Genomic DNA, 576716 nt, shown 5'->3' with positions numbered 1-576716 from the left:
CATTCATCCATACTGGGGTGGTCCACCTTTTGTCTTCATTTTCTTCTTTCACCATGTTCCAGTTACTGAAAACTCTAAAGGCCACTTCAACTAGTTGGGAGGTGGGGGTGTTAGGTCCCACTGCAATATTTTGAACTTTGCAGCAAATATCTGGAACACTCTAAGATATGAACTAGGTGTTTATTCCTACTGCACTTCTTGGATCCTCAGAGTCCAGGGTGGGGTGTTGCCTAAGTCATTCTCTAATCTTCTCCAAAAAGGTGGAGGGGTTTTTATCCTTTCCTTTTATAAAACAGTTCAAGTTGAAAGATGGTGTTATAATTTAATGAACCACTCTCTGGCCATTTCTCCTAGTTGCCTAGTTGATATTGTGGCCAAACAGTATTACAAAAGAAAATAAGTTGTTTTTTGTCATTGGGGTATATCTACAGAGTTTCTGATGACTCAGAATGCACGCTAATTGGCTGTCTGAGGGAACAAATATCTGTTTCCCCATATCCTCAGATCTTGGTTGAGGATTTGTGTTCAGCTACCAAGAGATCTATAATGAGGGCTGATGGAGACACAGATTCAGCCATTCTTAGCCCACTGAAAATTTTCTTCTCTAGAGAGTTAGTAATAATTTCTTCTAATCAATAGTTTAAAAGTATATATGCAGGTTGTTCAGGTATACCAAACTGGCAGCCCTCTAGAAATGATTCAAGTTACCAGGACCCCCTAGCAAGGGCCAGTACCAGGAGAGACACAGATTGTCTCACTGAAGGCTTTCAAAATCAGGCATCCTTCTCCCCCCTTGAGATGGGGACAGAGCCCTGAATCCCATTTGTGGGATAAATGTCACTCACCTCTCCAAAGGGACTCCTTAAATCAAGATGTCCAGAGTGGCCATTGAGCCTGTTCAGTGAGTTGAGGTGCAAAGACTAACAAGTCAGGTGCCAAGAGGGATTCTCCTATGCCCTTCCCCACAGGTCCCCCAGCAACATAGATAAATTCACCTGGGTGAGCTGCCACAGCCCACTGCATAGCCTATTGGGAGCTGGAGGAATCCAAAGGGGTTAGGCGAAATATCCCATCTGGGCCAAAATTTGTTACTGGAAAACTGGGTTCACCCCTTGGTGGGTGTCAAGCCAAAAGACACAACCAAGACAAAGAGCAGGAGAAGGAAGGATTTATTACTTGCAGCAAGTAAGGAAAACACCAGGGATCTCTCCCAAAGCAATGTCTCCCCAAACAGCAAAATTGGGGAAGTTTTAAGCTAAGGGTACATGCATATACATTCATATTCATGGCTTAAGCAGAGGGGAATCCAGAATAGAATTGGAGCTTAGGTCAACAGAGTCCAAGCTTTAGTTGACTGAAGGCAGGAGGGTCAAAAAAGGTCAATATGCCCCAGATTATGGAATGTTTTTTTCTCACTCATCTTCACCTTGTAAACCAAAACAGCCTATCTGCCAAGGCCTCTGTTTTTCTCCCTGGATCTCCCTTCCCATTGGTTTCCCCAATTGTTTTCATCATGAAAGTCTAGGAACTGGGCATGAAAGAGACAGGTACTCCTCGAAGGTCAGGTGTCTTAATCTACTTGAGCCACTATTGAAAAACAAAAAAAAAAAAGGCTGGGTGGCTTATCAAACACAGAAATTTATTTTTCACAGTTCTGGAGGCTGGAAGTCCAAGTTCAGAGTGCCAGCATGATCAGGTTCTGATGAAGGCCCTCTTCTGGGTTGCAGACTGACTTCTTGTGTCCTCACATGGTGAAAGAGGCCAGCGAGCTCTCTCATGCCTCTTTTATGAGAGCATTAAACTCATTCATGAGGGTGGTGGTTGACCTAATCACCTCTCAACATCCCCCCCACCAATACCATCGCATTGAGCATTAGTATTTCAACATATGCATTTTGGGATGAGGGCATAGACAATCAGGGAATGTAGGCAAAACACTAAGACTAAGATAGCGTTCCTCTCTTCAGAAAAGGGGAAAGGATGGGAGTATTTACTTTGTCATATTCGTAAAGAGACATATTGAAAGCCAGTCACAGAGCTTTACCTTGTCCTATTCGTAAAGAGACATATTGAAAGCCAGTCACAGAGCAAGACTTGCAATCAGAGGTTCAGGCAACCTTCCTGGGCATCTGGAGTCACAGTCTGGGGCAGAGCTGCTACTTTCTGATTGGATGATGGCAGCCGAAGGACTAGGTTCCAGGTGCTTCCTAGTATGGTCAGCCTCCAGTCCAGGAACTCTGTGTCCCTCAACAAGCAGGGCAGGTGTTCTCCCAAGAGATTCCTCTGCAGCTGGTATCTGCTCCTTCACAAATCCTTTATTCTAGGCAGAGGCTACGCAAATAATTTTCTGCAGTTCTGCAGAAAGAAGAACTTGTATATTTTTGAGCTAAACAAAAATGTCACATCCTACTAATGTGAAAAACTTTCCATTTTCTTCCACTCCAAAACGCTAATCTCTAAGTCGAATCTAGTACCTTTTTTCTGCAAACATACTCAGGATTTCTCCTAAAAAAGATTCAAATGGACACCTCACCAAAAAAAAAAAAAAAAAAAAAAAAAAAAATGTGGCAGGTGTTTATGTAAATAATCTTAAGCTGCTTCATAGTTTTTATTTTTATCTTTTGAGAATTGCTTTCACTTCTGGGGGAGAGTCACCAAAAATGAGGTTGATTTAAATTTGTGATCATATTGTTTAAACAAGCCACTTTCAGTTAATACTCCTGCATATTATATTCCTTCAACATTTCTATGGAAGACACCACTGTAGGTCAAGGTATTTTATTCTGATTTGATCTAATTTTTCTCTCACTCATTTTTTTCCCCTTGGGTAAATGCCATTCACATTGATGTTTCTAAACCTAGGTGGCCATTCACAAATTTTCCCCATACTGACCACATCCCCTCTTTGTCCAAGCTGTTGTACTGTATGAAAGGCTGTGTGTCGTCATGCCCATCATCTCTTTCAAAATCCATATCCAGACTTCCTTCTCTCCTGCTTCCCATTACCTAATTAGCCTCACCACAATTTGCTAGCTCCTTGCAGTCTTCTGCATGTTCCTAAGTCATTGCTAGGATGTGACCTGACATCTGCTGGTTCATTGTTTTCTTAATCCTTCCTATGTTATTTCATATCATTATTTTTTACCTATTTTTATTAGTTATTTCCTTTGTGACCTTTCCCTCTCCCACCAATTCACTGAGCCCAGGGGCTGGACAGAGCAGTTCAGTAAACCTTCAATCCATGCTCATTTTTCTGACTTTTAGAAAAAAAAAATTTAAAGAAATATACTACTTTGAAACTTAGGAAAATAAATAAATAAATAAAAACTTAGCGAGAGGCAGTCTGGCCCACTGAAAGCATCTGAGTCTTTAATGTTAGACAAAGCTAGGTACAAATCCTAGTTTTGCTTTTGGCAAGTTTCTAAACCTCTTAGCCTCCTTATCTGTGAAGTGAGTAAGATAATATTTATCTCCTGGAGTTCTTGGGGAAATTAATGAAATAACCTCGGAAAGCACCCTTCTAGAGCTCACCAACTTGGCAGGTGTTAAAGGAAAGGAAACTAGAATTATGGGGGAAAGAATTCCCAGCTTTCCAAAGCTCTCACTGCATGAAAAGTAAACACTCCTAACAGGCTGGCCTAATGTCCACTTGAGAGTCTGAAGTTTAGGGTGTGGGGGATGGTGTGGACAGGCTACCTGGAGGGGGCCACATCTACATTCTAGGGGTCATAAGGGAAAGGATCAAGAAATCAGCCATAGGGCTTCCCTGGTGGCACAGTGGTTAAGAATCTACCTGCCAATGCAAGGGACACGGGTTCGAGCACTGGCCCGGGAAGATCCCACATGCCGCAGACCAACTAAGCCCGTGCGCCACAACTGCTGAGCCTACGTGCCACAACTACTGAAGCCTGCGCGCCTAGAGCCTGCGCTTTGCAACGAGAAGCCACGACAATGAGAAGCCCATGCACCACAACGAATAGCAGCCCCCGCTCACCGCAACTAGAGGAAGCCTGCGCACAGTAACGAAGACCCAACAGAACAAAAAATTAATTAATTAATTATTTTAAAAAAGAAATCAGCCATTTGGGACTTCCCTGGCCATCTAGCGGTTAGGACTCCATGCTTACACTGCAGGGGGCACAGGTTCGATCCCTGGTCAGGGAACTAGGATCCCACATGCCACGTGATGTGACACCACCATAAAAAATTAAAAAAAAACAAAAATAAAAACAAACATTATCATTTACGACTTTGAAGATGATTAAAAGTTGTACATAGCTTAGTTCATCCCAAGAACCCTAACCCCCCACCCCCCCAAAAATATCAGCGATTCATTCACTATCCTTTGAACCTCTCTTACAGCAAGCCCTCTGGGTTTAGGTTTTTCCCACAGGACCCTGATTCAAATCTACTTTAAGTAAAGTAGATTTGGATTAAATAAATAAATAAAAGTATAACACAAGCATCCCTGCGGAGGACTCCCTCCTTTGAGTTTCTCATAGAATCTGAGTTAGACAATGCATGTCATATGACAGACAAGGAAAGGTTTTTAAAAAATCTTCCCCAGAACCTCGCACAACAGCCCAGGTGTAGCTGTCCTTGAAAATGACGAAGGAATAAATGAACGGAGGGATGGAGAAATGATGAGGAAGGAATAAATGACACAGAGCCAGGACTAGAACGCAGACAGAGGTCCTTGTTTGCTGCTATTTTCATTACAATTTCTTTCAAGATTCGTGTCTCACCTCCTCCTTTACAATTTTTCTTCCTCTGTCCTCTGGCTCTTCTATTTTCTCGCTCCAACTCCACCCCTTCTACAAGTGAGCCGCCCTTCTAGCTCTCCGCCCCTCCCCGCGCTCCGCCCCTCCGCCGCGAGGCCCCTCCCCTCCGCCCGGGCGCTGCGGGATGAATGGCAGAGTTGCCGCTGCTCCGCTCTGGGCGCTGATTGGCCGCCCGGCGCGGTGACGCGCCGACGGCCGCGGGAGCACGCAGGCGGGCGGGGCGGACGGGGGCGGAGCCGGGCTCCGCTGCGGGGCGGGGCGCGGGCGACAGTGGGTGGAGGAGCCGGGAGGCTGGAGGCGGGAGGCACCGGGGCCGTTTAAGCGGCTTCCCTCCCGCCCCCAGCCGCCAGGTCTGGCTCCGGCCCTGTCCCGACCCCCGGCCTGGCCCACTCCGACCCTGCCTGGCCGAGTGGTCCGCCGGGCACGCGGCGGCCTCCGGAGCAGCCCAAGCCCATGAGGGCCGCGCGCCCGGCCGCCGGCGCTGACGATACCGAGCTCCTGGCCCACGAGGAGGAGCAGAGGATCAATGCGGTTCCAGAACCGATTCCAGCGGTGAGAGGGATGGCGCCCCCGCCCCGCCGCCCGTGCCGGGACCGGGTCCTGGATCCCGCCTCCTCCCGCGTGGGTCCCGGCTCCTCACTTGGGTCCATCCCCTGTGGATCCCGCGCCTCGGCCGGGGACCGGCTCCCGGGGGATTCCCCTCCCTGCTGTCCCTGGGTGATCCCCTTCCTCCAAAGACCAGATCTCGTGCCTGTCCCGGGTCCCCCTCGCGATCTGCGAACCTCGGATTCCCAGACCTCGGACCACGAGCCTGCCCTTCTCCCGCGGTATCCCATTGCTCACCCGGCTTCACCCCATCCAGGCGGGGCTCTTGCTTCATCTGAGGACCCGAACCCCAGCCGCAGGCGCTGCCCCCGAGTCTTCCGACCCCAGCTTTGCCCTCCATCCCTTACCGGGAGCTTGGAGGGCTCCCGGTGCGGGCGGAACCGGGGCCCATTCGTTGCTGCGCCCTGCAGCGAGAGTTGTGGTAAAGCGGGGGTGCTGGCCGTTTTAGGTGCTTTGTCTTTGAACGGCCGTGGCAACGGGGAAACTGAGGCAGGCTCTGCTGGTTTAGTCTTGCCTGGCCAAGTCCGGGCCCTGAGGGTACTCAGGCTTAGAGTCCCTGGGCGTGCTATTTGGGGGCGCCGCGAAGGGGCAAGTTAGCGTCCGGGTGGTGAGACCTGCTGTTGAGGAGCCGGTGTTAGGAAACGAGGAGGAGGAACCGAGGAGGCACCACCGGAAGGCTGGCCGGCTGCCCTTTCGCTGGAGAGCCGATGGTAACGCCGGCCTGGGGAGGTACCGTGGCCTTAATCCCGACCCCGGGTGTCTGCCATCTAGCAATGGATGGAGGCTGGCCATAGTTCCGAGAGGAAGCTCTGGGCTTTTTTTTCTAATCGCCTTCGTTTAAGCGGGTGAAAGTTCACCTCTCCTGTGTTGTGGTAACTCTCCATCCCTTTGTCTGAATCAGGCAGCCGTCCCCATTCCCAGACCTTCACCCTGAGCAGGCTAGCTTAGTGTGCAGTGACAGGGGGAATTTGAAAAAAGACAAAGAATGCATGAAGTCTTCCAAGGAGGTTATTGTTGAGTTTTTAGGCACTGCTTTTTATTTCAAGATTTTAAAGTGCACTTTTTTTTTTCTTTCCAACTTCCTAATCCCTTGACGCCCCCTCTCCCATTCTGATCTTATTCCTCCTCCAGTCCCACAGGGTAAGGAGTGAAATATTCACAGGGAGGGTTGTGGTGGATTGTGCCATCAGAAGGGTGATCAGTTTGAAGACTTGGATTAACTTCCGAATATTGCTCATCACTCAGGGTGTTGAATGCCTGGCAGTATTCCCCTAGTGGGATATCATATCAGTACTTCTAAAGGCAAAACGAAACCATGGTGTTCTGGCTTGAGAACATGAAGTCAGCCATGAGGACTGGAGGGGCTTTAAGGGAGGATGTAACACAGGTTCAGTAATGGTTGGCAAAGCTCTGTGCATGTGGTTTGTTTGATTTGGTCTTACTTCTCTGCACATCTCTGCTCTTCCTGTTTTCAGAGAACAGTGGCAATATTCTGTGAAATTACTGGTTTTTGTTAGATTAAGAGTTGTATTTCTTTTCTATCCTTTCAGTTCTTCTCTAGAAAGAAGAAAAAGAAAAGGAACCCGTTTTATTGGTTGTCGCACAAACATTAAAAGTGTTAAGAGAAATGAAAAACAAACAAACCTTATTTAGGACACTACCATTTCAGCTGATGGAACTTTTTTTTATAATAAATTTATTTGTTTATTTATTTTTGGCTGCGTAGGGTCTTCGTTGATGCGCGTGGGCTTTCTCTAGTTGCAGCGAGCGGGGGCTACTCTTCATTGTGGTGCACGGGCTTCTCGTTGTGGTGGCTTCTCTTGTTGGAGAGCATGGGCTCTAGGCATGCGGGCTTCAGTAGTTGTGGCACGTGAGCTCAGTAGTTGTGGCTCACGGGCTCTAGAGCACAGGCTCAGTAGTTGTGGCACATGGGCTTTGTTGCTCTGTGGCATGTGGGATCTTCCTGGACCAGGGCTACAGCCCGTGTCCCCTGCATTGGCAAGTGGATTCTTAACCACTGTGCCACCAGGGAAGCCCTGAACTTTTCTTTTTGCTGGACGCTAATCTATCCAGTCCTTATTATCACAGTTGTAAGGTGATTTTGCACTCTACTTCATTCATTTAAAAATGAAAAACTACAGGCGTTTTCTTTTAGTGCAGCATAGACATTGTAATTTTCTCAGCGGCTGCACAATATCAATGGATATTTAACAGTTATTTTCTTGATGACATCTAGAACTACCCCGATTTTCTTTGAACAATGAATGATCCCATAATTTCTTGTTTTTCTGTATTATAGGCTAAAATGGAAAGATATTTCTAAGAGTCAATTTGAACTTAGAAATAAAGCCTGCCAATAAAAAGTAATATAACAAAAAAAATCATGGTTTTTGTGGTTCATACATTGACATGTTGAGAGTACTGTTCTGCATCTCTTAAAAACTGTGTTTATTATACATCTTTTGAGCATTCAGAAGAGATACAAGTAGGTAAATGACAGAGGAACTAGAAAGAGGAATACACTATCTTTGAACCCATGTGTTCCTTCTGGTAGATTTACCAGGACTCCATTGACGAGCATTTGACTGCAATAAAAACATTTCATTAGGCCATAGTTTGTGGCTATGTCTAAATTATAAGAAAACCTGAACACCTTGCTGGTTTGTTCATAATGGAAACTTGGCGGTCACTGTGGCTTTGGATCAACTTCCAGAGTTCTGACGTATCTGTGGAGGAGGGCTGTAGGGATGCCTAGCCCAGTGTAATAAGTGGAGGGCTTTATGCAGGCATGGCTTCTCAAAAAGCTTAGGATGTGAAAAACCCCAGTGGGACACCTTTTATCTTTTGTGCTTTAACCCTTCCACACTTGATTCCACCACCCCTCCACACAGAGTCATTCTCTCCCTTTCACAGCATCTCTGACTGATTAGAATACCTGCTGGCATTTATTAAGTACCTACTGGTGCCAGGCAGTAGCTGGGTATTTGTAGATTACTCATCTCATCCTCAACTGTAACCCTAGGAGGCAAATTTTATACCCATTTAATAGAAGAACAAATAGGGTTAGAGAATAAAAGTGAGCTTGCCATCATCACACAGCAAGGAAGGGGCACACTGAAGGGTTCAATATCATGTCCCTCTCCACCACCCATGCAGCCATTCACCTCTGTCTCCCCGCCCACATCACAACATCTGTGTGACAGCGCAGAGGCCTAGGACCCAGAGCTTCTAATGTATCTTATTGGTATCTTACTGGTGCATGCTCATTTCTCCAGCCTGGCAACCAAAAATCCAAGGAAAAGGATGCTCCTTTCCTTAACCCCAGCCTCATGACCACTGGTTAGCTTCAAATTGAATATGTGGCAAAGCATATAATTCTAAAGCATTAGAAGTCTTCCAGGACTGCCTATTGCCTTTTTTTGTTTGTTTGTTTGTTTTTTGGCGTGTTCTCAGAGCATTGAATCATAGGCATGGGGTAGTCTCCTTATATGTGCCATTTCCCTTATTTAAGTTAAATGTATCCCACCACTATCACTACCTCTGGCAGCAGACACTTTTCCTAAACATCATGCTTATTCATATAGGGAAGCTAATTAGTAAGGTTGTGCACAGGGGTCAGCTTATGTTGCCCCATCAAGTGATGTTGAAGGAGCCCTTGGAATGTCCATGGTATTGGCCTTTGAGAATTTTATTTTCACGAGATTGAGGATTCTCTTTGCCCTAAGACTGCCTGTTTTTCTTTGTTGCATACAGAATCCCCAGTGAAACTAATTGACGAGTGGATCTTTCTCGGGTAGGATAAAATACTTCAGCAGCAGGCAGAATGTCTGTCTTTCTATTCATTCATTCAGCACTTATTTATTAAGCTCCAGCAATAAGCTGGGCCTTGTGTTTGGAACTGGAAATGAAATGGTAGACAAGATGGCCTTCATGGAATTCACATTACAGTGGGAGAAAATGAAATAAAAAATAAACAAGTTCAAAAAGTCCAATTCTTACTAATTATGATAAGGGCTCTGGTGGAGTGAGGAGGGCTGAAGTGATACTTTAGGTAGGATGGTCAGGGAAACCTCTCTAAGGAGGTTACATTTGAGATGAGTTTGACCGGTGAGAGGAGAGCTGGGCATTCTGGAGAAGAATGTTCTAGTTAGAAGTAAACAGCAAACACAGACACCCTGAGGCAGATAAGACCTGGGTGGTTTGAGGAGCAGAAAGGATGCGGTTGGTTGGAGGCAGAGAGTGAGAGGAAGGTAGCACCAGGCTGGAGAAGTGGGTGAGGGCTTGTGGCCTGCGGAGGATGCAGTGTTATCCCAAGCACTTTGGGAAGCCAGACAGATTTTAAGCTCTGCTTAGTGTTTGATGTGATCTGGTGCTGATAGACTTGTGGCTGCTGAGTAAAGAAGAGAGCCCATGTGTGGGCAGGCAGGGAGACCAGAGACTTTGTATGTTTACAGACCAGAGGTGTCGGTGTCTTGATTTAAGGTAGGGTCTTTGGAACTGTAGAGAGCGGAACTGATTTGGAATATATTTTGAAGGTAACATTGATGGCGCTTGCATGTGGAGTATGGGGAACACAGAGGAATCAAGGACAACTTCTGAGATTTGCTCTTAGGCCTCTGAGATCTGCTGGTGGGTTGCAGATTTACCTTCCGAAGGCCACTGCTTTGGGCTAAATTAAAAGTGTGCTAAGGAGTGTCCCCAGGTCCCTCTCTCCATAGTTTTGAAATTCTATCACCGGGAGAGCATGAGGACACTGGGCCAGGGGAAGTGGAGAGAGTGTTGAAAGAGAAAGTGAGGGGATGAATGAACAAAAGCTCGTCAACTAAAAACTTTAATCGCCTTCCCTCAAACCCTCTGAAGCTGGCTGGATGCTGTCTTCTAGCACTGGATAACCATTAGGGTGGCTTTGCTTTAAGTAGAGGTGTCTTCCATAAGTGGGTGCTATTTCCCATAACTCTTGATAACCTTCCTCATTCTTTTTGGGGGGAAGAGAATAGGCTCAGTGTGTGGGAGTTTATTTGCATTTTACATCTGCTTTTCCATTTAGGTCTTGGGCGACTAATTTCTTCATAGTGATTTCTGCAGGAGGCCTTGTTGGAGGCTTGATTGTACCCTGGCAGATCAGAGAGAAATGGAAAAATGCATTGTAAATTTCCCAGCAGAACCATGTGCTGTCCCATGGGGCCCCAGGCAGTGATCTGTGCCTGGAATACTTGCTCTTCCCTTTCTGTATTGCAGGAATCTTGGCCCTGCCCTTAAGGAGAAACTACCTTAAGTCACATGGGTGGGATATTTTTCTCTGCAACTTCTGAGTTTATTTTTAACCTGAGTGATTCCAGGTGGGCAGGAACTAAGCTGTCACAAACATGGCCACCGAGTTTCTCTGCTTTTAGGAGAAAATTTGAAAGTCTGTCCCTGTCACTGTGTAATAGCCTGACTATTTTTAGATTGGGCTGCCAGAGATATAAATTGCTATTTTAGTTTGCAGCCTGTGGTGGGTAGTCAAACCCTACCTACTGTACCCTGCACAGAGTGCTCACAGTTTAATCTACCTTCAACCATCCCGGAGCCTTGCTCTTTACCCTTTACAATTCCTAATAGGATATGCTACTTATAGCCCTGTCGTTATGTCTCAGGCTAATGATTTGGTAGATCCTTGAATGCTAGGGACACTTTTAAATCATCCTTCCCAAGAGTGTAATTATTTTCCTTTTTACTAATAACTGCCGTATAGCAACACTCTCGTTCCTTAGGAAATTTAGTAAAATTATTTAAAGGATTGTCAGGGGAGAAAAGATTTATTTATCTATGTGTGAGAATAGCTTGGAATAATTCTGAAGCTGTTAACTGCACATTTCTCTTAAACAGTTTCCAAGCCATCTGGTGAATTCCATTCCATATGTGTATATTTTGCATGCTAGTTAGATAGCTACCCATTGGTGGTCCAAGTAAGGTATCTTAAAGGTCCCAAATCCATTTCCTAGTGGATCTGCCACTTGAACTCTCTATGTTGGGTTAGCAGGGACTGCCACTTTATTTGCTCTAGGGATAACCGGCCCTTCTTAATTCAGGGAGAAAGTGTTGGCTAGTCTTTTCTTAAAGTGAGCACTGTTTGGAATCGCTTGACCATGTGTTTTAGTCAGTTTTTGGCAACCTGGCTGTGCCATTTGGTTTAGCCTGGTACCATTTTTTCATCATGTTAATTAATAAGGTGTGACTACTGACTAGTGACGGAATCTCCTCCCCCTACCCCCTTAACCTAGCTCAAGCAAAAAGCTACTTTATTGTGCAAAGCCTGTTGACATCTTGCATGCCCCAAGCACAGGAATGCTGCTTGAATGCTGAGACCTGAATGCCATCATGGCTGTCTTACCTCCATTATTTCTCTGCATCTGCTTCTTTCAGGCAGCTGCCTTTTTATCTTCCTGAGTTTACATCTCCCTCCTTCTAAAGAACACACAGACTAAACCAGAATCCCTCATGAAACATGGCATGGGTATGAATTGGGGCTGGGGGGATCCTCACCCACACACTGAAATAGAAGAAGGCTGTTTATCTCTTCACGTCCGATGGTATTTGTGCTTTTCACTGCTTTGCTGGTTGCCACAAAATTAGCCCAGAGGGGATATGGAATATGGGTGTATGTCTATATGTGTAACAGATTTTGATATTTAGATACATACACATGTGTTTATGAATTTTATAGCCAGTGTATCTGGTGCTAGTCACATATTTAGATTTTGAAGGAAACTTTTAATTCAGGAAGAATGCAGGTGAAAACGTACCTCTTGTTTCAGGTGCCAGGAGGCAGCCAGGTATCATTTATTTAAGCTGTCTGGTGCCAGAACAAGTAATGCAATAGACGGAAACTAGTTCAACAGGCCTGCCAATCATGGGATGGAGGCTTTAAAGATCTACATATATAAGCTTTATACATTTTGAGAGAAGAAATAGAAACCTTTCAAATACACTGAATTTGCATTAAATGGTGGTTTCTGGTATTTGTTAACTTTAGAAAAATGACCTTGTTTTTTTTTTTTTCTGTTAAGATTTAAGATTTGGTTGTACCATTTTTTTATTTTTAATTTTTTTTACTGTGGGGGTACCAGTTGTGGATATGGTTTTTGTTTGTTTTTGGTAGGTAGAAAGTTTTTCTTCTAAATGAACTGAAAGAATACTTAATCCAGTAAACTAGGGCATTCACTTTAGGATTATGGCTGTTGGCTCAGTTTACACCTGTTTAGTGGCTTTGGTTTTGATCCCGTAACTAGGTATTTCCAGCAGTCACCTCTTCAGTTAGAATAGACCAAACAACCACTGACAAGCTTCACCATTGTTCTTTACACGCTCTGAGCTTTTCTCACGTGATGTCTTTGTCTCTACAGGTTCATGAACCACCGGGCCCCAGCCAATGGCCGCTACAAACCAACTTGTTATGAACATGCTGCTAACTGTTACACACATGCAGTGAGTATGAGTTTTCTGCCTTTTCCATCCTTCCCAAAGGGCTTTGGTGGGAGGAAGGGGCAATCATCTCTGTTAACCTCAGCCCCGTTAGTCGGGTGTACCCACCTCTGTGACCTTACCTGCCAAAGTGTCAGTGCTAGGTCATGTCACCAGAAACTGTGAGCATGTCAGACACTTTGAGTGCTCCGACTACAGTCAGCTCTGTCTATCCTGGACTTGCTTTCTCAGACAAGATTGTCTTTGAAAGAATAATAATAGTAAGTACCTTAGTTATAAAAAAAAAAGACAAAGAAAACTATGAAGACTGTCGCCCCTGGAATGAAATGAATCACCTTTTCAAGACAGTCAGAGTGTTTATTGGCAAGAAGAATTCACCATTTGTTGAAAAAGGTGGTTTTTTTCCCTGAGTGATCCCCTAAAACAGGTAGCCACATCCTCTCCATCTCCACTGTGGTCCTTGCTTCTCAGAGCAGATGTTAGTCCATATTGTAGAAGAAAAGTTCGATTTAATCCCTAAATTCTTAATTTTTTTGATAGTAGAAGAAAAAGCTGATTTAATCCCTAAATTCCTAATTTTTTTCTTCCTTATAAAAACAAAACATATTCGTTATAAGAAACATAGAAAATACTGAAGAATATATGAGAAAAACAGAACTACCTAGAAATAAATTGCTAACACTTGGATGCATTTCTTCTTTTTGTCTGTGGTGTTTGTAAATATGTGTGTATTTTCATAGTTTTCCTATTAAGTTCATTTTATTGGCATTTTCTTGTGTCATATAAATTTCCTTTTATCTATGATTTCATTATTCCCTTTGAAAGTTGTATTTAGTGAGACTTTTGAGGGGAAAGTGGTGGCTGGTATATAGTCTGAAGACAAGAAATAGAGAAGGAGACCAATTTATTCCTTTAGTGAAGTGTTAGAACAGGCTAATTAATTATTTTAGACAGTGTTAGTACAATGTGTAGGTTATATACATATGTTATTAGAATAAAACTTGCTTGAATTCAAGTTGTGCCTTTTCATTTCTTGAACCCTTCTTCAAAGAATAGTCAGTATTTCTATAAAGAGGTCATGATACCAAATAAACCTGAAATAAGCTAGTTTTTGGTGGATTTCTTTGTAATCTAATAGAACAATGCTGTTTAGTCATTACTTAGCAGAAATCAAACTTTATAAAGTATCAGTTTTATGTATTGTAATAGTGGAATTCAAATACTACTTGGTAATACTGAAACGTTATTCTCATCACTGTCCTTTTTCTTTAGGTGCTCAAAAGATTTTTATTTAAATAATTAATATGCTGAAATCTTACTAAATGTTTTTTCTTTAGAAGAAAGTTTGTACCTGACATGCCTGCCCTGGATTCCATAAAAGGGCTTCAATAATGAAATTTGGAGTAACCTCACTAGTGGACAGTCTCCCTGGACCCATGGTTTGGATTCTCAGGGCAGGAAGGATTTAGTGGAATTCTCTAGCCTTGAGCTGACCCCTGTCTTTGCATTAGTGAACGCTTTGTGAAGTGAGCTTCACAACACCAGAGGGTCAAAATGTTTAGAGTCCAAACTTGGTTTTAAGGAAAAAACAGCCTAATTTGATTGTCAACTATACTTGCCTGGATATCCATCTTTTATTCTTTCTTTTTAATTGAAGTATAAATATAATATTTACAATATTATGTCAGTTTTAGGTGTACAGCAAAGTGATTCAGTTTTTTATATATATATTTACACACACACACACACACACACACACATATTTTTCAGCTTGTTTTCCATTATAGGTTATTACAAAATATTGAATATAGTTCCCTGTGCTATACAGTGAGTGCTTGCTGCTTATCTATTTTATATATAGTAGTGTGTATTTGTTAATCCCATACTGCTCATTTATCCCCCACTCCCTTTCCCCTTTGGGAACCATAAGTTTCTATATCTGTGTCTGTTTCTGTTTTGTATATAGATTCATTTATATTATTTTTTAGATTTCACGTATAAGTGATATCATGTATTTGTCTTTCTCTGACTTACTTCACTTAGTATGATAATCTCTAGGTCTATCCACGTTGCTGCAAATTGTCAATATTTCATGCTTTTTTAGGCTGAGTAATAGTCCATTGTGTGTGTGTGTGTGTGTGTGTGTGTGTGTGTATAATATATATATCCATTCATCTGTTGATGGGCATTTGGTTTGTTTCCATCTTTTATTCTTAACTAAATGTCTGATGAATTTAACAGAGAATAAAGTTACTTCTGAAGTTAATTGTCCACAGGCCCCTAAGAAAATGTAGGGGTGTGTGTATTTAAATCTAGGTCAGCATTAGGATATAAAGAATATAAAAGTTTGAATAACAGTTTATATGTCCTGTTCCTTCACTTATTGTTCCAATGTACATCCACCATTTTATGGATATGCCTTTACCAACTGCAAAACACTGATAAAAGTTATAAAAATAGTGCTCTGATAGTTTTTATAATACTGACCAATAAAAGCAACCAATGAGGGACTTCCCTGGTGGTCCATTGGTTAAGACTCCACACTCCCAATGCAGGGAGCCCAGGTTCAATCCCTGGTCGGGGAACTAAGATCCCATATACCACAACTAAAGTCTTCGCGCTGCAGTGAAGACCCAGCGCAGCCAAAATAAATAATAAATTTAAAATAAAAATAAATAAATAAAGCAACCAATGAAATGCTTATTACTTAGCATAATGTTGAGCATTTAAATATAATGGTTTGGCTGTTGAGATGCACAGCTCACCTTTAAGAAGAATATTTGCTTGAGATAGACCTGAATAATCCCTTAGTTTCTCTCTTCTGGATTGTCACAAGGAACACTTGTAGAAACCAAAGTTAAGGAAAAACCGACAAAACATCCACATTAATTTTTCAGAACAGAAAATGTCATCTTATTAAACTTACTAAACTGTATCCCTGATTTTTGGATTTCAGAGAGCAGTAAAATTTCTAAAACTGACAAAACAAGAAACTTCCATCTAATGTCATCATTTCATTAAAGAGAAGATACTTTAACATGAAAAAAGTAGAAAGGACATAATCTCAAAATTAAATTGTTTTATGAAAAACTTTGTTGTCCTTAATTTTCTTTCTGTTCTGGGCCATTGGATACTTCAGCATTTGAAATTCAGTGCTGATCTCATCTGGGAGATTTAATATTCTGTTTCAAGAGGGAAATAGAAGGTGTTCGAGATAAAAAAAGATAAGATTGCTAAAGTTTGCGTTCTTTGCCAGGTATGTTTATTCCACTATCTAATAAAGTAATTTATTTCTTCTGATGATTTCTGTTATTATTAAATGTTTACTAGTCACACTGATATGACTAGACATTGAAATTTGTGTCAATATGTAGTGTAAAATGTGGTGCAGAAAGCAAAGTTCTCTAAGATTCTAGTCTCTTAAAATTATTTGAATAAGTAGGAGTGTATTACTCTTGCCTACATGAAAGGTGCTATTAAAAATGAAATAACCCTTTCACTCTGCAGTAGCTCGGAAATTGGTGGAATGTAGACATCCAAACTAGAAATCAGGACATATGATTTGAACAAATGATTTATTTGAGTGTGGTATGTACATAATAGTTACTGACTTGATTCATTTAGTTACCCTTTGCTGAAATATTGGGATTTCAGTAGCACATGGTGGAAACAGGAAAGAATATTTAAAGATCAAGACCTCCCAGGGAAATCTGGGTACATGCTTGCCATTTGAATATTTTAAGTGCCTACCTTAAATCACATTAGAGAATAGGATGAAACATGTTCTTAACTAACGAAATTAGGATAGAGGACATTTGTTTTGCAACAATTGAGTAATGTTTCATTCTTACTGCTTGACTGTGTACCCATTGGTGGACACAAGTCCTGGGCCCTAAACAGCAGTACTTGTTTTCAGTGCCATAAACGGACAACTTCATCTGGCTCTCGTTATGATTATCCAGGAAAGGCAAATGTTTGTTTTAAAATGATCTTCCTAAAATTGCCCCTGGTAAACCTATGTATATTTAATAAAGTTCTCAATTCAGTGTTTTGCTGAATATTTACTTTTCTTTCCCTTTCTCTCAGTTCCTCATTGTTCCAGCCATTGTGGGCAGTGCCCTCCTCCACCGGCTGTCTGATGACTGCTGGGAAAAGATAACAGCATGGATTTATGGAATGGGCCTCTGTGCCCTCTTCATTGTTTCCACAGTATTTCACATCGTATCATGGAAAAAGAGCCACTTAAGGTACAGTGGATGGTACGCTGTTTCAACAGGTCACTCACAATAGTTGGCTCGGGTTAGCCTCTCACGCTGGCATGCTTTGGTCAGGTGAGGCAAAGAGTGCACATTTTCCTGCCTGGTAGAGTCTAATGCTGTCCCAACACTCAGGAAATTCCCTATGGATTGGACAGAATTTGAGCACCCCTATCTGTGTCTTAAGAAAGCAGGTCTTTACTCGGAAACCGAACAAAACCACATTGCTTCCCCAGGACTTACAATGTACAGTCCTGACACCTGTTTTCCAGTGTGTCAGCACACTAAGGATGAGCATGGCCCATCCTAAGCTGCAGGGTGATGACCAGTACTCTGGACTTGCAGTCACCAGTTGGGCCTTGAGTCCAAGCCCTGCCACTTAGTCTTGTGTAGCCTCAGTTTCTTCATCACTAAAATGAGAATGGTAATGCCCGACTGGCGGGCTGTTGTGATAGGTGAATGAGATGATGCATGTGAGAATGATTGGAAAATTACAAATCAGTACAGCTGTACTACAGGTATATCACAGCTCGGGTTTACTGTTTTGCAAAGTTCAGCTTTCAGAATTAGGTCCCGTGCATCTACTCAAACAAAATTCACATATGTTGCTACAGTTAGCTGTCAAGCACTTTCCAAACAGTATTGTGATCCCTAGTCTCCCAGTGAGGACTTAAAAGCATTCATCCTTTGAGTGAAGGGTTAATTTGGGTGATACAAAGGTAGCAGCGCACCATCTACTTGCTTATGAAACGGATTCTGCACAACCCAAAAGGACAAAGTTTCTTCTCAAAAAGGAGGACTCAGAACAGACTTAGAGTGATTTAATGTAATATTAGAAGATAACTTTTGGGGGCTGCCCTGGTGGTGCAGTGGTTAAGAATCCTGCCTGCCAATGCAGGGGACACAGGTTCGAGCCCTGGTCCAGGAAGATCCCACATGCCGCAGAGCAACTAAGCCCGTGCACCACAACTACTGAGCCTGTGCTCTAGAGCCCGTGAGCCACAACTACTGAAGCCCACGCGCCTAGAGCCCGTGCTGCGCAACAAGAGAAGCCACCGCAATGAGAAGCCCACGCACCACAACGAAGAGTAGCCCCCGCTCACTGCAACTAGAGAAAAGCCTGTGCGCAGCAATGAAGACCCAACACAGACAAAAAATAAATAAATAAAATTAAAAAACAAGGTAACTTTTGGTTTTATAGATAGAATGTTCAAAAAAATCTCGTTATTCAAACAATCTAATATTAAAAAGATATGCTTTATTTAAGAGCAGGATTTGGGATTCATATGATGATTACTGGTTTCCTCATATGTAAAATCAGACTTTTAGAGCTAGAAGGATCCTTAGGGAACCTCTGATCCAAACCCCATAATTTTCTCCTGGGGAAACTGAGACTCAGTGATTCCAGCAGAATCTGATCATCATCCCAGGATATCTGACTCCCAGTCCCGAGGTTTATTTCCACTGCACCCTTTACAATATTGGTTCTAGTTGGCAGTTTGCTACCTTTGCCTATAAGCTGACAGTTCCCAGGGTTTAACATAAAACCACAGCATTGAATCACGAGGGAGCTCTGGTACACACTCAAAAGCAAGCCTCAGAAGTACTTGTCCTGGCTCTTCAGGGTGCACTGTTGCAGAGCCCAGAGGCAGGAGCACTTCATTATCTTCTTGGCACGATCCAGTGCTTGTGGTTCCCTTGGCTGACTTGGCTTTGCTGTCTAGATATCTGAATCAGAGAGTTGTAGGTGCCTGCTTCGTTATTCAGGGCCTCCCTGCCAGGGCCTGAGACGATGTAATAGAAATCAGTCTCTCTTGAACCTTGAAATAGCACTGCTAGAATCATAAGCCACATGTGGATTTTTGCTCTGCATTAATTCTTTAAAATATCCTAAGTATAGCCTTAATTTAAGTAAAAGAGGGAAGGGAACAAGCATTTATTGAGTACCTACTGTGTGCTAGGTGCTGTGCTAAATGCATGGCTACATCGTCTCATTTAATGTTCACACGCACTCTGTGATACAGAGGATATTACTACTGCTTCACCCTTGGGGAGAGTGAGCGTCAGAGATGGGTGGTGGGTCTTGAATGAAACTGCACGTTTGACTTTACCTGCTGCAACAGTGCATAACAGTCTAGAAAGCAGAATTAGAAAGACCCCAGACCTGGCTTGGAATCACAGTCATCCAAGGAGTTATTCTTCTCTTCCCTGCATCTTCTACCACATCTTCTAGCCCTTTTAAATCAGGATCTTCTGGACTGGAGTTTGCGCCTGTATTTTATAAGCTCCCCAGGTGATTCTGCAAGGCAGTCAAGTTTGAGAAACATTAATCTAGTGTTTGCTTTTTTACACCTAAATTATTTTCACTTCTTCACTAACATGTGACTAGCACTAACAGTGACTAAAACATCCTCAGCCTGCTTTGGTCGACACAGAGTGTGTGATGAGGCAAAATCTAATGCTTGTGCGCCACCAAACCACAGCTACTACCCCTTGGACTGAAAATGGATTCAAGACAATGCAATGCATTTGTACTTTTAAATTACCTCAGGAACTTCCCTAGCAGTCCAGTGGTTAACACTCTGCGCTTCCACTGCAGGGGGCGCAGGTTTGATCCCTGGTCAGGGAGCTAAGATCCCGCACGCTGTACGGTGTGGCCAAAAATTTATAAATAAATAAATAACCTCAATAAAGGGTGGATTCTGTCTAATCCGTTTTGTGAATAGACCTCAATGAGCCAAATCTTTGTACATTTCCTGACTCTTCAGTTTTAGAAGGAAAAACTTGGTTAGAAGCCCAGGTCGCGGGGCTTCCCCATTGGCACAGTGGATAAGAATCCGCCTGCCAATGCAGGGGACATGGGTTCGATCCCTGGTCCGGGAAGATCCCACATGCCACGGAGCAACTAAGCCCGTGTGCCACAACTACTGAGCCTGGGCTCTAGAGCCCGTGAGCCACAGCTACTAAGGCTTGTGCACCTAGAGCCCGTGCTCCACAACGAAAAGCCACTGCAGTGAGAAACCTGTGCACCGCAACGAAGAGTAGCCCCCGCTCACTGCAACTAGAGAAAGTCTGCATGCAGCAACAAAAGCCCAATGCAGCCAAAAATAAATAAGTTTGTTAAAACAAAAAAAGGAGCAGCAGCCCAGGTGGCTACCCTCTTGACAGCAAATGAGCGATTTTTTTTTTTTTCTGGTTTGTGTTATTGCTGTTCCTAAATTAGTTTCTAAATTTGCTTTATTGCAGCTTACTGTCTACACTAAGATTTGGAGTAAAAGCTGCTTCTAAGACATTCTAAAAAGAATGTGGCTTTGGGGAGTATTTACTGAGCCTTCATGATTTTGTGCCCTGCACTATGATAGGGGTTGAGAGGTGGTCTACCCTCAAGGAATTTCATTTTCCTATTAGATAGGATCTAAAAAAAATAGAAAATATCAGAAAAGACAGATTTTGAGTTCCTGATTATTGTGGGGTTCTTACATGGAGAGGAGCTATGGTATATGCAATCTTAAAAATAATACAGAGCTTTTACTTGTGGCTCCATATTAAAAATAGCTGTGCAACTTTGAAGGCCAAGTTACAAATGCCATGAGAACCAAGAACAAGAGTGGCAGTTGTGACATAGTGGAGTGATAACCCCTACTTTCAGTTGTAAAATTTTCTGAAAACTCTAACTTGTTCCCCCCCCCCCACAGGACAGTGGAGCATTGCTTTCACATGTGTGATAGGATGGTTATCTATTTCTTCATTGCTGCATCTTACGCCCCATGGTAAGATACAGTCTTTATATTTTTGAAGATAGTGTTTTTATGAGAGAATTCTCGGTCCTCCTTCCCTTCCTTCTTCCTATCCCTGCTCCCCGGTTCCCCCATCCCAACACACATACATGCTTTTTTTTCTTTCCCATTTTGATTTACTTGGGTCAGATTGCAGATTTTAAGGGGAGAATGTTACTGCCATTCAGAATACATATGTGGCACTGGATTGTTTGAGAGAAGTGCTGCTAAGTTGTATGTAGGCAGCACGCTCACCTTTGAAATATATTACCTTTGCCTTCCACATTCTTTCTATATGCTTCTGCTGCTGCTCAGAATACCTGGACACCTAATTGTTTAAGTAGAAATACTGTAAATACGTACAAAGAAAACAAGGTCACTTTTGAAATTTATACTGTTGGTCTTCACAGCACAGTAGCTACTATGTATGGAGTGCATTTCTCATTTCTTTAGCTATATGAATAAGAGAAGTAGCCTAATTAGTTAGCTATTTAAAATACCTACTATTCAGTTCAGTGTCCTTGTTCTTCCTGCCTTTTTGGTATAGATCAGATAGAGTCTTTTGCTGCTCTGTAACCCATAATTAAAGAAACATTGATTTTCCTCTATCAAGATATGGTCCAGTTTTAACCACTCAGAAATTCATATTATGCCATCGACTATATATCATTAGAAACAGCAGGCCTCTAGATTCTGACTAATGCAGCATCCATCATTCAAAAGAAACCTAATTATCTGTTGGAGTAAAAAAAGTAAGTGCTGTCTCTCCCCAGTAACTGTTACTAAATTATAGGTCTGAATCATACTGGAATGAGAATACTTAAAGGCTTTTGTGAAGTATACCTCAATTTAAAATAAGTAAATAAAAATTTTAAATGTAGACTGAGGAATCAAATATTACAGTAGGCAGTTTGTTCGCATGTAGTCTTCGATATGCAGGTGGAACCTTTTCCGTTTGGAAATATTATTCTTGTAGTAATAGCCATTCAGAACATTTTATTTTCATATCTATTCTTAATCTGAATTTAGTACAGATGAATTTGCAGCATTTTAAATTCAGGCCTCACAAGAGTCCATGGTTAAATTCTAGCCCACAGAGTATCTTCCATAACATGTATTAGGCTAGACCTTCTCATGTTCTCTCTTGGTGGAGAAATTGATAATGGAGACACTTGGTCTGTGTATTAGGTATCCACTGTGTGTATGTGACCTGGTTCAGGGTTTTGTTGCATTCTCAGTAAGCTTTGTAAACAATCTGCTCCCAAATACGTAGTCAGGAACAATAAGGCAAGTAGCCTTTACAGCAGTCTGCCTAATAAGGAAAGTCGGGCATCACAGATGTGCTGGGACTTACTTCTACGTGTCTCCTTTTAGCTGGTTCTATTTTTAAACCACATGGGAACTAATTCTTAGTCTTAAAGCTTGAATGACAATTTTATCCTTGAGTTATTAATTTTATCCCAGTTGCCCAAATACTTCCAACCGCATGTTGACTGCTTTTTCTTTCTGGTCTTGTCCTGGTACCTTCTCTCCCAGTTTTCAAGAGCAGAGGAAAACACAGGTTGTATGAATTCCCTTCATTTATCACTTCTGTTCTTTTTTGTCTTGTTTACATTTTTAGGTTAAATCTCCGTGAACTTGGACCCCTGGCATCTCATATGCGTTGGTTTATCTGGCTCATGGCAGCTGGAGGAACCATTTATGTATTTCTCTACCATGAAAAGTAAGAGAAAATAATTTACATTTGATAGCTTTAAAATTAACTTCCTAAATTTTATCTACATTACAGTATAATTTATATTTGCAGTTCAAAATAGTAGAAATACATAAATAGAATACATATTGTTTTAACAAATCTTTAGAACCATTTGATATTCATCATTGGTCTACAGATTACTGCAGACAGAAATGAATGGTGCCTGTGTGATATGTGATATAGTTGAAGGACAAGGTGCACTTGTCCCTCATCTAAAACGACAGTTTTGGAGTCAGTCAGACCTCATTTCACATCCTCAGGCAGGCTAGTCTTAGCAAACTAGCCTTATCCTCTATGACTTACAGTTACCACATGAGAAAAATAACTGCTTTTCTAAGTTTCTTTGATGGTTGAAGATAATAGCTATTAAGCCCCCACAGAGCACCTAGTTAGAAACCCAGAGGATGTTCCAACCTAGGACTCCCTGAGAAAGGGGACATTTGGAAGGGCATCTAAACCCTTAGTATCCTCACCATGGGACACACCTTTTTTAACCCGTTATTCATATCTCCTAGTCTTAAGTGTGAAGCAATATAAAAAGAAAACGTATTGAAATTTAGCAGCTTAGTTCTAGAGGAGACCTTCAAGGTCACCTATTTGTGCTTCATGTTTAAAAAATGAGAATGTTGGGCTTCCCTGGTGGCGCAGTGGTTGAGAGTCCGCCTGCCAATGCAGGGGACACGGGTTCGTGCCCCGGTCCGGGAAGATCCCACATGCCGCGGAGCGGCTGGCCCCATGAGCCATGGCCGCTGAGCCTGCGCTACGCAACGGGACAGTCCACAATAGTGAGAGGCCCACGTACCACAAAAAAAAAAAAAAAAAAAAATGAGAATGTTTAGTACATGCATCAAATAGTGACTCATCTGGAATTAGGACCCATGTGTCCTAGTTCCTGTTCCATGGCTCTTTTCATTATTTCACATGCCTGAACTTGAGAAACTCACAACCATGAAATAATTGTCATTGGATACAGTTTATTAAATTATTTATCTATTGTTTTTGGCAGAATGGCCCTCAGAATTAAACATAACTTGTGTTTGTCACAAAGTAATAAATTGTTTTCTCTTTTCAGAAGAAAGTGGTAGTTTTAACTAACTTCTCTCTGACTTTGAAATTCACTTAAACGCATTTTTGACCATAATTAGCAATTCTGAGTGGTATTATGCGTTATATATATATCCAAAGGAACAGTTTGCTTCTCAGGCTCAAACCCCTAATTTATATCCTTGGATAAATTAGGAAGTAAAGTAAGACAACTATCTTTTCTCCTATTCAAGGCTTTCTAATATAAACCAAACCCACATTCATCCCCAGTTCCCTGATATGATTACTTCATGGTGGACTTTGAGTATAAAACACTAAGAATGAGATGCGAGTCACACTTGGCCATTTGGTTTGGCAGGTGTTACAGAGAACCTAAATGGTGCCACTATACTGTTCTAGGCCCTGCAGACCCAAACATAAACAGAACTTGGTCCCTGCCTTCGAGGAACTTAGAGTCTAGTTTGATTAGGCATAAATATAAGTTGAATTTCAGTACAGTATGTTTTTTAGCATTTTCAGACTTCTGCACCTAAGGTGATGAGCCTTACAAACTGGAGTTTGTACAGATACAAAATTAAGAGACAATCAAAAACACATGCCCTCAAAAAATAAAAAAATACCAAAAAGAAAGTTAAAAAAAAAAAAACAATAACAACAAAAAACACATGCCCTTAGTTCCTTAGGGCTCCCATCTCTTTGCCACTGATAAACTGCTCCAAGCTATTCCCTGTGCAGCTTCATAATTTCAGTGTCTTATAACCATGGATTGGAATGGTGATGAAGGCAAACACTCTGGGATTAGAAACGGAAAATGCATGTGAATTGGATTCAATGACAGCTTTTGGCAGAGAACGTTTTGCATGTAGTATGTGGAATTTGATGCCTTATCAGTCCTGAAAGAAATGCTATTTCATTGTTACTCAACTACAGTATTTCAGTTAGAGCCCTAATGGTCTCCTACAGGGAAAATACATTTCATTTGAATAGTCAAGAGTTTACATTTGTTTTTCAAAAGAAAAAGGGAAAAACTGGTAAGGAAATAGTCTGAGTGTTGTAGGAATAGATATATTAAATTAACTTAAATTAAATTAACACATTTCTATTCTGCAGGTATAAGGTGGTTGAGCTCTTTTTCTATCTCACAATGGGGTTTTCTCCAGCCTTGGTGGTGACATCAATGGTAAGAAGTTACTTCATAATTTAAGTTATTTCACCGTATTTTCTTTTAAATCACTGTGACTCTTAATATGTCTATAGATACGATCTGAAGCTTTTCTTTCTGAAGTTATGACATGTCCAATAACTAGAGATTCAAAAGAAAAAATATATAAATTACAAAGTGCCACAACTTGTACTACCTACTGTCTGTAGTTTGGAAAAGCTATACATCTAAGTGTGACTCCTTCCATATGATAATCTGCTGCATTTGTTCTTTGGGATAACCCTTCTGTTCACCCCACCTCCACTCCCACCCTTTTCCCAAAGAATTGTGAGATTATTTGAAGGTGGAAATTTCTACTTGGATTACTTAGTGTCTTAACCCTAAATCCATGGTGAGGGTAAATTTTGAGGTTTCTTACAATGAAGAAAATATAAATTAGTGACTTCTTTTTTTTAGAGCAGAAATTTTTTTTTCTTAATTAATTTATTTCTGGCTGCATTGGTCTTCGTTGCTGCAAGCGGGCTTTCTCTAGTTGCGGCGAGCGGGGGCTACTCTTCATTGCAGTGTGTGGGCTCCTCATTGTGGTGGCTTCTCTTGTTGCAGAGCACTGGCTCTAGGCGTGCGGGCTTCAGTAGTTGTGGCACGCAGGCTCAGTAGTTGTGGCGCACAGGCTTAGTTGCTCCACAGCATGTGGGATCTTCCCAGACCATGGCTCGAACCCATGTCCCCTGCATTGGCAGGCGTATTCTTAACCACTGTGCCATCAGGGAAGTCCCATGACTTCTTAAAACTTAAGAATTGGAAGGACCTCAAAAGGTCATTTGGCTCAACATTTTATTGGATATTTGTCAAATTTCTTCACTCTTACTTTTCCTTTCACTTGGTTTTAAGTCCTATTATTTCTTTCTCAGGAAAGTGCTTTTTTTTTAAACTTTGCTTGAAATTTTCTTTTGGGGACTTTGATGGGTGAAAGTGTAGCATTCATTACCTGTAGTAGGCATTTGCACTTATGTGTTTTGTACTCCCATTGAGACTGATTACTGTTGAGACATCAGTTTATCCGTCAATTTAAAACAATAACATAACAACCTCACGATCCCATCTACTGGTCACTTGTGCCTTTAGCTTATGTTTTCCCAGTCCTACACTCTGCATTTTGGGGCACCAGCCACTGTGTGTTTAGTTTGAACTCTCTTCTCAGGCTACAAGGGTCAGAATTGTACCTATAATTTCCTCCTGAGCTCATAGGCAAGTTATAAGAATGTAATTTTGCCATGTATAGTTCTTGCCCTGGTCACAAAAACACCTGTAAAAGGTTTAGGATTTATAGGTTTGCTTATGTTTTTTTAGAGGGTATGTCTTATGAGAATGTATCAAGATATGTTCTTTGAGATATGAGATTTATAATAGCTTTGATAATTACCTCGTAGCAAAAATACATACACTTTAGCTGGTAAAGGCAACAGGGAATAGTGAGGGGAGGGAGGTGAAAGTCAGAAATGAGATCTTCCTTGAAGGCCATATAGGTAGAGGGCGATTGAAGACACCCAGAGCAAGGTCTGTGTTGATGGGTCACTAATCAATAGAGTGTAAATTCAAGTAAATTCCCTCTGGGTATCCATAAGAGCAAGTTTATCCAGTATTTTTACTAGCCTATATCTTTCATTGACATTTTCAAGAACAATAGCAAGTGACTAATGTTTATGTTAATCAAACAGGAAAATCCCCACACTTGCCCAGATAGAACTTAGAATCAAGCAGAAAAATACAATTCATATAAAATAAGAAATTACCGTAAAGTTTTACCGTGTCTTTGATTGGGGAAAGTACAGCCTGCTATGGGAGCACATGATAGATTTACCAGAGGAAATGCTATTTAAGCTGATTCAGAAAGACAAATAGGAGCCAAGAGATGGAAGGAGTGATGCAGGTGGTACAGGAAAAGGATACAGCATGAAGGAAGCCCCAGAGATGCGGAGAGCACGAGCATCTGAATATGCATGTATGCATGAGGGGGTGTAATTATGCAGGTAGCACAAGTCTCGTGATAAAACTGGTGAGCTAGACAGAGACCAGATCAAAAAGAACCACACAGGCCATCTGAAGGAACAAAGGAACGGTACAAGTGATGAAGACTCAAACCTTTGGTGTTCTGGTCAGAATAATGGGTATCGGAATTACCCTTCTACCATAAAGAACTTATAAAAGTGGGAAAAGTATGTGAAACAACTATTTTTTGGCGTTGGACACAGACATATAGGACTATGATCCTTGCGGGGAGAGAAACCAAAAGATGAACTTCATACGCACTGCAGTTTTCTCCCTGGAATGCTTTCCAAACTGCGAAAGAAAATGGAGTCCAAGAGCAGCAGTCTGGGTGGAGGAAACAAATCAGCATTTCACCTCCCGAGCCAGCTGCAGTTTTGGGGCAGGGTACTGGAGAGGAGGGAACTTCACAGAGAAGAGTCTCCAGAAATCTACAAGGGGTTTCCTTGAGTCCTTGCCTGAATACTAAGCTGCATTTGTGCCCTGGCTGAGGATAGCTGTTGGAAGGCTGTGAGATCAATGGAGATTCCAGAAGGAGCCTAGTACTGGGAGATACGAGAGTTCCAGCCAGCCAGAGCGGGGATACCATGCTGAACAACTTAGCTATTCCATTGACCCTAGCAAGACCACACCTCAGGATAAGAGCAACTCTGGCCCTGGAGTGAGGGCAGCTCTGGCACTGCCATAACAAAGCCCAGAAACCTCGAAAGGATAAAATTGATCCTTTGGTAAATAAACTGCCTATTGGAACAAACTCCACATTCCTTCGAGGAAGGCAACAAAATCTATACTCTTTAACAACTCAGCATCCATTATCCAAACAGATACTACTAGAAAAGCAAGAAGGGCCAAATGGAAATTCTAGATCTGAAAACTATACGTTAAGAAAAAATTTTATTTGGAGGGGTTTAACAACAGATGGGAGACTGCAGAAGAAAAGATCAATGAACTTGAAAATAAATAGCCAGGCCTCAGACTGGGAGAAAATATTTGCTTTCTCTATAAGTATCTGACAAAGGGTGTATATCAAATATTGTAGCACTCTAAGTCAATAATAAAAAGCCAATCCTATAAAAATGGGTAAAACACTTGAACAGACACTTTACAAAGAGAAAGAGATACAAGTATCCAGTAAGCCCTTGAAAAACTGCTCAGTGTAACTAGTCATCAGAGAAATCAGGGAAATGAAAATTAAAACCTCAACATGCCACCACTACACACCCTATAGAATAGTTAAAGTTAAATTAAAAAGACTGATGCCACCAAAATCCAACAAGGATGTGAAATAACTAGAACCCTAATTCATTGTTGGAGAGAGTATAAAATGGTATAACCACTTTGGAAATTTGTTTAGCAGTTTATTATAAAATTAAGCATAAATTTATGACAACAAAAGTGAAAACATGTATCTACAAAAGGACTTGTAAAACAATATAAATGTTAATTTTATTCATGATAGCCCCAAAATGGAAAGGATAAACAAATTATGTTAAATAATTCAATGGAATGCTAAGTAATAGAAAGGAATGAATAACTGATATACAGTAGCACATGCATGAATCTCAAAAACATTATATTGAGCAAAAAGGAAGCCAGACACAAAAATGTACATACAGTTTAATTCCATTTATGTGAGGTTCTAGAAGAGAGGCTTAGTCTGTGGTAATAGCAATAAGAACAGTGGTTGCCTTAGTGGAAGGGCAAACCTTATTGTTCACTTAATATCTATGCATTACACTATGTAAATTAATCATCAATTTTTAAAACTCCCCCTCCCCCCAAAAAAGGAATATAAGTTCAGGAAATAAAACACTTTAGTTCTTGGTTCAAATCCTGATTCTGACACTTAAAAGTTACGTGACCTTGGTAGATTATTTAATCTCTATGTATTCTAGCTTTCTCGTCTGTAAAGTTTGGATAAAAATAGTACCTAAGTTAGGGTTGTGAAGATTAAATGAGTGCTTCAAACAAGTCCTGGTACATAAAAACATAGTAATGACATTGATAATGAAGAAAACATACCTGGTTTTGTTTGTTTTAGGATTAACTATGTTCTGGTTCTTTGAAAGTTGATAAGCAGATGTGGTATCTTGAGGAACTACCTATTAACAGAATGTATGTCAAAACCAACCTGTGTGCTTGGTTTGGTCTCTTGTTTATTGTTTTAGTGGAAGAAGAAGGAGTGGTGTCTTTCGGGGCAGCAACCAGCTGTGTTACTTTGTTCAGGCTACTTCTTTCTCTGGCCTTAGCCTCTTCATCTCTAAATTAAGGAGGTTGTGTTGGATGAGTGAGTCTTCACTAGGGAGTCAGATGCCCCTGTGAGAATCCCATGAAAACCTCAATCCTCTCTAGGAAAATGCCTCTAATAACACATACACAGAGAATTTTGTATAATTAATGGATACTAATTGCTTTATAACCTCTAGGAACTAATAAATGTAGCTGGTGTTTTGTTTTGCTATGTTTTACTTTTTAAATAAAACAAAATCTGACTGATGTGCCATCTTACCAAGGTTAAGAAGTCCAGTATCAGTCAGTTTGGATTGGCTCCTTCCTCATCTTTTGATCTTACGAAAACCACGGTGCTTATGTGAACTTTGAAAATAGGGCTAATCCTCACCCCTGGCCCTGGATCCTCACGCTTGGTTCTTAGCTCGTGTCTGTTGCTGCCACTGCTCTGGCCGAGGCCAATGGGGCCATTCAAGTAGGTGGATGCACTGGAGCTTCCCCATGTTCCTTGTTGGACTTGGCCACCAGGACCTGCTCCAAGGCTAACAGGGTTACAGCCATCAGTGCCCAGGCCTCTGGGACACCCACACACCTGTCGCCTTCCCAGGCCTTGCCACGATTTGGCTTAGGTTTCCACTCACCTTGCAGAACTGAGACCTTTCTATTCCTGGTCCCCAGAAATCCTGACTTGTTTCTCTGTCAGCTTCTTAAGCTCTGCCTCTGTTCTCTTCCCCTCTCATTCATACAGCCCAGTCTAATCTTGTAGATGGGTCGAGGTCTTTGAAACCAAGAGTAGCCTATAAATATTCCTTTTTGTGCTAAAGCACACCTGACTGTTAATTTCCTCCTAAGCTAAGAAACTCCCAGGCACAAAGACAAAAAGGCCTGGCAACATCTAGAATGTTAGGAAATATATTGTGCTATATGGTCTCAGATCTCAGAGGTCACTCCTTGCTATGATTTTCTCGTGTCAGCCATAAGGAAGCCATAAGCTCACAGAAGCAGGTGAAGAGTCTGGGAAAAGCGATTAGTGTAGAACAGTGTTTGAGGAGGACAAAGGGAGTGAAAACCAGGCTGAGATGTGGATTATAAATGGAGTGGCATGGGTGTAGGGAAGAAAGCTCCTAAAGAGGAAGATGAAAGCCAAGGATTGTGCTTTATTAAAATGAGCTGTTGTTCATTTTAGATGCGATTGCAGTCTGCTTAAACATGGTATAAACGAGCAGAAGGTGCTTCTTTTTCCCATGGGACCTGTAACCTGACTGCTTGGTCAAATCAAGACGGCCGATTCAGAGGGTAACCCAGGTCAATTTAAGTGTAATTCGTGTTTACAGATGAGGATTCTATCTGTTCAGAGCTACTTCATTGTCTAGAAAATCAGGAGACTTAGGGGAAATTGCAGTGATCTCTTTAGCTTGTCATATCAGAATAACATCCAAACCCTTTAATTTTTTTCCTCTGTTGACAGAGTAACACCGATGGACTTCAGGAACTTGCCTGTGGGGGCTTAATTTATTGCCTGGGCGTTGTGTTCTTCAAGAGCGATGGCATCATTCCATTTGCCCATGCCATCTGGCACCTGTTCGTGGCCACGGCAGCTGCAGTGCATTACTATGCCATTTGGAAATATCTTTACCGAAGTCCTACAGACTTTATGCGACATTTATGACCAATCTTTACTAGGTCTCCAAACCAGTATTATTTCAATTATGGCACTTAGGAGCGGGGTAAGAGCTGAAAACTGCACAGAGGGAAAAAAAAAAAAAGAAGAAGAAGACAGCTGTACTGACTTTATAACTTTTGAATATAATTACTGTGAAAGTATAAAAGCTGTGTTCTGGAATTTTCCCCCTCACAGCAGATAAATAAGGTAGTGAATTAATTATTCATTCCATTCCGCTATCACTAAGTACTCTGGATAGACTTGGCCAACTGATGTTTACAAACCAGAATTTTGTATTTTAATTTTACAGATTTTACTACATAATTTTTCTAAATTACTAGGTCAGGCTGTAAAAGTCAGTGCAATAACAAAACTTCCTTTTTAAGAGAAAATGGTTTCTATCACTTTCCCATTAGCTGTGTGAAGAATCGTGGACAGAATTTACACTACTTTTTACCATGTTTCATCTTGGCATAACATGGTTATTTTTTAAATAGAAACTTCAGTTTTTTGTAAATTTTTAAAAAATACTTCATTGAAGCGCATTTCTGCAGTTCCTCATTCATGTGAATTTTTGCAGCAAGCTGTCAACATTCCACAAATGAACAAACATTATACCTCTTCTGATAGTTTTATTAAGCATGGAGAAATTGCCAATTTTTAAAAACTACAAGTTTTCCAAAACTCTTCTGCCAGCCTCTGACTCTGAATTCCATGTTGCTTTGGGCTGTATACTTGACCTAGTTTGGTTTCCCAGCAATGGAAAAGTATTTTGATATCATTAACTTTTTCAAAAGGTTCAACTTTTTCTCTATGCCTTTGCCATGTCTTCTTCAGGGTCTTTTTCAACAGCGGATGAGTATCTAGTCTGTACTAAGGGAGTATTGTTGGGTTGGCCATCCACTGAAAACTCCTGAAGAGCGTTATGGATTACAGCGAATAGTGGCCATGCCTGTTTGGTGCCCAATGGTTAAGTCATTGTCACTTAGCTTTGTATTATCAGTTTGATAGTCATTTTAAATTATGGAACTAGATGCATAAATTCACATTTCTACCTTTTCTTTGCATCTTCTGATACACTTTCCTCTTTTTCATGGAAAAGTATTTAAAGCACTGATTGACAGATAAACTCATGTGTCTGTCGTCCATGGGTTATATCCTGGCTCAGTGGAGTGGTATTTAATATATTGTTTTTGGTTTTCCTTCAGTGTCTTATATTAACATATTAGTTGCTTTGTTGGTTAATCTCCTGTTGGTGTTTTAATAAATGAGATAACCTTGCCTTTAGATCAGGTGCTGTTACTGCCTGTTTTCTAGTGATGGGTTTGATCATTGAATTGTTGGTTTGACAATACATTGAATTCAATTCATTGAAATTTTGTACTGACGTAGCTTTTAAATGAGGGTTTATATTGTGTGTGTATGTTTAGAACTCTTTGACTTTGTTAAATTATGTGGAAATGAAGAACAGAAGAATGGCCTCTTGCTGGTGAATTCTTAAATAGGCAAGGTATCCAGTGATAACACCGACCAGACCACCCCTTCTGCATGATTCTGAGCATCTGGATGCCTCTCGTTTTATTGTGTATATTTTATTTTAAATGTATTAACTTTTGTGGATCCATTTAAAGTCTGCTCAAAAGTACCACTGTCAAAACCACTAAAATGTATGTTAAAAAATTGTGCTGTAGACTAAAATAAAATTGTTACTTGGATTTGTTCCACTGTCTCTAAATTAGATGACTGTGAAAATGATAATGCATTTTTGAAAGCCTGAGCTCATCTAACATATGTAATACGTATAGTAGCCTTTTTTTTTGAAAAGTCAGGATGGGAAGAAAAACAAATGTACCCTGACATCTAGAATTTTCTAGTCCACTTTTTAATAATTGAATTGCCAGAACCAGTGCAAACGTTAAAATCAAACCACATTTTCAGTTTAAAATATACTAGTCTGGGCCTAAAGATTATAAATTTTATAAATGATGTATTTTCATCCCAGAGAAGACTTTTGGTTTAGTTTATATAATATGCCGTAGGACTGAGGTTACACGCTTTTTTGTTACCAAGCAGACACACATATTGCAAACGTAACAACTCTGTGTTTGTTAGATTTCATTCTCCCTCTTCTACAGTGTGGGAAACAGAGTCAGAGCTGCTCTGACTGCTTCATGCTTAGGTAGCTGAGACAGGAACCCAGGTCTCTCCAGCTCTGAAGCCTCCTATTCACTTTACACCACAGCAAAAACAAGTGAATCGAAAAATTTGAACTGAAAATTCGTCAAAGTCAGCAAAAACAAATGAATCAAAAAAATTGAACTGAAAATTCATCAGGCATGCGCATGGAAAAGAAAACAAATAGTCACGCAGTCTAGAGCCTAAAAAAACCCTCGGGGAAACCTCCATCGAGCATAATTTTGAAGATTGAGTGTCTTGAAGCGCTATTATTCCCAAGAATTCTGTCCTCTAGTCCACCAGGGTAACCTCATCTCTCTCTAGAGCATCTGCCCTCACTTCTGTGCTATCATCTTCCTTATCAGTATCTCCAGCCTAAAACTTTTCTGAAGGCCAGACCTCTCTAATCAACTTCCCAGATGCCCCCCTTCCCCACCTCCGGAACATTTTACTCACCCTGTCCCAAACTGAGTGCATTATCTTTCTTTATTCCCCCACCAAACCCATTTATCTGAAGCGTCCTATCCTGGTTAATGGCATGGCCATCGCCATCTATATCCTTGATTTCTCTCACCCCCCACATCCAACCAGTCAGCCAGAACTGTCACCTCCACTTTAGGCCCAGCTCCCTGATCTGGTTTCTCACCCCCTTCCCACTGCAGGGCCCTAAAAAGCCCTAGTTAGCTGTCTTCAGACTACTGTAGCCACCTCATTTGTACCCCTGCCCTGGTCACACCTATCAGACAGGCTCATCTTCCACACTTACCAGCATTATCTTCCTGAAAGAATCTGAGCATGTCTCTCCCCTGCTTCAAAACTGCCATTGACTATGAGTCTATATGACTCAAGCCAGTCTCTTTCTCGTGGCCTCTTCACATGCTAACTTGTCCTGAACCTCTTCCCTGCTGAACCCCACAGACCAGTCCCACGACAACACCTTGCCCTCATGGTGTTTTTGTAACCGTGCTTTCGTACCTGCTGTTCCTCGGCCTGGAATGCCTTTACCCCAGCCCTTTCCCTGCCCTGAAACATTTGCTGGGTCCAAACCTCCACCGATGCCAGCCAGGCCCAGGCCTCTTTGACGCTGCAGCACTGACGCTCCTTCGTGGCCCCTGTCATGTTGCACTGGGATGCATTTGCTTGTCTGCTCCCTCTGTGGCTGGGGATTGCCCTCTCTCATGGCAGGAGCTGAGTCTCGTCCACCTCTGTCCCCAGCAGAGCTCTGGGCTCACAGTAGGAGTGGAAAGAGGGCTTGGGAATGAAAGAAGAGAGGGAGAGGTGGGCTGGAGGATGGTGTCACGGAAGAGAGAGACTGAAAATAAAGTGTTTTTAGGGTGGACTTGATTTTCATCCTGTTGATCTGGTCCATGCAAGTCAAGGTGGCTCTCACTGACTGGCTGAAGCCTGACTTTCAGTTCCTTGGCCTCACTGGCTTCCCTGACCAAGGGCCAGCTAGAACATTTGTAGCAACCACAGCAGAGTTGATGAGAAATTGGCGTGGAAACATTAGACAGTGTGTCCTAAATAAGGAAAAATCCAAGCTTGTTTACTGAAGAGTCCAGAGGACCAACTATCCATCATTTAAAAGTCTGAAAAACGATTTTGCCTACCCTGCATCCCTCTGGTCCTCTTCTCTGAACATAATAATAAACTGAAATAGCACTCAGTTCTGCAACCCTTGAACCTCGGTGCAGACTGCACTGAGAAAGCAACAACTTTAGCATAATTCTACATATTATTTTGTATATTTTTAATCTCAGAAAACTAAAAATTACATAGAGTTCACTCATCCTAATGCATGTTCATGTATTTCCTGCCATTCTTCTTTCCCCCCTATTTATGGGATTTGGTTTTTGTTTTATACAGTTGTAAGTATGCCGCATTTGCAATTATTACACTGCTTTTTCCCACTTATTACATTATAAACACTTTAAAAATTATTATTTAGTTTTCTAAATTTTTTTTATTTTTGGCTGCATTGGGTCTTCATTGCTGCACACAAGGCTTTCTCTAGTTGCGGCGAGCGGGGGCTACTGTTCGTTGCGGTGCACAGGCTTCTCATTGGGGTAGCTTCTTTTGTTGCGGAGCATGGGCTCTAGGCTCACGGGCTTCAGTAGTTGTGGCATGCAGGCTCAGAGTTGTGGAGCACAGGGTTAGTTGCTCCACAGCCTGTGGGGTCTTCCTGGATCAGGGATTGAACCCGTGTCCCCTGCATTGGCAGGTGGATTCTTAACCACTGCACCACCAGGGAAGTCCCTATTATATAGTTTTCATAGCCAGAATTTTTAATGGCTCCATCGTCTTTCCAGACCAGACATGCAGCCAGTTTTGCTTAGTCATTCACCTAATTTGGGGTTTTTAGATTCAGATGTTTCATTATTGTAAACAGTGCTGCATGAACAACTTTGCATAAAGCTTTGTCCATGTTTGTGACTGGGTCTTTAAGGTAATAATAAGAAACAATTTTTAAGTTAATAATAAGAAACAATTGAGTGCTTCCTATGTTTGGGGGACTGGTACTGTGCTAGTTACATGGATTATCTCACTCTTTACAGAAAACCTTAAGGGTAGATAATTTTATTATCTCCATTTTACAGATTAGGAGACAAGCACAGATGAATGAATTTCCTTGTCCAGGGTAAGTGTTAGCGCCTGATAAAACCCAGAAAGCCTGGAGTCTTAGTGTTTTCATTCTCAGGCGTGTAATCCCTGGGTCAAAGTTTTATTAATGGGTTTACCCAAAGGAAGACCTTTTAAACATAAAACTCATTCCAAACCTCCAGATTTTTACTTGGCATCTTCAGGTTATGTCTGCTCCTCTCATGTGCCAATTAAATGGAGAGTGGAAGAAGAAAATATCCAAATGAAACTGACCTCGAGGAAGCCGATTCACCTCCCTCCTTGGGAAGCAAAATAAAGTGGCCCAAGAGGACACAAGGAATGTCTTTAGTTTAACAAGGTTAGAATTACTGCATTCATGTCTTTCTGCTGCTTTTGCTGGTTGGAACAGACAGTGCCAACCTGTTCGTACATTCTGTGCATCTTCCTACATCCCAGTGATGGGTGATTTTTTTCAAGAAACAGTACCACTGTGCAGTGTAGCCATTTGCAAAGAGAGTTTATTCCCTTCAGGGGCCTGTTCAACACAACAGCACATTCTCATTCTCCTACACAGTTCACTGTCCCTCAGACTAAGTCAAAACACTGGCTAGGCTTCAGGCGGGCTTGGGAAACATGCTTTCAGCCTTACCTTATCTCCTGGGAGAGGTCACAGGTCCCCTTGCTGTTCTGTGCCAGGCCAAACTTAGTACACCCAAACGAATGTGTCAGCCACCGAAAGGGTCAGGAAACTTTATCCATCAAAAAGATTTGGTTCTCTTAAAATCACGAGTGTTTTCTGATCTCATCTGTGAGCTGTGTGTTGAGTCGGCGTGGAATCAGCCAGCCTGGGACAGATTGGCCGGTGAACTTAGGCAAGTCCCTCGTGACCTTGGAGCCTCCATTCCTACCTGCAGAAGGGGTCCAGCACGTCCCTCGTGGTGCAGCCCTAGGATGAAATGATACCCCCAAAGTGTCTAGTTCATGTCTTCTGTCATGTGACTGGCACTAGACAAATGTTAGCTTCCTTCCCATATGGCTGAGCTTTTAAAATGATTGTAGCCCCCCTGCAGAGGTTTACATGCAGAAGCAACCTGAAGGAACAGTTAGTGGCACTCTTAAAAAGTCTTGCGCAGTTTTTAGCTCTTAAAAATATATGGAAGTGTGGCCAAAGCTAAACGGAGGCATGTGGTCACCCCTGGCTTTCTAATGATTGTGTGCCCTCTGTAACAAATGTTCTTTCAATATTCAATATTTCTTGAAACAGACGCTGAGCGCTATGTGGACAAAGGATGGGCAAGGAAGGCTGGGTAGTTCTACTTCTGTGCACAGAGAGGATGCTTCCTCCACTTAGTCAACACAAAGGCCTCTAGTTAACTGGGCCCACACTCTTGGACAGCAATTTGGTCACTGTCTGTTGTTACCTGAGCGTGCCACTTGGTAGGCTCACCTACCAGGTGCACCTTTGTTGGCTTGTTAAAGAATTACTTCTAACTACAGTGGTACAATATCTCCTCCATCTTGTTTCTTTCCCAGTGAAGTTGCACATTCATTCATCAAATGTTTAATGGGTGTCAAGGCTATGCTAGGGACTGATCCACCACTGGGGATGCTATAAAAAGACAAAACCCCTGCCTGTCACTCAGGCCAGATGATCCCCTGGCTCCACTCCCTCATCTGGTTCCGAGGCCTTGGTGAGGTTTTGCTGACCTGTTTCTGGCACTTTCCAGATGAATGTAGCCAGTGAACACGACAGTGTGAACAGGCAAGTAGAAAGTGATGCTGGTTTAACTAGCTTTTCAACAGGGGTGCCTTGCTTGGTTCAATAGGTTTGCATCTGCTGGGCCGGGTTCGAATTCCCTGTCTGAAAATCAGTTCTTGCTTTGGAAGAGCACTGAAAGCAGCTTATGCTTTAGAGGAACCCTGTGTGAACTCTGCCCTCAGATGTGTGATCCCTGAGAGGGAGCGAGCCACCCTGCACCCCAGAAGCTCGTAAGTTCAAGTGTGTCAGGGTGCCTTTGAAGCAGGCTTTCCCCAGCCTCCCAGGCAATGGGTGAGGAATGAGAAACACCCGACCAGGGAGATGTTTCTCTTGGTGTTGACAGTGCCTGGGCTGCCTGTAGCCCCCCATTGTTCACGCCAGTCCTGGGGTGTATCGGACATGTGTCAGTGGCTGGGGAGACAGTACCAAATAAGGTAAGTCTGTGCCCTCCAGGCTCCCACATTCTCCTAGGGAGGTCAAGGGAACAAACTAGCAATTATAATGCAACCTAATCACAGTGTTTATATTGGCTGCTATTACTGGAGGAGTGATTAACTCTACCCAGGGGAGTCCCAAGTCCTCCCTATAGAGGCAATTTCAGCTGAGACTTGAAGGGTGTGTGAAGAATTACTAGGGAGACGAGAAGTGAAGGGGCAGTGGGTAGAGACAGGGTGGGGGAAGACAACATTCCAGGCATAGGAACAGCAAGTGCAGGGGCTCCTGGCAGCTGAAAGCAGGGCAAGTTTCAGGAACAGCATGGGGTGCACTTGGGAAACGCCACACAGGGTGTCTGGAGGGAAGATAATGATAACATAGTAGTAACAGCTTATATGGATTGAGTGCCAACTAAGGGCCTGTTATACATGATCTCTCTGGAGAGGGGAGAGAGAGAGAGAGAGGGAGACTGACTCATCTGTTCTTTTGGAGAGCGAGGAAGATGATCCCATACGCATGTGGATTTTTCTGCTGCAAACTCTGAATCCTAGACGAGTTTCTTTTTTCCAATATTTCTGGGCTCCCTTTTCCTTTTTTCAACCTCTCCTAAGCACATAACACCATAGAATTCTTATGGGAGGCGAATATTCCGTGGTTCATCTGAGCTAACTCCTGGGTTACTGTATAAAATTTGAAATAACGCATGGTTTAGTACATTATGAGTTGGTTGGATGGGTCTTCCAACACTGGGGACCGTTATCCTTTGCTGTTGACATAGATAATCAAGATTTGAGCCATTATGGAGACCATCATCCAGGCATCCAATTCATTCAGCAAAGAATGAGCCCCTCCTACGTGCCAGATGCTGTTCCAGGTGCTGGGGATACAACAGTGAACAAAACAGACACGAGTTCCTGCCTCATGGGACTGACATTCTCCTGGGGGGGAAACAGACTATAAATAAAATGTATAAGTAAAACACTAGCGTGTTAGATGGTGTTAAGTGCTATGGAGCAAAATCAATAGGAAAGAGGCAGGGGGAGTGCAAGGGCAGGGGTGGACTTGCGCTCACAGACGGGCCCGAGAAGGCTTCTCTGGGAAGGGGAGATTGAGTAAAGACCTGCGGGGGCCATGATTCCTGCTGGGAAAGGCATTCCTGGGAAGGCCTGAGGATGGAGTGTGCCAGGCACCGAAGGAGGCCTGTGAGGAGCATTTTGAGCAAGGGAAGAGCAGCTCTGGAGATGAGGTCAGAGAGGCTGATAAAGACCATCTCCTTTGACCAAACTTGAGTCAGCCTCCTGAGTCCTCTTTCTGAATAGTCCCTGACCTTGGGCTCTGTCCTTGGCTCATTTAGTCCAGTTTTAGCAAGAATCCTGCTGGGTCAGTTCAGTAGAAAATCCCCCACCCTTGATAGCTAATGAAATTCCTCATCCCCCAACCATTGGTATCTTAGTAATTTTCCATCCTCTGGCCACCCCCTCTCCCCCGCCAGCCCTGGTGTTTGGGCTATAACTCCACACTTGTCGTATTGAGTTGAGTTCCTTACTCCAAAACCCCACTGCAGTAGCCCCTGAATGATGTCTGACTTCCCATCTTTAACAAGTGTCATGGATAATTTTTTCTTTAATAGGGGAACGGAATGACGGATACATAGGGCCTTGGAAGCCACTGTAAGGTCCCCGGGTGCATGTGTGGGGTTGTTATTAGTGATGGGATTCCTTGTGGGATCATCCACATCTCAGGGTTAGAGAGATCCCAACGCTGGGCTCTGCATAATGAATTGAGTTCTGGCTCCTAAATATCAGAAAGGACATGGGCAAATCCCTGAGTTTTGGTTTATCTTTAAATGGAGATTTTAGTAATAAGACCAACCTCAGAGGATAGTGAAACACGTAACATTATTCATTTTAAAACAAGCACCAATCTTAGGGATAAAAAGTGGTCGTGTGTATTCCCTCCCAAGCAGCCTTGAACTATCTAATTGTTTGGGAGGGAGATTTGCAGCTAAGTCATGGAGGGAGCTGACCTTCCTCCCCTACAAATACCCCCACCTCCACCCTTCCCTGGCTTATCTTTGCTCCTGAAAAAGAAAGCTGCTTTGTGCAGGGTCTCCACCGCTCTTCTGCCCATTGATTTAACTTGTCCACGTGGAGGCCTCAGTGGTAGAAATCTACTCTGTATCTGGCCCAAGCCTATCTTTATTCTTTATCAGCTTTAGGAACTTGAGCCAGTGAGAGATGAAAGGCTGGCTCTTCAGAGATCTGTTTTGGGGGCTCTGACCTGGGCAGAGGAAAGATGGATAAGTGACTTGACTCAGCCTTGATGTCCTCAGTTTGAAAGGGAAGATTATGCTGTCACCTCACTGGGCTATGGTGAGATTATTTGCATGAAATGTCCAACACAGGACCTGACGATCACTAGGTGCCGAATTCCATTTCCAACTGCTCTTCCTCATCAGAGGTGCTCTGGAGAATGTGAAACAGCTCTTGGCTAGGATCTTGGCTAGGAACTAGGGTGAGGCAGATGGCTCTGCTCCCCAGCTCCTCTCATCCCATGTGAGTGAAGGGTGGCCCTCCTCCTAGCTAAGGCTCTTCCTCAAGCCCATCAGCTACGGGGCCCATGCTCTACCAACCATGCCCCTCGTTTTTCACCTTCATCAGACTTGCCCTCCCTAGGAACCTGACAACGCTGTCCACTCTCCCTTCTGAAATCTGCCCCGTCCTCCCTGGCATGCTGTCTCGTGGTTCCCCCCCCTGCATTTTTGTACTCTCTTTCTCAGTCTTCTTTCCTGGATTGTCCTGCTCTACTTGACCTAAAATGTTGGCTTCCTGGGGTCCTCCTTGGCCCTCTTGCTTCCTCTCTTCCCCTACTCAGCCTCGGTGATCTCACTGATGCCCACGGTGAGGGTCTCTAGCCTCAAACACTCTTGTGTTCCAAATCCTCAAACCTATTTGCATACTGGCTATTTCCACATAGATGTCCCATACTCACCTCAGTCTTTTCAAAGCTAAATAAATCATCTTTCTCCCAAAGCTGATTCTCCTCCTGTGTGTCCTATGTGCCAGCAGTCTGATCATCTAGAGTCACCTAAGCCAGTGACACTGAAAGCTCAGCTTCTCTGTACACCAGTGCTGAATCAAATCTCGGAGACAGAGTTTTGGATGAAGTAGGAAAGGATAGCTTTATTACTTTGCCAAGCAAAGGGGGGACACAGCAGGCTCCTGCCTCAAAAACCTATGTGTCCCAACTTGGAGAGGATAGTGAGAAGGTTTATAGTAATGGTTCAAAGAGGGTGTGATCAACTCGTGGACATTCTTCTGATGGGTTGGTGGTGAGTTAAGTAGCAGTCCTCATCATCAACCTTCAGGTTCCAGCTGGCCTGGGGTCTACATGTTTGTGGGCAGCATACCATCGTTAATCGTTAACTTCTCCCACCTGTAAAGGCTTTCCGTATCTGCCAAACAGCTCAAAGATATTGTTGTGTGTATCTGTTGATGGGGAACCAGTACCTTGCCCCAAGGCTGCACTATTGCTTCTCTTGACTGTTTGTGTCTCCCTGGTCTCACATCCCCTCCCTTCCCTAATGAACAACTGCTTGAATCTGCCCATAGGAACACAGGGAAGGTCATGGAGGCTGAATGAAGGTAATCAAAGAAATGGGGACACAGGAAGGCTTTGTGCCCAGGAGCCCCACAGGGCCCTGCTCGGTGTCACCAGGAATCTGGGAGCCACTCTAGACTTTCCCTCCCTCACATCTGTCCCCCAAATTCTGTCAGTTCCCGAGTCTCATACCCTCCGCTCAGATCTCTCTCTCCAACCCTCCCCTCCCCCACCAGCACTGGCTGAGTGGAGGCCCTTATCCACTTTCAGCTGGTTCATGGTGAATGCTCCCAACAGGTCTCTCTGCCACCCACCCCACTCCTTCAATCTCACACGTCTCTATTCTAATCTCCACATTTCTGCCAGAGCATTCTTTCTAAAATGAGAATCTGACTCAATTCCCCAAAGGAGTTCCCCATGTCCTTCAGGATAAGCCTAGTTAGTGCTGGGTCTGGCACCTAGTTACCTACTTACTCATCTCTCCTGCCATTCCACAGGTACCCTCCAGCCACTCAGAATACTTGCTGCTCCTCAACTATGCCACTGCTATATCATGCCTTCATGGCTTTGCACATGCTGTGCCCTCTTCTTAGAATGCCCTCCCTCCCCCCACCTTCACCTTCATCCATCCACATGATAAATTCCTACTTAGGCTTCAAGTTCAAGTGTTACCTCCTCCTGAAAGTCTTTTCTGATTCCACTGGGCTTAGAAAGTGCTCCTCCTTCACAGTCACCAAAGGCATTCCCCTATGATAGTTATTCATCCCACCATATGGTGCTCACCTGTCTCCCACAACAGACCTCAAGGTAAAGGAAGGTTTCTAATCTTTGTACACCTGATCCTTAAGAAGTTCTCAACTCATAGGAGCTACTTGGAACATACATTGAATAAGCAAATGAATGAATGATTAAATGAAGACTTGATGGTCAGTGGCACTGAAGGGAGCATTTGTTGAAAGAACATCCATAACACTGAGAAGACAAGAAGCTGGGAGACCAGGCTGTCAGATGAGCCATCAGCACGTGTACTGATGTCTTTGAAAGTGAAAGCAAAGAGAGACAAGTCTTGAGCCAGGCTTAATCCCAGATGACCTTCCTCCCCCCACCCAGTATCTATCTGGATCACCTCTCTCTTCTGTTTTGCAAAGCTAAGCCTGAGCAAACAAATTTAAGGAGGTTAAAAAAAAAAAAAAAAAAAAAAGGGTGGGGCTTCCCTGGTGGCGCAGTGGTTGAGAGTCTGCCTGCCAAGGCAGGGGACGCGGGTTCGTGCCCTAGTCCGGGAGGATCCCACGTGCCGCAAAGCGGCTGGGCCTGCGCGTCCGGGGCCTGTGCTCCGCAACGGGAGAGGCCACAACAGTGAGAGGCCCGCGTACCGCAAAAATAAAAAAAAATAGTAGTATTGCAATGTTGAATTAAAATGATCCCATTCCTCGAGAAGATCTGCCCTTTGAGATTTTGATCTGCCCCTTAGCATGGATAATCAAGGACAGACCACATCTCTTTCTCAGGACACTGCTTCCTGAAGCATCAGTGCAAATTCATAACACCTTATGGGGTGAAAGCTGTGTCCAACCAACCAAATCAACTAGGAGGCATCCAGCTTCCAAAGCTCTGAGGTTCCATTCCAGGCAGGTCAATCACTAAGGTCCTTTCAGATTTAATTCCAGGGCAGCAGAGGCTGCCAGTGCCCTGGACTCTAGTAACCCACAAACCCGGGTGAGTTCAAGGAAAGTTCTAATAATAACGTCTCCCAGCTTAAGACATTCTACTTTGGAAATTTTCCAAGAGCCTTCATGGCTATCACCCCGCTTTCTTTTTCAGTTTTCTTGGGAGGCCATTTGGTGGCAAATAACGTAACTCCTATGCTACAGTTGAAGAAAGTGAACCTCTTAGGAGGGAAATAATAACCCAAGATCACACGGTGAAACGGACATCAAGCCAGGACCTGCACCTGGGCAAAAATACCTTCTGAAAGTCTGCTTCACCAAGTCTTCTATGAAGCATCAGCTGCTCTTTATTTAAGTCTGGGGGAAAATTAAATTTGGGAAAAAAGAATAGAAGCATAATTAAAGGATCTGGCAAGAGAATATAAAACCCGGAGGGAGCAACTCATTCCTCTGTGCCTTTTTTTTTAGCTGCTTGAGCACACATATGATTTTTTCTTATTTCTTACTCCCAAATGTTTTTTTTTTTTTTTTTTTTAATAAGTGAAATCTTAAATCACTGAAGCCCAAACCCTTCAGCACCTGACTTTCTTAGGGCCTGACCTTCCCTTGATTCTCTCTGCTGAGGGCTGCCCAAGCCACTCAGCCCTATCCTTTCAATGTTTTAAATTTTTCATTATGGAAAATTACATATGTATACAAAAGTACACAGCAACTCAACTCTAAACAGAAAGACAAATAGTGCAAAATAAAAAACCTAGGCCTAAGTATGTATTTTCATCTCAGGAAATCATTAGCCCATTTTTCTTCAACTACACTGAGGCAGCATGAACTCAAGGTCTGAAGGAAAATGTCTGCACCCAGCTTTTCCTCTTCTGAACTGCATGGCTTTTGGAAAGTCACTCTGAGGCTTGGTTTCTTCACTTGCAAAATAGGAGTAATAAAGCCAACCCCACAGAATGGCTATGACAATGAAATGAGATAATGTCCGGGAATATGTTTTGCAAGTTACGAAATGCTCTTAAACTGCAAAGAGCTATTATGTATCTTTCACAGGGCCCTTGGAACATCGCCAAGGTGTATGCAAAAGTGTAGTTAATGTGCTCAGGAACGTAGACAGAGGTTTGTGGGACAGGAGCTCTGTCTGTCATGCCCGCCCTCTGTTTGGACTTGGTCCTGAACTGGTCATCTTGTGATATTTTGCTTTTCACCCATTTGACCAGCAGCCTTGCTGCCCACTACTACTTTTCCTTCTCACTTCAAGGATAATTTGTCCATCAGTCTTGTCTTCCCAACTTTACCTAGGTTTCTCTTGTCCGCAATTCTGTTTTTCCACCCAGACTAGACCAACTCAGATTGCCTTTGTTTAGAAAGACCTCTTCTGGGACTTCCCTGGTGGTCCAGTATTTAAGACTCCGTGCTTCCACTACAGGGGGCATGGGTTTGATCCCTGGTCAGGGAACTAAGATCCCACATGCTGTGTGGCACAGCCAAAAAAAAAAAAGAAAAAATTAGAAAGATCTCTTCCAAGTGGCACCTGTGATCCTCATATTCCAGTAATATTCTGATTGGCAGTACCTCCTTCCAGTAGTCACGACCCAGGCAGCAAGCATCGTGGGCTTAGAAAGGATGGCAGGGAAAGAAGATCCCTTTTGCACACTCAGCCTCTCTCCTGTGTGTTGAGGACGGACCCCAATCTGCTTAGAAGGTGGTTTAGGGACCAATGGTGAACAAGATGAAATCCATGACCTCATGAAGCTCATATTCCAGAAAGGGAGCTGACTATAAATGAGTAAACATACAAATAAATAATAAGCAAAGTAAAAAATAAATAATAGTTCAAATTGTGTAAGAGAGAATGCAGAGAGACTGGAGCAAGAGACTGGAGGTAGGGGCAGCTAATTAATATAGGATGGCCAAGGTCATGAGTTGTGGCTTTAGTTTTGTAAGTGCCCTCCCCACCCTGCCTCATCATGAACAAGGAAGCTAAGAGCTCCACTAGCTGCTGGCAGCCATCCCATACCCTACAATGTGCTAGTTATAGGATAACACCATCACTATAGATAACAGAAAAAGGAAACATTGTATCCTTGGTGCTGTGGTTAAACCAATGTATCATTGAACCCTGAAGCCCACCTAACTCTGGACATCCTAGTTAGGTGAGCCAACAGCTTGTCCAGGACATTTTGATTTGGGTTTTCAATGCCCAACAGCCAAAGTCATCATGACTAATGAATGCCTCTTGTGGGTTATAATCCCCATACAAGCAGCTTATCCATCCAGCCATGTGAAGCTCGTCAAAGCCATGAAGGTTCTGACAAACCTGAGTTTCTCCACTTCTTACTTTTCCAGGGATGCCATTACCCAGGTAAGGCACTGCTTCACGTGCCTGACATAGTAATGATACTTGACAAATGTCTGTGGAGATGAACGGAGTGAATAAGCCGGAGTGCTGCTTAAAAAGGGATGACACACAGGAAGCCCTAGTCTCCCAAAGCCAAAGACGTTCCAAAATAAAACGTCGCAGCCCTTTCTAGGTCACAGAAAGCTTTCATATACCTTCTACCCTTTCACCTTGTACTACCCCAGGGGCCATCATTATCGTCAGTTTATGGATAAAGAAGTAAGGAATGAGAAAGATCAAGTCAAGGAGCATGGCAATCAGGTGATACTCAAAGGTACTCTGACTCCCAGTTTCCCACTCTTTTCTGGATTCTGAAAATAAGCTGGTTCATGAAGTATATATTCAGGCTCCAGGAACAACCAAAGAGATGTTCATAGCCTTATTGACCTTGGAGAGCAAAGATTCTGGAGATGATGGTGTGGAAAATGTGTTTATCCAGAATCAGCCAGGCATGGAAGGGACCACATGTTTGTGATAGGAACACAAGAGCGCTTTTCTGTGTTACTTCAACCAAAGCTGACTGAATCCCTCTTGACTCATGGGAAAGTAGGATAAAGGCTTATACAGCAGCTGCCTCCCACCACCACCCTAACAATGCCAGCAATAAGTTTACAGCACTTTTTTTCATTGTGCAATTCATCTTTTTTTTTTTGGCCATACCGTGCAACATGTGGATCGAACCCATGCCCCCCGTGGTGGAAGCATGGGGTCTTAACCACTGGACTGCCAGGGAAGTCCCAATTAATCTTTTTAAAAAATTCATTTCTACAAATGACCCAATTTCGTTCCTTTTTTTTTCTTTCTTTTTTTTCTGTAGAGACGTGGATGGATCTAGAGACTGTCATACAGAGTGAAGTAAGTCAGAAAGAGAAAAACAAATATCGTATATTAACGCATATATGTGGAACCTAGAAAAATGGTACAGATGAACCGGTTTGCAGGGCAACAATAGAGACACAGATGTAGAGAGCAAATGTATGGACACCAAGGGGGGAAAGTGGTGAGGGTGGTGGTGGTGTGATGAATTGGGAGATTGAGATTAAAGTCATTTATTTTTAACAACAACAAAAAATTCATTTCGTTTCCCATAAACTTTTAATTTTTTTAACTTTTTTAATTTTTTTATTTTTTGCGGTATGCGGGCCTCTCACTGTTGTGGCCTCTCCCGTTGCGGAGCACAGGCTCCGGACGTGCAGGCTCAGTGGCCATGGCTCACGGGCCTAGCCGCTCCGCGGCATGTGGGATCTTCCCGGACCGGGGCACGAGCCCGTGTCCCCTGCATTGGCAGGCGGACTCTCAACCACTGCGCCACCAGGGAAGCCCAGGGGTTATGGGTTTTGAGAGGGAGATCGACGGAGGTGAAGTGCTGTTCTCATCACATCATACCAGGGGTGCCTACTATCCACACGACCTACAACTGCTTATGCTGGCCTGGGTCACCTGGCTGAGGCAGTGCCTGTCAGCTTTCTCCACTGTCAAGTTACCCTTTTTCCTATCTTTCCACACTGTGCTCTTGGGAAGGAAGTCACCACGCACAGCCACACTAAGGAGCAGGGAGTCTGCTCCCTGTCCTTGAGGACAGAATATCTACATCAATTATCTGGAATTCTGCAGGGAAAGTTAGCTATTCTTCCCATTTATTTATTCAATCCTTTATTTCTATCACTATAGAGTCATGGATATAATCCAATACTACTTTATTTTAATTGTTCGGATTGTTCTGGCTTTGGCCGTTCGGAACTCTTTCCATTGGCCGAATATACATTCTGATGTCTTTTTACCTAAGAACAATGAAGCAAAGGGGGGACAGATGTTCCCCCCACCCCATCCCCACTCCATCTCTACCACAAGTTTCTGTGTTGTTTTGGTCAAATCTCAACTTGTCTCTCTTTTTTCTTCACCTGTACAGTGCAGTTAACACACTCCTCTCCCCTTTACCTCTACTATGGCTGTGAAGCAAAAGTGAGACAGTACGTAGGAAAGGACTCTAGAAAATTAAAAACAAATCATGCAAATACATTTTAAATCTCCTTTCCCCTCCTAACTCACTCTGTAAATCTTCACAGTTCAAGAACTCGATAAATATTTTCTGAGTGAATGAATGAGTGAGCAAATGAAAGAATGCACACACACTTCCTGAGCTGTGACAACAGGTGAGCAAATGGAAAAGACACAACACAGCCCAGGTGTGCCAGGCAAACTTACCTCCACCTCGTCTCATTTCAGAGCAAACTTATCAGTTGGACCTATGATGTGCAGACCCTGGGCTTGGGGAGAGCAGGGATGCACGAGACACAAAACATACCGTGAAGGAGTTTACAGTCTAGCAGGAATCCAGGCACACAAACAACTGTCCACAGAGGATGTGATATATCTCATGGATGCCAGAAACACATCCCTACTTTGTTATTTTCTGTAATTTGACTTCATCTCTATAAAAGTCTCCATCCCCCGCCTCACTCACTTCTGACTGAATTCCTAGTCAAGCCAATTCCAGGCTGTCCCAGTCAATCCCGTGTTTTCTACTTTTCCTTCCTAGCACTTCCTAGGACTGTGTCTGAGTTCTAAGCATCATATGCTGAGTGGGCATTAGAGGTTGGGGGGGCATCAGACGCCTGGGTGGCACTTGTCACTATTGTGCTGGCCTCCACCTGATCCCCAGGTGTGGTTTCCTGACCATCTGCTTCATTGTGACACAGACACCATCAGGGTCTACCAGGTGGCTGTCTCTCTCAATCCTTCTTGGACACACAGGGCAATTTAGAATTCTCCCATGCTCCTGTGAGCCTAGGAAACTGTGTGTGGCTGCTTTGGACTCTCTCTACTCTCAGCCTCTGGCATAATAATCTCTACCTACTGCTCTCACGCCACAGGGGTATAAGGAACACCTGCATGCTGGGTCCCAGGCCCAGGGCAGGTCTCTCCTACTCCTGGATACTCACACTCACCTGGGGACATTCATCTCACCCCCCTTGAAGCTGACTCTGGGGAGGGGGGGTGGTCCCTTCTCAGGTACACTCACCATCTGCTTTCTTGTTTTCCTTCCAACCTTCTAACGTTCTTCCCCTTGGGAGATGGAGATGGGCAGGGGGAACCCAGCTCAGCAAGTATCCTGAGCTAAATCACTACAGCTTACACCTGGATTACGACGGTGATCTTAACACCCAATAATTTGACAATGTTGTTCTTGCTTTTAGTCCCACCTTGAACTCCAGAGACCTTTTATGTAGCGGCCTGTGTACAGAAAGATCTCAAGACGGTAAAAGAAGGTTTGGAGGGGGAAAGGCCATATGTAGCAGCTGGGTAACACCCAACACCAATGAGAGTGCAAAGTGGCATCTTCTCCCTCTAGGAACATAATGTGACGAAGAGACAGGACGAGGCAGCCCATGTCTTCATCCACGCTTCATACACACACTTCACTCCTCACCTGCCTCCCCAGGCTGTGTAGACTCCTGCATAAAGGAGGTGTTTCCTCTCTTCTTGTCTGTGTTGGCGACCTTCTGAGGTTAAATGACAATAGAACCATAGGTGTGCTTTACTCAGCATAGTCTACCAAGCATTTTACGACCTTTAGTTCATTAGGTTATCACATCCCCATTTTACGGAAAGGGACACCAAGGTTCAGAGAGGTTAAGGGATTTGGTCTGGGCAAACCAGAGAAAGATAACAATCATCAGGGCTTACAGTCTTCTGTTTCTAAATCCTTTGTGAAGGGTGCACTCATAGGAGTGCCCCATCACCTTGCAGTAAGAACAAATGACAAAGTGAAAAGCCCAGTGCTTGCTTTGACAGCACATATACTAAAATTGGAACAATACAGAGAAGATTAGCATGGCCCCTGCGCAAGGATGACACCCGAATTCGTGAAGCGTTCCATATTTTTAAGACCTAAATGTAAGGCCAGACACTATAAAACTCTTAGAGGAAAACATAGGCAGAACACTCTATGACATAAATCACAGCAAGATCCTTTTTGACCCACCTCCTAGAGAAGTGGAAATAAAAATAAACAAATGGGACCTAATGAAACTTAAAAGGTTTTGCACAGCAAAGGAAACCATAAACAAGACAAAGAGACAAGCCCCAGAATGGGAGAAAATATTGGCAAACGAGGAAACTGACAAAGGATTAATCTCCAAAATATACAAGCAGCTCATGCAGCTCAATATCAAAAAAACAAACAACCCAATCCAAAAATGGGCAGAAGACCTAAATAGACATTTCTCCAAAGAAGACATACAGGTTGCCAACAAACACACGGAAGGATGCTCAACATCACTAATCATTAGAGAAATGCAAATCAAAACTACAATGAGGTGTCACCTCACACCAGTCAGAATAGCCATCGTCAAAAAATGTATAAACAATAAATGCTAGAGAGGGTGTGGAGAAAAGGGAACCCTCTTACACTGTTGGTGGGAATGTAAATTGATACAGCCACTACAGAGAACAGCATGGAGGTTCCTTAAAAAACTAAAAGTAGAACTACCATACGACCCAGCAATCCCACTACTGGGCATATACCCTGAGAAATACATAATTCAAAAAGAGTCATGTACCAAAATGTTCACTGCAGCTCCATTAACAATAGCCAGGACATGGAAGCAACCTAAGTGTCCATCAACAGATGAATGGATAGAAAAGATGTGACACATATGTACAATGGAATATTACTCAGCCATAAAAAGAAACGAAATTGAGTTATTTGTAGTGAGGTGGATGGACCTAGAGTCTGTCATACAGAGTGAAGTAAGTCAGAAAGAGAAAAACAAATACCGTATGCTAACGCATGTATATGGAATCTAAAAAGAAACGTTCTGAAGAACCTAGGGGCAGGACAGGATAAAGGCCAGGTGTAGGGAATGGACTTGAGGACACGGGTTGGGGGAAGGGTAAGCTGGGACGAAGTGAGAGAGTGGCATTGACATATATACACTACCAAATGTAAAATAGACAGCTAGTGGGAAGCAACTGTATAGCACAGGGAGATCAGCTTGGTGCTTTGTGACCACCTAGAGGCATGGGAGGGAGACGCAAGAGGGAGGAGATATGGGGATATATGTATACGTATAGCTGATTCACTTTGTTATACAGCAGAAAATAACACAACATTGTAAAGCAATTATACTCCAGTAAAGATGTTAAAAAAAAAAATAGTGAAAAGCCTATCTCTTTCCTTCAGCTTTGGGGAAATTGCCATGATGTGACAATTACAAGAGCACTACTTCTTCAGTGACAGTGAACTGCTGCCCTTCAGGTCCATGGAGGGGAGTATGTGATAACAAAAGGGTGCAAATTTGGGTATTAATCATGTGTTCATTCAACAACATTTATTAATGTCTATTAGTGATGGTGTTCTAGGTGCTAGGGATAAAAAAGATGAATAACAAGATTTTAGGAGTTCACTCCCTAGTAACAAGGGACACATACACATGTATATATATAACTGAATCACTTTGCTGTACACCTGAAACTAACACAATATTGTTACTCAACTCTACTCCAATATAAAATAATTTTTTTAAAAATCTCAAAAAAAGAGACACGTGAACAAATAAATAAAATTCAATAAAATTCAAATAAATTTTATATTCAAATAAAATTCAATGATTGGTCATTCCTGGGGAGGAGAGGTAGGAGGCTTAATAGAGGAGGTGCCTCTTGGGCTGACTCTAAAAAATGAGTGGGTTTTGCCACGTGAAGAAGGAGATGAGGGACAGGGCAGTGGAGGGAGAGGAGGTTTCGTGGGGGAAGGTCCTGAGGCAGGAAATGACAAGAAATATCTCAGGAAATGTGCTTCCCTGTAATGAATCACTCTGTGCAGCAGGGATGCGACGGGGATGAGACTGGAGACCAGGGGAAGAAGCCACGTCCTGGAGGGAGGGCTGAGGGTTAGGATTTTGTCCTTTAAGCCATGCTGACCGACACGGTAGCACAACCACACGTGACTATAGAGCATTTGAAATGTGGTAGCATGACTGAGAAGTTAATTTTTAATTTTAATTCATTTAAATTTTAAAGGTGTTAATTCAATTATTGAAAAATGCTTAAGTATGTTTGGAGCAACTTGGATAAGTACAACTACTCTTTCAACTCACCTGTACATTTTATAAAATCTAAATATAAATTGAGTATTTTCAATGAAAATTTAACATCTGAATTGAGATACACCTGTAAGCATAAAAATATATACCAGATTTCAATGATTTGGCATGAAAAAAAGAATGTAAAGTACCTCATTAATGACCCTCATATTGTTTAGATGATGAAATATTTTTGATATATTTGATTTAATAATATATTATTTAAATTAATTTCTTTTGGAGACTTCCCTGGCCATCCAGTGCAGTGGTTAAGACTCCATGCTTTCACTGCAGGGAGCACGGGTTCGATCCCTTGTCGGGGAACTAAGATCCCTCATGCCACATGGCCAAAAAAATAAAAGAAGAAAGGAGAGAAAGGAATTTCTTTTTTTTTAATTAAAAAATTTTCTAGTAGCCACATAAAACGATTACATATGAGCCTGCATTATATTTCCTTGGGGACGGTGCCACTTAGGCACTGGGGGAACATTGAAGAATTTTATGTAGGGTAGAGACATGATCAGATTTGCGTTTGGAGGGAACATTCTGGCAGGAAAGGAGAGGAAGCGTGGAGAGATCTAAGGCTGGAGAAAGGTACACGGTTAGGAAATGATTGCAATAGTTCAGCTGTGAGAAGAGGAGGGCCTGACTTAGGAGCTTTAGGAATGGAGAAATTAGAGAGATAATAAGGAAGGCCAATTTAGAGCGTCATCAGAATCACCTGGAGGGCTGGTTGCACCACAGATTGCTGCGTCCCAGCCCCAAAGATGCTGGTTCTGAATGAGGATGGAGTCCAAGCATATTCATTTATTTATTATTATTATTTTTTTGTTTTTGCGGTACGCGGGCCTCTCACTGCCGTGGCCCCTCCCGCGGTGGAGCACAGGCTCCGGACGTGCAGGCTCAGCAGCCATGGCTCATGGGCCCAGCCGCCCCGCGGCTTGCGGGATCTTCCCGGACCAGGGCACGAACCCGTGTCCCCTGCATCGGCAGGCGGACTCTCAACCACTGCGCCACCAGGGAAGCCCCTAGGGAAGCCCCTAAGGAAGCCTCTAAGCATCTTTATTTCTAACTACTTTCCAGATGCTGTTGCCGCTGGTGATCTGGAGACCTTACTCCGAGAATCTCCCCTCTACAGGACTTGGCCACCAATAGGATAACAGCAAGAGAGAGAGAGGGAGTGGGAGAATTCTGTGAACTGCAGGTTTCTGCCACAGCTGTCTGCGTAGATGGAAACTAGAAGAGGTGATGCTTGTTTGGGACAAAATGTTATGGGTTCAGTTTGGGATATATTGAGTTTGAGGTCCCTTAGGAGCACCCAGGAGGAGACACCTACCTCATGAGTAACTGGATATAAGTGGGTTGGAACTCAGGAAAGAGACTGAACTGTAATTAAAGATTTAGAAGTCCTCAGAATAGAGTTGGCAGTTAAAGCCCTAAGCATGAGTGAGGTTGCACAGAGAGACAATGGCAGAGGAGAAGGGAAAACCCAAGGGCAGATTCCCATAGTTGGAGCTATGTTTTGATCAAAAATCAGCAGTGTTCAAGAAATATAAGATAGGCATGAATTTCCACTTGCCATTTTCAACTATATGCCTCTTGTGTTTGATCACAGTGACCGAAGCTTAGGAAACAGTTTCAAAGAACTTTAAAATTCTTCAGAAGATTCTAATCAAAGGTTAGCTATGCTTCATCAATGACATGACAGGCATCAAATAAAACCTTTTATTTATGAATTTCATCATGAATAAAATAGTCTTGGCCAAGACTCTCCTAAGCTTCCGTTTCTTCATCCATTAAGCTGGGCTGCCGATTACCTTTCTCACAGAGTTTCTGGGAAAATGGGGATAATGTATGTCAAGCACAGCACCTAACTGACACGCGGGAGCATCTCACTACGGGCGGTAATTACCATTATTGCTGAGAGAACACCTTCTAGACCAGGCTGCATCACCAAGCCTATTTGGTAGGGGCCAAGGAAAGACTCACTTCAAATGGAATTCCAGCCAATGCCAAGAGAGTGATTTAGGATCAACAATAGCAATAGTAGTTTCAGTATTACAATTATTGCAATTTTAGAATTCAGAGGGAAAAACATTTCTTTAGAGCAATGTGTATTCTCCATTGTTTCATTGTGTTTTTATAATTGAAGTGGAGGAAAGCAGCCCTCCTATGTGCTAGGCAAGCTGGATATATTATTCCATTTAATTTATCAATGTAATATCTTTAAATAAGGCCCCAGTGAATGGCTCTAAGTGTTTCTTAGCAAGAGGAAGAGGAACTGGGTCTCTGTGGTCCCAACAAATGCCATTGCTGATCAACAGCTGGGCCATTGCAGAGGGCTTGCTGTCCTGTATTCAGAGCAGCGGATGGCTGGACACAGTTCTGACTCAGCTGTTGGGCAGACCAGACCTGTGTAGACAAGCATTGACTTCCTCTGGGGCATTTAGTTCAGATGGGTGGTCTGTCTCCACGTCTTCTCTTCCCATTCAGACTCCCCCTTCACTGTTGTGCCCATTCTGGTCTGCTTTCTCCCCTCACCACTCCAGAATGGCTCCTGTCTGAGTCCACAGTGATTCCTCTGTCCTCATGCTGCTCTGACTGCTCCCGAGGGGGCAGCATGACCCCCAGAGTTGGCTGTGATCAACGGGGAGTTCTTCTGTGTTTCTCTTTCCCTGGTTTTTGCTATTAGGCTTGTGCTCCACCATTTTGCTTGTATCATGCAGATATCAGCCTCCTTCATTGCTCTCCACAAAGATCAGGGGTATTTTCAACAACACTCTTAGGCATGGAGTTCTCCACTCTTTATTCCAAAGAAACTCAGAGCTGTGGAAGTTTTCCTCCTTATGGCCTGCCTTTCCCACTAGGCAGCACCCCTCTACCACTGCACTGGAGCTGGGCCAGAGACCCTTCTCCCAGAGTGATGTGCTTGCTTTACAAGTGGGTTCTGGGGGAGGGGGATGTGGAAACCCCTTGTCATCTCAGCACAGAATCTCTGCCCTGCAAGTGAGCTGGGGTGTGGGCAACCAGGGCCCTAGTACCCTGACTTGCCAAGCCTGGAGCAGAGCTTCCGCCCCACAGGTGGGGGGCCTGGTCCTCTTGGAGTGCCTATCTGCAGTACGACTTCTGCAAAATGAGGCTGGGGGCCAAGAAGCACCAGCATCCTGCCTCTTCTGGGGTCAAACCACAACCCCAGACTGGGATCTCAGGAGAGATGGAGCCCTTGGCTGTACCTGCCCTGGGCAGAACCTCCATAACATGGAGCTAGTGGGGAGGGCAATGGAGCAGAGTGGGGCTCAAACACCACAGAGTTTCACAGTTTTGATTGAGACAGTATAGATTTTCTTGAATGAATGTTTCTCTTTTGCTGTATGCCCTTAGGACACTTTCCAGAGACTTTCAATGATGACTATTTTAAATAATATTCTCAGTTCGATTGTTGTTTTGCTGGGGATAAGGTCTGCCAAGATTTCTACTCCTTTATTCCAGAAATGCTGCCTCTTCATTCATCTTTATATGCCCACCAAAATGTCTCTCGGCATGTTAGCATAGTCACCAGCAGCACAAGCCCCAGACTAACCAGCTTAGGTTCAAGTCTCTATTCTGCCACTTGTTAGCTATGTTGCTAAGAACGAGTTGGCAGCTACCTCAGAGGAGTGTGGTGAGGATGCATGAGCTACGCCTAGTGTGATATTTGGCTCAGAGTTCGCCACCCACTAAAGGATGGCTCTCACCCTCTTGTTGAACTCTGCATGGTGGCAGATTGCCACAAGGGGGCACCAAGAGCCAGGTTAATGATGAACCACCTCAGGGATTCAGTTAGGTCATCCCAATAGTTCCATCTGTAAGCCAACCAGAAGTAGGTATTTTTCCAGACAACAGAAGATGGAAGTGGAAGGCACTTCCTAAACATCACCACACCATTTTCCACAGAAAACAGAAATTTGGGACCTTCCTAAACATCACCAGTTCGCTTCCCCATGGAAATTGAGCTGTGCACAAGGAATTATGCTGTGAAGAGGAAGGTCCTGCGTGCAAGGTCGTGTTCTAGGAGTTGGGAGGATGCAAAACTTCCCTTAAGGAACAAATACGATAAGTTGGTATTTACTTATTGAGTGCCTGCCATGCACTAAGTGTTCTAAACAGTGTCAGGCATCACCCCATTCCTTTCATTCTTTTTATAAAATTTTGTTTATTTATTTGTTTGTTTGTTTATTTTTGGCTGTGTTGGGTCTTCACTGCTGTGAGCGGGCTTTCTCTAGTTGGGGCAACCGGGGGATACTCTTCGTTGCAGTGCGAGGGCTTCTCATTGCAGTGGCTTCTCTTGTTGTGGAGCGTGGGCTTCAGTACTTGTGGCACAGGGGCTCAGTAGTTGTGGCACACAGACTTAGCTGCTCTGTGGCATGTGGGATCTTCCTGGACCAGGGATTGAACCCGTGTCCCCTGCATTGGCAGGAGGATTCTAATCCACTGTGCCACCAGGGAAGTCCCCATTCCTTTCATTCTGATTGAAGAGGACCCAGGGGCTCAGCTGGGGATTTGATTTGTTCAGAGCATGATAAAAAGTCAACAAATATTCTGGATCAGGGGGGAGGTACCTTAATGAAGAAGCACTTAGAATCATTTATTTAGAGTGGGTGCAGGAAAAAAAAGTGGCAAAATCAGGGATGCCCTGGCAATGTTGCAGTAGACCAACGTGATGCCAAATATTGTAACAGCAAAAACTCTTAATAAAGCTGAATTTTAAGAGAAACCCCAGTAGTTAAGAGAAATAAAAATGAAGCTGTTGTTCTGACTGAAACAGGAGTATGGAACCTGGGTCTTCACCTACTAGGCCTCTTTCTTACCTTCTTACAGCTCGCAAATGGAGAATTGGCTATAGTTTTTAAAAATCAAATCAAATGTTGGGAGAACCTTGGGTGTACCTCTGGGTAGCACAATTTGAAAACACCTGCAATTGTCCAAAGAGTACAGTGAGTGGATGGAGATACGGGATAAAGGATGCCTATGAGGATGAAGAGGATGGAGCGGAAAGATGACCAGCACTTATACCTGCTGCCGGCAGCCTTGCTCAGCCCACGCTGCAGCCTGTGCACATCACTCCCTTCCTCCTTGCCCCACTCTCCTGCTCCCCTGCATTCTGCCCATTGTCTTACACAAGCACAGGCTCAGGGTCTGAGCCCCCATTGGCATTAATCTTGGTCTGGTCCTTGGTTGTAATTCACATTTGCCTCTCCTCCCCAGAGGCAACCCGGCCTGCCCCAGCCCTATACGTTGGAGCCCTAGCATGGACCCAGAAGACCACTACTTTTGCCAGGATTTTCTAGCTCCGGTGAAAATTAGGGAAGAAAAATGAAGGATACCTAGCAAGTGATCATATATGGAGGCAGATCTACTACAGGAAGGGAAAAAAAGAAACGTTAAAGGTAAAATTTGTTAAATGGTGGTTATGTACCAGGCACATTGCTAAGTTCATACATGTATTTTTATATATTTATATTTATATAAATATAAGGGAGGCAGATAGGAATAGGACAAGTTTACATGCACAAAGGACACTGTTTTTGATGAGATTCAGGCATTTTTTCGTAATAAATACTGCTCAGATTGTTGCAAGACTTTGGTTAATTTCCAGAGCTCTGAAAATGCTGATTCTGACCATTTTGACCAAATGGTCAGTGTTCTCATTGCTTTGTGGAACAGCAGAGTTTCAAAGTCTCTACTCTGCCGTTGTGCAAACTGGAAGCCTGGCTGCAGGACTTTCTAAGCAGCAGCGTCACGTTCTCACTCATACTTGGCTTGTAGTCATCAAAAGCTGCAGTCTTTTGTCAGGAGCTGCTGGCTGCTCCTGCCTGTATTTAATTGTTTTTAAGGAGGCTTAAGACTTTTCATCTTCACTAATTCAATTTCGTTTTTCTTTATTGTTGTTTTTCCAAGATGTCAAATAATTGTGAATCCTGCATCAGTAAGTGTGCTTTTTAGTTTCATTTAAGTCACGGACAACATCCCTGGCTGAGTCAGAGCGCAGACCAGTCTTTTGCTGCTTCACCAGGTACCCCTCCAGGGGAACTTTTAGTCCATTAAAATCTTTTGGAATCCTTACCTGTTTCCAAACTGTGCCTCTAGCATTCCAAAATCTACTAGTAAGACAACTTTTTCTCAAAAGGAAAGTTGGTTAATTTTCCATGATTTATTCATAGCAAAATTTTCTAACTCTCATGTTTCACTATTTCTTTGCTGTTCACACATCATTTCTTTCTGAAGAACGTTACACTTAGTGAAATATCAAGGAGCCATCACTGCTCCTTTTTGAAAATTGAGGCAGCGTTGGTCTGCCCTCAAGTTCCTAGCCCCTTTTTCATCTCTTCACATATTACCCAAAGGACAACAACAACTGTGTGAGAATTCATCTGCATCCTCAGCAGTCTTGTTCGCGATGAAGAGAGGGCCTGGAGGAGCATGGTCGGGGGAAAGCTGGCTTAGCTACAGAGACTGGTTCCAGTGTAGGCAGCCTGGGCAGCTAATCCGTAGTTCCAGGTGTGGTGTCACGGGAAGTCAACAAGATCAGAGTTCCAAACTGCACTCAGAGGACTGTGGTGGGGTTCAGAGCTGGCTTTTTTTTTTTTTCTTTCTGTAATCATGAGAGCACCTAGTCAATGATTAGTGGACAGAGGGAGGAGAAATCTGCATTCCCCACTCCCTACGAGGGGGGCTGCTGAGAGTAGCATGGCATAATAAGGCCCAGCTAAGCTGACTGCAGTTTGGGGTGGAGCTTCTGACATAGCCCGCAGGGCAGGGGTTCTGTGCTGTGAGTCGGGCAACTGTGGGCACAGCCCTATTGATTCCTCTGCTGACGTGGCTCCTGCCTGTCTCACGAATGGCTCAAGGTGGAGGGTGGAGCACCTGTGATTCCAGCTGAGAGGGACTGGAGAAGGCAGGAGCCCCTAAGGAACACTGCTGTTGAGAGTTTACCTGGTTTAGTGGGAATGGAGGTTGAGAGAGGCTACTCACACTATGGTCAAACATCTTGGCAAGTTACTTAATATCTCTGAGTTTTAAATTTCTCGTTTATAAAATAAAAATAATCATATCTCTCTTGCAGGAATGGTATGAAAGAAAAATACGTGCATTAAGCACTCAGAACACAAGAGGCCCAATAAGTTGTACTTCGGGGAATTCCATTTTGTATGTGGGTTTCTTTCTGGGAGCAATTTCCCACCTCTACTGCAAGATGGCGCCTGTGAGCAGCGCTGCCCTTTCCAAAGGCTTTCATTTCCACCCCTTGGTGCGAGGTAGTTCTCTTCCTCTGTCAGTGCTCAGGCTGGTATTTAAAATCCAGTATTGCACACAGACTTTGTGTTTTTGATCCATCTGCTCCATGAAGAACTGTGAAACTCAGAAATACCTACTTCCAGCCAGACACCCATTTCTCCACTAGGATTTGTCAGTTGTTAAGCCTTTGTGATATAACCAGGCAGTTGGGCATTCCAAAGAAGTCAAACACTTAATTAGGATGCTGGCTTTTTATATGTTTACCTCTATTATAAGTTAAAGGACTTGGAAAGAGTGCAGAGTTTCAAAGTTCAGGCATGTGGATTTGAATCTCAGAGCGCTGAGCAACCTCGGACAAACAGTTGATCTCTCTGAGCCTCAATTCCTTCATCTCAGAAATGTTTGTAATCATTGTGGTTATTTCATAGGATTGTTGTAAGGATACATGAGATAATATACTTAGGATAATAAGCATAAAACCTGGTACCTAGTAAGCACGCCTGTGAGTATAAGCAATTATGACTGTCAAGGGCATGAGCTTTGAAGTCTGTCAGGTGTCGATTTGATGCCCTGCTCTTTGGCTTAAGATCTTGCATGATCTTGAATAAGTTATGTAAACTCTCTGAGCTCTACTTGCCTTGCAAGTCGAAAGATTATCATGAAAATTACAGAAATGTGTATACAGTACCTTTCACTTTTTATTTGTATCATGACCCATTTTAGATAGGATTTGAATTTACCCACTCAAAAACAGAAATTAGCCCAATGACTTTTTTTTAGAATAGGTCTTAAAATCAAGGATAGAAAAAACAAGAGACAAGGTTAGGATCTTAGCTCCCATCGTAAGCGTCTGTATAATTGCTAGTGATGGGGCACAAATTTGGCTTTGAGCTTCTTAGCATCCAAGGCAGTAAGAAAGGAAATATGGTTAGTTATGATTCAGAGTGCTGAGATAAATGCAGAGGAGTTCTGAAGAAGCCCAGCTATTCCTAGATCTGAGACTTAGGAGACTGTATGTAGCACATGGTGGATACACAATAGACACATAAATGTTAGCCGTCCTCATCTTCAGCACAGAGGGAAGAGTGGGTCTAAGAATAAAAGCAGCATGGAAGGGATAACATTTGAGCTGAATAAGACTGAACAGAATTTGCCAGAGGCCTGGAGGGCCGGAGAAGGGAGGGAGCCTGCCCACAAGGGGAGAGAGCAACAGCCTTGGGATCATCCCCACCCATCAAGGGCAGGGGCCGGGGATGCAACTGCCATCAGGCTGAAAGGCACAGGGACTTGTAGTCTGAAGAGGCTGGAAGCAGCCTTGTCCACACAGCTGCTTTGGTTTAGAGTCTCCCTCCTGGACATCTGGTGTTTAATGACAATCCTCAGAGGGAAGCTGGTTGTCTTTTTTTGAGTGTTTTGTTTTGTTCTGTTTTCCTGAGAACCCAGCCTTATGGCTCTTGAAGGAAGAAAATGATCAGGGTGGTTACAGAGAATATTACTATTTTTTCCTCCAGGTCTTCTCAGCCATTGCAACCAGTGCTGGGGGATTCTGTGACATAACACTGAGAAGGCATTTTTAGGCCGTGAAGACCCAGAGAACTGTTAAGGAATCGTATACTAATTCCTCCTCTTCTTTCATTTGTTCCAACACATTCCCTCTCTCTCTCTCTCTCTCTCTCTCTCTCTCTCTCTCTCTACGTGGGAGGGGGTGAGATAAACCTAGCAGACGTGTTTCCTCCTGCTTCAGCCACACAGACAGGACAGGCCTAGGTTCCTGCATTGCCCTGTGACTTTGTCCTAAATAAACCTCTATGTAAAGGTGGAGCTTTGCTGCTTCCAGGTGTTTGTGCCCAGGAGGTGGAAAATGAGCTCATTAGTGGTTACAATTAGGTTTGGATTCCTGAACGCACACCTGGTATTGTTGCCTCACTCTCAGAGACAATTGAGTAGTCATTCACTTTCAGGACTTGAATACCCGATGGGCTCTTCCTAGCCTGCCCAGGATAGGTGTAGGTGATCATGCAGTCCCAGGCAGTAGCTTACTATCTCTGCAATCATCTGTGTTCTAAGAACTCTCCTGGGGGGCCAGTTCTTGGGATGGTTCTGACTGTTATCTTTGTACCCTCCGTGTGACATCATCTATGGAAGAGTCCACATGCTCCGCCCAGGCACAGGAGGGGAGAGTCAAGACAACTGGGCTTCCGGGTATGACCGTCATAGAAAGTTTGGTGGCTTTGGATAAGTCACTTCTGTTTTATGCTCCTCCATTTTTCCCATCTGTTAAAAATTGCATATTAGAAGAATTTTTATATGTGGAATTTTGCAGAAAGTATCCATGGATATCATTGTTTTCTCAAAAGGGTCTGTGACCAACAATGGCTTAGAATCCCAGGACTTATTGATTTACAAATTCTTATCATCCAACTTGGAGCAATTCCTTGGCTCCGTGCTTCTAGAAATGTCATACATCTAACTGTTCAGCAGTCTTTGCTAACTGCCTACCGATTCCTTTGATATGGTCCAAGGATGCAAAAGTCAATAAGACACTTTCAGAGAGACTGCTCTTCCATGGGAGAGGTGGACTCACAAACAAAGAGGCCATGGGCTCCCACCGACTGTCCCCCAGCACCCTCCACGCGGGTCTCTCTCCTTGTGCTGCCAGCAAGCTTGCTGTTCTTATGTGGGAATGGGCTGTAACCCCTACTGTGTATTCCTCAGATCTGCACCTTCTGGATGAGAAACCCCATACTTTGCAGGAGCCCTGGGATCCCACCAGTCCCTCTTTTCCTGACCTTCCTGGGGCCTCCTGGATCCTTTCAGGCCCAGCACTGCAGGTGAGTGAACTGTGGAGACACTGATGAATGCATATCACACCAGCATGCTAATTTTGCTCAGGTGTGGACCTTAGCAGTTTTCAGGGACCTCCTGGCTCTCCAAGAAACACTGTTAAATGGGAAATCTACTTAAAAGGAAAGAAAAGCAGGAGTATTTCTCTCAGCACACAGTGGGCCGGAAGGGCAGGTGCTGCAGCAGGCCAGGCTCTGTTCCCAGTTGCCTTACTGCCTGAACCCAAGCTTTTCCTTTGAGTCACTGTCCCATAGTCCTGCTACCATCACGTCTGCCCTCAACCATTCTACTTAACTTCCACATACGTCTCATTGTAATTCATCCTCCATATGGCAGCCAGAGGGATCTTTTAAAAATGTAAATCAGAACACGCTACTCCCCTACTAAAACTTTCCAAATATTTTCACTGCATGTAAAATAAAATCCAAACTCCTCACCAAGTCCTGTAACACCTCCCATGATCTGGCATCTGCCTACCTGTCTGGCTCTATCCTGGACCCCCTCCTTCTCACTCACCAAGCTCACTGACCTTCTGTTTCCACATTGCGGTAACGTCCTTTCTGCCTCAGGGCCTCCGTGCTTGCTGTTGACTGAACTGCTCTTCACCAGTTGCATGGCTTCTCCCTCTTATGATTCAGATCTCAGCTTCGCAGGTACTTTTTTGTTAGAGTTCTTCCTTGAGGATTTCGTATAAATTTCCCCACCCTACTCTATCACAGCCCTTTCACTCTGCTTTCTTTTACTCTCATATTTGTTGTAATCTGGAATTATCTACTTTATTTGTTTATTGTCTGCCCCCCACCCCCCGACCCGCTAATGAGCCTGGTCTGTCCCTTTCACTGTCGTATCCTCAGCATCTAGAATAGAGTATGGACCATAATAGATAATCAAATATTTGTTGAATGATTGAATGAGTAATGATGGGAAAGTCATTTAATATATTGGAGCCCCCATTCCTTAGCTACATATCTGATCTTTTATTATCCTCAGAAAACTCCCTGAGGTGGATATTACCATCACAGCCACTTTACAGTAGAGGAAATGGAAAATCAGATGAGTTTAACAACTTGCCTAAAATAATAATTGTGGCCTGGAAGTTTATCCCTTTTGAGATACCAATAGACCTTTTAGGGAGAGAAATTCTCTCTATTCTTCCAAATTTTAAATCCCACCATCACGTTATCCATCCATTGGAGAATGGAATAATGCATTGCCTGTCTGGTCTACTCAAAAGCAAGGTCTGTGACCAGGACTCAACCCCAAGGAGTGATGGACTCTATTCCCACACATGTTTCTTCTGCATATGATTCATTCTGAGCACATCTACTACATTCAGTCATTTATTTATTAATACATCGATTCATCACATAAATACTCTTAGCCAGCACTATGATAGGCACCTGGCAGCTCCAGGGAGGAAAGGAACCCTTGATTCATGCTAAGGGTTTGTTCCTGGTCTCCCCTAGAAATGGATGGTCCCTTATAGGTTCTGTTGGTCAAATTCTAATTCTTTTGACTAAATAAGACAATGCATATAAAATGCTTATTAGCTGTTATTCTGGCATGGAGTAGGCACTCAAGGGATATTAGTGATGATGAAGATGATGATAATGATGATGATATTGGAACCTGGACTTCTTTTCTCAGCCAGGATGATTACAAGGGGAGAAAAGATTAAAAATGCCCTTGGCATTTTTTCCCTTCCAGAGGCATCCCATTAAAAACTCCAGCTCACATGACTTCTATTGCCTTTTCCTAAACCCACAGCAAGCAACTGCAAATAATAAGCATAATTTAAATGCTGTCTTTCCTAATTAAAATCCATCCAGAAGGGGGATGCCAGAGTTATTTTAGTCCATAAGGCAGAGGAAGTTCCATTATATTAATCCAGGCTTTTCAACAGAGCCGAAGGGGAGATGTGTTCGGGGGTGTGTGTGTGTGTGTGTGTGCGCGCGCACGCGCGTGGCTCATAGTGTGAGTTTGGAGTGCTATCAAGAATGTATAGTTGGCCCTGGACAGGTTGTAGGATATGAATTTTCAAAGGGAGCTGTTGAGGGAGCCACTGGGGATTGCTTCCTGAGCGCCTCAGGCTGGTGAGTAACTCTGGGGGCTGCCTTGGCCCTATTAGGTGGCTCTGAAGGAACCCACTGGAATGGCTTTTCCGTGAGGAGATGCTGTCCCAGCTTCCTCCATGGAGGCTCCAAATGCTTGGCGGCTCTCCTTGGAAACGATGGTTGCCAGAGCAGCTGTGTCAGCCCAGCTTCCCCAGAAAAGAAGGGAAAGCAAGCAGAGCTCCCTCTGCTAACCCAGGGGGCTCTTTCCAGGGGACAACTCCCAAGAGCAAACCATACAGGAAACCAAATCCAGATAGAGAGGAGATGACAGTGGAAAAACAAGGAGGAAAAGAAAAGAAAGGAAAACTCAGAAGGGCAAGCAGGTCTAAAAGGTTTAAGAGACATTCTCTCTGAGGACGGGTTTTGCTTTGCAAGGGCAGGAGTTGGTCTCTGTGTAGAACAGTAAGCTGAAGGGTGAAGACAGTTTGGGACATGCTTTTTATGTTCAGAGAATTCTTCTTTCCCACCACTGGGCCCTGAGCCCTCACTGTAATATTTTTGAAATACATCTAAATGTATTTTCTCTTATTGACGAATCTGTTTCTTTCCCAGAATCCCTTCAGCCATATGGCCACTGGGAGGGAGAGGAAAGCTACGGAGTAGCAAAGAAGGAAGACAGGTTATTAAGGGAATTCCACACCCAGCAGTAAAGGGGAGAAAATGCATTTGCATGTCTGAGAAGAGAGCATAGAAGAGAGAGAAGTCAGGGCAAGAAGTATGAGGTGTGGGTGTTTCTGCTCCTCCACTCCAGGTCAAGCTCAGGTTGTTGTGGGTAGGAGGGGAGGAAAGATATTTATCAGGGGTTAGAAACACCCAGAGAGGGAAATAGGATGACTTACCCATCCCCGACCCCAGGAAATGCAAATGTCTTAGCCCAGGGTAGCAGACACCAGGGCTGAGGAAGGTTTCCAGGAGATCCAACTTGCAGAGACTGGCAGACTCCAGCTTGGTTGCGGGGTACACGTCTGAGAGTTCCTAGACCCACAGGGAGATGCAGAGGCTGAAATAAAGGAAGAACCAGAATAGATCTGGGTGGTAGATAAGATGGCTGCAGGGAGTGGCAACTCATCCCTGGAGGCCAAGTCGGGGACCCCACACAAAGCTCCGAAGGACCAGGCGGGATTTCCTTCCCAGGTATATACCCAGGAACCAGACCAGAATGGCCCACGGGTCAGCACATACCCAATAGCAGCACATGGAACTGTGACTACCCCCTGCTACTGTAGGACTTTTAAGTTCCATCTCCACCCAGACACCTCCACCTCCACCCTGGAGAAAGAGAGGAAGGTAGAGAGATATCTTGAGAGAAACTGCCCTGGACATTTGTACTTTGAATTGATTGAATTATTAACCCAAAGAGTTCAAGTTGAATGAAAGAGCCTGTTTTAAATTGGAAAAGAGGAAATTACTTTTAATTGGCCAATTAAATTTTCTGGGAACTCAAATAAATTGATGAAATCAATTATAGATACTTTTTAGTGCTGCAATTTTCTTTTTTTTTTTGCACAACTGAATTGCAGTGTAAAAATTTTTACCTCTCTATAATGATGTGCTTACACATTCACAAACAAATTTAGAGCCTATGAATCATCTTCACATACATTATTATCATTTTTGAACTTGACATCAAATCAAAGTAGATGTTTTATTCCAACTTTATAGCTGCAGAAAACAGGCTCAATGATGGTCAGAGCCTTGTTCAAGTTCAACAGTTCAGGAGAGGGCCTCTTCCATGTCCATTTCAATACCAGCTGCTGAATCTCCGCCTAATTGTCTCCGTTTCTGGAGACAATTTTGGTTGTCACACTGAGGGGAGGGATGCTATTGGCACCCAGTGGGTAGTGGCCAGGGATGCTGGTGAACAACCTGTGGTGCAAAGAACGGCCCCAGCAAAGAATGATCGGGCCCCAAATGTCTAGTGCCAAGGTGAAGAAACCCTCTGATACATACATTATAGGGGATTGATTCCAAGGGGGAAATTGTCTCTCTCCTTTCACACTTGTGAAAATGAACTAGGACCCAGAGCCAAGGTGATTACTATTTAATAAGGAAGACACAACTGATAAAACTTAACTTACCAGAGACATAGCCTCATTGGAGCTTTGTTTCTGAAATGCTGTGGGGGATGGATAAGTCAAAGGTTTTATTGGATCAAGAGGAAATTGTGTGCACCCTTGGCAAGCTGGCACCCAGGGTGTATTTGGAACAGATCATTTTTAACTTCCTTTCCTCTGTACAACACGATTATATTCAGTAACAATCAAATTAAAACAAATAATAACAGCCAGAAGACAATTTTTTTAATTGAATATCATATACATAATTGTCAGTAATAAAAAGATAAATATAGTAAAAAAGGAAAAGGGTACTATATTAATACTTTTAAATTATATGAATGTATTTTATTTTATTTTTTATAAATTTATTTATTTATCTTTGGCTGCTTTGAGTCTTCTTTGCTGCGCACGGGCTTTCTCTAGTTGCAGCAAGCAGGGCTACTCTTTGTTGCTGTGCATGGGCTTCTCATTGTGGTGGCTTCTCTTGTTGCGGAGCACGGGCTTTAGGTGCGCGGGCTCAGTAGTTGTGGCACACGGGCTTAGTGGCTTCGCAGCATGTGGGATCTTCCCAGATCAGGGCTCGAACCCTTGTTCCCTGCATTGGTAGGCGGATTCTTAACCACTGCACCAACAGGGAAGCCCTGAATGTATTTTCTTTCAAAGGAGAAAAAGTATACCTATATATTGGTCTTCTGCAATAATGAATAATATTATAACTTCTATGTTCATGCCTTGACTTCTATCAATTTGTCAATGATTTTGTTAAAATTAGTCTCCTCTGTCAAAATTAGTCTTCTTTGCATATTCATGTTCAGTAGACAATGCAGCCAGCTCTGTCAAGCTATCTTCACTCATTGTAGATCAACAAATTTTTTTATTAGTCAGTCTTAATTTTGAAATTTTCTTTCACACAAAGCAACAGTTTTACAGGTAGGAATTTTAATACCTACCTAAGGGTGAGTTTGGCTGAGATACATAAAATATCCCATTTCTCAATAAATTCCAGAAATTGCAATACTCCCCGTGTCTTTGTTTCCCTTCAGGATGTATTCTAGCAGCTTTCCAAAGTCTCCACAGTTGAGAATTTCTACTAAAATACCTTCAGCAGAAAATCCATCTAATATCATTGCATTTGGTTAAAATCTTCGAAAATGTTTCTTCTGCAAAAACAGAAAATGACTGAATAACAGAGAACATTGATATTATCATTTAAAAAAATCACTTCAAACAATGAACCCCTTACTGCCTACACCCAGGGCTGACCTATCCTACCCCCCAGCTCGCCCAGCCCTCGGTAGACACTTCCTGGAGGAAGTAAGTTCCATTTTTACTTTGTTAGGGGAGGATCTGTGTGGTCAGGCAGCCTTCATGGAACCAGTGTTCCACCATGAGGTCCTTCTTTTTTCACTTTTATTTCACTCTTGGCTTAAAAGATATGCAAATACAGAAACACATTAAAGAATAAAAAGGAAGCGTTGTGTTAGTTAGGGTTACGTTCGGTTTTCCATTCATAATATACAGTCTCTGCCCACAAAGATGTTGATGTCTTTGTGGAGGGGCTACTTTATAGACAAATGTATCATTGTAGGATGTTAGCCGTCACAAGAGCAGGACAGGTGGAGAGCTTGGGTTGGAAATGGAGTGAGGTCCAGAGGAGGGAGAAACTGCATCCAACCAGGAGACTAGAGGAGATTTCACAGGAAAAGTGACATTTCAGTTTGTCCTGAAGAACGAGTAGGATTTGCATACTTAAAGACTATGCTAACGCCTAGAAGCCAGGGCCTCTATTTCTCCATCCTCTCTACCCCTTGGGTCTACACGGAGAATAACACAAGAGGAGACAGGTGCTCTATTGAACAGAGCCCGGCCTGGGAGGTAGGGGATGACTGTAGTTGCACTTAGCTGTGTGTGATACTCAGCAAGTCCTTTTCCTTCTCTAGGCTACAACACGAAAGGGTTTACCCGCTGAAATATCTCAAAGGCATCCTCTGACTCAAACATTATTGCACGATCCTAAAAGGGCCTTGGGGTGGATTTCTGAGAATGGGCACTGGGCTTCCTGTTCACATAGTCACTTTAGCAAATGGGTATTGCTTCAGGGAGTCAGCTGTGGTGTTTACAAGGTCACAGAGAGGGGGCCGTGAAGTCTGGGCTTTTCCTGTTCCATCTGTGGTCTTCCCCACCTCTCATTCACATCCACCCGCTCACATCCCCCCTCCACCACCACAGAAAGGGAGAGAAGAAGGGAGAGAGGGAGGGAGTGTGGGAAGGGAGAGAAGGAAGGAGGGTTGGGGAGGAGAGAGACTGCAGGAGACAGAGGGAGGGGAGAATAACCATCTCAGCGCACAAATAGCTCAAATCCAAGCTTCCCACCGAGAACTGTGAGACCAAGGAAGTCTCATCTCCTTTCCGCTCTCCCACCTCCGTCTCCTTTCAAAAATTTTTCCTCTATTTCTGAGATTCATCTTCATTCAAAAGAAAGAAAGGGCCTTTGGTCTTTCTTTTCACGAGGCTTTTGTGGGTGTCCACATCCCTCTGTAGTTCTGGGGAGGCAGCAGGGGGAGGGGGCACCTGAAAGAAGGGGTTCTCAAGGTTCCAGGGCAGGAGGGGCATCCCTGGGCTGTCACGGAAGCCTTGTCAAAGGGCTCATGTTCTGGCCTTCAAAGCTATGAACAAAAAAGTTAGGAAGAGGAGAATAAGGGTATAGGTGGGAAGATTCATTTTTAGGAAAGGCAGTCCTGTCGCGGATGAAATCACCCGAGCCCCGGCTTCTCGCTCACAAAGCCTAATCTGATCTCAGAGGTTGTGGGCGACGAAGCACCAGGTGCAAGTTGGGGAGTCAGCACCCTGTCAGAGGCATTTATTTTTTTAATATATTCAAAATTCATTAATTATAGCTGTGGAAGTCGGGGTATGTTTTCAGAGCATTGAGGAGGCATATGATGGGCTGGGGTCAGTACAGTCCCTTAGGGAATGTAGGGATGTCAAAGCCACTCTGCAGCTCAGGTTGCCTCCTCCTCTTTGAACTTGGGCCAGCCCTCAATTTCCTTGTTTATTCTACCTGGAGCACCTCACAGGGTTGCTGAAAGGGCCCTAATGAGAAACAGATGAGGGACCGCGCCGAGGTGCAATGGTGTTCAGACATGTCGGGAGCCTCAGCACAGGGAAGGGAATCATTTCCTTCCCTGAGTGGGTCTTCCTCATGTGAGAGGTTCAGGAAGAGACCTGCCCTTCTCTCTCCTTCCTTTCACCCCCTTCTCAAGTCACAGGAGGCCGCCAGGGGAAAGGACAGAATTGGAGAAGAAACCTGGCTTGTAGCTGGACCGTGTGTCATGCTGGAAGCCACCTACTCCCCAGGAAAACTGCACAATTTTCCTGTGGGTCCACACTGAAGGGCATAAATCTCTGAATCCTTACATCCTAGGACTCATTTTCAGGGGTGGCTTCAGAATTTCTAGGCAGAAGTGGCTTAGGGGCTGCAATCTGTTTGGGGAGTGGGGTGCAGTCATGTTAGTAAAGCAAGCATTACGGTTTTACATGCTAATTTGGGGAAGCTTTCAGAAATTAGTGCTGATCATGGGGTAGAATATTCCATGATGCTCCGCTACCAGTTTTCCTTGGAGTGAAAAATTAAAGACGTGATGATGGTTCTGATGCCGAAAACTTGGCCTCTGTGCACCAGAGCTGAATGGAACCTCTGAGACAGAGTTTTAGGTGAAGTAGAGAAGAATACCTTTATTGCTTTGCCAGGCAAAGGGGGACACAGAAGACACGTGCACCTCAAAAACTGTGTATCGCAACCAGGCAGGATTTGGTGAGGGGTTTTATAGCGGTGGTTCAAGGGCAGGGTTGCTGATAAGGATTATGGTGTGTGCAGGCCCCCCCCCACCACACTCCTTTAATCTGGTCTCAGGTGGTCTCTTAATCTTGATGAGTTTCTCTGGTTCCTTTAATCTGGATTTAAGAATGCTAACATCTTCCATTTGTTGGGGGTTTTAAGTTCTGTAAAGAGCTCAAAGATATTGTTATGTGTATGCCTTGAGGCAGAACCAGGACCTTAACCTCCCTTCCCTGATTAGCAACTGTTGGTATCTGCCCTTTGGAACTCAGGGAAGGTCTTGGAGGCTAGAGTCTACTCTCTACAAATAAGAAATGGGGGACACAGAAAGACTTCCATGGCCAGGAGCCCCACAGGGTCCTTCTCGGTTTCATTTCTTAGGAGGCAAGGTTGATGTTTCAGCATTAGCATTAGACCAGGAGTTTGCAAATCTACGATGGAATCCAGTCTCCACTAGCAAATGTTTGATTTCTAATCTTAAAATAAGGGTAATAGTTGAGAGATTCTCCAAGAGTCCTTTTTTAATCCATTCACTTTCCTATAATGTGTTAGAATAGGAATCTTACAAGTAAATCTAGCTTAAGGGACAAAAGTGCTAAAAGGTCTCATTGTGTTCTGTCCTGTCCTGTCCTGTGTTACTCATTTGAATTTCAAAGGCCAGAATGAGGACTCCAACTCTGGGCCCCTCCTACCTGGAGCTTCTTATTTACCTCCTGCAAGGTCAAGGAGAGGAGAAGTTGGGTAGCCTGAGAGAAGGAACTAATACTTGTTGAATGTCTAATATTTCAAGTTGCCAGGTGCTTTATATGTGTTGCTTAATGCAAACAAGGTGGCATTAAATGACTCTGAGGCTCAGAAAAATTAAGTAGTGTTACTAGCTAAAAAGAGCTTCTCCATAGTGAATGCTCAATGAATATTTGTTCATTAAATAAATGGATGTCAGAGGCAGGGTTTGAACCCAAGTGTAAACTCCAAAGCATTAGAGTATTAATTCACAAGCTGCAACTGGAATCACCTGGGGAATTTTTTAAACTACCGATGTCTGGGTTCCACCTACCCCAGCAGATTCTGATAACAACTGGTTTGAATATGACCTGGGAATCAGGATATTTTTAAAGTTCCCCAAGTGATTCAAATGAGGGGCAAGGTTTAAGAGCCACTGTCTTAGATCAAACTCTCAGCTGGTTAGAGGGAGTGGCTTCTCTGGAGTTAGGTGTCCCTCCTAGTTCAGGCAGCCATAGATGGAGCTGGGGCTCACAAGGTAGAAACACACCAGCCCCACTTGGGACTGTATAGGGCAGGTGGGCAAGGATCAGCACATCCGGAGCAGTAGAGGGCTTGGGAGTCCAAAAAGCTTGGTGCGAATCCTGGCATTACTTTTCCTATTTGTAAGCTCTGCTCCAGAAATTCTGATTCCAGAACTCTTTGAGCCTTGGTTTCTTTAAGTCAAAGGTGAAGGGTCTCAAATTAGGGTGTTTGATTTGCCACCAAATGAATACACATTCACAGAGATAGAATGGAAACTTTTTTGGTAACTTTGGGCACTCCTTCACCTTTTGAAATATACCTTAACATCCGTAAGATAGAAATAGCCTGAAGCCTCCCCTACTTTCTGAGGCTTGCCAGAGAAAAGTTGCCAATCTTGGATCCATATTCCTCTCAGGGTGTTTTGAGAGTCAGTGCAGTGCTCTTCAACCAAGGGTATACAAGGGAGACTCAAGTAGGAGAATTTTCTAGGGAAAACAGGCTGGTCTTCCACACCAGAGGCTGCGTGTCTCAGGGTGGTGCAGGCAAGGATGTCTTCACAAGCTCCCCAGATGATCCTTCTGTTCATCCCTGGCTGTGACCCATTGATCAACTGAGGTCATATAAATGAAACCTTAGAGCTATCCTTGACTCTTCTACCAAATCCTGTGGACTCAACCTCCCAATCTATCCATCCATCTCATCTCTAGAGCCTTATTCAGAGACTAATGTAAGATCCTCCCTCACCCTCCAACTCCTCCTAATTCCTTGCAATCCATCTTCCACGTAGCTGCCAGTATAATCTTTCTAATGAGGAATCTGCTAATGTCATTCTCCTGATCAGGATAAAGTCCAAAGGCCTCGGAGTGATGTGCAAGGACATTCATGGTTTGGCCACACCTCGTTTTCCACCATGCTGCTTCTAAGACCCTATGATCCAACAATGCTGTCACCCCAATGAGGGTTCTGGTTTCTCTCACCTCTGTGCTTCTACCTGGAATATCCCTGCCCATCTTTCCCCCACAAACTCTTGCTTTTCCTCACTCAGCTCAACCATCACCCTCCCTTGTAGAGCCCCCCAAGACCCACCCTGTTCGCCATCAGAGAGTGAGGGAGGCTTGGGGCCACTCCTATTTTATGGCTTTTAAGGTATATTCCAAAAGGTGAAGAAGTGCCCAGAGAAAGTTACCAAAAAAATTGCCATTCTATCTCTGTGAATTTATATTCATTTGATGACAACTCAAACATCCTAATTAAACAACCTAAACCCTTCAAAAATGTAAGACTTGGCCATATGACCTCCCTGCTCCCTACCCCCCCCCCCCATCCATCCCACTCCAGCACACTGCTTTGAGCTAGCATAACCTTCAAATTGGAGGAGCCATGCAAGTAGTGGGATATGTGTGCACAGGCGAATTTTAAGGGAATTTCTAGATCCTCAACTTCTATATGTACTTTTTCTTAAACTGATCTGCCCAAGGAAGTGCTGTTGATGAGGACTCCTTTCCTTTCCTCCTCTTTCAAAATCATACTCCTCTCTCTTTACCAAAAATAGGGATACTTCCCGCACAGTCTAAGTCTTACTTGGGGTGGGGGGGCTCTGGTTCCAGGTGTAAAAATGCCTGGGGCACCAAGGGATGAAGAGGAAGTTGGCTGTCTTCAAAGTCTTTTGTTGTCAAGGCACCACAATCACTCACATCCATCTCCCCAAGATTTGCAATTCCACTGAAGTTTTGCTTTTAAAGGTCAGTAGTAAATTTATCAAAAAATTTAACATATGTATGGATGGATCTAGAGATTATCATACTAAGTGAAGTAAGTCAGAAAGAGAAAGACAAATACCATATGATATCACTTATATGTGGAATCTAAAATATGACACAAATGAATTTATAAGACTCACAGACATAGAGAACAGACTTGTGGTTGCCATGGGGGAGAGGGGGTGGGGGAGGGATGGATTGGTAATTTGGGATTAGCAGATGCAAGCTATTATATATAGAATGGATAACCAACTAGGTCCTACTATATAACACAGGAAACTATATTCAATATCCTATGATAAACCATAATGAAAAAGAATATGAAAAAGAATGTATATATATGTATAACTGAATCACTTTGCTGTACAGCAGAAATTAACACAACATTGTAAATCAACTATACTTCAAAAAAATAAATTAAAAAAATTTAACATATATATGTGGTTTTGATCAATTGCATAGTAGTAGTCAAGGTAACTGTAAATCACACCTAAAGAAACATTTTTAAAACTTTTTCAGCCTTATGTTCAGAGAGAAAAAAATAATAATCTCAGTCTATAGATATGGTTTCACGGCTGAAAAATATGGAGGGTCAATACAAGACTTTTAAGCCCCAAAATATATTACATTAGAAACAAATTCAATGAGGGACAATACCATGAAAATAACGATTTTGGGGGAAAAAGAAGTGATGTACAAATTCCAACTGCATTTCTTTTTTACTCTTTTTTAAAAAATTTTTACATTTTATTTTATTTTTGGCTGCATTGGGTCTTTGTTGCTGTGCGCAGGTTTTCTCTAGTTGCGGTGAGCAGGGGCTACTCTTCGTTGTAGTGCACGGGTCTCTCATTGTGGTGACTTCTCTTGTTGTAGAGCAGGGGCTCTAGGCGCACAGGCTTCAGTAGTTGTGGCTCGCATACTGAATATGTTGTGGCTCGCGGGCTCTAGAGTGCAGGCTCAGTAGTTGTGGCGCACGGGCTTAGTTGCTCGCGGCATGTGGGATCTTCCGGGACCAGGGCTTGAACCCGTGTCCCTTGCATTGGCAGGCGGATTCTTAACCACTGTGCCACCAGGGAAGACCTGCATTTTTCAAATGGATGTTGGCAGGTATCTGATCACTTGGGGTTTTGTACCTCACTGGGTACATTAAGAAGAGCCATGTCGTGCTTTATTAAAATGCTGATATTTAGAGCAGCTAGTGCTCTGTTTGTACCTATTTATACTTGTGGCGAAAATTTTTAGATGTTAGCTTTATAATGTGCAATGTGGGTTCATGGTTAACAAAGAATTTTAGGGAGTTATGTGAGTTAAAATATGGGAAGAAGCCACCGCAATGAGAAGCCTGCTCCCTGCAACTAGAGAAAGCCCGCCCACAGCAACGAAGATCGAACGCAGCCAAAAATAAATAAATAAATAAATAAAATTTATTCTTTAAAAAATGGGAAGATCAGTGCTCTAGGAAACATTAGACCTCATTTCTAGGTATGTAACTGAATATCTGGTGTGAGGGATGGAGGAGGGACCAAGTGGCCAGGGAGAGGGTCTAGGCTAGGGGAGAGATAGATATAGAGGCTGGTCCCCTGAGGGCATCTGGACAGCTCTGGACACTGTTCAAATGCAGGACAAACTGAGGCAAGAGGCAGGCAGTGATATTCTGAAGGTCCAGCCCAACAGGTTGGGCCAAACCAGGGTGGGAGGTCTGTCCTGGAGGTAGGTAAACCACAAGGTCCTGTATGCGAGAGGTGACAAGTCTGGGTTTTAACAAGGAACCATCCTCCACTCCCCAGCCTGGGGAAGAGGCTGGCAAAGATGTGAGGACTTCAAATAAGGACACTGGAATGCAGAAGAAGGTTCTCAAATCAGGGTAGGCTGACCACTGCAACAGCCAACCCCAGGTTCTCAAAGGCTTAGTACAGGAAGGTTTTTTTCTCCCTCATGTAACAGTTCAGTGACTCAAGAGACCTAGGTCCCTTCCTCCTTAAGTCTCCTTCTTCTCAGAGCACCTGCTGGAGCCAGAAGAAGGAGAAGAGGAAGAAGGGTAGATGGAGATGTTTGTGGGCCAGTCGTGAAGTGACACCCAGGATCACTCCTGCTCATGCTCTATTGGTCAGAATTCAGTTGTCTGGCCACACGAAATGAAAGGAAGGCTGGAAAAGGTGGTCTAGGTGAATGTCTAGAAGGGAAAGCAATGGGTTTAGTAAGCTGCTGACATAGTTCTCAGCCTTGTCATAGACCATGGGGGTCTGGGCCTGGCTCTACATGTTATTAGCAGGAGCTAAAAAAAGATGACAGATGATAGAGAGAGAGAGAGAGAGATACATAGATAGATAGATAGATAGATAGATAGATGATAGATACATAGATAGATGATAGATAGATAGAGGTATAGATATAGATGTATAGCATGGAGACTGGGGCAGGCCTGAAGGCAGAAGCTAACAAAAGACCCTTGGGAACCACCCACGACTTCTCATCTCTGTGTGAGCGGGAGCCTTCCCTCACACTGCAAGGGTCAGACTTTCAGTACCATTCAGTACATTTGTTAAAGTAAAGGTCTCCAAGATCCCAACAATATCAGAGGCAACAGAGTTGGCTTGAAATTGGTGATGCTTCATGAATTTTATGTTTATAAAATCAATCTCAGAAACACAACTTCGCTCATAAAGTGACCACACTCTCTCCGCTGTTTACTCATCCATAAAACAGGGATGTCACCAAAATGTAGAAGAGGCTGTTGAATCAAGTATTTGCAGAATAAAAGTGCACCCACTAGGGCTTCCCTGGTGGCACAGTGGTTGAGAGTCAGCCTGCCGATGCAGGGACACGAGTTCGTGCCCCAGTCCGGGAGGATCCCACATGCCGTGGAGCGGCTGGGCCCGTGAGCCATGGCCACTGAGCCTGCGCGTCCGGAGCCTGTGCTCCGCAATGGGAGAGGCCGCAGCAGTGAGAGGCCACAGCAGTGAGAGGCCCGTGTACCACAAAAAAAAAAAAAAAAAAAAGCACCCACTAAAATACACAATATATAGTCTGACTCTATCGTAACACATCACCAGTGAAATCAAATCAAGCAACATTTATTAATAATTGCTATGATTATTACAAAAAGCAAATACTTGTTGAATTCCTGTTATACTCTGCACATTGATCCAAGTGTTTTCAATGCATGTTCTCACTTAATCCTAATAACAACCATATAAGGAGAGTTGTAGTTTGTCCATTTTGCAGGTAAAACTCAGGGCAATTTGCTGAATTTTCTATGGTCACACAGTAAATAATAGAGACGGGATTCAAGCCCAGGTTTGCCTGCTCCGGGCTCACCCTCCTAATTACAGTGGTTGCCTTTTGCCTTTGTTGAGCCCGTAGTTTAAGCCATGGAGTACAGTAGCACAGAACACAAACTCTGGAATCAGGCTTCCTGCCTGGGCTTAAATTCTGCTTACTTCATTTCCATGAGCCTGTTTCTTTAAAACAGGAAAAATATTAGTAGCAATTTCATAGCATGAGAAGGAAGTGAGATGTGGCAGGTACACGGTTTAGTACCTGTCAGCTTTTAGTTTAGTACAGGGTTCAGTAACTGTCAGCTTTTCCTATCGTGCCAGGCTTTGCAGGATGAGGAGAAGTCAGAGAGGGGCCTTTGGATGCAAGTCTTCACTGACTCAAAGCCCAGAGAGGCAGAGAACGCTCACCACCTTCTTTACCTGGGCCTTTCTCCTCCAATAGGGTCATTTACATTTATTACCAAGAAGCCATCTCCCGACCACAAAGGCAAGACTGCCACAGTTCCCATCCAGATCCTTGCTAAAGATGCCCAAAGAGACTTCTAAGCCAGTGATTTTCAAAGAGGGAATGGAATTCCTGTGCTTTGAAGAGAAGGGCTTTGCATTTGAAGGTTTGTTACGTTTAAATGGGAATGGAAAAGCCATCCCAAGGGCAGCATGTGATGGGCCCTGGGGACTGAAGTCTCATGAGTGACTGGGCATCTACACAGCTGGGCTTCACATCAGTTCCTGCCACCCTAAAGTCACAAGTCTCTCCAGGCATGGAGAAGCAGTAATTTCCTCTAAGAGGTTTGAAGATGCAAAAATATAAAATCAGTTACTCAAAGAGAATCTTGCTAAGGTCATTGTACCTATTCCTCTGAGAAAGGAGAAAGTTGTTTAATGGTGAAATAGAGCTGACCCCTGACTTGTAGCTGCTTAAATTGGAAGGTGCCACCTGGATGGACGTCCCCCAACCTGTGGTCAAAGCTCTGATCTACTAGGGATGTCAGAGTATGAACCACACCCATGCCGGGGCATCACCTGTTCTCTCGCCACCAGCCACCTACCCCTTCTTCTGCACAGAACTGTTTTCTGACTTCTTTGGAGGAACAAATGGTCTGAAATATTGAACTGGAAAAAGTGCAGCAGGTACACATTCTATCCTCAGGTCCCTGTGGCAGTTATTTATTGAGGGCCGATGAGGTACCAGAGACTATGCATTTATGTCATTAGTTCTCCCCAAAACCCTCAGGGGTGGAGAGCTGACCTTCTCACAGATGGGAGATTTAGGTTTAAAAGTGCTTAGTAGCTGTTCAAGGTCACACACTCGCTAAGTGACAGATCTGAACCACTGAACTAACTCCTCACCAGAGCTCCCTTCTCTCCTGCCACAGATGCTGAGCTCCTTGGCCTGGACCGTGGCACATGAGCGCCAGTGTTTTGAGCTCCCCAGGTGATTCTAATGGGCTGCCTGGGCTGGGAACCACCATTCTACGTCAGCCTTCCTGTTAATCAGGGGGTTTTATTCCATCTTGCATCACAGATTCCTTTGGAGGGTGGGGAAGCTATGGATCTCCTCTACAGAAAAATACATGTTTATACACAAAAAGTTGCATACAGTTTCAGGTAATTATGGAAGTTTTGAAGCTTCTACATGGATCCCCCAAGGTCATGAACTCAAATTAAGGTCAAGTCTGTAAATCCTTGGCTCTAATTACTTGGCCACACATGGGAGTTAGCTGTGAACCTTTAAGAAATTCAGATTTCCAGGCCCCATCCCAGATGTACTGATTCAGCATCACTGGATCTGCAGTCTTGTAATATGGTCCCAGGTGATTCTTATACGTCCAACAAGAAAACAGTCTTTGGACTGGTTTTTGGGAACCACCACTCTAAATGACACCCATTTGATGGATCAGAACTCTTTTCTGTCACTTCTACCAGCTACTTAAGCTCCCGAACCTTCTATCTTTCTTCTGTAAATGGAGATAACAATTGTCCCTACCTCATAGGGTTGACATGGGATTAAATAAAATATTCCATGCAAGTGTTTAGCATAGTGCCTGGCATGTAAGTACTCAATAAATGTTGATTTTTCACTAACTATATAGTATTATTACTTTATCATCTATGTAATTAACTCTGTCAATGGCTTCTTTATGATAGAATTAGGAACAGAATCTCATTTCCAGCAGACTGTCAACAAAAATAAAGGAAAGACAGGAAACAATCCAAAGTTTATTAAACATTAACAGACAGATAAAGGTTTGGACTTATCAGCAATAAACACCACCAATACCATGGTGTACAATTACACTGACCTCAAGTGAACTTGTACCTGTTTAACAGATGCAGTCTTTGTGGTGTTGCCAAAAGGATAACAGTGATTATTGTTATGTTCGGTAAGGTGCTCCAAAATGAAAGATTTTATGCCTTAACTATTCACACACACACACACACACACACACACACACACACACACACACACACATTCCTCTACATACACTTGGCCCTTTGCAAAATGTACTGACTTTAGTTGCCAAATCCAATGCATCAAGATTGAAGACATGGCTTTGCTCATTTAAAAATGACACTGTTGACCGTAGAGAAAACCTAGAGGAGATCTTGGCCTTCCCAGTGGGGGCCTAGAAGCCCTCAGCAGGAAGCTGGCGGACTGAAAGCAGGTGTCTACCACCTTCTGGGATTGGTCTGATTAAGGCTGATCAAGTTTGAGTTTTCCTAAAAGGAACATTAGGGGAAAAGTAGATAAACTCCTTGCGTTTTACAGAATGACCTTTGTTTTACTTTGGGGTGGGGGTGGGAGGTGGGAAGGACTCTACTTAAAATTCTTCTTGACTCTTCTGAAAACAGACTCAAGACCTTTCAAATGTACATTCAGAATTATTGTGAATTCCCTCACAAAACTGGTGAGTTGGAAGGAACCTCTGGGCTTTCTCATACAGCTTCCCCCCCACCCAATGCCAGAATTCTGCACGCTCCTCAAACGAATGGTCCTTCTGCTTCAAAGGATGGTTTCACAGTGGTCTGTTGTATTTGAAGATGAAAGGCCTGTCACTATCCTGCTCACTGTGGGTTTTGAATGGTCAAAAGTGGCCACTGTCTCAAGGGGAGGAAGTGATCACTGACCTCCCTCCCATTCCCTACCTATGTCCTCAAGGCGGCACAAGCAGAAGGACAGGCTGACCAATTTTTGCCTTTCTTCGCAAGTCTAGTCAAAAGAAATGATGATGTGACCTTGTCAGAAGTTCTAGGCCGCTCATTCCAAATCATGTCTAAATGATGTTGGCATAATATGATTTGGATTCATTTTTAATGGCCAAGTAATTAATCTCTGAAAGATGCTTATGATGAAAAGGTGAAAAATTACAACAGGACTCTTTTAATAGCTTCAGTCTGCAGAACTCATTTGACCCTGGATGATCCAAGTCATTCCAAATTGGGCCGGGCTTCCCATACCATTTAGCAGAACTGCTTTATTTACTAGTTGACTGCCCTGGACAGAAGGCAGTGAGTCCAGGGGTTGAGTGCTCATGTGTGTGGTGACAATAACCTACATATAAGGCACCTATACAGACTCCAAAGTTTTTAAAGTTTTAAGACGAGGTAGGTTTCTGAAACCTCCCTTGGCACGCCAAAGAATGTTTTATTATGATCTTATTTCTTCTGCAGGAAACATTTATGATGCTCATTTGATACAAACAACCTAATTTCAGAAAGACCAGTACTCAAATACAGTTTTTCAGCTACCATTTTAAACGTCAATGAATTTAGATGGTCTTCAGGACAATCCTTCAACACTTCTCCACTTAAAGATGTCATTTGTTTCTGTTTTAGTGACGATTTAACAATTCTGCTGCAATTAGTCTCTTTACCTATAAAAAGGCCAACTCCATGTCCACTTGTTTCTCTGAATAACACTTATTCAGTTCTGCTTAAGTTTGCCAAAGGTCTTGTTTATTTTATTGGTTATTTACCTGAACAATGTATTTCAATTCCAATACTCTCCCATCTCCCACCATAATCTGTAGCTTGGGACAAAACGGATACCTAGCAGGAATATTTTACTATTCAGATTTTCCAAGACTATGACACTATGAGAGAAGCATTGCTGATGGATTGACAAGGAGACCACCAGGTCACTAAAGAATTACATACTCTGGACACAGGAAACTAGAAAATCCCACTGATTAAAGGGTATTTTAATCTTGCGGAAAATGTTTCTTTGCAACAACAGCAGAATCTCTCGACACAAGTTAGTGAAACAAGAGAACAATCGTCTTTAAAGTCAAAACATCTATCAAATTATAAACCATACACATAGCACCAATATTAACCTTATACTGCGTACGATGCACGTGCTCACAGAGGAGAACAGAATTGTTTGGGATGCTTGCAGTGATGCTCCATTCCAGGAACTCATAATTTTGAAGTGAACATTTTTGTGGCAGATGCTTTGCCTAAAAAACACTGTATCATCCAATAAATATTTGACTAACATCCATTTTGTGCTTTTGGGTGATGTTAACTGACTTCTTTCTGAGACCTAATAGGAAATAAGAAAGCTCCTTTGATGTTTTAGAGCAGAATTTGTCACAGCAAGCTTCGATACTGTTGTAAAATTTTAATTTAAAGCAGAAAACATGCTGATGTGTCAGTGATAGGCTTAAAATATTAAAGACTTCAAAAACACCCAAGCACTTCTTCTCTGTACAACATTGATGAATATATATCTTTGCTATATAATTTTAAAACATGGAATAGTTTTCCTTTTCTCTTTGCTATATATAATATATGTCTTCCAAAATACATCATCAGTATTTATATCTGAAAAATACTGTACAAAAAGAACTTCCTATAATTACTCTGTATAAACATTAAACAATTTAATAATCTCTCCTTTTGGTCTACAGTAAACATTTAAATTGATTGGATTAACCACAGTTTGTGACAACACCATCCCCTTCTGAGATACACCAGTGTCTTTTACATTCATTTTTCAGAAGTCCATTTTATAAGAGCACATACGTTCAAAAGCAAACAGAGAATAAGAAACATAAGCTCCAAAATCATTAATTTATGAAGCATTCAAAAATGACACCACTAGGAAAAAGGGTTTTACAAAACATCAACTTATTAACTTAACTGACTGATCTTTAAAAACGACAAGGTATAATTCACAAAAACATATATATTACAAAAAACGGGGAAAACTGAATCTTAATTGAATTGTATTGAATATCAAGAGGGATGTGGAAAAAGTTAACTAGAAAACTGGGGGCTAAGGGTATGGGAAAGAGAAGAAAACAAAAGCAAACACATCAATGTCAAAAACTGTTCCAAGATGCATTTTTTTGGCTGTATACTGATAAGTTAACCCCTCGTTCTTAGACCTGGCATTTCCCTCTGCTTCTCTGTCCTGGGGATGTTCTGGTCATGCTCAAATGCATTACTGTAATTTTTGTTTTTTAAAAGACAGTGAAATTCTTAGGTAGGGAAAATATCCTACGTCCACTAGTAATACTCAGGCAGCATGCTCTAGCGTACAATAGGATTATTGCTTTAGGTACAGACAGTGCAAAAACACACTCTGTGTTCTATAATAGTACTCTTACTTGCCGGGGTTGGTAGAGTTAAAAGGAAACTTAGTAGACAGCAGTAAGTAAATATGGGATCTAATAAATCTAAACAGCACTTTAAATTTGAAGACGATTATCACCAAAACTGAAGATAGGAGGGAAGCAACCTGTAACTGAATGGAGCTGCAGTGTAGTGCTAAATTATTCTGTGCACCTTATTAGCATGGTAACTTACAGATTAAACAGAAACAAGAGCCTGTGGTCTTGAAAACCAAGATCTACTATTTCACCAGGGCCCTTCTTAGTGAGCCCAACCAAAGTGTCCTGGAAGAGTAGGTAAGTGCCAACATGAAGCCACGCGGAAAGGACAGGAGTGGAGGAGGAAGGGGGTCAGGAAACCCACGAGAGGTCTCCGCAGTCCAGTAAAAACATGGCACCTTTCATTTTGGAACTAAAAGACGATGGAGGGCTATCAAAATGGCAAGTGCAAAGGGACGCGCGCACGCGCGCGCGCACACACACACACACCCGTTGACCACACATGAGCACAAGCACATACACACACCCACGCCAAAATGTGACTCCGTCCTGTTGATGCATCTGGTAAAGTGCTGATGTCAGGAAGGTCGGTAGGTGCGGTGCAATCAACCAGGAGACCCCTGTCCGGGGCCTGAGGCCGCCCGCGGACGCCGGCCTACAGGGGCCCGTGCCGGGCCTCGTACTTGGCCAGGATGTTCTTGCACTTGCCCAGCTCCTTGCGCAGGTCGGCCACCTCCTGGCGCAGCGCCGAGTTCTCCTTCTCCAGGAAGGACGCGCGGATGGCGATCTGGTTCTCCTTGAGGCGCCGCGCATCACGCGAGCGCTTGGCCGCCATGTTGTTCTTCCGGCGCCGCGCCCAGTACTTGTCGTCCTGCTCGGGGCGGGGGAAACACACACCGACGCGGTTAGACCTCGGCCCGCGTCCCGCATCCCCACCGGGCTTCCCGTCCCCGGCTCCGGCTCCGGCTCTGCGAGCCGAGGGCACCCGCCCTTCGCCGGGCCGCCTCTCCCGCCCAACAGAGCGCACGTCCCCAAGCAAAGCCTAGCTTCCCGCACTCCCTGAAGGACAAGCCTAACTCCTTCCCTCTCTTTGCTGGAAATGTTAAACCCTTTTCTTCCCTGGGAGCGTGCTTTCCTGAATAAATTGACACAGCATTGTTGAAAGGCGACCTGGCAGTATCTGCACCGTGCCTCTGGGCTTGCACCCTAGCGCAGTCCTCACGCACGTGCGCACACACGGGCACACAATTTTTACTGCAGCATTGTTTGTAATAGAAAATAATGGGCAAACCCCCCTAATTATCAGGAGCTTTAATAACTACATCATGATAGATTCACACAACTGTTAAAAATAATGATCCAGCTGAACCAGAAAGATGCTAGCAACATATCACTATCTGGGTAGAAACAGTGGCAATTTGCAGATCAACAGGTTCCTCATCCCACTTTGGTTTAAAAATTATAATAGTATATATTCATAGAAAGAGGCCCAGAAGATTTATACGCAGCTATTAAAAGTGGTGGCTTTGGAAAGGGGATTGAAGGAGGGAGCCAAGGAGAGAGGTAGGATCTTTCACCTTTTATTTTATATCCTTCTGAACTACTAGACTATTCTATAATAGGCATGTATACTTTGGCAATTAAAAACAAATAAAAAAAGTTCCACCTGCCACTGATCAATATACTCATTTTGGTGGCTAACATTTAAATAATTTACTCGAATTTCCTGTTTAACTGTTTTCTAGGCTGTCTTAGCCTAAGTGATGTTTAACTGTGGTCAACATGAAAGCAATCCCTCCTCCCCCCCCCCCCCCGCCCCCATCACTGCCAAAAAAGGGAAAACCTTCCTAGGAGGACTAAGAAATGTAAGTCTTCTTCCATTTATGGTGCCACCTGGTGGGTTTTGCAACCCCCTTTTTTCAACAACTTGCAACAGTAAATTCCTCAATCCTAGCAAAGCTAATACCTGCAGTTATGTGCCACCCAGAATAAGTGAGTGAGCCAGTTCTTCCCCTCCCCCAGGATTCCAAGAGGCATTTGGCACTGGAGGAGGTCACATGGTTTGAGGCCAAGGCTGCGAGCAAAGTCCAAAGTCAGTGGTCTGTGCCATCCCTGCCATTTATCCTGAGCCAACACTTGCCCAGCACAAAGACAGGAAGTGTGAGACAGAAAGCATATGCAAGCACCTTCTATCTGCCCTTCACAGGCTAGTACTGTTCTCTTATTTATAAACCACTCCCAGCTTGCTATACATTTCATAATGTGTAACAAAGTGAAAAAGGTGATCTTCATAATAGCTAGTACCAGAATTCTTCTTAGAGAGGAGGCTGTCCTTTGGAAAATACCTGGATAATTAAGCTTCGGGCAGGATTTGTTGCTTTCCTTCAGAAAGGGTGCAGAGGAGGGAGGAAGGGGTGAGAGACTAGGGCGCTGGCCCAGAGAAGCTGGGAGGAGCTAAGAGAGCACAAGACTCCACAGGGGTGAGACAGCCTAAGGCACATTAACAGCAGTGAAAGCTCCAGCTCTGATGGAACTTGTCTGCATTACTTTGGAAGCCCCAATTCCACCCCCTTGGTCAATCAGTGAATCTACCATACTCATTAGTGTTCCCAGGAGTGTAGTTTCCAAGATGATTGGAAAGAGGGGTTGGCTTAGGATGTATCAGAACCTGCACACAGGGGCCGGGGAGAGAAGGGTTACATGAGAACAAGGAGAAGCTGTGTGCAGCGCGCAGGAGGATGGGGAAGCGGTACCACCGTAGGCCATGGACTTGGTGGTTTGTGACCAGGTCTTAAGGACCAGGGGAGTCACCAGCTGACCTCAGTGTAGCAACCAGTTTCTGAGCTCTTCTCACTTCTAAGGTGCTTTCATTTCCCAGCCTCACCTGTCCACATGTGCAGATGAGCTGGGCAAGGTGTGGAATGGGGACCATCTCAGGTGGGAGGGGAGCTGGGAATAGGACTGGAGCAGAGGCTGCAGAAGGCAGGCATGATAGGAGGACTGTCCCAGACAAGAAAAACCAGCTTTCCCACCTTTGTCAGCACAGAAATGGGGGGCGGGGAGAGCGGGATATTGAGTGGGGCTGATACATCACCTGTACCCTTTCCCTCTATCTCCCAGGGGCAGATGCCATCTGGCTACGGAGATACCCCTACCTGGCAAAGAACTCCTCAGTCCAGTCCCATCTTCTTGAGGGTCTGGTGTTTGATGACACCTCTGCCCAGCAGGCCCCCCCTGACATGTCAACACTCCCTTTTTCTCACTTGGGGGCAGGAACAATGTCAGTAGTGGCTCACCTTGGAATCCCCAGGCCCTGACATCGGACCTGGCAGACACTAGCATTTGAAAAATATTTATCAAGTGAATGAATGGGTGCTTGAAAGACACCAAGGCGATTAAACTGACTCTCAGCTAGGAATCAGTATGCCACCCCTTCATCCTCCTGGGGCTGCCCCCTAACCCAAATGAATGGCTCCAGAGAGAGAGTGCAGGCAGTGGCAGGGAGAGCCACTTCACTCACTCGGTCTGCTCATCCAGGGCTGGAGGTCACCTGCCCCACCCAGCTCAGTCCTCCTGCCACACGAGAAACATCTTACAGCTCTGCTTCTTGCTTCACCATTGCTCATGCTCTGGGGCCTGAGACTTTACTCACAACTGAAGGAATCCAAGGACACCTGGCAGGACAGTGTTCCTGCCTGCTCCCCTCACTGGCACGTGAGAAGGCCAGGCCCAGCCACGGTGGCAGTGACATGCATAATTCCAGCACAGACGTTTTTCACGTGGCCTCTTTGTTGCTGAGGTTACCAGGGTAATTAAGTAAGCTTGCTCTTTGCTTTAAATGTGTAAATTTGGAGACCATGTGCAGGTCTGGCTGGAAGTTGTATCTACTACTCAGCAGCATCCCTTCAAACTTGCCTCCATTCAAGAGGAAATCCCTACTGAATGGGCTCCCCTGTTTAGTTTAAGAGGCAAGTTCCAAAATGCACACAGAATTGTATGGCTAAGAACACAAGATGAGGAAAAGCATGAGCTGAAAGAAGATGCCTAATCACCCAGGACCTAATCCCATGGGGCCCCTTTCTTACCCCATCTTAGTCTAACCATCGATTCCCTGACTAGCTTCAATTTTCTGGTGTTTTTACTATGCACTTTCCTCTTTTGATTCTCAGGGTGACAGCTATTGGTTTGTCACCCAAAGGCTCCCGATGTAGCTCCTGTCAGGGCCAACGTGCTTCAGTGACCTTTCTGGAAGCTAGCCGACCTGGGGACGAAGCTGGGCCTTACACTAACTAGCAGTGCTCACCTCTACCTTTCTGTGTCTCCATTTCCTCAGTGGTAAAATGATCACTTTGGTCCAGTGAATCTCTGAGGTCCTTTTTAAAACCCGACATTTTATTTTTTAATAAATTTATTTATTTATTTATTTTTGGCTACATTATGTCTTTGTTGCTGCGTGCGGGCTCTCTCTAGTTGCAGCGAGCGGGGGCTACTACTCTTCGTTGTGGTGAGAGGGCTTCTCCTTGTGGTGGCTTCTCTTGTTGTGGAGCATGGGCTCTAGACATGTGGGCTTCAGTAGTTGTGGCACACGGGCTCAGTAGTTGTGGCTCGCGGGCTCCAGAGTGCAGGCTCAGTAGTTGTGGTGCACAGGCACAGTTGCTCCGCGGCATGTAGGATCTTCCCGGACCAGGGCTCGAACCCATGTCCTCTGCATTGGCTGGTGGATTCTTAACCACTGCACCACCAGGGAAGTCCCAAAACCCGGACATTTTATGATTCTGCATCACTGAAGGTAATCTGAGGTATTGGATGACAGCAGTGACTTAAATCTGCCGGGTACATTTTCCTCCAGTGCTCTTTGTATATGTGAAAAGCAGAAGTAAATGGTCTAAATCAGTTCCAGGACAATGTCCCAAACTCCCATTTTCCCAACAGGAGTGTCTCTTCATGTGAACCATATTTAGGTTTGAGAAATGGTGGTCAGCAGTTAGAAAATTATGTCTGCTTCCAATGCCTTGAATGTATACAATCATATCTCTATTGTCCATATGATTGGAAAGCAACATAAACACAAAAAATTCTAAGCAATGGGTAATCAAAAATGGTTCTATTTTGGTATTGGTAGGCGTGGCGTAAGTTTAGAAAGAATTCTCTTCCTAAGGTATCGTTAAATGTGTCAGATTAATTTTAAGTTGTATCTGATTTCCTAAGGTAAGGCTATTTTCCTTTATAAATAATGTGTGCCTTCAACACAGTAGAGAAAAACCAAGCCCAAATTAACCTTTTGTTGAGATACTCAAGTGATCTTTACTTGAGACACAGAGTGAATATTACTTATAAATAGTGTCAGGAAACCCACCAGCTTCCTTAAAAATCCCACCCTAGCTTCCAAGGCTGGCAATGTGGAGAGAGGTCCTGTCTCTGGCTGTTACTCCCTGAGGCCTACAGAGAAATGGAAGCAGTTAATTAGTGTGAAATTCCCAAAGGAAAGGGAACCCTTGGAGACTATGAGGTCCAGATGCCCTTCCCCAATAATTTTTTTTTTCTCTTTTCAACCTTGAAAGATCCTGGTTTGATTTTATTAGGCTTTCATAGGTTTCCTTGCAGATAGTAGTGGGTTTGCTTCCTTCATGGGCTGCAAAGCACTCCATTTTATTGCTTTTCCTTATATCTATGCATTATCAAGATATGGAAGGCATAGTTCAGACGACACCCAGAGAGGAAGCAACTTGCCTCGTCACGTGCCAAGAAATGGGATCAGAAATCACAAGTCTTTGTTCACTAGCTTGTGTGATTTTCCTGGGGTCACCCTTTTAATCTGCCTCTTGATCCCACTCTCCACTTGCCCACAGCCTAATTACCAGTTCCAATTTACCTTCAGATCATCTGGGATGAAGACTTTGCGAGCTTTCTTAATCATGGGCTGTGGCTTCAGTTCTTCCTCAGAGAACTTGCGTTTGCGAGGGTCAAACATTTCCTGCCCGGGGATGCTGGAGAGGGCAAGGTCGGCCGGGTCTGGCTCATAGCCCACCGGGACCTGGATGGTGTCAGGGTCAATGGGGCTCGGAGTATTGCGGTTGGCTGGCAACAGCTGGCCTGGAACAACACAGGAGTTTTAATTCATGCACACTCTATGGAGGCCCAGGAGACAGCTACTTGATGATGCTCAAGTATGAGAATGAGGGCAAGAGTCTTAAACTTACTTAAATGTGACTCTAACATCGTTCCTGAGGCACAGCAGGCTGAATGGCTTTACTCATGTCAGATCAGGGAAAACAAGGACCCACATACACATATTCACAAACTAAATTAAAAAATACATGCATTCATTCCGTCCTACAACATATTCATGAAGCACCAACTATGTGTCAGGTACTCTTTTTTACCTTTAAGGTGTTTTCCAGGTGAGTCAGGGAATCAGACCAAAACTAGCCAGTGAGAGATAGTGAAGGGATGAAAGGAAACCACACGTGCTTCCAGAGTGTGGGGGGAAAGGACATAACCCGAAGCAGGTTAGGAACACTCCTAGAGAAGATGCTTGGTATAGCGGTGTCTTGAGACACACAGTAATTAGCAAAAACGGTAATCCAGGGACAGATACAAGACAGAGGGTTGCATTTTTGAGGAACCACAAGTAGTCTTGGGTAGCTGTATCAGAACACAAGATGGAAAGGAGAGAGGCATAAATGCAAGAGACGTGGTCAAGGAAGGTGGGCAGTAGGGATGTTATAAAAGGCCTTGAATGTCACTGAGGGGTTCTGAGCACTGAAGTGAGAAGCAGAGCTGAAGTGTGGAAAGAAGTGTGAGGAGTGAACTGAAGGGGGCAGGACTGGAGACAGGAGATGAGCTACCAGGCTGTGGTGCTAACCCATGTGTGCATTCAAGGAATATTGAGCAAAACGGAAAAGATGCAACGGAGATGATCTAACTTCCACTTGACGGTTCTGCAAACAAAACCACTGAAACGCACAAAGGTCCTCGAAAGAGGGTGGACTGCATTTCGGAATAACAGACTGCAGCGTTTATGTGGGGAGCTCTGAACCTCAACTTCTAGTTCCATTTGAATTTTACAATCACCCCTTTCACGCCCAGAGAATAAATGAGAGGATACAGCTCAGCTCGGCTTAGCACACGTCCTCTTCTCCCTCACTGCTGAAGGCTGGACGCCATGCGGAGTATCCTGTAGGTGCCATTAGAAACTACCCCGGGTTGAAGGGCAAAGCCATCGACTTGCTTTCTGGCTAACCTGTGAAACCAGGCTCGTCTGTTTTCCGGAAAGGCCTGGTGGGGAGCTTGCAGAATGAACGTTCTGGGGACCTTTTGGTCCCCACTCTGCTTTGAGCTCTCTTTGTATCCTGCTTGCCAAAGAGGAAGAGATGGGTCCCAAGGCATTGGCAGAGGATGGAGATTTCTCATTAGCCACGCTCAGTTCAGCTCCAGCTTCTAGAGGCTGCTGAGTTCTGCACTGGATGGGGTCAAGCTAAATCTGATCTTGTGCCTCTCGACATCGCCTTAGAAAATGGACCATATCTGAGTCAAACGGGTATTTTACTTTCCCTTTAGAAACTCTCTTTGAACTTAATAATAAAGCTACCCAATGCCCTCTCAGTTCAACCACCACGCCCCAGGTGTCACCCCCGCATCACATACACACACCCACAGGTAGATACATCCTCTGCTCCCCTCTGGAAGCATGTCTTAATTAATATTTCCCAAATCTAATTGCTCAGAGTTACTTCAAGTTCTTCCCTAGTACTTCAGTATTCTGTTCATTATGTTGTATTTAAATCCCCTTTATTGATTTATACATGCTAAGGTTTACACACACACACACCCTCCTCTACCAGACCACATGGTCTTTCATGTTTTCTCTATCTTATCCCCACCCCACTCCTCACGGTGGTGCCTACTTCAGAGTTCTGCTTCTACAAAGAATACTCCTCATTTAATGGGGGCCCTCTGAGATGCTGGGCGCTGACATTCATTCATGAACATTCTAACAATAACACTTCACATTTAGGCAGAAGCTTTATCTGCATTCTTTCTCTCGAGCCCTTTCTCCCAATGGAAGTAGGTCAGCCCTACCTGCAGCACAGAGAAAACCTAACTGGACCACAGACGAGTCAATGGCTTTCAATAGCTTCCCCAGCATCACAGAGCAACCAGCAAAGGACATGAGAAACACAGCCGGGTCTCTTTTCTCCCAAGATACCCTTGCATCAACTTGTTTGTCTATATTTTCTACTGTATTAACTCTGCTGGACTCATTTTTCCCCCTTTATTCCTAAATGTCCACGGTATCACTGAGTAACAGGGAGGAAGATCTTTATTATTTTGTCCTACCTTTTGTGGATTTGCAATTTTTTAATATAAGAATTTTCAAGTTAAGAATGCATCATTACATTAATTTTTTTTTTTTTTCCCGGTACGCGGGCCTCTCACTGTTGTGACCTCTCCCGTTGCGGAGCACAGGATCCGGACGCACAGGCTCAGAGGCCATGGCTCACGGGCCCAGCCACTCTGCGGCATGTGGGATCTTCTCGGACCAGGGCACGAACCCGTGTCCCCTGCATCAGCAGGCGGACTCTCAACCACTGCGCCACCAGGGAAGCCCTACATTATTTTTTTTAAATTACCAAAGATGTTCATTGCAAAATTTCAACAAATGCAGAAATGTGTCTCCCTTGCCCCCAATCTACCTTGCTGCTCTTCCCAGAGGAGACCACCCTTAACTGCTTGGTGTGAACCTCTCAATCCTTGGTTTTTACATATAAATGATTTAACCCAAATAGGATTATTCTACCCACAGATCTTAAATTACTTTTTCAATATACCAGTATACCATATGCAATTTCCCATGTTAGTACAAACAGAACTACTCTGTTCTTTTTAAAGGGTGAGTAGTATTCCATAGCTTGGATATGTAACAATTTACTTAATCATTCCCCAATGGAAGGATTTTTAGGTATGTGAGTATTTTTATAGAAGGGATGTCTAGGAGTGAGACTGTTCATGCAAAAGACATGTATATTTTATATTTCTAAAAGCATTGCTGAATCTTATCTATTTATAGTTGTACCAACATTTCTAAGAGTGCAGTTTTGTACAATTAAATATTAATTTTTAAAATGTTGCCAATCTGATATATACAAATATCACTATTGTTGAATTTACATTTCCTTGTTACTAGTGAGACTGAGCATCTCACATGTCCATTGGATCCATTTCTTCTCCTGTATACCACCCTCTTCATATCTTTTGCTTCTTTTTAAATGGATTTTGTTGCTTATTCATTTGTAAGAATTCTTTATAGAAAGAACTCTTTATAGACGATGGATATAATCCTTTCATCTGTTTTATTTGTAGAAAATATTTTCTCCCAGACTGTTTGTTTTCTAACTTTGCTTATAGAGGTTTGCACTACTGACAAGATCTTACACTGTAATATGGTAATAATGTCTTAAAATTTTCTCCTTTATGGCTTCTAATTTCATACCTTCTCTATCCCCAAATTATATGCATGCACGTATACATGTATGTATACATATACATGTGTGTACATACGTGTGTGTACATATATTACTCTATACTTTTCTCTAATACAACTATAATTAATTTATATTTTTAGGATTTTGAATCACCTAAGATTTATTTTTGTATAAAGTACATGCAAGGGGCATTACACAGTATTCTCCAAGTGTCTTAATATAATGGTAAGTAAGGTTTGATATTTGATAGGGCAAGTTCTTCCCTCTTTATTGTTCTTTTCGTAAAATTTTATTCAGTATTCTTACACTCTTCTAGATGAATTTCAGGATATATTAAGTTATATTTAAAATTATTAACGGAATTTTTGAATGAAGATTGCATGAAAGTCATAGGTTAATTTAGGGACAACTGATACCTTTTAAATATTCAATATAACCTTAGTATACTCCCCATTTTTATTTTTTGTTCTTTTTCTTACATCTTTAAGTTTCACAGTTTCCTTCACTTTAAACTTTCACATTTTTTGCTAAATTTATCCCTTCAATGTTTTCTCATAATTGTTGCTAATGTAAATTTCCCTTGTTAGACTTACTAATTGGTTACTGCTGACATATAAGAAGCTACTGGTTTTAAAATGCTGGGTTTATATCCAGCCACTTTACTCCCTTATTAGTTCTAATAGTTCTAACTTCTCTGAGTTTTCTAGGTAAATAATCTTTTCTGCCTCTAGAGATAGTTGTTGCCTCAATGTTTATAATTCCTACCTAAAAAAAAACACCTCCCTGCACTGGCTGGGCTCTGCAAGGCAATAGGTAAAAGGGATGAGACTGGAGGTCCCTGCTTGTCCCAGACTTTAATGAAAAATCTTTTAATGCTTCATATCCTTAAGGTCTATTATAGAATCCTAGCAGATAACAGTTTGACAAGCTAAGGCATTTCCAACGCTTCCAGCCCTACTGCACTGAGAGTTGTTTTTTTAAAATCAGAAATCACATATTAAATTTCCTCAAATGACTTTTTTGATATCTGTTGAGATGATCATGTGGTTTTTTCCTGTATTTGTTAAGTCTGAACTTGGTATTTCTCCAAGGCTTTCTTTGAAATATCAGGGGTGGACAGGATCAACCCCACGGTGTAGACTCTGCAGTTTGCTGGAACATTGTTTTCTTCTTTTTAAAACCATCTTAATGAAAGTCACTTCCAGGAGAGCCAAGGAGGATTTCTGGTGCAAAGGGTGGAACAAAGGGCTTAAATCTAGAAGATTAGAAGTTACCTTCAAACGCAAAATTGGCCTCCACTTTTGTCATGGAGTAGGCATGCCTAAACCTCCAAATAGCATAACTGAAGATAGGATGTTTTTTATTCTTACCTACTTAACAAGAATTTAGCATCTCACGTTCAATTAGCTGATTAGCTAGAAGTCATCAATGAATGGGTACGGCCACAATCTGTGTTCTGTGTCCCAATCTGAAGTTGATGGTTTATTTCTTTAGTTTATGGCTGCATCAAAGTAATAAACTGTAGCTACATTTACGACTTAACCCTCAAGACCAATTACAGCATCTCCAACCTTTCTGATGTGCTCCCCATTCAGGAAGTTAAACACAGCCGTACTGTCAGGACAGACACCATATCCTAGTGTTACCACTGACGAGCATCAGCCAGCTGATGAACATTATCCTCTATAAAGAATGCTGAGAAGAGAGAAAACGATTTGGTGTTGGCCCATGGGTTCTCTATTAGAACTGATGGGTGAAATTCCTTGTGATTCAGTTTGGTTCATGATCTTCCTCTCCTTCCCATAACCAGTCTGTGGTCTGTTTGCTTCTCATGACCTCTCTGACCCTAGAGAGTCATAATTTGAGCTTGAAATAGCACTTCTGACCCCCTTTGTACCAACTGCTTTCAGAAGAGAACCATCCTCGGGGCTCCCTTCACTGCAAAACACCCTGCTTCCGAGAATCCTTACATTACAGGGTGCCAATTAACTTAGAAGACTGCAGTAACACTCAAGGTATGTAAAGTGTTACCATACTAGGTACAGAGATTAAATAAAGGCCTCAAAAGTACACCCTAAGGATGCAGGCTTTCTGAACTCTGAGGATGATTTAGCTAGTCTCTATTCCGATGGCAGGAACCTGTTAACTTGGCCAACAAGCACTCTGCAAAGCCAACAATGTCCTAATGGCCAGAGGTCTCATCCCTCCCTCTACCCATGTCCTGTTCCACGTGACTCTGCAGTTCCAGGCTGAGTCTATTTCCCCACCCCTTGAATCTGGGCTGGCCTTGTGGCAGAAGTGACAGAGTGTCAGTTCTGAGGCTGGGCCTAAAGAGGTTTTGCATGTCCTGCTGGTTCTCTGCAGCACTTTCGTCACCACCATATATACATGCTTAGTCTAGCCTCCTGGGGGGTGTGAAGGGCATGTGCGGCAGGCCAGTCTAGGTCAGCCCAGATCACTTGTTCCTGAGATGTGCGAGTCCAGCCAAGATCAGCAGAGCTACCTGACCAACCCACAGCAATTTCAGACGAGAACAATAAACCCTCATGTGTGTATGCTACCAAGTATTTGTGAGTGTTTGGTAAACACTGTCATGGCAATAGATGACTGATCTACAAGCTGAGCTAGTATATTTGGGGACGTGCTTATACAATAACATTAATATCACAGTTTTTAAAATGTACTGGGTAGTGGTTAAGCTGTGAAGTGAGTCAGACTTAGGTTTGATTTCTCATTCCACCACCTATACAGTATAAACTTGGGTGTTTGTGAATAAAGGGCCAGAAAGAAATATTCCGCATTTCCTAGTAAGGTCTGTTGTGAGGACAGGAACTACTGGTGAATTTTCTTCCTTTTTTTAAACCTACCTCTCTTAGTTCCAGTTTTTTCATCTGCAAATGGAGATTACAATGCCTGCCTCATAGGGCTACGTGAGAAATGAATGAGACAAGGTATTTATAGAGTGCTTAACATAATGCACAGTGCCTGGAAAGCAATCAGTAGTCTCCAGATAAACACAAATATAAAGTATAGACACTGTGGGGAATTCCCTGGTGGTCCAGTGGTGAGGGCTCAGCGCTTTCACTGCCATGGCCCGGGTTCGATCCCTGGTTGGGGAGCTAAGATTCTGCAAGCCGCAAGCCAAAATATATATAGAGATAGACAGATACTATGATCCCAGATACTTTAAAAAAAATCAAGAAAAAAGACTGCCTCCTCATCCAAGCTGGCATGGTCTCTCCCTTGAGCATCTCTCCACATCCTCCTAACTGCTCCCCTCCTTCCACTGGAGTCCCCACAATGCACTCTCCACACAGCCACTAGGAAACACTCTAAAAACAGAAACCTATGCAGGTCACCCCCTACCTCAAACCCTCCAAAGGCTTTGCACTGCCACACATGATAACACTCAAGGCCCCTCCTTACCGCACATGCCCAGCCATGCCGGCCTTCCTTCTGCTCCTCAACTGCCCTAAGCAGGGCCCCCCCTCCCCCAAGGCCTGTGTCCTTAGTATTCCCTCCACCTAAACACTTGCCCCCTGCTCTCTGCCTGCCTGGTCCTTCTGCATGCTTTAGACACCAGTTCAAATGCCACATCTTCAAACCCTCTGACTTTCCTCTGTCCCAACTCACCACCTATCAAACCACCCAGTTTCATTTCCTTTGCAAAATTTATCTCCCCCCCCCAAATTATCTTTTGTATTTGTTTGACCTTTGTCAGTGACCTCCTTCCATTTGCATGCAAGCTCCAGGGAACGGGGACCTTGTCTTCTTTGCTGCTGCATCCCTGGCTTCTAGAAGGAGCCTGCATGGAGAAGATGCTTAGTACTAACTACTGAGTAACTGGAGATAAACACCCCTGGTTCCTAACAAGGACTGTTGTGGGGAACACGGACTATTTTTTCTTTTTATTTGTTATATTTTTCAAATTGTCTATAATGAGCAACGTTTACTTTCAAAGACAGAAATAAAAATTATCCTCTAAAAATGGACTTTGCTTCACTTTGCACATATATAACCTTCAAGAGGCTGTGTTAAATACCGTCAAGAAAAGACCATTCAAACCCCCAGAAAGGAAGAAGAGGAGGAGAAAGAAAAGGCTTAACCAAAGGTTATATTAGAAAGAGTCCTTCTCAACTCCAGAGGCTGGGAATCTGTCATAACCCTGAGACTTTTCAAGTGTCCTGAGCCTTACGCAGCTGATACACTGACTTCAAGGCAAAAACAAATCCCTCCCCCAACCGCCTCTCTCTCTCCTCTCCTCTCCTCTCCTCTTCTCCCTCTCTCTCCCTCTCTCTCCCTCTCTCTCTCTCTCTCTCTCTCTCTCTCTCTCTCTCTCACACACACACACACACACACACACTTCATTTGTGCCATATCCAGACAAGGTGCCCAGTAAGTGCTGTCTGTGATTGTGGAACAAATACACTGAAAGGTCCTCTATAAAGATTACTTTGATCAAAGCAGCTCTTTTCCAACAACTCTCTCCACCCAGTAACAGGCTGTCAACAGAACTATGGGTAAAGCACAGCACCAAGAAGCCAGCCCAATCCATTACTTGTAAACATTAGGAAGGGTCTGTCTGTTACCATTTACTGAGAGGGCGAAAGAAATGCAGTCCCGTGGGCTGGCAGACAGGCCTCCCCTGCCCGCTGAGTAACCAGTTAGTCACAGTGATGAGTGGCCGGGAGGAGTACCCCCTCGCCAAGGCCCTGCCAGTGTATCACCTCACTTAATCCTCAAGATAGTTGTGTGGGGCTTCCCTCGTAGTGCAGTGGTTAAGAATCCGCCTGCCAATGCAGGGGACACGGGTTCGAGCCCTGGTCCGGGAAGATCCTACATGCTGCGGAGCAACTAAGCCCGTGAGCCACAACTACTGAGCCTGCCCTCTAGAGCCCACGAGCCGCAACTACTGAACACGAGTGCCACAACTACTGAAGCCCACATGCCTAGAGCCCGTGCTCCACAACAACAGAAGCCACTGCAATGAGAAGCCCGCGCACCGCAACAAAGAGTAGCCCCCCTCTCCCCAACTAGAGAAAAGCCTGCGTGCAGCAATGAAGACCCAATGCAGCCAAACTAAAATAAATAATAAAATAAAGAAACTTAAAAAAAAAAGATAGCTGTGTGAAGGTGGAATCATTAGTAACCCCATTTTCCAGACAGTTTAAGACAAGCTCAGAAAGCTAAATGATTTGCTCAAGGTTGCCCAACTAGTACATGAAACAGAATCTCACCTCCCAACTCTTCTGATTCTAAAGCCCAAGTTCTTAAGCATGTAAATGCTTCAGAGGACAGCAAGGGACTGTGTGCTTCTCAACTGAGAGTTTCGCATCAGGACCTGGGTCTCCTGGCCTCAAGTACAACGTTCCACTGACCCATCAGCCCGCGCCACATTTTATGGATGACGAAGTGGAGGGTCAGAGGTGAAATCCGCCCCCAACAGCCATACACAAAGTCATGCAGCCAGAAAGCTGGTGGGAGGTTGGTGGGGCTCAGTCTCTCATGGCCCACCGGGCTCCTGGGCAGCAGATGGTCCCCCAAGGAGGCAGGAATGCCTCCGGCTATGGACAAGAGTCCCAGGAACTTTCGGGCAGCCAGCCACCCCATTTCCTTTCCCTCCCTTCCCTCCTCCACTACTTTGGTCCTCCTGAATGGCGAGCTCCTGCCAAGAGCACTCCTTCAATGACAAAACAACTAATGAGCCTCAGGGCTAGGGCTCCTGTCAACACTACATCTCACTCAGGCATCTTTAAAGAGATTCTGGATAGCCAGGGACCACACCTCATTTATTCTGTTATGGGATATGGCTGCAGAGGCCAATACCCTTGAATTATCAGTATGCCAATTAATACTGGGTCTGGGTTTGGGCAGAGACAGCTGGAACACCGTTCCAGGCTCCTGCTCTGGCCTTCATCCCTCACTTTGACCCGTCCTGGGAGATGGCTCAGTTCATCAGAAAGCACAGACAGACCTGGACTCACGGTGCCTTTGCCCCTAAATAGCTCTGTGGCCTGGGGCCAGCCACTCCCCCATGCAGAGTACTGCTCCCTCCTCTGTCCGCTGTCCCTCCCTGAGCTCCCCGTCCCTCCCTGAGCCCCCCGGCACACACCTCCCTCCGGCTGCAGCCCAGGAAAAGCGTGCTAGATGTCGCCAAGTGTGACCCGTGTCCAGGACCAGCACACTGCTCTGGGATGGTGCACCAGTACCCAAAATGGCCCTGCCTTGACTTGGCAGCTCCTGATCTGGCAGAGGCTGGGACTGGATTAGCAAGGCCTCTCATTCCAAGGCTGCGGACCAGCGCGCGTCTTGCCAGTGGAGTCAGCAAGAAACCTGCCTCCTTGAGGTGAACTTGAGAGGCGAGAGCAGAGCGGCTCAGAGCCACGCCTGCTGGCAGTCAGTGACATGGAGCAGATCAGTTCCATTCAGGGGTCAGGGCACGTGTGGGCCCCCTGGCCACCACGCCACTGTCCCCAAGACAGAGCAGCAGAGTCCCCTTCACCTGCTCTCCCGGGGTCTAAGAGCCTCTCCCCACTGCTGTCACAGCACCTCCGTGTACAGACAAGTAACAGCGTGGCCAGAAATGTACTCATAGTGCCAGAGACCAAAGCCTGCGTGAACTGGATTTCAGATCTTGCGACACTGACCCCCACCCCTGCCCCGCCACAGGTGCGTGGGGAGTGTCATAAACTGGAAACAAGGTGCATCGTCCTTCCCCCACACACATTCATGTCCCTGCGCCACTCCACCCCAAGTCATGGAACATGCATGGCTGGAGAAAAGCAGGCCTCCTGGCTTCCTCTGCACTTGTAGGAAACGCAGGTGGGTGAAGACCCGGGAAGTGCAAGGTTGAGTCCCACCAACTGCCTGCTTGCCCAGTCTTCAAATGCTCTGTGCAGCAGCCATCCCTTCTTTTTTATTTTTTAATTTATTTATTTTTGGCTGTGCTGGGTCTTTGTTGCTACGAATAGGCTTCCTCTAGTTGTGGCGACTGGGGGCTACTCTTCGTTACGGTGTGTGGGCTTCTCATTGCGGTGGCTTCTCTTGTTGCGCAGCACGGACTCTAGGTGCGTGGGCTTCAGTAGTTGTGGCACACGGGCTCAGTAGTTGTGGCTCGCAGGCTCTAGAGCGCAGACTCAGTAGTTGTGGTGCACGGGCTCAGTTGCTCCACAGCATGTGGGATCTTCCAGGACCAGGGCTCGAACCCGTGTCCCCTGCATTGGCAGGAGAATTCTTAACCACTGAGCCACCAGGGAAGTCCCCGCAGCCATCTCTTCTGAGAGAGCAGAGGCCCAATCCTCCCAAGGCTGTAATAGTGACAGTGGCTATAATCCAGAATGGCCACTTCAAGCCCTTCTGCAACTCCTCATGCTAGAGGATAAGCAACAAGAGACATCTGGAAAGGATAAAGTGGGGACTAGAGTCCTAACCTCAGCCCCTCCTCAGAGCCCCCATGTGTGCTCTCCAGGCAGGAGCAGAGGAGGGGCTCCTGCCTGCATTTACATGCTGCATCTAGACCTGGTTCAAGTGCACGCTGAGTATCTATAACCTCATCCCACCCTCCTGACAACCCTGAGAAGCATGTAGGGCCCATGGGCACATTTTACCTATGGAGAAATTGAGCCACTAAGCAATTTACTGAGGTCCCCCTAGGCTGGGGCTACCTTCTTATCAAGCAGAGAAACAAGCTCGCTATACCTGGAGGCTCTTTCCATCTTTAATGACAACAGGCACCGCTGGAATCAGCACCACCTAGGTCCCTGGAGTCTCTTTAATTGTCTGAGATGGTGAAAATGTGCAGGCCTAGTCATTTGAAACCCGCAGTTTTCAAATTGCTGTCACGCTGAGTTATTAAACTGACTATTCTCCTTTGGGCCATGTGAGTTTTTTGTTTGGATTTAGAGGGGAGAGTGAAGCAGAGCGTGAGGTAAGTGCAGGGCTTGCTGACATCCACTGTGAACCCAGGAACCGACTGCAAACAAGTGGCCCACACTCTCCTGAGCAACACCCTTCCTCCTCTCTCAACCCCCCAACCAGTCCAAACAAACATAGGAAGAAAACCAGGATTGTTTTAAAGCCTGAGTTTCCGGATGAACGTGAATAGGATTCAGGTGTGTCTGTGGTTCTGCGGCTGCTCAAGGAGATCCACAAGAATTCCTTCCTGTGCGAGTCTCCAAGTTGAGCACCCAAAAGTAAACAAGCTTTTCTAAAGCCTCCTGCCTTGGCGCCTGGCCAGCGCTCTCTGAAATTCCCTCACCCCAGAGTTCACAGAGAACCCTGCACTGGTCTGGGCGCGGCTGGTCATGGCTCACTGTCGTCTCAAAGCCAAACTCATCCTCCAAGCTCCCAGGGACCATCAGCCTGAGAACTGTCGTCGTCTTTCCATCAGGCTCTGAACTTTAACCACACCCCTCTCATGCAGAAGGATTGAAATCCAGAGACCACGCCAGTTATGGGAACTGTGGGGGAGAATCCCTGGGCTTCGGTTTGACCACCCGTTATATAATGGGACAAGAGTTTGGGATGACAGCAAAGGCTCATTCTAGCTCTTGCAATAAATTATCCTTAAGTTCAGTGAAGGTTTTCTGCTGTGGTTCAGATCCCTGTCACAGGCCAGGGTGGGCCATTCCTCTGAGGACCTGGACAAATTCAGTGCCTTCCTAACTGGCCTGTCTGCCACCTGCAATCCTGTCCTGCAACACAACCACCAGGTTCCTCTTCCTGGAACATCTCTACCATGATCAACGGCAGCTGTGGCCTCCCACTGCCTTCCAGTCCAAGCTCTCCATCTGGAGGTCAAGGACATCCTCACTCCCACCTCTGCTCTCTGCTCCAGGCACACTGGTCTGGCTTCTCATCCTCTCCGCCTCTACCTGTCGCACCATCCCTCAAGGCCTAAGTCAAGTCCTCCTCCCGCTGACTGTCCCAGTGTTGGTGACAACTTCCAACTTCCCTCACATTTAAGATCTATATCCTCTTGCACTTAAGCATATGCTGGCCTGGAAGTTTTATCAGGTTAAGTGACTCTATAGCTTTTAAGCAATTATCTATTCTCAAACTAGACTGGAAATCTTTTCAGGCAAAGTCCTTACCAATGCCTCACATAGAAGATGATTAACAAAGGCCTGTTGATTAAAACACTGATTTGTTTAACAAACATATATTGAGACATACTACGGACTAAGCTCTGGAAATATATAAATAAAACCCACGTCTGGGAGCACACAGTCTGGAAGTGGAAATAGGTAAGCAAACAGGTGTTCACAGAACAGGTGCTAAGTGCTATGGGAGGGCTTTGCCCGGGGAACCAAAGGGTGGAATCCAAAAGTGGATCACTAATCCAGATCCTTGGAGGGAGTGCAGGGGCATCAGGAAATGCTTCTCAGAGGGAGTTGGCATCTTGGTGGATTCTTGAAATTGGCCAGAAAGTAAAGAGATAAGGGGTAATCAAGGCAGAGGAACAGAATCTGTGAAGGCATGAAGATGTGACAGAACTCATGGGCCAGGCAGGGAACTGAAAGCAGTTGTTAGTTGGAGCTCAGAGGGCAAGAAGAGGGGTTGGAAGAGTTGAGACCAGACAGAGAGGGGCCCTTGAGGAAATAACGCTGTGGCAACCAAGAGGAGAAGGCATCGGAGGGGAGACAGGAAATGGTGAGAGGCTCGCCCACATCAATGGCAGAGGACCAGGTAGATTCAAGGGTTATTAATGAGGTGGGATCAATGTAAGTCTCAGTCAAGTCAATATAAGGGAGAGAGAAGGAGAGAGCAAGTTAACTTTCAGGTTTCTAGCCTGGACAGCCAGAAAGGAGGTGGTAAACTTCACTGAGATGCGGAATACAGTGTCCTGAGCACATTCAGAAGAAAAGGCAGCATCTGATTGTGGACCCATCAAGTCCAAGGCACCTCTGGGCTGCAGAGAAAGATGCTGAAGGACGTGAATCTCAGCTTTAAACACGAGTCCAGGCTGCAGGAGAGCAATCCTAACTGGAGATACAGATTTCATAGCCTTGAGATTCCCCCAGGAGAGAATACAGAGCAAGAAGAAAACCAAAGACAAGGCCTTGGGGGGCCATGGACATTTCAGGGACGGGTAGATGAAGAGGACTCTGTGGACAGTACTTTAGAGGAGCCAGAAAAGCAGGAGGTAAACTAATCCTTGGACAGGTTGGTGCAGCGGGACTGACTGAGGAAAGGTTCTCCTAGCTATGTTATCAACCCCTCACAGGCAGTCCCTGCGCCTCCAAACCAGGGAGCTGTATCATCTCCACCGAACAAAGGAGAAGCAATCGACCAGCTTGGGTAACTTGCTCAAGGTCAAACAGCTAGTGAGTTGGAAGAGCCTACGTTCAAACCAGGGCCAGCTCCAAAGCCCTAACCCTCCTCTCTACACTTCCACTGCCACCCGCACGTGCCCACCCACAAAAGTAATGCCACAGGCTGGTGGCCAACAATTCCCTTCAAGCAGCCCACACCTAGACCCCACCTGTGGCAGGAATCCTGGGGCTCTGACATGGTCCTCAGGACGTTCCTGTCTGCTCTGCCTTCTCTGGGGGAGATCTCTGTGAGCGGTGTTGAGCGACCCAGCCTATTACGTTGTTGGCCTATGACATCTGTTTTTACTCTTGGTCTACAGAGTGTATGCTGCGGGCTGGAGGGCAGGGGCTATGGAGAGAGAGGGAGGGTGATAGATTAAAATGCCTGTAGACACCCCCTCCAGCCAACAACAGAGAGGTCTGTAATGCAGGCTGTGTATATGACACGGAATAGGGATGTTCTCTTCCTAATTCTGAAAGGTTACTAAATAACTATCGCTAGGCAACAGAAGCTGCGGTGGGGGTGAGGGGTGGCGTTACGCTAAGTCAGGGATCTGGATTCTTGGGGGGAAAATCGACTTAATTCCACAGAGTCAGCTGGTAACTAAACACAATGGATTTTGTGCCCCCCATCGTCTCATCCGGGGTGAGGTGAGCACTGCCAGCCTCTGCGGCAGCTGCCAGGCACTCTGCTTCATGTAGGTGTTCATCGGTCTTGTTATCGCCTGACCGGCATATACATTTGTGATGAGGTATCACGGGAGGAATTCTATTTTAAAGAAGTGACAGCTCAGTCTCAGTCATCTGGGCAGAGGAAAAGGGAAGACTAAAGAGCAACACATACAGTTCCCAGTGATCTATAATCCGAAGCAACATTCAATGAGCATGCGTCACGCATCTGATTTTACATCCAGATGCAAGCCAAGACTTGGGAAAAGGCGTACACTCGGGTTTTCTCAAATAACTTCAAGTCCCACACAAGGGAAAAATTGCCCAACAGCCCCTGATTCTGACAAGGAATAAAGATGGAGGGGCTTACTGAGTGCAGTTCTTACCACCGCCACGCTGGTGCGGGACAAAGGGAGCCGCAGGTAAATTCTCATCCATATTTATAAGCCCGCAGTAAGTCAGCCCATAGTCGTGCGGTTCCCTTACATATGCTAGAATAATATTCTAAACCAGACAATTTCTTAGAAATGTGTTGTTTTGGAAAAATTGGAATTTTCCAGCTTGTACTAAGATTAGCCAAGCTAAACCCATCTGGCTCCTGCCTAATGTAGAGAAATCTGTATGGGGCAGAAATCTGCCTTTCTATTCCACAGGCACAGGTGAGGTCTGTGTGCCTCTTGGGTAAACAGAAATGAGACACTAAGTCATTATCAAACACTTGTGCGGGTTCCTTAGTGCTGTGGCACACCTTCTTCTTTAGCTTCAGGCTGGGGCCCGTCAGGACCACGCGTGAGACAGACATGAGACGGGAAGGCTCAGCACAGTCTGCAACCTTTCTGTGGACCCAGAGTGTCCAAGCACCTCTGAGATCCTTTGTCATTCCAGTGCGCACCAGCCCCCCGCCCCCTTCCCCCCACCATCCCAATCGGCTCAGATTTCCTAATATAAACTTAACGGAAGGCAGTTCTCACCTAAACATGGAAGTGAGATAAAGAGACCAACTGAAAAGAAATGTGGGCAAACGACAAACGGGAGGGCGCAGGGGTGTTTCCTCAAAAAGGCAAAGACAGACTTGCTGTTAGATTGAAGGCAATGGTCTTCGGGTTGGTGGGAGGAGTGAAGGCGTGACACGGCTTCCTAATGCCACAGAGCAAGGGACACCGTCCTTGGTAGCAGCTCAGTGGACAGAGACACAGAAGAGGATGGCAAGACACGGCCTCAAGGGGAGGAATGAAACAGGCTGTGAAGGAGGAATCATCCCCCAAGATGGAGAATGCTTACAACAGGATCTCTGGAAAAGAGATGTCATTTTTCTCTCTCTCCAGCTACTGTGGCTAACTAAGCAGCAGAAAGGAGACACTTTGGTTACTTCCCAAAGCTGGCCAGCTGCCTACCAGCCCAGGGGCTCTTCATACTGAAATCAGAGAACAAGGTACTGACTTTAATATCCACAAACTCTACCTCTTCTAATAGAATCTGAAGCCACACGGAAAGGAATTAAACAATTATTTCTTAAAAGTCTTTAAAGGAGAAATGACTTATGAACAAATAATTACAAAGAATAGTGAGAAAAGTATCAAACTGTACCTAGGTGTTACTTCTCTGGCTCTTGTAGCTTTAATCCTACTCTAATAAATACAGATTCATTTAATTTTATGTCCGTCTAAATAAAGATCTCTAGTTTAAGAAGAACTTCAGAGGAAATGGGTAGCTCTATTCCCCAGCTGGCCACAGTAAGGGAAATCTTGCTGTTTGGGTCTGAAAGGGCATAACCAAGGCATCAGCATTTAGGAGAATGGCTCCTAACTTTACCCCCTCTATCTAAGGCCATAGTTCCCAACCCTGGTTATGGACCAGGTTCACCTGTGGATCTAAAAAAATAAAGATGCTCAGCACCCCTCCCACCTCAATCAGAAGCTCTGAAAATGGGGCCTGGGGCTCTGTATTTTTGTTTTGTTTTACTTATTTATGAAAGGAGAAATAGCCTTTACTTTTAATGAAAGGAGAAATAGCCTTCGCACACACTTTTGGTGGGAGTATGAACTAGTACAATTCTTTTGGAGCCTACAGTTTTTTTTTGTTTGTTTGTTTGTTTTGTGCTACGCGGGCCTCTCACTGTTGTGGCCTCTCCTGCTGCGGAGCACAGGCTCCGGACGCGCAGGCTCAGTGGCCATGGCTCACGGGCCCAGCCGCTCCGCGGCATGTGGGATCTTCCCAGACCGGGTTACGAGCCTGCGTCCCCTGCATCAGCAGGCGGACTCTCAACCACTGCGCCACCAGCGAAGCCCCTGGAGCCTACATACTTTGACCCAACTGTTCCACATCTAGGGATTTAAACTTTAGGTATGCTGAATGTACGGAGAATGGCAACCAAGGATGGAAACAAGCTAAAGGTACTTGTTAAATAAATGATGGCATATCCAGGCAATGGGATTCCATGCAGCTGATAGATCTATATATACTAGTATGAAAAGATATCCAAAAGATATTAAGTAAAAAAGGCAAGTTGCACATTATGTATAGTACATATGCACTATGTATAGTATATAGTCTATGTATAGTGTGTGCATATACATATATTTCCATACTTCTGTGCACACACAATCAATCTCTATATAAATATATGTACAAATACATTTATACACACACTCACATATGCTTATAAACACAACGGAAATGTCTGGATGAGTATCCAAGGAACTGTTGACTGTTAAATCTAGGAATGGGATATAGGAACTCAAGCTGTACACCTGCACAGTTCTGACTTTATTTTACAACAGTCATATATTACTTTGTAATTAAATATTTCTAAATAACTTTTTCCAAAATCTCCACTGGTGATTTTCGAGTGAGGCCAAGGTTGAGAACCAATAGTCTGGAGTAAACAGCCCCTGTGGAGGTAAGCAGCTGGTACACTGAAGCTTGGAAAACCCACCACCTATACAGTCCGAGGATCCACACCATGTGATATCTCTGATTTGCCAGAAGGTGGTGCCACAGAGGCAATCACCCAGCTCTTCAGCCAAAACTTCAAAACCAATTTTTCATTAACTCAAGTCCTTTTGCTACTCTAGGGACGCTTTTACTTATGCCTACAGCATTCTTTGCTGCTGCTGCTTCCATAAAGGGAGATTTATACACATTTATGCCATATGCATTTTTTCATAGAAATCCATGGGTCATTCAATATATTCAAATACAATGCTTGGGAGGTATTTGCCTGAAAGGAGTTGGCACTGCTTGCTCAGAACTCCCCTTCCTCCCCCACACTGTTCCCCTGTTGTCTTTGTTCTGGTTTACGCATCTCCTATATTATTCCAGAGTCAATTCCACAAAGGCAGGTGGCAGTCAGCCATGTGGGGCATTTGTCCTCAATCTGTCCACACCTTTGGCCCAGAACAGGCAGTGTGGGGCACAGGGCAGCCTAAGGCAAGTACCATGAGTTCTCCTGCTCTCCCACTAACTGATTTTCTGGAAGTGGGTGTGTTGCCACAGCAACTGTCAAATCACATCTGTTATGCCGCCTATAACCTCCCAACTTCTTTAAACATGCCATGTTTGAGACACGTGGCTCAGCTGCCCTGGCAGTGCAGAGCCCGGGTCCCTCACCATGCAGCAAGGTTTCCCTTCTCTGGGTAGGAGGGAGTTAGTTAGCCCCTCTGTGGATTAACCACCCTATACGTTCTTTTTATTCTCCTTTTTCCCCCTCATTTTTTTATTCCAGTCCCATGTCCCTTAACACTATGACCTGAATTAATTCTTGAGAATATTTAATGGAAATTAACTTAATATCAGACAAGAAAAATTCAATGAGTCACTTAAATGTATCCTTCTTATTGAACAATTTGTGCTTATTCTTCAATACACAATTCAAAGATCATCTCTGATCTTACCTCCGCACCCCATTCAGAGCTGACCTCTCTTGCCTTCACTTTGTACATACCCTTAACACTTTATTCGCAATTATTTAACTATCTCTTTGCAATTCATAAACTGCTCAAGTTCAAGGGATGGACCCTTCCTTATCTCTGAATTCCCAACACCTAGCTCAGTGCCTGGTAAACAGTTGGCCCTCAGTAAATGTCAGGTAAGGAAAAGGATAAACGCACTCAAAACAAATGTCCATTTGCTGTGGTTCTACATTAATTTTTGTCATGTTATTCAATAACAGGGATAATGATGTGATGAACAGGTATCAGACTTGAAAGTAAGATCCAAATAACACGCACATCCTTTTTAAGAAGGAGAAAACAGAAAGTTCATTCCTGGGACTTTTCTACCATCCTCTTTTTCATTCTTGTTTTTCAGATGCAAGAAGTGCATGGAGAGGGAGGCCTCTCCACAGAGTGAAGAAGCAATGAAGCCCCTAAGAAGGAAGCTGTCACGTTCCTGGAGTCCTCACCAGGCAGCCTGACATCTGGTCCACACTCAAGGAAAAGAGGCCACATCCTCACATGGAGATCTATTTTTGCATCCGAACTGCTGACGCTTCCCTTGTACGACTTGCCTCACACACAGGAAGGGGAAGGGAACTAATATTTACCAAGTGCCGGCTGCATGCTCTGTGCTGCTTCACATACACAGCTCTCGAGAACACACGTCCCCCATGTTTTGAATCTGCAAGGAGCTCTCAGCAAGCACATCTCTGAGAAGCACGTGAAGGCGAACACTCCTTCCCCCCCCGGCTGACGGCAAAGTGCAGAGCTGCCGCCCAGCACATCCACACAGCCATGCATGCTTCTGTATGTGGGTTTCTCAGGGCGGCTGAAGTGGGGGATCTCTGCATGGAAGACTGCGATTCTCCAGACTGATGGGTCTCACGATTGTACCAGGGCAGATCCGCAAAGAATGGGCACCAGGAGGATGATTCCTGCTCTCTGCCTCACGTGGACTGTGCCGTGGGCTTGGCACCAAGGCATGACATGTTCCCAATACCCCTCTAGACTGTCCCTGACTCTTTCTGGATGTCTGTGTTTATCATTTCACAGAGTTTCACTTTTAAGAAATTGGAAGGCACTGTGGATTTGAGAGTCACACCAAAGCACAGAATCCATTTTTAAATTAAACTCTTCATGATTTAAAAGTAAAGCCTGTGCTCTGAAAGCTGGCCTCTCCAGGCCCTGGCTGCGGAGACCTCAGGGCCGCCACAGACAATGCGTTTGACTGGCCTGGTTTTGTTGCTCCTTTCGTCTGCATCCCCCCCACACCCAGGTTCCCAGTACACCTAAGACACTGTGTTGTGCCATCCACACGGGGGTTCTGAGGTCCCAGGAGTTCTCCACCTTCCATGACGCAAAGTGCCTCCTATGGAGAAGCAGGAGAGGTAGCGGCTCGGCGCATGGATGCTGGTGCCAGGCCGTGGGGCTGCACGTACCAGCCCTGCTGTCTACTAACTGGGCTCCCGTCAGCATTTACTCGGTTCTCTGGGTCTTGGTTTTCTCATCTGTGAAAGGACCATAATAATAGTACCTACCTAGTACTAAAAATAGCAGTGCCCAGGGTTTGTTTTGAGTTTTAATGAGATAATACATGTACTTAGCCTAGTGCCCAGACTACAGTAAACACTAGAGAAGGGTTAGCTATTATCACGCTGTTTCTTTTCACCCGTTTGATGGAAGCTCTGTGTTCAGAGGAAAACTGGTGCACGCTGTAGATTGCCTGATTCACAGGATTTCACCAACCAGGAGAGAAGGCACAATGGCGACCACTCCAGCTGCCACCTCTAACGGGCATCCCTATGACACTGCAGTCCTTGGAGTGAGCCAGTGTCACAGCTCACTGCCTGTCTCCAGGCTGCACCACGCCCTTCTTTGAATGTTGGTTGTGCTTATTTGTCTGTTTTTCTTCAGCACAGAGGGAAGAAGATGGCTCTGGTGCAGTCTCTCCTGGGGTTAAGGGATACTCCTTTTATATTCCAAAGGGAAACACCCAGAAACTCTGTGCCAAACAGCCGCCTGCCTATCCTCTGACAAAGTCTAACCAAAAGGAATGCAGCGTTCTGATGCACCAGCCTGGCCTTCTTTTCTAACTAGACTAAAACCAGGCTTATTTATTAATACAACAGACCCAAAGTGCCAGGAGGGATTCACATCTGAGAAAGCAGATTTGGAGTTATTTCTGCTCTGCCTTATGAGTTCACACACAGCTTTTTTTAAAAAGTTCCCCAAGACCCCAACTTGATCTATAATGTTTAAATTCATAGATGACTATATAAATTTATATATGAACATATATGGTAAATATGCCAAGTTGTTAATTCTGGATAATGGAGGAAGGGTCCTTGCTATGTATTTTTAAAAATATTTTAAATCCTTCTCAAAATAATTTTTCAAATGCCTCAGTTATTTGAATAATTTTCTGCACTGTTCCTTCCAGAGACCTTTGCAACCTCACCCTGGTAGGAGGGAGGTTATTTTCCCCAACGTTCTACTAAACTGAGACACAGCAAACTGAACACACACACGTGGGAAGGGTCGAGCATCTCCGGGTGTTGCTAGAAGCTTCACACTGTATTCCCTGGTGTGGGCACAGAGCATGCTGGGGGCTTAGAATGAATTCTGCTCAGGGACTGCTGAGGACATCACAAGTCCAGCCATCAACCTATTCTAACTCTTCACCTGCTGCTGTGGAGGCAGTGAGCCAGAAGGGCAGCCTCCTGCCACCCCTCAGTGGCGGGCTGCAGCTGCTCCTGGAGTGGACCTCAGAAGCCCCTCTCCTCTCCAGCAGGGCTGTGTCTGTTTTAGTGACCCCAACCACTGGCAGGTAAGGGCAGAAGCACCACTCCATAAACCAATCAAATCCTATGCTCAAGGAAGTTACATCCTCACACGCCAGCCAGAGAGGACTCCTCCGTACCTATTAGCCAAAGAAATATAAGTTGGTGTTTTTTAAAAAAAATCGACATCCCTCTCCGTTCCTCCTTTCCCCCAGCCCAACATGGGACTTCTTACTTGCTCAGTTAAAATTCCAATTAAGAGGAGACTTCCCTGGCGGTCCAGTGGTTAACACTCCACACTTCCACTTCCACTGCAGGGGGTCTGGGTTGGATCCATGGTCGGGGAACTAAGATCCCACATGCCCCGTGGAGTGGCCAAAAAATAATAATAATAAAATAAAATATTATGAATTCCATGTTTAAAAAAATTCCAATTAAGAACCTGTTAGATGGGCTTCCCTGGTGGCGCAGTGGTTAAGAATCCGCCTGCCAAGGCAGGGAACACAGGTTCGAGCCCTGGTCTGGGAAGATCCCACATACCATAGAGCAACTAAGCCCATGCGCCACAACTACTGAGCCTGCGCTCTAGAGCCCGTGAGCCACAACTACTGAGCCCGTGTGCCACAACTACTGAAGCCTGTGCTCCTAGAGCCCGTGCTCTGCAAGAAGAGAAGCCACCGCGACGAGAAGCCCGCGCACCACAACTAAGAGTGGCCCCCGCTCTCCGCAACTAGAGAAAGCCCGCATGCAGCAACGAAGACTCAATGCAGCCAAAAATAAATAAATAAAATAAATAAATTTATTAAAAATAAAACTGTTAGATGAGTTTCAAGAACTCTTACAGGTGATCTGGGAATACTGTAGAATCTGGAGCTGCTGACTTCCAGTTGTGTCTATCATTGAAGATGGAAAGTCAGGGTTGGGTATCCACCTTTACTTGTGATCTCTCATCTGAAAACACTTCATCCTTGGCTATTTAACAACCAATCCGAAAATAGCAAAAAGTTCACATGGAAGAGCAGCTCACCAAAGCCTTGTGGTGAGCCCTGGCCCTGTCGCTGTCCACATGGTCTGTCTGCATGTCCCTTCCTCCAAGACCACCCTGACTCAGTTCTGCCCCAAAGGAGCTCAACACACTCACGTGACCTTTTGCAAAGACTCGCCATGTTGAACTGAATTCTGCCAGCATCACTGAAGATATTAAAGTGAGCACAAGTGCTCTTGTAAAACCATTTATAATGAAAGTAATGTCTTTGTTATTTCAATCACTGAACAAATGTTTACTGAGTAAACACTTACACCAACTACAGTGTAAAGCATGGGCTTAGGTGCCCAAGAGAAAACCCTTTCCTGTGCCTCTGAGACACTCGCAGGCCGAGTGCAGAGTCCACAGAAGTGCTTTGGGGAAAACTGGGTTCAACACACCTCTACCCGTTTTATGCAAAACTCTCACAGGATTCAAGTACCCACACTGGCACGAGAGTAGGCCAAACTCAGGCCCAACCACTTAACCTACTGATTGTCAAAGCAGTCCCGATACGGTCGATTCTGAGTGATACGTGTCGTGCCACCGTAACACACTAAGCAAAGCACTGCACGTTGCTTCAGTTAATTATAACACGAAATTACATTCCCTGAACACCTCCCCAAGCGAGGGCAGAGGGCTAAAGCCTCCAGGTGCTGTCTTGCTGGGTGGCAGATGGCAACTAGCCAGAGCTTACACATTCACCACGGCCCATGCAGAAAGCAGATGACCCACACAACAGACCTGCCGCTGACTGCAGATCAGACCATCCCAGTCATCCGCCAGATCTTCTGTCCATCAAAAAGGAAAATGTGACTAAAAAATACCTGTCTCGCTTATAAGGGGAAGGGAAACAAAGCTTCAAATCAACTTCTGAACTTCAACCATTTCTCAATGCTTTCAGGAGAACTCTTTGAAACTGCAGGGTGACTTTCATCTCTCCAATAAACTTTATCTGACCTCTCCTGAAATGAGTAATGTGATTGCAACCGTTTTACTCTGTGAAGTAGCACTCTTTCCACCCTGCACTGAGCTGAGGCATCTACCCACCATATGAGAACTTGGCATTATTTTTAAAACTACTTACTTGCAGGTGGAATGGGTTTCTGCCACCTCCCTTCTGCAGAGTAAGCATAAGCTTCACCAGGTGACTGGTAGGAGACTGCATCCGGGTCCCAGGAGACTGCATCCGGGTCCCCAAGGTTCTGGGCATCCTTCTCAGTGAGAGGGGGCTTCCCACGGGTGGCCTGTCCTACGAAGCAGCAGGTGGCATATGCATCTTGTGGGAAAAAGTTTCTTTAAATCTTGATTAGTTGTTGCTTGGCTGGATGGGACCGACAGCAAAAGCAACATCCCAAAGTAGTCAACACTAGAATCAGAATAAGCTTTGGCACTTGGGAAATCCTCACGGAATTTATGGGTTGGTGTGATGGGGAAGGAAGAGTTTACTTTCAACTTTTTTGTTTCAAGAGGGATCTATTTCATTGAGAAAAGTCAGTATTATTCCAGTAAATCTTTGTTTTCTAACCATTCCAATCTTTCCTAAAAAGGGTTTAAAATTCCAGGATCAAATTTCTTTTCAAACCCAAGTCAGGCTTCAGGCATCCACGTGTAAGAGCTGAGTATGAGGGGGACACCAAAAGAAGTGAATTATACCACCTCTTTCCCCCAACTCCTCTTTTTGAAATTGGATATTTGTGCTACCGAAGGCAAAATGATCAGCTTGCTCCCTGAGAAAAGTGAGACGGAGATGGGAGTAGAAGTGGAGAAGGGAGAGTATTACAAAATGTTAAGTACCGGGGTGGGGGGTGGTAAAATAAGACATAAAAATAGACCAGTAAGGGAAAACTGAATGGAAGAGGCTCGTTTGTTTACTTTAACAGTGTTTTCCATTCCAGGAGGCTTGCTGAAGTTCTCTCTTTCAATGGTTGGCCTTGGACCAGCATTTGAAAAGTCTTAGATCTTTGGAAAGGAAGATCTGGACAACAAAGTTGTTTTATCTGGGAGGGTAACTAGTTTACTCAAGAGTTCCAGGACTTTGGTTTTGATGTTATTACCTTGGCCTGAGTTTCTCTGTCCCAGGCAGTCCTGGCTATGTTTACTGATTTAGGAAACAGGGGAACCTGGGAGGGAGGGGGCTTCTCTCACGTGCTGCTGCCACGCTTCGCTGGATCACCTAACTACCTGGGCACCTTGCAGACAACAAGGATGGGGAAAGGTCAAACATTTTTTATTTATTTTTATTTTTTTATTTTATTATTATTTTTTTTGCGGTACGCGGGTCTCTCACTGTTGTGGCCTCTCCCGTTGCGAAGCACAGGCTCCGGACGCGCAGGCTCAGTGGCCATGGCTCACGGGCCCAGCCGCTCCGCGGCATGTGGGATCTTCCCGGACCGGGGCACAAACCCGTGTCCCCTGCATCGGCAGGCGGACTCTCAACCACTGTGCCACCAGGGAAGCCCTGGTCAAACATTTTTTAAAGGTCCTATCTCTCGACACGCAGAAGAGGGAAATAACACTTCTCTGACTTACCCCCCAAATAGACACCGCCGTGGATGTCCTGCCAACGAGTGATGTGAAAGTGTGTTCCAATGTGAAATGTAAGCTTGGCCCGGTGCCCAGCTCTCGGCTGTATTCTGCACAGAGAGCTGAGGGCTGGCGAAGCGAAGGAGCACATTTCTCTCCATGTGACTGTGAGAGCCAGGCAGCCCGAGCAGATTTCTTTGTGTTAATAAAATGTGATCTCTAGACTGTACACACAAGCAGCCCTGGGAAAACGTGAGCCAAAGAGAAGGACCTGAGGAAACCCATGGCCCAGGCTGAGAAGGGAACGCAGCTGTCGGCAAACTGGGGTGTACTGAGGCAAGGCCTCCAGGCCTGGCAGGTGCAGGATGATCACGGAGTCAGAGGTGAAAGGATGTGCCAGGTGCTCGGGTGAACACTGCCTAAGACATAAAGATAATCCACAGAAGCCCATCAAACACCATCCTGTGCAAAGGCTTGTTCTTCCTTCACAGGCCATAGGCCAAAGTCCGTCATGGACACTTTCTCAAGATTTGGAGTTTACCTGGGATTCAAGGTTCCTCCCCACGAAACTGAGATCACTCCAAGTATGGCAGGAGTTTGGCTCCCGGGTTAAACTGTGTATACTCTGGGCTGGTGTAAGGTGTGGCAAACACCTTGCTTTTGTGGGCAACTCCCACCTCGTTGCCACTGTGGCCTTGGCCTCCTATGACCACAGGAGGGACCCATTGCTCAGGGTCTCAAGCCTGTCAACTACATCTTTGGGGTGGCGATGGAAGGGTGGTTCACGGGCTGAGGAAGAAAAGGGGGATTAGTGCCCCTGCTCACTGCGCCCCTTTCAACATATTAGATCACTGCATCTCTGGGAATTTCAAATGCACTGTGCCCTCCAGCCAACTTGAGCTTCCCAACTTGGAAGGTACTGGGGACAGGGGCAGAGCACCAGGACTCCAGGAGCCTCTGAACCTCCCAGGGACTGTACCAGAGACTGCAGGATTTTATGAGCCAGTGGGCTCCTCTCGTTGAAGGGGGTGGAAGGTCCTAGAAGACACTGCTCCTTGTCTCCCCTCCCTTGCAGCAGCCCAGCCCTCAGGCTCCTGGACCACGGGGTATGCAATCAGCCATAACCAGCTAATTACGGAGCAGTTGAGATGATGAGCACCTCCCAGGCCCAGGTGAGCCTTCACCTTGGTTAATCTGCAAACCGGTTAATTGGCTCAGGATAATTGAAAGTTAATCATATGCACAGCTCAAGTGCAGTCACTGGAAACAGCAGGAAACCTCAGTAGCAGAGGAAGTCAGGTCCACTCTCAGTGAACTCTTTTGTACCTTCTCCATAGACAATGTTTAAACTCGAGCCCACTTCACCCCACTGCCCCCATACACTCCTGCACCAATCCCTTGTCATACAGTGACCCTGGTGCCTGGAAGCACATACTAAGTGTTCAATAAATTGCAACTATTATCAATCCACTAGTGTAGTTGATGGATTTAAAGTTAGGAGATTAGGGGGTCTCCAAGACATTTGGCTGGCTAGGGGAAGCACACTGGGGGAGCTGTGAAGAGCACTACACTCCCCCAGAGCATGCTTTACAAAAAGAAAAATCTGAAGCGTTCAAACATCTCTAGGAAAGCAGATCAACAGCACAAAAACATAAAGCACATTCCAAGGCTGAAGAGAAAAAAACTTCAGAACTACTAACATGGGTAACTGAAGGTCACCTCCAATCCTAAGTAGACTGGTAAATTCTCCAATGCTTTTTAAGGAAGGTAACAGAACTTCTGTATTCAGTGTCAAGAATCACAGTGTGTAGGGACTTCCCTGGTGGCTCAGTGAGTAAGAATCTACCTGCCAATGCAGGGGACACAGGTTCAAGCCCTGGTCCAGGAAGATCCCACATGCCGCGGAGCAACTAAGCCCGTGTGCCACAACTACTGAGCCTGTGCTTTAGAGCCCATGAGCCACAACTACTGAGCCCGTGTGCCACAACTACTGAAGCCCATGTACCTAGAGCCCGTGCTCTGCAACAAGAGAAACCACCGCAATGAGAAGCCCACACACTGCAATGAAGAGTAGCCCCCACTCGCCGCAACTAGAGAAAGCCTGTGTGCAGCAACGAAGATCCAACACAGCCAAAAATAAAAAACAAATAAATAAATTTATATATATAAAAAAAAAGAATCACAGTGTGTGGAGTCCCGAGGGCCCAGCCTCCTCGTCCTTCCAAGGGCCAGTTTTCCAGGGACTCTGCAGCCGTGACCGCTGGCCACAGCCTGCCAGGCTCTATGGCTTGCCGCTGCCTCTGCTGAGCAGTAAGCACCCCAGTCTGTGCTCCACTGGAATATCCACGGGAATCTGACGGGGACTGTTGGAGTTATAGCTTCCTTCCACCTGGCCACTCCTGTCCTGTGACCATGGTACAGAATCAACAGACTTCCCTTCTTCCATTCTGTGAAGCTAACCAGAGTTAACACTTCCGCTGACAAAAAACAATACTTGCCAGGGTCTTGGATAAACACTTTTCCAGGACACCGGAAACAGCACTGGCCCGAGTCCTTGATCTTCTGCCCACTGGAGGGACAAGTACTAAAGGATCCTTCATAACCTGCTCTGTCAGGAGAGCAAATACCTGGCACAAATATGGTCCTACCTAAGCCCAGGGCAGACATCCCTAATCAATCACAGAACTCTTTCCATTGAGCCCAGACCAAGTTTCAGTCTTTCGAGATGACATTCCAGGTACCTACTAATCCATCCAAACCGGCCGAGGTGAAACCTGCTGCATGGGAAGCTCCTTCAAACCAGGATCTGGCCACCCAGAGGAGCAAGCCAAAGTGCAGCGGGCAACTGCCCTTCTAGAAAAGTTGCCATCAAAGCTAGCTGTGGGTCTTGGGGTTTTCCTTTTTTAAAAATTATTTTCTCTGGCTAATAAAAAACCCTGCTTAAAAAAATCTAACCCTTGGAGCAATGACTCTAGCCAGATAACTTGCTTTCAGGCTTCCTCTGGAATGCTGAACACCAGAGAGAAGCCAGCGGTTCCCATTCAGAATGAAGACCATTCTTTAGGAAGTAACGAGCTTTAATGCTGTTGCCTTTTTTCCCCAAAGGTGTCAAATGCCTTTTGCTTTACAGTTTTAGCTTTTGAACTCTGTCATCCTTTATGAGTGGCAGAACGTCAGACTCTTAACCCACTGACCAGCTTGGAAGCAGCACCATCACCCCAAGAAGCTTTACATGTTTTGCACCAAAATTTGAATATTTGTCTTTCGATTCATAGTAGTCTTAGAATACAGGGTCACAGAACTAAAAATAACACCCGTGTTTGATAGATAAGAAAACTGAGGCCTTGAGAGATTCAATGACCTGTCCAGAGACACACCACCAATCCTTGCAAACCAGGTCCGGCACCTAGATTGGCTGATTCCAAATCCTGTGTTCTTTGTAAATGGTCTACCTTGAAATTATTGCTATGTGTTTTCCCCTCTTACCACTTAAAACCCAATGTAAATAAAAATGCTAACACGATTTATACTTTGATTTGAATTTAGATTGGTCAATTTTCTAATTGACTATCTTATTTTATATTTATTTGTAAGTTAGAAAAACATAGATTATTCCCATCTTACAAATGAAGAAGTGAAGCCCAGAGAGGTTGACAACTTGCTTAAGGTATTTAACAGCATAGCTGAAACAATAAATTGGATCTGTTAGTGTACCTAAAGGAGCATCATGGGGCTTGAAAAGACTCAGCCCAGCAAGTCGGAAATCTAAAAGTGAGACTCCAAAGATATGAACTACAAGTACATTCTTGTAGAAAGTGATGTTTAAATACCAGATTATCACTCTGAGTTGAAACTTACTGAGTGACAACTCTCCCAGGTCTGCTCACTGATTAGCCCATTTAATGGCATTTAACCCTCACAGCATTCCTACAAAATAGGTCGCTATGATCCAGACGAGGAAACAGGGCTCAGAATTTAAGTGACTTGCCCTGGGTGTCGTGGCTTCTCAGGCGACCTCTGACTCCAAATCTGATTTAGAATAGTTTAGTGCCTAAAGGCTCCAACAAGAGTGTGCTGATGCTATTAAGACTGTGCTTCTCTGAATGTCTTTATCAAAGCTTGTTATTTCTGCCTTACAATGATTTCATCCTGATCACCATGGTTTTTGGCCCCTGAGATGGGCCCACATTTATTTTTAAGCAGCTTGTAATCAGGATGGAAGGGCTGACGAAGAAAAGAGAAGACATGCTTTGGCAGTGGATCCTCAACAGCCAATCCTCTTGCGAGCAGACTAAATTCCAGGAACCAATTTCATTTCTTTTCTTTTTTTAAAATAATTAATTAATTAATTAATTTTGGTTGTGTTGGGTCTTTGTTGCTGCATGTGGGCTTTCTCTTGTTGCAGCGAGCAGGGGCTACTCTTCGTTGCTGTGCGTGGGCTTCTCACTGCGGTGGCTTCTCTAGTTGCAGAGCACGGGCTCTAGGTGCGTGGGCTTCAGTAGTTGCAACGTGAGGGCTCAGTAGTTGTGGCTCGCAGGCTCTAGATCGCAGGCTCAGCATTTGTGGTGCATGCACCTAGTTGCTCCACGGCATGTGGGATCTCCCCAGACCAGGGCTCGAACCCGTGTCCCCTGCAGTGGCAGGCGGGTTCTTAACCACTGTGCCACCAGGGAAGTCCCCCAGTTTCATTTCTAATATGACTGACTTGATTTCCTACAACCTCTTACACTGAGTGCTGAGCAGCATCCCAGCTTTAACACATAATGGGTATGGCTATGATTTCATATGCAATTAGCTCATTTAAACTTAGGAGCATTGTGCCTACTCTTTTATAAAAGCTCAGATATCTGATTGGATGTAAAAATATGCTGAGGGAGCTTTAGTTCCCTCTTGTGAGGGAATTCAAACGCACCTCACAAGAGGGAACGGTCTTGACTAGTTGCAGGACTGTTGTACCTTTAAAAGGTTTATCCTGCCACACCCATATGTACACACTGTACTATATTAAGACCCATGCCAAGAACTCCACATCTCTGATCTGGCTGCAAAGCAAAGTTATATCAGGTTAATCCCAATTCTTAAATTAACTGACTTACAGCTTTCCCTTTTGTGTAAAAAACTATTTTCACACTTTTCTTCCGAATAATTTACCTCTGTTTTCTCAGTTTCCTCATGCTTCCATTGTACCTTGACAGAAGCGTCTATTTTTCCTCTCTGGAGACACCCTCTGCCAGGTTTTCATCTTGTAGGGAGGGCTAAGAAAATGTTTGAGAGATTTACACCAGGGGGAGCAGAAGCCTAGGGGGTTCATTACCATGGAAACCCTCGGTCCTGCCTCCCCCACTCAGCAGCCCATCACTCACAGCTAGGGGCACTGCCAGTCCTCCACTCCACAACCCAAAGGTGTCACCAAAAAAGGAAAAAGAAGAAACCCCAGTCACAAATCCTATAGCACTCTGGAAAAGCTTGAGAGCACTAACAGAAACGAATTAAGTCACATTTCCCCCTTCACCCCCTCAAGGTCTTCCAGGAACAGAGTCAGAGGACGGTAAGGGGTGTGAAGATGAAAGACACAGCCCTTGCCCACGGAGCTATTCAAGGAAACAGGCACTTACACTGTTACGGGATCACAAACGGGTTTTTTGGGGAGTGGGGTATATCTTCTCACAGATGTCAGTACCTAGAATGCTCCAGCTCTGCCTCTCCATCACCCTTTCTTCCCTACAATGACTCAAGGGGCGGAGAGCATTGCTACAGCAATCATCGCTGGCCACCACTACTACAGCACAAGATTCCTTCCCACTTAAGTAGGAAAAGAGAAAAATAGTAATCGTAGAATAAACATGGGGCTTCCCTGGTGCGCAGTGGTTAAGAATCCGCCTGCCCATGCAGGGGACATGGGTTCGAGCCCGGGTCCAGGAAGATGCCACATGCCGCGGAGCAACTAAGCCCATGCGCCACAACTACTGAGCCCATGCTCTAGAGCCCGCAAGCCACAACTACTGAGCCCACGCGCCACAACTGCTGAGGCCTGTGCACCTAGAGCCCATGCTCCACAACAAGAGAAGCCACCGCAATGAGAAGCCCGCGCACTGCAAGGGAGAGTAGCCCCTGCTCACCGCAACTAGAGAAAGCCTGCACAAAGCAACGAAGACCCAACGCAGCCAAAAATAAATAAATAAATAGAAAAATATTTTTTAAAAAAGAAATAGAATCTCTCAAATTAAAAAAAAACGAATACAAATGAAAGTGGTGAAAGCTTTCATTCAGATCGGCCGCTGTTCTAAGTGCTTCCCCTAGAGCATCTCGTTTACTGGTCCAGGAATCGGCTGGAGCAGGTACTGCCACCCCCACTTACAGAGGAGAAAACAAAGGCAGAAGAGTTAGAGAGCAGGTCAATCTGGCTCTGAGAGCCAAGATCTAAGCCAAGTCTGGAATTTTAACCACATTATGCTGCCCGTCGGTGAGAGGAAGCGAAGAATGAGAGCAGGCTGCTCTAGGAGATGATTATTTCATTAGTAAAATTCGAGAGAAAACCACCATCTTTGCAGATTGGTCTATGACATCTTCTCTGGCGGTACATAATTGAACAAAAACATTCTTTCGTTTCCATATATTTCCTTATATGAAAATCTAAGTTTAAAAATATGAAAATTTAGTGGGTGGAGACAAGTGGGAGGGAAGGGCAGAGAGAGATAAACTGCAACAATTTGGTGGGAACACTAATCCGAATTACTGAAACATCTAAATGACATAAATTCTTTTGCTCCTTGCTAATATACGCTGTGATTAAGAACATCAATGTATATACACGCAGCTAATGTCTTTAAAGCCTATTTTGTACTCAAGTGCCTCCTAAAATTATATTTGCATAATTAATGTGTTTGGCAATATCTTTATAAAGAAGACAAAGATACCAATTTCAATTTAATCATCAGTGTAAAATCAAATGATCACAAAATCTGAATCAATGCAATGTTACTGTCAGGTAAGCTTGAGGGTAAAGAGAAATAAGTAGACTATAAGTAAACTCAAATTGCTTCTTTATACCTAATTTTTGCAATACTGAAACTTCCTGTCTTTTACCTTTAAACATCTAAGGAATCCAATAACTAAATATCACTAAATGCCCTGTTATATTTGGGCCAATTTCATTTACAATGCTAAAAAATATTTTTGACATGAATATAAATATTATTTTAAAAATCATTCATGTGTTACTGGCCATTTGAAGTAAACATACTTTAGATTCTATGAGGAAAAAAAAGGCATCCAACTCCCCTGGTAAAGTGTATTAATAAAAAGAAATCAACTGTAATGAAATGAATTCTGTGAAATTCCTATGAAGTCAGTTCTACAAATTTTCCTTTTCTAGCCTCAGAAACTCCATCAAGGCTTTATTTCTATCTTTACATTTTATATTATTTACTCTTTCCTCTATAAATCTTTCAGTGGCATTTGGTCTCTAAAAGCAGTATTATTCCAACTGGATATGAGATCCCCATCCTATTTTTAAAGTTTTCTCTAGTAAAAGCCTCCATAATCTCCTTCAGTGATACTAAGCCCACAGCACAATGAATCCATTCTAAGGTGAACTAAGTCTTCTGATCAATCCTTTGGGCAGATGGAGTTTGACTCTTTGTCACTCTCCTTAGAAGAACTCTTCCTACCTTGGGGTACTGAGATCTCTGTTCTGAGCAATCTGATTACTGCCTATCTAGATGATCTTGTTCATCTGGTTTACAGCGCTGATTCCCATTGGTCAGGGCCTGGTGGCATCCTTCCCCAAACAAACCTTCATTTTACCCATTCAATTCAATTCAAGAGGCATTTATTGTGCATGAATGGACAGCCTCACTTAACTCTTTCCATTAAGTGCAAAAACACTTACAGAGCAGCAGTGAGGCTTTCCTTCTCTGCTCCACTATCCATGCTTGGGTTCTACTGCAAGGACATCAAAGCAGACTGTTACCCAGAGTTAATTACAAAAGAAAGCACTGCTCTTTCCCACTCAAGGAGTTTCTGCCAAAGCACTTATTTCTGCTGAACCATTTATGCAATCTCACTTTCTAAGAGAACACTTTGTCACAGATGATTTAATGTTGTAGCTCCCTGGAGCACCCTTCTGCAGCATGCACTCATTGTTTTTAGGAATCTAGGGTCTCCCAGGCAAGATGTGAGAGGGAAAGGGGTTTAATTAGCCACAAGCCATCTCTCATTACAAGACCCTAAATTCCAAAGCATTCTTCCAAAAATCATTAATGAAAAAAATAAAAAATCCTGGATTAAACTTCTAAAAACAAAACTTTTAGGAGATCTGTGTGACAGTAGAACTGTATAATTTTTCAGGACAGAAAATGAGACTGGATTCCCATTATGAGCTGGATGGTTAGGGACTTGAGACAGTAACAATACTTGCTAAAGTCAGAAAAGAAGGAAAACAAACATTTCAGGAATTTTCACGTTAAGTCATGGAGTGTATATCCACCAGAAGCCAATTTGACAGAAAAGAGTACTGAATAGTTTTTCCCCAACAGATGCCTGATTCTGCCAACACTCCTGTAATTGTCTATTGTACATAGCTGGAGGTGAAATTGCACACATTGACTGTTTTGTTTTTTTTCTTTTACTTAAGGGAACTGGTTTGGGTTAGGGCAACTCCTCCTTATTTCTGTCATCTTGGCTTGATCTCAGAGAACACTTCGGGGGTACCTGAGTGAGTTACTTCGTGCAGGTGCCATTCAGCAGCTCCCATTGCTCTCCCAGAGCCTGTCTGCTCCCACAAAGTCCCTTTCCTCCAGCAGCACCCCCCAACCCCAGCCACCAGATCTCTGCATGTTGTGCAGCTAATTCCGGCTTCAGGGAAGAAGGGAGCCACAAATACAAGGTCAGGACTCAAGAATACAAAACTGGGGCTTCCCAGGTGGCGCAGTGGTTGAGAGTCCACCTGACGATTCAGGGGACACGGGTTCGTGCCCTGGTCCAGGAAGATCCCACATGCCACGGAGCGGCTGGGCCCGTGAGCCATGGCCGCTGAGCCTGCACGTCTGGAGCCTGTGCTCCACAACGGGAGAGGCCACAGCAGTGAGAGGCCTGCGTACCAGAAAAAAAAAAAAAAAGAATACAAAACTGTAATAAGGACTCCTTTGTCTCTCAGGAGTAAAATTACTAAGCTGGCCAAACACTTGCCTAAGTGTTTTCAGCCTGATATTACTGCTGCAGGTAATCCTTATAATCAAGTACTATTTGTATCACTGAAACCTTCCTTCTTTCTCTCTCTCACATACACATATACACACACTCAAAGAAAAACAAAAACCTACACTCATAGAAATAGGTGTAACATACTTGTTTGCAAACCCAGTAAGCTTTATAACAGAGGCATTGTAAAGTCATGAATATTAATGGCTTGGGCTTATTAAAATCTATTTTTCTACTCCTATGAGATCAGGCCTGCTTTTGGACTTTTAAATTCTGAATCATTCAAATCCCTCAAACTATTTTCTTGCCAAAGAGTGTTTCCCCTAATTGCCAAAATTATGGGCTTCATAAGTGAAACTTAAACCCTGTGTTTTTGAATTACTTTCTCTAGATCATTAGAACATTGTGTTTTGAAAAACTGTTTTATGTTCAAGGGAGAGTATTTATTTTCAAAATAACAAAAATAAGGAAGTCCCGGTTCGCCAGAGGAAACTATTGTGAAGTATCTAAAAATGTTTCAAATCCAACCTTGAACCCAAGAGGAAACGTCCACATGCCACTTCCCTGCTCAAAAACCTTCAATGGCTCCCCACTGCCTCCTGGATCAAGTTCAAGCTCGGTAGCCTGGCATGCATGAAGCTGCCAGCCTGGCTGGCACCTGCCTCTCCAGACTCACACTCCTGCCTCCTTCATATGAATTTTCTGCACCAGCCAAACTGGATCCACACCTTGTTCCCTAAACACCCGTGGGCATCCCTGCCTCCACGTTCTGCCGTTCACCATCCTGGCTCCTCCACCACTCACTTGGAGGCCCAACGGAAGGTCCAACTCCTGCAAGAAGCTTCGCCCCAGGCCCTCTTGCCCCAGGCACTGACTGCTTCCTGTGAGGCCTGGCAGCCCTCACCGTCTGCACTGCTCCCTTATTAATTTTCAAATGTTTTGCTCACTTTATTGCTTACTCTTTCACCCTCCTCTTTTCAGTAGACATTGGAGGCTTCTATGTACACATCACTTGGCACTGAGGACATGCGAGCTTGTCCTGTCACTCATCTTTTTACCTACAAGTTCTATCTTCCCTACTAAGCTGCCATCTCCTGGAGACCAGCAGCCAAATCACACCCTTGTCTGTCTTCCCCAGGGGGCAGCACAAAGCCAAAGCTGATGCTATTGCTGGGGACCGTCCACACGGCTCCCCACCCCGCCAGCTTCCTCTGCAGCTTTCTCATCTTCATACCATTGACTGCAGGAAAGTAACGGTATGGATCTCGGGTAAGGGTTGGCCAACTAGGGTAGGTACCATGCTGGCCCTTCATGCACATTAGAAAGCTCACATCAACCCAACCAAAATGCTACTTTGCAGATGAGAAAATAAATGTGTGGAAAGAGAAAGATTTATCCATTAAAGGACCACTGGGGGGAAGGAGGAATTATTATTCTGGAATGCTTATGTAAAGTCTTACTTGTAAGTAGGAAGATGAACTAGACTCCCCTCCTCTCCCAGCACCCTAACACGCCTTTATGGTTCCTTTACCACTGAGGTCACTGTATTTCCTTCAAGTATAATTACTGCCTACTAGTAAAAATTCACAATAGTAACAACAATTGATTGACTGATTTACTAGCCATATATGTCCTGGAGAAATCCTCTACTCAAGAACTTCTTTGAACTGCATTTTGCTTGCTTGATTTTTTTAATCTCATGAACAAGGAGGACTGAATAAAGTTAGCTACCCAAGGCTACTTAAAACTCAAGAGGCGAAGAGAGGGGCGAGAAAGGCTCGGCAGAGAAGCAGAGGAGGAATTCCAACTCCAGAGGCCTTAACTGGCTAGGAAGGGAAAAGTATGGAGACTGCCTAGGAGTCCAGTGGGAGGTCCTCCTATGAGAAATGAGATCAGATGGTAATGAGAAAGCCACTCGGAGCAGCTGTTATTGGGCGTTGCTGTGTGCCCGTCCCTGTGCCTAGTAATCCCCATATAAACTTCAGCAATGCTAGGAGGCAGGTCCAGGGATTACTCCGAAGTTCCAGGTGGGAAATCCGAAGCTCAGACCATTTGAAGGACCTGCCTGAGATCGTGAGCAGGCATGGCAGGGGTGGGATTTTGCCGGGAGGGATCTGTGTCTTTCCAAACACAGGTCATTCTGATGGACATTTGAATGGTGAGCCAGCAGGCATCTAGGTCTGCAGCACATTTCAGTTTATTCCAAACAATGGTTTAGTGGTTTCAGATTAAGACATTTGCTGTGGGGACACCAAATATTATAATAAAGGAAGACATCAGATGGGACCAATACTCTCAATCATTCCCTTACAGAATCAGATACAGGGCCTGTACCTGCCTGTCCCTCTCTCATGTATTATTTTCCAATGTTTTTCTCAATCTCATTACTTCCCCTACTACCTTCCCTCTCTCCTCCATTTCCACTGCTGAGACATAAAAAATGATTCCTGGGTGAAAGTGATTAGTGCCGGTTGGAGGGGAGGTTTATGAGAAACCTAATAAGTCACCGCTGTCTCTCACCCTCTGGCTCTCTACACCAGGACGTTATCACAGCGCCTTTCTTCGCACCCACACCCTCACCCCCTTCCTTCTCCTCTACCGAGTTCTGTCTTGATGTTGCTATTTTTCTAGTCTGGTAGACACAGCGCTGAACTGCAAAGACTCTGACAAGCCCCCTGGCAGGCGCTGGCCTACAGGAATCCCGCCTCCTGTAGCAGCGCAGAGAACACAGCGCCTCCGGGCAGACAGGCAGGAGAGAGGGCTGCATTTGGGGTCTGGCTAGAATGTGGGGCAGAGCAGGTTTCCCTGGCATGGGAACGGCCCTCCAGAGCTCAGCTTTCTCATGCCAGGGTCAGGATTACAGTTCCTCACTGGCACTCGCTGTAGTTCGCCTGGGAAGGGAAGCGAGAGTGGGGGCAGGAGGGTGGCAGGCAGCCAGCACGCCACCCAGAGCTGGGCGAGCTCCACAGGGCACAGCCACGTGCCTGGAGCACACGGTCATGCAGGCAGGCAGCCAGGGTGCCCGGGGCTCGCACGAGACCTGGGGGCTGGGTAGCCAGTGAGCGGCTGTTTCCACACTGGAGGAACAGGAGTTGCTAACCCAGAAGCGCAGCTGCTGGGGTAACGTCAGGGAAGTGGCTCGTCTCAACCCAGAGCAGAGGAGAAAAGTCAGGCAGGCTCTAAGGAATAGGGCCTGGGCATGCTGGGGAAAAAACAACAACAACAACAAAAAAACGCACGTCCTATTTTTGCAGAGGGAAGGGCACTGGATGAAACAAATCCCTAAATGGAGAACGGGTTTGGGAATAAGCCATTCCTTTCCCTACTTGCAAGCCACGACATCATTCTAGCTCCAGGCTCTGAGTATGCATGTGCCACACACCCTGTTAAAACCCCACAAAAGGGGGATTATTTACAGTCTCCATTCTACTGATGAGAAAACCAAGGCTTAAAGAGGTCAAGGAATCGACCTCTGGTTACAAATCCAGGATGTGAACCCAAGTCCCTGGGTCCAGAGCTGATACTCTTAAGCACCCAGTCACCCTTGCTGTCCATACCTGTCTGGGAATACCTCTTGCCAGAAGGCTAGGATCCACTGTCCTGGGAATGTTTCACATGACAAAGCCAAGAGAACAGGGCAGGCCTGTCCTCTACAAGGTGTGGTGGAGAAGACAAACCCTTACAAGAAACAAAAAAGTCTGCCTGCTTCCAGAACAAAGCCGTCTCTCTCCCCTCGTGATCTCCTTGAACCTGATGAATGAAAAGCACTTTCAAGATATACCTGGGGCGCGGTGCACCTCAACTCAATCAGGGCGCTGCCAATCTGCAGATTTATCAACATGCTGGAAGGGAAAATATACGAACTGCATGCCCTGAAGGGAAGGGAGAAACTGAAGCTTCATCTCATGATGCTGGAAAAACCAAAAGAAGCCTGTTGCCTAAGCAGGACTCTCATAATCCCAGAACCACCAGCACAGAACTCCCCTCCACCATGGTTCAGAACCCAGAGCCAGCATCTTCCTTCCATGTGAAAAGCTCATTACAAGGCAAGGTCAGCAATTCCAGGACACGGATTCCATCCTGCGAGGGTACCATGGGGTCTCCCCTACCTCCTCACTCTCCTTGGGCCACCCATTCATGCCCTCCTCTTCCCACTCACCACCACATGTAAGGGTTTTCACTTCACTCCGTAACCAGCCTTCATCACAACCTAGGCTCTGTGCTCAGAACTGGAAAGAGAGGCTTCGGAATTCTCAGCTGAATACGGGTCTAAAGTGGTAGGACACCCTCAAGCTATTCAAAGAAAAACCACCAGAGGAAACAATTTCAAATCTGGCTTTACAAGCATGTGATTTAAAAATAACTCTGCCTTTGTCTGCTATAGATGACTTCCCTAAAGGGACTGCTGTCCTTAAAGCAATTGCTCAATTCTCAGGGCAAACTGATTCTTATTTTTCCAGTACGCAGCACATACCTCCAGGAAAGCACTCCCAGGTACCACCTCTGATAGCATCTGACATGCAAACATCGAAGTGGTCAGGATGATTTCCTGCCTGGGAAAGTCCAGGCTGGCCCAGGAAAGTCCAGGAAGCTGCATCTCGGGTGACTGAGAAGCCCGTGCAGGTGGCTATAGCACCCAGGAACCACCACTCTTCCTTCATTAAGATGTCACCCCAGAAAGCTTAGCAATAACCCCATAGCCACAGGAGGTTTCAATGGATCCCTGGGTTATTTCTTCAAGGAAAATTGTATTCAGATATTTAATTCATTCTTTGATCAGATAGCTAGACAGAGGAATAAGGATGAGTATATAAAACAGGAAAGGGGTTGGAGGGTAGTCAGGGTAAATAATAAGAGAATTCACAAGAACGCTCACCTTGTCATTCCAAGACACACTTGGGGTAAACCTAGAAATGCATAATTTGTCACCTCACAGCTTCATTTCCTTTCAACCACACAGGCAGCACTAATGGCACAATGTTACTGAGTGTAACTCAAAAGATGCATGCCGAGCAGAGAGCAGAAAACAAATGTTTAATAAAATTGTTTTGCAATTATCTCCTGATTAGTCTGATGTCTCAGTTTTATCAACTAAAAGTGTATAAGTATACTCTTATTAACATTATATTTCTTCTTGGCAACTTAAGGTCTCCTGACCTTCTCAAAAGTTTTGCCATAAAGCATTACAGGAGGTAAAAAGCATCCACGTGTGTGACAGGACCCTGAATTAAGCCCAGATTTTGTCATTCAAATCGAAAGTCAAGATCAGTAGTTCTCAACGGGGGTGATTTTGCCCTCAGGGGACATTTGGTAGTAACTGGAGACATTTTTACTTGTCACAGGTTGTGGGAGGGGGTAGTTTTACTGCCTTCTGGAGGACAGAGGCCAGGGATGCCCTTAAACATCCTACAATGCACAGGACAGTCCTCACAACAAAGACTTACCTGAAATGTCAAACAGTGCCAAAGCTGAGAAATCTTGCTCTAGACTGAAATTCTACAATTCCCAGAATGTTCACAGCTACATCTGTGCTCTTCCCTTCTGAGGACTTATTTTCCTCAAGATTAACTTGGTATTTCTATTCTGGTCACCACTGTGATTACAGAGAATAATCAAGAACTTCCTCCTTTTTCAGGTTTGCTTGTGATATACCATCCAACACTCCCTAGAATTTTACTTTGCATTATCACCTTTATAATGATCAGCACTGTACGAAAAAGCAGTGTTATTTTACCTGCATTTGGTATTTTAAGAAGAGCTCTAACTTCTTTTCCTTTTTTGTCAGGACTATCACTGAGTTTAAATGAATTGAAGAGTATTATTTTGAAGTGTGTTTCCATTATGAAAAAGGACGCTTAAATGAAGAGCTTATTTCTAGATGCCAGTGCCCCGTCTGATCCTAGTGCCTTTAACTCCATAACCTAACAAAATGATAGCCACTGAAACTCAGCAGTCCTTTGTTATGGATTGCAAACCTGATTCGGGCATCAGAAGTTTCTGAAAGTCATTAATACTGATTCTGTGAGCCCTGACAAGTGACTTTTAAGGAAGCTTCAAACTCCAAAACCCCAATTCTTGATTTTTCAGTAGAAACCTAAGGGTGGGGTCCCAATATCTGCATGCCTCTTGGGAAAAAATACAGCGTTTCTAACATGGCACATATCCTGTACGTGAGAGAAAACTGAGAAATACGTGTCAACTGAGTATATGTGTTAGGCTTAGAATACCCCAAGCCAAAAACTATTGGTCAAAATCTCCTGACATTTCTCTCCAGAAAAAAGGGTTATATACTGTACCTAATTACTTTATGAAGGTATTTCAGAAGGCAGAAATTGGAATAAATGATGAAAGTTGACACAGAATAATGATCGTAACTGCTCTCATTAAAAAATAACTAGTGCTTGTCATTTGACCCTTTATACATACTGTCTCTAATTTTCACAATAGTCCAATCAAATAGAAATTATACCCTCCTACACAAAGGGAAACTGAGGCCCGGAAAGACTGTATCACTTTGTAAGGTCACACGGCTACGAAGTGGTCAGTCTCATTCTGCAGGGAAGATGACTGAGGCATAACTGCACCTTCTCCCTGAGGCTCTGTCCCCTTCCTCCTGGTTGTTTTCTCACTCTGAATGGTTATTTATTTTGTTGTCTGTTCCTGGGAAAACAGCCTGTGTGTCCTAAGTAACAGGGGCTCAGGGTCACATAAAGGAGTGTTTCCCTAAGCTTCCGTGGCCTTCTGAGGTGGTCAGAGGCTAAGACTTAAAGCCATGCCAGCCAGTAGCCTTGAAGTTATAATTCAAAGTGGGTTTTGGAGAAGGGGCAGCACAGAGAGATTTGATGGGAAAGCTTCAACACTAACATTTCAAGGCGGGGGCGTTCTCTTCCTCCTCTGCACCGTTTCGTTTCATTTTAATCTCGCTCTGTGTGTCACAGAAATTCTACACGAGTTGAGGACATAGACTTCAGGAATGATCTCTAGCACAAGTCTCCCATTGTCCTGCTTTCTGTCCTCCCCGCAGCTAAGGCCCTTGGCTCAGCGACCTTCCTGACAATTTATCTGGCTGCATCTTTGTTCCTGGTTACCTGCGCTCGCTCGTGAAGTGGCCTTTCTTCCTGTTCATTTTGTACGACAGGGTACTAAAGGCACGAAGACAGAGCTCCCTCAACTTGTGTTTATATCTGAGCATTTGGCGGTGGGTTTTGAAGTACTGGTCATTTCAGGTAACGTTTTTGTGTAATATTTCAACACCATTTAAAGCCAGCCTTGGGGCCTTGTGGGTTTTGATAAAAGTGGATTACGTGTGGTGAACAGATGAAAATGAAAAAAAAAATATAAGAACAATTTGGTTTATAGGAATGGGGAAAAGAGAGAGACGGGATCTGATGCTGAAGAAGGCTAAGCCACGCTTAATGTGAGAGCTGCTTTTAGATTTAGTTTCTCAATCGACGACAACACAAGATGAAATGGATGGAAAAGCTATCTGCCCCACACCCCTGACTCACATTTTTTTCCTTTGGGCCAGAGAACAATGCATATAGGTAAACCACAGCCTTATAGACAGTCTGTCTACCCAAACCATTCAGCAAGGTCCTATTATCTGTGTATTTGGGGAATGAGGAAAAGAGACAGAAGATGAGATGGATGCCTAAATTACCCAAATCATTAACTGTAGGTTGGTATTTCTTAAACTGCAGTCCTTGGATCAGCTGCATAGAATCCCCCAGGGAGCCGGTTAAAAATGCATATCCCTGGGCCTCATCCAGACCTGAAAAATCAGACTTTCTGGGGGTAGGTTCCATAGAATCTGCCTTTAGCTGACTCTCCAGCTGATATGCTCATTGAAGTGGGACAACCACTACAATGAAATACAAGACTCCACTTTTCAAGTGTGCTAAAGCACCCCTGATCGTTAAGACGTTTATATCACCCGCACCCTCTCCCTCCTTCTCCCTCCTCCCCACCTGAAGGGAGAACCTTCTGAGAGTTTACCTGGTCTGATGGGGCTCTGCATACAGTTGGGGGATGGGATGCCAGGGTGAATGGGTGCAGAGGTCCGACTGCTGAGGTCCATGACGGAGGGGGCAGCTGAGGAAGCCGGCTGTAGCCCGGGAGGGTGAGGGCTGTGGTCATGCTGAGACGGGCTGGGGGGAATGCCATTTTCCGACAAAAACTCCTCCAGGTCCATGTATTCCAACTGGAAAGTATCTCCATCATAGGGAAGAGTTTTGTCCCATAAGGTGGGTCCCAAGAATGCTGACTGGGGGACCGTCGGGCTATTACTCTCATCATCCAGCTTCTTTTCCTTGTCTTTATCTTTACTAAATGCTGCAAAAAGGGGGGGGGGGGGAATTGGAGTTTAAAAAAGAAAATGAAAAAGTCTTGCTTTTTTAATCACTCCTCCTGGCTTCTGCTACAAGACTACTTCCCACAAATGCCGGGGTTCTTCTCTAGCTGCTGGTTCTTGTGGACCTAGAGTTAAAAGTTCAGGCAGGACATGGATCTCTGCCTGTTTTTCAACATCTTCCTATTTACTTTGGAAAGAAAGCACTAGTCCTCGGGACAGGGCTAGAGACTGATCTGGGATATAAACAAGACAGCACAGGATTCAGTGCATTATTGAGGAGACGATAATTTAAATCTACAGTGGTAAAATAACACCTGCAATTACATACAAGTGCTGTGATTTTTAAGAACACAGCCAATAACCAGGCATGATTTATCCTCCAGGAAACTGATTACAGTAACAATATGAGGTCATTCATATTTAGAAAGCCAGTGCATTCATAATTCTAATTTTGGTAAAGCAGGGACTCTCCACCCTTCTTTGTTACCATGTACTGAGCACCTACTAACATACCTGGTTCTTTCCATATATTTTTCCCTCAAAAAAATCTCATAATAAACTTGCAAATAGCGACGATCCCCATTCACAATGAAGCAATGGAGGCTCTGAGACTTGATAGGAGCTTGACCAATGCCTCACATTGCAGAGAGGAAAGCTGAGAACTGCCTAGCCCACAATGTGCTTTGCTTCTAAAGCCACTGAGGTACGTCATATTTTACAAAAGGAGTTTTTTGTTTTGGTTTGGTTTTAAATACAAAGTGTTTTCTTCCTCCTCTTCCCCAAACACTGAAGTATGATCCAACTCAAAAATTATACATGTATGCAACCTGTCAAAAACACAAGTATCAGAAAAGGTGGTTCCTCTGGATACCTGTGATGGAGGTGTGCAGCTGCTTTCTACCTGGAAGTATCACTCACCCCATTAGGTCTTTAACCAGCGCTCTGGATTTGAACAAGTCTAGTACTCAGGTGCGGGTGGCATCTGGGATTAAGCAATTTGGCTTCTGAGCTTCTTCCTCACAGAAACACAGTCTCCATCGCCATTCATTCTAATCCTCTACGGTCTCATCTCTCAAGAATCTGACTTTAAAACACCCACAGATGCAAAAGACTGCAGGCAACACCTTCCTCCCAAGTGCTCCTCCTTAAAGGGGAGTTAAGAGGGAAGCTATGTTCTGCAGACGGCGAACCAAACCCCTCAACTCTTGTAATGCAACAGGTTGCCCTAGGAAAGAAGATGCGAGTAATCCCGGGCTACTTGTAGCCAAATGATCTTTCAAGACTTTACACTCTGAGCCGCACGGTTCACCGCACGGTTCATATCTGCTACCATGATATCGAAGGCATGAAACCCAAACGACAAATCCCTGGCGGCACCAGCTGGGTTCGGCGCCTCCTCGCACGACCCCTCCTGGCCCGCTCCAACCAAGGTTGCCTGGGGAAGGTTTGGGACTTACCAAGAAAAGGCTCAAGCCAGAGGAGGCTCCTGCGCGGTTACACGTGAGCCTGCTCCGCTCTCCCCTCCCACCAGGAAAAGTGCGCTGGGAAGGTGGCAGCGCTGGGGGCGTGCGCGGCATCCCGCCCAGAGACCACTCCCCCAGCCAACCCCAACCAACACCCCCCTTTCTGAAGCACCCAGCCAGGGAGAACAGGCGTCTCCGCTCTCACCTCGGGTGTTCCAAACACTAACAACTAACAGCAACGATAAGCACGATCCCAATACCCAGGCTCCGCAGTGAGACCCCCGACTCGAGCCCCCACCCGCGTGGAAGCCGGCCCTGTGGTTTCTCTTCCCAGCCCGCGCTACTCTGCCTGCGTGCAGGCGGTTTCACTCTGCGTGCGGGTGAACCTCAATCTAGGGAACACTGACCTGTCAAGTTCTATCTCCCACCTGCGCCGCCCGAGCGGGACCCGGGAAGGCCCGGCCGGGTCCCCAACGCTATTTTAAACGTTGCTCAGCGAGGGGGTCCCCTCCCCTTTTTGAGGAGGAGGGATGGGGCGATAGGTGAGCTCCTCGATTTCATCAAAGCAAGGCCGGGGTGCCGGGGGCAGGGACGGAGGGGTATGGATGCTCCAGCGGGGGTGCCCGGCCCAGGAGGGGGCCCCGGAAGCGTTGTTCCTTCCCAGAGCGGGGCAGCCAGGAGGGCAGCGCTCACCGTCTTCGTGATGAAGGGGGAGCTTCAGCGGGTTCTCCAGCAAGGACCTGAGCACGCCGTAGGGAGGCGGGATAAAGGTGGGATTCAGTGGGAGCTGTCGGGACATTTTCTCCATCGCGATGCACTCAATTTTTTTTTTCTTAAAAAAAAAAAAAAAAACAACCCCAACCTCCCCCAAAAATGTTGCTGAGCTTTTTCCTCCGTCCTTTGCCAAAAGTTCTCGCTTTCAAGGCGGTGCAGACAGGGAAGAAAAAAAAATTACTTATGTCTTTATAAATACATCTGCGTAAAAATATAAAAACAAAAAACTTTCGGGTTCCCAATGCAGTCCCCAGAGAGCGCGCCAAGTGCCCGCGGGCTCCTCCACGACGTGCAGGATGCTCTCACTTGCTTCAAACCCCTCGTCTTGTTAAATGTTCAAAATTGCGAAAAAGAAAGAAAAAATATGCAGACAGCTGCAGAGGGCGGAAGGCACCGCACCGCCCGGCCGCGTCGCACTAGCTCAGAGGCCGCGGGCCGTCCCACCCCACCCCCCTCCCCGAGCCGGCGGCCGCTGCTCCCCCGCGCTCCGCTGCCCCGCAGCGCCGGGCTCAGCGCATCCAGCCGCCCATGTGCCGCGGCCTGACAAGAGTGACGTCAGGGCCCGCACCGCGCGCCGATAGGCGTGCGGGGGCGGGGCCCCACGCGGGCCCGCCCGTCCGCCGCCGCGTGTTTAGCGTCGTCGCGCGCTCCAATTTTCTGGGACCGTGCGGCTCTAGCGGGCTGCCAAGAGACCGGCGTCGGGGCGTCAGGTCCCCTGGGCCACAGACCTGGGCTGAGAATCTAACTTTTTCAGAGTAAGAAGAGGAATGAGAAATTTATCTCAGTAGTTTTTAACCTGGGAATAATCTAGGGAGTTAAAAAAAAAAAAAAATCCAGATGCCCAGGCCGCATCCTAGATCAGTTAAATCGGACTTCTGGCCTGACATCCAGGCAACATTAGTTTTTAAAGCTCCCGGAGTGGTTTTAAGGAGCTGCCAAGTTCGACAATGATTGGTTTAGATCGAATTGAAAATACCCTTCTAAATATTTCTCCTGGTGCCAGCCAAGCTTAGCACCCTCTCTCTTGCCCCGTACTTGCTAGAAGTTCTAATGAGTTACAAAAAGCAGAGAGGGGGACGACAGAGACTCGTTGTGAACTGTTTCCCACGCTTTGAAGGGGGTATTCATAGGGATAAACTTTGGCCTGAAGTTGAGTGAGGACAGGAGAGAGACACACAGGGAATGGTATTTCAGAAATATTTGCTCTAGGAGAGAACATATGACTGTGCCTGGGTTACGAGATCTGCACGGTAATTAAAATAATTTTGTAAAGTTTCCCTTAAAGTGGTATAGGCTTTCAGGGCGATCGCAGCGGCCGCAGCTTTGCCAGTTTGGTCTCAGGGCTCTGGTGGTCGCTGAGCACTGCCAGCAACTGGGTGTGGGTTGGGTGGGAGCGCTGGCATCCAGGCTTGGAGAGCTCGCAGCAGGCATCGGGGTCTTCCACCCCGCCTTCGTCTCCTCGCTAAGATTAGGGTACCGTCATCTGGGGAAGGAACTGAAAGAAGGAATGGGCACAAATTAAAGAAAACATTCTTTCAATGAGGCAGAAAGGCCTCTGTAAAGACTGCCTCTGAGGTGGGATATGCTGGAGTCTCAGCGGCTCTTCCCTGGAGCCCCCGATGGCATCTGGAAGCCAGGAGACCAAGTGCAGGGTGCCCCTGGCAGGGTGACTACTGGCAAGTGCCCTTCCCTCTTTGAGTTGGAGTTTCCTCATAAAAGGCATATGATCAAGTGACCTCTACATTTCTCCTCACTAGAAAATTATGACGAAAGATTCTAAGTGAGACGGTGCTGTAATGTTTCAGATTTCAACCAAATTCCCAAAACAGCAGGCTTAGCTAATGCCACATCCATTTATTGAGCACCAACTGTATGCCAGGGACTATGCTGGAACTGGGGAGAAAAAGATGAATAAGACATATCTAACCCTCAAGGAAGTTTAGTTTCAGGCCTGGCATATATGTGCATTATAAGATTGTCTTAAATGAGCAAAAATGGATAGATGGAAGTGACATCTCCAAACAAATCACTCAAAAACCTACTGGCTTAAAAGAACAACCATTTTATTTTCTCTCATCATCCTGCAATCTGGCCTAGGCTCAGCTGGGACTCTGACATGGCCAGCCTTCTCTTCCTCTCCATGGAGGGTCAAGGTTTCTCTACTTTCATGTGGCTTCCTTACATGATCTCTTTGTGTGGTCTCTCCAGCAGTGTAGTCTGACTTCTGACGTGGCAGCTCAGGGCTGCCAAGAGCCATCCATCCAAGATAAGCCCCAGTGTGCAGTGCTCATCAGGACTTTTCTTGCTAATGTTCCACTGGTCAAAGCAAGACATGTGGCCAAGCCTTGAGTTGGTGTGTGAAGGTACCATACAAGGGCATGGAAGTTGGGTGGCATACTTCATTGGGAGGCCCCCAAAGTAAGAGTCTACCACAGTCATTAAGTTATTTTATCTTAAATAAAGGCAAATAAGATCAGAGAATTTATCCAACATCATTGGACAGAGCTAGTATTTGGACCAAGATCTTCTGACCGTAAGTCCAGCGTGTCATTGGATGAGTATGTGTCCACTCAGTCATTCATTCGGTACTGTAAAGCTCTGAGTGCTGTGCAAAGATAAATCAGACCAGAGGGATCAGGTCGGATGGGAGCTTAGAGACTGGCTGGCGATATGCCATATGTAACCAATGTGAAAAGTGATGTTCTATGAGAAACACAGGAAGAGTACAGAAGAGGTCTGGAGGATAAAGAGAAGGGAAGGGAACCAGCAAGCTTCCTCAAAACAGGACATTAAGACTGTATAGTATTTGTACATGCAGAAATCAGGGATGGGATAGGAAAAAGGGAATTCCAGAAGGGAATGACATGGGTAAAGATATGGAGAAAGGAAACTGACAATTTGTGAATGTGTTTTCATTTCTCTTGGATAAACAAATAGGAGTGGAGATGGCTTCATTGGGTAGATACATGTTTTACTTTCCGAGAAACCGCCAAACACCTTCCTGAAGTAGGTGACTTATTCTACGTTTCCAGCAGCAGTTGAGGATTCTGGTTGCTCTGGATTCTCACCAATATTTGGTGGTGTCAATTTTAAAGTATTTTAGCCATTGACGTGGGTGGATGTCTCATTGCGCTTTTAATTTGAATTTTCATGATAACAAGTGATGTTAAGCACTTTTTCATGTGCTTATTAGTCATTTGTACATCTTTCCGTGCAAAGTGTCTGTTCAAGTGCCTTGTCCATTTTAAAATCGTTTTTTTTTATTATTGAATTTTAGGAGTTCTTTATATACTTCGGTCCTTTGACAAATATATGTGTTGTGTTTCCTTCCAATCTGTTGCTTGCCTATTAATTTTCTTAACATTGCCTTTCCATGAGCAAAAACTCATGGACTCATGGAAATTTAATTTGATGAAATTTATTAAAAATTTTTTCATGGTTATTACTTTCTGTGAACTAAGAATCCTGAGTTTTGGAGATATTTTCCTCTAAAGCTTTTATAGTTTAAGCTTTTCCTTTTAGGTCAATGACCCACCTCAAATTAATTTTTGTGGATAGCACTGAGGTAGGGGTTGAGGTTCTATTTTTTTCTCATGGGAATTTCTGATTGTTCTAGCAGCAACTGTTGGAAAGACTTTTATTTCCCCCTTGAATGGCTTTGGTGCATTTACTGAAAATTATTTGACTGTATATTTGTGGGTGACCAAAACCTTTGACCCCAAGGGAAAGTGGGTGCTTTATTTCCAAGGACAGAATAATGCTATTTCTAAGTTTCCCGGGCTCTGATTCATATCAAGCAACAGAACAAAGTTCATCCAAGTTCATAGCTAAAATGAATGGCTCACTTTCGATGGCTCCTTTGGTTTGTTACAAGACCTTCTACAAAGTTGTCTACATTAAGGTAAATAAGAGCCTAGAGGCAGAGGCAATGGCCAATTTGCTTTTTATGTATATGCAAATAATACAAGTCTATGCAAATAATCAAGTCTATTGAATGTTTTTGGTTACAACTATGAGCATTTTTAGCACTCCTGTCCTAACCTGCATGTGCTTGGGGGGGAAAAAATCAAAACTAAACCTCTGTTGCATAAATCCAAACAAATAAATACTATAAGGAGAACATTTGACAAGTCAGTGGAAAACTCTTCAGTTGCCTCTTCAAGCGAGGAAGGATAACAGAGGCTTCCGGGGTATGGAACTGTCCTAAAAATAGAAATGACCATAGAAGAAAGGTTTCTCAGAATCCACTTCTTAAAAGATGCAGCACAGCCCTACTCTGCCCCGAAGCTCTGGAAATCAGCCTTCTGCCCAGCCAATGTTTTCTACCTGTCTTATTTCAGGAATTTGAATAGTGAGGTTGGGTAAGGAAGTCTTTCTCGCAGCCCAGTGGGGGCAGATGTAATGCAGCCACCTTGGCACTGGCCCTGCAGGTCTGCAGAAAGGTCTTTGCAGGGTAAATAGTGTCTGTGTTTCAGATTCCCAATGGGTGTGAAACCTTGTTGAGCACACAATGCCTGCCACTGTACCCTACCAGGGGCTGGGAGCCTGGGGTGGAGAGAGATAAGCACTGGGGTTATAAAAGTCTTTCTATGCCAGCGAGCCAAACTTCTCGCTGAAGATGTTCATCTTGTTGCCAGAAAGGGCACTTTATCCAGGGAATTAAATCAGAAGTAAAAGGCAGCACATGGGAGTTGAGCTGGATACACCTAACCCAGCTTTCTTTCCTTCCTGAAACCTCTATCCCAGCTAAAACACTGAAAATGGAAAATTGTATTGAATTAGCTTAACTACTGGAGACCCTCAAATCCGTTTTCTTGGTGCAGGAACATGCAAACCAAAAACAATCAAACACGTGTTTGGAAGGCTAAGCTCTCCTCCAAAGGATGACTCGTGCAAAGGACCATGGCTGGGCTTCCTATCCCAGCTCTGGGTCGTGGGGTGCTTAGTGAATGTGAGTGAGGAAGACTGGGACAAACAGATAGGTAGTAAGCCAAGTATGTGTGTGTTTATTGAAAGCCAGAGGCTTTATGGATGTGTGATAGGAAGGAAGGTGAAGAAAAACTGTGTTGAAGAGAAGGAAAGAAAAAGATATATGTGAAAAAGGGAGAGAAAAAAATGCAGTGTGTTACAGTAGAATAAACAGAGTTTGGGGTGAGACATACTTCGGTATCTACTACTGCTCCTACTGAAATAATAATTGCAACAACAGCGTAGGGTAGGGAGCATTGTTTTCCCTGTTTTACAGATGAGGACAGTGTGACTCAGAAAAGTCAGTGACTTGCCATGGTCCTATGGCTAGCTGAGACATGGAGAAGCTGTAGCTGAAAACGGTTCTGCTTGACTGCAAATCTTACGCTCTTAAACTCCATACAGTAAATGAATGGCAATCATCCATCAAATAAACTTGCTGGGCTTCCAGCTGGTTCAAATTCTGTCTCTGTTGTGTGACCTTGAATAACCTCTCAGATCTCCACTTTCTTTGTGTAAAATATAAACTAAAGCTCACAGAGTCGCTTGGAGGACTAAATGAGATAGTGCACATGGAGGTGCTTGGTAAATTGTGAAGGACTAAACAAATGTCAGAACTTGTTTAGTGGGGCTTTTTGCATTTTCTGTTTTTCTGCTCCTTTGCAGGGATGCTCCCACTTGTGTGTTTGCATTTCTGTTTATTTGGTCCATGATATTAAATGCTCCTTTTCATCCAAACACACATGTCCTTTTCTCTTCTCACCCTCTTCTCCCTTTCCCCAGGGCAGCCACCTTCTATTGCTCCCAGACTCCAAAATACATATGAGTTTGAAGTTCAATGAAACAATCAAGTAAAGCAGATTCCAAATAGCTCTTCAGCCAGAGTAGAGGAGGGATGCCCATTTCCTGTCTTACTAAAAGCTGAGGAATAGAAATTTGTGGCTTAATTAACACATGAAAATATTTCAAATCTAGTAAATATAACCGAAGTTAGAGACAGCTGAACTACAGAGGCAAGGACTTGCCATGACCTAGAATCTAGTCTTCAGTTTTCTCAGGATCCAGGGTCCATCAGGCTCAGCAAAATCGATTAGCGTTAATCACTCTCTAAAATATAATTTCCAAGCTGCGCATTAGGCTCTTTTAGGTGCATGGAAGATGTAAGGCCAGATGCCCTGAGGTGATGAGAATTTATTGTTAGGCTAAACATGCAGAGAGGAAGACCACAAACTTGTGCTGAGGACACACGCTGTCATGGATCAAGCACTTCCCTGACCACCACATCCCGCAGACCTGGAGAGAACAGGAACAGTTGGCTCTCCGCATGCAGGGATGCAGGACAAACTTCCCTCTGTTCGTTGTGTCTTCACGCCAAGACAAAGGTTGATCCGTAGACAGCGTGACCATTCTATATCGAGTTTTGCCATCTCATAAGTGATTGGCCAACCTGATGCCTATAAGTGTGTGTCTTTGTTGGGACATTGGTAATCGATTCAATTACTAGAGGCCAAGGCAGCTGGTTTAACTCAAACACGTGGCACAAACCATGTGCCACCAGATTAACTTGGCACGGCTTTCCTTTGGAAAGGAGCTCCGGGCAAACCAGGTATGTTGAACTTCAAGCAATCCTTAAAAATTCATGTCAGCTGGACAGTGTGTTCCCTGCCCCATATGAACACTCTCCGTGGGAGCACCCTTGCTGGGCGTGGAGCCAGAGTGAGGCAAGTGAGTTGCATGGCCTTAATGCCACCAGGCAGAGCCAGCCGGCTGCACACAGTCTGGCTGGGACTTCTCTCCCATTGAGTAGCTGTGAGGATGTGGACATTTACATCACAGAGGCTGAGAGCCAGAGTGGGAGAAGCAGGAGAAAGGGCCTTTCTTGGCTAGAGGTTGTGCTAGGTCTTCTCACACACTGACAGACATGTTCTAAGCTCAATGCATACAGATTCAATGCAATCCCTATAACCGTTCCTACTGGTTATAACTCACAGGCTTCACATCTACTGGTCTTTGCACAGCTGGAAGCAGGCTTCCTGACTCTTTGGGTGCCACTTTTACTAGACTCCAAGCACACTATTCCCCATCTGTTAGTGCTTTTTTTTTTTAACGTCAGGCAGGGAACATGAAGATTGAGGAGCTTACAGCGGGCCTGTCTTCCTGATTCTGCAGGTCCTCTTCTCCTCAGTGCACAAAACACTGATGCAGGACCCTTCGGGGCCAAGTGCCATGCTGGATGCTGAGGATTAAAGCAAAGAAGAGAAGTATGGGGTTCCCTGCAGTCAGGTGGGGAGACAGCCAGTTAACTAGATACCTACGTCAGTATGATCTGAACAGTTGAGAGAGAAAAAGGGGGTGTGAAGAGGGAAGTGACTGCCTCTGTCTGAATGGCTTAGGAAGTCTTCAGAGAGGGGCCTCAGGAAGGTTTTGTAGATAGCATAGGAGTAGATTAGGAAGGTGGGGAACAGGAGAGGTCTGCCCAGTACAAAGTACACAGGTGTGGAATAGCACAGCTGGAACTACGGGCTGTTCAGTTTCTGGAATGCCAAGTTCACAAGAATAAGAATGATACAGATGATCTTAACCATGACAATGACTATTTGCAGAACACAGACCAGGCCAGGCTCTGTACTAAATACTTTGTATCATCACAGACCATCTTCAAGACAACCTTATGAGACGGGCACTAATTTTTTTTTCTTCTTTTTTTTGCAATACGCGGGCCTCTCACTGTTGTGGCCTCTCCCGTTGCGGAGCACAGGCTCCGGACGCGCAGGCTCAGCGGCCATGGCTCACGGGCCCAGCCGCTCCACGGCATGTGGGATCTTCCCGGACCGGGGCACGAACCCATGACCCCTGCATCGGCAGGTGGACTCCCAACCACTGCGCCACCAGGGAAGCCCTAATATATTTTGATTGATGAAAATTCTTGGGGTGTCATAAGCCAAAGTCACACTGGCTGAGGCAAGTGTGGGGAGCTTGGGAAGCCTCCTCTTTGCCTTCTCATTGTCTCTTGCTTCCCTCTTTCTGCAAACTGGCCTCTTCTGTGCACTACATGACTTCCAGTTGTTTAGGAGTTTCATTAAACTCTTTGGCTTTCTTCCACCAGAGAGGGACTAACTCTCCTTCTTGGTTTTTTTATTTTTATTTGTTTTATTTAACATCTTTATTGGAGTATAATTGCTTTACAATGTAGTGTTAGTTTCTGCCGTATAATAAAGTGAATCAGCTATATGTATACATATATCCCCATATACCCTCCGTCTTGCATCTCCCTCCCACCCTCCCTATCCCACCCCTCTAGGTGGTCACAAAGCACCGAGCTGATATTCCTGTGCTACGCAGCTGCTTCCCACTAGCTATCTATTTTACATTTGGTAGTGTATATATGTCAATGTCACTCTCTCACTTCATCCCAGCTTACCCTTCCCCCTCCCCGTGTCCTCAAGTCCATTCTCTATGTCTGTGTCTTTATTCCTGTCCTGTCCATATTAACAAATTGAACGATAAAAACCATATGATAATCTCAATAGATGCAGAAAAAGCTTTCAACAATATTCAACACCCATTTATTATAAAAACTCTGCAGAAAGTAGGCATAGAGGGAACTTACCGCAACATAATGAAGGCCATATATCACCAACCCACTGCCACCATCATTCATTCTCAAGGGTGAAAAAATGAAACCATTTCCTCTGAAATCAGGAACAAGACAAGGTTGCCCACTGTCACCACTATTATTCAACATAGTTTTGGAAGTTTTAGCCACAGTAATCCGGGAAGAAAAAGAAATAAAAGGAATCCAAATTGGAAAAGAAGTAGAACTGTCATTGTTTGCAGATGACATGATACTAGACATAGAGAATCCTAAAGATGCCACCAGAAAACTACTAGAGCTAATCAATGAATTTGGTAAAGTAGCAGGATACAAAATTAATGCACAGAAATCTCTTGCATTCCTATACACTAATGATGAAAAATCTGAAAGAGAAGTTAAGGAACCACTCCCATTTACCATTGCAACAAAAAGAATAAAATACCTAGGAGTAAACCTACCTAAGGAGACCAAAGACCTGTATGCAAAAAACTATAAGACACTGGTGAAAGAAATTAAAGACGATACCAACAGATGGAGAGATATACCATGTTCTTGGATTGGAAGAAGCAACATTGAGAAAATGACTCTACTACCCAAAGCAATCTACAGATTCAATGCAATCCCTATCAAACTACCACTGGCATTTTTCACAGAACTAGAACAAAAAATCTCACAATTTGTATGGAAACAGAAAAGACCCTGAATGGCCAAAGCAATCTTGAGAAAGAAAAAAACAGAGCTGGAGGAATCAGCCTCCCTGACTTCAGATATTTCTTGGTTTTAGTAAAAAAAAAAAAAAAAAAAAAAAAAAAATCCCAGAGAAGGGCTCAGATGGGCCCAGCTTAAGTTGGCTGCCCATTCTGGGATTAATCAGCAATGGTTGTAGATGGTAAGAATGTGACCACCCAACTGGGACCAAATGGTTGGAGTGGAAGGAAGACCAGTTAGAGGAGAGGGTCCTTGGCAGACAAAATCACATATGCCCCTTGCATTCTTTATTTTAGGACTGGGGATATTGAAGCTTGAGAGGCTGACTAACATGAGGTCACACAGCTAATAAGTAGAAGAAACTGGAATCCAATCTAAGTCTTTCTCTGTGGTTCTCAAAGAGGGAGGATTTTGCACACTCCCCTTGGCACAGCTGGCAACATCTGGAGATACCTCAGCTCCTCACAACTCTGGTTGAGGGTGGGGCTGCTTCTGGCCAGGGATGCTACTAAAGTTGTACCCTGCACAGGACAGCCCCACAGGGAATGATCTGGCTCAAGAATGGCAGTAGTGCTAAGGCTGAGAAGCCCTGGTCCATCTGAGTACTGATTACCACTCCCCTACACAGCCCCACACTCTCGAAGGACATTGCTTGGCCTTTGCTGGCCCCCAGGCCTCCTCCCCATGCATTTACAGACAATATGTTGGGTTATCTCAACCTCCTTGTTTTCGGTTTTGAGTCTTACCAGTTTCCCTGTCAGAGAGCTGCCTCCTTGTTTTCAAGTGCTGGGTTCAACTCGTGCACATAAATGCTAACTAGATGCCAAATAATGGACAAAATTAAATTCAAACCCTTTGGAGCTACATTATTTTATCAAAATTAAAGTTGATAGTCTAAAAAAATGCTTTCAATATATGAGGATTACGTATTATTTCTGCCTAGACCTGTTTTTCCATGAGGAGAGATGGATTTGCAATGAGGTAACTATATTCTTCTATCTCTCCCCTCAAGGATAATAGCGCAGTCTGTGGCTTCAGAGTTGGTGAATTTGCCTGTGTTTTTTTATTCTTTCAGGTGATGGTCAGTCAGGTGCAGCCACAGAGGAGACAAGGAGAGGCTCAGGAAAGCAAGTTTATTATACCCACAGGTCCTAGAAATGGGAGGCACGGCACTCCGTGCGGGGCCACGGGAGAAAACACCAGCGCTGGTCAAGAGGCAGAAGGGGCAGGAGTGAGGGGAGAACCTGGGCCACAGCCTTTACTGGAGTTTCTGTGGGAAAGGCAAGTCAGGGAAGGGTACACAGTCTACAATTGGTTAGTTTAATAATTTCAGCGGGCTCCAGGCTATAGAGGTGGTCCCTAGCTGCATAGCACCCAGCCCTGGGATAATTAAGGCAAAGGAATTTTGTCCTTGGGGGTGTGCAGGCCAGTTAGAGGAGGTATGGCTCTGGGTTGGTTGGTTTGTAAATCAAAGGCATGCTCCCAGCTGAGTCCTCTGCTATCTCTAACAATTGTCCAGCACCAAGAGGGGAAGTCTCCCCGCAGCCAGAAAGGTTTTTAAGATGTCAAACCATCATAATATGAAGAAAATAGAAAATGGAAACAATACGGCCTGGTTAGCACAATTTTCTAATTCAACCAAGTGAGCTTAGCTGAGAATCTAATGCTCTTTGCAATATAACTCTAAATTATGCTCCACTTTCCTCCTACTCTCAAATAAACTAACTCCTCCCCTTTTTGTATTTCCTTCTCCCCCCCCCCCCGCCGCCACCACTGGCACCAATTTACCAAGTCACCAAGTTAGAACCTACAGAATTGACCCTTCTTTCTTCCTCATGCCTCCTAATTTGACTTTTTGAGAACTAAATGCAATATTTAAAATCAAAGGCAGATTCTATCTGTTTCTTAGAAATACCCGCTCCCCTCTGTCCTCAGTGCTGTTGGCTTGGTTAAGACTTGCTTCAGCTCTCCTTAGAGGGGCGCCTCCTTACCTACTGCTGTCCCTGTACTTTCTCTCTTCACTCCCACCCCAAAACAGTCTTCCACCAAAGTTATCTTCCAAAAGCCTGATTGGATTTTATTTTGTTTTGTTTTACTTACGAGCCTTCAGTGTCTCCACACTACCTGCAGAGTGAAACCCAGCCTTCTTACCATGCAGCAGACACCCTGTCCCAGTTGAGCACCGGCCTCCAGATTCTTTCTAGCTCCTGCCGTCTGCTGCTCTCCACCTGTACTCCAGTCCCACCAGCAGGGGGCAGCATGCAGTGTTTAGGTGGAAGCCTCTGGAACAAGACCTTAGGGCTCAAATCCTGGCTCCACCATCTGTCAGTTGGATGATTTGGGGCAAGTCACTTAGCTTCTTGGTGCTTCGGTTTCCCCAGTCATAAGATGAGAATAGCACTTGTACCAACCTCACAGGTGAGGATTACATGCATTAATACACGTAAGAATTTAGACTGGAGCCTGGCCCAAAGTATGAGCTCAATAAATATGAGTAGTCATGCTCTCACAGCACATGCTCCCTTCCTTTCCCCATTTGATGAATGCCTGTCTTGACCTTCGGGCTCAGCTCAGCTGCCACTCCTTGCTGAAACCTTCCTGACACCCTGAGAAACACTTCCTCCTCCTTTGTACTCCTGAAACTCTTTCTTACATGTCCATCTCTCCCTATTCTCCTCAAAGGTGTGGTCCTTTCCTCTTGGTATTCATCACCATACCTAACTCCGTACCACCAAATAGAAGACAATACCTGTTTGAAGGCATAAAAATATGGATAGCATGGGGGCAACACCAAAATTTAGAGTCATTTGCCCAGGTCATCCAAAGGTACCGATCAGTTTACCTAGCCATTGTTTTCTCTAACTCTCACATTTCAGCAGTTCCTACTTGCCTACATTCAAAGGCGTGGAAAATATCGTTTACAGAGTTCGGTAGCTTGGTCCTTCCGCCTTCACCTGTCAGCTTTTATCCAAGTCAAGTGTTAGTCGTGTTTGTTATCAATGCTTCCCAGATTCTCCATTACCTCTCCAGCTTGGTTTCTGTTTACCTGCCAGTACCAACCCATGACCGTTCAGCTCTCCTCCCTCATTAGTTTCTGCACACACGATTGAGAGGTTTCCCACAATGAGACCGGCCACCAGATCTCCAGGCTTGTAGTTCCAGTTGCTGCACAGTCAGGGCTTAAGTAATTATCTCTCCAATAACTAGTAATCTGGGTATCTCATACTTCTGCCTAATAATCCTAGGTTCTGTGCTAAGACAATAGCAGGCAGCCTATGGGATTTCCTTTTTCATTAAAAAAAAAAAATCTTGAAATATTGGGCCACTTCAGTCCTGAAAGACAGAAGCCACACTCCATTGTTCTTTATCAGCAGCCATCAAGCTTTATATACCAACTTTTGGAGGGATTCGTAAGAATGCAGATTCCTGGGCCTGCTATTAACGGTTCTCGTTCAGTAGTCTGGGGTAGGGTCTAAGTATTTGCCTTTTCATCAAGGCATATAGTTTCCTAGGGCTGCCCTAACAAATTACCAAAAACTTGGTGTCTGAAAACAAAAGGAATTTTTCTCTCACAGTTCTGGAGGCCAGAACTGAAGGTGTCGGTAGATGAGGGTCCCCTCAAAGGCACATAAGGAAGAATCCTTCCTTGCCTCTTCCAGCTTCTGTGGGCTCTGGGCATTCCTTGGCTTGTGGCTGCATCACTTCAGTCTCTGCCTTCACCTTCACATGGCCTTTGCCTCTGAGGTGTGTCTCAAATATCCCTCTTCTTTCTCTTATACGGATACCAGTAATTGGATTTAGAACTCATCCTAAATATAGGAGGCTTTCATCTGGAGATCCTTAATTTAATTTCATCTGCTAAGATGCTATTTCCAAATAAGGTCACATTCACTGATACTGGGGGTTAAGACTTGGACATATCTTCTTTATGGGACTAAGTTCGACCCACTACAGAAAGTTATTCTGATTTATAGAGTTCTGGGATTATACTGTAAAAATGCTGCCCTAGGTCCTGGATCAGTTTTAGAGCTTATCTTTGTACTAGTTTATATGATATCTAGACAGTTCTACACTAGAATACTAGTAAGTTGAAAAATAAGAAATAAAAGAGAATGCTCTCCCCCTGGGCAGAGCACATCTTCCTTGCCACATTGCTGTTGTGGAAGAAAAGGAGAGGAGGAAGTGCAGAAGGGCTGGCTTCCTTCCTCTGCTCCATACTGCTCTCTCCCCTCCCCTCCCCTCCTTTTCCCTCTTCTCTCCCCCTCTCCCTCTCTCTCTCCCCTCTTGAATGCCTTTCCTTTCCAGCCAATATAAGACTTTGGCTCTAAAAGCAAAGTTTGAGGCTCAGACGCTGCCTCTTCACCAAATGCATGGAACCTACTGCTGGAAACATAGATATTAAATGCATGAATGAATGAACAAACACACAAAAGAATGGAAGTATTTCCTCTTCTTTCAACTCATGCAGGGCTTTGTATATTGAACCTTGAAAAATAATCAGCCCTTCCTCCCTGTAATCCTTATCCTGGTTTTCTCTTCCCTATGTCTTATCAGTATGGTTTTACCATTGAGATAAGATTCCTCCTTTTTCTCTTTTTGTGTGTTAGTCACCTTCCCCTGTTTCAAACTAAAGAAGTCTTTGAAACCAAGGATTCACAATAATACCTGCTTTTTCAGCAAAAGTATGGGCGTCTTAATTTCATGGCTGCAAACTGCCTTGCCTACAAGAGCCCCGTCTCTTTTACCATATGTTTATTTCCTGTACACCTAATCCTCCAACTATCGGTTACAAATCCTATAGCTGCCCCCTCTTTAAACAAGACACATTTTACCTTTCATACAGTCCTCAATCCTTTCTCTTACCCCAAAACTCCAGGTCTTAGAATGTTTCCAGAAGCTGTGACCCTCCTTGACACTGGGATCAGGGCCAACAACCAACCACACTGTGTTCCAAGCAAAGCTCTGCCTCACCTTTCTAACTCCCTTCTCAGATTTTATCCTGAAAGCAAAATCTGGCCAAAAGCACCTCTTCACGGGTGTCCACCTCTCCCATCCTTGTACCCCTGCTATTCATTCTCCTCTCAGTGCATCCACTCCACGTAACAACATGGATGAGTCCCACAAATACAGTATGGATGGAGCCAAAGAGATAAAGATTCAAAAGAGTATATGCACCGTGTATAAGGTTTCTATGGGTCTAGAAGCCCGTATAGTTGCCGTTACTCTTGGAGGGATGGGTGGGGGACAGATGAATGTTTAGCAGTTGGCTCTCGGAAAAAGAAAGCCAAGATTTCTAGTACTGACTGTTTGCCCTGTGTAAATACTTCTATCTCGGCCAATTTCAAGCTACTAATGCAATGTCATTTAATGCAGAGTTGGGAAAAGCTATATTGTAGCACAACATTATGTGGAATTTCCACTGGACAGATGTAAATAACCTCAAGAGCATAAATACTAATAAAATGTATTAGAATGCTTAGGAAGTGGAGAATTTTGAATATTTATTACCTTTTTCTGGGTACTAAATGACCTGTCCAGCGCCTCACTCACATGCAAATTTGAAAGCCCCAGCAGCTAATGTCTTCTAAGACATAGGACTGAAATGATGTCCAATGTCCAAATACCCTCTTGATTTCCACCATTCTTTTTTTTTTAATAGATTTTATTTATTTACTTTTGGCTGTGTTGGGTCTTCGTTGCTGCGTGCCGGCTTTCTCTACTTGTGGTGAGCGGGGCTACTCTTCGTTGTGGTACATGGGCTTCTCACTGCAGTGGCTTCTCTTGTTGTGGAGCCCAGGCTCTAGGTGTGCAGGCTTCGGTAGTTGTGGCACGTGGGCTCAGTAGTTGTGCCTCGCAGGCTCTAGAGTGCAGGCTCAGTAGCTATGGTGCACGGGCTTAGTTGCTACGTGGCATGTGGGATCTTCCCAGGCCAGTGCTCGAACCCATGTCCCTTGCATTGGCAGGCGGATTCTTAACCACTGCGCCACCAGGGAAGCCCGATCTCTACCATTCTTGAACCCTCCTAGTCTATCTATATTTATTCAGCTTATGAACAAATATTTAGCAAGCTATGTTCCAATCAGTTTTTCTTTTTGACAGTTCTGTTGAAGTATAATTGACATAAAGCAAACTACACATGATTAAGGATACAATCTAAGTTTTGATAGCTGTATATACACCCACAAAACCATCACCACAATCAAGATAATGAACATATCCACCAACCTCAACATTTCCTGATGCCCCTGTGCGACCCCTTCCTCCTTCCCTCCCTGCCCTCTCCCATCGCCAGGATACACTGGTCTGTTTTCTGTCACTATTCATTATTTTTCATTTCCTAGAATTTCTTACCTTTCTTTTTAATATAATTTATTTAATTAGAAGTTTGTATAAATTGTTTTCATAGTTGCTGTGTTTAACAACCAGTTCATAAATTCCTGAAAACTTAGTCCTCATAACTCACAAGCCACTAGGAGCCAGCTTCAGCATGAGACGGGGGTGGATAAGTGAATGGAATGGGACATGAGGGGAGATTCTGGGCTTGGGGTGATGCTCTGTTTCTTGATCTGGGTGCTGGTTAGAGATCTTCACATGGTTAAAATTTATTGAGCCGAACACTTACAATAAGTGGACTTTACTGAACTTATGAACGTCAATAAATTTACCCCCTGAAAAGCATGAGGATTAAAAAAGGCAGAGGCATTGGATCACTTCTTCCCTGTTTAAAATCTTTCTCTGGCTTTCTCCTGCATTTCAGCTAAAATCTAAGCTCCTTAGTACAGCTCTCAAGCCCTGCCTTGCAGATTCTGGCCCCTGATTCGATTTCCAGTTTTACTTCTTCAAGCCTCCGGTCCTCAAACCTGGTATGTTCTTTCCAGCTTTCGGGCCTTTACACACGCTGTTCTCTCTGCCTGGAGCTCTTCCTGCCACTTTCTCTAGAACTCCGAGTCCTTCCAGCCTGGACTGGTCAGTCAAAACCTAACCTTCCCAGGTCTGCCCCCTGCCCCCAGAGCTGCTGTCTCTAAAGTCGAGTTACTCTTTTTCTCTTTTTTTCAAAGCCTTATTTTTTTCTTTCTAAATACTTTTTTTTTTTTTAAGATGTTGGGGTAGGAGTTTATTAATTAATTTATTTATTTTTGCTGTGTTGGGTCTTCGTTTCTGTGTGAGGGCTTTCTGTAGTTGTGGCAAGCGGGGGACACTCTTCATCACGGTGCGGGGGTCTCTCACTATCACGGCCTCTCCCGTTGCGGAGCACAGGTTCCAGATGTGCAGGCTCAGTAGTTGTGGCTCACGGGCCTAGTTGCTCCGTGGCATGTGGGATCCTCCCAGACCAGGGCTCGAACCCATGTCCGTGGCATTAGCAGGCAGATTCTCAACCACTGCACCACCAGGGAAGCCCCTAAATACTTTTAAAACTGGGTAATTGTTTGTTTCTGGCTTGTGCCCCCTACTAAAGTATAAGCTTTATGCAGCCAGGAATCATGCATGTCTTGTTGATCAGTGTGACCAGGGCACAAGGTCAGGCTCCTGGAAGGTGCTCAATATATATTTTGTGAATGAAGCCCTTGATCCTTGGCTGTCTCGGGCCTGTGAGGAAGCTCCGGCCCAGGGCGTGTGTGTGGCTGCAAGGAAGAGAGCAGAGACACTGGCCCAACATGCAGATTGGGAAGCACTTTGTGTCATTCCTAACCAGCTGCAGGTTCCACAGCCTTCTTCCCACAAGAGCCTGAGATAGTCTAGCTCAACCCCAGCACCCACGGCCTTCAGATGAGGACACTGAGCCCCGAGTGCCTGGTCCTGAGAACCCCTTTTCCTGGGCCCCACCCAGAACTCACATCCCTTCATCACAGTGTCAGAAGCCTGTGGGTGGGGGCAGGGTGGGTGGATAGAAGGAGCATGAGTTTTTAACAAACGCAAGAAAATCCGACTTCATAATTTCCTTGTTCAGCACTTGTGGACAAATAGCCCAGTCTCCTAAGCCTCAGTTTTCTCATCAATAAAACGGAGATCGTAACGACAATTTTATCCAGCTCTTGCGAGTAATGAAGGAAACAACGTGTGTAAAGCACCTGTCTCATTCTTGGTATTTAGTAGAAACCCTGTTGGCTGCCTTTTCCTCTCTGTAGTGGCAGCAGCTGGTGGAGGCTGAGCAAGGTGAGACCTCTCTTCACTATTCCACGGATTTTCTAGTCAGGGCTCTCACTGTTGCCCAATTTAATTAATGCCCTGGTAGTGGGCTGACATTCACAGGCCTTAACAGGGTAAGAAAAGAGCTTGTACCATCACACGGGGCTAACACATCAAGCTTCTGCCACTGAATGTCTAATGAATTCATTCCTGCAGGCGTTCTGAGAAGTGTGAGAAAACTAAGGCTTAGATTGGATGAAGAGCTATCTGTGACAGTTATAAGGCATGAAATCAACAATGCTTCACTTTCCCAAAGAACTGGAAACTTTTTAATGTCAAAAATATAGCAAGATTTCTCCTGGCAAACATATGTAGTGATGCTATCCTCTTAAGAACAACCTTTTGTAGTTATCGGTATTTAGTTTCCCATTAAAACGTAGTCACATTGACCTTGGGGTTTCCAGGCATTAAAATGATGTGCTGAGTGAAGTGGGGGGAGGGGCAGGGCACTCATATTTTTAGTGCATACTTTGTTCCAAACACTGTGCTAGGTGTTGATCTCCCTATGCATACCGGTCTTCTCATTAAGGACTTCAGATTTAAGTGTGAAAGGAAATATATCAGTTAGGTAGGATCTAAGATGATGTAACAAAGAGACCCCAACAGTATAGAGGTTCCAACAGGTTAGAAGTTGGAAGTTGATTTGATTTCTCTCACAGAACTGTCCATAAGTAGGAAGCCTAGGATCAGGAGGTGGCCAGGCAATCCTTAAGACAATGCTTCTACTTCTGAACCCAAGGTGGCTGCTCCCTCTGCTCTTGTTGTGTTTGCATCCCAGACAGCAAAGTCAGGGAAAGGCAAGGTGATCTTTTCTTTACTTTCTTTATTTTATTTATTTATTTTTTTGCAGTACGCGGGCCTCTCACTGTTGTGGCCTCTCCCGTTGCGGAGCACAGGCTCTGGCCGCGCAGGCTCAGCAGCCATGGCTCACGGGCCCAGCCGCTCCACGGCACGTGGGACCTTCCCGGACCGGGTCACGAACCCGCGTCCCCTGCATCGGCAGGCGGACTCCCAACCACTGCACCACCAGGGAAGCCCTGATCTTTTCTTTTAAGGGCATGATCCAGAAGTACCACACATCATTTCTGCTCACAGCCCTAAATAGCAATGATTTAAGTAACACAGAAGTTTATTTCTCCCTCTGAAGGTAAGAGAAGGTATCAGTCTGAAGGTAAGCAGTCCAAGGACCTCCATGGTGTCAAGAACCACCTTTCTGGGCTTCCCTGGTGGCGCAGTGGTTGAGAGTCTGCCTGCCGATGCAGGGGACACGCGTTCATGCCCCAGTCCGGGAAGATCCCACATGCCGCGGAGCGGCTGGGCCCGTGAGTCATGGCCGCTGAGCCTGCGCGTCCGGAGCCTGTGCTCCACAACGGGAGAGGCCACAGCAGTGAGAGGCCCGCGTACCACACACACACACAAAAAAGAACCACCTTTCTTCTTGTTATCCTATTCATCCCTCATAATTTGCCATCTTCTACATGGTAGAAGGTAGCTCATCACCATATGTTCCCCATGGGGACCAGAGGAAAGGAGAAGGAAAGGACAACTCTTTTCGTTTTAAGGGCACAATCTAGAAATTGTTCACATCGATTCTGTTCGCATCCTATGGCCAGAATTTGGTCACATAACCAAAACTGGTTGCAAGGGAAGTTGGGAAATGTGCCTAGCTAAAATTAGGTAATTCTATTAGCAGAGGAAGAAGACATAAATGTTTTCTGGTTGAAAATAATGCTCTCGGGCTTCCCTGGTGGTGTAGTGGTTAAGAATCCTCCTGCCAATGCAGGGGACACAGGTTTGAGCCCTGGTCTGGGAAGATCCCACATGCCACGGAGCACCCAAGCCGGTGCACCACAACTACTGAGCCTGTGCTCTGAAGCCTGTGAGCCACAACTACTGAAACCCGTGCACCACAACTACTGAAGCCTGAGTGCCTAGAGCCTGTGCTCTGCAACAAGAGAAGCCACCACAATGAGAAGCCTGTGCACCGCAACAAAGAGTTAGCCCCCGCTCGCCACAACTAGAGAAAGCCCACGTGCAGCAACGAAGACCCAACGCAGCCATAAAATTAATTAATTGTTTTAAAAAGAAAGAAAATAACCCTTTCTGTCATAGAAAGTCATTGTAGGGATTTGTGCAAGGCAGTGACACAATGTGACTGATTCTTCAGAAGTTGTTATGGATACTAGAGGAAAGTAGATTCAGGAGGGAAGAGTGGAAACAGAGACCAGTGGAGAAATAAAGATAGCTTGGTCTAGGGTAGTAGCAGCTGAGGTGGTGAGAAGTGACCTGATTTGAGATATATTTTGAAATCTACTTTCAAAAACCCTCAGCTGGGCTTTCTGAAGGGTTGGATGTGAAGTGAGACAAAGAAAGAGGAATTGAGGGTCTTTGGATGAATGGCTTCTTCAGGTCATTCAGGGTTCAGCTCAAACACTAAAGTTACCCTCGATCCACTGCTTCCTGGCAGTCACACTGTTAACATCATCCTGGTTTTTCTTCCTAAAACGTATCTCTATCTGAAAGGATCTTGTTTAGTTTTCTGTTTAATTATTTACTACCTCCTCCCAATAAAAGGTATGTTCCATGGGGTGGAAACTTGGTCCATCCCATTCATTCCTCTACTGTTGTCATCTAGAACAATGCCTGCCACATAGAAATATTGAGTGGTAACCAACATTTAATATTTGTTGAATGGATGAATGAGTTAAGACAGATAGTTGGTGTATCTGAAGATAACAGAATAAAAAGAAAAGTTAAACAATATAACAAGAAAATGGAATGATGAAAGCCAATGAGCTACACAATGAAGGGTCTATGGTGTTTTTTAAAATGATTAAATATTGACCAATGCTATCACATAATCTTTGTGAAGTTGTTATTCTAAAGTTTACAATCTATAAGTGCCCCAGCAGAAGTCAGGTTACTCTAAAAGAAGTAGTAATCAGGCTGATCTTAAACCTCCCTTCAGCCCAATAGACAAATAACAGATTAAAAAAATCACATAAAGAAAAAGCAACCCCCAGAGACCTAAGCGGGCAAGGGAGTGACTCAAGAATTCTAAAACAATCAAATTGTCATTCTCCACCCAAAAACTGTTAGAACTAATAAATGAATTCAGCAAGGTTACAGGATACAAGGTTAATATACAGAAATCTGTTGCATTTTTCTACCCACTAATAATGAAATATCAGAAAGAGAAAGTAAAAAAAAAAATCCCATTTAAAATTGCATCAAAAAAATTTTAAATACCTAGGAACAAATTTAACCAAGGAGACCTATATGCTGAGAACTTCAGAACATTGATGAAGGAAATTAAAGATGATTCAAAGAAATGGAAAGGTATCCCAGGTTCTTGGATTGGAATAATTAAAATTATTAAAGTGGCTATACTATCCAAAGCAATCTACAGATTTAATGCAATTCCTATCAAAATTCCCAGGACATTTTTCACAGAACTAGAACAAATAATCCTAAAATTTATATGGAACCACAAAAGACCCAGAATTGCCAAAGCAATCCTGAGAAAAAAAGAACAAAGCTGGAGGTATAACCCTCCCAGACTTCAGACTGTACCACAAAGCTACAGTAATCAAAACAGTGTTGTACTAGTACAAAACAGACACAAAGATCAATGGAACAGAATAGAGAGCCTAGAAATAAACCTACCCACCAATGGTCAATCAATCTACAATGAAGGAGGCAAAACTATACAATACAAAAAAACCAGTCTCTTCAACAAGTGGTGCTGGGAAAGCTAGACAGCCACATGTAAAAGCATGAAATTAGAACATTCCCTCACACCATATACAAAAATAAACTCAAAATGGCTTAAAGACTTAAATGTAAGACATGAAACCATAAAAATCCTGGAAGAGAACATAGGTGAAACAATTTTGTACATAAATCATGGCAATATTTTCTTGGATCCATCTCCCAAGGCAAAGGAAACAAAAACAAAAACAAACAAATGGGACTTACTTAAACTTAAAAGCTTTTGCGCAGCAAAGGAAACCATCAACAAAACTGAAAGACAACCTGCAGAATGGGAGAAAATATTTGGAAATGATGACGAGCGGTTAATATCCAAAATATACAAATAGCTCACACAACTCAATAGTAAAAAAACAAACAATCCAATCAAAAAATAAGCAGAAGACTTGAACGGATATTTGCCCAAAGAAGACATACAGATGGCTAACAGGAACATAAAAATGTGATCAACATCACTAATTATAAGAGAAATGCAAATCAAAACTACAAAGAGGTATCACCTTACCAGTCAGAATGGCCATCATCAAAAAGTCTACAAATAATGTTGGAGAGGATATGGAGTAAAGGGAACCCTCGTACACTCTTGGTGGAAATGTAAATTTGTGCAACCACTATGGAAAACAGTATGGAGGCTAAAAAACTAAAGATAGAACTACCATATGAACCAGCAATTCCACTCCTGTGTATATACTGGAAAAAAACGAAAACACTAATTCAAAAAGATACAGGCACCCCAGTATTCATAGCAGCACTATTTACAATAGCCAAGATATGGAAGAAACCCATGCCCATCAACAAACAATTGGATTAAGAAGATGTGCAATGTGTATTTATATATATATGAATATTGCTCAGCCATAAAGGAGAATGAAATACTGCCATTTGCAGCAACATGGATGGACCTAGAGAATATTATGCTTAGCAAAATAAGTCAGACAGAGAAAGACAAATACTATATATCACTTATTATGGAATCTAAAAAATAAAACAAATGAATGTATAGAAACAGACTCACAGACATAGAATACAATCTTGTGATTACCAAAGAAGAAAGGGAATGGGGAGGGATAAATTAGGAATCTGGGATTAACAAACACAAACTACTATACATAAAATAGATGAGCAACAAGGATTTACTGCATAGCACAAGGAACTATACCTATTATCTTGTATAACCTATAATGGAGTATAATCTGCAAAAATACTGAATCACTGTGCTGTACACCGGAAGCTAATACAATATAGTAAATCAACTATATTTCAATTTTTAAAAACTGTCATTCAAATATGAAGAACTCTGGGAATATATCACTCATATATCCCTTTTGGAATGAAAAGATACCACCAGGGCCCCTGGGCATGATTAAGAATAAGGTATTTATGAAAGGGGTGATGTTGAGACACATAAGGATTATTGGTGAACATTGAAATATACTAAGCATAAAGTGAATTTTTTTTTCTTTTTTTTTTTTGCGGTATGCGGGCCTCTCACCGATGTGGCCTCTCCCGCCGCGGAGCACACGCTCCGGAAGCGCAGGCCCAGCGGCCATGGCCCACGGGACCAGCCATTCCGCGGCACATGGGATCCTCCCGGACCGGGGCACGAACCCGCGTCCCCTGCACTGGCAGGCAGACTCTCAACCACTGCACCACCAGGGAAGCCCTAAAGTGAATTTTTTTAATATTTATTTATTTATTTTGGCTGCGCAGGGTCTTAGTTGTGGCATGCAGGATCTTTTTAGCTGCAGCAGGTGGAATCTTTAGTTGCGGCATGCAAACTCTTAGTTGTGGCATGCATGTGGGAATCTAGTTCCCTGACCAGGGATGGAACCTGGGCCCCCTGCATTGGGAGCACAGGGTCTTAGCCACTGGACCACCAGGGAAGTTGCTAAAGTGAATTTTTAAATAATTATGGTTATAAAACATAATGTAAAAGTTACAATTCTCAAAAGAAAAGCTATGCAATATAATAACAGAATATTGATTTAACAGATACCAACCTAATAGTGGTTTAAATAATATAGAAGTTTATTTCTCCCTCTTACAGAAGTCTGAGTGCAAACAGTCCAAGGCTGATCTAGGGCTCCATGGCATTAGGAACCCAGGTTTTCTCTCTCTTGTTGCTCTCTATTCCCTACAGGGGGGCCCTCTTTGGCTTGGTTGAATACGGCTTCCCACCATGTCCACTGGTCCCTATTCTAGCAGCAGGAAAGGTTAAAAGAGGGAGGAGGGGCAGAGGTTGCACTGACATCTTCTACTCACATCCAATTAGTTGGCTATCTACCGGCAAGGGGCAAAGGAGGCTGGGAAATCTTGTCTCTAGCTGTGTGGTGCATGTCTACCTAAAACTTCTATTATTATGGAAGAAGTAGAGAAAAGATATGTATGGGAAAGGGAGATGCCATCAATCTTTGCCATACTACTACAGAGGTTCTTGTGAGGATGAAATGAAATGTCAGGACACATGCTTAATACCTATATCAACAGAGTAAGTATCCAGAAATTATTTGGTATTATTTTTAAATGAAAATAATCTTACGTCTTCTTATAAAAATGTTGGTTATAAAGTATTCGAACAATACGAAAGAACACAGAAAAAGTAAATGTCACTCCTTACTCCACCTTTAGAGTTAACCACTGATAATACTATGTCCATATCTGATAATTTGTCAAGTGTTTGAGCCCAGTATGTATTTTTATAAATGTTTCAACACTTAAAAAAAAAAAGAATATGTATAAGGAGGGTGGGAGGGAGACGAAAGAGGGAGGAGATATGGGGATATATGTATATGTATAGCTGATTCACTTTGTTATAAAGCAGAAACTAACACACCATAGTAAAGCAATTATACTCCAATAAAGATGTTTTAAAAAAAAGATAAACACAACAACAACAAAAGAACATGTATTTTCTATTTACAGGGTAAAACACTGATGTTTGTCTATGTTATTTCAACCATATTAGTTATGTTTTACATTTTTGTATTATGTTATTTGGTGCAAAAAGATTTATGATAGTTATACTTTGGGGTAGTTATACTTCCCCTTGGTTTTGAACGTCTGATGTTAACATCATTACCCTTCCTTATTTTCTACTTCCACTTGCCTGGACACTCAGGCTGTTATAAGAATTTGACTCAAGCAAATTCAGAACTTTAACAGGTTAATTTTTTTAAAGGGCTCAATTTTCTTCTTCCCTTTCCTCTTAACAACTAAGGTACAGTTTACAGCCACCTGCTTTGTACTTAGTAATCTTGGGTTCTATAAGAATCTGAGATCATGTAAATACTACATATCCTAGTTGAATCCACTTCCCCCATATTGAAAAAGATTGTGCCTAAACTCCAGGGAGTTTGAGTTTTCATTAGATTTCAAGTGGAGCTATCAATTCACAGCTAATGTGCAGTTCAAAGGAAGTTTAAGGGCTTCTTTTCACTCCCTTGAGAATGTCACATATACCATAGTATATGTAGACATTTTGTGCTTCATCTATAGAGAAGCAGCCCCTTCAGAGTTGGCATCCCTGCTTACCAAGAGGCAAGTCAGGGCTTTCCAAATTTATTCTCATTCCTTTTGAATTCCTCTCATTAAGGGGGAACTATGAAGAAAAAGTAAAGCCTTGCTTATTTGCACCTATTTTTTTCTTTCTAAGAAAATAATAATGATGATGCCAGGAACCGGTTGAGGGTACCTATTATGTGCCAAGCACTTTACATACATCATCTTTACTCTGATGCTCATAGCCACCCTGCCACATGAGTGTGATCTGCCATTGCGCAGATTCAGGAGCGCTGAAGCTCAGAAGGTGAAGACACAAATAGTTACACATGTAAACTAGTTGTAGCAAGAAGGAGCTGGAGTTTGAACCAGTTTTGTTTGACTCCAAAATGTCTGCTTATTCCACTGCTCCAGGAGCTGGACTTCTGGGGGAAGCAGAAAACTCTTTGTTTTTCGATGTGTTGAGTAATGTTTCCTCTTTTTCTCTACTTGGATGCTCTTTACTGGAGTCCAATGAGAGCAAAATCCATATGCAGCCAGAGAGATGCAAGTCTGAAGGAGTGGAAAGCTAGAACCTGTTTAATTTACAGTTCAGCAAGCAAATATAATTTCCTTACATAAACCCTCCAGGAGAGTTGATGGAATCAAGCCTCTTGTTATTTTAGTGCTGTAATTCCAGAATGTAACTCAGTGATTTAACAAAAACATTGATACCAAATATTGCTCTGCAACTATTGCAAATGCCATACAAAGTTTTGTTGTTGTTTAGAGTACATCAGCTCTGTAGCAAAACATTACCCCTAGTTTCAGAAATGCTAACTGCATTTACAATGGCAAAATAGGCAGAATTTTATGAGTTACTTAGATTATTTTTCTCACAACCAACTAAAATTCCTAATATGTAACTTTGGGAAAAAAGAATTGTCCCTCGATTGCAGATATATTTCCATTAACATGAGCTGTATTTGTAATACAAGGTGTTTTAGCATCATTGGCCAAAAGGAACTGGGAATGGCTTATGGGAAGAAGGAAAGTGTTTGGATCAAACCCGCAGTTCGGAACTGGTTATGTGTGGCATTATACCTGTAGATCTTTCCACAAATTCAGGCCCTTCTCCAGAATCACTGATTCAAAATATTGAGAAATGGAGTCACAGGCATGTGTACTGAAAAACTGTCACAGGTGATTGTGATGTTCATCCCTGGTTAAGAACCTCTGGGCTGGAGCATGCCTTCCTGGGATGGTACACTGAGAAGCAATAACAAAATATTCTCCTTAGAATGCTGGCTTCCACTATGAACAATTCTTCTTCCCTCCCCTTTCCTCGCTCTAGGGAAAAAAAAAGTAAAAGAATTGTACAATGAGATAAACATGGGCAGATGTTCAAAGATGGGATATCTGAATCATCTCATTCTTAAGAAATGTGCCTTCGTTATCTGTTGTGAGTACCTGATGCAGGTGATGTTAATAGCCACTTGCTGGACTTCCTCGGTGGCGCAGTGGATGAGACTCTGTGCTCCCATTGCAGGGGACGTGGGTTCAATCCTTGATCAGGGAACTAGATCCCACATGCATGCCGCAGCTAAGAGTTCACATGCTGCAACCAAGGAGGCTGCCTGCTGCAACTGAGACCAAGTGCAGCCAATAGATATTTTTTAAAAATAGCCACTTGAATGCTGGGAAAGAGTTTTTGAGAACACTAAGTGCAGTTTTTACTAATAAAGCCCAACAAAGAAACCAAAATACATTCTTTTCATCTAATCCTATGATAAATAGACAGAAACAACGGAAATCATGGAGTCCAACTGCTTCACTTAACATTCAGAGAAACTGAGCCCAAAGGTGGGGAAGTGTCTTCTATGTCCCACAGCTTTTCCCTATAGTACAAAGTATGCAAGTCAATGACCAACCTAGGAATACAAACTGAGCTCTCCATTCTTTTTTGGAATGTTGCCTTACTGAAATTAGAACACAGAAACAGCTTTTCAAGCAGGTCCAGAAATCAGATTCTACTCTTCAATAAAGCACCAGCAGTTTAGCCAAGAAGTGTTAAGGGAGGAAAAAAAAATCTGCCTGAAGCATATTCTTTAGCAAAGTCACCCATCTTCACAAAGAGTAAAATAATCAAGGCTTCCTTTACCTTTGCTTTCCTGTCCTCAATGTGAATTGTTCTTTGAGGACAGATATTTAAGAGTAGATCTAGCCTGAGCTTCATTGCATGCAGTTTTTCTGGATCTATACCCTCAGGCATGCTCTTCCAACATCCGTCTCTCTCCCTTCCTGAGCCCCTACACACACACACACACACACACACACACACACACACAAGCAGTCCTGAACAAAAGCCTTGGAGAAGAGAACTAGAATAAGAACTAAGATCTGATATTAAATAACCCATATTATATCATCAATGTCTTGTTGGATGTTATGAGCTGAATTGTGCCCCCCACCACTAAATTCATACATATTAAGCCCTAGTCCCCAGTATCTCAGAATGTGTCTGTATTTGGAAATAGGATCTTTAAAGAGGTAATTTAGTTAAAACAGAGTCATTAGGATGGGTCCTAATCCAATATGAATGGCATCCTTATAAGAAGAAGAAATTGGGAGACACACACACACTAAGGGAAGAACATATGAAAACACAGAGAGGGGATGGTCATCTACAAGCCAAGGTGAGAGATCTCAGAAGAAGTCAACCCTGCCAACACCTTGATCTGAGACTCCTAACCTCCAGAACTGTGAGAAAACAAATTTGTGTTGTTTAAGCCACCAGTCTTACCATCCAGTGGTATTTTGTTATGGCAGCCCTAGAAAATGAATATTTTGGGTCATTGTATTCATCTGCCATGGAGGTAAGATTTAATCCCATTCTTTAACAAGTTCATGCTCAGAATGGAATGCCAGTGTCATCATTTTAACCCTTTGGTTAAAATAAGGACCTAGGCATGGTTTCAGATAAGATGCTTCTGCTGGCAAATAACAAATAACCCAACTCCAGTGACTGAAGTAACAAATGGGATGTGTTTGGCTCAAACAACTGAACTGTCAAGAGGTGGTTGGTGCCGGCTACAACTGAAGTTTGATCGGGGTGTGGCCTCCTCTGCCCCCCTTGTTTATCAGGTGTGTGGTGGGTTGGCTCCCCTCAAGGTGGATGGATGGCATCAGTGGTTACACATGCTTCTTTATCCCCATCCTAGGAGAAAGAATGTCATCCTGTAACCACTGAAACAAGTTCAGGCTTTCTCTCATTGAATAGTCATTGTTACACTAATAATAACAACAGTATCAACAACAAATGTTCATTGCGCACTTAACATGTGGCAGTCACCATTCTAAGTGCTTTTGCTGAATTAACTCTTCTAATCCTCATAAAAAGAGCAATGGGACTACACTGATTTGTTAATTCAGTCAAGGCCAGCCCCTGAAGCTGAGGGGAGGTAAGCCCTGCCCCCCAAAGTATAAGGTCATTACGCAATGTGCAGAATGGATATTAGGGAGACAACCACAGTACGAACTACAGCCACGTCTCTGCAAAATCATAACTGCACCATGCTTCTGTTTTCCTTAACCATCTAGCTTAATACAGGCAAAAAGTAAGAAATGTTCTGCTTTCATAGTCCGTATTACCTAAATTACTTTTCTCCTAAATGTCCTTTTCAGTGTCACAGTATTGTTTTCTCCTTGCAGGTACAGATGCCAACAGAGACCAAGCGGAAGCATGTTGGTTTCTGGAACTTCGTTCCCAAACACATGACCAGCCTTCCTCCTGTAAGTTATAGTGGCCTTTTGGGTCAAACTCAGGGCCTCTTTGATTCTGCTGCTGTTCTGACACTTGCAGAGAGGCGTGGAAACTTCTTGTCTTGTTCTGGCTTGTGTGGAGCTACATTCCCTTCCTCTTGATTCACAGCAAGAAAGGAGTAATCAGAGTAATCAGGTATTTGTGCTGCTTTAGTTAGTATCACTCCTCTCCTCCCCTCCTCTCCCCCTCGTACATGCTACCTGGTTTCCTGTAAGGATGAAATGCATTGATCTGATATTTTCCATTTTTCAAACTTGAATTCATTCAGAATTTTATCACGAAAACTAGAAATGCATGTATTATGATTTATGGCATTCTAGTAAATCAAGTGTTAATCTCATCAGGCTACGTTGACTTGAAATAATTAACAGGCAACTTACTGCCTGAATGCTAAATACTTACATGCCACCTTGGTACAAATTTACTACAACTTTTTTGGAAAATAATTTGACAATGCTTTACAAAAGATACAAAATGTTTGTGTCTTCTACGTAGCCATCCTGTTCCTGGAGTTTAAAGTGGAGGGGGGAAAGTATCGTGCATAATGATGTTCATTAAAGACTGGTTTAGAATAACATAAATGGAAACTATATACATTCCAACTACATGCATGGCTAAAACAATTATAGTAAAGAACTCCGTGAGGGAAACATTATGTAACTATTAGTAGCTCCCTTTGTTTGGAACACTTTTCCACCCCCTCTGCCTTACTTTTCTGCCAGCTAACTCCCACTTAGCCTTCAAGGCTCAGGGTACCCAACCCTGCGCTCGGGTGCCCCTCCTCCTCTGGGCTTATGTAACACCTGGGCACACCTCTAACGAAGGATTTACAGCCCACCACGGTGTAGACCATTGACTTTGCTTGTCAGTCTCTTCCACTGGATTGCAACCCACTTAGGCAGAGCCTGTCTTTGTGCAACAAGTTTAAAATCAGAAAGGATGGCACGAAATAAAATGATTCCTAATGCATAAAATTCAGACTTCAGTTGATTCAGGGCTGCCTTCACACACACCCAGCCCCATCGGCACCACCATCACCTCTGAAGTCTCTTGTAGGTGAGAAATGTGCCTACAATCCTTGTAGGCGGGTATATTTGGGCGGCGGTGGGCAGAAGATTAGAAATGGGGCCTGTAGAACATTCCTGCAAATGTTCAGGAACCATTCACATTCTTTTCTATTTCCTTTGACAAAGTTTGTTTCCTTGAATGTCTGTGTTCCCTTATAACATGGGGACCGCAAAGGATCGGTGGGATTCGTCTAACACCGAAACAAGACGCACTTCCCTTCCTTCCAGGCTGCAATGCTTCAAAAAGCCGCGTGCGGGTGTCGGGGACGCGAGGCCGCTTTCCTTTGCCGTGTGTTTCCACCCCGTTCTGGGAGGCTCAGTGCGGCGCTCCACTTGCCCGCCCGACTTCGGAGCGGAGAGCCCCAAAGGGAGGAGAACCGGCGAATCCTCGCGGGCGCCGGGCGCTCGCGGACCCCGCCCGCCCCGCCGCGCCCGGCCGTCACGTTGGGTGCGGAGCGCCTGCTGGCTCTGCCCGGGCGACAGGCGCCGGGGTAGCTGAGGGGAGCGAGTCACGTGACAGGAGGAGTCTGACCTACTTTTCCTGCGGCAGGCGCAGGCGCACTCCTCCTCTGCGTGCCGCTAGGAGCCTCACGTGGAATCGCACGTGCCGCTCCTCCGCCGGGGGCTGCGGGCAGGTCGCGTGCAGGGTGGGGCGGCGGGCGAGTGGGCCGGGCGGGGCGTGGCTCCGCTTTGCGCTGCCGGAGCCAGGGCTCGCTCTGCGGGTCTCCTAGTCCTCAGCCCAGTATCTAACCGTCTGCTTTACAGAAGTGCTCAGGCTCCCCACGCGGCTGCCCGCGAATTCATCGAATTTAACATTCATGAATTCGAAAATGAAAAAGTTACTGTACATAAGCCCTTTGAATCAGCAATTCCACGACTCGGAATTTATCCTACAGATGGGTTCCCACTTCTGTGAAATGTCTCCCTAGAAGGATAATCATGACATCACTGTTTTACATCCCATTATCGTTTCCGCAAACGATGGGAAACGTTCTAAGTGTCCAAAGGTAAACATGGTCAAATTCATGGAAGGAGAAATTACGTTTGGGCTATGTTTCGAATTCTCTGAAGTGGTTAAAAAGAAATGGACAACCCTACAGACACTGATGTGGAGAGGCCTCCAAAATACATCATGTGATCTAAAAAAAGTAAAATGGAGCACGGCAGTGTATATGGGATGCTACGGGTGCGTACAGAATAGCTCTAGAAATATGCACAAGAAATGCAAAGGAAGGTTTATCGGCTACTGAGGGCTAGGGGAGGAGAGAGACTACACTTACAGACTTCGGTAACTTCATGTACCCTGTATGATTAGTTTGTCTTTAAAAATAAAAATAAAATTTAAAAACAAAGAGTTATTTAGCACTGTGTGCTGGGCATCGGGTTTTATATAAATCATTTCCTTCTAGAAAGTTCGTCATGTGCAGTACTTTTTATTCTGTTCAGCTTGTATTTTAATGTTTCAAGCTTTCTGATAAATTCTGTTGAGAAAAAATTTTAACTCCCAAGATAGCCACCCAACAAGACTTCTGCATCTTTAAGATCCTCTCCATATTCTATCTCCTAAGAGAAGACATCTTAACAGAGGGACTCTCAGCAACAAACATTTGCATGATAAAGCCTACTCAGCAACAAACATTTGCATGATAAAGCCTACACAGCAGTTACGCACCCATGATTAACTTTTACTCTCCAGACTACTCTGTGAGTTTGTAATGCAGCTATTATTGTCATTATATGTATACCAGTTATAATATATTTGGTTGCAAGGAACAGGAAATCCAACTCTAAGTGGATTGAGTTGAACTTGAACAGGTACCTCATTTAACTGAAGTCCAGGATAGGACGGACTTCAGGGATAGTCTGATTCAGCAGCTAAACAATGTCACCAAGAGCCGGTTTCTTTCCGTCTGCCATGCCTTCTATGATGTCAGCTTCCTCTAAAGGTTTGGGAAGGTCTTACTTAATGAAAATACTTCTCTTCCAGAGTCAGCGAGCAAATGTCTTCCCCATACTCTTTGGCCTGAGTTGGGGAAAGTGCCCACAACTGAATCAACAATGGTAGCAGGAGATCGGATTATTCATTCATTTGGGTTAATCCATTATCCCACTTGCTTTGGGGGGAGCTACAGATAACAAGCAAACATACTGGATGTAGATCTTGAGGAGGCAAACACAGTGCCCCTCACATCACTCTTATTACTACTATTGCCTATTACTGTCCCCTTTTCCAGGTGTGGATTGGGTGACAGATCTTGGTTTGCCCCAAATTATGCAGCCAGTGTATTTGCAGTTTTTCCTGCAATGTACATCTACCCATTGAGGGTGTGAGTAAGAGCGTCAGTACATCAGGGAAAATCTGTCTTCACTACTACAAAAACAAGTTATGGTGAGAGATTAAGTGGTGTCATTTTGGCAGAATCATATAAAGGAAGTATACAAACACCACATTTATGTACTATTTCTTCATCCACACATCCAATAGGTATTAGACTCCTACTATATGTGGAAGCACAAGGGCTCTTAGAGAAAAATGGAAGACATTTATGACCCCTAAACTCAAAGGAAATATAGTCAACTTAGGCAAACAAGATAGACACTAGGAAAACTTTAAAATAATGATATGAGACAGCATGCAATTAAGTGCCTAAGTGGATGATAATGCAGTGTGGCAGGTATTCACAGCAGAGAGAGACCACATAGGTAGATATTAGTTTAAAGAGAGAAATAGAAGAGGGTCTTGAAGGATGGCTCAGATGGGGTCAGATAAACAGGGGAGAAAGGAAGGGCTATATAGATGGCCGTACACCATATGAGCAAAGGAGTGGAGGTACAAATGAATCTAGCATTCTCAAGATTAGCGACCAGACTTACTGGCATGGGGAAGGGTTGTGTTGGAGAGGAGTGAGAGATGACGGAGTGTAAGAAACCAGGTTCCCCAGGTTTATATCCCTTGCAGATAAAGATGCACAGTAATTATTTAAATTGCACTGGCTCCTGCTCTTACCTGCTCATCCTTTCCAAATCTCATCCAGTTATATCAAAGAGTACTCAAGGGTCTTTCACATGTGCTCAGAGGTCAGTCAGCCAATTATAGTCACCCCACAGCAACTGCCATGCACTTCCTGTCCTGCTCTGTTCCCCTTTATATCATCCTTTCCTAGGAAGGAGGATGAAAGATGTCTCACCACCACTTGACTGTGTATATGGGAAGGACAGGAAGGAGTCAGGAATGGTTCCAAATGTATCCACTGTGTTTGTGGTGTGCTATGTCATCACATAGAGAACGTTACATTACACGGAGAACATGTCCATATAATTGGCATGTTCACACCGAAAGGGGAAGCTTCTCCTCCAGCCAACTGAATGTTCAAATATTCAACAACTATCAATTCAATATCAAGGCACACCCTCAAGGGCGGGGCCAGGGCTAAACTGAGGCAAATGAAGCTGCTAGGGAGGACCTCACTTGGGATCTTGCAACTTTACGGGAATGGTGTGCCCCTGTCTTTGTCTTGTAATCGGGACAGGCCCAAACTAGAAACCTCAAAGTGTCCATCTGAGACATTAAGACTCACAGCATATCAAGGAAGTCAAGAGTCGGCTGTGGTAGATGTTGATTTTGACTCACATCCATGTATTTATTTGTCTGTTTTTTTTCCTCTTTCTATTTCTTTCTTTTGAAAATCTTTCTCATCCATCCTTTTTTCTTACATCCCAAATCATATGCTACACTTTGGATTATTAACTTGGTGTGTGAATTTATGTGGATATATAAGCTGTCTGTCCACCTGATAATTAAACATACATGCATTAATGGTCTGCAACGGTAGACCAGGGATGCATTAGTTGTTAGGACTATGATGAAAATAAACAAAACTCAATGAAATGCTTGCTTTCCAGGAAATTCCACCTTAAAAGGAGGAGACAAGTGTGTAAACAAATAAGGGCAATAAGCAAGTGTAAAATTTTGCCAGGGTCATTGGGATACGAGAGAGCGAACAGCTCCCTCTACCACAGTTGGCAGCGGGTGGGAGGTAGAGGAGGTCAAGAAGGGCTTTCCATAGGGTGTGACACCTGAGCTGCATCTTCTCTGAAGACACCACCCCCACCCCCCGCCCCCGCATAAGCAATGTGGGTAGGGAAAGGAAGTGTATTTAAATCTCAGCTATTGAAAGCCTCACAGCCCTCTTGGGGACAGACCTGAAAACAGAAAATTGCAGAGGTCCTGAGAAGTGGTCAACAGAGGCTTCTGCCCAGTGCTATGAAGAGCCAGGAGAGAGAACCAGATGCCTGATATGTGGGAACTGGGAGACACATTTGGTGTGTGACAAAGCTACCCATCCTCCCAGTATAGAGAACTAAACGATTCCCCGACGGGGTTGAGCATATTTGGATGAGGAGCCAAGTTTTGAAAGGGCGGGAAACTCCCTTTTACTTTCCCTTTTGATGTTCAACACTGTTTGAAAAATTCTGATGATGTAGATGGTACTGACTGAAGGCAGAGTAGAAAAGGGCACCAAAATGTCACGGTGATGGAGGGGTGACTTGGTTGGAGACAGGGCATTTGTCAAACCAAGGACGAAGCATGTGTTCGAGGCTGGACCAAAGTATCACCAAGTGAACATTAGCAAGGAATGACCATAACACCGGGAGCTGATAGTTGAGCAAAATACTGGAAGGGGGAGCCTTATTTTCCCTTCCCCCATATTTTCCCAGAAACCACCCAGCACCCCCCCACCCCCACCCCAGGGAAATGCTGTGGCAGAAACAGCCACTGGTAAAGAACGTTTTTGAATTTTTGATAAGCCATGTCCCCCTTCTCTGGTGATATACTTGCAATGCAATAACTTGTGTTGGGATAATCGAGATACTGGTGTGTCAGTCAGGATAGGCTAGGGTGGGTCACAGTAACAAGCAAATCCAAATCCCAGTGGCTAAAAGAGTGAAGAATTATTTCTCGCTCATCCTATGCATCCATTGCAGGCTGGCAGGAATTCTACTCCATCTCGTCATTGTTCTCAGCTGAGGACAGAGACAGAGGGAGCAGCCCTCCTCTGAAACGTTACTGGTCTTCTGGCAGGTTCTGCATCAGCAATTAAAAGCTCCAGCCCAGAGGTGACATGCGTTGCTTCCACTCACAACCAGCAACCAGAGCTAGTCATGTGACCCCCGCCCAACCACAAGCCATTGAGTGAGTCCAGTTCTACCTGGTGCCAGGAAGACCCGGGAGCTGGAATACTTAGGAGCAGTTTCAACAACCACTGTGCCCGTGACATCCTTTCCCTCTAGCTGGCTCACCAAATTCAGACTCCAATGGCAGACTGAAATACTGGGAATGATATTGATGGTGGGAATAATAACAAAGAATATTTATTGAGTGCTTGCTATTCTATTAGAATTGAGCTGGACACTAATGTAAACACTTTCCCTATAATAACTTATTTAATTCTCCCAACAACCTGGAATCACAGAAAAAGTAATTATAGGGCAGGAAGGAATTGTCTTTCAGCAGCAAGTGTAACCTTAGAGCCATATAGATTTTATTGTTAACAGAAAAATGAACTTATTTTATAAACCCGGTTTATGAAGTGGGATGTATAGATTTCACATATACATCCATTTTTGCTTTGTAAAAGATTGATTCAGTGTGTAACAGAACAAGGGAAGTATACACTCAAAGGCCTGAATAGATCGTTTCTTGTACTCCATTGTCCGCAGTAATACTAGTTACTTTATCAGTTCATGCACAGCATTTTATTACAGGCTTTCCTCATCCCAAGGAACCACAGGCTTCTCAAGGGAAACGGTGATGAGAATGCCTTCCTCCACATTGGCTCAGGAATCATCCCTGGAGGGGCAGAGCCAAGAGTGCTTGCTATGACATATTGTTGGCAGAATTCTATCCAAGGGACACCTGGAAAAGGGGAGTGTGTGTGTGTGTGTGTGTGTGTGTGTGTGTGTGAGAGAGAGAGACAGAGACAGAGAGACAGAGAGACAGAGACAGAGAATCAGGCAGGCCTGTGTATCCCTGGGTGTGTTTTTCTTTTTATGTCTGCACACTTTCCCTGCTACAGTTTGAATGTTTGTTTCCCCCCAAAATTCATATGTTGAAATCCTATCTCCAAAGATGATTGTATTAGGAGGTGGGCCTTTGGGAGGTGCATAGGTTATGAGGGTGGAGCTCTCATGAATGGGATTAGCTGTCCATAAGAGAGCCTCCAGAGAGCACCCTAGCCCCAGCCATCATGTGAGGACACAGCAAGAAGACATGGGCTATGAACAAGAAGGGGACTCTCAGCAAAGGCAACCATGCTGTCACCTTGATCTTGGACTTCCAGCCTCCAGAACTCTTGAACTGACTAAGACCCTGCCCAACCATTTATAAGTAGTTTATTGAGAGTCTTTCCTTCATAGCTATTTTCAGAGCCCCCAAAGGGCACTAGCTATCAAATATTTCTGAGAAATTGCTGCTCATTTGGGAAAATGTTTTATGAATTGCACACACAAATAATGACGTAATGGCTTGAGAGCTTATTATGTGCCCAGCACCGTGCTAACTACTCTACATGCATTACGTTGTTCATCCTCAAAAGAACCCTAGGAGGTGAGTAATGTTATCCACTCACGTTGGCAAATGATGAGTTGAGGCAGAGAGAAGTTACACGGCTGGTCACTAGAACTCCAGGGCCCACACTTAGGACCTCAGCACTATTCTGCCCTCGGGAGCCTTCCTTTTGCCCGCCTGAGGTTTGGCACTGTGTTCTAACCCTGACCCACAGTTGAAACTGATCATCCTCTACCCACTTAAACTTCCTGCTGCTGGCTCTCTGGCTGCTTTCTCAACACCTCCAGGTTGATTCACCTGACTTTTCACCCTTGGCTCATTCTGTCCTCTGTGCCTGGTTGGGATGCAGAGGTGAATAGCCTACTATCCATGCCTTCAAGTGTCTTACAGCGTAGTGACAAGACTGATTCATGACCAACTAGCTTAGATGCAAAGCAGGGTAGAATCTAATGCTTTGCCAGAGGAGGTGTGGAAAGCAACTCATATTCATTGACTCCTTGAATGTGATGGAGAAATGGCAGCTTTGATCCAGCCACATGCTAAGTGGTGAGAATGCAGAGGTTGATAAAATACAGCCACATACCCTGCGAGGCCTGGGACATTGGTACGTGGCCCGTGTGCACACAGTGACCACTTTCCTGGGTAGATCTCAGGTTCTCCTCAGTAACGAGCTTTGCTCCCCTCAACTCCCCTCCATGTCCGGCTGTTGCTGCTGTCCAAGCTATGAATCAGAAACGCAGATTAAGAGGGGTCCTCAGTGACCATCTGTGCAATGGATTCAGACTGTCCTGTGGGGCCATCGGAGGTTCCCAGGGGCTCTCACGGGGGCAGCTGGAGGTGAGGAAACCAGGGAAAGAGAAATCAAGCAAAAGGGATTAAACCACATTCCTTTCTATTTCAATCAGGACAGCTCTGTCTTTACTGCAGGTCAAGGTGGCATTAGGTGAGCCTGTGGAACGTGGGCATGTGCTGGGAAAGAGCCCAGAGGTCTCTTCCTGATTCTGAGAAAGAGAACTCAGTCAGGGGTTCCTGGGAGCCAGAGAGTTGGAAGGTGGCAGTGTGTTTGGAAACAGGCATCGTTGACAATGTGTCCCAGAAGAAACAGAAGTAGGCAGCTTTACCCAGGGCACCAGGAACTCAGGAAGCTTTTAGGATAATGACCCCATTCTTCATTGATTTGCTGAGTGCGTCTGGGGGAAATAAAGGTGAATCGGTCATTTTCTGTGCCATAAAGAAGCCTACAGTCCAGGGAGGGAGTCAAGGTATCTACAGTGATAAGTATAACACGAGGGTGAAAGAGAGAGGGCCCCGCACGCTGAGGCAATGGGTGCCAAGCGAGCTAGGCACCGGTGAAGGGGACGTGGTTGATGCTTCTTGGGGCAGGGTTGCTTCGAGCTGGCACTTGAAGCAAGCTAAGCCCTCAGGAGCTGGGAAAAGGGCTCCATCCAGAGGCCCCAGCAGGAGGCCTGCACCGAGGCAGTCCTCACTGGCTCTGAACAGGGAGTGGGAGTGCTTTAGTCTTGGGGGCACACTCTGGAAGGTTGTTTTCTTCCCAGAACCTGAGGGGGTGCCTCAGGGGGCCCTGTGCCTGGGAAGACTAAGTGGGCCACGGCCGACACGGGTAGCTTTGGGGGACTTGGTTTTGCTCCTCATGAGAGGAAGCTGGGATCAGATAGAAACAGTAGAAGTGTCCCAAATGACATCACTGCTCACTATTCTTTGCCTCCTTCCTGGAGGGAGAAGCGGAGATGATCTGCAGGGCCCAACAGTGAGTCTGGAAGGGCAGTGTGTGGATGGCATTCACTAAGAACTCTGTCCTCCCTCCTACTTTGGCAAACAGCTTGGAAACCAGCCTGAAATCACCAGGAATTACCAGCTCCTGAGCCAGTTTGAAAACAGCGTTTATTATTCTTTGGCACCTCCCCAAGCAAGCCACCTGACATAACTCGCAGAGGAGAGAGGGAAGGGAGGGCACCTTCCTCTCGCCTGGAGAGAAGGTGGAAAAGGGCCAAAAACGGGGGTGGGGAGACATTAGAGCAGCCCTTGAATCCAGCAGCTGTGGCTGGATTCTGATGCATTTCATTTCTTAGAAATTAAGTCATTATCAAAGAAAACTTGGAGATAATGAAATGCCTTCCAACATATCTGGTTGCCCTTGACAAGACATACAAACAAGATAATTGCATGTCCCACTATGGATGTGTGACCAGGTGGACAAGGGTCACCATTCAGAGAGCCTCAAGCTAGAGATCCAGCTAAGTGGACATCCTTTTGAACCAATTTTGATCATTTATGTTTTCCTACAAAAAAAACCATTGAAATTAGCATGGAATGATGTGTGATTTTTTTTAAAGTTTAGAAATAAAAAAACCCTCTCTATACTTTTTAAAAAGTTCTAACATGCATTCTTCAATGAACCTGCCATAGAAAAATATTTATTTTCATGGTCAAAACATCTTAATACGTTATAAAGTACAAAAAGGTAGCAATAAAGTATGGATGAATTTTTATAAACATATATATGTATAGAATGAAAGAAAAAATTAAGATATATATACATATCTATATATATGTATGTATCTATCTATATATCTACTTTTGTGCTTATCTGTCTTCTCCATAGGTATGTGTCTTCATGGGTGCCAAGACTGGTCAATGCTTGGAACGTTCTGTCCTTAAGGTATCTATTCTCAGAGAAGGTGCTGGTATGGGTCCCAGAGACCAGACTCAAAGGAGCTGGAGAGGTCAAAGCAGGGGAAATGGGATCATAGCAGCAGAGGGGAGCCTATGGTCAGAGCCAAAGTGCAATTGTTCAGCCAGAGCCAGGGAATGGAGTAAGGGGTCAGGAGCTGAGGTAACAGACCAGGTCAAGAAATGAATTAGCTGTGGCCTTGGGCAATAAGGCTCTAGACTTGGGCTCTGTAAGGTGTCAGGGACTGAGTTTTCCAGGATATTGGCTATGCAGCTTGGGAGTGGCTTGGATGATTTAAAAGAACTCAGCTGGGTCAGATGTGTGATTGATTTGTTGAACCCAGGTGCATGACTTGATCTTTATCTCTGTTAAATTCAGTCTTGCTGTATTACATTCATTGTTACAGCTCAATAAGAGATTTATGGGACCTGATTCTGTCACCCATGTGTTAGTTCTTATTCCTAGGTATATCTGTGATCCACAGATTTGATCAGAATGCATTCCAGGTACTTGTACAAAATCCAATGAAATCCATCACCAAAGACCCCCTCCTGCATCCTTCAGGGATGGTCATTCAACATTCAACCATATGCCAATTCACCTGTCTTTTCCCTTCTTGTCTGTGAGAATAACCTGAGAGATCCCACAAAATCCTTTATTGTAGAACATTCCCCCAGATCCATCAGCTTAATGACCCTCACCAAAAAAGACATGAGATGAATTTGACAAGGCATATTTTAGTGAGCAGATTGTATCTCATCTCGGCATTTTATCCTCTAGGCTAAGTAATCCCAAGGGCTCTAATCTTTTCCTGACACCAGAACAGGGAATAACGAATTGTAATATAATTGAGGGACAGTAAGCTAGATTCACCTCCCCAGAAGTAATGTACACATTTCCATTCCCAAATGTTTTGTGGTTGTGTAGAGTCACTTTACCTAAAGATCCCAGCTGTCTGGATACCCAAACAAGTATCCACAAAGTAACCTGATCTTGGTACCAGATCTTGTCAAGGCCCCAATAATTAGCTTTTTTGGTCTAGAAATTCTTTCATCAGTTCCCCATAAATGAAGATATTCAGGGAAACCAACCTATGACAAACATCCATTCGTTCAACAAATTTATGTATTTATTTGAAAAAAAATGTGCTTCTTTGTATCTACTTTGTGAGTGGCACTGTTCTGAATGTTGGGATATAGCAGCAACAGGATAGTCTCCATCCTCATAAGCTTACATCAGGGGGAAGAGGCAGATAATAAATAAGTAAGAAAATAAATAAAAGATGACATTTCAGATAGCTGTAAATGCCATGAAAAAATAAGGCAGGATGGAGGATAAAGAGTGACTGGAGTGGGACTGGTAGATAATTGATTTATATATGCATTGGTAATATAGATTTCCTTTTCCGTGGTCAATGCTTGTCCTCATTCCCGGGCTTTAGTTTTCAGTTATAGAGGGCAGGAAAGCTAATCGGAATACATGTTAGTTTGGAAATCAAGGAATTTGTACAAAGGAAGAAGGATGGTAGAATGCGGTAGGTTATAGCTTGTTGTGTTGCACTGATACCTCTGGTAGACCCAGTGGGGCAATAAGAAATGAAATATGGAAGTAAGAATATTATATAACTATGGTTCAGCAAAAGATATAAACCTAAACTCAAATGACATCTTAGAGAAATGATCTGAGACCCCCTCTCTCCTCTTCACCTACTAACCCAAGCTAAAGTGTATGAAGGCTATTAGTCTATAGTTCTGGGCTCTTCTGACTTGACAACACCCTTGCTCTGTGTGGGTTGTTGAGCCCACCCCATCTATCACTTGGAAAGCAAGTATTGGAGACCTGCTCAGTCATGTTGGCATATATTCATCATCTCATTTATACCTTGTGTAGTGTTTTTTGGCTGATACGACAAAGAAAAAATGAAGAAACTTCAGCTGAGTCTGACATCAATTTTGTCATCTTCAAACTTGCACCAGCCTCAAAGGCATCTGGTTTAGCTCAGAATAAAAATAATAGCTATACATTTTAAGCACTTTCTATATAGCAGGTACCATCCTACAGGTTTTACATGGACTCATCTCTTTTTATGCAACAAAACAATTAGTAGTATATTAGTTAAGATGGCTAACTGCTGGAGCAAATAAGTCCCCAAAGGAATAATCGTTTACCCTACAGAATTTAATTTTTTCTCCTACAAATAGTCTAACGTGGTTCCAGATTGGTAAAGGGGCTCTGCTTCACACAGTCATTCAGGTCCCCAAAGTGTTGGAGGCTCTGCCACATCCAGCCAGTGGGAAAGTAAAGAGGATAGAAGATTGAATATAGGAAGTTTTTAATGGGTTGGGCCTGGAGGGGTTTCATGCCACTTTGGCTCCTATTCCATTGGGTAGAAATCAGTCACATGACCACTCCTAAAAGTTCAGGAGAGGTTGGGAAATGTAGTCTCACTGTGTGCCCAGGAAGAAGGGGCAACAAGGAACTATTAATATTATCTTGGTTTTACATATGAAGAAACCAAGTCTCACAGAACTTAAGTATCTTGTTCAAGACAGCAATTAAGTAAGTAAGTAAGTAAGCTATGGTCTTAGTGTTTGAACTACGTTAGTCTGACTCCAGAGACATCCTAAACAATGCGCTCTGTGGCCTCTTGAAATATATGAAGGTTGTGACGAATCTTCCAGACTTACAATCTCTCTCCCCTGGGTACTGTGCACACAAGGCCGAATTTTGCCTCTCTGATCCCCATTTTTCTACGCTTTTCTGGCTCACCAACTCTCTTCTCTTGCCATAGTCTTCCTTCAGATAGGTTAATATCAATTAAGCTGGGATCAACTTGCCTTTTCCCTTTGTCCAGGAAAATTTTCCATATCAAATTTCTGCATTGATTTTGTTGACAAAATGTCAGAATTCTCAGGTGCATTTCATTGTTTCTTCTACTTAGATGATTCTGCCTTTGGTCAATAGTCACTGTAGAGAATCAGGATACTTTCTAGGCATCTAGGTGTAACCTATACATTCAAGGCTGTCAAGCCAGCTCTCTCTTTTGTGGTCATTGCCAGGATGTCTTATTTGCAGCTGCTACTCCTCTGAGATCCCTGGAAAACATGTTTCTGTCTGTCTGTCTTCAGTCAATTTTACTGACCTCATGAGCACACTCTCAGCGTGGGAGAAAGCAAGTGAATGACAGCTCAGAGGATAACACTTTCACAAAGGTTTATAATTGTTCACACCCTGTCCTGTCCACATTGCAATGTCTTTCTCAGTTCCTTCCCAGTTCTTCACACATGCTCTGCCAACCATAAAACCTACAGCCCATAATACATAAAAGGACTATTTTCAAGATAAAGAGGAGGAATGAGCCTGACTTTTGACCCCAGTTCAGAGGTGTTTGTCATCAGGTCCTCAACTGGTGGCAGGGTGGTCTGTGATACGGACTGATTGACCATTGACTGAAAACCAGCTCCTTCCTCAACTTCCTCCCCTTCTGACCTCCTTGAGACCAAACATTTCAGCCTCTGCATCCCAGAGAATGATGCTCAGAACCACAGATGTCTTTTCCAGCATGAATAGAGTCTGCAACTATGGACAAAGGAAAATTATAGCTCTGACTATAGAACTATTTTTTGACCAGAAAACCCTTTAAGAAGAAAGGGAATGCTGGTTGTCCCTGCAATGCAGGATTTTAGGAAGGATAAAAGCACTACCCTGAAGAGAAAAAGGTAAAGAAATTAATTGGATACCTTTTCTCTTTAAGCTGGAGAGTCACTATAGTTCATCCCAATTCCGTCTAAATATTCCCAATTTCAAAGCTCCCTAGATAGTAAATAAATTGTATATGATGGAAAGTACAAACCTGATCTTGTTACTCTTTTCTAAAATTCCTAATGGGTTCCTTACCATTCAGCTATGAGGAAAAGTGTGCAAAGTATAAAAAATGCATCCTCTATTTATTATTTCAACCAAGAACTTCAACTGTCCATTGTCTATAAAGTTTTTTTATAATATGAATATTCAACTCCTAAGGTTGGATACTCCTTCATATCTTCTCATATATAATCAGTATAGCTCTGGCCCACTAGGGCTGAAGAAATTCCACTTTCATAATGTCCCTCTATACCTCTTGGGAAAAATGGCAAGAAATGGATTGGAGAGTTGTTTTCTGTGACATGGTGATTAAAATATTTGAGAAAGGGACTTCCCTGGTGGTCCAGTGGTTAAGACTCTGAGCTCCCAATGCAGGGGGCCTGTGTTTGATCCCTGGTCAGGGAACTAGATCCCATATGCATGCCGCAACTGAAGGATCCCACGTGCGAAAATGAAGATCCTGCATGCCGCAACTAAGACCTGGTGCAGCCAAATAAATAAATATATTTTTTAAACTTTTGAGAAAGGTAAGTAGAAAAAGGCATTTGGGAGAAGTACCTGCGTGAACAGAAAGTTTGTTGCAATGTGGAGAAGTGAGAAGGTTCTGAGATGCTGGGTAACCAATGCCTTTTTTTTTTTTTTTTAATTTTTAAAGTTTTGGCTGCGTTGGGTCTTTGTTGCGGTGCGTGGGCTTCTCATTGCAGTGGCTTCTCTTGTTGTGGATCACGGGCTCTAGGCACGTGAGCTTCAGTAGTTGCAGCACGTGGGCTCAGTTGTTGTGGCTCGTGGGCTCTAGAACGCAGGCTCAGTAGTTGTGGCGTACAGGCTTAGTTGCTCTGTGGCATGTGGGATCTTCCTGGACCAGGGCTTGAACCCATGTCCCCTGCATTGGCAGGCAGATTCTTAACCACTGCACCACCAGAGAAGTCCCAGAACAAATGCTTTTGAATGCCAGCCTGGAGAGTGCCCCCCAGATGTTCCTTGGCACTTGAGGAGGTTTTCTGAAGTTACTCGAAAAGGAAGAAAAGTGCAATGTTAGATTCTGTGCTCCACAAAGTCAGTGACCATCATTGTCTTGTTGTCCACTGTGCCGCCAGTCCCAACCCCAGTGCCTGGCATGTGGCAGCTGCTGATTAAATATTTGTTGAACACATGTCGAATGAATGAATGAAAATGGTGAGAGCCAAGCTACCCTTTGGGGTTGCTTGTAAAAAAGTTACATTATTGCTGAAGAGAGAACCTTTTCCCATTTCACTGGCAGTGGGAAGGTCAAGCTAGGCAGTGACAGCCCAATGTTAAGAATGCAACAGAGGTGGCAAAGAAGATCTGATGGTCAAGGCCACTACAGGGAAAATTGAGCTCACCTGACAACACGACAGAATGTCAAGCTAACAGCAAGAAGCAAATGAATGAATCCTTCCTCTCCCAGTACCTGCCATGGGAAAGCAGGAGACCAGAGAATTCAAGGGCCGATGATTCTACTGGAAATGTGATTTCAAGCCACTGTGGATTATTGCTTGTACCCTTAGCAGTGACTCAGCCTCTTTCCTCTTATCTTCTCCTTGCTTTCCACTCTGCTGCCTCCACACTAGCATGACTTGGGAGAAATGAGGGTAATTTGATATTTTAAAGTCTTCCTCCTTGAAAATGAAGTATAATTCTGCCTTGTGGGCCAAGGACCCCAAATAAATCTAATTTTTTTCCACCTGTTAGCCCTTCTAACAGAGAATATGTGATAGGAAAGAATTCCATTTTCCTTTTATCTTGGAAAGATCCAGAGATTATTTCTCCCTACTTATATTATATTGTGGTTGTTGGAGAATTTGGTTCAAGTTATACCTTCCAGTCTCACCATACCTTCTCGAGGCTCAGAAGAGAATTTAATTAAGACATTGCAAACTGATTAGTAAATAGAGGTGGGACGTCACACTCCCCAGTTCACTTTTCTGAGAATTCCAAAGTCATTTCAGGTTGGAGGCATATTAATCTGGTTTCATTTGTTACAAAGTTAAAATGTATTCACTGTCCAACGTATAGCACCTAGGTGGATAGACTTTGTCATTCATTTCGCGTTGTCAAATTCATAAAATTAAAAATGCAAGTAAACAAGTAATTTTCTGAATGCTTAAAGCAGATTCTGATCTCAATAATAATCCCCTATGGGTATGATTGCCTTTATTTCTACCCTTTGTTTCCAGGGATACTTCTGATGTAGGAGAGCACAGATCTGCTAGAACCTCTCCCAGCTGACCTCCAAAAAGTGCACTTTTTGGTAAGTAATGGGCATATATATATGCCTGCTGCCGAGTTTCTTTCCCCACCCTTAGGCCCAGGAAACTGTAGAACTATATGTTTCCTCCTTGTTGGCTAGGGGTAGAGAAGAAGTGGGTGTACGTGTGGTGACTTTTGTTAGATAACTGAAGATTTGAAACACATGTATTACAGATTAAAATGTAGAAATGTTAAGTAACGTTTGTCTTCTTCCTTCACACCATGACCCTCTCTCCGTTGACTTAGCGGCATTAACAGCTCAGAGAGTACTCACTGAAAGGAGCCACAAAGAACTTAGAGAGAATAGGGGCAAATTCTTTCTTTCCTTCCTTTTTTAAATTCCAAACAGATTCTTGAAACTCAGAGCAGAGGCATTAGTCTTGAAATCTAAGGTCTTTTATTTTTGAGGCAAGAGAAGAAGTTGTTGGTGGGTTTTTTTTGGTTTTTTGTTTCTAGGCTGAAACGCTGATGGAAGGCAGGTATAGCGTTAACTCCTTCTATAGCTTTCTATAGAAAAAGGTGACAGTCTACATAAGGAGGAGTTTCTGAGAAGGATGAGGAAGCTTAGCTGCCAGTCGGTACCCGAGATGAGCCTGGCCCTTTACGCCTGCCCTGAATAAGCCTGGAAAAGCTAGATGACAGCAGGACACAGCCCAGGGGTGGGGGTGGGGGTGGGCGCAATAACCAAAGTAGAGAAGATCTGTATCCTGCTTCCCAGATAAGTGTGAGGGGGTGACAGTGCTTTAGCGAAGTCTTTTACATCTGCTTTTGAAAGTGGCTGTACCACGTAAACGGGAATAGGGCAGGTCTAGGCAAAGAGAGCTTGAGATAGCACCAACCCCCCAACTCAGTGGCTCTTATGACACTGGAGAAGCATGAAATAATGGCCAAAAGTTCCACGTGCCCCTTAGAGCTACACAGAGTGGCTGACAGAGGATGTCTCACCCAGAGGACCAGGATGGCTCACCCTGGTCATCAGAATGAAGACAATGACCTCCGTGACCCTGTCAGCTGGAGGCAAGTCAGGATGGAGCATATGCTGGAAGACACAGAAGGGACCCAAGTAATGACAGAGTTTACACAGGGTGCTTTGTATCCCAGCAAACTCTATCAGATACAGGAGGAAATCTGTCGACCAGACACCCGTTCCACTGAAGCTCCTCTCAAAGTTCGATGCTACTTTAGGATTAGGATAAGTCTTAGCTTAAGGTGCCTGGAGAAAATCACTTAATTAATTGACAGTTTACCTGGATTGAATAGATTATGTTTTTTACATCAGATAAAATGAAGGCCCTGGATGAGTTGTATTGGATGAGTTAGAGAAAAAGTTTACAAAATTATGTTCTTTGTGTCCATGAGTTTTATGGCCTGAAAATTAATATCCACTATTTACATTAGGGCTCTTGGTGGCAAAGGGCCTGCTCAGAAACGGTTTGATTTTATTTAATTAAATCTCCTGTACAAGTTTCTTAAATAGAGGGAATTTGCATATGACACAGATGGTTTAGTTGTCCTTGGTCTGTAGGCAGAGCAATGGACTAGATGGCCTGGACTGTTCGTCCCTAGGGTTTACTGGTTTGATTTTTGAGCACCTAAAAACATATCTGCTGCTATATAAACTCCCTAAGATAAATAATTGAATGTCACTTTCCTAATTTGCTTGACACCCTTCATTACTTTTTATGCTTATTATTAAAATAATATTAAAATTTGAACAAATGTAACTGTCATGTTGAACATCAGAATTTGAAGGCTACAACAGAAAATGACTTGCTTCTGTTCTTACCACTGTTCCTGCATACTGATTTTGGAGGGCTAATTCTTTCCTAATCTCTTGGATAAAATCCAGGGCAGAAACCATGATGTTCTGGCCTCTCTGAGATAATTAATAAGGCTTCGGTCACTATAATCCTTAAAACATTCTCATTCCAATTCCAAGTCCAAACTCCCATTGAAGTTAAAGCTTTTCCCATTTCCCAGCTTTGGGTGTGTGTTTCCATTCCTCCACCACTCTACTTGCTGATACCAGTTCTCACCCTTCTAAAGTCAAAATGGGTGGGGGGAAGGGGTGGGAAAAAAGGAGGAGAGGAAAAAGGGCAGAAAATGTCTTATTTGGTTCATATTGTGCATTGTCACTCTCTGGGCTCAGATACTTCAAGGGGACTTTCATTGGAGCACTTTGTGGCTTCTTTGAAAAGCCCCTACCACTGAGGATCTCATGTCTACTACCATGTACTGACATGGAGGATGTACACTCACACAGTCATCCCAACTCTTCCCTTGGCTGCCCACTTCCAGCATCTTGCTGATCAAGTCTTCTTTTTTTAAAAAAAAAAAAAACATCGACCTCATGATTCTTTTTTTTTTTAATTTATTTATTTTTGGCTGCATTGGGTCTTCATTGCTGCACGTGGGCTTTCTCTAGTTGGGTTGAGCAGGGGCTACTCTTCATTGCAGTGTGCAGGCCTTGCATTGTGGTGGCTTCTCTTTCTGCGGAGCACAGACTCTAGGCACGTGGGCTTCAGTAGTTATAGCACGTGGGCTCAGTAGTTGTGGCTTGCAGGCTCTAGAGCGCAGGATCAGTAGTTGTGGTACATGGGCTTAGTTGCTCTGCAGCATGTGGGATCTTCCCGGACCAGGGATCGAACCCGCGTCCCCTGCATTGGCAGGTGGATTCTTAACCACTGCGCCACCAAGGAAGTCCCTGATCAAGTCCTCTTGTGCCGCCAGATAGCTCCACTGATTCTATCTGTGCTCCAGGAGAAACAGATTTCTTAGATCTGCTGTTGGTGGATGCAGTTTTATTCTACCATAGCTCTCTACTTTCTGCCTGAAGCTGCTTCAGACTCTCATCCTTTAGATTCCTGAGGCCTGACTCAGACGCCACACCATCATGCCGCCAGCTCCAGGGCACTCTTGACCAGTTCTCTGAGTGGTCCCAATGCATCCGCTTTCACTTGACTTGTGTAGAGAGAAAAGCATCCTACACCTTTTACCCATGGGACCATGTGTGTTGTGTGTAAGAGGGAGGGGAGTGGAATGGGATGCATCTTTCAGACTATTCTCTTTTTAAAAGTCTCCATTTCCAAACTCTCCTCACCTCTCCAATTTAACCCTTGTGATGTTTGAGAAGGTAAAAAGACAAGGATCGTAAAACCAATTTTCATTGTCTCCTCTGCTAGTCCTTGAAGGTGAAGGTGATCTTACTTTGGAATACAGATGCAGTTGACACCTATCGTTTTGAGGTTTCAGCCATTTTAACAAATAACAATTAAAAGATGTAGTGAAAATGTCTTTTTTTTTAACAGTACACGAAATACCTAGGAATAAGCATAAGTAAAACTGTATGGTATCAATCTTAAAAATTTACTGAGAAATACAAAAAGTATTTGAACAAGAAACACTCCAAATTCCTAGATAAAGGACTAAAGATCATAAATATAATATGACAATAATAACCAAGTATTGAACATAAAGTGTGTATCAGCCACTATGCTAGGAACTTAAAATTGCTATGCTGGGTCTTCGTTGCTGCACAACGGCTTTTCTCTAGTTGTGGTGAGCGGGGGCGTCTCTTGTTGCGGAGCACGGGCTCTAGGCACGTGGCTTCAGTAGTTGTGACACGCGGGCTTAGTTGCTCCGCAGCATGTGGGATCTTCCCCTGCATTGACAGTCAGATTCTTAACCACTGCACCACTAGGAAAGTCCCTGGATTATATATATTTTTTAATTTAAAAACAGGAAGAAATTATTGGCAGGCAGTAAACTAATTAAGGATAGATGAGGACTTACAAGCATAAAAGCAACAGGAGAGATCTTTAAAATAAAGATTGTTATATCTGGCTACCTAAAAATGTAAGTAGTTTGTCACCAGCACAAAAAACAAAATTAAAAGGTAAATGACAAATTGGAAAATCCATTTGCAAACAAACAAAAAGAAGGGCTAATAGCCTTAAATTTAAAATTTAAAAAATTTGAATTATACAAACACTAACACTGGTATAAAAATGTGCAAAGTACACACACGAATTGACATAATTGGATGATGCTCAAGGCTGGTGAGGGTGGGGGGAGTGCTTGGCCCGTATCCCCTCTCATGGCAGTCACACAGTAACAAATTTCATGGGGAGACATTTTGTAAGAAATATCCCCAAAGCTTTAAAATGAGCACTTCTTTGAATATAAAAATTCCATTTCTAAGAATCTAAAGCAATATCAGATTCCAAATTTATATTTAAACATGGTTACTTCTCATACATTACTGACAAGGATGATCAACTGGAAATGGTCCCTACAGACAATGACAGAGGCCTCTTCAATTAATAATAATTTATGCCTTATCTATAGTTAAAAATTGTTTTCAAATAACATTCAGTCAGAAGTAATGATAATAATATAGGATTAAGTGGGAAAGAGCAGGATACAATTTATGTATGATGTGTGATATCAATTTTACCACATACATGAATGTCCATGGATTTGCATGTGTATCTTTTCATAGAAAAATGCTAGAAGAAAACACACAAGGTCTATGCATATTTTAACTGGGGAAAAAACTACCTATCAAGAATTAATCTTTTTCTTCTTTATCTAATTTTGTGATTTTGTAATCTGATGAAAACATTATAAATTAGCACATCAAGCAAAACCATAATCTTATTTTTGGCATTTGTTATTTCTCCTTTGAACCCTGTCAAAGGAAGTAATACAGGCCTTTCAGATGGCAACTTGCCAACATCACAGATCAGGATTTTAATGAATTCTCTCCTTCTGAGGTCTAATTTAAGCCCAATTTAAAGAAAAAAAACCCCAAACATATTACTCCAAAAAGGGGAGTGAGTGCTTCTTTGTTGTGTAGGCTTTGAATTTGAATCTCTTTATAAAATGAAAAATAGACCCAAAAATGAGCTTAATAAGCTAGACTTCTCCCCTACTCAGTCTTTTCTCATTAAGTTTTAATAATGTAAAATGCCATTAGAAAATTTAGATTTATATAAGACGTCAGTGATTCAGCTTTCTTCTCCCTGACGTTTAGAACAAGTGGATATTCTAGAGGCAGGGGTTTGTGAGATAATCTGTGGTTCATCAGTGACCTCAATCCTTTTCATCTCACTTTTTTCTTCTCATGAAACACACATGCACACACAGGTAAACATTTTTGCGTGCACACACACACACACACTCACACGCTTACCCGGACTTGTTTTGTGGACCTACCCACCGCCAGGGGTGTTAGACCTTCCATAGTCAGCCTGCCTCTTGAGAAAGCACTGAATCCCACAGAATGAAAATTCAATGACCCTACTGACCCTGCGATGGGCATCCTCTCAGAAAATGGGCATAAACTGTGGGATGGAGAGCCATATTCTCAGCAAGCCGAAGCTGTCATTTCAGTGCATGACATGTCCTACAAGGCAACACTAATGTGATGTGCTTTGTCGTCTTAGTCCATTTGGGCTGCTATAACAAAAGTACCGTAAACTAGGTGGCTTAAAAACAACAGACATTTATTCCTCACAGTTCTGGAGACTGGGAAGTCCAAGATCATGGCAAGGGCATATTCAGTGTCTGGTGGGGACCTGCTTCCTCACAGACAGATGGCTGTCTTTTCGCCATTACCTCACATGGTCAAAGGGGCAAGAGAGATCTGTGGAGCCTCTACTATAAGGGCACAATCCCATTCGTGAGCGCTCTACCCTTATGATGACCTAGTCACTTCCCAAAGACCCCACCTCCTAATACCATCACATTGGGGGTTAGTATTTCAGCATATGAATTTGGGGTTGGGGACACAAATATTCAGTCTATAGCATTGTCCAAAGCATCAGCAGCAGATGTGAGAGAGCACAGATTAGTGTGACACAGGTCCCAGACTTCTCACTCTTTATAAGAACAAATGTTTCAACAAAACAATTGACCCTGGTAAGGAAGATGCACAGCTGCCATAATTGTTTCTTTGAATTTTCAGCTCACACTGTGAGGTGTTTTATCCCAAATGAGCAGGTGAGGAAAGTGAGGTTCAGAGAAGCTTAAACCAACCCAGGTATTGGGCTGGCCAAAAATTTTGTTCGGGTCTTTCCGTATAATCTTACGGAAAAACACGAACGAACTTTTTGGCCAACACAATAGTTTGTTCATGTCTTTTATTCCCCAGCTCGAGTACTTTCTCCTCTGAGCTGAGCAGTCAGGACTGGATGAGCCTCAGCTGGGTCTGGACATGAAATGGCATCTCTGTCACCTCCCTGCAGCTTCCAGCTCAACACTTGACCCAAACCTCTACAGCTCTCTTCTTTACCCAAACTGTTGGAAAGAACTTCATTTCCAGGGCATTTCTTCTTTGATGTACCGTTGTGTCTGTCAAGAGATGAAAATAAACAGAATTATTTTCCTTCAAAAACTTCAGCCTTCTCTTCCTTCCTGATAGCTCTCCATCATTCCCCTTTTATGACTTGAAATCACTAATTAAAACAACTAAAACTCCTTTATACAGATATACTACTTCTCCGAGGTCTATTTTATTTTCAAGCTTCATGTCATTAATTGTGAAAAAGCTTTATGCACTCTACAGAAATTTGCAGGACAATAAAATGCCATGGATACATTTTCTCCCTTCTCTCCTATTCCCTCCCTGCCCTCCTTCTCCTCCCCCCTTCCCTCTTTCCTTCCTTCCTTCTACCAATAGGGTGACCATATCGCCTTGTTTTCCCAGAACGGTCCTGATTTTCATGTGCTGCACCTGTGTAGCTGTGAGTAGCACTCACTTGCACTATCAGAAGTGTCCTGGTTTGGATGATAAATTATACGACCTCTCAATCCATTCAGCTAGCATTTACCGAACACCTAATATACATCTATTACAGCTAGGACACTGTGCTGGGTGCTACAGATGAAAAGAGGCAGTTCACGGCCTGCACTCAATCAACCACTACTGAGTGGCCTACTGCCTGTCACCCTGCTAAGTGCTAGATTAGAATATACCAGGAGAACTGTTGAGGATTTCTGGAGGTAGACTACATTGGTTTCTAAGCCCAGCAAAACTTAGAACGTTGGCCAAGTTGGCCTCAAAGAATCCTCATCTATCAAAAAGCCATAATCATTGTGCTGTGAAGAGGATTAAAACAGATAATGTTAACAAAGCATCTAGCACTGAGCCTGGTACTTTGAGACTTAAAAATGATAGCTATTATCAATATTTTATTATTATTATTATCATTACTATTTTATTGTTTTCTTAATTACAAAGGAATTGCATGCTTATTGTAAGCAAATTCAATGATTGAGAAATATAGAGTGAAAAATGAAAGTCACCACTCTCACTGCCCCCCATTCCACTGCAGAGGCCACCAATGTTCACAGTTTGTGGGTATCCTACTCCTTGATCTCCATTAGCAAAGCAGATATATGTATATCTGTGTGCATGAGATTGTGTGTGTGGGGGGGTATAAATGTGACAGGGTGCTAAATGGGGTATTTCCTATTGTTTTGGATTTGCAGCTCATGCACCAAAGCTGAAGATAATAGGTGATAAGTGACCCATATTCTAAAGAGAGGCATGATAGACACTTACACAGGATTTACTAAAACAAAGCAAAATGAGACTAGTGACATCATCGCTAACAGTCTATGTAAAGGCACCTAGAAAGTAATTTGGAATACAAGTATTTGAAAGGAATTTGTAGATCTTTGGCTTTTCTCCTCTCTCTCAGACCCAGTAAGGGAGTTCCCTATGTAAATGGCTCATGCCCATGAGAAAGGAAACGGAGGTTCTGTTTGCTGGATGAAGGCCTACTGAGCTGCACACTTGGTAAGGGCAGTGACGTGGAGGGAGGCTGGCTATGTGTCCCTCCAGGAGAGAGCTAGACTGTATGCCTGCCAGGGCAGAGGTCACTGACAGGACACAAGGATTATCACAGCAGCGGTCAAGTAAGACATCTGGCTCTTTTCATTTAAAACCTCCTTTTCTGTCACTTGACCCTGTTGAAACCATCAGCAAGGATGGGAGGAAAGGAAGACAGAGTAAGAGGATAGACATTTCCCCCCATCTCACTGCTGGTCTCCAAACTACAGTTAAGCCTTTGCTAGAAAGAGGGAGAGGTTTTAAATTGGATACAAAATTGAAGTTTTGATTTAGACTGGCTATATTTTTTAGTACCTTCAAGTGATCAGAAAAGAGGCTATGGGGGGCTGCCTGTTACAGTATCATACAAACTGGCATACATGAAAACAAATGCACGGCCATTTTCTGTTGATTACTGAATTCAACTCATTTAGTAAGCTACGTACACACACACAGATACACATAACATATATATAATAGTCACAGAAGTAGAATTTTTAAAACAAATCATACTAAAAAATTTTTATAACTTGCTTTTCTCACTAGCCAATATATAATATGATAGTAAGTATAGAACAGCTTGTACGTAAAAAAAAAATTATTATTATTATTTTTGGCTGCATTTGGTCTTCGTTGCTGTGCACGGGCTTTTCTCTGGTTGTGGTGAGTTGGGGTTACTCTTCGTCGTGGTGAGCGGGTTTCTCATTGCAGTGGCTTCTCTTGTTGTGGAGCATGGTCTCTAGGCACGCGGGCTTCAGTAGTTGTGGCTCATGGGCTCAGTAGTTGTGGCTTGTGGGCTCTAGAGCACAGGCTCAGTAGCTGTGGCACACGGGCTTAGTTGCTCCATGGCATGTGGGATCTTCCTGGACCAGGGCTTGAACCCATGTCCCCTGCATTGGCAGGAGGATTCTTAACCACTGTGCCACCAGGGAAGTCCAACAGCTTGTAGTTTTTAATAGATTTATAGTATGCTATTTAACAGATGTGCAAAATTTAATTAACCGTTCCTTTACGTAGTGGACATTTAGATGGTTTCCAATTTTACACTGTTAGAAATGGTACTTCAGTATATTTCCTTTTACCCAAGTGCCAATATTTCTGTAGGAGAGAGCCCTAGAAGTGAAATGATAAGCATATTTTAAAGTTTGATAAATATTGCCAAATTGTCCTCCATAAAAATTTTATCAATTTATCTTCCCACCAAAAGTATATATGAGCTCCTATCTCCTCACACCCTTGCCAAGAATACATATAAATATTCGTTCATTTGAAAGCTGAAAAAGACTTTATCTTGTTATTTTGTTTTTCATAATTTTTTTTTAAGTGTAGTGAAGCTGGGCATCTTCAAATAGGTTTTTGAAAAAATTAGTAACATAGATTGTCTCTTCACCTTGCACACTTTTGTATTGAATCGTTTTAATCTTTTTATTGATTTGTGTTAGAACTGTTTCTCTGCCTCTCTCTGTCTCTATCTATAAATATCTGCCATTTATACTTTTCCCAGCTTGTTGCTTCCCTGTTTATTGTTACCTGTTTAACAGGTAACAATGTTTATGATATCTTTTGTTTAAATTTTATTTAATGTAGACAATCTGTTATTTGTTTTCTACTTTGTGTGTTAAACTAGGAAGGATTTCTCTACCTCAATTTTATGACTATTTGAAACTGTTTGAAACTTAGATCTTTAATTCATCTGGCATTGATTTTCTATGAGGTGAAATTCCTCCTTTATGTGTAATATATAATACATATAGTATAACCAACATTTCTAGATTGTTTTCTGTTATTTGGATCTGATACTATTCTTCTCTCATCATCATACGGTTTTATTACTAAACCTTTATAGTATAAAGACTAATTTCCCTTAATTCAGAAAAATTTCCATGGCTATTCTCTTGCATTTACTCCTCCAGATAAAGTTTAAGGTTTACCCAGTCAAACTTTAACCTCACATAAAATCCTATGGTAGGATTTTGATTCTGGCAGTGGTAGATAACAAGTCCTCCTGTTAAGAACTACAGAAAGGCTGGACAATGTGTGTGTGTATAGATATACATAAATATATAGATATAGATTTTTTTTTTCTGGCTGCACTACACGGCATGTGGGATCTTAGTTCCCCAACTAGGGATCGAACCTGAGACCCCTGCATTAGAAGCATGGAGTCTTAACCACTAGACCACCAGGGAAGTCCCAGGACAATGTATATTTTTTAAAAAACATTTGAAAGTATTGGTGAATTATCAAGATGACAAGAAATATAAACATAGATGTAGAAGTAGATATAAAAACTTTGGGAGGTTTTATATATAAAGTATGTGTGCATGTGTATAATCTTTTCGAAGGAATTGGAGAGCTACCAAAGGAGCAAGTACTGGAGGGAGCAGGAACTCAGAGAAGATGAAGTCCATAGAATTGAGCCCAGTTGGTGTCAGTTGGTGGCTGAGAGGCAGAGAAGCTATGAGAATTTTCTTTTGATTCATATGAAGGGGGCAATGCCAAAAATTGAGTACAGAGTCCACCAAGGAGGACAGAACTTGGTAAACAAATATCCAAGACTTCCATCTGGAATCCTTGAAGGGCTATACTTTGGGATTAGATGAAGCCAGAAATAGACTAACCCTAGCTCTCACAAAGACTAAAGCTCAGCTATAAGAGATTAAGGTGATTAAAATGATCTACTTCTAACAGTTGTCACAAGCAAATCAAACCTTTTCTGAGGAAGATAGCATCTGTTATAGTCTTGAATTATCTCTGTAATTTTTCACACACGATATTTAGAATTTGACAAAAAATAACCAGTCAGAGAAAGAGGTAAGAATTAACAAAAATTTAGATTAAAAAAAAAACAGAAAGTAGAAATAAATCCACAGATGATCTAGATGCTGGAGTTATCAAGTGTGGACTGACTTTAAGTATGATTAACATGTTCAAGAAACTGGGTAACAAAATGGAGAATTTCAGCAGAGGTCAAGAGACTATGAAAAAGAATATAAAAACTGTGGAGGGTTTCCCTGGTGATGCAGTGGTTGAGAGTCTGCCTGCCGGTGCAGGGGACACGGGTTCGTGCCCCGGTCCGGGAAGATCCCACATGCTGCGGAGTGGCTGGGCCCGTGAGCCATGGCCATTGAGCCTGTGCATCCAGAGCCTGTGCTCCGCAACGGGAGAGACCACAACAGTGAGAGGCCTGCGTACTGCAAAAAAACCAAAAACCAAAAAAAAAAACCTGTGGAAATGAAAAATACAGTTACTGAAATTAAGAACTAAATGGTTTAACATCACATTAGCCACATCTAAAGAGAGAATTAGTGAACTGGAATATAGGTCAGAAGAGAATATCCGGAATAATACAAGGAAAGAATAGCATTAAAAAGAGGAGGATAGAGGGACATGGTGAAAATGTCTATCATACGCATATATAGCTGTAACCCTAGAAATAAAGGGAAGAGAAAATGGGTCAGAAGCATATTTGAAGACATATTGACTGAGATTTTCCAAAAATGACCAAAAAATAAATTACATTTTCAAGAAGTGCTATAAACTCCAATCATAATAAGTAACAAGTAAAACTACAATATGCAGAACATAGTAAAACTGATAAAAACCATAGACACACAGAAAATACTAAAACCATGTGTTTGATAAAAAACTCTTTTCTTATATTGTGGTAAAATATATCTGCCTATAATTTTCACTGGTTCTAGTTTTACCCATGAGAATTTCAGAAATTTTGGAATTTCTGAAATTTAAAATTTCCCTTTATTTCCTTGTGGAGGATAATTCTCAACAGCTTTTACAGTTTGGGAAACAGTTTTCAAGCTCACCTAATATCCACTACCATCCATACTTTTTGCAAACACTGAGCATCTATTATTACCTGTTACTTTCCCAAATGATGTGAATGCAATGATAACCATGACATGCTCACTCTGTATGACAATCTCATCATGTAGAGAATGGGAAAGACAGTAGATAGTAATAGCAATGCTGTGTGATAATTTCACTTATAGGTGTAAGTACAAGATGCTTAGAGAGTATAGAGCAGGGGCATCTAACTCAACATGGGGAAGGAGGACAGAACTCCTGAAGGAACTGATACCTGAAATGAGATAGGAGTTAGCTATATTTTTTCTTTTTGAATGGAAAAGCAAAAGAGGTGTTCTAGATGTAGAGAATCATACATGTAAATGCATAGAGAAGGGAAAGAGCATGCCATCTGTTCTTTCTGACTTATTCTCAACTACAACAGAGGAGCTCCTTCCTGTAGCTAGGAAATATAAGTTCCAGCAGCTCCAGAACTGCATTGTTCCAGCTTAGCAAACTCATTGGAAAGAAGCTTTTGCCTATAGTCCATTTATCATTTTCCAGAAATGGAAGTGAATTGCCCTTGCTTGGCTCTTGTGTCCACTCCGTAAACCATTTGGTTTAATAGAGGAATGTAGTACCAGGATTGGACAGTCCTGAAGCATGTACCCAGCCTTTGGAAGATAAGAGGGTAAGATTAGAGAAGGATCAATAATTTCCATCTCCAATGGAATCACATGGAGGAAGAGAGGTTAGAATCCCAAGGCATAAGATGTTGGTCAGAAATAAGCAATGGCTATTACACTTTCTCAGCCTAAACAGCAAGGGCTATCTGCAGTCCCATTCTTGAGAGTTCTTCTGTGTTGCCATGGAAAGAGCATTAAATGTGGAGTCTGAACTCCTGGACTGTTTCATCACTTACTACGTTTGTCACCCTGAACAAGTCTTTCTTTCTTTCTTTCTTTTTTTTTTTTGTGGTATGCGGGCCTCTCACTGTTGTGGCCTCTCCCGTTGCGGAGCACAGGCTCTGGACGCGTAGGCTCAGCGGCCATGGCTCACGGGCCCAGCCGCTCCGTGGCTTGTGGGATCTTCCCAGACCGGGGCATGAACCCGTGTCCCCTGCATCGGCAGGCGGACTCTCAACCACTGCGCCACCAGGGAAGCCCAACAAGTCTTTCTTTAAACTTCAACTTCTGTGTTTATAAAAATATGTGCAATATCAAACTGGCTAGACTCTTGAAAAATTCATAACAGGTCATCCATATATAAGCACCTGACACAAGTTCTGATACTCAGTACCTACTTAGATTTCCTTTGTTTTTCCCTTGGACTCTCAGACATCTAAGAGATCAGGCCTGGAGGTGAGAATTGTATATATAGAGATCAGGTATTCCCAAGATTGAAGGACGTCAAAAACGGACTGTGGAAAGGGCTGAGTTGGTGGGAGAGGACCAGAGAGTTGAGTCATGGTGAAGAGGATTTGGGTCTGAAGCACTGGGTGTCTTAACTTATGAGTAAACTCTGTCACCATTTGTGTGTATGTGTGTGTGTGTGTGTGTGTGTGTGTGCGTGTGTGTCTATATCTATGTGCCTTGATTACATTGATCAAGTCAAATGTAAATTATTGATATAAATACAAATGATGCTGAAGAATAAAGAACAAAAGAAAAAAAGAAACATCTTGATTTAACAATGTAAACGTAATTCCACCCTTCATGTGAATTGTTTACCATTTATGCTAACTACTCTGTAGCATAATAACTCTGAACAGTATGAGATACGCTTCAGATTAAATTCGTTGCAAGTTGCATTTGGTGACAACAGTCAACTGTGTTTATGCATGCTCAGCCTTGCAGCTGGCTCTCTGCTCAAAATTTTGAAACAGAAAGAAGACTGCTGAGGAAGCAAATACAGATAGAGCAGATATCCTCGTGCTACTTATCTTGGTCTTCCCTGTCTTTGCTGTGAACATTTCCTTCACTATGACCTTAGCAGTTGCATCTTGATTAGACTCTTTCTTCCCCAGAATATGTTTAGGTTTCCTAGGCATACTGAGAAGGGAATTGGAAGTTGATGGCAATGAGAAATGCTATAGTTACAAAGCATCTTCATATTGAAAAAGAAATTGGATCTTTAAATTTACTTTCATTAATAGCACAAGACACTGGCATTCTGGAACATAGCCCCCCTCCCCTCTCCTCTCCTAACCCCTCCTATCCTCTCATTTTCCCCTTTCCTCTTCCCTCCCCTTCCCTCTTTTACCTTCCTTACTCTTTCTTGATTTTGATCTTTATTGTTTGAATAAGACATAATAATAATAAAAATAATTTCTAAATGAACATTTATTATTTAAATAAAAACAGTACAGTCATTATGTGAAAAAAATAAAGCTTAGCTGACTTTTAAAATTGCTCTTGTAATTACTGCTTTAATTTAACAGTGTGACTGTGGAGGGGAAGCTTATTTCTGCAGTCACAGCTTACACGCTGCCATGGAAGCATCTGGGTTAACAGTGAAGCTTGTCATAAAAATCAACTTTGGTGTGGGTAAATAACAATGAATGGAACAATTTTGACTATGGGGGTACTTTACTTAAGCAAAGCCTGTGTACAACTGTCTCCAGAGAAAAAATATGAATGAGTCTTCTCCTGCGACTATCCTTAATACGGATAGCAGTGGATTCCCCACTGGGTTAGAGAGAGAGTGTGGTCTCTGTTTACTCGGTCTCTTCCACTGTCCATTTTTTTATGGTTTGGTTTTGTTTTTAACATATGCACTGTGTTTATTAATTGTTTAAAATGTATGCTGAAACTGCTCCTAGAAAATGAATTTTCTCCAGCAACTTAATTTAGCTGTACATTCAATCAGATTTGAAATCAAACTATATTTCTCCTTCAGGGTAGATTCTTCCGAAAATCATCTCCAGACTTTGGCAAGAGTAACTTGACTGCAAGACAGAGAGACCAATGAGGCAGGGAAGGAAGACCAGTAAAATTAAGTACCTATTGACCTGGGTTTGAGTCCTACTTCTGTCTTTAATTAATTTGTAATCTTGGGCAACTAAGGAGGTACAGAAACTCTGTACTTAGTGTTTCTTTTTTTTCTATAACGTAGGGAAGATAACGGCAAAAGTACAAGGAAGCTTTGTGAGTTATAAACTGCTCTACAAATGGCAGTTATTATTATGGGTTTTAAGTTGCTTTGAAAATTTTCACTTCCTTGTTACAGAGAAAGATCCTTATTTAGGAAGACCTTCTTAGTTTCATTAGCTGTGACAGAGAAAAGAAAGATATCTGTTCCATTGTAAAACATGGTTTGATCACATTGTTAATTAAAATGTTAACATTCATGTATTCATTCATTTCTTATAATAGCTATCTGAAATTTTTTGAGATGCTAGTAAGTAAAAGCACTGTGCTAGGCAGTGGACGTACTATTACATGATGAACAAGAATAACTTAAGCTCTGTCTTTATCTAGAGATTTCCTTCCACTAAGAGACAAAGGCCAAAGAAAAGTACACACAAAAAATGAATTACAGGGCTTCCCTGGTGGCGCAGTGGTTGAGAGTCCGCCTGCCGATGCAGGGGACACGGGTTTGTGCCCCGGTCCGGGAGGATCCCACATGCCGCGGAGCGGCTGGGCCCGTGAGCCATGGCCGCTGAGCCTGAGCGTCGAAGCCTGTGCTTCGCAACGGGAAAGGCCACAACAGTGAGAGGCCCGTGTACCACAAAAAAAAAAAAAAAAATGAATTACAAACTGTAATGAGTGGTACAAGAAATAGAAAAGGAAATTAGAAGGGCTTTACAACAGAAGGAAGGTGGAGCCAGATAGATATGATCAGGAAGGACTATCAGAGGAAGTAAAGCTCTAAAAGAGCGGTAGGAAAAGTATTCATGAGAAGCAGCATGTGTAAAGGCCCTTGGGTAGAGAAGATGATGGTTTAATGGGAGACAGAACTGAAATTAGGCCAGTGTGTCTGGGGCATATGGGCCAAGGGGAGAGAGGCACAGTTTGAGAGTAGAGACACAGCTAAAGGCTAAATCATGCTGGGCCTTGGTAATTTTATTCTATGTGAAGTGGAAAACCATTGAAAATGCTTTAAGCAGTGGAGGAACACAAATAACTTCTTGGGCTATTCTACTGTTGAGCCTTTTTGAGTTAGAATTCTAGATATCTTGCTGAGTACCTTGGCATACTTGAACATATAAGTATAAAGTGAATTCTGGTTACCACCATTAAGGGAAATCTGAAAAGTAGGTTGAGTTCATTTTCCTCACCTTAGAAGTTTAAACTGAAAACAAGAGATGGTTTTATTGGTGGAACCATCTTCCATTTGTAGTGGATGGCAAACCTAGGATGTTGATGGTCTTTTGGAACTGAGGAACAGGAAAGAACAGAGCGAGGCTTTTCATCAGGAAGACGCGCATATAATGAACTGAAACTCTTTGAACTTAACTGTTTTCAGGGAAGAAACATTGTTAGAAAACTTTGTTAGCTTCCTATAGGTTTTTGTTTGGTTTTGTTTTTTCCCTAAGAAGACATTCAAGAATTCACAGAGTACTGTTTTCAGCAAGAATACCAATCAAACTTTCTGTTCTATTGTACTTTCTGTTTTAAAATTTTTGTTCTGGGCAGAATCCTGTCACTGAGCAAGAAATGCTAATTGGACATTTGATTCATCTGGACAGCTGTGAATGGAATTTTTGCTAACCAGCAGCAGATGTAGACCTGAAACAGCATGGCAAAAGGCCATTGGAATAGATGTGATGTTAGCTGCATGCGTCCATGCTCCAATCCACAAGTATCTCAAAGTCCTTTTTTCCCTTGAAAGATTTTATTGCATATTTCTATAAATGAATCTTCGTAATTCTAAGAGGCCAACCCAGTTCATTGGCATGGAAAGAGAGAATCTGTCATAGCATGTATAATACTCCAAAGAGTGAATCAGCAGAGTTAGATGGGAAATACTTGCTTTCCAGTTGAAAATGCAGAACAGATGCTGGCATTATTAACAGAACATTGCCTACTTGCAGTTCATGTCCTGGATGGAGTTGTATGCCACTTGGTCTCCAAGTAATGCTCTTTATTTTATTTAGAAATAAATATGCCTTTGGAAAAAGCAGGAATTCAGTACATTCAGAAGATGATATTGATCTTTCTTTTTGCTTTTCATTTTGATACGCTGGTGAATTGATTTTATACCAGATGCTGGTTCATTTAAAGTGCTTATATTTAACCAGGAGGGAACCCTGGAAATCACCCATGGAACTGACAATAAACAAATGCAAAAACAAAATGGATTCTACCTCCAGAGATTTTTATTTCAAAATTCTTCTTTGATGATTCTGATATACACCCCTAGCTGAGAATCTCTCATCAAAATAGCACTTGAAAACTAGTTTCAAGAGCTTAGTCGTTAGTTCAGTGCAGTGTCTATGATCCATCACAGCACACACACGTGGTACAGTTCCCATACGGAAGAAAGAGGTGGGAGGAAATCAAAGTGTTTGGGAAAGCTTATCACAAAAGAATGGATGATCAATTCTCTAAGGTAAATAAGGGAATACAATCATCCCTTCTTATTGGCGAGTTCCCCATCTGAGGATTCAATCAACAGCAGATACAAATTTAAAACACATACACAAATTTGCAGATACAGAAGGCCGACTATGGGACTTGAACATCCTCAGATCTTGGTATTCGTGGAGGGTCCTGGAACCAATCCCCTGCGGATACCGAGGGACAACTATATATTTATGCGGGAAAAAAATCCATGTATAAGTGAACCTGTGCAGTTCAAACCCCTGTCCTTCAAGGGTCAACCATACATAAAAGTAAAATAGGACAAGTTGAACCACGTGAATGGAAGCTCAAGAAGTAACTATGGTATAGGGTTGTATAGAAAATGCTAGGCAAAGGGAAGACATTTTGCAAAGCCATGAAAATTCTAAATAGCAGTGTATGCATGTGAGCTGAATATAATTTAATGGAGCTGGCTAGAGTATGGGGTATGTGGTGGGGAATGGTACAGGGTAGGCAGGGATTGATCATGGAGGGCCTTGTCTGCCATCCTTAGGAGTATGCATTTTAATTTATATGCAATGGAGCACCATTGAAGAGAAGAAAGAAGCAGACAGGTCATGTACTATCTTACAAAATGCAACTCACTATGACTGACCATTCATCCAAAAACAACCAGTTAAATTATCTGTGAGCCAACCCTTACTGAAGGGCTTCAAGCAAGAGATGAGCTAGTTAAAAGATACAAACTGGGCTTCCCTGGTGGCGCAGTGGTTGAGAGTCCGCCTGAAGATGCAGGGGACACGGGTTCGTGCCCTGGTCCGGGATGATCCCACATGCCGCAGAGCGGCTGGGCCCGTGAGCCATGGCCGCTGAGCCTGAGCGTCTGGAGCCTGTGCTCCGCAACGGGAGAGGCCACAACAGTGAGAGGCCTGCAGACCAAAAAAAAAAAAAAAATACAAACCATTCATTCATCCATTTATTCACTGAACAAACATTTATTGAACACCTACTATCTGCCAAGCACTAGGGATACAGCAAGATTTCTCAACCTTGGCACTGTTGACATTTTGGCCCTACAGGACATTTGTGTGTGTATGTTGGGGGTGGTGGTGGCTGTCCTGTGCACTGTAGGATGTTTAACAGCATCTTTGGCCTCTACTAGGTGCCTATAGCACCCTCCCCCCGCCCAACTTGTGACAATCAAAAATTGCCACTGGTTGAGAATCGTTGGGATACAGGGATGAATAAGGCATCCAATCCAGCAGAAAAGAGATGTGCGTTTAAAAAGTGTAGTTCAGGGTAAAAGTATAAACGAGATACAAACTGTTATGAGGGCTTATATAGAAGGGAAACAATTTAGAGTAAGCAGGGAAGGCTTCATAGGGGGGAATAGGCTTTTGTACTGGGCCTTGTAGAGGTTCTGGATGCATGAACTGTAAAGACATGTTCAGAATACCCCTCAGCTCCACCATTCCATCTAAGGTGCTCCTTCTGTGTAGGTTGCCATGTGAGTACTGGCCAATTTGGGCTTTGCTTATTGGACCAGGGGTGAGCACCCAATCACCACTGTACAGACTGACTGTTGACCCAGAAGGCAGTCTAACAAAAATACTCTTCTCTTGTGCTTTCCACTAGATTTTAACTTTTCTCACCCATTTTCCCCTCCTGGTTGGTTTAAAGGTATGACTACTTAATGTCCAGGTCCCATTTTGATTGGTTGATACTTGAGCTGTCCAAGTCATTACATATTGCGGATATACCCCTGACCCTTCCACCCAAGGGCATCTCTCAAGTGCCCCTAGAATTGTGCAGCTCACTCTGCTTCTACCTGCCTCTACCAGCTATGTGTAAGGTGGAGTAGAAGGGGGAAAGCCTGACATTTCTCCACTGGACAGGTTTCATGAACAGCTAAGCCTCTTGTCTCTGGTTCTCTTGACCTTTGACCCATCTGAACCTATGATGGGTGATTGTACCTTCTGTCTGTACCTGCATCAGTAGACTGATTTAGTTCAAAGAGGAAGCTGGAAGACTCCACAGCTTTTTCCAATCTAGCCATTAGCAGAGGCCCATCAATAAAGCTGATATTTCAATCTGTGCTTTTCCTTGTGTACATTCTTAGAAGAGCAGGAAGGGCAAGTAATGAGCTGCTTTGCACTGCAATTGTGTTCTGATTGGGTTTCCATGGACAACCCAATGTCCGTGGAAACAGTGGGGGACAAGAGACAGGCTCCAGATTCCTTACTCTTATTGTGTTCCTTCGACCTGGAATAGTTCATTTCTTTTCCTTCTATTATCTATCTATCTATCTATCTATCTATCTATCTATCTATCTATCTATATCTATCTATCTATCTATCTATCTATCTATCTATCTATCTATCTATCTATCTATCATCTATCTGTCCATGTAAGATTTAACTAGGAATAAAAAAAATAAGAATTTCTACTATTTAAAAACGTTTTAGAAGTGCTGATGTAATGGTTTGTTCATATTGCCCCAGCTTCTCATTTTGTCGTTAGGACTAATCCTCTAAGAGCCACCTTGCTGGTTGAGATCCAGCTCGGCCACTTCTTGATGCTGTGACTTGGGGCAAGTGGTGTAATCTCTAGAATGAGAATTATGGTGTCCGCTTTGCAGGGTTGTTGTTAGGGTTGAATGAGGGCATGTATGTCAGTGTTCAGAAGGTTGCCTGGAGTGCCAGGAGTGCCATATGGTAGGAAGCCCCACCATGACACCAGTTCCTAAGGCAGAGGGTCCTCCTTTCCCCTCAAATTCCTCCTCTGTTGGCTGCTTCTGCCTGGACTTCTCTAATTGGAATAATTAAAAAATACTTCCTTTCAAATGTCAATGTTTTTTTCTTTTTTTCCCTGAGAGTACTGATGCCTTAATCCTTGCCTGTCATACATACTTCAGTGGGGGATTAATGAGGCCCTTTCCTGAGATCGGGTCTTGGTTAAGGTGATGACCGTGGGCCAGGAACAAAAGACACTGGGTTCCAAAGCCAAATTTTTATTTCTCCAATTTCTCCAAATGATATTTTCAAGTCTCTTAGTTTAGAAACAGGTATTAATTTTAACTTTTTTCCCTCCTCTTCCTCCCTACGTCATTACTATCACCAAATTGCAGATGGCTCTCAGTCACCACTTCTTTCCAGGTGTGTTTTACTACCTTGTTCAGGCCCTCATCACCTTCCTTTTGTTTGTTTTGTTTTGTTTTTGTCTTTTGGCTTCCCAGCATATGGGATCTTCGTTCCCTGACCAGGGATGGAACCTGTGTCCCCTGCAGTGAAAGCGTGGAGTCTTAACCACTGGACCGCCAGGGAAGTCCCATCACTTTCCTTTTGTATTGAGGTCTCCACCCAGTTCTCACTGGGTTTCTTAAATTCTGTCTCGTCCTTCTCCCTGATGAGAATCACTGACAGGTTCTGTGGCAGGTTGTACTCTCAAACTGTGCTCAAGAATCTTACAATCCAAACTTTTTTTGCCTGGTTTAAAATCCTGTAACTGGGATTTCATCTATTTCATCTACTCAGCTTTGGTTCTGATCCCCCGACATGTGGTCCTTTCATCTAATCATTGCTCCCTCCTCTACTCACCACACCTCCTAGGTCTCTGTTTCTTCATCTTCCTCATGGACTCAGTGTTTTATAAGCTCACTTCTAGCCAACAACCTAGGATTCGTTCTCGTCTCTTGGATTGAAATGGCTTCCTCAAAATATACCCCACCTACCTTTAAATATCCAGCTCCTAACACCAGCCCTCCATGTAACTTTCGTGAGTGCTCCAGGCTAAATTCATGTTGCTCTTTCGTGAGTGCCTCTGGTACTCAAACTTTTCTGAAATATTTTGTGTATTTGTAGAGTGGTTAAGTACATGGTGTTTGCAATCAGATAGATCTGACTGCAGATTTGAAACCTGGCTCTACCAATTCTTATATCACTGAGTTAACTTCTCTTGGTGTCAGTTTCCTCATTGGAGAGGCTCTTCAGGGACAGTGACATAAGACACAAAATCAAGGGTCATACTATTCGGGTTTGAATCCTGGCTTTACCACACACTAGCTGAGTCTTCTGGAAAGCTAGTTAACAGTCTCTAAGCCTGAGTATCTTCATCTGTAAAATGGGCATGCTATTAGTAGATACTTCAGAGAGTGATTGTGAAGATGAAATGAGGTAATCCATATGCAGTGTTTAGCAGATTCCTAGAAAAATAGGTAGGATTGTTAAAATGTGAGCTAATCACTCTTGGGAAGAGTGATTCTTCCCATCTCCAGATATTTCCTTCTGTGCAGAAGGAGCTTAACTGGTGTAAGAGCCCTAGTGTCTCTCCTCCCCTTTACTTATTGCAACTTACAGGGGGCGAGTAGAGTGGGGTAACTGACTTGATTGGTAAATTCAGGAAGAACAAATGGATCAGGCTTGGCTCAGTTCCTCCCTTTCTTCCTCTTGAGAGTGAGTTGCCCACAAGAAGAATGTTTACTTCTCTGTTGCTTCATGCCATACATTTTATAGAAGATTGCCTCTCCATTAGGAGGTCTGTTCTGATGCAGCATACCTGTGCAAGTTTATTTACTTCTAGGATACAGTATTGGGAAATCCATTCATCTGAAAATATATACTCTATCAGTAATAAAGATGATATGTTTGGGATCTTTGTCTTTTTCTTCAATTCATTCAGAACTCAGAGAGCAAGAATATTCCTTATTGGACTCAACAGCACCTATGTCTTTTGATTTTGGAGATGATTTAATTAAACCTGCATAAAAGTACACAGCATAGAACCTAGCCAAATACAGGTGTTTCTGAATTAGAATTCTTTGATTTAAACAACACTCTGGCCAACTTACATAGAATAGGAATCTATTGGAAGGCCGTGGGATTGCTCATGTAATAAAAGGAGAAGCTGAAGAATGAGACTCAGAGAGGACAGGAGAAAAAGTGGCTCTGGCAAGAACTGGTGGAGAGCTCTTGGGGCACTGCCATCCAGGGTGTCAGCTCTGGCTACTTTCAGTCTTCTTGTCACTCTGCTCAAAATTCAAATTCTAAGGAGAGAGCCTTTGATTCACTTGGCTTAGGTCAGATAGTCACCCCTTACCAGGTGAAGCCAGCTTATCCTTACTGGGAGCCCATCATACAGTGACCAAGGAGGGAAATGTGGCTCCTGTCCACTTCGTCACAAAATGCTGGATCACAAAACAGGACAAATATACTAATAACTAACCTCTGCCATCAATAAAAATGAGCGTAATTGTTCTCATCATCAATTCCCCAGCTAGATTTAAAGCATCCTAGAGGGAAATAACTATGTCTTACACTTTTTTCCATACATTACAGCATTGAACATATTTTCTTTCTATTCTTACTTCCAAGAACATACTTTAACTTATTCTGAATATCCCCCTATCTTATTCCTGATGCCATGTTTTTTTTGGATTTTTTTTTTTGTCTTAAATCATCTTGTGTCTCGTTTCTAGGCAGGTCATCTTGAAGCATAGTGCCTCTTGAGTACCTTGGAGCAGTCAGTGAGTAGGTATTGATTGATTAATTATGAAAATGAATTGTCATTGCCTATTATATTGAAAGGCAGCATGGTGAGTTGGCCTTTGCCCAGCAGACAGGACACAATGGAGATGTGAGCCATTACTTGTCACTGTAATTCAAGAACATGGATTGATGGTCAAGCATCAGAGAAGGGGTAATACAGTCAGAGTCAGAGACTGAGATAGACCCAGCAAGAGACTAGAAGAGACCAAAACAAGGGTAAGAAGTGAGATAAATGAACTATAACAGAAGTCTTCCATGACCCACAGACATCAAAGGAGACTAGTTATTGCTCAGGTAAAATTGTTGAGGGACTGCTACTTGGTATTTTGAAAAAATAAGAAGGATCATCCACTTTCATAACCATTTGAAATAATTTCTTCTGGGAAACACAATTATGATAATCTTTTCTTGTGAAGAGTGCCCTTTCTCCAGCAACATCAGCATCATGGAGCCAGCTGGAAATGCAGAATCTCAGGAATCACCCCACACTTATGACTCCAACTCTGCATTTTTGACTCCCAGGTGGCTCATGTGAACATTAGAGTTTGAGAACTGCCTGAGGGCATCCAAAGATCATTACAGGGAAAATCAGAAGACTTGGGCGCTAATATTCCCTTCACCCCTCTCTAGCATGTGACTCTAGAAATGGCTTATTTCCTGAGTCTCAGCTTTCCCATCTGTATAGTGGGAATGACATATCCCCACTCCTTGTTTTCAGGACTTGTGGGGCAGAACCAATAAAACTTGAATGTAAAGGTATTTTGAAAACTGAAAAGCGCCCTGGAAATGGAAGCTCTTCAGTCACTTAGTACATGAGGGTGGAGGGGAAACACTGATCTTTCCCCTGGCTGTCACTTGTGGGTTGTACTTGACTGCTGTATTCTTTCTTTCTAGCCCCGAGTAAACTTCACCCTGTGTGAAGGAGATGTGAACAAGTCAGCAGATGATGCATTTATTTTTGAACACATTAATTTCTTTATCAGCTCTATTTATTTTCTGAGGGCATCACTGTATTACATTAATGCCTCAAGTTGTTAACAGTACCAGCTGGCACTGCAGGCATCACTTATCCTCACTGTGTAAAAGCTCAGAGGGTAGAATGGAAATTGCCATCCAAAGCCCAATGCTGACTCTCCTTCTTGGTGTGTTTTAATCTCCCCTTGGGAGCAGATCCACCATTCCCTCCTTTGTTTCCAAAGTCTTTTATTCGTGATATCATCTGGCATCTCTGCCATTTATTTTGTTTTTCTTTGATGGAATTTGAGGTTTGAGGGGAGCAGAGACTGCTCGTAGTTTCTTTTTTATTTCTGTCTCCTCAGGGCTTAGCACATAGTAGGAATGCAAGAAATATCTGTGTAATTTGAGTAGTGGAGGAAAATACAAAATCTACCAATTTGTCCTATTCATCCATTTTTTCTCAGCATAAATGGGGCTTTCAGATAAGCTACATTTGACAGTGTAGACTAGACCCTGCGCTCCCACAGCACTGTTTCAAAACACTCATCACACATGTACCTCTTGAATGAATGTCTTTCCTGATAGCTTGTGAGCTCTCTGACAGGAGGGATTGTGTGTCTTATTCTTGCCCATATTCTCAAGGCTCAGAACAATGTCTGTCACATAGTAGGTATTCAATAAATATATGTAGAATTAAAGTGAGTGATTTGATATAGATTCCAATTTTTGAGGATTCCTACTTTTGCTGTTCCTTTCCACAACCAGTTTTTTTCAACAGTAAACGTTCCCCAGTTGGAAATCTGGGCCATTTCTTCCCAGTTTAGGAAGTTTCCCTCTCAGTTCTTTTTCCCTAGTGGCTGACTACATGGAGAGAAGGAAAGTAACATTTATTGAATGCCTACTTTCAACAATATGTAGTAACAAGTGTTATTATCTCTACTTTTCTACTGACAAAAATGATGCTCAGGAGGCATGACCAAGGTCATAGAGTTACTAAGAGGCAGGATTTCAACCCAGGTCTAACTGAATTCACAGTCACTCTTTTGCTGAATCACACTTCTTGTGCAGAGTTGCTTCAAGGTAGCAACTTTGTCTGAATAGAGGCCACAGATCTGGTCAGTGTTTGAGAACAGAGATATTCTGAATTTAATTCCGTGTATAGATTTATCTTCAACAAGAACCGCTTCATAACTCAACCTTCACTCTTCCACATTAAGTCATCTCCTTCCAGCTGGCACCTGTAACTTGACCGTGGCCTTGTTCCATCTTTCTCAGATCTAGGGCAGTGATGGTCAGCCTGTTTCTCATAGACGTGTGTTGGTGATTCTTTCATCCAGTGGTAGGAACTGGGTTAAGGTTCAAAGTAAGCTCTGATGCAAATGTATTTGGATTTTTAAGAAGTACATCTTCCTCTCTCCCAGATAAACGATCTGTCCTTGGTTTCTACTTACACAGGGCCTATTCAAGTCACATAGCTCATAAAGCCTGAAGAGCAAAAATGATCATCAGTATAATTACTGTTGGGCTGTAGACCCACTGATAAGCGTCATCATTCTTAACAATATTCTTAACAATATTCATATCATATTCTCATATCACATATCCTTGTAATTTATATTTTGTTTTATCTATTACTTAATGTTTTAATTGATTTTTTTGAAGCATCCTTTCAACATTCATTCACCAAATACAGGAGGGCTGGCATCCCAACCTCCTGCATTGTTCAAGGGTCAACTATACAGTAGTCCCTTGACATCAGCAAAGAATTAGTTCCAGGACACCCATGTGGATACCTAAATCCACTCAAGTCCCTTATATAAAATGGCGCACTATTTGCATATAAACTATGCACATACTTCCATATACCTTAAACCATCCTGAGATTACTTATAATACCTAATACAATGTAAATGCTATGTAAATAGTTGTAAATACAAGGTAAATGCTTTGTAAATAGTTACTGATGTGCAGCAAATTAAAGTTTTGCTTTTTGGAACTTTCTAGAACTTTTTTTTTTTTTTTTTTTTGCGGTACACAGGCCTCTCACTGCTGTGGCCTCTCCCGTTGTGGAGCACAGGCTCCGGACGCGCAGGCTCAGTGGCCATGGCTCACAGGCCCAGCCGCTCCGCGGCATGTGGGATCTTCCCAGACGCAGGGCACGAACCTGTGTCCCCTGCATCGGCAGGTGGACTCTCAACCACTGAGCCACCTGGGAAGCCCTCTAGAACTTTTTATTCCAAATATTTTTGATCAATGGTTAGTTGAATCATGGATGTGGACCCAGCAGATATGGAGGGAGGGCTGACTGTGCCTACCTAACTGTGTGGATGCCTACCTTACATCAGGTGCTTTGCTAGGTGAGAATGCCAACTGGAGATATCATGGGCCCTGGCCTCAAGTGTAATTTATTCATATGAAAAATGCCCATGTCTACCTGACAGACTCAAGAAAGGCTTTCTAGAGGAGGAGGCCTTGTTGGAGACTGGATAGAGAAGAATGAACGTGTCTGGGAGCAGTCAAGTGGTAGCTGAGAAAAGGATGTGGTGTAGTAAGGTCAGGGTACATAAGGACAAACATAAAAACAACCAACTTTTTAGTCCAATAAGTTCTGTCCATGCAATATTGTTTAATGCCTTAAAGACAAAAAAAAAAGAATTTTAAAGGAGAGAAAAAGAGCTGTTGAAAACATTCAAGATTATAGTTTTGCTCTGAGTACATTCTAAGAGGTTTTTCCTGTCCTTATGTTGTAGTTTTGGTGGAAAAGAACACTGCATTTCAATTGCCAGGAAAGAGCCATCCGGCTGAGCAAAGAGAGAAGCCCTTCATGGGGTCATTTAACATCTTGACTGAGACAAATGGGACAATCTGGTCACTGAGAATGAAATGGCAACTGTGATAAGGCCCTTTTGTTAATGGCAGTGTCCTCTCCAACCAAGCCACAGGGTGCTCTAGAAAGATGTGTGTATTTTCCCAGCCTAGATGCATTTTTTCTCTTGGAAAAGAGACACAATTTCATACAGCTGAAGGGACTTGGGACAAAGTTACATTGAGAGCTCTGGTTTAGACTAGATGGATAGTTTTGTTTAAATGCTGGGCTCACCATATGACTCATTAATCATATCATATAACCCAGAGAGCATCTAGTCTAAACTTCTTTTTAGATGAGGAAAATGCAACCTAGAGAAGACAAGCAATTTCCACAAAGACACAAAGCTGATTAGTGCCAGTTCTGTATTAATCCAGTGCTGACCTTATAATAACATTTGTTATTTAGTTAATTAGTTATTTTATTAATAATTATTTACTGAATACTTATGATGTTACCGAACTCAGGTTCAGCTTGAAAGCAAATACTTGAGAGATGTATGTTGGTTGGAAAAGAAAGTTTGCTTTCTTCAGGAGGCTGGCAACCTGGGGAGAAGATGGCCTCATGTCCAACAATCAACTCCAAAGATGATGCTCAACCACGAAAGTTTTAAAAGGGAGAGTCATTTGGGAAGGGACACAGAGTGTTTTCTTCCACTGTGTGAAGACTTTCTTCTGATTGGTTGCTGGTGAGGTAACAGGGCGGAGTTCCTGGAATCTTGTGTTCAGCCTGAAGTTACCATCCTCCACCTGGGTGCCAGCCTTAGTTTTTGCAGAAGAACTCAAAGATATTGTTATGTATATTCCCTGAGCAGGAACCAGGACCTTGCCCCTAGGCTGCACTATTTTTTCTTGACTGCTCCTCCTTTGCTTCTGCATTCCTTCCCTTCTCTGATTAGCAGCTGTTTGAATCTGCCTTTTGGAACTTAGGGAAGGTCAAGGAGGTTGAATGAAGCCCATTTCCTATAAATAAGAAATGGGGAACAGGGAAAGGATTTGTACCCAGGAAGGCCCCAGAGGGTCCTGCTCCATTTCAATGGTGTGATAAATGCTTTGTTAGGATTATTTTTGTCATGGATTATTTTCAATGGAGAGGCAACATCCAGTTATGAGTTCAGTGCTCACTGCTGTCGGTTCTGGGGCTAGTTGCCCAGCCTCACTAAGCCTCAGTTTTCTGTCTATAAAATGGAGGAGGTAAGAGTCCCCGTTGCAAGCACATCATGAAGATTAAATGAGATAATGCACGTAGAGCTCAGAACAGCATCTGGCACACTTAATACCCAGCTCGCTAGGATTTAATCTTTCTGGGCTTTCTATCAGAGCACAAATCTTTACTCTGTAATTCTTATATCTGCCTGCCCTAAAGATGATTATGAAAGGTTTATTTCCTTTGAGTGCTTTCATTCTCTCTAGGTTCCTCTAAATCCCTGATTGACAAGTCTGGAGGGCTGGAGCTTGTCTCTCTCACAGTCATCCCCTCTCTCTAGATCCCCTTCCCCTCCTCCAGGTTCTTGGCGGCTTCCCCTGGAGGAAATTCAGATGTGTTCCATTAGAGCCTCAACCTTGGCAGGGAGCTTCATCAGTGGTGTGCCTGCATCTCCTGATCCATTCAGAGAGGAACAGGGGCCAGCTCCTGGATGGCGTGTCATCCATCTCTGAGCCCAGCCAGGTTTAGGTTGGCTCACAAGATCTGGGACTTGTCAAAACCTTTGGCATTCTAAGAATGGGTTCCATAGAGCCCTGGAGTTGAAACAAAACAAAAAACCCCAACATAATAAGCTGGACAGTACATCAGCCCTTTTGGCAAGAAGCAAGGGAGGAGCAGTTAAGCACATATCTGGCTATGTATGTTCCTAACAGCATAATAGAGCTTTCTTGGTTCCTTCCGAAGCTTGATCACTTCTAATGTCATAAGTCATCTTCTGGGCAAGGTTTTTGCAGATGCACGAACACCTTGCTTCTCTGCTCTCCTTTTGCAAATCATCCTCCCTATGAGTGAGTATGCAATCTACTTCTGTACACAACTAGTTGGGAGGAAAGCTGGCCATTCAGCATGCGTTTATGAAGGCAATACGTTCTGAAGGGAGGCAGAAGCTTCAGGAGAGGTCTGGAAAAGATTTTTAAAATACTCTATTTGCATAAGACAGTTCTAGCCATCAGTGCATTCCTTAGACCCTCAGTCTCTGAGGCTCATTTGAATTGTAACCTTTTGTGGTTTCTTTGTTCCTTTTGGTTTGAGGAATGAGCTCTTTTTATTTTGGATATCTTAAGGGAATTTTGGAGAATCTTGTCTTGCTCTTTTATTGTCACCTGTGAAAATGAAGATGTAGCTTTGAAGTGGGGCAAGAGGAATGAATGGAGACTTTTTTATGGGGGGAGAACTTACATGACAGTACACCCATTTGTCATTTAACCTTCATGGCAACTGGTCCTCAGAGAGGTTAATTGATTGGCAGAAGATTACAAGGGCCTTGTTTATTTCTCCCCAGGTTTGTCTGCCTCCAAAGACCATGCATACAACACAGATAAAATGATTTTGTCATTTTACTACCTCTTCTCCAGTTCACTTTTTTTTTATCCTGAAATTTGCCTCCTTCTTACACTTCTGTGTTCTTTTGATCTAAACCTCATGCATCCTTTAGGATCTGGGGCACTGCATGTTTTTCCCATTTGGATTCCAATACTTATTTCCTTACATACTTATTTTTTTTACAACACTACGTACTTTGGTTTACTAAGCAAAACCACCCAAGTTTCTTCTAATTTTATTATTGTTAGAAGTATTAATATGTAGCAGAGCTATTAATTCTTAAAACTTCTTTTCTTATTTCTGTTAACAGCTAGAGCTTTTCTTTCCACGTATCGTTTTTAATCCTGAAAACTCCAATTCATGGCATTCAGTGTTTCAAGGCATTTATTCCAAACTAACTGCTTAATTCATATTTTTGTTCATTGATTTTAGTGTTAGCAACAATGTGAGAGATACTTGTAGACAAGTAATTGTACAATGGAAGTAGAATCTCTGTTTAATAAGAAATGTGTGGAATGAGGTTGGCCTACATCATTTTGCAGTTTGGCAAGCTGCAAATGGTTGACCATGGCTGGGACCCAGGTTTCATGTGTGGAGCCAGCAGACCACAAAGCAGCTTGGACTTATCCTGAAAGTGATGGTGCTTCACCCATAAGTATGATTTTTGCTGTAAATTTTTTCTTTTTGCCGTTCGTGGGCCTCTCACTGTTGTGGTCTCTCCAGTTGCAGAGCACAGGCTCCGGACGCGCAGGCTCAGAGGCCATGACTCAAGGCATGTGGGATCCGCGGCATGTGGGATCCTCCCAGACCGCGGCACGAACCCGCGTCCCCTGCATCGGCAGGCAGACTCTCAACCACTGCGTCACCAGGGCAGCCCAGCATCCTCTCTTGATTGTCCTGCTATTGATATTTTAGAATTTCCGTCCACAGGGAATGAATTCCAGCTGTTTACCCTGGAGGGGCCCATCTGTCTCCTGCCTCACTATGAGATTCTTAAATCATAAAATGGAGACAACTTCTGTTAAAAGCTTTTTCTGCACTGAGAAGACAATATGATAATTAGCCTTTATTTTGTTAATGTGGTGAGTTAATTGTTCCATTTTTTTTTTTTGACAGTTAAACCAATCTTGCTTCCTTGGAATAAATCTTTCTCAGTCATAATGTATTAACCATTTTAAATATTGCTGGATTTTGTTTGCTTATATGTTTTGCATCTTCATGACTGAAATCATTCTGTAATTTTCACTTCTTGTAATGTCCTTGTCAGATTTTGGCATAAAGGTTTTGATGGCCTCATAAGTAAGTTTTGAGAGTGTTCCATTTTATGCTGTTCTCTGAAACAGTTTGTGTATAATTGGCTATGCCTTCCTTAAATGTTTGGTAGAATACACTGGTGAAACTCTTTGGTACTGGGTTTTCTTTTTAGAGAGTTTAAGATTATGGACTCAATTTCTTTGATGTTATAGGATGATTCAGATATTCTATTTTTCCTTGTGTTAGTTTTACATATTGTATTTTTAATGTAAGTTTTTCTATTTTTATCAAACTTTAAACTTTAATGACTTAAAATTGTTTTATAGTATTCTTTTGTGATCTTTTTAATATCTATAAGATCTTTAATGATTTTCCTTTTTTCTTACCTAACATTGGTTATTTTTCTTTTTCTCTTTTTTCTTGATTAATCTTGCTAGATAGTTATTAATATTACTACTTTGTCCAAATAACCAACTTTGGTCTTTGTTGATTCCTCTCTATTGTAAATTTATTCTCTCTTTCCTTAATTTCTGCTTCTACTATTTTTCTTCTTTATTCCATTTTTCTTTGGTTATAACTTGCTCTTCTATTGCTAGTTTCTTGAGATGATTACTTAGTTCATAACTTTTTAGTCTTTCTTCTTTTATAATGTGTACATTTAAAGGTAGAAATTTTCTGTAAGATGCATCCTATAAGTGTTTTTATGTACTGTTTCCTTGATCTTTTAGATCTTTTATTTAAAATATTTTCTAATTTTAATTTCCTTTGAATAATGTGTTATTTAGAAGGATATTCTTTAGTTTTCAAGCACATGGGAAATTATAGTTTTGGGATCATTGATTCTTAGCTTAATTGCACTGTGTTTAAAAATATATTCTGTATGATTTTAGTCCTTTGACATTGGTTAAGATTTGTTTTATGATCAAGGATATTGTTAAGCTTTATAACTACTTCATGTATATTTGGAAAAAAAGGTGTATGCTACAGTTATTGAGTAGAATATTCATATATGGTAATTAGATTATATTTACCAATGTGTTGTTCAGATTATCTTTATCTTCATTAATTGTTTTGACTACATATACTATTACTGAAAGAAGTATGCTAAAACATCCACTAAGATATTGGATTTGTCTATTTCTTCTTTCAGTTCTATCAGTTTTTGTCTTGTATATTTTGGCCTATGTTATTTGGTGCATATAAATGTATAATTGCCATACCTACCTAGTAAATAAAATCTTTTTAAATAATAAAGTTTATTTTTTATTCATTTGTAATACTTTGACCTTAAAATACATTTTTCTGATATTAATTTAGCAACACTAGCTTTTTTTTTCAGTTATTCTTTACATGGTATATCTTTTTCATTCTTTTATTTTTTATATACTTTTATAATACCTCCATATTTTAGATTACTCTTGTGAATAGTTGATAGTTGAGCTTTTTTTTTATTATAAAGCCTGGCATTCTTTGCCTTTAATTGGAAAATTTGGTCTGTTTACATTTAATTTATTACTGATATATTTGGTTTGAATCTCTCATTTTATTGTTAGCTTTCTATTTATGCCAAACAACATATATTCTTGTATTTCTTGTTTCTTGTCAGAAGACAAGAATATAAAATAATTTAGATTGTTTGAATTTTTTCATCATTTTCCCTCTTTTGTTTGCTTAATAATTATATACTTTTACTGGAGTTTTGATAGTGTCTTACTCAGTTTGGGCTGTATAACAAAACTAAGTGGCTTATCAAAACAGAAATTTATTTCTCACATTTCTGGAGGCTCTATGTCTGAGATCATGGTGCCAGCATAGTTGGGTTCTGATGAGAGCCCTCTTCTGAGGTGCAGATAGCAAATTTCTCCTTGTATATTTACATGGTGGAAACAGAGAAAGGAAACAAGCTTTCTCATGACACTTAGAAAGGCACTAATCTCACTTATGATGGCTCCACCCTCATGACCTCATCAGATCCTAATTCCCTCCCAAAGGCCTATCTCCTGATATAATCACATTGAGGTGTAGAGTTTCAGCATATGAATTTTGGAGGGACACAAACATCCAGTCTACAAGTGGTTACTCTAGAGATTACTACATGCATCCATAACCTATCAAAGGCTAGTGTTATTTGGTACTTTTTACCCTCTTTATGTTCAGTACAAGGATCTTAGGATATTTGATCTCTATCTTTTAACTTATTTACTATTGTTGCTGCATATAAATAAGTTTACAGATATTTTAAATCCTATCACAGATAATAATTATTGCTTTTCACAGTCAGTATTCACCAAGCATTAATCACAAATTTACTCTTTTTGTTGATGTGTGTTCCTTCCTTCACCTCTAAGCTTCCATTTGGGCTAATTCTTTTTTCCTAAAAGACTTCATTTATAATGGGTCTGCTGAATTCTATTTTTGTCTGAAAATATTTTTATTTCATCTTTATTCTTGAAGGCTATTATTGCTGGATATAGAATTCTAAGTTGACAAGACACTTTTTCCTTGAATACTTTGTTGAAATAATTCTGTTGTCTTATTTCACTATTCCTGTTGAGATGGTAATGTGTCTTTTTCCTTTCTGTTTTTAGTGTTTTGTTTTTGTCTTTGGTTATCAGCAGTTTGACTATGATGCGTCTAGATGTGGATTTCTTTGTATTTATCTTGCTTGAGGTTTGTAAGAATTCTTGAATTTATGACTTAAAACCTTTCATCAGTTTTGGAAAAAGTTCAGCTAATTGTTTCAAATATTTCTTCTTCTCAATTCTTTCTGTATTTTCTCTCTGAGATTTATTATACATGTTAGGCTTTTTTAGTGTATTTCATCTGCACTTAAGTCTCTGCTGTATTTTGTTCCCTCTTGCATAATTCTGGATATTTTCTTCTTTCTTCCTGTTTTAAGTTGTACCTAACTGCTGCTAAACACATCCATGGAGTTCTTACTTTTGCTTATTGTATTTTTTAGTTCTAATATTTCCATTTCATTATATATATATATATATATATATATATATATTTTTTTTTTTTTTGCGGTATGTGGGTCTCTCACTGTTGTGGCCTCTCCCATTGCGGAGCACAGGCTCCGGACGTTCAGGCTCAGTGGCCATGGCTCACAGGCCCAGCCACTCCATGACATGTGGGATCTTCCCTGACCGGGGCACAAACCCATGTCCCCTGCATCGGCAGGCGGACTCTCAACCACTGCGCTACCAGGGAAGCCCTCCATTTCATTATATTTTTGTAATTTCCAATTATCTGCCAAAATTCTGAATCTTGTCTTTTATCTCCTCAGAAGCATTATTATTCTAAAATCTATGACTAATAATTTTATTATCTAGAACTACTTGGATCTTTTTCTGTTTTCTTTGTTCTTGTGTATCTTGTCTTCTTGTTATGCCTTGTTTCTTTTGATTATGTGCTGGACATTGTTAGATAAAAATTAGAGGAAAAAAGCTTATCATGATGTTCTCTTTCTCCAAAAATGATTTATGTTTGCTTATGGAGGACAACTAAGTGCACTTGCAACCTAGGGTCATGTTAATCCAATTTCAGGGACTGAAATGGTTTGAATTTTGGCTTCAATTTCTTTAAGGGTTATTCTTCTTCTATTTTACCCTTACTCATAGGATCTTGAGCCTGTAGAGTTCCACAAGTTTATCAGTGTCCCTTTGGTGACTCTGGACTCCAATTTCTCTCTAACTTCAACTAATCTGTTAAAATTTCTGTTCAGTAACTCAGACTCTCATTAACCTCTCCTGAAATCAGCAGATACACAAAGGGTAAAGAGGTCCAGTTGTTGAACTTAACTCTGTTGGTTTCCATCTTCTTTCAGATCTCAGTCTTATGATTTCTTATTGCTTTTTAGCTCTCCATTGACTGCAGGCAGATTAAAATAAAATGTTGTCCAGATTGTTGAATTGTCCTCAGTGAGTGTGTTGGACAGACTACTTAGCTCACCATTTCAGAAGCTATTTAATTAGCTTAAAATGAAATTGCCCCCTCCCTGTTCTGCCTAAAGGAACCAAGGAGAGAAATTAGATCCAAGCTTGTGCAGTGGGTTTTAAGGTAAACATTTTCCAGGGTCTGGGCAAGATAGTGGCAAGAAGAATTATGCGAGCACTCCAAAGGGAAGGTGAAATTTATGTAGAAAAAATTCAGGACCACTGCTGTAATTTCTCATTTTACCATAGATGCCTCTGTTTTTCCTATAATAGAATACAATTTAATTTCAGGTTTTGTTTAAATTTTTTTCTATCTAACCACACTTTATCTAAGAAATGTAGTTATTAATAGCAGGAAGACTTTTTCAAATTGTTAAGTACCTTGATAGATTTGGATATTCAAGAGGGGAGAATAACTACAAAATAGGATAAGGATTTGGAGTTTTATGTGGCAATCATAGATGGAGGAGGTGAGGGGAAACAAAGGGAAAGGTTGATAAAGATAGATGCCAGTGTGATAGAGGTTATGAGCTTAGTGGTATGGTACCTGTACCTCTACTTCCCCTTCCACCATCCTGCCATCTTCAGTAAGATTGAATAAACTCAGCCTTTATAATAGAAAGCAAAACATGGCTTATTTTGTGTCAGTCAACATGGTATAGGATGAGTCTTGGAATAGAAACCCAGAAGGGGGTTTGGACTTCCATAGGCATGTGAGGCAACCTAGGTATCCATCATGACCTCTGGGCTACAAGAAAAACTGTCTCTCCTCCCCTCTGGAGTCTCTTCATGGGACACTCCCCTCAATGTAAACCTTGGCCAACCCTGTGTTCCCTGTGATGATGGAGAATCTCTTTCCACACCACATTACCATTCCCACATCAGTCATAGTGAGATGCTATAGCTTAAAATGACAGCACAGTGACCTAGGAGTCCAAGAACCTGTGTTTTAATTCTGACTCTGTCTCAAATGGTTGTAGGGGTTGTTACCTTACCTTTGGAGTCTTTGTTTCCTCATCTCTAAAATGGATTTGCATTAGATCAGTGGTTTGCAATTATTCTCTGAGGAATCTTTTGTTAAAATGAAATCTTAAATGGAAGCAGGCATACACAAAGCAAGTAAAATGAACTCTAGTTGAAGTGGAAGGTTGGGTAGGGTGGAAATCTTACCCAAATGTGCTCCCTTACCCCACAAGCCTTAAGAAGACTCAGTAGAATATGGTTTGATAACCAGTGGAGTTGATGTTTTATTCAGTTCCAGCTATCTCCTTATACAGAGAAGAATAAATGTCATCTTTCAGTCATCTAAAAGCAGCAGTAACTTAAGAAAAGTTTACTTTTTCCCTTATTGAGGTGGGAGATGGAGAGTGGAAAGGAAGCTCACATTTATGGAGGCCTTATTAAGTGCCAGATACAATAAGTAATTTCCTTAACCTTCCTAAGGGCTCTGTGATGTTTATGCCCAATCGAGGGAGTCTCTGAAGCTCAGAGATGAGTATTTGGCTCAAGGTAACATGGCTAGAATGTGGCAGGGCTGCATTTCAAGCTCAGCTCTTTCTAACTCCACCATCAGAAATGAAGGTGGTGGGACTTCCCTGGTGGCACAGTGGTTAAGAATTCTCCTGCCAGTGCAGGGGACACAGGTTCAAGCCCTGGTCCAGGAAGATCCCACATGCTGCGGAGCAACTAAGCCCGTGCACCACAGCTACTGAGGCATCACTCTAGAGCCCGCAAGCCTAGAGCCTGTGCTCTGCAACAAGAAGCCACCGCCATGAGAAACCTGCGCACCACAATGAAGAGCAGCCCCTGCTCCCCGCAACTAGAGAAAGCCTGCGCACAGCAACAAAGACCCAACACAGCCAAAAATAAATAAATAAATACATTTATTTTAAAAAAAAAATGAAGGTGGTGAGTAGAAAATGGGCACCTCAGCAAATGAAATATAAGTTTGGGTGCAGAAAAATGCCATGGGACATTTTGTGCAATGGGTATATATATATACATATATATATATATAATACATACATATATATGTCTTTTTGTCTTCAGATTTAAACTAATTTTTTCCTTATTACTTAGGGTGATATGGGAGCATCTAATGAGATGCCTCAGCCCAAGGAAGTGCCTACTTTTAATTCATGGTCTAAGCTTTTCCTTGCTTGGTTATCTATACTCACAGCCCTAGCCTAGAGGGTTAGAAAGCTGTTACTTAGGCCTTTTTTTTCCCTTAGTGCTCTAGGGCTCAATATGTGGCATTCTCCTATTTCTGAATTACTAACATGCCTTCCCACCTTTTCCTGAGTTTTAGGGAAAACAGTCCCAGAGCTTGGAACCCTTGCCATGAATTAAATATGCAAGACGTTGAAGAATTCCCCAAGGGAAGAAAAATTTTATGTGGCTTTTGATTTCATTATCATTATACTGGTGACTCTTTTTAGTTTTGAGGCAAAGTGAAACAAACAGTGGCTAGACAGGCATAGAATGCCAAGCATACAAAGCACCATTTAGTAAGTGTGATGGTTAATTTTATGTGTCAACTTGACTGGACCGCAGAATAGTCAGATACTTGGTTAAACATTATTTCTGGGCATGTCTGTGGTGATATTTCTGGATAAGATTAACATTTGAATTGGTAGACTGAGTAAAACAGATTGACCTTCACAATGTGAGTGGGCCTCATCCAATCCACTGAAGACCTGAATAGAATAAAAGGCTGAATAAGAAGGAATTCTCTCCCTTCACCTGTTTTCCTGGACCCTGGACATTGGCTTTCTCTTGCACTCAGACTGGAACTTGGCACCCCTGGTTCTCAGGCCTTTGGACTCAGACTGGATCAACACCTCTGGCTCTACTGAATCTCTAGTTTGCAAATGGTGGAACTTCTCAGCCTACATAATTGCATGAGCCAGTTTCTTATAATAAATCATATTAGTCAGTAATCATTACTGACTAATGCACTAAGTGATTACTGTGTAGCAGGCCCTGCAGTAAAGTGCTGCACATAATATCTCATTTAATACGATCTTCTACACTCTTATGAATTCAGTATCTTGTTATTTCCATTCTGCAGATGAGGCTTAGAGCAGGTAAAAGTAACTCTGCCAAGGCCATAGAGCTTAAGTGGGGGGGACATTCACACATCCACAAGTCATGTGGCTTTGAGTAGGTCAATGAGTTTGTCTGCATTTATGTGTTAAATGGAGATGATAATGCCTACCTTGAAGGACTGTCAGGGACATTACATGAGGTGATAGGTGTGAATTACTTGGATAGGGTAGAATGCATGTCAGGGACTCAGAAATAGTAGCTTTTGCTATTTTATTTCTTACTGTGTTAAAAAATTCAGAGGATTTATAGCTTGTGGAAGAGATGTAATTTCTCCAATGTAATATATCAGTAACATCTGAATTTAATCTTTTGTTCATCTCCATTAAGCTCCAATGATATTTCATGTTATCCTGGGGAAAAATGTGATCACTATGACATTTAAAATTCTGCACAACCCAGGGAGAGGGAGGAGGCACACCCCTGGAAACACGAGGATATCCTGGTTAGACTGCCCTGAGACTCCAGGTTGCTGTGCTTTAGGAAGCGGAACAGCTGCAAAGGTCATCAGGAGGTGCTTGGTTTCCCAAAAGGTTGTTTGGTATTTACTTTCACTCATGCATGTTCCTTCTGCTCTGATAACCATTGTCATCTTCCATTACAATAAAAGATGTCAGAGGGATTTTTACAGTCATATGGCATTAATTTAGCTTTCCCTCTGTGGTCATAAGAGAGTTTGCAAAAAAGAAAATAAAACAAAACAAAGCCGCACTCAGCCATTCATCAATTCATATTTATTGAACAGTGATCATGTGCCACACAACAAGGAGGACAGGATCTCCATTTCAAAATCCATGGCATGCACACACTCTTTTCAGTGTGCTGGCTCTGGGGCTGCTTCATTCTCAATTTCCTCTCTGGTCTTTGGGAAATGGATCAGAGGACCACGCAGATTTCCTTGGGAAATATAACAGTATCAGCTACATTTTCTTTTCATCACGATGCTGGTGGGAATTCTGACTACACTTTATAGTTGCCAGAGCCCATTCATGTCCCTCTGATTCTTGCCCCAATCTAGTGAGGTCGGTTGGGCAAGGCTGATTTTTTTTGTCATATGGGTGAGGGAACCGAAGCTCAGGGCTGTTAAGGCACTTGGCCAGGGTCTCAGCCAGAGAAGGGGTCAGGCTGTGAAAACTCCTTCCACACTTGTTCCTTGCCCATCTGTCCTTCACACCTTGGAGAGCCTTAAAAAACATCCGATTATGCCATTACCCTGCTTATAATCTTTCCATTCCTCACAACTATTCTTAGCATGCGCACAAGGTTTTTTTGAGATCTGGCCCTTCTCACCTCTCTAGACTTCTTCTAGGCCATTCCCATTGCCCCCATCCCATTGTCCACTCCCAAAGCTATGCTCTGGCTATACTGAATCCCACCGTATCATCCTCGATCTCACCTCCCTACCATTACTCAGGAGGCCCTCTCTACTTACGCATTATTTAAATCTCCATTTAGATATAACTTCCTCCAAGAACCTCTCTCTGATCTCTTACATCTGGGTTAGCTGGCTCTGCTCTGTGCATCTGTCACACCCTCTGCTGGGTCTATTTGACTGCCACTCCCACTGGGCTATAAGCTTTGTGAGAGTGAGGACTGTGTGCATCTCATTGATGGGCGACACCTATGCACCTAGAAGGGGGGCAGGAATTATCCATCAAGGAATGAATGGTTCATTTACTCATTCTGATGAAATTTCTCAGATAGCAGATCTTCTGTTGCACACAGATCAGGAATCCCTGGATTACTCCTTATGCTGGTTGTTTTGGGCTGACTTCATTCCAGCAGTGAGAAGTACCCACAGAAGAAGGGAGGGTGGGAGGAGAGAAAGGTCAGGACAAATCTTCTCCCTTTCTGCCCCTTCTTGCTTTCACACCATGTTGTGAGAGTAGCTGCATCCCTCCAGCAGGGAACCTTCTCCTCTACTGCCCGGTGCTCAGACTCCAGCAACATTATGTTTTCCTTTATCCCTCAGCCCTAAAAGTAGAAATAGCTTCTAACTCTTGTTAGTTTCTGTGTGCTTCACCATCACTTGCTTCTTCCCTGAACCCTCACCATATCTCCATAAGTAGCATCTTCATTTGGACCACCTGTGGTGGCTTTTGTTTCCTGCCAGGTTTCTGACAAAGTATTCTATTTGGTACAGGTAAGATTAGGATTTTCAAATTCTCTGGGATGGTTTCTAGCAACTTTAGATTCTTGGAGGTAATTCTCAAGACAGCTCCAGGTTGCTCCCTTATTGTACAGTTGTAGACAAGAATTTCCAGAAGGCTGGCAATATAATTTCCTCCCTCTGCTTAATTTTCAGTGTTTCATCTATGGGCATCACCAGGTATCCTTAGATCTGAGAAGTCATATTTGTTCTAAGCAGATTTGGTGTCTATATATCTATTTAATTCACTGGAAAGGAAAATCTCTCCCCCCTGCTTAGGAATGGTTCTGCAGTGTTCAAAAACATTCCTTCTACTTCACTTTGACTTCCTGTCATTTGACTCCCCTAATGGTTCTTTGTGAAGGCCACATCCACAGTCACACAATGTTTGTTAGAAGGGACACTGGTGTGAAAGAAGTTGTAGATGCCATGAGGTTAGGCCTCAGGGTTTTCCTTTAAGATCATGTAATCTTTTTATTTTTTTTAATTTTTTTAATTTTTTGGCTGTGTTGGGTCTTCTTTGCTGCGCCCGGGCTTTTCTCTAGTTGCGGTGAGCACAGGCCACTCCTGTGTGCGGGCTTCTCATTGTGGTGGCCTCTCTTGCTGTGGAGCACGGGCTCTAGGCATGCGGGCTTCAGTAGGTGTGGCACACTGTCTCAGTAGTTGTGGCTCGCAGGCTCCAGAGCGCAGGCTTAGTTGTTGTGGCACACAGGCTTAGTTCCTCCAGAGCATGTGGGATCTTCCCGGACCAGGGCTTGAACCCGTGTCCCCTGCATTGGCAGGCGGATTCCCAACCAATGCGTCACCAGGGAAGCCCCAAGATCATGTAATCTTAATAACAATTTTTTTAATAGAGCAAAAGTCATATTCTCTTAATGGAATATAGGGATAGATTAATTGCCCTTATAAGTGTGGGCTCATTTCTGGGCTCTTGACTCTGTTCCATTGATCTATGTGTCTTTTTGTGCCAGTACCATACTGTTTTGATTACTGTAGCTTTGAAGGAGAGTTTGAAATCAGGGAGCATGATACCTCCAGCTTCATTTTCTTTTTCAAGATTGTTTTGGCTATTCTGGGTCTTTGTGTTTCCATATAAGTTTTAGAATTATTTGTTCTAGTTCTGCGAAAAATGCAGTTGGTATTTTGATAGGCATTGCATTGAATCTGTGGATTGCCTTGGGTAGTATGATCATTTTAACAATATTAATCCCTCCAATCCATGAACATAGTATATGTTTCCAACTCCTTGTGTCATTTTCAATTTTTTTCATCAGTGTTTTAATAGTTCTCTGAGTACAGGTCTTTACCTCCTTAGTTAGATTTATTCCTAGGTAGTTTATTCTTTTTGATGCAATTGTAAATGGGATTGTTTCTGTAATTTCTCTTTCTGATATTTCATTGTTAGTGTATAGAGATGCAACATGTTTCTGTATATTAATTTTGCATCCTGAAACTTTTCCAAATTAATTGATGCACTCTAGCAGTTTTTTGGTTGTGTTTTTAATATTTTCTGTGTATAGCATCTTGTCATCTGCAAACAGTGACAGTTTTCCTTCCTCCTTTCCAACACGTATTCCTTTTATTTCTTTTCCTTGTCTCATTGCTGTGGCTAGAACTTCCAATGATATGTTGAATAAACGTAGAGAGAGTGGGCATCTTGTCTTGTTTCTAATCATAGAGGAAATGGTTTCAGCTTTTCACCATGTTACCTGTGGGCTTGTCTAATGTTACCTGTGGGCTTGTCATTATTATGTTGAGGTATGTTCCGTCTATATCCACTTTGTCAAGAATTCTTATAATAAATAGATGTTGAATTTTATTAAAAAGTTTTTCTGCATCTATTGAGATGATTGTATGATTTTTTTAGGTTTAAAATCATCACATATTTATTGATAGGAGAATGATTTATTTAATATTTATTTTTATATTTAAAATTTTTATTTTATTTATTATTTTATATCATATTTTATAATATTTATTTTATAAATATAAAATATATATTTTATATTCATTTATTTTACAATATTTTATGTTATTTTATATTTATTTATTTTATTTTATAAATTTTATTGGATTATAGTTGATTTACAATGTTTTTTTAGTTTCAGGGGTACAGCAAAGTGATTCAGTTGTACATACACATATATTCATTTTTTTCAGATTATTTTCTCATATAGGTTATCACAGAATACTGAGTAGAGTTCCCTGTGCCATATAGTAGGTCCATGTTGGTTATCTATTTTATATATAATAGTGTATGTATGTTAATCCCAAGCTCCTTATTTAACCCTCCCTTTCATGTTTCCCCTTTTGTAACCATAAGTTTGTTTTCTATATCTGTAAGTCTGTTTTTGTTTTGTAAATAAGTTCATTTGTATCACTTTTTAAAAATTAGATTCCACGTGTGAGTGATATCATATGATATTTGTCTTTGTCTGACTTACTTCACTTAGTGTGATAATCTCTAGGTCCATCCATGTTGCGCAAATGGCATTATTTTGTTCTTTTTTATGGCTGAGTAATATTCCATTGTATATATGTACCACATCTTCTTTATCCATTCCTCTGCTGATGGACATTTAGGTTGCTTCCATATCTTGTTTATTGTAAATAGTGCTGCAGTGAACATTGGGGTGCATGTATACTTTGGAACCATGGTTTTCTCTGGATATATGCCCAGGGGTGGGATTGCTGGATCATATGGTAGCTCTATTTTCAGTATTTTAAAGAACCTCCATACTGTTCTTCATAGTGGTTGCACCAATTTACATTCCTACCAACAGTGTAGGAGGGTTCTCTTTTCTCCACGTCCTCTCCAGCATGTATTATTTGTAGACTTTTTGATGATATCCATTCTGACTGGTGTGAGGTGATACTTCATTGTGGTTTTGATTTGTATTTCTCTGATAATTAGTGATTTGAGCATCTTTTCACCTGCTTTTTGGCCATCTGTATGTCTTCTTTGGAGAAATGTCTATTTATATCTTCTGCCCATTTTTTGATTGGGTTGGTTTTTTTTGTTTTTTTGGTTTTTTTGACATACAGCTGTGTGAGCTGTTTGTATATTTTGGAGATTAATCCCTTGTTGGTCACTTCATTTGCAAATATTTTCTCCTATTCTGTGGGTTGTCTTTTGGTTTTATTTATGGTTTCCTTTGCTGTGCAAAAGCTTTTAAGTTTAATTAGGTCCCATTTGTTTATTTTTGGTTTTATTTTCATTACTCTAGGAGGTGGGTCCCTCATATTGGGTTGGCCAAAAAGTTCATTTGGGTTTTTCTGTAAGACATTACAGAAAAACCTAAATGAAAATTTTGGCCAACCCAATACACAAATTGTTGCTTTTCTTCTGCTGTTTTTAATGTTCTCTTTACCTTTAATTTTTGCTCTTTTAATTACAACTTGTCTTGGTGTAGTCCTTTTTTTTTAAATTTTTGGCTGCATTGGGTCTTTGTTGCTGTGCATGGGCTTTCTCTAGTTGTGGCGAGCGGGGGCTACTCTTCATTGTGGTGTGCAGGCTTCTCATTGTGGTGGCTTCTCTTGTTGCAGAACATGGGCTTTAGGCACGCAGGCTTCAGTAGTTGTAGCACATGGGCTCAGTAGTTGTGGCTCGCAGGCTCTAGAGCTCAGGCTCAGTAGTTGTGGCACATGGGCTTAGTTGCTCTGCGGCATGTGGGATCTTGCCAGACCAGGGCTTGAACCCGTGTCCCCTGCATTGGAAGGCAGATTCTTAACCACTGTGCCACCAGGGAAGCCCTGATGTGCTCCTTTTTGAGTTGATCCTGTTTGGAACTCTCTGTGCTTCTTGGACCTGGATGTGTGTTTCCTTTCCCAGATTAGGGAAGCTTTCAGCTATTATATCTTCAGATATATTCTCTGCTCCCTGTACTCTCTCTTTTCCTTCTGGGACCCCTATACTGTGACTGCTAGTATGCTTGATGTTGGTCTCTTAAACTGTTGTCATTTCTTTTTATTCTTTTTCTTTTTTTCTGTTCAGCTTCAGTGATTTCCAATCCTCTGTCTTCCAGCTCATTCATCTGTTCCTCTGTATCATCTAATCTACTGTTGATTGCTTTTAGTATATTTTTCATTTTAATTATTATATTCCTTTTCTCTGCTTGGTTCTTCTAAATATTTTCTAACTCTTTGTTAAAAAATTCTAACTTCTTACTCTGTTCATCCAATCTTCTCTGGAGTTTCTTTGAACATGTTTATGATCATTACCTTGAATTCTTTATCAGGTAGATTGTCTAATGCCATTTCAGTTAGTTCTTGTTCTGGGGTTTTAATCTTGTTCCTTCATTTACATATTCCTCTGTTGCCTATTTTTGCTTAATTTTCTGTTTTTATATCTATGTATTTTGTAGGTTGGTTACATTTCCCAACTTTGGAGAAGTGGCCTTTTGTAGGAGACATCCTATGCAGTGCACTCCACTCTGATCACCAGAGATATATGCTTTAGGGGTGCCTTATTTTGGGGCTGTATGGGTCCTTCTGTTGTGCTGCACTGACTACTCTGGGTGGTCTAGTAAGTGTGGCTGGTCCCCAGTCTGGTTGCTTGCCAGGACCTGCCTTGTGGAAGCTTCTGGCCACTGGTGGGTGGGACTGGGTCATAAGCTGCTGGCCGCAGGCCCCAGGGAGTCCTGGTGCTAGTGATGGCCCTCTGGTGGGCAGAGTCTTATTCTGAAGGGTGCGGTTGTGGGCTGGTGGTCCTGGATCTAGTGTTGGCCTGATAGTGAGTGGGTCCAGTTCCTGACGTGGCTGGCTGTGGTGTCTGGCATGTCCTAAAGCTAGTGTCCACCTGCTGGTAAGTGGGGCTGGATCCTGGGGTGGCTGACTGAGGATTCCAAGGTGTCTCAGATCTGATATCCACCCGCTGGTGGGTGGGGGCTGCGGTCAAGGGGGTCTTGGGGCTGGTGCTGGCACGATGTTGCATGGGCTGGGTCCTGATACAGCAGGAATTGGGGATGTGGTGGCCCTGGGGCTGACGTCCACCCACTGGTGTGTGAGGCCAGATCCTGGGGCTAGTGCCTGCCCACTGGTTGATGGACCCAGGTCCTGGGGTCTCTGGCTGCAGGGCTCAGGGTTTCCCAGAACTGGTATTGGCCTACTGATGAGCAGAACCAAGTCCCAGAGGGTCCTGGGGCTAGTGCCAGCTGACTGGTGGGCAGAGTCAGGTCCCAAAGTCTCTGGCTACAGGACCCTGGGTACCGGGGGTGGTGTTTTCAGCCTGCTGGTGGGCAGGGTTGTGGCTCAGGGGGTCCGAGGGCTGGTGCCTACACATTGGTGTGTGAGGCTGGTCCCAGAGCTATTGCTGGCTCACTGGTGGGTGGAGCCAGTCCCAGAGTCTCCTGCTACAGGGGTCTTGGGGTTCAGGGCATAGTGCTGGTGCACTGGTGTGTGCGGCTAGGTCCTGGGTCCTGTTGGGGACAGGGCCAGGTCTGGGCAGCCACGAGCTCAGGGAGTCTTAGGACTGCTGGTTGGTGGGCCAAGCTATTTGCTTGGCCTGAGGTGTCCCAGTATTGGTGCCAACAGTCTAGTGGGTGGGTCTGGATCTCAGAGCTAATAAGCTAGAGGTGGGATTCCAAAATAGGGCTTGCCAGCACCAGTGTCCACATGGTAGGACAAGTTCCCCAAAATGACTGTCACCTGTGTCTATGTCCCAGGGTGAGCTTCAGTTGCTTCCTGCCTCTTCGGAGGCTCTCTAAAATCAGCAGGTGGGTCTGAACCAGGCTCCTTTCAAATTACTGCTTCTGCCCTGGGTCCTGGAGTGTGTGAGATTTTGTGTGGGCCCTTTAAGGGTAGATCCTCTAATTCTCATAGCCCTCTGGGTTGCCCACAGGCGTTCAAAGCCAAATGTTCTGGGGGCTCATCTTCCTAGTGCAAGACCACTGGGCTGGGGAGCCCAATGTGGGACTTGGGCCACTTGCTCCTTAGGGACAACTTCTGCGATTATAATTATCCTCTCATTTGTGTGTCACCCAACAGGGGTATGGTCTTGACTATACCCCACCTCCACCCTTGCTACCCATCTTATTGTGTTTCCTTCTTTATATCTTTAGTTGTAGAAGATTTTTCCTGCTCGTCTGCTGGTTTTTCTCATCATTAGCTGCTATGCAAATAGTTGTAATTTTCGTGTGTCTGTGGGAGCAGGTGAGCTCAGGGTCTCCCTACTCTGCCATCTTGTCCACTCCCCAAGGTATGGACTTCGAAATGGTGACATTATCTTGGATTATCTGGGTGGGCCCAATCTAATCAAATCAACTGAGTCCTTAATAGCGGAGACTCTTTCTTGTCTGGGTCAGAGAGAGACGTGACGTTAATGGCTTTGAAAGGGCAGCAAGGGGGCCATGAACCAAGGAAGTAAATAGTGTTCTTAGTTCTACAACTTCAAGGAACTGAACTCTGCCAGTAACTGAATGAGCAAGAAAGTGAGTTCTTTCCTACAGCTTCCAGAAGGGAATGCAGCCCTACTAACAGCTTGGATTTAGCCTGCTAAGACCCATTTTAGGCTTCTGACTTATGGAACTGTGAGATAATAATACATTTGTATTGCTTAATCTACTAAGTTTGTGGTAATTTGTTATGGCAGCAATAAAAAGTGAACACAACACATACTCAAGCAATCTTGCCTCTGGATATTTCCCCTAGAGAAGTGAACTCTTATGTTTATACAAAAACCAGTATACAAATTTTATATTATGTGGGGTATTTTTTTTTTTTTTGCGGTACGTGGGCCTCTCACTGTTGTGGCCTCTCCCGTTTTGGAGCACAGGCTCCAGACGCGCAGGCTCAGCGGCCATGGCTCACGGGCCCAGCCGTTCCGTGGCATGTGGGATCTTCCCGGACCGGGGCACGAACCCGTGTCCCCTGCATCGGCAGGCGGACTCCCAACCACTGCGCCACCAGGGAAACCCTATGTGGGATTTTTTTTTTTTAACCACAATTGAAAAACAAACAAACACCAAGACATGAATGTTTATTACAGCTCTATTCATTATCACCAAAACCTGGAAACAGCCCAACTGTCTTTCAGTAGGTGAATGCATGAATAAACTGTGGTCCGCCCATACGATGGAATACTCCTCAGTAATGAAAATGAACAAACTTGATACATGCAATGACCTGGATGAATCTCAGAGGCATTATGCTGAGTAAAAGAAGCCAGTTTCAGGAGTTTACACACTCTATGATTATTTATATATTCTCAAAAAGACAAAAATTATGGAATTATTCTCTAAAAGTTATGGAGACTAGAGCAGTGATTGCCAGAATTTGGGGATGGGGCAAGTATGTCTACAAAAGGATGGAAGGAAGGGGCTTGTGGGTCAATAAAACTGTTCTATTTCTTCATTCTGGTGGTGGTCAAATGTGTCTATACATGTTACATTAAAAAATTCATAGAATTGTTACACCCCCCAAGAAAGTCATTTCTCTGTATGATTATTTAAAAATATCTTAAGTAAACCAAAACTATGAGCCCAACAATAACAAAACAAAACAGAAGCAAACTTGACACAGCTTTCTGCTCTGTGGTCTGGGAATTTTGAATCCTAGGGAATGTACCATAAATAGGGTTGGGGGAGGAGACCCCATCACTTTTCTTTCTTTGTGCCCTGGCAGCCCCTCTACATCCATCTCAAGAGTGGAAGGAGATCCAGCAGGGGTTCTGGAGACTCATACAAGTCTTTCCTTCTCCCTGCAAAAGGAGGGATTGGCTTACACATGCTCTACAGTCCTTCAGAGCAAGTAACTGGGACTCATCTCAGCCTCTTGCTGTAGGTGCAGGGTGACCAGCTACCCTGGTTTGCCAAAGACTGAGGGGCTCCCGAGATGTGGGACCTCCAGTTTTTAAAACCAGGAAAGTCCCAGGGAAATTGGAACAAGTTGGTAACTGTAACATGGCTTGAGAAAGTCACATAACTTAACTGAGCCTCAGTTTTCTCATATGCAAAATAGAAAGAATGCTTACCCTGACCACTTCACCATGTTATCGTGAGATGCAAACTTTAAATTGTAAATTCTCTATAAATGTGAGTTGGTGGCATTATTATTGACGTTTAAAAAATGGAGTTTATATATACACTACCAAACGTAAGGTAGATAGCTAGTGGGAATCAGCCGCATAGCACAGGGAGATGAGCTCAGTGCTTTGTGACCACCTGGAGGGGTGGGATAGGGAGGGTGGGAGGGAGGGAGACGCAAGAGGGAAGAGATATGGGAACATATGAATATGTATAAGTGATTCACTTTGTTATAAAGCAGAAACTAACACACCATTGTAAAGCAATTCTACCCCAATAAAGATGTTAAAAAATAAATAAATAAATAAATAAAAATGGAATTTAGGGCTTGCCTGGTGGCGCAGTGGTTGAGAGTCCGCCTGGCGAGGCAGGGGACATGGGTTCGTGCCCCGGTCTGGGGAGATTCCACATGCCACAGAGCGTCTAGGCCCGGAGCCATGGCCGCTGAGCCTGCGCTCCGCAATGGGAGAGGCCACAACATTGAGGGGCCTGCGTACCGCAAAAATAAAAAAAAAAAAAAAGGAATTTGATGGCAGTTTTCAAATGCGCAAAGTGGGGAAGTTTTATCAGAGGAAATCATGCAATTGAAGAGTACGTGTGTGTATCTGATTGTAAGCATTGTTGAGATTGCACTTTCAATTTTGTGACTCTAAGAATATATGCACCAAGAATGTAACTTTCGTTTTCGGCAGGCTGCTCCCTGGGAAGTTTCAGTTACCTGGATTCAAAGATAGTCTAGGGCAATAATTCTCAACCTTGCCTACACACTGTAACCCCTTGGGGATCTTCAAGACATAGGTGCCTGGGTCCTACTCCCAGGGATTCAGTTTAATGGATCTGGGGTCTGGCTAGGCTTTGTGATTTTTAAATTCTCTCCAGGTGATTCTAACGTGCAACCATGGGCCTCTTAAATATTGGCCTGAACATCACCCAAATGGGCCCCTTGGAGGTTTGTTCTTACTGTTACCCCAGTGGATCAGCTGGTGGTCTGTCTTGTGAGCTCGCACCGCAAGGGAAGAGGCTGAGATGTGCCTCCAGGAGAGCTGACTTTTGATCTCAATAGGACAGAAACTCACCTCCACAAAGAATGACCAACAATATCAGTCACTCAGGTAGCTAATACTGTGATTATTACTGTTTTTCTAATTTAGAAGGGGCAGTTCTGGATTTGGGGGGTATATTAGTCTGCTAGGACTGCTGGAACAAAGTACTACAAACTGAGTGACTTAAACAACAGAAATGTGTTGTCTCACATTCTGGAGTCTGGAGCCAAGAGATGGAGGTGTTGGCAGGGCCATGCTCCTTCTGGAGGCTCTAGGAAAGGCTCTGCTTCAGGCCTCTCTCCCAGGGTAGTTCCTTGTCTTGTGGTAACATCAGTCAGTCTTCACATGGTGTTCTCCCTGTGTGTGTCTGTATGTTTCAAAATTTCCCCTTTTTATAGGGACACTAGTGATATTGGTTAAGGCTCACCCTAATGACCTCATTTTAACTTCATCATCTTTGTAAAGAGCTTATCTCCAAATAAGGTCACACCCTGAGGTTGGTGGCATAGTGGTTAGCCTAGTTGCCTTCGGGAATTTGGGGAGGGGGTGTGATTCAATCCTAACATGAAAGGAGTCACAGTTTCCGTGTAGATGGCACTATGTATCTTATTCACATGTACTATAAACACCACAGTGGGATGGGGGTGAAAGGGACTGGCATCCAGCTTAGTCTCCGGTGGGGAGGCATCCCCATCAGCAAAGGAAATCCACGTGAGGAGGCTAAGTCACAGGTTAGTTCTTGTGGATAGATCAATGTCTTTGTTGAATGTTACGAGATGACTTTTTAAAAAAATCATCCTTAGGGAAATAAGAATTTTTTTAAGGAGTTAGCAAGTTCCTCCTCAATAGGAATATCCCAGCAAAGCTCTGAATACCTATTGGTCAGGAGTGCTTTAAAAGGCTCCTTTCATTTGAAAGATGGTTGGACAAAGGGACTTACAAGTCCATACAGACTCCAAGATTTTGTGCTTCTTGCGAAGACGTTATTCAGAGGCTCGGTTTTTAGGGCAGAGTCCTGTACCAGGCACTGTGTCCAAAGGCAGAATACTTCAGACCTGGCTTTAGGTGCAAATAATTAATCTGAAAAACTTAATGACACATCAACTCTGCTAGAATCTATTGCTGTTTTTACTGCATAAATATTTTCAGTGGAGAGAAAATAGGTCCAGGATCTTTGAAAATGGCAAGATACAGATGGCAAACTCGGGGTGTCCTGCAGGATGGTTACTCAATGCTACTGCTCAGGAATATTTTAATTGACATCCACAATAGCAGTGAAGGTCTCAGTCTTTATGCTACCATCAAACTTGGCCCACTCTAGAGAATGAAAAAGGAAATATCACATCTGTGACAATCCTATTTTTCTAGCAAGAGAAAAATCCGGAATAAGTGTTAAGGCAGTGAATCTGGCCACACAAGTGCTGTAGAGAGAAATTTTAAATGCAATTTTTTTTGTTTGTTTGTTTCCACAATAACCAATTTAATTATTGAGGATACAGGTCAGGTCTCATTCATACCCACAACCCAATCAGTCCTTTTTCCAGCCCTTATGTTATAGCATTAAAAACTTTTACCTGGGCTTCCCTGGTGGTGCAGTGGTTGAGAGTCCACCTGACGATGCAGGGGACACGGGTTCGTGCCCCGGTCCGGGAAGATCCTACACGCCGTGGAGCGGCTGGGCCCGTGAGCCGTGGCCGCTGAGCCCGCGTGTCCGGAGCCTGTGCTCCGCAACGGGAGAGGCCACAGCAGTGAGAGGCCCGCGTACCGCAAAAAAAACCAAAGAAGACAAAAAACTTTTACCAGATTGTATACAGAGTTCTAAAGCAAAACTCTCCTAGGAAATGAAGGGGAAATAAAAAATATCATCAGCTCACATATACTTTTTTCCATACATACCTAAAATTACTAACATTTATTTTTTCTTATAAAATACTTACTGTAGAGAATTTTTTAAATATAGAAAAGTATAATGAATAAAATAAATATCACTAATAATGTCACCTAATATTTTCTTCAAGTTCTTCTATGGTACTTATATATAAAATGTTGTTGTATCATACTGTAAACAGACTTCTGTTTTCTTTTATTTCCATTTAATGTTATATTGTTACATTTTCCCTGGGTCATTAAATATTATTAAATATTTTCCATCATGTTAAATATATTTTACTTATCAATAGATATTCTCCTGGTTTGAGGTCTATAGGTATTTATTTCTATTTTAAATAGTGCTTCAGAAAACCTTTTCAATACAATTTTTTCTGGTCTAAAATTGTGGTTATTTGTGAGGAAAAATTCATAGTAGTAGAACTATAGGGTCAAAAAGTTTGAATATTTTTAAGGTTCTTGATAGGTATTCCAAGACTGATTTCCAGAAACTTTACAGTGATTTATAAATGCCCTAAAAATACTTGAGGATATTGATGTCATGTACCCTCCCCAACATAGAGTATTACTGTGTTTTAAACATGTTTTTTTTTTTTTTATCATATCTTAGGTAATTAATCAATAATTCTAGGAACGCCTCATATCACCGGTGGGGGAAGTTTGTTTCTAATTTCTTTGAAATTGGCAGGAAAGACGGCACTGGTATAGATTATTGAGGGAGTTTGAATAGGCTTAAAGATTGACTTCACAGAGTAAATTATACGGTTTCTGTCCTGGATAGTTTAGACATTCAACTCCTGTCAATGTGGGGGTACAAATCACTTGATCTCTTTCAAGTATTTTCCATTAGGATTTTTAGGAATAGCTTTTAAAGTAATTTTGATTGAATTAAATAATTTTTTAGAAAGGCCATTCTGTTTTCATTTGTTAAGACATTTCATCTTTAACTCAATTTCAAGGATGCTATGAGATGAGCCAGGAAGAAGGAAATTTGATCCTCAGTACCACATTTCATCAGTTCTAAGGCATATATTTTTCACATATAAATGTCTGAAACTGGGATGTGTAACAGTCATGGTCAGCGCTCTCGGATCCCTCTACAACTCTCATGAACATTAGCTCTGTGTGATTTTACTCCCAATATCCAGCACCTACATCTCTTTGTTGTAGGGCTGCACGAACCCACTTTGCCTACACAGAGCTAGAAGGACCTAGAAATTCATATCTCTCTCCCGGGCCTCCCATGCTTAACCAATGACTGTTGGTTCAGGGGTATAAATACTCCAGCTCCCTGGCCTCTACTTGGAAAACTGAAGCAGGACTTACACTTTCCCCAGAGCTCCCTTGTGGGACTGAGCCAAAGTGTCATCCCTGCCTCCACACCTTCTGATGGATGGGCTTTGCTTGACATCACAACCTTGTGTGGGCTTTTCTCCCTTCCCTATGTGTCAGTCCTATTTCTCTATTTTCCTACCATGTTTTTTCCCCCCACTAGTTCAAACAAATTCTCACCTCGGGGAACCGAACATACGACAAGGTGTGTCTTACAACCCATGATGTCTTCCACTTCCTGTTGGCCAGGAAGGCAGTTAGGCTCACCCTTATACCACCAAAACTGCAAAAGGCAACTATAATGATACAGTTGTCTTTGCCTGGGCATGCATGAACTTGGTTGTTTTTCTTGTGGTATGAATGGACTGTTACTTTACTTTTCAGTAAATAAAGCATTTAAGGACTATTTGAGGAAGGAATATGAATCCTGATTATTGTCTAAAAATCTTCTATTAAGTCCTTTTGAAAAGATCAAAAAAAGTACCAGCATCAAAACTCAGAATAGATGTCAAGACCTGGGGAGAAATTCCTAGGGATAGTAGTGGAACAATCCTTTAAGAAATGCTTCATTTTGATGGCAGGATGTTATTGTGAAAAATGTGGATGAAAACTCTGAGTCAAAAGAGAGGTTCAGAAGAGTTCCACTCTGAATATACAGAAGTTTTAGGAATATCACAATTTATTTGTATTTCATTTTCCTTTATATATACACATGATAAAAACTATGTTCAAATAGCTCTTAAGTTTACTTAAAAAGACATAAGACAAAAATCCAAAGTACTATGTCATATCTTAGATGCTTTTAAACAATTTTTGGTGATAGAAAAAATAATGGTAAGTCTTATAATTGATAGAGTCTTAAACTTGGTGAAATACTAATCAGGAATATGCTACTCAGAGACAGAAGGAATATAATCAATGAACAATCTTAACAACGGTGGGAAAACTAAGATAACTTCACAGACTTTTCACCTAGTATGAGTCGTAGTAGGGGTTACATTTGTGAGTGAGGGGCCACCATTTCGTCACATTCTTGAAATTCTGTAGACGTTAGTCTATTAAATATTTCTTATTCCTCTAAAGTGTGTATGTGTGTACACACACATATATAAATGTATGTGTGTGTGCACACACATTACTCAGAGAAGTAATCCATGCCTTTAATTTGGTGCCAGCTTTTTATTTTTTAGTGGTGATCACAGAACTATATATAACTCATGTGATCACTGCACAAAAATAAAAAGCTGGCATTAGATTTAATGCATGGATTACTTCCCTGAATGATAAAACTACTCAGCATATAGAAAGAGGATCTCCCCACAAACAGCTTTTCATATTCCATTTCAGAGAAATGCCTGACCTGAACTGTCTATATGCCAAGGTAACTTTATTATCCACCCAATTTGTTTTGTCTTCCTGTTTTCTCACCCCATATTTTGCTGATGAAAGATGTATTTCTGTATTGTGAAACAGCACACACAAGCAATTCCAACGGACTTATAGATGGGATAATTTCTGCACCTTCAAAGTACTGTGGCAATACATAACTCCCTTGTACCAAATCAACTCTTTAGCAACATGATTAATTAACCTGTAAGAATAGAAGTTCAACACTGTTGCCTTGAAATGCACATGCATTTTGGTTTTAGGCTTTACCTACCCTTCCATACTAAAATCATTCTGTTGTATTTTTCAAAATCTTGGGTAAATCAATAATATTTTTGTATGTGCTTTACAACCCTTCCACTGCAATCACACTGTGAGTTTTGTGGTCAAGCTTATGCAGCATACACTTCCTTCTTCTAGAAAAATCCACTACATCATTCCAACTTTAGTAGAACTAGCTGGTGTAGATGTTCTTAAACTCCCATCTCATTTTCTTTTTCATTCACTTTGTTTTTTTCTGCCAGAAGCAGGAAACAGCCAAAAGAGTTTTTGAAAGCAATGAATCACTTTTAAAATGTATTCTGTAAGCATTTATTGAACAATACTCTGCCATGTTCTGTGAGAGAGGTAAAGAATAAGATATGGATTCTGACTTAAAGGGCTCAAAGTCTAGTAGGAGAGACACATGTCCCCCTTCCCCGCCCAAATTAATTGCAAGTATAGTGTGACAGAGGCTTTATTAAAAGGTTTGCAGCGATAGGGGGATGGGGTAGGATTTTAGAGCATGTCTCCTCCCAGTTAACCTTCTCACCCTCCAGGTTGTAGATAAAAATACCCCAATGTGGGCTTCCCTGGTGGCGCAGTGGTTGAGTGTCTGCCTGCCAATGCAGGGGACACGGGTTCGAGCCCTGGTCTGGGAGGATCCCACATGCCGCGGAGCAACTGGGCCCGTGAGCCACAACTACTGAGCCTCCGCATCCGGAGCCTGTGCTCCGCAACAAGAGAGGCCACGACAGTGAGAGGCCCGCACACCGCGATGAAGAGTGGCCCCCACTCGCCACAACTAGAGAAAGCCCTCACACAGAAATGAAGACCCAACACAGCCAAAAGTTTAAAAATAAATAAATAAAATATTAAAAAAAATACCCCAATGCAACAATATATAAATAAGAAACAACGGACTATCTGAGCCAATCTTCTATCTTCCCATTTCCCTCCCAACTCCCCCTGATTTACTCACCTAGCTGTGATGTTGAGTGGGACAGCCACAGTGAGAGGGACTAGTTGGCTTTAACCAGAGCTCTGATGCTTTTTACCACATGGAGACAGGAAGCACACAAGAGAGGGTAGGACCAGACCTCAAGCCTTGACGACCCAGTAACCCAGTTCACGAGATAGAAATAAATTAGTAAATAAATGTAGTACCCCAGTGGGTGTCTGGACAAATAGGTCAGCAACTCCTCTTGGGATGGAAGTTCGTACTCCACCACCCCCGAGTGGGAAGAGGGGCTGGACAGAGGTATGAACAAGAGATAGTACCTAGAGTGCCGGTGCTGGCTGGGGGGAAGCAGCATGTGTTAGGATCTTCACAGAAGAGGTGTATCGAGGGGTGTCTTGGAAGGATGAGAAGGAATCTGCTGAGGGAATGAGGCAGGAGACGTTCCCTAGACAAAACAGTCTATCTGAGTGACTGTTGGGTGAGAAATGCTGCTGGAGGAAGAGAGGAAAGGGTCAGTTAATGGCAGGTGCTAGGAACTGAAGAGCAGCAAGGGGGCAATAGAATCAGATGTGTGTTTCAGAAAGATAATTCTGACAGAAGTGTGGTGGGTAGGTTGATGGGGACAGGTGTGGTAGAGAGAGAGAAAGGTATATTGCCTCCATGCCATTATGCAGGTAATAAATGAGAAAGACCTGAAAAACAAATAGGCAGTGTTTGCATGGATCAGAGAAAGGGGAATATATTAAGAAATGTTCTAGAAACAGTACATGTCTTTTTCTTTCTCCCAAGCTCACCAAGCATGTCAGTTACTACCTGTGAATGCAGAGGCAGACAGGCCAGAAGACATCAGGGGTAGGGAATAAGTGATCTCGACCAATACTAATCTCAGTCAACTTGCAGTTTCCCTCCATTCTGGGGAGTCATTGCTAAACTCTGGGAGGCTTACTTAGTGCCAGGGCACTCTGGGTTTAGATGGTCTGTTGTCACTATCCAAGTTGCATTTCACTGAGAGGCCATGTGGACTGAATAGAAAAAATCTTCATTTAGGTCCAGTGGGTCTTCCTGCTACTCCTGTGATCCTTTTGGGTTCATGGGAATCAATATGATCTTCCAGTTTGGACCACACTGGGCTAGAGGAAGCTCACTGAAGTTGTCTAAGCTCACTGAAGTTGTCCAAGGCTGTGCCTATACACAGCATGCAATCATTTCCATCCTAGGGTACAGTGAGGAATAGGTCGCCTCTGCTCTCAACACTAACTCATATAATTGTGTTTTGCTGCTCCCAAGAAGGTGGTCCAGGAAGTGGGGCCCAGCCCCTTTCTCTGAGTCGCACCAACATTTTTGTTCTTTTTCCTCTCCCACAGCCAAGGGAATTATTTCCTAGACAGGGAGTAGGAAAGCCTTGCTCTTCCACATCATATGTGCTCTTAGATCTTTGATCTAAATCATGAATCCTTTCCAATTCCCTAAGAAGCCAGACTTTTGAAACTTAAAAGAGCATGTGTTCCTCTGCTTTCTGATGCCACACACCTTTCTTGAGACAGTGAGCATTAAATGGACTAGAAGTTCAGCTATGGAATAAAAAAGGGGAATAAAGAAAATAAGTGTAAAAAGCTTTGGTTAATTTCAGTTGAATATCCTTTGCATAAAATATAAATCACGGGCTTCCCTGGTGGTGCAGTGGTTGAGAGTCCGCCTGCCGATGCAGGGGACATGGGTTCGTGCCCCAGTCCGGGAAGATCCCACATGCCACGGAATGGCTCGGCCCGTGAGCCATGGCCGCTGAGCCTGCGCATCCGCAGCCTGTGCTCCGCAACGGGAGAGGCCACAACAGTGAGCGGCCCGCGTACCGAAAAGAAAGAAAGAAAAAATATATATATATAAATCACATAGGGGCTAGGATCACATATGTTTTGCACTGTATCTCTAGGACTTTGCAGTGTTTGCCATGTGGTAGCACTCAGTGTTTAAAGTGAATAAAGGAATACAAGGGCATGAGAGTTAAAGTGGGAACTAAGTCTTAGCTATGGACAGCACATTATACATTCAATTTGGCAAGTATGCATTGAACACCTACTATGTGACAGGCACTGTGTTAGATCCTCCTCCATGGTGCTAGATCCTTCCTATAATGGTGAATGAGACAGATAAATCCCTGTCATCAAGGAACGTACTCTCATTCTTACTCCTGTTATTAAGGAAGACAAAACACAAATAGATCATTACAAATTGATAAATAATGTATAAGGAATAAACAGGGTAAAGTGACAGATAATATTTTAGTGATGGGGGAACAGGAATGAAGAGGGGTCATAGCTACTAATCTGATTGCACTTTCCCTCAGACCACCCCTGTACGCTGAGAGTGAAATTCAAACTTTAAAAAAAAAAAAAAAAAAAGTAGTATTAGTTAAATGTTAAAAAGTCATACGAAGAAAGCAAATACAGAACTGCATTAATATTTACATAATCATCATGCAGGCACAATGATATTACATGTGGATAGCTATAGTTAAAACATCTTGGGATTTTATTTCTAAAGTTAAGTTTCATGGGCGTATTCTATTTAAAGTTCTTTTCATCCTCAAAATTTATATGCAATAAAGTATGTAAGTTGTTTTAATGTTAGCTTAGTTCTTTTTGTTCTGTATATTGTAAAATTCAAGTTTGTTGACTTTTGAAATAGTTGCATTTTACTTAGCAGAGAAAATAAAAATGTCCATTTCCCCCTAGAAAAAGGATAATACATTCTAATTTTGCAAATACTTTATGAAAGTATCATTTGACTCTGTATTTTTACAGCTGCTTAGAATTTATTATTGGAGAGGCCCTTCATACAGTATGTTCCTTTTCTTTTATTTCTAGTCAAAGGGTGTTGTTAATATTATTTTGGAATTATTCAAATTTAAGAGAGTGATAAAGGGCCTCTCTTCAGGGGTTCTTATTAACCAAACCCCTAACTTCTCACTCCTTTAAGGAAAAATACAAGGTTTTTGAGAAAAAAAGGAAAGAAAGGAAAAAAGGGTTTTAGACTATGAGCTTCTTGATTTGGGAATCAGAACTACTCAGTGTGTTATCTTCAAGACCTTGCATCTTGTCTGGCATCTCGCAGGTGCTCAGGAAATGGTTGCTGAGCTGAACTGGTTTGGGAAGAGTCAGGGGAATACTATCCCCTCACAGAGATGGGGAAACCAAGGCTCAAAGTGCATTTGTATTGTGCTTTGCACTTTGCCAAGGCCGCATAGCACAGGGAGATCAGCTCTGTACTTTGTGACCACCTAGAGGGGTGCGATAGGGAGGTTAGCAGGGAGACGCAAGAGGGAGGAGATATGGGGATATATGTATACGTACAGCTGATGCACTTTGTTATAAAGCAGAAACTAACACACCATTGTAAAGCAATTATACTCCAATAAAGATGTTAAAAAAAATAAAATAAAAAAATAAAAGTTGGTCCTCGCCACCATTATATATAAAGTAGGAAAGGTCAATACTTTCAAATAAAAAGATGACAGTAATTACGTGTTTGACATACAGTGAATTGGTCACTGCTAGACTCCCCTATATACAGAGTCAGCCTCTGCTGTCAAGGGACAACTAAAACACAATGATGAAAAAATTCAGGTCTTTAGATAATGATGGAAAAAGGATTACTCTAAGGACGAAAACAATCAGAAAAGTTATTGGCAGTCTTTCGACTAAAAAATTGTTCTATAATATAGAGAAGAAAAGCTCTTATACACTATTGCTGGTAGTGTAAATCGGTCCTATTTTTATGGAGGAGAATTTGTGAATTTATACCAAAATTAAAATGAACATAACTTTGACGTAGTAATTTACTTTTATGAATGTATCATCACTATAGACATACTGGCATAAGAGTACATAGATGTATGAGGAAAAGGATTTAATGAATATGAGAATGTTCACTGTGGCATTGTTAGTAACAGAAGACAATTTATTTTTATTTTTTAAATTTTTATTTATTTATTTATTTAATTTATTATTTTTTTTGCGGTATGCGGGCCTCTCACTGTTGTGGCCTCTCCCGATGCGGAACACAGGCTCCAGACGCGCAGGCTCAGCAACCACGGCTCACGGGCCCAGCCGCTCCGCGGCATGTGGGATCTTCCCGGATCGGGGCACGAACCCGTGTCCCCTGCATCGGCAGGCGGACTCTCAACAACTGCGCCACTAGGGAAGCCTGACAATTTAAATTAGTCTAAGTGCTCATCAATAGATTGTTGGCTACAGAAATTAGGTGTTATTTGGGTAGTGATATTTTATGGAGACATTTGAGGTATAACATTAATCTATGTATCACCATGAAAAAAATGACCATAACATATTAAGTCAAAAGAAAGATACTTAACAGTATGATTTCCTTTGAGTAAAAATTCTCATGAAAGTATTAGTTATAGCTACCTTGGGAAAGTGAGATAGGCTATCTTTTGACTTTGTTCAATTCCATACTACTTGATTCTTTTTTTAATGGAAATAGATTATTTTTAAAATAAAAAAATTAAAGAGAAGCTATTCAATTCTGACTACCTGAGAAGCTTTTAACTTCTCAGCCAACAGTAAGTAGACGCCAGGAAATGGTCGGCTTTTGCCCTACTTCACCATAGTGCCTAGTACTGTGCTTGGCTCATTGTTGGTGCTCGGTCAATATTCTGAGATTAAATACATAAGGAAGGCTAAGCCAGGTCACTCTTTAGTAAAGTGAGATGGAAGCATGTAAGAACATTGAGATTTTTAGATCCTACAATCTGAGTCAGTGGGTCAACAGAGAAGAGTTTACAATGACCACAACAATAGAGTTGACTTAAAGAAAGATGGGCTATATAAATGTCAACTCACTCTGAAATAATTGGGGGATTCTACTTGCATTGAATAAGGATTCTTAATGACTCCCCACCATATGTTTCTTTGAGCATCTCTTGGGGCATTCATCTGTGGGTTCAGAGGTCACAGAAGCATAAAGAGGAAGAAATCTCAGTCAGTGCTCAAATGGTCCAGCCAGTTCAGACCCTGAACCCCTCAGCAACAGTCTTGCAGTAAGGAGTTCAGCCTGACAGAACACTTCCTGGGACGTGGTTTCCACTTACTCCTGGGGAATTCTTTACTGATGTGTTCTGACTACAAGGAAGTTCCTTAGCACACTGAACTTGAATCTGCCTCTTCGTAAAACTGACCCCCGGACCCCAGCTCTGCCGCCAGTGTCACACACAATGGCTCTAACTGGCTCTGCAGTGGTTTAAGAGAATGGGCCCCGCAAGACTTGCCTTGAGCCCCAGTTTCCACACGTAGGTGATAAATCACCCTGAGGCAAAGATCAGCAACTCTCTCTAATCCTAAACTTGTTTACAAAATGAAGATGATCATAGTTTCTACCTCATGGGGTTGTTTTAAGAAGATAATGAAATAATACATGCAAATTATCCGTCATGAATGTATGGTACAAAATGCCCAATAAATTATTTCATTACGATTTTTGTAGGCCTTTTCCATTAGGTATTCGATTAGGAAGCAGGAAGGAAAGTGGCACCAAATGGTAAAGTTAACCTATGAGGCGTCCGCCAGTGAACTGCTTCCTGAGGATCTTGATCCCAAGTGACTTGAGCATCTTCTGTGTCTTCCTCACTAGAAACAAATTAGAAAAACACTCCCAGGAAAGGGAGGGACACTTCATACCATTAATTTGGCAACCACAAATAGTCTGTACTTTCACAATTATAGATACTAATTTATAAAAGTAACTTGGGGTGTTTGAGAATCTCCCTCACCTCTGGGGGACACAAGGAAAGAGCTCCTTCAGGGCCTTCTCTCAAAACTTGTCTCCCTGCAGCTTCCTAATATTCAAAGAGCTGTCAGAGGAAACACAAGTTTCTCCAGCCATTCTGAAACTTTTCTCAGGGCTAATGACTACCTATCAGCCTGGATTTGACTTATGTTATCATTCAAGACATAAATTATAAATCCTACATATATTCAGGAATGTGTGCCTGAGCATAATGTACACATATATTTACCACATAGATCTATATAATATACCATATGCAATGTCGTAGACTAGGAGACTCAAGATCTAGGTCTAAGTTTGACCTCACTGTGTGAGCTCTCAAGATCTCAGTTTACTCATGTATATAAATGGTTACAATGGATGATTCTGACACTATATTCTAAGGAGTTTTAGGTTTGCATAGCAGTGCTGGGGGCTGTTTTAATTGGGCCTCCATCTTGTTTGAAGCAGGACAGAAATATTAAAAAAAAAATCTGTTACAAATATTGAGATTCTGTTTAAGAATTCATTTGAAAAATGAGTCTTTTTCACCAAAAGATGTTTGAAAATCACTGAGTCAAGTGATCCTCAAGGCTCCGAGTTCCTTTTTCTTACTTGTATTTCAGAGGTGGGGAGGGCAGGAGAGAGAGAAAGAGAGAAGGGAGTGAGGAGAGGAGGGAAAGGAAGAAGAGCAGTGGCGGTGGTGGGGAGAAGAGGAGGCCAGACAGACACGGTAACGTCTCTGTGCTATCACGGATGGTTTGGGAACAGTATTCTGATTAATTAATGATTCTTGCTCACTTGCTTACTCAGTACAGTACATCACCTAACTATATAATAACACTGCGTAAGGATAAGTCCCTTTTTGTTATTCAGTCGGTACTTAATGCCCAGAGCATTTAAAATGACTTCCTCCTCCCTGCCCACCCCCCACCCCAACTTCCCAGCCCCAGGTTTAAATCATTAAACGGAGAGAAAATCTTTAGCACTCCAAGTCAATGGCTCATTCCTTCCAAAAACTGTCTAGTAGCATTCTTACAGTAAGATGAAATAAGATCGGAAGCATAATCGGTCTGGAGGCTGATATCAGCAATAATGAGGTCAGTCTGGAACGCACAGCAGAGGAGTTCAAGGATGTCTCTTTTGATACATAGATTCCGGATGCCCCTCTATTCATCAGCTCCCCTCAACACTCCCTCTGGCAAGGACAACCCAGCAGGGCAAATCCCAAGAGGGAGTCGGTCCCTTTACTTTAGAAAAATGTGAGCTGCTGAAAGAAGCCCATTGAATCAACATCACAAAGCCATGCCCCTGCTTGGTGAGTGTTTGGGGGAAGGGTTTATAGGAGAACCATGAGGTTGGGTGGGGGCCATGTTTGAATGAACAAGTGCCCCCTGAGTCTCTGTGGCCCCAGGGGTACACAGCTGTGGAGCTCAGCTGCATCAACAGAGACATGCGACCCTGTGTGTCGGGCTGCGACCTGCCTCTGCAGGGACATCAGGGTGTGGGGCAAAGGGGCCTGGACATGGAATCTGAAGGTGAGGGTGTGAGCCTCAGCTCCAGGACAAGGTGCTTCATTTCTCTGAACTGCTCTTTCCCTAACTGAAAAATACCCAGTGGAGTTGCCTCACAGGCGTGTTGTATGGTTTACACAAAACAGGGTCTGAAAAGCATTTTGTAAATTAGAAAGCATCATAAAGATGTAAGTTATATATCCAGTGGCCTGTGGAAAAGCTTGCTGAAATCACTTTCCTAAGGTACGCATATAAGAGGTTAGTGAATTACCAAATAAATGAAGTGTTTCACTGTGTTCATGTAATTTTCAATGTGTCTTAATTATAAAAACCACTGTGTCTGGTATTCTATAAAGAACTAACTATAAAATTACATAATTACATATGAAAAATTATATATATTATAAAATCTAATTACATATGATTTCAAAAACAGGACTAGATTATTCCTAAAGAACTACTGTAGTGGCAATTAATTTTGTAAATGTATACAGTTATATCAAAAAGTTTTACAAAAATAGCTTAAATCCAATCTCCATTTCACTTCACTAAATAGTGTGTGGTTTACTCCTATTTTAGATGTCGCGTGTCAGAGCCCTCCACGTCGACGGAGATGCCAGAAGACCATGGACCGCAGCTTCCCACAGAAAACCATCAATTCTTCTGGTCAGGAAGTTCTCTGGAGCAATCCTCTTCGTTCTCCTCTGAGCAGGACAGGGTCAGTGCGCTCATCACGGGATGCATCCAGGATGTAGTCTGTGTTACGTGACTTGGGAAGAAAAAGGGATACAATTACAATCTGAAAGACTGTACTTCTACCCACCACGCAAGCAGTGATCCCAGTGACACTGCTTCCACCCTACTGCAGTCTCCTGAATTAGGAAGCAGTTGGAACTGGATCCAATAGTTTTTAAAAGTCTTAGATACGTTTTTAGGTTCAACAAAACCCATTTTTTTCTTTATTCTTTGATAAAAAACAAAAGAATGTAGGAGAATGTGTTATCTTTGACTCCTCACTCTTCTTTATCCATCAGCAAGTCCTGTGATTGCCTTTCTGTAACATCTCTGGAATCTTTTCCTTTCTCCTTTTCCAATGCTATGGCCTGGGTCACTGAAACAGCTTGTCTCTTTGCCTCTGTTCTAGTTTTTTAATTCATCCTCCACTCCAGCCAAGAGATCTTCCTAAATGACAGATCATACACTGCTGCTCACCTGCTAAAAATTCAGTGCAAACTAATGCCTTCTGGATCAAATACATATTCCATAGTACGAAATACCTTGTTTCTTACCTGCCTCAACAATACTTTCTTCTCTGCTACAATCTTTCCCCTTCCCGTCTTGTTTATTCAGCTAACTCAAACTAATTCTAAAGAACCAAATCTCCCTCTAGATTCCTCCAATCTGTGCCCATGGCCTTATCTCTTATACCATATTACAAATGCCTGTTTATTTTTAGGCCTTTGTACTGCATACAAAGCTCCTTTAGGGCAGGAGCTGTTTCTTATCTCTGAGTCTATGGTACCAAACATATTCTCAGAACAAGTAACTAGGCGTTTCAGGGAAGAACACAAGCAGAGGTAAGGAAGGACGTACAAACATATGGGGCATGTTCAGGAAGTGGTGAAACATCACTACTTGTGCCCCTACCTGATGCATGGTGTTTTTTAGACCTAGTATCCAACTCCCAGCCTTCAGCTGGATGACTCGCCTAAATCCACCACTATCTGCCCAGCTCCTGAGTCCTGGACAGACAGCTTCTGGAATAGGATGACTTATTCCTTCTCCTTGGATCCTTGTTCTAGCCCTGGCTTACCTCACTGCCCTATCCATCCTAGATCAGTTTCCCCTGCCCCCATCCTACTCAAACTCAACCTCAGAGAAGCATCATGTCTTAGATCAAGTCCATCTGAGGGCTGGCACTTATGAGGATCAAATAAGATTGTGGATCTCAAAGTATCTCCTACTTCCTAAAATATTACAGAATAACATTTCTGAAGTGTGTTATAAGGGTTTTTAATACATATTATGTGAAGAAGAGAATTCTATGGTCAAATAACTTTGAGATACACTAGTTTAAACATAGTTAAGTAGGTTTTTTTTACTGTAGGATTTCCCAGAGCCCTAAATATACTAATGTGTCTTACGACTCTCCAAGAGTTTATAATATTACTCAAACTAACATGCCCTATTAGCACGCATGGGACGAGTGTGCCTTTGAGCACAACTTGGGATCTGTCACAAAGAGGCACTTACTTTAGTGCCTGTTGATGACAATAACTGAAATGTTGCACTTAGTACCAATGGTCAGTTTCACTGTTATTACTAGATTTGGTTTGTTTTCAGTCCTATATTCTAAATTCTATCCCTATCCCCTAAAACAAATTGTTCCACTCTTCTGTTTAAATATTGAAAATGCAGCTTTCCATGGAAGAAGATCACTTATAGTTTCACGATAGAGTAAATGCACTTAGGTTGTTTAAGATGGAGGTAGAGGTGGCAAGGCCCAGATATCTTCATAGTTTCAAAACCTCAGAGTGTGGTTAAGTGATACAAAGAATAGTTATTCTCTTGACAGTAATCCATGTTACTATTACCTCTTTAAAATGGTTTAGTGCGATTTCTTATTATGGAGGCTAAACTTACAAAGCATTTGATTCTGCACAGGTTAACTTCATTTCAAGGCTTTTGTAAAGCTGGAAAGCTGCCTACATTGAAAGTGGTTTTAAAGAATTACCAGTGAGTGTAACACAGAGGGCTAGAATACCACTGCAAGGGGAAATGAGGACACATTGTCCCATACAACGTACCTGTTTAAAACTGAAAGGAAAAAGCTTGATGGGATATCTTAGTATATTTACTTTACTGTTTATCAGCACATTTATAATATGTTAGTCCAAAGAAGAGACTTTAATTTAGATTATTATAAATCCTTCCTCCCCTACAATGCTCCTTAACTGGGGAGGCTGGAAAGGAAGAAAAACAGGCACAATTAATTACCTGAGGGGTAAGGTTGGGTACACACTTTCTTATGTGACTTAAAAAAATTCTCATGTTTGAAATATTATAACTGCCCATATATGGACATTCCACTGAATTGATAATATAAAATAAGCAAAAGTAAAATGTTTAAGAAGAAAATGTAGTTATAGACTCTGAACAATGAATATTAGAAAGTTCTGCCAGAAAGTCATCCTTGACAGTAAACTTCATTTGGCACTTTTTAATCAACAAATCAACATCTGATCTTTCTCCAAATACAAAATAATACCATAAAATATTAATTGGTTAATCTTACGTTCATAATACACTTCTCTGTACACAATTGAAAAACACACACCTTAGCGCCAAACATGCAAATACAATAGCCAATCACTAGAAAAAAAAAAAACACATCCAGAACCAATGTTTCTAAAACACAGGTAATGCATGTAAAGTGCCTGGTGAAGAGTAGATATTCAATAATGATCATGGCTGTTTCTTTGTTTTTTGTTAATAATTAGGGTTTTCTGAATATTGTAAGTAAAACTTGGAATTCTTCCTGTGATGCTGGAACGGGGCCATTTGTGTGTATACGATTCAATTTTATGTCCTGGTGAGCATGGTGACTAAAGAGCTTTGACATAATCGGTATGATGAGATAATCCCAGATTTACTGGCTTGGAGAACATTCTACTATGAGAAATATTTCCTCTCTGATTTGTGTGCTTGGTAATTCAACTGAGAAGAGAGAGAATAAATCAACCCTGTTGACTCTGTTTAATTAATAAAGACCCCATTGTTCACAAAGTGAGATGCTGCTACTTAGTATGAAAAATTTAGAGGTCTGGAAAATAAATGAGGCTGACTGTGAAACATGAAAATCTTCCATTTGAACATACAGTACCTCTGGGAAATGTTCCTGCAGAGAGTGTATCTGACCTGATTTGGGGAGCAATCAACAGCAGTTCAGATATATTTGAAAATCTAAAAAGCCTAATACTACTTGCCTCTGAATGACTGGCAAATCTGCTGTTGGAAAACAGTAATATTTGAGCTGGGGAGACGACAGTGTTGTGTGGTTTCTTTTATAATATTAGTAATTTGAAAGACATATTTTAGCGCTTATAAAAAAATAAACCCTAAGAGAACATGCTTTATTTTATTGCCAAAGAAATGTAAGTGAATTATTTAAATTCCATTATAATTACCTTCCTTATGTTTCTTACCTCCTAGCATGCAAAATGCTTTCTTCCTAAATGAAAATTTAGGACAGCCAGTTAAGAGAAAAGTGGTTTAAAGACAAAAAGAACACTCGTTTTGTAGAGATTCATTCTTATAATAGTCTGTGATGAAGAAAGAGGTTCTTTTGTTAATCTTCCATTGTAAATGATACTATTTATATGTTATTATGAATTTAGCAAGATTGCATATATTATCTATTTAAGATAAAGCTGCAGAATAATAAGCCAAAGTAATTAACTTACAATGTCCTTTTTTTACAGAGAGCAGGGTAATCTTATGTATATAATATTCATAAGAGCCAGAAAATAAAGACAAATAAATATGTTAATCCAAAATGTTTCTGGTATCAGTACTTGGAATCACTGAAAAATTTTACAACTGGCCATAAACTTCAAGTAGTAATGAAAATAAAAGATTTAATAAGAAATATTCCCAATTGAAAACAAATCAGAAGGGAAGAACAGAAAGTGAACCATGTCAATAAAACTATAAAAAAGTCACCAAACCTTGGTGAGGCAGCATGTAATCTTGTCAGACACTGGTTATGAGAATGACTACAGATTAGTAATAGAAAGTATCCATTCCAAAACATGTTTAAGAGAAAATTGCAAGCAGTTTATTTCCACAGATATATAAAGAGTTCCCTCTTACATAACTTTGGAAATATACTCCTAAAATCAAAATGAGTATTTCCCATTAATGAATTCTGTAAATATCACAGAATACTTTGAGAATTTTGTAATTAGGCATTTGGAAATCCAGTGAGGCTCTGATCAAACATTAGCAGGATCCCACTCAAATCTTTACATTCTTGAAGACAAATTTTATTTCTATTCTATATTTATGGCATTCTCTATAAAAAACATATCAGATATATTTTGCAATTAAATAATCCAATTAATTAAAAAATCTTTAGGCCTAGATAGTACATTATGTTACAAGAATCTAAAGCTACAGTAATATATTACTTATGCATAATATTGGAAAAAAATTACATCACTAGACTTGTAAAAAATGAACGCTGAAAAGTCCTGAAAAAATATGAATTATATTTTTGAAGTAATATACACAGGCTTAGATTGCTGTCAATTATTGTACAGAGGCAAAAACATACCAAGTCCAAAGGTGATACATTTTTCAAAAAAAGAAAATGTTTCTATGGTCTCAGACTATAGCTTTGGGTAACTTTTAAAAATTGATGCTGTTTTGGATTGTGATAGAATAAAAAAATTCAGAAGACCTCTAAGAACATGTCCTACTGACACTGGTGCCTAGACACTGGACTATTAGATAATAATAAGCAATTTTATAAAATTCTGTAGTTGGTGTATTTGTACATTCTCATATACCCCCTTTGGCAGTGTCCACCAAAATTTATGTTCTCCATTCCACACTGTGGAGTTGTTATCAGGAGGCTGCTCCCAGGCAGAGACTACATTTCTCAGCTCCCCCTACATCCTTATGTGAGCATGTAACTAATTCCCACCAGTGGAAGGGGAGAGAGTTGATGTTTACGTCTTGTGGACCAGGGGTTTTCAAGAACAGCGCTGGAATGCCTTCTCTGTTCTCACGCCTCATCCATAACTGAACGTAGAGAACTCAGAGGCCCTAGGGGATGGCAGAGCCATGAACTGGAAGGAGCTGGGGTCTCAAAATCACTACCCAAAGAAAAGAAAAGCCACCCATCGACCAGGGATTCCCGCACTGACTAGTGTGTGAGTGTTAAGCCACTGAAAAGCAGGGTTTGTAACAGCAGCTAGTGTTACTCTAAATGACTTCAAGAGAGTATTTCAAGATGAAGCCATGACTATTACTTTCCCATTAAATATATGTACAACTTTTTACAAACCAAAGAGCTTGTCTTTCTAAAATACAAAAAGCAGGCAATAAATATATATTTTCAGGCTACTTGAAATATGTTAGTAATCAAAAGACTGTCAGAATATAGATTAATGGAAACTAAATTTAATTAGAAGCAAGTTTGCAAGACCATTGCCAAAGTTTCCATATTAAATTCCCACTTAATGAGTAGAAGTGCATGAAATGTAGAAGATGTTTAAAATTTTAATGTTCTTATTAAAATGGTAAGAATTGTAATACAAGTTATAAGGCTTTCATTTAATTTATACAATAAAATAAGTTTAATAAACATCTAACTAAATGTATTTTTTTAATTGCCAAATTTGAAATCTTAAAAAAAAACCTAAAATTATTTGAAACATACAACTTCAACTTATTTTATACTTATCCTAATATTATTTTTCTATCAAAGTTAAGCTGATTACACTAAAAATATAAAGCTATAAATATACATATGATATTAGAAAACTGAGCATCACAAAACTGGGGACTTGGAGGGGTTCCACATGAGATCATCTTTAAACTCTTGAGGTATTTTGTCAGTATTATTGACTCCATAATGCTAAGTGCAAAAGCCACTTGAGAGTGAGTGCTATAACACAGAAACCTTCAATTACAGTAAAAAATTATGGGATAAAAACCATATATGCCATCAACCTTTACAGTTCTCTCATGAACTTTACATACTGATTGCTTCTAATGGTGCCACCTTGGACTTGTGAATAAATGGGCTTAACTGTTTGTTAGAACCTTATTTTATACTTATATTTTGTAAATATTATATATCCTAATTTACATATTTATATTATGTTTATATTTTATATATTTATATTATATATATTTATATTTTAAAGGAGAGACAGTTATATTTATTATCCTCATTTTATATATGAGGAAGCTAACAGTGAGAGAGGTGAAATAACTTACTCCAGGTCATAAAACTGATAAATGTTAGAGCCAGCATCTGGATCCAAATCTGACTTCTGGGAATTTTACCATTATGTTATATTCCTCTCTGAGGCTCTATTATATGGGTTGGTTTCAACAATATATATGGAGGCTTTGGGTTAGATTAAATGAGACCACCTGAAAAGAGGTCTTTAGCTTTACAAGATGAAATAATTAAAGATGTATTGACTGATTACTTCAATGATCATAGATTCTATCTCTAAAGCATTTTTAAATAATTTATCATAAAATTCATAAAACCTTTATTCAGTATGAATAAAAATTATTTGTGTGACACCTGCTTCTCCAGCAGTCTTAAACTTTTCACGTCATGTGGCAATTGAAGAAATTGAGGCTAAGAGAGTCCCAGTGCCCTATCCAAGGTCACACAATAGTAGATCTCAGGCTTAGATGCAGACCATGGTCACTATCTTTTTGTATCAGCTTCACAGACCTGGTCTGATTTCCGTATTGCCCAGGCACTAACTGGGTTACTTGTATGTCTCTGGGAAAGTTACTTAAACTCTGAGTCTGTTTCCCAATCTAGAAAACATGTAAGACCTTCCTCGATAGTGTTAAGAGAGAAAACATATAAATCCCCTAGTTTTATGCCTGACACATTCTAGGTCCATCATAAGCATCACCCTCTCTCCTCCACTTCTAACTTCCTGTATTAGTTTTCTCTTGGTGCAGTAACAAATGACCACGAATGTAGTGGCTTAAAACAATGCTAATTTACTGGCTAAATGTTCTGTAGCTCAGAAGTCCGCCACAGTTCTCACTGGCTCAAATCAAGAGGTTGGCAAGGCAAAATTTCGTTCTGGAGGCTCTAGGGGAGAATCCGTTTCCTTGCTTTTCCAGCTTTTAAAGGCCACCCACATTCCATGGCTTGTGGCCTCCATCTTCCAAGTCAGCAACACAACATATCTCTGACCCTGCTTCCATTGTCATATCTCTTTCTGACTCTTTCCTTCTGGCTCCCTCTTCTACTGCTGAGGACTCATGTGATTAGACTGGACCCACATGGATAATCCAGGATAATCTCCCTATTTTAAGGTCAGCTGATTAGCAACCTTAATTCCACCTGCAACCTTAATGCCCCTTTACCATGGAACCTAACATATTCAAAGATTTTGGGGATTAGCTCATAGATATTGTCAGGGAGCCATTATTCTACTTACCACACTCCCTTGCCCCTCAGCTATTTCTCGCACTAAAGCCTAGAGCTTGAGGGAAGGGGCACTGGTTTGTATTAATTCTTGCAATTTGCCTGAAACTTGGCAAATGTACAGGAAGAAAGATTATATGCTATAATACATTGTACTGGAGATAACTGACTGAAGAAAAAGGTGCTAGAGATCTATGGAAAGTAATTTAAGGAAGAAGCAACTGTTACGGAATGAATTGTGTCCCCACCCCCCAATTCTATGTTGCAGTCCTAAACCCTAATGTGGCTGTGTTTGGAGGATGGGGCCTTTGTGGAGGTAATTAGGGTTAGATGAGATCATGAGGGTGAGGCCCTGGTCCAATGGGACTGGTGTCCTTGTAAGAAGAGGAAGACACATCAGACCTTTCTCTCCATGAACACAGAGAAGAGGCCATGTGAGGAGGTAGTTGTCTACATCCCAGGAAGAGGGGCCTCACAAGAAACCAATCCTGATGGCATCTTGATCTTGGCCTTCTGTCCTCCAGAACTGTGAGAAAAATAAATTTTTCACCCAGTTTAAGCCACCCAGTCTGTGGTATTTTGTCATGGAAGCCCTAGCAGACTAATCCAGCAACCAAATTTGGAAGGGAAAGCGACAAAAAAGTTAGTATTTGTTGAGAAATTTAAATAAAGGGTCTTGGAGGCAGAGAAGATGCCATATCCGGCTAAATAAAAGTATAACCCTAGAAAGGTGATGAATTTCCAAAGTACTTTACACAATCCCGAAGGATTTTCTTATATTATCCCTCCAAAATGCTAAAAAACATGCTTCCTGCCTCAGTTATATCTGTTATTGGTTAAATAGGGGAAAAAAGAGCTTGATGTTGGCTGTCTAGATCTGGACATTTTATTCATTTCAGTGGGCTTTCCATTCTAGTAACCTCGGTCAGCTGGCTGGCCTTCTGTTTAGATGACAGTTGCTCATACAGAGTTTCATATGGCTACACCCCTTTGTAGGTATTTATAGAAGATCCAGAGCAGGCTGTCTCAGGCTCCTGAGCCCTGCAGCCTCTTTGCTCCTGTCACAGGGCTGCTGACTGGCTGGGGAGAGGTATAAGTGTAGGTTTTGGTTGCTGGTTTCTATTTGCAGCTGTGCAAATGCTGTCGTATAAAGCTCCTCCACTGGCAAATAGCAGTAGAATAATATAAGGAAAGGGAAGGGGAATGAACATCTATTAGGCACTCACCTTGTGCCAGGTGAGTTATTTTGTTAAATTCTCAAAACAAGCCTGGGAGATATAAACTACTATCCTTGTTTTTTGATGAGAAAAGGGGTTACAGACAATAGAAATACTACTAATTATACCAAGGTCACACTCAAAAGTGGTGGTGTAAACATTAGAAACCAGGTCTGTCTGATACTAAAGCCCATATTTTTTCCCTATCAACTGCTTCCTCAATGACCGTATTCACTCATTTGATAAATACTTATTCAGTCCCTACACATACCAGGCACTGTACTAGTTACTGGATATTCTAAACCAGTTATCACATAGATGGGTACATCCAGACTAGTGGTTTTAATACCTTACAATTTAATCATAGCTAGAAGTACTTGGGAACAAAATATTTTAATAAGCTCCATACTTCTTCCTTCAAGTCCTCTGTTGATTTCTTCATTATAGTCTCATTAAGAATGAAATGCTCAGGATTGCCATACATGCAAAGGCAGTGAGGAGCTTACCCCCATTTCCCTTATCTACACTGAAGTTAGGTACATAGAAATTGCCCTGACATCTCATCAAGTGAACCTTAGACTTCAGTAGTCTGTCCATGGCTATTTCTTAACTCATCTAAAATTAATCAAAGCAGCCAAATTAATGAGGTCTTAAGAGGGAGGGCTCCTGACAGTACCTACTAAAGTGGAGCTAAAATCATCTGCTAAGGATTTAGGAAAAGTTAAAAGTAGTAGCTTTTTATTTCCCATCCAGAAACCATCCCTCCCTCTCCACCCTCCCTTCCCCAGTCTCCTTAATTTCTAATCACATTAGAATTACCTAACATGGACTCTACGTGCAAAATAAGGTTGGAGGTAAGAAAAACAATCTCAAATTTTTCCTTTTGTGTTTTCCATTTTTTAATTTATTTTATAAATGAGATGATACAATGTAACTTAAGCCTTTAATTAATACAGAAGGCTGACAATGACAAATTTCATTCATATATAGGTTATGATCTACATTCTTTCCTACCTGGAAACAACCTAATAGGCTGTTCTACCCCAAGTTCAGACAATCATTTAGGGTTGTTAATGAACTCTGTCTGGAAAGATATGAGACAAAACATGCCTATTGGAAATCAGTTTTCCTTTGAAGTCATAAAGGCAAAGCTCTTAAATACTGACTATCTCATAAGAACTATTGGGGGGGAATGTCACTGTTTATTTTGTCATTCCAACCTACGGTTTGCATTATTACTGTTCATCCTGGCAGAGTTCCTGTGTTGGCAATATGCTCTAGAAGACCAAAGACTGAAAAAATGTGGTATGTGTCCCACACATCTCTTCCCCCGGCACCCACAGCAGACATCTCTGATGCATCAAGACAAATATCAGGGACTTCCCTGGTGGCGCAGTGGTTAAGAGTCCACCTGCCAATGCATGGGACACGGATTTGATCCCTGGTCCGGGAAGGTCCCACATGCCGTGGAGCAATTAAGCCCGTGCACCACAACTACTGAGCCCATGTGCCGCAACTACTGAAGCCCGTGAACCTAGAGCCTGTGCTCCGCAACAAGAGAAGCCACCACAATGAGAAACCCATGCACCACAAGGAAGAATAGCCCTCACTCACTGCAACTAGAGAAAAGTCCGTGTGCAGCAACGAAGACCCAACGCAGACAACAAAAAAAAAGACATATCAGTGAGGTTGAATATAGTCTCAGAATTCTTCACAAACAACACTTGAGAAAGTGAGTTGAAATCTATTTGCCCTCTCTGCTCTAGACAGAAACTTCTGTTTTATTCAGAAATCACAGGCTCCCTAGGTTTTACTGGTATGCATTTGTAATGTAAGTATAATACTTCCTATGTAATGGAGAACAGATTTTATAATACAAGGTGTGCTATCTCAGATTTCAGAATGTGATATAAAGGTGTATCAACACAAAGGAATTATAAGCCAGGTGTGAGTAACTTTTAAAAACCAATGAGTAGACGGCTTCATGATGGCGGAAGAGTAAGACGTGGAGATCACCTTCCTCCCCACAAATATATCAGAAATACACCTACATGTGGAACAACTCCTACAGAACACCTACTGAACATGAGCAGAAGACCTCAGACCTCCCAAAAGGCAAGAAACTCCCCACGTACCTGGGTAGGGCAAAAGAAAACAGAATAAACAGAGACAAAAGAATAGGGACGGAACCTGCACCAGTGAGAGGGAGCTGTGAAGGAGGAAAGGTTCCCACACACTAGGAAGCCCCTTCGCGGGTGGAGACTGCAGTGGCGGAGCGGGGAAGCTTCGGAGCCATGGAGGAGAGCGCAGCCACAGGGGTGCGGAGGGCAGAGCGGAGAGATTCCTGCACAGAGGCCCGGTACCGACCGGCACTCACCAGCCCGAGAGGGTTGTTTGCTCTTCCGCCGGGACGGGTGGGGCTGGGAGCTGAGGCTCGGGCTTCGGTCAGAGCGCAGGGAGAGGACTGGGGTTGGCGGCGTGAACACAGCCTAAAGGGGGCTAGTGCGCCACAGCTAGCCGGGAGGGAGTCCGGGAAAATGTCTGGAGCTGCCGAAGAGGCAAGAGACTTTTTCTTCCCTCTTTGTTTCCTGGTATGCGAGGAGAGGGGATTAAGAGTGCCGCTTAAAGGAGCTCCAGAGACGGGCGCGAGCCATGGCTATCAGCGCGGACCCCAGAGACGGGTATGAGATGCTAAGGCTGCTGCTGCCGCCGCCAAGAAGCCTGTGTGCGAGCACAGGCCACTATCCACACCTCCCTTCCGGGGAGCCTGTGCAGCCCACCACTGCCAGGGTCCAGTGATCCAGGGACAACTCCCACAGGAGAACACACAGCGTGCCTCAGGCCGGTGCAACGTCATGCTGGCCTCTGCCGCCGCAGGCTCGCCCTGCATCCTCATTCCTCCCTCACCGTGGCCTCAGTGATCCAGAGTCCCCGAATCAGCTGCTCCTTTAACCCCGTCCTGTCTGAGTGAAGAACAGATGCCCTCAGGTGACCTACAGGCAGAGGTGGGGCCAAATCCAAAGCTGAACCCCGGGAGCTGTGCGAACAAAGAAGAGAAAGGGAAATTTCTCCCAGCAGCCTCAGAAGCAGTGGATTAAAGCTCCACAATCAACTTGATGTACCTGCATCTGTGGAATACATGAATAGACAACAAGTCATCCCAAATTGAGGAGGTGGACTTTGGGAGCAACGATATATATATATATTTTTCCCTTTTTCTCTTTTTGTGAGTGTGTATGTGTATGGTTCTGTGTGTGATTTTGTCTGTATAGCTTTGCATTTACCATTTGACCCAGGGTTCTGTCTTTCCTTTTTTTTTTTTCTCTCTTTTTTTAGTATAGTTTTTAGCACTTGTTATAATTGGTAGATTTGTTTTCCAGATTGGTTGCTCTCTTCTTTCTTTCTTTTTTCTTTTATTAAAAAAATTTTTATTTTAATAACTTTGTTTTATTTTACTTTATTTTGTTTTATCTTCTTCTTTCTTTCTTTTCTCACTTTTATTCTGAGCCGTGTGAATGACAGGCTCTTGGTGCTCCAGCCAGGCGTCAGGGCTGTGCCTCTGAGGTGGGAGAGCCAAGTTCAGCACATTGGTCCACAGGAGACCTCCCAGCTCCAAGTAATATCAAATGGCGAAAATCTCCCAGAGATCTCCATCTCAACACCAAGACCCAGCTCCACTCAACGACCAGCAAGCTACAGTGCTGGACACTCTATGCCAAACAACTAGCAAGACAGGAACACAACCCCGTCCATTAGCGGAGAGGCTGCCTAAAATCATAATAAGGCCCAGACCTCCCAAAACACATCACCAGATGTGGACCTGCCCACCAGAAAGACAAGATCCAGCCTCATTCACCAGAACACAGGCACTAGTCCCCTCCACCAGGAAGCCTACACAACCCACTGAACCAACTGTAGCCACTGGGGGCAGACACCAAAAACAACGGGAACTACGAACCTGCAGCCTGCGAAAAGGAGACCCCAAACACAGTAAGTTAAGCAACATGAGAAGCCAGAGAAACACACAGCAGATGAAGAAGCAAGGCAAAAACCCCCAGACCTAACAAATGAAGAGGAAATAGGCTGTCTACCTGAAAAAGATTTCAGAATAATGACAGTAAAAATGATCCAAAATCTTGGAAAAAAAGTGGAGAAAATACAAGAAACGTTTAATAAGGACCTAGAAGAAGTAAAGAGCAAACAAAAAGTGATGAACAACACAATAAATGAAATTAAAAATTCTCTAGAAGGGATCAATAGCAGAATAACTGAGACAAAAGAATGGATAAGTGACCTGGAAGATAAAATGGTCGAAATAACTACTGCAGAGCAGAGTAAAGAAAAAGAATGAAAAGAATTGAGGACAGTCTCAGAGACATCTGGGACAACATTAAACACATCAACATTCGAATTATAGGGGTCCCAGAAGAAGAAGAGAAAAAGAAAGGGACTGAGAAAATATTTGAAGAGATTATAGTTGAAAACTTCCTAATATGGGAAAGGAAATAGTTAATCAAGTCCAGGAAGCATGGAGAGTCCCATACAGGGTAAATCCAAGGAGAAATATGCCAAGACACATATTAATCAAACTATCAAAAATTAAATACAAAGAAAAAATATTAAAGGCAGCAAGGGAAAAATGACAAATAACACACAAGGGAATCCCCATAAGGTTAACAGGTGCTCTTTCAGCAGAAACTCTGCAAGTCAGAAGGGAGTGGCAGGACATATTTAAAGTGTTGAAGGAGAAAAACCTGCAACCAAGATTACTCTACCCAGCAAGGATTTCATTCAGATTTGATGGAGAAATTAAAACCTTTACAGACAAGCAAAAGCTGAGAGAATTCAGCACCACCAAACCAGCTTTACAAGAAATGCTAAAGGACCTTCTCTGGGCAGGAAACACAAGAGAAGGAAAAGACCTACAGTAAGAAACCCCAAACAATTAAGAAAATGGTAATAGGAACATACATATCGATAATTCCCTTAAATGTAAATGGATTAAATGCTCCAACCGAAAGACACAGACTGGCTGAATGGATAAAAAAACAAGACCCATATATATACTGTCTACAAGAGACCCACTTCAGACCTAGGGAGACATACTGACTGAAAGTGAGGGGATGGAAAAAGATATTCCATGCAAATGGAAATCAAAAGAAAGCTGGAGTAGCAATTCTCATATCAGACAAAATAGATTTTCAAACAAAGACTATTAGAAGAGACAAAGAAGGACACTACATAATGATCGAGGGATCAATCCAAGAAGAAGTTATAACAATTGTAAATATTTATGCACCCAACATAGGAGCACCTCAATACATAAGGCAAATACTAACAGCCATAAAAGGGGAAATCGACAGTAACACAATCATAGTAGAGGATGTTAACACCCCACTTTCACCAATGGACAGATCATCCAAAATGAAAATAAATAAGGAAACAAGCTTTAAATGATACATTAATCAAGATGAACTTAATTGATATTTATAGGACATTCCATCCAAAAACAACAGAATACACTTTCTTCTCAAGTGCTCATGGATTATTCTCCAGGATAGATCATATCTTGGGTCACAAATCAAGCCTTGGTAAATTTAAGAAAATTGAGATCGTATCAAGTATCTTTTCCAACCACAACACTATGAGACTAGATATCAATTACAGGAAAAAATAATAACCTAGAGATAACTGAAGAAATCAAAGAGGAAATCAAAAATACCTAGAAACAAATGACAATGAAAACACGACGACCCAAAACCTATGGGATACAGCAAAAGCAGTTCTAAGAGGAAAGTTTATAGCAATACAATCCTACCTTAAGAAACAAGAAACATCTCAAACAACCTAACCTTACACCTAAAGCAATTAGAGAAAGAAGAACAAAAAAAAACCCAAAGTTAGTAGAAGGAAAGAAATCATAAAGATCAGATCAGAAACAAATGAAAAAGAAATGAAGGAAATGATAGCAAAGATCAATAAAACTAAAAGCTGGTTCTTTGAGAAGATAAACAAAATTGTTAACCATTAGCCAGAGTCATCAAGAAAAAAAGGGAGAAGACTCAAATAAATAGAATTAGAAATGAAAAAGGAGAAGTATCAACTGACACTACAGAAATATAAAGGATCATGAAAGATTCCTACAAGCAACTGTATGCCAATAAAATGGACAACCTGGAAGAAATGGACAAATTCTTAGAAATGCACAACCTTCCGAGACTGAACCAGGAAGAAATAGAAAATATGAACAGACCAATCACAAGCACTGAAATTGAAACTGTGATTTAAAATCTTCCAACAGACTTCCGGGAAGATGGCGGAAGAGTAAGACGCGGAGATCACGTTCCTCCCCACAGATACACCAGAAATACATCTACGCATGGAACAACTCCTACAGAGCATCTACTGAACGCTGGCAGAAGACCTCAGACCTCCCAAAAGGCAAGAAACCCCCCACGTACCTGGGTAGGACAAAAGAAAAAACTAAACAGAGACAAAAGGATAGGGACGGGTCCTGCACCAGCGGGAGAGAGCTGTGAAGGAGGAAAAGTGTCCACACACTAGGAAGCCCCTTCGCGGGTGGAGGCTTCGGGAGGCGGAGTGGGGGAGCTTGGGAGCCGCGGAGGAGAGCACAGCAACAGGGGTGCGGAGGACAAAGCGGACAGATTCCAGTGCAGAGGATCGGGCCGACCGGAACTCGCCAGCCGAGAGGCTTGTCTGCTCACCCGCCGGGGCGGGCGGGACTGGGAGCTGAGGCTCCGGCTTTTGTCGGAGCGCCGGGAGAGGACTGAGGTTGGCGGCGTGAACACAGCCTGCAGGGCGTTAGTGCACCGCGGCTGGCCGGGAGAGAGTCCGGGGAGAAGTCTGGAACTGCCGAAGAGGCAAGAGACTTTTACGTCCCTCTTTGTTTCCTGGTGCACGAGGAGAGGGGATTAAGAACGCTGCTTGAGAGAGCTCCAGGGACGGGCGCGAGCCGCGGCTAAAAGTGCGGAGCCCAGAGACAGACATGAGACGCTAGGGCCGCTGCTGCCGCCACCGGGAGGCCTGTGTGCGAACACAGGTCACTAGCCACACGCCCTTCCGGGGAGCCTGTGCAGCCCGCCACTGCCAGGGTCCCGGCATCCAGGCACAACTCCCCCGGGAGAACGCACGGCGCGCCTCAGGCTGCAACGTCACGCTGGCCTCTGCCGCCGCAGGCCCGCCCCACACTCCGTGACCCTCCCTACCCCCCGGCCTGAGTGAGCCAGAGCCTCCGAATCAGCGGCTCCTTTAACCCCATCCTGTCTGAGCAAAGAACAGACGCCCTCTGGCAACCTACACGCACAGGCGGGGCCAAATCCAAAGCTGAGCCCCTGGGAACTGTGAGAACAAAGAAGAGAAAGGGAAATCTCTCCCAGCAGCCTCAGGAGCAGCGGATTAAAGCTCCACAATCAACTTGATGTACCCTGCATCTGTGGAATACATGAATAGACAACGAATCATCCCAAATTAAGGAGCCCTGTGGATGAAAGGCTCTTGGTGCTGCAGCCAGGAGTCAGTGCTGTGCCTCTGAGGTGGGAGAGCCAACTTCAGGACACTGGTCCACAAGAGGCCTCCCAGCTGCACATAATATCAAACAGCAAAAATCTCCCAGAGATCTCCATCTCAACGCCAGCACCCAGCTTCACTCAACGACCAGCAAGCTACAGTGCTGGACATCCTATGCCAAACAACTAGCAAGACAGGAACACAACCCCACCCATTAGCAGAGAGGCTGCCCAAAATCATAATAAGTCTGCAGACACCCCAAAACACACCACCAGAAGTGGACCTGCCCACCAGAAAGACAAGATCCAGCCTCATCCACCAGAACACAGGCACTAGTCCCCTCCACCAGGAAGCCTACACAACCCACTGAACCAACCTTAGCCACTGGGGACAGACACAAAAAACAACAGGAACTACGAACCTTCAGCCTGCAAAAAAGGAGACCCCAAACACAGTAAGATAAGCAAAATGAAAAGACAGAAAAACACACAGCAGATGAAGGAGCAAGATAAAAACCCACCAGACCTAACAAATGAAGAGGAAATAGGCAGTCTACCTGAAAAAGAATTCAGAATAATGATAGTAAGGTTGATCCGAAATCTTGGAGATAGAATGGACAATAGAATGAACAAAATGCAAGAATCAGTTAACAAGGACCTAGAAGAACTAAAGATGAAACAAGCAACGATGAACAACACAATAAATGAAATTAAAAGTACTCTAGATGGGATCAATAGCAGAATAACTGAGGCAGAAGAACGGATAAGTGACCTGGAAGATAAAATAGTGGAAATAACTACTGCAGAGCAGAATAAAGAAAAAAGAATGAAAAGAACTGAGGACAGTCTCAGAGACCTCTGGGACAACATTAAACGTACCAACATTCGAATTATAGGGGTTCCAGAAGAAGAAGAGAAAAAGAAAGGGACTGAGAAAATATTTGAAGAGATTATAGTTGAAAACTTCCCTAATATGGGAAAGGAAATAGTTAATCAAGTCCAGGAAGCACAGAGAGTCCCATACAGGATAAATCCAAGGAGAAATACGCCAAGACACATATTAATCAAACTGTCAAAAATTAAATACAAAGAAAACATATTAAAAGCAGCAAGGGAAAAACAACAAATAACACACAAGGGAATCCCCATAAGGTTAACAGCTGATCTTTCAGCAGAAACTCTGCAAGCCAGAAGGGAGTGGCAGGACATATTGAAAGTGTTGAAGGAGAAAAACCTGCAACCAAGATTACTCTACCCAGCAAGGATCTCATTCAGATTTGATGGAGAAATTAAAACCTTTAGAGACAAGCAAAAGCTGAGAGAGTTCAGCACCACCAAACCAGCTCTACAACAACTGCTAAAGGAACTTCTCTAGGCAAGAAACACAAAAGAAGGAAAAGACCTACAATAACAAACCCAAAACAATTAAGAAAATGGGAATGGGAACACACATATCGATAATTACCTTAAATGTAAATGGACTAAATGCTCCCACCAAAAGACACAGATTGGCTGAATGGATACAAAAACAAGACCCATATATTTGCTGTCTACAAGAGACCCGTATGCTAACACATATATATGGAATTTAAGAAAAAAAAAAATGTCATGAAAAACCTAGGGGTGAAACAGGAATAAAGACACAGACTTACTAGAGAATGGACTTGAGGCTATGGGGAGGGGGAAGGGTAAACGGTGACAAAGCAATAAAGAGGCATGGACATGTATACACTACCAAACGTAAGGTAGATAGCTAGTGGGAAGCAGCCGCATAGCACAGGGAGATCAGCTCGGTGCTTTGTGACCGCCTGGAGGGGTGGGATAGGGAGGGTGGGAGGGAGGGTGACGCAAGCGGGAAGAGATATGGGAACATATGTATATATATAACTGATTCATTTTGTTGTGAAGCTGAAACTAACATACCATTGTAAAGCAATTATGCTCCAATAAAGATGTTAAAAAAATAAATAAAATAAAAATAAAATAAAATCTTCCAACAAACAAAAGCCCAGGACCAGATGGCTTCAGAGGCGAATTGTATCAAACATTTAGAGAAGAGCTAACGCCTATCCTTCTCAAACTCTTCCAAAATATCGCAGAGGGAGGAACACTCCCAACCTCATTCTATGAGGCCACCATCACCCTGATACCAAAACCAGACAAAGATGTCACAAAGAGAGAAAACTAGAGGCCAATATCACTGATGAACATAGATGCAAAAATCCTCAACAAAATACTACCAAACAGAATCCAACAGCACATTAAAAGGATCACACACCATGATCAAGTGGGGTTTATCCTATGAATGCAAGGATTCTTCAATATACGCAAATCAATCAATGTGATACACCATATTAACAAATTGAAGGAGAAAAACCATATGATCATCTCAATAGATGCAGAGAAAGCTTTTGACAAAATTCAACACAGATTTCTCATTAAAAACCCTCCAGAAAGTAGGCATAGAGGGAACTTTCCTCAACCTAATAAAGGTCATATATGACAAACCCACAGCCAACATCGTCCTCAATGATGAAAAACTGAAACCATTTCCACTAAGATCAGGAACAAGACAAGGTTGCCCACTCTCACCACTATTATTCAACATAGTTTTGGAAGTTTTAGCCAGAGCAATCAGAGAAGAAAAAGAAATAAAAGGAATCCAAATTGGAAAAGAAGAAGTAAAGCTGTCACTGTTTGCAGATGTCATGATAGTGTACGTAGAGAATCCTCAAGATGTTACCGGAAAACTACTAGAGCTAATCAATGAATTTGGTAAAGTAGCAGGATACAAAGTTAATGCACAGAAATCTTTTGCATTCCTATACACTAATGTTGAAAAATCTGAAAGTGAAATTAAGAAAACACTTCCATTTACCATTGCAACAAAAGAATAAAATATCTAGGAATAAACGTACCTAAGGAGAAAAAAGACCTGTATGCAGAAATTTATAAGATACTGATGAAAGAAATTAAAGATGATACAAATAGATGAAGAGATATACCATGTTCTTGGAGTGGGAGAATCAACATTGTGAAAATGACTATACTACCCAATGGAATCTACCGATTCAATGCAATCCCTATCAAACTACCACTGGCATTTTTCACAGAACTCGAACAAAAAATTTCACAATATGTATGGAGACACAAAAGACCCCGAATACCCAAAGCAATCTTGAGAAAGAAAACCGGAGCTGGAGGAATCAGGTTCCAGGACAGTAAATGACAGTAATCAAGACAGTATGCTACTGGCACAAAAACAGAAATATAGATCAATGGAACAGGATAGAAAGCCCAGAGATAAACCCATGCACATATGGTCACCTTATCTTTGATAAGGGAGGCAAGAATATACAGTGGAGAAAAGACAGCCTCTTCAATAAGTGGTGCTGGGAAAACTGGTTACATCTAAAAGAATGAAATTAGAACACTCTCTAACACCATACACAAAAATAAACTCAAAATGGATTAAAGACCTAAATGTAAGGCCAGACACTATCAAACTCTTAGAGGAAAACACAGGCAGAACACTCTATGACATAAATCACAGCAAGATCCTTATTGACCCACCTCCTAGAGAAATGGAAATAAAAACAAAAATAAACAAATGGGACCTAATGAAACTTAAAAGCTTTTGCACAGCAAAGGAAACCATAAACAAGATGAAAATACAGCCCCCAGAATGGGAGAAAATATTTACAAATGAAGCAACTGACAAAGGATTAATGTCCAAAATTTACAAGCAGCTCATGCAGCTTAATGTCAAAAAAACAAACAATCCAATCCAAAAATGGGCAGAAGACTTAAATAGACATTTCTCCATAGAAGATATACAGATTGCCAACAAACACATGAAAGAATGCTCAACGTCTTTAATCATTAGAGAAATGCAAGTCAAAACTACAATGAGATATCATCTCACACCGGTCAGAATGGCCATCATCAAAAAATCTACAAACAATAAATGCTGGAGAGGGTGTGGAGAAAAGGGAACCCTCTTGCACTGTTGGTGGCAATGTAAATTGATACAGCCACTATGGAGAACAGTATGGAGGTTCCTTAAAAAACTAAAAATAGAACTACCATATGACCCAGCAATCCCACTACTGGGCATATACCCTGAAAGAAACATAATTCAAAAGCAATGACGTACCAAAATATTCATTGCAGCTCTATTTACAATAGCCAGGATGTGGAAGCAACCTAAGTGTCCATAAACAGATGAATGGATAAAGAAGATGTGGCACATATGTACAATGGAATATTACTCAGCCATAAAAAGAAAATGAGTTATTTGTAGTGAGGTGGGTGGACCTAGAGTGTGTCATACAGAGTGAAGTAATTAAGAAAGGGCAAAACAAATACTGTATGCTAACACATATATATGTAATCTAAAAAAAAAAAAAAAAGGTCATGAAGAACCTAGGGGCAAGACGGGAATAAAGACACAGACCTACTAGAGAATGGACTTGAGGATATGGGGAACGGGAAGGGTAAGCTGGGACAAAGTGAGAGAGTGTCATGGACATATATACACTACGAAATGTAAAATAGATAGCTAGTGGGAAGCAGCCGCATAGCACAGGGAGATCAGCTCGGTGCTATGTGACCACCTAGAGGGATGGGATAGGGAGGGTGGGAGGGTGGGAGGGAGGGAGACGCAAGGGGGAAGAGATATGGGGACATATATATGTATATATATAACTGATTCACGTTTTTATAAAGCAGAATCTAACACACCATTGTAAAGCAATTATACTCCAATAAAGATGTTTAAAAAAACAAACAAAATAAAAAACCAATGAATATACCTACTTAAAAAATCACCAACAGTATAATATAATGTTTGAAGCAAGTATATGATATTGAGATTTTTGTATCGTTTATAGAGATGTATATAATATATGTATAATAATTTAATTATTGATTAATATATTATATATAGTACATTGTGAAACAGCCTTGTCATAGGCATCCTCTAAGATAGCTCCCAGTGGTCCTTACCTTCTGGCATGTACACTCTTGTATAGCTGCCTCCTACACTGTACCAGGGTGCTCTGTTTGACCAGTAGCATATGGCAGAAGGTATGTCAATCACTTCTGAGATTGGTTATAAAAGACACTACAGGTTTTATCTTGGTGTTTCTCTTGCTTTCACTTTTTCTCTTGTCCCTTGCTGTGGGGGAAGCCAGCTGCGATGTTTGTGCAACCCTATGGCCCTATGGATGGAGAAAGGTCCACTTATGGTGAGGAACTGAAGCCTCACATGTGAGCCTGGAACAAATATTCCAGCCCCATTAAACTACTCTTCAATTCCCAGACCTGGCTAAGAGCTTGATTGCAACTTTATGAGAAACCCACATCGAGAGAGAGTCAGAATGATCCAGCGAAACCACATCCGGGTTCTTGACCCTCTGCAACTTGGGTAAGAAAATAAATGTTTATTGTTTAAGGCTGCAAAATTTTGGGGAAATTTATTAAGCAGCAATAGAGAATTAATACATGAAATCATGGCCAGTGATCACAGTGAATCTGAAACCTTCAATAGAAAAAAAGAGTTCAACGAAAGCAACGTAGCAGTTATGTCTAGTTTGTAATATTAAGTTCATTTTTACTCTCAAACATAGCTCATAATAATTCTGTTAAATTATATAACATACATATAAAGTATATGAACTTTTAAAGTGGAATCATATCAAAAGATTGTTATAAATCTGTAATAGTATATAACTGCAAAGGGAAGATAGGAAGTTGGGTGGTAAAATGGTCAGGTTTACCAGATAATTTCATTACAGCGCTATCAAGATAACTGGCATTTTGTCATTGAATTTAAGAACGCTGCAACTCTCTCTCTAAGGAGAAAATAAGAAAGTTTTCCCTTGAATACACTGGTATTTATATAGCAAGTGAGTAAGCCCTGCCTATTTGCATATGTGCATACACATATTGGTGTATACACATACACATATATAGATGTATACTTTTGTTAGTTCTATGAGACACTGGCTCTAGCAATGCCAATATTTTGATTGTTTGTTTACACAAGATAAAATGCTTTCTTCTCTTGTGTCAGAAGGTAAGTAGATGACTACACAGTATTAATGGGTGTGCAATGGACATGTGGGTGGATAGGAATATTCAATGAAGACCGTCTTTGTCTAGGCATTCTTGGGACAGCACTGACAGTTATTCCTTTGCCCAAGGCTTGGCTTCCATCAGATTTAACAATTCAGTTTCCGGGAAGATAGTGACAGGTGTCAATCTCAGACATTGTGTATACGTACACAGACCGGCATCTCCTCCAATGTTCTGGAAGAGGGATCTCAGTCACTGTTCTTTTTAAGCAAAGGTGACAGAGGCAATGAACTGAGTTCATTACTTGTTATTTCTTGCCCCCAAATTACCATTCACATGGTAAATGAACTACTCCTACCCAAAAGCTAACACAGGCTAGCCAGGCTCAAAAGTTTGGTTGGGGTAGTGAGAGGATGAAAAAACAAAAATCTAAATAGTTCCAAGAAAGACATATAGTGGATGCTTGCTTATGCAGACATTACTTATTTGGCATCCTATCTGAAGGCAGCTAAGAGCTGAGAGGAAACCCTCATCAAAATGTTAGGAGCAAGTGAAGAGGCCTAACCTTGGCTGAAAGTGTCTACTTTGGGTCAGGTGTTATGATAGGCTTTTTACATACATAAGCTCATTCATTCTGGGCAGGAACTCTATGAAGGGCTAATATTCTTTCCATTCTATACGTAGAAATTAAAGCCCAGAGAGGTTTAGTAAACATGCCAAGGTCATTCAGCTATTCTGTGGAGACACCAGCATTGGAACCTACGTTTCTCCAAATCCAAAGCCCATGCTCTTCTTTTCCTTATACCAGATGGCCTTCCTGGAATCAAATCCACCTGCACCAGAACTTATGCACTTGACTCACATATAAACACTTGTAGATGCACACTCCAGGACTATTTACAAGCAATTCAAATTAGTCTGATTATTTGGCATCCTGTCTTCCTCAAATAAACTCCTGGGGAAGATGGTGAAGTGTGTAGAGGATTGAAAAGGAGAATGGAGATGAGGAGATGGCCAGGCATGTTGAGATCGGGGAGAGATGACAGCTGTGTCTCTATTCTAGCTTATACAGCTTAACGTCACCCTGCAGAACTCACTGTATTATGTATAAGATTGATGTTTATAATGATTTTGTTCAGGGGCCTCAGTAGAAGAAGGCAGGAAAGCACACAATACTTGTAAAATAAGACTTCCATTAAGAATAGTTAAACTAAAATAAATGTTGGTGCTTGAATGGGGTTAATGACTAGCAAAAAAGCCAACTCGGGCTTCCCTGGTGGCGCAGTGGTTGAGAGTCCGCCTGCCGATGCAGGGGACACGGGTTCATGCCCCGGTCCGGGAAGATCCCACATGCCACGGAGTGGCTGGGCCCGTGAGCCATGGCCGCTGAGCCTGCACGTCCGGAGCCTGTGCTCCGCAACGGGAGAGGCCACAACAGTGAGAGGCCCGCGTACCGCAAAAAAAAAAAAAAAAGCCAACTCATGGTAAGCAGTCCATTCCTCCATGAGACAAGATAAAGAAAACACTGGTATATTGTTAGATTTTCTTATCTTTACTGTTTGACCTTTCTAGTCTCCAGGAGATGACTACTTGTGCTTAGAACTAAGTTTCTATTCTGCTATTTAAAAATGAATAAAGTATAGAATTCTAACAAAATCAAGATCAGTTTAAAATATCTTTCTTGTCATATGTAAACATGCTACGTTAAAATAAGGAGATGGAGATGGTGCAGCGTGGGTGTGTGTTTTGGGGGGATGGCTTTGGACTCAGACAACCCTGGAACTGTATCTTGGCTCTGAAATTTTACTACGGCCTGACCTGGATGAGTTTAGCCTCTTTTCCACAGTTTCTCCAACTGTAATGGTGAGACAAGGATGCCCACCACTGTCCTTTAACAAATCTATCTTACCTCTTTTCTGCTTTCCTTAGGAGTCAAGATTAAGGTCAAGGAAGATAACTCCCTAAAGAGTGTACATTATTTTCTATGACTGGAGTGGATTATACAAATGTGGTGCCGCTTTCCATTCCTTCTACGGGACTGAGTTAGATCTCAGGGCAGTCAAAGGGCTTGCTACTACTTCTCTCTTCTCCTAGGATGCTGTTCTCCCTTATAGTAGGAGCCCAGCCCAAGGCTACTGTTCCAGTCAGCAAAGGACAGTGGCTTAAACCACTGGGTACCAGGCAATGGGACATGCTCACTCTCTGACTCACACTCACGTCTCTTTCTCCCTCCTTTTCCTTGGTAGTTGGTGATGGTGCCCTTATCCTTTCCTTTCCTGGTTAGGCTCTGACACAGCTTTGGGTTAGGATACTGACAGATGGCTAAGGCTAAGCCTTGGTGAAAGAGTTCCCCACAGGGTCCAGACTCATTTACTGACATTTTTAAAAGGCCTCTGACTTCAGAACCTGGGTTTACAATGAATGCCAGTTTGCCTTCCTTTGATGGGGCATTTCTTTTGGGGACCTTCTAGGAGACAGGCATGGCTGAGGGCAGGATGCAGCTCACCACCATCATAAATATCGTCCTATTAAGAGCTGAGCGATGCCCACTTTCTACAGTGTTAAGAAGATTAGAGAATACAATGCGTAGAAAAATACCCCTAACATATGCCTGGCTGTTGAGCATCACCGCCCCCCCCCCCGCCCCCATCCCCACATCTCTCCCCTTATCCATTACAACGTGAACATAAGAAAGAAACCCAGTGCAAATTTGGATGTGGTTTTTCATTTTCTTGTCACCCCTACAGTACAGTGATTCAAATCTCTCAGGAACTAAACATAGTTAATACAGCATATTGAAGTGAAACTTTCCTTCCAGAAGAGTTATGATTTGGGAAGTGAATAGTATGGCGCTAAATGTAATCTGTTCATGGAATTCCTGGGTCCTTTGCTCCAAAAGTCCCTTTCTCCTTCATGTATTATAAACTACACCTTTGCTTTATTAATTACTTTTTGCTAGAGACCACAAGAATAAAAAAATCAAGAAAATACTTTGCCAGGTTTACCCCTAGCTTTTCCTTAAATCTTTTCAAAATATGAAGCTTCTGAATTTTCAATGTCTTTAATGGTCATACGATTTTTCCTGTTCTTTTTTCCACCATGATGTTTTCTCCATGTTGTAAATTAATGATGACTATTTTATTAGGTATCTACTGTGTTCCAAATTTTATGCTAGGTGCTTAACATTTAACAACTCTATAAAGTAGGTACAATTCACCTTATTTTTTGATGAGAAAACTGAGATGAAGAGAGATGGAGGAACCTGTGTAAAGTCACAGAGTTTGAGAATCCAAAATGTGGATATTGCTTTGAAAAATACTTGCACATTTGAAAGAACAGCAAGGATACATCTCTCTTTTCCTCCCCAAATGCATACCAAGTATCATTTGCTAAAAAAGGGTCATATAAGGAAGTCTCGTGGGATTTTAAGAGGATGCTGGGAATCCCCCTTGTGTTCTCATAACTCCAACTCTGACATGAAAAGAGCTACTCAGAACATAGTGGAAGTATACCAGATTGCCATGTCCAGAGTAAAATTAACCAGTCCAGCAGCTAGAAAATGTATTTCTGTTGAGGCTTTCAAAGAGAGGTCTCTAACAGTCTAGTATACTAGAGAGAATCCTAGTGTCAGAAGACTTGGGTTCCCTTCTGGCTTGGTGACTTAGTTAGCTGTGGATTTTTTGGCAACTACTCTAGGCTTTTATTTTTTTCATCTATAAATGAAGGATGTTCTGAGACTCCATTGAGATGAGGTTTGTTCATATACTGTCTCATTTATCTCCTCAGTTATATATTGTATGTTTTTCCTCACTATTAAGTAAATTCCTTGATATCAGAGAATATATAGAATATATATAGTCTGTATATCTCACTGCTGTATCTCCAAGGTATGGAATACTGCCTGGTGCACAGCAAATGCTCAAGAAATATTTGCAGGGCTTCCCTGGTGGCGCAGTGCTTGAGAGTCCGCCTGCTGATGCAGGAGACACGGGTTCATGCCCCGGTCCGGGAAGATCCCACATGCCGTGGAGCGGCTAGGCCCGTGAGCCATGGCCGCTGAGCCTGTGCGTCTGGAGTCTGTGCTCCGCAACGGGAGAGGCCACAACCGTGAGAGGCCCGTGTACCGCAAAAAAAAAAAAAAAAAAAAAAAAAAATTTGCAGAATAAATGAACTGTGTACACTGCAAAGCATGAAAAAATGTTGATTATTATTACTATTATTGTTAATAAGTTTTGAGACAAAGCAGACTTTTTCATTAGATATTAACTTTGCATAAATATTAATACTTTTAGCCAAAAGTGAATTGAGGCAGCCAACATTTAGGTTCAAATGACAATCCTGTTCCAATTTTTTGATGTTTCCCTTGAAATAATTATTAGGTTTTTTTTTTCTAAATAATATCTGATATTAGCATTTAAATCACATGAAATGAAAATGGTGAAGTTTCACTTCTTGTTACTAATTTTTGTAACCTCCAAGAGGGTTTCTTGGTATTACTGATTATTCTGCAACTTCCAGGTTCTCTCCAGATGTGAAGAAAATTGCTTACTTGGTTGAGATGCTTGTACTTACTTGATGAAGTACTTGATTCCATCTGCTGTGTAAGCTTCCTCCCACCCGTAAGGTAGACCTTGAGTGAAAGGAAACCAAAAATACATTTAATAAGATGATAAAGATAACTTTATTTCCTGGACGCAAATTTCCCACAGCTTTACAATTATTTGAGTACATTTCTTGTACAAAATAATTGTCTAGAAAGGAGGAATTAAAACAATTCAGATGAGCTTTCATACTCAGCATCTTAGAACACAATAAATAAGTCTTGAACAGTTAACAATCTGCTTTAGTTGCATTAAATGGATCATGACTTGTCATTTACATGTGGTGAGCATTTTTTTTTTTTTTTTTTTTTTTTCGGTACGCGGGCCTCTCACTGCTGTGGCCTCTCCCATTGCGGAGCACAGGCTCCGGACGCGCAGGCTCAGCGGCCATGGCTCACGGGCCCAGCCGCTCTGCGGCATGCGGGATCCTCCCGGACTGGGGCATGAACACGCGTCCCCTGCATCGGCAGGCGGACCCCCAACCACTGCGCTACCAGGGAAGCCCGGTGAGCATTTTTGTCAGCAGGATTCAAGCAAAAATTTTTGGTGCAGGGGATGTTTTTTTCCTGGCGGCAGAAAGATGGACAAGATGGCCTCTGCTTGTCTATTCGGGCTCAAAGTTTCTTTAATCGGCTCCCTTTACATTCTTTCACTCAGCTCCACAGGGAATCGACATATGAGTACCAGATCAGCAAGCAGTTTGAAAGTAGCTCTTGGACAAGACAAAATTCCTTATGAAGTCTAAAATTTAGCAAAGTGATTTACAATGGATTGTAGTATTTTATTTTGTTAATTAAGAATTTTGTGCATTAAATGTTAACGGCCAATTTGCTAAACTCAGCTTCCATTTCAGTAATGGGATTGAGAATAATTGGTTAGCTATAAAGAGATGCAGACTGAAGTAAGCAAGCAATCATTTGGCCATATTTCTATAAATAAGTACATTTTTGTCCTCACCAACAGAACAGGCCCAGGTTGAGGCAGCCCATTCTCTATATTCCAATTATGGGTGGTACTCCTTTAGAACACAAGGGTTTCCATCCCTTGGCTCCACCCCTGAATACTGTTAAGCAGAGGTCCCCAACCCCCAGGCCACGGACCAGTATTGGTCTGCGGTTTGTTAGGAACGGGTCACACAGCAGGTGAGCAGCGGGAGAGTGAGCGAAGCTGTGGAATTGTCTTCCAGGAAACCGGTGCCAAAAAGGTTGGGGACTGGACTTTCCTGGTGGCACAGTGGTTAAAGAATCCGCCTGCCAATGCAGGGGACACGAGTTCGAGCCCTGGTCCGGGAAGATCCCACATGCCGCGCAGCAATGCCTGCTGAACCTGTGCTCTAGAGCTGATGCTCCACAGCTGGTGCTCCACAACAAAAGAAACCACCACAGTGAGAAGCCCTCGCACCGCAACAAAGAGTAGCCCCCGCTCTCTGTAACTAGAGAAAAGCCCGCGCGCAGCAACAAAAACCCAATGCAGCCAAAAATAATAAGTAAATAAATAAATTTAAAAAAAAAGGTTGGGGACGGCTGCTGTAAAGGATTGTAATTGACCTTTTGGATCAGTCTTTGGTATTGACTTATCAAGGCTCCTTTGATGAGTATAAGAACATTAACACATCAAAGAACAGACTCCTGGTGCAGGTAGCCTACTTCTTTAGAAAGTAACTGAGCTGTAACAACAAACCATTTCCCCAAGTCTCAGCAAGGGGCAGAGCAAAAATGCAGGAACAGCAACTATGAACAAAATAAAACCTTTCTCTATCATCATTCACTTCATATTCTTTGAGAATAGCTCTAATGATGTTATTTTTATAAGAAAAACAAAACAAGCTTTACTTTATATTTACCTCCAGTCTTTTAACACAGTTGTATAAAATAAGAGCCTGGCCCAGAATTCTGTAACTACTTCCTTTGTGGATTAACACAGGCCACCTAGGAGTTTCTTTTTTCCCTTAATGAATAAATGTTCCTATTTTAAGCACAAAATAAGCATATCTGGGAACTCAGCATAAGCAAATGACTGGCTTCTTAAAAGCCCCTGAAGTGACACTATATATATCTCCGATAGTAACCATGGCCAGCACACGCTCAGCCAGACAGGCCATGATCAACTGCTGCTGCAGTTCACGTAGATTTATCGCCTTTACACTTTCTACACCTTTGTTACAGATCACTTCATTTTTCGCTGACAAGCCCCTCACCTGAAGGGAAGAATCTGATGACTGTACACAAAACCCCTGCTTTTATGACAAAAAGGTTCAGAAATGCCAGGAATGATGATCAATAGGGCAAAGACACGCTAAAAGTAGAAAGTCATTCTAATGTGACTAAGATTTTTGTTTAAATGACTTGTCTCTTCAGTGCAATTATAGCCATATTTCTAATTTATTAATTCACAGGTCTTTTTTTTTAATGAGGAGACAAAAATATGTATACTTTAAAGACAGTATCTTTTAATCTATAGGATCATTTGAGAATTGAGATTGACATTGGGATACCGCATCCCCATGCCATCAAAATAGAGTTCCTGCCCTGATTGTTTTCTTACAATTAGTAAACAAGGACTATAACTTCACAACGGTCTTATTAAAGGTACCAATTCATATCCATATAAGTCAAAATGGTTATTCAATGACTGTAGCCATCAAGATATTCCTGTTTATTGAACAATATTTGAGGATAAATTCTCTGTTCTGAAAAAATAGCATTTCTTTTTAGAAGACTGAGTGGTTTCTTCTTCTTCATGCAGTTAATATAGTCTGTAAAAAACAGACTTGGGGACTAAATTGATAGCGACTATCTTTCAGTGATAGTTCAGTAATAGAAAACACAATCACTGTCCAATTAATTATGTTAAAAACCACAATATAGTGATACACCAAATAACCTACTTTATAGAAAAAGGGCGCTTTTGATTTCTACAAGCTTATATAACTATGATGGACGCAATTGTCCTTTAGTAAAGATTTTCATCCCTTCACAATAAGTGATTTGGGTATAATTACAACATACTATCTAAATACTTTTCAATAATCGTTATAGTCCCAAGGTATTAAAATTTTTCTACATTCCCCACATCTTTATACTTGCAAATATATAATGCTTCTATTTTTCCTTTTCATCTTTGCTTTAAAACTGTTATGACAACTATTGTTTCTGATTGGAAGTATTTGTTTATGAACCCTCACATAACATTCTTTCCATCAGAGATCATTTGTTTCAAAGTACTCTTCATGAGTATTTTGCCAAAGTAGGAGTCTCGTGCATATTCAGCTTAGAACACTGGCTGTCACCTAACACTCCACATATCCAAAACCAAACTCATCACGTGTCCATACAAAATAGTTTCCCTTCTATTTTCCCAGCCTATTTACGTAGGAAAGTTCTCTTTGTCATATTTGGCCCTTTCATTAAATATTTATTGATCATTTTTTTTAGTGATTATTTTTCTGTGTTTAGCATTTTACCTGGTGTTCAATACATAATGATTAACAAATTAACATGTACCTTGGTCTTATGAAACATTAAAAAGTAATCATAAATAAAGACACCATTAAAAGTAGGAATAAGTACTAGGAAAGAAAAGTATTGAATACTATGAAAGAGTAACTCATAGCACAGACAAAGGTTAAACTCCTTAATACATAAATAACTCCTACAAATCAGTAAGAGAAAGGAAATGACAAATAGGAGTCTGTGAAACATGTGGAACATTCAGGACATAAATGTACTTAAACATATGAAAATAGGCTTAATTTCACTCTTAACAAGAGAAATACAAATTAAACTAGTATGAGAGGCTGTGTTCATCATGTTAGCAAAGAGTAAAAGATAGTTTAATAAGACACTGTGTTGAGGGTATGAAGAGGCAGTCATTCTCATACTCATGGGAGTATACATATGATAACATATGTATGGGGAGAAACTTTTCAAGATCTACCTAAAATTTTAAATGCTAATAACAACAGTTCACATTAATGGAGTGGCCATGTGCTAGACATTGCATTACACATGTACCAACTCTCTTAGGCCTCACAACAATTTTACGAGGTACTATTATTATCCCCATTTTACAAATGAGGAAACAGGCATGGAGAGGTTCCATCACTTGCCCAAGGTTACACAGCTGGCGGGCAGTGGAGCCCAGACTCTTAACCACTACGCTGAACTGGCTCCATGGACCATTTAATCCAGCAATTCTTCCAGGAATTTATCTTATAGATAACCTTTATGTACAAGATTATTAATTGTAAAAGTAAAAGATTGAAAATAATCTAAATAACCACCAATGGGGACTGATTAAAGACTATATATCAGATAACGGGATATTGTCCAGCTGTGAGAAAGAATGAGGAAGTACTTTATGTACAGTGTGGATAAAGGGATGTAGGATGAAGGAAGGATCTCTGAAATTGCTGGAGTTATCCAGGTACAGACGTGGGCAAGAACACTAGGTTGAGTGAACAGCAAGTGCAAAGGCTCTGGGATGGGGAAGAGCTTGGCATGTTTGAGGAACTGAGAAATCATTGTTCCCGGAGAATAGTGAGTAAGTTAGGAGGGGACTGATACAAGAGTGAGCTGGAGAGACAGGCAAATATGACTATGCAGGGTTTTGTAGGCCATGTTAAAATTGTTTGAAAGTTTCTTAACAGGAAAGCTGGAGATATGCTACTGTTTAAGATGAAGAAAGCTGCAAGAGAATGTTGCTCCCACCATATGTGCGGAAAGCTGCACAACCTAAAAAAAATTTAAAAAATTTTGTTTAGTTCCTCAGAGACTAAGTTCCTCACCTGAGCTGACCCTCAGGTGAACTGAAGTCCAAAGGGTGACAAGCCCCTCTGAGGGAAGATGGGGCACGTGAACTCTTTCTCTCGTGGCAGAGCACAGGAAGAAGTCTTGCCATAAAAGTGGGTAGGAAGAAAATATCTAAAACTGTAATAAATTTGTAAAGCCTGCTTACGGGCTAGCATGATAGTTTGGTGTCCCCGGGAGCCCTAGACACAAGGAGAGCCTGCTCTTCCTGAACAGCTCTTTGCTCATGAGAAAGACAAGGGGTAGGCAGGAGACCTGAGAGAGCCCCTGGGTAGTGTGGGCTCATGCAGGACCTGCAAAGGTTCGAGGGTGGAGCAGAAGTATCATCCATGACCTGGACCCTCCTCTGATATGAAGTAATAACCGGCTGCAGTTCGGGGAGGAACAAGGGACATTCCCACATGTGGACAGGAATCTGAGTGACAGAAGGCAAGTCATCTGTTCCTGGGGGAGGGGCAAGAAACTGTCACACCCCCAGTTCCTCCCAGACTCCACGAAAACCTCATTTGTCCTGGTGGGGTGAGGTGGGTAGAAAACCTGATGTCTTCACCCTGCACTGACACTAAGTCATGGAGGGGTGAGAGCAGGAAACCTTTCAAATCCAGAATCCTGCACTGATGTGACACAGAGTTTGACTTCCACAAGGAGCGGGGCAGGAAACCCACTTGAGCACTTAGTAGGAGGTAGGGTTGTTTGCCACTAAGGAGGGACAGGAAGGCTGGGAAAGTCCTACCCCTGAGACTTGGGCATGGGGCCTGTCTGAAACCCAGAGACCAGAGTAGGAAAGCTGAGAGTCTCTCCACACCTCCTCACTCCCCACATGCACCACTCACCTGACACTGAGCTGCCTACTCTGGGAGAGGGCAAGAGAGCAGACAGTAAATGTCCACTGTGATGCAGGTGTGTGGAGCCTGCTGCCTGCTGAGGATGGGGCAGGCATACTAAGAACCCCTACCCCCAGCACCCCAGACCTCACATGAGCACAAGAGAACAGCAGACAAGCACTAGAGGAATTTGAAGTCTGTGGTAAACTCAATAGAACCCTAGAAACAAAATGCAAATCCAGCTTGCCTACAAATGAGAGTGAATAACCACCCTCCCCCGCAAACACACACTAAAGGCCTGACAGAGAAGAGACAGACCCATTTCAGGGTTTAAATAACATTTACCCCAGTCTCTACAGTTCTGTACCTCCAAATACTGACAATCACAATTATGAGACACAGAAAAGCAAGAGAAAAAGATCCATTGCCAAAAGATAAAACCACCAACAGAACCAGATCCAGAGAAAATATTGAGCTTTAAAATAATTATAATTACACATTAAGAGATCTAGTGGAATCTAGTGAACTATGGTCGTGTGACTGCAGTGACGCTCGTTACTTGGGTATATCACACAGAAGGTAATGACTGAGCTTGTTGAGGCCCAGAGTCTTGTTAAACAGCGGGAGGGAAGGAGAGAGTGCCAAGTGAGCTGAGGGAATGTGTAAGAGTGATTGGAATAATGGACCCCAGACTTTAAGCTGAATAAGAAGACAAGTAAAAATAACAGTGGAGGCTGAAGGATAGAGAAAATAGGAGATCTTATTGAGGAAAATAAACTATGTAGTGAGCTGGAAAGGTAGGAGGTTTGAGAGGGAGAGTCAGGAGTCTGAACCACTGTCTGTGGTGCCAAGGTTTGTGGTGGAATTGGAAGACCATGGTAAAGTGGGAAAAAATGGGCATTGGACAAAAAGAACTGAAAAGTAAAGGTGGTGGACTCACATGGATGATAGCAGGAGCTGGGATGGGGAGAAACACTGGAGAATGAGAATTCCAAGAACACAATAGAGAAAGACAACACCATCAGTCTCAGAGGGCTCAAATAACCAAATTTATCTGAAAAACATTTTCTAGTGTAGTTGTTATGAAAACTCAAACACATTTAACTTTTAGCATCTGATATCTTGAGAAAAAGGGAAAAGAGAGGGAAAGAGCTTGGGCGGAAGGGTGGCTATGAGAAAGAAAGAAAGAAAGAGAGAATCTAACTCACAATTAATAAAGCTTCACTAAAGAATAAGATATATATCACAGTGAAATTTTTAGCAGTCACAAAATTTGAATCTATATGTAATGTTCCTCAATTATAATTGAAAAACTATGGGAAAATAATAATCTTGTGGAGTCTATATGATAGTGATAATAGCAGTCAGCTTGCCTAGCTTACAGGGTTATCGTGAGACTCTTATTAGAGAATATATAACTATATGATATATATACAAAAGGAGACAATTATTATTCAGAGTAAGGAAAATAATAGCTCCTTCCTTCTCCTTCGTTTATGGTTCTAGAGATATAGAGAAATTTGGATGCTTAATATAGGAAAGGTGTTTAAATTATCTACAGGGGAAATCTCCATTAATATACTGGGATATTTTTTAGAATCCTCTCCCAGTACAGGAAATTATATAGTCTCTATTTCACTCATGATAATACCCAATAAAAGAATAACAGAAACCAGTGGGACACTCTGACCCTCAGTGAGTGGTATGATGATAAATGCATAACAACCAGCTCTTGGGGGCAGGAGGAGCCCTAATTTGTAGCATTTGCTGATTTCCGTGGTGTAAATACTCCTACCATAACTGATTTCAAGCTACTTATGTGACGTCAATGACTACAGAGTTGGGAAGAAATATGTAGTAGTAAGCCATGATATAGTATTCCCGGATATGAGACATAAATAATCTCAATGACAAAGATAAGGAAAATAATTAGGAAGTGGTAAGTTTTGAGTATTTATTCCTCTTTTAAATGTTTAAACTGAAAATGTAATACAATTTTTAATTTTTAATAATGATTATGTTTCACAATTAGCTCACAGAATTCTTGTAAGCCAGTACTAGCCAGGTCCGGTATAACCACCGTGGAACCTATATCTTACCTCCCTGGTCCTAATAGAAAGTTCAAAAATCAAAGGATACAAATATCGTTTTATCCAAAAGATGATAACATGAAACCGGTATCAGTCTAAAATGATGTGAGAATTACTGTCCTAATCATAAACTATGTGTTTATCAAATGTTTACACAGAGATTTCTATATGCCTGGCATTTTTCTAGGTATTTAAAAAATATTAACTCATTTTATCCTAACAATCATTTGAGATAGGTGTTATTATTAACCTCATCTTACAGAGAAGAAACTGAGGGATAAAGAGGTTTAAGTAACTTGCCCATTGTCACACTAAAAAATGGTGCAGCCACAATTTGAACCCAAGCAATCTGGTGCTACAGCTTATGCTTTTAACTATTGTCATGCTGCTTCCATTTCCCTAATTCCTGTTAGCATTGCCAACAATCAATATTTTTAAATGGTCCAAAAGTATTTTGCTTAACTTTCTGAAGAACAAAAGAAAAAAACTCTTAACATTTCAAATTCTGCCTTATTACCTAGAGAAATGCTCTTTTGAAAGAAACTGAAATAATGTTTATACTTAAACACAAAGCAGTCTATTTTAGAGACATTTTAATGTTAGAGTTACGATTGTATAAGTTAATTTGTAGGTATGAACTGCAGTGCCAAGTTTTAAAGAACTACTAGCTAATTTTCCTATGAAAGATGAACCTATTATACTGAGAGATGGTTGTAACCTGTAAATAGCCAAATAATGCAGTATTTTAAGTATAAAAACTTTCTAAGGACATAATTTATTAAAAACCTATATAGATTTTGTGAATTGTGCTTTAAACTTTCCTTAAAATTAGACTTGCATAAACTTTATATTAACAGACAATTTAGGATCTGTGATCTGATTTTTTACACACGGTTACATACATCATCATTTGAACAAACAAACAAAAAATCAAATGACTATATAATGTAGGAAGATTTTATGTTTTTATATTAGTATGTCTTAAATTTAGGAGTTCAAATGTTAATATAATTAGATATAAGTCCTTTCTAATTAGAGGTCATTCACTGAGCAGGTTAAAAGCTGTAATATATTAAAGAACAACATGGTAAAAATATCCCTAGAGGTTATTTGGTGGTTCATAATCCTCTTTATCTTATCACTCTTTTTGGGCAAATACTACACTAATACCCAGTTAGGAGGAGGGAAAAAGCTAACATTTACTTTCTACATTTCTTTTCCCAACAGATGCAAAAGTCAGGATTTTTACAGCTGAAATTTTACAGTATTTTACAGTTAAAATCATGGGGTGATTTCCTTGAACTCTGATATGCAGACATTCGAGAAGCCTGCTGAAATGTTCTTTCTTAGGCAGCTAGCTTTCAATCCCGTGACCCAGACTGAAGGTGAGAATGCAGAATTTCACTGGGTGTTGTCTCTGGGCATTCAGACGATGCTGGGGGAATGATCTGGTTAGGTTTGTTTGGCTTAAAATCGATAACCTACAACAAACTTCATTTTGTGCACTAATAAAACAGCATAAAACCTGCTGAAGCTTTCTTCACTAGAGTATGAGATCTTCCTCTGCATAATCAGCCTAAAGAGGTCACGTGTGTGTGTGTGTGTGTGTGTGAGAGAGTGTGTGTGTGTTCCTAATTCCCTTTAGTGTACAAAGATAAACAGGATTTCTTTAAAGCACCGCTATTGTTACAATAATAAAGATATTAAGAGGTCAGTGGCTGCTGAACATGAATTAATTCATGTATTAGAAGGGAAAAAAATGAACTGCCTCTTCTTTCTTCTCCATTCAGCAAGACTGATTTTAGTAATTAGAAGTGGCAAAGTTGCTGTCAAGCAAGCTTGATTTCCTCTGGTTAAGAGTACCAGCAATATGTTGAGTAGTCTAAAATGGATACTACTATTTGCCTGCAACTAACAGTTGCCTGAGAGTAGACAGACTTGAATTAGGAAAATAGGAACAGAAGAAGGGAGAGAGAGATAATACATAAAAGGGATTATGGCATCTTAAATTTAGGCACAGTAAACTTGGGCAGAAAAAGTGAGCTTGGAGATGGTGGACTCAAATCTCTAGATCCCATCTATCAATCTGATTTGGAATCTCATCCAAGCTATCCCTGATCCAGCTGGTCAAAATCTCCCTCACGCTTGTCCAGCATGGTAACCTCTTGAACATTCTCAGCAGTGCTTCTGGCTACTTATACCTAGCTAGGCTCTGGATCTGTCAGAAACTTTACTCGACACTTTTTCTCCTCACATTTGTTGAGTGACTACTATCTGAGGCCCGGTAGAGTGGTGACCAGATTCAGAACAGTGCCTCACACATACATCCTGGGCACCCAAGAAATATTTGTTGACCCACTGAAGAAATCTGCTTCCCATGAGGGCTGATGGTTCAATGAATCCTGAGCATATTTGAAATTTTACTGTTGTTATAAGGTCTTTGTACTCACCAGGGGAACTTTCTTACAAATATTTGCAGAACTGTTACTTGTGGATTTTGACAACAGGATAGTGGAGGACCAACAGACATGCAATTTTAGAAACACTATCACAGAGCAGATGAAATTAGGTCAAGATCATTTATGTTCCCACCCTAAGGACAAATAATGCAACTCTAAGCATCACTAGTCCCTAGTCATGTAGCATTTTGCTGTTAACATCCTTCTCTTTAAATTTTTAAAAAAATGTGATTAACTGAAAATCTGTTAAGGATCTCACATTACTTTCAGATAAAATTTGAAAAAATCATAAAAACAAGAACTCTTTTGGATATTTGCCTTTAAAAAGATTTGTTTAAATTTTTATTAAATGCATTTTTTAAAATATGCAAAGAAAAGCAATAAAAACACATTAGTAGAGCGGGTAAAATTTTGAAACAACAGCCTTCATGCAGTCAGATAAACTCAATACTGATTAAAGAATTATAAACTCTAATAAAAGATAAAAGATCTTTGCTTTTTTTCCTCTTCAAAGACTATTAGTGCTCACAGAAGAGTTGATTACCACTTAAAAAAATCAAAAATCCATAGTGTGGCATTTAAAATCCTTTCAAAACACATTTCTTACAGAAAGACACGTACTGGAATGTGCACAGAAACTTTACTCATAACAGCCCCAGCTGAAAGCAATTCAAATAACCATCAGTTGGTGACTGGATAAATAAATTGTGGAATATCAATCAATGAAATACTGCTGAACATTGATACAATTGCACACAACACCAAGGATGAATCTCAAAAGCAGTATACTAAGTGTAAGGTGTTACATACTTGGAGTCTATTTATATGAAATTAGAAAAGGCAAAACTATAGTGACAGAAAGCAGGTCAGTGGCTGCCTGGGACCAGGGGTGATGGAGGGGACTGATTACACAGGGGCACATGAGAAAGTTTTGGAGTAATGGAAATGTTCTGTAATACAATTATGGTGGTATTACACAACTGTATATATTTGGCAAAACTCAGTGAATTGTACACTTACATTTTATTATATGTAAACTATTCCTTTTAATTTAAAATTTTAAAAGGCAGAGGGAAATCTCTCTGGGCAGCCGTATAAAAAACCTCATAAAAAAAAAAAGAGACTTTAAAATACAGCTTCAATCTTTTTTTTTCATTTTCATGTCCTATTAATCCCACCTAGTGTCTAGCCTCCTAGAATTATTGACTTCTTTCCTTCTGTGGATTTTTAGATACTGTTTTTCTACCTGGAATGCTCATCACTGTGGGATATATTCACTCAATAACCACTTTTGAATGAACTTCAAAGACAATAGTCATGTACCACAGTCTCTTTGTCAGGTTATAGGCAGTTCTCTAATTTAGGGACTTCTTCAGTTGTTCCCAACTATCTAGAAATTTTTCTTTGATGTACAATTTACATACAATAAAATGCACAAATCTTAAGTGTACATTCACTGAATTCTGACAAATGTATAATCTAAAACTCCATCAAGATAGAGAACATTGCCATCACCCCAGAAAGATACCTTTCCAGTTGATTCCTACCACCATTCCCCAGGCTACCATTGTTCTAATTTTTAAAAATATTATGTTTTTTACTTTTAGAAATACCATTTAGTTTAAAAAAGGATTTCTGTTTCTCTGCTTAGATATCCTATCTTTGCATTCATTGTGAATATATTTTCCTCTACTTCATTGCACACAGTTATAACAAGTACTTTCAAGCCCTTGTTCCAACATCTGGATCTTTTGGGAGTTGGTCTCAGCTCATTGTCTTTTCGCTTAAGAATGGTTACATTTTCCTGTTTCTTTTTACACTGGTAATATTGTTTTATATTCTGGAAAGTATGAATGTTACACTGCAGAAACTGAATTCTGTTATTACTCTGAGGAGTGTTGATATTTTTGATTTTGCAGGAAATTTACTTGGTCAGACTCACGCTGTAGGATATATCTATCTCTTGGGCACAGGCTCAAATCTTAGTTCAGTTTTTTTTACCCCCTTGGCTGGGCTGTTACAATCTTCCCTGAGCTTGGGGTCAGGCAGAGAGTTGGGTGGAGTTTATATACAGAATTTGGGGGCCCTGTATCTGGCTGTCTGCTCTCTAGGCTTTCCTCCCTCACTTTCTGGCACTGGTGGTTGCCTCAAACTTCATCTTCTAGTTCCACACGTCATAGAGATTTCAGGTTATCAGAGTCTTACTGTCCCATGGGCCCTGTTAGGTCTTGGAGTAGGGTGAGGCAAGCAAGGTGTCCATGGTGCAAAATATACGAAGGTACTCATTCTCAGGCTCATGCAAGTGCAGAGTCAGCACACAAGAGTGATTGCCTCCTTAAGAAGGCCTTGCTTGCCTCACGCTAGTCCCAACCCTGGGTGCTGCCCTCAATCTGAAAGTGGAACAAACAAGAAACTTATGCCATGTTTGTTCCTTCTTCCAAGTTTTGACTATTGTCCAGAACCTGCCTGATTTTATTTACTCTCCAGAGCCTTCAGGTGGTTGTTTTTCTATTTTGCCCAGGGTTTATAACTGAGTTCTTTTTTTTTTTTTGAGAGTTGTTTTATTTGGCAGGAACTTTCAGGATGCTTCAAGCAGTATCTCAAGTAACCCTGAGGGAACTGCTTCGAGAGGAAATGGAGGAAAACTATATAGAAGTTTTGCAAAAAAGAGCAGGTAGTCAGGAACATCAAAAGATTATTGTTAATTAAAGAAAACCAGATATCCCAAGTTAAGGTATTTAGCACTTTTCTGTGTATAGGGAGATGCAAGAGTCTGGGCTCACTGGAATCATTCCTTTGATATGCACCTCAGCTATCTGGGGCCAGTATCCTGTGTTTTCACATCCTGAGTTTCCTCAGGGCTCACCATGGGGAGTGGCTGCAGTCTGATGGCTGCTAGATGGCAGGTATTCTTCCTGAGTTCCCTCAGGGCTCACCAGCTCACCATAGGCTGTGGCTGCAATCTCTGATGACTGTGACATCCTTTGTTTACTGATATGGCAGCCAGTATATAATTGAGTTATGAGGGATGGTTAGTCTGTCAGGAGATTATTCGGTCATACTGGAAGTGGAACTCTCAGAATCAAAGAATTTTTGAGTGGAAAGAGATCTTAGAAATTCTCTATTGGATTGTCTTACTTTAGAAATTGGAGACTGACACCAAAAAAGGTTAAAAACCTTTGTTATAGAGTCAGTTATAGGGAAGGAAAGTAATGTGACTTCTAATCTAGTGATCGTCCTCTATGTCACTCTGTAATAATGCTGAAAGAGCAACTTCTGTGCAGAGCGTAAACTGTTGCACTCAGACCTCTTTCAAATGTAAACAGTGTATTAATTCTCAAATATTAATTACTGCCTACTTAACAGTTTGCTATTGTTATGGACTGAATGTTTGTGTTCCCACAAAATTCATATGCTGAAACCCGAACCCCCAGTGTGGCTGTAGTTTGATCTGATAGAATTACTGTCTTATAAGAAGAGATCCTGACCCCTCTCTCCATCGCTGTATGCGCACAAAGAGGAGATCATGTGAGCTAACAGAGAGACGGTGGCTGCCTACAAGCCAAAAGAAGAGGCCTCAGAATAAAACTTACCTTGCTGGTACCTTGACATTGGACTTTCCAGCCTCCAGAACTGTGAGGAATAAGTTTCTGTTATTTAATTCACTCAGTCTGTGGTATTTTGTCATGGCAGCCCAAGCTGGCTAATACAGCTACATAAATGGATCCAAATTTTGCACACTGGTAAATCAGCTTACTTGACAGCATTGCTTTAGATTGACCACACAGAGGTAAATTCATACTCTTCTTTAAAAGAGCTTGAACTCATTTAAAAATAAAATCTGCCAATCAGTACAATAAAAATAAATTTCTTTTGAGTGCTAAACCCATCACTTTAGGTAAATCTGCTTTGAAGTGGGAGGGCAAAAAGTGTTTCTAAAATGACTTATCCTATTGTTTTTCCTACCTTATTTTTAAATGCATACATTTTAAATATATATATATATATATATATGGCTATTAATATATATCAGAGTCCATTCTGCAAATGCCTTATAGACTCATACCTTCCAAAACAGCATGTAAACAGGCACTGTGCACAAGTAAGGCCCAAACACATACCCCTTATTTGCATCTTTCCATCTAGCAGCACTTAGTAAAGATCATAGGTACCATAAGAAGTTAAGAACTAGGAGAATTATCTCTCATTTGACCAGTGATGATGATAATTTCTGATAATTCAGAATACAAATACTTACATGCAATTATAAACAACTTTTATTTCTATATATTGATTTGGTTTGACTGATGTAGACAATGATTCCAAGTAAATCAGATGTCAATTCTGCCAACTCTCCCCTTAGCTTTATACCATCATATCCAGCTTTAGTAATAAGGCCCCCAAGTATTTCTTTCTCCTTCATTTAATTATCTTAAGTTACTGAACAAACAGAAAAGCTGCTATATTTGGGGATCCTGATAACAAAAGTACGTAGGTAGGAGATAATCCAACTACTACGTTGGAATTTGGGGTCCTCTGGACATTGCAAGTTTTAGGACTGGAGTTTGAGCAAACCTCTCCAAAATTGTATGTCTGCTTTAATTAATAACAGAAAAGAAGAGGGATAATAAATAAACACAAGGAATATAAATTTAAATTTGAATTAAAAAAGGAAGAATCACTGAAATCTCTGAGACTTCCTAAATAAGAAAATTTAGTTTCCTACTTTCAAGTACACTTTGATTTGAGATAATGATCTTTAATGATATATTTTAATGATTGTATACAATACTTTTAACTAAAAATGTTAAGTATTTATAGCTAAATAAGTGCTTCAAAAGTGCTTAAACATTTTTTACTTTTGGCAATCTCCTTCTAATTTTAATGGTTTAATTTGCTTAGAAAGTCATACATCAACACATACATCTAAATATGTGAGTTTACAATCTAAGGAGAAACTACTGATTAGCTCATGTTAATATTTTCATAAATTCAAGTGAGATAAAATTTAAATTAACTACCTTCTATTAATTATACAAGTATCTTCATGGGGTAAAATCTGTCTTATTTTAAAATAGAGTCATTCCTGAAAAAAAGCAAACTTAAAACATTCCATGGGCTTCCCTGGTGGTGCAGTGGTTGAGAGTCCGCCTGCCGATGCAGGGGACATGGGTTCGTGCCCCAGTGTGGGAAGATCCCACATGCTGTGGAGCGGCTGGGCCCGTGAGCCACGGCTGCTGAGCCTGCAAGTCCGGAGCCTGTGCTCTGCAACGGCAGAGGCTACAACAGTGAGAGGCCCGCGTACCGCAAAAAAAACAAAGAAAAACATTCCCACCACTCGCAACTTTTTGCTTTTCCCCAATACAGGCCACGTTCCTTCAACTCATCACCGCATTTGCACGGGCTATTAACTCTGCCTAAAGTTACTAACACTTTCCTCTCTGCCTTGTAAACTCTGCTCACGGATCTGGAACCAGCTTAAATTGTATTTCCTCTGTGCATCCTCCCCTAATTTCCTTGCCAGAGTTCATCTTCCCCTCCTCTATGGTACTTCTGTGGTTTGTACCAGTCTCTATCACAACACTTATCACTTTTTCATGTTAAACATGAGTTCCTTGAGGGCATTGGCCATGTTTTATCTTTGTACCACTTTCTGGTACACAGTACAGTCTTCGGTGCACAGTAAATGTTCAACAATGGTTTGTTGAGTATTCACATCTCAAGAAGTAAGACTTATCTTCAGATTTTTAAAAGTAAGTTTGCCTGGAGAGATTTAGGAAAAATGTTGCATATTAGTTACGAATGTTTTCAGGTGAAAGTGACCGACTACCCAATTACAGGCGCAAACAAACAGGAGTTTATTTTTAAGGAGCCTGGACTTTACCCAACAATAATATCAAGGTCCCAGGTTTTTTCTATCTTTCTACTCCAGCATCCTTAGTGCAACCTTGTAGTTGCAAGAAGGCCTCCAAAGCTACAGACATCATATCTATACTGAAGGCAGGAAGAAAGGAAAAAGAGGTAGTCCCAGTTCCATCTGTCCTTATCTATTAATTAAAAGTTTTACAGAAGTTCCTAAGCAGATTTTCCTTCATATCTCATTGGCCAGGAATGGGTTGTGTGGCTACTTCCAGATTCAGCAGGCTGCGAAAGCAAGTGTCTGGCTTTACAGTTTCTACTGTGACAGACTTGGTAGGGCAAACATTAAGTCTGCCATAGATGACAAAAACAAAACTAAAAAGACAACAGGAGAGTGGATGAAGGTTAGTTAAGATATTAAGGTACCTGGTTTGTCAGAATGAGAGTGCCTGAGAAATTGGGGACCCTAGAGTATCAGTGCAAATGTGCATACAGTTAATAATTCATGTTGCGATATTTTCTCAAGACTGTGTTGCTTATAATGGCATAAATAATGAAATAGCTGTTTCAGTCTTGTATCTCGCAATTCTTCCAGTGCTTTTAAATTATGACAGTTCTTCTTTATCTTCCATTTGCTCCAGTTTCCTTTTGATTCCATCACTGCCATTCAAAATTTCTCAGAGCCAAATCTTAAATGTTTCGTTCTCTATAAATGCTTTCCTGGTTTTAAAACAATTTCCCTCATTGTTCTTTTGAGCTATTAGCACTTTTTTACCATTCATAAAATACTTCAAATCTTCAATTTAGCATTATGATATTTTGCACAGTTACTTTATTCCTCTCCTTTCATAGACTTCTAGCTCCTTGAGGGTACTGAGTCTTACTCAGACATACTTGGTTCCAAAAAATTTATTTTCTGAGTTGAATATTTAATTCATTTCCTGTCATTTGCTTAGTCAGACTCTTAATGTTGGAGGGAAGGAAATGGAAGGCAAGACTAACATGTATAAGAACAAGGCCACTGCTTGTTCTTTTAATGGTGACATTAAAAACTAGAGAAAAAAAGGTTTCATTCTGGGTTGAAAATGTGCAAGTGCTAGAAAATAGAAGCTCCTCTGAGCTGATGTAACTCAGGTATGGAGCTTGGAAGGCTGGTGGTCCTGTGAAGATTATAAAATAACACTCCTTCCTCTAGGAGATGCGGTGTTGTACCACAGCATCTCCCTTGGCTTGCACGAAATACTCAATGCTCTGTGGCAGCCATACAGAGGAATTTAAGAAGTTCCATTTTCATCCAATATATCTACAAGTCTTTCATGATTTCTCCAGGCTCTGTAGTGATGGGAAACATAGGACTTCACATTTTTGGATAGGTCTAATTGTCCAAGTTTCCTTCTCATAACTGAGCCAAAATTTGTCTTCCTGTTGCTCCTATCTGATGGCCCAAAGACTTAACTTCTGATGCTGTATATAATAACCATGTCCCAAAGCACTATACATGTCTCTGGCAGGAAGCTACCTCCTCGGCAATACGAAAGTAACAGAATGGTGTGTAGTTATTTATAGGTAGGGACCATGGACATTGTATTTGGTTATTAGACATTTGTGCATGTGTACAAAACCTGGTATTTAAAATCCAACAAATCAAATCTACTTTAAGAATCTAATTTATAAATTCTGGGAATCTTAAACTTCATTTCTATTTTTCCCCCATTGGATCACTGTCTTCTATTATACTTTATTTTATTACCTACTCACTTTAATCACTTGCTGTCCCACATTGTTCACTTACAATTTGACTATTAAGTATGGAATTTTAATTTAAAAATATTATTATTGATAATTAAATACTTGCAGCTAAATTTATAGAGCAGTAAGAACTGATATTGAACATGTAGCAATACTAAATATTATTCTGATGTCTTCTAAGTATCTTGGGTAAGTTCTGAAGTTAATTGTAAAGAGAATTTCAGAAAATAAGGGTTAAACCCTTTCAATTTATAATATTCTCTACTTGAGAAGTACACTTCAGTAACCTTAACTGTGGTTATGTTTAAGAATAAAAGTGAAACTATAATGTTGGTTGAAATTAATAGGTAATCAATTACATTCTTAAAAGTTATCAGTATGATTAAGGCAAAGAAATAAAGGCCAGGTGCAGAAACAAAGACTAGGTGCAATATACATATGCTTAGCAAATTCAAAACACTCAAAGGCTCATTTTCCTTGTTTGAGGTATTTAAATATCGAAACCATGAAAGAAAAGGAATAAACTTTTATTGTAAGATTCCATTTATTCAATGATAGTTTGTTAATGCATTTTGGTAATGGACATAGGCTGAGTTAAAGTTTATCTTTGTATTGTTTACAGAAGAAGATTAACCATCAGTTAAGGTATCATATATATATGGATATTTTTTATTTTATACTTATATATTTTATTTTAAATCAAAACATATAAATATATATTCATCTGCCAATCTTTATTAGGCTAGAGGCTTTTCTTTGTTGATCAGTCCTCTGATTACGGTTCTGTGTTGTTTTTCTTGCAGAAACCACACCCAAAATGCAACAGCTATCATTTCCAGTTTCAGGTTCTTCAGAGTGGATTGAGAGTTAACAACAGTTATGAAACAACCCAAGAGCAGTAGAATCCTTCTAGACTTTTATAATTTCCCTCCAATCTTTTACAGGTGACTCTTTTACATCTAATCAATAGCATTATTAACTCACCTTTATTAAATCTCTCTAAAGTATTCAACTTAGTTTTTGTAAAATCAACTTTTTCTTTCCACTTTCACATTTCATCAAATTACAAAAATTGCAATTAATTTACAGTGGCAAGTACAACTAGCATTAATCGTTTTGGAAACAAACACAACCAACTCTGAGATACATTTTAACTGGCAGCAGTTTAAATTCATGGTAGTACTAGAGAGGGGCCTATTAAGATTGGTTAAGATAGTTTCTAAATTGGAGAAAGCAGTTCTGAAATATATATACACACATATATATAATATAAAATGAATATAAATATAATATATAAAAATATATATTGGTTCTATATTTAGAACTATATTATAGTTCTATAAAGTGGTTCTAAAATATATATAAAAGAAATATGGAATAATTATATACCAGGTACTATGTAATATAAAATAAATATATAAAAATTTAAAAAATATATTTAAATATTAATATAATATAAAAATTATATAAATTTTTATATAAAAATTTTAATAAAAATATATAAATATTTATATAACATAAAATATATTATATATATTAGTGACCATGGGGTCTTTTATAATTTGCTGAGAATAAGTTTTTAAAATTTATCTACCAGGACAATTATTTAAAAGCATTCAGTTTTCCTTGGTTTCCACAATACCACACACACCTAATTTTCCACCTAAATTTAGAAAATGAAAAAAGCCATCTAAATTTTTAAAAGATCATTCCTTTTTTGTCCAGCTTCTTCTTTCTCTACAGACCTCTAAATGTTCCTAGGGTTGAGTGTTGCATCCCCTTCTCTTCCCTACTAAGGAGAGAATGCTCTCTCCTCAGCTTGTTAGATAGTTGGCTCCTAGCCATTTTTCAAGTCTCAACTTAAATCTTACCACAGACCATTCTTGTCCTCTTCCAAATTTCCTCTATGAGGGCAGGAATCATATTGTTTCATTCATTCCTATCTACTATTAATATAGCAAAATGACTGACACATAGTTGGTCCTCAAAAATGTTTGCCGAATAAATAATACTTTATTCTTGTTCCTTAGAACACTTACCATAATTTGTACGTATATAATTAAACTTTAAAAACTATCCAGTTACCCCCTACCAAGTATATGCCCCAGGAAGGCCATGTCTGTTTTACTCTCCCTCTCAATATACAGTGTCTGACACATAGTGGGTACTCAGTCTGAATTTGTTGAAGAAAGGAAGGGAGGGGAGGAAGGAATAGAAGTGATGATATGATTGAGTGAGAGAACAGAGTCTAAAGGAGAATGCTTTAGAGTAATAGTCTGAGACTATGGTAAAAATTCAAACACAAGCTCAAAACATTCAATTAATCATTCAGTTGTTTTGCTCACATAAATGTAAATGTCTGTACCTTTGGAAACAGCTAGATGAGTCAGTGTTTCATTTGTAATACAGATGTTTGATGTCATTTAGATACAGTTGTAACTATCATTTTATTTTCTATTAGTGCAGCCAATTTGGATAGACCTATATTTCTTTAAGATGCATAATACTTAAAAGATTGCTGTGCTATTTAGTCAAGGCCAGAGTGTCGGGAAGCCTTGACCATGTGATGCACGTTCAGTGAAATAACCTGGAATTTGTCCAGTTTCTTAGCAGTAATGTTAAAGCATAATGGTTGCTATTTCACAACTAGTCTTTTTTATACTAATGGCTGAGCCAAGAGGAAAGGCTATACTATGGCTGAAATCTGCCAATATCACTTCACATATGACAGAACAGTATAGGTGTTTGTTTTCCAGAGTGTAAATACTCATTGAGAAATAATTAAATTATAATAGTAGATTGTAATAAGAAAAATTCTTTGAATAGATCAAAAAATATTTGTTTAGTACAATATTAAAAGAGTCACAGTTTCTGCCTACCAAGAATTCCAAGATTACATCAGACTTAGAAATAAGAAATTTCTTTATGCATAAAAAAAGCATATTATTAAAAAAATTAAGAGTGAATCTTTAAATATTTACCTCTTGAGAAATTTCTCTTTAGAAAGATTCTTAATTATACTTAGCTTATTAGCTCATCTGCATTATAATAGCACTTTGTACTTGTTTTTATTAATAAAAGGTTTTGATTAAAAAACCTTACACAGATAGTGCCTCTGCATAGCTGACTCATATTTTATTATTAGTGGAAGGTGCACAGAGAGGGAATACACTGGTTTTATACAGGAAATACTACAGAGATTTGAAATCTAGGTCACATAACAGAGCACTGCCAAAACAGAAGAGCACAAAGGCCAACATTTTTTCGTCTTCCACCCAAACAAAAAAAATAAACACCTTTAAACAAAAGTTAACAACTGCTTTGTAATTACATTTGGTTAACTTACATGATAATTAGATACAACCATAATTATCCTTTTTGACCTCTTCACAGTCTTAACATGTTACCTTCTTATTTAAGGAAGTTTATATTCAGTGTGTACTAAGAAGAACCACTAGACAGAAAGCCTGATAATAAAATTTGTACTTCTGTGAAATTTTTTATCTATAAATCTCAAAGCTGTTTTAAATACCAATTAAGTTTCTGTAGCATCGTTAGGCATTAGAGTTAAGATGGGGGAACTTGACTTGTCACGTGGTAAGTCAACAACTAAACAAAAAAGAGAGCACACTTGCTGCCCTGTGCATTCCAACAGACTGCTTGCCTTCACGGCTTTCTGAATGTGGTATTATGGTAAACGTATCTCTGTGTTGTGATTTAGGCACTAATGGCCTTTGGAAAGAATAGAAATACCACAAAATACTTTGGCTATAAAATATTTAAGCTATACTCTTAAATGCAAATATACTCCACAGTAATGTTTTGAGTGCATTTATAACGTCTTTGGGAAACAGCAATATCTCCTTTGAGCATTTAAAAAATATGTTTATAAATGTGTATGTTTCATTGAATTTTCTAGCTCTTGAGACATGAGAAAGTAGCTCAGATGTTTTAATTTAGATATAAACAATCGGGCTTCCCTGGTGGTGCAGTGGTTGAGAGTCTGCCTGCCAATGCAGGGGACACACGTTCGAGCCCCGGTCCGAGAAGATCCCACATGCTGCGGAGCAATTAAACCCGTGTGCCACAACTACTGAGCCTGTGCTCTAGAACCCGCGAGCCACAACTACTGAAGCCTGTGCACCTAGAGTCTGTGCTCCGCAACAAGAGAAGCCACCACAATGAGAATCCTGGGCACTGCAATGAAGAGTAGCCCCCGCTCACCGCAACTAGAGAAAGCCCATGTGCAGCAACGAAGACCCAATGCAGCCAAAAATAAAATAAATAAGATAAATAAATTAAAAACATATATATATAAACAATCAAACTAGGCATTATTTCCTGGAGTTTGTCTTTATTCCTATACTGGACTTCCAAGACTAAGGTAGGAAGCCTGAACTAAACCCTTCGTTAACAATTCATAAAAGGATTGAAGAAGTCTTAACTCTGTCATTTCCCACCATGGTTAAGCCCAGCACATGAATCACTTCTGATTAATCAAGTTTAGTTCAGATTTGACTCCTGAATTGTAAATTTAAAAAGTAATCCAGGGGCTTCCCTGGTGGCGCAGTGGTTGAGAGTCTGCCTGCCGATGCAGGGGACACGGGTTCGTGCCCCAGTCCGGGAAGATCCCACATGCCGCGGAGCGGCTAGGCCCATGAGCCATGGCTGCTGAGCCTGTGCGTCCCGAGCCTGTGCTCCACAACAGGAGAGGCCACAACAGTGAGAGGCCCGCATACCGCAAAAAAACAGAAAGTAAAACAAACAAACAGAAAGTAATCCAGGTGCTGGAAGATGATACCTTGCCATCCTAACAAATGTTCTCATTATTTAGGTCTGCTTCCCTTTGCAACTGCTTTAGAACTCTGAACTTCAGATTCACTGATGGCAGAACTCTGCTGATGAATTACTACTGTAAACTGTGATTGGGCTAGAGATACAAATATTCTAGTAAAAGCTTATTTTTAAATAATCGTGTCATTGCATTTCATTAAAGAGAAAACAAATAAACAATGGTTTCCACTCCAAAGAATAAAAAAGAGGGTACAGTTAAAAATTCAGAAAATATGTAAATAAAATTTGCTTTTCTATTTGGGAAGAAGTACATAATTAGTCCCTCTTTAAAAGAAAATTTCAAGACCATGAACTGAGGCAACACAAGTGGTCACACAAATGTGACCTTCCTCTTAGCCAACTCCTAACAAATGAAAACACACAAAGAACTAGGAAACTGACAGCTCTGCTGGATTAAGACCGTCCAAGCTTTTTGTTATCCAAATCTCTAGGAAGTCATATTACAAATTGATATATTTTTCTTATCTTTGGATTAGAAAAAAAGAGCTAGATGATTTAAGAACTATGTTTAATATATTGCATTTATATTTTTAAAAAGAGCCAATGTGTTTCCTAAGGAAGTCTTTGAAGGTTGATTTACTGCAAGATACTTAGAAAAACCTGCAGCAGTCTGTTTCCTTAAGTTAATGTCAATTCACCATCTTCTCAAGCAACAAAACAATAGCACTTTGCTGTTTATAAAAACTCTCCAACCCAAAGCACAGCGATGCACTTCACAGAACCTTGTCAGTACCTTATCAATAAAGACAGATCCACCTTTGGATAATAACCTACATTACAGTACTAGAACGGAGAAAAGAGGTTTCAGAAAAGAGTAAGGTTGATAAAAAACTTGCTCACAAAAAAAAGAATATTATAGATACTTCACCTATTTTTTTCTGAGCCCCTAAACAGGAGAGTAATTGAAAGGGTGCCAAAACACTCAAAAGCAAGGTTGGCTTTGGGAAATATAACTATAATTGTCATACGCAAATGACCCATTGAGTTTGATTGGGAGAACTCAGGGCTTACTTTTGTTTTCGATCATGAAGCCATGAGAGAGGTGTTGCAGCTTTTATGGCCATGTTCTTCTGCCTTGATGCTATTTGACCAATTATTTTAACCAAGAGGCTAACAAGGCGATTTTTCTTAATCTCCCCTTTCTTTAAAGATACTTGAAATCAATTATTCGAATCCTTTCCTTAAGTAAACAAAAGAAGAAACTGCTTTCCCTTGGGTTCTCTATTACTTAAATAGTTCACATTTAGCCTAGTCTTAGAAACGTTTCTGTCACAACAGTCTGCACATAATGCACACAGTTGTGATGTGGTGCCCTAGGGACATATTACTGTTAATGGCCCATCCAGTCATTTGATTATCATTGTATGGTTAATGGCTTCAGGATAATAACTCTGATACAGACAATCAAATGCTTTAATTAGTTTATTATCCTTTTTAATTTCAGAACAGAGTCAGGCCATGTTTGACTTTAATGTGGGGGCACAGTGCAGTGCAACTTTAAGGCCACTATAGACAAGTACAATCCTCAACAGGGTTCCTCAGTTTCTCATATTAGCTCAGAATCCAGGAGTAGAGGTGGCTCCCAACCTATATTATATTTGGAAACAATATTTGCATCTTAAAACCAATGAGAAAAGTAGAGAACATTAGGAAAATGATAACTAAAATAATGAAAGTGATGAAAAGTCTTGCAATTGAGTGCCAGTGGAGGAGGAAAATAGAACAAGTAAGTTTGGAAAGGTGGAAAGAGTATGGGATCAACTCTGTTTTATATGCCAGATATTAGGACAAATAAGTTTATGGAAGAATTATTTGTTCCTGCATTTTATAGATGAGGAGACTGCGGTGCAGAGTGGTTATGAAACTCATCAAGAGATGGGATTTGAACCCAGGCAATCTGATTCTCAAGCTCATGCTGTTGGCTACTATATTCCTCCTCCCATTATAGAAAAAAATAACACAAAAGTGTTAGAAGTTTTAAAAATCTGAAATAAAGGACTGAAAGTAATTAGGTCAAAATGCAAACAATGATTGTCTCTTGGTGGTGGAGTGTGAGCAATTTTCCCTGCTTATTCATTCTTTTCAGACCTTTTCAAAATAACAAAAATAAAGTTTAACCCATTTTTATGTCAGCAGATAATAAAATAAAAATATTGTTGGCTTAACTAACATTTTCCCTTTTATCTTAGCACTTCTCAATTTAAAAAACTATGCACACGCTTAATGACACTTTGTTGACAGCTATCAGAGCACACTGCATTCCTCACTAGAAAGTCACAGAAACCTGGGCACAGGCAGTAATTTGTTTAAATTAAGGAACTTCTACCATATGCTGTAAGATCCGTATAGATCCAGTTCAATTTCCTTTATCTTTTTTCCTTAATCCAATACTTTTTAAACTACTGAGTTACATAACTGATATTTATAAAATGACCAAGAGGTCCTTAGAGATGTTGAAATGCCTTATGAATCACAGAGGAAAGATTAAACTGACATTCAAGTCAGTGTTGGTGTAAAATGTATTCCTGCCCTCGCCAATCTACTGAAGCTTCTCTCTTAAAGGTCACAAATGCTTACAATCACAGCCAATCCATTTTTCACATGTTGTCCTCTTGTTATCAGCACTTAGAACTGCTTAACACTCCCTTTGTGAAATTCTCTTCTCCCTGAGCTCTTTTTTGTTAAGCTCCCCATAATCTCTTTATTCCTACTCCTGTCATCCTGACTGCTCCCCATCTGGCCCCTCTTCTTCTGAGCTGTCCCCAAAGGACTTTTCCTTCTTCTCCTGTTACACCCTTTCTCTGCCATCTTAGGGCTTCAACTATCAGAACTACATGAATTGCTCCCTAAACAACATCTCTAGTCGTGACCTCTCTCCCACCTCCCTCTTGATGTCTACCAGCATTTCTAACGTCTAATACAGAACTGGTCCTTCTGTCTTTCCTTCTGAGTTCCTTGTGACGTTTAACGGTTCTACCACCCTCCAATAATCCAGGCTTGAAAATTCGTGTTATTTTTACCTCACTTCCTTGTTTCTCTCTTCAGCTGATGTTTAGTCCTACACAGGCTACCTCTATGATCTTAGTTTTTTTACTTAACACATATTGAATAACAGCTGTAGTAATTTTTGGGGCTACAGTGGTGAACAACACAGTGAGGACCCTGCCTTCCTGAAGTTTATGTTCTGGGGGGGCAGACACAATTTCAGATGGCAATCTGTGCTATTAGAAAAACATGAGTAGAGGGATCATGAGTGATTGGTAGTGATGACTGGGCTAGTATTTTAGATAGAGTGGCCAGGAAAAGCGTCTTTCAAAAGAAGACATTATAGCATGGACCTGAATGAAATGAAGGAGTAAGTCTTGTGAAGATCTGAAGGAAAACGATTCTAGGAAGTTGGAAAAGCAAGTGCAAAGGCACTGGGGTGGAAATGAGTTTGGCATGTTTGAAGAATTATAAAAAGATCAATGTGACTGGTGTAGCATAAGCAGGGGAAGAGTAGTAGAGAACTAGTCAGGGTCAGAAATGAAGGACCTTTCAAGCCAGGGTAAGGAGCTTGGATCTTACTCTAAGTGTGATGGGAAGTGATCAGAGAGTTTTGACTTGGAGAGTGATGTAGCATGATTTATGTGTTAAAGACCACTAGACAACAGACTGTAGGGAGAAATAATATAGTGCTTGTTAAATTTAAAAAAATTAACCATGTTCTTAGGCATTACACATGACCCCTGAGCACTTATCAATTCATTTTTAAAAAAAGGTTTCAATTCTACAGGTATGTAATTTCCTAATTCATAAATAATGACATTATGAGTTGAAATAGTTTCATTTCCTTAGTTTAGATTAAAAAATTACCATGTTTTTGAAATGGACATTAAAAGCAATGGAGTATACATTTTTGCCCATTTTATACTTATAGGTTACATAAATGAAACTATAACAGGGCATTTGTCATCAGTAATGTCCAACAAAGCAATTAGGAATTAATTAATGAAAGTATTTATAAAGAATTCACAAATTGTTAGTAATGAGGTACAATGTATCATGCATTCAATGTACCAAACAGAAATGAATAATGTTAAAATTATGTTTCCACTGGAGGTCTACAAAGAAGGAAGCTGACAATAAAATGAATGAAAGATAAAGGCATTCCAATTATTGTCAGGTTATAAAAAGTTTGTACTTTTACGTGATGTGAAGATAGAAAATGGAGACATAACAAGTGAGTTCATTATGTCATTTGGAATCAGACAATTAAGCTTTTGGCATTTACCAACACTGACCAAGACTCATAAAACTAAACATGTCAAATATATCTCAATTAAAAAAAAACTAAACGCAACTCTGTAGACTGAGAAGGAAAAAAGAGAATTATAAAATTATCAGTATTCATGTTAGGTTTTATAGATTCCTTTTATGAACAAAAAGCAATTCGCTCATCTCTGTACTCTCAGCATTCATTCATTTACTTCCTTGTACACATATAAGTGTCACGATTGCCTTTTAATTCCCAAAAGTCTAAGAAGGAAAAGGACCATAGTAGGGAGGGATGACTTTCCTTCTTTCTCATTGGATTTATAGGTGAGGTAACTTAACAAGGAATTCATTCATCAGACAGTCACTGACCATCAACTTATGTGTCATGCACTGTGATAGGTAGTGGGAATGTGACATGTGAATGAGACATCACATGGGGAGGAGGAAGACCTGTTTCTCTCAGCTCATGCCACCACTTCTAACATAACAGCAGCTGTCTGCTTCTGGAGGCCCTTGTTTTAACTATGCTTGTAAAGGAGTATCCTTCAAATTCCCCCAACCTTCCTTTGACTGGATAGAAAAGAGTTAAAGAGGTGGCGGAGATAGAGAAGAGTCATCTCATGGGGAGTCTGAAGGTTGACTCAAAGCTCTAAAAATGTAATTTGTATCTTTAACTCTAATAGAAGGAATTTTTTTTATTCCAGGGAAAATTGTAGCCTTGCTGCTTTGAAGGTCATTTTCTCAACTAGGAAGGTAGAAGCAAATGGCAGTAGTTATGATATTCATTTTCTATTGCTGTGTAACAAACTACTGCACACTTGGCAGCTTAAAATAATACATATATATATTTTTAATCTCATGGTTTCTGTGGGTTGAGAGTCTGGGCAAGGCTTAGTTGAGTCCTCTGCTTAGTGTCTGGTAAGACTGTGGTCTCATCTGAGGCTCGACTGGGGAAGGTTTTGGTATTGTTAACAAAATTCAATTCCTTGTGGTTATAGGATCCAAGGCTTCAGTTTTCTGGCTGTCAGCCTGAGGCTACCCTCAGCTCCTTGCCATGTGGGTCTCCCAACATAGCAGTTCACTTCTTTGAAGCCAGGAAAGAGTGAGAGACTCCAGCAAAACGAGCACTAAAATCTTATGTAATGTTATCGTGTACATCCTGTCATCTTTGCTGAGTTCTACTGGTTACAAGTAAACCACAGGTCCTGCACATACTCCGGGGGGGGGGGGGTGGAATCACACAAGGGTACCAACACTGGGAAGTAGGGACCATGGAGACCACCAAAGAATCTGCCTAACACACTACTTAGACTTTTCCCCTCTCTATATTAACTTAACATACCAAATCTTCTTTCTCTTTGTTACTGCTTCAAATATAGCTTTTCTCATCTTTAATTAAAAAAAAAAAACAACTTAAGTTAATACTGGCTTTAACATTCCTGTCACTGTTCTGAAGAGTTTATGTTAGTTCTAGGTTGTTTCTTTGTCCAATATTTGTATACTTTTTAAACATCTAAGCTCATCAAAGAGTTCTGTGAAGTTTCCCTTGATTTATTTGTATATCACTACCTTTTCTTTCCTACTGAGACTATAAGTAATTGTGTACAGTACAGTTCTTCTTTTAGGATTTCTTACCCCACAAGCTACATTCCCATTGATGGTTTCTAAACATGAGAACAAATCCATTTTATCTAAATTTAAAACAAAACAAAGCAAGACAAAACTGCTTTCATGGAATCTGTGGTATATGTCCAAACATGTACAAACATAAACAATCACATCCTTTCCATATTCTTTTGGAAGAACTACAATTCCAGCAGATGTTACACAAAACAGTTGAAGTGCTTCAGTGTTACAACAGCTTGGCATGCACTAGTTAATGATTTACTTTGAGAAAGTATCATTCGTACTCTTTTTCTGCCTGGGCTGTTGAGGTCCACTCTTACAGATTTACTTTGGTTTCTTTCTTTTTCATCTCTAATGCTCTTTGTGGTGCATCACTCACAGTTCATGGCTTTCAATAGTATTACTCCCCATCTATCAGATTTGTTGCTTTGAAAAACAAGGTTGCAGCTGATGATGTGTGGTACCCCACCTAGGGTCTACATGTACAAGAGAGAAGAGGTGATTCCGCTGTTCCTCAAGTCTCACCTGCCTCATACCTCAGCCTCAGGGACATTCTCAGCGTTAGCAGAGCCAGCCTCTCTTCTCAGTGCCTGATACACAAGTATGCAACGAATATTTGTGGAAGGAACTGACTATTTGATATCTCTTTGCACATACAGGTGGATATTTCTGTATATTAGATTCATGCATATGAGTAGGCGTTTATTTCCATAATAGGTTCCTAGAAGTGAAACTGAAGGGTCAAAGAAAATGTACATTTTAGATTCCTAGAGACACAGATAGACCGTTCTCCAAAAGAGCTGAACTGACTAGCATCTATCAACATTGTGTGAGTGTGCTGGTTTCCTCATGTGCTCACTAACACTACAGACTGAGGGTCATTGTTAATAGATGGCCCTCTGGTGAATAAAAATGAAACCTCATTAGTTTAAGTTCACACCTAAGAAAATGATATTAAAACATATATGTTAAACATATACGTTAAATATATATATTAAATAGACATTAATCACAATGTTGAAATATTAATATTTCATGAACCTACTGTGTGCCAGGTACTGCTTTAGGCATTGCCTAAATTGTGCTGAACAAGACAGTCAAGATCCCTGTTCTCAGGGAGCTCATATTTTAATAGAAGAGACAGAAAATTAACAAGAAAATAAACAAAAAATAGATAGTGTACAGTCGTAAGGAGAGAATAAAATAGGGGAGTGAAATAGAGTATTTGGAGGGAGAGAGAAGGCCCAAATTAAACAGGTAGTTAGGAAAGGCCTTGCTGAGAAGCAGACAATGAGCTGAGGACTGAATGATACAATGAGCTGGACCTCTGTGTCCAGACTGCTCTCTTTGTTTTCCTCAAACGTACAAGGTACCTTCCTGCCTCAGGCCTTTGCACCTTTTGTCTGGAACATTCTTGCACCAGATATCTATGTGGCTTACTCCTCCCTCATATGGGTGAAATGCCTGTCAAAGTTGTGCAGAGAACTGATGCCTAGTTATACCCATCCATGGGCACTTTCAGTATTTCTATCATCTATAGAAGGTCGGCAAGGCCTCCCTCTCCACGGACAAGACAGTATGAAATATGAGAGTCCTCGAGGCTGCCAGTTAGATACAAATTTTCTTTATTATTTCAAACTTTATATCCATGAAAAAAAATTGAGTTGAAGCTGGGTTTCCTATTCAAATTTTTACTGCTATATTAAAGAGTAAAATGATACTTTGGAATTGTTTTCAGGGATTTTAGCACATCATTTTTATGTGTGCTCAGTGATTTAATAATGATAAATTATATAAATCTACATTAATAGAAACCTTTCTTCACCTTCCAAGGTTTCCAGCTTTCCAAAAAAAAGAGGGAGGAAGAGAATAGTTGATCATATCAGACTAGGTTGCGAGGACAAAACCCTTTTACATAATGACAATGAATGATGAAGATTATGACTATAATGAGATAAAATAATGATATATTATAATGATGATATGAGCCACTTTATAAACATTAACTTTAATCAGCTAGTTACTTCAGTTAACATTATCTTTAATCCTCATAACAACCCTATGAGTTGGTGATATCTCCATTTTTTTTTTGCGGTACGCGGGCCTCTCACCGCTGTGGCCTTTCCCGTTGCGGAGCACAGGCTCCGGACGCGCAGGCTCAGCGGCCATGGCTCACGGGCCCAGCCGCTCCGCGGCATGTGGGATCTTCCCAGACCGGGGCACGCCTGCATTGGCAGGCGGACTCTCAACCACTGCGCCACCAGGGAAGCCTTCTCCATTTTTATAGGTGAGGTAAATGAGACTCAAGAGAGCTTACATGAACCTCTTTTGGGGCTTTTGCACAAATCTATTAGGTGTTAGAGCTGGAATTTGAATCCAGCATATGGTCTTTTCACTATGCTATTCTGCCTCTATAATAGTAAAAGTGAATCTATCTTTTTGACAAAGATATTCATTTAGGGTGCAAACAACTACTTTTTATGTAAAAACTAAAGACAATTTCACAAATGTTACTTCATTTCATCCCGTAATGTAATAAGCTGTGATGCTCATTCTTTTCATTTTGTAAATGGAGCAAAAGTGCAGTTGAGGAAGTTACCTAAGGTTTAAAAAATCTTATCCAGGAATTAGGTTTTCTCACTCCCAATGCTGTATCTACTTTGACTTTAACTTTCATTAGCATTTGGGGGTTATTATAAAAGAAATGAGAAACATCAATAGTATTTATAGTCCCAAGATCTAATCATTTTAATGTAATTGGTAATCTTGGTTGGATGAGTTCAGAAGGTCATAAATTTGTGAAAAATATTATTAAAGATTTTAAAGTTTTTATTTAGGTACATTTATTATTCTCTCTTTATACAATGTTTTGTAAATGATTCCAAAGAGCTTTTCTTTATTTATTTACTTTAATTAATTTATTTTATTTTTCGCTGCACTGGGTCTTTGTTGCTGCACTTGGGCTCTTCTCTAGTTGAGGCGAGTGGGGGCTACTCTTTGCTGCGGTGCATGGGCCTCTCACTGTGGTGGCCTCCCCTGTTGGGGAGCACCGGATCTAGGTGTGCGAGCTGTAGAGTGAAGGCTCAGCAGTTGTGGCACACAGACCTAGTTGTTCTGCGGCATGTGGGATCTTCCCAGACCAGGGCTTGAACTTGCATCCCCTGCATTGGCAGGCGGATTCTTAACCACTGCACCACCAGGGAAGCCCAGAGAGCTTTTATTTTTTACTGTGAGGTTTCCATGGTGTTTAAAAATTTATTTTACTTAAGGATGCTTTAATTTTTAGAAGTAACAAATGCTCACTCTAAAAATAACAAAGAAAAAAACAATCAAACAATACAGAGGTTTCTAAAAAAAAAAAAAAAAAAAAAAAAATGATACTCTCCCAATCTGACCTCCTGAGAAAACAACTATATCACTGAGTCAGGTATCCACCTATACCTGATTGAAATTTATTAAAGCTTCCTGAACCAATGTAATCTGTTGCTTTATTCTGAATATTTGTAAGACATGAAAATTAGTCAATGATTCTAATTAAAATAAAAAATGAACTCTAAAACATATATATATATATATATATATATATTTTGCGGTACGCGGGCCTCTCACCGCTGTAGCCTCTCCCGTTGCGGAGCACAGGCTCCGGACACGCAGGCTCACCGGCCAGGGCTCAAGGCCCAGCCGCTCTGCGGCACGTGGGATCTTCCCGGACCGGGGCACGAACCCATGTCCCCTGCATCGGCAGGCGGACTCTCAACCACTGCGCCACCAGGGAAGCCCTAAAACATAATCTTATCTTTACATAGCACTTTATATTTTACAAAGTGCTTTTATACTAGTTCATTTAATCCTTGAAACTATCTTATGAAGATTGTATCCCCAGTTTAGAGACAGGAAACCAAGACTCCGAGAGGTTATCATATTTTATCATATCTAAGATAACAATGAATATAAGGCATCCTGCCATTTTAGATGCTCCCAAGGAAAAAAAAAAATTCTGCCAATTAATTGCGATATAATGACTTAACTATACCCCTGTGAGACTTACAGGACTTAATAGTAGAAGGCCTAGGTTAGGGTCCTGGCATTGTCCTTTCCAAGCATGTGACTTAAGTAAATTAAGTTCTCTGAGCCTTAATCTTTTCAAATCTTTTAAATTAGACATAATAATGCCTATCTCACAGGGTTGTGTGAGAACATATTGATGTAAAATGGTACTTTTAAACTGTAAAACTCATAAAATTTAAAAAATCTTCTATATATTTGGTATTATTATTTTAAAATATATTATTTGTAATAGTAATATTAATATTCTGTTGTTGAAGGCAGGGACTTCTGGATCTAAATTGATATTTTATCATATTAAATAATCATTAAAGCTGTAGCTGTACACAAGTGCTACTGCTGCTGTCTTTCTTGAGATGAGTTAATACTTTGTCCTCATATGAACTCTGGAGAACACCTATTCCATTAACCTAAAAGAACGCATTCAGTTTGAATGAGGACATTTTCAGGTCTTGAGGGAAAATATTTCTTTCTGCCACCATTTACATTTTGCTTGTCCAGTTATAGGATAGAAACATGAACTATACTTTAGACATCCTATTATTATAGTGAGTTCTAACTGTGCAAGGAATTAGTTTCATTTTTTGGGAGAGAGCAAATTCACTACACTTTACCATCTATGCCTCTGTAATTTCTGAAGCATTCCTTGTATTTTTTCTGCTTTTGTGTTGGAAATCATTTTATGTTATAGTCTGTTCACCATGTTAGTACTAAGGTATACAGCCTTTTACTTAATTAAATCCTAGATATTGTGCATTCTGCAACCCCCTTGACAACTATATTCCTGCTTTGTGTGAGAAATTAGGTCTTGCTTGTCTAGCCATGCCTTCATACCTTACGGCTGCTGGCAGTATATGTGATTAAAGTATATATCTGAAATACTGTCCTGTAAATGATCTTCTGTGAAAACACATACGATGTGGTAGCTCTGGGATTGACTCACCCTGGATATCTGTTTGTGTATACTAAATACTGGAAACGTGGTAGCTTCCTGATTTTTATGACTGACAAACTGTATTATGTTTGCTTCCTGTGTACCAGTAGAGAATAGCAGATGGTTACTACAGATTTGGTATTATTAAATCATTTCAACACTTCAATTCTCAGTAACTTGTTTAATGAAAAAGGCAAATACCCGACACTTAATTAATGTGCAGAAGGGGCAGTAGGGAAATATGAGGTAGTCTGAGATCCAAGATGATGACAGGCAATTGCTTTGTGCTTGTGGACTTTTGGTTACTCATTGACCCGATATGCAATGAATATCAAGTTTAAACATTAATACTGAATTTCAAGTGTTCCAAAAAATTATACATGCTGACCAACTTCTCTTTTTAAAAATGAACATCTGTTCCTTGCTACTCCAAACCTAGCCCATGCTACTACCATCTCCTATGTAAATCATGTAATAGCCAACTAGTCTTCCTGCTTTCTTCACTCTTCGCTACTCCTACAGTCCAGTTTCAAAAAACTGCCTGAATGATCTTTTAAAATGTAGACCAGATCGATCACGTTATTCCTTCTGCTTAAAACCATTAATGGCTTCTATAATACTCAAAATACAATCCAAACTCCTTCCTGTGGTGTTCAAAGCCCTATACGATCTGGCTGCTTTCTAAATCTCCACCCTTACCTCCTGCTACTCTCCTGCTTGCTCATATGTATCAGATACCCAGGCTTTTTTTCTGTCCCTCAAATATGTCAAGATCACTCCTATCTCAAGGCTTTTAGAGTTGGCCTAAAAAACTCTTTCCATATAGGTTTCCTCCTGGCTGGATCTTGGTTCAAATGTCACCTCTTCAAAAAAGGAGGAGTAGCATCCCCACTTACTCACATTCCCTTACACATCATCTGGCTTATTATACGCCTCACAGTCATCACTGTCTGGAATTGTCATGTACTTATTTGCTAACTTGTTTGTCCATCTCTGCCCTTACAATTTATTTAAGCAGCTTGATAGCAAGGATTTTGTTTATGCTGTTATCAAAGGGTCTACGTCAGGGTCTGGCACATTGTAGATACTCAATAAATAATTCATGAAAGAACGAAGTAATGAAACTAAGTGAATCTAAATGATTACCTTTTCTTAAGTGATATATTTTTCCCTCACTATTTTTTTTTTTGGAAATAAAATTGTGCCAGGAAAGAAATTACTTATTTTTCTTGAGGCTAATAATAATTTTCCCACTTAAAACAAAATTGAATAACTCAAGTATAGTTTATTTTCCAGAAACGACCCAAGATTAAATTTGATATATTTTCTTAATGGAACATTATAGCAGTAACTTACTTTCAATTTGCAACAATATAAGAGAATATGTGAGTTTGCCATTTTCCTTGAATGGTAAGACACCACAAATATTTACAGTGGTTATTATCTGGCTCTGAATAACCAAGTCACTAGAGAATAGGTCTGTCTAAAAAAACAGGTGAAACTGTCTCTTAAATGGCATCAGATCACATAACCTATTCCCTATGCGTGAAACATTTTCCCCAATTCTAGGAGAAGAAAGATATATAAATAATATGATTACTTTATGGGAAGTAAATACCATAATACCCATTCTAAATAGTAAAGCTGACTTCCAAAGATATATATATATATATATATATATATATATATATATATACACATACACACACACACACACGGCTATACACACATGGTATATATATATATATATACATGATAAATTCATGTTGGTTAATAAAAATATGCTTTGAAGGAAATAAGGAAGGCAAAGATGAGAGTCTGAGACCTCGAATAAGTACAATGAGAAGATGCTATATCAAGTGTGAGCTTTGGATCCAAAAGAAAAATTGTGAAGGCCTTTAAATATTGCAGTACTGCATTTCCCCTTTTTCTCAAAGAGCCTTTTTCCATCTGCCTAAATAACTTCTAATTAGCATCAGAATGTAAAGACAAAAAGCAGCTATTACTGACATTCTAATTTTAAAAGTTAAAATATTGCTAATTTCAGACAGGAATATCTAAATTGAGACAGGAGTCTTACATAGACAAATATGTGTAATCGGATGGTTGTTGCTTGGTAGGGGAAAAGTTCATCTTTATTTTCAATGGGTTGAGTAAAAGCTATATAATTATTCAACCAATATGTAACAGTTGAACATCCATACTTCTGCTTTTATAAGAAATGCCACAATGAAAATGCTTGTATATACATTTTTAAGCACATCACTGATTATTTTCTTTGCAAAAATACTAACAGGTGGGATTATCAGGTTAAAATATTTGACCATTAAAATTTTCTTTTAACTTTCAAAAACACTTTTCAAATAGACATTTTAAAAGCTCTTGATATATACTGCAAAACTGATTCCCAAGAATGTTGTGTCAAGTTATATTCCCACCTGTAGTGATGAGAACACTTATTTTCAAATTTAATTGGTGGCAGGCCCAGATGGCTCCTAAACTGAAGGGATTTTTATTTTTGTTTAATGCCTTATACGTGAGTAAGTTGAGAAAAGAAAGTGTATTTTATGCTGGAAGGTTCCTGCTCCTTGCTTCCTTCGCTCTGGCATCATTTGGGCCCTCGTGGGTGTTTGAACTTTTGCTCCAGCTGCTCACGTCGATCCTGTGTATCTCAGAAGCTGAAGACCCCAGTTATTATTATAGTTTTACCCTCTGTTTTTGGTGCAGGGAGGCGTTCCTTTCTCGGTTTTTATCTTTTGAACACACACAAAATTTTAAACGTCATTTCTAAGTGTAGGAACAGAATGGCATGAGATCACCCTACCATCTTGATCCTGAAGTCTATTCTGAATCTTGACAGCTATCTCCTATTTTCTTGAAAGTGGACTTTTTCATAATCATATATTTCTATGTATACATATATATCTATTTGTTTATAAGAGCTTGAATGAACTGTGTGTGTGTGTGTTAGATGTTTCTCTTTATACAAGCCTTGAATGTAGACAGCTCTCTACTCAGAATTGGTTTTTGACCCTTGCAAAAATATGTGGATCCCTGGCTGCCCTGACACTCAACCAAGTTGTTGATGAGGGTATGATCTAAAGCTCAGGCTGGAGGCTGGCCCATGTGCATTGCATTGCAAGTATAAGGACAATGCATCAGTCTGAGGGGAGTGAGTCGTGAGCCAGGACCAGAGGCGGCTGTGCAGAGCAATGTGGCCTGTGGTACAGAAGCTGCTGTGCCAGTTTCCCTTTATATTTATTTCTTTACATACATTTCTTGTATGCCCCAGTGTGTGTCAGGTCTAAAGTGTGTCTAGGCTGACTAAAGGACCAAGCCCCAGATGGCCTTCTGCTTGACACAGAAACTGTGTGGACCCTGAGGATTTCAACAAATGACACTGACTCACCAAAATAATAGAGTAAAAAGAGTCCATCTACCCCCTAGCCAGTCTTTGACTTTATTCATTACCCCTTCAAATTAGAATGCATTAAGGGGTGCCCTCCTGTCAGGGTTCCCTCCAGTTATTCCCATAATTGCTATTGTTGTTTAGCAGAGGACCTTCATACTTCTCTTCTATGTGGTCCTACCTGCCCTATGTTGAAAAGTTTTGGGGATTTGCCTGTAACTGCTAGTGCTTTTGAAGACTTCCCCCCTATTTTTATATTCCATTGATCATTTCCATGGGAAGGAAGGTAGAAGCCTGTGTTTACTCTGCCGATTTACCAGGGAGTCAATAAGTTCTCTTTTTATAAAAAACCTCCTATTGGATATCCAGCCAGATATTGTTTGTTTTTTTTTTTTTCAGATATTGTTTTAATATGCATTTTTTAAAAATAGAACTGCCTCTTCCTGCTTTCATTACAGAATTTTGTTAATCTAGATGTCAATCAAATGAAAATTACACTTTAAAACATGTAGTTATTTCAAATAAAGATGACACTAAAGCATTGCAATACTGACCATGTAAATATTGATGGAGATCAATATAAGGGCCTCCAGGGGTTCCAGTACTGATTGAAAATGCCTATTATGTCTACATACTGTTTCACTGAAGGTAATGTAACAGAGCAGATCTAAGTTTCCTTATAGTTAGCAATAAACAACTGAAAGATAAGCTGCTGATTCAGACATTTAACCGCAGTTTCCTGTGATGATTACATTCTAACTCAAAATCAATAATAGCAATAAATGTTATATATTAAGAAAAGGTCTCATCTATCACATTTTCAAATGTATCAAAGTTAAACAAAGCTTTAGAAAATAATTATATAATGCTTACCATAGAGAAAAAGTATTCTTTAAATTAATTACTATAGATAGTAATGTGGTACCAGCAGCAGTAACAGCCATTTATAGAACATCTTATACTTTAAGGTACTTTACATGTATCTCATTTAATCCTCCAATCCTGCCACTTCAGATATTATAATCTCTACCTTTTATATGAGGAAACAGGCCCAGAGGTTAAGTAATTTGCCTAATGAAGTTGGATGACCAATTGAGGTGCTCTCTGGGGGACCTCCAGGGAACATCAGAGATTCTGAGGCACATTGTTTATGTGGATTCAAAGTGCTGCTTGACTCTTGGCTGCCTATGTCATTCATATACTTCTCCACTGCTAGAGGTATTCTTGTGAGAGATGGATGGCCATGTTTGCAATGCTGTAGAAAGCATTCGTGTTCCCTGTAATTTTACATCAGGGGTTCTTAAGTTGGGATTCATAAACACTCTGAAAATGCATGAAAAAAATGTGCTTAATTGCATATTTCTGGGAAGAGGACTTTCACCAGATTTCCATGGAGTCCATGATCCAAAAATGGTTCACAATTGTCCTCTAGATATTCCTTAGTGACTGGTTTTAACCTATAAGACCTAAGAAATCTTAATTTCATTTCTGAGGAAATTCCATAGTATAACATCCTGGAGTATACTTAAATTAACAAGAAAGTGGAGGCAATTACCCAAATGAAAATTTCAAATTGAAACTTGAAATAATCGGATAGCCATGGCAAAGGAAATGAGGTGGAGGCTGTGGCTGAATTATCTACCACATGATAGCAATTTTCTCCTTTTCATTACAGATGGAAAAAGCTACTGCTTAAAGAGAAAGAAAAATGAGCTGAGCTTATCTGAATTATCACACTGAAAAAGATATGTCACATATAATTACAAAAGTGCTGGGAAATATGCAAACATTAGCAATTGTATTTCTAAATAGGAAGACAACTTAGAAACAATTTGCTAGTTTTAAGCAGTGGAGTGGGTATAATCTTATGACAGATAAAAAGTGAAGATGTAATTTTCCACTTTTCTTCCAAAGAAGTTCTGCTGAACTTCAAAAATTTTCTTTGAATAATCATGTTTGACAAATATAAAGGTTAATGCTAGCAAGGTAATTAAAATTAATGATTGCAATGTCCACTGGGCTATGTCTGTGCAGGTGTTTTCCTCCACTGTTCCCATCCTAGCTTAAAAATGTCTGATATATAAAATTCTGATCTTACACATAATACATTAGTAGTGGCTATTTTCATCCCTCCTAAAAAATAGGAGCAATGTGGCCTGTGGTGGTTACTGAGAACACGGAGGTTACTGAGAACACGGCTGACTCTGGGGGTGTCCAGTGGTTACTGAGAACACGGCTGTCTAAATAACTTCTAACTAGCATCAGAATGTAAAGACTAAAAGCAGCTATTACTGACATTCTAATTTTAAAAGTTAAAATATTGCTAATTTCAGACAGGAATATCTAAATTGAGACAGGAGTCTTACATAGACAAATATGTAAGGAGGTTACTGAGAACACGGCTGACTCTGGGGGTGTCCAGTGACAGATCATGCAGTCCCTTGAGAGAGGTATTCTCTTAGCTCTGAAGAGTAGGGAACTCGTTCAGCTGCTCTACAGCCCTTTAATTCGTTACCCTGCTGACTGCCCCAGGGTTTGTTCCTAGCTTTCCCTGCTTGTGATCTTGAGGGTTTTTCATGGTTCTACTTAACTCACTGTCTTTCACCTTTATTGTGTTCTGGGGTCTCTTGCACAGCTGGGCTGTATCTTCAATCTTATTCCATCTGTTGTATATTATTAAAAATTTCCTCAATGTTGAGTCCAACCTTCTAGGTTTCCAGTGCTGTTGTGGATTTATTTTTATATTTATTCTTCCATTTCAGAGAGACTTTAGATGGAAGTAGAGGTAAAAAAAAAAAAAAGGTCTTAATCAGCTATCTTCTGTTGGAAGCCATTTTGAGCACTTTAAATAAAGCAAGTATTCTCCCCCTACAATTGGTTGCATTAAGATTTTTATCGATAAGCTATCAATTTTACTGTAGGCAAACCAATGCATTTAACAAGATTAAACTATCAAACTTGAAATTTTCTTCTTTTGTTTTGCTAAATAAGTTATTTTTAAGCACATGAAAAAAATGCAGAAAACTTACAATCCATATCAAGTATGGCTCGGACAGATTTAACAAGTTCCTTAGATTCAAGTGCCAGCGTTGCTGGGATGTTACGTCCACTCCTTCCCAGTGGTGTGAGGGACGTCTGGGAAGCTAACATAGCTCTTCTTTCACTATGGAAGCAATAAAATAAAGCTAAACTTATTACACAATGAATAATATCTATCTTTGCTAAGTCTGAATTCTTCATAGTTATGAAATTGTACAAAAATTTTTGATTTCTGGGAACATTGTATTCTTGTAACCATAATCGAAATAATTCCCACAAAATAATATTTCTGTTTTCAATTCTTTATTATATAATAAATAGGCATATTTAAAAAATTAGGTTTACCTTATACATAAGGAGGAAGGGATAGAAGGATAGCTTCCTCCTAAATCATTTGTTTGGCTTATTTTGTGAGTGCTTGTGTTATGCTAACATGATTTGGCCTTTTATTTAGTTTTGTAAACACTTAAATTAAGCACTTAAACATAAATTTATTAAAGAGACATTTACTACTACTTCTAGTAATATTAAATATAAATTCAATATGTATATTTGCTCCTGAAATTCTCTCTTAAACTCTTCCATTTGCTATCCCTAAATCTAAAAAAGCCTAGAGCATTTATACCACTTTTAAAAAATGCGAAAGTCACCTGAAATGAATGCATTCTGATACAATTAAAATGCAAGGTTTTACTTTTACCATTATGCTGAAACTTTTACTTGAAAAGAGACAATTTTAGACTGATGACAAAGCCATCATTACTTATAATGCATCTTCCTAAGCATGATAGTATTAATTCACAAGGAGAAACTAAAGCATCAATTCTCAAATTCAAATACAGAGCCTTTATTCCGTGTAGAATACCAAGGCCAACATCCATTACAGATGATATAGTATATTAAAAAGACTGAGCCAAATTTTACTAGTGTTTAACTTTCCAAGATGTAGCAAAAAGTTGCTTAATGTTGCTTTTTTTTTTTTTAAAGTTGATGTATAGTTGATTTACAATGTTGTATTACTTTCAGGTGTACAGCAAAGTGATTCAGTTACATATATTAATGTTGCTTTTTAAAGTTACTTTTGTTCTGTGAACCTGCAAGGGCAGGCTCTGGCTTTTAAATAGTCATTTTTAATACCAAAGCTTTTGAATTATTATTCAAGGTCACAATGAAACCTTGGGTGGTGGGAGTTTGGGACATGTCTAACCCATACAAGCGGAATCTGACTGCTGAGTATTTTAACATCATACTGAAAATAATCATCATGGTATTCACATAATTATTTTACATCATAAGCAGCATAGATAACAATAAAAACATCAGATTTCACCAGAAGAAATAAAGTATTACATTAAAATGAGTTTAAAGGTGTACTACCATATGTACTACCATGTACTACGATATTTTTCTAAATTCAAAAATGCTATGTGGAAACTTAAAATATAATGAATCATCTTCATTTATTGAACTGCTGTTTTCACAGAAAAGGGTGGAGTTTTCCTATGTTTCTGCAAGCATATGTTACTAGAAGTAGAACTACATTGCTAGTGGTAGTCTTTATAAAAGGAAAAAAATTGCTTTGACTATCTTAAGACTTTAAGAGATTTTAGTATTTTAGCACAAGTACCAGATGAAGAATGTAATCAGTGGCCATACTCTGCAGAAAGCACTTAAATTTTCTTACCTTAAATTTGACAAAGGAAGAGAATTATCACAAAATACTTCTTGAATAGCCTAGAGACAAACAAGAGAGTGAAGGTGATAATGTAACTTTGATAGCTTTTTAAAATGTTTTCTCTTGCTTAAATAATATTTATAACCCCCTCCACCCATATGATTAAAAAGGTGTTATATAGGGGAAAAAATCAATTACATTAACATACAATTCTACTCAGAATTATAATACACAGAGAAACATTTCTTTATAGGGTAGTTATCAACTAATGTTTACATAGTATCAAAAGTTAAGAAAATGTTCATTAAAACATAGTATATATTTGGGATCATATTACCCTGTCTCAATTATTTCTCTTAATCTGTATGTTAGCTGGTCTTTTCATTATCTAAGCAATTTAAAATCTGACTGTAAGTCACCATTGCTGTTTTGAGCCCAGAGAATGTTTCACTAGCCATCAAACGCCATGACATTTACCTGTATGTCAGTTGTCTATACATTTCTTAAAAATGGACATAAAGTGATGTAACAGGAAAATTTACCTCTACAAAATGAAGAAGCTTTTCAGTGGATGCCTCAAAAGTTTTTCGAGCCATTTCTGATTTTCGCAATTGGCAGTCAAGTACTGTGATTCGCTTTCTTAACTCCTGAACACTTTCCTGGACAGAGATATCAAAAGGAACATATTATACATTTCTTCAATTTTATACTAGTGGCTCCTATTTTCATTTTTTATTAACTAATATCCAACATTACTATATCATTTATTTTCTCTCTTCTTGTACATATCTTCTTGTTTTGCGGGGTACTTAACTAATTGCATATTTTTAAAAGTTAAACTGCACAGGAATGCTGCAAACTTTTTAAGATAAGCTACAAATAACTTTTATTTTAATAAAAGTTATATAATAATACATTTATTATATATAATGTTATATATAATACACTTTAATTAGTTTATATTATATTCTTATATTAAAATACATTTTAATTAGTTTATGGCATTTCTTGACAACATGGTTACCAGAGGCTGACGGAAACCCGTATTAGTGTGGCACAATCCAACATGCTGAAGATATACATAAATATTTTTTTTTTTTTGCGGTACGCAGGCCTCTCACTGTTGTGGCCTCTCCCGTTGCGGAGCACAGGCTCCGGATGCGCAGGCTCAGCGGCCATGGCTCACGGGCCCAGCCGCTCTGCGGCATGTGGGATATTCCTGGACCGGGGCACGAACCCACGTCCCCCGCATCGGCAGGCAGACTCTCAACCACTGCGCCACCAGGGAAGCCCTATACATAAATATATAACATAATATGACCCAATGTAAAGCTGAGCTGATGGGGAAGTAAAAGAATTCCAGGAAAAGTGAAGGAATTTCATGAAGATAAGCAATAGCAATGCTGAATGAACCCACTGAAGTTAGAGTACACTGTAGCACAATTTGATCTCAGGGTATTTGCTGATCCTTGGAGGCCTATAGTTTGGGGTTTCATCAGGCACAAATGGCAAACAGGAGAACTTTAATGGGTGAATTAGGGAGAAACAAAACTTTTGATTTTGCCTCTGGTGAATGGTTAAAAAAGTGTCCCCCGAATAATTGCCAACCACAGTCCCCCAACTCATGCAGGTTCCAGGTCAGAATTTATATTACCTGTGTGGCCTGTACATTCATAAGCTGAAAATTTAGTTTAAATTGGTCCCTGGCTGGTAAAAGCAAACAAAAAATTTCTCTAGTGGGGTTATTTGCTAAACTCAGACATCAAAGAATGCCTACATTTAATGTATCAAAAGAACATGATCTCAGCAAATAAGCTACTATGGATGAAAAGTCAGCTGAAGGAAACAAATTATAGGATCAAACCTATAGAGACAGCAGCTACTGAAGTGATCAGATACAGAATATAAAGTTATGTTTAATATGTTTTAAAAATTAAGAATTTAAAGCATAATAAAGAAACAAGAAACTATCAAAATAGATCCAGGTGACATAAAAAATAGATCTGAAAAGTAAAAATACAGGGAGGGTGGGAGGGAGATGCAGGAGGGAGGGGATATGGGGATATATGTATATGTATAGCTGATTCACTTTGTTATACAGCAGCAACTAACACAACAATGCAAAGCAATTATACTCCAATAAAGATGTCAAAAAAAAAGCAGTAATAATTAGAAACTCAATTTATGCATTTACTATCCAATTAGATACAGATGAAAAGAGAATGGGTGAACTGGAAGGCAGAGGTAAAGAAACTTCTCATAATAGAGCATAAAAATAAAAATGGAAAATATGAAAAGAGAAAAAATAACCGGAAGAAGATCTAGCATACATCCAATCTGAATTACATAAGACAGACTAGAAATAATGAAAGAGGAATAGGTCAGGATAAAAGCTTAGGGTTTTTCAGAAATGGTGAAAGACACTGTTCCTCAGATCAGGAACCTCATTCCATGAATCTCAAGCAATATAAATAAAAATAAGTGAACACATGACTGATCATAGTCAAACTGCTGAACACTAAAGATAAAATCATCTAAAAAGAAACAACAGATAGCAAACAAACGACAGACTGACATCTGATATCACAACCATGGAATAAAAACACTGAAAGAAATTCAGTGCCGATTTAACAATCTAAATGTAGCAAAAATATATTTCAAGAACAAGAGTCAAAAAAGAAGTTTCCAGACAAACAAAAATAGAGTTTATTACCAATAGATACTCACTATTTCTAAAAGATGAACTTCTAAAAGATGTATTTCAGGAAAAAAGAAAGTAATTCTAGCAAGGATGTCAAATGAAAGGAAGAATGTTGAACAAAGAAAATGATAAACATGGAGGTCTATCTAAATGAAGGTTGACTGCACAAAATAAACTGTAATAGTATCTAATTTATGATGTTAAAAGTCAAGAAAGAACTAAAATACTTAGTTAATAGAAATTAAGCAGAAAGGGATGATTGGATTTATGTTTTAAAGTCCTTACAATATTTAGAAGAAGTGGAAAGCCAGTGATTAGTTTTATAATTTAAGTTAAAATAGAATGTTAACATTTCTAATATAATCTTTAAAAATTAGAAACCAAGTGTCTAACTTCTAAACTAGCAGAGTAAACTAAATGAAATGGGAGTAGCGGAACACAGGAGAAGTCTGACCGAATCCAAAAAAGAAAAAAAAAAAAGGGAGGCAAAAAATGACAAACAACTAGAAAATATGGGACAAATAAAATGCACAAAATAAAAGGGTAGAAATGAAGCCAAGTGCATTTGTGAATAAGAATGTAAATGGAAAGACCTTTCCAATTAAAGGTCAAAAATCAGTAAAATGGGGAAAAAAATCCAACTACCAGTTGTTTATCATAGACACAATTAAAATATAAGGACACTGAAAAGTTGAAAGTAAAAGGATGGAAAAAATACATAGGTAGATACCAAAAGAAAGCTGGTATAACTATTTTAATATCAATCAAAAATAAGCATTAAGGGGGAAAGAAGATTGAAGAGTCACAACATTTTCGTAAAAGGATGATAACATAATTCTAAGCTTGTATGCAATTAAAAACATTACTTCAAATATATACAGAAAATTTTAAAAAGTAATCACAAGGGAAATTTTAACCTATTCCCTGACAAAGAAATTAATATGACTAGAGAAGAATTGAACCCCACAATTAATGATCCTGATCTGGTGGACTATATAAAACAACACATCAAATGATTGCAGAATTCTTTTCAAGCTCTCTTTGAATATTTGTAAATATTGGTCAGACAGTAAGCCATGAAGCAACCATCAATGAATTCTGGAGTTATCTATAGACTAGATTCTCTGGCCACATGCAATTAACCTTTCTGTTCCTCAATGATGTTTATGAATCAAGACACAATCATAAATATGTAAATTTCCCCCAAATTATATATTAAATGCATTTTCAGTAAAAATGGCAATCGTATTAATTTCTTTTGATGGAATTTATAATCTGAGTCTAAAATACATATAAAAGATCAAAGGGTTATATAGCCAACACACTTTTAAAGAAAAAGAACTAGACAGGTTGTTCGGATCAAGATTTAGAGTAAAAGAGACTTTTGAATGAGCGGTGCTGGTATAGTTGGCCATTCACTTAGGATAAAAAAGAAAGAATGAAATGAATCCCCACCTTATACAATGACATAAAACCATGACAGAAGGATCAAAGTTTTAAAACTTTTAGAGACAAATATAAAAATATCTTTGGGAATGGAAGGACTTCTGGAAAGACACATGAGAGAAAAGACTGAGAAGTTTGATTACTTGAAAATAACACCTGTTCATTTCACCAGAGGGTGAAAAGGTAAGCTATAAATTCCAGAGAGGATTTTTACAACATAAAATATAAGATAGGTTAGTAACCAGAACATACAAACAATCACTACATGTGAATATAAAAAAGACAAATAACCCAGTGGAAAATGGTTAAAAGATATGAAGAAGCATTTCACATAGAAACACAAATGCCTAATAAGTGCATAAATATTAACTCAACTGACTATCTGGGACAAGGGGCAAAGCCCTGGTTTATTGCATTTGGGGGTGTAAATAACTCCACCATGGCTGATTTCAAGCTAACAACATGATGTGTTGAACATGCAGTTAAGAAGAAATGCACACAGTCAGCTCTCATAAACTAGTACCAGCTGGTCCCAGCACATCAGTAGCTCAAAATCATTAGAGAAATTCAAATTAAACCACAATGAGATACACTTATTACACCTAACAGTTTGATAAAAATTAAAAGTAAAAGAAAGCAAGCATCAGCAAGGATTTGGGGTAAATGGTAATTCTCATTCATTACTGTTGGGAGTAAAATTGGTTCAAACACTTTCAAAAACAATTAGGAATTGCCTAATTGTAATTAGTAAAGTTGATCATACAATCACCATTCAACCTAGCAATTCCACTCCAAGATATGAACCCAAGAGAACTGTTACACATGTGGAGCAGGATATATGTACAAAACTGTTTTCAGCAACATTGTTCATAACAGAAGAAAACTGAAACGATTGGACTGTCCATCAAATACAGAATGGACAAATATACTGTAATATATCCACTCAATGGAGTACAAAAAAGCAATGAAAAGACATGAACTAGCTATAAACTTCAAATAGATGAATCACAAAAACAAAATTTTGAGTGAAAAACCAAGTTGGAACAATAAAAGTAGTATATTTCTATTTACATAAAGTTGACAAACAGGCAAAATTAAACAACATATTGTTAAGGGATATATACATAGGTAGTAAAATTATCAAGAAAATGTTTAACACTAAATCCAGGAAAGTGGTTTGTTTACCTATGAGGGTGAGGGAGGGGGATGCAATTGGAAAGGGATATTGTGGGTCTTCGAAGGTACTGGTAAAGTTTTATTTCTTAAGCTGAAGGTGAAAAAAAAAGTAAATATAGAGATAATATAAGGGAAAACTTGTAAGAAAAATAATATTGTTACAAAAAGAATATGCCTTAAAAATGAATATTGAATCTGAATCCTGTAATATCTTGGTCAGTGTCTCTTCAAGCAATCTCAAACAATTAAAAACAAATTTCCTTCTATTTCTCCACTGGTATTGGGTTTGGAAAATGTTAAGATGCTCATGTATAACATCTCCTCTTTGGGAAAAAAAAAAAAAGATTATCTTCAGAGACAGGTTAATGGTTTAGTTTAGGATTTTGTTAAGAGAAATGGCATGAGACACCATTATGCTAAAAAAGAGAAGAACTGAATTAATTATATTACTACACGACTTAGGACAAAAACGTTTCTCAGCTAGGAGCTGGAAGAAAGAATAGCAAATAACTTATGCTTTTAAAAAAATGAATAAATTCATGTGAACTCCTTGAATGTTATATTATTTAAAAAGTATTTTTAAAGACTTGATTATCCCTCCAAAAGTAAATCAAGTTATTATTAAAAAAAAGTACTTTTAGTGTTTTGAAAATTCCCAAAATATTTTCAGAATCATGTTAAAGTTACTCACATGAAATAAGCACATATCTCTGATTTCAGAATGTAAACACTGGGTCAAGAATAATAAATACAAGTAATATTCCTAAGTATTTCTGCTGTCTCAAGTAATGTTTTCCCCTTGGCCTTGTGGTATTATCAAAGGGTGACAGGAATGTCAACCTTCTTTTGGGATTGGTTTAAATGGACAGATGTGAGAAATATATTAGCGATTCTTAAGAGCTAACCGAAGAAAATTTCAGATTTTCTTCTGTATTTTGCTTTTCTAAAACTGGTTTCATTTCTACTTGGTAAATTTAAAGTATTTAACTCTTTTATGTTTAAATAAATACACACAAATTTTTCAAATTTGTTTTATGTTCTCTTGAAAGATGACTGTATTAGAGAGATATAAACACTATGGTTATAAATGAACTCATGAAGTTATAAAATATCTATTTCAATTTATTTAATTTTCTACCTTACTTCAGTGAAATAAAAATGTCTGTTACAGTTTTTGAAGACCATTCAATGAGTGCAGTATGTCTTAAAAAATCACATAATGAAAAAATTCACATTAAAAAAAGTTCACATTGCCTTCTGCAAAGCATTCAGTATTTCACTATTGAAATTGGAGTCTGCTAAATTCAAACTCAAGTTTCTTTCTATTAATTATCTTGGGCCTTGGGCAAAAAATTCTTTAACTTTCACACTTCCTTGAGTGCTCTAATCAAAGAGCAAACCCCATCCCTAGACTCTCCTCCTCCCATCCCCACAGGACAAATTAGCAAGTTTAGGAAAAAGGAGGAAACCAATGTAATCAATTAAATGTTAAATAGTTCCAGGACTCAGTGCCTGAGCTGTACAATGTTGACCAATGACCTGAATAAATTTGGGCACATACTTTTGCATCCCAAAGCTATCTGGATAAACGGAGGCTCATAACCTTCACATTACCCCCATCATGACACATCATCCTATCACTGAATTATAGAAGACAAACACTGACCTAGTTTAAAAGTGCAGATGAAAAGAAAATGAAAACAGGATACATGACAACGGCAAGGAAACCATGGTAACTAGAAGAGAGAACTGTTTTGCTTACTTTATTTTGGTCAGAATAATCAGCAAGCTGAGCCTTCAGCTCTGTAATCTCGGCCTCTAACAGACGGACCACTTCTTCATAATCCATTTCCATTCCGTGTGCCTGTCTCTGTGCAGCTTCGGCAAGATGAAGCCGACTTCGCAGGGCTCTTGTTTCTTCGACCACAGCTTTGGCTTCCTAAAAATTTCAAAAAATAATGTCATTGAAAAAAAAAACATGTAAAAACAATTCAGTGGTTTAAACAAAATATTTTCCTCCTTCCTGGAAGTTCTAATTCTAAAAGTGAATCAATTATACATATGTTTCTCACATCTCAATTTGAAAATTAATATTCACGTTATTTTATTGTACAGAGTAGCTGCCTGACCTTACTTTTCCTTTCTTGATTTCTTAGAAAACTTTCAGTATGGAATCTCCAACTTCACACATCTAGCATAGAATTTTGAAAATAAGAGAAACAAAGGAGAATTGAAAGTGGAAAATAGAAGATTAAGAATTAGCTGAAAAGATAAAAAGAGTAGGCTTCTACAAAAGTCAAGCAGGTGGTAGGCTCATGTTCTAGGAAGGCTCTTGCAGCTTCATCAGATACTGCTGAGAGATTTATAGTGTTCAGGGCTTCTCCGTGGTCCAAGTGCCAGGAGCCAAAGCTTATTCCTAGACATCAGTCTAACTGCTACTTCTCCATTTTGATTTAAGCCAAAAGGTAGAATTCAGTAGCAAAATATACAGCTATTTCTATGGGATGCAATGTTCACAATACATTTATTAACCACATGTTACATCTTAGGTAATTCATGCGTCTTCTCCCATTTAACATTTAGAACAACACTGAGGGAAAGGCATTATTAAAAACCATTTTATACATAATCAAACAGAGGCTCGGAGAGGTTACATATCCTATCCAAGGACACATACTAGTGCCAGAATTTAAACCCAGGTTTACCTGACTCCAACATTAATGTTCTTTTCACCATTTTATTCCACCGCTAGATGACAAACAAACACAAAAACAAAACAAAACTATATAATAGCTACATTCTCCACCTTAGGAAGAGGATGGTATGGGCAAAACCACTTGCTCTCTCAAAAATGTGTGGTGTTGGGTCAATAACAGTCCCCCAGGACACCAATATAATTTAATATGGCACTTGTTATAATGTAAACCGCTTCTTTTTCTTCACTTGATGCAGAAATCTCTTTTCTCTGCAGTGGAACTTTCTGCTACAATTGCCATGGCTAATATTCAACTGTGGCTATTTTAATTTTCTGGGAGCTATTATAGGATACTTGCTTTAGTTTGAGCCTAAGGGACGGTTAGAAGTATTTTTACTATAGGACATATATATATATATATATATATATATATATATATATATATATATATTTTTTTTTTTTTTTGCCGTACGCGGGCCTCTCACTGTTGTGGCCTCTCCCGTTGCGGAGCACAGCCTCCAGATGCGCAGGCTCTGCGGCCATGGCTCACGGGCCTAGCTGCTCCGCGGCATGTGGGATCTTCCCGGACCGGGGCACGAACCCGTGTCCCCTGCATTGGCAGGCGGACTCTCAACCACTGCGCCACCAGGGAAGCCCTAGGACATATTTTTAAGGGCCAATTTTTCATTCATACATTCAATAACTATTAAGTACTTATTACGTGCCAGTTTCTGTTTCAGGTACTGAGGACAGAGCACCTAACAAAATAGACAAAAAGTCCTCCTTTTGTCCCCCAGAATTTACAATCTATTGAAAGTTTGGGAAGATAGACAGCAAATTAGGGATAATCAATGAAGATCTCATTGAGAAGACATTTAATTAGAGAACTGCAGGAAGGATGGAGCCATGAAAGTTTTCCAAGGAGGAACTTTCTGGGCAGAGAGAACAATTTGTGCAAAGGTCCTGAGACAGGATTGTGCCTTGCATCTTCAGAGAACAGCAAGGAAGCCAGTGTGGCAGAAGTGGACAGTAGTAGGGGACAGGAAGAAGGGAACAGTAGGAAATGAGGGCAAAGTGGTCACAGGTTTGGGCAGGGATGGTGTTGGCGTGGAGTTGCAGATCTCGAGAGGCTTTGGAGGCCACTGAGAGGACTTTAGTTTCACTCAGGGTGAGAGGGGAAGTGACTGGAGAGTTCTGAGCAGAGACGTGGTATGATCTGACTTAAATTTTATGTGGGTTACTTTCACTGCTGTGTTGAGAGCAGACAACTCATCACAGGAGTAGGCAAGGGTGTAACAGGGAGAAGAGGAATGGGATAGGCAAGCTACAGTTACTTTAGCTTGGACAGGGTGACAGTGGTGGAGATGGTGTGAAGTGGTGAGATTCTAAATGTAGTCGGAGGGCTTCCCTGGTGGCACAGTGGTTAAGAATCCTCCTGCCAATGCGGGGGACTTGGGTTTGAGCTCTGGTCCGGGAAAATCCCACATGCCGCGGAACAGCTAAGCCCATGCGCCACAACTACAAGCCTGCGCTCTAGAGCCTGCAAGCCACAACTACTGAGCCCATGTGCCACAACTACTGAAGCCCGCGTGCCTAGAGCCTGTGCTCTGCAACAAGAGAAGCCACCGCAATGAGAAGCCCACGCACCACAACAAAGAGTAGCCCCTGCTCACCTCAACTAAAGAAAACCCGTGCACAGCAATGAAGACCCAATGCAGCCAAAACCACATAAATAAATAAATAAATTTATAAAAATAAAAGAAATAAATGTAGTTTGAAAATAGAGCTAATAGGAGAGTTCTTCATCATTAACAACTTTTACTTAGCACTTACTGCATCCAGGCAATCATGTTATGTGATAAAAAGTACAAAGGGGGTAAAAGACACTTTCCCTTTTTTGGCTCAGCTTAGAACAGAAGGTATGACTTAGATAAGTGGAGGAAGAGAGTAGGACATATTAGACAAACGAACAGTGTGAACAAAGGAAGAGGGAAAATTAGGAATCTGAATGCGGTACATTTGAGAAATGACTAATTTTGAAATAGATCAACTTTGACTGGAGTAGATGCTTCCTCTAGGGGCACAATGGATAAAAAAAGATTGGGGAGAGGGAGGGAAAGGGCTGGGCTCTGGTAGAAATGGCGTGATAGGCAAAGGTGCTTGGATCTGGGGAAGGCTTGAAACCTTCTGAGCAGAATTTGGTATGAGAACACAGTGGTTTAGAAAGCTAGATCTGGCAGCAGCTGCAGGATGGAGACATGGCCAACCAACTGCCTATTGTACCCTTGACTCAAATAACTTTGCTTCCTTATTTTTAAAAGTAAGTGTCTTGTAATAAAAGGTACTTTTAGAAAGAAATATCTAAGGAAATAAAAGAACATTTACCTAACTACCACATCAGTCAGTTCAGCCCAGGTGATCAAGGGTCACCAGTGTCAGCGCAGGATCAACTTCACATTAGACTGTGCATACAGGAGGTAATGGCTTAGTATGTGTTGACAGAGCTCTAGATGTTTTACATGGATCAACTCAGATAATCCACCTAATGCTGTGAGAGGTATGTCTATTATTATCCTCATTTAATAGATAGGAAACTGAAACGTTAGGGAGCTTGCTCAGAATCGCAAACTTAGTAAGTGGCTGAGCTGGGATTTGAACCCAGGCAGTATAGTTACAAAGTTTGAGCTCTTGGCTACCAACTACAGAAAATGTTAAAAAACCAAATCACTTGTAGATGACAATATCATCAGTGTCCAGCCCTGCATGAGCTTTTAGGATGTGGTCATTACAATAAACTCAAACACATTCGAGGCTGCTACACTGTTGCCCATTTTCCATTCACTCAGGCTAGGAAAAAAAATATTGCTACTGAAGAGAAAGGGAGGGACAGAGAATTCTCCATAGCTGCAATAAAGAATAACTAATTTGGTGATTTGTCTCCTTCACACTCGCTTCATGCAGTTTTTATTCCTCTATAAAAACAGCACTTTTATTTTTGTTCAAAGAATACTAGTTAATTAAAAGAAGAATCTGGATGGAATTTATATAGCCATTATAGTGCACTGATGGCAATATGGTGTGAAAGGCAGTTGGGTGGTAAAAGATGCAGAGGTTTTGATGCTGAATAAATTCATGCTATTTCTTTAGTAAATGTATAATTGTCAGGTTGGTAAATGTGACCCCTTAGTAAAGTTCTAGCCCAATTCCCACCGAACGGCTGTTTAAAAGATTAGTGCATTGAAATGACTACTCTTAGAGGAAGCAGTAAAGAGAAGATAGCAGCAGTGTGCCGTATTTAGCAATACAGGATCACATAATCCATTTTTTCTTTTCCTCCTGGGCTGTCTTCTAATAACTGTAAAGCCTCCTATGTCAGTAACAATTGAGCCAGAATTTTCCCAGTACCTTACCATGAGCCTGAAATCCCATCAGGGTAAATGCGGTAGCCAGTTCACTGATTTACTTTGTATTAGGTACACATTAATTCATTTTAGAAAGTTAGGAAATAAGAGAAACTAAGATGTAATAGTAAATAGAAAAATCAACATAAGCATTATGCTTTTTAATACTAAGCAGTACAAACAAATGCACTAGAAGGGAATCATGAATTATGAAGGCAGATCTCTGACTTAACTTTCTTTCAGTGACACTGAGGAAATGCCTTCAACTCACACTGTCTTATTGTAAAATCAGGATTTTCCACCTCACAATTTCACAATGAACCTTCAGGGAAGATCAGACCACATTCTTCTTTGAAAATATAGTTCAAACAAATGAAAATCTTTGTAGGCTACAAATACTTTGAAGTTAGCTATGTGATTGTGTTGAAACAAAGGGCAGTATAAACTCAAAGGGGAGCATAAGCTCAAACAAAAGACAATATATTATCTGTTTTTCCACATATAGCACTTTTTCCCCCTTAAGGCATTAACATGATATTGAATTAAAAATATGGGCGTTTGATGAGATATACCTCAGAATCTTAGATATGTGATTTTTTTCATTTTCTGGCTCTGTAATTCTCCAAGGCTCTGTTCATTTGTACAACGGTAAATAACAACACCTACTTTATAAGATCAAAACAACTGTCACAATAGGGTTAAAGAAACCACTACAGTTCTTGGTACAGTTTTTTTCCTGTTCATCTTTACTGCTTTTGAAATATATTCATAATCACCAATGTGATTAGAGGGCTAGACTACATCAAATGATTGAAGGCTTTCTTGAGGCACTGAAATAGTTGTTCGGAAATATAATGTGCACATGTCTTTTTTAATGTTAGCAACAATTATGTAAAACCTTTCCTCCTCTAGTTGTGAGTTTTTAACGGCTCCCTAAAGTAGAAGGAAAAAGCACTAACTGCAGTTGCTCATTTGTAATTAGGTAGTACATCCACATCACTAAACTTAGAAGTTCTGTAATTTTTAAGCTAATCAGTAAATCTTTCAAAATGTCAATGGTTGACAGGAGAAAAAGGAGACTGCAAAGAGATATATGTTTTAGTGTAATGTAACTTATGCTACCAAGCCCAAAAGAATACTTCTCTTATCAGCTTCCTACATCCACTCTTTGGAAAACCCTTCTTGGTCTTGGTCCCATTACAGCTTGTGAAAAAGATTAAGGGTTACTGCAGGAAGAGGGCTGTTGAAGGAAAGCGTTTAAAAGCAAGTTATATCTAGTTTCCTTAACTTATGTGTCAAATTTATTAAAATATGTTTCATATTCCTCTCAATGGATGATCACAAAGTAATTTGCTAGATGTTCACAAAATGAACCTACAACTCATCCCTTAACCACGATGCACTTGGAGGAGAAAATGAATTCACAGAACTTTATATACGTCTCTGATATGTGCTCTCTCCTTTCCCTTTCTTTATGCCTTCTCCGTGCATACATCCATCCCACTACTCCACCTCCATACCTAACCAGTTATTAAGCACCTGTGAATTCTTCATGGATGATGTATTTGTACCATTCCTTAATATCCATTCTCACCATCATGTTACTGTTCATGTCTTTAACACCTCGCACTTAGGTACTATGAAAATCACATAAGTAATCACTCTGCCTACTGTGTTCTTCACTATAATGTATTCTGCCTACTTCTGAAGGATCGGTTTTCCTGAAATACTGCTTAGGTAACAAACCTAAGGTAACTAGAGAAAATGTTGCTTAGGTAAGTACATGGTACATGATAAATACATCCTCAACCTCCATACTTCAAGGTTCTCCACTATTTGTTCCAAATCAACCTTTCCAGTTTTAGCACATTTGACTCTCTTACAGGACTACCCTATCCAAGTACATTCACTTACCAAATTTCCCAGACTAAACTCTCCCACCTCCAAGATGCTTTTGAGCACATTATTCCTTCCACTAGGTGAATGCACTTTTCCTCTTTTTTCTTCATCCAGTTCTCATCTATCCTTCAAAATCTACTTCAGATTTTACCTCCTCAAATCTTTCCAAACCACGTAAGCTTACAATGATTTCCCCTCTTTTTATTCTTAATAATATCTGTTGTCTTTAATTAATCACATACTACTTAATATCTCCTATGGCTATGTTGAACTGTCATTAAAATAGTATTTTACTCCCCAACTTTCTAATGTCAAAAGGTCTTGACTGCCCAAACTAGAACACAAGCTGTCTGAGAGTAAAACCCTATCTGATATTAACAGGTGCTCCATTCAGCATAAATATGAGATATAACTGAGTGGACAAACAGTGAAAATGACTATTTTGTTTTTCATATATAATAATTGCCTTAGAGAACTTTATTAGGTAAGAAGTTTTCACAGGAAGGTTTCAATTTTATGGGAATATTTGAGAAATGTATTTCATTTAAATAATTACAGTAAGAACCATAAGCCATGCTATGAAAAATACCACATAATGAAAAGCAAATCATTTCATTACACTCTCTTTATATATAAACAAAATCCTTTTATAGTATTTATCAAGTAAATGAGATTACATCTAAACCATGTGGAATGAAGACTACCAAGGTCGAAAAAGGACAGATAGCTACACTTTATTTGTGTTTGACAATTTTATTTCTTGCTTTTTCATGAAATAAATTTAAAAATTTAAAGATTTAAAAATTATGCATGCTAGTTTATATTTCTCTAAAATTTACAATTTTCCACCATAAGTTTATATAATAAATACATGCTCCCAAGGACTATATAATCTTGAAAGTCCATTCCAATCCCACCCATATCCCTGATTCTGTGATTTGTGTGGTGACACTCCTTTGTAAAGTAAAAATGATAGATATGTGTCAATCCAAGAAACAAAGATTTTCTTTACTTTGTATGAAAAAGCAAAATCCTAACTTTGCAAAGGAAGACTTGGTTAAGCTTTCTGGAGGAAAAGCAGGTCAATCAAATTATAATTATCTCTAATTAACCCTCCCAAGAGCTGTCAACTTCTTTACCTGCAGCTGCCTCATCCTCCAAAAGGTGCAAAATTGAATTCTGCCTCTGAACATCAAAGAAAATCAAAGAAACAATGTTCAATCTCTGTTTATAAACAGAAATCCCTAATCAAAGACAGACACACAAGTACATCTATCTAATAAATTTTACCATGTGAACTTTGTTCAAAATATAAATTAGTTAAAACTCTGTTTTGACAATACATTTAACCCTGAACACATATTTTCCGGTTTAGTGATGGTTGACATAAAAGAAAAAACTATTTTCCTACTTCTCCAGTTCTGGTTACAAATGTACCAAAAGAGAACATTTACAGTATTAGAAATTCCTTTCATAATCAGAATTTATATCTTGTTCATTGAAACCTAGTACCGCTCAAAGGCTACTTTTGTAGCTATCAAATATTTAGAATTCATCTGAAGTTTGGAGTTTAAAAACAGAAATTTAGTCCTTCCAAATTAACTTTTAGAGAATTCAGTTAGAAAAAAAATTTTATCAAATTTTGTTTGTTTTGATGGCACTTGACCAAGAGTTCCAAATTTGAATCTAGATATAATAAGATCTAAATAATAAATAAGATTCTTAAATTGATTTGGAAGAAAAAAAATCAGTGAGAACTGGTAAGCAAATTCTGAAAAACAACAATAAGAAGGAAAAAAAGAAAGAAAGAAAGAAAACAAATAACGTGGGACATGGCCCAAGAATTTAAGGCATATATAAACTACAAAAGTTGGTGCTAGCCAAAGAAAAGTTAGATAAAACATTCATTCGCCCAATATTTATTAACAAAGCAACTGGAAAGATTAGATAGCCCAAACAGACCCCTAGATTATATGAGAATTTAATTTATGGTAATGGAGATACCACATAACAATGAGTGGTTGTGACAACAAACTATTTGGAAAAAAAGTGTAAAGTGTAGACACTCATCTCATACCATATACCAAACAGAGTAATTTCTTAGGTGGGCTAAACAAAAACAGAGATGGGAGGAAAACCAGGTAAATATGTATCTGAAATTGCTAGAAATGAAATTTTTTAAAGTTAAAAAAAAGGGGGGAGAAATCACAAAGAAAAAGATAGATTTGACAATACAAAAACACCTGTGTTTAAAAACTTTTAAAAAATTAGAAAGACAATTTGTATATAGGCGAAAATATTTGCAACAGATTTGGTAGATATAGGGTCAATAACTACAATGTAAAGAGATCTTATAAAATCATGTGGGGAAAGTGGGAAAACAGTTATTGATTAAGAATAGAAGTGAAGAAGAAAAAGCAAGAGTGGGAAGGGGATACAAATGACATAAGGGGCATATATGGTCAGGAGTGGCAGAATGTCATGAGCAATCATATCAGGAAATCAGCTGCCTTGAATATGAAGAATTGTGATGGAAGTCACAATTTTATTTGAAACCCATGGTCATAGACAATCTTTGCTATCTAATGCAGATGACAATGAATCAAAGTACGTACAATATTTTCAAATAGGGTGATTTATTTATGTAAGGTTAGGTAGGACTAGAGAAGTCTTGTTTTTAGTTCTAAAGTAGTTTGTGAATAAATCATTTAACACAACGTCATGAGTCACACAGCAAAGTAAGAGTACTGAAAGTGTTTCTCACAGGTTAAACTGCCAAGACAGGAGTTTTATAGTATCAACTGCCTTATCACTACTTCCTCCTTGGGTAAAATTTACTAGTTTGTCAGCCAAGTTAATATATATTGCTCTTACATTAAGAAACATAAAATGTTTGGCATCTGCATAGATGTTTAAAATATACCCTGGAAAGGTGCTCTCTTAGCAACTGACTTATGGAATTTTACAGATTTATATTTGCTTCTTTTGGGTTAAATAAGGAAAATTATAGGGAGTAATGCCTACTTTGGTATACAATCACGTCTCTGACAACTCACCACCGATAGGGCACCTATTCTGAAGTGCTTTCTAGGAAGTGATGGTTTTCCTCTATTTTTCGTTTTTCTTACTAGATTGAGAGCTCCTTGTAAAAAGTATATCTAGCTTTCACAGTGCATTCACACAAAACAAGCATTAAATAAAAGAAGCTGAAACATCTCCCTTGCCAAGTTGCCCTTATAAGTTACCGCAGGCATGTGTGAAACAACTGATGAAAGAATGCTGAATGTGGTCCCTGAACAGCCAGAAAATAAGTGGCTCACAGTATGGAAACCAGAACCCTAACATCAGTTCTAACTAAGACGACTGATATAGAATATACTGTAATCAAATTGAACTGAAAGGTTTCTATGAAGAATAAGATCACTTTCCTCCCAAACTTCTCTAACATTGAAAATTCTGTGAGTCTAGTTAATCTAACACAATTAAAACAGTTCTATAGTATCAATAGGGTAATAAAATTTCTCTCAGAATTCTTAAAATAGTAAGAACTTTTCTACATTAAAAAGAAACAACTATTTGGAAATGGGTATCTGAAATAGACATCTTTGTTTGCCAAAGGTAGTTTAGAATGCTACATTCACCTCCAGTGAATCACTAGATAATGGCTGCTGTCTGCAAATAGGAATGACAACTGGGCTGTCTTCGTGTTCCTTTTCCAAGCAAGCTGTCTTTAACTAAGGCAGTTACTTGGGCAAAATTTAACATTGGAGAATACACGGGTCATTTCTTTGATTCTCATAAAGGGAATTAAAGTTGAAAAATAAATCCAACCAAGTTTGTTTAACAAGTTTCTCCACTCAGATTGCTATCATTGTAGGAGCTTTATAATCTTTTTTCTCAAAGAGGGTGCTTTTTTGTTTGTTTTATTTGCTTTTTAAAAATCATTTTAAGATCATTGTAGACTACACATGGTTGTAAGAAATAATACAGAGAGGTTTCCTGTACTCTTCACTCAGTCTCCTCCAATGGTTATATCTTTCGTTAGTATAGTAGAATATCACAACCAGGAAATTTCATTGATATGATCCACCAACCTTAATCAGGTTTCACCAGTTTTATAAGCACTCAGCAATAAAAAGGAACAACATAAATACACAAAACAACCTGGATGGATTCCAGGGGAAGGATGTTGAATGAAAAAAGCCAATCCCCAAAAGTGACATATTGTATGATAACACTTATATAACATGCTTGGAAAGACAAAATTATAGATACAGAGAACAGATTAGTGGTTGCTAGATGTTAAGAGATGGGGCATGGAAGGAGGTGGCTGAGACTATAACGGAGTAGCAGGAGGGATCCTTGCTAAAAGAGAGTTTTTAATAGAAAATACAGGTTGACATTCTGAGGTTACAAGTGACCATCTGAAATGGGAACACAGGAATATTTTACTACAGTCCCCTTTCAGAACACAAAAAAACCTGACAAATACATGTATTTTTCTTTTTTTTTTCCTCTAGAGATGAGATTGGCATCTTGGAATATCTACTAGTTCCATACAGAGCTATTGTAAAAAGTTCAGATCACTAAAGAAGAATAAAAGGGGTGTAAGAACTCATATCAATTCTAAAAATTAGAGGCTTTACTGTTTCTTTAATAAATGCACAAAATTAACAAATCTCTTCAAGTGTGAAAATGTGAATATTCTTTAGTAATCACATATTATTCTTCCTTTTAGAGATATATTTAATCTGTTCTTAAAGTTTCCGTTGTTGCTTAATCCATAAACCAAAATAGTGCACATGCCAGCTGTTCCAGCTGTATCTAAGTTCATGCTCAACTGTCCACAGAGAATCCTGTGCTGATCTGACCTCGTTTCAGCCTCGGGACTTCACGCCCTCCTAAGGCGTTCAACCCAACCTTTACACAGGTGAGGCCAACTACAACTGGGCTTATCTGAACTTGGAGAAATTTCCCGTGTTTCTTTAGGGCAGAGACTGGTTTAGACAAGCTAAATATTTTGGGTTTGGACTGTTCACCAATTCATTGCTGCCTTAGGTCATAACACTGTGCTGAAAGAAACTTTAAAAACAACTTGTATGAGAGTAGGCTTTAGAAAGCTGTTGATCAAAGGAAGTTGCTAGAAAAATGGCCCATGCCTGTTAAAAGTTGTTAGAACTTGAAGAAAAAATAACAAGCAGTATATATAATTTCATGGGAAACTGTGCTCATGATTTTAAACAGTTAGTTTGGATTATTCTGTAAGGCATGAAAACTCATCAAAAATACTTAGATTTTAGAGAATAGTACCACCAATTCTTTACAAAACAGTGAGTAAAGTATTATGGTCACAACCAGGCCATCCCTGGTTGAAAAAAATACAAATGTACCTGATCCTTCTAGTGGAAAAGGATCCCTTCACAGCTTGTTCTTTCATTCTTTTAATTTCTTCCTTCCCTTGCTCTCCCTTCCTTTTCCCCATTCTTCCTGTCTCCCTCTCTTTAGTTCTTCATTGCTTTCTTTTTGGGTCATTACACTAAATAAAGGTAAATTAATTTCCATAATTTAAAATAGGTATTGTACCTTCGAAAGGAGAGATTATTCTGCTTTTAGGATCAGGTCTCACAATAATTAAATTAAAAGTTTTAAATGAACAAAGGATATCAAATTGTGCTCTCTTCTCCTTTGGAAGCAACTGGAAACAGCACTGTAAAATAAATTGAAAGTCAATCTAATGATGTTTTAATAATTAGGTTACCTATGTATTTAAAAGATTTATATGGCATAATTATTAGTACTGTACTGATTTCATATCAAGATCTTCAAAAGGATACTAAAAAAGGGGAAAGAAATTTTGCCAAATTTCATACGACTCAAATGACTGGTTTTTAAAAGTTTTTAAGAGAAGAGTTAATCACAATTACTTTGTAATTTTTATTTTTTTTTACATCTTTATTGGAGTATAATGGCTTTACAACGTTATGTTAGTTTCTTCTATACAAAAAAGTGAATCAGTTATGTGTATACATATATCCCCATATCCCCTCCCTCTTGAACCTCCCTCCTACCCTCCCTATCCCACCTCTCTAGGTCGTCACAAAGCATCGAGTTGATCTCCCTGTGCTATGCAGCAGCTTCCTACTAGCCATACATTTTACACTTGGTAGTGTATATATGTCAGTGCTGCTCTCTCACTTCGTCCCAGCTTCCTCCCTACCCTCGTGCCCTCAAGTCCATTCTCTACATCTGTGTCTTTATTCCTGCCCTGCCACTAGGTTCACCAGTACCGTTTTTTTAGATTCCATATATATGTGCTAGCATACAGCATTTGTTTTTCTCTTTCCGGCTTCACTCTGTATGATAGACTCTAGGTCCATCCACCTCATTACATGTATTTGTAATTTTTAAAGACTTGCTAATTACGAAAAAAGAAATTAATCCTTGGAAAAATGGAGAAGTATTTTCACTAAAGCATAGAAACTCTTTCATTAACAATAAGTCTGAAATCCCCTTAAACCGAATAATAACATTCTACATGAATAAGAGAAGATGAATGGTATGCAAGGTCCATATACTAAAAAAATGGACAGTTTTGGGTTCATTTTGGGTGGCATATTTTTATTGCAAGTGTGTGTTTCTGAAATGAGTAGTTGTGCTAGTATGTATGCACATGTTTGTATACACATATATATTTTAAAAATTATTTTTGCTAAAACTGGAGAATATGCATTAATCTATACTATGAATTAAAACATCTTTACTCTCAATCTCATTTCTCTTGCTTTGTTAATTGCATTATTATAGACTCTCAATCACCAAATTACAAAGCCTCGACCACTTTTTCTGATTATTACTGAACATGCTATCCCTGTTAAGTCTGGTTGACTTTACCCTCATGGCATCTTTCACACTGACCGCCCTGGTATACTTGGTATAATTCCATTGCCACTACCCAGTTAAATCCTGCATTGCCTGTTATCTGGACTTCTCAAATTTTAAGGTGCATTCATATCACCCAAGGACTTGTTAAATGCAGATTCTATTTCAGTAGGTCTTGGGGTTAAGACCCGAGACCCTGCATTTCTAAGTTCCAGGTGTTGCTGACACTGCTGGTCCTCAACCGCTCTTTGAGTAGCAAGGATGCAGAGTTCTAGACCTGCCCTGTCTAATATGGTAGCCACTAGCTACACGTGGCTATTGAGCACTTGAAATATAGCTAAGTAGGCTGAAGAACTGAATTTTTAATTTAATTTTCTTCAGTTTGCATTTAAATCTAAAAGTTTTTTGTTTTGGTAGAATTGTATTTCACTTTTATCACTGCATCATTTAGGATATTAGTGTTGAACTGTAGTGTTTGTGTCAGGCATGTGAGTCATTTGAGTTGTATACATAAACACATAACTGATCTGGTTACTGTTAATGAATGAATTAATTTCAAAAACTTTTTACACAACAGTGTGCTTATCTGAATATTTTATACAGACAGCATGAGTTACAGTAATACTTGTGTAAATCATGATTGGTAATTAAATTGAAATACTTATTTTTATTAGAATATAGTTAAATTATTTTTGTATTTAAAAAAGTAGGTGAAGGACAAAAACATAACAAGTATAAAATATATAAGAAAGCAATCAGGAATACCAAAAAACTTATCCACAGACAGTGAGAGCTGGAGCATTAGTGGGGTGATGGTGCAGGGACGTCAGAGGGGCTGGAGAACTAGTAGGGGAGTGGGGGGAAGAGTGGTAAGAAACGAGGTCATTGAGGTTAGAGGGGTGTAGGGATGGGGGATAGGACTGGCTTTTATTTTGAGTGAGATGGAAAGTTCTGGAGAGCTCTAACAAGTTTTAAAAGGCTATTTCTGGCTGCTGTGTTCAGATCAGACTGTATGGGGGTGGGGCAAGGGTAAAAGCTGGGTGATCTGGTAGGAAGCTATAATTACAACACAGGCAGAAGATGATGATAGCTTAGACCAGTGATGGAAGTGATAAAAAGTGGCAGAATTCTCCAATTTTTAAAAAGTAGGGCCAACAAGTTAGATGTAGAGTGTGAAGGAAAGACAGGGGTCAGATTATAGGTGGAACAAGTTGATCTTTCTTCTCCTCTTGTCAAGTATCTTCACTGGCAATCCACTGCCTCAAATCTTAGATTGGTATTCAAGTGCCTATATGCTTTGGCCCCAACACAACACCTCCCCACAGCCCCCAAATGTTATTTCCTAATGCTTTCATCTTTCCATGTTTCCCTTATGTTCCTAGGCCTTTAATAATGATAAGATAAAAGAATACAAATCAAAACTATTATTTTTTAGGAACTTACTATATTACTGATCGTTTTAGGCTCTTAAATGCTAAAGAACTAGGAACAAATTATAAGACAGACATTATCATCACATTTTTAGCTACAAACATATTAACAAGTAATAGTAAAATTAGCATACAAAAGAGGGCCCATTTTGACTCTCAAGATAAGACTTTCCCTTTCATACCACAATTTTCATGCTGCACCCTCTGCCTGGAATGCTATCCCCTTTCCATGTCTGGTCCACCTTCTCTTTAATAAAAGTCTCCTTATTCCGTCAGACAGAATTAGGTTTTCTTCCTCTAAATCAAATCGTTAAAACAAATCATTTCCACCTCTTTCTCCACACCTAATATTACTTCTTCTATTATTAATAATAATGACCATAATAGTTAACATTTGTTGAGTGCTTACTTCGTGCTATATACATTTATACTATCATATTACCTTACTTTACTAAGTATGCTTGATATTCTAAAGCTTTTAAGATCCAAGCATTTAGGAGAAAACAAAATTTTAAGTAAATAGAAAAAACCCTACCCCTTAATTTATTCTACATGTAAAAATTAACAAAGAAGATTTATAAATGTCCACTTTGAGCATTCAAAGAAACACTAAAATGTAAATCGGCCTGGCCATATAAACTGATGCAAGTATTGAAGATACAGAACTAAAAAGGCATATCAATCAAAGTACAAAAAAACTTAATAAAATGGGGGTCTAAAAACTGGACAAAAATAGAGGACTTTTAAACACTTTTAATTTGGAAATAATTTCAAATGTACATAAGGGATACAAGAATAGGAATAGTACAAAGAACATCTTTATATCCTTGGCCCAAATTTACCCAACTCACAGATTCACCCTTTTGCCATGTCCATGAGTGAGAAATAAAGTATTCTTGTAAACCACTGATATTTCAAGGTTGTTGTTACCAAGATTTTGCATGTTCTCAATCTCTCACTTATATACATATGTACACATACATGCATACATATACATATTTATATACACATATGTATAGAAATATATATACACACAATTTTTTCTAACCATCTGAGGGTGAGTTACATTGCACTCATCATGGTTCTTTACCCCTACAAACGTTAGTATTTCCTAAGTATAAGGCTATCTTATACAACCATAGTACAGCTATCAAATTTAAGAAATTTAACATTGAAACAATACTTTTATCTAATCTACCATCTGTATTCCAATTTTGTTAATTGACCCAATAATATCCTTTATAGCATTTTCCCCATTCCAGTGCAGGATCCAGTGTAGGATCAGCTTTTTTTTTAGTTTTCATGTCTCTTTACCCTCTTTTAATCTGCGACCTTCCCTCCCTCTCTCCTTCCTCCCTCCCTCATCCTTTCTCTCTTTCTTTCTTCCTGTCTGTCTTTCTCTCTCCCCTGTCCATCTCTTTCTTATGTCCCTCCCCTCCTCCCTCCCTCCCTCCCTCCCTCCCTTCCTTCCTCCCTCCCTCTCTCCCTCCTTCCCTTCCTTTTCATTCTTTTGTTTCTTTATGTCATTGACAGTTCCGAAGAATATAACCCACACCCACACCCCCAACACACACACACCTTTAAAAAAAATAAAGCTGTCCCTCATTTGGGGTTTGTCTGATGCTTCCTCATGGCCAGATTCAGGTTCATACATTCTTAGCCATAATGCTACATAACTGATGTTGCGTCCTTTTCAAGGTATCACATTTGAAGTCATACATGCCCATCTGTTCTTCACTGGTGATATCCATTTTTAGCACCAGTCTAGGAGTTGTCTGATTTCACTACTGTATAATTACTATTTTCCCCTTGCAATTAATAAGCAGTTTATAAAAAGCCACTTTAAAACCATGTAAATATGTAAATGTTCTGCTCTTCATAAAAAAAAATGCCCCCTAGATTTAGCATTTTATGATTTGCGTCTGATCCAGCCATTACTGAAACAGATGCAAAATGCTGACTTCCCAAATCTGGCAGCTTCTCTGATAACTGTAGTTATCAGTCAGCACTCAACAGTCTATAATGAGAAAGAGCCCTCAGTTCTCCTCATTAATTAATTCATCTCTTTACTATGGTATGGACTCATGAATCACAATGTTTTCAATGGTTCATTACTGTATTTAATTATTTTGGTGCTCAAGTACTTCCAGATTGGCCAGTGGAAGGCCCTTCAAGCTGGTTCCTTGTGACATGATCCCATCATTTTGGGCATTTCCTTATTTTCTAGCATAAGATGTTTCAGGCTCATTTTGTACTTACCCACCCCTGGCCCTGAAATCAGTCATTTCTCCAAGAAGCCTGGATTCCTATTAGTGGGAAATGGGTACTTAGATATGCTATATGCTCATTGCTATTGGGGTGTCTGCTTCTTGGCTCTTTCAGCTGTCAGAGCTAGGATTATATATATATATATATATATATATATATATATATATATGTATATACACACACACGTGTGTGTGTATACATACATATATATATGGGCATGTATTATTCATATTCACATACATACATACACACATATATATTTTAGAAATGATGCATTCACAATGATACCTCCAATTCTAGTACATCCACAGGATTCTTTTTTGACTTCCTTCATTCTGCTTTGAATGTCTTTGCTTTTTCATTGAGATTCTGGCTCTCAACAACAATCAACACATTTGCTGAGACCTATATTACATCTTAAAATTGTTTCAGAATGGCTTTGGCCACACCTCTAAAATAACAACAAGACAACAAAACATACTATAAAAGTTCTGGGATTTGTTTGCAATTCTTTTCTAACTCAACCCAACCTGTCAAACACTGAACATAAATACTGTGTTCATAGGTTACTGAAATTGATTCTTTCTTTTGTTTTCCTTTGGTATATTTATGGTATTCATTTGACATGCAAATGAATTAATTTATTTCACTTTGCTTGTAGTTTTAAGCTCATTTTCCCTTTCCCATCTTTCCTGATTTCTTTATATATTTTAAAAATATGTAGAATATTAACATGTCCCCCAAAGTAAAAATTACATAAAAAGGTATTCTCCGAGAGGTGTCATTCCCTCCTGCATCTTGTCCACTCTGTGCCCACCCGTGTTGTAGATAACCAATTTCATTGCTGTGTAGTTTATCCTTCCTTTGGTTTTTTTTGTAAAGATAAATAGATACACATGATAATTTCTCTTGTTTATAAATGATAATACTATATATACTCTTTCATCCTTTGCTCTTTTTTACTTGAAAGTATCTCTTGGAAATCACTTTGTACTACTGAGGAGAGATCTTCCTTCTCTCTCCTGCAGCGGCATAGAGCTCCATTGCACGTATGGACCATAGTCCATTCAATCACCTATGCTTAGGAGATGAAGGTTGTTTCCAATATTTCCTAATTACAAATAATATCACAATAAATACTGTGCACATGTATTTTAATATTATTAAAGGTATATCTTCAAGGCAAATTCCTAGCAGTGAGGTTGCCAGGTTGAAGTGTAAATGCATACATAGATTTGTTAGAAATGCCAAATTCTCCTTCATAGCTGCACGCCATTTTGCATTACCACCAGCAATGTATGAGGATGCCTGTTTTGAAACAGCCTCACCAACAGCACACTGTCAAGCTTCTGAATTTTTGCTAATCTGATGGATGAAAAGTTGTACTGGCATATCTAAAAAAAAAAAATAGCTCTGCTGAGGAATAATTTATATATATAATAGTAAAATTTACTAATTTTAGTTATATGGTTTGATAACTTTGCTTAACCCAATGTCACAAAAGTTTCTTCTGGAATTTAAGTTTTAGTTCTTACGTTTAGATCTGTAATCCATTCAGAGTAGTTTTTGAATATGAAATGAGGTAGTGGTTGAGATTCAATTTTTCTCATACTAATATTCCCTTGTTCTAGCACCATGTATTGTAATGAGCAGCTTTTCCTCATTGAATTGTCTGTGAATGTTTTCAAATACCAAGTGACCCCAAGTGAGGGTCAATTTCCACTGGTATCAGATTGCTGTTAGCTCCAGGCTTAAAACACTGGGAACAAGAAATTTAGTTCACATAGTTCCCCGCTTCCCAGAGGAGCAGCTTCTCTGCGTTCATGTTCCAGTTCCTTTGGTTGTTGCTTAGTGTGTAATGTCCAGGTTTTAGAGTTGTTCTCTTGGAAAATGTTCTCTGCAAGTGTCTTGCTCAGTACTAGAAGCTGGAAGTCCTGTCTCAATGTAGATTTAATTGCTATTTCTCTTATTATGAGAAAGACTGAATATCTTTTCATGTTTCATATGACCTTTTTATAACTTTTTGGTGAGTGGTCTGTTCATGTTTTTTACCCATTTTTCTATATAATTTTTGGTTTCATCTAAACTGTTAAAACTTCTGCTTATAGTTTGTGTATATGGATGCAATTGAATTTTGCATATTAATTTTTTTTAAAAAATTATTTATTTGGCTGCATTGGGTCTTCGTGGCTGCGTGTGGGCTTTCTCTAGTTGCGGCGAGTGGGGGCTACTCTTCATTGCAGTGCGCGGGTGTCTCATTGCAGTGGCTTCTCTTGTTGCGAAGCGTGGGCTCTAGGCACAGGCTTCAGTAGTTGTGGCACACGGGCTCAGTAGTTGTGGCTCGTGGGCTCTAGAGCACAGGCTCAGTAGTTGCTGCACACGGGCTTAGTTGCTCTGCAACGTGTGGGATCTTCCCGGACCAGGGCTCGAACCCGTGTCCCCTGCATTGGTGGGCGGATTCTTAACCACTGCCCACCAGGGAAGTCCCTTGCATATTAATTTTATATCTTGCTGGCTTGTGGATTTTTCCAATGAGTTAGTTTTATCATTGATTCTCTAGAGTTTTCTGGATTACTATTATGTTACCTGAAAACAGAGATAGCTTTATTTTTTCTTTTCCAATTCGTATGTCCCTAGTTGTCTTTCTAGTCTAACTGCATTTTCTTTTTTTGTGCTACTTTTATCAGGTTTAGGCATCAAATGTTATAATTGCTCCCAGAAAAGAATTTGTATATTTTCTTTCTTTCTTTTCTTTTTTTTTTTTTTTTAATACTCTGAAGCCATTTATGGGAGATTGATTGCCAGAGGTTTGGTTAGATTCCCCTGTGAAACTATTTGGCCTGGTCCTTTTCTATAGGGTGGCTTCTTGGTAACTTTATTTCTTCTATGGAAATTGGTATATTAAACTTTCTATCTCTATTGAGGTCAGTTTTGGTAAACGATATTTTCCTAAAACATTTTAATAGGTGAGTTAATCCCAGTTATGTTAATTAAGATAACTATTATGTTCAGTCTCAATTTTGTCATACTGTCTTTTGTTGAAATTATTGTGTATATTTACTGCATTTCTTCATTCATGTGTCCCTTTTACTTCTTTAAAAAGATTTCTCTTGGTAATTAGGAAGATGTGTATTTTCATTCTACAGGTTACATTTGTATTATTGCTTTTTATAAGTGCCTGATATTCCCTCAATATTTACCTCATCTTTTTAATATTTGGTGTCAGTTTTAAATAATATTCAGTGACTATTATATTTTACTCATACAACAGAATGATCTTATGCTATTTTCCCTTTTTTTCTCCCTTCTCCTCTCATTAAAAATAAAATTGCATCTTTGATTTTTGTCAGACATGTAATGTTTACACATTATTCTTTTACCTGTGAACTCACTCTCATTTTAGTCTCAGCTATAAAATAACAGATAGGAAATGCTCACAGTTTGGAAATTCTTGTCAAAGTTATCCCAGGCATTTTTTGGCTGGGTGAAACTCACCTCTCCCAGATTCTTCAGGAATACTACATGTGTACATTATGCTCTGAATACTGGCACATTTTAAACTGTTTTTCTATGGCCTTGATATCTGGGAGTCAACTTGGTGGTATACAATATTCTTGGTTTACACATTCTTTCCTTTAGTTTCATGAAAATATTGCTCCACTAATGCCTTACTTTGTATGTTGTATCAAGAAGGCTGATGCTGGTCTAATTCTATTGCCTTTGTAAGTTATTTGACCTTTTCATTTGAAGGCACTTTGCATATTTTTTTCTCTATCTTTAAAGTCTACTAGTTTTACTAGGATAGGTCCTATAATTGATCTTTCCAGGCCAAATTTCCCCACTATCCATTAACAGTGTCAGGTCTTCTTATTTCTGAAAAGTTTTCTTGGATTATAGTTCTAAATATTAGTGCTGTTCAGTTGTTTTGATTTACTTCTTTAAGAAAATCTTTTACTTCTTTATTTCATTCTTATTTTTCTGGTTTTCTTCAATGCCTTTCTATTTGATTATGTTCTTCCTTGGGAAACCTGTAATTTAGTTTTCATTTCTGGTATCATTTTGTCTTTTTCTTCTCTTTGTTTCCTAAGTTTTATCAACTCTCATTTCATTTATTCCTGTTTTGTGTCATTTTCTAAGTCAGTTTTAAATTTCTGATTTGAGGTGCTTTTCTTTCTTAATGCCAAATGCTTGTTTGACGATATTAAATTGAGTTTGCAGTGATGTGTTACAGTTTTTGTCAGCTTTGTGGTTGAATTGTTTGGAGTTTTCATTAGGAGGAAAGCTTTAATTCATATTGTCTGATTTTTACAGTTGTCTTGTAATGACAGGGACAGATTTTTTTTTTTCCAATTCCTTTTTCTTTCATAGAAAGAGTTCTTAGTTCAACAGCACCCTCTTCTGTGCAATTTCTTTTATGGATCATGTTGTTGACGGTCATAGTGGAGGGTAGATAGAGGAGGTTTGGTATGTCTTGTTTCTCTTTCATTTCTGCAAGATCCTTAATTTTCCCCTCTTATTTCCTTGTTTCTCTTTATTTCCTAATCTCCAAGGGATACCACCCCTTCTCTATTTGATTCTTCCCCAGAAGCAATGATTCTCGAAGGCTGTCACTTCTGGTTGCACACACTTTCTCAAGTCCTGAGAACCACAAAAACCTGGCCTCTGTTCAGTATTTTGGCATTAATAGTGGCATTTTTCTCTTTCTGGGGGTGATTTTATTTGTAGTATTTCATCTAATTGCTCTGTTTCTCCTTATTCTTTTTCAGAGTTTTTAAGCCGTAACTCCTCTGCTCTTTGTACGCCAGGTTTCAGTGGCAGGCAAGTTGCAAGAATTTGTTGGAATTTTTAAACTATTTGTATGTAGTTTGAAGGTTCTGGTGTTCCCTGTCCAATAGCCATATTTAAGGTATGGGTCCTAGGAATTCCCTGGCAGTCCAGTGGTTAGGACTCAGTGCTTTCACTACCATGGGCCTGGGTTCAATCCCTGGTTGGGGAACTAAGATCCTGCAAGCCAAGTGGCACAGCCAAAAAAACCCCCAAACAAACAAACAAACAAAAGAAACCAGTATGGGTCCTGTATGGTTTTATTTTGCTCTGTAAATTTTATGTTTTCTGGGAGGATAATGTGGGGGAGATTCAAAATCAGGTGATTGCCACTGATCTATAACAATGGTCTCTTAACTTCCTACTCTTATTAATATTTTATTTGTTTGTTACTTGTATCTCTATTTCATGATGATGCTGTTGTATTTTTTTGCTGTAAGTTACTTAAAATTCTCTGAAGAATGATGCAGAGTGAAAATTAATTTTTAAAAAATTAATTAGTTAATTAATTTTTGGCTGCGTTGTGTCTTCATTGCTATGTGCAGGTTTTCTCTAGTTGCAGCAAGCGTGGGCTACTCTTCATTGTGGTGCATGGGCTTCTCATTGCGCTGGCTTCTCTCGTGGAGAATGGGCTCTAGGCACGCAGGTTTCAGTAGTTGTGGCACTTGGGCTCAGTAGTTGTGGCTTGCAGGCTCTAGAGCGCAGGCTCAGTAGTTGTGGCGCATGGGCTTAGTTGCTCCACGGCATGTGGGATCTTCCCTGACCAGGGATCAAACCCGTGTACCCTGCATTGGCAGGCGAATTCTCAACCACTGCACCACTAGGGAAATCCCAAATTTTTACTTTTCATTATTAAAAAATAAAATTAAAAAATGCTCTGCTTTGGAGGTTTTTGTTTTTTGCTTGTTTTGTTTTTTCTTTAATAAGATGAGTATGAGTAACAGAAGAAAAGAAAAAGGGAAAATAAAAGAGAAAGAAAAAAAGAAGAGAAAAGCAATGAGATGGGTCATTTCAGTCCATAGATATCTGCCTTTGAAAGCAATTTCCAAGAGGAGTTTTAACATTTCCTTTGGTAGCAGGAATTCAGCATGGGTACAGCCCCTATGAGTGATCGCTTTTAAGATCTATACTATTTTATACTATACCGTTTACATCTGTAAGCTCTGGGATATTATACAGCATCAATACTTTGTAATTATACCTCATATGTTTATGCACACATATACAAAACACATATATACAATACATACACTTACTTGTTTCACATTTTGGAGTTCTTCTGTCAGTTGTTTCCTTTGCCTTTCCGATTGAAATAATTTTTCCTATATTTAAAAACCACTGAATTAATAACTTGTTATGAAGGTATCAATGGGTATGATATTTAGGGCTTTGTTTCAAAGCTTATAAATTCCCCAAACATCCAATTTCTACAATTTGAAAATGTAGTTCCCAGTCATTTTTCTGGCTTTACACATACCATCTAAAAGTAATTAGTTATTTACAGTATAATTGTGGTGATGTAAACATATTTTCTGTTACTATAATTAGTCACTTTTTTTGGAGGGGGGTCTGGCACCATGCAGCTTGCAGGATCTTAGCTCCCTGACCAGGGACTGAACCCGAGCCACAGCAGTGAAAGCCCGGAATCCTAACCACTAGCTACCAGTGGACTCCCTGTTAGCTGCTTTTTAAAACCTCAAAATCCAAGGTCCAAAATAAGTCAATCAGGATCAGAATGTATAAATATTAACTAAATGTTGGGTAATAGCTATCATTGCCAAAGAGCTTGCAAATTGAAGAGCATTATTATTACAACTTAGAGCGTCTCTTACTATACTAAAGAGGACTATGAAACTGGGTTAACTATTATTTTCTTAATTTAGTTTATTTTTGGAAGATTATCCGTACAACTGAAGATATGACTGGTGTAACCAAAATATGAAATAATAGTTACTAAGGAAGAATAACATTAGGCATGTCAATCAAATATTAAAATCTTTGAACTTAAAATTCAGTTGAGCAAATATCCTAAAATGTTCAATTTTGTTAAGTATGTCATAAATAAATCTACATGTTTTTGATCAAATCAGAGATACTAAGAGTAATTTAAGAACCATTTTACTATAAATCCAAGCAGAGGAATTGCTGGAAGATTATATTGAGTGGTAAATATTCATGGCAGCATTGCAGGGTTTACAGGAAGCAATTCGCTTTCTGTTATACTTCAGCTCATTCTTGTCTAACAGATGAAATGAAAGTACATGACAATGAATATCATATAGCAATCTAATGAATCTGCCACAGACCAGAAGTCAAGAAACTGCTGGCTCCTGGGTTTTATGCAAGTCACCTTCACTTTTTGTGTCCTAGTTTTTTGCATCTGTAAATGGAAAATATATCTATTTTCATTCAGCTTTGCAAAGCAGTAGCAATGTGAACTCTGCAGAAAGGCTTTAAGTTAAATGAGGCCCATGGCACTTTTAAAAATCATTCTTGCAAAATAAAAATTAGCCATTGGTATCAAATTTTCTTGGCTTCATTTTTCTTTGTACCTCAAATCAGACATGAAGAATAGAGATGTCACAGGATAATGGGAAGTGATGAGAGACCATCTACACACTCCATGAACTTCATTTAACAACCTCTGCTATTTGTGTGAGTGTGTGTAATATCAATACAAGCAGAAAAACTCAAAAGTGCAAACATTATCTCAAATGAAATATTTATTGCTTTGTACAATCTTTTCTACAGTTAAACAAGTGGTTCTCAGCCAATAGATAGGTTCTCAGGTAAAGGAAATTATAAAATATAGAATATATTTCACCCGTGCTTTTACGTTTTGTCACAGTAGGATATGCTCAGTTACATCTCAAAAATTTTAAATGTGAATCCTGATTTACTGAATAGCTCCTCAGGAAAACTTTGTTTAAATGTTAAATTAAATTAAAATTCTAATAATTACTACTGATATTCCAATAAAAAACAGGAAAATATCACTAAATTTAACAATGATAAACATTAGGGAAATAAAAAAGATCTGAGAGCCTCAGAAAATTCTGATGAACTGTAAGACTCAATGACTTATGCAGAGTAAATTATATAAAAATGCTGTCTTACCAATGTAACCAACCCTGGAGATGTTTTCTAAGAGAATATGAGGAAACTACTGTCAATATATTTTTAAAACTAAATTTATATTTTTCATCTTAACTCTTGTTACACAAAAAAATGTGGATAGTGGTTTCAAAGATGTAAAAAGAAATATAAAATATTCCTTTAGTAGTAAAATGCTTACATTTGGACGTAACATGAATTGGTAATATCTTTTGAAAGGGAATTTGGCAACATGTAAAATTTTATGCATCCATATTCTTTGATAAAAGCAATTCAGCTTTCAGAAATGTATTCAATTTGCACAACGGCCCAAAGATACATCTACAAAACTACTTATGATGGAATTATTTTTAATAATGGAAAACTGGAAATAGCCTAAATATCCATCAATAAAGAACTGGTTAAATAACCTAGAATAGAACCTTTTGATGATAGGAGAGGCATTAAAAAGAATTAGGTAGATCTGTATATGTTAACCTGAAAAGTAACCAAAGATATAATGCTAACAAAGAGAAAAAAAGAAGGCAAGTTGTAAAAAAGTGTGTATGCAATTTTGTAAAAGTTAAAAAATATATACACATGTATTTTTAAACATATGATTGGCTACATAGAGAAAGTCTCCCAAAGGATAAACAAGATATGTTAAACAATGGCTTCCTCTAGAGGTCAGAATTTAAAAACTAAGGTAGCAAGGAAATTTCTTTCTTTCTTTCTTTCTTTCTTTTTTTTTTTTTTTTTTGGTGTAAAGATTTTGCTTTAATAAAAATTAAACAAATAATAGAATTTCACTTATTTAAGAAAATAATTAAAAGTAATTTAAAAATATATTCCTATGGTGAATTAATGGTAAATCAAGTAGTTATGTTGCTTTTCTTGAAGATTTGAAAAATATAATGGCTTTCTGTAAAACTTAGGATATAATGTAAATTTAATATTCTACTAAACATGAAATGAAGACATATAAACAGAACCAAAATCTTAAAGTATATTTGGGATATACTGTGTTTTTATTTCCCTTAAATCACTTTGCCTTAATTCTAAATTATGTTAGTGAAACAAGATGTCCCTGAAGCATTCCCATGAACATGGGAGAAAATGTATTTCCCAATGAACATCTGAGGATCCAAAACTGTCATGGCTTGTTATGTGGGCTTCTCATCTAATCTTTGTTGGCTCCTTATTCTTGCCATCAGCGTAAGAAAAAACAGGGGTGAAAAGTAGCTAGATCAGAAGGGATAACTAAAAACCACTGTTCACACTGAATCTTAGATGGAGATTGTGAAATATAAATATGTGTGTGAACTAAAAAATTAATTCTCTAAAGGTCAGCTGAAGAAATAAATATCAAATTACTTGGTATTAACATTCAGTGCTAAGTTATTTGATATTAATATTCTTTAAAAAAAAGCTAAGCCCCGATACTGCAGAATTCAACAGAAGGTAATTTTCTTTCTTTTCATTTTTCTAAAGAAAATATAAGGAAGCTAAATTGGAGATTACCTTAAGTGTATTCACTTCTTCCAAGGCATCATTTCTTTCATGTTTAAGCCTTTCCATTTCATCTGCTTCTAAGGAATCACAGGGAAGAAGCTGTCAACATTAAAATATAAGAGAAAAGTTATACATTAGATACTAATTATGAGAACATAAAAATCCTTTTTGATGAGTCTTAGGCTTTTGCATTCCAATAACAAGATTCAGTTTCTTACTTTGGAGTCATTTCATTAGATAAAAGAGAATATTAAAATAATCTGGGGTAACTTAATTCATTTAAGCTTATCCTTATATTTTTGTTACTAATACAGAATTTAGATGATTATGAGATATATACACTCTGTTCTCATTTTTATTATTCTTATTTTAACAATATAATTTTTCCTTAAAGTCCAAATTTTAAGACTGTGTTTATAATGTATGTGTTTATATATATATATATATGTGTGTGTGTGTGTATACACACACAATGGAATATTACTCAGTCATAAAAATGAATGAAATAATGCCATTTGCAGCAATGTGGATGGACAGAGAATATTATGCTTAGTGAAATAAGTCAGAAGAAAGGCAGATACTATATGATATCACTTACATGTGGAATCTAAAAAATAATACAAATGAATGTATATGTAAAACAGAAACAGAGTCACAGACATAGAAAACAAACTTGTGGTTACTGAAAGGGAGAGGGAAGGGGGGAGGGCCAAATTAGGGGTATTAACAGGGATTAGGGATTAACAGATACAAAGTACTATATATAAAATAGATAAGCAACAAGGATATACTGTATAGCACAGGGAATTATACCCAGATTCTTGTAATAACCTATAACGGAATATAATCTGGAAAATACTGAATCACTATGTTGTATACCTGAAACTAACATAATACTGTAAATCAACTATACTTCAATTAAAAAGACTTTATGAGTTATCAACATAAACTACTCCATAAAGATGTCCACACCAAGTACATGGTATATAAGGCTAACAAAATGCTGGACATTATCAACCAAGATAGTTTACAGGAACCCAGTAAAGTACATTAATTGATTATGCCTATTATTGTTTTAACTAAATGAAATATAATGTAACAGCCAAAGTGGCTTAAAAAGATTCCTGCACAGAAACTGTCTTGAAGATAGTATTAATAATTCATGCACAGGTGAATAACAACAACAAAAAATAGCAGAAATGACAATTTCTCTTACTTCTAGCTTGAACTCTGACAGTTAATTATAAGGTAAAAAAAATGGCAATCTTATCAGAGATAAAAATCCAAGTCTAATTATAGCCATCTTCTATGCAGAAGTTATAATAGAACTAAAAATAAAGTATAGAAAATATGATTTATAGGACCAAATAGAGAAAGTGATTGCTATATAAGTATGAGCTGTAAAGCAGGGCCCTTCAGATAGGAGAGGTGAATGCAGAGTAGGAAAAGATAATACAAATAGTTAATAATATCAACCATTTATTAGGAACTTTGTGCAGATACATTGCTAAGGACTGTATATATTCAATATTAAATCCTTACCATAACTTTGTGTCTATTTTACATGAGGGAATGGGCTCAAAAGGTTAGTAAAATGCCTAAGGTTTCACAGCTAGTAAGTGGCCATTCCAAGATTCCCACAGAGATCTGACATTAGTCTGTGATTTTTTACTAACTGCTCAACAAAAAATCATGGTGGTATGGATATGATAAACTCAGATTTGCTTTCCAAGTCTTAGAATAACAGAAGTTGGGGTCATTCCTCAAGTTTTTGCAGAAATATTTTTCCTAAAATTATTGGTTCCTTTTGTTCTGACACATTTGCTTTTGTGTACCTATGGCCATTGTCCATAATAACATGATCTCATATTCTTCATCTGTCTCTGTCATTCTATTTCATAAGTAGTCACAGAATTCATTCTTACACTGTTTTAGGTTACTTCCAAATACAATTTCAAATGTAGCAATATTTCCCAAAATGTGTTCCAAAGGATATTAATTAGATTTGTATAAAAGCATAACTGGGTGATGGTGATGGTGATAGTGGTCCTTGTAGGTCAGATAAGTTAGAGAAATGCAGGATTTAGAAAACAGTAACTTTCTTTCCTGCAGGGCTTCCAGTAGCTTTGATATGCTAATAAGCATTTTGAATATCCCAAAAGGTAACATAATGACTTGTTTTCCTCAAGTTTTCCAACCATATTACACACACACACTCTCCTTTATTTTGTAGTATCTCGTGGGACTAATGTCTACCAAGCACATTCTGGGAAACACTGCTACTATACATTCAGACGGTCTTATTCTATTTTGTTATCTTAAGAAGTAAAAATAAACAATTCAGGAGTTTAAATGAGAATCTAGATAACAGAGCTATCATAATTAACTAAGATAAATTATGGATTGGGATTTTTAGGGATGTAATCATAAATTTTTGCATTTAAAATGAAGGTAAGTCATGCAGAAAAGAGTCCATGGTACCATTTTGGGAGGCAAAACACTAGGCGACAGACATAGAACACACCATGAGTTAAAAAAAAAAGTTTTATAACTTTATTGCTATTTTAGGGCTAAACAGAAAAAAACTGGCCATAGATATTACTTGTGAATTCTTTGAAAAGCCCCTTTGTACCCAGTGACTTTCCAAATATGCTTCAACTAAGCAAGCAGCAAATGAAATAAATACATTGTTGCTATTTAACATGAATGATTCCAGACAGATACCTATTTTCTAATATACCTCCAGTTCTTGGACTTTATCCTCCTTTCCTGCCTGGCTCCCATGATATAATTTTTGACCCTCAGGCCCCTTGACCTCTGTGATACCTGGTACATAACATTATAAATCATTTCTACTCTGCTTTCTCACGTCTCCTATGGAGATATCAAGAGATACTTCAGAAAGTCACTGCACTGAGCTGAGCAAGTCTGACCTCAACTCTCCCTTCACTGTGCTCCATCATCATAATTTTTAAGTTATTTGACTTGTGCCAATTCTGGATAGCCACTATTGCACTGGCCACCTTCCTAGCCTCAATTCATTTTAAACAGAACAAAACAACAACCTCTGTTTCAGTCTAATTTTATTGATAAACCCTTCCATTACGAATCCATCCAATTACGTCCTTTCCTTAAAATTTCTGTGTATTCCCCTTTTTCCCCTTCCATTTCCCCTGCTTACTCCTTTTACTTCTTATAATCTGGTTTACGTATCTTTCCTCCCATCACCACATTTCAAAAATAATTACTTGTAGTGTCACCAAACAACCTGCTATTTGACAAAATAAATGCCTCTCATCAACTTGCTTAACCACTTTGCTACATATAACATTGCTCAAGCCATTTGTTCTTGAAACTTTCTCTTCCCTAGGTTTTTCATACTCCACTATCTCATCTACCCTCAGAATATTTACGCTGTTTTGACTTAATTTCACTTCTACTCCTTAAATGGGGGAAAAGGGAGGTTCCCCAAAGTTTGTCCCTTTCCGCTGCCTTCTCTACAAGCTCTCCCTGAGTGATAACATTCACTGCCATGCTATCATAACTATCACCCTCCAGATCATTCTCAAATCCCTCTCCTGGTGTCCAGTTCCTTATTTCCAATTGCCTTTTGGTTATTTATACCTGTCAGCATCTTGAACTTACTCTTTCCAAAACACAACCCATCATCTTCTCTACCTTTCTCTTCTTATTCTCTTTCCAGTAAAAGTAACAACATGTCATTAATCATCCGAATAAAAACTTCAGAGTTATCTTTAACTCATTCTCCCTTGGTTCTGACATCCAAATGCAAGCCTCATTGACGAGATACTTGTTTCAGTAAATATCTTAGATCTGTCTCACCATTCCTTTCCATTCTCCTCATCTTCACCATAGTTTAGCTCTTTATTATTCCATATTTGGTAGTCTAGACTACCAACCACCATGTTAATCCCTTCCAAGATAACCAACACTATTTAAGATTACTATTTCTAAAATACCACTTTGATCATGTCATTATTCTCCTTAATGGCTCCTCACTTACCACAGGTACAAATTTCTAAGTTTAATATTTACTCTTCCTTCACTGACCTGCATGTACCCAATTATCTTATTTAAAACATAGATTACTCTCTGCTTACCAACATATTATACATATTGTTTTTCATGTTAATAAAAACGCTTATCATTCTCTGTTCACCTCTTGAACAGATAAAATCCTATTTATCATTCAAAACTCACTCAAATGCCAACTCTGTTATGAATCCTCTCTTAATGTTCTAAGCTCTATTATTACTATGGCCTTATCACACAATGCATTTTTAAATCTTATTTGTAAATTTCTTTACATTATACCCTAAATTCCTTGAGGGGCAGGCTCCAGTTTTATTTATCTTAATAACATGTGCTGGAGCACCTAACACAATGCCACACACACTGTAGTTGTTCAATATACATTTACTGTTTTACGGATGAGTATATAGTGAAGTGGCTATAAAGTATTTACTGCTACACATAGTGAGAAATACCATTTATATCAATGAAATATTATCATTCTTATTATATACAGTTTACTTTGATATTTTCCATTCTATTCTATTTCACTTGTTAAAATGCAATCCACCTAATTGATATAGCACGAACCCCAATTGTGAAAAGTCTACATTCAGATACTTGTGGTGTTCTGTGATTTTAATATAATCCATTTATGATACTTGATTAGTGTGGTAAAGCCATCACAATATCATGGACTACAGTCTGCTGTTGCTAATTTTAGAATACTGATAGATGTAGGCTCCAACCTTGCCTTTTCTGGGTGTAATCTTGTGCCAATCACAGGTATAGCACTGTGTGAATTTTTTAATATAGCAATGATGACTAGAATCACAGAAAGATAATTATATTTTTGCTTCTAAACGCGCCATATTATTCCAAAACCAAAAGTTTTTTGTCAACTAAACAAAAGTAGGACTGACTATACTGGCTCAGCAATTTTTTCTTCTTAAAAGATAGTATCTCAAGAAATCTTATGAGTCAGACAGAATGATCAGCAAATGAAGCTAGTTACAAAAGAGTACATACTGTATGATTCTTTTTTACTATTATTAATTTTTATTGGAGTATAGTTGCTTTACAATGTTGTGTTAGTTTCTGCTGTACTGCAAAGTGAATCAGCTATGCGTATACATATATCCCCTCTTTTTAGGATTTCCTTCCCATTTAGGTCACCATATAGCACTGAGTGGAGTTCCCTGTGCTATACAGTAGGTTCTCATTAGTCATCTATTTCATACGTCGTAGTGTATATAAGTCAATCCCAATCCCCCAATTCATCCCACCCCTCCCTTACCCTCTTGGTGTCCATACATTTGTCCTCTACATCTGTGCCTCTATTTCTGCTTTTGCAAATAAGTTCATCTATATGATTCTATTTATTACTGTGTCCATTATGCTTCCATAAAAATATTTTTAAAAAATAAATTAAGAAAAATACAAGCCAAAAAAAGGGAAACATATGGGTAAAAAACAAGCATCCCTAACAGATGGATTATAAAATCTGACTCTGTTGTTTAAGATGAGATGGTTGAGGGGGTGACCAGAGGGGAATTTCCTCACCTTCACAGAATGTCATGTCAGCATCATGACCTCAGATTAATTGATATATTATTTCACATGAGGCACTATACTGTTTTTCAACTAAAAAAAAAAATTGGGAAAAATACTAAAAAATATATTTTTAAAAATTTGTTTCTGGTGAGCTGTTTGACAAGTAATGATTTTTACAGTATTTTCAAACTGTGGTGCATAACTCATTAGTAAACTATAAGACCAAATATTTAATGAAATAAAATTGAATATTAAATAAGAACAGAAGGATGTAGAAAAGGTAAGTAATGCTTTGAGACTTTTGTTTCAGTTACATATGTGAGTGTGGTGAAGTAAAATGCATTCTTACTATGGATTTGTGGATTCAGGTCATTTTATGGGGATTCTTTTGTGTGTTGACAAGCAGAATACAACAAAAGAATTCTTGTAAACTGATATAATGACTCTTGCACAATATCTGATTTGAAGCCACAAACAGGAAATTATTGGCATGTGGGCCTTGCACCATTACCACCAGCACTTTGCTTTTGCTATCAAAACGCCACAGATTGAATACATTCTTATCTGCCCTAAAATCATATTGGCAAAAAGGAAGTAAATTACTAATTTGGAGCATGAGTATTTCTTTGCAGTTGCTAAGAAAGTTTTGTATGCTTATACAAAGTACTCTGAATTCCCTACTTGACTTATATTGTAAGCCACCCAACAACCTTTGCCTTTCCTCATCATAAATGGATATGGTAGCTTTTAATACTTTTTGGCAATTAGAAAACAGTGTTCTGCTATCAACATTAGGTAGATAAAAACAAAACACCTGGATGAGTGGAAGGAGAACCGTGCTCTTACAGCTTCAGTCTTCCTACTCTAAATGCTACATTTAGAGTAAATCAGATCTGCTAAATCAGCACTTCAATTCTGGGTGAACTAGGTAATCTCCTGAGAGTTTCCAAACAACCAGGTCTTTGGAAACTCTCATTCTCAGCAATGGGAACTCTCATTCATTGCTGGTGGGAATGCAAAATGGTACAACCACTTTGTAAGACAGTTTGGCAGTTTCTTACAAAACTACACATCCTCTTACCATATGATCCAACAATTGAGTTCCTTGGTATTTACCCAAAGGAGTTGAAAACTTATGTCCACACAAAGACCTGCACATGACGTTTATAGTAGTTTTATTCATAATTATCAAAATTTGAAGCAACCAAGATGTTCTTCAATAGGTAAATGGGTAAATAAACATCCAGATAAGAGAGATGAAAAGACACAGAGAAACCTTAAATGCATATTACTAAGTGAAAGAAGCCAATCTGAAAGGGCTATATACTGTATGATTCCAAGTATATGACATTCTGGAAAGGGCAAAACTATGGAGACAATAAAAGGATCAGTGGTTGCTATGGGTGGGGGGCAAGGTTGTGGAGAGATGACAGGCAGTGAACAGAGAATATTTTGTGTAATAAAGATACTCTGTATGATACAATAATGATTGATACATGTCATTATACATTTGTCCAAACCCACACAGAATGTATACACCAAGAGTGAACTGTAATGTAAACTATGGACTTCGGGTGATTATGATGTGTCAGTGTAGGTTCATCAGTTATAATAGTCTATAAATTCAACGTAGCAAGATTTTGGCAAAAATGCATACAGATAAGATAAGCCAAAGTAATATTTGAAAAGAAGAACAAGGTGGAAAAGTGTGTCTTAGCAGATATCAAGACTTATGAAACCAAATAAACCAGCAGAATAAAGAGCTCAGAAATGCCCATGCAAATATGGAAATCTTATAAATGACAGAGCTGGACTGAAAATAATCCTTCCATCCCACTGAAATATGAATTTACATTAAAAAAATTACCTTTATAAAATAATTTAACAAAATTTATATCATATTTATATTTTTTGATTGTGAATCAATAACATAATTACTACTCAAATCAGAAGAAAATTTTAATATGTAAAATCTAATGAACATAGTAAATTGAAATAAATATATTACAATTTACCTAAATTTTTTGGTAACAAAATGATAGGGTGATCAATGAAAGATTTTTAAGCTTGAAATTATAACATATCAGGGTAACATTCTAGGGCAATATAGAAGAGAAGTAAGAGTTAACAGAGAAAAAGGAAAGATGATAAATTTCTGAGAATAAGAACTGATGCCTGAATTTTCTTTTAAAAGATAATTATGGGTACCAAAAACTATAGTATTAGATTTCATTAGATATATTTAAAAGAGTTATATAATAGGTTTCCTTATAAAAAGAAAAATATTTAAGAGGGGTCCAAGATGGTGGCATAGGAAGACCCTGAGTTCACCTCTTCCCACGAACACATCCAATCTGCACCTACATATAGAGAAATTTATTTTGAAGACCTGAAGGCTGAATGGACAGCTACTGCACATAGAAGGACCACATAGAAATGGGTAGTAAAGATGGAAACGTGGTATCCATGAGAACCCCACCCTGACCTGCAGTAGGGAGAGATTTTCTAAGGGGCCTGAGCATAGACTCGCCCACCCTGGGACACAACCAAAAAACAGGAGTTTAAAGGGCACCTGGACTAACCCTAGAGCTTCTGCAAATGAGCAAGGAACTGCTGGAGATCTCTCTGGGGTCAGAGGGGCCAGCAACTGCCATCATTTGAGTTCCCCCATTGACTCCCCCGGCCCATGTCCACTCCAGCCTGAGCTGCACCACCAAGGCAGATTTGAGTGCAGCACTCCCCTGGGACCAAACCTGGCATGCAACAACTCCAACCCCAGCCAACCCACTAAGGTGGTCTCAGATGCAGCATTCACCAAGGCCTTCCTCCAGCCTGTGCCTATTCTAGCCCCAGCCACCCTGTCGAGGTGGCCTCAGGTGCTGCACTCTCCATGGATTGCCTGCTCTAGCTCTATCCAGCCTGCCAAAGCCACCAGGCACAAGCAGTCTACACAGGGAATGCTCCTCTACAAGCCATTCTTTCAAAACCACAGAGGTAGCTATTTTGCCCAATTTATAGAAACAAAAACTGAAAGTCAAATAAAATGAGGAGACAGAGGAATGTTTCAAACTAAGGATCAAAATAAACCCCCACCCCCCCAAAAAAACCTTAATGAAATGGAGATAAATAATTTACCCGATAAAGAGTTCAAGGAAACGGACATAAGGATGCTTACCAAACTCAGAAGAATGAAGGAACACAGTGAGAACTTCAACAAACACTTAGAAAATATAAGAACTAATCAGAACTGAAGAATACAATACAATAGAGGGAATATAATAGAGAGAATAACAGCATACTAGATAATAAAGGCAAATAGATAAGTGATCTGGAAGACAGAATAGTGGAAATCACACAATCAGAACAGCAAAAAGAAGAAAGAAGTTTTTAAAATGAAGAGAGTATAAGAGACTTCTTGGGCAACATCAAGAGTACCACATTTACATTATAGGGGTCCCATAAGGAGAAGAGAGAAAGGGCCAAAAAACTTATTTGTAGAAATAAAAGCTTATTTGAAGAAAAAAATGAAATAAAAATTTCCCTAACCTGGAAAAGAAAACAGACATTCAGGTACAGGAAACACAGAGTCCCCAAAAAGATGAACCCAAAGAGATTCTCACTGAAATATATTATAATTAAAATGGCAAAAGAGGGAATCTTAAAGGCAGCAAGAGAAATATAGCTAATCACATACAAGAGAAACCCCATAAGACCATCAGCTGATTTTTCAGCAGAAAATTTACAGGCCAGAAGGGAGTGGCATAATATATTTAAAGTGCTGAAAGAAAAAAATAAAATAAAATATAATATCTGGCAAGGTTATCATTTAAAATTGAAGGAGAGATAAAGAGTTTCCCAGATAAACAAAAACTTAAAGGAGTTCATCACCACTAAACCAGTCAGACAAGAAATGTTAAAAGGCCTTCTTTAAGCAGAAAAGAAAAGGCTGTAACTAGAAATAAGACAACATATGGAAGGAAGAAAAAAATCCCACTGGTAAAGGCAAATATATAGTGAAGGCAAGGGATCAGCCATTTAAAAAGCCAGTACAAAGGTTAAAAGACAAAAATAATACAATCAATTGTAACTACAGTAAGTAGTTAAGGGATTCAGAGAATAAAAAGATGTAAAATATGACATCAAAAACATAAAATGTGTGGAGAAGATAAAAACGTAGTGTTTTTATAATGGCTTCAAAATTAAGTGACTATCAGCTTAAAACAGATGGCTATACACAGGGCAATATATAAGACACTCACAGCAACCACAGACCATAAACCTTGAATAGATACACAAAAAATAAAAAGAAAGGAATCCAAATATAAACTAAAGAAATCCAACAAATCACAAAGAAACAAACCAAGAGAAGAAAATAGGAACAGAGAAGAACTACAAAAACAACCAGAAAACAACTAAAGTGATAATAAATACATACATATCAATAATTACTTTAAGTGTAAATGGACTAAATGCTCCAATCAAAAGCCACTGATTAAAGAAAAAAAAAAAAAAAGACCCATCTATATGCTGCCTGCAAGAGGCTTACCTCAGATCTAAAGCCTCAAATAGATTGAAAGTGAAGGGATGGGAAGAGATTCCATACAATGGAAACAAAAGAAAGCTGGGGTAGCAATACTCATATCAGATTAAATAGACTTTAAAACAAAGACTATAACAAAAGACAAGGGGTCAATCCAACAAGAGAATATAACACTTGTAAACATTTATGCACCCAACACAGAATCACCTAAATATACAAAGCAAATGTTAACAGACATAAAGGGAGAAGTAGACAGCAATACAATAATAAGGGACTTTAATAACCCACTTACATCAATGGACAGATCATCCAGACAGAAAATCAATAAGGAAACCCTGGCCTTAAACAAAACATTAGATCACATGAACCTAATAGATATATACAGAACATTCCATTAAAAACAGCAGAACATGCATTCTTTCAAGTGCACATGGAACATTCTCCATGACAGATCATATGTTAGGCCACAAAACAAGTCTCAGTTAATTTAAGAAGACTAAAATCATACCAAGCAACTTTTCTGACCATAGTAGAAAGACTATAAGAAGAAAATTGTAAAGAAAACAGGTGGAAACTAAACATCAGGCAACTAAACAACCAATGAGTCAATGAAGAAATCAAAGAGGAAATTTAAAAAAATACCCTGAGACAATGAAAATGGAAACACAACTGTCCAAAATCTATGCAATGCAGCAAAAGCAGTTCTAAGAAGGAAGTTTATAGCAATAAAGGCCTACCTCAGGAAACAAGAAAAAATCTCAAATAAACAATCTAAGTGTAAATTTAAAGGAAGTGGAAAAAGAGGAACAAGTTAGTAGAAGGAAAGAAATAAAGATCAGAGCAAAAGTAAATGAAATAGAGATTTAAAAAGCAATAGAAAGGATCAATGAAACTAAGAGTTGGTTCTTTGAAAAGATAAATAAAATTGACAAATCTTTAGCCATCAAGAAAAAAATAAACTCCAAATAAATTAAATCAGAAATAAAAAAGAAATTACAATGGACCCACAGAAATACAAAGGACCATAAGAAAATGCTATGAAAAATGATATGCCAAACTAGACAATCTAGAAGAAATGGATAAATTCCTAGAGACAGACAATCTTCCATGAAAGAGTCATGAAGAAATAGAAAATATGAATAGACTGATTACTAGTAAGGAAATTAATACATAATCAAAAAACTCCCCCAAAACAAAAGTCCAGATCCAGATGGCTTCATAGGTAACTTCTACCAAACACTGAAAGAAGAGTTAATCCCTATACTTCTCAAATTACTCCAAAAAACTAAAGAGAAGGCCACACTTCCAAATTCATTTTACAAGGCCAGCATTACCCTGAGACCAAAAACAAAGACACAACACACATACAAAAAATTTATCAAGGACAATGTCCTTGATAAACACGGATGTAAAAATTAATAAAATATTAGCAAACCAAATTCAACAACAGATTAAAAGAATCATACACCATGATCAATTAGGATTCATTCCAGGGATTCAAGGATGGTTTGACATCTGTAAATAAAACAATGTGATATACCACATGAACAAAACAGAGGATAAAAACCATGTGATCATCCAAAAAGATGCAGAAAAAGCATTTGACAAAATTCAACATCCATTTAAGATAAAAACTCTCACAAAGTGAATATAGAGGGAACACACCTTAACATAATAAAAGCCATACATGAGAAAACCACAGCCAACATACTATTCCACATTGAAAAGCTGAAAGCATTTCTGCTAACATCAGGAACAAGACAAGGACGCTCATTCTTGCATCCACTTTTATTCAACACAGTATTGGAGGTCCCAGCCAGAGCAATCAGATAAGAAAAAGAAATAAAAGGCATCTAAATTGGAAAAGTAGAAGTAAAACTGTCACTATTGATACTATATATAAAAAAAACCCAAAGATGCCACCAAAAAACTACTAGGATTAATAAATGAATTCAGTAAAGTTGCAGGATACAAAACTAATATACAGAAATCTGTTGCATTTCTGTACACTAATAATGAACTATCAGAAAGAGAAATCAAGAAAACAATTCCATTTACAACTGCATCAAAAAGAATAAAATATTTAGGAATAAATTTAAACAGAGAGGTGAAAGACCTGTACTCTGATAAGTATAAGACACAGAGGAAAAAGTTGAAGACAACAGAAAAAAAAAATACTGTACTCATGGACTGGAAGCATCAATATTTTTAAAATGTCCATACTACCCAAAGCAATCTACAGATTCAGTGCAATCCCTATCAAAATATCAATGGCATTTTCAACAGAACTAGAGCAAATAATCCTAAAATTAGTATTGAACCACAAAAGACCCCTAATAACCAAAGCAATCTTTTAGGATATATATATAAAGGATATATATATATCCTTTCTTATATTCTTTTTACATTGTGGTTTATCCCAGGACATTGAATATAGTTCCCTGTGCTATACGGTAGGACCTTGTTGTCCATCCATTCTATATATAATAGTTTGCATCTACTAACCCCAAATTCCCAGTCCAACCCTCCCACACACCCCCTTTGGCAAACACAAGTCAGTTCTCTATGTCTGAGAGTCTTTTTCTGCTTTGTAGATAGGTTCATTTGTGTCATATTTTAGATTCTACATATAAGTGATATCATATTGTATTTGTCTTTCCCTTTCTGACTTACTTCACTTAGTATGACCATCTCTAGTTGCATCCATGTTGCTGCAAATGGCATTATTTTGTTCTTTTTTTATGGCTGAGTAGTATTCCATAGTATATATGTACCGCATCTTTATCCATTAATCTTTTGATGGACACTTAGGTTGTTTCCGTGTCTTGGCTATTGTGACTAGTGCTGCTATGAACATAGGAGTGCATGTATCCTTTGGAATTAGAGTTTTGTCCGGACATATGTTTGACCTCCATAATGTTTTCCATAGTGGTTGCACCAACTTACATTCCCATCAACAGTGTAGGAGGGTTCTCTTTTCTCCATACCCTCTCCAGAATTTGTTATTTGTAGGCTTTTTAATGATGGCCATTCTGACTGGTGTGAGGTGGTACCTCATCATAATTTTGATTTGCATTTTTCTAATAATTAGTGATGTTGAGTATCTTTTCATGTGCTTATTGGCCAATTGTATGTCTTCTTTTGAGAAATGTCTATTTAGGTCTTCTGCCCATTTTTTGATTGGGTTGTTTGTTTTTGTTGTTGAGTTGAGTTATATGAACTGTCTGTATATTTTGGAAATTAAGCCTTTGTCGGTTGCATCATTTGCAAATATTTTCTCCCATCCCATAGATTGTCTTTTTGTTTTGTTTTTGGTTGCCTTTGCTGTGCAAAAGCTTGTAAGTGTGATTAGATCTCATTTGTTTATTTTTGTTTTTATTTCTATTGCCTTGGGAGACTGATCTAAGAAAATACTAGTACAATTTACCTCAGAGAATGTTTTGCCTATGTTCTCTTCTAGGAGTTTTACAGTGTCTTGTCTTATATTTAAGTCTTTAAGCCATTTTGAGTTTATTTTTCTGTATGGTGTGAGGGTGTGTCCTAACTTCATTCATTTCATGCAGCTGTACAACTTTCCCACTTGCTGAAGAGACTGTCTTTTACCCATTTTATATTCTTGCCTCCTTTGTCGAAGATTAATTGACCGTAGGTATGTGGGTTTATTTCTGGGCTCTCTATTAGGTTCCATTGATGTAAGTATTTGTTTTTGTGCCAATACCATGCCGCTTGTATTACTGTAGTTTTTTAGTATTGTATGAAGTCTGGGAGGATTATGCCTCCTGCTTTCTTCTTTTTCCTCAGAACTGCTTTGGCTTCCTTCTTTTTCTTCAGAATTGCTTTGGGAATTCTGAGTCTTTTATGGTTCCATATAAATTTTAGGATTATTTGTTCTAGTTCTGTGAAAAATGTCATGGGTAATTTGATGGGAATTGGGTTAAATCTGTTTATTGCTTTGGGTAGTATGGCCATTTTAACAATATTAATTCTTCCAATCCAAGAGCATGGGATATCTTTGGATTTCTTTGAACCATCTTCAATTACCTTTACTAATGTTTTATAGTTCTCAACATATAAGATTTTCACCTCATTGGTTAGGTTTATTCCCATTTTATTTCTTCTGGTGTGATTTTAAAAGGTATTGTATTTTTATATTCCCTTTCTGATATTTCATTGTTAGTGTAAAGAAATGCAACCGATTTCTGTATGTTAATCTTGTACCCTGCTACCTTGCTGAATTCATTTATCAGTTCTAGCAGTTTTTGTGTGGAGTCTTTAGGGTTTTTTATAGAGAGTATCATGTCATCTGCATATAATGACAATTTTACCTCTTCTTTTCCAACTTGGATAACTTTTATTTCTTTTTCTTGTCTGATTGTTGTGGCTAGGAATTCCAATACTACGTTGAAGAGAAGTGATGAGAGTGGGCATCCTTGTCTTGTTCCAGATTTTAGTGGGAAGGCTTTCAGCTTGTTACCATTGAGTATTATATTGGTTGTGGGTTTGTCATAAATAGCTTTTATTATGTTGAGGTATGTTCCTTCTATAACACTTTGGTAAGAATTTTTATCACAAATGGACGTTGAATTTTGTCAAATGCTTTTTCTGCATCTATTGAGATAATCATGTAGTTTTTGTCTTTTCTTTTGTTGGTGTGGTGTATCACATTGATTGATTTGCATATATTGAACCATCCTTGTGAACTGGGGATGAATCCCATTTGGTCACAGTGTATGATCTTTTTTATGTATTGTTGGATTCAGTTTGCTAATATTTTGTTGAGAATTTCTGCATCTATATTCATCAGAGAAATTGGCCTGTAATTTTCTTTTTTCGTGGTATCTTTGGTTTTGTTACCAGGGTGATGGTATGGTGGCTTCACAGAATGTCTTTGGGAGTGTTCCCTCCTCTCCAGTATTTTGGAAGAGTTTGAGAAGGATCAGTAAAAGGTCTTCTTTTATGTTTGGTAGAATTCAAACAAGCCATCTGGTCCTGGACTTTTCTTTATAGGGAGTCTTTTTAAATTACATATTCTATTTCATTTCTAGTGATCAGTTTGTTTTCATTTCTAGTGATCAGTTTGTTCAAAGCTATCTTGAGAAAAAGAAGAGCAAAGCTGGAATTATCATGCTCCCAGACATGAACCTACACTTCAAAGCTACAGTAATCAAAACAGTATGGCACTGGCCCAAAACAGACACATAGATCAATGGAACAGAATCAAGAGCCCTGAAATAAACCCACACTTACATAGTCAATTAATCTATGACATAAGAGGCAAGAATATACAATGGGGAAGAGACATCCCTTCAATAAATGGTGCTGAGAAAATTAGACAGCTACATGCAAAAGAATGAACTGGACTACTTTCTTACACCATACACACACACAAAAAAAACACAGAGTGAATTTAAGACTTAAGTGTAAGGCCTGAAACTATAAATCTCCTAGAAGAAATCATAGGCAGCACACACCCTGACATCAGTCTTAACAATATTTTTTTGGATATGTCTCCTCAAGCAAGGGTAACAAAAGCAAAAATAAACAAATGGGACTACACCGAACTAAAAAGCTTTTGCACAGAGAATGAAACCACCAACAAAACAAAAAGGCAACCTACTGAATGAGAGACATTATTTGGAAATGATATATCCAATAAGGTGTTGATATCCAAAATATAAAAAGAACTCATACAACTCATTATCAAAGAACAGACACCCCAATTAAAAATGGGCAGAGGGGGCTTCCCTGGTGGCACAGTGGTTAAAAATCCGCCTGCTCATGCAGGGGACATGCATCCAAGCTCTGGTCTGGGAAGATCCCACATGCCACGGAGCAACTAAGCCCATGCACCACAACTACTGAGCCTGCACTCTAGAGCCCATGAGCCACAGCTACTGAGTCCATGAGCCACAACTACTGAGCCCGTGCACCACAACTACCGAAGCCCATATGCCTAGAGCCAGTGATTCGCAACAAGAGAATCCACCACAATGAGAAGCCCGTGCACCACAACGACGAGTAGCCCCTACTCGCTGCAAGTAGAGAAAGCCTGAACGCAACAACGAAGACCCAACACAGCCAAAAATAATTAAATAAAATAAAGTAAATTTATCAAAAAAAGAAAAAAAAAGGTGGGCAGAGGATCTGAAGAGACATTTTCCAAAGAAGATATACAGATGTCCAACAGGAACATGAAAAGGTGCTCAACATCACTAATCATCAGGGAAATGTAAATCAAAACCACAGTGAGATATCACCTCACACCTGTCAACAATGGTTATTATCAAAAAGACAGCAAACAACAAGTGTTGGTGAGGATGTGGAGAAAAGGAACCCTCATGCACTGTTGGTGGGATTGTAAATTGTTGCAGCCACTTTGGAAAACAGTATGGTATGGAGGTTTCTCAAAAAACTAAAAAGAGAACTACCATATGATCCAGCAATTCCACTTCTGGATATTTATCTGAAGAAAAATAAAACACTAATTCAAAAAGGTATATGTATTTTGTTGCAGCACTCTTTACAAAAGCCGAGATATGGAAGCAACCTAAGTGTCCAGAGATGGATGAATAAATAAAGATGTGGTATGTATATATAAACATATATATATATATAATGATATAATGTTATATATATTATACATAATATATACATACTATTACTCAGCCATAAAAAAGAATCTCGCCATCTGTGGCAACATGGATGGACTTGAAGGATATCATGGTAAGTAAAATAACTCAGACAGAAAAAAACAAATACTGTATGATCTCATTTACATGTGGAACCTAAAAAACAAAACAAACAAACAAATAAAATGAACAAAATATAACAGAAACAGACTCATAAATAGAGAACAGGTGGTTGCTAGAGGGGAGACAGAGCAGAGTGGATGCAGAATAGGTGAAGGGGATTGAGAGGTACACACTTCCAGATATAAAATAAATAAGTCACAGGGCTGTAATTTATACATAGGGAATACAGTCAAAAATATTGTAACAACTTTGTATGGTGATGGGTATAACTGGTTTTATTGTCGTAATCACTGCATAATGTATAAAAATATCATTCTCAATGTCGTACACCTGAAACTAATATTGCATCTTAATTATAACTTTAAAAACTATATTTATGGGACTTCCCTGCTAGTGCAGTGGTTAAGAATCCACCTGCCAGGCTTCTCTGGTGGCGCAGTGGTTGAGAGTCTACCTGCCAATGCAGGAGACACGGGTTCAAGCCCTGGTCTGGGAAGATCCCACATGCTGCGGAGCAACTAGGCCCGTGAGCCACAATTACTGAGCATGCGCGTCTGGAGCCTGTGCTCCGCAACAAGAGAGGCCGCGACTGTAAGAGGCCCGCGCACCGTGATGAAGAGTGGACCCTGCTTACCACAGCTGGAGAAAGCCCTCACACAGCAACAAACACCCAACACAGCCATAAATAGATAAATAAATAAATTTAGAAAAATGTAAAAAAAAAGAAAGAATCTACCTGCCAATGCAGGGGACATGGATTTGATCCCTGGTCTGGGAAGATCCCACATGCCATAGAACAACTAAGCCCGTGTGCCACAACTACTGAGCCCACACACCACAATTACTGAAGCCCGTGCACCCTAGAGCCGCCACACAGCAACTACTGAGTCCACGTGCCACAACTACTGAGCCCGTGCCCTGCAACTACTGAAGCCCGTGCACCTAGAGCCCGTGCTCCACAGCAAGAGAAGCCACCGCAATGAGAAGCCCGCGCACCACAAAGAAGAGTAGCCCCCACTCCCCGCAACTAGAGAAAGCCCACGTACAGCAACAAAGACTCAACGCAGCTAAAAAACAACAACAACAACAAAACCATATTTATAGTAATTGGAAACCAAACCAAACCAAACCACCAACCATTACACAATTAGACTAAGCTGATTTTAAGGCAAGAAACATTCTAGAAATGAAGAGATTCAATATCTTGTCAGAATACAACAATACTAAATAGTATACACCTAATAATACAGGCTTAGGATATGTAAGGCGAAAATTAGCCGAACTAAATAGAGATTATAAAACACCTCTCTCTCAGTAACAGACAATACAATAAAAGGTGACCAAAAAAAGATTAATGAAATAGAAAATTCTAAAAGTAAATGGAAAATGTGAACCACATGATTAACAACTGTGACCTAACTGACATATAGGAAGCACTGCACTCAACAACTGTAGAATATACATGCTTTCCACAAGATGGGAAACATTCCATAAAATTGACTATATGCTGGGTATATGGTCAAAGGATCAATACCACATAGAATATGCTCTCTAACCTCTGGAATTAAGCTGGAAATCAGTAATCAAAAGGGAACTATATAACTAGAAAATATTTAAAACACTTTAAAATAAGGAAACATTATATGCTGTTGAGTCATTATTAAAATATGACCTATAGAAACTTATGGGTGTGATTACTTGTAAAAATTGTGTTGTGAGTTCCCTGGTGGTCTAGTGGTTAGGATTCAGTGCTTTCACTGTGGAGGCCTGGGTTCAATCCCTGGTTGGGGAACTGAGATCCCAGAAGCCATGTGGTGTGGCAAAAAAAAAAGAAAAAAAAAAAGTGCAGTACATCTATGAAATAAAAAGCAATATCATCAAAAATAAGAATTAAAAATCTAAAAAAATTCCATGTTAATGTTTGATAAATTTTAATATCTTGATGAAAGGAAAAATTTTCTAGGAAGATGTACATTAACAAAATTATTCAAGAAGAGAACAAAACCCTGAATAGAACAACCTTAGAAGACATTAAAATAAGTAGGAAATATCTCTTCTCCTGAAAGATCTAGGCCCAAATCACTTGGTATATGAAACATTTTCAAACCTTCAAGGAACAGAAAACATTTCTATTACTTAAACTGTTTCACAAGAATTGGAATGGGGACTTCCCTGGTGGTGCAGTTGTTGAGAGTCCACCTGCTGATGCAGGGGACACGGGTTCGTGCCCCGGTCCAGGAGGATCCCACATGCCGCGGAGTGGCTAGGCCCGTGAGCCATGGCCGCTGAGCCTGCGCGTCCAGAGCCTGTGCTCCGCAACAGGAGAGGCCACAACAGTGAGAGACCCACGTACCACAAAACAAAACAAAACAAAACAAAAACAAACAAACAAACAAAAAGAATTGGAATGGTATACAGCTGACCCTTGAACAATGTGGGGGGTTAGGGACACTGATCCTCCACAGGGTGGAAAATCCAAGTATGACTTTACAGTAGGCCCTCCACATCTGTGGTTTTGCACTTAAGGATTTAAGCAACCTCAGATTGTATAGTATTGCAGTATATACCACTGGAAAAAAAAAAAAATCCGTGTGTAAGTGTACACATGCAGTTCAAACCTGAGCAGTTCAATGGTGAACTGTAAAACTTATTAATTAAGTAAGATAATGCTAGCTTCTTTTAAAAAATTAAAAATGTAAAATGACTCAAATATCATGGAAATTAATTTCTTGTTCACTTTTGTAGCTCCTATTCAACAGTATTTAGAAAAAGTAAAAATTTGTGAAGGAGACAAAGTAATTAATTTCAAATGTCTACCTAGAAAACCTAAGATAAATAACTGAAAAATAACTGGAATAAGGGAGTTCAATAAAGTGGCATCACAGAGAATAACCATTCAAAAATTAATCTTTATTAATCATCAATTAGAAAATATAATGGTAAAAAAATTCCCATTTCCAATAGCATCAAACTATAGCATACTTATTCAGATCTAACAAGAAATACTTAAGACCTACATGAAGCAAGATATATTTTTTCTTTCCAAAACATCAACAAAGATCTAAATAAATGGAGAAAAAAATCACGTTCGCTTCTCCCAAACCACCCTCTATATTCAATGCAATTCCAATTAAAAAAAGAAAGTCCCAATTGAAATTTTATTACCATGGCAAAATGATTCTAAAGATCATGCAGATGATCAAAATCAAGAAGTTAAAAAAATATTAGACTTAACCTAACAATAACAATGAACCTAGAACTAAACAATGAACCTAGAACTAAAAAGCTAGAGTAATTAAAATAATAATGTAGTGGCAGAGAGAAATGGATCAACAGAACAGAGTGGTTTGTTTAGAAAGAGAGCTATGTACATGTAAAGGAATGAAATTAGAACACTCCCTAACACCATACACAAAAATAAACTCAAAATAGATTAAAGACCTACATGTAAGGCCAGACACAATAAAACTCTTAGAGGGAAACACAGGCAGAACACTCTATGACGTAAATCACAGCAAGATCCTTTTTGACCCACCTCCTAGAGAAACGGAAATAAAAACAAAAATAAACAAATGGGACCTAATGAAACTTAAAAGCTTTTGCACAGCAAAGCAAACCATAAACAAGATGAAAAGACAACCCTCAGAATGGGAGAACATATTTGCAAACGAAGCAACTGACAGAGGATTAATCTCCGAAATATACAAGCAGCCCATGCAGCTCAATATCAAAAAACCAAACAACCCAATCCAAAGATGGGCAGAAGACCTAAACAGACATTTCTCCAAAGAAGACATACAGATTGCCAACAAACACATGAAACGATGCTCAACATCACTAATTATTAGAGAAATACAAATCAACACTACAATGAGCTATCACCTCACACCGGTCAGAATGGGCATCATCAAAAAATCTACAAACAATAAATGCTGGAGAAGGTGTGGAGAAAAGGGAACCCTCTTGCACTGTTGGTGGGAATGAAAATTGATACAGCCACTATGGAGAACAGTATGGAGGTTCCTTAAAAAACTAAAAATAGAACTACCATATGACCCAGCAATCCCACTACTGGGCATATACCCTGAAAAAACCATAATTCTAAAAGAGTCATGTACCACAATGTTCATTGCAGCACTGTTTACAATAGCCAGGACATGGAAGCAACTTAAGTGTCCAGTGACAGATAAATGGATAAAGAAGATGTGGCACATATATACAATGGAATATTCCTCCGTCATAAATAGAAACAAAAACTGAGTTATTTGTAGTGAGGTGGATGGACCTAGAGTGTGTCATACAGAGTGAAGTAATTCAGAAAGAGAAAAACAAATACCGTATGCTAACACATATATATGGAATCTAAAAAAAAAAAAAAATGTTTCTGAGGAACCTAGGGGCAGGACAGGAATAAAGATGTAGATGTAGAGAATGGACTTGAGGATATGGGGAGGGGGAAGGGTAAGCTGGGATGAAGTGAGAGAGTGGCATGGACATATATACATTACCAAACATAAAATAGATAGTTAGTGGGAAGCAGCTGCATAGCACAGGGAGATCAGCTCAGTGCTTTGTGACCACCTAGAGGGGTGGGATAGGGAGGGAGGGAAGGAGACGCAAGAGGGAGGGGATATGGGGATATATGTATACGTATAGCTGATTCACTGTTATACAGCAGCAACGAATACAACAATGTAAAGCAATTATACTCCAATAAAGATGCTTAAGAAAAAAAAAAAAAGAAAGAAACAGAGCTGTGTATCCAGATGCAATTTAGTATGTATTAAAGTTGTATTTCAAATTAGTGGTAAAAGTGGAAAAGGATGGTTATTGAATAAATGACGTGGAATAAGCACACATGGTTATCCATTTGGGGCCCAACCTCATGAATAAACAAAAATAAGTTATCTATATATGATATGTTAACACATAATATAAATTGGGAAGACCTTCTTTAATAATGTAACAGTATCAAAAATTCATAACAGAAAGGACTGAAAGATTTGGCAATATAAGTGTCAAAGGTTTGTAGAACAAATGAGTTACAAAGTTAACTGACTTCACAATTCCATTTTATGTAAAGCACAAAAAGAGCAAAACCAATCTATGTTGCTGGAAGCAAAAGAGTAGCTGTTACCTTGACTGGGGGTGGGGAGGGCAAGCGCTAGTAATTAGAAAGGAACTTGGCGAGTAGGAGACAGACTTCAGGGTCCTGGTAGTTTCTTTAACGTTATGTTTCTTGATGTGGATGCTGATTACACAAGAATGGTTCAGATTGTAAAATTTCAGAGGGTTTACACTTACGATATGAGTACTTTTCTGTGGTAAATTTAAAGATGGGAATAGCATGAGGGAAGAGTGAGAGAGGAGGATAGAGGAGATCAAGGTAAATTTTTACTTTTGATTATCTGTATTTTATATATTTATCCAAAAAGCATGTATCATCTGCATAATTCATTTTTTTAAAAAATAAAAAAAGCCTATATATATGACAGATAACATTTAAGACTTATGATTTAAGTGCAATCAAGACAATTCTATAGGGCATACTCTACCTGTGAGTCTAATATGTTGGAAATTTCATGTGCACCAACATTTGCTTCACCCAAATGCAAGGAAAACAAGTTTCTGGCAACCTGGACAAAATCTAAAATAGAGCACATTTCAGTAAGAATACAGCATTTAACCGCATCTAGGCAAACCTTACCTTTTTCTACATGAAGCTGAAGCTATGTGTTATAACTAATGCTTAAAATTTAACTTACTTAAATTACCTTAAAATAGTGTTAACTGAAGTGACAGATAAATTTAAGTTCACATAAGAAGTAAGAGATAAACTGGTTTTCACTCATTTCATTTAACTTTGCTGAAGTTAATAAATCAGATACGATAATGAAGCAAATAAATGTCACAGGCATAACTATCTCTCCAACTCTTTTATTATGAATAGTACTTTTTCTAAAACATATGATAGTATTATGATTTACAGCTTTTCTAGCCAAAAGAACCTGTGGTTTAATAATGATAATAATAATAGCAGGAAATGTTTCTGTAACAGCCTCTATATGCTACGCATGGCCCTTTGCGATTTCATCTTGAGAATTTTCTGCGGTAGTTCTTCTCATCCTCTCCATTTGACAGTTTGGGCTAAGATAAGTTAACGGTCTTAAACCTTCCAAGGCTACTTGGCAAATAAGTAGCAGAGCAAGATTCCATTGAAGTGTGACTCGAAGGCATATTCTCTTGTTTGTTATATAACACTGCCTGATGCCAACCTAGCAAACTATATACTTCTTCAGACATGGAGTGTGACCTGTTCATCCATCTAACTTCAGGTTTTTTTTAAATTTGATTCTTATATTTTTAGTTTCCAGTAATCCTTTTAATTGTTCCTATTTTACAGTACCCTACTCTTATTGCGGATGCCTTAGTTTCGCTTATCTTTTTAAAAGATGCTAATTATGGTTTACGTGAAGTTCTTTTTTGCTCTTGTAATATTTCCCTTTTTCTGAGTTCCTCTTTTTCTATTTGTCTGATACTTTGGGGCTTTATATTTTATGTTGGAGGATTTCTCCAAATGTCTGGTGTTCATATTTAAGACGAATCAGGCACTAAATCGTTGATTGGAAATTTTGTGTGCATAACTCGCTTTGTCAATTAGTAGGTTTTACTACAGAGCAATAACGTGGTCAGCTATTATGATACTTTGTTCAGGTTCTTCAGAGAGAATCTTACAACCTCTTGCCTACAGAGCATACACATGGTTGCAAATATCACTGAGCAATCTGTGTGTGTTTTGTAAGTGATAATTCACCATACACACCCCCAAATTCCTTAGCTGCTGGCAACTATAGGTCCAGAATCAATCTGGTTTAATTTCTCAAGGGAATATACTTTTTTTCCTCTGCAAGGGTAAGGGATGGTAGTTGTGGATTACTTGAGAGGGGGCAGGGAACAGCATTTATAATTGCTGCTTAACACAGCCTTAAGTACTCAATGTTTTCAATTCCTAAGCCTTTCCAGGAATCAGCTTGTTTCCCGTTGTGATTCTCCTATCTCTTCAGACACTTGGACTTTACATGCCTCTGCTCACTAATTCATTTATTTTCCTCATCTACTTTGTCCTTATACATTGTGGTTTTACATGTATTTTTGTTTCTTGTTCTCATTACACTGTATGATTTAAAGAGCAGAGGGGAACAAATACATCTTTTTTCATCACTTCAAACCCCCAAATTTCTTTTAGCAATGCAGATGCTTTTAAAATGATACAATGTTGCATCTACTCTATAAGAAAAAAATTAAATACTTAATGCTGTAAAGGATACAAAAAACTGTTACATTCAAACATTACTAGTGGCAGAACAAATATGTGTGTAAAATGTCTCTGGAAAACAATTTATCAATACATATCAAAAGTCTAAGCCACTTATGGGGATTTATCCTAAGAGAAAGAAGAAAAAAAAGCTATATTAAATATAGAATTATTTATATTGTCAGTTAATGAAAAACCATCAAAATTCCCAATAGTGGAAAAGCTTAATATTATAGTATATCAATGGAGTATGTTCACAATTTGCTATCTTTAATAATAATTATAAAATAAAAATAAGGATAATTATACAGCATAATGAAATATTTATTATATCATACTGGCTGAAAAAAAATTAGAATTTCACAGTAGCAGAACTAGGGCTTCTATATATTATACTGTTTCTTTTGTTATTACTAAAGCAATGTTTGTGGAATAAATTAAAAATAAAAAAAGAATATGATGGAATATTTTAAAGCTGAAAGATTCTAAGAAAGTTCTCCTTTCTGCTGACCCAGTAAGACCAATAATTCTATCTGAGTCTTTAGAATACTGATTAAGGAACTTAAAATAGATGTGGTTTTATTTTTCTTTCTCTCCTTAGAAAGAAGAGGCACTCAGTGAATATGGGCCACAATAAGTTTCTGTGATGACACACATGATGAACCTAAATATTACCTCCAAAAGACACTGTCCCCTTTGGGTCTACTTGCACTTGCTGTCTCAGGGCTTGGTGTTGTTCTTTTGTGGGCTGAATACCAAGATAATTTAGAGCCTGGAAGGAAAAGGATTCATGTGAAGCAATTTTTCAAATCTCCAAAGAATAAAACTTTTCATTACAACTTTATTTTACAATCCACTGAAAAGAATCAATATCAAGAACAGTGATCATGATCAAAGAAAGTCTGATGACTATTTATGGATTAATTTTCCATAAAATATTAGCTTCTTGATCTACCACCACCTCATTTTTTCCCCCAAGGCTAGCACTTTGGCCAATGCCAAATAGCATATCCCTAGAACCAAAATTCAAACCATTTCTTAGTTTAAAATATGTGACATGGCAGAAGAAAAACAGCAAGGAAATCCTAATAAATCCGATTTAACATTAATTTTTCTAAGTAGCACTCTAAAACACTGATATTTTGTTGATATCTTCTTGTATTTGAGACCAAAACTAAGGATGACAGGAATTGGTTGGAATACAAAAAATTCTAATTTTTGGCTTGTTTATGGGCAGGCTTATATAAATAATAAACTAAAAAGCTTTCTCTGGAACCCTCTTCTCTCTACCTTCTCTTTTTAGTACCCATAGCTAATTAAAATTTCAGAGCCTGCTAGTTGTATTTCAGTGTCCATTCTCTCCTTGTTCTTTAGTAACAGAACCAAAATCTTTAGCTAGAAACACTGTCATTCAGCTAAAAGATATTTCCCAGCCCGTTCTGCAGCTTGATAAGGCCATATGACCATGTACTACCCAAGGAGACATAAAGCAAACTTGCAGGGAACTTCTGGTAAATCTTTCAAAAGTGGAGTAGGTACTTCTTGTCCCTTTTTTCCTTCTCTCTTTGGTCTTAATTAAAAGAAAAAAAAAAAAAGATGAAAGAAGGAAGGAAAAGAAAGGAGGGAAGAAAGAAAAGATGGCTGCAATTTAAGTAGTCATCTTGGTTCATGAGCCACCTCAACAAAGATGGTGGAGCAGAAAGATACTTAAAAGCATGTATAACCTCCATGCCAGCTCTGGATTACTTTCTTTCAGGTTTCCTTTTGGTGTAAGAAAAATAAATTTCTAATGGAAACCACTGTTATTTTAGGTTCTCAGGTTATATATAGCAAAATCTAATCTTAACTAATGAATAAGGACTGACTAGATGCCCTATTATCGGATTCTGGCAAGAACATCAAAACTAAAATGTAGGTAAAGGTTAATACTAGTAATTGTCCTTATATATTCCTTCCTCCTTTGAAATCTGTTCAGTCATCCATCACTTCACTTACCAAGTATTTATTTAGTGCTTACTATTTGTTAGGCACTAAACTATACAAAGGGACACAAACAAGATATAGCCACTACTCTCAAAGAGCTATGGTCTCTAGGGAGAGGATAACATGTAAATAAATGTAATTAGTGCAATATGTAATTTAATAGAAGTGTGTACAGGATGTACTGTGGCAAAACTAAACTGGTCAATGTATAGGTGGCTGGGCACAGTGAGAAAAGGAGTCAGAAGGAAGGGAAAACATCAGGAAAGATTCCTTCAAAAGTGATTCTAGAGCATTTTAACCAAGCGTCATCTGCCTGCCCTATCTACACAGTCATTGCCTTGCATAACATGGAATAATGATTCTTAACTTTTGATATTCTTTTTTTTTTTTTTTTTTTTTTTGTGGTATGTGGGCCTCTCACTGTTGTGTCCTCTCCCATTGCGGAGCACAGGCTCCGGCTGTGCAGCCTCAGCGGCCATGGCTCACAGGCCCAGCCACTCTGTGGCACGTGGGATCTTCCCAGATCGGGGCACAAACCCGTGTCCCCTGCATCGGCAGGCAGACTCTCAACCACTGTGCCACCAGGGAAGCCCAACTTTTGATATTCTTTTCCTTCAGTCATAGAAAATGTTCCAAATACACCAAAAAATAAATAAATAAAAGGAAAGAGAAAAATACAAAGAGCACCCATTTACTTCTTATCATCAAGTATCATCAAGTATATATTAGTATTTGTTTGAAATTTATATATATATATTTTTAAGAAATAAACATTATAGACTTGGTTGAAAGCTTTCTCCATTGTTTCTCAGCAGGAACCACTATCCTAAGGTTGGCATATCCTTCCTGTCCATGATTTGATGCCACTACTACATTTGTCCCCTAATAACATGTACTCTTTTATCAGTACATAAAAGAGTATTTTGTGCATTTATGATTTTACCTGCATAGTATAATACAAAAGGATAACCTTACAAATTAATTTTATTTTTTACCTCAATGCTACAATTTCACAATTGCTCAATATTGTTAACTGCAAAACTACTTCACTTATTTTAAATTTAAATGGTATCTAACTGGATGAATATATTATAATTTATTATCCATTCTCTCATTGATGGGCTTTTTATAATTACTCCACTCTGTTTTTTAATAATAAGACATTTTACACATCTCCTCATATAGATGTGTAAAAATTTCTCTACAGTACACCCCTACAAGAGGAAATGCTGAGTCATAGGGTATATATACTGTCAAATTTCTTACATATTATAAAATTGCTCGCCAAACTGGTTGTATCAATTTATGCGCAACACTAGTATATAAGCAGCTCTATTTTTCTACATTCTTAACAGCATTTGCTGTTTTCACACTTTAATTTTTGTCAATACGTTGAATATGAAATAGTATGTTGTTTGTTAATTTGAATTCTCCTAACTACAAGTGAGATTTAGCTTCTTTTATATGTTTATTAGCAATGTTTTTGACATAAATTATTTAGCAATATGTTTTAAATTTTCATATGTAAAGCTTGAGGAAGTATTTTTTGTTAGTGATTCCTAATTTGGTGGCATTCTCCCAATTGTAAAAACCCAAAATGTCCCCAGACATTGCCAAATGTCCCCTGAGGCAAAAAATGTCCCCTGAGGATGTCCCCACATCCCTGCTTTTGAGAAACACTCCTCCAGAGACAAACACTATTAATCGACTGGTGTATAATTTTCCTGATTTCTTCTATGTATATAACACCTGTATATGTAAAAAAAAAAATTATATATCTTTTGCAAGAATTAAATTATACTATATACAGTGTTCTGTGTTTTTAAAAGAATTATCAATATATAACAGCCTTCTATTCTGTATATTTTAGATATTTTGCATGCTTTTAAAACTTGTTATAATAGTACATTAAACCTTAGTATTTAAGTATATTTACTTCAGATTTTGAATGTAACAAAACATTGCAAAAGCCCCTTCTGTACTTCTCCCCAAGTATTTTATTATATATTTGAAATATACTAAAAACATACATGTAACAAATATATGTTTTAAAACATCCATGAATCCATTTAAGAATTACAAAATTGCTAATACTATTGATTCATGTAACATACTCCTCTCCTACTATACTAGAGGTAACCACTACTAAGGAACTATGTCATTATCATTCCCATACTATTTACTTTAAAATGGTTTGTCACATACTATGTATACTTAACATGTTTTTTTGTTTTGCTGTTTTTTAGCTTCATTAAAATGCGACTGATAGTCTTCTAAAACTTGGTCTTTTTACCCTACAGGATTGTTTTATCATTCATCCACGTGGTTATATGGTATTGTAACATTAATACATTCACTTTGACTGAACTAATATTTGATTAGATGAATATGCCACAATTTATTAATCCATCCTCCTCTAGATGAACATTGAGGTTTTCTGCTTACTAGCAATGAACATTCTTGTACACATCTACTACAGCACATGGGTAAAAATTTCTTTAGGGTAGGAAGAAATTCTAGGAATTTCTTCCTACCCTAGGAATAGTATTGACACGTCTTTTTCTGATTTATTTCTAGGAGTTCTTCATATATTCTGGATATCAAAATTGTATATGTTATGTGCATTACGAATATTTTCTCCCACTTTTTGGCATAACTTCACTTTCTTACAATCTCTCTTTATGCAGTTTCTCATGGATAGTTCCCAAGTATGCTTTTACACCATTACTTCATATTTTTATAAATATATGTGATGAATAGTTTTAAAAAATATTTTTAAGTTTTAATTTTTATATAAATGGTACCATACTCTATATCTCAATGTGACTTTTTTAAAAAAATAATTAATTAATGTATTTATTTATTTTTGACTGTGTTGGGTCTTCGTTTCTGTGCGAGGGCTTTCTCTAGTTGTGGCAAGTGGGGGCCACCCTTCATCGTGGTGCGCGGGCCTCTCACTGTCGCGGCCTCTCTTGTTGCGCAGCACAAGCTCCAGACGCACAGGCTCAGTAGTTGTGGCTCACGGGCCTAGTTGCTCTGCGGCATGTGGGATCTTCCCAGACCAGGGCTCGAACCTGTGTCCCCTGCATTGGCAGGCAGACTCTCAACCACTGCACTACCAGGGAAGCCCCAATGTGACTTTTTATTAATAACAGATATACTGAGATATAATTCACAAAAAGTTCACTGTTTTAGTGTACAGTTAAGTGGCTTTTAGTACATTCACATAGTTGTACATCAATCACCTAATTCTAGAAAATTTTCATCACCTCTAAAAGAAACCCCATACCCATTAGCAGTCACTTGCTATTTTTCCCTATCCCACCAGCCCCAGTCAACCACTAATCTATTTTCTGTCTATATGGATTTGACTATTCTGGGCATTTCATATAAATAGAATCATGTAACTTTTTGTGCCTAGCTCCTTTCACTTAGCTTAATGTTTCAAGGTTTGTTTATGTTATAGCATATATCAGAACTTCATTCCTTTTACAGTCCAATAATAGTCCATTGTATGTATGTACTACATTTTGTTTATCTTTCTTAAGTTAAAAAAGGTGAATCAAGAATAAAATTAGGAACAAGATATTATTATAAAAATACTAGGTAGAAACTCAGTGGTTATGTGACTGAAATAGCAGGTGACTGCAAAGAAAGACCGTGAATTAGAAAAAACAATGCATCACTAAAGCTAAAATACTGGGCAATAAGAAGTATATAAGTTCGGTAGAGGCTAATCAGAGTTAAAGTATTATAAGCACCTTGTATATTTGAAAGAAGGGTAAAGATTCTGATTAACTTTAGACTAAGTTAAAGATGAATGTTAAATTTTTAGGGTAATCCTTAAAAGATTAGCAAAAGAAGGTACAATTCCTAAATAAGATGGGGGAGAAAAAAAATAAAATGCAAAAACCACCACCAAAAAATCAAACATAATCAAACGAAAAAAATACAGTAAACATGGGGTAAAAAAGGGATTAAAAACAAGAACAAAGAAAAAAAATTTTAAATAAGATGGCAGAAGGAACTCAAAATGCATTATAATTAGACTAAATATAAAGAATGTGGAGCAATGGGAACTCTTGCATAAGACTAGTAGGAATGAAAATTGGAAAACAATACACCAATCAAACAATTATTTTCTGAGCATATACTATGAGCCAAACATTTTTCCAGGAGATGAAAAAACAGGAGGAAAATTCTAACAATACTTAAGTTAGGTTGAAGATAAATAAACTCTTTGACCTTATTAATATTTTAGTAATCAACTTTTAAAAAGCATATAAATGATACTCAACATTTGGAATAGAGTTACCTCTTGGGGAAAGAGATATATACAATCAAGAAGAGAGACACAGGCAATGTCAAAGATTCTCATTCTTAGCTGGGTGGTGGAGTATATGTGTATTTGTTTTATTAATCTTTAAACTCTACACATAAAATATAATCATTCTTGCATATGATTAATATTCTCATATAAAGAAATAAAATAGAAATATTTTATAAAGAAATAAAAACAGGGACTTCCCGGGTGGTGCAGTGGTTAAGAATCCGCCTGCCAATGCAGGGGACACGGGTTCAAGCCCTGGTCCAGGAAGATCCCACATGCCGTGGAGCAACTAAGCCTGTGCGCCACATACTGAGCCTGCACTCTAGAGCCCATGAGCCACAACTACTGAAGTCTGTGTGCCTAGAGTCTGTGCTCTGCAACAAGAGAAAATACCACAATGAGAAGCCCGTGCACCACAATGAAGAGTAGCCCCCACTCACCGCAATTTGAGAAAGCTTGCACGCAGCAGCAAAGACCCAACACAGCCAAAAATAAATAAATAAATAAATAAAAATAAAGCTTCCTTTAAAAAAAAGAAATAAAAACAATTTTACAAAAATAATGCAAACAAAAGACATATCATAGAAGGTACTCAATATACAGTGATTCTTATTGTATTAGTAATAATAAAATTGCAAAATGCAGTTAACTACCGTGTAAATTTTTCCTGAGTTAAACTTAGTAACAGATGGAAATTCTGTTGAAAGAAAAATTTACAAGAATACAGCATGTCAGTGAGGTAAGCTCATAAATTTAAATTGAAAGTAATTTGATGGGAGATGAAGATGGCAGAGTAAGAGGACATGGAGCTCACCTTTCCCCACAAACACATAAAAAATACATCGACATATGGAAAAATTCTCATGGAAAACTAACTGGAAACTGGTAGAAGGACTCCTGTACAGCCAAGGCTGAAAGAAAGATATGCCGTACCTGTATAGAACGGGAAGAAAAGTGATTGGGCTGGGACCTGTGTCCATGGGAGGGAACTCAGAGGAAAGGGGGGATCACATGGACGGACATTCATCCTGGGGTGTGAGTGGGTTGAGCCACAGACTGGGCGTCCCAGTCCTGGGGTGCTATGCAAAGGAGACAAGCTCCCTTGGCCACTTGGAGAACTGCTGGAACAGACAGAAAGGCTGGAGAAGCCTAGAGTCCACTCATGAGGTGTGGGTGGGTGCTAGCCTGCTCCCAGGCAGGGTGGAGAGAGGTCTGCCCTAGCAGCTGCCACCTTGACATGCTCCCCAGTCCAAGCAAAGAGAACACTCCACTCACTCTCTGCCACAGCATGGCACTGGATCTAGAGCACCCAGGACCTGGGAGAAGACTTCACTTAGGGATACAGAGGCAACCTGGGGGAGCGGGGCGCAGCCCAGATAGGGCAACGGTAGCCATCGTTGGTGCTTACTCAAGAGATGCCCCAGAAGCAGCCCAGATTTCTTATAGCAGCGTGGTGGCCAGATTTCCTGTGACTGCCTCGCTAAGTTTGCCAGCCCAAGCTGAGCAAACACTCCAGCCCTACTAACTCCATGCTACCTTACAACACTAGATCAGAGCCAGCTCTAGCCCAACCCTCAGAGATTCTACTCCAGCAACTTGGGAGCAAATCTTGCCCCTGACAGGGTGATGACAGCCAATGAGCAGAGAAGTCCCACCTCACACCCTGCACAGACTTTAGCTCCTCCATCACCAGCCACAGGCCCTACTAAGGTGACAGCTGCCAGCACACCCTGAGGAAAGATGTGACTGGCATCCACATCAAATCCAGCCCTTCCATTAAAGGCACTGGGAACATGCAGTCAGCACAGCAATGCTCTCAAATAAGAACATGCCCTCAAGACCACAATGGATAACTGTTTCACCAAAATTCCTAGAGACAGAGAAAGTTAACTAAAATGAAAAGGCATAGGAACTACTCTTAATTGAAAGAGTAAGAGAAAACCCCTTAAAAAATAAATAATGAAACAGAAATAAATAATTTACCAGATAAAGAGTTCAAAACATTGCTAACTAAATTAGGGAAAAGAATTGATCTAAACACAGATCATCTTAACAGGAACTGGAAAATATAAAAAAGACCCAATTGAGGGAATTCCCTGGTGGTCCAGCAGTTACAACTCTGTGCTTTCACTGCCGAGGGCACAGGTTCAATCCCTGGTGTGGGAACTAAGATCCCACAAGCTTCATGGCTTGGCCAAAAAAGAAAAGAGACCCAATCGAAAATAGATAATTAAATATCTGAAATAAAAAACACCCTGAACACCCTAGAAGGAACAAATGGCAAACTAAATGACACAGAAGAACGCATGCGTGATCTGGAAGATAAAATAATGGAAATTATCCAATCAGAACAGCAGTCAGAAAGGCAAATAAAAAAAAAAAGTAAAAGTAACATATGGCATCTCTGGGATACCATGAAATGTACCAATATTCACATTATAGGAGTTCCAGAAGGAGAAGATGAAGAGGAAGGGTACTGAAAATGTATTTGAAGAAATTATGGCTGTAAAATTTCCCAAACTGAAAGAAGGAAACAGATATCTAGGCACAAGAGGCACAGAGATTTGAAAACAAGATGAACCCAAACACACCCACACTAAAATATATCATAATTAAAACAACAAAAGTTAAAGAGAGAATTCTAAAAGCAGCAAGAGAAAAAGAAAGAGTCATAAAGAAGGGAATCCCCATAAGGCTATCAGTTGATCTCCCTGTGGAAACGTTGCAGGCCAGAAGGGAGTGGCATGATATATTCAAAGTGCTGAAAGGGAAAACTCTGCAAACTAGGAGACCCTACGGAGCAATATCATCATTTAGAACAGAAGGAGAGAGAACTTTTCAGACAAGCAAAAACTCAAAGAATTCAGCAATACCAGATCTACCCTAAAATAAATCCTGAAGGATCTTTTCTAAATGGAAGCGAAGTAAGAATCTATAGGAAAGGGTAAATCCCACTAGAAAAGACAGATATATATTAAGGATTGAAGATTACGTAAATAAGTAGATTAAAAGACAAAAAATTGTAAAAGAAACTCTGACTACAATAAACAGTTAAGGGATAAGCATTAAGATGTAAAATATGACATCAAAAACACAAAATACAGGGGAGGGGAGTAAAAAATGTATATCTTTTAGAATGTGTTTGAACTGAAATGACTATCAGTTTAAATGAAGTACATATAATTATGGATCAACATATATGAACCCCATTGTAACCAGAAATCAAAAATTTACAAAAGATATACAAAAAATAAAAAGAAAGGAAACCAAGCATACTACTAAAGAAAATCATCAAACCAGAGTGGGAGAAACAAAAAGAAGAAATGAACAGAGAAGAACTGCAAAAACAACTGGAAAACAAGTAATAAGATGGCAATAAGTACTTACCTATCAATAATTACTGTAAATGTCAGGGGAATAAACACTCCAATCAAAAGACATAGGGTGGGGACTTCCATGGTGGCTCAGTGGTTAACAATCCGCCTGCCAATGCAGGGGACATGGGTTCGAGCCCTGGTCCAGGAAGATCCCACATGCTGTGGAGCAACTAATCCCATGCGCCACAACTACTGAGCCTGTGCTCTAGAAACCATGAGCCACAACTACTGAGCCTGTACGTCACAACTACTGTAGCCCATGCTCCACAACAAGAGAAGCCACTGCAATGAGAAGCCCATGCATTGCAATGAAGAGTAGCCACTCGCTGCAACTAGAGTGCCCGCATGCAGCAATGAAGACCCAACACAGCCATAAATAAATAAATAAGTAAATTAATTTTTTTAAAAAAGGGCATAGGGTGGCTGATTGGATTAAAAAAAAAAAAACCCTTCAATATGTTGCCTACCAAAAGACACACTTCAGGGCTAAAGAGACATACAGACTGAAAGTGAGGGGATGAAAGAAAGCTATTTCATGTAAATGAAAATGACAAGAAAGTGGGGTAACAATATGTGTATCAGACAAAATAGACTTTAAAACAAAGGCTATAACAAAAGACAAACAAGGACATTATATAATAATAAAGGGATCAATATAAGAGGAGAATATTACACTCATTAACATAAGCACCCTATAACAGGAGGACCTAAATATATAAAGCAAATACTAACAGACATAAAGGGAGAAACTGACAATAATACAATAACAGTAGGAGACTTTAACACCCCACTGACATCAATGGACAAATCATGCAGACAAAAAATCAATATGGCAATAAGGTCCTAAATGACACAATAGAGTTGGATATAATCAATGTCTACTGCATACCCCCCCAAAAGCAGAATACACATTCTTTTCAAGCACACAAGAAATGTTCTCTATGATAGACCACATACTGGAACACAAAACAAGTCCCAACAAATTTAGAGGTAAAAATTATATCAAACACCTTTTCTGACCACAATGGTCTGAAACTAGGAATCAACCACAGAAAGAAAAAAAAAGTGAAAAGAACAAACACGTGGAGAGTAAACAACCTGCTATTAAAAAAAACCAATGGATCAATGATGTAATCAAAGAAGAAATCAGAAAATACCTTGAGACAAATAAAAATGAAAACACAACTTTACAAAATCTTTGGGATGTAAAAAAAGCAGTTCTAAGAAGGAAGTTCATAGTGATACAGGCCTTCCTCAAGAAACAAGAAAAATCTCAAATAAACAACCTAACCTACCACCTTCAAGAATTGGAAAAAGAATAAACAAAGCCAAAGTCAGAAGAAGGAAGGAAATAATAAAGATCACAGAGGAAATAAAATAGAGATCAAAAAGACAACAGAAAAGGTCAATAAAACCAAGAGCTGGTTTCTTAAAAGGATAAACAAAATTGACAAACCTCTATCGGGGCACCAAGAAGAAAAGCGAGGACCCAAATAAACAAATTAAGAAATCAAAGAGGGGTAATAACAACTGATATCACAGAAATACAAAAAATCATAAGAGAATACTATGTACAGTTATATGCCAACAAATTGGACAACCTAGAAGAAATGGACAAATTTCTAGAAACATACATCTTGCCAAGACTGAGTCAAGAAGAAACAGACAATTTGAATGAACAATCACTGGAAGTGAAATAGAATCTGAAATACAATAACTCCCTGCAAACAAGTCCAGGACCAAGAAGTTTCACTAGGGAATTCTACCAAAACATATAAAGAACTTATACCTATCCTTCTCAAACTATTCCAAAAAAATTGAAGAGGAGGGAGCACTGCCACATTCATCCTAGGAGGCCACCATTACCCTGATACCAAAACCAGACAAAGACGCCACAAGAAAAAGAAAATTACGTGCCAATATCTTTGATGACTATAGATGCAAAAGTCCTCAAAAATATATTAGCAAACCGAATCCAGCAATACATAGAAAGGATCATACACCATGATTAAGTTGGATTCATTCCAGGGGCACAAGGATGGTTCAACATATGCAAATCAATCAATGTGATACACCACATTAACAAAAGGAAAGACAAAAACCACATGATCATCTCAAAAGATGCAGAAAAAGCATTTGACAAAATACAACATGCATTCATGATAAAAACTCTTGCCAAAGTGGGAATAGAGGGAACATATCTGAACACAATACAGGCTATTTACAAGAAACCCACAGCCAACATAATACTCACTGGTGAAAAGCTGTAGGCCTTCCCACTAAATTCAGGAACACGACAAGAATGCCCATTCTCACCACTTCTACCTAACATAGTATTAAAAGTCCTAGCCACAGCTATCAGACCAGAAAAAGAAATAAAGATTATCCAAATTGAAAGTGAAAAGGTAAAACTGTCACTATTTGCAGATGACATGATACTCCATAGTGAGAGCCCTAAAGTCTCCACAGAAAACTATTAGAACTAATAAATGATTTCAACGAGGTAGCAGGATACAAGATTAATATACATAATTCTGTTGTGGTCTAAAAACTAATAATGAAATATCAGAAACAGAAAGTAAAAAAAAAACCCTCTTTAAAATCACATCAAAAATAATAAAATACCTAGGAATAAACCTAACCAAGGAGGTGAAAGACATATACTCTGAAAATGATAAAACAATGATGAAGGAAATTGAAGCTGATATAAAGAACTGGAAATGTATCCTGTGCTCTTGGATTGGAAGAATTAATATTGTTAAAATGGCCATTCTATCCAAAGCAATCTACAAATTTAATTCAATCTTTATCAAAATACCAGAACATTTTTTACAGAGCTAGAACAAACAATCATAAAATTCATATGGAACCATGAAAGACCCCAAACTGCCAAAATGACCTTGCAAAAAAAGAACAAAGCTGAAGGTATAACTCGTCCAGACATCAGACTATACTAAAAAGCTACAGTAATCAAAACAGTGTGGTACTGACACAAAAGCAGAACATATATCAATGATATAGAACAGACAACCCAGAAATAAACCCATGCAATTATGGTCAATTAATCTACAAAAAAGGAGACAACAATACACAATGGAGAAAAGACCATCTCTTCAATAAGTGGTGCTGGGAAAACTGGACAGTCACATGTAAAACAATGAGATTAGAACATTCCATCACACCATATACAAAAATAAACTCAAAATGGTTTAACGACCTAAATGTAAGAACAGAAATCATAAAACTCCTAGAAGAGAACATATGCAGAACACTCTTTGACATAAATTATAATAGCAATATTCTTTTAGATCAGTATCCTAAGGCAAAAGAAATAAAAGCAAAAATAAACAAATGCAACTTAAACTTAAAAGCTTTTGTACAGCAAAGGAAACGATCAACAAAATGAAAAAAACAACGTATGGGATGGGAGAAAATATTTGCAAATAATGCAACTGAAAAGGGGTTAATATCTGAAAGATACAAAAAGCTCACAAACTCAATATCAAAAAACAAACAACCCAATCAAAAAATGGGCAGAACACCTGAATAGACACTTCTCCAAAGAAGACATACAGATGGCCAACAGGCACATGAAAAGATACTCAGCAATACTAATTATAAGAGAAATGAAAATCAAAACAATGAGATATGACTTCACTCCTGTCAGAATGGCTATCATCAAAAAGGCCTACAAATAACAAATGTTGGCAAGGATATGGAGAAAAGGGAAACCCTTTTACACTGTTGAAAGTAATGTAAATTGGTGCAGCCACTGTGGAAAACAGTAAGAAGGTTCCTAAAAAAACTAAAAATAGAACTACCATATGATCCAGAAATTCCACTCCTGGGTATCTATCTGGAAAAAAAGAAAACGCTAAATGGAAAAGATACATGCACCCCAATGTTCATAGCAGCACTATTTATAATAGCCAGGAGATGCAAGAAACCCAAGTGCCCATCAAGAGATGACTGGATTGACTGTTTGCAGATGACATGATACTATACATAGAGAATCCTAAAGATGCTACCAGAAAACTATTAGAGCTAATCAATGAATTTCATAAAGTAGCAAGATTAAAAATTAATGCACAGAAATCTCTTGCATTCCTATACATTAATGATGAAAAATCTGAGAGAGAAATTAAGGAAACACACTCCCATTTACTATTGCAACAAAAAGAATAAAATACCTAGGAATAAACCTACCCAAGGAGACAAAAGACCTGTATGCAGAAAACTATAAGACACTGATGAAAGAAATTAAAGATGATACAAACAGATGGAGAGATATACCATGTTCTTGGATTGGAAGAATCAACATTGTGAAAATGATTATACTACCCAAAGCAATCTACAGATTCAATGCAATCCGTATCAAACTACCAATGACATTCTTCACAGAACTAGAACAAAAAATTTCACAATATGTATGGAAACACAAAAGACCCCGAACAGCCAAAGCAATCTTGAGAAAGAAAAACGGAGCTGGAGGCATGAGGCTCCTGGACTTCAGACTACACTGCAAAGCTACAGTCATCAAGACAGTATGGTACTGGCACAAAAACAGAAATATAGATCAATGGAACAGGATAGAAAGCCCAGAGATAAACCCACACACATATGGTCACCTTATCTTTGATAAAGGAGGCAAGAATATACAGTGGAGAAAAGACAGCCTCTTCAATAAGTGGTGCTGGGAAAACTGGACAGCTACATGTAAAAGAATGAAACTAGGACACTCCCTAACACCATACACAAAAATAAACTCAAAATGGATTAAAGACCTAAATGTAAGGCCAGACACTATCAAACTCTTAGAGGAAAACACAGGCAGAACACTTTATGATACAAATCATAGCAAGATCCTTTTTGACCCACCTCCTAGAGAAATGGAAATAAAAACAAAAATAAACAAATAGGACCTAATGAAACTTAAAAGCTTTTGCACAGCAAAGGAAACCATAAACAAGACCAAAAGACAACCCTCAGAATGGGAGAAAATATTTGCAAATGAAGCAACTGACAAAGGATTAATCTCCAACATATACAAGCAGCCCATGCAGCTCAATATCAAAAAAACAAACAACCCAATCAAAAATGGGCAGAAGACCTCAACAGACATTTCTCCAAAGAAGATATACAGATTGCCAACAAACACATGAAAGGATGCTCAACAGCACTAATCATCAGAGAAATGCAAATCAAAGCTACAGTAAGGTATCACCTCACACCAGTCAGAAAGGCCATTATCAAAAAATCTACAAACAATAAATGCTGGAGAGGGTGTGGAGAAAAGGGAACCCACTGCACTGTTGGTGGGAATGTAAATTGATACAGCCACTATGGAGAACAGTATGGAGGTTCCTTAAAAAACTAAAAATGGAGCTAACATATGACCCAGCAATCCCACTACTGGGCATATACCCTGAGAAAACCATAATTCAAAAAGAGTCATGTATCACAATGTTCATTGCAGCACTATTTACAATAACCAGGACATGGAAGCAACCTAAATGTCCATCGACAGATGAATGGACAAAGAAGATGTGGCACATATATACAATGGAATATTACTCAGCCATAAAAAAATGAAATTGAGTTATTTGTAGTGAGGTGGAATCTGTTATACAGAGTGAAGTAAGTCAGAAAGAGAAAAACAAATACCATATGCTAACACATATATATAGAATCTAAAAAAAAAAAAGGTTCTGAAGAACCTAGAGGCAGGACAGGAATAAAGATGCAGACATAGAGAATGGACTTAGGGACACGGGGAGGGGGAAGGGTAAGTTCGGACGAAGTGAGAGAGTGGCATCGACATATATACACTACCAAATGTAAAATAGATAGTTAGTGGGAAGCAGCTGCATAGCAAAGGGAGATCAGCTCTGTGCTTTGTGACCACCTAGAGGGGTGGGATAGGGAGGGTGGGAGAGAGTCGCAAGAGGGAGCAGATATGGTGATATAAGTATACATATAGCTGATTCACTTTGTTATACAGCAGAAACTAACACAACAATGTAAAGCAATTATACTCCAATAAAGATGTTAAAAATAAAAAAAGAAGAGATGACTGGATTAAAAAGATGTGTGTTTGTGTGATTGTGTGTGTGAACGTATATATAATGGAATACTACTCAGCCATAAAAAAGAATGAAATTCTGCCATTTGCAGCAACATGGATTGACCTAGAGAATATGTTTAGTGAAATAAGTCAGAGACAAATATTATGTGATATCACTTACATGTGCAATGTAAAACACAGTACAAATGAATGTATATGCAAAACAAACAGAGTCACAGGTGTAGAAAACAAACTTATGGTTACCAAAGAAGAGCAGGAAGGGGGGGTAGGGACAAATTTCAGGTATGGGATTAATAGATATAAACTACTATATATACAATAGATAAGCAACAAAGATTTACTGTACAGCACAAGGAATTATAGCCATTATCTTCTAATAACCTATAATGGAGTATAACCTGCAAAAATACTGAATCAGTATGCTGTACACCTGAAACTAATATAATACTGTAAATTGACTATACTTCGATAAAAATAATAAATTGGAGGTAATTTATTTTTGATTAAAAATAGGTTCCAATAATTTCTTGTATAATTAATGTCATGTTTTCACCGTAAACAAAAATGCAACTTTGTTAATTAGACAAATAAATGTCCTTAACTTTTTCTGATATCTAAATGATGAATCTAAAAAATGTCACTTACTTATAATATTAGTCACCTACTTCCCAACCTAATACAAAGAACACCTCATTAACTGTATTCAGACATTGGGTATATCATTGCTCACTACAGCTTTCTTCAAATGTTACATAAATGGCAAGAGGTAAAGTAAATATCAGCGAAATGGCATCTGTATCCCAAAGCATCTTTCTCAGATACAAAAACATAGATAGCGAGAAGGTGCAGTAATTCTTCTTCTTCAATCCAACTAAAAGAAAAATCCCGGGCTTCCCTGGTGGCACAGTGGTTGAGAGTTCACCTGCCGATGCGGGGGACACGGGTTCGTGCCCCGGTCCGGGAGGATCTCGCATGCCGCGGAGCGGTTGGGCCCGTGAGCCATGGCCACTGGGCCTGCGCGTCCGGAGCCTGTGCTCCGCAAGGGGAGAGGCCACAGCAGTGAGAGGCCCGCGTACCACAAAAAAATAAAAATAAAAAAAAATTAAAAAAAAAATTCCTATTTGCTATGCTTACCATACCTACTTATAAATTTAACAGTGGGATCAAAGGAGACACATAGTATTAGTTCAGTGCTCGAAATTATTTTCCAGTATATACTGATACAAAATTGTCTACCTCGACTACTAAAACATGAAAGATTTCATGAAGTCAATGCCCCACAAACATACATCTTGAAGGTAATTTCCTTCATCAAATTCTAACCTCTTAGCCTTTCTTAAAAATTGTACTGTGTTAGCTAATGACTTAATAACCACATAATCAGTCAACACCTTTTCCTTGTGAAACCTTTTATATCACCAATTTCCTAGATACTATATGCAATATACTTATAAGCGATAAAGTAAAAAAATGTAATTTTATTACATTTTAAATATTTGAACATATTGGCCTTATCTATTACTAAATAGGAAATATGTTAAAAATGTAATGGACAATAAAGTTGAATTTGTCTACAAAGTAGCAACTAAAATAGAAGGATCTATTTCAGATTAAAGTGATACAGATATTATTACATTAATATGTAACTATTCAAAAAAGTAAGAGTAGTTTAGGAAATGTATGGGTGGATAGAAGCTAATATGGATTTTAGAAAAAAAAATTTATTAAGTGAAATTTAGTTTCAAACTCTGAAAAACAGAGAATGCTCTACTAAATATAGTCACTAAAAATATTTAGAATAAAAGCAGGGAAGCTGAATTTACACAGAATGTAGGTTTCCTTTGCTGTAAAACTGCCATTTTTTTCTACAAAAATCAATTTGCTAAGGCTCAAAGGAGGACCAAAAGTGGAATACTCAATGTGCAAGCAACTCATATTTCTCAGAATCAATATAAATTTAGATGATTTTCATATCTCTAAGAAAATTAATCAGATTTTTAAAATATCATGTGCTAGGGAAATTTAAACTGAGTCAAAGAATAATGACTGCCAGGTAAAGTCATTAGCTGAATAGTTTTCTCCTTATCCAGAGGAATGGTTAGCATTAAATATTGGATGTTCAGAAATATATATTACAGCAATATCATTAAAAAACAGTAATTATTCATTTTTAGATATTAATAGATAGGTTTTTAAACCTCAAACATTCTATTTTTTGAAAATGTTATTATTAACTGATTGTAAAACTTGCTATTATCCAGAACTTACATTTCAGCCACAAATAAAAAGAGAGTAAAACATAGGGAAAGATACTCAGGATTTCGAAGATATGAAGGAGACATCTCAAGTACCTAATTAATAAGAATTTTATAGAGTACAAACCAGGTGTTTAAATGGTGGTAGGTATACAGAGATTGTAAGCTTTGACTTACTGATAAAACAAAACACAGAAGATTACAGGGTACTGCAAAATAATGTTCAGTGCTACAGATGTGCAAAATATGGCAATATTGGCCTGAACTATAAAAGTTAGCAAGGAGCTGTACAAAGGAGTTGGAATTGAGTCAGAATTTGAACAAAGAGTAAGATTCAAACTGGCACTGAAAAGGGTATTACTATAGGACAATGCAAAGGTCTGAATATGTTAATGAATGGTAATGCATACTTATTCCAGCTATGCATTCTCATACTGTTCCTAAAAGTGTAAAAAATCATTATCCAGGGCTTCCCTGGTGGCGCAGTGGTTGAGAGTCCGCCTGCCGATGCAGGGGACACGGGTTCGTGCCCCGGTCCAGGAAGATCCCACATGCCACGGAGCGGCTGTGCCCGTGAGCCATGGCCACTGAGTCTGCGCGTCCGGAGCCTGTGCTCCGCAACGGGAGAGGCCACAACAGTGAGAGGCCCGCGTACCGAAAAAAAAAAAAAATTATTATCCACAAAACTGATAGGAAAGTAGAGGCTGTGAACCTTCGGCATTATATCCATTTTCATAATAAAAAAAAATCACACATTTTTGCTGTCATCTTCCAGGTATCCTGAGAGGAAAAGTTTTAAAATCATTTTCTGCTTATAATTTTTCTTTCTCTCTCCTTTTTTTTTTTTTTTTGCGGTATGCGGGCCTCTCACTGGCGTCTCCCGTTGGGGAGCACAGGATCCGGACGCGCAGGCTCAGCGGCCATGGCTCACGGGCCCAGCTGTTCCGCGGAATGTGGGATCCTCCCAGACTGGGGCACGAACCCGCGTCCCCTGCATCGGCAGGCGGACTCTCAACCACTGCGCCACCAGGGAAGCCCCCTAATTTTTCTTTTTTAATCATCTTACGTTTCTTTTATATACAGAAACTCTCAATATAATACTATTTGGTACATTGCTACCATCTTCTTTATATCTAGTAGGCTTCTATTTTGTTCTTTAAGATTTAGTTTCCCTTCACTTTTTAAACAATTGAGTAATAGAGTATTATTTCCTTGCACTTATTGTCATTACATATTTGAAGTCTACTACACTTTGTCATAATTTATCCCATGTTTCCTTTGATTCTATATTGTAAAACGTCACATTTGTCTCATTCCTACACAGGAGGAAACTGATTAATCTGAAGGTCAATTTAGTTACAAAAGGTTTTATTTCTATTTTGTACTAATGAACCACCATGAACTGCCCAAATTAAACATGAATTAAACAGTTTAAATCCAAACTGCCATTCATTTAACTGTAAATCGATAACTCTTCAAGAAACTAATGGCTCCAATCCCTTATCCTCTCAAAGAATGAGAATATTTCCTTGCTGTTGTTTTATGGAAGAAAAATGAAAATTTCAAGTATTTACCATTTCCAGTTTCTCTACTTTAAGGCGAACAGAGGGATTTAGGGAAATCTTCTTTCCTTGTGGTCCATAATTATCAGTCAAGGCAGGGGCAATATCTACGAGACAACAGGGTACACATTAATTGGAAATTTAATTGGAATAGAATTTTTCATTTGACACGATGTGTTCTGGGCTCCTGAAGTTCAGAAAGAATTCTGGCTAATCAGCAGTTTTCACTTTTGTTTTCATGGTTTTTTGTTCTTTAAATCTAAAATGTATTATATAAACCAGCTTCACTTAAGCCTTAAAAGACATGATATAAAAAGAGTGGCCAATTATGCATTAAGTCCCACAGAAATATTAATACAACAAACATACATCCCACCAGTTACCTTGTCATCACAACAGCTTACTAATTGCAAAATGAAAAGTCTTTTTTTTCTTCCAAAATAAGCAAAATCATATTAGAAAATTTAGAAGGTCATGATTTTTCTCTGGCAAAAGTGGTCTTGCTACATGAGTTCTGGAGGTACTATGGAAAAACTCACAAATGAAAACTGTTTCAAGTTTGCACATAAAGTATGATACAGGCTCAGAATTTCTTGAACTAAAAATCTTATTTCTTATTTTACAGAAGTTATATTCCAAGTAGCATAAATGGATTCTCAAGAGTTGAGTGTCATACACCTCTCACCCATTCTCTAATGCCTTCTCAGTCTACCCTGATTATTTAGACGAGCTTTGTCCTTGTTGCATGAGTAAAAAACAGGTGTCACAAGGGACTAGAACTTGAAAAATTATTTGCCTTAATATGCCAAAGTTTCCAAGCAAATTCCTGCAATTCATGTCAATCCTTATATCTAAATTGTCACCATTCTAAATACACTTTTAAATGGTATTTTACTAGTTCTACATAGAAACAAGAGGAAGAGAAAAAACTTTTTAAAATGTCACATTTTTATGCAGCGTTTTAATTTTTTTTTTATTTCTCAGAGCATCTGTCTCTAAGTACAAAATGATTTGCATTCTCTTTCTTAAGAACATAAGAAGTGCATAGGAAAATAAATAGTCTTCCTCTAAACCTTTAACGCTTCCTTAACATTCTATGTAAAATCTTGAATATAGCTTATAGGTGTCAAGATCATGAAAAAAAAATGGTTACTGACTTTTAGCTTTAAATGGAAGTCAAACCTAGAGAAAGACTGATTTTAGTATAATAAAATTTTTACAATTTTGACATAAGCAACAAAGATGCCTTAGTTGCTGTGATACCTAATTGTTGGCCAAGGGCTAAAAATACATTATACATATAAAATTTTTTTCCTCTTAAGAGAAATTTTGTGCCAAACCTAAAGTGTAGCATAAAATATCAGCATGGAGTGAAGTGGTTTGGAAGCCCAAAGAGCGGGTAAGTCAAACCTTATCTTTCATTTTTAGGGTTTGGACATGTGAGGCTTGACAACGACTTTCAGTCTGGTGCCTGACCTATCATTAAGGCACAGTAACACAAGGTGGACCCAAGCTAACCTAATTATGATCTCAGACCAAGACTAACCCTGGGTGTGAATTACTCAATTCAAGTGTGTGTGGAAGGCATAGAGAGAAGACAAAAGAGAGGGAGGGATAGGGACTCACACCAAGGCGTGGGTTCTCACGTATGTTTTCCTACATCTAAGCATAAAAATTTGCTATGTGCAGCAGTGGAAATAACAGATTAACTCTTATTTATGCTTACTTTTAGCCAGGCATTACACTAAGTACTTTATATATATAAGCTCATTTAATCTTTACAATAACCACAGTGACACAAGTGTTATTATTTCCAACCCAAGAATGATGAGACTAAGGCCCAAAAGGGTAAAGAAACTAGCCCAAGATCATACAACTAGTAGGTGACCATGTTAGGATTCTAATCTCTTATGACCCCTGAAGACAATTTCTTAAATGTGTCAATATCTTTCATCATCAGTTTTCTCATCTGTAAAGTAGGAAGAATAAAACAGATCACCTTACAGGGATTGTAAAGGTAAATTAAAAATCATAGAAAACTACTATGAAAACTATAAAGTAGCGTTAATAGTAACACACACAGAGATTTAATAGGAGTTTAATGTAAACTTATAATAATCCCCCATTTAACAATATGCAATCATGGCTTAACAAAACCTCACTTTCTTCTAGCCAAACTTCCCCTAAATCTTTACATTTGAGCCAAAACCTTAGGAGGATGTGGACATAAATCCAGCAGGCTTTGGTAATTCAAGGTAACTTGACCTGAAAAGCTCTCCCACAGACAGTTTTCCTCATTTGCCAGTGTCCTCTCTCACTTTCAGCCTTGGGCTCTTTATTTGCTCCTCTCTGGGAGGGGGTGAGAATTTTCAAAGTATGGCTTATTATTCCCTTGGCTCTTCTCTTCCTATTCCTCTTTTTAGGAGCAGAAGAAAGGAAATGTTTTATAAGGGTAGGATCAATACCATTTAGTTAATACCATGAACCCTCACCATGGATATTTTTCCCCATCACTAGTTTGTTTTCAGTTTTAAAAGCCTTATTGCAGGAGAATTAAGGCTTGTGTGGTGGTAAAGTTAATGATCGTATTCCTTCACGTAGTAATTCTTTACTGATTTCCTTAGGAATGTCGTTAGCATGTTTTTAGCTCACTCACAAACTCACGCATTATTCAGCGTATGGCAGTAGTAAACAACTCTGGATTCTGAAATAAGAAATTTATATAACAGAATAGTTTCGAAAAACATACTCAAGTATAATGTGAATTTTAAACATTCTAACCAGTTTTACACTTTGGAATGCTTCTGAGATGAGAACAGGGGTAGACTTGCCTCATTAAGTTTATTTTTGTTGAGGTTAACATTAAAACTCATTTATGTTTTTTAATAAATACCAGCTGGCTGAAGGAGTCTAGATGTGATGGTTAAGGATCTAATTTGGGAACAATCTATAATTAACTACTTATAACAGACAAATCACAAGGTATATAAGTTACCTAGAGATAATTTAGAGTTGACTTTGCTTTGTTTTTCTCCCCAGAAACATCTGGGCTACTACATTTATGTGGAAGAAAATGGTACTGAGTCAATTCCATTTCTACTCTAGAAAAATGTTCCATTTTAATTGCATTTTAATATTTACATACAGTTAACTCACTCAAATATGTTTTTCACTAAATTATTTTTCTATTACAAAATCTAGCATCATTTCTTATAGTCACTGATGTAAATTTACCTCAGTTTGTTCATTACTACAGGATCTCCTTGCTCTAATCACATTTGCCTCCTAGGGTCACCTGACATGTAGCTTGACCTTACTTCTTTGCATTTGATGATGATGCCTCCTTCACTTAGGATGATCTGTTACCTTCATCCATCTGTTGATGTTTATCACTTCTTTCAAGATCCAGATGATGTCTGACTTTTGCCAAGAAATTTTTCTCTATTGATTTCTGCATATTTTGTGACAAATTCTTTACTATGTACTAGCTTCTGGGGTAGAGGGGGAGGATGCAAAATTGAATTAAAGGACAGAAGCTTTCACTTCTGCTCTAAAAAACATGCCCTGGAATATTATCTGAGCTATACTCTAAACTTCAGATTCCGTAATATTAATAATAATGACAGCAAAATGTACTGAGCATATTCTATGCACCAATTACAAAATGCTTGACATACATAATCTTGTTTAATACTCATAACAAACCCATGAGGAAACTATTTCAATATAATAAGCTAATTCAGCCAATAAGTTGGGAGCAAAGATCTGAATCTCTACGTTTGCATTCAGAGCCTGGTGACTAACCACTGTGTTTTCCCTATATCACACTCAGGTCACTTACTACTTCTTCCCTTAATCTACTTTGCTCATGTCTTTACACATCTTGTGCAAATGTGTTATTTGTCCATAAGACATATACTTCTTAGAGTACCAAAACCACCCACCCCCTGCTCTAGTCAACACAGAACACTGCAAATAGTCGAGTATTTATTCAATAAAATAATCACACACGCACACACATAAATAAACACACACATATATGTGCTTTCTAATCTGAATAATGAAGGTTTTTAATCCCATATTTTATTTCACAATATACTATTAAGTATCTCATGGAAAAAAATATCCCAGTTCCTTCATATTTTCTACCGAACTATGACGCACATGACATACTCAGTAAATACTTACTGAGTAAATAAATTGGCTAAAAGAGGCATCAAGAGAATGAAAATTAATTACGTAAAGGAAATAATACTAATAAAGTTTCTAAGGGTCAACAAATTCCACTAAGTAAAAAGGCATATAATTGACAGCTAAAGATTTTTCCTAACCCACTGGTAAATATTGCTCCAAATCAGAGAAACTACTATGGAATTCACTATAAATTCCTGTTAAGTATAGGAGCTATGTGCTATGGTCTGAATGTTTGTGTCCACCTGAAATTCATATGTTGAAATCCCAACCTCCGGAGTTGAGGCCTTTGGGAGGTGCTTAGAGCATGAAGGTGGAGCCCTCACGAATGGGATTAGTGTTATTACAAAAGAGGTCCCACAGTGCTTCTAAGACCTTTCCACCATGTGAGGACACAATAAGAAGCCTGCAAGCACAAGGAAGCTCTCACCCAGACCATGCTGGCACCATGATCCTGGACTTCCAGCCTCCAGAACTGTGAGAAATGTTTGTTATTTATAAGCCACCCATTCTGTGGTATTTTGTTAGAGTAACCCACACAGACTAAGACACTATATAATTTCTGCTAACTCTTCCTTATTTTGCAGTTTTGATCTACACAATGCTATTAAAAATTAAAGTATACGAGTAACAATTTGCTTTATAATTTAGACATGTAATTAACTCTTCCTTTCAATAAGTATAGTTTTGTTTGTTTGTTTGTTTTCATTGTTGTTCCCTTTAACTTTTGGAGATAATTTAAGGGAAGGAATTTTTTCTTGATATTTGAGCCTACAAACACTTTACAGATTGATAAAAATCCTTTTTTTATGGGTAGCTTACACAATTAATCCTTTACTGTTTTGAAAAGTCAATAAATCATTTCATGCTAATTAAGAACCAGTAATACTGAATTCACAATACTGATGTTCTTTCTAATTTATATCTATATAATCTCTTCCAAGAAAAACAAAACATACTTCTTTTCTTAAGCTATGCTCCCTTCTATAATTTCTCTGAAAGGTGCATTTAATATACCTCACGAGGATTTCACTAAAAGGGCAAGGCAGCCTAATCTTGAGTTATAGAAGAGTTTTCATTATTTGGTTTCAACAGTTCATTGATTATTACAGCTTCATAGACACTGCAATGATAATGCATCTTTTAAAATTTCAACCCTTTGTTCAGGAAAATTTCCAATAAAAGTCATAATATAACAGGGACCGCTGCACAATGGATTCATTTTGCTCTTTTATTCAATGAAGGAAAAAGGCATAATGCACCCTTCTTTAAAGTCTTTAAGTCACATTATGTACTCCTCATTGAGAGAGTAATTGAAAAAAATAACAGGAAAGAGGAATTAAATGTGCATTTACCTGTATTAGGCATATCTGTAGGGCTGTTGTCTGAAGAAGTAATTGGAATCTGTTCTGTTTTCTTGTATCCAGTTTTTATCTATGAAAGAAAACGAGGAAGGTGAAATGTCATTTTCTAAAGTAGGTCAAAAACCACATGAGAAGCTCACGTTAACATAAAAAGAATGATTAAAGAGATTAAAGCAATAGTCCCCCAAATATAAAACTTTTAAAATTTTGGTATATTCATCTTCAAACACAGCAATTCAGAATGAAAGTAACAACTGCTCTCAGCTCTACCATACCCAAGGACAACAAAATATAAGGCTATGCACTGTGTCTCTGAAAAGGTATTATAACCCCAAATGAGAAAGTATAAAGGGCTAAGAGAAAATCTTAAACTCTGTATCTGATTAGCATGGGCCTGAAACTGAAACTACTTTTGATGAATTTTATTGCACTGACTAAAAGCCTACCTGATTTTCAAGTTTGTTTTATAGGGTATACACTCTATTTTATAACTCATTATTTATGGCACTGTTGCAATTAGTAATTACAGTCATCCCTTCATATCTGCCATTTCTGCATGTGCAAATTCAACCAACAATGGATTAAAACTATTTTTTAAAAACTCTAAGAAGTTTCAAAAAGCAAAACTTGAATTTGCCACATTGGCAACTATTTACATAGCATTTACACTGTATTTATTTACAACTACTTACATAGCATTTACATTGTATTAGGTATTATAAGTAATCTAGAGATGATTTAAAGTATATGGGGAGGCTGTGCATAGGTTAAATGCAAATACTACACCATTTTATATAAGAGACTTGAGCAGCCTCAGATTTTGGTATCTGCTGTCGGGGTGTGGGGAGGTTATCCTGGAGCCAATCCCTCCACAGGTGATGAGGGATGACTGTAACTATATCGATTTTGATGTGGGAACTCCCCCTTTTGTGTGATTCTAGGGTGAACTATTGATATATTCCAGCATACACACATGAGGGAACAAAATCCACCTACACTGTACAGGAAAGAGCTGAGCAACAGAAAGGAAGATTGCCTGTCTTCAGTCAAGCAGAAAACAGAAAAAATAATGAACAGAACCATATTAGAGACTATCTGAAAATAAATATAACTTTCCATATCATAGGTTTGAGTGATATCTAGGCATATCTTTGTGATGCCATTCCTGATCGTGATTTTCTGGACAAACAACATATTGACTTGAAAAACTGTATTTATTGACAGCATAGCATAAAATCTTAAACAAAGAAAAGATCTTTCAAGGAAATACCAATCTGTTAACAAACTATATTACCAAAATTATAGTTCTATATGTATATGACAAACATAATGACACACAGGGGATTTGTGGACTACATAAATAGAAAAAGTTAAGATTACCTGATTTATCTTAAAAGAAGATAAAATGGCATCTGTAGATTTGGGAGTCGATGAGGTCTTTGGAATTAGTATTTCAGGGGAAGAAGAAAGAAGACTAAACTTTGAGGCTTGAGGTCCATATTCTCCTGTAGCTTGTAAAAGGGATGAACACGATGGATTTTCTAAATGACTGCTGTGAGATTTCTGTCTTATGAATGCTATCTCCCAAGCAGATTCTGACCTAGCATTAAAAAGAAATCACTTTATGGATATAGTACTATTGAATTCTAAGATAATGTTTCATATATTATCAAAAAATACTTCTTTTGGGTCTAAAGTACTAGGACAACTTAAATTTCTATTTTTAGGGAGACATACTAAATGACTCATTCTATCTTACAGATAGAATAGTTACCTCAACTTGGCTCTGGTAATTATGCTTTTTGCTTCTTCAAATGATACACCAATCATAGACTCCTTGTTTATTGAGATAAGTTGATCTCCTGGCTTCAAACGTCCATCCTAACAAAAATAGTAACATTTGTAAAGAAACTGATTAAGGTGTTTCTTAAAAAGTTAATTGATGCAATTAAAGCAAAGCACAGTTTTAGTAAAGAATGACTTAAAGAAAAGAGTAAAAAGAAAATTTTAGACAAAGAACCTCAACAGCAAAATGGTTTGATTAAAGTCTGGTTTGGTAATATACATGAATGAAATGGAAATGTTCAAGTACTCCTTGAATAAACTTTCAGCCTAAGGAATCCTGAATATATGAAGCCATAGTCTGGTACACTAGGAAAGAGGCCTGTTTTAAAAGGTCAGTTGTATGAGACAAACACAGCTCTGAATGTGATAAAGTAGGCTAAATATTTCTGGTATATTTCAGAATATAAGCCTCATTCACTTCAGTTTCTGAGCATTCCTTTATCTTTCATCCCACCAAACACTGAGTTATTCCACAGTTAGAATTTTTAAAAATTCAGTCAAGGATCTTAATTATATTGATTCTACCCACATTTCTGTTCATGGTGAAACATCTTCTTCACTGGACCTGCTGCCCCTCCTGTGACTCAGGCCCAGTTGGTTGGACAGGTAGCTTTATTCACATCCTACTAATAACGACCAATTCTAATTGGCTGCCTGGCATTGTCTTTGTCAAGTCCTGGCTCTGCCTATAACTAGCCTAACTGAATAAGACCAAGCACAAAAGTTACAAAATTTAATGTACATGTCAGGCAAGTTTTCTCAGTCTTCATTTGCCTTTTCTTTTTTTTTTTTTTTTTTTTTTTTTTTTTGCGGTAAGCGGGCTTCTCACTGCCGCGGCCTCTCCCCTTGCGGAGCACAGGCTCCGGAGGCGCAGGCTCAGCGGCCATGGCTCACGGGCCCAGCCGCTCCCCGGCATGTGGGATCCTCCTGGACCGGGGCACAAACCCCTGTCCCCTGCATCGGCAGGCGGACTCTCAACCACTGCGCCACCAGGGAAGCCCTGCCTTTTCTTTTAATTCAAACTGGAAAAGAAGAATGAGCTCTCTTAATTTTCAGCTCTTAAGATGCTTCTCCATTTATCATTAGTACAAACACAGAAAGCATTATTTCTATAACTAGGGAAGAAGCTTATATGGTTAGAAAGTATTTTCACCCTTGATGGTATTTAAGTAAATTCCACAAATTCAAGGAAAGATCTTTTAAAAAGTCTTATCTACTATGTATAAAATAAGTTTTAATTAATAGGATTAACCAGGGAAAAGAGATGGTGAAGATAAGGGGATGGAAGGAAGTAAAGAAGAAACATATTACCATCAAGGAGGTAGCAGGATAAAGACACAGAGATGAGAAGCAACATATAGTGTGCAGGGGACTATAGCCTTCAACACAGTGTTCAATTAAAAAGTGTGAGCCAGAAATCATGAGAAATGAGGATGGGGAAGTAGGAAGAGTTCAGGTATCTGCAGGCCTTTAACCCCAAGCTATCCCTGGGATAGCTTCTGCACTTACTGTTTTTGTTTTCATACTGTAAACATTACCTAAGTATTATTTCCCACACTTCCTTGATGAAAAGAATCAACTGGAGTTATAAAAAAGGTCCATGTTATGAGACTCCTCTGTTTGAAAGTCTGATACAATATTGATATATCCCTGAATAACTGATCTTTGGTCTGAACTGCATTATATGTAATAAACGTATATAATATATAATAATGGTGATTTATGGTTACTTTACTTTTAAATAACAATATTTTTTTAAAAAAAGACCTTTACTGGGCTTCCCTGGTGGCGCAGTGGTTGAGAGTCTGCCTGCTGATGCAGGGGACATGGGTTCGTGCCCTGGTCCGGGAAGATCCCGCATACCATGGAGCGGCTGGGCTCGTGAGCCATGGCCGCTGAGCCTGCGCGTCCGGAGCCTGTGCTCCACAACAGGAGAGGCCACGACAGTGAGAGGCCCGCATACCGCAAAAAAAAAAAAAAAAAAAAAAAGACCTTTACTATTATCTCTCACACTGAACACTGAGTATACAGGAAAGCAAAATAAATATAAAATATTTATCAAGAATTTTTATGGGAACATGTTATTTCAAATATTGTGTAATGAAAGATATTATAATCTAAATGCATAATGACCCTATGACCCTTCTGAAATATAAACATAAAAAAATCCAAAAAGGCAATTTGATTTTAAAATATATAAAATTTGAAAACTAATTTGGATTTTATAGGTATGTGATTAAACATAATTAGCAAAGTCAGAGAACACACAATTGCTATATTCACAAGTGATTTTTGTTTCTCCTTCCATTTGATGTATGGGGGATAAAACACAGTAGTAATGCTAGAAAAGGCTAAGCAATATGGAGGAATTATCTACCATATGGATCCTAAATGTTCAGTAAAATGAAAGAGCTGATTTTGTAAGATTTTATAAACACAGTTCAGTATTACCTGGGCCCAAGCCTTATGACAGACTTTGGTTATATATGCATTTAAATCAATTATACCCACACTATACTTAGAAACTTAGGTACAAGAGCTTTCAATTTAATATGCTAAATAGTAGTTTGAGGATAACTCATTCCTTAAGGTTAAAGTGAAATGGTAACAAACAAACAAACAAAAACAACCTTTTTGCCACAGGCAAAATGATAAGGCTAATAAAAAGGAAGAACAAAATTCTGGAGAGTGCTTATTTCTGGGAGGGAGGGTGGGGAATGCAATGGGGTGGGGGGAAAACATATAGGAAGCCTTAATAGTAAAATTTTCTACTTCATAAGTCAAATGGTGAACTCTTAAGTGGATTCATAGGCATTTGTTTCATTATTATTCTTCATAAGTTAGATATATGTTCCAATATCCTTTTGTATGCATAAAATATTATATTATTAAAAAGAAAAGAAATTTTCCAGCCCATCAAAAGAAATCTCATGACATTTGCCTCAACAATGTTCCTAACCAGATGAATTTTATTTTGGTTCTATATTCCAAAACTGGCATTGGAAGTAAGGGCCAAATAGAGGTTCTTAAAATCTAATTTTAAAATAAATAAATAAATAAAATTAAATAAATGTCATTGTTAAATCCAGCTCTAGACCATTTGGCATCTGCAAAAAAAATTCCTCATTAGAATCAGCTTAATAAGGTAGATTATAACTGAAATTTAATGACTATTCTACTACTGATTTATGTCCCAAAGCCTGGAAGTAATTTGAGGAAAGAAAGGGAAAAATGAAGAAAGCCTTGCTTCATTGGAGCAAAGCATTTAAAGGACACTGACAAGGGAAAAAAGGTTCTTTTAGAATTGGGGTGGTGGACAGTAAATATTAGGTTATTTTGTTTTAATCTAAATATTCTTGGTATTAAACTGCCTTTTATTGAACTTCCTTGAAAAGGGAAAATTCTATAATGAGGACTATAAGCCAGATGGCACCTCATCTGTCTTCTAGTTGGGCAGCAGTCTTCAGAGGCAGTGGACTGATGAGGAAAAAAGAGCACGAGTTGTGGCAACCAGATAGATTTGAATTCGAATTTGAGCTCCACAACTTGCGAGCTAGATATTCATAAACAATGAAAGAAAGCTAAGGAAGGGGACAGGGGAGGTGCACAATCTCATCTACAAGGAACACGGAACTAAATTCTAAACTGTCGGAGACAGCTCCTCTATCCATGTATCTTATAGAAACCACAGTTGGTTGACAGCATTACGGAGAAAAAGCTTCAGAAAACAGAAGCCTCCCACATTCGCCTCTTGGGCCGCACAGTATTAGCCATGCAGAGGAAAAAGTTCTCAGTAAGGCAATTTAACACATCTTATATTAAAGTACACCCATGTACCGAAGTAGCATTTTCCAGGAAGACAAGAGTCAGAGAAGAGAAGAAGAAGAAAGTCTCTGACTGTGGTTTCTGGTGTTTATATATATTTTTGTTTCTAAAAAGTACTCACAGCAGTTGTTTTTTTTTTTTCTTTGCCTCCTAGAATAAGATCTTAGCTGATCATGTGAATTTCTGAACCTGTTTAAAAGTCAGAACCTGCAAACTAAAACAAAGCTATTTCTGTAAAAGTCTGGCATTCAAAGCCAGTGAATTCTGCCCCAGCTGGATTAATGTGTCTGTGAAGATAGTAACTTCAGAGAGGCCTCTTCCACACTGTCTAGATTGTGGTTCAGCACTTATTGAGCAACAACACAACATGACAGGCAAGGTGCCAAGCACTTTCACACACCTAACTTCAGTCTGAATTCTTTCACATTGACATTTATAAAGATGTTGAAATAATAATGTATTCTTGAACACTTGCATACTTTCATTAAAAGCTGCCAACACTGTCCATTCCAGATTATAATGACCATTACAGTTTTCTACATAATGTGTTACCATAACCATATATACAGCCTGATTCTAACTCATTACTCCTAAATACTAAGGAATGCTCCTGCAAGCCTTTGGATTCCTTTCCCATACTTTCATAAAGGATGAAAGTCAATGGAAGTATCACTTTTTAAATACCAGTTATTAACATGAATTTAGGCAATTTGTTTAATCTCCATGAGACTCATTTTTTTAGCTGTGAAGTGGGGATAAGTACCTATTGCACAAGGTTGCTGTGATAAATAACGTATATAAAATCCTAGTACATTGTAGGTGTTAAATTGAAGTGAGTTGAATCAGAATCCCATATCTGTTGCAGGCAATTTTTACAGTAATAGCAAATTTAACCCTCCCACTCCTCAAATTAAGAACCCTTTATGACTGCCCACTTGTGGGAAAAGCTGAACTGAACTTCCCAAACCTGGCACAACAAACTAGCTGCAACCTACTTTTTCTAGCCTCATCATCTACCTTCCCTCCTCAGCATATAAATTCTTCATTCTATTCTCAGAAAATGTTCTTCAAATCAGCCACGGTCTTTCAAACTTTAATTCACTTACACATATTAATTCCTATCTAGAATGCCACCACCCACCTTGCCACTTCTCTGTCTGATGAACTCTCATTTAAACTTCACAACCAAATTCAAATATTATTTCTGCTGTAAGTTTTCTCCATCTCCCTAGATTTACTTAATTGTCTCCTTCTCTTTGTTCCAAATGCACTTTTACTTATCTATATTATTGCACTTACTCTGTACTGTCCTTATTTGTTTACATATCTTTTTTTTTTCCATTGGAGTATATTAATTCAGCAACTCCCAAATTAGCAGCATTGATTCTTTCAGTTGATCAGAACTATGTCTTTTTCATGGTTATATCTCTGAGCATAGTGCCAGGTATACAATAGGTCCACAATAAATGAATAAGGCCCAGGAAACACTTTGAGGAAATTAAGGTGGCTCTAACACAAATAGTAATGGCAAAGGAGAAAAGTGAGTGACATCTTAAAGTGAACCATCTTGGCTGCTACTGCTTTAGCTCCCACCAATTGATTGGTTTCTTTACCCCCTGCCATCCAGAGGCCTTTGTCCTTTTCTGAATATTTTCAATTTGAGGTTGGTTGAACCCACAGATATGGAACCCGAGGATATGGAGGGCTGACTGTATGTGTGTGTGTGTGTGTGTGTGTGTGTGTGTGTGTGTGTGTGTGTGTGCGCCCTAGAATCAGGTAAATGAAATATGTCAGTTTTGAAGAAAAAATTTTGATTCCTGCCTGCTGTCCTTACAGTATTAGCAGAGAAACAAAGAAAAAAACAAAAACATTCAAAGTGTGATTCAGAATCGGTCACAAAGGGCTAAGAAGAAGAGGTACTTTTGTGTGGAGCCCAGATGGTGGTAGTTGAATGGTAAACAGGCAGATCAGTGAATTCTCAGAAATGTGACTAAAGGATTATTCATTCATTGGTATTAATTGAGCAATTAATATGTGTCAGGTACCAAGCTAGGGACTAAAGATATTATTGTGAATAAAATCAGATAATATCCTTGCACTTAGGAAATAATCTGAGACTTGTGGCTCAGGCAGAGTTGGTAAAACAGTCACAGATACTGATGTATGATCATAAACTGAGAAGGAAAGAAACAGGCACAGACAGGTGATATGAAGGAAAGGTGCACAGACAGGAAAACAACCTGGCCTAGACTTGGGATGGAGGAAGCACAAGGAATACCTCTCTTTGTAAGTGGTCTTTGAATTGATATTTGAAAGTAATGGGGGGAGCTGTTCTCAGTCAGAGGGAGCAGCATATAAGATGAGAAAGAACCAGGCCCCTTCCAGGGACTGAAAGAATGCTACTCTGAAAGCATAGGTGGGGATGGAGAGTCAGAGAAGTAGAGGGCAGAAGTCACATAATACAGAGCCTTGTAGGCAAGTAAGTATTAGTTGGATAGCTGCGAGGGAAATAGGAATGGTGCATAAGAGCAGACAAAGCTATTGTGAGGTCTGATAAAAACTGATGATAGTTTAAACAATGGTGATGGCAGTGGAGATGAAGAAGACTGATGGGTTCAAGAGCTATTGAGGGTAGAACAGTCAATAGTATGTACCAAGGAATTGGATATGGGTGTTAAGGGAGAGGAAGTAGTTTGGATGCTGTTAGTTTTCTGACTTTGTGCTACTGGAAGGTGTCATTCACAGAGATTGGGAACACTGGAAAGAGGTCTGTTTGGGAAGAAATGGGTAGATGAAGGTGTGATGTGACTATCATGAGTCCTGCCTCAGACATGCTGCATTTGAGATGCCTTTAAGAGATCCAAGTGGAAATGTTGATCAGGCAATTGGATATGTGTCAAAGGAGTGTCTCCCCAAAAAAAGATCTAAGATTTAACACTGAGACTCCAAACTGATATCGGATTGGCTGGTGGGGTGAAAAGGGCCTTGGAGTTCCCATATTTCATATTTCCCTTAACTCAGTACGTAGTATATTTGTTCCCAACCTATAGGCTACCTCTAGCTCTTAAAGCTGGGAGAATCTTCTTTCCTATTTGAACTAGCAAAACGTGTCAATATGTTCCAAGTTTGAACTCAGAATACGTTTTTCAAAGAGACAGGACGATTTTGGTTACTGAACCAGTGTTGCATTTCATATATTCCAGGAGGAGAAATACTTTTATGTGGGTATTGGGATAAAGGGGAGAAGCTAACCATGGTTACTTAAAGTAACTCCTGCGTTCCAATAATCCCCTATCTATAAAGTTTGGGAATATAAATGAAATATAATCCATCTATAAACTTGAGATTGCCTATATTATTAGTTCTGAAACAATATAATGTTAAAATAAAATTACAGCAAGTGAAAGCACTCATATGCATTTAAAAAATATTAACAGTTGCTCAGTTCAGCAACTTATTAAGGATACCCTATGAACCAGTGTTTCCTATTCCATGAAAACACCTGGAGAAATTTTGTACAGATTAGAAGTTTATTAACAAGCCTAACACAGTATTTAGAATACAGTAAATTCTATTATTACTATTCATAAAAATTTTTTTTTAAAAAATTGCATTAATTTGTATTTGCAGAGTAAACATGTACATAACTCTCCAACTTGACGAAGAACACAAAAGTAAATGTAAGCACTGCAAACCTACTTATTCTTCTCTGTCTACACCTTTCTCTATTTTGGCTGTTTTCTTCTCTTGGACATGACCAGATACTGTCAAAAAACATTAATAACTCTGTGCTGCTCTCTAGTGGTAAATATAAAATATACTTTATTACATGGTTTTGCTTTCTAATACACTTTCAAACAATGAAATTCTCAGAAAATCAACAAGAGAAAATATACATTATAGGTATAATTTCTTAGTCTGTCATCACTGACAGGAGATGAGTCACTCAGCACCACTGCTATCAATTTATTACTTTAACTACAAATATTTTTCATGCGGGAAAAAAAGCACAAATTGATGCTTGTCTTAAAAGTAAATTGTTTTCACTTGTTAGGTACCATGACCTACTGCATTACTTCAAGTATAGTCTAAGAAATACCTTAGCTATACTGAATACACACACACACACACACACACACACACACACACACACACACACACAGACATATCTCAGCTTTAAAACTAAAGTAGTACATCTCAATTCTTACAAGAAAAATTTTGTTTTTCGTTTGTTTGAATTTGTTTAAATTTAGCATTTAAGTATGCTCTTAGTTAATAAATTAAATTCAATAGCCAAAAATTATATCATTATAATACCCTATGCTTATTGTATAATACTTACCACTTGGTAAGTATATTTGGAGGAAACCTTATTATCTCAGCAAGATTGAAACAATTTAAATCTATTGTTTTGGAAGTTACTAGTTAAACTGATTTTTTTTTTTCTAACAAGGAAAAAAATCCAATTGAATAAACAAACTGCTTTCTAAACAGTGTTTGGTGTAGGAATCGGGGTGGGGGTAAGGGTAGGACTATTTATTCAACCAAAACAACTAGAATAAGGACAATGACAATATAAACAGACTTTATAAGGGTATCACTTCTCATGTTACATAGCTTGATATTAATAGAATGTTTTATTAAATTCTTTATGTCCTACATCTCTCCAAAAAGGGAGGCAATTTTCAACAAAAGACATGTAGAATCACATTAGTAAAACAGAAATAGCAAATAAAATTCAAGAGAAATGAGCATGAAAATATAGTAACCAATTTGTTAACTAAGTGCTTCAAATATGGATCTGAGCTTCCTAGCAACCAGAGCAAAAAGGAACTCATGCTTTACATATTTCTTACAGTGAAGAGGACAGTAAGGTTTTATAACTCCTAAAATAGATATTTTCTAGTCTTAATTCTAAATCTAATTTCTCATATGGGCTACTAGTGACTGGCATAATTAACAAATTCAACAAGAATTACTGCAAATTCAGAAGTGAGTGGATTTTATTTGCTCTGTTTGTTTTGTTTTGTTTTGCATTTAGAAGAGGCTAAATGAAGTACTTTAACTAATCTAAGTTAAACCTAACTGGGAGCAGTGAATAGATAACATGTCTTCAAATATAACCTCTCTCAGCCAGACTTAAAATAAAATTTGAACAGCATATAATTAAAAATATATAACATTTACTTACAGCTTGAAATCTGCTACTTTCATATTTATTTCCTATTCATTTGTTAGGTTAAAACGCCACGAGTATAAAGGTCTATCTTCCAATCCCTCTATATCTTTCACTAAGAAATGGTCACAGTGAACATTCAGTTAATATTAAAAATTTACTGAGATTGGTTCAAGATGGCGGAGTAGAAGGACGTGTGCTAACTCCCTCTTGCGAGAGCATAGGAATCACAACTAACTACTGAACAATCATCGACAGGAAGACAATGGAACTCACCAAAAAAGATACCCCACATGCAAAGACAAAGGAGAAGCTGCAGTGAGATGATAGGAGGGGTGCAATCATTATAAAATCAAATCCCATAACTGCTGGGTGGGTGACTCACAAATTGGAGAACAATTATACCACATAAGTCCATGCACTGGAGTGAAGGTTATGAGCCCCACATCAGGCTTCCCAACCTGGGGGTCTGGCAATGGGAGGAGGAATTCCCAGAGAATCAGACTTTGAAGGCCAGCAGGATTTGATTGCAGGACTTAGGACTGGGGGAAACAGGGACTCTACCCTTGGAGTGTACACACAAAGTCTTGTGTGCACCAGGACCCAGGGGGAAGGAGCAGTGACAACACAGGAGACTGAACCAGACCTACCTGCTAGTGTTGGAGGGTCTCCTGCACAGGCAAGGGGCAGCGGTGGCTCACCACGGGGACAAGGACATTGGCAGCAGAAGTTCTGGGAAGTACTCATGGGCATGAGCCCTCCCGGAGTCTGCCATTAGCCCCAAAATAGAGCTTGTAGGCTCCAGTGCTTGGTCTCCTCAGGCCAAACAACCAACAGGGAGGGGACACAGCCCCACCCATCAGCTGACAAGTGGATTAAAGTTTTACTGAGCTGTACCCACCAGAGCGACACGCAGCTCTACACACCACCAGTCCCTCCCATCAGGAAGCTTGCATAAGCCTCTTAGATAGACTCATCCACCAGAGGGCAGACAGCAGAAGCAAGAAGAACTACAATCCTGCAGCCTGTGGAACAAAAACCACAGTCACAGAAAGATAAACAAAATGAAAAGGCAGAGGATTATGTCCCAGATGAAGGAACAAGATAAAACCCCAGAGAAACAACTAAATGAAGTGGATATAGGCAACCTTCCAGAAAAAGAATTCAGAATAATGGTAGTGAAGATGATCCAGGACCTCAGAAAAAGAATGGAGGCAAGGATCAAGAAGATGCAAGAAATGTTTAACAAAGACCTAGAAGAATTAAAGAACAAACAAACAGAGATGAACAATGCAATAACTGAAATGAAAAATACACTAGAAGGAATCAATAGCAGAATAACTGAGGCAGAAGAATGGATAAGTGACCTGGAAGACAGAATGGTGGAAATCACTGCTGTGGAACAGAATATAGAAAAAAGAAAGAAAAGAAATGAAGACAGCCTAAGAGACCTCTGGGACAACATTAAATGCACCAACATTGGATTATAGGGGTCCCGGAAGGAAAAGAGAGAGAGAAAGGACCCGAGAAAATATTTGAAGAGATTATAGTTGAAAACTTCCCAAACATGGGAAAGGAAATAGCCACCAAAGTCCAGGAAGCACAGAGAGTCCCAGGTAGGATAAACCCAAGGAGAAACAGGTCGAGACACATAGTAATCAAATTGACAAAAATTAAAGATGCAAAATTATTAAAAGCAACAAGGGGAAAACGACAAATAACATATAAGGGAACTCCCATAAGGTTAACAGCTGATTTCTCAGAAGAAACTCTGCAAGCCAGAAGGGAGTGGCACGATATATTTAGTGATGAAAGGGAAGAACCTACAACCAAGAATACTCTACCCAGCAAGGCTCTCATTCAGATTTGATGGAGAAATCAAAAGCTTTACAGACAAGCAAAAGCTAAGAGAATTCAGCACCACCAGACCAGCTTTGCAACAAATGCTAAAGGAATTCCTCTAGGCAGGGAAAAGACTAGCAACATAAAACAACCTTGTACATATAGACTACTATATCAAAACCTCATGGGAACAGCAAACCCAGAAACTACAATAGATACACACAAAAAAAGAAAAAAAAAAAAACCACCAAACAACACTAAATATGATCATCAGAAGAAAACAAAAGAGAAAGAAAAGAAAAAAGACCTACAAAAACAAACCCAAAACAATTAAGAAAATGGCAATAGGAACACACATATCAATAATTACCTTAAATGTAAATGGATTAAATGTGCCAAAAGACACAGACTGGCTGAATGGATACAAAAACAAGACCTGTATATATGCTGTCTACAAGAGATCCACTTCAGACCTAGGGACACATACAGACTGAAAGTGAGGGGATGGAAGAAGGTATTCCATGCAAATGGAAATCAAAAGAAAGCTGGAGTAGCACTACTCATATCCATAAAAATAGACTTAAAAATAAAAACTGTTATAAGAGACAAAGAAGGACACTACGTAACAATCAAGGGATCAATCCAAGAAGAAGATATAGCAATTGTAAACATATATACACCCAACATAGGAGCACTTCAATATATAAGGCAAATACTAACAGCCACAAAGGGAGTAATTGACAGTAACACAATAATAGTGGGGGGCTTTAACACCCCACTTTCATCAATGGACAGATCATCCAGACAGAACATCAATAAAGAAACACAGGTCTTACTTAAATGATACGTTAGACCAGATGGACTTAATTGATATTTATAGAGCACTCTACCCAAAAGCAGAAGAATACACATGCTTCTCAAGTGTACACGGAACATTCTCCAAGATTGACCACATCCTCGGCCACAAAGCAAGCCTCTGTAAATTTAAGAAAATTGAAATCATATCAAGAATCTTTTCTGACCACAATGCTACGAAATTAGAAATAAGCTACAAGAACAAAAAACTATAAAAAACACAAACACGTGAAGGCTAAACAATATGCTACTAAACAACTAATGGATCACTGAAGAAATCAAAGAGGAAATCAAAAAATACCTAGAGACAAATGGAAATGAAAGCACAATGATCTAAAACTTATGGGATACAGCCAAAGCAGTTCTAAGAGGAAAGTTTATAGCAATACAGTCTTACCTCAGGAAACAAGAAAAATCTCAAATAAACAACCTACCTTATACCTAAAGCAACTAGAGAAAGAACAACAAACAAAACCGAAAGTTAGTAGAAGGAAAGAAGTCATAAAGATCAGAGTAGGAATCATAAAGATCAGATCAGAAATAAATAAATAAATAAGACAATAGCAAAGATCAATGAAACTAAAAGCTGGTTGTTTGAAAAGATAACCAAAATTGATAAACCTTTAGCCAGACTCAAGAAAAAAGGGAGAGGACTCAAATTAACAAAATTAGAAATAAAAACAGAGAAGTTATAACTGACACCACAGAAATACAAAGGATCATAAGAGACTACTATATGCAACAGTATGCCAATAAGATGGACAACCTGGAAGAAATGGACAAATTCTTAGAAAGGTACAGTCTCCCAAGACTGATCCAGGAAGAATTAGAAAATATGAAGAGACCAATCACAAGCACTGAAATTGAAACTGTAATTAAAAAACTCCCAACAAACAAAAGTGCAGGACCTGATGGCTTCATGGGCAAAGTCTATCAAACATTTACAAAAGAGCTAACATCTATTCTTCTGAAACTCTTCCAAAAAAATGGCAGAGGAAGGAAAACTCCTGAATTCATTCTATGAGATCATCATTACCCTGATACCAAAACAAGACAAAGATACCATTAAAAGAGAAAATTACAGGCCAATATCACTGATGAACATAGACACAAAAATCCTCAACAAAAGAGTAGCAATTCGAATCCAACAATACATTAAAAGGATCATACACAATGATCAAGTGGGATTTATCCCAGGAACGCAAGGATTTTTCAATATCCACAAATCAATCAGCATCATACACTACACCAACACAGTAAAGAATAAAAACCATATGATCACCTCAATAGATGCAGAAAAAACTTTTGACAAAATTCAACACCGATTTATGATAAAAACTTTCCAGAAAGTGGGCATAGAGGGAACCTACCTCAAAATAACAAAGGCCATATATGACAAACCCACATCAAGCATCATACTCAATGGTGAAAAGTTGAAATCATCTCCTCTAAGATCAGGAATAAGGCAAGGATGCCCACCCTCACCACTTTTATCCAACATAGTTTTGGAAGTCCTAGCTACAGCAGTCAGAGAAGAAAAAGAAATAAAAGGAATCCAAATTGGAAAATAAGAAGTGAAAATGTCACTGCAGATACATAGAAAATCCTAAAGACATTACCAGAAAACTACTACAGCTCACCAATGAATTTGGTAAATTTGCAGGCTACAAAATTAACACACAGAACTCTGTTGCATTTCTATACACTAATAATGAAAGATCAGAAAGAGAAATTCAAGAAACAATCCCATTTACCATTGCATCAAAAAGAATAAAATACCTAGGAATAAACCTGCCTAAGGAGACAAAAGACTGGCACTCCGAAAACTATAAGACGCTGATGAAAGAAATCACAGATGACGCGAACAGATGGAAAGATATACCATGTTCTTGGATTGGAAGAATCAATATTGTCAAAATGACTATACTTCCCAAGGCAATCTACAGATTCAATGCAATTCTTATCAAATTACCAATGTCATTTTTCACAGAACTAGAACAAAAAATGTTAAAATTTGTATGGAGACACAAAAGACCCCGAAAAGCCAAAGCAATTTTGAGAAAGAAAAATGGAGCTGGAGGAATCAGGCTCCCTGACTTCAGACTATATTAAAAAGCTATAGTAATCAAAACAGTATGGTACTGGCACAAAAGTAGAACTATAGATCAATGGAACAGGATAGAAAGCCCAGAAATAAACCCACGCATCTATGGTCAATGAATCTATGACAAAGGAGGCAAGACAATACAATGGTGGAAAGACATTCTCTTCAACAAATGGTGTTGGGAAAGCTGGACAGCTACATGTAAAAAAAATGAAATTAGATCATTCTTTAACACTATACACAAAAATAAGCTCAAAATGTTTTAAAGACCTAAATGTGAGACTGGACACTATAAAAGTCCTAGAGGAAAACATAGGCAGGACACTCTCTGACATAAATCGCAGCAATATATTTTCCAATCTGTCTCCCTGAGAAATGGAAATAAGAACAAAAATAAAAAAATGGCACCTAATTAAACTCAAAAGCTTTTGCACAGCAAAGGAAACCATAACCAAAACGAAAAGACAATCCACAGAGTGGGAGAAAATACTTGCAAATGATGTGACTGACAAGGGATTAGCCTCCAAAATCTATAAACAGCCCATGTGGCTTAATATCATCAAAACAAACAACCCAATCAAAAAATGGGCAGAAGACCTAAACAGACATTTTTCCAAGGAAGACATACCAATGGCCAAGAGGCACATGAAAAAATGTTCAGCATCACTAATGATTAGAGAAATGCAAATCAAAACTAGTGAGATATCACCTCACACCAGTCAAAATGGCTATCATCAAAAATCCACGAACAATAAATGCTGGAGAGGGCGTGGAGAGAAGGGAACCCTCCTACACTGCTGGTGGGAATGTAAAATGGTACAGCCACTATAGAGAACATTATGGAGGTTCCTTAAAAAACTAAAAACAGAGCTAACATATGACCCTGCAATCCCACTCCTGAGCATATATCTGGAGAAAAACATGGTCGGAAAGGATACATGCACCCCAATGTTCATTGCAGTACTGTTTACAATAGCCAAGACATGGAAGCAACCTACATGTCCATCGACAGAGGAATGGATAAAGAAGATGTGATACATATATACAATGGAATATTACTCAGTCATAAAAAAGAATGAAATAATGTCATTTGCAGCAACATGGATGGACATAGAGATTGTCATACTGAGTGAAGTAAATCAGAAAGAGAAAGAGAAATACCTTGTGGTATTGTTTATTTGTGGAAACTAAAAAGAAATGATACAAATGAACATATTTACAAAAGAGAAACAGACTCATAGACTTAGAGAATGAACTTATGGTTACAGGGGAGAAGGGTGGAGGGAAGTTATAGTTAAGGGGTTTGGGATTGACATGTACACACTGCTATATTTAAAGCACAGAGAACTCTGCTCAATGTTATGTGGCAGCCTGGATGGGAGGGGAGTCTGGGGGAGAATGGATACATGTACTTGTAGGGCTAAGTTGCTTTGCTGTGCACCTGAAACTATCACAACATTGTTAATCGGTTATACTCCAATATAAAATAAAAAGTTAAAAAAAAAAAGTAAAATTTGAGATTATTCTTCCTTAGCTTAATGCATGCTTAAATGTTTCTCTGTCTTATTAGTCAAAATGTTAATTCTTTCTACTTCCTAGATGTATACACCATCACAAAAAAAAATTAAAAATTTTACTGATGATATAGGAAAACACACCTCATCACTAGTGGTTTTGTCTTTTAGGTGAAGGGTTATTTTTATTTCCATTTTACCTTATAACAGTCTCCTCCAGGCATGATTTCCTGAATATATACCAAGGGACCTTCATTCCGGTTAATTCCTCCTAGGATCTTCAGACCAAGGCCTGTCTCCTTGGTAACTGTAATCATCTGAAAGGCAGGATCCCTAAGATAAAGTAAAGTAGCATGCACAGGTTAGCCTAGAGATGGGCACCTACTTTTTCTTTAAACTGTTTGGTAAATCAAATTCTTAGAACTAGACAACTCAGAATACTCCGTATACACTAGCAACGACATTTTAAAAAGTATGATCATACAAAAGCAATCAAATGAATTTTCTTAGCTCTAATTTTAGTTTTTCTATAAAACAGCCAAACAGTACAAGAAATTACTGCAATAATGCTTATTTCTTTGGAGTAGAAAATACTTTAAAAATATTATTCAAACAACTTTAAAGATTTATTAAAGGTGACTGAAGAGACTTAGTTTTAACTGATTATTTTGACTACACTGAAGGATTCCAAAACAAAATACTTTAATGAATTAGGTAAGTGACTTTAAAAGACATGTTTTTGGCCACTTAAAGCAAAATAAATATGACCTTCATTTGAATCTCAAAAAAATGCAGTTTATCTTTTTAATTTAGAAAGAGTATTTTCCTGGTACAAATCACTTGCTCCAGCTGCAATTTCTGCCAGACATAAAAGTGATGCCATTAGAAAAGAAGGAACTGTTAAAAGAATTCTGCAAAAGGTACTCTCCCCCCTTCACCTCAGTTGTGTTTCTAAACAGTGGTCAGAGCAGACACTTTTACTGGTCCAAGAGAACTTGAATAAAGCATGAAATGAAGCTCAGGGCCGTCTGCTTACTTATGGTGTAGTGGGTGTTGTGCTAAGCAATATACATACATTAGGCCGTTCAACTAATATTTATAAAATCCCTATGATGATTACCCTCATTTTTCTAAAAGAACCCAAATCTGGGCAGGTTAACTTGGTGGCCCAAGGTTACGAAGCTGGAGAACAACAATGTGAGGGCAGTCTGTCTAACTCCAGAGACAAAGTATGGTCTAAGGTCTACTTCACTGGTGCATTAAAGCCATTGTTGAATATAGGACCTCCAGCTGTCTTCAAACGTGCCAAAACACAGAAACCGCTCTTTGAAAAGAGTTACTTCATATCTTACATATGATTATGGCTTTAAAAAAATTTTCTTAACTTCTGCCATAGAAGTTCTGACTATATCTTTAAGAAGACTTGTATTCAAAAGTTAAATCATAAAAAAGTAGAATGAAAGAAATTAAAAATTTAAAAAAAACTTACAAAACTCCCTGTTTTTGAATATTTTGCCCTTTATATAGCACATCCTTTAGGGTTGCATTATATTGAATTCAGCTCTAGGGTTGGAGGGCCTATCTGGGGATACTAGGGTAATAGTCAATTAGCTAGGGAAAAAAGGCAGAAAATGTTCTACAGTCAGATTTCAGAACCTCAGTCCATTCTTGACAGGAGATTTAGACTGCAAGGACGTAAAGGGGTGAAGCCTAGAAAAGGGCAAGATGAAGAAAGGGGACAAAGGTCCTCATTAAGCACCTCCAATAACCTCTTAAACCCTCTAAATGTCAATTTCCTTCAATGGGGACACACACGATCTCCAGCATATGTTATTTCAGTAAGGGATCCCTCCTTTTCTAATCCCAACACACAGTATCTATTATTAACACAGCAGTGTATTTACTTGCTAGGACCTTACTTTAAAATTCCCTCATTGTTAAGAATTTATATTACTTCCTTTTTTCTTTTTTTTTTTTTTGTCTATTAAAAATAGTTCTGCTGGGCTTCCCAGGTGGCGCAGTGGTTGAGAGTCCGCCGGCCAATGCAGGGTACACGGGTTCGTGCCCCGATCCGGGAAGATCCCATATGCCGCAGAGCGGCTAGGCCCGTGAGCCATGGCCGCTGAGCCTGTGCGTCCGGAGCCTGTGCTCCACAATGGGAGAAGCCACAACAGTGAGAGGCCCGCGTACCGCAAAAAAAAAAAAAAAAAAAAAACACAAAACAAAACAAACAAACAAAAAAAACCAGGCAGAGACACTGCTTTTCACCTATCAGATCAATGTAAATTTAGAACTTTCACAATATAAGACAAGGCTTCAGGAAAGAGGTACTCTTTTACATTGTTGGTGGTAATGCAAAATGGCATAACCCCTAAAGAGGGGATTTGGAAGTCTCTAACTTTACCTTCTGATCCAACAATCCCCTTTCTAGGAACCTTTCCCAAAGATACTCTGGCAAGAAATACAAATGACTTGTATACTAGGTTCGTCATTTGGCATAATTTATGATCACCAAAAATAGCAAACAATTCAAATGTCCATCAATAAGGTACTGGATGAATAAACTATGGTATATTAAGAACAGAATACTATACAGTTACAACAAGGTACAAGGAAGATCTTTATAAATTGATATGAAGTGATCACCAGGATATAATTTTAAGTTAAAAAAAAGTCTGGTCAAAACACTATATATAATATGCTACCTTTTTGTTAAGAATGCACTGGCAAGTGGAGCCTGGGAGCTGAATCCTGGGTGTTTTGGAACATTTTGCCTTGGTCATATGCTACTTCCTCATGAACTTGATTTTGCCCTAAGTAGTTGGATAAAACTCTGTGCTGTCACACAGAGTAAAACTGTTCAACATCAATGCATGGAGCTCTGTAGACAGAGCTCTTCACCTACCAACAGCTGGGGCTGGCTTATATCTCTATGAGACTGGAGCTTTCCACTGCTCCCAGGAGGAGGCATCAGAGAAATATACCTTGAGTTTAACTAACCTGACACCCTTCTGCAGGGAAGATCTTCAAACCTGAGTCAAAGGGCTGGTGAACACTTGTTTACTATGTAAGCAAGAGTAGAAGAATGTCTATACAGTGGAACTATATACAGAATAAATAATAACTTTGAGAAAAAATATAATTATATACACACATATATATATCACATGCATATATATTTATATGGATATGTATTTGCTTATGCAAAAAGAAACACTGAAAAAGAACTAAGAATAAAGATGGCTATTTATAGGAGGAATGAAGGCACAGAGTGAAAGACAAGACTGAAAGCAGGACTTCTCCAAATATACCTTGTTATATGTGTGTTACATATTTGCAAAACGGCCAATTCTTCTCGTCTCTGTCTGCATGCCCCCAGGAATGTGACTTTACTGTTCCTTCCATTAAAAAGTAAAGTCTGTAACTCTAGACCTTGAATTTGGACTTAGTTATCTAAATTGCTTTAGCCAATGGTGCATAAGCAAATGTGAGGAAAACAGACATTTGAAAAACACTTGTGTTTTGCTGCTGGGAACCATTCTACCACCACGTGAAAAAGTCTGAGCTAGCTGCCTGGAAGATGAGATGCCAAGTTGAAAGAGACTTCAGCTATCCAGCCTTCCTAGATGAGGCCCCAGAACATGTCAATGAGGCCACCCTACGTGATCTGGTGCAGCCCAGAAGAACTGTTCACAGAATCATGAGGAAGAATAAATGCTTGCTTGTTTCAAGGTATTTTGAGCTGGTTTGTTAGTCAGCAAATGTTAATCTTAACATTGTTATTTTTATACTGGAATTATAAAATATTTTAGGTATTTAAAAAATCAGATCAAATTTTTAAAAAGCAGTCTATATAAATAATTCTAAAAGAGAATGCATAATTATCCTTTACCCTGATTTACACAGAAAGCTCTGATCAACCTTTTCATTACCACTATCTTAGACCACAGGTACGTAGCTGTATAAAACTTTCCACCAAATGTTCATTAGTATTCTACATATTTTAAACTATGATAGTTCAAAACATATTAAATTTAATTTAGCAATTACTTTTCAAGTAGACCGGATGATACTACAGCAGATGTATTTTTATTCATGGTTTCACCACTACTGTAGCCTTGGATTTAACAGCTGTATAAATGAAGATCTTGACGAAGAGTCTATAAATTCTTCTTTTCCTAAGATTGGAGAAGTAGAAAATAAACTGTCATGTCTTAGAACAGTCAAATTTGATTTTAACTGTGCATAAAAACATTACATATACTTGGCATGTAAACAATATGTCCCTGTGTATAGATGATAGATGTATTTTATATATATTGAGCTATGGCATTTTAGTCATTGCTGATAATATCTGAGAAATGTAAAGGCAGTTCTGTAGATAGAAAGCTAGATAGACCTATAGGACTATATCTATATCATTATTAATATCTATAGCTATATAAAAATCTGTATATTCTAGCAGAAGTGAAGAATACAGTTAAGCTTTAGGTAACTATTATAGCTTCCACCGTTACTAAGCTTAAAAAACACATAATAATAAAAGACTGAGGAAAATGTCTCTTGTGAGCACAAGGCTAGGAATTTTACAGTCAGAATGTCTGCAAAATAATTATACAATACACTTTGAAGAAAACACAAATTCCTACTGTCTCACCAACTATCTTGAGGGACTTCCTGCAGATCCTATATTACTCTGACTCATATTACTCCATGAGCTTCTTAAATACTTTCCTATAAAAAGAAAAAATATTATTTTAATGTCTCATATAGCTCCACTGTGAAAATTATAGAGAATAGTGCAGTTTCATTTAATTTAAAAACTGTATTTGAACAGATTTACCACTTCTGTATAAGAAACATAAAGTATAGAAACCTGAAGTTGAAAAAGACCTTAGGATCATTTAGCACAGCTCTCTTATTAAAGCAATGAGTAGCTAGATTCAGAGAGATTGTGTACTTTCCCTATACAAATGAGAAATAGTCAATGGTTTCTTTCCCAACTAGAACTCAGGCTTCAGAGCCCACAGCATGCAACTTGACATCAGACAGACCTGCATTCCAATTTGAGCTTCTAGGCTTCTCCAAGCATCAGTTTCTTCAAAGGTACAGTAGGTAGTAGCGATCGTTTTACAAATGGATACATATGTCAAAACTCACCAAACTGTCTCACTATAAATATGTGCTGTTTGTTATAAATCAATTATTCCCTAGTAAAGTTAAATTTTTTTAAAAATCCAATTTTCAGTTAAAAATGGCAGCTTGACCTTGGCATGTATCTTCTTTTCCTCCAAGAGCCCACTAATATAACCCTAATATAAAGGGTTACAAACAGTATAAACTCATAATGTTAGCGAAAAAATGAAAGAAGACCCATGAGATGAAAAGTTTCAATAAATTTCTGGAAGACAAAAAATAGATGGTAGGACGATAATTGATAAAGGAGGCCTGAAGAAGCTGAAAGCTAGGGAAAGGCTTTGTAAACACTTTTAAGTTTGAGCACACATATAGAAAATGGTAATACTTGTATGGTGTACTGGGGTAAACAGAGGTGGCATGCTATACCTCTAAGAAGCTAAGGGGCAATCACTAACTCAGCACACCATAACTGATTCATGGCAAAATTCTGGCCTAAAAAACAGCTAGAGATGTTGAGGAACATATCTTGTAGAATCCCAGAGAGGTTGGGGACTCAGGAACCCAAAGTACTAGGGACAGTGAAACTGAGGTGGAGAACTAAAATCAAGGGGATTATCCCGTCTCTTCTCCAACTACTTATGTGAGAGAAATCCTAGATTCTTCTGTCAATAAATTAAATGGACTCTGAAGAAAGAGCCGACAACCTTCTGGGATCCTAACACAGAATTGTATCACTGGTCTGGGTGTTAAAAACCTGCTTCAACTTTCACAGCCCCTGTGGTAGCAAGCAACAGAAACAGTGGGAGCACACAGATCAACAGTAGCAGGGAAATGAAGCCACCAAGCGCTGTCAGCAGCAAGAGTCTGATGGCCAGGAAGCAAGAAGGTTACTCAGTACCCCATGGGGGAAGGAGGGGAAACTTGAGGGAAGAGCTTACAATCCTAGGGCTTGACAGAGTAATGACTCAGAGTCAAGAGCTGCTGCAGTGGTCCACAAGACTAATGCAGCGGTAGAAGAGAGTTCAATTCTAAAAGTAAGTTTTTATAAGTTCATTATAGACTGCTTTAATAATATAGCAGAATGGAGCAGATTCCCAAACCTTCAGTGAGGAAGTTTTGATATAACAATAATAATAGCAACTACCATCTATTGGCACCATGTGTCACACACTGTGCTAAGTATTTCAAGTGTATTTATCTTATTTAATATCATGAAAAATTCATTAGCTTTAAGTAAAAAAAAGCTGAGTTCAAATGGCAATACCACTATATGCTAGCCATACAGCCTTAGAAGAGTTACCTAACCTCCTGGCATCTCTTCATATTAAGGTAGGAATAATAACACCTAGCTAAAAGGGTTGCCATGAGGATTAAGGGAGATGTAAAAAACTGGGCTGTCTTCACAGTGTTACCAAAGTGAGTAAGATCCCCATGCAGTAGTGATTTGTCTTAGCTGGGCACTGGGTCCCCAGGTCATGGAACATATCCAAGTATAATGAATATGTCATTGTTAAATTCTATAATAGATTCCATATAGTGTCATTTAATTTTTTTTCTACTTCAAACTATTAAAATGAAATTTCAGTTTTTAAATTATTTCATTCACCTAACATACCTGTCATTGTCCTAAGTGCTGGAGGTGAGATAAAAAGAAAAGAGTCTCTCCCCAGAGACAGTCAAATAAACAGACATCAGGAGTGTGCTAAGGGCTCTGACAGTGGTATTCGCAGGGTGCTGGGGGCATGGAGGAAGGCCATCTAACCCAGAATGGAGGAGTTGTCATGAAACAGCAACACAGCCAGGCATCATACTAGAGGATTTTATCCTCAGAGGAGCCCCAAAAGGCAGGTAATATTAACCCATTTTACATAAGAGAAAATCAGTTAATGGAGAAGCTATGTGACTTGCCCATGGCCACAGTGCTAAACAGTTATAAAGTGGAATTTGAATCCAGTTCTGCCTGGCTTCAAACACAAGCTTTTTCTGCTACAGGACACTAGAAAATTAATTTATGTGGAAAAATGTCATCCTCCAACAAAGTAGGATAAGAGAGTGTTAATTAATGCTGTCTCTCTTCTATGAAGATGATACTATTTTTTTTTTTTTTTTTTTTTGGCTGTGTCACGCAGCATGCAGGATCTTAGCGCCCCAACCAGGGATTGAACCCGTGCCCCCTGCAGTGGAACCATGGAGACTTAATCACTGGACCGCCAGGGAAGTCCCTATGAAGATGATACTACTAATTAAACTTCTTTACAATAATGAAATGGGTTTAATCTTATCCATTCAAACATCAGGCTTTTTTTTTTTCCTCTCCACATGAACAAGGTATCCATTGTCTTATCCTTAAAAATCATAAAATGCCTTTTCCTTCCCTCTCCTTTGCTTGTTTCCTACTCCTTCCTTTATACAAGCGAGCAAGGTCCTCAATTGATAGGAGTTCTAGTAATGTTACACATCCACCCCAATCCCCCAACTTCACAGTATTAATGAATGACACAAAGAAAATATTCTATTCTTTTACTAAAAATATGACTATTCAAGGAAAATATTTTGTTTTTCTAGGTTGCTGACTCATAGGGGGAAAAGGTTAGGTCAGCAAAAACAGAGACAGTGGAACACTGGGGGAAAATATTTTGTTTTATAAGCTGACTCTATTCTGGAAAACTTAAATTAGAGCTTTACTTTGATACACAACTCTCTTATGACTGCATTAGAAGTTTTCATGCCATACAATTAAAAATCTCATCAGATAAAAATCTGCCTATCATGCACATGATGTCTGAATAACAGACTTAATAATTTATGTTCTCAGAGACACGACATTCAGTATTTTCTAAAACTAGTTCTTTTTACCAGACCAAAAATAGAGAATATAAAAGGGAAAGGGATAAAAACATCTGACAGAAATGATGGTAAGTGTTAACTTGATTAAACTATAATAATGCCATATGAAACATTATATTTTTAAAATTTAAATAATAGTTAATACATTCCAATGTGGTTATATATTATGGATGCATATCTCTGTCCTATCCAGCTCCACACCATTTCCACACTTAGGTACCCACTGTTTTAGTTTCTTGTGAATCCTTTTAGTTCTTTTATATACAAATAAACAAATATAAATAAATATTCTGATTCCTTTACATTTTTTTGATGCAGAAAGTAGCTACAATCAGGCACAAAGCACCCAGCTGTTCAGGTTGTACACTGTACAATCCTGAGGGTTTGTATGGGTCATACAGACTCTGATGTGAAGAGGTACTCTGGAGTGTGTGGTAGCCCTGCATACTATATGCACTACTGTGCAACCTGTTTCTTTTTTTCTTTCACTTAATATATAACTTGGAATTCTTTTCATATTTTTACATAGCATACTAATTTATTTTCACAGCTGTATAGTATTCCATTTTATGGATGGACCATATTTATTTATTCCCTTATTGATAGATATTTAAATTGTTTCACTTTTTTTGCTATTGCTATAATGAAATCTTTATATATAGGTCACGTTACACATGTACAAATCTATCTGTAAGATAAATTTACAAAAATCAGAGTTTATACACACTTGCTATTTTGACAGAAAATGCCAAACTGCTCTCCACCAGGGTTGTACTATTTACAATTCCATCAATAATAGTGCCTCCAACAATAATAGTGCCTGGTATTCCAAATCCTCACCAACATGGTATACTACATTACTTGGATTTTGACAGTCATATTGATGAAAATGGTATCTTAATGTAGTCTGAGTGAGGCTGAGCAATTTTTTTTTATGCTTTCAGAACCTTTTATGTGAACTGTGTTTTCCTATCTTTTGCCAATTTTCCTATTCACTGTTAGCTTTTTACTGTCTATTTTCTAGTTCATAAATCCTAGGGAGATTATTCCTCTGTCTGCACTAAGAATTGTAAGTATATCTTCCTCCTTTTGTTCTTAGATTTTTTTTTTTGGTTATGCAAAAGTTTGTGGCTAAATTTATCTTTTCTTTTATGATTTTTGGTTTAAGTCAAATGAAAGTCCTTGCCGACTCCACAAAGTTACAAAGAACTCTCATGTTTTCTTACAGTTTCATTCTAAAATCTTTGATCCATTTGGAAACCACCTACAGTATAAGGTATAGATCCAACTCTTATTTTCTCCCCCAAGAAGATCACTCAGTTGTCTTAACCACATTTATTAAATGTGATTTGAGATGCAACCTTTATCATACACCAGATCTCATAAGTACTTGGGTCTACTACAGTACATTTTTATTCTGGCCCATTTGTTATTCTACGTATTTACGTACCAACACTATTTTATTTTAATCATAGACACTCTATAATATGTTTTCATATCTGGTAAGGACAATACCCCCCTCACTGCTCTTTTTCATCCAAGTTTCCTGGCTATTTTTGGTTATTTTTACACATTAACATCTAAATCTCCTTGTTTTTTTTTTAAAAAAAGCTAATTGTTGGGAATCACGTTACATTTGCAAATTGATTGAGGAAGCTCTGGTATCTATCTTTTTGATTTTTCCTGTCACAGTACTTGGTATATCTTTCCTTTTGTTCAAGTCTTCTTTTGTGACCTTCTGCAGTGTTCTAAAGTGTCTTCATATGGGTCTTGCACATTTCTTATTTATTTAATTCCTAGGCATTTTGATATTTTTTCTATTAACTTAATGCCTTTTAAAACACCTATTATTTTGAAAGGATAAAAACTGTTTTGGGAAAACTTAGTAAAATCTTCTAGAAAACAATCTCTTTCACCCCAAATTCTATCACATGATTTAACGTCTTTATTTTTTAGTGTTACTAGTAAACTAGTTGAAGGAAAAACAGGCCCAATTCATATATTACATTTTAGTTGAAAATTGTGTAACTGCAATATGTTCATTTATATCCAAGTGCATCTTATTTAACACTTCAATACATATACACGTACTCACAGCTTATAGACAATTAATTAATTAGAAGACTTACTGAGTTATCATTACAAAGATTAAAATAATAACTAGAATAGACTCATAAGAGCTTTATAAGCAAGAACCTAATTCTCATCCTCCCTTGACAAAGTATTTTTATTTATTTATTTATTTTTATTATTACTATTTTTTTTTGCGGTACGCGGGCCTCTCACTGTTGTGGCCTCTCCCGTTGCGGAGCACAGGCTCCGGACACGCAGGCTCAGCGGCCATGGCTCACGGGCCCAGCCGCTCCGCGGCATGTGGGATCTTCCCGGACCGGGGCACGAACCCGTGTCCCCTGCATCAGCAGGCGGACTCTCAACCACTGTGCCACCAGGGAAGCCCGACAAAGTATTTTTATATTTAATTCAAAGTTCTTAACAAGCTGTGTTGCCAAGGAACTCTAGTGTCTTTTAGTTGTTCCTCTAAAGTGAAATGGTAAACAGAAGAGACAAAGGACAGGTGTTGTAACAGGGGAGGAGAGATTTATTGGCTTAATACTAAACCCAAACAGTCTCTCCCCTCTCCCTCCTCTTCCACCTCCTCCATCATCATCATTATCATCATCATCATCATCATCATTCCCATCATCATCTTAAAAAGCACATGAGAAAGGTGCTTTGTCAGAAGCTATCGAGTCATATACATCTAAATGTCTTTGAAGACTCACCAGATTATTTCAATCAAGTGACTGGGGAACTTTAGTTCATTACTGAGTGTGACAGCTTATGCTTATGTCATTAGAAAGGGGGAAAAAAAGAAAAAAAGGAGAACAAGGAGGCTTTTTCTTAGGAAACAGTGAAATTTTACATTAAGGTCATTTTAAGGGAGAAGGAGGGCTACCCAATAAGTTATCTGTCTGAATTCTGTGACTGACAAATTAGAAATGCCTCCTATTTATAAATTCACTGGAACTAATATTAAAAATGTCAATATCGCTTATTGTAAAGTTAGACCTATAGATTCAGTATTATACTTGAAGAAACAGACATATAAGAAAATGACAGTGTTTAGGAACTGTGACAACTTGTACACCTTATGACAGCAGAAATTCTTCAAGACAGCATTAGCTATTTATATAATCCTAGGGTTGTTTAAGAACATCGGCAAAAATCAGGTATGACTCCCTTCCCTGGGCTAGACTTTAACTGATCTTTTAAAATGGCATTAAAGTTTCAGGAAATCAAGATATAAAAAATCGGCCAAAGGGTTATTTAACTATCTTCTTGATTCTGTACCCAAAGGCAATATTCCCCCTGGTGGTACATTTTTTTCTTAGATTTTCAAGAATCTAAGCAGGTCAGGAATGCTACTCATTTGTCTTGGAGGTGGATGAATAGCATCTGCTTGTAACCCACAGCACAACCCAGTGGGAAACAACGGAAAACTGCTTCAAAGAAGGAGACCTGGGCTTCTTCGTCTTTTTTTTTTTCTGGGCGTCTTGAAAGATCTTCATCAGACCAACAGCTCACTGCTCTCACAAGTTTCCTTAGACTACCTGACTGCCTTCTGCTTGCCAATCACTGGCTCAGTACAATCATGTTCAAGCACTGTGCTAAATACTTATGATATTATGCCAAAAAAGACAAGGCCTCTGCTTTTATGGCATCTACATGCTAGCGCTGGGAGAAAAATAACAAAAACGGAAACAACGTGAACTAGATTTTAGATACTGAAAGGTGATATGATCATATGTGACTGGACAAAGGAGAGCTAATTTAGACTGGGTACTAGAGTTCCATCTAAGATCCAAATAATAGGTCAGCCAGGAGAAAAACTGAGGGAAAAAAACTGAGGTACCAAGTATTCCAGGCAGAGAACATCTCAAGGCAGCAAAAAATTTGGGATGTTTACAGAACAAAATAAGTGTGACTGGAGCATGACGAATGCGGAGAGAGAGGAGATGAAGTTAGAGAGAAGTAGGCAGGGTCTAGAGTACTTAGAGTCTTAGGCGTCATGTAAGAAATAAGAATTTTTGCTTGATCTTATTTCGTACAACCTGACTGTTCTCAGGAGATCTGAATTTGCCTTTTGCCTTATCTCTTTAACTTCTGCTTATTCTAGGTAGGCTGACTATACCCTAGCCTGAATTATGCCAGAATGTCAGTCAGTTCATTTGGGATATAATCAATTGGGGGAAGGGGGCAGTACAAAATGAAAATGCGAAGCCCTTTGTTAAAAAAAAATTATTAACAATTTCAAGAAAGTGACAGCAGAGGATTAAACCAAGTACAGGGTCCAACTAAGTGAGCAAGGCCTGTGTGACTGACTGCACAGGTCACATACCGATGAAGCTGGCCCTGATCTTGATAAATGTTACTTGAAAAAAATAAATGCCTTCTACTGATGAATAATTTCTGTTTTCATTTCACCTTATCTGTCAATCACATAAACTTATTCAAGATTTTTTAAATGGAGTAGCCTCTCAAACATGTGGTTTGAAGGAAGCTGCCAGGCTATATGGGAAAAGAATCAAAAAAAGAGTGGATATATGTATATGCGTATGTATAACAGATTCTCTTTGCTGTACACCTGAAACTAACACAACATTGTAAATCAACTACACTCCAATAAAAATTAAATCTGCAAATATTTCCACATTTTTAAAGTGGATTCTACATGATGATAATTTAATATAAAGAATTACTTTTTTGTTTTCATATCAAAAAAAAAATAAAGGAAGCTGCACAGAAATAAAAAAACTAGGATATCAAGACTCACTGCAGCAACTTCATGCCATTATTGTGTACTAATTGGAAAACAGTGATTATCCAGTCTATTCTCAGGCAAACTACAATTCATTTGTTCTTACTATTTACTCAAATGTATTACTCTTCCTCTTTTAGGTAGAAGGAAAGCACTGCAATAAATACCTACCAAATAAACAGTTGTTAGTACTGTTGGAATAATTGTTAGGTACTTCAAATTGCCAAATGGATCTAAATGGCTTTATTAGGCAGCCAGCTAAGAAATACAGCTCAGTGGCTAACATATTAAGATTTACATTGCAATGTCCTTAACTTATGCATCAAAAATACTAAAAAAATGTAATTATAAACCAATTTTTTTTATTTTTGGCCACACTGTGCGGCTTGCAAGATCTTAGTTCCAAGATCGGGGATAGAACCCATGCCACCTGCAGTGGAAGCACTGAGTCCTAACCACTGGACCACCAGGGAACTCCCAGAAACCAAATTTTAAAAACAATACGTCTTTATAATCCTTAAGTCAGAAAGCCTGAAAACCAATAATCAGATAAGAAAACATTGTGACTATCAGGTTTTTTTCCCATTTTTCCTTCTTTTTCCACCTGCACCCATTTCACTCACCTCCATCCCCCAAAATGGTTTGTATGAAAAATAACAACGTATTTTACCTACTATGTAAAATTGAACATGATCATAGCTAACTAGAAAGTGTTCACAAGGTTCAATTATTTACTGCTAAAAATGATATTACAAATAAAAGATGCTGAGTCTGAAACGTCAGTCCAGCCCCTGATGTTTTAAGTTTGTAATCAACATCTCTACTTGCAGGACAGGGTTGTACTAGCCTTGCCTGAGTTGCTCCCATTCCATTCATGGTAGAACCCATTACTTAGCATTAGTTACCATAATGATTTATGCAACATCACAAGCACACTCAGACTCACAAGAACTGCAGCCAACACTGCTCTATTGCTATCGAGATTACTGTACCTTGGAAAAGAGTAATTTCATTTGCAATTATACAACAAAATAAAAGTACAAAACAAAGACATTATTAGTGACATATTTATGCTGCTACCTCTTGCTACATGGAATGGTTGCCTGGAAAAAAAGAATAGTCAAAGGGAATGTTTTGTTGGTTTCAGTGACATTAATGTTTGCACAGGGTTTGAGTCTATGCTGTAAGGAATTTAAAATATGACAGGTCTTGTCCTGAAAGAGATGACAATCTGGTATAAGAACTAAGGTAGATACAGATGAAAAAAATTTTCAAACATTCTCATAACACAGGAATAAGTCTGTAGAATCAGAGAATCTTGAAATTTTCGTGTCAAAGTAGAAAAGTCATGAGGACACGGGGAGGGGGAAGGATAAGCTGGGACAAAGTGAGAGAGTGGTAGTGTATATATGGACATGTATACACTACCAAATGTAAAATAGATAGCTAGTGGGAAGCAGTCGCACAGCACAGAGAGATCAGCTCAGTGCTGGGTCCACCTAGAGGGGTGGGATAGGGAGGGTGCCAGGGAGACGCAAGAGGGAGGAGATATGGGGATATATGTATACGTATAACTGATTCACTTTGTTATAAAGCAGAAACTAACACACCAAAAAAAAAAAAATGTAGAAAAGAAAGAAGATACTTTTTTTTTCCTTTTTCTTTTTTTTGGTTTCTAATTTTCTGGCCCTGTGACCACAGTTAATCAGTTACTCTCTCAAGGTGACCATCATCACTCACCTGCACTACAGCAACTGCCTCCTAACTGTTCTATTTTCTTTTTTGCTCCCTTCCCTTTTCCACACCATAACCAATATCTTTTAAAAAATGTGAATCAGATATCACTTGTATGCTTCGTATTATTTTTAGAATAAAATACAAACGCTTGGACATGGCTTATAAGGCTCTGTATTATCTGGCCCCAGTATACCTGCGCTGACCCATTTCCTACCACTTTTCTCCCTGCTCACAAGGCTAGGAAGAGATGGCCTCCTTTTTGTTCTTCAGTGGTAAGTAGCTCTTTCTTGCCTAGGGGTCTTGGCATGACTTGGAATTGTCATTGTGTAGCTTGCTCCTTATCATCACTCAGGACTAGGCTCAAATGTCACATCCTCAGAAAGACCTTACTTTACCTCCCTTCCTCTTTTTTTTTTTTTTTTTTTTTTGCGGTACGCGGGCCTCTCACTGTTGTGGCTTCTCGCGTTGCGGAGCACAGGCTCCGGACGTGCAGGCTCAGCGGCCATGGCTCACGGGCCCAGCTGCTCTCCGGCATGTGGTATCCTCCCGGACCGGGGCGCGAACCCGTGCCCCCTGCATCGGCAGGTGGACTCTCAACCACTGCGCCACCAGGGAAGCCCTACCTCCCTTCCTCTTGACTTTCAGTCACACTGTACTGTTATCTGAAATTCCATTATTTATGTGTCTGTTACTTGCTTTTCTCCTGAGTCCCTCAGTAGAAAGGACACACTCCATAATTGAACTGATCTTCTCTGACTTTCTCTGTGCTGTAGGCCCAGTAGGTTGAACAATGTCTGGCCCACAAGAGAGCACAGTAAATAAAATGTTGAATGACAAAAGTCAGTCATTTAACTTCGCAGGACTTCAGCTTCGTCATCCATGAAGTGGGGATAATTATACCTGCTCTGGACATTAGCAATAAAAAAGTAATGTTTACTAAATGTTTACACTGTGAAAATTACTTACATGCATATTCTCATTTACTGTTATGATTCGTATTTTACAAGTAAGGCCGTTAAGTTTTAAAAAGACCAAATAACCTAAGGACACACGGCCATAGTGAGGACCCGGGTATGAATGCAGACCTGCTGTAACCTCAGAATCTGAGCTCTTAACCTCTACTTTATAGTTCCTTGAAAGATTCTTTCTTCCATTACAGCAAAATTGCCTATGCCGTCCGCCCCACGCAGGTCCTAGTTTGTCCTGTAGCACAACTGAAGAAAGCTATTACATCCCCCATGCGTTTCTTTTCCAAGATGAACATCCCCATTTCCTTCAATCCTTCCTTAAATGATCCTCATATCCTGGTCACTATCATCTCAAAAAACCAGTCTGACAACGTCTCTCCCGCCCCAGAACTGGTTAATTTTCACTGGGCTAATGGTTAAAGGACTTCAGAGCAGCAGAAGCCGATTCCCAGGGGCTGGGAAAATGTATATGTTCAAGTGTTTGAGTGGGCTGTGGTTAAAACTGGAAGACTTCCTGGGAGAGGTGATCCTCGAGCCGGAGTTCAGGGCAGTAATAGCGGATCGACGGCCACAGTACCCCAGTCAAAGGACCGCGCGTGACAGCGGCCGCTGGGTTCCGCCGGGTCTAGACAAAGGCTGCTGGAGGTTAGGAAGATCGGGGACACAAACCCACGTGATGATGGCTAGCACGCGGAAAAACGCAAGTCGTTTTCCTAAAAGTAACTTAAATAGCGACTGGAGGGAAGCAAAGTGGGAGGAACAGTCAAGAAGCAAAACGCGAACTTACCCGGCAACCCGGCCTCCGTAGCCCCACTACAGACGCCGCCACCTGAGGAGCCCCGTAGCCAAGGCAGCGGCTGGCTCAACCCAGAGATCGCGAGACAGAGCAGGCCTCGCGAGATCTGGCCTCTGGCCTCTGACAGGCGGGCGTTCTTTCCGGGTGCCATGGGAGGGCTCTGGGTTACGCGATGGACTCGCGTGCCTTTCTGTGGGTGGCCCTGGAACCACCCTGGAAACCCGACCAGGGCTGCGGAGAGGGTAGAGTCTTGTCTCAGGTCGGGGAGGAGCGGGACACGGGGTGCTGAGAGGGAGCTGAGACGGCTCGGGACATGGAGGCGCCCGAGCTTGGCTGTGCAGCCACCGCGGCGGCCGAAGAGCACTAACCCCTTCACGCGCGCACAGGAGGAGGATTGGCGGCGGCGGAACAAGACCGTCCTCACGTATGTGGCCGCGGCGGCCGTGGGCATGCTGGGGGCATCCTACGCCGCCGTGCCCCTTTACCGGCTCTACTGCCAGGTAGGGCTTGCGCTGCCCGTTGGGCGGCCCGTCTGGAGGGGCGGGGGTGCGGGCAGTTCCCTAGACAGCGATGCTCCACGGTGCCGTGTTGGAGGGATGTCCGAGATTATCTACCAAAGAAAATCGCTTTCTAAGGAAACAGGCCTTAGAAAGTGACTTACTTGCCCAGGGTCACTAAGAAGGTGACAAGGCTACCGGTAGAACCCGAATTCTTATAGTGATCGTGCCTATACTCCTCTGCCTAGTGAAATTTCCCGATCTCAGCTACACCACCGGCAAGGTGTGCAACCTGTATTACGGTATCCAGCGATCTGCCTTACTCTCCTGCTGTTCACACACGGTCCCGCTTTTAAAATGTAATTTATGGTCATACATTAATTCTGTGAACCACAGAAACCATGGTTTCTGTGCAAAGGTTAACCCTGGAAATGGGAGTGTGCTTGCTACTTGTAGTTAAACTGGGAGTAGCTTTTTATGTATACAAACTAGCATGAATTAGGACTTCGAGGCTTTTCCCCCTTGTTAATATGTAACTGTAATGTCCTTACACGGGGCTCCTTTTTAGATAAGAAACTCTAGTGCAATGGTTCTCAAAGTGCAGACCCCAGGACTCGCAGCAGCATCATTACCTGGGAGGGGAACTTGAGCGCAGATTGTTGAGTCCGACTGCAGAACTGTTGAATCAGAAACTCTGGGGGCAGGGCCCAGCAGTCTGTATTTAATAAGTTCCCTAGCAGATTTTGATGCAGGCTAACGGTTGAGAACCGCGGGCAAAGGCAGAGTTCACCTATTTCATATATATTCTGCTAAGTTCTTAGGCAGTAGTTTGCTGCTTTATCTGGGCATTAGGATCACCCATGGGGCTTCTTAAACAAACATGTCAGGGCTCCTGTACCCCAGAGATCCTGATTAGGAGACGTGGGTAGGGGTCAGGAATTTATGTTTTAAAAACATAAATGAGAGCTATACATTGGGTTCATTCAGTGCGTGAGTGATAGTGGTTCCCAAACTTTGTTGTACATCGGAATCACCTGGAGAGCTTTTCAAAATCCTGACACCCAGGTCACATCCCTAACCAATTAAATCAGAAGGTCTTGGAGTGGGAGTCAGGAAGTAGTAATTTTTTAAAGATTGCAATGCTCAGAAGAGTTGGGGAGTCACTGGTTAGTTGCTCTTTCCTGCCACTATTGTTAATACCTGGCTTACTTCTCCTGTCCTTATGAAGATTAACTTTTGCCTTTATTTTCGATAATGGCTGAAACAGCAGAAATCTGAAGGACTTTTCAGTCTCTTAATATCAGCATCTATGTAGGAAAGTGCAGTAGCTTGATTTCTGGAGGATGAGTGTAGAATGTGAATTAATTTTCATCAGAGGCCAGCCTGGACCAAGCATGAATCCCAGAACTACCAGTTGATTAAGTCGTAAGCAGACCTGAATCTAAAACAGCAAGTGTAGATCACCCCAAACCACCGGTGAGTAGGCAGGGGAAGGTGGGTGTTGATTTTATTCTTCAGGCAATATTTAACAATGTCTGAAGACATTTTAGGTTGTCACAACCTGGGAAGTGAGGGGGGGAGGGTGCTACTCGTATCTAGTGGGTAGAGGCTAAGGGATGCTGCTAAACATCCAACACTGCAGAGGGCAGATCCATTCCCCCACCCCCACCAAAAAAACGAAAAAAAAACCCAAAGAATTATCCTCTCCAAAATGTCATTAGTTCCAAGATTGAGAAACCCTGCTCCAAACTGAAGTGAATGACAATATTTCATGCACCTGGGTGAAAGTGCAGGGCAGGAAAGTAAAAACAATTGTAATTTGTAATTCTAAACTTAAATCATAGTTGGATGTTTAGTAGTGACGTTTCCAAAAGAGCACCTCTTTTATTTTTGGAACCATGAAACTTTAGAGCCAAAAAATTAGGGATCATATAAACCACTTCATACACTGAGCTCATTTTATGAGTATGGAAAGTGTAGCCCAAAGAAAGTAAGATTTAGTGAGTTTTTAGAGCTAGTGACAGAACTAAACTGGAGCGCAGGACATTTTCTTTTCAGTGCCTTTTTCTATTGTTTAATTTCTCAAAGCATCACATTTACTAATTTGAAGAATCTGTATTCAAAGACAGCCTGTCAGAAAGAAAATATTCAGGAATCTTTATTTAAGTGACTCAGGTTCTTCAGGAAAACATCTTAAAACTTAGCCCTCTTGAAGAGAAGTATATACTTGTTTATTAAGCAAGAGTAAATAAAGGCTTGCCCTCTGATGTATCTTGTAGGGTTATAATGTAACTTTATATTGCATGGCAGCTGAGTGAAGCTGCTTGACTTGTGTAACAAGTTAAGATGGTAATACTATATTTTGCTGGGAGTCTTCCCTAGCCTCAAGTTTGGTATTTTTTTCCTAGTATAGTAACAGGTTAATTATCCGGAGACCAGAATTCTGGCAACCTCAAGCATCAAAAGAATAATTTTTTTTAAGCTTCTCTGATAAGGAAATAATTAATGGCAATGAAGATAGACAAGAAGTATCACAGATTATCTTGATGCCTTATGACTAGTTGATTCAGTGGCCAAAGAGATCAGGTTCTCTGATTAACTGGTAATATATATATATAAAAGCTGTACTATACAAAAAAATACAGAAAAATATTTACCAACATGGAAAAATACTTATGATGCTTGAGGAAAGCAGACTATAGAAGTGAAGCTACACACTAATCTGTGTTCTAAAAGTTATGATATGAAAAAGGACCAGACAGGGATGTGGAAAAATGGAATTATTTAAATAGTTTATTGAAATGACAGCGTTGTGGGTAAATTTTATTTCTAATAATAATAGTTGATATGAAATATTAACAGTAAGGGGATATATGTTTAATGAAAAGTTCAGCTAAAAATTCTGAGCTCTATTATCAGTGGAGAGTCCGCTCTCTTTCAAATGATTCATTTTTGACCATGCCATATAACCAAGTGATTACTGAATAATATGACTTTAACCAGTATAGGCCCTTGACACCCAAAAAGTGGTCAAACCATTGGCACATTCATAGGAAACGGCCAGTGATAGTATATAAACCTTGCTGCTACTGGATTATTAAAGTTAAATAGTTTTTAAAATTTTGTTTCATCCAATAAATAGGTCATCAGCACTTAAAACTACTGTATTGTTGTTTAGCATATTATATTGTACCTTGTTGTCTTTTCCTAGACTACTGGACTTGGAGGATCGGCAGTAGCAGGTCATGCATCAGACCAGATTGAAAACATGGTACCTGTTAAGGATCGCATCATTAAAGTCACCTTTAATGCAGATGTGCATGCAAGTCTCCAGTGGAACTTTAGACCTCAGCAAACAGAAATATATGTAAGTGATTAAAGCAGTTTTTAAAAGATTGCTTTTTTCAATGTAAAAATCCTTTCTTTCATCACTTACTGGTTCATAATTAGGAAACATTCATCTAAACTTAATTTCAAAATACTGACAGATTCCATTACTGTAATCCTTTTATTCCTGCAGACTACTTTTTGACAGTGCCCTATATTCTGACCTAATGTAACAGGATATACTTTTAAGTTACATGGCATTATAATAAAAGTCAGTTTGGAACTATGGAAAATGTCATGTTTTTATTAGAATCGTATTAAGAATTCACTAAGAAGTTTTCTGGTCACTAATCTTGACGGTAGGAGCAGCTGTCATCCTTTATAGTTGACTTTACCTCAGGTATAGATGATACAAGAAAAATGTTGAAAATCATTGGTTACAATGGAAAGTAGTTTACTGATTTACATCAGAAGTATCCCTGTCCCTTAAAAAAAAAATTTGAGGATCTTTGAAGTAATCATGCTAAATAGTCATGTTCTATTTCAGAAAGATTATACACCTTAAAAGTTTCCTAAAATTGTGATTAGAGGATTTAACTGAAATTATCTCATGAACTGAATAGCCAGAAAAGCTTAATTGTAACTCTTATTGGAAAACCCTATTAATATTAGTGCTTCCCCAGGTTAGTAAGCTTCATTGAATCTCTTCAGTGATTTGAGGGTGTTATAGGTTATGGTTCTTTCTGGTTTTTTTTTTTTTAATTAATTAATTTATTTTTGGCTGCGTTGGGTCTTTGTTGCTGCATGCGGGCTTTCTCTAATTGTGGCGAGCGGGGGCTACTCTTCATTGCAGTGCGCGGGCTTCTCATTGTGGTGGCTTCTCTCGTTGCGGAGCATGGGCTCTAGGCGCGCAGGCTTCAGTAGTTGTGGCACGCTGGCTTAGTTGCTCCGCAGCATGTGGGATCTTCCCGAACCAGAGCTTGAACCCATGTCCCCTGCATTGGCAGGCGGATTCTTAACCACTGCGCCACCAGGGAAGCCCTAGATTATGGTTCTGAATATTAGTTGCAATCACACAGTAGTATACAGTGGTGTTAGTTGCTAAATTGGTACATGCGACAGAGCATCCTTTGGACGGTGATTTCTTTTTTTTTTTTTATTTATGTCTCATTTTACGTTGACTTCTTTAAAGCCTTGCAATTTATTTTATCCGTTATTTTCTCTCAAGAAAAAAAAAACTATTAGTGCTTTTTGGTTAAATAAAAGTTCTATTCAGTTAGTTTTACTCTGGTTTACATTTAATTTACTCTGGTTGTAAACTAAGTTTAAGGTTGGTAACCTTTTATAAAAAGAATCTTTAGTCAATTATATAATATTCAGGGATAAGTGTTAAGAAGTTAGGCTTGGCTTGTTCTTGGACACATTTTATTTTCTTACATCTTTATTGAAGTATAATTGCTTTACAATGTTGTGTTAGTTTCTGCTGTACAACAACGTGAATCAGCTATATGTATATATATATATATCCCCTCCGTTTTGAGCCTCCCTATCCCACCCCTCTAGGTCATGACAAAGCATGGAGCTGATCTCCCTGTGCTATGCAGCAGCTTCCCACTAGCTGTCTATTTTATATTTGGCAGTGTATATATGTCAGTGCTACTCTCTCATTTTGTCCCAGCTTACCCTTCCCCCTCCCCGTGTCCCTAAGTCCATTCTCTATGTCTGTGTCTTTATTCCTGTCCTGCCCCTAGGTTCTTCAGAACCTTTTTTTTTTTTTTTACATTCTATATATGTTAGCATACGGTATTTGGTTTTCTCTTTCTGACTTACTTCACTCTGTATGACAGACTCTAGGTCCATACACCTACCTACAAATAACTCAATTTTGTTTTTTTTTATGGAGCAATATTCCATTGTATATATGTGCCACATCTTCTTTATCCATTCATCTGTCGATGGACACTTAGGTTGCTTCCATGTCCTGGCTATTGTAAATAGTGTTGCAATGAACATTGTGGCTCATGACTCTTTTTTGCGGTACGCGGGCCTCTCACTGCTGTGGCCTCTCCCGTTGCGGAGCACAGGCTCCAGACACACAGGCTCAGCAGCCATGGCTCACGGGCCCAGCTGCTCCGCGGCATGTGGGATCCTCCCGGACCGCGGTACGAACCTGTGTCCCCTGCATCGGCAGGCAGACTCTCAACCACTGCGCCACCAGGGAAGCCCCACAACTCTTTTTGAATTATGGTTTTCTCAGGGTATATGCCCAGTAGTGGGATTGCTGGGTCATATGGTAGTTCTATTTTTAGTTTTTTAAGGAACCTCCATACTGTTCTCCATAGTGGCTATATCAATTTACATTCCTACCAGCAGTGCAGGAGGGTTCCCTTTTCTCCACACCCTCTCCAGCATTTATTGTTTCTAGATTTTTTGATGATGGCCATTCTGACTGGTGTGAGATGATATCTCATTGTGGTTTTGATTTGCATTTCTCTAATGATTAGTGATGTTGAGCATTCTTTCATGTGTTTGTTGGCAATCTGTATGTCTTCTTTGGAGAAATGTCTATTTAGGTCTTCTGCCCATTTTTGGATTGGGTTGTTTGTTTTTTTGATATTGAGCTGCATGAGCTGCTTGTGTATTTTGGAGCTTAATCCTTTGTCAGTTGCTTCATTTGCAAATATTTTCTCCCATTCTGAGGGTTGTCTTTTCATCTTGTTTATGTTTTCCTTTGCTGTGCAAAAGCTTTTAAGTTTCATTAGGTCCCATTTGTTTATTTTTGTTTTTATTTCCATTTCTGTAGGAGGTGGATCAAAAAGGATCTTGCTGTGATTTATACATCATAGAGTGTTCTGCCTATGTTTCCCTCTAAGAGTTTTATAGTGTCTGGCCTTACATTTAGGGCTTTAATCCATTTTAAGTTTATTTTTGTGTATGGTGTTAGGTAGTGTTCTAATTTCATTGTTTTACATGTAGCTGTCCTGTTTTCCCAGCACCACTTATTGAATAGGCTGTCTTTTCTCCATTGTATTTTCTTGCCTCCTTTGTTGGATACATTTTAAATAACTTCATCTGCAGATTATTGCTTGAAGACTTCAGACATACAAGAGGACAATCCGTATCTAAGTATGCGTAAGAGAACATTGGTTCTCCACTGACATATGCAAGTAACATTTGAAAATCAAATGTTCTTGGGTAGTATTCACAATTTATTTTGCTGACCCTTAACATTAGTTTAAATGAGGTATTATGGTCTGAAATGATAATAATGACTAATTTAGGAGGGAAAGAAGGAGCCATGTGAGATTTAAGGATAATGTATATTTTCCTTAAAACAGGTAGTGCCAGGGGAGACTGCACTGGCGTTTTATAAAGCTAAGAATCCTACTGACAAACCAGTAATTGGAATTTCTACATACAATGTGGTACCATTTGAAGCTGGACAGTATTTCAATAAAATACAGGTATAACTAAATGCAGACATTACAGAATGTGATAAAGGTACATGAAATTGTTTGATACTAAATCTATTTGTGTCTGTTTAGTAGGTACTAATTCTTTAAAGTTCATTTCTTCTAAACTTCAAACTTTATTTTTCATTGCTTATAATAGCTATGCAGAGGTTGAGAGTCAAACCATATAGATATCTGCTTTTTTAAGATTAGAAGAATTTGCTGATTCTCAATCCTTAAAGCAAAACTCAATCTGAGATAAAAGATGCTGTTATTCTATTACAGAATTTAAAGATTATAATTAACAGTAATGCTTATTAAAGCCAATAAATGAAGCATTAGTTTCTATTATAGGTAATAGAATAGAAATATTAATTAATGAATACCTTTCTATAACTTCTAGTGCTTCTGTTTTGAAGAACAAAGGCTTAATCCACAAGAGGAAGTAGATATGCCGGTATTTTTCTACATTGATCCTGAATTTGCTGAAGATCCAAGAATGGTGAATGTTGATCTCATCACTCTTTCTTATACTTTCTTTGAAGCAAAGGAGGGGCATAAGTTGCCGGTTCCAGGCTATAATTGAAGTCAGAACTAAGTCCTGCTTCAAATTTGTGATTTTTGAAAAATCATGTATCTTCTCAGAGGAGAAATATTTATAATAATGTGAAGCCTTCTATTTTACATTTTATATACTTATGGTTCTTTTTTCCCAACTAAGTTACCCTACTTAGAATGTGTAACTGTTCAAAACCATACTTAGAGTTTAAGTAGTATTAGAAGAAACTGCTTTGTTTCTTAAATATGTTGGCATGGACTTGATGGTTCAGCTTAATTCACTGGTCCCCTTTCAAATTATGAGCACTTCATACTTGTAGCAATGAATTTTTATTATTATTTCTAGAATAGTTGGTTACTACTTTCATTATGAACAGTCACTATTTTAAAAGCTCAAAATGGAAGAGGAATCACTAAGCCCTAACAGCTTGCCTAAAGATTACATTCTGATTTCAAATTTGACTGTATTTTTCCTTTAGGATCTAGGGCTATTTTACATTCAGAGTACTAAACAAGTACTTTGAAATTTCAGTACCATGAAATTTAAATAAAATGCATAAGTATATCCGGTAGGTTTGTAGCATTTTTTGTGATAGTTCCAAGTCTCCAAATTTTAAAATGTAAGTGGGATTGTGAAGATTTACTGACAGCAGAGTTCTTCTGAAAAAAGATGTATTGAACTGTTTTAATAGTAATTTATGACAAACCAAAGTACAATTTATTCTGAATGTTTTCCAGTAGTCTTTTTTCCAAAAAGAAATAAAAAAGGAGCATTTAGTGTTATAAAGAATTATATTTAAAGGCAAACAGTGTAGAATCCAGTAACCTCTTGAGGGTACCTGAAATATTAAACTACAATCATCAAGGCTTTTACAATTCATAATCCTAAACAAGAGTATTATTTATAAAGAAGTGCAAATTGACTTTAAATTCAACTTTAGTTAAATGAAGGCACTCAGTATTCTTCCTGAATAATAATAGTTTTTCACATTTCATGCTTTCATCTGTTAACAATTATTTTGTAATGAAAGTCTTCATCTACTCTTATCCGAGCTCTTGTGATGATTTCTAAATGTAGGAAGGTCTGAAACATAAGGTGCTACACTTAATCTGGTTGGCCTCAGTACCAAGAATTTTTCTTCTGCTTAAGTTTTAAGTGAATATATGTTACAACCAAGTTCTTTTGAGATAAAGCTTGAGCTGCTGTCAGGAGCCATAAATGTTACTCTGGAACTGTTACTCTTCTGTTTAAACCTCATTACTGCAGAGGAGAAATGTTCCACTGTGGCTTTGACGTTTTGGAAGGTCTTAACTTCTGGGTCTCAAAGCTGGACAGGGTCTACCTTTAGGAGAATTGGCACCCATAATGCTGCTAGTGAGCTGGTCATCCACTTCAACCTGGAATAAAAAGAAGAGTCAACCATCTCCATCTTTTCCTCTTTCCCCATTCCTTGTAACTAGAGAGCCACAGTCTAGTAGAGGAAAGGTGGGAATGTACTACTTCCATGGGGGAAGGTGTGGAGGGAATAAATAAGGTTAATAGGTTACTGGTGGCTGTGTGCATTTATTAGTAAATAAATGGAATGATTAGTAAAGCAATAGAATCCAGACCAATCTAGACTAACAATGAATGGCTTCTACCAGTCCCAGCTAACAGGTATTAACTGCACATAAAAGACACATCTGATTCTAGTGCTAAGAAGTTTTTATTGATCATCGGTTTTTGTTAGCATTAACATTTCTATACCATAAACCTACTTCTGCATTCCCAAGATTTATAATTTTTAGCTAACATGGTCACAAAGAATGTATTTCATTAGTGAACAATAGTTCATTACAATTTGAGTGACTCAGAGGAACTTGTGTAATAATATCTCACTCATCAGAGTGTCAGACTGTGATGGCCCTTACAAAATGTAAATAATAAATGTAGAAAGTGACAGTTACACTGAAATCATGTGGAATGTAAGTTGCGTAAGTTGAAGCCTTTACCTCAACGGTCACTGTGACTTTGAGCTCCTTTGTGGTGGTGAACATCAATGTCTTCATAAATAGCTCTGAAACAAACAAGCCATAATGGCAAAAGGGTTATATATCAGTTTCAATGTACTATTTTGGCTTTTAGCTGCCAACAACTTAACTAAAAATCTGGTGCTATTTTAGGTGTTCAGGAAATCAGGCTATATCAGTAAATAAAAACAAAGGTCTCTGTCCTGAAGCTTACATTATAACTTTCTTAGATCCTAATGCTGCTATTCCCGTACATCTTATAAATATGTATCTCATGTAACCATTTTACTTGTAATTTAATGAGAAATATGGCTCAAAATTTGGACAGTTTGCTTCCTGATTTAAAAAAAAGCAAAAATTGTTCAGCTTTCCCTGGCTTTATAAAAAACATTAAAAATTAATATTCTAGCTTATTTAACGTATGTTATTACAGTCCAAACTCCTGAGCTACCTTTAGCATATAACTGTCATCTTTGTGCTTTGTATATAGTCCTTTCTATGACAGCCTTTGTTCAATTCTTTATATTTGTCTTACATATGTCTGTAGATAGAACATATCTATACCTAGAAATATGACATTAATATATACAGTATAACAACACATGGCTAAGGAAAAAAAATCTCATAAAAATCACAGCACATTGAAGGCATGATCCCTAACCTCAAGAAGCCCCAGCATGGTCCAGAAATTTTAATGTTTTTCTAATAAGTTTTGTCTCTCGTTTTCCACAAAAGTATTTCAACCTCCTTCACTCTATTCAAATCTCTGATGCCCCTCCTCTCAGTCAGAAACCTCACATTTTAGTAAATTAAATGTCTGGATATGGAAACCTCCTCATGCTTCCATCACCAAATCTTCAATTCTGTTTTCATCTGCACCATCATCTACTTCTATGATCCTATCTGTCTACCCCTAGGCTTCTCAAACACCTCACTCATTTAGGTATCTCCCTTCCTAAATCTTCAGCCTCTCATTCTCTACTAAATCCTACCCCTTAGGATTCACAGATGTTCCAGCATCTCCCATTTTATAAAATAATACAGTCCTTTATCCCATGTCTACTTAATCACCTCAGTAATCCTCTAGCTCCCAGGCCACTTTCCACAATCCCTTCATGTTTAAGTTTCTATGTAAGTTACCTGTGCACTTACTGTCTACTTCATCTCTTACTTTTTAATGCACTGAAATTTGGTTCTGTCCCCATCGATTTACCAAAATGCTTCTACTAAAATCACCAATGATTTCCTGTTACTTAGTCCATTATTGAGTGTTTGTCTTCAGTAATGTTTACCACAGTTGTGTACTCCCTCCTTTTTGTTTCCAAACTGCAATTTCCACATCTGGTAATAGGTTGTTCCCCGTTGCTCCCTTTGCTCTTGGCTTTTCCATTTTCTTGAATGCGCCAAACTCTCTCCCCACAGGGTCTTTGTATAAGTTGTTACCTGGGCCTGCAACACTGATTCCCAAACTTGTCACACTAAAAACTGCAGGTCTTAACCTTAACGTCACTTCTCAGGCTTTCTCTACCCTCATTTAAATCAGTTCTTTCTGTTATACACTGTCAAGTCGATATCTTTCATACCATTAACACAAACTGTAAATACATGTTTGCCTGCTGATTTAATTTCTGCATCCATACTAGATTTACCCTCCATGAGTTTTAACACGATAAATTAGGCAGCAATCAATTCCCCTTGCACATAGACAGTGTTCAGTCATTTGTCAAATGGATGAATCATGTGTATGTATATGTATATGTATATTCATAAATACTATACTCTCTGTTCTCCTGGAGTAGAAATTCTTAACCTGGGGTTCATGGACAACTAGTGATGTGAATATCCCAGAACTTTTCTGCAAGATTTTGTGCTTTTCCTTAGGCAGAAGTTCCCTGGATTTCATTGAATGTTCAAAGAAATTGAGACACCCTACCCTCCTGAAAGTAAGAATTGTAGTGGTAGGGAATTCCAGCTTCTTACTATCTCTCTTACCTTTAATATCTATTGCACCACCACATCTACTTACAACAATCTCATAATTAACTAAAATATAATAATATACTTTTCCACTTCCTATTTGCCTAGAGAAACCGATAAAAACATCTGGTTTCCAGACAGCATACCCAGTTTAACCAGTTTCTAATTCCTTAAACCACTAATATATTCATTGATACTTTATCAAGCAGAATGACCTACGAAAGTTTCATAATCTTGTTAGGAAAAAATATTTAATGAATTCCTAAGCCTATTAAGATTCGTTCATAAATCATTCCAAAATAGATCACTACATTGAGGGTTTAAACCAGGGTCAAAACCTCAAATGCCTACACATGCCAGGCAGGTCAGATGAAGGTATGCAGTGGGCCAGGTGGGGCCTGGTGGGGCCTGGTGGACTGCAGAAGCTGTCTCATCTTAAAGAGGCAGCTACGATGCAGCCCCAAGCTATTGCTAACACGTAAAAATGCTGTTGTATCGAAAAGAATCCAGAGGTCCAGATATTTTTGGAAATATCCCACTTTTTAACTGTTGGCAGTTAGTGTTGAAATGCATATTTAAAATCCACACAGGTCAAACAAAACACAGCTGCAGGCAAGATAACAGCCTGCAGGCTGCTAGTTTCTAAACAGTGATTTCCATAAACCTGCTTTAATCATTTTAAACAATTTTGGGGGTAACCTTTAGTCAAAGTATATTAAAGCTCTAAGGAGCCTACCATTCCATAAATATTTTTATATACTGACCAATATGAAATCACAAAATAATGCTGCTTTAAGGATTCCAAGTTAAAAAGTAATTTTTACACTAATAATCCATTTTAAGCACACTCTTGTCATAGGTAGTGAAGATTAAAAACAAGTTCTTATAGAAGTCTTTTTTGGCATTAGTCAAAGAACAACTAAAATACCCCATCCATGTGGTACTTATGTCACTAATCAGTGAATAGTGCCCTTCTCAAGCTGGAGAGAACCTGACTTTCCTCCAAGGCATCTACAAGGAATATACTAATGCACACGATGGTTCTGGTTATTTCTTAATGTGCAACCCCAGCATTTTTATTTTTTAGTCACAAGGCTGAGAATAACAAGACCATTAAGAGCAACAACCTCCAAGAAAACTTCACAAGTCATTTTTAAATAAGGTCATTGATTTCTGCCAAGACCTAAACAAAGTTAAATGTATGACCAAGCCCTGTTAGCTCTGCTACCAAAGGGAACCAAGACAAAAAAGATAATCATTTTGTAAATTACTTACTCTGTGGTGACAGCAGGAGCTAAGGGATCAAACTCCATTACCTCGTAGTAATTGGGTGGCTGGAAATCATTCTTTGTCATCGCTGTAAGCAACAAAAAGAAACACACATTGTGCTTTTCGAGGAGATACACACAATTAATATTCTCTTTATGACTTAGACTTCTGACAGAAGATCCTAACAAACACTGACAACGAGAAACAAGCACACTGGTGTTCCAATGCTACTCCCAAGTACAACAAATCTATACATAACAAAAAGGTTTCCAAACTTTGATTACAGGTTCATTTACCTCAGCACTCAAAATACAATATTCAGTGCAACACAAGCATTTTTACAATCTCCTAATGTCAGTAATAATGGTATCTGCCCTGAATTTATCTCATGTAGCTTAAAAATGTAAATGAACTCTAATTTTTCCTCTCTGTATATCTATTTTCAGTTACCAATAAATCTTTAGCAGATTCATATATTCTCACAAGTTTCCTTATTTGATGCAAATAATAAGGTGTCAAGTACCTGGATGATTGCTGGGCAGGGATGGTGGTGTCTGGTTTGATGGTGTTGCTGGAATGGTCTTTAGAGTAACTGGCTGTAGTAATACTGAATTTGAATATTCCGGAAACTGAAGAGAGCAGGGTGTACGTTCAAATAAACATTCTACATTAAGCTTTACTTTATAATTTAGATTCCTGGGCTTCCAAGGGGCAGTATTCCAAGAACCATATATTCTGAACTGGATAAGAATTAGTAATTATTAACTATTATTTTAGTTTTTAAGATAATAACCCCTTACAGAATTTACTGCTTTTCTGTCTGGTTTCATGCCCATTGCACCTCATTTCCCATATAAAATGTAAACTTAAAAAAAATGTTGCTTTTTAAAAAAAGAAGCAGGAATGTATGGCTCAGACCAGAGTCTGTTGTTCCACACTGAATAAAACCTGGGCCTCAAAGGACAAAAAACAATATTAACCACAAAAAAGCATAAGGTGAAGATATTAAATCAAGACTTAAAGATTAAAGTTTTAATTAGAAATATCTCTTCTTGTAATTTTCTTCATTCATTTCACAAGTATGTCCTGGGCACCCACTGTATGCCAGGCTCTATAAATAAAGCAGTAAATAAAGCAGGCCAAATCCCTACCCTCAAGAAGCAGACAATCAACAAACGTAAACAGGTGTCAGATAGCAAGTGCTCTCTGGAAAAAGCAGGGTAATGGGAGAAGAGAGGCTGGGGTGGGATATTTCTCTGACAGTCATAGTCAAGGGAATGCCTCACCACTGGGGACACTGAGCAGAGCCCTGATTCTGATGCGGGTCCTGTGATTAGCTAAGGTCATATGGTCATATGCTCTGAAGCAGGGGGGTGGCCAGTGCAGTTGGAGAGGCAAGAGGTGCAGCTAGAGAGGTAGTGGGAGGGGTCAGAGCAGCATTTCAGGCTTTTACTGAGTAAAATGGAGTCAGGAAGAAAATCACAGGTGGTTTTAGAGCAAATGGGTAACATAATACAAACTTTACTTTTAAAAAAGATTGCCATGGGGACTTCCCTGGTGGTCCAGTGGTTAAGAATTGGTCTTGCAATCCAGGGGACACTGGTTTGAACCCTGGTCAGGGAACTAAGATCCCACATGCTGCAGGGCAACTAAGCCCGTGTGCCACAGCTGCTGAACCCATGTGCCACAACTAGAGAGCCCACACACTGCAACTAATGAGCCCACGTGCTCTGGAGCCCGTGTGCCACAACTAGAGAGAAGCCCACACACTGCAACGAAAGATCCCATGTGCTGCAACTAAGACCCGACACAGCCAAAAAAAAAAAAAAATGAAAAAATAAAAGATTGCTCTGGTTTCTGTTTTAAGAATAGATTGTGTGATGGGGGTGGGGGTGGAGAGGAAGGTGAAGGCTGAAGCAAGGCAACACTCAGGGAGGCCACTGCAATATCCATCTGATGGTAGCTTGAAATGGGATGTGGTAGTGGAGGTGGTGAGAAGTGGCTGGATAATGGATATATTTTGAAGGTAGAGGTAAAATGGTGGAGGCCACCATGATTTCTCAAGGTTTTTGACCTCAGCCCCTGAAACAGTGGTCATTTACTGAGTGGGGGAGACAGCAGGAAGAGCAAATCGGGAGACAGGGCTGAAAGAAAACGAGGAGATGTGAAGTGGAAGGTGGAAATGTGAGTTCTGAGTGTAGGGAAGGCATAAGGTCTGGAGACAGCAACTTGTAAGTCGTCAGTCTGAATGGAATTTCAAGATATGAGACCAAAAGACCATGGAGGAATGAATGCCAGATTCCTGGGGTCTCCAATACTGAAAGGCCAGTAGAGGAGGAGGGACCAACAAAGGGGATGGAGAACTGAGGCAAGAGAAGAACCCAAAGTGAGTGGTGTCTGAAAGCCACACGTGCAGAAAATAGGATGTGACTGACTGTCAGTTGCTGTTGATCAGGTGAGATGAAGACTGAGAATTGCAGGACTACATTTAGTAAATCTGGAGGTCTCTGGTGACCTTGACAAGAGCTCTGCCAGTAAAGTGGCTGGAATGAGAACTTGTCTGAAGTCTGTCAGAGGATGGGAGGAAAGAAAGTGGAGACGGCAAATATAAACAGCTCTAAGGGAATTCTGATCCTTAACCATCTTTCTAACGGAAGTGAGACTACACTTGTCTATCTTATATGATTAAAAAGACAGCAAGGAAAAGTCCTAACAAGGGCTGCATCAACACATTATAAAGAAACTTTGAGCAGAACATGAGAATTAAGGACCAGGAGTTCCTTTTTAGCATGATAATTGCTCATCAGGTGCACTGCCAGGGAAGGTCTTCATTACTTACACTCTCATATGTAGGACTTGAGGCGAGGTTTTGGCTGGTCCTTTGGACAAACCTAGGATAGTGTGATAACACAGCATGATTACCCTACAGTGAGATCAAAGATGCCAAAAGATGAGTTTCCTGGTCTAAAAACAAAACCCAAAATGTACCTTCAGACTACACAAACGTATTAATTTTATATATCAATAAAAATTACCATTGGTTTTAGTGCCCAGCAGATCATGATGCCCAAATACCAAAGACAGTAAAGATAAAACCCTGTCCCCAGGCAGTGGCAGCCTTGAGACCCTGGAGTGTGCACACTATACCAGTGACAGCAGAGCCTTCAGTCTTTGCATGAGCGTAGCTACCACCCCATCGTTTCCTAAAGGATGAGGGGCAATGCAGAGTAGAAGTTAGGAAGGGGGGACAGTTTGGAGTAAAGTTGGAATAAACACACTTCACCCTGTCTCTCCCACCAAATGCAGCTATAAAACATGGACAGGATGCGTGGAGCAAATATTTGAGAACTGAAAAGTAAACACTAGTTACAGGCTGATTGGGAAAGAAGACTAGAATTTGAGTATCAGTGAAATGTTGGTGAACTTACCATGTTCTGCCCCTCTGGTATTCCCTAACTGGAATGCAGTGCAGCCTAAAATCCAAGTGGGCAGTGAAGACAGAGCTCCAGGAGAAGCCTCTCATTCTCACTCAAGGAGCAGAAAAGGGAAATCCTAATGCTCAGAGAGAGTGTGGAAATCCCCCATCCCTTTTCTCCTCTTTGTTCTTTCACACCCCAAACCCTAGGCAATCCCAAGGTGGCTGCAGTGACAGCAGAGGCAACAGGGACCTACAGGGGCTTAAAACTCTGAGTGAGGGGAACCTTCCTCTCTAAGAGGTAGAACTGTGATCCCAAGAGGATATGGCAAACCTCTGTTGTTTCTTTTATCCCTTCTGTCTTGCCATTTGGTGCCCAACACAAGCATAGTCAAGGAAATGCATGGCATAGTAAACCTTCAGCTTTTTGACTGGAGAGCCAAAAAAGGGCGTCCCAGGAAAGCAAAGAACCAGAGAAATCACAAAGAGGGAGGAATTCAGGAAAACAACCTTAAAGTTGTTTATGAAACAACTTTATGCATCTATGCATCCATGGCTGATCCCAATAAATGCCAAAGATGTTGAGAACTGAACACACAGCCTGCTATCCAGACCTTACATGAATACTGGGTGGCACACATGTGGGACAGGTCTCAATGGCACTGCCAAGGCTTTGAAAATTTAACTGACATCAGAACCGAAGCACACAGAAGGCAGGCTGAAACTGTGGCGTAAACCTCATGAGGTTGTTTGCCTACTAATCAAAACATCAACATTCTCAACAGGATTTAGATAAGATGAAGTGTCTCATATCATTAAAAATGTCCAAGATACAATCCAAAATTACTATGCATATGAAGAACTGAGAAAATTTAAACTTGCAAGAGAAAAGACAATCAACAGTGGTTGACATCCAGAGTACACAGATGCTGAAATTATCTTACAATTTTAAAGCAGCTATTTATACAAATGCTTCAGCAAGGAACTGTGAACACTCTTGATAAAAAACAGGAAAATAGAGTCTCAGCAAAGAAACACAAGATTATAAAGAAGAGCCAAATGGGAATTTTAGAATTGAAAATTTCAGTAACTGAAATTTTTAAAAAGTTACAGAATGAGCTAAACAGCAAAGTGGGGATGACAGAGGAAATAGAGTGAGAAAAGCAATGAACAGAACCCTATGGATCTATGAAACAATGACAACAGATCTAACGTGTGCCATCAAAAGTCCCAGAAGGACGGCAGAAGGTGTGTAGTGCTGAAAAAAACATTTGAAGAAATAAAGGCTTAAAACTTCGCAAATTTGGTCAAAGACAAACCCACAGATTCAAGAAGTTCAGTGTAATAGGTTGAGTCGTGGCTCCCAAAGAGTTATGTCCTTGTCCTAATTCCTGGAACCTATGAGTGTCACCTTATTTGGAAAAAGGGTTTTTGTAGATATAATTAAGGACACTGAGATGATGTTCGAGTGGGCACTAAATTCAATGACAAGTGACCTTAAAACAGAAAAACAGGAGTGGGGGGAAGGAGGGGCTGAGACACACAGGGGAGAAGGTAATGTGAAGGTGGAGAAAGAAAGTGAAGTGATGTGGCCACAAGCCAAAATAACAAAGGAGTGCCAACACTCACCAGAATCTTTAAGAGGCAAAGAATGGCTTCTCCTCTGAGAGCCCTGGAGGGAGACTGCCTTGCTTTCTCTCAGACTTCTAGCCTCCAGAACTCTATAAAGAGAAGTTCCTGTGGTTTTAAACCCACCAATTTGTGGTGTTTTTATGGTAGCCACAGGAAATGAATACACTCAGTAAAACCAAAAGACAGCCATGCTCAGACACATCATAATCAAACTGTTGAAAATTAGAAGAAAAGTTCTTAAAGCACAGACAGAAAAAAACAACACAGAATCAACAGGGGAAAATTTGAATGAATGTTAGCTTTCTCATTAGAAGCCATTTAGGCCAGAGGAGACTGGAGCAATGTTTAAAAACTGCTGGAAGAAAAGAACCATCTACCCAGAATCCAATGAGAATATCCTTCAGGAACAAAAATGAGAAAGACATACTCACATGAAATAATCTAAGAGACTTTCACTGCCAACAGACCTTCTCTAAAATAATGCTAAGAGAAATTCTTCAGAGAGAAGAGAAATTATACCAGAATAGAAGGAAAGCAACAGAAATGGTAACTATTGGGTAAATATAATAGACTATTCTTCTCTTCCTGAGTCTTTAAAATTTATTTGAGGGTTGCAAGCAAAAACTATATTATGGAAAAATAATTGTATAATAATTATACATTGTCTAGTTGTGGTTTTTTAACATACATAATACATACAGTAACTATAATTTATATTATTAAAGGGGAGCGCTGTATGATAATAAGGTTTCTACATTTCACTTCAAATGGGAAAATACTGGTTTTAAGTACCCCCCAAAAACTGTAATTCCTAGAGCAACCATTCCTCCCCTCCCCATATATACACTACACAAAGATACAAAATCACGATAAAATGGAATATTGAAAACATTCAAATAACCTAAAGTATGAAGGAAAGAGGAAACAGAAAAAAAACCCACACACACCAAAGGGAACAAATAGCAAATTACACAGTGCTAGACCTAAATCCAAACATACTAAATGTAAATGGTCTAAACATACCAATTAAAGACATAAATTATTAAAATACATAAAAATGTACGACCCAACCATATGTTATCAATTAGAAACTCACTTCAAATAATTAAGTTAAAAGTAAAAAGGCAGGGCTTCCCTGGTGGTGCAGTGGATAAGACTCTGCCTGCCGATGCAGGGGGCACAGGTTCCATCCCTGGTCCAGGAAGATCCCACATGCCACGGAGCAACTAAGCCCATGCACCACAACTACTAAGCCTGCACTCTAGAGCCCGTGAGCCACAACTACTGAAGCACATGTGCCTAGAGCCCGTGGTCCACAACGAAGAATAGCTCCCGCTCACCGCAACTAGAGAAAAGCCCACGTACAGCAACGAAGACCCAACGCAGCCAAAAAAAAAGTAAAAAGGCAGAAGATATACCATGTGAACACTAATCAAAAGAAAGCTAGAGTGGCTATATTAATATCAAAGTAAACATGAGGGCAAAGACAATTACAACGTATAAAGAGGGGACATTACATAATGATAAAAGGGTCAATTCACCAAGAAGACAACAATCCTGAATGCAAATGCACTTAAAGACAGCTTCAAATACATGAAGCAAATAATTTTACATAAACTTTTCTAGAAATATCACATACTGTATGACTCTATTCAGATGCTATTGTCACAAACTATAATGATAGAGAACAGACTGGTGGCTGCTGGGGGTTGGGGATGGGGATGTGTGACTATAAAGGAATAATAGCATAAGGGAGCTTTTTGGGATAATGAACTATTCTACATTCGGACTGTGGGGGTGGTTACATGAATCTATGTATATATGTTAAAATACATAGAACTGTACACCAAACAAAAAAAGGGTCAGTTTTACCATACGGAATTTTTTTTTTTTTTTTTTTTTTTTGCGGTATGTGGGCCTCTCACTGTTGTGGCATCTCCCGTTGCAGAGCACAGGCTCCAGACTCATAGGCTCAGCGGCCATGGCTCCCGGGCCTAGCCGCTCCACGGCATGTGGGATCTTCCTGGACTGGGGCACGAACCCGTGTCCCCTGCATTGGCAGGCGGACTCTCAACCACTGTGCCACCAGGGAAGCTCTCGGAAATTTTTAAAATAAAATTAAAGTGCAGAAAGAAAATAAAGAGAGCAGGTATGGAAATCAGATCCACTTGAATTTGAATCCTCTTTTTGCACTAGTTAGCAGCCTTGGTTTCTTCACTTGTACAGTGAATATTGGGGATACCTATCTCATAGGCCTGTAGGGAGCACTAGTAAGTAATTAGTAAGCATTTCTTATTCTTCTTAGCCTATGGCCTGATACTAACTGGGCTATAAATATGACCTGTGGCTTTATCCCATCATCATCGCTTTTCAGGGATCCTTTCTGTTATGAATAATTCCATCACTCGTTTGTTCTGTGATGATAAATTAAACTGCAAACACAGAGAGATGGAAAAATCTCAAGACTGTAAGATATTTTGATGGCTGATTTTGCCACTCATATGTAATCTTTGGCATATGATTTAACCCAGATTCATGCCTTAGGTAACTTTAGCGCTTCAATTTCCATCACTAAAAAACTGACTAGTGATACTTTCACTCATGTATCAATATAAGCTTCTCCTGAAAATCAGAAAAAAAATAGATACAAAAGACATAGTCTAGAAAACAAAATATAGATGTCACACATTATCTTTTATTCCAGTAAATTCTAAGAACTATTATAATTATTTTGATATCTGGAACTTGGGCAGACAATTATAACAGGGTTTCTAACGATCAGCCGATCACTTATGGTTCCCCAGAGACATTTTTTAAAACTAAAGATTCTTGCTACTGAATCAGAGTTTCTGGTGGCCAGCAATTTTACTGTTCAATAATCACTCAAGTGATTTTTATGCACCTTAGAGTATGAGATCCACAAAACTAAGCAGCTGTTAGCTAGGATTTGATCTTTGTGTGAGTTGTATAGACAGACATTTTTTGTAATGGGATTTCATCTTTATGGTCAATCTTTCCCAACAAGATTTGCAGAATAAAGGAAAACAGAATCAGCTACTTCAGACCACATTGTTTACTAATCAACTTCACTGGAGTTCTGCCTACAACATTTCAACATTTACTTGCATCACAGCAGTCAAGACCAGAGGGAGTCAAGCTAAGGTAATGACCCAACCTGGTGCTTCAAGAGATAGCCATGTCCCAGCACATGAATCTTTCCTTTCTCTCTTCTTCCCTTACACATTTTTTTGGTTTTTTTTTGCTTTTTTCCCCAGTTTGATTCTCCTTTCTCTTCTCCTCAGTCTGCCCCTCTCCTTTTTAATATAGAAAAGTAACTAAAAAATATCTAAGTCCATTGACATAAAAACACAGCCAAGACATGCTGTTGAGTGAAAAACAAAAGCAAGGTTCAAAACAGTATGCATAGTATGCTGCCCTTTATTTAATAAAGGAGAAAAAATAATTCATATTCTTATTTACCTAAAGACACTTTGGAAGGATAAATAAGAAACTAACAAAGGGGTTTCCCGGGTGGGAGCAGGTATGACCCAAGGGAGGGCAAGAGGCAGGATGGGGGTGGGATGAGATCAAGTATTGTCCTTGTACATCTTTTTATATTGCTTTGATATCTGCATCATGGAAATGTATTGCCTATTACCTAAAATACATATATTTAAAAGGAAAAAAAAGAATACAATAGGCTTTGATGGAAGGCAAATCTAACTTCTGTTTATTTTTTTGCTGTTTATCTGCTCCATCCTGCCTCTTCTTGACCTTAGGTAACCATGTTTTTTTTAGGTTCTTCTGCATCTTTCTTATGATTCTCTATGCAAAGAGTGGCAAATATTAGCATATATTACTTCTCACTTTCTTATACAAATTTGAGATAGTATACACACACTACTTTGCACCTTTTCTCATTTAATAATAAATACATTGGTGATTGTCCCTCACATAGAGGGCCTACTTTTTTCTCCAGAAGTATAATAATATATTGTGTAGATGTTTATTTAACCATTCCCCAAACTGAAGGGTACTTGAGTTGTTTCTAATTATTAGCTATTGCACAAATGCTGTCAAGAATAATCTTGTAAAGACCTTATTTTGCATAAATAAGCATAAATTCCTAGACTGCAAGTTCAAACGTAAATGCATTTATAATTTTAATAGATATTGCCACTTGCCCCTCATAAAAACTGCACAGTTTTGTGATAGTATCTGTCTCTCCACAGTTAACAAAGCATGTTAACAAACATGTAGACTACTGCCAATCTGTGAGGTTAAAAAAAGTCTTATTGCAGTTTAATTTATATTTCTGTAACTGTACGTAAGGCTGGGCATCACTGAGCAAAAATATGTTTCTAAATCATCTGTATTTCTTTTTTGGTGAACTATCAGTTCACCAGACCTGCTACTTAATCGCTACATGAACTTCTATTCCCTAGGTCTCAGCCTTTTTTCCTATAAAATGGGAATAATGATAATAGCACTGATCCAAGAACTTTTGAAAAGATTAAATGCAATAAATAAAAACAGGTCAGCAAAGTGCCTGCCACATAGCAAGTGCTCTGCAATCTGTGTGGTCGTTTCTGTTCCCCCACTTTGTCTTTGTATTTTTCCTACCTCCTGTTACCACTAAAAAAATAAGAGAAACAGAGAATTTATGGAAGGCTTGCTATGTACTCAGTGCTATACTAGGAGGTACATACAGCATTGCACAGAATCTTTTTAAGAATCCTAGAGAGTATTCTTAGAAGAGAAATGAAGGCTCACACTGGTTAAGTTTCTCATCCAAGGTCACACAGCTAATAGGAACCAGTACTGAAATTCTAAATCAGTTATGTATGATTCCTAAGTCTCTACCTTTTCTATTATGTCATGTTTTCTTAAATACGAGGAATCAGAATGAGATGGAATTAGTTCTGGAGTATTACTGACATACTTACAGGGGTGTTTCTGTGTTTTCTGAGGCTAGCAAATCCACCTGTGGATGAAGACTGGGTTTCAAGTTGTTTGTTACAACAGGACTTGTAGAGCTGAAATCTAGAACACAAAATGTACTTATTGCTTGGCTCTAAAACATTTTGTCCATCAGTTCTGTTGAATTTTCTGTTTTTTTTAAAAAAAAAAAAACACCAAATTAAGGAGATTGAGATAGTTCTGTCACCGTAAAATCGTGGGATTTCCTCAAACAGAAATTCAAAAACATCATTTATGGCAACTGGAAAGAGAGAAATTCCCTGCCATAAAAAGAGGATGTTGTAAAGGTAGCAAACGTTATTGTGTTGGGTTTTCTAAAATCCCAAGCTGACTCACAATGGAAGGGATTTTATGTCTTTTCCTGTCAAGCACAAAAGTAAAAAGCTATGGCATATATAGAGCTCTACCCTCACCTCTCCAAACTCTCAAGTTCCCATAATCATGAGACACCCCAAAGAGAATAATTATTTCCACCCCCGCTCTGAAAATGCCTGATAAAAACTCAAGAAAACTCTTCAATATAATGGACTCCAAACATCCCACTGGTCTAAGCAAGCAGCCAACATTTTAGAAATGGGTTAAGTAATAAGAAAACCACAAATTGAGTGATACTGACTATTCTGATTCTAAAAAATCCTGCTAACATAAAGGAAAACAAACTGATTTTAATTTGGCAGAAAATTCTGGATTTCAGCATTTTTCATCATCTTTACTTTGTAATTTACCAAAACTCTTTGGGAAGGGTAATAGGAGACAACAAATAAGACAGATAAGGTAGGTAACCCTAAGCCTACAGTGCAACATCATTCATTTACCTTCACAGAAGACCATTAAAGCAACAATTGCTCTCACTTTATAAAGTAGGAAAGTCTCTAAGGTGGGGGGCTAAGAGGTGCCAGAACTGGGATTTCAACTTGGACTTCTCTGACTCAAAAGCTTGTGATTTGCCCTCCACATTTCGCCATCATGAGGACTCATAATTCCTGATTTTGTCTATATGCATCAAATATTCCCCTTCCTGATGCTATAGTATGGCAGAGAAAACCAAAGATAATAGTGAGTGGGTTCACAGTAGGTTTAAGTATTGGCCATGGAGCTGAACAAGCTCTATAAGCAGGCCAGGCGAATTTGTCAAAATACTAAGCCAGTGGGACGAGTTTCAAGGACCTCCTCCGCCAGACACATCCCATTCCTGTACTGGGTGTGACCTACCATTTGTCAAGAAGTACTTAAATCTCCTGATATAGTTCTCTGATATTCAAACTGACTTCAGTTCTTCTCAGGTTCCATTTAATCAAGAAACCAAGAGAACTGTTTCACATCAAGCTCTTCCACTGGTCTGAAAAGGCCCATGTGCTTATTTACTTAAGTCTGAAAGCTGAGCATTCAGGGTGCTGAGTTCTCCCAAAGTGGCCCTATGCATCGGAGGGCTGCGACTCAGGTCAAGGAGATCGGAGGATGGGGCAGAAGGTTCACTGGTAGTCTGAAAACAAAGCAAACAAAAACACAATTTAGAAAAAACTATGTCAGGCAGTTTGTCACAGCTTTCTCCCCAGACTTTCCTTTGGAGAAAGGAAGATCCTATTTGGAAGTATCCTGAGAGGGAACTCTCCATTCAATAGACAATGCTAGTACTAATCACATCTCGCCACTGACATGGGTCCCTGCTTAATTAGAGAATCTTCTTATGACCTCTTATCAATAACTCAATGAGTTATTAAGGCAGATACTCTACACTACTAAAACCACTCCAAATCATTAATGCATGTCTTCTCTTTTTTAAGACTTGTTTTATATAAGCTTTGCTCCTTGCTGTAGAATTCATAAAATTTTCAATTGTTTATTTTATAACAGTTCTATTTACTTACATTGGCATCTTCCCTCTGGTTCTTATTTTGCTCCAAAATTCTTTGTTGGTTTCGAATGAACCTGTTTGAATTAACAAAATGCAAGTCTTTAAAAGAAAACAGATATGAAAATGCTATAATATTTAACAGAATTATTAATGTGCAAATATTTAGGGATAATCAGCCTCATCCCCAATTCCCAATAAAGTACTTTAATAACTTTTTCCCAGTTTATAAAAGTAATAATGCCTTTAAAGAAAACTATGAGAAAATGGACAAATATTACAAATATGAATAATTCCATAATCAAGATATGGTTCCTATTAATATTATGATATACTTCTTTCTAGTATTTTTTTCTGTAAGTTAATCTATTTTAAACTTAGTTGAAATTATACTTTACATAATTCTGTATTCTAATTCCATTATGTTCAGATCATTTTTCTAGTTATTCAGAAATACAACTTATAGTGGTTGCATACTTAACCTAATGAATCACATATATAAATATTCTCCTTATTCTCAAATATTTGAGTTGTTTCTAATTTTGCCAAAATTATCAAAAATGATCATTTTCCATAAAATTCACATACAATTAACATATTTTCACTGTTTAATCTTCATTTTTATAAGACACTTGACACCTAACAATATTACCTTTTACAACTTTGTTTTAATTTTACATTGTTCGTACACTGTGGGTAAAGGAGGAGCAGTTAAATAAATAAATAAGAGAATAGGTTTCAAAGAATAGTGAAGCTGAAAGCAGAAATCCAAGGCACAAGTGTCAGTATTATTACTGAGTAGTTATAGGACCACACATATGATCCTCAGTTCTCCATCTACTCAAAGAGAATAGCAATATCTGAACCATTTCCTCAAAGTTATTCTCAAGGGCGAGATACAGACAGATAATACAGGTGGATGAATGTGGAAATGCTTTGCAAACTAAAAGCTGCTTTAGAAATACATAGTATTACTCTTACGACACATTGATTCCATGAACCTAAACACTTTCAAGTCTAAAAGCTTATACTGAATTAAAACATGACTTAGGTTTAAGGATTTTCCCCTTTCTAACACACGTACTACTTCTTCCATCTACTCATGGTATTGGCTTCCTGCATGCTAGCTAGTTATGTGCAAGGTATGAACAACCTTCACAAATCAAGCCTTGAGTAACAATTTCTGTTACCTTATTTGCACAGCTATTCCCTGGATGTAATGAGTGGAAACTTCTGGGGATTTTGGAATAGGGTGAATGTATTTTGCCTGTGGGATGGATGTGAATCTTTAGGGAACAGAGGGCAGACTGTGGTGAGCATGGTAAGTAGGATGATTCCCCTGCCAAGATATCCACATCCTAATCAATGGAACGGTGAATATGTTAGGTTAGATGGCATATGGAGTGAAGATTGCTAATGAGTGGACTTTAACAGGGAGATTATCCTGGACCACACAGATGAGCCCAGTGTAATCACAAAGGTCCTTAAATGTGGACGAGGGAGGCAGACGAAGGAAGCAAGAGGGATACAATGTGAGAAGGACCCGACCAGACAACTTTGGCTTTGAAGATGGAGGAAAGGGGTCAGGAGCCTAGAAAAGTGGCATAAGTTGCACAAGTTAAGGAAAAGATTTTCCTCCAAAAAGGAATGCAGCCCTGGTTCAAAGCTGAATCAGAAAAAGCTGTTCACAGAAATAACCCAGTCTCCTGATATCAAGACCAGATAAACACACATTCCCCCTTGGAGGAAGCTTTTAGTAAGGGGTCTTATGGTTTGTAATAGAATTCTCCAAAATGAAAACCATGAGTCAGCACTCTACTGAAAACCATATGGTTTTCCTTAGATATCTTCCCATTTACAAAGATTTATACCAACCACCCCCCCAAAAAGACCAAACAAACAACAAAAAAACCCCCAAAAAAACGAAGGGCAAGCTTTGCTCAGTGGTAAGGGAACATGGTCACAGGGCTCACATCCCTCCCTTGGTGCCCTGTCACCTCTTCACAGAACGGCCGCTCTCCCTGACAGTGAGATAGTGAGGGAAAGAACTTATTTTGCAGCTGTGGGTTTTACTTCCCTGATTCTCTTGGTTCATTCACGATGAGTGGGGAAAAAAAGTCTAGACAATAAATTAGAAGGCTCACTGGGACAAGAAGAGGAGGAGGACAAGAAATTAATATTTAATGTGCTAGCACCCAGCTAGGTGCTTTAATATACATTATCACATTTAATTCTTAGAAACAAACAAATAAAATAAACAAACCCTCTCCAAATAGGTAGTATTATCCTCTTTAATAAATAGGAAAAAACCCAAATCTTAAAAAAAGTTAAGCAATTTGTCCAAAATCATCAGTAAGACTTGAATCCGGACCTGTTCACCTCCTTCCCTTATGTCACACTGGTCCCATTCTTCATCTGTTGGTGGGAAATATGGCCACTAATTCCAGGGAATTCTCGACAGAAATGGTTCCCCTAAGGGTGTCTTGAAATGTCACTGTAACTAGGAGGAAAACCTCTGATATTTAGCAGGTAGGGGCCACATAAGGGAAAACTGCCCTACCCAAAATGCCAATACAACTCTTATTTGAAACAAGGATCTAGAAAAAGTTTGGGGATCTCAAAGACTCCAGAATTTCTATGCTAGGAAGGCCTAGGTACAGGTTTGGAAAGAGACCAGGAGACTTGCCTGAAGCTATGTTTGTATATAGCACTTCTCATTAAGACTGAGGAGAAAGCCACCTGTCAAGCGAAGCATGCTGCCGCTCTTTGGGGCCGGGTTCTAGGTGCCAGCTCTCTCCCCAGGCCTGTTGTGCCTTCCCATAGCTTCACAACCGTATGTGCTCTTACCTGCTCCTGGTTTAGTCAACTCCTCCTCATCCCAGAGTTCTCAGCTTAAATGGTACTTCCTCATAGAAGCCTTCCTGTCCTTCTTCTGACCTGGATTAGGTCTGGCTGTTATTCTCACTAAACAGACCTCCTATTCACTGCATTTATTTCACTTTCCAAGTGTGTATATTTATATATATGATTGAAGGTGTTTTCCTGACTATAGGCTTGACTATAGATTACAATAGGTTATAAAACTATTACTTTGGGGGCTTCCCTGGTGGCACAGTGGTTGAGAGTCCGCCTACCGATGCAGGGGACACGGGTTTGTGCCCCGGTCCGGGAAGATCCCACATGCCGCGGAGCGGCTGCGCCCGTGAGTCATGGCCGCTGAGCCTGCGGGTCCGGAGCCTGTGCTCCGCAACGGGAGAGGCCACAACGGTGAGAGGCCCGCGTACCACAAAAAAAAAAAAAAAAAAAAAAAAAAAAAAAAAAAGACTATTACTTTGATGAATGAATAAAAGACTTGGAAACAACTTAAATGCCTAATAAGTGAACTGTGAGAGAAACGTGGACCATTATGCAGCTATTAAAAATAATGGTTTAGTCAAAGCATTTAAGAACATAGGATACACAAATACTGGTTTTACGGCAAAGAAAATCAAGGGAGAAACAAAAGTATATGTTCTTTATATGATCACGACTATAAAAAAGTTTAGAAAAATACTAAAATGTTAGAGACAAAATTATGAGTACAGTTGACCCCTGTATCCACAGGTTCTGTATCTGTGGGTTCTGTATCTGAGGATTCAACCAACCTCAGATTGAAAATATTTGAAAAAGAAAAATTCCAGAAAGTTCTAAAAAGGAAACTTGAATTTGCCATGAACCAGCATCTATTTACATAGCATTTACATTTACTAGGTATTATAAGTAATCTAGAGATGATTTAAAGTGTACAGGAGGATGTGCATAGGTTATATGCAAATACTACACTATTTTACATAAAGGGCTTAAGCATCTGTGGATCTTGGTATCCTTGGGGGGGGGGGGGTTCCTGGAAACAATCCCCTACAGATATCAAGAGATGACTGTGTTTAAACTTTTTGCCTTCATACTTTTATGAATGGAATTTAGAAAAAAAATCTGTGTTCATATACAGCTTATCCTCACTGGCTACTCTGGTTTTGTGTAGACTATTTTCTCCATATAAATATCCTCCTCTCTTCTCTTTACCATTTCCATGTTGTTCTCCACCTCAAACTTAGGGTAAACCTCACTTTCACTACGACTCTTTGTTTATAGCATTGGTCTATTTGAGAGCTTACGATGTGCTCAGTGCAGACAACATTCTGTGATTAAGATCCAGGCCCTGCTCACAGGGCAGTACGTGAGCATTGCTTACACTGCCCGTGAATGCCCCTCACACTGCTCAGGCACACGCTCATTCCTGCAAGCCATATCACACACTCCCAGAAGAGCAGGACCAGGATTCCCTATCTTGGGAGGAAGGCAGCCATGTCCAGAACTTATTCCTGATCTTTCTGAGTGCTCACCTGTAGGCACTCTAAGAACACAGAGTACCTGGAGGTTAAACTAGCACTGGAGGAGGGTCGGAGAGGGCGTGCCACTGCTCACCTCTCATATCCAAGGATGGCGTTATTCAAATCCTCATTCACCTGAATTAGCTCAACAGTGACATCTTCATTCTCCACCACTACAAGCAGGTCCATGATCCTCTCCTGCATCTCCCGACCTGTCTTATAAAGTTTCTGTCAAAGAAGGAGAGAGATTTCTTCTTCAGTGCTAAAAAAACAACTGATTTGCCAATCTGTATACTACTGTGACCATCTCCACACTGAGTCACCTATGGGAGATTACCAAAGTATTTAACTATGGACAGCTCATCCTTTCTCTATGAAGGATATCAGAACAATATTTTCCTCTAAAAATCAAAATGGGCATCATAAGGACAATAATGTACATTGCATGTAATGCTGGACTAGAAGTCAGAAGTGGTGTACAGGAATTCTAGGTTTACTACTTATTAGCTGTGCTGTGTTAGGGAAAAAAAATCACTTGTTTTCTAAATCTGTTTACTCACTTGACAAGTGAAAAATATACTACTTGCCACATCTACCTCAAGGGGTGACAGAAAATCAAATGAGGTGTATAATGAGGAAATATATAACTATAAAGAACTACATAAAACATAAAATGCTATTGTTGTTATTTGTGGTAATAGAAGAAAGTAGTTAAAATGCATTTATAGCAGTATAATTTTCTTGTTATGTTTTACTTAAACATGTAACGTTTATAGTTACAACATCACATTCCAAGGTAAACTGAAGCAGGATTAAAAAACTAGTCATCAATGCCATTTTTATTTGGACTGCCTGGAATCACTGTATTACACAAGACTCTACTCCCCAAACCAGCTTTTTCTCATAAGCATCAGAGGCACCTACAACAGACTTACTGACTCAGAATTGCCTAGGCTGAGAGTTTGGGAATTTACACTTTTTAACAAGCATCTCAAAGTGTTTCTTATGTACACTGATACTTGAGAACTGCTATCTTACAACTTACTTTCTCTTAGGCAAACCTCCAGTAAGCCTGAGGAGCATAAAACTGGTATTAATATTCCTTCAAACCCACCCTGGCTAGAATTTGTCCATGTAATAATACATTAACATCAGGCAAGAACACAGGAAAGCTCTCCTTTCAAAATGAAAGCAGCAGAACTTGCTAAATCACAGCACTATTACATTATCTGATCTTTTCCCTCAAGAAAGACAGACTTAAAAAAAAAAAAAAAAAAAGACCTGCTGAAAAACTTACACTTCACAAAACCATTTAGAATCTCAAACAATCTATCACAAGATTTCCAACAGGAAATCTCTAAATAAATAAACCAAACCACTACTAGCTGGCATTTAGACTTAGAGGTAAAGGCTACCATACCTCCACAAAATCTTAACAGAAGTATTTAGAAGACAGAAGAAAAGGGAAAGGAAAAAAAAAGTGAGACAGACAGATGACAGACTCTAGGTGTTCATACTTGCACTGTGCAACCAGAAAAATTGTCCCGGTTCCTAATGATGTGGTCACTGTCTGCAGCAGTTGACAAACTTTTCCTTAAAGGTCCAGATATTAAATATTTTCTGCTTTGTAGGCCACAAAGCCTGTGTTGTAACTACCCAACTCTGCCAAGGTGAGAGTAACCACACACAATATGTAAACAAATGGGTGTGGCCACATCCTAGTAAAATTAAGTCAGGTGGTTGCCAAATTTGAGTCACTTATGGTCCCCTGGTAGAGCACAAAGAGAAAAGACTTCAGACTCAGTGATCCAAAGGTCTCTCCCATCTACATACCTGATACGGGATATGGTTAAAACTTAGCCTCAGTTTACTTTTTTATCTGTAAAACAAGGATAACAACCATCTTATAGGGTTGTTGTCAGAACAGAAAATGATGCGGTTGAAACCCACGTATGGCATACAGGGTAGTCAATGAATGTATTATGGTTGCCTAAGGAGGTGTCCCTAGCAGCTTAACTAGCAAACTAATATTATACATTCCTGGGACTTCCCTGGTGGTCCAGTGGATAAGACTCTGCACTCCCAATGCAGGGGGCCTGGGTTCGATCTCTGGTCAGGGAACTAGATCCGGCATGCATGCTACAACTAAGAAGTCTGCATGCTGCAACTAAGACCTGGTGCAGCCAAAATAAATACATATATATATATATTTTTAAAAAAGGAAAAAACTAAGAAGCATTTGGTTATAACCCCATGATGAACGAGAACTTTACCTCTGTTCTGCGTTAGTGTACAGAACAGTTCTCCTCCTTGCTCACTGGCAGCCTTGCTAGAACAATGTCAAGATCAAGGAAATACAATGGCTGTTAGATGCCTGTGACAAAAGTAGAAAGTAATCTGAAATGAATTTGCAGCCAACGTCAACAGCCCCCGGTCACATGAAGACTGTCCCTTTGCCCTCTCAAGAGACAGATGGAATGGAAACATGAAAGGGGCACCACATTTCTCAGCAGGTTTGCAAAGCAGAATTTGAAAAACCTCTTCAAAAGCCAGCCCACTCTGATCTTTGCAATTGATGTCTGTCTCAGAGGAGGGCCAAGCCACCTGGAAACAGCACAGATCAAGTACCATGGACCAAAAGGATGGGTCAGAAGTTCCCCACAGCAGGCACCTGCAGGGCTGTGGATGTGGGGAGCAAGGGGGCACGAGTTAAAATACGGAGGAACAGCTGCTGGTGCATATGCCCATCACAGAGGCCCTGGAATCGCCTCCCTTTACACCATATCAAAGCCCAGGCAGGCTTCTGAGCTAAAGTGATTCTAACAATCAATTCAAACGTCTTTGGAGCAAAACAAAAAGGAGCTCATTAAGAGCTTCCTCTTCTGACATCCAGATGGCTCCCACTCTTTCGCAGAGCATTCAGGAATTAAGGAAGAAGATTCTTCCACACTTTGAACTTCAACTGCAATTGTCCCACATTCACCAACACAGGGCAACTCAATAAAAAGAAAAACAAAAGTATCTGAACATATCCCTTGAAAAAGTAATAAAAGGAAGAAATGTGTTTGCTTAACAGCCTTCTCTGGAAATAATACCTCTGGCACTACTGCTATTACACATCTCCTCTCTCCCAGGACCTCCTACCAAGACAGCAAGAGACCCCGAGAACGTCCCTATATACTCAAAACCAAAACTGCCCCCGCTCACCATGAAACCAAACATTCCTCAGCATAACTTGCTCATACACTTTCTTCTTTCTTTTACAGGCTTCTATTGAATGAATGACAAGTTAACAGTTAACATAATCCTCCAGAAAATCATTAACTTCCAACTCTTTTTCCCAACTAAATATTGTAAACATCTTCAGTAACTCCTTAGCCCTTCTTTTGCCCTAAATCATTAATTCTTCAACAGAGGATCAATCTATTCAACTTAATAGACATTTGATAAGCTCACTCAGTACACAAAACATACACTCTAAATGTGCATAGCTGTATGGATTTATAACTAGAGGTCTTGGTTACTGCCTTCAAGTTGCTTCCACTCTAGCTCAGGAGCTAATATATACCCACATGAACAGACAATAGGTTAGCCACCTATGCTAGAAAGTCAGTCCTGGGTTCAAAATGAGAAACAAGAGCTATACTGGATAGAACACAGCCTCAGGAGGACAAGGTTCCCACTCCAGCTCCATCACTCGCTTGCCACTGTGTGGACAAATCATTCCCTTTCTGAACATGTAGCCTCATCTGTAAAGGGAGATGGTCTTAATGGCATTGAAAGTCCGTTCCACTCTTAACACCTTACAAGTCTCTGAATGGGAAAGACAGTAAGAGCAGTCAGGGCAGATGACTTTTTATTTTACTCTCAGGTTTTTTTTTCTCAACTGTTACCAATTATTCTCACAGGACCAAATTTTAGATTCACATGATTTGAAACTTCTCTAATAAGTTAGAGTAAGGCTTTTTCTAGTTGTGCTTTCAGAATTGGAGCTCACTTTATTCTACAGAAGACGAAAACATTCTCTTCTTTCATTGTCCTTACTGGGTCTAGGCAAAAACAAGACTAAAATGGGAGGTGAGCCACTCACGGTAAGAGTACGGTGATTCAGAGACAAGTACACAACACCTAGAAAACAAATGCAAGAACGTGCAGCAACATTTCATTGCTGTGACCAGAACAGATACTTTTAACTCATCGCAATACTCATAGACTAGACGTGGCCTCAGAATCTTCGCACACCACTCTGGCAAGCTAAAAGAAATCCTGTCTCTGCCCCTAATGAAGTTCAAAGTGGTTGGGAAAGGTGTCTTTCACCAAAATAGTTTCATTGCCTAAGAATCTAACAAAGAGAAAGGAGCTCTGAGAATAAGCAGGGCTTCGGGATCTAACCGCTCGGCACGGATTGGAGGAACAGATAGGGGATTCCACATAAGTATACCAGATTTCAGACAGAAGGAAACAGACAATGCATTTCAAATAAACAGAACAGCTGCCAGAAGGTATGCGCCAACAGACAAAACAGGAAATGCTTTTAATGTTAACAAACTGCATATAAGACTGTGATCACTGGTAAAGTATATGTACAAGAAGAGCCGAGAAATTTTTGAGCGGAGACTTTTCCTACCGGCTGCACACCTTTCTTTTGCCTTTCAGATCCACCATCCATACTCTGCCCTGCTGTGTGCCCTGGGGGCTGGCCTGTAGCGGGCATACCACCAGGTCCCCTGCCCTCTAGCTTTTGACTGGGTTCAGCCCACAGGATGCACGGGGAGGAAATGGGAGGGCGAAGGAGAGTGAGGTCTGGATATTATCTTCATTCCTTCCACCAAAGGCACCACTACTCTCAAGGCTGCCTTCCTCATATTCTGCCCACTGGGTTCTGGCAAAAGTTTCTTCTTGCCTATTTATGCCTAGGGGTATTAGCTAATAGCCCAGGGTAACAAACTTGCTCCTGTGGTTTCTCTGAGCCCTGTGGTACCTCACTAAATAAACAGTACCTTGATTAAATTCTTTTCAAATTACCCAAATGGAGCATGCCATCTGTTTCACTGATAAGCCCTAAAAGGCATGAAAACAGAGCAATTTAAATAGTATGATACCAACACAGGGATAGACAAACAGATCAAACCAAGAGAACAGCCTCTGGAAAGACATCCTTGCACTAGAATAAAAATATGATAAAGAGGTATTTGAAATCAGTGGAGAAGGTATAAATTGTTACTAAATGTTATTTGGACAACCAGCCATATAACTGAAAAAGATCAATGAAGGGAAAATCTCTAACTGATACCAAGGATAAAGATTTTAATTTTATTTTTTAAATTAATTAATTTTGGCTGCATTGGGTCTTTGTTGCTGCTCACAGGCTTTCTCTAGTTGCAGAGAGTGGGGGCTACTCTTCGTTGCGGTGCGCAGGCTTCTCATTGAAGTGGCTTCTCTCGTTGTGGAGCATGGGCTCTAGGCACACGGGCTTCAGTAGCTGTGGCACGTGGGCTCAGTAGTTGTAGCTTGCAGGCTCTAGAGCACAGGCTCAGTAGTTGTGGCACACAGGCTTAGTTGCTCCGCGGCATGTGGGAACTTCCCGGACCAGGGATCAAACCCGTGTCCCCTGCATCGGCAAGCAGATTCTTAACTGCTGTGCCATCAGGGAAGTCCCAAGATTTTAATTTTAAACCACATAAAATCAAGGGAAAATCCATTAATTTATTAAAGATATTTTTGTTGAATGATTACATTGTGCAGCACTGCTCTGGGAGCGGAACCTGAGCAGTAAACAGGACAAGGCTTTGAAGCATCCATTCTAGAAGGCAAAGACAGCTGCACAATCATGCAGGAAAAGCATCAGTGTGCTGGGCAGAGAATGAAAAGGGGGTGAAAAAGAAAGTGATGACTTTAAACTGGGGAGCCAGTGAAGACCCCTCTGAGGAGGTAACATACTAAGTTGGAATGATGAGAAAAAGCTGGCCATTAAAAGACAGGGGAAGCATGAGAGTCAAGGGTGAAACAGCTCCCCGACAAGAACGAACTCAGTGTGTCCAGGGAATAGGAAGGTGGTCGCTGTGGCTGGACCAAGGACACATGAGCTATGGAAGGAAAGGCGGGCAGGAGCAGACTGGGAGAGGTTTTGTGGCCAGAGTAAGAAAGTTGGGTTTTATTCCAAGTGTAATGGGAAGCCACTGGAGGGTTTCCAGCAAGGAGCAACATGATCTGGTCTACCTTTTAGAAAGCTATAGAGATGCTCAATATCATTAGTTATTAGGGAAACGCAAATCAAAACTATAGTGAGATACCACTTCACACCTACTACGTAGCTAAAAAACTCCAGAAAACCACAAGTGTTGGCAAGGAAGTGGAGAAATTGAAACCTGTGTGTTGCTGGTGGGAATGTAAAATGGTGCAGCCACTGTGGAAAAAAGTTTGGCAGTTCCTCCAAAAAGTTAAACATAGAGTTTCTATATGACCTAGTGATGCTACTCTGAGGTATATACTCAAAAGAACATAGGTATTCAAACAAAAACTTACACATGAATGTTCACAGCAGCTATTCACAATAGCCAAAAGGTAGAAACAACTCAAATGTCCATCAACTAATAAATAAATAAATAAATAAAATATAGTATACCCATACAATGGAATATTGGGCCATAAAATGTGCTACAGCATGGTTGAACCTTGAAAACATTATAGTAAGTGAAAGAATCATATTTTATGATTCCATGTATATGAAATACTCAGAATAGGTAAATAAATACACAGAAAGAGAAAGCAGATAACTGGTTGCCTGGGACTGGGCAAAGACAGGAAGGGAGAGAGATTGCTTAATGGGTATAGGTTTTCCTTTGGGGATGATGAAAATGTTTTGCAACTAAATAGAGGAAATGGTTACACTGTGAACATGAATTCCACTAAATTGTACACTTTAAACTGTAAACCTTAAAGTGATTAATTTTATGTTTTAACATAAAAATGTTTTAAAAAAATGTTTTAAAATGTTTTAACATTTTTATTAATATTATGTGAATTTTACCTCAATTAAAGAAAAAAAGCTATATAGTTCTTGATTTTCAACACAGCACTGTACTCAATATCCTGAAAATATTTTTGACAACAAACTACCTAAAAATATTGGATACAATATAAAAGTATTTTAATGTGCATGCCTAACCTTTCAAGGAAGCATGAGAAGTCCTCAAAGGCTAAATCCAAATAGGATCCAAAGATATGAGAGGCAATATGAGAGGCAAAGATATGAGGCAATAAAGGCACAAGGGCCCGAAAGGCACCCATCTGTCAGTCTCTAATAACCCTGAGAGGCAGGAGACAAAGCCTGGGGCCCGAACAAGGTACTGAGATGCAGCTGGGACATCTGAATGGCTACGACCTATATACGAAATAAGAAATATACATATTGATCTTTGCCCCCCAGTGCTGACAGAGTTCCTAAATCCCTTGGAACTTCCTGGGTGATAGGAGCATCTTTTGTTCTGATGAGGCAACTCTTGATGGGCTCCTGGATGGGGGCTGGTCAACAGAAAGACTAAAACTTGATTAGAAGCTTGGAACTTTTAGCCCTATCCTCCATCCTCCGGGTATGGAAGGGAGGCTAGAGATGAGAGTTAACTGATCATGCCTACTTGATGAAGCCTCCATAAAAATCCATAAACTTTGGGGTTCGGAGGGCTTCCAGTTGGTGAACATACCCATGTGCTGGGACAGGGGTGCACCTCAACTCCATAGGGACAGAAGCTTCAGTGTTTGGGACCCTTCTAGACCTCACCCTTTGTACCTCTTCACCTGGCTTTTCATCTGCATCCTTTGTAACATCCTTTATAATAAACCACTAAATATAAGTAATTGTCTCCTTGAGTTCTGTGAGCCATTCACGCAAATTATCAAACCTGAGGAGAGGGTTGTGGGAACCCCCGGTTTATAGCCTGTTGGTCAGAAGTATGGGAGACTTAAACTTGCAAAGGGCGTCTGAAGTGGGGCAGCCCTGTGGGACCGAGCCCTTAACCTGTGGGATCTGATGCTAACTCTGGGTACTTAATGTCGGAATTGAATTTAATTTTAAGACACCCAGCTGGCATCAGAAAATCAGTCAGTGTGGGCAAAAAACCCATACATTTGGTGTCAGAAGTGCTGGTTGTGAGTAGTACAAAAAACAAAGTTTTCCTTTTGTTATATAAGTTAAAAAGTTAGAAAAAGCAGCTCAGCCCCACAAAGGAAAACGGCAAGGAGAAGGAGAAACTTCACCTTTAGAGGGAGAGAAGGAAACTACGTATTCTTCCTGAGAATTCTAACAGCCTTTCTGCATTATCATCTCTAGGGATGAGACCCTCTGCCTTCAAAGTTTAAAAGCCCTAGTGAGTGTTTTTCTTTTTTCTTCTGATTGCTGAAGTCCCATGTTCTCTTGGAAACCACAAGTTATTTGAAGTCCTTTTTCTCTGGTCTTATTAGTGACACTGGAAGTTCTCTGTTCCTGGAGGTATAGTGCTGGGACAGCAGAAGACAGACTCATGTCCATGTGAGTGCCTAAGGCCCATCCAATCTTACTCTGATTCTGAGGTTACTATAGGCTTCTTCTGAGGAAAGTCACACTGTAAGGGTCTCTTTCTTCTGGGACTGTGTGTACCTCAGTTGGCTGATCCCACCTACATTACTGGACTCTGAATATCCTCACTCTTCTGGTCCCCTGACGGTCTGTCTAGGCTCTCCTGTAATCCTTGGAATTTATTCTTATTTTCATATTTTGTCTGTCATTTCAAAGGGGTTTGGGGAAGAGAAGGTAAATTCTTTTAACAAGCTAAAAGAAAAAAAGTGGTTATTAGCTAGTTTGGGGAAAAAACAGTGTCTGTTTCACAACTATCACAGTGGATTTCAGATACTTTTAGTACTTCTTTACAGAAAAACTCTGAATGCCCTGTAATGCTCCTGGGTCCTCAATGCCTCCCACCTTGCCCACTACCCCAACTCTGATGACCCCCCACCAGGCTCATGCTGAAGCCTCCAAAAGCCCCTGCGGTTACATGGGGAAGCTAGGCAGGAAGCCAGCGTTGTCTGGGGGCCCTAACTCCACTAATCTGTAGATTTTACAACAGGGGTCCGCAACCCCCAGGCCACAGACTGGTACCAGTCTGCGGCCTGTTAGGAGCCGGGCCGCAGAGCAGGAGGTGAGCAGGGGGCAAATGAGCGAAGCTTCATCTGTATTTACAGCCACTCCCCATCACTCGCAACCCATCGCTTGCGTTACTGCCTGAGCTCCGCCTCCTGTCAGATCAGTGGCAGCGTTAGATTCTCATGGGAGGACGAACCCTACTGTGAACTGCTCACGCAAGGGATCTAGGTTGCCCACTCTGTATGAGAATCTAATGCCTGATTATCTGAGGTGGAGCTGAGGCAGTGATGCTAGCGCAGGTGAGTGGCTGCAAATACAGATTATCATTAGCAGAGAGGTTTGACTGCACAGAGGCCATGATAAATCAACTGCTTGCAGAATCTTATCAAAACCCTATCAGTGAGTGGCAAGTGAAAACAAGCTCAGGGCTCTCACTGATTCTGCATTATGGTGAGTTGTATAATTATTTCATTATATATTACAATGTAATAATAATAGAAATAAAGTGCACAATAAATGTAATGTGCTTGAATCATCCCGAAACCATCCCCCCACCAGCCCCAGTCCCTGGAAAAATTGCCTTCCACGAAACCGGTCCCTGGTGCCAAAAACGTTGGGGGCTGCTGGTTTTACACAGTTGTGACAAAACCTCTGAAAAAGTACAAACTAAAGAATTACTTTATTTCTCCATAGTCTATCTTTGCTGGTTTCATTTTTAGATTCCATCACCTTATTTTAGATTGACCATAGTTGGACAGGATATTGTGATAGAAGAAATATATATTTGGTCTTTATCCCCAGTACCTAGCACAGAGCTTCTAAAACCCTGGGAATTTCCAGAGCAGTAGGATGAGAGAAGCATCTTTCGTTATTGATAAGAAGCCCCTTTCAACCAAGCCTGAGTTTATGCTAATGAGGTAATTCTTGGAGGATGGAGGCTGGCTGCCAGAGGAACCAACCCTGTGATTAGAAGGTTGAAACTTGCAACCTCCAGGAAGGGGAGAGGGACTGGGGGTTGAGTTAGTCACCAGTGGCCAATGATTAAATAAATCATGCCTCTGTAATGGAATCTCTATAAAACCCTAAACTACTGGGTTCAGAGAGCTTCTAGGTGGTGAACACACTCAGATGCTGGGAAGGTGGTGAACTCCAACTCCACAGGGACAGAAGCTCCTGTGCTCAGGACCCTTCCACACCTTGCTGTATGTATTCTTTGTCAACAACGGAAAAATGTCACCTGCCATATCAGTAAACAAAGGATGTTGCAGCCATCAAGCCATCACATTACAGCCTCCCCGACGGTGAGCCCTGAAGGAACTCAAGATAGAAACAGGATGCCCACCATCTAGCAGTCAGCCTCTGCAGCCACCCCCCAAGAGTGTAACCTGAGGAAAGTGAGGATGAGAAAGCACAGGATGCTGACCCCAGATAGCTGAGGTGTATATCAAAGGAATGACTTCAGTGAGTCCAGACTCCTGTATCTGTGCAAACATAGAAAAGCACTAAATTCTTTAACTTGAGATATCTGGTTTTCTTTCAGTAACAGTAATCTTTTGATGTTCCAATTACCTGGTCTTTGTTAAAAAAAACTCCTATATATCCTGGCTCCTCCCTTGCTTCTTCAGAGTAGTACCTTAGAGCTATCTGAGAGGCTGTGTCTTGGGCTTAAGTCTTCAGTTTTGTCCACCGAATAAAATATAATTCAAAACCTTTAGGGACTTCCCTGGTAGTCCAGTGGTTAAGAATCTACCTTCCAATGCAGGGGACGCGGGTTCGATCCCTGATCGGGGAACTCAGATCCCACATGCTGTGGAGCAACTAAACCCACACACCACAACTAAAGAGCCCACACACCACAACTACTGAGACCATGCACTCTGGAGCATGCATGCCACAACTAGAGAAGCCCGCTATGAAAACCCAGCACAGCAAATAAAAAAACAAAAAAAAAAACACACAAAACTTTTAGGTTGTACTTTTTTCACTTGACATCTTCATCTGGCTATCATCTATATCCTTTATAATGAACTGGTAATAGTAAGTAAAGTGTTTCCCTGGATTCCCTGAGCCATCCTAGCAAATTACTGGACCTGAGGAGGGGATCACGGGGACCCCCGATTTGACTTGTAGCCAAAATGGGACAAAAGTGTGGGCAACTTGGGTACCCACTACTTGTGAATTGGCGTCTGATGTGGGGGCAGTCTTGTGGGACTAAGCCTCTTAACATGTGGGGTCTGTGCTATCTCTGGGTAGCTAGTGCCAGAATGATTTAATGTGAGGGAAAAAACTTCAGACCTGGTGTCTGAAGTGTTGTGAGTAGAGAAATAGTTTTCTTTTACGAGGTTATTTAGATTACAAGAAAAAGTTCAAATACCTGTCAAAAGAATTTAAAAACAGTGCTCCCCGCACCAGCTCTCTATCTGTTACTAACAAAACGCGTTAAGAGAGAAAAATAAAGTTACACATTCAATAGGCTCCATAAACAAACTGACCTGGGGCCAGAACCATTCAACTGGAATTGGCCATGAGTAGTGTTCTAACATTGATTTACAGCCCAAGTCTCTTTACTATTCAAGGCAACACACAACCCTAGCCTCTGGCATCAAAACAGCAACCAGCAAATCAGCATTATCCTTGCAAAATTCAACCAAACATCTGTACCCAAAGACTTGGACACAAAAAGGCATTTCAGTGCACTCCACGATGGCATCAAATAAAACTGGATGCGCATATTTGAATGGGATGTTTCACTGTACATTTTACTGAAGGAGTGATTGTTTGCCACAGATAGATAAAAACATGAGAGAAAAATCCTATCACTTCATTTGAGAGCTCTGAAAGGCTGGGAAGACTGTGTGGAACTAGGAATATTGCCATGTCCATTTTTGAAAAATATTATCTGCCACATACCCTTTTACTTTGATATTTACTTTTTAAATTTTAGTTTAACATGCTTGTTAACATCATGAGTCACAGAATTTATATCTGTGAATGCCTTTGATTGTGGATTTTTTAAAAGGGATTACTACACAGGAACTCTATAATTAATTTTCTTTTTAATCTCCTCATAACTTGGATGTATAAATGAAGAGCTAAGCTCTTATCTTAGCTCTTCATTTTATATATATATATAGAAACTAAGTCCAATGATAGTAAATGACTTGCCCAAGGCCAGGAACCATAAGAATCATTAGCAAAATGATATAACGTTCCTAAGTAAAATATCTTAAAAATAATATACTTAAAACCACTGATCCAAAATACTGATTTATTTCTCAATGAATATTACTCTGATGTTCTATAGGATATTAACAGATACTTAGCAACTAGAGATTCTTTAGTCAACAAGCCTGTAAATTTTGGGTTAAAGACTCTTTGCACAGATGCAAAAATTCTCAACAAAATATTAGCAAACCAAATCCAACAACACATGAAAAGGATCACATACCATGATCAAGTTGGATTCATCCCAGGCTCACAAGGATGGTTCAACATATGCAAATCAGTCAATGTGATACACCACATCAACAAAAAACAAGACAAAAACCACATGATCATCTCAGCAGATGCAGAAAAAGCATTTGATAAAATTCAACATCCATTCATGATAAAAACTCTTGCCAAAGCGTGTAGAGAGGGAACATATCTCAACATTATGAAAGCCATTTTATGACAAACCCACAGCCAGCATAATACTAAATGGTGAAAAGCTGAAAGCCTTCCCAATAAATTCTGGAACAAGACTAGGATGCCTACTCTCACCACTTCGATTCAACACAGTATTGGAAGTCACAGCCAGAGCAATCAGACAGAAAAAAGAAATAAAATGTATACAAATTGCAAGAGAAAAGGTAAAACTGTCATTATATGTGGACAATAGGATATCTATATAGAAAACCCTAAAGACTCCACACAAAAACTATTAAAACTGATAAATGAATTCAGCAAGGTAGCAGTATACAAGATTAATACACAGAAATCTGTTGCATTTCTTTCACTAACAATGAAATATCAGAATGGGAAAGTAAAAAAAATACTGTTTAAAATTGCATCAAAAAAAAAACAAAACCTAGGAATAAGCCTAACCAAGGAGATGAAAGACTTATATGCTGAGAACTATAAAACACTGATAAAAGAAATTGAAGATGATTCAAGGAAATGGAAAGATATCACATGTTCTTGGATTGGAAGAATTAATATAGTTAAAATGGCCATACTACTCAAAGCAATCCACAGATTTAATGTGATCCCTATCAAATTACCCATAACATTTTTCACAAAATTAGAATAACCCTAAAATTTATACAGAACCACAAGAGACACAGAATTGCCAAAGCTATCCTGAGGAAAAAGAACAAAGCTGGAGGCATAACCATTGGAGACTTCAGACAATACTACAGAGCAACAGTAACTGAAACAGTGTGGTATCGGCACAAAAACAGACATATAGATAAATGGAACTGAATAGAGAGCCCAGAAATAAACCCACGGTCACACCTAAATAGGTCACACCACACCTACAGTCAGGTAATCTTTGACAAAGGAGGCAAGAATATACAATGGAGAAAAGAGAGTCTCTTCAGCAAGTGGTGCTGGGAAAGTTGGACAGTCACATGTAAATCAATGAAGTTAGAACACTCCCTCACACCATAAACAAAAATAAGCTCAAAACGGCTTAAAGACTTAAACATAAGACATGACACCATAAAAATCCTAGAAGAGAACACAAGCAAGACAGTCTCTGATGTAAATTGTAGCAATGTTTTCTTAGGTCAGTCTCCCAAGGCAATAGAAATAAACAAATGAGACCTAATCGAACTTACAAGCTTTTGCACAAAAAAGTAAACCATAAACAAAACAAAAAGACAACCTACAGACCGGGAGAAAATCTTTGCAAACAATGTGACCGGCAAGGGCTTCATTTCCAAAATATACAAAACAGCTCCTACAACTCAATAACAAAAAAACAAACGACCCAATCAAAAGACATACATTTGGCCAACAGGCACATGAAAAGATGCTCAACATTGCTAATTATTAGAGAAATGCACATCAAAGCTACAATAAGGTATCATCTCACACTGGTCAGAATTGCCACCACCAAAAAATCTACAAATAATAAATACTGGAGAGGGTATGGAGAAAATAGAACCCTCCTACACTGTTGGTGGGAATGTAAACTGATACAGCCACTACGGAAAAACAGTATGGAGGTTCCTTCCAAAACTAAAAACAGAGTAACCATATGACCCAGCAATCCCACTCCTGGACATATATCCAGAAAAGATGAAAGCTCTAATTCAAAAAGATACACACCCCGGCTTCCCTGGTGGCGCAGCGGTTGAGAGCCCGCCTGCCGATGCAGGGGACACGGGTTCGTGCCCCGGTCTGGGAGGATCCCACATGCCGCGGAGCGGCTGGGCCCGTGAGCCATGGCCGCTGAGCCTGCGCGTCCGGAGCCTGTGCTCCGCAACGGGAGAGGCCGCAGCAGTGAGAGGCCCACGTACCGCAAAAAAAAAAAAAAAGATACACACCCCAATGTTCGTAGTGGCACTATTTATAACACCCATGACATGGAAGCAACCTAAGTGTCCATCAACAAATGAATGGATAAAGAAGATGTGGTATATACATATATACACAATGGAATACTACTTAGCCAAAAAAAAGAATGAAACAATGCCATTTGCAGCAACCTAGAGATGATCGTACTAAGTGAAGTAAGTCAGACAGAGAAAGACAAATATTATATGATATCACTCATATGTGGAATCTAGAAAACAGTCCAAATGAACTTACTTACAAAACAGAAACAGACTCACAGACATAGAAAACAAATTTATGGTTACCAAAGGGGAAGGGGTTGGGGGAGGGATAAATTAGGATGATATATAAAATATATCTACCAGGACTTCCCTGGTGGCGCAGTGGTTGAGAGTCCACCTGCCGATGCAGGGGACATGGGTTCGTGCCCCGTCCCGGGAAGATCCCACATGCCGCAGAGCGGCTGGGTCCGTGAGCCATGGCCGCTGAGCCTGCGCATCCGGAGCCTGTGCTCCGCAACGGGGGAGGCCACAACAGTGAGAGGCCCGCGTACCGCAAAAAAAAAAAAAAAAAATATATCTACCATATATAAAATAGATAATAAGTATTTACTGTATAGCACAGGGAACTATATTCAATATCTTGTAATAACCTATAATGGAAAAGAATCAAATAAAAGAATATAGATATATACATATATATGTATTGATACAACCGAATCACTTTGCTCTACACCTGAAACTAACACAACATTGTAAATCAACTATACTTCAATAAAAAAAGACTCTTAGAGCCTTTACTATACTAATGAACTTTTTGACCCTCCAAGAGGAGAAATACAGTAAACAATTGGTTTTGGAACTTATTTGACCACAGATGTCATATTCCCCACATAATATACAACATAAGACCAGTAGGAAATGCTGTCTTAAATTGTTTCCAAGAGTTGTGTCTTGCTTCCCCCAGAATTTGTCATCTCAGTGTTCACCAGAGGACTCTTTCTAAAGTTTTACCTGGTTATGCAGTCCTTCAGCTTATATCCCTTTAATGGCTTCCTTTTGCCACCTGGGTTAAGCCCACTCAGGCATAGCATATCAAGTCCGCAATAACCTGGGCAGACCAGATCTTGCCACCCTTCTCCTGGAACCTGATGCTCCCAAGCTGTGGTTTAAAAACCCTCTGTGCACCTGAGGGATACCACAAACTCAAATCCATTGATAGTGGGTGGGGGGTGGCAAGGGGTTCCTTGAGGGGTGTGTCTGACTCCCTTGTGGTCTCTGGAGGTAGGCTTGCATAGATATAACTTGAGAAATGACCTGTTTTTTTCTTTTTTTTTAAATCATTTAAAAATGTAAAACCCATTCTGAGTTCACAGACAACCGAAGCCTGCATATAACCCACTGGCCACAGCATGCTGACCCCTGGATTAGAGGAAAGCACAATCCAGGACACTCAAGACTGCCCACAATGAGTACTGCCACAGAACATGGAAGGAAATGAAGGATGCTCCATGACTAGAGACCGTGGAAGCCAGAAGAAGACAGTATGAGGGGCAGCTAACAAACAGCTGAGGTACAGTAGTGAAACAACTGGACAAGACAACCTGTGCTCACGCTTCTCTCCCCATGTGAGACCAGACAGCTGAGGCAGGAGCATCTGTGTCTAGGTGGCAGCAATGCTTGGGACAGAGACATAGGGTACTGTTTCCAGTTGCTGGTAGCAACCAGGAAAAATAGGAAGCATATAACTTAGAAGACCAGCTACCAATATAACCCACCCAGCATCATCCCGTGCCAATGCTACGTACTCTGAAAACAGCAGCAAACACAGAAATACTCAGAAATAGTACTAAGAACAAGCTGCAGTAACAGTGTTTTCCACTTGGCATGGGCAAGGTGGGTCACAGAAATGCAGACGAGCTGTCAGGGATCTCACACAAAAATAAGCTCACTATCACCAGTCTATCCAGATACTTGAGAAATGAAATGAAAGAGGTGATGAACAAAAGAACTTGTACCCAAGGAAAGAGAATCCACAGAGCAAATGGAAAAGCACCTTTAAAAATAATTACTATCCTTAGAAAGACAAAAGGGAAAAGCGTATCCATGAAAGAACTATTATAAAAATTGAAATAAATTTTTAAAATAAAAAATTGTTGAAATAAAACATTCATTAGGAGGGCCGAATAGACAATCTGATGTTCACATTTAAGAGAAATAATACATAAAATTGAGAAGCTTTGCTAGAACTACAGCGTAAAAGGAAGAAGAAACAAAATGTTTATAAGAGTTGAGATAAGAAAAATATAACTGAAAGTGTCATCATCTAAATCATGTTCCATACAAAGACAGAAAGAATACTAGAAAAGAAATATCTGAAATAAGAGCTGAGAATTTCCCAGAAGCAAAATACACTTAAGCTGACAGGGCAAAAGGCCTATCAAGTATTGATACTAAGCGGGTTAAGTAAGGTAAATACACATATGCACATACATGCACACATATCCCTAGACACAGTATAGTGAAATTTCAGAGGCATTAAAGAGAAATCACAAATACAATCAGAAAAACAGATTATAAAACAAAGGTGCAAGAATACATAATATGATACTTCTCAATAGCACCACTGGGTGCAAGAACAATGGAGCAGTATCTTTGAAGGACTTTAGGAAAATAATTCTGTACCTAGGCCAAACTGTGAGCCCTTAACATGGCAGCCAAAAGACATCTTTGGACACGTAAACACTCAAAGTTTACCACTAGTAACAAGTTAAGGAGATAGCAGTTAAATACAGGTGGTAATGTTGAAAAAGGACATTTTTACACCATTGATTGTTTCCCAAACAAGCAATAATCAAGAAAAATGTTATTTACTAACAATCGAAGGACTTAAAGGAAAGATAACAACAACATGAGAAGTGGGGAGTGGAATCAGAGAAAAGTAAAAATATAAGTTTCTTAACTTTGGGGGCAAGAAAAAGATTTAGAAACTGATTTTTTTCCTCTAACTGCTTCTAAAATAATGTGTTAAAGTGTGTGTTAAAACTTAAAATTGATGGGCTTCCCTGGTGGCGCAGTGGCTGAGAGTCCACCTGCCAATGCAGGGGACACGGGTTCACGCCCCGGTCCAGGAAGATCCCACATGCCGCGGAGCAGCTGGGCCCGTGAGCCATGGCCGCTGAACCTGCGTGTCCGGAGCCTGTGCATCCGGAGCCTGTGCTCCACAACGGGAGGGGCCACAACACTGAGAGGCCCACGTACCGCAAAAAAAAAAAACAAAAAAAAACCTTAAAATTGAAAATTAGAAGAAACCATTAGAGGGAAAAAGTGCACTGGATGTAGAGACACAGAAGAGGGTCTCAGAGGGCCCCCACTCCAGTCATAATGAGCTGCCCGTGTCCTTCACATGCCCATACACATCCAAATGCACTGTCCACTTGCTCCTCCACAGTGTTGGCACTGCCTCCACCTAAACCTTTCCAAAAACCCTCACCTTTCTCCTTGCCCCCACCCCTGAACCCACAGTATGATAAATACATTTCTATTATAGCATCAATATTTTATTAAACTTGTCGTTTACAAAACACTCTTGCCCACTAGACCTAAGTTCCTTAAGGACTAGGACAGCCTCCTCATTTCTATATCCTTTAACACATTATAGTTACTCATTATGTTTGCTGAATAGATAGGTAACTTTTACACACTGAAAACAATTAGAGATTAGCAGAGGCTGTATATGGCTAGGCTATGAATGATTAAATGATGTTAAATTATTTATTGCAAGAGGGTAAGTACCACGTCTAAGTTACCACGGCATTTCTGATAAAGTCATCCTTGCAGCTTCTTGTTAAGTTTAAAAATCAAGTAAACATGCTGGGGCATGGACAAGTCAATATTACGGTGCCTTCTATCTCCAAGGCTCTAAGTTTAGAGAATAACTTTCAGGGACTGCTTGTCCCTGAAATCATACTACACCTGCAGAAGCTCTGTGTCTTCATGGTTTTCAGACCCAGGAATATTCTCTATCAATATGGCAGACATCACTCTCACATTCATTTTCACCATATCCAATTCACTGCGCAGTTTTCCAATCTGTCGAGAGCAACACAATCACCAGTAAGTGTGACACAAAGAATGGCTACCTTGTTTCTTGCTTGCAGAGAAAACATTTTTGTAAAATTTAATATTTTCAAATTTATACAAATGTACATATAATTATTTTACAAATGTACAATCTGTCACCTTCTAAAAGGTCTTGAGAGCTCTTGTAATAAATTTAAAACTATGCTCTAGGAAAGTTAATGAAGGGAAAAAGTCAGATTGGAACCAATATGGAGAAGGGAGAAGGTAACCCTATCAGCAACCTGAAGAAAATGGCAAATGTTAGTCTGGGTTTCTTAGAAACCAATGGGAGAGAAAAAAGTGAATGTTTTATAGTCCCACGGTATTAGAGAGGGAAGAATCAAGAGAGAAACACTTTTTTTTCCTCCTGGATTAAATTCTAAGAGGAATTAATCACATGGATTGTTATATAATACCGAATAATAATAATATAAAGTCTTAAATGATAGTTCCCTTATAGCAGGACAGAAATGAGCTTCATTTCATAATTGCTTGTCTAAACATTAGATAAACAGATATAGACAAACAAGTAAATGTAATTCAGTTGGCACAGTTAATAATAGTAATAAGATGACCACTTACTGAGCTCTCTGGTGTGGCATACAGACAGTCCTATCAGGAGCAACAGGAATCAACTTACACAAGATCCGTCCCACAGCCAAGCCTCCACAAAGCCACAAAAGCCACTCGACGAGGACAACTGTTAAAAGCTCAGGCTTTTATAATCAGGCAGAATCCATGGGATTAATTCCACTTAGAGTTGAACCATCATAACTTATACAGTGTCACTAAGCTTCAGTCCCCTCCTCTGTAAAATGAGGTTAAAATGTACCTCTACCTTATGATAATATTGTTAAAAATAAACAAACTATATATAAAGTACTTAGAACTTAGAAAAAGTCATCAATAAATACAGTCATTGCTGTTGTTACCTGTTCTGGGACCAATATAATAGTGGAGCTCTTGGAAACCACAGAAGAAAGAGCTGGTGCAGTAGGAACAGATGGTGGTGGATTTGGTGAGATCTGAGCAGTCTATCAACATGAAATATAGAAATATTATTATTTAAATTAAGTCAGCCACTCCAAATCCAGTTTTTCCATTCAGATGACTCAGTCACTAGGGAGAGTGAGCCCTCAGGACAAAGCCTTCACAAAGATCAGACTTTTGGTATACACCTGAATTGCTTTTTCTACCAAGGCAGGACTCACCAATATGCAGAAGGAAAGAATTACTGTTTTTACGTTATGGAAATCATAGTAAGTTAGGAGATGAATTATTATCAGTCACTACAAGTGTTCTAAGTTCAAAACCTTGAAAGTTGCTTGCAAACTTGAGAATGAATACATGTGAACATTGCGAAACTCTTCTATGGGCACAGTATTAATAAACAAATCTATTATATGAATACCTATAATAGAGACCCCTGCCTGTCTAGCACCAATCTTTTCTTTTGAAAACTGCCCCTCTTCTGCTCTACCTAAATAATTTCTATATGGAGCAACCCCGTTCTTATATGACCTTAGTTAATTTGTGAAGAAATGGAAAACTGACCTAGGTTGGTTCAATGAGGCCCTTCTCTGAAATTTGGGACGTGGAATGTGAAAAAGCTAAGGCTATAATATGAAAATTTGGGAGCTATGTTGTTTACCATGTGGAAAAAGCTAGTCTGCAATGAGAGAGAAGAACGAAACTGATGATCAAAGGAAGGTAGACAAGTAACAAGGCATTTGAATGCTTGGTTCTCTGTTCAAAGATCCAGCTAACACCACCCTTCTTGCGGCTTGTATTTTATGAGGTATCACAGTATCCTTCTAACAGATTAATCTTTTAGGTGAAGCTAGGTGGAGCTAGGGTGGTCCCTTTCAAAGAGAAAAGACCCATGCACTACACCGTCTTACTCTACATAGGTCAAAGAACGGCCTCCTACCTCTTGTCTGGCTGTTTCAGCCACTGCATCTGATGGAGGAAACTGAACACCTTTCTTAAGGAGGTCCAGGTACACTTCCTTCACTTCACTTACATCCACAGCTCCTGGGAAACCCTGCGACCATGTCTGAATTCAAGAGATGGAAAGTTCCAGAGATAAATAAGCAGCAAAACAAAACACAACTCCTAAACTGGTGACAGAAAATGAGAGATTGACAATTATGTACCTTACTCAGAAAAAGAAAGCTACTTTTGAATGTACATTTTTAGAGACTAGAATAATCATATATATATATATATATATATATATATATATATATATAACATCTTTATTGGAGTATAATTGCTTTACAATGGTGTGTTAGTTTCTGCTTTGTAACAAAGTGAATCAGTTATACATATACATATGTTCCCATATCTCCTCCCTCTTGTGTCTCCCTCCCTCCAACCCTCCCTATCCCATCCCTCTAGGTGGTCACAAACCACTGAGATGATCTCCCTGTGCTATGCAGCTGCTTCCTGCTAGCTATCTATTTTACATTTGGTACTGTATATTAGACCATGCCACTCTCTCACTTTGTCCCAGCTTACCCTTCCCCCTCCCCATGTCCTCAAGTCCATTCTCTACGTCTGCGTCCTTATTCCTGTCCTGCCTAGGTTCTTCATGACCACTTTTTTAAAAATTTAGATTCCATATATATGTGTTACCATACAGTATTTGTTTTTCTCTTTTTGACATACTTCACTCTGTATGACAGATTCTAGGTCCATCCACCTCACTACAAATAACTCAATTTTGTTTCTTTTTATGGCTGAGTAATATTCCATTGTATATATGTACCACATCTTCTTTATCCAGTCATCTGTTGATGGACACTTAGGTTGCTTCCATGTCCTGGCTATTGTAAATAGAGCTGCAATGAACATTGTGGTACATGACTCTTTTTGAATTATGGTTTTCTCAGGGTATACGCCCAGTAGTGGGATTGCTGGGTCATATGGCAGTTCTATTTTTAGTTTTTTAAGGAACCTCCATACTGTTCTCCATAGCGGCTGTATGAATTTACATTCCCACCAACAGTGCAAGAGGGTTCCCTTTTTTCCACACCCTCTCCATTGTGTGTGTGTATGTGTATATATATATATATATATATATATATATATATATATATATATATATATTTTTTTTTTTTTTTTTTTTTTGTGGTACACGGGCCTCTCACTGTTGTGGCCTCTCCCGTTGCAGAACACAGGCTCCAGAAGCGCAGGCTCAGCGGCCATGGCTCACGGGCCCAGCCACCCCGCGGCATGTGGGATCTTCCTGGACCGGGGCACGAACCCACATCCCCTGCATCGGCAGGCGGACTCTCAACCACTGTGCCAACAGGGAAGTCCTGTTTGTATATTTTTTGATGATGGCCATTAGAATAATATATTTTTAATCACCAAACTGCCATGCCTCAACAATTTAATGAAACTCTGGAATAAATACTATTGTTTGTTTTTTGCTATACTAAATCTAGAATTAACAGATCCTAAAACAGCATCAGTAGCTCTTTTGCCAAATAACTCTGAAAGCAGTGAGTTATCTACCCCAGAACATAGTTTCCACACCTGCAAAATGAACGTACACGTCACTCTCTCTCCTATCTGATGTAGATAAGATAGAAACTGAGAGACATGTATGGAAAAGACTACAAATTCTTCAGAAAAAGGCCACTATCCAATGCCAAGAAATTATTATTACATGGAAAACCGAATAGTAAAAACTCTTTGGGGCTCAATCCCAGGCTTGTAAAGGATCACTGAACCAATTGGGAGTTAGGTAATTAAATCTCCAGTCTTAGACATTCACCATCCCATAAGATATATAATAGACTTACCTTAATGAAATTCAAAATTCTATTCTGAATGTCTATTGGCAAGGTATATCTGGGACTCAGCAGCTTAACTAGACTATCTTTAACGAATTCCTTCTTCACAATCAGAGACTGGAAACTCGGACCACAGTTCTGCATACACACGTCAATAAGCTAAAGAGAAAAATCAAACGTTTTATCTCTTTGCAAAACCACCTCCTAAATATAAGGTAAAAATTGCCAAGTAATGATTTCCACCAGCATTCCAATTAATAAACATAATTTAGTATCTACTAAAATACATGGCAAAATGTTAGGTTCTGGAAATGTGAGGAAATATAAGGCATAATGTAACTGCTTAGCAGATGGTCCTGTTGGGGAGCCAGGACACAATTATACGAGAACTAATAACTATGCAAGGTAGTAAATGCCAAGGGCCAATGGGAGGTGCAAACAAAGCATGTGGGCTCTATACAAGGTGACGTGTCCTAGTTTTGCCAGGAAAGTCCTGGTGAACTCCTGTTGTCCTGGTTTTATTAATGATGATACCTCCTTTCACTCTCAAAAATGTCCTTGCCTAGATGAAAAATTACATGGTTACCCCAGCTACAGACCTTTATAGGCAGATGTGATAATTTAGGGCCAGGTGGTCTTAAGACTTTTGGAAAAGGGTGGTTCTACGCTGGGCTTTGAAAAATGGTCAAGAAAAGTACAAATGAGTATAGAGCAATGTCTAGACAGGTAAATGGTATTAAAAAATATAAGTACAGGTGACAAAGCATATGAGCTGTGAGGAGGAAAATAAGTACTCCAGTTTGTAGAGGCTTCTTTACATCAGCAAACTGGGGACATTGGGGAGGTGGGTGGATTAAGTCTGGAGGGGCTTCATCCAGACAGTAGAGAAATTTTGTGTGGCAATGTAAAGAATTTGAAGATTATCTTGAAGGCAGTAAGAAGCCACTGAAGGGTTCTTATTAGTTTTGTCACCATCACACCTCTATCCTGAACTTGAGAGAAAGGTTAGTGCATGCATAGTACTCTGACAAGGTTTTCAAGCAGCACCCTACAAAGGGAATTGGAGGGCAAAGACCCTGGAATGATAGAGAGATCCAGCAGTTACCCACTAGTACAGCCTGATGCAGAAAGGCCTAAACTAGGATGATGTGGGTACAAGGAAGGGAAAGACATGAGAATTATGAAGCAAGAACTTTCAGCAACCGGGGTTTGTTGAAAAGGAAAGGCTGAAAGTTAAGTGACTGTTACTCTGCATGAGATTGATGGAAATCTGGAAGTGGATGGGATACTATGACTAGTCGAAGGTCAAAATGGTGGGTTGAAATTTAGATATTTTGAGTTTATAAGTGCTGTGAACTGAATGTTTGTGTCCCTCCCAAATTCCCATGTTGCACCTCCTAATCCCTAATGTGATGGTATTTGGAGGTGGGACTTTTGGGAGGGAGTTAGGTCATGAGGGTGGAGTCCTCATGAATGAGATTAGTGCTCTTATAAGAAAGGGATAAGAGAGATCATCTCTCTCTTGGCCATGTGAGGACACAGCAAGAAGATGGTCATCTACAAGCCAGAGGGTGGGCCCTCATCATACACTGGATCTGCCGGCACCTTGATCTTGGACTTCACAGCCTCCAGGACTGTGAGAAATAGATGTCTGTTGTTTAAGCCACCTAATCTATGGTATTTTGTTAGAGCAGCTCAAGATGACTAAGACAAAAAGGACAATGAGACATTCAAGTAGAGATTTTTTGCTGAGAGCTGTACATGCACAGCTATAGTTCAGGGGAGAGTGAGGCCAAAAGTGAGTAATCAAGCCTGCCTTGGATGAGCAGAGAGGAAGGGACAAAGGGGTTCACCTGTGAGGCCAGAAGGACGCTCAGGAAAGGCAATCAACAGAAACTGATGCATAAGATAAATAGAACATAATGTTGGTAAAATCAAAAGAGGGCAGAGTTTCTAGGAGGATGGAGTGTCAAATGGTTAAGAATATGGACTGAAAAACTCAGCCAGGTTTGTTAGTTAGTGGGGTCATCAGTCACCTTGAAAAAAAGATTTTCAATAAAGCAACATAAGCAGAAGTCAGGCTAAGAAAGAATGAGCTGGTATTGAAGAACTGCATGCAGAAAGTGCATTTCTAAAAGTGATCTAAAAACAAAATTAAATCTCTAGTTCCCATGCTAACACCTTCTCCGAGGTCACAAAAACCATAACGTGACCAGGATAGGTATAATCATCTTTGCAGAAAAGAAGCCCTGAAAACTGACTTTACACCATGCTCTGTATTTGTGTCACTTTAATGGCAATACAGAAATAAGAAGGTATGAAAGCTGCAGTTTTAAGGGCAATGTGGCTAAAAATGCAACCATAAAATACAGAAGCTGAGCACATGCAGCTTTGTGAAATATACAGGGAGAACCTTTAAGGCAAAGGAAAGTAAAATCAGAAGCCAAAACATATTAAGATGAATCTATTGTATTTTAATGCAAGTTGTTTAGAAAAAGACAAGCTGAAAAGTTGAATAACAAATGAGTTTTTGCTTGATATACTGTTATGATGAGTTTTTATCTGATGAACTGCTGAGAGGAAAAGTGCCTCTAGTTCAATGGGAATTTATAAAAATACTTCATGTAACCAGATATGCAGTCTTAGGCAAGATACTTTGCCTCCAAATCTCATTTTCCCTAACAGTAAAATGAATGCTAAATATTCACGGGCCTAGTTGCTCCGCAGCATGTGGGATCCTCCCAGACAGGGGCTTGAACCCGTGTCCCCTGCATTAGCAGGCAGATTCTCAACCCCTGCGCCACCAGGGAAGCCCCTGGATGATTCTTTCTGTGACTAATCTCTCTCATGATTAAGTCTGGCTTAAGTTAATATTAAAGTCTGTTCTGAAGCCTTAAAGACACCACTACAATGCAGTGAGTAGCGTGAGGTGAGGTGATTGGGCCACTGACTATACAACTTGGGGAAATATGCATGAAGCTAGTAAGAGTCAAAGACCAATTCAAAGAAAATCCAAGAAGTAGGTACCTTAATGAACTCTGCCTCTAACAATGACCCCCAACCTGTGACTCTCACCTTTACTTTGGCACAGGTTTTAGATTCACTTGTTCTCACGTACTGGTGTGGAAATTAGGAGGTGGAGGATGTACAGTTACCTGAGGTGGAACAGGGAACAGGCAGCTAGCTGGGAGTAAGGCCTAAGAGATCAGACGACTGGAAGGACAGAAAGAGTGGGAACTCAGAGATGGAGGGCTGAAAGAGACAACACTCTGGGATAAGTCAGATTCCCCAGGGAAGAGTCCTGGTTCATCCCCAGAAGGAAGGAACTGTGATGGAGGAGGATATGGAGCTGAGGATAAGAAGCAACCATGGAAATGTCACGTAGGCTGGCTACAACAGAGAAAGAGACAAACGCATTATACAGAATAAACAACTGTGAGAAGGTGAAATACCGCATGCTGAAATTCAAAAGTGGCATAAATTCATCTTCTGCCCTTAGGTTACTCAGTCAATTCTCCTAACCTTCAGCAGCCCTGAGATATCCTAGATCCACTTCATTTTAGGGCACAGCTACGTATCTTTCTACCCCAATTCTACAGTACATTCCTTGAGTCCTTCCTGGATGCTAGGAGAGTGGGATGGGGGCTGAAGGACACTCAATCATTTTAACCACTCAACACCTGGTACACTGATGCACTAGGTCTTCTACCATGTAGAAAGGAGTTGAAAACACAAATGAAACACAGCAGCCTTTTCTTTCAAGGGGCTTGATTTGTTCTGAGAAGCAAGGTGTATGGGGCAAGGACATGCAATTTAGAATCTGAGAACCGGACTGAAATCTTGCCTATGCTACTTAAATCTTGGAGGGGGGAAAAAAAAAAAATCACTTAACCTCACTAAGTCTCAGTTTCTTCATTTCTGAAGTGGAGTCAATAATACAACTTCTTCAAAGGGTTGTTGAGAGCATCAACCAGGTACCAGGCAAAGGTTTATTTCCACCACCAACCCATCGTTCTGACATTTCTACTGAAGTGCCTTACTCCTCTCTCTCCAGTTGCCTGCATTCTGTGACCTCCCTGAGGGGGCTGCTATGGTAAAGGACAGGGGAGAGGTCAAAAAAGATGAGAGAAGAAAATCCCTCCAAAACTATATTCAGACCCCAACTTGAAGGGTTTCTTCAGTGATAGTATCATTAAGACTTCAATTCATTTTCTCATTCAGTTACTCTCCAAGTAAGCAAGATGTGATAAATGATTTTCCCCCTGAAGCTAGAAAAGGGGGGCTGTGCTCACCTCTGTTCCACAGCCCTCTAGATAAACACGTCCAAGTCCCCTAAGAGCAGTGTGATGCTGGCAGAGTAGTGCCATAACCACATGTGGCTTGCGGCTGGGCTGAGGTCAGCAAAGGCACACAGAAGAAACTAGAAAGCCACACAGCTCACTCTCAGGCAGCAGGCAGGGTTTGCAAAACATACTGAAGTAAAACGGGCAACTCACCAAGCAACTGAAGAGGTCACACGGCCAAGGTTGGGGGAAAATGGGAACATGTCAAATAAATGTCCACACCCAAATCAAGCGATAAGGTGCACAGGAGAATTGTTTAAATCAACAAAGAACATTCTCCAAATTATACCAAACAGCAGAACTTGGCTGAACCCTAAAGAGCCTCCAGCATCTCAGAATTCCACAGAGGTGTTCAAATGAGGTAGAAAGATGACGGGGAGGCACTTCTCAAGCTTCAATCTTCCCCATGTGTAACACATACACAAACTTCTTGAGCAACTCAGTACATACAGGTTTTTCATGACCAGTTCCCATCTCCTAACCAGGAAAATATGCTTTTCCAGGAACACTCACTTTCCACCGAATTAAATGCTATTACAAACAACGAAACTCCCTTGATTCTGCAATTCTCAATAAATGAATAGTTTTAATTCATACTGTAAATAACTTTTTGCTAACCTATTAATTATCTCAGAATATTTGTATCTTTTATACCCAAAATTAGAAACGTGACTATAGCTTGGAAAATTCTGGTCTTAATTTAACATTAAAGTAAATACTTACTGACAAGGTAAGTTGTATTTCTTTATGATTGTAGTTTTTGGAAATCCTTTTCTTCAAAGCTTTTACTGCATCTTTTGGCCTGTGGCAATAAACACAGTAAAATCATCAACGTAGCCATTGCTGAAAGCAAGTAGTCTCTGAAAAGCAGCATGCAGTGTGGAAAGAGGAACGGCTAAGGAGATAACCAAGGTATTGGTTCTGTGTGGCACTGGGCAGATGACTTAACATTTTTACACCCGTTTCCTCATACATCTAGGCAGACAATACCACCTACCTCCTTGTCAGAATCAAATGAAATATGCAGATGATGATCATTACCTAGAAAGCACTACATGTGAAATATACTCACACCCACAGCCCATATCAACGCATACTCACACCCACAGCCCATATCAACGCACAGAACCAGTTTACAGGAAATGTAATTTCCAAAAATGTTACCTATTTTTATTAGTATTTCCTAAGCATCCTATAGGCAATGGGATGTAGGAGGAGTTAGGACTAACCAGGTCAGGTTCTGATATGCTACAATGTTATGTTACAAAAGGAGGAACTATGTGTAAGTAGACAGTCTAAATTTACTCTGAGATGGTCAGTTATAGATAAGTAATGGGGATGTAACGTACAACATGATAACTATAGTTAATACTGCTGTATGGTATATTTGACAGTTGTTAAGAGAGTAGATCCTGAAAGTTCTCATCACAAGGAAAAAACATTTTTTGTAACTGTATGAGGTGATGGATGTTAACGAAACTTGTTGTGGAAACTGTTTTGCAGTATATGTAATTCAAGTCATTATGCTGTACACTTTAAACTTATACAGTGCTATATGCCAATTATACCTCAAAACTTAAAAAAGATACAAATATTTTTTGAATTTAGAATTTAGAATTTCTATTATATGATAATATAATTACATAATATTACATATACTTAAAATTGTAACTATTATAAAATATTATATATATTTCTAAAAAATCATATATGATATCTAAGATGAAACCCTTAGAAAAGTTGAAAAGAATAAAGACACTGTTTTAAAAGAAAAAAATTTTACATTGCATTTCCCTTTTTGCATTATCAATGAAGAAATTAGTATTATCAATGAAGAAAAGTTTTAGAGGAAACAAATATGGTAAACAAGATTACAGGGAAAACACCATAAATATTTTAAAGTACTAACCATAAGCACTTTCCATTGAGATAGTCAATAATTAAGTGTAATGTTTTCTTCATCAACAAAAACTAAGACAGTCTCCTTTGCTGTTCATTATTAGTTTAAATGCACAGGAAAATCAAGAGAATTGTATCCCTTTTAACAACTTGTAGTTCAGACTAAATCACAAAATAGTTGGTCTTCTTAATGATTTTATTTTTTAAACTTCAATTCTGTAAAGTTTAAGAAGTGTAACAAAAGATAACACATTGTTTAAGAACTCAGCATAAACATGGGTGAGTTGGCATTCGGAAGAAAAAAAAAATTGTCTTGTGACAGGCAGAGGAAAACAACTGCTAGATTATTTCCTGGTTGGTAATGACAACTGCCCAGAGACAGGTCACCACCAGGAGACCACTAGCTTCTTGATAATATTTTTCAGTTACAGTAACATAAAATATTGCCAATCAGAGCAAGAAGAATTCCTAACAAAGGAAACAGTATCTTCCTCTCTCTTTAAAGAACAAGGAATTTGAGCTTCACCGAGACAAAATTTGAAACTATTAAGGAAAAGGCAAAGAGGAGAAAAATTATAATGGATTCTCAGATATTCCACATGCTGAAACAAGCAGCTGTCCTAATATTTCAACCTGACATGTCTTCAAAAGGCAGTGGGTGCTTAAAGGGTGATGGAAACACTATTTCAACAAGAAAACCAGTTTGCAAGAGAAAATGTGTTCTGACACTTCTTATGAGAGGCAAATACATGAACCACACACTGAACTCACCCATCGTGGGCAGTGTTAATTATGTAACAGATGTGCATGAACTGGCCCCAATCTTCAGTCTGAACTCCAGCAAATGTAGCCTTTTCTGCAAAGAAAAAGCTGTTGTGTTGAATCTGAGCTACAACAGAATAAAACATGTCTGGTCCTCCTGAAACAATCTGCCTGGAGTTCACTAGCAAGTACCATTAAGTTTATATCACCAAAGAGCAGAGAGATTTTTTTTTTCTGAGCAATTCCCAGTAATTCAAGAATCAGTCAAAACCCAGGTGTTTCTGTTGCAACAGTAATGAGTGACCTATTAATAAAGGCTGCAGGGCCAGGACAGCCCAGCTAAATCTCCATCTGCCTGCCTGTCTTTCAGAGAAGGACAGTCACCTACAAGATGAAGTGCACAGTGCTAAACTAAGTATTTTATCTTATGCGATTTCATTTAACCCACTGTTTTGAGGTGATGAAACAGAAGTTCAAGGAGGTTAAGGAAGTTACCCAAGGCTACACAGTCAGTACACGGTAGAACTAGCATTCAAATCTAGGTTGTTTGATGTTTGATGCCAGTTTTTGTTTGCTTTTTAAAAGTCACTTATTCTCCTTTGGGGGTGGTGTTGAGAAAAAGACAGATCTACTGAAACTGTCCATGTACTTCCTAGCACCTGTACTAACCAGAGCTGCACCAGGCAGACTTGAAGGCTCCTGTACCTGTAACCCCATCACTAAACAGTCAGATAGCTTTTCCCTCTTCTGACATCCTCCTTAAGAATACAAAATGTCACCTGGGAAGGATAATAGAACACTCAACCTGAATGAGCTTAACATCTCTACTACGAGAAAGGAGAATATCCCTCAGCATGAAAACATGAGGTTCTAGGGGAATTGAGCAAAAATTAAAAGGATAATGAAGAGGATAAAGGTTTGGTTAGGGGAACTCCAAAGCTTAGACTGCTCCTCATCTAGGAGAAACACTATTTGAATTTGGCATTCAAATGGACAAGGCTTACCAATCTTGTGTTCAGTTACAAGGTTCTTTCTGCCAGATTTCTTGCTCCCCATTCTGTCCTCCTTCTTCCCACCTTCCCATCTTCCTAGAAAACTCCTACTCACCCTTCAAAGGCCATGGCAGAGTTAAGTTCTCCCTTTTCATAAGTTTTGGGTGTTTTACACTTCTCTTCTATTGCAAAGGTACTGCACTATTGTCAGTACGAAATTGTGTGCGTCTTCCCTATAAGATTATGCGTTCCGTGATGGCTGAGACCACATCTTACCTTTGCCTGGTCCAGGTCCAGGGATATAGCTGGCAGTCAGTAAATGTTCACAGCATTAAAGAATAAATCAACTTATGAAGATGCAGCCTGAATCCACTTCTGTTCAGGGTTCATTTTAATACCCAACAGAGATACAGCCAGCAACAGTTTAGAAAGCATCTCCTCCTCAATGATAGTTACACTCACCATCTTATAAAGGTATGGGAACTAAGCTTCAGGTTGAGTAGTGTTTTGGTTTTGGTTCTTTAATTTATTCATTCTTTATTTATTTTTGGCCACGCAGCATGTGGGGTCTTAGTTCCCCGACCAGGGATAGAACCAGCGCCCCCTGCATTGGAAGGGTGACGTCTTAACCACTGGACCACCAGGGAAGTCCCTGGGTAATGTGTTCTTGTCATACAGCAGTTAACTGAGCTGCAGGCAAAACTGTTCAAATCTGAGCCTCCTTATTACAACTACCAGGTTTTCATGATTTCCTCATCCCACGAAGCTCCCCGAAGTGATGACGCTTTGCTTGGCATCTATATGCACTGGTGCCACACCCGGTTCCCAAGGGAGGTATCAGAGACCAGGGAGAAGGGAGCCGGTGTTGTTAAACAGTCCAGGCACTGGCTCCGGCTTCCGCGTACATGGATCAGAGCACGGCCACGGGAGAGGGAAGGAGTCAGGCAGACACCTGTGTAGTCCCTAGTGGCCTGGAGAGGCCTCTTGTGTACGCAGAGCGCGCCTGGCTCCCTCTTCCTTCGCTCCAGTGCTAGGCATGTTCGTTCTCTTTGTTCACCCCTAAAAAGTAACTCACGTTTTAAGGGCCTGGAGTCAGAACTAGTTTGGAGAACTGCCTGTCACATCGAGGTCACTGCACTTAACCTCCTGGAAACTTTTTCTCTTTGCAAAACGGGCAGGACAACACTTGGCCCTCGGGTGGACTCACTTTCTGAACAGCTTCCCCTTACCCAGAAGTTGACACGCCCCTGTAGAGGCCCAGCCACGCCACACCTGGATCCCCTCGGTCCACCTGTCCGCTTCCACCCCACCCCCACCCCGGAAAGCACCGGAAGACGGGAGGTGAGGAGGTGGGGTTCGAGAGAGGTCGGCGGGGACAGGTGCCGCTCGGGACCAGCGGAGCGCGGGGCCTGGGAAAGTTGCGGGGGAGCGGGGAGGAGTTCGTCGAACTCGGACCCACGCGATCCTCTGCGGCCGGGAACAGAGTCAACGCGTAGCGTCCCGGCCCCAAGCCGGAGGGGTCCCCCTTTTACCTATGAGCTGGCCCACGGAGGTCGCGTATGGGTCCCGGTGACTCTTCCCGAACGCCATGGTAGCGCAGGGAGCCGGCCCGGGCCTCCAACACCGCGGCTCACGACTCCACCCGCACGGCCCTGGCTCCGCCCCCCGGGCCGCACTTCCCCTGGCCGCTGCGAGGCGCCGGGCTCCGGGCTGGGTCCTTGGGGGGGCTGAGGCGGGAGCGCCGGAGGGGGCGGGCACACGCGCACCTGCCACGAGCCGCGGAACCGGCCGGGCGGCCCTGGGGACACCGCTGGGGACGAGTGACCCGGGGGCGGATCCTGCCGCTCACGGGGCGAGGTGCTGTTCTTCTCTGCGCTTCCTGCTCCCCGTTGTAAAGAAGGAAATATGGAGTTAACACACGTCTCGGGTTACTGTGAGCATTAACCACATAACCCGCTCAGGTCAGCGTTTGGCACCCACAAAATACATGTTTAACCACTGAGTGAATCGCCTAACTAGAAATATTTACCCCACCCCGACTTATCTACCCGCCCCAGAGATCCGGGAGGGAAGATGTGTCCCTGGCACTTTAAGGCTGCAGGTGATGGACAGGAGGAGGGACTGGCTTCAATCGAGAGGCCTCACAGGAGCCGGCGTCCTTTGTCTCGCCCCAATTTCCTGAGGGACCACGTGGCGCCGCCCAGCGAGTTCTCGGTTCCTCCAGGGAACTATTTTCCAGCGAAGGTGAGAAGAAGAGAGGGGCTTTCCTTCTGTTCCGGCAGGGAGTGTTTGGCTTTAGGACTGCTTTGGAATGTAAATCCGAGCTGGAGCATTTCAACCTCTTTCCAGCTGCCCTTTCAGAAGCGGAATTTATTTCCTTTTCTGGTGCATTCGATTAACATCTGATTAGCGATGGTAACAATCTTCCACGATGATGCCGGAGCCTGCTGGGGAGTGGTGTGTCTCCAAGGTGATGGAAGTTAGCATAAGATGGGCTCTCTGTGCCTCCAGATCTTGCTTCCTGTGGTCAAGTGGGGCCCAGTTCGACAAGCCCTTCCTGGGCCCTGGAAATGGTGACAAGAGATCAAAAGGAGATCGGTCTGGCTTATGTCCTTAGTCATATATTTAAAAATAGAAATCAAAACCAATTCCAGTGTGTGCCAAGGGGTTAACTTTTTTTTGCTCTAATTCTGCTATTTCTAATTTTTCTTGACCCATGTGAGCTAATACCTGGGATTCTAAAATCTAGAATGAATCATTTTTGTTGTAAATGCCTCCTGCCTGTAACTAATATTCTCCACCTGCTTATCCAGGGTGAATAACTACTTCTTGTGGTGCTACTTATCAACTACCTTAGTCATCGCTACAGCTTCTGCCCACACTGTTGAAAACCTCTTGTGACATCACCAACCTAATCTCTTTCATATTATAGACTCTACAAAATATTCCACTCTCTGAACCCTACAAGCTTAAAGAGAAAATTTCAGCTTAGGCTGCTGTTGGTGTTAGTGGCCTTCCCAGGGAATGAGAACTGGGAAGGAATCAACATACATATTTTTAACATAATTCTGCTACTTCTTATGGGAGAAGTTTTGTTTTTTATTTCCTTGTGCTACAGGATTGAGGCACTGAGAACATGGCACCAGGGAGTGTGTTCAGGACATTATGTCGGGGTAAACAGAACCAGGTTGATGGGTACTACCTGAAGCTCTTTTCTCCCCGTTTGCCTACGGGGGTGTTGTGGTGGTTGCAGCCTTCTTTCTGTGTTCTGCCACTTTCTCCATGATCTGCCAAGTCCCCGGGGGGATAATCAACCCAGTCCGTGTTAGTATGGTCTGAGAGTAGGATAGAATTCACAGCTAAGTTAAGGTCAGAGAAGAGGCAGAATCCCAGAAAGAAACAAGGGTAAAATTTCTGGATACCAGGAGCAAAATCTCACTAAAATTTCAATTCTAAAAACACTTACTAAGCGTTTATTTACACATAAGTCATAATGCTAGGTAGAAGCAAAGAAAATAACCTTTATTTTTTTATTTGGCCACGCTGCGTGGCCTGTGGGATCTTAGTTCCCCAACCAGGAATTGAACCCGGGCCACTGAAGTGAAAGTGCCAAGTCCTAACCATTGGAACACCAGGGAATTCCTGCAAATAACCTTTACAGTACTTTAAATACACTTAAGTGCCTGGAAGTGGAACTCCATCTGAATGCAGTCTTCCTAAGCCTGGAGACAGGTAGCATACACTTCATTTGTACAAATATGTAATCAGAGATTTAAAAATATAAAGCTAGGGCTTCCCTGGTGGCGCAGTGGTTGAGAGTCCACCTGCTGACGTCAGGGGACGCGGGTTCGTGCCCCGGTCCGGGAAGATCCCACATGCCGCGGAGCGGCTGCGCCCGTGAGCCATGGCCGCTGAGCCTGCGTGTCCGGATCCTGTGTTCCGCAACGGCAGAGGCCACAACAGCGAGAGGCCCGCGTACCGAAAAAAAAATATATATATATATATGTATATATATAACTAATAAATAGCTTGACTAGAGTTTGAATCATGGCTGCCTGATTCTAGAGCCTGTATTTTTGCCACTAGGTGAATCTGCTTATTGAGCATGTTTCTCCTCATTTTTCTTTTAAAGATCTGTGTGGTTCAAAGTATATCACGACCCGTATTCCTATCTTAAAGAAGATATACATAGACTTTGCTGGCACAGGGTCCTGCTGTTCTTTCTGTACCTGTTCAAGAATGCTAATATTTTCTTTACTAGAACTATATGCTAGGTGTGCTGTAAATACATTACATGCACATGCATTCTCTCATTTAATCCCATGATAACTCTGAAACCAGTACTCTTATTACTGTTTTACAGATTAGAAAAACCAAAGTAAGTCATTTTTCATGCAGTCATAGTGAAGGACTGTATGATTCCAGAAGCTGTGACTTTAACCTATGTACTCTCATGGGTAGAGCATAGATGGTAGGTGGTACCCTTTCCTTTTTAAAAAGTGGGTTCTAGGGGATGGTACCTGGAGAATGACGTGACCGAACGTGGCAAACACACGTATCTGGAAACAAAGTTGACCCATCATCAGGCTTTATGCAGTTAAGAGTCTTTTTCACCCTCTCATTTGATTCTGTTCTTTCCACTAAATTTTTTAGATTGTCAGATCTGGACATACGCTTATAAATCTCATGTCTACTGCATCATCTTACAGATGAAAAATGGACAGCCAGCTAAGCGAAGTAACCGCCCCAAGGCCATTCAGCTCCAGCTAAGAGAATGCAACACAATAGCTTATCCCTGAGTCCCAAACTTTTCCCACTACAGGCACCTTTTCTCTATTTTAATATTTAAATGTTCTCCCCCATTCCTCCCCATAGTATTGGGTTGGCCGAAAAGTTTTTTCATACAGGTTTTTCCAAAAGATGTTATGGAATGAACTTTTGGGGCAACCCAGTATTTTCTCTAGCCCTCTCTTTATCCTTCTCTTTTTCTAATGGGTCCAGTTCCAGACATCTCCCACTCTCTCTTCCCTAGCTGTTCCACTGTGGAAACTAATTTCCGTAGCCACTTGGTCATCAACTCCAAGCCATTTCTCAGCCTCATCCTCTTTGCCCTCTCTGTGCTATATGATGCCGTCCCATTAGCCATCCTTCTTTCCCCCCTCACCTTTCAGGGCACTTCCCTATCCTATACAGTACTCCCTTCTCTGGCTGCTACTTCTCATGATCTTCATCTGGCTCCATCTTCCTCCTTGCCTGCTAAAACTGTTAGCCTCCCCAGAGTTCTGTAGTCTCTCTTTTCCTCTTTCTCCGTTTCCCTCAGGATGCCTTCTCCTTGTCCCTTCTCTCTGAAACATTTTCTGACCACTCCCAAGAGAACTGAGTCCTCCTTTCCTGTCCTACATACAGATTTCTGTCTTAGAGCTCACAACACTTTGTACTGCTTGTTTGTTTAGAAATATGTTCCCCCCATGGGATGAATTGGGAGACTGGGATTAACATGTATACACTAACATGTATAAAATAGATAGAACTAATAAGAACCTGCTGTATAAAAAAATAAATAAAATAATTTTTTTTTAAAAATGGTATTTAACAAGAGCCTAACCTAAATAAATAAACAAACAAATAAATATAAAAGAGACCCCAGAGAGCTCCCTGCTCCTTTCACCATGTGAGGACACAGCAAAGAGATGGCAATTCATGAACCAGGCAGTGGGCTCTCGCCAGACACTGAATTTGTCAGTGCCTTAATCTTGGACTTCTCATCCTTTAGAACTGTGAGAAATAAAATTCTCTTGTTTATAAGCCAAAAAAAAAGAAATATGTTCCCCCCTCCTAGATATAAGCCCCTCAAGGGAATAGAATCCTGTTTGTTGGGCTTGGTATCCAGGCACTTAACAGGCCTTAGGAAAGTTTATTGAATGCATGAATGACTCTCCAAAATCTTGAGCTCTATCCTTCCTGAGATCCAGTCCTTAATTCCTCCCTGGATGCCTTGTTGGAGCTCTGACCTTGACAGAACTAGAATTATACTCATCCCTTTCCTCCACTGTCTCAGTATGCTACCTGACTTCTTTGTTTTGATGAAGGCAGTGATGGATGTGTTGGAATCACCTGAGCTACTGTAAAGAGTACTGATGCCTGGCTCCCACCCTCAGAGATTCCGATTTAATGAACCTGGAATGTATCAAGGGCATCAAGATTTTTAAAAGTCCCCAGATTGGCTAATGGTATCATACTTTCCCAAATAAAAAATCTTGAAATTATCCTCAATTCTTCTCTTTCAATTAGTTTCAGATTCCTTTGTGTTCTTTATCTATCTCCTTGCCTTTTCTCCTCTATGAATACTGCTCAGACCAGCAGTTCTTAAATGTCATAAGACAATACTCTTTAAGGATGAAATTGGACTGAAGCTTGGGTTCTTTCAAATATAGCAAGACCCTATGCATCTATAGATGTATTAGTATTAATTATCTTTAAAAGTAACATTTTACACAATAATTATTGCCCATTGTTTTTGAAAACTGTATGTACAAAGATGTATGTTGACTTTATTTCCACAGTTATTTTTTAGTATCTACATCTTGGAAACTTCTTATTCTGGAAATTAACTTCAAAGCTCAGTCTTTTCTCTCTTCCTGCTCTTGGGCTTTTGGCTGAACTTAGAGACGCAAGATGAGAGAGGCATAAGGAGAGTAATGGGAGCTAACACTGGTTGACTTCCTACTGTGCCAGCCACTCTAAAAAGTGCTTTGGTATCTCCAATAATAATAATAATTTTATAAACTAAGAATCGTTATTTCCATTTTACTAAATGACTTGCCTAAAGTCACTCAGAATTGGGAGATGAATTTGGGTTTGTCTCATTCCAAAGCTTAGGAATGAGACAAACTGTACCCAGAGCCAAGTTCCTGTCATTGATCTTGGGGAGCACCTGTGAAACCAAGCAAGACCCTGCAGGGTCTTCCCAGACACAAAAACCCTTTCATGCCCCCCCATTCTTGTTTTTAGAAAAGGTTTTAGTCTCCTAGGCCTTCCCCATGTTCCAAAGAGCAGGGACAAGAAGTTAACAATTAGAGAATTGAGGGAATGCAGAATCAAAGGAAAAACAAGGCACTCAAGACAGGTAATGATAGCTGAAACAATAGTTCAGCAATAAAACAGAGTCCTAGTTCCTCCTCAAGGAATATACATAACAATTTGACCTGTATCTTTGAGTTGTTCCACAGAAATGCAGACCCCCACCCAGATGGAAGTTGGTGATTACATGCTGACCACAAACATGTAGACCCCAGGCTGGTTGGAACCAGAAGGAGGATGATTACAATTCCTGAAACATCACCCTGTTACCTCACCACCAACCAATCAGAAGAAAGTTCACAAGCTAATCATGCACCCTGCAATGCTCACCTCAAAAGTTGTCTTTAAAAGACCTTCCCTGCAAGCCATTGAGGAGTTTGGGTCTTTTGAGCACTAGCTGCCCATTCTTCTTGTTTGGTGCCCTGCAATAAACACTGTACTTTGCTTCTCTGCAACCTGGTGTCAGTAGATGTGTTTTGCTTGTGCATCCAGTGAGTGGACCCAAGTTTGGCTTGGTAACACCTGCAGCATCTAGTCAAGCACTCCTCATCTGGCAGTGCTAAGTAAAAGTTTGTTGGTTGATTTTAAACATTCACCCTTCCACCAATATTGAACTTTAAACCACACAAATGCTTTCATTAGCTTCCCTCATCATACTTATAATTAAGGAGTGCCACTGAGATCTGGGACTAAAGAGCACTTTTTGGCTAAATTTGTCATCTCAAAGGATTCCAATGAAGTTTTAAACCAAAATTTTATCTGAAAAGTAAACCAGGGGAACCAATATTTTCATAACCCAAGGCAACTTGCTTTTGGTGGGTTTCATGACCTCACCAGTTCACACTTAACTTATTTGAGGTTTGTAATTTAATTCCTATGTGTTCCTTTGGAAATCTTGCTCAGATATGCAAGTCAGATCACCTGGTTTCAAGTCCCAGATCTCAGATGATAAAAATAACTTCATAAGGTTATTTTGAAAAATGAGATGATGTATAGCACATAGAATGATGCTCAGACTATAATAAAACTCAGTAAATATTAACCAGTTTATTAACCTACTAGGTGTCCTAAAATGTCCACTATTAGAAAACAGCTTCTGAGGTTTGGCAAGGTCTCCCTAAACACCACTATTTAAATATGCAAGAGTCACCTATTTGGGAAAAGTATGTCCTACTAGCATTATATCAGTCACATGTTTAGTTTCTATTAACATGTTGTGAATCATGTATGATTTGTTGATCAGTTTACTTGAAAAAATGTCTGGTGGGAATGGGGCTCAAAAAACCCAAGAGATTCAGCACTGGAATTTCAGGCTGGAGTGGGGAAAGGGCAGGCCTAGAGGGATGCTCCTAGGATGTTTGTTCTCCAGGAGAGCCTTGAAAGAAGAGGTGGACAGCAAAGGAAACAGGGACATTAATTTAGATGTTAAACTTGGTTCAAATGGCTTGGCTCACAGCCATTCACTGACTGTGAACTTTGACAGGCAAATCATTCTTTCAGAACCTGTTTCCTTATCTATAAAAGTGGAGCCAATTCCACATTTCTCAGTGTGTCTCAAGATTAAATGACACAACATTTGAACACTTTTAACAAAGGCCTTGGCATATTACTGGTGCTCAAAATTGTTAAAGCCCAAAGTCTAAAGTAGGCTCCTATTTCCTACTTTCTACCACGTCATTTTGGTTATGCCCTTTATAATGCTGGTTATAATCTGAAATTGTTTTGAATGATTATTTTTCACTTGTTGCCTGTTTGCAAAAGTTAATATTGCCCCCCTCAAACTGCAAAGCATACCCTTTTGTTATTCTACATTGTGCTGCAGGGAAGGCCCACCATGTAGTTCCCCATAGTCTCTGAAAGCACACCTATCCAAAGAGATGCATTTTTGTTCCCCCCATGTTATCAACTCGGGCTTGGCTGCTCTCTGCTGGAAAGGCAATACTCAAGAGACAAGTGCTCGTAGGAACAGAAAGATTGCTTTATTCAAGAGGCTGGCAACCTGGGGAGATGGTGGACTCGTGTCCAAAAACCCAAGATTCTAACCCAAAATCCTAAGATTCTGATTGGCTGTGAAAGTTTTTAAAGGGAGAATTATTTGGGGAGGGCACCAGAGTCTTTGTTATCTTCCACTGTGTGCAGATTTTCTTCTTATTGGTTGGTGGTGAGGTAATAGGGTGGTGGTGCTCCATGAATCTGGTGCTCAGCCTGAAATTACCCTCCTCCACCTGGGTGGGGGCCTTAATTCCTGTAGAAGAACTCAAAGATATTGTTATGTGTATTCCCTGAGGAGGAACCAGGACCCTGCTCTGAGGCTGCACTATTGTTTCTTGACTGCCCCTCCTTTGTTTCTGCATTCTCTCCCTTCCCTGATAAGCAACTGTTTGAATCTGCCCTTTGGAACTCAGGGAAGGTCAAGGAGGCTGAATGAAGCCAAATTCCTGCAAACAGGAAACATGGGAGGGCCCCACAGGGTCCTGCTCCATTTTACCCACATCTTTGCCTCTCATTTGTCCTTCAACACACTTCAGTCCAGCTGTAAGCTCCCTTTTAAAAGATACGGTCTTGGAACTTCCCTGGTGGTCCAGTGGTTAAGAATCCACCTTACAATGCAGGTTAGATCCCTGGTTGGGGAACTAAGAACCCACATGCTATGGGGCAACTAAGCCCCCGCACTCTAGAGCCTGCACCACAACTAGAGAGAAGCCTGTGCACCACAATGAAAGATCCCATGTGCCACACCAAAGATCCTGTGTGTCACAACTAAGATCCAATGCAGCTAAATAAATAAATAAATATTAAAAAAAATAAATAAATAAAGATATGGTCTTGCCAATACTAAGGACAGTCCTCTCAACTCATCTTACTTTTCCTCCTAATGCCAGTGTCACAGTTGACCTCTGCCTGCTTATTGAACACATTTCTTCCTTCACCTGTTGTGATGGGATGGTATACTCTCCCTTGCCCCTGCATTTCCCTACAGTGCTAATCTAAACCTCTCTCTGCCCTGGCCTCCCTTTATCCTATTACTTTCTTTTATTGTCTTCATAGCACTTAACACTATTTGAAATGGTCTCATGCCTTTATTGTTTGCATGTTTATAGTTATCTCCCCCTCATGTGGCTCATGAGGGCAGAGAAAGCTCTGTTTGTTCATTGCCACGTTACTCAGTGACAGTGACATTGCTAGTACATTCCATGGTTCATTGAATCTAAGACTTTGTTGTAAGATGCACTATTATTTTAGGGACTATTAATTAGATGAAAGGTTTCCAATTAAACTGTGCTTCCTGATTACTTAGCATTTTTATTTTATATTTGTTTAAATAACCCTTTGAGATACAATAGTCCTAGATTGTTTTGCATATATGACTCCTATTTATATCTGAGCAGAAAAATGAAAGCAAAAAAAAAAATTAACAAAATTTTTCCCCCATATGTAACCAACTTTCCTGACTCACTCTTGGCTCAGAGATGTCAGTGTGTCAGTGTGTTTTTCCACACCGTGTCATCCTTCGTGCCATCAAGAGCATTGGTGTTTCAACATTCCTTAAACTGCTCCCCTGTTTCCTCCCAATATTTTGTCTTAAACTGTTGACACCCATTTTGCAAGTTTGGGTGGTGGTGCTTTCTTAGTCTTACCAGAAAGTATCAATGAAAGGTTTATCAGGCAACAAGCAGGATTGGTTTTCCCTCCCCAAATGGTCCTTAAATAGACTTGGGGAGGGATGACTGAATCATGAAGTAGTTGCTGTTGTCGTTATGAGCCAACAGCAGCAACAAGCAGACTGTATATGCCCAGGCAGTGACAACCCTATCCACGTCTCTAACTGCCACCTGGTGACAAGTTATAACACACCACAGTTTGTCAAATGCATCAGAAATGATAATATATGGGGGGAAAAAAAGTATTTTAGAATTGTTGAATTTCCCTAGTAAGTACTTTATAGATATTTACTCAATGAATGAGTATATGAATGGAACCCTTGTTGCTGCTGTGTAAACCAACTAAAGTCTAAAACAAATCACCTATTAAAGAAATCCCATGTTTTTAAGGATTACTTCATCAGCCTTTAAATTCTGAAACCAGTTATGAATTCTTGATGATTATTATAATTCAATCTAGAGCAGGCTTTTCAATGGACAATGTACTTTTTCGCTTACAATTTTACTTATTTATCTTATCTTAGAAGCTGACTTGTGTGCTTTAAATTATCTGCTTTTAAAAAGACATAAGCGGGCTTACCTGGTGGCGCAGTGGTTGAGAGTCCGCCTGCCAATGCAGGGAACACGGGTTCGTGCCCCAGTCCTGGAGGATCCCACATGCTGCGGAGCGGCTGGGCCCGTGAGCCATGGCCGCTGAGCCTGCGCGTCCGGAGCCTGTGCTCCGCAACGGGAGAGGCCACAACAGTGAGAGGCCCGCGTACCACCAAAAAAAAAAAAAAAAAAAAAGACATAAGCATTACTCACAGTTTCAATAGGGTGCCCTGGATTTCTGTGTTTGGAGAATAGAAAACATTTTATTTTATATAGCTGTTTTTTTTTTTAACCATGAGAGGGCAGCCTTGTTTAACTTATCAAGTTCTCCCAAAGGCCTCGCTGGGTAGCTGTATTCTGGCCGAATGATCCCTGGGAGCAGCAGGAGCGTTCTGGGAAGGGCAGGCAGCTGTGTTTTCCAGGGTGCTTTGCTGCTAAAGGCTCGCTGCTCTGCAGGGAGTTACATGGATGCTGCTCGCTGCTTTTCACATAGGCAGTAAAACCTGATATTCTTTAGTTAGCAGACAGGTGGGGGGCTTGGGGAGGTGGTTGTTTGGGGATTGACATGTATCAGGAATTAGATAGCTGCAGAAAGGGATGGTTTAATAAAAGCCATGTCTGGGATTTGAACCTCTGGATGGCAAATATATACCTACAGTTGTGCAAACTTTGAAATACAGTAGAGGCTACCTGGAGAGGTTACACCATTAAGTAAGATGTGTAGAAAGAAGGTAGGTCTAGCAAATGAAGTATGTCATGATCAATTGGCATAGATGGTCAGGGAGAGGAGAGGATAAAGCCTTATATTTTACATCCTTTAGATCACTTATTCATTCGTTATTGAATTTTATCATACGGAGGTACAATATGAACTTCCAAGCTATTGAGAAAGACTGTCTGGTAAAAGATTGTGATTCAGTCTAAGTGCTGAACACAGAGTGGAACTAACTTTGCAAGGAGGGTTGGCTGCTGGAATAGATTAAAGGTCTGGGCGACATAGGGTTAGAGCCAGGTCTGTTAGTATAGGCTTGAGCACAAATACTGCAATGACCAGGAGGGGAAGAAAGCACTAGTTAAGTCTGGATTTCACAAACTCCGCACCTGATTCCCTTATAGGGAGAACTTTTAAGTGTTTTTTCATCTCTGTAGGGGGCATAGCACTTACAAAGTTGTGCCCAGATTCCTTTCCAGTTAAAGTTCATTCTCTGTCAGCTTTGTTAACTGAGCCATGAGAACATATGGCAACATTCACTTGTTTATTCTACAAACACATATTAGGGTCCCCAAATGTGCCAGTCACTGTGTTAGGAATCAGTGGTATATGAAGGAGATAAAATCCAACCTCTACATGCCAAGTGCTCACAATCAAATAAGGAAGAACTCATAGCTTAGTGGGCAGAGTTAATTTTGTTGTCAAATGGACAGAAAATTCACTTTTCATTAAGTTCTTGAGTCTAGTGATCACGTTTTTTCCTCATTGGCTTCTTAACATAAAAGAACCAGATGAGCTCCAAAATGTTAGAAATTATAGTATTTCATATTAGCCTTAACCCCATGTTATAAGGTGAGTGTCCTACCACGTTCCTTACAAAAACATAACAAAACAACATCAAATTGCATTCCAGAGCTAAACAGAAATGCTTTTCAGATCATGTACTAGTTTGATATTTCTATATCAGGGGTTCTCAACATGATTGAAAATCCATTCCAATTCACAGAGAAAAAAGAGTCATTGAAGAGATAGTATGGGATCAATATCACTTTCAAGTGAATTAATTTATATTTTACCCACAGCAAAATCGTCTATATAATTTGAATGTATGCATATTTATTCGGTCTGTAACGTGCATACAGATCCAAGTACTTCTCAAGACAACTCTGCAACTTTCTCCTGAGGCTTTTAGCTTCAGAATACCTGCTCCACTCCTGAGCCTTTCCTAAGAAAACCCACTTATAGCTCCTTTTCAGAGTACTTCCTTGCTTGGCTGTGTTCTAAATCAGGGAACAGCAGACACTTTCCTAAAAGGCCAGATAGTAAATATTTCAGGCTTTGTGGGCAACTACTCAACTGCCTGCCCTTGTAGTGAACAGCAGCCACAGACAATACCTAAGTGAATCAAAGTACAAAAACAGCTGGCAGGCCAGATTTGGGCTGTGGGCCATACACTGAGTATCCTTGTTCTAAATCATTTGACTCCCCCATTTTAGCTGACTGGACCAGGAGAGCGACCTGAAGTAAGAATAGCAAATCTATGAGCCAGTCTCCACATGGTTGTCATCCTTAGAAGTGACCTGGTATGAGACTTTGTATCAGTTAGTGTCTCTTGTTAGATAGATGAATAGATCAAGAGATAGGTAGGTAGATAGATAGGGCAATCATTAGTAGGATCAGATACAGCAGGAGCCAAGAGTAGTCAGAAGCTATCAGTAAACTAAGGCCAAAAGACACAAAAATGATATCCAAATAGAGAGTGGGGTAGTGGGTTAATAATATCAACAGTAGAGAATCTGAGAGGATTACCATTGAGGAGGGTTGTCAGAGTTTTGATGCTGATGAGTCTTGCGAATTGTATGTCCTGAAAAATACCTCACAGTTTTTAAACTATATTCCAGCTTCAGTCCAGCCATTCCTGGGTTCCTGGGAGATTTCTGCTGTTCTTAATTCCACATGTAACCTCACAGCTGATTTCCCATTGCTAGAGGTAACCGTAAAGAATCTCTATTTCTGATAGTTCTGTAGAGCCTAACACTCTCTCCTCTGCCTGTAGGTTGGGAACCAGAGTTGTACATGAAATATTCATCACCGAATATTGGCTATGTTTGGAGATTTTCTTAAGCATTCGTCTTAGACTTTGTGTCTAGTTTTTGAATGGATTGTGTGTGCCTAAATAAAGAGCTTCTGGGCTTCCCTGGTGGCGCAGTGGTTGAGAGTCCGCCTGCCGATGCGGGGGATGCGGGTTCGTGCCCCGTTCCGGGAGGATCCCATGGGCCGTGGTCGCTGGGCCTGCGCGTCTGGAGCCTGTGCTCCGCAACGGGAGAAACCACGGCAGTGAGAGGCCTGCGTACCGCAAAAATAAATAAATAAATAAAATAAATAAAGAGTTTCCCTTGAAAAAGCACAGACATTTTCTCTGGGGCATTTGACGAGGAGCAAGCATGATTGTGTATCCCCTTCAGACCCTTCGGGGCTGCTCAGTGAGGCATTCAGGCTCCATATGGTGAAAATTGTTCTGTGACAAGTCTAGTTTATTCCAGTTTTTGCTTCTATTGAGGATCTTGGGGAAACCTTTTCATATTTCTCATCTGAGTGCAGCGAAGGATTTTGGGCTACTTGGGAACAGGTTTAAAATAAGGTTACATTATTAATCAACATGCTTTTTTTTTTTTTGCGGTACGCGGGCCTCTCACTGCTGTGGCCTCTCCCGTTGCGGAGCACAGGCTCCGGACGCGCAGGCTCAGCGGCCATGGCTCACGGGCCCAGCCGCTCCGCGGCATGTGGGATCTTCCCGGACCGGGGCACGAACCTGTGTCCCCTGTATCGGCAGGTGGACTCTCAACCACTGCTCCACCAGGGAAGCCCCAATATGCTTTTATATCCAGTTATTCCTGGCCAGAGATGAGTCCTTCACATCACTCTTAACAGTCCCTGGAATTTAATTCAACCTTTGTCATTTCTGACAGTGTTTTATGGTCCCCTTCTCTGACTGCCAATCTTAAAATAACAGATTTTGGAAGAAATTTTTGTCCTTTTCTTCCACAATATGGGAAAGGAGGTGCAATTTTGCAGCTATTCAAGGTGAAAAGGTATTTTATTTTTGAAGGGCTGAATTCTTGGATTTGTTAATATATCTCTCTTCACAGCTATGCTGAAGGATATTTCATTTCTCTGATTCATTCTTACTATTAAAAAAAATATTTAGCCAATCGCCAAACATTGCATAAAACATGGCACCCTGATTTTGGAAACTATTTCTTACAGATCTAGGAGTACACTGAAATTATTAATATGAATCTTTTAGCATCCCCTCTTGAGAGCAGGAGAAAACAGACATCATTACTATCATCATTCTGTTAGGGACTAACCTGAATTAATAACATACCTAAGATTTGAAAACTGGCCATGTGCTAGACACCAAGGCACAGAGTATTGGTAACTTGCCCAAGGGATCACAGTAAGTAGCAGATACATTTGATTCCAGTGTATGTAACCACTGTACTGTCCTGCTTCCACAGCCTTATGCCCATGAGTGCAGACTCCAGAAAACTTAAAAGAACTCTCCATGCACAGGGTGTTGGAGACCTGAAGAAGAAAACCCAGGTGTGAGCAACAAGATATTTGATCCCTCTAAATTTCTGTGTTTTTCTCTAAGCAGGAGAAATACACTTTTCTGGATTACATTTTAAGTAGCAAATCAGACAGTCAATGCAATGTATTGATGCTGCCATGTGGAGTCTTCCATTAGGCACCTTCACAATGAGGTTACGGGTCAGAAAAAGGCAGTTCAGGGAACAGAGATGGACAGAGGCCTGGGGAGATGGACAGAGGCCTGCAGTACACCCTTGCTTTATATGAAGCTTGTTTTCCTTTATAGAGGCTGTGTTCCATGCTGCTCACATAGCTGTTTCCTGTCCTAATTAATTTTTGAGCTCTCTGTTGGATTTTAATTACAGACCTAATAATTCATGGGAAGAGTTGACAGGTGTTTTAGGTTGGTCATCGTATTTGAATAGGCAGGTGACGGGTAGAAAGTCCTGAAAACTCTTCAGTAATTGACTCACAGACAAGTTGCTACTTGGAAGTAGGAAGCACAACCAGGAAGAGCTTTAGTTACCTGGAGCAGCATTTTTAGAAGGAAAGAAACTGAGGTTGAAAACACAGATCCCAGTTTGGACTTGTGCTTTCCATTGGAGTGGGGAGGGTGAGTTGGGGTGCTATAAAGAGAAGGAATGGGTTTGATATTGGGCTGGGGCACCCAGAAAGACTTTAGCAGTGTCCCTTGGGAAGATATAAACACAATGGAGGCAAAAGAGAATAAACAGACACCTTATTTTTAGCAGGGTTTGTTCTCCAACCTCAATACAAAACTCTACAGAGTGCTAAACTATAGAAAGTTCCCTTTTTGCCTCTAGTTAAGAGCCTAGAATCAATGCTTGGAAAATGGCCAAATTGTTTTCCCCTAAGTCCACTTCCAATTTCAGAAATTTGTCCCATTGTCGAGAGAAAAAGCCATGCCAAGAGAGCCAGACTGCAAAAAAGCCCCCTTGCCCCACTGCAAAAATATCCCTGCTCCTGGCTTTGCCCTGGCCCAGCCCTAGCAAAAGGGGACATCAGAAGTGACAAGCTGGTCAGCCTCTTTCCATTTGGAAGCAGCCCTTGCTGTTCCTGGTGCCTGAGGGAGATCTACAGAAAGTGGAGAAAGACCACAGTAATAAGGTGACCTTTTAACACTTTTAAAATCTCTGCCCATAAAAGCACAGCCCTCAGTCCAAGGATATCATCCTGATCAGCGATCCTGCCCCCTGAAGACTGAAGTGTCTTCCCCGTCACAGGCCTCATCCTTGGAAAGGTGTAAAATGAGGGTGGGGGACAAGCAAGGAGCCTTGAGTTGACTGTAGAGGTCAATACTTGTCTCTGTAGGGAAGTCAAACCATCCAATTGCCATGTCCTTAAGGCAGGATTTCTGTCAACCAAAGCATCCTCTTAGGAATGAATTGGAATTACATAGAAAAGGATAAGAACATTCAAGAAGAACTTTCTAATTAGTAGAGTGGTGAGATTGTGGAATAAACAAATATAACTAAGAATCTCTTTAAATAGTGAGATTTGGTAAATCTCTTTACCAACTAGTTATTTGGTAAAAATAAACAAATGCATTAAGTAGTTTTTCTAACATGCCCCCTACCTTTCTAACATAATTATTACCAATCTTTTAAGACCCCACCCCACCCCACCCCCAATGTATTTCTAGCATATATTTGCATATTTGCATATTCATTATTATACCTATTCATGGGCAGAGAATGTAGTTTATTCTGCTATTAATTATTAGTTGCATTACTTAAATGTGGTGTTGTTTAAAAAAGTGTTAACCAAAATGACTGTTTCAATGGTATCAAACATTATTTTTCCTGAAAATTTTCAATAATGAGGCTGTTTCTATAGGCAAAGTATGTAATTATAAACCCAAATATCACTGAGCAGATCCACATTTAATTGTCTCAAGTGAAATGGCTTCTTTCCCTTTAACCACCAGTATGCTCATTAGCAGAGCATTTCTTATACCCTCTCTTTATGACTTGATATATCCATTGTTATTGCAAAATAAAGCTCAGAGTCTCTCATACAAAGTAGCTGCAATAGGTCAGCAAAAGCAGTTTTATCATATCAGGTGGATGACAGATTTTTTTCCTTCCTACTGGCATTGTGAGTTCATGGTAAACCCTTTATAACTGATACTTGTCCTTGCAATGCAAATAGTGTTCCCAAAGTTTTCAATCTAATAGCCAAATAATGTTATGAAAACACAAATTAAAAGACAATTCCTGTGTCAGTTGTGCTTTCCACAACTGGCTGCACATTAAAATCACCTGGGCATCTTATACACAGTGCAGCTTCTTACCTGCATATCAGATCAACAGAATCAGAATCTCTGGGGAATGGGGTCTTGGAATCTACATTTTCTAAAAGCTTCCCCCAGGATTCAGACGTACAGCTGGATTTGGAAACCACTGTATGTGAATACTTAATTCTTATAGCCTCTCAAAGTTTAGAAATCCTTCAAATGAGAAAATATTCACTTTTTTGCCCAGTTAAGATTATTGCAGGTAATAGCTGCCTAATTAATAACTATGGAAGGAACATAATCTACTAATTCATATTCATAAAATGATCTTACAAGGATTAAATATTTCCCAATTAGCACTGAAATAAAGATGGCCAAGGAAGGTTGGTCAGAGATTTGATGACATGATGGACGTGAAAGTATCACAACAAAGGTTGGCCTATAATAGCTTAATAGATGCTCAGTAATATATTTCTCTACTTTTACTGCTTCACTGACCATTTCCTTAGTCTCTAGCAAACTAGCCTCTCTATATTAGAAGTTAGTTCTTTTCTTTTTTTTTTTTTTTTTTGTGGCTGCAGGTCATGCTGGATGCAGGATCATAGTCCCCACAAGACCAGGCTTTGAACCCACGCTCCCTGCAGTGGAAGCTCTGAATCTTAATCACTGGACCACCAGGGAAGTTCAAGAAATTAGTTATTTTCTACCCTTCAATAAGACAGTCCCAATCCTATGTTTTTCCTGATGATTAGCAACAGTTCAGACAAAAATCAATCCCTTTTTTCTGTTTGATCCCAAAGCACTTTGTACCTCTGCTGTAGAGTTATCACACATTGGCTTTTATTTTAATTACCTAACTGTGCATTCATTTTTCTATTTTGATTACTCTTCGTAAATGAATGGGTATCAGATTTTAGGTATAAACAACAATAGCAGCAAAACTGGTTCTTGTTCTCAGATGCTTATTTTTAGAATAGTTTGTGATGAGAAATGGGAGAAAGAAGCATTGGCTAGGGATTGAAGAGAACTTGGTCCTAATACCGACTCTGTCACCAATCGATGTATGATTTGAGACAAGCCACTGGACTTCCCTGGACCTTGATATTCCCACCATACAATGGGAAAAAAAATTTGGCCTAAACTCTCCTCTAAAATACTTTATGGCTCAATAAGTCAATAATCCTAATTGAGGAGACAGGGTATGCACACATAAACAGACATAAGAATGCTTACAAAATAATTTAGCAGTAAGTACACACAACTGCAGGCAGTGTATATTAAGCATTTAGGCGGGTCAGCTGAGAGAGTGACCCCACTTGGTTAGGCCTACTCAAGAGAGGTATTGACATCTTGACTGAAGAGTCCTATGCCACTAAACTGTTTACAATAAAACACTTAAAAAGAAACGTTCATCACACAAGGCTGGAACTACGTGCATTGAAGTCTCCACATCAGATAAACAGATCAAGCAAAATTCTGCTTGGTGTCTGCTAGTGCCAGGCACTTTCATACTCATTCTTTCACTGAATTTCAGATTAGTTCAGTAACTTGCTAGAGGTCACCCTGCTAGCAAATGGCAGAATGGAGATCCAGATGTAAATCTTCTGATTCCAAGTCCAGTGTTGTGCTGCTGTATCACTATTGCCTACCTTCCACTTGACCTCATCCATTGCATGCAAAAACCAGGTTTGACTCTAGACCTCAAAGAAGCCAGTCAGCTGGCTAATATCTGTCTCCCCTAACCTTTGGCTTGCAAAATGCTTTTACATTTTTTAAAATTACGTAACACTTCTTGTAATTGCCTTGCCAGAGTTTTTTCTGTTGATGACATTCCAGGAGCTGGCAGCTGCTGTTTCAACTGTTTCCTGCGTATCAAATGGGACAAATAACCTCAATGCATATCTGACTTGCTTGAGCCTGTAGTTCAATTCCCACCATATCCAGCTGATTCTTCCAACAGCGATTCCTTTACTGTGAACCATTCTTCTCTATTTTGTGGTGGGGGAGAAAACATTATCATTAAGTTTCTTTGTAATGCTTTTCTCCTGTCCATCTTTTTAGTCTTTATCATACACCCGATCTCGCTTGGGCCACTGGAGTATTTCCTTGAGTTGCTACTAATAGATTAATGCATGGTGCTTTATTAAGATGTATGGATGTGTCACCCTAGTGCCATGCTAAGCATCAGCTGCTCTGGAGTGCAGCTGCAGTTCTTCCCTTGAGCTCTCTGCAAAAAAATTAAATAATCAGGCCATTCCACCAATGCCTGGAGCAGCTTCCTGCATTTCTTCCTCCTGAATCCTCTATGGAAAATATTCCATACAATGAGATGAAAATAAACTAAGAGAGAAGTATATCTATCACGTGCAAGGCAAAATACACTGTTTCAGAAAGCTCAGAAACAATAATGTGAAGTTACACTCTTTCTCAGTCAGAGGCAATTGCTGGTTTCAGATTGCACACAGCGAGCTGAAATCACCTCACGGATGGCAGCCTTCATGAGCCTGCGTTTGCAGCAGGTATTCACCAAGTTCACCCTTGAAGGCGTGATTCTTCTTTCAATACTGCTCATTAGAGAGTGTGCTACAGACCAGAGGGAACATGTTATGCACTCAGGTTGAAATAATCCTTAAAAATTACATAAAGGGTGCTCCTACTAATTACTATATTTTGTTCATTGTGAGAAAGCAGAAATGTAACTAGTGGAATCCATTTGGTTCAGATATCTATATTTTATAATCCTTGGGAGAAGTATATAACTTGGGGATTTTTGAAGCTGACAAAGCATTAGCTAAGAATGATTAACTCCTAAGTGTGTAATAGAAAATCCTACATTCAGTTTAATATACATTCTTTTACAGATGAGGAATTTTTGAGGTTCAGTAGCTCATGGTTGATTACTTTTTAAAATAGAAAAACATTTATTAGTAAATTCAGGTAGTGATTTTATTTTACTGTTGAATAAATGATAGTTTATGATTTCCTACATGTGACAATTCTATTTGGGATCCAGATTGTGTAAAATACTTTTCTACTACTAAACTTTAAAGGCAAATGTAATAAATATATCATATATATTCTTTTATTAAAGTCAGGTTTAGGTATAACTTATATACAATAAAATTTATCCTGTTTTGGTATACAGTTCTATGAATTTTGACAGATATATTATTTATTTATATATATATATATATATATATAGAGAGAGAGAGAGAGAGAGAGAGTTATGTAACCACCATCACAATAAAGATATACAATATTTCCATCACCCCCAAAACGTCCTTCTAGCTGCTTTGTAGTCAATATCCCCACATGAAGCCTTGGTAACTACTCATGTGTTTCTTTCACTATGGTTTTGCCTTTTCCAAAATGCCATATGCATGGAATCCACAGCTTGTACCTTTTAATCTGGTGTCTTTCACTCAACATAAAGCTTTTGAGCTTCCTCCTTGTTGTTGCATGTATCAATAGTTGTTCCTTTTTATTGCTAAATAATGTTCCATTGTATGGCTATACCACACATTGTTGACTCATTCACAAGGTAATAGACATTCTCTCAATTCCCCCTCCACCCCAGTTTTTGGCTATAAAGCTGCTATGAACGTGCATGAACAAGCCTTTGTGTGAACGTATATTTATTTCTCTCAGGTAATTACCTAGTAGTGGAATGAGTGGGTTATATGGTAAGTGTATATTTAGCTTTTTAAGAAATCACCAAACACCAAACACCATGTTTGGTGTTTAAGAAAACACCAAACATGTTTTCAATGGTGCTGGACCATTTTACATTCTCATTAACAGTATGTGGGAGTTGCATTTGCTCCACATCCTCACCAACAAGTGCTATGCTCAGATTTTTTAACTTAGTCATTCTAAGAGGTGTGAAGTAATATCTCATTGTGGTTTTAATTTGGATTTTCCTAACAACTAATGAAGTTACTAGTTATTAGTAGGTACTCAACAAATCAAGATATTGAGCATCTTTCCATGTACTTACTTGCCATCTGTATATCTTTGATGAAGTGTCTATTCAAATTTTTTCCATTTTTAATTGTGTTGTTTTTTATTATTGAGTTGTAAGGGTTCTTTTTTTAAATAAATACTTATTTTTTAAAATTAATTAATTTATTTATTTTTGGCAGTGTTGTGTTTTGGCTGCACTGTGGGCTTTCTCTAGTTGTGGTGAGCGGGGGCTACTCTTCTTTGCGGTGCATGGGCTTCTCATTGTGGTGGCTTCCCTTGTTGTGGAGCACGGGCTCTAGGCACTTCAGTAGCCGTGGCTCACGGGCTTCAGTAGTTGTGGCTCGTGGGCTCTAGAGCGCAGGCTCAGTAGTTGTGGCGCACGGGCTTAGTTGCTCCGCGGCATGTGGGATCCTCCTGGACCAGGGCTCGAACCATGTCCCCTGCATTGGCAGGCAGATTCTTAACCACTGCACTACCAGGGAAGTCCCAAGATTTCTTCATATATTCTGGATATCAGTCTATTATCTGATATGCATTTTACAAATATTTTCTCCCATTTTGTAGGTTTTCTTTTCATTTTCTTAGCAGTGTTCTCAAAGAGAAGTTTTTAATTTTGATAAAATCAGATTTTCTAAATAAATTTTTTTAATACTTTTTGCTTTTTGTGCCTATCTAAGAAATCTTTACCTCACCTTCTTTGATAAGGACAATTCTCTACAAAACCTGGAGATAAAATCTCCATGGCTTCAAAACTTTCCTAAAATTTATGTCTGTGTAAATCAAAATAACTCTTACACAGAATAAATCTTTCTAGCTGCATTATTTTAGTTCACAGTGCTCTTTTCCTAATGAGAATTTCTCCATGTTGGTAGAGTCACCTTTAGGTTTTTTTCTTTTTCTTTTTTTTCATCTTTTTTGGCCACGCTGCTCAGCATGTGTGAGGGATCGACCTACCCCCACCTCCACTCCCACCCCCCGCATTGGAAGCACAAAGTCTTAACCACTGGACCACCAAGGAAGTCCCACACCTTTAGGTATTTTTATGCATGTGATTCATCATTAGGTACTAAGGTATCTCATAGTTCTTTTGTTTGCCTAATACCATGAGCATATTATCGGCTGCAAGAAGTTATTTGATATTCTTTGACCTATATTTCTTTTTTATTACTCAACTATAAGTACGTTAGCTTGTAGTTTAATGACATGATGAAAAATCACAGGCATTTTCTTTTTAAATTTTGAATAAAGGCAGAATCAGCTCACAATGGAGAATGCTGTGTGTATGTCCTCAAGTGCTGATTTAGTTAAGTAAAAGGGTGAAATTTCACTGTTAGTAATAATTGTGTCATTGAATATATTCTTGCTTTTCTGCTTCAGTTTTGCAAGGAGGCTTTTCCTACAGCTTCACTTTTCACAAGGTATATTTCATAAAATATTTCATGATTATATAGAGCTCTGCACAGAAACAAAGCACAAATAACAGAATTAGAAACATCTCATTAGGTATCACACATTATGCTCGCCTCAGTCCTTAATCTTATTGTTGATTATGCCAGTTAAGAAGATCTATAGTCTTTTGACAAAAAAATATTTATTTTGATTTCTTCTCTACACAGGCAGTTGCTTCCTCAGTTGTATCACTGTACAGTGCTTGGACTTCTATGTTATACTTCATTGTGCCTGTGTCTATTTCTTATGCTAGATATAAGTTCCTTGAGGACAAGAACTATGCTTTATTCACTTTCATATCCCCAGAACCTAGCAGAGGACCTTCACTACAGGCACATCAATATTAAATTCATGTCTGAATTAGTGTAAACTAACAAAATTTTAATTTTCTATATTCGTTTTTCTGGAAACAGAATGCAGTGGCTCTTGGAGATCAAAAGCTAGGTTTTGGAGTCAAATGGACTTGTGTTCAACTCTGTCACATCCTGACTATGCCACCCTGGAAAGATACTTCACCTCCTATACATCGATTTTCTCATTTATAAAATGGAGATAATATTCAGCTTCAGGCTGTTTTAAGTGTTAAATGAAATGAGGTCATACAAAGTGCATAGCATAGGTTATTCAATACCTGACAGCTGCTAATAGTGGTAACATCAAAATGTATTTCTATGTCTGTGTTCACACGATCACAGTATTCTGTCTCATAGAAGTTTAAGATATTGAGTTTTACAGGCTACTATCAAATTGTAATTTTTTTTTGTAGTAAATTTGGCTTTTTGTAGTCTCTGAACCATTCAGAATTTCCCCCTCTTGTCTGAAATTCCACTTTGAGTGTCTCAGACCCTACGGCATCTATTGATGTTTGCTTAGCTTGAATTTTCTTAATGGTGTGTTATAGCTGAGTCTCATGCCAACTAAGGATTGTGACTTCCCAAGTGAAAAACTCACACAGTGGGTACCTAACTTTTCTTTATTCTACTCACAAATATAAGGCTCTCATCTGGTTTCTGCTTTACTCAGAGAGGGTAGACTCACTACCAAGTACTGAAAAGAGGTCATAATCATCTAAAATGTTTGTAAAAATGTTCTTATAATTTAAAAATATTTTAAAGTTATCTGCCTACACCTGCATGCATCTAGGATGCTCTAACTGAATGCATATGATACCTTTCCTTCATTCACTCACTCATCTATTTTTCTGTTTAAACATTTCTTAAGTACCTACTACATACTAGGTACTGAACCCAGTCTTGGGAATTCTTAGTGGTATACAAAAGTGTTTCTTACAAGTGTCTTATATCATAAAATTCTAGATTAAGTTCACCTAGAAAATCTGTATTTTCTGAAAAATAATAACATCTGATAGCATTTTTACATGTAAATAACTTAAAGGGCATAGTGTATATTTCAAAAGTTTAAAAAATTTATCTCCAGAGAGAGATGGATTTAAACTGGCTTCACAGGCACACAGTAGTTAAGTTCAGCCAGCCTTCAAGATTACTCCCGACCCCTTCCAATTTCACATCCCCTAACCCCCCATGGATATTAAGACATTGTGTCTGGGCCATCAATTTTCAGATTTCTTGTGAACTGAAGAATTCAACACGGCAGAGACAGTCTTCCCTAGAACAGTCTGTTTTTATAATTTCTCTAGTGGGTGTTCATGCCAATTCTCAGTTTGGCTCAATAGAGCTAAATATATATCTTGTTGCATCTGATAATTTAACACAACAAAACCATGATTCCTGGAATCATTTGTGTTTTGTTTTCCACGAGCCTTTGTTGTTACCATCAGACGTCCTCTACACAGAACAGCCAGGTTATCTTGGCCTCAAGGGATACAATTTTGCCCCTGTTTCCCCTCCTTTTTACTCTGTGACCCTTTTCTCTGCCTCCCACCTCCTTGAAAACTCCCACACACACTTACAAAACACAAACATCGGGGTCTTCAAATCTCCAATTTTTCTGAAGTCTTGGGCTAATGTTTCCATTAGTTTGGCTTTGCTTCCTTGAAGCAGGATCATTGATTTGCCTGTATCCAGATCTATACATTACGTATTAATGGACGAGAAATCACGCACACATGGCAGGACTTGGCAGGAGGCATCAACACAGATTAGCTCTAGCTGATCAAATAATAACCACAAGCCAACTCTGCTCTCTGCTCAATGAGTCTCAAGAGGGAAATCACAGGAATCTTTTCTATTTTTCAGAATGGCTTTCCCTTTCTTGTACTTTTAATAAAAAACATTTATTCCCTAGGCATCCTAGGGTAAAGTTTAGTCCTAATCAGTAACAGTCATCATAGCATTAAACATTAAAGAGGAGAGGGCTTCCCTGGTGGCGCAGTGGTTGAGAGTCCGCCTGCCGATGCAGGGGACACGGGTTCGTGCCCCGGTCCGGGAAGATCCCACATGCCGCGGAGCGGCTGGGCCAGTGAGCCATGGCCGCTGAGCCTGCGCGTCCGGAGCCTGTGCCCCGCAATGGGAGAGCCCACAACAGTGAGAGGCCCGCGTACGGCAAGAAAAAAAAAAAAAAAAAAAAGAGGAGAGTTGCGATGGGGCTGTCAGAGTTCAGGGAATAATGGAGGGAGAACTAAGCTGGTACTAAAGCACCAGTTAAGCACTTCCTGAGCAAAATGTGGAGTTCAGGGAAAGCCAGAAAGAGCTAGATGGCTGGCATTGGTCCTGAGAAGAAAAGTATTGGTGCACCCACTGAATCAACCAACAGCGCCTGAGAAGGAGGAGTCGCGAGTATTTTCTGGCAGAGAGAAAATGTTTTCTCAGTGATGGTCTGGAGGTCAGCAGTGGAAATTTCCACTCAAACCTGAATATCTGAAAAGGGTCCTTGCTCTTTTTCTCTGCCACTTAACACATGGAATCTGCATGGGTGTTCAACAAGGCTGATTTTTGCCCTCTTTTGTAACCAAAGAAAAAGTGATGAAGGTTTTTGAACTCACCATCATTAGAATGTCTGCTTAGAACTGGAATGTTTACTTAGCCCACAGCTTTACTGCTCTTTCGGGACACTGTGACCTCCTGCTTGGGTGTTAACCCCACCGCAGTAGTGGGGTGGGAAGGATGGAGCTGAGGGCCAGCAAGTGAAAGGAAATCAGAGGAGTCAGAGGCTGATCGGTATGCTAAAGTTTCCAACTAAGGTTTGTGGAGTGGATATATTTTATAGCAACTGCCAGGTACACTGAGACTAAGAGAATTTACGGGGTGGAGATTAACATTCTAGATAAGGGAATTTAGAAAGGTCCCTGTACCAATCAAGGGAGACAGGATACAGGGATCAACTTAAAGGGAGCATGAAGCAGCATGGGAAAGCAAATGAATTGGCAATCCAGAGCAAATTGTCAGATATCATCTTCTAACTTTCTGCCCTTGCACGGAATATTTAAAGGTCAACTGGCAGATGCATTACTTCTACTCCTGACTTTGGCCTCATTGACCCCTCTTATGTCTTTAATTCCCTAGTGTCTGACCTCGTGGGGGTCTGGGCTATGTGGTAGTAAGTACTTAGGCTTAAGCACTGTACATACAGAGTTCAAATCCCACCTCTGACACTCAACAAGCTGTTCATTCACCCCTTGGAGCCTCAAACTTTTTGTCTATGAAGTAGAGACAATAATTCCCATCTTACAAAGAGCTGTGAGAATTAAATGGTATGAGGCATGTAAAACCCCTATTATGAGGTCTGACATGGTGAGTAATAGGCTATAATTATTAATATGGCTTCTTACCAAGAATCTGACAACTTTTGACCTAGGATTGTATCTTGCAAAAGCCCATTAATTTTTTGGCTTCTTTTTAGGAAGGGTCATCCCTGGCCAGTACCAGTTCCCTGCATATTCCTAGAGTAGCATCTTGGCATTCTGCAAGCCAGGAATTATTTGCCATTTCATGGGTTCCACCACGGAGTGCCCTTTAGTTGTGTTAGTCATCCCAACTTTTGGTCTGTCCCTGTGATATTGTGATTTACAATAAGAAATACATATTTTGTTTTCATCCCTGTCTCTGGCACAGAGCTCCTAAAAATCTTGAAATTTCATTAAGTGATGAGAGCCATAAAGGTGTCTTCTGTTATGTCAGTCTCCCTCACCTCCACACACATCTGGGGGAGGGGACAGGAGCTGGAGGTCAAATCAATTGCCAATGACCAGTGATTTAATCAATTGTGCCTTGTAATAAAGCCTCCATAAAAACCCAAAAGGACTGAGTTCAGAAAGCTTCCAGGTTGGTGAACACGTGGAGATGCAGGGAAAGTGGCAGGCCTAGAGAGGGCATGGAAGCTCAGCACCCTTTCCCTATACTTACCCTATGCATCTCTTCCATCTGGCTGTTCTTGAGTTATATTCTTTTATAGTAGACCAGTGATCTAGTAAGTAAAATGCTTCTATGAGTCCTGTAAGCCTTTCTAGCAAATTAATCAAATTCAAGGAAAGGGTTTTGGAACCTCTGTCTGTAACTTGTTGATCAGAAACACAGGTGTAAACCTGAAGTTGGCGGGGGAAGCAGTCTTGTAGGACTAAGCCCTTAACCTGTGGGATCTGACGCTTTCTCCAGGTAGATGGTATCCAAATTGAGTTGAATTGTAGGACACCAAGGTGGTGTCAGAACATTGCTTTGTTTGTGCAGAGAAACCCCCCTACACCCTCCATAGTGGAACTGGGTACAGAATTCTTAGTCCCTTAGCCTTTTGTTAATCTTAGTAAAAGATCAGAACTTCCTTCAGGATATCACCTAAGCAGATTCCTAATATTTCTTCTCCACTATTCAATGATTCCTCTACAGTTCAGGAACATGTTAGGCCTTACAGTGGCTCTTCTGTATCCCTGGGTTCCATATTCATTAATTCAACCATACATGGATCAAAAATATTTGGGAAAAAAGTTCCAAAATGTAAAACTAATTTTTCTGCACACCGGCAACTATTTATATAGCATTTACATTTATTAGATGTTAAAAGTAATCTAGAGATGACTTAAGGTGTACGGGAGGATGTGCATAGGTTATGTGCAAATACTATGCTATTTTATATAAGGGACTTGAGAATTCACAGAATTTGGTATCCTCGATGGGTCCTGGAACCAATCCCCTGTGAATATTAGGGGTTGACTGTGTTCATATGGTGCTGGATAACCAAGAGTTAACTTAAGAGCTAGTGAAAACATTCTGACATTACCTATTTTTTTTTTTCTGGGCATTAAGCATTTGGCTAAGTGTTTCAACATCAGCTAAGATATAGGATAATGCACTTTGAATTCAGTATAAACAGCATATTTAAATAGCCAAGCACCATTTAATATTCCCAGGCATAGGTCATAGGAAATGATGTTTGTGCTTTTTTTTTCCTTTAGTAGTTTCCCTACATGAGGGAAACCAGGATCCATAAACACAAATACTAAGGAACTCACTTTAAAACAAATAGTTGGTTTCAACGACTCTGATCTGAGAGGAATACCTGACCTTTACTGGAGTACGCTTTGCTTTGCCTGAGAAGCTGATCATCTTCTTGGGTACATCTCCTTTTTTGAAAGCATATTCTTTACCCGCGGGGCTGTCAACTCCTTCCTTGTTCCTCCTGCCCTTGTTTTTCTTTCATGGCAAACTGAAAATATCCTACTTTAAACACATGATTTCTAGTGTCATTCCACCTCAGTCTGGTGGAGGCCAGATACGCCCTGAGAATGATGACCACGGGACAAGCTTGAGCCTACCCTTAGACAAGGGACGCCACTCACTGGTCTTCTAGAGTTTTTGGCCATGGTAGAGAGATCAGTGGCAACATTGCCACATTGTCCTCACCATTATAACTCTAATTTTTCCATTTTGTAAAATGCGTGGAGCTACGCTTGTTCCAATATTATCATCCCTTTGAAATGAGTTATGTAAAAGTGAGAGAGAATTAAGATGAGATAAAAAATATCAAAGATTTGGTAATATAATAATGTAAGGACAGCCATATAAGGTATATGCCTTTTAAATTGTTTATTTCAATAATTCCTTTTTGTTTACAAACCAAGGCAGTATTGCCATGATTATAGGTATAGTCAGCACATTGAAGGGATATGAGCTAGAGAGAAAGATCTTTTGGAAAAGCAGTTTTTAGGGCCTGGAACACAGGACTAGATAATGGCCAATGATTCTATTAGATTGAGTCCATGTGTAGACACCCATGGCTATCAGGTGACAGACAGTGGTAACGGTACCAGATGCCTTCTACTCTATCACTCTTTGATTCTATTTTTGTTTAACTTGAGAGGTTAGTTATAGGTGTTTGGGTTTAAACACTTTCCTCTTAAGAATACAGGCCAGATCCCTTATGAAAAATATTTGGGTAGGAGCAAATATGGAAGTTGTATAGACAAAGTCATTCTTTATAGAATGGGTGGGATGAAGGAGCAAACTGGTCCTGTGTTGATCATTCATGCCAGGCGCTTTCCATTCAGTATCTCATTTGCTACTCAAGCAAACTTGGAAACATTTAGGCATTTTATCAATAATAAAACAGACTCTCAGAGAGGTTAACTGACTTTGCTTAAGATCCCCTTGTGAGTAATTGGCAGAGATAAGATTTGAACCATGTCAGTCTACCAAGAGCACATACTCTCTCTGTTGAAATCTACTGTATGTGGTAGATGCTGCAACAGAGGAGGAAATAAATGGAAATGGATGGCTAGACCTGGAGATGTGAATGCCAACATGGGCATCTGGGAAAACTTCCTGGAAGAAAGAGAGTTATAGTAAAGGCTTGAAAGATGGGTGGGACTTTGAGTGAAAGAGATGAGGGCCACGGAGATGAGATGGGAGAGAGGTAGGTCATCGGCTTCAAAATGAGTGAATAGGGCTTCCTGGTGGTGCAGTGGTTGAAAGTCCGCCTGCCGATGCAGGGGACATGGGTTCGTGCCCCAGTCCGGGAAGGTCCCACATGCCGCGGAGTGGCTAGGCCCGTGAGCCATGGCCGCTGAGCCTGCATGTCTGGAATCTGTGCTCTGCAACGGGAGAGGCCACAACAGTGAGAGGCCTGCGTACCACAAAAAAAAAAAAAAAAAAAAAAGAGTGAATAAATGATGTGGAGGAAAATGGGTTGTTCAAAAATGACAGAAAATTCAGTGTGACTCAAATATAGGCTGTGAGGGATCGAAAAGAGTGTGCAATGAATGATAAGACTAAAAAAGTGGGTGGAGGCTTTAATAACCCAGCCCGGTGTGTGATTACCTTCCAAGTGGCTTACACTGTAAGTGATGTAAGCTCAGAGGAGGAAAAGGCAATGTGAGCATTTGCTCCTTGAGTCATTTTTGTAGTGGAAATTCTATGCTGACAGTTCTTCTCCCTGGTTCTGTCTTCCTGAGTGATCTTTGAAAACACAGACCCTGTATCTATGTGTAGCAGAGAGCTTAGCAAATCACCTAGTGGATCAAGGAAAGTTCTGTCATTCCTCAAACCCAGGGTTATCTGTTCCCTCAGCCAGCATAGCTGCCAGAAACCCTGGAGAAGTCTGAAAGGGCTTACCCATTCATGGGCTTATCAGGCAGAGCAGCTCAGAGGCTGTTTGTGAGAAAGATAAGATAGCAGGTCTCCAAAGAGAAGGAGGAAAATGACAGAGCAAAGAAAAAAATATGTGTATATATGTGAGTGTGTATATGTATACATGTGTACATGTACTTATGTGTATATGTATGTGTATATGTATATATGTACCTGTCTGCCTATTATCTCTCTCTCTCTCTCTCTCTCTCTCTCTATCTATCTATCTATCATCTATCTATCTATCTCTCTAATCTCATCTTCTTGGCTGGGCCTTCTCATTTAGCTATGTATCTCTTTTAAGGAAAGGGATTCTTCACTAAAAGAAAATTGAGATTGTATTCAGGTGGGGAATTTCCTGACTCAATCAGGGCTGTTTTCAAAAACCAGTATATGTAGTCTCAGATGAATTTTCAGGGTAAAATCTGAGCACATAAGCAGATGTCTGTGTCAGGGGGTTTCAAGAAAAGTCAAGTAAGCAGGCAGCCAGTTTGGTAGACAGGTATGGTAGACAGAAGGAGTGAAGGGGTCACAGCACATGGCACACACAGACAGGTTATTATTTTATTATCTGGTGAGAATTTTGTAGGTTCTAATTCAAGATATCCATGTGCCTGTGTGGCAGTGGGATAGAGTAGAAAGTAGATGGACTTAGTAGTCAGACTTAGGTTAAAATTAATTCATTTATTTAGCACATATTTATTAAGCATTTATTATGTGCTAAGCCCCGTGTTAGAAGCTGAGGATAGATTAGAACACAAGAGAAAAAATGTATCTCCTGCATGGAGTTTGTGTTACCAAGTCCAATCTTGCACTGCTCACTGCATGACAAGCCGATAAGTCAAGAGACAAGTTGTTGGGGCAGGAATAGCGACTTTATTTGGAAAGCCAGCAGACTGAGAAGGTGGTAGGCTACTGTCCCAAAGAACCACCTTACCCAAGTCAGAATTCAGGCTTCTTTTATACTAAAAAGGGGAGAGGGTGTGGTTGTTTGGTGCAAATTTCTTGGTGTTGGAATCCTTTGTTCTTGCAGCAGCTGTCCACATAGGTCAGGTCACAATGTTCCTATAAACTTCCAACAAGACAAATGCCGTTCTCTGTTCTGCAACTTTTTTTCTCTGTATGAATGGAAAAGTATTAGACCCTTAAAGGTCAGAGCCTTGAGAATGGGCTATCCTGTATATTTCAGGCTATAGGCAACATTCTCAACTCAAAGCAAAAGCAGTAGAATACAAAGGTTAAAGTAAAAGAAGCATCCAATATGGAGTCAGATTTGTTCTTCCCTATTACGCTGGCATTCCCTTCTGATCTATAGGTTCCCTGTTATCTACTCAACACCATTCACAGAAAACCTTCTCCCAAGAGTAGTTTATTGTAAGAGTTGGCATAGTATGGCCTGCCAAAGCTGGCCTGACAACCATTTTTGTACCGCTCAGGAGCTAAGAATTTCCTGTTTGTAAATGGTTGGGGAAAAATCAAAAGAAGAAAAGTATTTTGTGATGTGAAAATTATATGAAATTCAATTTTCATTGTCTATGTTTTATTGGAATACAGCCTTGCCCATTTGCTTATATCTGTGGCTACTGTCACCCTGCAATGGCAGAGTTGAGTAGCTGTGTCAGAGACCATAAGGCCCACAAAGTCTGAAATACTGACCATCTGGCCTTTTGCAGACCCCTGGTCTAAAGTCTCTGCACTTCCTCATAACACATTCTCCTCCCAGTTCACTCTCCTCAGGCTCCTGTATCCATCCATCCCATGTGACTGCTCTTGTCAAGGAAAACAATATTTTCCATGTTGCCAGGTCCAGAGATTTCCTGTTACTTATCTGTACACAGGTGGCAGCTCTCTTCTTGTAATACCTTTTCCTCCTGGCTTCCATGACCTGTATTCTCATTTCTTTCTACCTACTGCCCACTGTGCCAACCCCCCATTCTCAGTAAAGCTGAAGGTCTAGAAATGGCCATTGTACTTATATAGCCTGTACTTGCCTCCCATGAGACATTCTAATGTTATAAACCCCCTCATGGAATTATGCCTACATCTGCCCACAGCCACCTTTGGGCTTGTTCCCCACAAGCTCTGGCATCACCTTGCTGTCAGTTACATGGAAAGAGAAACTGTGGTGCATTTTAGGATCACTGGGTCCTGTGGTTGGTGACCACACCCAGATCTCCGTCCCCTGTTCCTCTCAGGGCTATATGGTCTAGAGGAGAGATGTAGAGCAGAAAGTCCAGTAGTCGTCCTGCTACAATACAATTTTCCATAATGTGAATTATCCAATATGTGATTGGTGAGGGAATGTCATCACAGGAGGAGGACACTATATATTAGGTCACATGTGATTTTTCCTAGGCAAACTGAACAAGGATAGTAGAATTATAACCCTTAGCAGGAAAGAAAAAAGACATTCAGTCGTCTGAGGCAAAGACAGAAGCTTTTTCACCCCTATGTCAAGAAAATGAAACATGAGCATTTGTACAGGGACATCCCTCCCCAGAGTGGGGCTCACTCAGCCTTGAGCAGATTGCACTTCCCTCTGTTTAGCTCCACCTGCATTGTCTCAGGCCTACAAGTCACATTTTTACTTTTGGGGTGGAAGATATTTTAGTATTCCCCAGAGCATTCTCCATCCCTGCTGACCTGGGGGTTTGGGTTCTCCAAGTTATCTCCTGAGGTTCCAATTATTGTTATCAATAGCGCTCAGGTTACAGTTACAGAAGTCTTGAATAGTTCGCTCTACAACCACAGGCAAATGCCATATTGATTAATGAATCTACCTCTCGAAATGGTTAGGGAGTTCTAGAATCTCTGAAGCTGATGACCTTGAGTTGATGAATAGGAGTGCTTTTACTGCAGAGCTGAGAAGACCCCAGATCCCTGTGTCCCACCACTGCCCTATGAGGTCCAGGCCAAAGAGCTGACTTCTAACACCAGGTGCCTCTTGGATTCTTCCAGGTGAGCAGCAGCCTCCTCTGCTTGCCTGCAGATTGTTCCTGATTACGTTCTCAAGCCAGAGCCCTGAGGATTAGCCAGAGGCTTTGTCCTTTATTCGGTTGCCTTCTCTGGGAACAACCAGGTCATTTTGAGCTTTATTGTTTTCTTTTTAGGTTTGGTTATTTCATTTAGGAGGATTTCCTGGAGTTAATACCTCCTTCATATCCTTCTGTCATTTTTGGGAGTGGGTCTCCTTTCTCCCTGCACTGCACTTGTGAGAGACAGATGCTGTCACAGCATCACCAAATACGGCTGCACCAGGTCTTAGTTGAGGCACTCAGGATCTTTAGTTTTGGCACGCAAACTCTTAGTTGTGGCATGTGGGATCTAGTACCCTGACCAGATTAAACCTGGGCCCCCTGCATTGGGAGCACAGAGTCTTAGCCACTGGACCACCAGAGAAGTCCCTTTATTTCCTTTTCTATTATGTAGGGAACTGAAGATTCTCTGTGAAATCATGTTGCTCTGAAAACATGTCCAGTGGACTTCGGTCACTCACAGCACATGTGGTAATAAAGTGGTGCAGTGTGGGGAGGACTAATAATCGGGGCTTGAGGGAGAAAGGCAAGAAGACAGTGGCATCATCTCAAAGCCCAGAGACTTATTTCAAGTTATGATTTCAAGTGAGCTGCTTAACTCTGAGGTTTATTCTAGAAGAATCCTTAAAGGATCATGTAAAATTTTTAATGTGTTTAAAAGCATATGTTGAGTTCTCCCCAGAGAGCAATTTCATTAATGCTGGGGTTACTACAAGGTAGAATCATAATCCTTTTCTTATATTACAGAGCATGCTTCAACCAAAGTATGCTCCTTATATACTCTCATATTAAGGAATATTGTTTTTAAAAACAATAAACCAGAAATATTTTCAAGGATGCTTTTGACATAATTCTTTTCAAATATCATGGGGTTTCCAAATGAGACCAGTTTATGATAATACTATCATTCACAGTTACCCAAAACTCTCACTTATTCTTTTTTGAAATAGTCAGATATTAATTAGTAATTCCTCATATTGGAGGGACACTATTATTCCAGACGGGGCTACCTGGAATGCTTAAATGGCAATCGTACTGATTCAGTATCAACAAACGGAGATGATACGGATTTGTCTCAATTAGGAAGAAACACAGACACCATGCTGTGTCATTATCAGCCGTGTTCTCAAGTTGGGAGTATGTGGTTCCTGGGTTCTGTCTTTTCCTTCCTCCTGATAACTTCCTCAACACTTTCAAGACCCCCCAAATCCATCTCTGGCTCCCATTACCTCAAGAACAGTTAAAACTTTTTAATACGGCATCAAGATACCAGGCCTTCCACGACCTGCCTCCCCTACATCCTCTTCTCCAGCTCCCACAGCAGCCTCCCGTACATTTTATGCACAAGCCATACAGGACTCTTGTGATTCAGTAAACAAGCTGTGCTATTTTTACGTCTGTGCTTTTGGGCATGTCTCTTGCTTTTTCCTGAATGCCCTTTAACTCCTTGCCTGTCTGGAGAATTCCTTCTCAGTGCTTAAACTTCAGTTCACTTGTCACCTTCTCAGTGAAGCCTTTCCTAACCATCCCTGTCCATTCTCTGCCTCCTGCCATGAAGGTATTATTTCCTTCTTTGCATCACCCCAAGACCTTGTAAACATGACATAGCAATTAGCAAGTATTTATATGCTTACCTTTCTTCTTTATTCGACTGTGTTTCTTGAGAGCAGCGGTTGTATTTTACTAAGTTTTGTCTTCTTAGTGCCTAGAATAATATCTAACATACAGTTGGCACTCCAAAAATAGAAACTATTATTAAGGAATTAGAATAATTTTATCAAACGATACATATTTACTGAAATGCTCTATTTTCTGCACTGTGCTGGTGTTATTAGGGATATAAAAGAGACAATTATTTCTCTACTCTTGGGGACTTTATGATTTAACCTGAGAGACAAGGCTGGCACACTCAAAACAATTAGACATTGTTTGCCAAAGAGTGTGCTGCAGAACACTAATCGTGGGAGAGCTGCATCAGAAAGGGTTCTGTGGTCATTTAAATTTGAAATGTTGCAGATTATATCATCCTTCAGAGATTTCAAAGTACTTATGTACCCTAAAGGCTCTGAGAAATCTGATAAAGAAGCCTGTGTAATATCAAATTTCATGTGATCAGGAGCCTTTTCAGTGTGGGTAACACCTATTAACATCCTGTGCTTCCTAGGAATACACTGATTTAAAGAATAGAAATAAGTGTTAAACTGCATTAAATTACAATTATGTGCAAAGTAGTGCAAAGAAAGGGACATCATTGTGGGTTTGAATAGGTAGGGAAAGATCCTAGTATGAGTCTAACTTTGGGGAATTGAATTAAGGAATATTTTATAATCTAGGTCCTTTATGTTGCTTTTATTTTTCTGTTCCACAAGGTGAAAATAGTTACCCTCACCATTACCTGGGCAAAGTTAGATGGCTTCTCCTGCTGGTAGTTGTGGAGACACAGTGTACTAGGTGCTGTGTCTCCATCACTTCATTGCAACTCTGGGAGTTGATCATTATAACCTGTATTTCACAAATCAGAAACCTTTGGGTAGAAAGTGAATGTGACCTTCCCGTAGTCACAAAGCTAGTAAGTAGAAGAGCTAGGACTCAAAATTAGGTTTAATACCAAAACTCATAGAGTTAACCATTAGTTATGTATCGTGCTGCATCCCCCCAAAGACTGGGACCTTCCCAGGGAAGGAGCAACATGAAAACATTTAGAGGCCACTGATTTTCCATCTTTTCCCTAAGTGAGTTTGATGGTTAGTTTTATGTGTCACCTTGGCTGGGCTACGGTGCCTAGGTATTTGGCCTTGCTTCTGTGAGGGTGTTTTTAGATGAGATTAACATTTAAATTGGTGAACTTTGAGTAAAGTCGATTGCTCTCTATAACATGTGTGGATCTCATCTAATCAGTTGAAGGCCTGAATAGAACAGAAAACTGAGCTCCCCCAAGCAATAAGAAATTCTGCCAGCAGATGGCCTTTGGTCTTAAACCACAACATCAGTTCTTCCTGGGGCTCCAGTTTGCCAATCCACCTTGCGGATTTTGGACTTGCTGCTTCCATAACTGCGTGAACCAATTCCTTAAAATAAATCACACACACATATACACATTCACGTACACACACACTCACACACACAACTTATTGGTCCTGTTTCTCTACAGAAACATACTACAGTAAGTCCCCTACATAAGAAACTTCAAGTTGTGAACTTTCAAAGATTCGAACATGCATGCCAGCCCCTGTATGCCAGCTGTTGTACTGTACTGCTGTACTGTACTGTAAGATTTATTTTTGTATTCATTTTTTATGTATGTATTATTTGTGTGAAAAGTATTTTAAAGCTATTACTGTACAGTACTATATAGCCGATTGTGTTAGTTGGGTACCTAGGCTAACTTTGTTGGACTTATGAACAAATTGGACTTACAAATGTGCTCTCAGAATGGAACTTGTTCGTATGTAGGGGACTTACTATACAGAGAGGAAAGGAAGCTATATAAATGTCCTTTTGAGTTGCAGGTTCCACCCATGGAAATACTAACCCAAAGGAGAGGGTAGGCACTGTTTCCGTAAGTGAATAAGTCTGCAGCAAATGTAGCTCCAGAGGCCATGATTCACCGTCCTACGCACTGGGCCATCCTCCGGACAATACAGCATTCAGAGCATACCTATTGCTCTGCACAGAGCTCTCCAGGTCTTGAACTTCAAATGGAGTCATCTGCCTTCCTCGAAATTCTGCTTTCTTTTATGAAAGGTACACTTCCACAGAATTTACTGATTCACTTGTGGTGAAATGCCAAGCATGTTAGGAACATCATTCACCCTTTGTTCTGAGCCAAGGCTTGATGGTTGGTGTGGGTTCTAATTTTGGCTCTACCACTTCTAACCATGTGACTCTGGGCAAGTTTGGATACCCTTTTTTTTTTTTTTTTTTGCGGTACGCGGGCCTCTCACTGTTGCAGCCCCTCCCATTGCGGAGCACAGGCTCCAGACGCGCAGGCTCAGCGGCCATGGCTCACGGGCCCAGCCGCTCCGCGGCATGTGGGATCTTCCTGGACCGGGGCACGAACCCGTGTCCCCTGCATTGGCAGGCGGACTCTCAACCACTGCGCCACCAGGGAAGCCCCTGGATACCCTTTGTTTTTGTTTCAGGATCTACCCCATAGGGTTCTGTGAAGATTAGTTGAAACAATACATATAAGGTACCGTAAAATTAATACAAGGTAATCATCCAAATGCTAGTGATTATTAGTTATTAGATCTTAACAAGAATTGGTTTTCCAGCCATGCTAAGTAGTCTATTCAAAGCTCTTTGGTTTACTGACCCCACACCCTCATTAATATAACTTTCTATTCAAGCATGACTCTGTAGTAATCCATACATCTGCAACTACACTCAGTACACTTTAGTTGCTGGACATACCCAAGTGTGTATATTCTGCTCCTGCTCTCAGGAACCTTGGAGTCTTTACTAAACCAGTAAGGACCAACTCCTAAGACTCCTTAGTTTCTAAGGAGTTTGGTGCTACATTTCCAAGGCTACTAAAGCCTCTTACTTTCATAAAGACCTACATTACTGCTCAAGCCCAGAGTTGAGGCATTTACCTCGATTCCTCCCATTTCTTTACCCCTTACATCTAATCCAGTAGCAAAGTCTCATCACTCTCATCTCATTGCTTGTATATGTGTTCTGAATCTATCTCCTCACATCACCACTGCTCACACTTGTGGAATTCAAGCTGCGATAAAAATTGTATGTTTCCTTTTGCCCAACTTGACTGAAAAGGGAACATCTAAAACAAAGAATCGTTCACTGAAAGAAAATGCTGTGGACATTTTGTTTATACAGATGCAGTGCTGTTTATGAAAGACTTTACTTTGATCTGATAAGAAACTCAAACTAAACAGAAGTTTTGACTATCCAATTATTCAAGCTGAAGGTGGTTTCCAATAAGACTAAATTTAACTGCTTTTCTCCCTGTCCCAAATGTTAGATTTCCTCTTTTGAGATTTTCTTTTATCTCCTATAAATCAAGATTTTTGTCAAATTCTTTTTATCTGAGTTTGCCTTTAAGTACTTGCATTGTAACCTTTGTTCTCTTCTTGAAAACAATGGGTAGAATCATGAAACCCTGAAAAGGTGTTGATTCCTAAAATGTATGTTGCTTTTGTTAATGTTGCAAATGACATCATCGATATACTTTCCCTCCACTTTTTGCTTCCTTTTTTTTTCTTCCAAATGTATATGTTATTTCCAAAATTTTCTGAGTGGGGAGAAAGTAGTTCAACCCCTGTTTTTTCCAGCATCATCAGTTTTAGAATAAAGAATTGACTATGATGTTTGTGATTCAAAACCAATGTGGTTTATTTTTCCCACACACCCTAGTCTATGTCCCTGCCATTAGTCACCTGGATTACACTATTGTCTCATTTATGTTCCACCATTACTCAGTTTTCACCCAGTTTCATATAAAAAATATCAGAGTGGTATATATATATATATATATATATATATATATATATATATATATATATATATATATATATATATATATATATAATTTTTGGCCATACCTCTCAGCTTGTGGGATCTTAGTACCCTGACCAAGGATTGAACCCAGGCCACGGCAGTAAAACCACCGAGTCCTAACCACTGGACCACCAGGGAATTCCCAGAGTGGTATTTTTAAAACTTAGATAATGCCAACTCCAGCTGAAAACTCTTGAGTCTTCCTACCAGGTCCAGTGGGTTCTGGCTCCTCCTATCCCTCTGACTCAGTCATGAGACTCTAGCCACACTGACCTCTCAATTCTTGGACTATCCCAAGCTGGTATGTACCTTGGGATTTTGAACCCTAGTTTGTTTATACCTATTTCCTTCCCATCATTCATGTCTCATCTCATATGTCACCTCTTCAGAGAGGCCTTCCCTGACCACCTACCCAAAGTGTGTCTACCCCAGTGCTCCCTATCACCTCACCCTGTTTTGTTTCCATCATGACATTTACCTCAATCTGAAATCAGTGAGTTTATTTATTTGATTTTATGGTATGTTCTTTCTGGTTTCTCAGTATGATTATAAACTTCTGAGAGCAATGATCTTGTTTGTCTGGTTTGACACTGTATCCTGAACACCTAGAACAGTTCCTGGAACATGGTAGTTGTTCAATAAATATTTGTTCAGTGAATAACTAGTTACTAGCCATGTTTTCTAATTATATTTGGGTCATGGACACATGTGTGCCTCTTGATTGGTGGTTTGATACTAATTATAGGTTCATCTGAATATATCAAAACAAATAATGACAAATATTGTTTGGGTACTCTTATTTTCATGTAGTAGGTTGAATTAACCTTAAGTCTGGGCAGTCATAATATATTAGGATGTGTACTGATCAATAAGTCTAGCAGCATCATTTCTTGGACATCAGGCGAAATGCAGGAATGATAGCCGGGAACAGCAGGGAGGCCATTGACTAAAGCCTATAAATGTGTAGGCATCTGAAAATCAGGAAAGTGTATTTACTACCCCCGCAGCCCTCACCCCTTTCACCGCTCACATCTAAAATATCCCTTAAACATTCTTCAAGACAATCTATCCTTCAGGGTATGGACCCTTCCAGCCTAGGAGAACAAAGGAAATAAGTGACAGATTTTGTCTAGTGGCTCTCCCCAATGTAGCTGGAATTTCATTTCAATAAAGCAGATGACTTCTTAGGGAGGGTGAGCTGAGCTATTAATTCGTGGGAAGGAAAAGAGGAGGTTAAATGTGGGGCTGTCAATCTGAGCAATGCCCTTGCAAGACAGATGATACCATCTTTCCTTTTCAATAGCTTTCCTGGCATCTAATTTGCATGAGTTGTGAGATAACGCTCAGCCCTGTCTCATTTGCAAATCTGGAAACATAGGGGACAGATACTGAGGCCTCCAACAGTAAATCCAGAAAGTGTAGCAAGGTTAACTCTTCTCATTTATAGACAGAAATGTTGTGTTGGTCACTTCCTGGATGAAAAAGAAGGACCTGCAAAATTTATGGGGAGATCTACTTAAGTAAATACTATTACAGCCCCTGAAACAAAAGAGTCAGATGAAGAAATTTACTGTCTCCAAATTGAGGGTGTCTGCAGAATATCACCCCGTAATGAATGAATAAAATTCTTATCAAGAAAAAGAGCAATCAGCAGGGTGGACAGTCATGGCTTCAAGATATTTTTGGAATAGCTACCAAAAAGGTTTTTGGATTTTTGTTTTGCATTTCCTGTTCCTCATTTGAACTGCTAGATCTATGGCCTTCATTGCCTCAAGTTATAGAGAATGAAAAAGAAAGCCAAGAGAAACTGGAATGTTTTACAAAAGAACAGTAAAGTTGGAAGTATATGAGTCAGAGCCAGGAATCAGGCCCCAAGACCAGATGGGGACTTGATAGGTTGGGAGCTGGAAACAAGTTTGAGGAGGAGCGCGCAACATGGGCTTAGATATTATAGGTCTCTTAAAAAGCACCTTGACTGGGCTTCCCTGGTGGCGCAGTGGTTGAGAGTCCACCTGCCGATGCAGGGGACACGGGTTCGTGCCCCGGTCTGGGAAGATCCCACATGCTGTGGAGCGGCTGGGCCCGTGAGCCATGGCTGCTGAGCCTGCGCGTCTGGAGCCTGTGCTCCGCAGCGGGAGAGGCCACAGCAGTGAGAGGCCCGCGTACCGCAAAAAAAAAAAAAAAAAAAAAAAATGTAGCAGGTGTGTCTGAAGACTCTGTATGCTGTTTCCAGAATAGAATCTTGGAGAGAGATGGCAAGATCATCCTTAAGGGAAAAAGTCGGAAGCCTGTTCAGGTACTTATACCCACGTATTGCAAGGGTGAAACATATCTCTAAAATGTTTTAGCCAATCCACATATCTTGAGTACGTCAGATTTTCCCAAAGAGGAGTTGCGTATCTAGCATTTATTACGTTATTTAACATGCAACACATTTCAGCAATAAAAACCCATTTCTGCTACTTCCTGTGCCAATTAGCCAAACTTCAAGTGTTGATTAAAATATGAATATAGAAGTGCTTGTAGTTATTTCCTGTGGACTGAGGCTCTTCTGATATAATGCCAGCTGACCACCCTCATTGATACACAGGTGTTTCTGTTCTTTCTTTTTATCACGGCAGGGATGAATTAGCAGAGAGCATACGGGAAAAATGTGCCTCTTCCTGGCTTTTGAGCTTCTTAAGTTTAGGTTCTATGAGTCATATTCAGATTGTTAGGGAAAAAACATGACAAGTATCATCCTTTTCCTCAGTATAGAAAAAGTTCTCCAGGTCTGGGGGAGGAGGACAAAGGGAGAGAGCGGAAGTGATGAGAGGAAACGCTTGTTAGGGCTGAAGTCAAGGGTGCCCCCGAAGGGATTGTTGGGGAGTCAGCGTCCTCATACTCCACAGACTGTACTTGAGCAAGTAGTGTTTGCCCCCAGTGACCAGAGCCCATCAGTGGCATGGGTGATCATCCAGTCTCCCTGCTAGTGACCAGGGTACATCACCCGTGTCTAGGGTCTCTGTTAGATTTACCTCATGTCTAGCAAGATGTCCTTACTTCATTAGCACAAGGTCTACTGACCACCCAGCAGAAAGATGCTTTTTGTGCTTGGAGACTGCTCTGTCCCTGTCCAATCTATCTGAGGTGAACAGCCTACCACCTTCCTCCATCTTGTAAGGTCCCAAATCATTTGTAAGCCCCAGAGGAAAGCAGGATACGACCCCAGAGGATGAAAGCAGAGCCCTGTATCCATCATGGCAGTAATGGTGAGAAAGGGAGTGTTCCCACCTGAGCTTGTGTGGGATGAATTGGAAACAGCTAGAGATCTTCTCTGAAGCAAGAAAGTGATAAACTATCTCCACCCTGACCTAGACTGGCATGTTTAATTCTCTGAATTGGACAAATAAGAATTTAATTACTTGCTGGAAATGCACCTCAAATAGCTCAGGCTGTGACCTGTGGAAAATATGCTGTGGACCACATAGCTACTTTTGTTTGGCTAAGCTTCTCTTTGCAGGGCCGTATGATCAGTCTTGAGTTGATCTTGCCTCACTTTTCCTTCACTGTTGGTCCCTACATTTTGGCCTGATCCTTGCTGGCAATTTGTGTGAACTAATTAATTATGACATACACAAAGCTCTAACTTTTCAAGAAGTTTCACCTTGTTTCCTCAGATAAAATTTACTTTAGTCTTTACATTTAGTGAAAATAAATATCCCAGCTTTAACTGCATATAAGGAGAAAGCCTATCTTAGGAAAATATAGTTTTCTTAAGCCTTCATCTCTGGAGAGAAGAAGTAGTTTGGAATAGAATCCAAAGGAAAAGGATGAAGAAAGAGCTAATTGCTCAGGTTTGGGCATTAAAAGACCATGTCGGTAACTCAACAACAGCAAAAAAACAAAGAACTTGATAAAAATATGTGCAAAGGACTTGAATAGATATTTCTCTAAAGAAGATGTACATGTGGCCAGTAAGCACATGAAAAGATGCTCAACATTGCTAATCATCAGGGAAATGCGAATCAATGAGATACCACCTCACACCCATTAGGATGGCTACTCTCAAAACACCAGAAAAAAACAAGTGTTGGCGAGGACGTGGAGAAATTGGAACACTTGTACACTGTTGGTAAGTATGTAAAATGGTGCAGCCATTGTGGAAACAGTATGGCAGTTCCTTAAAAAATTCAAAATAAAATTACCATATGATCCAGCAACTCCACTTCTGGGGGTTTATCCAAAATAAGTGAAAGCAGAGTCTTGAAGACACATTTGTACACCTATATTCATAGCAGCATTTTTCACAATAGCCAAAGCGTGGAAGAAACCCAAGTGTCCATTGATGGGTGAATGGAGAAAAAGAATGTGGTATATACATACAATGAATATTATTCGGGCTTAAAAAGGAAGGACATTCTGACACATGCTGCAACATGAATGAACTTTGAGGATGCTATGCTAAGTAAAATAAATCAATCATAGAAAGACAAATGCTATATGATCCACTTATATGAGGTACCTAGACTAGTCGAATTCATAGAGACAGCATGTAGAATGGTGGTTGCCAGGAGGTGAGGTAGGGGGCATGGAGAGTTATTATTTAATGAATATAGCATTTTAGTTTTGCAAGATAAAAGGAGTTCTAGAGAGGGATGGTGGTGATAGTTGCACAACAATGTGAATGTACTTAACTCTGCTGAACTGTATACTTAAAAATGGTGAAGGTGAGAAATTTTATGTTAGGTATATTTTACCACAATTAAGAAAACAAGACCATATGAAGAGTAGGCCATAGAATTTTGCATGTTTTCTAGTCCAGCTCATTGGGATAATAGAGCAGAAAGTTATTTGAGGCTGCAATCCGAGTCAAGAATAAAAGGTGAGAATTTTTATGAAGGGTTCTTGAATCACATATTTCACAGGAACTAGTAAGGAGAGAAGAGGCTATGTGATAACAAAATTACCTTTGAAATCTCAGTCACTTATTCAGAGAAAAAGTTTATCAATTAATTTATTTACCAAGTGATTTACCAATTAGTTAATTTACCAATTAATTACCAATTACCCATTGAACCTATTAGTTATCAATTACCAATAGGTACCAATTATTTATCAATTTGTACCAATTAATTTTCCAATTACAATTAATTACAAAAATGACCAATTAATGAATTTACCAATGAATTTACTAATTATGCTAGATGTTCAACTTGGGAGAATAGAGGGCCTCTACTCCATCCACATAGTCACTTAGGGACCCAGGCTGATGGAGGCTGCATCCTCTTATGATGTTACTTTCTCATCATGCCTTCCAGGGTTGCTGAAGAAGGGGAAGACAGTGCAAGGAGATAGCATGGAATGGTTTTAAGTGTCATGCTTAGAGTGATATACATTTGTTCTTCTAAATTTTATTGGCCAGAATCCACAGATATAGTACCACCTTAACTGCAGGTTGGGCAAGAAGTGAATAATTCTTCCTGCATGTCCAGGAAGAGGAAAATGAAATGGAGATTGGTAAATGTATAGCATTGTTTCTGCCACAGGGAACTTTCCTCAATATCCAAATTAATAAATGGATGTAAAATAAAAAATAAAAAAATAAATGGATCTAACCATGAGATGCACACTCATAAAAAAAGAAAACAATAGTGAAGCTATAATTATCATTCCACTTTTATTATTTTTATATTTACTTCCAATATCTATTAATCCTATACTTCCTCTTTCCAAAACTGACTTGAGAGAGCCTCCAATAAGACAGGAGTAGAGGAATATAGAATCAATAATGGAGAAGGTACAAAAATATTAGTTTTGAACTTCCTGGATGTCTTGGTAGAAAACCTCAATGACATCATTTTCTGAAAAAGTTTCTGTTTGTTAGGGAATCTAATACTTCCCTTGCACTGATTTTGCTTTTGATATGTTTTATAGAGGAAGCATTACACAATGTACTATTTTCAATAGCAATTTTGCAAAAGATGACAAATTTTTGGTCCTTTCAATAAGAAGACATAATATAACACTGGGTTGTAAAGGCATTTTTATAGGGAACTAATAGAATAATCCTTGCACATAGCTCTTCTGGCTACTTGATTTGATTCAGAGATAAAAGTTAGAAGATTGAGGGAAATGAATATTTAACAATTCTCTTAGCCTGTCTCTGTAGAATATCAGTTGTCTCATGGAGAGTTTTTAGATTAGATGGATAGAATATATTATGAAGATCAGTGTCTCCTTTCTTAATTTCAAATATTCTGTGTTATTGATTGAAAGAGATCCATATACTTTAGAAGAAAATGCACAAGGGGAAGAGTTAACATTTTGATAGGAAAACTAAGGAACCTGACTTGAATTTTTACTCTGAGTATAAATTTTAAAGTAGAGTGTTTAGAACTCAGCTTTTTAAAAATTTTAAAACACTGGTTAAGTTCTGAATTGACAGTGTCTGGAGCCCATTCCTGTGTGATCTATTTTTCACAGGGGTGATTTAACAAAGGCTTGGAAGAATCATTTGGAGTCCCTGACCTATTTTGAGATGACTGACCCATACACTGTTTCCATCTGTGTGATCAAAGGCTTCTGCAGCCTACTTCTGATGTGTTAAGCCAGGTGGTTATGTCTTCCTAGCTGCCCAAATGTAAAAGCACACCACAGACCCTTGAAGGGTCTTTTTAGTTAGGACTTTGGATCTTCCTTGCTTGTTCTTGATGTATTCTTTGCCTGATCTAATCCCCTTCTGACCTTACACTTTTGACTCCTTCCCTCAAATCTTCCATTTCTGGCATTGTGGATTCCTTCCCCAATTTTTTTAATTGCTTCTTTGGTATCTTACTTTCAGCTATCATCAATATATTTTGACTTGTGTGTATGTTCCTGCTTCTTTTCATACTGCCGTAGATTGGTTGCTACCCTCTAGTTTAAAGGTTTTGGAAACTCCTAGCACTGAGTCTTTGCTTATCATGTGGACCAGCCTTACCTCCTAAGGAGAGTGTTTGAACAAAGTTATAGATAAATCAATTCTTACTTCTAAAAAGTTTTTAATTCTTATCAACATTCTCCATCAGGTAAAATTTGAGGGTACAAATACTCAGTGGTGTACCAGTTAAATCTGTAACCTGGCAATCCTTTATGAAGGCAATGAGTAGAGAGCAGCTCTTGTAAAAAGTATGGTTTACTGTACATCCATTCCCTAGAGACATACACCTGAGCCATTAATTAGATAAATTGTTTTGCAAGGATTTGAAAATACTTTCTTTAGGAATATTCTTTAATTTAAAGTGGTTGATCAGATACTCAATAATGAGTGGATTTAACATTTCACAATTAGATAGAGGTTGAATTCTACATACATGCCTTATACAGATTGTAAATTTAGGGCATTTAGAGTTAAAAATATTTGTGATTTTTTTTTTTGAACCAGAAAATCACTAAGAGCTCTATGCTTCTGTGTTTATAGGCAGATTCTACAATACCTGGTATTTTGGTCTATGTAGATAAGATTATATTAATGCACACCTTAACTTGTATCATAAAATTAGCCAGATAACTTCTATGCATCTACATTGTTTTGATGTCTCTCTGAGTAGCTTTCACCATCTGCAACTGGCTGAAATAGCTCTGGGTGGCTGGAAGGAAAGAACCATCCTATCTACTACTGGGCTGATCCTTCTGCTTCAATAGCCATGTCTTCTCCTTTTCTATTAGGTATTATGGGCACAGCTCTAGGGTTATTACTTACCTGGAGGGAAAAGAGATTGGGAAGAAATGAAGAATCAGCCCTTGTTCTTCAGAACAGGGCCCCACTCACAGAATACTCATGTGTGGCCAGTGCCAAATGCTTCAGATTAGTCCTGTGGGACCCTTGAGTGTAAGCCCTGCTGGCCACCAGAGCCAGGTAATCTAGAGGTGGCCCCTAGTGGCAGCCACAAAAATCAGGGTATCAGAAGAGGGTACAAGCTCCTTTCTGGAGACATATTGAGTTGGATGAGGCAGAGGGAGAGCGGGAAGATGGTGCTGCCAGGCCCCTGCCTCCTTTCACAGGAAGTCTGAGCACTTTTCAACCAGGTGCCTCTGCACAGGGCCCTGGGATGGGTGAGTCTGAGTACAGGAGCTTTTGGAGCTGTTTCTCAGTTCACTAGAATCTTGTGGGTCTCATGGACACCAGCCTTGTTGACTTTCAAAGCTAGATGTTTTGAAGGCTTAACTTTCAGGTGCGAGTCTTAAAAGTTGGGGTGCCCAATGTGACGTTCAACTCCTTTGCTTCCCTCCACTTGTGAGTCATCTGCTGGGGGTAGGGTTTATGTCAACATTGTGTCTCGGCCTCTCCTACCCGCTTGATTGTGGGTTTTTCTTCATTTGCCTGATGTGTAGTCATCGGTCAGCTAGTTTGGGGTGTTTTTTCAGAGGAAATTGTTCCACACGTAACTGTAGATTCTGTGTGTCCATGGGGGGAGGTAAGTTCAGGAACTTCCTACATCACCATCTTGAACGGGATGTAGTTCTTTAACTGAGGTGAGAAATGTGTCCTGAATACTCTGTGTTCCCAGATAAGCAATGGAAAGCTGACATTAACACAGTCCCACAAAGTTCACAAAGATTAATATGCTGTTGAATTATTTAAAAGGATCGACAGTTCTTTATCTTATCCATATGTATTGCTTGGTGATCCAGCAAACTTGGTACAGTTATGATGAGAAGATATTTTAAAGATAAGGTTAATCAGAATGTCCTTCTAAGCTAAAAATCAGCTCAGTGCTAGATAAAAATGTGTACTCTGTGGGACAAGAATTGACCTCATGAATATATTCCACTCCTCTTCAATAAACTCTCAAAATAACTTTGTTTGAACTGCACCCCCTTCAGGAAGTGCTACTGCTTGTCAATGGATTAGTCACCAGGGATGGAAAGGTAGGAGTCAGAAGAACCAGACATGGTCAGAAATACTCAGGATAAACAAGTGAATGGGACTGGATTGGCTTCGTGGTCCTGGGTTAAGCTGCAGCTTTACTGTATTGTTTTCTCCTCTAAAAGGGATGCCCATGAAACCCTGGGGTTGTGTGATGCAAATTAAGCTGTTTGTTCTCAGCCTCTCAGAGGTAACCCATATAGGCAAAGTCTAGCTGATTTATTGTTTCAGTATCCAATCTTAGTGCTACCTTTTGTCATGGCCACGCCCTAGTGTTGCTTCTGAAACCTTGGTGGGTAGTAAACACCTGAAATGGTGGAAGAGAAAGTCAACATGCTTCCCTTCTGGGGTAATTTAGGTTAGGCTTTGCATCTGGATCACAGGAGATTAGCTATAAGATATTGGTGAGTAGATTTAGTACTTGGCAAAGGCAAATGCTTAAGAATCCTGGCTGGGGAGAGGCTGTGAGGAGTCTTCACTGGGTCTGTTGGCGGGTCCAGCTTTGACTTGCCATATGCTACTTTTTAGCTGCAAGGCCTACTGGGAGCAGAACTGGGTTGTCTCAAAAAACGGTGTGAGTCTGTAGAGTCTATGAAGAAAGTCATTCCAGAAAGAAGGAAGAGCATAATCAGAACCACCAGCATGAAAGCTTTTCTTTTTGGGGAGAGGGGGAGGGACATCAAAAAGTAAGCGGGATTCAGATTACAATGAACCTGTTTGTCATACTCAAGAAGGAATTCGAACTTTATTCTATGGATGTGTTTTAAAAACAGAAGTAACCTGATTAGATTTGAGATAAGGATACATTTGACAGCAGTCCTGAGAGTCCTTGCCACTTCTCCTGGGGGGAAGGGGACTTTTGGGGACAGTAGAATAGATCTGCCAAGGCATAGACACTGATGATCCAACAAGACCCCGCTAAGATCAGCAGATTAAAAATTTTTTTTTTAGATTATTTTTTGAAATAACTATAGATTTACAGGAAATTGTAAAATAAATACAAAGATGATAGTAGTTCTCAGTAGTAACATTTTACCAACTATATAGTACAATTATCAAACCCATGAAATTGACATTGGTACAATCTACAGAGCTTATTCAGAGTTTACCAAATCACATGCACATTTTTGTGTGTATGTGTAGTTCTACGCAATTTTATCACATGTAGATTCTGTTACCGTTACCCCAACTAAGACACAAAACTGCTCCATCATCTCAAAAATTCCTCATAATACCCCTTTATAGTCACATCCATTGCTATTCTGCCTCTCTGCCACTCCCCACCCTCCATTCCTAACCCTTGGAAAACACTAATCTGTTTTCCATTTCTGTCATTTTGTCATTTTGAGAATGTTACAGGAACGGAATCATACAGTTTCAAAACAATTTTGAAATTGTTTTTTCTCCCCCACTCAGCAAAATGCCCTTGAAATTTATCCAAATTATCTTCTGTATCAATAATCAGAGGATTTGAAAAGTCCACAAAAGTTTATTTTGTTCCTACAGTGTCTTAGTGGGTAACAATTTAAATATTTAAATAGAGGCCTTAAAATAGAGGACAAAGAAAGTGAAATGGTGGCTAAGTGCTAAAGGAATTTTGCATTCTGTTCTGAAGGATAATTATTACACGTGACATGTCTGAAGGGACTGAGCAACTTTTTCTCAGCCATGATAGTCATAGGTAGAGCTGTCATTGTTTATTTTCCCCTGTGATTTGTGGTTTTCCTGCTCATCTGTCCATATGCAAAATGAAAGCTGAAGTAACATACCTCTATTTTCTTTGGTACAGTGTTTTGGGAATCATGAAAACTCATAAAAATTAGACAACCTGGCTTTGTGTCTAGGCTCTGCCTTACACCAAATCTCAAACTCACTGGGTCACATATTTTTCCTCTGTAATGTGAGGGATTTAAAATCTGCCTTCCCTACTCACAGGCATTAGTAGGATTAAATGAGATTATGTATTTTCAAGAAATATTTAAACTATCAGAGATTATTTGAATGGAAGGATGATTTTTAACATTGATATGTCCTAATGATGGGATTAAAAATTACTTTTCTATTCTAAAGCCATAGGTTTAAAACATGAGAGGCAATTTGGTGTAATAAAGAGCATGGCAATCAGATTCAAACTATTAAAATTTACCTAACTGGGCTTCCCTAGTGGCGCAGTGGTTGAGAGTCCTCATGCCAATGCAGGGGACACAGGTTCATGCCCTGGTCTGGGAAGATCCCACATGCAGCGGAGCAGCTAGGCCCGTGAGACATGGCAGCTGAGCCCGTGTGTCTGGAGCCTGTGATCCACAGTGGGAGAGGACACAACAGTGAGAGGCCTGTGTACCACAAAAAAAAAAAAAAAAAATTACCTAACATTTCTCAGGCTCGGTTTTATTTTTTTTTTATTTTTTGTTAAATCTTTATTGGAGTATAATTGCTTTACAATGGTGTGTTAGTTTCTGCTTTATAACAAAGTGAATCAGTTATACATATACATATGTTCCCATATCTCCTCGCTCTTGCATCTGCCTCTCTCCCACCTCCCTATCCCAGCCATCCAGGTGGTCACAAAGCACTGAGCTGATCTCCCTGTGCTATGCAGCTGCTTCCCATTAGCTATATATTTTATGTTTGGTAGTGTATATATGTCCATGCCATTCTCCTGCTTTGTCACAGCTTACCCTTCCCCCTCCCCATATCCTCAAGTCCATTCTCTAGTAGGTCTGTATCTTTATTCTTGTCTTACCCCTAGGTTCTTCATGACATTTTTTCCCCTTAAATTCCATATATATGTGTTAGCATACGATATTTGTCTCTCTCTTTCTGACTTACTTCACTCTGTATGACAGATTCTAGGTCCATCCACCTCACTACAAATAACTCAATTTTGTTTCTTTTTATGGCTGGGTAATATTCCATTGTATATATGTGCCACTTCTTCTTTATCCATTCATCTGAGGAAGGACACTTAGGTTGTTTCCATCTCCTGGCTATTGTAAATAGAGCTGCAATGAACATTTTGGTACATGGCTCCTTTTGAATTATGGTTTTCTCGGGGTATATGCCCAGTAGTGGGATTGCTGGGTCATATGGTAGTTCTATTTGTAGTATTTAAGGAACCTCCATACTGTTCTCCATAGTGGCTGTACCAATTCACATTCCCACCAGCAGTGTAAGAGTGTTCCCTTTTCTCCATACCCTCTCCAGCATTTACTGTTTCTAGATTTTTTGATGATGGCCATTCTGATCGGTGTGAGATGATATCTCATTGTAGTTATGATTTGCATTTCTTTAATGATTAATGATGTTGAGCATTCTTTCACATGTTTGCTGGCAATCTTCTTTGGAGAAATGTCTATTTAGGTCTTCTGCCCATTTTTGGATTGGGTTGTTTGGTTTTTTGTAATTGAGCTGCATGAGCTGCTTATAAATTTTGGAGATTAATCTTTGTCAGTGCTTCATTTGCAAATATTTTCTCCCATTCTGAGGGTTGTCTTTTTGTCTCATTTATGGTTTCCTTTGCTGTGCAAAAGCTTTGAAGTTTCATTAGGTCCCATTTGTTTATTTTTGTTTTTATTTCCATTTCTCTAGGAGGTGGGTCAAAAAGGATTTTTCTGTGATTTATGTCATAGAGTGTTCTGCCTATGTTTTCCTCTAAGAGTTTGATAGTTTCTGCCTTACATTTAGGTCTTTAATCCATTTTGAGCTTATTTTTGTGTATGGTATTAGGGAGTGTTCTAACCTCATACTTTTACATGTAGCTGTCCAGTTTTCCCAGCACCACTTATTGAAGAGGCTGTCCTTTCTCCACTGTACATTCCTGCCTCCTTTATCAAATATAAGGTGACCATATGTGCATGGGTTTACCTCTGGGCTTTCTATCCTGTTCCATTGATCTATCTTTCTGTTTTTGTGCCAGTACCATACTGTCTTGATTACTGTAGCTTTGTAGTATAGTCTGAAGTCAGGGCGCCTGATTCCTCCAGCTCCGTTTTTTGTTCTCAGATTGCTTTGGCTATTCGGGGTCTTTTGTGTTTCCATACAAATTGTGAAATTTTTTGTTCTAGTTCTGTGAAAAATGCCAGTGGTAGTTTGATAGGGATTGCATTGAATTTGTAGATTGCTTTGGGTAGTGAGTCATTTTCACAATGTTGGTTCTTCCAATCCAAGAACATGGTATATCTCTCCATCTATTTGTATCACCTTTAATTTCTTTCATAAGTGTCATAATTTTCTGCATACAGGTTTTTTGTCTCCTTGGGTAGGTTTATTCCTAGATATTTAATTATTTTTGTTGCAGTGATAAATGGGAGTGTGTTCTTGATTTCACCTTCAGATTTTTCATCATTAGTGTATAGGAATGCCAGAGATTTCTGTGCATTAATTTTGTATCCTGCTACTTTACCAAACTCATTGATTAGCTCTAGTACTTTTCTGGTAGCATCTTTAGGATTCTCTGTGTATAGTATCATGTCATCTGCAAACAGTGACAGCTTTACTTTTTCTTTTCAGATTTGGATTCCTTTTATTTCCTTTTCTTCTCTGATTGCTGTTGCTAAAACTTCCAAAACTATGTTGAATAAGCGTGGTGAGAGTGGGCAACCTTGTCTTGTTCCTGATCTTAGTGGAAATGCTTTCATTTTTCACCATTGAGGACGATGTTGGCTGTGGGTTTGTCATATATGGCCTTTATTATGTTGAGGAAAGTTCCCTCTATGCCTACTTTCTGCAGGGTTTTTATCATAAATGGGTGTTGAATTTTGTCGAGCGCTTTCTCTGCATCTATTGAGATGACCATATGGTTTTTCTCCTTCAATTTGTTAATATAGTTTATCACGTTGATTGATTTGTGTATATTGAAGAATCCTTGCATTCCTGAGATAAACCCCACTTGATCATCATGTATGATCCTTTTAATGTGCTGTTAGATTCTGTTTGCTAGTATTTTGTTGAGGATTTTTGCATCTATGTTCATCAGAGATATTGGCCTGTAGTTTTCTTTCTTTGTGACAACCTTGTCTGGTTTTGGTATCAGGGTGATGGTGGCCTTGTAGAATGAGTTTGGGAATGTTCCTCCCTCTGCCATATTTTGGAAGAGTTTGAGAAGGGTAGGTGTTAGCTCTTCTCTAAATGTTTGATAGAATTTTCCTGTGAAGCCATCTGGTCCTGGGCTTTTGTTTGTTGGAAGATTTTAAATCACATTTTCAATTTCAGTGCTTGTGATTGGTCTGTTCATATTTTCTATTTCTTCCTGATTCAGTCTTGGCAGGTTGTGCCTTTCTAAGAATTTGTCCATTTCTTCCAGGTTGTCCATTTTATTGGCATAGAGTTGCTTGTAGTAATCTCTCATGATCCTTTGTATTTCTGCAGTGTCAGTTGTTACTTCCCCTTTTTCATTTCTAATTCTATTGATTTGAGTCTTCTCCCTTTTTTTCTTGATGAGTCTGGCTAATGGTTTATCAATATTGTTTATCTTCTCAAAGAACCAGCTTTTAGTTTTATTGATCTTTGCTATCATTTCCCTCATTTCTTTTTCATTTATTTCTGATCTGATTTTTATGATTTCTTTCCTTCTGCTAACTTTGGGATTTTTTTGTTCTTTCTCTAATTGTTTTAAGTGCAAGGTTAGGTTGTTTATTCGAGGTGTTTCCTGTTTTTTAAGGTAGGATTGTATTGCTATAAACTTCCCTCTTAGAACGGCTTTTTTTGCATCCCATAGGTTTTGGGTCCTCGTGTCTCCCTTGTCATTTGTTTCTAGTTATTTTTTGATTTTCTCTTTGATTTCTTCAGTGATCACTTCGTTATTAAGTAGTGTATTGTTTAGCCTCCATGTGTTTGTATTTTTTACAGATCTTTTCCTGTAATTGATATCTAGTATCATAGCATTGTCGTTGGAATATATACTTGATACAATTTCAATTTTCTTAGATTTACCAAGGCTTGATTTGTTACCCAAGATATGATCTATCCTGGAGAATGTTCCGTGAGCACTTGAGAAAAAGGTGTATTCTCTTGTTTTTGGATGGAATGTCCTATAAATATCAATTAAGTCCACCTTGATTTATGTATCATTTAAAGCTTGTGTTTCCTTATTTATTTTCATTTTGTATGATCTGTCCATTGGTCAAAGTGGGGTGTTAAAGTCCCCTACTATGATTGTGTTTCTGTCGATTTCCCCTTTTATGGCTGTTAGTATTTCCCTTATGTATTGAGGTGCTCCTATGTTGGGTGCATAAATATTTACAATTGTTATATCTTCTTCTTGGATTGATCCCTTGATCATTATCTAGTGTCCTTCTTTGTCTCTTCTAATAGTCTTTATTTTAAAGTCTATTTTGTCTGATATGGGAATTGCTACTCCAGCTTTCTTTTGGTTTCCATTTGCATGGAATATCTGTTCCCATCCCCTCACTTTCAGTCTGTATGTGTCCCTAGGTCTGAAGTTGGTCTCTTGTAGACAGCCTATATATGGGTCTTGTTTTTGTATCCATTCAGCCAGTCTGTGTCTTTTGGTGGGAGCATTTAATCCATTTACATTTAAGGTAATTATTAATATGTGTGTTCCTATTCCCATTTTCTTAATTGTTTTGGGTTTGTTATTATAGGTCATTTCCTTCTCTTGTGTTTATTTCCTAGAGAAGATCCTTTAGCATTTGTTATAAAGCTGGTTTGGTGGTGCTAAACTCTCTCAGCTTTTGCTTGTGTGTAAATGTTTTAATTTCTCTGTTGAATGTGAATAAGATCCTTGCTGGGTAGAGTAATCTTAGTTGTAGGTTTTTCTCCTTCATCACTTTAAATATGTCCTTCCAGTTCCTTCTGGCTTGCAGAGTTTCTGCTGAAAGATCAGCTGTTAACCTTTTGGGGGTTCCCTTGTGTATTATTTGTTGTTTTTCCCTTGCTGCTTTTAATATGTTTTCTTTGTATTTAATTTTTGACAGTTTGATTAATATGTGTCTTGGCATATTTCTCCTTGGATTTATCCTGTATGGGACTCTGTCTGCTTCCTGGACTTGATTAACTATTTCCTTTCCCATATTAAGGAAGTTTTCAACTATAATCTCTTCAAATATTTTCTCAGTCCCATTCTTTTTCTCTTCTTGTTCTGGAACCCTTATAATTCGAATGTTGGTGCATTTAATGTTGTCCCAGAGGTCTCTGAAACTCTCCTCAGTTCTTTTCATTCTTTTTTCTTTATTCTGCTCTGTAATAGTTATTTCCACTATTTTATCTTCCAGGTCACTTATCCGTTCTTCTGCCTCAGTTATTCTGCTATTGATCCCTTCTAGAGTATTTTTAATTTCATTTATTGTGTTGTTCATCATTGCTTCTTTCATCTTTAGTTCTTCTAGGTCCAAGATTTTGGGTCATCTTTACTATCATTATTCTGAATTCTTTTTTAGGTCGACTGCCTATTTCCTCTTCATTTGTTAGGTCTGGTGTGTTTTTATCTTGCTCCTTCATCTGTTGTGTGTTTTTCTGTTTTCTCATTTTGCTTCTCTTACTGTGTTTGGGGTCTCCTTTTTGCAGGCTGCAGGTTTGTAATTCCTGTTGTTTTTGGTGTCTTTCCCCAGTGGCTAAAGTTGTGTCAGTGGGTTTTGTAGGCTTCCTTGTGGAGGGGACTAGTGCCTGTGTTCTGGTGGATGAGGCTGGATCTTGTCTTTCTGGTGGGCAGGTCCACATCTGGTGGTGTGTTTTGGGGTGTCTGTGGAATTATTATGATTTTAGGCAGCCTCTCTGCTAATGGGTGGTGTTATGTTCCTGTCTTGCTAGTTGTTTGGCATAGGGTGTCCAGCACTGTAGCTTGTTGGTCATTGAATGAAGCTGGGTGTTGGTGTTGAGATGGAGATCTCTGGGTGATTTTCACCATTTGATATTATGTGGAGCTGGGAAGTCTCTTGTGGACCAGTGTCCTGATGTTGGCTCCCTCACCTCAGAGGCACAGCACTCCTCCTGGCTGGAGCACCAAGAGTCTTTCATCCACACGGTATCACCTGGGCAGGCAGCAAATCCACAGCCATTCTTTCCTTCTTAGTTTTCCTAAATAAATGTGTTCTTTTGTTTATCTCATATAATGAGAACTCTAGAAATGAGCAGCATAGGGTCAATATGGCAACTCCATAATGTCATCATAGACCAGCCTCTTTCTGTTTTTGCTGCTAGAGTTGGAAGGTCTCCTGCAGAGGCTAGGGGTGGCTGTGGCACACCGTAGTGACAAAGACACTGGCAGCAGAAGTTCTGGGAAGTACTCCTTGGTGTGAGCCCTCCCAGAGTCTCAGCATGTTTCCTTTTAACACTTGTTAGAGGTCAAGTGTCAACTTTTCACTTTCTTATGTGTTCAAGCATATGTAAGGTGTTTATTAAAAAAAATTACATGCAAAATTTACTATTCAGTGTATATAGTTCTGTGCCCTTTTGACATGTGAATAAAGCTGTGTATCCAACACCATGGCCATGATACTGAACATTCCCATTACACAAAATTCCCTTGTACTTCTTTGTAGTCAACTCTTTCCCCCAACTCTACCCTCTGGAAATCATGAATCTGTTTTCTGTGCCTATAGTTTTGCCTGATCAGACTGTCATAGGATAAAATACAACGTGTAGTCTTTTGGGACTTTGTCTTTGGCCCAACAAAATGCATTTGAGATTCATTCATGTCTGTGTGAATCAGTAGGTCACTCTTTTTCATTTGCTGAGTAGTGTTCCACTGTGTGACTGCATTGCAGTATGTTTATCCATTTGCAAGTTGAAATACACTTCATTTATTACTGGTTTTTGGCAATTATGAATAAAGCTGCTCTAAACATTTGCATACATTTTGTGTGCATGGACATAAGTTTTCATATTTCTTAGGCAAATACCTAAGAGTGAGATTGCAGAGTAGTATGGTAAGCATATGTTTAATTATAATAAACCCTCAAACTATTTTCCAAATTGGTTGCACCATTTGCATTTCTACCAGTAATGTATGAGAATTCTTGACACCCCACATCCTCACCAGCATTTTGTTTTATCAGCTTTTTATATTTTAGCCATTTTAATAGATGTATAATTGTCTTTCATTATATTTTTAATGATGCTGATCATCTTTTTACATGCTTATTTGCCATCCATATATTTTCTTTGGTGAAGTGTCTGTTCAGATCTTATACACAACAATGTACATTGTTTTCTTGTTATTGAATTTTGAGAGTTCTTCATGGATTCTGTTTACTAGTTCTTTGTCAGATACATGACTTGTAAATATTTTCTCCTAATCTGTGGCTGATATTTTTATTTAATAGTGTCCTTCCTAAGGCAAAGTTCTTACATTTTGATGAAGTCCAATTTATCATGATTTTCCACCTATGGATTACACTTTTGGTGTCATATCTAAGAATTCTTTACACAATCTAAGGCCACAAAGATCTCTTATGTTTTCTTCTAAACTTTTTATAGTTTTACATTTTACATTTAGATCTATTTTCTGTTAATTTTTCAATAAAAAGTAAAATGTAGGTTGTGATTCCAATTGTTCCAGCATCATTACTGAAAAAACTCTCCTTTCTCCATTAAATTGCCTTTGCAATTTTGTCAAAAATCAGTTGTTCATATATAAGTAGGCCATTTATGAACTCCCTATTCTGTCCTATTGATCTAAGTGGCTATCCATTCACTATACTCTTAATTAATGTAGCTTTACATTGTCTTGAAATTAGGTAATTTGAGCCTTCTTCATTCATTTTTTAAAATTTATTTGGTTATTTTAGTACCTTTGCCTTCCCATAAATTTTAGAATATTCTTGTCAAAAGTGTTGTGGGATTTAGAGTGGTATTTTGTTGTTTCTACAGATCAGATTGGAGAGAACTGACAGCAATATTAACTCTTCCAATTCATTGATATAGCATATTTCTTCATTTCTTCAGATCTTTTTTGCTTTTTCTTTCATCAGTGGTTTGTACTTTTTATCATATTGTCTTGCATGCATTTTGTTAGGTTGATACCTATGTATTTAATTTTTTTGTGTTATTGTAAATGGTACTATTTCAAGTTTTGAATTCTAATTATTCATTGCTAATGTATAGAAATACTCTTGATTTTTGTATATTGAGCTTGAATTCTGACACCTTGTTAAACTCAGTTAATATTTCTAGAAGCTCATTTATAAATTCATTTAGATTTTCTATGTATACAATCATATCATCTGGGAACAGAGGAAATTTGATTTCTTTTTTCTAATCTGTATGTCTTTTTAAAATTCCTCCCCCAAAACACTGGTTGGGTGTTTCAGAATACTATTGAATTGGAACAGTGAAAGCATGTATTATTCTCAATTTTAGGATGAAAGCATTTAGTCTTTCACCATTAAGTATGATATTATCTATGGTGTTTTTTTGTAAATGACTTTTATCAGGTTAAGGAAGTTCCTGTACATTCATAGTTGCTGAGAGGTTTTTTTTCTTTTTAAAATTATTTATGGATATGAGTTTTCTCAATTGCCTTTATGCATCTATTGAAGTGATCATGTGTTTTTCTCTTCTTTAGTCAGCTAAGATGATTAGTTATATTGATTAACTTTTGAATGTTGAAACAACATTACATTTCTGGGATAAACCCAAATTGGTCATGATCCATTTCATATACTCTTTGATTTGATTTGCTAATATTTTAACTCTATTTTCATGGATTTTTGAATTTATATTTATGCACTGTATTTTTTATTTTGGTAATGTCTTTGGGTTTGGTATCAAGGTAATGCTGGTCACAGAAATGATTTTGGACATCTTCTCTCCTCTTTTATTTTATGGAAGTAATTGTGTAGAATTCATATACTTTCTTCCTTAAATCTCTTGTGGAATTGGCCAGTGAAATCACCTAGGACTGGAGTATTTTTGTTAGAAGATTTTAAACCAGAAATTCAATTTATAGGAACATTCCAGTTATCTAATTTTCTCGAATGAGCTTTGGTAGTTTGTTTGGTAGTTTGGAATGAGTTTTCCTAGGAATTTGGACCATTTCATTTATGTTGTTGGGGTTATGGGCTTACTGCTGTTTGTAGCACATCCTTATTATTATTTTAATATCTGTGCTGTCTGTAGTGATGCTCTGCTTTCATTCCTATTACTGGAAAATTGCATCTTCACCCTTTTTTTTTTCTTGGTCAGTCTTTCTTTAATGATTATATGTTTTATTAATCTCCCAAAGAACCAGCTTTTGGTTTCATTGAATTTTCTCCATTATTTTTATATTTTAGTTTCATTTATTTGTGTTTTTAGGAAAACTTAAGAGGAGAAAGGGTCTATTGTGTTTATCCAGATGCATGCCATTGCTGTTGTTTTTCCTTTATTCTTGAAGTTCCAAGCTTCCCTCTGGTTTCATTTCCCTTCCACCTGAAGAACTTCTTATTGCATTTATTTTAGAACTGATTTGCTGGTGAAAAATGTCTCTTCACCTGAAACATCATACATTTTCCTCCATTTGAAAGTGGCTTTATTTTGTCTTCATTTTTGAAGGGTATTTTTACTGGTTATGGAATTCTCAGTTGACAGTTCTTTCTTTCAACACTCTAAAGATGTTCTTCCAATTTCTTGTGGCTTTAGAAATTCCTGAGGAGAAACTCGTAATTCATTTGAATCACTTTTCTCCTTTTATGCAAGATGTCAGTTTTCTCTAAGTGTATTCAAGATTTTTTATTAAGTGTGAGACACCCAGGGTGCAGAATTTTAGGAGCTGCTCACTCTGGTGTGGTGAATGTACTGAGCTGGCACTTGGATGACCCTGAGAACTAGTGCCCTCCTCAATTTTGCTCCCTAGATGCCTACATTGCCTCACCCTTGTCACAGCCCTGTCTTTCTCCCCAGCTCCTCAGGGCCTCCTCTCTTAGTTTCCTTGGACAGAACGACGAGTGCTAGCCTCTTGCACTGTCTTATAGTTCCACAAAACTAGGGCTGCCTGTGGTGTGATGAGGCAAGAGGACAGAGAGGAAAACTTAACAGCGACATCCCTGTATACTCTTTGGACCACAAACATCCTTTTCCCCATTTTCTCTGGCCAGAGAGATGGGTTTTCCTCTCAAGGGTGCTGGTGCCCACACAACCATCCATGCTGTGATGACAATGCAGCTCTGTGACTTGGGCTGCCCTCCAGGCATGTCCAGGAGAGAAAAAATGAAAGAGATAGATAGATAGATAAATAGAGAGAGAGAGAGAGAGAGAGAGAGAGAGAACCCTCTACTTTGCAAGAGTGCCTTGTCTCAGTCCTCTAGCCAGAAAAATGATGTTTCTTTCAGAGGTTTTGTTGTGCATTTCCACACCACACTGCCCTGGGGTCAAAGAAGGAAAAAAGCAAGGAAAAAACAAGGAACTCAACACACTCTGGTTGCTCTTTAAGTTTCCTAATAGTGTTTATTTTTCAAAATTCTCAGGTTTTTGCTTTTTGTATTCTGTGCAGTGTTTAGTTGTAAGCAGTGGGAGAGAAGCTGTGTGGTAAGTTTATTCCATCTTGGCACACACTCGTACTCCTAAGGTAATTTTAAAGGTGGAAAACATACATAAAGATGAGTACATTCCTGACAGATTAAGGAAGTGATGGCCATATTTTTCAAATCATTTATCAGTGTACATAGATTGACACTTTAAAATATATCTATGGAGGCAAATTACTCAAAACTGGGTTTGTTCTGGAAAATGTAGGAGGTGTGTTTAGCAGGTCTTTTTGATCTTAAGACTGGGATGGGTGTCTCTTCTTTACATTGTCAAAATACTGTGACATTGTTTTCTTAGTTTTTTTCTAAACCGAATCGCAATAATCCATTTCCTTATCTCTCTCTCACATTAAACCATTCAGTTCTTGAGAAAAGGAGCTATGTCTTATTCTCCCGGACATTCTCAGCATCTAGTAATAATGCCTGGTAATTGATAGTCATTGAATAAATATTTGCTGAATAAAGGGATAAACCAAGCTACGGAAGGCTCATTCACAGCTTTTCCACATATAGATACTTACATATAAAGGATTCTTCACCCAGACATGTATTATTTACCCAGGTGTTGTGAAGTCAACCTGTCCTTTGAGCTAACTCTGATACTTTCCCACACATATTTTTTTTCAGATTCTCAGGGACTTATGTTCTCATGGTCAATTTTTACTTTGATATTTCAATCCAATTACAACTTACCTCCTTTGACACTGCTTTGGTTGCACGGTGAATCAAACATGGGATTTAGCTTTTTTCTTTGTTTATTCCCCACATCCTTTATGCAAGGTGTGTGTGTGCGTGCTTGCGAGCACGATGTTCAAGAAAGTACATGATGATGAAGTTTATCACCTGTAGACAAAAAAACTGAATAGTAGATGCTTTTAAGAGTCTGTCCACCACATTGCTACACAATTTCCTTTCCCCTCTCTAGTTTCAGTTTCCCTCACATCATTATACAGAATGATTTATCTTTTCATCCTTCTACAGAGTTTGGGTCTACTTTTGCATATCCAAAGACCCGTTACTGGGCTCTGCTAAAATAAAGAGTAATTGAAACTCTTTAGTCCAACAGAAGGACTGTCAGAGGCTTTAAAGCTTCAGTTTTCTTTTGCCTTTCTCTTAAAGAGCATATAGACATTTATTTTTCAAGTGGTATGATTTAAGCCATACTCTCTACCCTGCTTCCTTACTTCCTCAACAAACACAGAAGAAGTTAAAGTCAGCTTTGAGTTTCAAATGACAATTTAACTATACTGCTACACATCCGGATACACATATATGTTCATTTCCCCAAGACCAAAAAAAAGGCATACCTCACTAAGAAGGGTAACCCTACCTGTTTACAAAAGAGCATGAGATTTGGAATTGGAAGACCTGTGCTTGAATCCTGGCAATAGAGCTTCCCACCTTATTTGAGATAAGTCTTTGTCGCAAACTGTGGAGGGCTCATTTATATCTTTTCTACATAAAGATACTTATACATAAATCTGCATATTTTGGTAATCTATTTATTATCTCTTTGAGTTTCAGTTTTATCACCTGTAAAATGAGAATAATTATATCTTTGGATGCAAAATTGCTGTAGGAATTAAACAAAATAATATATATATCAAGGCATTTTGTAAAATATTATTTGTCCTATAAATCTTAGCTATTATTGTCATTATTATGTACCTGAATTTCAGCAGTGATTATCTCAAGAGGAGTTGTTATTTACTTTTCAACATTGAAACCAAAGTCTGTCACTCCCAATCAATTCTGAAGCAACTACTTTATGATGGAAGCACCTGGAGGTCAAGTCGTGCCTGAGGGGACTTCTCCATACACAGAGGTGCCCTGTAATGTGAGGGCACTTCTTTCTATCGCATCACCATACCTCACTTTCTCTCCTTACTGTACTCCAACATAGGGGAAGATTTCCATGTGGTAATGGAGAGGATTAGAGGTGGGGAGGAGAAGACAAAAAAGTAAGTGTACAGGACCCTGTACGTTACTGGTCTCCAGTTATATCCAGGAAATTTAATCTGGGCTGGTAAAGATTCTGTCATCCTTGTAGAACAAATAAGTCTAATGCAAATATGTTTAGTAGCTAATTAGCTAATTAGCTCAATGTCCAAATCACCTTTGATGACAATTCTTGGTTGTTTTCAACTGTAGCTAAATTTGATCAAGTAATCTAGATATTACAGTTCAAAATTTAACTCCAGGAATGTTTGGACTGCAGGCAAATTGCAAAATAGCCTCTTTTTGGGGAACTATAGCTATACCCTATGAACCATAGAGCTTATATTAACCACATCAAATCTCCTATGAGAACAGCACTGGGCCTTTTGGAATTTCTTTGGTTTGTACATGAATTTGATTAAATGAAAAGGAAAAAATGTTCTGGAAAATTACTTGTAGTGATGAGTTACTAAGAAGCATATAACTATGGCCAGATGCCTTGATATTATCGTTAAATAAATCCGTTGGAAGTTTAATGGTCATCTTTCAAATCCACTTACTGTGATAAATGTTCACACTAAAGTCATTGGATTTGAAAGGCTAGCTTTCATCACTCCTCACTTATTAAACCAATTTTTGAAAAATTGAAAGGCAATTTTACAACAAAATAAAAGGAAGCTTAAACAATGAAATATTAGTCATTTATTGTATGTTATCTTAACCCAGTAATTGATTTCCTAGTTTTCAAATGCTCTTTCAATTCCATATGCATTTGTTATTTTGTAGTTGCTGTCTTGGTAGTCAGATTTATAATCTGTTTTTACTTAGCATTATGATAGCATTAATACTTTCTATTATGCTCCGTAGTGTTCACATTGTCTATTTTAATAGTTGCTTGATAAGAGTATAATATTACATTATTTCATTAACTTAATGTGCCATCATTTACATGGACATTGAAATAGTTTTCAAGTATTTGCTGCTATAGATATTGGGGCACTATCTTCATGGATTTAGCTTTTCATTGTTATTTTGTTCTATTATTTCTTTAGGATCCATTTTCTAGTAGATTGAAAGAATTATTGTACTATCTTACAATGTCACAAGCACATAGGATTATACCAATGTCAATACAATATTGCCATTTTTCAAAGTGAATATTTTAAACTTTTGAATAGTTCAAATAATTTAATAGGTAAAAATTGTTATCTCAAGATTGACTTTACATTTTTATTAATAGTGAAGTTGAACATTTTCCATATATTTATTCATTAGAGTTTCCTTTTGTGTGACTGAATTGTTGCTATCCCTTGTCCATTTTCTCTATTGGTGGCTTGAGCTATTTTCTTGTAATATATATTAACAACTTGCTGCAAATATTTTCATAACTTTGGTTTTCCTCTTTAACTTACTTTTTTATGCAAATGCCTTTTAATTTTAGATGGTCAAGCAAGTCTTCAATTCTATTTATGATTTCTTGTATTGCTTTAAATAGAGGAAATAATCATTTCTCCAAAGATGTGGTAAATAATATTTTAATTTTTTTCTATTTTCCTACACTAAAAAATTGTACATTAACTCTTAATCTTTAAGTTTATTTTGAAGAGTTGGTACTCATTTATATACATCAAATAGGCAGCTTTAATAAAATAATATGCTATCATATTTCTATGTGCAAACATGGAGAAAGAGATAAAGTTACTAAGCAAACATGAAAAAGAAAAAAAAGTTTTCCAAGGGCAGAGAGTTATTACAAACTGACAAATGTATAACTATTTCTTTTTTTCTTTTTAGAAATTTTAAAAGAATTTTTATTGGAGTATAGCTGTTTACAATGTTGTATTAGCTTCTGCTGTACAGCAAAGTGAATCAGTTGTACATATACATATATCCCCTTTTTTTAGATTTCCTTCCCATTTAGGTCACCACAGAGCATTGAGTAGAGTTCCCTGTGCTATATAGTAGGTTCTCATTAGTTATCTGTTTTATAAATAGTAGTATATATATGTCAATCCCAATCTCCCAATTCATCTTACCCTCCCCTTCCCCCCTTGGTATTCATAAGTTTGTTCTCTACAGCTGTGTCTCTATTTCTGCTTTGCATGAATAAAGAAGATGTTGAAAATATAAAAAAAAGAAGATGTTGTACATATATACAATGGAAAATTACTCAGCCATAAAAAGGAATGAAATAGTGCCATTTGCAGAGATATGGATAGACCTATAGTGTGTCATACAGAGTGAAGTAAGTCAGAAAGAGAAAAATAAATATCATACAGTATCACTTATTTGTGGAATCTAGAAAAATGGTACAGATGAACTTATTTGTAACTATTTCTTATTTCTTTACATGACCATATTGAGAAACTGATGAACACTTGAAAAAATTATATCCTATAAAATATTTCTCATTTTTCTATTTTCTAGAAGATTTTATGTTATGTTGAAATTATATGTATCTTGGAAATTTGGTGGAAATATTCTGCAGTATTACCTGAGTGTGGATTTTTGTGTGAAAATTTCAAAATAGTTATGAAACTTCCTACTTCTTCCTGACTGTTTTGATGTTATTATTATTTTTTGCTAGTGTATTTTCATTTCATCTAAGTTTTCAAAATGTTTGGCATACAGTTGTTCATAGTGCTTTCTTAGCATTTAAAATATCTCTTATGTAACTATAGTTATTCCTCTTTTGGATCACATTTTAATTTGTTTCTTCCCTCTGTCTCTTTTTCTGAATTAATTTTCCAGAGAATTACTGCGCTTATCTCTTTAAAGAGTTGAATTTGTCTTTGGTGATGGTCTCTAATGACTTTGTTTTCTATTTCATTTATTTTCTGCTTTTAACTTGATTACTTTTTTCCAATTTTATTGTGCTTCACTCGTTAATTTTAGCTTTTTAATTTTCTAATAGAAGCTTATTTTAAAGCTAAAATTTCCCTCTAAAAACCACTTTAGCTATATTCCACAGATTTTGATACACAATATTTTCTTCTAAGCATTTTAACATTTCTATTATAATTTCCTTTTCAACTTTTCAGTTATTTAAAAGAGATATTTACAAATTTCCAAATGTATGGAAATTCTTAATTTTTCTTTTATTATTGATTTTGAATTTAATTGCATTGTGGTAGAAGAACATAATCTGCATGATATCAGTTCTTTGAAGTCCTTTGAGACTTGACTTATGATCTGTATTTGTAAATGCTAATTTTTGTAAATGTCCCTTGTATGCATGGAAAGAATATACATTTTAAAATTGACAGGTGCTGATATATATATGTTCATTAATCAGTCATGTTATTTATGTTGTTCAAATCTTCAGTATCTGTTTTTATGTGCTTGGCATATTGGTAGTATGGGAAGTGGGTTGAAATATTCCACGATAAGGGTGGTTTTTAATTTTTTGTAATTTTTTTTTTTTTTTGCTGGTATATTTTTTATTAGGATGATACGTCTTTAGAAATGTTATATTTTCTAGGTGAGTCGACATTTTATCAATATTAGTGGTAATCACTGATAGAGGTTTTCTCTTAAAGTTTATTTTGTGTTATATTAATATCTCTATGCAAACTTATTTTTAAGGTGCTTTCCTTTTTCTCTCCTATTTTATTTTATGCCCTTCTTTGAATTAAAACAATTCAATCTAACAATCTGTCTTAAAACTGACAAATTTAGTCTTTATTAAGACTTTTTTATATCTTATTTTGTGCTTATTATTTTTCCCATTTTCCTATGCTTCTTTTTTTTCTGATGAACAGAACAGATGATTTCAATATCCTTTCTAGCTCTAACATTCTATGATATTGTAAAGTAGATAAAACTAAATGAAAACCAGTGTGGTTCAAGCTGTATATTTAGTAGCCACCAGTGTGAGGGAGAGAAGTCAGGAATTACTGCACTTGAAATCTTTCTTGAAGGATAGACTCTATCTGAATAAGCAGAAAGACAAAGATTAACAGTAGGAAACAAGATGAAGGATATACATTGCGAAAGAAGTTTACAACTTTGGGAGTAGATAATAAACTGGAGGTCAGGGAAGAGAGATGTTAGGTCATGTCTACCAGAAGAAAAAGACTTGCAACAGAAAAGAAAGGTGAAAGGGAAGAGGAAGACTGGGTGGAAAGCTGATTATAACAAGAAGCACAAGAAATACTACAAACATATCTTGTAGATGTTTACTCCAGAGATTGGAGAAGCAGCTTCACATCTTGCAGTGGGCTGTCCATAGTCTCAGAGTGGTCATGCAAAAGAATCTTTCCTGTCTTTTTGATACAGGAGAAGCAGGTTGGAAGTTAATTGTTTCTGGTAGCCTTGGGTGCAGGGAAAACACAGGTGTCATTTTTGACCATTGAAATCCCGTTTCCATAAGAATGGTGACACATATCATTGGAAGTGACATCCAAGTTGTCACAACATGCCAAGGTCCCCAACTGCTGTCAATCTGTGGACTTCTCCTTTGGGAGAGATGACCTTTTCTGAAATGTTTATTAGAAAGCTCAGAAAGTAAACTTGACTTCCTAGCACCATTTATAGTTTTTGTAAGTGTAAGGGCAAAGGCTATCTTGCACAGTGTTGTAGAAAATGTTTGTAATTTTGGACGAAGGGAATAGAAAATACTAGTAAATAAATCTCATTGTAAGAGAGCAAGATTTGTGTGCCCTCATTTACATTCCAGCCTAAGAAATGGTCTTTCATTGGATGATAAGAAAAAGGCAGAAGCTTGTTCATGACCCTTCTATTAAAACCAAATTTATGAGTAAAAAAGAAATAATGATTGAAAATTTTCAGGAAATATGAGGGAAGAATTGGGGTGTGTGTTCTGCAGCTTTCACTCTTGCTATCTCTAAAAAATCTGCACTGCCCAATTGCTACTCTTAGCCCAGGGAGCTGAATGATAATGATAAGATATCTCTCCCACATGAGCAATCTGAACAGTGTAACAACATGTCACTTTGCTGAAGATTAGATGTCAGCAGGGGGTCAAAAATGCAAATACACGAGTCAGTTCCACAAAAACTCCCCTACTTCTTATACCAGCTAAAGGAAACTTGCTATTAGAGCTGAAATTTGTGTAACCTTCTTCAGGCTGCATTTGGTGTTTTGTCATTAGTTTTTTTAAAAGGTCACAGTAAGGGAAGCTGAACAACTTTGTGATGCTCAGCTGTCAAAACTCTTTTCCATAAAGTCCCAATTATTAAGAGCATGCTACTGGCACAGAGGTAGACAGAATGATCAATGAACAGGCTAGATGACCCAGACCCTCAAATATGTAAACACTTAATGTACAGTTAAATCCTCATTTCACATCATATATCTAAAAAAGTGTTAGATTTTAATATAATGAACTACACAAGCATTATAAGAAACTGTCAGTGATTACTTCCCTGATCTCTGAACTGGAATATTGTTTGTAGGATGAATGCAGGCAGTATAGAATACTTTGATTAAGAGCATGGCTGTGGAGTCAGCGACCTGTGATTTAATTCTAGCTAGCAATTTACTAGCTTTTTCACTTAGGCAAATTGCCTAATCTTTCCAAATTCACAGTTCTGCAATCTGTAAAATGGGAGTGACAGTAGAAACTATCTTGGGCAAATTATATTTCCTCATCTCAAATAGTAGTAAAATAATAAAGATTGTCACAGTATACAGTAACTGGAATAATAATAAAATCTAGTTTATTTTTACCGGGACAAAAATGAAATAGTAAGTAAAGCTATATCATAATAATTGTCTCATAATCACATCCTTTGTCATCTAGTATCATTGTTAATTTATACATTGGAACAAAGAAGGGAAAGATATGGCTATGTAAAATAACAACAATTTAATAAAAGAAACTTAAAGGGAAACAGCAAGCAAAAATATTTTTAAAAAATCTGTCTAATATATAAACTTCCTTTGGATCCAATTTTTTTGGTATAATTTCTAGTGGGTCTATTGGCAATAAATTTTTGTGGCTTCCTTTTTTTTTTCTGAAAGCATCTTTATTCTTTTCATTTTTGAGGGTTATTTTCGCTGGATATAGAACTCCAGGTTGACAATTCTATTCTTTCAGATCTTATGTATATCATTCTATTATTTTCTGGCCTAAATTGTTTTGATATGAAGTCAACTGTCATTTTTTCATTATTCCCCTCCATGTAATGATTTTTTTCTCCTGGGGTTATTTTTAAGATCTTTATTTTTGTTTTCTAGCAGTTAAACTCTGATGAACATACGTGTGATTTTCTTTGTATTTATCTTGATTGGAGTTCAATGATATTTTTGGATTTGCTAATATATTTTTGATCAATTTTAGAAAAAAGTTGGCCAAATTTTTTTCTACCCCATTCCCTCTCTTTCCTTCCAAGACTTTAGTTACATGAATATTAGAGTACTTGATATTGATTCAGATGTAACTGAAGTTTTGTTAGCTTTTCTCCCCCCAGTTTTTTTTTCTCTTTATGCTTCAGTTAGATGATTTTCATTGACTTACCTTCAAGTTCACTGGTCTTTTTTTGTTGTTGTGTGTAATTTACTATCAATCTCATCCAATGATTTTTTTCAAAAAAAATTTTGATTTCAGATATTGTATTATTTAGTTCTTAGATTTACAGTTGCCCCTTGAACAACATGGATTTGAACTGCGCTGGTCCACTTATACACAGATTTTTTCAATAAATATGTATTAAAGTACTACATGGCCCACAGTTGGTTGAATCCAGGGATGCAGAACTGTGGATATGGTGGGCCGACTGTAAAGCTATATGAGGATTTTCAACTGTGCAGGGGTCGGTGCCCCAACCCCTGTGTTGTTCAAGGGTCAATGGTATTTTTTTTATTATAATGTTGAAATCTCTTATTAAATTCTCAATATATATATTTATATCTATATCTTTTAATATAACTGTATAGTAGTATAGTATAGTAGTATAGTAGTATAGTATAGTAGTATAGTATAGTAGATAGTATTTTAAAATCCTATCTGAAAATAGCAAATCTGGATTGTTCTGAGTATGTTTTTCTTGAATAACGTTTCTCTTGACTGTTAGTTACATGTTCCTGTCTTTCCACTGTGGTCCCCCCTTCCCCCCACAGGCTAGTAAATTTTCATTGACTACTGGATATTTTGAAGGACACTTTATAGAGACTGGGTTCTGTTATCTTCCACTAGAGGATGTTTAGTTTTGTTTTAGAAGGCAGTTAAATTACTCACTGCTAATCCTGAACCTGTGAAGGCTTAGTTCTATAATCTGCAAGACCAGGTCCCCTTTCTTGCCATAATTCCTAGGGCAAATTCTTTAGTTGTGAAATGTTTCCTTTACTCCTTAAGTGGTTTTTCTGTGTTTCCATGAAAAGCTTGAGACGTTTTCCAAGTTCCTCCAATTTTGAGGTCTAGAATTACACATTTTCCCCTTATTCATCTCTTTTAGGTTTCCAGCTACTGTTTTCACCCTGGTATCCTTGGCGTCTCTCTCATGTATGTGCAGTTTGGAGATTAGACAAGCATTTGAAGGAAATCTCAAAGTTGCAAAGTTGGGTCCTTATGGATTTCTTTTTTATTTGAAATTTCCCCCTTTAATTTCCAATGACTCTTGCAGTTCCAAACTCCTTTTCCTGATTCCTTAGGTCAAAACCAAACCAAACCAAAACAATCTGTACCTTGCTTTGCAAGTTTTAGCCACTCCATGCTATGGAGTGCCCTCATGGAACAAATTATATAAACACATGTGATTTTCAAGAGTCAAATCCCTTCCATTTTCTGTTTGATTTTGGTTGCTTTCCTGTGCCTTCAAGCAGTTATTTAAAGAAATTTTGTCCAGAGTTTGTAATTGTTATTTGCAAGAGGGTTAGTCTGATATAAACGTTCTTCCATTATTTATTGGAATTCTTCTTATAAATCATTACATATGTCCAAAATATTCAGAGGTGGAAGCATTTAGATAAAAAAAGAAAAAGTTCACTTGTAAAGAGTGCAGGAGAGTCAGACTTCAGGAGGACTGACTCATGAAATACAGAACACAAAAAGCATTTTAGGGAATCAAAGTGCAAAATTGCATGGTTACCAAGTTTACGTTGGTCTTCTCATAGTGAAAGATGACAACTCTGTCACAATTATGAAATTCAGAAAGTTTATGACATGTCCTCAGACAGCAGCATAGCAAAAACCTAAGAAAATAATTTTGTTAGAGTCCAGATTTACAAGAAATATTCAAGGTTTTATTATTTTAGAGACCAGAATTAGTCAGAGTAACTTTTGCTTGTTTTTCTTTGTTTGTTTTTTGCTTTTTATCTTAGAATGAAAAGTGTTGATTATTCTTATTTTCTTTTTTGAATGATATTTGGTTATTGAGACATAGAGATTTGATCTTTGAGAGACAGAGATTTTATGAGTCTGTCTCATTTCTCATCATTATGCCATATGTAACATTCTTTCTTTTTAGGAAGTTGAAAATATGCATCAAGTTCCTTAAAGCTGTTCATATTCTTTTGTCAATAATTCTAATATACAAAAAGCTTACACAAACTGATGAGAAAAACATTAAAATTTGAATGGAAGAATAGGCATACATGAATCAGACAATTAACAGAGGAAATATAAATGAAAAACATGGGAAAATGTTCCAAATCATCAAACATCAAACAAATTCAAAGTAAAAAAATAACATCCAATTTTCCTGGTGTTACATTAATGAAGAATATAATACTTAATATTCACAAGGATACCATTAAATGGATAGTCTCATGTACTACTGGTAGAAATATAACTTGACAAAACTTTTTTGAAAACCATTTGTTTATATGTTTGAAAACCTTAAATATTCATAAATTTTGGCCCAGTTATTCTCTTTCCAAAGTGCTATTTTAAGAAAATAATCAAAATTCAGAGAAGATATATATTTATATGGAAGTTAATTAAGAAATTTTTATTCAGTGCTAGTTAATTATATATATGCTGAAATGTTTAGAGATGAGGCTTATTGTTATCTACAGATAACTCTAAAATGCATCAAAATTTATTGATGGGTGTATAGAGGAAGAATAAATGGATGGATATATTCTAAGCTAAATATAGTTGAACATTAATTAGTTAATGTTTAATTAATAGTAAACCTAGGTGGTTGGTATATTGTTGTTCACAGAATGATTTTTTCAACTTTTCTATATATTGAAAGTTTTTAAGTTAAAATGTTGGGATAGGGCTTCCCTGGTGGCACAGTGGTTAAGAATTTGCCTGCCAATGCAGGGGACACAGGTTGGAGCCCTGGTCTGGGAAGATCCCACATGCCGCGGAGCAGCTAAGCCCGTGTGCCACAACTACTGAGCCTGCGCTCTGGAGCTTGCAAACCACAACTACACTACTGAGCCCGCGTGCTGCAACTACTGAAGCCCACCCACCTAGAGCCCATGATCCACAACAAGAGAAGCCACCGCAATGAGAAGCCTGCACACCACAACGAAGAGTAGCCTCCGCTCGCCGCAACTAGAGAAAGCCCGTGTGCAGCAACAAAGACCAAACACAGCCCGAAATAAATAAGTAAATTTATAAAAAAAAAAAAAAAAGTTGGGATAAAGAAAAGAATAATTAATAACCACAAATATTTGAAAAGTCTAATGTATAATTAATTATAGTGCATACAAATGATATATTAATGAAATAGTTATTCAAATAATGTTTTAAATGAGTTTTTAACAAAGCTTGTTTAATGAGTTTAATATTAGGAGGGAAGTAGAGGATTCAGTGTACCCTTAATTAAAAAGAAACTATGTATATATTATCATTTTAAAAAAGCAAGCTAGAGAGAAATGTATCGACATTTTAATGTTTTTAAAAAGTTCTGGATGCTAGTGTTATGGATGTCTACTTTCTTTGTGCCTTTTTCCATATTCCAGATGCTCTGTAGATCACATGTATTCGTTTTTTATTGTTGGTGTAACGTATTCCTACAAAGGTAGTGGCCTAAAACAACATACATTTGTTATGTTTCAGTTACCTTACAATTGTAGACTGTAGACTCTGAGTCTGATGTAGGTCACTATGGGCTAAAATTACTGGGCTGTGCCCCTTTCTGGAGAATCAAGGGGAGAATTTATTTTCCTGTCTTTTCCAGCTTCTAGAGGCCACCCCTTAAAACTTGACATGTGCCTCCTTCCTCCACCTTCAAAGTCAGCAAAGTTGCAGAAGCTTACTCTTCTCCCTTAGTTACATCCTTAGGTGTCATTATTCTGCCTACCACAGCATGTATTACTCCTGTAAGCAAAAAAATATGTATTTAAAGTTAAAAACCACCTTAAATTATTTCTAAAGTAGTTCACTTACAGGACTCAATCTTAAGAAATTGCAAATATAATCCATGGTTTATGTAGAAGATTATTCATTGCATTTTTAATAATAATGGTGAAAAATTACAAAGAATTATAATTCCCCAAAACAGATGACAATAAAATAGTTTCATAGAGTATTATACTTCTAGTTGTTATCCTATGCAGTCATTAAAAATGTTTATGACTATTTCTATCTGCTTGGGAAATTCTCAGTTAAAATGTTGTATATAAAAAGCAGAATAAAAAATCTATGTACAGTTTGATTTCTACAGTGGAAATGTATATATTGGATGGATGTATGTGTAATCTTACTCTCTCTCTCATATGTATATGTATGACAGAGATGGAAGGCAGCACAATACAGCAAAATGTTAACAGTGGTGTCTTTCTTGGTGGTGGGATTGCAGGTGATCAAGACTATCTCCCTCTTAGTTGTGTACTAGAAAATGAATTATTTTAAAAACATATACTTGAGTGTGTGTGTGCATATACATGCATGTACAGTTGACCCTTGAAAATCATAGGTTTGAACTATGCAGGTCCACTTCTATGGGGATTTTTTTTCAGTAGTAAATATTACAGTACTATGCGATCCTCAGTTGGTTGAATCCAAGGATGCAAAGGGCCGAATATAAGTTATATGTGAATTTTCGACTGCATAGAGAATTAGCATCCCTAACCCTTACATTGTTCAAGGGTAAACTGTATGTATATATGTGTACACACACACACACACACACACACACACACACACACATATATACCAAATAATATATCAAATAATTAAGGTGGCATTCTCACTGTTCATTTTCTAATGAGGTATTTAGCTTCCCAATAGATATAGTACTTCTTATTTTCTACTTAAGAATGCTGTGATTTGTTTATCCATTTATTTTATATTTATGGAGCTCCCATGATGTAAACTACATTGTGAGGGTCCAATAGAGCTGTTAGATTTGTCTTTATCAATTTATATCTTTGATGAGCAAAGAAAATTCTATGCCTGTTTCTTCTCTCTGTTCTCTTTTTTCTCCTAAAAGTAAAATTTAAAAGATTGATATGTTTCTAAACAGAAAGTAACTTTCACACTTCTCAAAATAGCTTTCTACAAGCACTTGAAATTCAGGTGTTTATTGGAATTTTCATAGGATGATCCCCTTAACAACTTCGGCAAGAACACTATATTTTTCAAATAGTTTCTAATGCAAACCATAATAGCAAGAGGGTATTTCGGAACTCATTCTAAAAGAGCTCTATCCCCATTAGAATGAAACACTGTATAACATTTAAAGATGATGTTTAAAAAAGATTGAATTTATTTTTTGAAGACAGTATAAAAAGAAAGAAGACAAACACACAGAACCTCAGGTGCTTATAATCAAGATAATAAAACAAGCCTGATACACATAAAATATTTAGATACTATGGTAATATTTTATTAATATACATATTATTAACTATGACTGGTTCATCTCTGGGTGATGTAGCTTCATCTCACTAAGGCTGAAAGAGAAGGAGATGAGGCTGTGGGCGGAGAAGAGGAACCCTTTTAATTTATCACAGCTCAATGGATTATTTTAATCCCTTAATGAGGCGTGGGAGTCTCTGAGTTCACATTGACTTCTTTCCCATATGTCTCCTCTGCTTTTTTCCCTATGTACATTTTAAATTGTTCTAATTTTCTATTGAAAGTATAAAACTCCAAGTGGCCAGTTAACAAGATTCCAACAATTTTTAGAGGAGCAGTTGAGAAGTAGGTTTTGGCATCTGAGAGATCTTTATTCAGATCCAAGCTCTGCTGTTCTGTGCACACACTTCAAACTTAAATTTCTTCGTCAGTAACAATAGGAATAAAATAACAAAATAATTTGGTATTTTCTTGTGAAATAACAAGTAATAGTTATTTTTACTTGTAAAAGTAAATAAATTAATGAAAGTCTTAGAGTCCATTTACCTATTAGGTTCTGAGGTTTTTCTGAGAAATCAACCTTATGTGGTATGCAAATTTATTTCTTGGGAAGGATAGATATGGGAAGTGAAGCTGTCCATAAAAAAGGCTATATATGTGTTCACAGAATTAAGGGTACTATTGATTAGCTGCAAGGATACTCAAGAATTTTCAACTACTTGTCCATGTACTCCATGTTAATAGAGCAAGGGTCACACCTTGTCTGTTTTACTCTTTTCTGTATCCCTCTCCTCTCTAAGTCTATCACACCTAATTCCTTTTTGTAGATTTAGGCTTACTCCATCCAATACCAGAAGAAGTTTGATCTGAGGCAGAAGGAATCAACCAGTTCTCACCTCACAGTCTCAGCATAATTTCTTCTAGATATTGATACACAGGCCTGGGATTGTGTTTTAATCTTTATTTCTTTTTCAAATCATTTTCCTGTAAGCCATCTATGACAAGCGGCTAATTTTTGACCTTACTTGTCCTCCTGTAAACCAGAGTCCTTCTTCTGAAACTTTATCCAATGGCTGTAGCTCTTCTGTTCTTAGATGGAACATCCTAATTCTACTTACCTGTTTGGACTTGAGAGTATTGTCTGCCTTGGATCCTTTCCCGCTTTGTGCCGTTCACTTGTGGGCAAGCTCGTGCATGATACTAACTTTTCACCTGAATTGATATAGTAGAGTTTACTAAAGAATATTTGTTAGCCAGACCAAACCTCTTGTGCTATTTTATTCTGAGTTCTTTGAACAAATATTTATTGAACTTTCTCTGTATGCCAGGATCCCAGAATATGGAGTTGACTACTACTGAGAAATTCTGATGTATAACACTGACTACCCACAGTAAGAATAAAATAACTGCTTGTTAAAACTTGAATGGGGGAAGGGAGTCTCTAAGGGAAGGAGTCTGTTTGTGTGTGTGTGTGCAGGTATTATTTATCATGACAGACCAATGGGAGCCTCGCCGAAATATTTGGCATTGGCTGATGGCCAACATCTCATTTGCTTTCCCCATGAAACCAGAGGACCTTCATTCCTAGGCTGCCAGAGTGACATTTTCTGAGGTCAGCTCATGAGCCCAGTGCTGGGAAATGGCATTTAGCATAGCTGGCATGTTCCTCAGACAACAGTTACCTACTGAGAGCAGTGGTGGAGGCAAATTGCTTCTCAGTTTTATGCAACGCTGACTCATCAACCCAGTGGATGCATTTCTTTATCTGGGACTTTGCTGAGGATTAGTCTGGACAGTGTATTGAGGCAAATCTGCCTATCAAACCAATACTAGAGGCTTTTATTTATTTATTAAATCTTTTTCTTTTCTATCATAAAGAAAATTAAAAGCAGGAGAAAAAGTACAATTAAAAATATTGGTAAAAATTAGAAAAAAAAGAGAAAATGTAAGCTGTCAGAGCAGTCCACTTTGTAGATATCTAGAACAATTGCAGCGGTCACTCCTTTGCCCTGGGAAGGGATTCATGTGTTATAGAGTGATGAGCTTCCCTATTCTCTTTCCTTCCATTTCCCTCTGGTTATGGCTGCAGAGGAAGGATATTTTTGTGATCCATTCCACCATTTTAAGATATCAGGGTTTCTGAATTCTATACCCATTTGGCCCCATTCCCTTAAGGATTGTGTCACGTAAGCACCAGGACCTGAACCCTTACAGTACCCTCCTTAATCATTAATCCAAGAATCCAGGAAAAACTGTATTCCTATCCACTCATGCACCAGAAAAGGAGGTTTTGGAAACTACTCCAAAAAAGTTTTGATAACACTCTAAATAATAGTGGTTTTCAACTTTTTCTTAGCTCTGGAACCCTTTGTTAAAATTAAAGTTTTCAAAAATATGGTGGAAATGGATGGAGACTTAATTCCTCAGTTACTACTCTCTAGTCTGGGCCCTTCAAGTAGCTCCTTGAACAAGTGCCTTCAAGCCATCTGAATATGTTAACTGTAACTCATGCTTATTATGGAAAATTTGGAACATTCAAAACAGGAAATCACATCACACAATAACTACCTTTAAACATATCATGTATGTGTGCCTGTCTATGTGTGTTTGCTTTAAAAGTTTTGAAAACATAATTTTATATCCCATATTTTATTTGGAATTTTAATATGAATAATATCTATTCTTCAAAAATACTTTATTTAATGCTATATCACGTGGCTCTGCCCTTTCCCTACTGTTGTATATATAGGTTTTTTCCCCAAATTTTGTCTATTATTATGACTAGCATTATGATAGATGTCTTTTTGTATATGTCCCAAGGATAGAACACAGAAGTGAAAGAATCTGTGGTCTCAGTAAAAAGTTTTTTATGAGAAAGAAAGAGTAAACCAAGCCTCATGTATGTCTGTATGTCCAGTGCTCTGGAGGGAGCCTCAGCCACTCCTCTGATTGGATATAGGCTTGATTGTTAAACCCAAGGGGTTTAACGGAAGCAGAAGTGAGCTGGTTGAGTAAGAAGGAAGTGCCCCTGCCTCTCTGCATGCTTCTCAGCCCTTTCCTTGCTTTTCCACAGAGAGGGTAATTAGTAAATCTGAGCACTCAGAGCAGGGGTTAGCAAACTTTTTTTTGTAAATGCCAAAGATAAATATTTCAGGCTTTGAAGACCAGATGATATTTTTAACCACTATTCAACTCTGCTGTCATAGAGTCAAAGTAGACATAGATAAGATATAAGAAAATGGTCACGTGTTCATTTAAAACTGTGTTTGCATAAAACTTTATTTACAAAGACAGACAAATAGAAGGTGGGTTGGATTTGGCCTGAAGTCTATAGTTTGCTGACCCATGACTTCAAGCCCGAGGTACTGATTGGAGGTTCACTAGTGGGCAGGTTCACTGTAAATATGAGTACAGCTTACTCAATCTGGTTACCACTTCTCCAGGCCTTGCAACTAGTAAACTGAGAAGGGCCAGCTAACAGGGTTGGCCATCTTCCTTTTTCTTTTTCCCCCTGAACACTGGTCATTGCGCTGGGTCCTGGGGTGGTAAAAGTTGGAACCAGGCTTGCATGTGAGAAGCAGGTGACCCTGCATAGGGCTTAAAACTAAGCTGCGTGTTATAACCCAATATTATCAGTACTTTTCTTTAAGGCGTATTCGGCAAAGCTCAGCTGAAAACAAAGAGAGATTTTATAAACCATGTGCTATAATTTCTTCTGTGTTAAGCTCCTTTGGAAATCTTGCTTGGTAAGAGGGTAGTAGGGCATGTTTGCAAATTCTTGGGTCCTCTGGTTAGATACCACTAAAAATTCACCCCATAATTTTCATGGAAGCAATACCTTTTCTGCATGCACTGTTAACAGGACATTTCAGCACAATGGGCTATATTTTCTTCCCTGGCTAAAACTAAAAAATGTCACTCTAGTGTCCATCTGCATGTTGTTCAGACATTTAGAGATGGCTGGAAGCCAGATGGACTAATCTGATTGCACGTGGAACAGGGGCTTCTGGCCTGTCCCATGGGATCTTCTGTGAGGAAACTCTAATGAAAAATAGATTAGATGTTTACCAAGTGGAGCGTCGGGTGTCAAATGCCTAAATTGTACCACGTCCCATCCTCATTACAATTACTGTCATAAGAATTGATTCACATTGTGCTATTTTCTTTTTTTGTCCTTATTACAATTTTACCAGAAAAAAATAAGACCCAGGAGTGCATTATCTGCATGGACCTGGGAACCACTGGTCCTTGTAATTATGAGGTTTATTTTTTTGCTCAGGCAATCTGTACGTGGAGGTGTTTTATGAAAACTCATGTTCTCAGCTGGGAAAAGCATGCCATGGGATGTGGAAGAGGGAGAACTTGTTCGAAGGAGAGAAAGTAGAGTCAGCAGCAGAAACTGAGGCATAATTTAAACATACAAAATGGTAGAGGTAGTGTGCTGGAGAAGCATTTTAAAAGGAAGTAAGGATAACAACTAATAATAATAACCAAGGCAGCAAAAAGCAAAATGGCAAAAGGATTCTGTAGTTATTTTTTTTAAGATCAAGGTATTTGAATAATGCTACCTCCAAGGGAATAATTTCAAAAAAGATGAATATTGAGATGGGTGTGGAGACTTTCTAGTTCGTTCTCTGCATTGTGCAGAAGGGGACAGGGTTACAAAGCTCAGTATGACCAAAATGTGGACCTGACCCCAGATCTCTGATTCTTGAACTCTTGTCTTCCTTTCGTCTATAATTTTCTGTCTTGATGAGCAAATGGTTTGGGGCTCACTTCTCATTCAGATCTGAGCTTTGCATTGCTTTTCCTTGAGTGGAGATGGGTCAGCATTTTATTAGGTATTCTAAAGAGTACTAGTCTTAAGAGATGATCCATGGAGGAAAAGAGTTTCTCGGTTAAATATATTTGGGAGATAGTTGGGAGAAGCTGCTCCCTACATCGCTTTCTTGGATGGAAAGACTCACATTAAAGAGCCTGCTTAACTTTATTTAACCCAGAGTGTCTGGAAAGTATTTTGCTCTGGAGCCCATTTTTGGTGTGTGTGTGTTAATAAGACATTACAGAATACAATTTGAGAAACTGATTTGGATGGGACTGTCCATGAGGGGCTTGGCCTCATTAAGAGTGCTAGTAGTAGCACTGATTTAAATTGCTGTTCCAGAAAGAAGAGTGAACTAATAATATTTATTGGGATTCCATGATGTGACTTGCAATGCTCTTTATAATCATTGTTTCCTTTTTGTCCGCTCATAACCCCATACAGTAGATTTTATATTCTTTACTTTACACAAGGAGCTTGAGATTCTGAGAGACAAGGTATCTCATAAATTAGTTGTACAAAAGAGATAACCAACTGAGGTTATTTTTCTCCAAAGATCAGTCTCCTTGAAATAGACCGTTGAAGGCAAAGGCAGGTAATCATTTCCTGGTAGAGTGAGAAACATCCTAGATTTTTAGTGCTAAAACCAAGAGAATCTCAAGGAAACTGAGGGTGAAATGTTGGTCATTCTATGTTTCTTCCTCTTACCCCCAGAATAAATATAGATGAGCCATACTGGCACTCCTTTCTGCTGAGGCTGCATATGGCCTCAGCATCTTTCTTGACACTATGCTCCAGGTGGCCACTACCAGTCAACTGAAACAGGGTATGTGGGTGGGGGTGGGAGGAGGGCTGAGGAGAGGGTATTTTTCATCTCCACCTTATATTACTTTGGTTCATATGAAACATTTTGCCTCTCAGAAGCCTGAGTGCTAGGGGAGGGCGGCTGCTCTGGTTTTGTATTTCAGACTCTAAGTTTTATCCACCACAGAATGAGTTTAACATTTAGTGATTTTTACTTCCCTTCAGGCTGGTAGCTTTCATTTGTGACCCAAATCCATCCTTCTCAATTCCCTAACCCATTAAATCTGGACTAGTCTTGTTCTTGTATTTTGTTTTAGTCTCAGCTCTTGGTCCTCAGAAGGTGCCTTAAGCAAGTGATCTACTCACTTAATAACAAAGAGCATGATTCTACCAATTTGAAATCAGAGTCAATTTATTGAAACTTTATTTTGTGTGTGTGGAGTAAAAATATGTTTCTTCTCTCCTTAATCAACATGAAATCTTAATTAGTTACATCATAGATCAAAATAAATATTAAAATGTGCATGAGAAACTAAATAACGAAGTCCTTCAAATCCCAGGTTATTTGTTACCTAAGAGAATATTTTCTGATATCCAAAGCTAAAAACCAACCCTAATTCTCTAGTCCTATACAGTTTTTTTAAATAAATTTATTTATTCATTTGTGTGTTTTTTTGTTTTCTGTTTTTCTTTTGGCTGTGTTTGATCTTCGTTGCTGTGCATGGGCTTTCCCTAGTTGAGGCAAGCAGTGGCTACTCTTCATTTGGTGCACGGGCTTCTCATTGTCGTGGCTTCTCTTGTTGCGGAGCACGGGCTCTAGAGCGCAGGCTCAGTAGTTGTAGCACACAGGCTTAGTTGCTCCGCGGCATGTGGGATCTTCCTGGGCCAGGGATTGAACCCATGTCCCCTGTATTGGCAGGTTCAGCTTTAGTAGATAATATCAAACAATTTTCCAAAACAGTTGTGTTCATTTACACTTCTAGCAGCAATTATATGAGAGTCCCAAGCACTCCACAGCTTCCTCAAGTCTAGGATTTATTACAGTAAAGGAAGTATTTTTCTTCAGTCTTAGGAAAATCTTTGTGGAAGTTGATCCCCTCATTGATGCCCCTTGCTTATCGCCTTTTATCTCTTTTTCAGAAAATTCTCTACTGCTTTAAATCTCCCCCTTCTCATTCTGCATTTTCTTTCCTACTCTTTGTTAGAAACATTCTATCTGCCTTTGCAAAGAGGAAAATTGTAATGGTAACAAGAAAAATGAATCACTGGAATTTTAGGCATCAGTATTGTGTGTGTATATATATTTTTTAAAGATTTCAGTTTTATTTATTTATTTATTTATTTATTTATTTATTTATTTATTTATTTATTTATTTATTTATTTTTTGCGGTACACGGGCCTCTCACTGTTGTGGCCTCTCCCGTTGCGGAGCACAGGCTCTGGACGCGCAGGCTCAACGGCCATGGCTCACGGGCCCAGCTGCTCCGCGGCATAAGGGATCCTCCCGGACCAGGGCACGAACCCACGTCCCCTGCATCGGCAGGCGGACTCTCAACCACTGCGCCACCAGGGAAGCCCAAGATTTCAGTTTTTAGAGCAGTTTTAGGTTCACAGCAAAATTGAGAGGAAGGTAAGAGAGATCCCATATACTCCCTGCTCCCACTCATGCAAAGCCTCCCCATTAGCAACATCCTCCACCAGAGCACTACATGTGTTACAATTGATGAAACTACATCATTATCATCCAAAGTCCATAGTTTACATTAGGGTTCACACTGGTCTTGAACTTTCTGTGGGTCTGGGCAAATGTGTAATAATATGTGTCCACCATTATGGTATCATAGACAGTAATTTCACTACCCTGAAAATCCACTGTGTTCTATCTGCTCATCCTTTCCTTTCCCCAACTCCTGGCAACCACTGATCTTTTTATTCTTTTCATAGTTTTTGCCTTTTCCAGAATATTTTATATATATATATATATAATATATATATATCACATATTATATATATATATTTTATATATATATATATATATATATATATATATATAGTCATATGATACATAGCCTTTTCAGATTGCCTTCTTTCACTTAGTAACATGCATTTAAGGTTCCTCCATGTCTTTTCATGGCTTGTTAACCCCATTTCCTTTCAGTGCTGAATAATATCCCATTGTCTGGATGTACCACAGTTTATCCATTCACCTACTGAAGGACATCTTGATTGCCTCCAAGCTTCGGCAATTATAAATAAAGTTTCTGTGAGCATTTGGGTGCAGGTTTTTTGTGTGGACTTAAGTTTTCAGCTCTTTGAATACCAGGGAGCACAACTGCTAGATCCTATGGTAAGAGTATCTGCAAGACTTTTGATTGTCCTATCCACGGCCTGTTCCACTCACTTCCTGACCCCCCATCTTTATACCAGATATTTCCACACAAATATTCTTCAAATCCTTTAAACTCAACAAATCTAACATTGAAATCATTAACTGCCCAGCCCTACTCCTGTCAAACTAGCTCAACTTCTGGATTCTTTCTTTTGTTTTTAATAATCTCCATTCTCCTGTGGCTACCAGGCTTAGCAATGCCTAGTCATCTTCCTACCTCTCCCTTTCCCTCCATACACCATTAGTAACCAAGTTTTCCAACTTCTTTCATTCCAAGTTCTCCTTTTCCACTGCCACTATCCTACTGCAGTACCCCATTTTTGCTTAAGCTATTACAATATCCTCTTCTTTGTTTCTAAGCTTCCAATTATTCCATTAATCTAATCCATTTTGTAAATTCCTATTTGCTAAATAATTCTTCATAAGTAATACTTTGATTGTATTGAAAAATTATCAGTTGTTTCCTAGTCCCTGGTGATTAAATTCAAAACTCACTCATATCTTGTCAGTCAAGACCCTCTATATTCTGGCTTCTACCTTCCTCTCTTGACTGTTTTTTCTCTCTCCCCTGATATATTTTGTGACTTCCTGCCTTTGTGCTTAGCTCAACTTGTTCTATTTTAGAATGTTCCCCACACCTACATTTATCTCTTAATTGTTCCTCAAAACCAGATGAATAGCTATGACTTTCCTAATTGTGTACTGATCATTCCATGTATAAATTGTCTCACTCTCCAACTAAACTAAAATCTAATTGGAGCTCTCTCAAATTTGACTAATTATAAGAATCATCTGAGCTTTGTAAAGATATACAGATTTTTAGGTATACGGCAAGCCTGCTGAATCCTAATCTCTATGGAACATCAGGTAGGTGTGTGAAACATCATCTAATCATATAAAAGACACTGGTGTTCCTTTTCACATGTTGTCTATGGTGCCTTAATGTTTTTTGCATATAACACGATATTTTCTACTAGGTTACAAGACTGCTTAGGGCTCAGGACAGATCATTATCTCTGTATGCCTTGCATTTCTCAGCACAGTTATTTGTATACACTAGGTGCTTAATGAGTATAGACTGAATAAGTAAATAATATAGTTCCCAGGGTACTACAATGATTATTTTTAAAAAATTTATCAGCAGCATTCCAGCCAAACCCTATCTGTTCTTGGCCTTGCCATCTTTTTCTAAAATGTCTTTTATCACACTCTGATCTCTTCTTTTGGCTGACAGGACCTATATTTCCAGGATCGGTCTTAGGTTCAAACATCTTCCAGAAAACTGGGAAAACAATTAATCCTGTGTCAATATCTCTTATGTCTGGGAAACCCTATGCCTGAATCAATGCATGTACACTATTTTTGATGGGGAAAGGAGAATATTATTCACTCTAACAGAACTATGAGCCCAGAGTATGATATGAAAATCATGAGTATAAAATTATCTTCCCCATATGTGTGAAGACAGAAAGATATTGAAATGCCCTGGGTAGTTTGTTCTTACAATTGCTCATGGTGATTTATTCAACTTCAAATCCCTTCTAAGTTTTTCTGAAGAAAGATAAGGCCAAATTACCTGCTGGTGCCTAATCTTTCAGTACGATTACTTAAGAGAACAATTTGGGGCAGTTTTGTGCTTTGATGATATTATGGTGCATTCATGATTTAACAATGGTGAGATGATTGTCATTTATGGGACCCATCCTCACTGCACAAGTGTTTCTGATTAGGATAAGACCGAAATTGTTGCTGATTAGAGTCACACACTGCGGTTGGCTGTTAGTGCCCCATATCTCCTTAGAAAAAGGTGGCACCTGTAAAAATCAATAATGCATGAGTTGAGAAAGCTCTGAGATGGCATTTCTGTTAAGTCCAGAAGGAAAGACAGAATCACTTTCTCAGCCTCCAAGTTTCTCATTTTATTCACATCAAAGGGTTTATATGGAACACCTGTGTTGTGCTTTTTACTCTGCCAGCTGTTGTGGGTTAGACAAGAGAAATATGTCATTATTCCTACCCTCAAGTAGTTTATGATTTTATTAGGTGAGACAAGACATTTAAACATACGCAATTAAAAGGAAGTGCAAGGCAGTATGTGGACAGGTTGCAAAGCATGTTATGTAAGGAGAGAATGGGATCAGATTTATAAGAGAGAGAAGGAAATGGGCCATCCTTAAGGAGAGTTGGATTTAAGAATGGTCCTGATTTTATGTGAGAGTAAAATGAAATAAGTAAGTAAGGAACAAAACCACTGATAAATGAAATAAGTAAGTAAGGAACAAAACCACTGATAGAGCTGAATGTCTTTCATCTTTTAGGCAGGGGGTTGAGCACTGAGTAGGAAATCTAAGAATTTTTAAGTGGACAACTTGGGTAATTCTTAATGTCTTGTATTCATTACCCTTGAAAATGCCAGAACATAAACAACCTTTTTCTAATGGGGGTGTCTCATTTTGCATTTTAAAGTGATTTTATTTACAACTGGTCTAATCATTATCTTCATCAGTGGCAGCCTTTGAGCCATTCATTTGCAGTCTTTGCATTCTGGTATTCTCCTGCTATTTCTCTTTGTGAGTGTACTTCTCTCTCTGCAGTGATCTATGGTGCTCAGGAAATGATTTTTAAACTGACAGCCTGAAAGATACCAGCACTGAGAGAGTTTATTAAACCCACAGCCAATGAACTTGGTTCAGCCAATGCCTTTAAAAGAATGAGTGTCTGAGAAACTGCAGGGCACTATATCGTTTTAGCACTGAAAAATGAGACGGAGATTTTGAACAGTGTGAAATGGACATTTTGTTCTGTAGTTGAAAATGTGTGTGAGAGAGGAAAGAGGTTTTGCCAGTGGAAGAATGAAGGAAGTTTGAACAGGGACAAATTTATGTAAGTGGCAGTTTTCCAGGGACTCTTGGGAGTCTGTTCTCTCAAGGGTCAGGGCAAGGGAGCAGGATTCTTCTGGATAGAAACCAGAAATTCTACAAAGGCAATCTTTGCTACTTCTTTCTTCTCCTGTTTTAAGGGGGAAAAATGAAGCTTTAAATGAAGCAGAAAATGCCATGGATTATTTAGACACTCACTTACTTTCCTGTAGGCATGGATTGTATCAGATGGTTCTGGAGACTTTGTCCAGCCCCTGATTTTGAGAGTCTCTGTCTCCTGAGAAAGCAGTTTGTGTTTAACTTAGACATAAAATATAGACTCTGTTGAACATTCTAGAACATTGGCCAATCAGCTCAAATAATAATGCAGTGAATTCTGTTAAATGTACATTCTCCAGTATATTACCTGGATTACAGCTCCCAATTCCTGCTTTCATCTGTCTGTTCAGTCTCACTTATTAAGCACCTATACATGACAGGAGACCAGGATACAATGAGAGAGAGGCCCCTGACCTTAGGGAGCTTTGAGTCCAATAGGAAAATTACCAAATGTAATTTGTGGTGGAAACAGAGACTTGGAGGTCAGAATATGATTCCAGAACTGAGCTGAGTTTTGATGCCTTTTAAGAGTTAGCTAGGTGGGCTTCCCTGGTGGCGCCGTGGTTGAGAGTCCGCGTGCCGATGCAAGGCACACGGGTTCGTGCCCCAGTCCGGGAAGATCCTACATGCTGTGGAGTGGCTGGGCCCATAAGCCATGGCCGCTGAGCCTGCGCGTCCGGAGCCTGTGCTCCAGAATGGGAGAGGCCACAACAGTGAGAGGCCCGCGTACCGCAATAAAAAAAGAGTTAGCTAGGTAAAATGTGGAAAGGCCAATAGATTATGTATCACAGAGCTTTAATTAGAGAATTAAATTCATATGATATTGGAATATTTTGTAAATTGCTCTCGACTGTAATTGCTATACAAAAGTTACCTACATGTATATAATAATAATTATTTATATTTACTTTTATTTTTTTTGCAGTACGCAGGCCTCTCACTGTTGTGGCCTCTCCCATTGCGGAGCACAGGCTCCGGACGCGCAGGCTCAGTGACCATGGCTCACAGGCCCAGCCGCTCCGCGGCATGTGGGATCTTCCCAGACCGGGGCACGAACCGTTGTCCGCTGCATTGGCAGGCGGACTCTCAACCACTGCGCCACCAGGGAAGCCCTATAATAATTATTATTATAAAACACTGAAAGAAGAAAATGCCCAAAGGAAAAATGATTCAGTTAGCCATGTATAGTTTGATTATGTCACATATATTCAAAACAACAATTTTATCTGTAATAAGCTAAACTCTGACCGAAAAGATACTGTATTACATTGTCCTGGCCACTTACAAGAGACTCAGAAAGACAGATTACTAGCTCTACTGATACATATGTTCTCAAATGTTTAGTTGTTTCCTCTGGTTGCCTTTTGGGGTGAGGAGTAGAGCTGCTTGAATTAGTAAGTTTTAGTGCTTGTCTGAAACAGGCATTATGAAGAGAAATTATATATTTTGTGGGCTTTTAACACGTGTTCTGGTGGCTTCAAATGCATAACACATTTCTTAATGTGTGACTTTGGTCACAACACTTATTGTTCCTTTTCCATCTATTAAATTGGGGAAAATAACATCTTTTCTTCTTTATAGGGTTGCAGTGAGGATCAAAGCCATGTGTGTAAACGTCCTTCATAGACTAAAAACTTGCCACATTCTGTTTTGGGGTCAGAAATATCAAGTTAAGCCCTCTCTGGAAAATTCTGACCTTTCAAACTATTCCACACTGCTCTTGATTTTCAGTTTTCTACCTTCTTACTTTATATATAAAATTAATAATTCTAGAATTTACTATATATGTATACAAACATGGAAGAGAGCTGAATTTTAGTTATATGTTCTCAGAATGTTTTTTTTTTCTTTTTCCATCTTCTTATCAAGCCACCTTTCATATAAAATTAAATGACCACTTAAGATTAACTGTTCAGGCCTAGCAGGCCACCTTCTCTTCTGAGAATTCTCCTATATAAATTGCTGCTCTGAGATCTCTCTCACTGTCGTGTCATTAATTGCAGAACTAATTTGTTTGCTCCCTTGCCCAGGTTTATTATCATTAAAGACTCTGTGAATCGTTGGAGAGTCTGGGGGCTGAATTGCTATAGGGAAAATGTTGTAAGTGTGAAACCTGCATGAGCTTAGAGTCATTCAAACTCAGATCTGACAATACATCAGGAAAATATAAGGTGCAATTCTAGTTCAATGTCCTTCATGGGAATCATGATGTTTTTAAGCATGGAAGGGATCTTAGGGAGAACTCACTTCAGCCATATCTCTTCCTCCTGTTCTGGAAATGATGCTGAAATGAATGAAGTGCTTTTGCCCAGGTTGCGCCTTAAGCACCAGAACTCACGTCTCTCAGCTTAGAGCTCTTTCCATGACGTGCTTCTCCTTCCCCTTTCTGGTATTGTAAATTTCAGGGCCCAGGTGCTTCATAGTCGGATGCAGGATTTGTCAGGGCTATATAGTGAGAGTGTGGCTTTTGGTTCATATTATTCAATTCAGGGTTTCATCCTAATAGGCAAGAAAATGGATTTTAATTTAATCTTTTAGTATCATAATCTTAAAAAATTGTTTAGATGAAAACATTTAGCTCTTTATGTGGGTATGGTGGGCTCTATTGACATAAGTTAATGTAGTTTATAAATTAAGTACACATATGTGGCGTAGGATTTAGAAAACCTGGATTCTATTTCTCCTCTCTCTACCATTTGGCTGTGAGACTATCAGCATTTCAATGTTTCAGAATCTTAATTTACTTTTCTGCAAAATGAGAAGACAACTGTCTACTACATAACATTGCTGTCTGGTTTAAAATAATTTGTGAATGTGGAAGCTCATGTTGTCTGTAAGATATAATGCAAATACATTAATATTATTACTTAACTGTGTACTCCAGAGCCCTCCAGCTTTGCTGCCTCCTATATGTGGTTGAATCAAGTCATATACAATCCCAGCAGTAGGTAGCTCCATAGGAAGTATCAAGGGTCTTCCTTAAAGGTTTTTAATTCTGATAATCGATTATCTTCCTTGTTGAATTTTAATCATATCTGAATTCTAATCGTTCAGAGCTTTGACTCTGGAAATGAGCAATGACAGGGAAAAGTCATTTCAAGTTAAAAAAAAATCACAAGTTAGGAGAGATAACAAGGAAACGGAGGCGATTAAATGGTAGAAGGTTTAGTATTCTGAGCCTTAAAAGAAACTATAGTTTATTTTGAATGTTTATTTTGAAGCAGAATTTTTGTGACTTTTGGCCATGCTCCATGTCCATGCTAATGGTAACAGATGTCCCACCTTCCAAAACAGAGGCAAGCTTGGCAGCTCTTCTCAGCAACAAATTTAATTATGACTGCAAATATGATAATGGAGCAACCTTTCCAAGTTTTAATTGGATCTGCACTTGGCAGAAGCAACCTTCGTTTTTCCACCATATGGGTAACAGTGGTGCAAGGTGCTGGCTTGTGCCCTTGCTGTGAATTAGTCAACTCTTGATTATCTGCACAGGAACCAGCCATGTAGTGGATCAGTCATGACTCTTTTATAACCCCATCCAGTTCTCCCTGAACCTAATAGGTAGCTGGACTGCCTCACCACATTGTCACTTGGTTTAGTCTTGAGAACAGTAAACTCATTTTAATATTTATTTGGCAGAAAACCACATATTAATTCTATGTCAGCTTCTTCATCACTCGTTGCCATGAGATTCCATTCTAAATGTAATATTCCCATGATCTTAGATGTGTACTGTGTTTTATGATTTGCAGAATATAGTACAAATTGTGTCATCCAGACACCAGTCCTATGGCTAGGAAAGGTAAACATTGCAGGTGAAGAAACTGAGTTTCAGAAAGGTTGAGTGACACCTCCAGGGTCATCTTATAAGTAAGAAGTGTGACTTCAGCCTTATGTCTCTGAAGTTAGGGCTCTTGCTCTGTATGACACTTTCCCCCAAAGGACAAGAGGGTTATTTAGATGATCTACTATTTGGAACTATGTATACTATAGCTTCCCTTTATCAGTGCAGGTAATGGAGAGTTTGAGCTTGAATAAAGATGGTAAGAGATGGATATGCAGGTAAAGAAGCAGGGAAATCTTGATATGGTTATGATATCCATTATCTTTCTAAACATTCCTCTCTGTCTCCCTTAGAACTATTGTCCTCTCATAGCTTCAGGCAGGTCTGTGGAGGTTCTTGGACGGGAGGTACAAATGGAGAAGAAATAAAGTTTTTAGTATAAACAGTGCCCGAGGGCATTGAAATGGTTATCATGGACATGTAAAATTTTAATCCAACAACATATATATTGAGTAATGATTAGGTCCTTACCAGGCACTTGATTAAGCTTCGGGGATAAAAAGATAACTAAAATATATTGTCTTTAAGACACTTATTGGCTAGAGGGAAAGGAAGACATACATGATTTTGACACCTAGTAAACATAAAGTTAAAAGGAAGTTTGAAGTGCTGTGGGAACCCAAAGGGTGGAAAAACTAATTCAGTGTGCTGGTGAATTTCAAGCCTTCCTGGCTTAATTTGCACATATGGGAGAGCTGAGACCTTCAATAATCATGAAATTTAAAAAAATCTCTTGAGTCAAATGAAGCTATAATTCCAAATTAAGGCTGAGTGTATAGAAATAACCTTGTAACATTAAGGCTAAATCTTTTATGATCAACTCTTTAGAGCCATATCTGGAAGGAGTCTTTTCGCTCATAGCATGTATAGTCAGCATAAAAGCATGATGCAGAATAAAGCAGAGAAAGCGCTCTCAGTAGCAAAGCAGCATAGATCATTGTGTGGGAGGTGGGGTGCAAACCCAGATACCTGAAGGCCCTCGATTTAAAAATTTTGCTTTGGTCACAGCAACCGTCCTGGATGATTTCAAGGCATGTTGAAATAGCAATGTTCCAAGGCATCACACGGTTCTAAGGCATCACACGGTTCAACCATGTGGTCCAGGCTGGGCTGCGGGGGTGGAAGGAATGAAGCCACTTTACAAAATGCTACGTGCTGTCTAGGTGCAGGGCAAGGAGGTGGTCTCTCCAATTTGTCAAAAACTCATTTTCAAGCCGCTAGGTCTCCTCGCAGCAGAATGGTTTCTGGAGCCTGCTTTTTCTTTCTTGGGCCAAAATAGGAGTATTTAGCCAGATGCAAAAGTTGAAAAATAATGACCTTAAAAAGGATTGGAGTGCTTAAAAATATGGACTTAATTAAGCATTTCTATCATTTGGGGTGGAGGGACTCTGATTTGGAGCTACATGTAAGATACAACTTCTATCTTTTCACTGCCTCTGGAACCATGGTCCTAATAGGCCACTCCTTGGCCTTTCTCTGGCTCAAATGGGTAGATAACATGGAAATGATCCTCTATTTTTGTTTTTTTGCTAAATATTACTTAGTTAAAACATTCCTCCTCTGGTACAAAAAAGAAGTGCTGTACGTGTGTGTGTGTGTGTGTGTGTGTGTGTGTGTGTTTGCATGTGCAGAATGCAGCAGAAATAGTGGACGTTGCAGTAATTCAGTTTATTTTTTAATTAAAAAAATTCTTTTTAGTAATTCAGTTTAGAGTAATATTCTTTCCCCATAAGTAGCTATTAGGGTGGTATGGGTACAATGTGAAGTAATTTGGCAGAATGATATTCTGAAAAAGGACTGGATCTTAAGACAGAGAAGTGAATTTGAATCCCACTCCTGTTGCTTACTAGGTGGTGAAATGTCCTGCTCCTGCTGAGATGGTTTTCTCCCCTGTTCCCATTGTACAGATTCATAGTCTCTTTCAAAGCTTCCCCTAGTTACCTCTGGGAGTCCTCAGGTTTGGGGCGCTTGTACACATATGCTCAGGGAAAAGTTTGACCATGTTCTTTGGCTCTGCTTTCTTGTCGAGGCTTCTGATGTGGCTCTGCAGCTGCCCCACCCTCACCCTCATCACAGTATGGTTTCAGCAGGTTAGCTGTCATCCAGGGTGGAAGGGATTCAGAGTACACTGGGTTTGTGGTCTTGGAACATGGGTTTGGGGATGGGCTTCGTGTGATGAAAATGGCTCTCACTCTGATTCTGTCTCACTTCATAAAATGTCCTGAAGAAGCACAATTTGTTCCCAGAATCTCACATATCCTTTATCAGACCTTATCTTGCAGCTTCTGGCCTTAATTTCTCTCTCTATAGGACTTTGAAACCAGTCCTTCTGGCCAACAGGGAGACAGATGCCAAGCAATTCCCTCCCAAATCTAATTCTCCCCTCTATCTTTGACTCAAGCCTCCCTGTATTAAATTCTTCCCCCGCAATTCAACCCTGCACCATAAAGTCATACGAATAAATACCCAACAGTGTCACCAGCCTGCCAGATCCACAAACAGCTCAGCTCTGAATCTCAGGTTTCAATCTTTGCAACCCAAAGAAACAGCAAAGAAAACAGTCAAGCTCTGTTGGTAACTGGAAGGTTTCATGACTTAGTAGTATGTTACAGTAATAATTCAGGAAAGTAGTAATTCTGATACTTATCAGATCCATTTCAATGACAGATGAATGTAATGTACGTGGTCAGTGCAAACTGAGTTTTTATAAGTATATACTGGATTCATCCTGTTATAAGAACAGAACAACAAAATTATAATTTGGCAAATAATAATGCTTGGAAATATACAGTACTTTTTAAAACACTTCCAGAACCATCTTGCTTTTAAAAACGATTTTCTAAATGTTTATTTGAAATACACCTTGATTCAGGCATATCACTTACCATATCTTTATTGTACTTTACAATAAAGTGACAATAAAAATACTAAGTATAAGAGATAACTTTTATTAGGTATTTACTGAGATCAGGCACAGTTCTAAACATTTTACATATATTAATACATTTAATCATATTTACAACCCTATGAGATGGCTATTGTTATTATTAAACTTTTACAGATGAGGAAACTGAGGATAAGAGAGGTTAAGTAGTTTGTCAAAGACAGCCAGTGAGTGGTGAAGCTGAGATTTTTTTAAACCTTGGCAGTTTATTAAGTTTCTTCATCTTTCTTCTTTACTCCTTTTTCCTTTTACACTCTTTTATAAACTATTGCACTGCTTAGTAGGTATTTGTTTAGTTTCTTTCTTTCCCCACTAGATGCTCCCTGATAGAAAGGACTATAACTTAATGAAGCTCAGTGTTACACCTGGCACATGGTCAGGACTAAAATGTCTGCTGAACATAGAAAGGATTCTTCAGTGAACCTCAGGACTATTTATCTATTTCTGTTTTGTGTATGGAAAATGTTGTTTA

At 39.9% G+C, this 576716-nt stretch overlaps 5 protein-coding genes, 1 long non-coding RNA gene and 1 other non-coding gene across 20 annotated transcripts; 4 read left to right on the top strand and 3 right to left on the bottom strand.

The window, feature by feature from the left end:
- The first annotated feature begins 5025 nt into the window (after positions 1–5025).
- Positions 5026–32498, top strand: MMD (monocyte to macrophage differentiation associated). Of its 3 annotated transcripts, none has more exons than XM_067717668.1 (7): positions 5026–5333; positions 12773–12854; positions 16938–17098; positions 20803–20877; positions 22505–22606; positions 24794–24863; positions 30589–32498. In XM_067717668.1, the coding sequence occupies exons 1-7, from the start codon at positions 5308–5310 to the stop codon at positions 30787–30789; spliced, it is 717 nt and encodes a 238-aa protein (XP_067573769.1). In that variant the 5' UTR covers positions 5026–5307; the 3' UTR covers positions 30790–32498. The 3 variants fall into 3 exon arrangements, with proteins under 3 accessions (XP_067573769.1, XP_067573771.1, XP_067573770.1); XM_067717669.1 differs by lacking the exon at positions 5026–5333 and adding an exon at positions 5351–5608; XM_067717670.1 differs by lacking the exon at positions 20803–20877.
- A 16702-nt stretch (positions 32499–49200) lies between these two features.
- LOC137213694 (U6 spliceosomal RNA) lies at positions 49201–49307 on the top strand. The gene has a single exon (XR_010938317.1). It is a non-coding gene; the product is annotated as a U6 spliceosomal RNA (small nuclear RNA).
- Positions 49308–78125: 28818 nt separating this feature from the next.
- HLF (HLF transcription factor, PAR bZIP family member) lies at positions 78126–132518 on the bottom strand. 2 transcript variants are annotated; one of them, XM_067717488.1, is made up of 4 exons: positions 131976–132517; positions 129465–129800; positions 87409–87629; positions 78126–82407 (listed from the first exon to the last, which is right to left on the bottom strand). In XM_067717488.1, exons 1-4 carry the CDS (start codon positions 132088–132090, stop codon positions 82192–82194), a joined length of 888 nt encoding a protein of 295 aa, XP_067573589.1. In that variant the 5' UTR covers positions 132091–132517; the 3' UTR covers positions 78126–82191. The 2 variants fall into 2 exon arrangements, with proteins under 2 accessions (XP_067573589.1, XP_067573591.1); XM_067717490.1 differs by lacking the exon at positions 78126–82407 and adding an exon at positions 85927–86975 and having other exon boundaries at positions 131976–132518.
- A 98272-nt stretch (positions 132519–230790) lies between these two features.
- On the bottom strand, positions 230791–424227 carry STXBP4 (syntaxin binding protein 4). 9 transcript variants are annotated; one of them, XR_010937457.1, is made up of 19 exons: positions 424127–424227; positions 412487–412563; positions 411880–412007; positions 408030–408162; positions 392443–392549; positions 392049–392268; positions 390660–390738; positions 385126–385220; positions 366197–366293; positions 363762–363853; positions 341338–341427; positions 337980–338045; positions 315090–315266; positions 308547–308663; positions 308014–308063; positions 306320–306453; positions 266328–266385; positions 231381–239506; positions 230791–231069 (listed from the first exon to the last, which is right to left on the bottom strand). XR_010937457.1 is itself a non-coding variant. In XM_067715611.1 (18 exons), exons 3-18 carry the CDS (start codon positions 411924–411926, stop codon positions 239392–239394), a joined length of 1677 nt encoding a protein of 558 aa, XP_067571712.1. In that variant the 5' UTR covers positions 411927–412007; positions 412487–412563; positions 424127–424227; the 3' UTR covers positions 230791–239391. The 9 variants fall into 9 exon arrangements, 8 of the variants coding, with proteins under 8 accessions (XP_067571712.1, XP_067571717.1, XP_067571715.1 ...); XM_067715611.1 differs by having other exon boundaries at positions 230791–239506; XM_067715616.1 differs by lacking the exon at positions 306320–306453 and having other exon boundaries at positions 230791–239506.
- Positions 424225–437699, top strand: COX11 (cytochrome c oxidase copper chaperone COX11). The gene is made up of 4 exons (XM_067715622.1): positions 424225–424635; positions 427844–427999; positions 431298–431423; positions 431815–437699. The coding sequence occupies exons 1-4, from the start codon at positions 424285–424287 to the stop codon at positions 431995–431997; spliced, it is 816 nt and encodes a 271-aa protein (XP_067571723.1). The 5' UTR covers positions 424225–424284; the 3' UTR covers positions 431998–437699.
- On the bottom strand, positions 432743–485754 carry TOM1L1 (target of myb1 like 1 membrane trafficking protein). Of its 3 annotated transcripts, XM_067715620.1 has the most exons (16): positions 485589–485744; positions 483074–483158; positions 481127–481205; positions 476070–476219; positions 474188–474313; positions 473190–473291; positions 472111–472227; positions 453569–453702; positions 449121–449181; positions 448618–448735; positions 447219–447315; positions 440065–440116; positions 437749–437854; positions 437232–437313; positions 433962–434026; positions 432743–433367 (listed from the first exon to the last, which is right to left on the bottom strand). In XM_067715620.1, exons 1-15 carry the CDS (start codon positions 485644–485646, stop codon positions 433963–433965), a joined length of 1431 nt encoding a protein of 476 aa, XP_067571721.1. In that variant the 5' UTR covers positions 485647–485744; the 3' UTR covers positions 432743–433367; position 433962. The 3 variants fall into 3 exon arrangements, 2 of the variants coding, with proteins under 2 accessions (XP_067571721.1, XP_067571722.1); XM_067715621.1 differs by lacking the exon at positions 483074–483158 and having other exon boundaries at positions 485589–485689; XR_010937458.1 differs by lacking the exons at positions 432743–433367; positions 433962–434026; positions 440065–440116 and having other exon boundaries at positions 485589–485754.
- Positions 485755–485815: 61 nt separating this feature from the next.
- LOC137212343 (uncharacterized) lies at positions 485816–491575 on the top strand. The gene is made up of 3 exons (XR_010937459.1): positions 485816–486017; positions 486114–486300; positions 491286–491575. It is a non-coding gene; the product is annotated as an uncharacterized lncRNA (long non-coding RNA).
- The last annotated feature ends 85141 nt before the right edge of the window (positions 491576–576716 follow it).

Source organism: Pseudorca crassidens, chromosome 19 (genome assembly GCF_039906515.1).
Source record: "Pseudorca crassidens isolate mPseCra1 chromosome 19, mPseCra1.hap1, whole genome shotgun sequence".
Classification (NCBI taxonomy): domain Eukaryota; kingdom Metazoa; phylum Chordata; class Mammalia; order Artiodactyla; family Delphinidae; genus Pseudorca; species Pseudorca crassidens.
Note: the sequence above shows the minus strand (reverse complement) of the source record. Positions and strands in the feature narration are given on the sequence as shown.

Coding starts and splice junctions, on each gene's coding strand:
- MMD (XM_067717668.1), top strand. CDS start 5,308: ATGCGGTTCCAGAACCGATTCCAGCG. Junction 12,855..16,937: donor CTAACTGTTACACACATGCA/GTGAGTATGAGT, acceptor CCTTTCTCTCAG/TTCCTCATTGTTCCAGCCAT. Junction 17,099..20,802: donor TGGAAAAAGAGCCACTTAAG/GTACAGTGGATG, acceptor CCCCCCCCACAG/GACAGTGGAGCATTGCTTTC.
- HLF (XM_067717488.1), bottom strand. CDS start 132,090: ATGGAGAAAATGTCCCGACAGCTCCCACTGAATCCCACCTTTATCCCG. Junction 87,630..129,464: donor GCAGAGCCCCATCAGACCAG/GTAAACTCTCAG, acceptor GTGTTGTTCCAG/GCCAGCTGTTGCCAGCCAAC. Junction 82,408..87,408: donor TCATCCCAGATGATCTGAAG/GTAAATTGGAAC, acceptor CGCCCCGAGCAG/GACGACAAGTACTGGGCGCG.
- STXBP4 (XM_067715611.1), bottom strand. CDS start 411,926: ATGAATAAAAATACATCTGCTGTAGTATCATCCGGTCTACTTGAAAA. Junction 315,267..337,979: donor AACTCCAAAATGTGAAACAA/GTAAGTGTATGT, acceptor TGAAATTTTTAG/GAAGCCAAAGCTGTGGTCGA. Junction 308,664..315,089: donor ATTATTCTGACCAAAATAAA/GTAAGCAAAACA, acceptor ATCTCTGTCCAG/GAAAGTGTTCAGGAGTTAAG.
- COX11 (XM_067715622.1), top strand. CDS start 424,285: ATGGGAGGGCTCTGGGTTACGCGATGGACTCGCGTGCCTTTCTGTGGG. Junction 428,000..431,297: donor CTCAGCAAACAGAAATATAT/GTAAGTGATTAA, acceptor TCCTTAAAACAG/GTAGTGCCAGGGGAGACTGC. Junction 431,424..431,814: donor AGTATTTCAATAAAATACAG/GTATAACTAAAT, acceptor TATAACTTCTAG/TGCTTCTGTTTTGAAGAACA.
- TOM1L1 (XM_067715620.1), bottom strand. CDS start 485,646: ATGGCGTTCGGGAAGAGTCACCGGGACCCATACGCGACCTCCGTGGGC. Junction 481,206..483,073: donor ATTAACACTGCCCACGATGG/GTGAGTTCAGTG, acceptor TTATTGCCACAG/GCCAAAAGATGCAGTAAAAG. Junction 476,220..481,126: donor AAATACAACTTACCTTGTCA/GTAAGTATTTAC, acceptor TTTTCTCTTTAG/CTTATTGACGTGTGTATGCA.